The sequence below is a fragment of the Cnephaeus nilssonii genome, assembly GCF_951640355.1.
Source record: "Cnephaeus nilssonii genome assembly, chromosome: 1".
Taxonomy (NCBI): domain Eukaryota; kingdom Metazoa; phylum Chordata; class Mammalia; order Chiroptera; family Vespertilionidae; genus Cnephaeus; species Cnephaeus nilssonii.
The window spans coordinates 27,735,111-28,311,826 of NC_137072.1; the positions used below are offsets into that span (position 1 = coordinate 27,735,111).

The 576,716-nt window shown below is 41.7% G+C and overlaps 5 protein-coding genes and 3 pseudogenes across 18 annotated transcripts; 4 read left to right on the forward strand and 4 right to left on the reverse strand.

The window, feature by feature from the left end:
• Positions 1-313: 313 nt before the first annotated feature.
• Positions 314-37,412, reverse strand: SUV39H2 (SUV39H2 histone lysine methyltransferase). 3 transcript variants are annotated; one of them, XM_079772147.1, is made up of 7 exons: positions 37,174-37,412; positions 34,478-34,623; positions 9,130-9,798; positions 7,022-7,168; positions 5,682-5,811; positions 2,879-2,917; positions 314-1,019 (listed from the first exon to the last, which is right to left on the reverse strand). In XM_079772147.1, the coding sequence occupies exons 1-6, from the start codon at positions 37,202-37,204 to the stop codon at positions 2,889-2,891; spliced, it is 1,152 nt and encodes a 383-aa protein (XP_079628273.1). In that variant the 5' UTR covers positions 37,205-37,412; the 3' UTR covers positions 314-1,019; positions 2,879-2,888. The 3 variants fall into 3 exon arrangements, with proteins under 3 accessions (XP_079628273.1, XP_079628272.1, XP_079628274.1); XM_079772146.1 differs by adding an exon at positions 4,500-4,635 and having other exon boundaries at positions 314-3,036; XM_079772148.1 differs by lacking the exons at positions 314-1,019; positions 34,478-34,623 and having other exon boundaries at positions 1,211-4,635; positions 37,174-37,406.
• A 2,247-nt stretch (positions 37,413-39,659) lies between these two features.
• On the reverse strand, positions 39,660-42,281 carry LOC307099855 (vasculin-like; annotated as a pseudogene). Its single transcript has 2 exons — positions 41,609-42,281; positions 39,660-40,580 (listed from the first exon to the last, which is right to left on the reverse strand). The product of its transcript is annotated as a vasculin-like (transcript).
• A 14,861-nt stretch (positions 42,282-57,142) lies between these two features.
• Positions 57,143-96,677, reverse strand: HSPA14 (heat shock protein family A (Hsp70) member 14). The gene is made up of 14 exons (XM_079773504.1): positions 96,546-96,677; positions 95,296-95,376; positions 95,138-95,220; positions 86,062-86,110; positions 85,822-85,927; positions 84,933-85,023; positions 82,495-82,599; positions 80,673-80,834; positions 79,011-79,166; positions 71,617-71,719; positions 63,827-64,039; positions 62,783-62,956; positions 58,569-58,639; positions 57,143-57,361 (listed from the first exon to the last, which is right to left on the reverse strand). The coding sequence occupies exons 1-14, from the start codon at positions 96,600-96,602 to the stop codon at positions 57,283-57,285; spliced, it is 1,530 nt and encodes a 509-aa protein (XP_079629630.1). The 5' UTR covers positions 96,603-96,677; the 3' UTR covers positions 57,143-57,282.
• On the reverse strand, positions 87,684-95,345 carry MSANTD7 (Myb/SANT DNA binding domain containing 7). Of its 4 annotated transcripts, none has more exons than XM_079773517.1 (4): positions 95,296-95,345; positions 95,138-95,220; positions 92,451-93,179; positions 87,684-91,936 (listed from the first exon to the last, which is right to left on the reverse strand). In XM_079773517.1, the coding sequence occupies exons 3-4, from the start codon at positions 93,010-93,012 to the stop codon at positions 91,419-91,421; spliced, it is 1,080 nt and encodes a 359-aa protein (XP_079629643.1). In that variant the 5' UTR covers positions 93,013-93,179; positions 95,138-95,220; positions 95,296-95,345; the 3' UTR covers positions 87,684-91,418. The 4 variants fall into 4 exon arrangements, with proteins under 4 accessions (XP_079629643.1, XP_079629644.1, XP_079629645.1 ...); XM_079773518.1 differs by having other exon boundaries at positions 92,451-92,939; positions 95,296-95,332; XM_079773519.1 differs by lacking the exon at positions 92,451-93,179 and having other exon boundaries at positions 95,296-95,317.
• Positions 96,678-97,011: 334 nt separating the features above from the next.
• Positions 97,012-110,590, forward strand: CDNF (cerebral dopamine neurotrophic factor; the record flags this gene model as incomplete). Its single annotated transcript, XM_079772834.1, has 4 exons — positions 97,012-97,255; positions 106,502-106,629; positions 107,626-107,767; positions 110,412-110,590. Exons 1-4 carry the CDS (start codon positions 97,141-97,143, stop codon positions 110,588-110,590), a joined length of 564 nt encoding a protein of 187 aa, XP_079628960.1. The 5' UTR covers positions 97,012-97,140.
• A 37,885-nt stretch (positions 110,591-148,475) lies between these two features.
• FAM107B (family with sequence similarity 107 member B) lies at positions 148,476-407,960 on the forward strand (the record flags this gene model as incomplete). 6 transcript variants are annotated; one of them, XM_079768515.1, is made up of 5 exons in its annotated part: positions 148,476-148,886; positions 261,360-261,420; positions 397,559-397,742; positions 404,101-404,251; positions 405,297-407,960. In XM_079768515.1, 5 exons carry the CDS (start codon positions 148,476-148,478, stop codon positions 405,411-405,413), a joined length of 924 nt encoding a protein of 307 aa, XP_079624641.1. In that variant the 3' UTR covers positions 405,414-407,960. The 6 variants fall into 6 exon arrangements, with proteins under 6 accessions (XP_079624641.1, XP_079624644.1, XP_079624645.1 ...); XM_079768518.1 differs by lacking the exons at positions 148,476-148,886; positions 261,360-261,420 and adding an exon at positions 322,302-322,469; XM_079768519.1 differs by lacking the exons at positions 148,476-148,886; positions 261,360-261,420 and adding an exon at positions 372,707-373,939.
• On the forward strand, positions 154,236-259,792 carry LOC307102131 (transmembrane emp24 domain-containing protein 10-like; annotated as a pseudogene). The gene is made up of 2 exons: positions 154,236-154,484; positions 259,154-259,792. The product of its transcript is annotated as a transmembrane emp24 domain-containing protein 10-like (transcript).
• Positions 407,961-410,951: 2,991 nt separating the features above from the next.
• On the forward strand, positions 410,952-413,493 carry LOC307102508 (D-3-phosphoglycerate dehydrogenase-like; annotated as a pseudogene). The gene has a single exon. The product of its transcript is annotated as a D-3-phosphoglycerate dehydrogenase-like (transcript).
• The last annotated feature ends 163,223 nt before the right edge of the window (positions 413,494-576,716 follow it).

The following is a 576,716-nucleotide window of genomic DNA, read 5'->3' on the forward strand; positions in this document are numbered from 1 at the left end:
CTTTGACTTGATTCTTGCGATCCTCTAGTCTGCTGTTATATCTCTGTATAGTATTTTTTATTTCAGTCAGTGTATGCTTAATTTCTAGTTGGTCCTTTTTTCATATCCTCGAGGGTCTTGCTAAATTTATCGGCCTTTTCTAGAAAATTCTTGAAAAACCTTATAACCGTGGTTTTGAACTCTATATCCAGTCGTTTGCTTTCCTCCATTTCTTTCATTTGTGATCTGTTTTTTTTGTCTCCGCATTTTGGCTGCTTTCCTGAGTTGATAGAGTGGCTTTGTGTGCTAGGTGTCCTATAGGGCCCAGTGGCTCAGTCTCCCCAGTTACCTGAGGTGGACACTCTTGGTGCACCCCTTTGTGGGCTGTGTGCACAGTCTTGTTGTAGTTAAACCTTGATTGTTGTTGGTATCACTGGGAGGAATTGACCTCCGGGCCAATTGGTTGTGAGGATCAGCCGTGTCTACACTGGGAGAACTTCTGTGCTGGAGACACCCTTATGGGAGAAGACTTGCAAAAGCCTCTGTGCTCAGCTTGAATGGGGCGGAGTCTCAGGGTGGAGCAGACAGCATTGGTTTTCCGTCAGCCCTGCCCTAATAGGCCCCTGGGTCTCAGTGTCCCTTGGTAATCGCTGCAAGCACTTCTGAGAGAAAGCCACCCTCGAGTTCCACCCGCTGCCAGACAGTCCAGTTTCTCCCCTAATGAGTCTGGGTCCCCAGTTCTCACCCGGAACTGGAGTTCAGCGCACTCAGGAGCTTTTGTCTCCTTCCCACTTGAGAAAGCCAGCCGTGCACTCCGTTGCCAGTCCTCTCCGCGCACACGCGCGTCTCAGTACCTCTGCCTCCTGTAGTTCCTCTGAGTCTCAGTGTGCTTTTCTCTTTCCTTCTAGTTGTAGAATTTCCATTCAGCCAGCCTTCCTGTGGTTCTGGATGATGTCCATTTGTCTTTTAGTTGTAGTTTTGAAATTGTTGTGCGAGGCAGCAGTTTAGGTGTTTACCTATGCTGCCATCTTGGTTTCTCCCTAGAACAGTTTTGGTCAAAATACTTATAATGATCACAAAAGATGTTAAAGTACAGCTTTATACAGTTGACCCTTGAACATGGGGACCCCCAAGTTCAAACCTGTGTTGTTCAAGGGTCACTGTATAAACCTGTAATTTAAACATCAGTACAGGCTTATATTCTGTACCAAAGGTACAGAATAATTACAGCTAATACATATGGTGCTTACTCTGTGATAATGCTTAATTCTTTCACACACTGTGTATTAACTCTTTTAATCCTCACAACACCCTTTGAAGTATCCTATATAATAAAAGCCTAATATACAAACTGTCCCCTCGACCAGGAGTTCAACCGGGAGTTCGGCCGGAGCCAGGGCCAGCCGGCCAACCGCCTGCGGCCCCTCCCCCCCGGCCCACCAACCACCCACAGCCCTTTTCCCAGCTGACCAGGCCGATCAGCCTGGATGGGGGCAGGCCGGCTGGACCCCACCTGTGCACAAATTCGTGCACCAGGCCTCTAGTGTAAATATATTCATTATTCCTATTCACAGATGAGGAGCTAAGGCACAGAGAGGTTGGTTTACATAGCTAGTAAAGGTTGAAGCCAGGACTCAAATACAGGCAATTCAGGCCCCAGAGTCCATGCTCTTAATCACTATGCAACAAGGCCCCTCAAAAAGAGCACAACAGTGAGCAGGATTAATTATAGTGACTACTTGATGTTTTACTTCAGGAACTATAAAGTACTAGAAAGGCAAAAAAGTTTCAAAATGCCAAGAAACCTCACAGAAGAAATCCAGTGGCTAGCCCCATTTGCCTTAGAGATGAATCCAAGACTTAGAAGTTTGTTTAAACTCATAGTAGAAATTTATTTTTTTTAAAGTATGCCTGAAGTTGTTAAATTAATTAAATATAGGTATAGTTTACTGGGTGATCTTGGGCATGTTAATATTACTTAATCAATCTAAACCTACTTCCTTTGGAATGATAGCACCAAACTCAGATTTATGAGTACATATAAAGGTCTAAGACTTGCTCAAGGAATATTTCTTAGCTCTAATTCTAAACTTCCTTTGCAGTTCTAGGCAGTACTTAGTGAAACTAGTTTAAATACCTGGTGATGATAATGCTCAAACAATTTTGAGAAATATCCATTCAGATTATGCTAAGTGTAAAATTATACTTTAATATCCAAATGCATGAACCATGACAACAATTAACTGTTTAAAAAGAAATCTAACATTGAAAGGAAATGTATATAAACCTTTGGTTAATCTCAACAGCAGGTAGTCAGGAATACATCAGTATTTTTCTATCCTTTTTGTAGCCTGGAAAAGACAGTAAAATATTCAGAAACAAAGCTAACCTATGATAAATAGAAAATCAAATGTCTATATTTATTTGCTAAAGAAAAACTACTGAAATATAAGAATAATAAGTGCTGTATAGATTTTGTATATATGGAAAAAACCTGAGATTACCAATTGTGTATCAATCTTCATATGCAGAAACCGAAAACAATGGTATTAATAGTACTTCTACAGTGGATTAACTGACAGTTTAAACTTGATCTAAATACTACCACTGAATATTTGCTTTATATTGAGAGAAAAAATTATGACAACTTAGGAAACTAATGTAAAGAAGCTAAATGTTGATTTTTCTACTAGAGTTCAGCTATTTAACAATATAAGGGTAACAGGTAATTAAAATCTCAAAGGCTCATTGAATTTCTATTAATAACAATACAGTTGACTGAAAATAGCCATTTTCCCTTTGCCCTCCTGTTTTATATTTTTAACACAAAAAGTAGACAAGATTAAGTAGGCAGTGAAACAGACTTTTAAAAAAATGAAAATTACATCTTTAAACTTACCAATTATAATTCAAAGAATGGTTGGCCAAGGGGAGCAACCTGTAAAATCAATGATGCTTGCTCAACACTGATACCATGTCAGTATTTTTTTTTCACACCTTCTGTAAATTTTGGTTAGCAAATATACTCTGAAGTTCTAAACATGTAAACAATTTACCCTGTATTATGAAAGAACAAAGTCATAATAACAATATAATAATTAAATGTAGCTTTTCCCAAAAAAAGAGGTTAGGGATTAAGAAGATATTTTAAATACAAATATTTTTTTTAAAAAAGAAAATATTTAAAATGCTGCATTCTTGAAGTCAGTTCAATTTACTAAAGCTTATTTTAGGTCGTTAAAGCCTAGGGCAATGAGCTTAGAAATACCGAGAGCTAGATGTATTTGCTGCCTTTACTTTTATGTTGAACACCATGATTAGAAAACCCAGAATCGGAAAGAAAAACCAGATTAGAAAACCCAGAATCAGAAAGAGATGAAAACACCATTTTGAGGTTTTACTATGTAGGAAAATAAACAAAACCAACAATGAATATATTCCATTTCAGTCTTCATAGTTCAAGTAATAAATGGTCTCATAATTCAGGCACACACTTTGGCCAAGCCAAGTTTAGCTTTGTCACATTTTAAAAACTCACATATAAAATAGGTATCAGTTCAAAATATAGATTATTTTTAAAGAAGAGCTTGTAGGAAATATAAAAATAGTTAAATTTGGTAGAAAAGAAATGTTCAAAACAGCCTCATATTCAGAAAGTGTTATGTTAATGTTATATTAAGTACAGCTGCTCTCAGGGGTATCTTGTTTTACTGTCTGGACCAGAAGTACTCACATGAATCTCCAAATTCATGTCTTTGAAAGGATCCTTAAAGCACCCCATTTCCCTTGCCTGGTACTCCAAAAAACACCTTCCTGCTCACATTGCTGTGTCATTTCCAAGAGGCATTAATGGCCAACTATTCTAGAATTTTAGAGCTTTTGGGAGATTTTTCTCCTATAGGATTATTGGTTCAAACATATACCCTTCAAATAATGGTCAAATTGCTTCAAAATATGAAATAAAGCTGTAATTAACTATTTTCACATTTAATTTTAGACCTTAAATTTCAGTATTATTAAGATCTCAATGTTTTAATGAAAGAAGTAGAAAACGGTATAATTCAGTATCACCTATTTGTATCCAATACAAGTAACAATATATATAGTAATAAATAGGTAAACAGGAATGACAACATAGTAACAAAAATAGAACTTTACTAGTTCTCTAAATTCAAGGTATATGGCAAATTGAATGTTTTATCTTAGTGATCATGACATTATCAGTTTAACACTTAAAACACTGAAGGAGGTGTTTTTCTATTCACACAGACTTCTTAAGTATGTATATGCTGACCTGTAGTAGTATTCCTTTCTTGTTTGGTATCTAACCACTAATTAGGTATATTTCAAATTGGTCTATGTGACCGTGTGTTCCTCTCCTCAGAAGCATCAATGATGCATTTTGGCCAATAGTTTGAAACAGGAATTGTAAATTAACATAGTATATAATCTTGATAATATGAAAAGAGTCCCACATATTTATTTTTAAAAATGTTAACATTAGAAAAAACCAAAACTACATTTATCCTCAGCTCTATTTCCTGAAAATTCAGTTGAGGTAACCTCTGCAAGTCACAGCTCCACATTTGCACACAGTTCTGACTCTCTTTTTGGCTGGGCCGTAGTCAATAGAGTCTGAAGATATATCTCCAGAACCTGAATATGTAGAGAAAGAAATACAGGAGAAAGATAGTTAAGGCAATTCAGAATGAGTTTCAAATTTTCTATCAGCATTAAATAAATGTGAATATTCAGAGAAAAATCATTATGAATTGTCTTGAAAGGATGGTCTAGGCCAGTGGTTGGCAAACCGCGGCTCGCGAGCCACATGTGGCTCTTTGGCCCCTTGAGTGTGGTTCGGCGTTAGAACCACTTCTTCAAAATAGACTCGCCCAAGCCGAAAATCGACTTCTGCGCATGGGCAACGGAGTTTCAATCACACTGTATGTGCGCACCTGCACGTAGTATTTTGTGGAAGAGCCACACTCAAGGGGCCAAAGAGCCGCATGTGGCTCATGAGCCGCGGTTTGCCGACCACTGGTGTAAGCTAATAAGAGGTAAAGTTTATGTTATTAGCCCATATTTATGAGAATGGATTTCTGAAATGATGCAACTGGAAAATCCAATACACAATTATTCATTTCATACATTATTTAAGAGCCATAAATAAAATCAAGTAGTAACAATATGTAAAAGGCATCATGCTTATTTATAGTATCACAATAAAGTAAATAGAACTAAATGTTCTTTTTAAAAGCCAAATTCCAGTAGGAATGGAATAAGTTCATGTGTGATTTAAATCACATTTTCAATCTCTCAATTCTCTTTACTAAGAATATCCATCTCAAAAAACAAAAGAAAAAAATCCATCTCTTAGTAAAGATTCAAAAATGTAGGCTTACAATTTTTTAAATCCAAGTAGTACTGAGAAAAGATGTTAAAATAAGTAGGTTTCCATAATGGAAATTCTGAAAAAAGCAGTTGGCAATGTGATATATAAGAAATAACATCACTCAGCTCAAGGTCAGGCAGACCTGGATTCCAGTTTTAGCTCTGTCAGGTTAGCTTTGAGACCTTGAATAAAAAGACAAAGCCTCACTGTTTTCATCTTTAATATTGGTTCAGATGATCTAGTCTTTTCCTATTCTTGAACAGATTCTTCATACTAAAACAACACCAACAAAACTACTTGAAAACCATACCTTTCATTTGATAATCAAAAGTGAGCTCTTCTCCAGCATTTATGGTTCTTGTGGAAAATAATGCTATTCGGGGAAGACGAGTATCGAGGTTATCAATGAAAACATTGAACACCTGAAGATTTGGGTCACACTAAAAAAGAATGTTAGAACCCATTTAAGTGAAAATGACGTGAATGAACTCTTCTACATCCATATAAAATTTTCAGTTGCCCAGAGTATTTGTTTTTTTAAGATGTCCTGGAAATTGATTATTTGGAGGTCTTGAGATATGAATATGTAAAAATAATGTTTTCAAACTTTATTTGAAAACATAATGAATCCACTATGCAGCTTCAAAAATTATCAACATTTTTGCCAATCTTGTTTCATCTATTCCTTTTTAATTTTTTCTGGAGAATGTTACTGCAAATCCAGATAACATTATCAGTTCACCTGTTAATATCTCACTCAGTAAGGCATATTTAAAGAATTAGAACAACTGCATTTAATAAATCAAGTCAGTACTGTAGAACTCAAGTTTCATATTGCATGGGGTTTCATTACTTAAACTCTTGCTTGAAATTGTTTGATTATATTGAGAACTCTACACTAAATTCTGGGATATGGAGTATCCCAAATTTATTATTAAGAACAAGATTAAAGTAAAAATTTAAGTAAATCAGAAAAGAAGGGAGTCAGAAGGTCTCTGGCATTTCATTACTAGTCATAAATTAGCTTCTTGGTGTAAAATCCATCAAAAGTTTAGCACGGTCTACTTCCTTATATGGTCAGCTATATATATAACTTACTCTCTGAGATACATTTCCTTGAAATCTATAAAATGGAGATTTCAATCTTACAAGACTAATACTTAAGAATACTAACTTATAATTTAGAAAAATAGCCCTAAATACTATTTCAATACTCTACAAATTTGTAAATCTTATAAAAATGTTAACATGTTTATATTTTAAGAGAATACAACTATCTTTAGTTAAATATCCAAAAATTTAGCTGTGTTAACTTCTATATAGTTATATGTGTTCCTTAAACTTTCTTCTACCTCTTAACTCCTCTGCTCATTTCTTCCTCTGAGGATAACTATCTTATGAAGTTGTTGGAAAGTTTAAGTGAAGTAACATATGTAAAGACTTGCAAAATGCATGGTATTTGCATTTTGAATTTTCCAAATGAATTTTTCTAATACAGCGATAATCCCATGGCTTAATATAAGAAGCCCTTATACTAAAATACTTTGGAAATATTAAAGGAATCTGTGGTTCAAAGGTAATTATTTCAACTATGGAAGACCATTAAACACAGTACTAATTCGTTCTGCCTATACTTTCCGTATTTCTTACACTGTGATTCACAAAATGAGACACATTTCCATATCGAGCTGCATCCACTGTGAATTCATCAGATTCATAATCCAGATCAAAGAGGTATGTGATTCCTTTGTTGTCATATAACTGCCCCCGTCTTTCAGCTTCTTCACTTGTGATTACCTAAAAATTAAAAAACTATAGTATATTATATAGATACTGCTGAAGCAAAGAAACTCTCATCTATAAATCTATTAATTAACATAGTAGTGTCTACAAATGTTTAAAAATAAAGTGTCATCAAAATATACATTCACACAAATGACTCTAGAAGAGCCAGACAGAAAGAGGTGGGAAAACAAAGGGAGTAGAAATGATGGTGCAAAAGAATTATGACTATTTAAATAGGAATTAGGACCATTTAACAATGAAGCTGAAACCATGTACTACTTTCATTCTAATCTACTGAGATGTTCAAAATGCGACATAACTATAGCTCTTTGTAGGACATAACAGAATGCAAAGCACTAAGTTTACAAGTATATGTGCTTTGAAGGGACATTTTTCCTATAACTAATCTGTGTGCAGTTACAAAGGGAAATTTATTAAAAACATAGGAGAGAAGGTATGTTAAATTTGCAGTCAATTGTATGGAAAGTTTTATTTTATAGGAATAGGTTGTTTTCATGAAATTAGGCAGCTCAAAATCATCACTTACAGTTCTGCTCTTAACATAGCTTTACCACATGCTCAGCTTAAGAAACAAAATGTCACCCTAGCTGGTTTGCTCAGTGGTTAGAGCTTTGGCCCATGGAATGAAGGGTGGGGGATTTGATTCTGGTCAAGGGCATGTACCTTGGTTGCAGGCTAGATCCCTGGCCAGGTCAGCATGCGTGAGGGAGGCAACCAATCGATGTGTCTCTCTCACATCGATGTATCTCTCAGTCTCTCCCCCTCCCTTCCACTCTCTCAAAATCAATGGGAAAAAATATCCTTGGGTGAGGATTAAAAGAAAAAAAAAATGTCTGTGGTGATTTATAGTGTCAACCAAATTTAGCTGCTGTGCTTATTAAGCCAAAAAAGAGAATAATTGAATTATAAAAGATTTAGTATCCTAAACAGTGATTTATAATCATCTGCCATTGTCTAAAAATATAAAGATCAATATAGGGATCCAATTTAATCTCAAAATTAGGTGATCCAATTCCAAACAACTTTTAAAATGTCAGATGTGACAGCCCAGATATGCAGTCATACTCGTATTTTTCTAGTCACAGCTTAACCACCATCAGCTTGAGGAAGTGTAGCAGTGGTGGATTGCACTGATTTTGGAGCCTTGGTTTTGAATCCTGACTCTTCTTTACTACTGTGTGACCTTGAGCAAGGTACTTAATTTCTCTGTGCCTGTTTCCTTGCCTATAACGATGGAGATGATACCACTACCTTAGAGTTGAGAGAATTAATGTGTTAATATATAGGGTGCTTAGAATAGTAAGTGGCACATGGGAAATAATACTTTTGCATATATACACATTATATCTATAAAAATAAATTTGTCTAGTATTTGGTAATGTAGAAAGTAGTCTTTGTAGCTGAGTTACAGATACAAAGAGTTTATTTGGATTTTCTTATGGACACAATAAATGTTTTTATGTTTATCCTACAGCACTTGCTCATAAACACTGGTCTACTCTATAGTATCTTTCAAGTTGAAACAAAACTGAGTTTTGGCAAATACATTTAACCAATATTTGGTCAAATGAATGCAGTAAATTATAATTTAAAAGTTTCAAAGTCAGCATGTGTTTAGATCTCATTTTCTTCTTAGAAATTAGTGTAAAAATAATTGTCATATTTTAAACTTTACAAATGTCACTTACATTGACTATAAATGGGTATTTGTTGAAAGATGACTGTATCTCATTTGTCAATGTACATATTTTTGTTTATTCAAGTTTATATTTCTAACTATGCTAGTGATCCAATTCCAAACAACTGTGGACCCTTCTTTTAAATGTAAAATTTCTGCATATTTGCAAATGATAATATCGAAATTTATCAAATATTTGTTAGATAAAAAGAGAACTTTTTAAAAGTGTAAACGGTTCACACACATCATTTGCTGTGTGGTAAGTTGAACGTACCTCTCCAACATATTCCATGACAAAACTCATTCTTTTAATCTTCACAAGGGTTTTTACACCCCAGCCACAGCCATTGCTAGTTCGAAAGATGCAAAGTGAATACTGTGTGCCTTTCTGTACAATCCTATTGGGACAATCGGGTCCACATTGGCATCTTGAGTTGCATTCATAAATAGGGGTACCAGGTGGGATTTTAATTTGTTGGTTTTTATTATAAGCCAAAAGAACTCCAGCTTCAGCAGGACAACACTTATCAAAGAAGCAATCTGTACATGAACAACCAAAGGTAGCTTCATTTACTAAGCTGATTCCAGGAGTAGGTTTGTATTCATTAATGTAGTAGAAGTCTAAAGGTGGGCCCTCTAAGTCAACAGTATTTTCAACAAAAATCATTCCTTTATGATTTTTTCTTCTGTTGAGTTCATCTTGCCATCTTTGCAGAGCTATCCTTTGTTTAGCCTTCTTTACAATGTATTCAGCAATGGCAGGTTTCAAAGCTTTGTTGTTGTTTAGAGTTATTGCTTTGCCTTTCTTTACCTGAGATAAATAATTATGCTTGTCATTAGAGAATTGCTGAAGTAGTAACGGGCACTTGAGATTTTGCAAAGGTTCCCAAGTATTTGTAGAGTCTGGCCATCCTTTCCATTTTACAAGATAATATTCCATATCCTTAAAATACAAAAGAAAATGCAAATCAGATTTTGTCAATCCCAATTATTTAAATTTAATATTGTAAAGAGTAAGGTATGCCCTAGCTGGTTTGGCTCATCAGATAAGAGCGTCGGCTTGCGGACTGAAGGGTCCCAGGTTCGATTCCAGTCAAGGGCACATGCCCAGGTTTCGGGCTCGATCCCCAGTAGGGGGCATGCAGGGGGCAGCCGATCAATGATTCTCTCTCATCGATGTTTCTAACTCTCCCTCTCTCCCTTCCTCTCTGAAATCAATAAAAATACATTTTAAAAAAAGAGAGTAAGGTATCCATTATCATTTTATTTAAAGTTCAGAATATATAGTCACAGATTTCTAGCAATTGAAGTACAGATCATAAAAATAAAACTTTGTTTCTGTATTATTACATAAAATCTTTATAGAATTTAGATGTGGCAGAATATGCATGACCATAGGCAAAAGAATTGCACCTACAGAAAAAGTACAGAAATCCATTAATATTTTACCAAATGGTGATTAAACTAAACAAAAACTATTCATCCTGATCATGCAAATGGCTAGTCCCCAAACTAACCTAGATTAGAGGCTTACTTGGCCAGTACAGATATAGGTATCCTCTAAAACAGGGGTTCTCAAACTTTTTAAACAGGGGGCCAGTTCACTGTCCCTCAGACCGTTGGAGGGCTGGACTATAGTTTAAAAAAAACTATGAACAAATTCCTATGCACACTGCACATATCTTATTTTGAAGTAAAAAAACAAAACGGCAAAAACACCCGCATGTGGCCTGCGGCCCGTAGTTTGAGGATCCCTGCTCTAAAATCTGTAAATCTGTAACTTAATATTTTATATTAGATATGAGGCAAGTTCTGTTTCTCAATGTCATGGGCACATAAAGCCTAGATGTTCTAAAGATACACTTTCCAATAGTCATTAGCCACATACGGCCACTGAGAACCTGAAATGTGGCTAAGTCCAAATTGAGTTGTGCTTTAATACACTGAATTTCAGACATAGCACACAAAAATGTAAAACATCTCTTTTTAACTTTTTAAAAATATTGATTACTCATTGAAATAGTTTGGATATGTTGGATTAGATTAAATATATTATTAAAGGCAATTTCACTTGTTTCCTTTTATTTTGTTTAAGGTGGTTACTAGAAAATTTAAAATTACACGTATGTAGGCCAAATTATATTTCTATTGGACAGCATGATTCCAGAGAATTTTTACCTTAGATTCAATCACAATTGGATTAGGTAGCAAACATTCAAACTACCAATGATCAAATATTTTGATTTATCCCTCAGACTACTGTTGACCACCACGGTACCTGGAATCTTGCCTCCCTATCCCAGTGACTTGACTATATTTTCTTTCCTTCAAGGTGGATGGTCAAGTGTGTATAATAAAAAAATTCTGAATTCTCTCAACTTTTTTCTTTGTCCTCTGGAATAACCAACATATATCCATGTGCCCTCAGGTAAAATGCCTTCTAAAACATAAAAGTTATTAAACTGCATTGTATAGTTTTTAATTATTTTAATTCATAGATATTGATAAAAACTTAATTGGGCTACATTTATTTTTCCCTGAGACTTTATTTAATAAAGTTTTTATTATAAAGTAAGGATGCCCATGAAGCTGTTTTATGATTCATAATTTAATAATGCCAAATAACCTCGAAGGTCTAGGAAATATGGTATTAGACATATTAAGGAGGCACGAATTGGGCTGAGGAACACTGAGGCAGCTTTGAAGGAGTAAGTTACCTAGGTAGTGAGTGAGCTTATTTTCTCTCCACTGTTTTCATCTCAATGTTTTATTGTATTTCTAGTCAATAAACAGTAACACTTGTGAATTAAAAGAACTTTGCTTCTTTAGAAAAATGGTCAAAATGCTTTCTCTGTTTAAAAAAATGGTTAAATTATGGTGTGAGGATATGCACAAAACTGTACTCCCCCCCCACCCCCCAAAAAAGGCCTAGACATATATTTGTTATCAATCTGGTTCACTAAAATTTAACATGGATTTCTCCCTCCTGTTAGGTAACTTCTAAAATTTGGGATTATTGTTAGCAGGTATCTGCTCAGCAACAATGAGACCCACTTGGCAGTATCTAACATCTATTTCTTAATTATTAAAGTTTTAACTTTTCTGATTCTAGAACAAAGCAATACAACCTTGCTTGTCTTCTTTTCCTGTTACAGCTTTTCCTACTATAGCTCTGGGTTGTGCCAAAAGTTGCAAAGACTGGCTTCAAATCAGATGATCAAGCTAAATTAATCATTCAATAAATTAAAAACACCGTATCACTGAAGTCTGCTTCCAAAACCATGAGTAACTTGCATTTTTAATGAGTAACCTTTGTATTTAATCACACTGGTACCTACTTAATTTACGAATAGTAAAGATGGCTTATAAAACATTAGTGTCTTTGACAATAGTATAGAAATATCAGTAATATGCAATTTCTACTTTGTAGACTTTTATCTTTTATATGCGTATTTTTATTTTAAAATCTCAAAAAGATATTTCCATTTTGAAAACTAACTTTAAGCAGGAAAAAGACTAGTTTGACTTAACAAATTCGATTAATTCAATACCTTAAAATTCCAAATAAAAGCCAAAAACTTTGCCTGATATATCAGTATCTTATTCATTCTGATACACAATCAACTCTTGATTACCCATAGAAATGGAATATAGTCATAATAATGATCTATAAATTACTCCTGTATAATTTGAATTGCATCATATGAATTTTTTCTTAAAGACATTTCCCCTCCATTATGTTTGTTATAAGTTAAATTAATTCAAATATTTGCCCGGCAGGTGTGGCTCACTGGTTGAGCACTGACCTATGAACCAGGAGGTCACGGTTCAATTCCCGATCAGGGCATATGCCTCGGTTCTGGCTCGATCCCTGGTAGGGGGTGTGCAGAAGGCAGGTGATCAATGATTCTCTCTCATCACTGATGTTTCTATCTCTCACTCTCCCTTCCTCTCTGAAATCAATAAAAGTATATTTTTTAAAAATTAATTAAAATATTTTAGTATCTATAATAATTAGTACGTGAAAACTCAGTCACTAGAGGGTGTGATGAAATGTAAGGTAATACTAACTTCAGGAGTAAAATATCATTGGTAAAAGAAGGCAATAGTATGTAAAATAAGTAATAATGCAAAACAGTACAATTTTAACTACAAAAAGAAACAAGACAATATATACCACTAGAACATAAAGAGGTAAATTAATATAGGTCAATCAGAAAAGGGGACTGAGGAAGTAGAACAAACTTCACTGTGAAAGACTAATAACATTTGTTGGGTAGGGAACAGGGCAGGCAGGTTGAAAAACACGAGCAAAAGCCTAAAGCTAAGATTTGCATGAAGTATCCAGAAAACATGAAGAGATGAATTTGGCTGGTTTTTAAGTTCAGATTATTAAAGTGATAGATAAAACTGTAATGGCAAGGCAAGAGAAAATTTAACATAGCCTTGGACACTTAAGGCATTTGAACTTTTATTATAGGCTAATGTTCTTTATAATTCTTAGAAACCCTGGTGTTTCTGTGGGGAGTTTCATTAAATACATATACACTTAATTCCATATTGTTTATCAGGAATCATTTTACCAATTTTCTAATTGCTAAGCCAACAATTCTGCAGTTCTCATCTGTCTTGAAGATTCTCCTTTGCTTTGATATCACGATTCTCTCTACACTCTTATTCCTCTTCTGCCTTCTTTGCTGAGACCATTATCCCAGCCCATCACTTGAAAGGAATGCGGATACTAAGGGCTCTGTCCTTAGCCGCTTTTCACACTACCCCTTCTGACAATTTGAAGAAAGCTATGGACCTTTACTTAACAAAAAATCACATGTAACATTTTGGGTAATTTTAGGATATCTGGATTTCAAGTAAAGAATTCCTGCTCTAAATACTCTCTCTGGGCAACCTCACCAGTTCAAAGGTTTTAATTACATGTTGATAAGTCCCAAAATTTTATATGTAACCCAATATTCCTATAGATTACTGGATGTCCAACAAGTTTTTAAATCAATCTATCCACATGGAACTTATCATTGTCCTTTCCAAACAGATTATTTCTGTTCTGTATTCCCCCTCAAGAGGAATCTTACCCATCTGCCTAGTTACACAAGTTGTAAACCAGGAGGTCAATCTCGATCCTCAATCCAATCCACCATCAAATGTCTTTAGATACTTGTTCCTGTCCATCTCTATTACCTATGGTTATTTCAGGCTTTCAATTCTTGCTTGGATTATTATATTAACCTCCTAACTGGTTTCCCTGACTCCAGACTGGCAACACTGCAATCCATCTTTCTTTACTAAAGTGTAGAGGTTTTTTAAATAACAAAAATCTGCTCTACCAGTCATTCTGTTATTTGCTTACTTAAACATTTTAATGGCTTCTCCACTGCCTAAACAATTTTTATACTTCCTATTATAAACAAAGACCATTCTTGATTGGGTCTCTGATGCCTCTTTGCCTCAATCTTCCATTATGGCCCCATTCACATACTACCCTCTGGCCACACTGAACTGCTGTTAAGTACTTGAACATAACAGGCCTTTTCATACCCTTCTGTTTTCTTTACACAAAGTTTTCTAATTAGAATGGCCTCTTCCATTTGCCTAATGAATACTGGCTTATTTCAGTTTCATCTTTTATGGGGATAAAACCTACTCATCTATAAAACTCAGCTCAAATGTCATCTCTTCAGTGAAATCTTTCCTGCTTCTCTTGCTCAAGGAGAACTGAACACTGCCAACCCCCTGTGTTCCCATTTCTAATCTAAACTATAAGCCATTTGTAGGAAGAAATGGAACCTTATTCTTTGTAGCCCCAGTACTAAGCACAATTGCTTACTACCTCTTAGGCTATGACTAAACATTTCTGAATGTCTAACAAAAAATGACTACCAAAATGTATGCAAGATAAAATTTACAATAGTAATTATATGAATCCTTAAAATACAAGCTGTTAAACTTAACCTGGAGATAGTTAATTCATGGGTTTTTCAATATTGTTCTGAAATCCACTGTCTATCCTAATATATAAAAACCCAGGGTCCATAAGAACCAACCAAAGGCTCCATCAAACACCAGAAGTCAGTCCTGCAGTCAGTGCTGGGTTGCCATGGTGACCCAGCACTGACTGCCAAGGGGGCTGCGGATCAGGCCCAGAGAAAGAGGCAGGGTCTGATCCATGCCTCCGTGGCAGCTGTTGATCAGCCGTTGCCTCTCTTTCTCTCCTGGCTTCACCAGCAGCTGCGCCTCTGTTTCTATCTGGGCCTCTGTGGGGGCTGCTGATCAGCCCCGCCTCTCTGATGAGGCCTGGAGATAGGCCCGGAGACGCTGACTGGCATAGAAACCTACCAATCAGAACCAAATCTGGGTGAACTGTGAGGAGCCAATGGCTGCCTAGGAGGCGGAGCTTTTGACACTGACTGGCATAGAAACCAACCAATCAGAACCAAATTGCCCGGCACAGGAGGGCAGTTGGGGGCAAGATCAGGCTAGCAGGGGAGGGCAGTTAGGGGTGATCAGGAAGGCAGAGGCAGTTAGGGGCGATCAGGCCAGCAGGGGAGAGCAGTTGGGGGTGAGATCAGACTGGCAGGGGAGGGCCATTGGGGGCAACCAGGCCAGCAGGCGAGGGTAGTTAGGGGTGAGATCAGGGCGGCAGGGGAGGGCAGTTGGGGGTGATCAGGCAGGCAGGCAGAGGCAGTTAGGGGCGACCAGGCAGGCAGGCAGAGAGGTTAGGGGCAACCAGGCAGGCAGGCAGAGAGGTTAGGGGCGATCAGGCAGGCAGGCAGAGGGGTTAGGGGCAATTAGGCAGGTAGACAGAGGCAGTTAGGGGCGATCAGGCAGGCAGGCAGGCAGGTGAGTGGCTAGGAGCCAGCAGTCCCAGATTGTGAGAGCAATGTCCGACTGCTGGTTTAGGCCCGATCCTGGGATCGGGCTTAAACCGGCAGTTGGACATCCTCCAAAGGGTCCCCGATTGAAGAGGGTACAGGTGGGCTGACGGAAATCCAACCCCCCACCGTGCACGAATTTTGTGCACCGGGCCACTAGTAGCCAATAAGTGGTAGCAAGCACAAAAACTTTAAAATATATATATATACTTTCTATCTAATAAGAGTAATATGCAAATTGACTGTCATTCCAACACACAAGATGGCCACCATAAGATGGCCTGCAGAGGAGGGCAGTTGAGGGTGACCAGGCCGGCAGAGGAGGGCAGTTGGGAGGGACCAGGCCTGCAAGGGAGAGCAGTTGGGGGGGGGGGGCACCGAGGCCTGCAGAGGAGGGCATTTGGGAGGGGACTAGGCCTACAGAGGAGGGCAGTTGAGGGGGACGAGGCATGCAGGGGAGGGCAGTTGTGGGCGATCAGGCCAGCAGGGGAGGGCAGTTAGGGGTGACTGGGCTGGCAGAGGAGGGCAGTTGGGGGAGACCAGGCCAGCAGAGGAAGGCAGTTGGGGGGGGACCAGGCCTGCAGGGGAGGGCAGTTGGGGGGGACCAGGTCTGCAGGGGAGGGCAGTTGGGGGGGACCAGGCCTGCAGGGGAAGACAGTTGGGGGGGACCAGGTCTGCAAGGGAGGACAGTTGGGGGAAACCAGGCCTGCAGGGGAGGGCATTTGGGGGGGACCAGGCCTGCAGAGGAGGGCAGTTGTGGGCAACCAGACCTGCAGGGGAGGGCAGTTGGGGGGGACCAGGCCTGCAGGGGAGGGCAGTTAGGGGTGACCAGGCTGGCAGGGGAGGACAGCTGGGGGCAATCGGGCCAGCAGGGGAGCAGTTAAGTGTCGATCAGGCTGGCAGGGGAATGGTTAATGGGTGATGAGGCTGCCAGGCAGAAGCGGTCAGAGGCAATCAGGCAGGCAGGCGAGCAGTTGGGAGCCAGCAGTCCTTGATTGTGAGAGGGATGTCCCAGTGGGATTGGGCCTAAACTGGCAGTCAGACATCCCTCAAGGGTTCCCAGATTGGAGAGGGTACAGGCTGGGCTGAATGACACCCTGCCCCCGTGCACGAATTTCGTGCACCGGGCCTCTAGAGTGTGTGTGTGTGTGTGTGTGTATAGAGAGAGGCCCTAGTTGCTTTGGCTCAGTGGATAGAAAGTTGGCCTGCAGACTGAAGGGTCCGGGGTTCCATTCCGGTCAAGAGCACATGCCAGGGTTGCAGCTCGATCCCCAGTAGGGGGCATGGAGGAGGCAGCCGATTTATGATTTTCTCACCATTGAGGTTTCTGTCTCTCTCTCCCTCTCCCTTCCTCTCTGAAATCAATAAAAAAAAATATATTTAAAAAATATATATGAGAGAAAACAAAACAAAAATCTATCTTCCCATTAGCTAATTGTTTTCTGCAAGTTCTGGGATAATCACCATATACAATATTAGTGATAGAATAGCCTGAATCTAATTATGAAAACACTAGTGTTGCATGAGAGCACAGTTTGACAATTACTGTATTTTTCCATGTATAAGATGCCATTTTTTTCTAAAATCATTAGACTGAAAATCGAGGGGCATCTTATACACTCAAGTCAGCCGAGGAGGGAGCCACACAGCCGAGGAGAGAGCCACGTGGTGCATAGCTGCCCATACCTTGTCAAACAGGCTTCCTCCAATCATGAGCCTTATTGTTACTGATGTCAGCTTATGCTGTAATTGGAGGTGGAGGTGGAGGTGGAGAGTGGGCAGATGCAACAGGGACCGGAGTATTCTGATGTCCAAAAATAAAAAGATAAATACTGGTAAGCAACTATCTTACTCTGCAAAATTCAAACTGAATGTAATCTGCTATGCAAAAGAGCATGGAAATAGAGCTGCAGAGAGATAACTTGGACCTCCTCCCACTGAGTGTATGATCAGACAGTGGAGAAAACAGGAAGAACAACTCCTTCAGATAGATGCCAAAAAAGAAGAAGGCCTTAAGAGGAAAACCAACGAAAATTTTAAAATATTGATTTCTTAATTTTGGGTTGGTAAAGTGTGGGGGGTGTTATACATGGTGGCATCTTATACATGGAAAAATATGGCATAATGGTCAAGAGAAACTCACTGGATTTTCATGCCAGCAACTGACAGAGAGCAGGAATTGTGAGAGCTGGTTAGAGGCAGAAGACTAAAACAAATGAACAAAATGTTTTTGGAAAGTCATTTCTTGGAGCTCTGTTTTCCTGATCTCTAAAATTTGCATTTCAGTGCAATGATTTCTATGTTATTCCAGTTCTTAACAAACCATTCTAAGTGCAATCAGCCTTTTAGGAGTATTATTCTATTGTTAGATGTGGAATATTCTGTTAGTATGCACCATGTAGTACAGTGGTCGTTCTAGAGACACAAAATTATCTGGATACTTTAAGAAGGCAATCTCTTTCTTAATATTTGCTTACTAAGGGAGAAGCCCCACCAATGTACATGGGGGTTCTGATTCTTTACTGATGAGCTAAGTATGTTAATAAAGAGTACCCATAGTTTTATCAGAAAATTTTCTGTATGAAAGTGACATGGCTAGAAAATGGTGTGGAAAAATCACCCAGCACTGAGACTGACTACCTCAATTTACATCCTATAAGTTCAACTGAACCCCAATATGAACTCATAATAGTAACCACCCTGTTCACCCAGTTAGCATTCTTTCCATTCCCTAAGTTGGCTATTTCAGACCTTCTCCACTTTGCTCGAGGTCCCATACCACTACTTCCTGTTATTTTCAATAGCACATGAACTTTGTTTCTAATGCAGAGAGAAAATAGAAACCACCAGGCAGAAATTCCCTTAATTTCCATACTTCCATGGACATATAACTAGAGAAGAGGGTGGATGCAGATACAACAGAAGAGATGTACTTCCTCCAACAATTATCCCTTCTTTCTTGTGTCTTCTCCCTTTCTATGGTTCTCACTAGCATTTAAGCCTCCCTCATTTATAAAAAGCAAAATTAAACTAAACATGCTTTGAGATATAAATGCTTAAATATGTAAGGGATCCCTAAAAGATATGATAAATTACTAAAAGTTGAAAGACCGGAGACCAATGTTACAGGGGTATAAGATTTCCTTTCAGTATATGACCTTTTACAACTTTCAATTTTTAAAATCATATGCATGTATTACCTACTCAGATTTTTTTTTAAAATTAAATTTATAAATACCCTTATACCTTACATTGCCCTTCTTCCCTTCAAAGTTGGAATTCTTGAAAGAGTTGTCCATACTATTTTACACTTTCTCATCTCCAATTCTTTAATTCATTCTATTTTGGTTTCTTCTACCCAAGCTACAGAAATTGCTCTAAGGGCATCAATACATACTTTACAATCTTTGGCCTACTGGTCACTACTCTATCTTGCTGACATTATCTCTTTCACAGGCTTCCATGATTTAATCTTCTGGTTTTCTTCCTACCTTTCTTACCAGTTTGTCTCAATCTTTGGTAGTTCTTCCTGTGAATTCTCTCTTACTGTTCCTCAGTCCTTGTTTTTCTCTTCTCACATTTTTTTGTTTGTTTGGGATTACTGTAATAGCCTCTTACTACTCTCAAGTCTATTCATGGCACAATAGCCAGAGTAATATTTTCAATATACCCATCATATCATGTCAGCCCCTGCTCAAAACTACTGTTTCCTATTGTGTGTTTTTTTAAAAAAAAACATTTTTATTGATTTCAGAGAAGAAGGGAGAGGGAGAGAGAATCATAGATCGGCTGCCTCCTGCACAACCCCTACTGGGGATCGAGCCCGCCCTTGACCGAAATCAAACCTGGGGACCCTTCAGTCTGCAGGCCACCGCTCTAGCCACTGAGCCAAACTGGCTAGAGCTCCCTACTGTTCAAAATTCTCTTCTTGGCCTCTAAGGTGTGCTACATTTCTGGGTCCAGCCTATCCTTCCAGCCTCATTTCAATCCCTCTTGCTAACTATATCCCACTCACACTTTGTATTCCTTGAAGAAGTCAGGTTCTCTTCTGCCTCAAGACCCTTCTCTACTTATTTTTTCATTCTTTGGCGATAAGTTAAACATCAGTTCCTCATGGACACCTGCCCAGTGTTTGTAGGATAAGTTAGAGCCTTCTGTTACATTAGCACTTACCTAAACTATAACTAAGTACTCTGTACCAGGATATTAAAGGTTTTTACCTTCACTAAAAGAGAAACTCCATGATATCAGGGACCATACCTCTGTATCATTTATTGCTGAGATCACTAGTGCCTAGCATATGATGTGATAGATGGCCAATACTTATCTGTTGAGTTAATGAATGGGTAACTGTATCTATCCCTACTGCTTCAATTACTATCTTTTTGCCAATTACTTCAAGATCTATGTTTCCAGTTCTCACTCTTTATTAGAACCACATTTCCAACAATCATCTCACACTTAAATGCTTTCAACCTTCTTCTTCACCAAACCTAGTCCTCCTATCCTAACCCTCCTATATTCCTGGGTTTTGTTGAACAGTATTATTATCTAAACAACTTCACATCAGAAACCCATGTTTTTCTAGATGTGGAACCCTCACTGCCAGATCCCCACCCAACTCCCTGACCACTAAACCACAGAGTTGTAAATTCCATATCCTTGATCATTTAAAAAAATCACCTACTTCTCTTCATTTCCATTGTTATTACTTTAGTTCAAGCATCATTTCTTCCTTCCTTTCTTTTTTGTTAATACTCACCTGAGAATATTTTCCCATTGATTTTTAGAGAGTGGAAGGGAGAGAATGAGACAGAGAGAAACACTGATGTGAGAGAGACACACCAATCAGCTGCCTCCCGCATGCGCCCCAAAACCAGGACCGGGGATGGAACCTGCAACCCAATTACGTTCCCTTGACCAGGAATCAAACCCTTTAGTGCCCAGGCCAATGCTCTAACCACTGGGAAACACTGGCAAGGGGTAATCACCATCATTTCTTGTGTGGATTACTGCAACAGCCTTTCAGAATGTGTTAGGTAGTGTGTGTGTCATTTCCCTTCCGGCCAATCCACTTTCCTCATTGCACAGAGAACGCTCTAAATTACATATCTGATTGTGTCACTCTTTTTGGAACCCTTCAAACAATTCCACTGTTATAGAATGGCTGGAAGCTCTTTCACTCATCTTTCATTCTTTCCCATTCCCATATCCCACTCTATTATCTATACTAAAGCCATAATGAATTATAATACTTACCTATTCAGTCCCTGTTGGATATCACCTCTTCTGGAAAGCTTCCTGTGACCTGGCCTAAGTGTACCTCCCATAGATCTTGTAATAATGTCTGCCACAGCACTTACTGTACTATACTGCAATGGATGACTTACTTGTCAATCTTTCACTAGGCTATGAGTTCCTTAAGCTGATGAACAGTTTCTTATTAGTGTTTACTTTCCCAGTGCCTAATGTAGTACCCCGACACACAGAAGAAAATCAAATGTTTATTGAGTGAGATTATAGATAGAAGAAACAGAAAATATTAGTCAACAGATTGCAACTATAATACAAGCATGAAGCTATGGCCTACACTAATAGTGTTGTGAAGACTAGAAAAATCACTAAAGCAAAACCAATTCATTAACCATGAACTAAAATACCCATTATGTGCTAGAGACTATAGTAAGACATAGTTCTTGTCCTTAAATGGTTGACAATTTAGCAGAAAAGTTATGAAACAAAGCTATAAAATGTGGTAAGTTCTAGAAAAATGACAAGAACAGTACTTTGTAAGCCCCTATCATAAAGCAATTAATTTTACTGGAGGTGTGAAAGGGAAGAAGGCAATACAAAAGGTAGTAACCTTACAGCTGAACCTTGCAGGTCAAGTAGAATTTTGCCAAGGAAAGGAGGGAAACAATAGTATTCCAAAGAGGGAACTGGATGAGAAATGCAAAAGTGCACGCACAAAGGTGCATGATGTGTTCAAGGAATTAGAATATAAGCTATGCCTGTTTTAAGCTATGTTCCCAATATTTGAAGAGTGCACAACTTATATTGGGTGGTCAGTAAATCTTAGCTTTATGAGAGAATTTACAAGTATTTCAATGTGCATAGAAAGGGGGATATGTGATAAGACATGAAGCTGGCCAAATGATAAAGAACCTCAGTCCAAAGGGGCTCAGCTTAAAGTGGTAGGCAACAGGGAGTCACTTAAAAGGCCATAATGTAACCAGAGTTGTGTTTCAGAAACAACTGTAATGAGACAGTGTCCTTTAGGAGCTAAGTGTGAAAACACAAGAAAAGGACAGGGTCATAAGATCTTTCACTTTCCCTGAATATGATACACACACAAACAGCGAGAGAGAGAGAGAGAGAGAGAGAGAGCGAGAGCGAGCGAGAGAGAGAGAGAGAGAGAGAGAGAGAGAGAGGCAGGCGGGGGGGGGGGGGGGGGGGCGGGGAGAGCGCTTTTAGAATAATTTGAACTGTTGGTCAAGATGGTAGAGTAGGTTAATGCTGTGCTCCCTTCCTCCCATGACCGCATTAAAATTACAACTAAATTATAAGACAACCATCATTGAGAAGCAACTGAAGACTAGCTGAATACAAATTCTATAACTAAGAATATAAAGCAGCAGCCACAAGAATGGTAAGAGGGACAAAGATGCAGAACAAGCTGTTCCCACACCCACAGTGTAGCGATGAAGAATCTGGAGAGCTGGCCCGGTGTGGCTCCGACCTGTGAACCAAGAGGTCACTAGTTTGGTTCCTGGTAAGGACACATGCCCAGGTTGCGGGCTTGATCTCCAGGTGGGGCGTGCAGGAGGCAGCTGATCAATGTTTATCTCTCATTGCTGTTTCTATCTTTCTATCACTCTCTTTCTCTCTCTCTAAAATAAAAAAGAAAGTAACATAAAAAAATTGGGATAAATATTTTGGCCACAGAGGTATCTGTGAGGGAGGAGCAAGGGGTACCAGCTCCACAGTGGGTCCCCCAGGCCGGGGCACCAGTGCCTGGAAGTGAAGTCCCCATAACATCTGACTGAAAACAAGTAGGGATTGCATCTGAGTGAGATGGATGGCTGCAGGAGACAGAGGTGTTCCTCTTGAGGAACAAGGACTACCCTGCTTTTTAGGGGTTTGTGGACAGACTCATTTGCTCATAGACTTTCTAAGTGGGCTCCAGTGCAGGAATGGCAACTCACACAGTACCAGGAACATACATGGAGGAACTGAATTGGCTAGCTTCACAGCAAGGGCTGAAAGAGCAGGGGTTGGAACTACTCTCTCTGGAGAGGGAACTGCTGGTGGGTACTACTGCTCCTTTGTTGAGCCCTCCCTCCACCCCCCACCCAGGTGGCAGGTGCAGGTGGGTGCCAAATCTGAGCTCTCCATTATCACTGTTTACCCTGCCCTGGTGATTCCCTGAGATCTCATACCACCCAAGCGCCGGGCTGAGCCACTTCCAGTGGCTTTTCCGCACAACTGGCCTGCCTTGGCTCATGTTGCACTTTTGTAATATCTATCAAAGGTCCACAAACCCCTAACAAGCAGAGGCAGGCCTTGACATGACCCATACATCTTGCTAAGTGGCCCCAAGCCTGGCACAAAAAGCAACCAGTCTCAACTTGCACTGCAACTCCTATCAGGTGGCCCAAAGCCTGGCATAAGCTGCAGCCAAGGTTGGCCTGGAATGTAGCTTCAAATAAGCAGCCACAAACCTGGCACAAGAGGTGTCTGGCCTCAGCTCAAATTGTGGGACCAGAGTCCCAAGTCCAGCATTAGTGGCAGCTCACCTCAATTCACAGAACAGCCTCTCCCAGGAGCCTCCAAGCCCATGACACATCATTCCCAGGTGGCCCCAAGCTGGGTTCAAACAGAAGCTGGATGTGACCTGCAACGGAGCCCCTCCCAAGAACCAACTCACCTGGTGGATGGCTTCAGACCACACCAGAGCACCACCCAACCAGCTCCTAAAATGAAAAACTGGAAGGGAAGACTCAGCTGGCACCAGAGTCCCACTAAAGCAACTCCCACTCTGTGGGGTCAGCTCCCTCTTTTCTGCAGCAGTCATGGCAAGCCCTCACATCTAGTCAGGCTTAGGGTCAATTCCACCCACTAACATGCCAACAGCAATCAAGGCTCAACTACAATAGGAGGGCAAACACAACTAGGGACATGTCTGGAGTACTCGGCTCAGGTGAACAAGTAGACTGCTCCACTGGGCCTCACAGGACACCTACTACATAAGGTCACCTTGCCAAGACTGGGAGACACAGCAGATCTACTTAATACAAAACAAACACAGGGAGTTAGCCAAAATAAGGAGAAGAAGAAACATGTCCCAAATGAAAGAACAGGACAATACTCCAAAAAATAACTCACCAAAATGGAGATGATACAGAGTTCAAAATGCTATTTGTAAGTATTCTCAATAACTTAGGGGAAGAACAGATGAACTCAGTGAGAACCACATTGGAGATAGAAACCATAAGAAAGAATCAGTCAGAAATGAAGAATACTATAACTGAAATAAAAAATACATTAGAGGGAATCAACAGGTTAGATGAAAAACGGGATCAAAGCAGTGAACTGGAAGACAAGGTAGCAGAAAACACCCAGTTGATACAGCAAAAAAATATGTGGGTAATTGACCTCTGGGACAACATAAAGCACACCAACATTTAAAACATATGGGTACTAAAAGGAGAAATGAAAGCAAGGATTTGAGAACCTATGTAAAGAAAAGACTGAAAATTTCCCTAATGTGGTGAAGAACACAGACATACAAGTCCAATAAGCACATAGTCCCAAGCAAGATGAACTCAAAGAGGCCCATACAAAAACACATCATAATTAAGATACCAAAGGTTAAAGACAAAGAGAGAATCTTAAAAGTAGCTAGAGACTCCAGGGAGCCTGGTTCAGCAGGGTGGCAGCCATATGCCCTTGGAAACATCATTGCACTTCCTGGTGCTTCAGTTTGCTCATTTGGAAGACATAAAGAATAACCTGCCCTATCCATGTCCAGGAAATTTTTACAATTAAGGAGTAAGGTTATTAATGTGCAAGTGGGTTGCAAATATCCATAATCATTAAAATAAATGTGCATACATACAAATGTACACACACAAATATAGATGTAGTCATTGTTATGCAGGTTGTGACACCTGTCATACATGAATAATCAATAATAAATCATTGATTAAATATCTGGAAGATAATCTTGAAGATAACAATATTACCTTTCAAATGGGTGGTGTGCCTTTTTTAACGTGATGAATACAATTCACATCCCACTGAATTCTAGTGGAGGCACACTAGCTGGACTGAAAGATCACCTAAGCAAAGAACCCCTGAGATGAGGTCATCAGAGGCTCCCTGGGGGTGCTAACCAGGAAATCTGCGCATGACAGTTCTAATCAGGAAAATCCAAGATGAAATCTCCATCCCAGGGAGACCACATGTGAAAGCATCTCAGAAGTTGGAAAGAGAAGTCTCACAGGAGCTATCTAACCAGGGAAGTTCTGTGCAGCTTCTACCTGGGACGCGTGGGGCTGATTAATAAGCGGCACCTTTAAAAAGTCCTGCAACTTTGAGATCCACATAGATGGAAACTTATTCGTTGTACAATTATTTTAAAAATAAATTTTATAAAGGAAAAATAAAATAAACAAGTAAATAAATAAAAGTAGCTAGTGAAAAGCAGTTACGTGCAAAGGGGCTCCCATCAGAATATCAACTGATTTTCAACAGAAACTTTGCAGGCCAGTTGGGAGAGGCATAAAATATTCAAAGTAATGAAAAGCAAAGATCTACAATCCAGATTACTCTCCCTAGCAAAGCTATCATTTAGAATTGAAGGAGTGATAGAGTCTCCCAGACAAGAAAAAGCTAAATGAGTTTATCACCACTAAATTACAGGAAATATTAAAGGACTTCTTGCAGTAGAAAAGAAAATATCAAAAATATGAATATGCCCTGGCCAGGTGGCTCAGTTGGTTGGGTGTTGCCCCAGGCTCCAAGGGGTTGCTAGTTCAATTTCCAGTCAGGGCATATGCCTGGGTTCCAGGCTCCATCCCCACTGGGGGGGCATGCAGGAGGCAGTCAGTATATGTGTCGCTTTCACATCAATGTTTCTCTCTCTCTCTCCTCTCTAAAAATCAATGTAAAAGTTTTTACAGTAATGACTCAATCCTACCTAATAAAATAGTACTATGCAAATTGACCGCACCTTTGCTACACCCAAGCCACGCCCACCAGCCAAAGCCACGCCCACCAGCCAATCAGGGCGAGTATGCAAATTACCCAGTCACAGCGGCCGCTTGCAGGATTCTTCCTGCAAATGGGCTACTAGTAAATTATAAGACTGCCTGGCCAGTTTGTCTCAGTGGTTGAGCGTAAACTTATGAACCAGGAGGTCACGACTTGCTTTCGGTCAGGGCTCATGCCTGGGTTGCAGGCTCGATCCCCAGTAGGGGGCGTGCAGGAGGCAACTGACCAATGATTCATTATTGATGTTTCTATCTCTCCCTCTCCCTTCCTCTCTGAAATCAATAAAAAATATATTTAAAAAAAATTGTGAAACTAGTACAAAGGTTAAAAGGGGGGAAATCATGTGTAATTACTACAATAAATTAAAGAATATACATATACACAAAAGAACTTAAAAATGACAAAAATTTAAACATGGAGGATGTGAGTAAAAATTGTAGTGATTTCAGAATATGTTCAAACTTAAATGACTATCAAGTTAAAACAGACTGCTATAAACTTAATTTGGCATAGATGAAGCATATGGTAACCACAAACCAAAAATCTACAAGAGGAACAAGAAATAAAGGAAAGGAAGCCAAACACAGCACTATAAAAAGACATCAACAAACAAGAGAAGAGAGCAAGAGAATAACAAAGAAAAAGAAAACTACAAAAGTAACCAGAAAACAATAAAATGACAATAAGTAAATACTTATCAATAATTAATTAAAACATAAAAGGCTTAAATACGCCAATCAAAAGACATAGGCTGCCCTAGCCAATTTGGTTCAGTGGATCGAGCTTCTGCCTGCGGACTGAAGGGTCCCAGGTTCGATCCTGCTCAAAGGCATATACCTCGGTTGTAGGCTCAATCTCCGGTGTGGGATGTGCAGGAGACAGTCAATTGATGATGTTCCTCTCTCATCGATGTTTCTATCTCTCTATCCCTGTCTCCCTCACTCTCTTTCTAAAAAAACAAATAAATAAAAACATATTAAAAAAAAAAAAGACATAGGCTGACTGAATGGATTAAAAAAACAAGACCCATACATATGCTGCCTATAAGAGACCCACTTCAGATTAAAATATTACAAACAGCCCTAGCTGTTTTGGCTTAGTGGAAAGAGTGTCAGCTTGCGAATCAAAGGGTCCCAGCTTCAAGGGCATGTACTTGGTTGCAGGCTCCTCCACGGCCCAGGCCATGGATGGGGCTCGTGCAGGAGGCAACCATTCGATGAGTTTCTCTCACATCGATATTTCTCTCTGTCTTTCCTTCTCTCTTCTACTCTCCTCAAAAGTCAATGGGAAAATATCCTCAGGTAAGGATTAAAAAAAAAAAAAAAGAAAGAAAGAAATTACCTGAAAGGAAAAGTTTGAAAAAACATGTCATGCAAACTGAAATGAAAAAAAAAAAGCTGGGACAGCAATACTTATATCAGACAAAACAATTTAAAACAAGGGATATAACAACCAATAAAGAAGGGTATTTTATAATGATAAAGGGATCAATCCAAAAAGAGAATATAATGCTTGCAAACATCTATGCACACAATATAGGAGCATCTAACCATAGAAAGCAAATACTGACAGGTATAAGGAAGAGATCAACAGTATTAAAGTCGGAGTTAGAAAATCAGTAAGAAAACAGTAGACTTGAATGACATATTAGACCAGATGGATATAAATTATAATAATATTAGAGCATACCACTCCAAATCAGAATACATTCTTTTCTTTTTAAAATATGTTTTAATTGATTTTAGAGAGAGGGGAAGGAACAGGGATATAGAGATAGAAACATCGATGAATAGAAACATTGATCAGCTGCCTCCTAGACACCCTCTACTGAGGAGCAAGCCCACAACCCAGGCATTGAACCGGTGACCTCTTGGTTCTTCGGTCAACGCTCAACCACTGAACACCCCCGGCCATGCTACACATTCTTTTCAAGTGCACAGGAATGAGCACATGCTAGGCTATAAAACAACTCTCAATCTATTAAGAAGGATCAAACTCATATCATTTATCTTCTCCAATCCAATGGTATACTAGAAATTAATTCTAAGAACACTGAAAAACATAAACACTTGGAGGCTAAACAACACACTACCAAACAATATATGGGTTAACAACGAGGTCAAGGGAGAAATCAAAAGATATTTTGAGTCAAATGGAAACAAATACCGAATGACCCAAAATCTATGGAACACAGCCAAAGTAGTTGTAAGAGGGAAACTCAGCAATATAGGCCTACCTCAGGAAACAAGAAAAATCTCAAATAAACAATTTAACCTTATACCTGAAGAACTAGAAAAAGGACAAACAAAGCCCAAATTGAATAGAAGGAGAGAAATAATAAAGATTAGAGTGGAAATAAATAGAGTAAAAAAATACAAAATATCAATAAGACCAAGAGTTGGTTCTTTGAAGAGATAAACAAAACTGTTAAAAATTTAACCTAACTCATGAAGAAAAAAAGAGGACCCAAATAAAACCAGGAAAGAAAGAGAAGTACCAACTGATACCACAGAAATACAAAAGATTTTAAGAAAATACTACCAACAAGTATATGCCAACAAACTGGATAAACCGAAGAAATAGATATATTCTTAGAAAAATAGAATCTTCCACCTTAGCTGGGTGGCTAAGTTGGCTGGAGCATCATCCCATACACCATAAAGTTTACAGGTTTGATTCCTAGTTGGGGGCGTGTACAAGACACAACCAATCAATGTTTCTCTCTCCCCTTAATGATTTTCTCTCTCTCTCCCCTCCCCTCTCTCTCTAAAGTCAATTTATATCTATTCTCAGGTGAGGATTAAAAAAACAACAACAAAACATATAATCTTCCAAGGCTGAATCAGGAAGAAAAAGAGAATCTGAACAGACTGATAACTACTAATGAAATCCAATCAGCAAGAAAAAAATTCCCAACAAAGTCCTGAACAAGATGGCTTCCCAAGTGAATTTTACCAAACATTCTAAGATTCAATACCTAACCTTCTCAGACCATCACAAAAAATCGAAGAGGAGGGAAAGCTCCCTAACACATTATACCAGGCCAGTATTATCCTGATAACAAAACCAAACTAAGATATTACAAAAAAACAAAAAAAAGAAAGAAAATTATAGGCCAATATCTTGTTTGAACATAGATGCAAAAAATTCCTCAATAAAAAATTAGCACACTAAATTGAGCAATAATTTTAAAAATTAATATGCTACGATCAAGTGGGATTTATTCCCAGAATGCAAGTCTGGCTCGATATCTACAAATCAATGTGACACATGACATAAAAAAAATGAAGTATAAAAATCATATGATCATATAAATAGATGCAGAAAAAGCATTTGACAAAATACATTATCCACTGATGGTAAAAACTCAGCAAAGTGAAGATAGAAGGAACACATTCAACAGAATAAAGGCCATATTTGACAACTACAGCTAACATCAACTCAATGGTAAAGGGGAGAAAGCTTTTCTTTAAGATCAGGAACAAGACAAGCCCTGTCTGGTGTTGCTCAGTTGATTTGTCATCATCCTGTGCACCACGAGGTTGCTGTTTCCATTCTCAGTCAAGGGCACATGCCCAGGGTGCGGGCTCGATCCTTGGTAAGAGGTGTGCAGGAGGCAGCCTATTGATATTGTGCTTTTCATAGTGATGTTTTTCTCTCTCTCAAAATCAATAAACTATTCTTAAAAAAAAAAAAAATCAGGAACAAGCCAAGATTGTCCAGTTAGCAAACCGTTGGAGATCCTAGCCACAGCAATCAGACAAGAAATAAAATGCACCTGAATTGAAAAGTAAAAATTAAACTGTATTAGATTGTTTGAGATTTTTTTGTTTCTTGAGGATTTTGCATCCACGTTCAAGAGGGATACTGGCCTATACTTTTCTTTTATAAACATGTCTTTTTCTGGCCCAGCCAGAGTGGCTCAGTTGTTGAGCGTTGATCTATGAACCAGGAGGTCATGGTTTGATTCCTGGTCAGGGCACATGCCCAGGTTGCAGGCTCGATCCCCAGTCGGGGACGTGCAGGAGGCAGCCAATCAATGTTTCTCTCTCTTATTTTATTTTATTTTTATAAGGAGGTCAGCTATAGTAGGACAGAGCATGCTGTGGGGAGTGCTCAGAATAGAGTTTGGAAATGTATGGTAGGGTTAGATACTGAAGTATTTTGTAAGCCAGTCCATGGTCTCTCTCATCATTGATGTTTCTCTCTCTCTTTCCTTCTCCCTTCCTCTCTGAAATCAATAAAAATATACTGGGAAAAAATGTCTTTGTCTGATTTTGCTATCAGGGTAATACTGACCTCGTAAAATGAGGTAGGGAGAGTTCCCTTTCCTTCGATTTTGTGAAATAGTTTGAGGAGAACAGGCATTAAATCTTCTTGGAATGTTTGGTAAAATTCACTTGTATGCCATTATTTGCAGATGGCATACTACATAAAAAACCATAAAGAATCCACCAAAAACCTGTAAGAACTAATAAATGATTCAATAAAGTAGCATAGTACAAAATTTTAAAATTGGTGTATTTTTGTATACCAATAATGAACTGCTGAAAGAGAAATTAAGAAAATAAACCAATTTACAATTGCATGGAAAAGAATAAAATACCTAAGAGTAAATTTAACCAAAGAGATAAAAGATCTATACTTGGAAAATTGTAAGGCACTAGAAGAAGAAACTGAAGAAAATACAAATAAATGGAAGGATATATGGTGCTCATATATAGAAATATTATCATTGTTAAAATGTCCATACTACCAAAAACAATTTACTATTCAATGCAATCCTGATTAAAATACCAATGGCATTTTTCACAGAACTAGAACAAATAATCTTAAAGTTTATTTGGAACCAGAAAAGACCCCAAATATCCGAAGTATCTTGAAAAAAAAGAAATACCAAAGTTGGAGGTATCACACTACCTGATATCAAACTATACTATAAGGCTAATATAATAATAAAAACAACATGGTACTGACATAAAAACATACACAAAAATCAAGGGAACAGAATAGAGACTCAAGAAAAAGAACCAATGCCTATACGGTCAATTAATCTGTGACAAAGGAGGCAAGAATATACAATGGGGAAAGACAGTCTCTTCAATAAATGGTACTGGGAAAACTTGATACATGCAAAAGAATGAAACTGGACCACTTTCATAAACCACCTACAAGATGGATTAAAGACTTAAATGTAAGACTTGGAACCATAAACTTGCAGCAAACCCTTCGACATTGCTCTTAGTGATATTCCTTTGGATATGTCTCCTTAGGCAAGGAGAACAAAAGCAAAAATAAACAAATAGGACTACATCAAACTAAGCAGGTTCTGCATGAAGGGAACCATCAACAAAATGAAAAGATAATCTACCGAATGGAAGGAGATATTTGCTAATGATACATCCAATAAGGGGTTAATATCCAAAATACATAAGGAACTCATACAACGTAACACACACACACACACACACACACACACACACACACACGATTAATAAATGGACAGAGGACCTGAATAGACATATCTCCAAAAGGACAATATGAAAGATGCTCAACATCACTAATCATTAGGGAAATGCAAATTAAAACCACAATGAGCTATCACCTCACACTTGTCAGAATGGCTATTATTAATAAATCCACAAATAACAAGTGTTGGGGAGGATGTGAAGGAAAGGGAACCCTCGTGCATTGCTAGTGGGATTGTAAATTGGTGCAGCCACTATGGAAAATAGTATGGAGGTTCCTCAAAAAATTAAAAAAATAGAACTATCACATAGCCCAGCAATTTCACTTCCAGGTATTTAGCTGAAAAAATCCAAAACACTAATTCAAAAAGCCATATATACCCTTGTTTGTTGAAGCATTATTTACAAAATAAGGAAGCAACCTAAGTGTCCATAAATAGCAAAATGAATAAAGATGTGGCACATATATACAATGGAATATTACTTGGCCATAAAAAAGAATGAAATGCTGCCATTTACAACGACATGGTTGGACCTAGAGGGTATTATGTTAAGTGAAATAAGTCAGAGAAAGACAAATATCAGACAATTTCATTTACATGTGAAATCTAAAAAATAAACAAGCAAAACAAAAGAGAAACAAGCTCATAGATACAGAGAACAAATTGATGGTTGCTAGCCCTAGCCAGTGTGGCTCAGTGGGTTGGGCATCGTCCTGTGAACCAGAAGGCTGCTGGTTCAATTCCTGGTTAGGGAACATGCCCCGGGTAGCAGGCTCAATCCCTGGCAGGGGGTGTGCAGGAGGCAGCTTATCGATGTATCGCTCTCACATCTATGTTTCTCTCTCCCTCTCCCTTCTCTCTCTAAAAATCAATTTAAAAATCTTGAAAAAAAATTGATGGTTGCTAGATGTGAGGGAAGTTGGAGAAATGGGTGAAAAAAGGGAAGGGATTAAGATGTGCAAATTGCCAGTTACAAAAACAGTCATAGAGAGAGGTTTATCAAATGAGATAAATCAGTGGAAAGAGAGGTGCAAACAAGACATCATAGATTAAGCAAAGTCCTAAAGGGGATGGATAACAAAAAAAGATAAATGGTGATACTTCTAAAACTATGAATAAGCGAAGATACAAATAACTGGTGTGAAGGTAATCTGAGAGTTTCTATTGGAGGGATCCTATTTTTCACTGAGCTAGAAGAGGTCTGCAGCTGAAGATGAGAGGGTGCGATTGTAAACTGGTGCAGCCACTGTGGTAAACAGTATGGTGCTGCTTCTTGAGGAGATCCAGGAACACTAAAATTGGTTTGACTTTCTAAGTTCATTTCAAGTGATGGTGGGGAAATACGACTCAGGAACAAAATGAATCCCAGGAGAAGCCAATCTGAGATAAAAGTTGGGAAAACTGCTGACAAGAATGAGGAAAGAAAGCAAAGAATAGCCCAGCCGGCGTTGACCTATGAACCAGAAGGTCAGAGTTTGATTTCCCCATCAGGGTACATGCCTGGGTTGTGGACTCCATCCTGTGTGGGGCATACAGGAGACAGCCAATCAATGATTCTCTCTCATCACTAATGTTTCTATCTCTCTCTCCCTCTCTGAAATCAATAAAAATATATTTTTAAAAAAGACAGTGAAGAATAAAAAGTGTACCAAGTAAAGTTGAGCAGTATGAGAATAGAAATAAACTTTAGCCATGACTGATATGTTTCTCTTAGCTGATATATGTTTCTCTCTCTCCTTCCTCTCTCTCTCAAATCAATAAAAAACATAAAAAGCCCTAGCTGGTTTGTCTCAGTGGACAGAGCGTCAGCCTGTGGACTGAAGGGTCCCGGGTTTGATTCTGGTCAAGGGCACATGCCTGGGTTTCGGGCTTGGTCCCCAATAGAAGGCCTGCAGGAGGCAGCAGATCAATGATTCTCTCTCACCATTGATGTTTCTATCTCTCTCTTCTTCTCCCTCTCTGAAATCAATAAAAAATATATATCTTTTTAAAAAAACACATAAAAAAAGAGCAAAAGATTAAAAAAAAAGAAACAAGCTTTAATGTTGCAAAAATGTGTGATTATATGATATTCTCAGCTAGACTGTTCAGGCCAGAGTTTATAAACTGTGAAGGCAAATGATTGTGCTGTTTTGGGGTTAAAGGTGGTTATGAAGATCATAACAATGATTCATAAAATCCCACTGAGTAAGGAAGACAGTGATACCAAAAGATGGATATTTCAAAGGAAGAACTGCATTTAATGACTAAATCGATATGGAATCTGATGAAGAAAAACAAAGAATTAAACAAGATTCCTGATTATCTGTAAAACTGACAGACTAATGATCAAAACAGAGTTCTTGGAGAGAGAATAGGCTACAGGGATGATTACTCAAAAATTTATTGTAAGATTTAGATTGAAAAAGCTTTTTAGAACAATCCTGTCATTTTAAAAAGGAATAGTAATAAAGGAAGTCCCAGAGAAGTTAGGTGACTTTGCTGAAGTCTTAAGACACTAAGCAGAGACTAGAAATGACTTTAAACTCGATGCCATTTCTAGTACACCACAGAACCTCACTAATATCTGGAGCTTGACATGTTGGCAGGAAATACAAATGGTGCTGCTTCTTGAGGAGATTCAGTAACAACAAAAATTGGTTTGAATTTCTAAGTTCATTTCAGGTGATAGTGGGGAAATATGATTCAGGAACAAAATGAATCCTAGGAGAAGCCAATCTGAGATAAAATATTTGCTCTGGTAACCCACATAGAGAGAATCAAGAGTTGGATGTAGAATGATATAAGCACTTCAAATATTCTAATGCAAGCACACCGTATGCTTAAAAATCCTCTCAATGTCATTTGGTAATATAGACAGGACATATAAATTATTATGGCTTTAAACATTAAGAAGAGCTTTGCTTACTTAAGGTTCTTTTTATCTTACACAAATATGAAATACTGAAATCTAATTAAGTCTCTTTTAAGGGACTAGATATTTGCCTTACCTTTACTACCTTGTAGTCACACAAGTATTCCACCTCATAATTGTTTAGATTCCTTTTGGTGATTCCAATCGATTTACATGTGAGCTTTTCTTTTCTACATACTTCCTGAAGAGTATCAAGTGAAACTAGGCAAGGCACACACCAAGCTACAATAAGAAAATAGAACTCTTTACTAATGAAATAGCTACTGAATTAAAACAAAAAAAAGAAAAGGAAAAACTTAAGATTTCTATATCCCCACCCTTCTACTGGCAACTTTATAAAACTAAAAATTCATATGACAAGAAACCATTTTTGTGTCTTCAAGACAAAGGTAAGCATTAAAGAACTATTTTGGTAAATTGGTCTTCTTGGACTTTTTCATGTCCTACTATGTTTAACTGATGCCAAATAATTTCTACTGAGCCACCTGAACAAAATATTTCACGTCTGTAAGCTTCCTTAAGATTACATATAGATGCAAAGGTCAAAAGGGGTAAGGGTTTTTACTTTTCCATTATAGTCTACATAGAATTACTGTTTTAATAAAATGTAAACGGCTAGGGCATTCTTATTGTTAGAAATATATCTTAAAATAATCTTATAATTTGTTAAAATTTTAAAAAGTAACTTTCCCCCCTTTCTCTTAGTTGGCTAAGTGAAATCTAACTGAAATATAGTTCTATGTGACAAGATCATACATCATATGTCCTTTTTCCAGTTTGCAATGTTGCATGAAATTTTAACTCCACTTATTTTGCACATGCTTCAAAGTTATTATTAAGGGAAATAAACCCGTTATGATATAATGGAAGGTATACTGATTTTTGTCATACTCATTTCCTGTATTGTTTTTTAAAGCCAAGAATTACAAAAGAGTATTCAATTTACATCAGCCATACACCAAGCTTGAAGAAAATCAGACACCACTCAATCAGTCTTACAGTAGCCAATACCTAATTGTGCTGCAGCAGATTTTACCCTAAAATTTCTGCTCCCATATTGCTAGTAAAATATGCTAACACAAACTGATGTTTCGACATCTGTAATCAACTTGGTTTCATGGCTAGTGTTACGGTAAGCACTAGAGAAGATCAAAGGCCCTCTGCCCCAGCCTTTACTAGGCCACTGAGTATATGACCTGAGCGAGATTTTCACTGTTCTGGGGGTCAGATTCACTGAAACAATTCAAGGGCTGGAGTAAACTGGGGTTACCAAACAACAGCTATAGGTAAACTCAAGCTTTACTTGGTAGCTCTCCAAGGTAGTTGTGATAACTTTTGTGTTTTGAGGTAATTTAGAGAGACCACAGCTGATTTTGCTTTATCCATTTTTCACCCTCCACTCACACGGGGACTTCACGGTAAGAAACCCTGAAGCAGGATTTCTATCTCTACCCTACTGTTCCACAGAGGACTCATAATTTTACATCAAGAAAGTGAAAGACATTGTGTGTCTGTGTGTGTGTGTGTAAGAGAAAGATATTTAAAAAAAAAAAAAATGGGGGGGGGGCGGGAGAAGAGGTTGCTTGCTTTGGGGTGGTGTGGGGGTAGAAGAGGAGTAGAACAGTCAAGAACCCTAAATCCTTCCCATTAAAAAACCTTCAGGCTGTTTTGTGTAAAGTTAACCTCGTTATGCTGACCACATGCAAAAGAGGTTCCTCTAGGATATCTACCCCGGATGACTTGTCTGCTGTAGATACCATTTTTATCTAGGTGAAGTAACAAGATTCAAGACACACAGCCTTCGGTGGAAATGCTAGAGTTAAAACAAAACAAACAAACAAACAAAAAAGAGCATAAGACACTCTTGTAACAATTTTGATTAACGTAGGAAAAAAATTCATGTGCAAGATTAAACATTACATTGCCATTGCCACCACACACACACACACACACACAACAGCTCGATAGTTCACAGTAATCTCTAGTGGAAGCAAATGTGGCGGATAAAGGTTTCATAATCTACGTGGAGAGGACTAGTCCTGGAAAACACCTTTACATTCTAGAATGCAATGGAAGTTCCAGTCTTTCAAGAGCGCACAAGCACACACACACACACGTTCAGTACCTAACTCTTGGGCGCCCGCGCAAACCACACAGGCTCCCGGAGGATGTGCCCGGGATTCCGGGCCGGAGGACACATCCCCAATACCCACGCCCTGGGACCGTCTCCGACGAGGAGCTGAGCCTCCTCGCGAGGCCGAACTGGGATGTATCCTCGCTCACTTCCTTTCTTGGCGGTCCTAAGCCAGCCCCGATTTCTTTCCTTCCTCGGACACTGAGGTCGCACTCACACCCCCGGGTTCTCCCGCTCCCCCGAACCCTCAACGTCCCGCTCCAACCACCACAAAGACGTCAAGCCACACGCGCACCCACGGGAACCCGAGCCCCTGGGAACGAGCGGGAGCAGCGGCGGCCGCCCGAATACCTCCACGCCGCCACCGGGCGGGAGGGGGCCGACCCCGGCGGCGGGCGCGCAGGCCGGGGCGTAGGGGGAGACGCCGGGGAACGAGCCGGCCGAGGCGCGAGAAGGGTCAGGGGCCAGGGGCCAGGGGCAGGGCGAAGCCCGCGGCGCGCGTCTGGGGGCCCAGGTGTCGGCGGGGCGGGAGGCGGCGCCGCGCTGGGCCGGGCCCGCGCGTCCCGGCACGCTTCCCGGCTCGGGGGGTTCGCCGGCAGAAGGGAGCAGAGTGAGGGGCGCCGCTCTCTAGCCCTCACCTCCTCGCGCCTCGGCCCCGGCCGCCGCCATCTTGAGGAGCTTTCATTCAAACTGGCGCGGTCGGACGGGATAGCGCCACGGGCCGGCACCCCGCCCCCGCCCCCGCCCGTCTCGCGCGGTAGTTGGGGGCCGGGCTGAGGGGCTGGAACCCGCGAGGCGTGCTGACGTCAACGGAGGCCGACCCCGGCCACCGGGGCGACCGCGCCTGCGCCCCAGGTCTCATTCTTGCGCGCGGGTGGGCGCCAGGTCCGCAGAGGGGCGGGCCTCCGGGGCGGGGCGAACCCGGTGGGCGGGAGCGGGCGGTGCTACCCTAGGCTGACAGCCGTCTGCCCCGCACGGCTGTTTATCGCCGGGTCAAGGAACACGTCCATCAGGCCTTCCACTCATCTTATTTGTTACATCGGCACTAGGTGTGCACTGTGCAAAAATAAAACAAACGGAACTATTCAGTACGTTCCCTTCCCGTGCCTATTCCTCAGCTACCTGAGCCCACTGGCTATGAAGTTTCTTCCCATGTTACTCAGATCACAGGCTGTCAAATTGGATGAACCTTGGAATCCCTTTTGGAGGGGTTTTGCTTTCTGGTCCCACGCGCAGAGATTGACTTAATCGACACGGGATGGGACCTGGACATTGGAAAATTTACAGCTCCCCAGGCGATTCCAGTGTGCAGCGGTTTGAAACAACCCTCTAGATCAGTGATTCTCACACTTGAATGCGCATAAGAATCATCTGGGAATCTTATGAAATGGGAGATCGGGGCTGGAGAGCTGAGGTTCTGCATTTTTGATGAGTTCCCATAGTGTGCCTGATGATGCGTCTGGGTTGGTACCCCACCTTTGTAGCAAAGCTGCACTGACACCCAGCTCCTCTTAGCCTCTAAGGGGTCTCTACCCCTCCCTACCCACATCCATTCTTTTTTTAAAAAATATTTTTTTTATTGGTTTCAGAGAAGAGAGATAGAAACATCAATGATGAGAGAGAATCATTGATCAGTGCCTCCTGCACGCCCCACACTGGGGATTAAGCCCACAACCCGAGCATGTGCCCTGACTGGGAATCAAACCGATGACCGCCAGGCCCCACATCCATTCTTCACACCGCAGCCATGGTGATTGTTCTAAACCAGCAATTTTCAACTTTTTTTTTTTTAATGTCAAGACACACATAAACTAATTACTAAAATCTGACTAAAAAATAGGTATAATTTTGATTCATTCACACTGGAGGGCTATTGTGTTGGCTGTTGTCATTTTAAAAATATATATTTTTATTGATTTCAGAGAGGAAGGGAGAGGGAAAAGAGAGAAACATCAACGATGAGAATCACTAATGGGCTGTCTCCTGCCCACCCCCACTGGGGATGAGCCCAAAACCCAGGCATGTGCCCATGACCGAAATTGAACCCGGGACCCTTCAGTCCACAGGCTGAGGCTCTATCCACTGAGCCAAACCAGCTAGGGCTGTCATTTTTTAATTTGACAATCTAAGGGAAAGGGGATCAGTATAAAGTAGAAATCTTAGAAGAGTAAACCGCAAAAACTTTGGTAGAAAGCAGTTTGTATTCTACCAAGAATTTTAAAAATACATTTATGTAAAAATTTACAAAAATATTTCAAAGCATCTGCATAAACTTTAAAATATTTTAAATGAACACAGGACATTAAAGTAATTAATGTTCGTTTCCGTTTTGAAATAGTGTCTAGCCATTTAAAAATGTTTAGGAAGCCTTTAGTATCATGGGGCTTAATATGTTAAACAAAACAAGAAAAACCTGTAAAATATACAGTTTTAAGTGCATAAGAAAAACTGTATAGGAAGATAAATGTGCTAGTAAATTATCTAGGGAGAATTTTTGTCATTTTTTAATTTGACAAGCTAAGGGAAAAGAGGTCAGTGCTCCTGACTAAACAGTCAGGTATTGCATGTTTTATTTTTTCTGAAAATCCAGTTTATTTCCATATTGTGGACAGATCCAGTCAGTGTGATCAGTTTTTCTGCTCATGTAATAATTTATCAAAATAAATTTTCCCACAACTCTTTTTCATCAACTCTGAAAATCCTGGTCTGACAACATACCCAAATAAAGCTCTTGAAAACCTCGTCTTAAAATTTGGAAGAAAGTGTGGCAAGTCTTTTCTGTAATAGTTACGGAAGTACACATGGCTAAAGAGCAATTTATGTTTTAAAAAGTGACTAGTACAACAGTTGAGCTCATAAAATTAATGTTTTAGTGCACTTTACTCCAGTTTTGGCCGAAATGCTACATTGTCTTTTTGGGGGTGGGGATGCATAAAGTGGACTTGAGGATTTCCATTGTATGAAGAGACAGGACTCTGCAAGCAAAACAGTGTAAGCTGCCTTTTTTCTTAAGAGCCAGACATTTTAAGACAGCTTTGCAAAACATTACACAATTTTTTATTATTAAATGAGACCATCTCATCTGTTACATTGTCACATTGCTAGTCAGAGAAATGCTGCAGTGATGAAGAGAATCAATGTTGGGTCCACCAAAGTCCTAATTTCTACAACGTCCATGTACAAAGAAAGAATGTTCAACACAGCCCAACACAATATTCTTGGTTTTCTTCAAATCAAAGTCCCCCAAAAATCTTCTGATGGGGCATTTTACTACATAAATGATAGTTCTTCATTTTATATTCCACCCATACTGCATGAGTACGTGTCACACTAAACTTCTGAGGCTGCCAGGACCCTTACATGTCCTCGTCGTTGTCCTTGGATGTATTGCTGCTGCTGCTCATCTCTATGCCATCATTCTCAATCGTGGGGTGGAAAGTGCTGTTTTTCCAGGGTCCAACCTTGAAGTCACAAATCAGGCTATTTTTCCTCAGACCATTCTTCTGCAACTGTTCACTAATAACTTGGAATTCTCTCATTTCATCCTCAGTCAAGGGGGCACAGGTTTCATCGTTTTCACTGTTTTCGTGCCAGCTCATCTCCTTTAACAATCTGTGTTCTTCTTCGAGTGAACTTGAAAGAACATCTGTTTGTGGGAAGGTTGAAGACCAAATGATCTGTTGGGAAATAACCAAAGCATTGCCATTCTTTTGTGGAATTTCATTTTCATCCAAGTTTCAGTTTATATCTCTGTCTTGCTGAGTATTATTGCTGTTATACAAGTTAAATGAGTCGTTATCCTTCTTGGAGCCAGCATGGCTTTCGTCTTCATGCTCCTCTTCCACTCTGTCCCTTTTCAATGTTTGCAGAAATTCACTCTTCTTATCAGTGTGAATTCATGTCAGTTTGGTTAGATGAGGCTGCTGATTGTTTGTCAACAGTTGAAGAGGAATTTGAGCAATTATACTCTTTCACTGTCATTGTTGGACTAAAATTCTTGGCTGTTGATTTAAAAACATTGAAGTTAAAACAACAAGAAAGCCCACTGCATGGGAGAACATATTTGCCAATGTTATCACCAATAAGGGCTTAATCTCCAACATTTACAGGGAACTCATACAACTTAACAAAAGGAAGATAAACAACCCAATCAAAACATGGGCAAGGACCTAAATAGATACTTTTCTAAAGAAGACATTAGGAAGGCCAAGAGGCATATGAATACATGCTCAAAGTCACTAATCATCCGAGAGATGCAAATCAAAACGACAATGCGATACCATCTCACACCTGTCAGAATGGCTATCATCAACAAATCAACAAACGACAAGTGCTGGTGAGGATGTGGAGAAAAGGAACCCTCGTGCCCTGCTGGTGGGAATGCAGATTGGTGCAGCCACTGTGGAGAACAGTATGGAGTTTCCTCAAAAAACTAAAAATGAACTCCCATTTGACCCAGTGATCCCACTTCTAGGAATATATCCCAAGAAACTAGAAACACCAATCCGAAAGAATATATGCACCCCTATGTTCATAGCAGCACAATTTACCATAGCTAAGATTTGGAAACAGCCTAAGTGCCCATCAGCAGATGAGTGGATTAGAAAACTACGGTTCATCTACACAATGGAATACTACGCTGCGCTAAAAAAGAAGGAATTCTTACCATTTACAGCAGCATGGATGGAACTGGAGAGCAGTTGTGAAATGCTAAGTGAAATAAGCCAGTCAGAGAAAGATAAATATCACATGATCTCACTCATTTATGGAATATAATGAACAACATAAACTGATGAACAAAAACAGATCCAGAGACAGAGAAACATCGATCAGACCATCAAACCTCAGAGGGAAGGTAGGGGAGGGTGGGGGTAAGGGGGAGAGATCAACCAAAGGACTTGTATGCTTGCATAATAAGCCTAACCAATGGGCACAGACAACAGGGGGATGAGGGCATGAGTGGGGGGTGGGTTGGGGGGGGATAATGGGGGAATAAGGACACATATGTAACACGTTAATCAATAAAGAAAATTTTAAAAAAAAGGAAAAAAAATAAAAGCATTGAAGTTGCCAACACCATATGTCGACTCATGAGAGAAAGAAGTCCCAGCTTTATTTTCTTTAGTTTGGCTTTTCCATTGTGTAGGTTTTGTAGGTAGAGCAGCAGGTTAGGGACTAAACCTTTATAAACACTTGGACCAGTCCCATTAACTGGCTGATTGAAGACTTCCTCCTACTGGGAATCTAGACAGCTGTAAGTTTTTTGCATTATCTTTCTTAATGACCAGCATCCTTGGAGCTCTCAAGTGCAGTTAAAGATTTATTTTGATTTGGTTTTCTCTCATTAAGGATTTAAAGACAGAAAATCCTCAGCTTCAAACTGTTTGCATTTTCTCCTTTCTTCCTCCCTGGTTCATTGTCAGGGATGTTGTTTTTATGTAGTCCTTGGCTTTTTCAGAATGGAAAATACTGCCACCACGGTATCCCCTCGATGATTTATGTTTTCAGTGCCATTTCTCCCATACGTACGCCATCCATTTTTTTCTTTCTTTCCAAAGTTACCTCCATTGGGATGTCCAATACCAGAATTAAAGCCATCTGAAGAGTTGTGTCGTCGACGATTCACATCATACTGATTTTCTATCCATGAAAAGTTTTCAGAAGCTTCTCAAAATTCAATGACGACTTTGTTAGTGATGGTGGAGTGTGAAAATTAAGCCAGGCTGGAGCAGTCATGCTGGGCCATTTAGGTCCAGTCTCTTCAACTCAATGAAACAAGACTTCAACACCCATGGCAAGTCCAACTTCCAACGGGACTGCACAGGAAGGTGTTGGGTTTTTCTCGGTTATCTTTGTGTTTTCCAGTTTGTTTGATTTTTATTTTGTATCCTCTGAAATAAAATCCAAGCTGTTTGAAGATACTTAACCTATGACTATTTGACATAGACTTACTTCAAGTCAGCAACCCATACTTCAGTTTTAAAGTTTTCATATGGCTATCTCCAGAATTAGCCAAGTTCCTCGGATTTAAAAGTGTTCTTTATTATTTCATGTATTTGTCAGTGTTGTACTTAGCCACGTGAGATGAAATATCCACTTTATGATCCAAAAAGCAAAAACAAAAAGAAAATTCCACATCTGAAGAGCATTCCTAAACAGCATTTATAGAGACATACCTATCTCAACACTACCAGGCTGCTGGGAAACTGTAACATCTTAAATTTCCATGTACATAAAAGATAAAAGAAAAAACGAAAAACGTACTCTTCATTTAGAGAAGCTGTCCCACTGTGACATGAAAGGGGCTGAAGTAAAAATTTCCTTAAAGTTGTAATAAGGGCAAAAATAAGCTGCCATGGAACTTCAGCAATATTTAAACAGTAATTGGAAACTTCCAAAACTACCTAATGCACAAATCAAGCATATCTTACAGCTGAAAACACCACAGGGGATGGTGGGGGAGGCAAAAAACAACAACAAAAAACACAGCAGCTGAAACACGTTAACCAGTTATACAATCCATTTGAACCAAAATACTGAAGAATGCCTGGGTTTCTGTTTAAGTAGCTTGTAGAGTTGTGCACTACTATCAATTCACTTCAGAGATGATTCTTGCCAATTTTAGTAAACTTCTGGGGCAAAATTATTCAAAGTCGTTGTAATCCCAAAATGGCCACTTGAAATATCCGGGGCCTTATACACAAAACCTAGAATAGGATCTTCATACCTGAGTAATTTCGATCACCTTCTGCCACCAGAAGGTACCCCAGCCTGGGGTGCTGGTGCTCAGACCTGGACGAGTCTCTCAGTACTTTGAATAATCCCCTTTGCCACTTTCCCCAGGTATCGCGTGTTTTAAAAATTCTTTCAGCCCTAGGCAGTTTTGCTCAGTGGATAGAGCGGTTGGCCTGTGGGCTGAAGGGTTACGGATTCAATTCTGGTCAAGGGCACATGTCTGGGTTGCAGGCTCGATTCCCAGTGGGGGGTGTGCAGGAGGCAGCCATTCAATGATTCTCTCTCATCATTGGTGTCTCTCTCCCTCTCCCTTCCTCTCTGAAATCAATAAAAATATATTTTTAAAAAATTCTTTCAGCACTAGTGTACTGCAGCACACCAGTTGAAAATTGCTGACCTAAACAATCTAAAGCAGAAATCTACAAATTTAACCAATAATCCTAGCAAAGATGGGGGAAATTTAGGCATTTTCTAGGCATGGAGAACAGAATTGACCAAAATCCTGGTGATAGGAAACAGGGAATATTCAAAGAAGAATTAGAATAGGAGGAAATAATGAGCAATGAGGCTTGAGAAGTAGACAGAAACCATATCACAAAGGGACTCCATGTGACAGGGTTGGATAGGACCTTTCATTCCTTATTATCAAGGTGACTGATAAAGGGAGAGGACTTGGATAGAGCTTAACCTCCTTCCCAGGGCTTCTCTCATTATCCTTCCTAAGTGTATTCACTGTATGTTTTTACAACACCCACTTGAGCATCCATTCTTACGCAGTTTCCTTCTACCTCACTAGCCACTCTTCACTCCCCTTTCTGGCTCCCTTTCCTCTATTTAACCTCAATGCTGGGGTTCCTCTGGGCATGACCCTGAGACATTTCTTTTATGTTCTCTTTCTAAATGACAACCTCAGGTCCTGTGGATTTAAATGTTATCTTTATTTTTAAAAATTTATTTCAGAAAGAGAAAAACATAGATGTGAGTCTGATCAGTTGCCTCCCCAACACACTCGAGCTGGAATTGAACTCCAACCTGTCACATTTTGGTGTATAGGACAGTGGTTGGCAAACTCATTAGTCAACAGAGCCAAATATCAACAGTACAACGATTGAAATTTCTTTTGAGAGCCAAATTTTTTAAACTTAAACTATATAGGTAGGTACATTGTTATTAATTTAATTGGGGTACTCATAAGCTGGCCTTTGCTAGGTATAGGACAATGCTTCAACTAACTGAGCCACACTGGCCAGGGATAAAGAAATATCATCTTTATCATCTTCATGCTTTTTGTCTCCAGCCCTGATCTCTGTCCTGAATTCTAGACTTTAGTATCCACAGTGCCTAGCAGACATGTCAACTGAGGTGTTGCACAAACACCTCAAAATGAATATACTTATAAAAGTACTCCTGATTTTTGTCTCCAGACCTGGTCCTCCCCATAAACTTTCTCATCTCAATACACTGGCATCACCATCTACTCAGGTGTTTTAGAAGGAAATCTAGGTCCTCCCCACGCACCCTCCCCCCCGCCGCTGCCGCTTGCTTTTGTGTTTTTAAATCTTTATTGTTGAGAGTATTATAAATATCCAGATATGCTCCTTTTTATCTTGCCAGTGCCCCCCTCCATCCAGTTCACACCCCACCCCAGGCCTTCACCACCCTATTGTCTGTGTCCATAGGTAATGCATATAAATTCTTTGGCTAATCTCTTCCTGGACCGCCCCCTCCCCCCGCCCCTTTCCTCTGAGATTCATCAGTTTGTTCCATGTTTCCATGCCTCTGGTTCTATTTTATTCATCAGTTTTGTTCATTAGATTCCTTGTTCATTTGTTTTGATTTTCTAGATTTAATCGTTGATAGCTATGCATTTATTGCCATTTTATTGTTCACATATATACATTTTAATCGTCACCTGAGGATATTTTTTTCCATTAATTTCTAGAGAGAGTGAATGAGTGAGAGGAGAGATGGAAGGGAGAGAGGAGGAAGAGAGAGAGGGAGAAACACTGACGTGAGAGAGACATTGATTGGCTATCCCCTGCACGCACCTGGTAGGGGAATCTGCAACCGAGGTACTTGCCCTTGATGGAGAATCAAACCCAAGACCTTTTGGTCTGCAGGCTGATGCTCTAACTACTGAGCAAAACCATCTAAACGATTGTTCATATTTTTTATCTTTTATTTATTCATCTTATTAAAGTAGACCCTTTAACAGTTCACATAATACTGGTTTGGTGGTGATGAACTCCTTTAGCTTTTCCTTGTCTGAGAAGCTCTTTATCTGACCTTCAATTTTAAATGATAGTTTAGCTGGGTAATCTTGGTTGTAGGTCCTTGCTTTTCATCACTTTTGAATATTTCTTGCCATTCCCTTCTGGCCTGCATAGTTTCTGTTGAGAAATCAGCTGACAGTCATATGGATGCTCCCTTGTAGGCAACTAATTGCTTTTTTCTTGCTGCCTTTAAGATGTTCTCTTTATCTTTAGCCCTTGGCATTTTAATTATGATGTGTCTTGGTGTGGGCCTCCTTGGGTTTATCTTGTTTGGGACTCTTCGCGCTTCCTCGGCTTGTATATTTCTTTCACCAGGTAAGGGAAGTTTTCTGTCATTATTTTTTCAAGTAGGTTTTCAATTTCTTGTTCCCTCTCTGTTCCTTCTGGCACCCCTATGATGCGAATGTTAGTACACTTAAAGTCGTCCCAGAGGCTCCTTACACTATCTTCATATTTTTGAATTTTTTCTTTTTGCTGTTCTGATTGGGTGTTTTTTGCTTTCTTATTTTTTCAAAAAATTATTTTTTTATTTCAAAGATAAAGGGAGAGGGAGAGATAGATAGAAACATCAATGACGAGAGAAACTCATTGATTTACTGCCTCCTGTATGCCCCTAACTGCGGATCAAGCCTGCAACACGGCATGTGCCCTGACCGAGAATCGAACTGTGAACCCCTAGTTCATAGGTTGATGCTCAACCACTGAGCCACACTGGCCAGGCACTTCCTTATATTCCACATTCTTGATTTGATTCTTGGTGTCCTCTACTCTACTGTCGATCCCCTATAAATTATTCTTTATTTTAGTTAGTGAATGCTTCCTTTCTGACTGCTTCTTTTTTATGTTGCTGATGTTTTAAGTCAAGCATGTCAAACTCAAAGGCTAACACAGGCCAAATAAACAAGATTTAAGTTTATGTGGGCCGCAAAAAAACAAAAACTTCAATTTTCATAGAAACGTAGGTTTATTTTGATAGAGACATGCTGAATACAAAGGGCTGAAATAAATAATTAACATAAAATAGAATATTTAACTTACCAGACTGAATAACTGCACAAATTAATAAGCATAACGCAAATAAACCTATTTTTCTTATTCTATGAAAGTGAAATATTTCCTGTTGCGCACACCAAACAAGTCAGTCCAAGACTAATGACATGGCAATTGGCTGCTAAAATATTCGCGGCTAGTATTAGCAGAGAGAAATGGTACGACTGCATATAAGGCACGTAAGGGAAATGAATGCAACACAATTATAGTAATCAGTCATTAGTGAATGTTGTAGTTCATTAGTGATAATTATGTATAACAGGATATTGTAAAAATTAAGTCACAAAATTTTTATTAAAATGTTTCTTACATACTGTTATATTGGCTGGGCTGCAAAAATATTCGTTGTGGGCCGCATGCGGCCCATGGGCTGCAAGTTTGACATGCTTGTTCTAAGTTCCTTGAAGTTCTCATTAAATCCCTTGAGCATCCTTATAATCATTACCTTGAAGTCTGTATATGGTAGTTTTCTTGCTTCCATTTAATTTAGTTCTTTTTCTGGGGATTTCTCCTTTCATTTGTGACATTTTTGTCTCCACATTTTGGCTGCTTCCTTGTATTTGTTTCTATGTATTCAGTAGATCTGCTGTTTCCCAGACTTGGTAGAGTCACCTTGTGTAATAGGTGTCCTGTAGGGTTCAATGGCTCAGCTATCCCAGACACTTGAGCTGGGAACTCCAGGTGCACCCTTGTGTGAGCTGTGTGCACTGTCCTATTGTAGTTGAGCCTTGATGTATGTCAGCCTCACTGGGAGGGACTGACCCCCAGGCCAATCCACTGCAAGGATCAGTTGCAACTACAGTAACTGCTGCTGTGCAGGAACCGAATGGAACATGACTTACTTCAGTGGGGCTTTGGTGCTCACTGAGTCCACCCCTTGAGTCTGACACACGTGGAGGTGGTAGGGTTGTAATCTGGGTGGTCAAAGTTGACCACTGGCTGCACTGGCTCTGGGGCATCCCAGGAGGTGCAAAGTCTGCCTGGGCCCTGTCCAGAGCCACCCAGCATGGGCTACTAAACAATCTGCAGATGGCTACTACTTGTGTTGAGCTTAGAGGTGCCCAGGAGAGGCCAAGCTGTGAACCAGGGTGGGCTGCCACTAGTGCTGGGCCTGGGGCCAATTGAGAGCTACAGAGTAAACTGATGCCAGTTGCTGCTTGTTTAAGAGATTTTAGTAAAGTCCAAAGCAAGAGGCAAGAGAGGCCAGTTGTATGGAAAAGCCACTGGAAATGGCTTGGATGACCCTGCAAGTAGGGAGGGGCATGGTCTCAGGGAACCACCAGGGCAGGGTGAAAAGTGTGAGCCAGGTTGATGGAGATTCAGATATGGCACAGCCTGTCAGCTCTGTGGCAGGATGGCTCAGCAAAGAAACACTGGCCTCTGCCAGCACTTCTGTCTGGGAGAAAACTGTCCCTCCAGCTCTTGCCTGATTCCAGACAAGGGAGTTCCTTCCGGAATGTTCCAGGTTCCTTTCAGGCTTCTGCCACTGGAACTCAGAGGGAGTGAGTCTGAGTAAGTCTGTGCATGGGCCTTTTCAGGGGACCTACCTGGGTCTTCTGCAGCTATGTCACTCAGCCAGAAGTTGTGGGGACTTCTCTTCTTGGCACTGGAACCCTGGGCTGGGGGCCTGGTGTGTGGCAGGGTCTTCTTGCTCCTCAGGGAAACCTCCACATCCAAGATATCCCTCCCGATTTTAAACCACCACAAATGGGTGTGGGACCAGCTGGTTCTGCAATTCTGCCTGGTGTCTCCACACCTCCTACCAGTCTTGATGTGCTGCTTCTTTAATTCCCTAGTTGTAGGACTTCTGTTCAGCTAGACTTCAGATGGTTCTGAATGATGGCTGTTCTGTATTTTAGTTGTAAATTTTGATGTGGTTGTGGGAGGCTGTAGTACCACATTTCCCTATGCCGCCACCAGATGTGACGAGATGCTACTTATCATCTTGATTCACCCTCTCCTCATTCTCAAAATTAATTCCATTAGCAAGCCATGTCAATGGTATGTCCCAAATATACCTTGATACTGCCCCTTTTCTCCATCGCTATTGGTATTATCTTAGTAGTATGGGCCCTCATTTCTCAACTGGAGTCCTATAAAAGCCTACCTGGTTTCACTTCCACTATGCTACCCTCCAATCCACTTTCCACACAACCACAAAAGTGACCTCAAAACATAAAGTGGAATGTTTCCTTCTCCAGATTTAAATATTTCCCTAAATCTAGAATAAAACCCAAACCTCCAGATGGCCTTATGTGATTGGAACCCTGCCTCCCTAACCTTAATTTGTGCCACTCCCCTTTGCTCACTATCCTCATTCAGAAATCATTTATTTTGCATCTCCTATGTGCCAGGCACTGTATGAGGTGCTGGGAACAGAACAGTGGACATAAAAGAAAGAGACCTGGGAAGAACAGATAAATAAGTGAGGAAATAAATAACTTGAGGAAATTCTAAATTAATTCCTGGTTCAGAGGACATGCCCCTCCTGCTCTTCAGGTAGCTACCTTCTTATCACTTGGGTCTTAGCTTAAAGGTCACTTCTTCAGAGGCCTCTCCTGGTCACCCTAAAGTAGGTACTTCCTATCTTCCATTCTCGATCAGTAAAAATTTACAGAACAAATGTATTAAACTATTTTGTAAACCAATTGTTTCCATCATTTTCTAGTCTTGAATACCACTAATTCCAGGGGATAGATTAGTCTTTGACTCTTCAACATGCTTTATTGTGTCTAATATCTGGATCAGCAACTCTCAAAAGTAGGGTACAGGGACCCGAAACCCTTCAGAGAGCTCCTAAGTTCAAAACTATTTTCATAATAATACCAAGACATTATCTACTTCCTTTACTCTCATCTCATGAGTATACAATGAAGTTTTCCAGAGGTACACAACTTGGATATTGCAAACAGACTGAAGCAGATACCAGAATAGAGCTATCTTTGTAAGCCAGATATTACAGAGATTTGACAAAATATAAAACAATACCGCTCATTTTTGGTTTTTAATGTTATTTTTCATAAAAATGTCTTATTTAAAAGTGAATAGTTTATTTTAAAAGTGTCTTTAATTTCTATATGGTAAAATAATATATTTATCATTATAAACAATGCTCTTTCGGTTCTCAGTAATTTTTAAGAGTGTAAAGGAGTCCTGAGACTAAACAGTTGGAGGATCTTGGTAAACCCCGGCTATAAACTGAGAAGGAAATTAACAGCCACCGAGAGATATATACCAGTGTCCTCAAGGTATGCCTCTACCCCATATTTTTTCATAAAGACCACTGAAAACATTTGTTATGTCCCAAATATACCTTGATTCTACTGGTATTATCTTAGTAGTATGAGGTTCATGAAGTGTTTCCTCTTCCAGACATTTTTCTTCGTGTCACATTGGAAAAAAAAACACAACACAAAACACTAGAAAATTTAACTGGAAAATCTTACATAAATTTAAAAGAAAAAAGTTTATCTTATCATCTGAGGATATAAGAAAAGCTGGGAGTTATTTCATTAGGTAATAGAGTACTTAAAAATTTTTTTCAAATTTTTATGGTTTTTATTTTTTATTGAGATTAGAGAAAGGAAGGGAAAAAAAATATCAATTGATTGCCTCCTATATGTACCCTGACCAGGAATTGAATCTGTCACCTTTTGGTGTACAAGGCAATCCTCCAATCAACTGAGTCACACTAGCCAGGGTGGTAACAGAGCACTTTTGATTACAATTTTAAATTTGATATGCTTGGGGGGCAAATCATGCAAACCTGACTAATAACGTTAAAACCAGTGGTATTTCTTTCCTTCCTCTTTTTAAACAAACCATAAAATATACAAAAGATGTACTTACTGGCCATTTTCTTGTAGGACACAAAGATGACACTGTTGTTTTTCTTCCACGTAATTTACTGCCTTGGTAGACATTTACTGAACACCTATGTTCACATACTGTTATAGGGGCTGGGACATAATGTCACTGAGACTGAGAGTCTCTGCTCTCACAGTGCTTAATAACCTAGGGGACAAAGCAGTCAAATAAGTAATTTATTACATGGATATGGAAAAAGAGAAAACTCTTACAAAACTCTGATGTTTCAATAATCTAGTTCAGGGGGTGACTTTTTGTAAAGGGCCAGACAGTAAGTAATTTTAAGTTTTGTGGACCATAGTCTCTGTTGCAACTACTCACTCTGCCATTACAGTGTAAAAACAGCTACAAACATTACATATACAATTCAGTATGGTTATATTCTAATAAAATTTTATTTATATGGCCCTGCCAGTGTGGCTTAGTGGTTGAGCATCAACCCATGAAACTCAGTTTGATTCCTATTCAGCCTTGGTCATGGCCGAGCAATAATTCTCTTTCCTCATTGATGTTCCTATCTCTCTCTACTTTTTTCTCTGAAATCAATAAAAACATATTTTAAAAAAAATTTATTGCCCTAGCTGGTTTGGCTCAGTGGATAGAGCATTGGCCTGGTGACTGAAGGGTCCCAGGTTGGATTCCGGTCAAGGGCATTTACCTTGGTTGCGGGCACATTCCCAATAGGGAGTGTGCAGGAGGCAGCTGATCGTTGTTTCTCTCTCATCGATGTTTCTAGCTCTCTATCCCTCTCCCTTCCTCTCTGTAAAAAATCAATAAAATATATTTTAAAAAATTTATTTACAAAACTAGGTGTGGGGTATAACTAACACATTAGCCATGGTTTGCCAACCCCTGATATAGTAAAATAAGCTAACAATAACTTCCAAGTAAAATCTTAACTCTTTCAGAGCATTTAGATTTAGCAATTCAACTATCTTGGTTGGTATTTTCCTATTTCCTAAAAACACTTGATAACTTATACATGTTTATTTTATTTTAGTTTTTATAACTTGGGAAAAGATCCTAAGATATGACTAAGTAGCCAGCCTTAATCAATAAGGTATGCCTACCAAAAGGCTGCTTCTTTGTGGACTTACAATCATATCTGATTCTCTTTGTGTTTTGGTCAATAATTTGATGCAGAATAATCATGAAAAAGTTTACTTTTGACTTCTGCAACATCTTTTTGTTGTTGTTAATCACTCACCTGAGATTATTTTTTTCCATTGATATTTAGAGAGTGGAAGGGAGGGGGAGAAACAGAGAGAGAAACATCAATGTGAGAGAGATGCATTGATTGGTTGTCTCCCGTTCATGCCCTGACTAGGGCCAAGGATAGAGCCTGCAACCAAGGTACATGCCCTGGACTACAATTGACCCTTCAGTCCATGGGCCGGCACTCTCTCCACTGAGCCAAACCAGGAGGACGGTTTCTGCATCTGTAGAAATAGAAGATTACTGCCATCCATTTCCCACGAAGTTTGAACAGGTAATAAACAACAGTTTTTGAATTTTACCACTAAATAAACATTTCTTCTTCTTGCTGGGAACCAAAGAGAAAATAAGTGGAAAATCCTCTGTTGGTAATAAGATCTGGTCTAATGTGCGCTGCTCATGTTGCACCTTTTCCCTGATACGGGCAAATTAGTTGGGTTGTTTTATTTAGAGAATAAGATTTTTCATTAATAACCCACTGAGGATCTAAATGCCCCAGAGAATGTTTCCTGATGAATATTCATTTGTAAGAGGGAAAAATCAAACAAAACAAAATTGTAAAAAAAGAGACCACCTCTCCTACATTTCCATTCACAAAAAAAGCCAGTTTAAAGAGTGCGCTATTTAGCCTTCCAGACTTGCTTTGTGTCACATGAATATCTATACATAATTGGTGACTTTATGACTTTACTTTTTTCGTTTAAGCAAAAAAGGTATCTTATTTTGTACATGGTTCTGAATCCCCCCCCCCTCCATTTAATAGCAAAGACTTTTCAATTGTTCTCTTAGTCATCTAATAAGAATAGAAGTCCTCTTGCTCTGGCTGTGTGGCTCAGTTGGTTGGACCGTCTTCCTGTACAACAAAAGGTTGTGGGTTTGATTCCCAGTCAGGGCACATTAGGTTGTCAGAAAACTTCTCTGATGTGGGGAAGAAATAAGTCACACAGCACAAAGAGTCCCAAACAGGATGAACCCGAAAAGACCCACACCAAGATACATCATAATTACGATGCTAAATGTTCAGGACAAAGAGAGAATCTTAAAGGCTGCAAGAGAGAGACAGAAAGTTACGGACAAGGGATCTCCCATTAGATTATCAAGTGATTTCTCAACAGAAACACATCAGGCCAGAAAAGAATGGAAGAAAATTTGCAAAGTGATGAGAAGAAAGGGACTGAATCCAAGAATACTCTATCCAGCAAGGGTATCATTCAAAATTGAAGGGGAAATCAGGAGCTTCACAGATAAAAAAAGGCTAAGGGAGTTTATCACCACCAAACCAACAATGCAAGAAATGCTAAAGGGTCTGGTGTAAAAAGAAGAAATAAAAAGGTAAGAAGGAACACAGGCACAAAAAATAAATATGGCTACAAACAAGTACCTATCAATAATAACTTTAAACGTAAACCGACTAAATGCTCCAATCAAAAGACATAGAGTGGCTGAATTGATAAAAAACATGACCCATATATATGCTGTCTACAAGAGACCCACCTCAGAAGAGGGACTAACACAGACTGAAAGTGAAGGGATGGAAAAATATCTTTCAGGCAAATGGAAATGAAAAAAAGCTGGGGTAGCAATACTTATATCTGACAAAATAGACCTCAAAGTGAAGGCCATAACAAGAGATAAGGAAGGCCAATTCATAATACTAAAGGGATCGATACAAGAGGATATAAACCTGATAAACATATATGCACCCAATGCAGGAGCACCCAAATACATAAAAAAAAAAAAAAAAACTCCTGGAAGATACCAAGGAAGAGATAGACAACAATAAAATCATAGTAGGGGAATTTAATACACCACTGACATCACTGGATAAATCCTCTAGACAAAAAAAATCAGCAAAGAAACAGCAATCCTAAATGACTCACTAGATCAGATGGACTTAACTGACATCTTCAGAACATTTCACCCCAAAGCCATGGAATATACGTTCTTCTCAAGTGCACATGAGACATTTTCATAAATAGATCACATATTGGATCACAAGCAAAGTCTCCCCAAATTCAAGAAGACTGAAGTCATATCAAGCATCTTCTCAGACCACAATGGCATAATATTAGAAATAAACTACAATAAAAACAATCCAAAAAATTCAAACACTTGGAAGCTGAATAGCATGCTATTAAATAATGATTGGGTTACCAAAGAGATCAAAGAAATTAAAAACATCCTGGAAACTAATGGCAATAAAAACACAACAATACAAAATCTATGGGACACAATGAAAGCAGTCCTGAAAGGGAAGTTTATAGCTCTACAGGCCTACCTCAAAAAACAAGAAAAAAATGGTAGTAAATCATCTAACTCTACAACTTAAAGAATTAGAAAGAGAGCAACAGAAAAGCCCACAGTGAGCACAAGGAAGGAGATAATAAAGATCAGAGCAGAAATAAATGACATAGAGACCAAAAACACAATACAAAAGATCAATGAAACCAAGATCTGGTTCTTTGAAAGGATAAACAAGATTGATGAACCTCTAGCCAGGCTCACCACGAAGCAATGAGAGAGGACCCAAATAAACAAAGTCAGAAATGAAAGAGGCAAAATAACAACAGACCCCACAGCAATACAAAGGAATCAGGAAGAATCTAAACATCTCAATAGGCCGATAACTATGGAAGAAATTGAAGAAGTCATCAAAAAGCTTCCAGCAAACAAAAGCCCGGGGACAGACGGCTTCACAGGGAAGTTTTACCAAACATTCAAGGAAGAACTAAAACCTATCCTCCTCAGAATATTCCAAAAAATTCAAGAGTAAGGGACACTTCCAAGCTCATTCTATGAAGCCAGCATCACCCTAATACCAAAATCAGATAAAGACAACACAATGAAAAAGAATTACAGGCCAATATCCCTCATGAACATAGATGCCAAAATCCTCAACAAAATTCTAGCAAATCAGATCCAACAGTACATCAGAAAGATCATACTCCATGACCAAGTAGGATTTATCCTGGGGATGCAAGGATGGTACAATATCTGCAAATCAATAAACGTGATACATCATATAAAAAATTGAGAGATAAAAATCACAGTCATATCGACTGATGCAGAAAAAGCATTTGACAAAATCCAACACCCTTTCTTGATAAAAACTCTCAGCAAGGTGGGAATAGAAGGATCATACCACAACATAATAAAAGCCATACATGACAAACCCATAGCCAGCATCATACCCAATGGGCAAAAACTAAAACCATTTCCCCTAAGAACAGGAAAAAGATAGGGATGCCCACTCTCACCACTCCTGTTCGACATAGTACTGGAAGTACTAGCCATTGTGATCAGACAAGAAGAAGAAATAAAAGGCATCCAAATTGGAAAAGAAGAAGTAAAACTCTTATCATTCGCAGATAACATGATATTGTACCTAGAAAACCCCAAAGACTCCATCAAAAAACTACTAGACTTAATAAATGAATTTGGCAATGTAGCAGAATACAAAATTAACACCCAGAAGTCTATGGCTTTTCTATACACCAATAATGAACTCACAGAAAGAGATATTAAGAAAGCAATCCCATTTACCATCGCACCAAAAAAATTAAGATACCTAGGAATAAACTTAACTAAGGAGGCAAAAGACCTATACACGGAAAACTACAGGACACTGAAAAAAGAGATACGGGAAGACATAAACAGATGGAAGAACATACCATGTTCATGGATTGGTAGAATCAACATCATTAAAATGTCCACACTACTCAAAGTAATCTATAAATTCAACGCAAACCCCATTAAAATACCAACAGCATATTTCACAGATTTAGAAAGAAGTCTCCAAAAATTCATTTAGAATTAAAAAAAAAAACCCGAATAGCTGGAGAGATCCTGAGAAAAAAGAACAAAGTAGGTGGGATCTCAATTCCAGATATCAAGCTGTATTACAAAGCCACTGTTCTCAAAACAGCCAGATATTGGCACAAGAACAGACATAGAGACCAATGAAATAGAATAGAGAACCCAGAAATCAACCCCAGCCACTATGCTCAATTAATATTTGACAAAGGAGGCATGAACATACAATGGAGTCTAGACAGTCTCTTCAATAAATGGTGCTGGGAAAATTGAAACTAGATACATGCAAAAAAATGAAACTAGACCAGCAACTTACACCATACACAAAAATAAACTCAAAATGTATAACGCATTTAAACATAAGATGGGAAACCATAAAAATACTAGAGGAATCCACAGGCAGCGAAATCTCAGACATATGCCAAAGCAATTTCTTCACTGATACTGCTCCTAGGGCAATGGAAACTAAAGAGAAAATACACAAATGGGACTACATCAAAATAAAAAGCTTTTGCACAGCAAAAGAAACCATCAACAAAATAACAAGAAAGCCCACTGCATGGGAGAACATATTTGCCAATGTTATCACCAATAAGGGCTTAATCTCCAACATTTACAGGAAACTCATACAACTTAACAAAAGGAAGATAAACAACCCAATCAAAAAATGGGCAACTGATCTAAATAGACACTTTTTGAAAGAAGACAGAAGGCCAAGAGACATATGAAAACCTTCTCAAAGTCACTAATCATCAGAGATGCAAATTAAAATCACAATGAAGTATCACCTCACACTTGTCAGAATGGCTACCATCAACACATCAACAAATGACAAGTGCTGGTGAGGATGTGGAGAAAAAGGAACCCTCGTGCACTGCTGGTGGGAATGCAGACTGGTGCAGCCACTGTGGAGAACAGTATGGAGTTTCCTCAAAAAACTAAAAATGGAACTCCCATTTGACCCAGTGATTCCACTTCTAGGAATATATCCAAAGAAACTAGAAACACCAATCAGAAAGGATATATGCACCCCTATGTTCATAGCAGCACAATTCACCATAGCTAAGATTTGAAAACAGCCTAAGTGCCCATCAGCAGATGAGTGGATTAAAAAACTGTGGTACATCTACAGAATGGAATACTACCCTGTGGTAAAAAAAGAAGGAATTTTTACCATTTGTTCCAGCATGGATGGAACTGGAGAGCATTATGCTAAGTGAAATAAGCCAATCAGAGAAAGATAAATATCACATGATCTCACTCATTTATGGAATATAATGAACAACATAAACTGATGAACAAAAACAGATCCAGAGAGAGAGAAACACTGATCAGACTGTCAAACCTCAGAGGGAAGGTAGGGGATTGTGGGGGTTAGGGGGGGAGATCAACCAAAGGACTTGTATATAAGCCTAACTAATGGACACAGACAACAGGGGGGTGAGGGCATGAGTGTGTGGGGGGGGCAGTGGGGAGATAAGGACACATATGTAATACCTTAATCAATAAAGAATTTGAAAATTAAAAAAAAAATTCCCAGTAAATTGTCCTTCAATTCACTCAATTTAATTTTAAACAGCTTCATGATAGAAAGAGTTCCTTATATTTCCCACCATTGATTCATCTTAAATGAAAAACAAAAAAGGTTGCAACATTTATGAATATATTGTATTTTAATAGAAACAGAGATTACACAGTTCATCCAAAAGTATTTCAATATAAACATCACATATGAACAAAACCAAGTAATTGTTGATATTTTAGTTCTAAAAAATTCATGGTTTTTCTAAAACACTAAGATGCCACCTCAATAGTGATCGCTTCACATTTTCCAGTCTCTTGATCTGTGCATGTCACATGTAAAGATCCATCCCTAAACAAACAAAAATTACATTTCATGAGCTCATTTTATAAAAAGAGAAAGTCCTTAAGAAATTACTTGTGGACTTTGTATAAACGAGATGATGTTAATTTTTGAAAGAAGAGTACTAAGATAAAGAATAAACAGAACTTCAGTGTCTTTAAATTTAGTATCATATGCTATAATTAGGTAGTTGTTAAAAATTTCCTCCTATTGCGCTCATTCTCCCAGGAGCACACCCGTGCCTTTCCCTTCCTGCTTTTCTTCCCCCACAGCCTAGCACCTCCTAAACTCTAAGGAATTCCATGAGACCTGCAACCAGGGGAGGAGTGGACAGTGGCAGTTCACCCTGGGGTAACCCCCTGAACCTGTGTCCAAGCCTTTTTCTGACTTCCCAGTGAGCTAAAGCAGCCTAGCCTTGGCTCATTTCTTTCCTATAGCATTTTTGGAGTAGCAAAGCAGGTCAGTATGGGCTCTCCTGTTGCTTCTTCTATGCCAAGCCCTTTCTTGTGTCACTGTCCCAACATACTCTCAATTTAAAAAAAAAAAAATTCCTTTTAGACCACTGACACCAAAATTATATTCCCTGCAAACCCACAATGATAAAGACCTTAAATTCAAGACTTTATTCAAGCTCAAGACACATCATGCCATTTTTAAGCCCAGGCCATGGCAATCATACTCTAATAAATTCAATATTTTTTTTAGTATGGTTTATGAATTGAATTGTCCCAAATGTTAATTTCAAAATGATTTACTTGCAAGATATAGTGTTATGGGTGAACTGTTGTTAGGGAAATGGTAACAGCTGGATTGAGTTAGTAATTTATTTGCTAGAGATTTTCTGTAACAATGTTGAAATAAACTTATCCTTTCAGGACAAATAATGTGAATTATGTAAACCTTGGAAAATTATACTAGCATTTAAAATTAATAAAAATTATATCCCAATTTGCATGAACCAGGCTTTTGGTTGACTACACCCAAAATATTTAAAGAGTTCATAAAAAATTTAGAATACAAATGATCTGAGATATACTTTGCTTTGTAAAATACAGTAATTCTGTAGGACAAAAATATAAATCATTAATAAAATACTTACAAGGTTTTACTAAATGATTTTCCCAGAATGACAATGGGTGAAGAATCAATAAACTGACAAAAAGAGGGTAGTCTCAAAGTGAATTTCCTTAACATCAGAAGTAATTTAATTTTGTACCTTTTCATAGTTAGAACAGCTAAGATGTCATGTAATCCATTTTCTTTTTTATTTAAATCCTGGAGTATAACCTGTTTATGCAAAAATAACACAAAGATGATTCTGTATTTTGACATATTAATAAACAGATGCATCAGTTATTTCAATGGACCAAATCCTACTTATTACTGAAACAAAACCTTTAAAATAGGACAGTTTTTAATTCTCTTACCAGTTATCAAAATTTAGCCCTTTGCACTCGCTTGCTTTTTTCTCGATTCCTTTATTCTACTCGGGATTTAATTTTTTAAATACCCCAGATTTTACAAAGCGTGGCAGTAGAATAAAAAACTGGAGTTTCTTTTCATACAAACTTATTTATTTGGATTTTTTTATATTTCAAATTATTGATACATTCAAAGAGTATAGAAAGAGCTGCTACCGATGCTAACGGTGTCGAGTCACACTCGACATCCGAGTGCAAAAGGTTAGAGAACAGGATTAAAATTTCTTAATTATGAAATGAAATGTCTCCTACAGGAGAGCATAGAAGATAACTACAGTAACATGTAAGTTACATTTTGGCAAGCCTTCTATATATACTTTAAAAATATATATATATTTTATTGATTTTTTAGAGAGAGGAAGGGAGAGGGATAGAGAGTTATGAACATCAAGGAGAGAGAAACATCGATCAGCTGCCTCCTGCACATCCCCCACTGGGGATGTGCCCACAACCAAGGTACATGCCCTTGACCGGAATCGAACCCGGGACCCTTCAGTCCTCAGGCCAACACTCCATCTACTGAGCCAAATCGGTCAGGGCTATATATACTTTTTAAAAAATTCAAATGTTTTAAATACACTTGGAAAACCTATTTAAAAGAAACCTGTGGCAAATTATTATGTACAACTAAGATTGCATTTATAAGTTAGAGATACTAATGAATTTACTATAAAATTCCTCAGTTTCCTAAAGAAAGGTTCACCAATAAAGCACGTTTGGAAGTAACTTTTCAGATTTTGTCATTATCAAGTTTTATGACCTTAGTCAAGGCACTAGGCATCTTACGTTGCTCATTTGTAAAAGAAAGAAGTTAGAACAGATAGGTTCTCTAAGAGTCTCTTTCCAAATTCAGTGTATGTGACTAACTCTCCTGCTGGCATCTATATATAGGATATATATATATAAATCCTGCAGGCTTGATCCCTAGTAAGGGGTGCAGCCAATCAATGATTCTATCTCATCACTGATGTTTCTATCTCTCTACCTCTCCCTTCCTCTATGAAATAAAAAAATATTTTTTTAAAAAGTACTTCATGCTTATGGCCTTTGCTGTTTATATAAAAAAAATCAGTATGATATATAGTATATAGGATATACTGAGAGTAGTAGCAGAATCTCAGAGATGTGAAGAGAAAAGGTAGTAAATGTATGAGAGAGAAGCTAAAGGATCCCAAGACTGCCACCCGAGGTTAGAAATCTGGTATAAAGTGCTTACATAGCAATACACAGCAAAAACATATAGACGAGCTTTTGAAGACTTAACTAGTTGAAGGAGTCCTACACCAGTAGATTTTAAGATTAGGTGGTGTCCAGACATGCTATGTATGTATTTTCATTATTCTTTTGTTAAAATCAGAAAATAGATATAAAGCTAAAAATACACATGTCTTTTGTTACCTACATTTGTTTTATTATTACACTAGAGGACCAGTGCATGAAATTCGTGCACGGGGGTGTGTGTCCCTCAGCCCAGCCTGCATCCTCTCCAATCTGGGACCCCTCGAGGGATGTCTGACTGCCCATTTAGGGATCGGGCCTAACCGGGCAGTTGGACATCCCTCTCACAATCCAGGACTGCTGGCTCCCAACTGCTCACCTGCCTGCCTTCCTGATTGCCCCTAACCACTTCTGCCTACCTGCCTGATCACCCCCTAACCACTCCCCTGCCAGCCTGATTGATGCCTAACTGCTCCCCTTGCCAGCCTGTTTGTCCCTAACTGCCCTCTCCTGCAGGCCTGGTCCCTCCCAATTGCCCTCCCCTGCTGGCCATCTTGTAGTGGCCATCTTGTGTCCACATGGGGGCAGCCATCTTTGACCACATGGGGGCAGCCATCTTGTGTGTTGGAGTGATGGTCAATTGGCATATTACTCTTTTATTCGATAGGATAGAGGCCTGGTGCATGGGTGGGGGCCAGCTGGTTTGCCCTGAAGGGTGTCCCGGATCAGGGTGGGGGTTCCCTTGGGGCATGGGGCGGCCTGGGCGAGGGTCCTGTGGTGGTTTGCAGGCCGGCCATGCCCCCCGGCGACCCAAGTGAAGCCCTAGTATCTGGGATTTATTTATCTTCTATAATTGAAACTTTGTAGCCTTGAGCAGAGCCAAGGTTCCTGCTTGCTCCGTGGCTGCAGCCATTTTTGTTGGGATTTATTTATCTTCTATAATTGAAACTTTGTAGCCTTGAGTGGAGGCCTAGGCGGGCCAGGGTGTGCGGAAAGCTTGGCTTCCTCCATCGCCGGGGGCAACTCAAGCCTCCTGCTCTCTCCAACTCCGTGGCTGCTGCCATTTTTGTTGGGATTTATTTATCTTCTATAATTAAAACTTTGTAGCCTTGAGTGGAGGCCTAGGCCAGCCAGGGTGTGCGGAAAGCTTGGCTTCCTCCATTTCCAGGGAAACCCAAGCCTCCTGCTCGCTCCGTGGCCGCAGCCATCTTGGTTGGGTTAATTTGCATACTCACTCCTGATTGGCTGGTGGGTGTGGCTTGTGGGCATGACAGAGTGATGGTTAATTTGCATATTACTCTTTTATTAGATAAAATAAAAGCAATTCATGCCCTAACCAGTTTGGCTCAGTGGATAGAGCGTCAGCCTGTGGACTCAAGGGTCCCAGGTTCGATTCCAGTCAAGGGCATGTACCTTCATTGTGGGCACATACCCAGTAGGGAGTGTGCAGGAGGTAGCTGATCGATGTTTCTCTCTCATCGATGTTTCTAGCTCTCTATCTCTCTCCCTTCCTCTCTGTAAAAAAATCAATAAAACATATTAAAAAAAAAATAAGAAAGTAACTCATGCCAGGCTGGTGTGGTTCAGTGGTTGAGTGTTGACCTATGAACCAGGAGGTCACAGTTTGATTCCTGATCAGGGCACATGCCTGGGTTGCAGGTTTGATCCTGAGTAAGGGGCAGAGCCAATCAATGATTCTCTCTCATCATTGATGTTTCTATCTCTCTACCTCTCCCTTCTTCTATGAAATAAATAAAAAAAATATTTTTAAAAAAGTAATTCATGTTTATGTCCTTTACTATTTATAAAAAAATTCAGTATAAGTGTTAAGTAAAAAAATCCTCTTGGTATCTTCAAACCTACCCACTGGTAAGGATCCTGAATACAGTTCAAACACCTATAGCTATTTTCTGTATCCATACCTGATTATCTAAATACATACACCTACTCAAACATCTCTTCCCTCACATGGATCCTTGCTTTCAATCTTTTTATTAAAATACAAATGATATCCTATTGTAAATATGGTTCTGCAGCCCTTGTGTGTACTTTGCCCTTGACTGAGAATTGAACCCATGACTCTCCATCCATGGGTTGATGCTCTAACCACTGACCAAACTGGCCAGGGCTTAATGTAACTATATTTCTTGGGTATGTTCTAAGCAAATAACATGGCTCCTCTCACTGTTTTTAAAAGGATACAGAGGACAATATAGTATGAAATATGCATGTGGTATTTTGAAAAGCAAACTTAACCTGTATCAGAGGCAACATAGTATGAAAAAAATCAGTATGGCAACAGCATGGGCCCAAGTGAGGATAAATAAGATCAACCAAGAAAATAACAAGGTATTTACTACCATAAGCCTGTTTCTTAATCATCTATAAAATGCACATAATAATAAAGTCTATCTCGCAGCATTTTGAGAGTATGTTTGTAAAGTGCCTTGTACAGTACCTGACAGTTAGCAAACAAAAAATGTCACACCTTATTACCAAGAAGGGTCAAGATCTCAAAGAGAAACAGTATAAATATAAATTGTAATTTGCTTTTATTTTCTTGTCACTCCTTCAAATTAAAATTGCCTATTTCTTCTTTCTTACAGAAACCAATAAGTAGAAGTAATCCATTCATTACATTTTCTATTAATTGATATTAAACTGAGTCTAATCCACAAAGAAAAGCTAAAGTTTCATGTGACTAATTCATAATCCAATTTTATGTATTTACCTGTGCAAACTTGTTTTCCTCTTTTGCAGAGTTTTTCCCCTCAGACTCATAGAGTTCAAGGCATACTGAAGATATACTTCCAGGGGCCTGTAAAGTGTGTTGTCTTCGAGCTGGCAAAGGAGTCCCTGATGGAAACAGTACTGTGAAACTGTTGACTCCTGATTCATCAACTCCCTAATAAGCAGAAAAATAATATGCATATCTTTTTGATATTTATTGTTATAATGATAAAAAATTCCTATTAAAAATGTAATATATATTTCTTGCTTATAATTGTTGCAAACTACAGATAGACAAGAGAAAATAGAAATGATCCTTAATCCCAACCCACTTTAAAAATAAATTGAAACATCTCTCTCTACCTGTATTAATAATTTATGATTAAAATTAGTTAATATATATATATAGCCCTGGCTGGTGTGACTCAATTGGCTTGAGCATCGTTCTGTGCAACAGGTCTCGTATTCAATTCCCAGTCAGGGCACATATCTAGGTTGAGGGTTTGATCCCAGTTGGGGCACATATGGGAGGCAACCGATCAACGTAGCTCTCTCACATCGATGTTTCTTTCTCTCCTCCTCTCTCTCTCTCTCCTTTTCTCCCTTTCAAAAATCAATAAAAACAGAATATAAAAAACTCATTAAAAGTAAAATTATAAATATAAATTAAAAAAATATACCAGTATACAAAGTTTTATTGTAAAAACATGGTATGCATACCCTAGCCAGTTTGGTTCAGTGGATAGAGCTTCGGCCTGCAGACTTAAGAGTCCTGGGTTCGATTCCGGTCAAGGGTATGTACCTTGGTTGCAGGCTCCTCCCCAGCCCGGGCCCTGGTCAGGGTGCGTGCAGGAGGCAACCAATTGATATGTTTCTTTCATATCGATCTTTCCCTCTCTCTTAAAAATCAATGGAAAAATATCTTCAGGTGAGGATTAATAAAAAACAAACAAACAAAAAACATGGTATGCGTGAAAACTACGGCATCAAATTTATATCACTTTTATGAAAAACAAAACAAAACAAAAAACAAACCTAAACATACCTTAACTAAAATATCTTTGGCTGAACACTCTATCTTAAGAGAGTCTTCCACTAAAAGATTTTCTTTCCCAATAAGAATTCCTGCTTCTATAGCTGCACCAATGGGGATAACTTCATCAGGAGGGATAGAATTTAGAAGCTCAACAGCTGGGAAAAGATCTTTAATCAATTGCTGTAGCCTTGGAATTCGAGAAGACCCTCCACAAAGGACAACCTAAAAAATAAAAATAATTTCAGTTTTTTACTTACAGAAAATTTTTTTTTATTGTTTAAAGTATTACATAGTACATATATCTCCTTTTCTCCCCCCATTGACTTTCCCCCAGTCTCCCCTACCCCCCATCGCATGCCCTCATCCCACCTCCCCAGTGTCTTGTGTCCATTGGTTGTGCTTATATGCATACATACAAGTCCTTCGGTTGATCTCTTTCCCCCCATCCCCAACACTCCCCAGCCTTCCCACTGTAATTCGACCGCCTGTTCCATGCTTTACTGCCTCTGTATCTATCTTTTTGTTCATCAGGTTATAATGTTCTTTATTTTCCATAAATGAGTGAGATCATGTGGAATTTTTCTGTCATTGCCTGGCTTATTTCACTTAGCAATGCTCTCCAGTTCCATCCATGCTGCTGCAAATGAAAATTGTTTTTTTCTCAAGATTAAATGTTATATGCTGATCCATCTTTACCACATGTAATGATAAAGTATAAGAAACCGTATTTTTAGCATTATTTTATGTTATACTTACCATATCTTACTAATAATAGACATATGTAAATTGACCGTACCTCCGCAATGCCCACAGCCAATCAGGAGTGAGTATGCAAATTAATCTGACAAAGATGGAGGGCCTGTGGGAAGCACACACGCACCGAGCAGCCAGGGGCGGGGCAGGATGCTGGCATCGTTGCGAGGGCAACAAGGTCAGATGGTTTGCCCTCTGTATCTGCCTCCCAGGGGCGCGCCTGCGCCGGTGGCAATTGCACACGGTTCCAACCACTGAGGAGCGGTCAGACCCCAGGGCCACCGTCTCTGCCAAGAACCAGGAGGCCGCTGCCCTGAGGCCCAGGTGAGAGCACAGCTCTGCCTCCTGCTTTTCAGACCACCAATACATAGAGCACAGCCCGGCCTTCACGGTCTCTCTGGAAGCAGCCTCCCAGGGCAGGTGAGTGGGCTGGAGATCATGCCTGGGGCTCCGTGCCTTCTGGTGGGCGGGGCTCCTCCTCCTCTCCCCAATCCCCTCCCTTTCTAACCAGGGGCCTCACTGGGAACTTAACTTTCTTTGTTAAACAAGGGAATTCTGGACAATGATTGTCCGACCTCTGCGAACCCAGCGGGAGGGACCGGGCAGTGACTGTGCACAAGCACACACCTTTCTTCCCGCGGAAGATGGACAGCTGCTCAGAGAACTCTGTGGAACAGCAGGGATATACTGAGCAGTTCCCGGGTATCCGGCGACCAGTCCGCCTGCGAAGAGGTTACGGGAGAAGGGTGTCTCTCTGCCGCAGGTGCTCCCGGCCAACCCCACTGACACCTCAAACAGTGAGGTTTCCCATGGAAACTGCCAACGCAGGACGAGACCTGCATTTCCTCACCATCGAGCTCTCTGAGAAACTAAGAAAGAGACTTCCAAACCTGTGACTGTGAACGCTTCATGCAAACCCACCCACACGACCGCCTCCCCAGCCAGCACCCGGCGCCTGCTATTACCCACGGGTCTTCCATGTTCCGTTCACCCAAACCTATGACAGCATGCCTCCATCGCTGCGAGCTTAGGGGGCCGTGATGGAAGAAGGCACCATGACTGCTCCAGGGACGCAACAGTGGAGTGACTTAGGGTGCAGAGAATTGGCCACATTCCCAATGCCGGGATCTGGTTACTGTGCAGGATCAAGGCTCTGACTCCCCAGGCTGTGCCTTCCCTATAAGCTACGCACAGCCCTGACGGGCACCGCACTGCTGGGCAGCACGGAGCAGATGCATGAAACCCCCCAGCCCAGGAACGAGCCAGTCTCAGGCAGCTGGTCATGAACTGGCCACTGCAGGAATGGCCCTGCTGGCCGTCCCCGCACTCAATTGCCTGCCGAGGTCCTGACCCTACGGTTTGGTTCACTCCTCTTCTTCCCCAGCCCCCTCTAGAGACCCGAACTTGTATATATAAAATCATCTGAAGAAAGAATGATTCAAAAATTTCCAAATTTAGCAAAATACAGTAAAAAATATAAACCCACAGATCAAAGAAGCTCAGTGAATAGCAAGCACAGGACATAAAGAAAGCTACATCAAGACACATAAAAATCACATTGCGCAACACCAATGATGAAAAGGAAAATCTTTTAAGTAGTCAGAAGAAAAGAGACACACTATACACAGGGATAAACATAAGGATTACAAAAGATTTCTCATCAGAAACATTGTAAGGGAGAAGATAGTAGAGCAACATCATTAAAGTACTCACAAGGAGGGAAAAATCCTCTCAATTTATAATTCTAGACTGAGTGGAAATATTTTTAAAAATAGTTAAAATATATTTTTCATATATAAAAGATTGAATTTTTTTTTATTACCAGCAGATTTGTAGTGTAAGAAATGTTAAAAGAAGTCCTGCAAGCAGAAATAAAATTTTGCCAGATACAAATAACGATCTATGCCAAGAAATGGAAAACACCAAAGACAGTAAATGCATAGGAAAAAATATAATAGAAGTTTCTTATTATTTAAATATATTTAAAGATAATTAACTATTTAAACAAATAATAATGTAATGTCAGTTTTATAACATCTATGAAAGTAAAATACATGACAATAGCATGAAGATTGCCCGGGAAAAATGAAATTTTGTTACAGTGAAGTTTCTATATAAGATGTGAAGTGGTATAATATCCACTTGAAGATAGACTGTGACAAGTTAAAATTCTATATAATAAAGAGCTAATATGCAAATAGTCATCATGCCCTCATGCCATCACGCCATAACGGTTCAGACACTCAACACTGGGGAGAGGAATGGGGACCAGGCAGGCTGCAGCCTGGGAGAGGAACAAGCCACCTGCTCCAGGGTCCTGGGTGACAGCAGTTGTGCCTGCGCCTCTGGCCCAGGAGAGGGACAAACTGCCCGTCCCGCAGTCCTGGGCGCCAGCAGCTGGGGCTGTGGCCCGGGAGAGGAACAAGCTGCCCAGCCTGCGGTCCTGGGTGCCAGCAGCTGCGTCTGTGCCTCAGGAGAGGGACAAGCCGCACGCCCTGTGGTTCCGGGTGCCTGAGGCTGCAGCCTGGGAAAAGCCACCCACCCACGCCACGGTCCCCTGTGGATAGGATGAACTTGATCAGCAACGATACTTAGGTATGTTGTGCTATTCGGGCGTTGTTCCACATGAATTAAACGGCCCAAATCATGCCAGGAAAACATGCCCCAAACCATAACACTGCCCCCACCAGCTTGAAGGGTTGTACTCATGCATGTGGGGTGCATGCTTTCATGCTGTTTCCGCGAAATTCTCACTCTGCCATCTGCATAATGCAACTGGAAACGTGATTAATCGGATCACATGACTTTTTTCTAATGCTCGACTGTCCAATCCTTGTGTTCCTGTGCGAATTGGAGACATTTTATCTTGGTAACTGCTGAAAGCAAAGGTGTTTGAACAGGCTTTCGGCTTCCATATCCCATATGATGCAGTGTACAGCTAATTTGCCTACAAACATCAGGTGGTCATAATAATCTGGCCACTCAGTGTACACACACACACACACACACACACACACACACACACATACTAGAGGCCTGGTGCACGGATTCGTCCCTCAACCTGGCCTGGGGGTATCGGGTCGAAACCGGCTCTCTGACATGCCCTGAGGGGTCTGGGATTGCAAGAGGGAGCAGGTCAGGCTGAGGGACCCCACCGGTGCATGATCAGGGCTGGGGAGGGCTCCAGGGCGTGTTCAGCCCTTCTTGCCCAGTCCTGATTGGGACTGGGGAGGGAATGCAAGAGGGCTCCAGGGTGTGTCCGGCCCATCTTGCCCAGTCCTGATCAGCCAGACCCCAGCAGCAAGCTAACCTACTGGTCAGAGCGTCTGCCCACTGGTGGTCAGTGTATATCATAGCGAGCAGTTGAATGACCTTAGCATATCATTAGCATATTATGCTTTGATTGGTTAAATGGACGAATAGACCCTTAGCATATTACACTTTTATTATATAGGAGGAGATACACACACACACACACACACACACACACACACACACACACAGAGTGGCCAGGTTATTATGACCTCTGAACGAATAATAATCTGGCCACTCATTGTATATCCTATATAATAAAAAGCTAATATGCAAATTGTCCCTTCGACCAGGAGTTCGACCAGCAGGCAGGCTGGCCAACCACCCATGTCCCTCCCCCTGGCCAGGCTGGCCAGACCCCACCCATGCACAAATTCATGCACTGGGCCTCTAATACACACACACACACACACACACACACACACACACACACACACACACCCTGAGTGACCAGATTATTATGCATTCAGAGATCATAATACTCTGGCCACTCAGTGTGTGTGTGTGTGTGTGTGTGTGTGTGTATTACTGTCTCTGAAAAACTTCATATAAAATTGTTCCTTTATGGGCTTGTCCCCTAAATCACCTGGCTCTGAATAGGCTTGCATTCACAAGTCCCACAGAACTATAGCAAAGAAACACTTTTCAAATTGGGGACGGAACATCTCATACCCCATGGCTATACACCTGGGCTGAGATGCAGAGGAAGCAGGAAAAAAGACTCATTTCTCCTTGGAAGGGATCTGCCTGCCTACTTTCACAGCTGCTGCCTTAGCGCCTGGCTTTTAATCAGCCAGTATCTAGGTGCTGACTGCAATGATCATCTTTGGTATGATTTTGACACACCCTTAACTACTAAGAGCCAGTGAGAACAAAGATAGCAGCTTAGACATACACAAAGGTTTGAGAGGTAAGAAGCTCAGGTTGGACTAATTGACAAGGTTCATCTCCTACACAAGAACTGTCTGTCATGACTGGAAAAAGTGGCAGTTCTCCATAATGCATAAAAACCAACACAGAGAATCAAGAAAAACGAAAATATAGGAGAATATGTTCCAAACAAAATAGTAAGATGTATCTCCATAAACTGATCTTAATGAAATTAAGGTAAGCGGTTTATCTGATAGAGTTCAAGATAACAGTAATAAAGCCGTTCACTGAGGGGGGTGTGAGTGGCCAGGGAGAGGTCAATGGGGGAAAAAGGAGACGTAAGTAATATTTTAAACAATAAAGAATTTAAATTAAAAAAAAAAAAAAGATGTTCTCTGAAGTCAGGAGAGTAATGCATGAGAATTTCAGCAAAGGTACAGGAAATATAAAGAGTTCCAAATAGAAACCATAGAGCTAAAGATTATAATACTTGAACTGAAAAATTCAGAGGGGTTCAACAGTACACTAGATCAAGCAAAAGAAAGGATCAGTAAACTTAAAGATAGGGCAGAGGAAGTCATCCATTCAGAGGAGCAAAAAGGGATAAAAGAGAATTAAGATAGCTTAAGGGATCTATGAGAGACAACAATAAATCGACTAATATATACATTATAGGGGCTCTCAAAAGGAGGAGAGCCCTGAGCAGGTGGTTCAGTTGGTTGGAGCATCATGCTGTATACCAAAAAAGGTTGAGGGTTCGATACCTGGTCAGGGTGCATGTATCAATGTTTCTCTCTCTTTCCCCTGCCCGCTTCCTTTCTCTCTCAAATCAATAAAAACATCATTGGGTGAGGCTTAAAAAAAAAAAGGAGAAGAGAAAGAGAGAAAAGGGTAGAAAGCTGGTTCAAAGGAATGATGACGTAAACTAGGGAATGAAACAGACATCCAGATCCAGTAAGCCCAAAAAGTACCAAAATAAGATGAATCTAAAGAGACAGTGAGAACAAATGCACATCCTAATGACACTATCAAAAGTTAAAGAAAAAGAGAGAATCTTAAAAGCAGCAAGAAAAAAAGCAACTTGATATATATAAGGGATCCCCCATCTACACTAATAAGAGAAACATGCAAATTGACCATTACTTTGCAACGCCCACCAGCCAATCAGGAGTGAGTATGCAAATTAACCAAATAAAGATGTTGGCGGCCCAGCCCCCCCCAGCTGCTCCGGACCTCTGGGCAGCATGCATGAAGGCATAGAGCAGCCAGGAGGGGCGGGATGCCTGCTATGAGGGGGAGGGCGGGGGGTGGAGGGAGCTACAGGAGCAGCGCTCTGGCTGGAGCAAAGACTGAAGGCAGCGGCCAGAGCGAAGGAAGGTCTATTGCACGAATATTCATGGAACGGGCCTCTAGTAAGACTATAGGTAGATATGGCAATACAAACCTTGCAAGCCAGGTGAGAGATATTAAAAAGTAATGCAAGAAAAAAAACTGTCAGTCAAAAATACTCTACCCATCAGTTGTCCTTTAGAATTGAAGAAAAGATAGTGTTTTACATTCAAATAAAACCTGGAGGAGTTCATCACCATTAGACCAACCTTAGGTGGGTCTGTCTCCAAGCCCATTCATTTCCCACTGCCACCTTGTTACTATTATATACTCAGGTCTTATTCTTATTCTTCAGAATCCAGCCCCTAACCTCCAAGCACCTTGCATAATACCTGACATATTATAAATGTTCAAAAAAATACTTAATGAATTGCAAAGAAAATTTAAAAAAATGACTTTCATCATATAGCATACACTAAAGTAGTTAAAATAGAAAAACTTTCAAACTATAGACAAATTAAAAGAAAATAATATGAAATATTTGTCATATATCTAAACAAAGATGGAATTTATAAACTTAGAAGCAGCTGAAGAAATCACAGTAATAGACCAATAGATTTAAATAGATAAATAAATGAAATTTCTATATGTTAAATACCCTTCTCCCTAATGGAACCAAAATTAAACAGTAAACTACATGCCTCAAAAGAAGACTGCAGCTAATGAGTTAATATTCTGATTATATAAAGCAGGCAAAGAAGATGAAATTTATATTTACACACAAGAAAATACAAAATTAAATAAAATTAATCCTTGGATTTAATTCTATGGGAATCTATTCTAAGGAATAATCCAAATATGGTAAAAGCCAAGGTTCAAAAGTGGACATCCTTGTTCTGAGGGAAGCGGAAATCCAATTTAGATGCCCACAATAGAACAACAAAATCATCTATTGTGCCTTTTCTTTCCTAGGATATTAATAATCTATCTAAAATTGATTTTAAGACTATGCAAAAATATAGGGAAAAATCAGTGTAATATTAAATGAAGAAAATAAAATTCAGAATTGTACATACAAATTAAATTAGAAATATTCTAAAATATAACACTGTTTGCCTTTTAGTATTTTCTGAGTTTTCTTAATATGAATGCTTACTATTTTAATAATTAAAATAAAACATATACATAAATTTACTAATTTTTAAAATATGTTTTTATTGATTTTTTAAAATTTAATGCATGTAAAACACTTAGAAATAGTGCTTCATACAGCAAACATTTGAATACCTGTCAATCACTGCTTACGTATTAAACAATATACTGGAAAGAAATTATTCCCTTTTGCTAGGAAACTGATATATATTGCTCGAGTCATTAATAAAAATGTATTTTGAGTTAATTTTCCTTACTCATTAACACAAGCTGAGAAAATATTTAAATTCATAAAAATATTATTTCAGTACCAAGGGACTATTTTCTAAATCCCAATTCTAAAATTACTCCTAAAATAAATAAGAAAAATATAAAAGTATTACCTTGTTGATATCATCTGCTGCAAATCCACTTTGTTCTAAGAGTGCTCTGATTGCTTCTACACATTTATTAAAAAGTGGAGAACAGAGAAGTTCAAATCTTGCTCTGTACACACAAAGAGAAAGAAAAAAGGCTTATACAATTAAACAAGACATCTTTTACCTTTTAAAAAAATTTTTTATTTTCATGGAAATGTGATTAATTACATAAATTTATTGAAATCTGTTAAACTGGTTTTATTAGCAAGGCTTTCACTAGAAGGTCATTTTTTTTGTTTTTAAATATATTTTTTAGTGTTCATAGTATTACAGATTATTTCCCATCCCCACCTCTCCCCACTTCTCTCAGCCTCTCCACACCCACCCAGGTCTAAACTACCCTATTTGCTGCCTGTGTACAGGACATCTTTTTCTTATGAAGAGTAAAGCCAAAACCTAATGTGACAGTTCTCTTAAGAATAGATTTATGATCAGAACAGGATTATTTAGCACCTAGCAATGCAATACCATGGTGGGGGGGCGGAGTACTAAATTATTCATCTACCAATGCATGAAGACATGTTAAGATCAAATTCAGGTTGGAGATTCTTACCCAATGCCCTACTTATAGGTTTTCCATGACCTGAAAATGAAAACTCAATGTATGACAGTCCCAACAGTAAATCTATTGATCCAAATCAAACCATCATTTTTAAAAATTTTAAAAAGTTTTAAAAATTATTTTGCATTATTTTTCTTTATAATTTAAGACTATATTGTATCTAAATGTAGCTCTTTGGCACTATCTGGGAAACATGAATGCTAGCATAGAATTAAAATATATATATATATATATCTTTATTGATTTCAGAGAGGAAGGGAGAGGGAGACACAGAAACATCAATGAGTGAGAATCATCAATCAGCTGCCCACACAACAGCCTCCACTGCAGATGGAGCTAGAAACTTGATTATATGCCCTTATGGAAATCTAACTGTGACCACCTGGTTCATAGGTCAATGCTCAACCACTGAGCCACACCAGCCGGGCACTAGCATAGAATTTTAAAAATAATCTACATTCGGGGGAAAACCAAGATGGTGGCATAGGTAAACACCTAAACTGCTGCCTTGCACAACAATTTCAAAACTACAACTAAAAGACAAAACGTCTATCACCCAGAACCACGGGAAAGCTGGCTGAGTGGAAGTTCTACAACTAGAAGGAAAGAGAAAAGAGCATTGAGACGTGCACAAGCGCTAAAAAGCTGAGGTATGGAGGCGCGTGAATCGTGCTGGTGGCGGGCGATTGGATGTGCTGCTTTATTTCAACCCGAAGGGAGACAAGCTCCCGATTACTCTGAAATCCAGTTTCTGGGGAGACACTAGGGACCCAAACTCCTACGGGGAGAAGCTGGACTGTCGGACATCGGGTTGGAAAGTGAGGGTGACTTTCTTGCAGAGGGTGCCCAGCAATCATTCTTTACTGCGCTGGGGCGCGGGACGCGGGAACTTGGAAACGTGGAAACGCAGAGAAGGCTGACTGGCAGCCATCGCTGTTTGCCACGCCTTAGCCTAGTGACGCCCTAAGACTCCGCCCCGCAAAATCTACAAACCCACCCAAGCTCCATGCAGCGGCTTTTGCATATAAATGGCCTGCCCTATCGCAGCTTAACCAAACAAACTGCAGCTCCGGTCAGACAGCTCCAAAATCTCCAAACCCCAAGCAAAGAGGAGAAAACTATAGTTCTCGCTGTAGCTCCTGCTGGGTGGCCTCAGACAGTAGCTGACCTGCACCCCATTGGAGATCCAGAAGCTAGTGTATCTAGTGGTCTGTGTGAGGCGACACCAGATTTCAACTACTCTCATAAGGACACATTCAAGAGGCAGACTCAGTGAGCACAGAGCCCCACTGAAACAAGTCCTGCCCAATAAGCGTGTCTCCAGCACAGCAGTTCTTCCATTATAGACACAGCGGGTCCTCACAGCCAAATGGCCTGGAGGTCAATTCCTCCCAGTGACACCAACAACAATCAAAGACTTAACTACAATAGGCTGTACACACAGCCCACAAAGGGGTGCACCAAGAGTGTCCACCTCAGGTAACTGGGAAGCCGACCCATTGGACCATATAGGACACCTAGCACACAAAGCCACTCTACCAACTCAGGGAAGCAGCGAAAATGAGGAGACAAAGAAACAGATCACAAACGAAAGAAATGTAGGAAAACAAACAAATGGATATAGAGTTCAAAACCACGGTTATAAGGTTTTTCAAGAATTTCCTAGAAAAGGCTGATAAATTTAACGAGACCCTCGAGGATATGAAAAAGGACCAACTAGAAATTAAACATACACTGACTGAAATAAAAAATATTATACAGAGACCCAACAGCAGACCAGAGGAACACAAGAATCAAGTCAAATATTTGAAATACAAAGAAGCAAAAAACACTCAACCGGAAAAGCAAAAAGAAAAAGAATCCAAAAAGTTGAAGATAGTGTAAGAAGCCTCTGGGACAACTTCAAGCATAACAACATAAAGATTATGGGGGTGCCAGAAGAAGAGAGAGAGCAAGATACTGAAAACCTATTTGAAGAAATAATGACTGAAAACTTCCCCCACCTGGTGAAAGATATAGACTTACAAGTCCAGGAAGAGCACAGAACCCCAAACAAAAGAAATCCAAGGAGGAGCACACCAAGACACATCATAATTAAAATGCCAAGGGCAAAAGACAAAGAGAGAATATTAAAAGCAGCAAGAGAAAAACAGTTAATTACCTACAAGGGAGCACCCATACGACTGTCAGCTGATTTCTCAACAGAAACTATGCAGGCCAGACGGGAGTGGGAAGAAATATTCAAAGTGATGAATAGCAAGAACCTACAACCAAGATTACTCTACCCAGCAAAGTTATCATTCAGAATTGAAGGTCAGATAAAGAGCTTCACAGAGAAGAAAAAGTTAAAGGAGTTCATCACCACCAAACCAGTATTATATGAAATGCTGAGAGGTATTCTTTAAGAAGAGGAAGAATAAGAAAAAAGTAAAGATAAAAATTATGAACAACAAATACATATCTATCAACAAGTGAATCTAAAAATCAAGTGAATTAAAAATCTGAGGAACAGAATAAACTGGTGAATATAATAGAATCAGGCACATGGAATGGGAGGGGATTGATAATTCTCAGAGGGAACAGGGTGTGGAGGGTACGGGAAGAGACTGGACAAAATTTGTACACCTATGGATGAGGACAGTGGGGGAGAGGTAAGGGCAGAGGGTGGAGTGGGAACCAGGTGAAGGGGAGCTATGGAAAAAGGAGAAACAATTGTAATAATCTGAACAATAAAGATTTATTAAATTAAAAAACAAATAATCTACATTCAGGAAAAATGTACTCTCTAATTTTATACTGAATTTCTTAGATGCAGACGTCTAATTTTTAAATTTATTTGTGCTATCTCTAGATATTAAAATATTCCTATGCTTGTGATCTTAGTGATAAGGCAAAATTTCCTTAACAAAAAACTAAAAATTCTATTTTATTCTTAATATCTGATATTAATAAGCCAATATATACTTATATACTGAGTACTTGGACAAACTTAGCACTAAGTGGGGAATTCTGGATATAGAAAAAATATAGACACTCTGCCCCCCTTTCTATTTTTTGGGCTGTAGCTTCAAATCCCTCTTAAAAGATCTAGAGCAGTGCTGTCTAATAGAATTTTCTGTGAACACTAGCCACATGAGAGTATAGTAAGACCTCAATATAACAAACTAATTCAGGTGAGGGAGTATTTGTTAAAACCCAAAGTCCATTATATAATAAAGTAGGTTTTCTGAACGTGTATGTTAAAAAATTGACATATTAGTTAGTTTACCTATTTTTACTTATGTAGACATGTTTGTGTAATTAAAATTAAGTATGTATGAATACTTTAATTTCACAAAGTTTTCTATACATATTACAGTAATTTTAAATTTATACTTAATAGAATCTAGTAAATGCGTGCATTCACCAGTCACCACGAGTAAACAAATGCACACAGCTGGGGATGGCTTAGTCAATGTCTGAACATCAGTCCAAACACATTAAGACTGCTGCAGAAAGTCACACCAGTGACAACAGAACCAATTACCAAGTGGGCGATGCTTGTGATCATGTGCTAATCATTCGATGAACCCTGTTTATGAGCAGTGACTCCTGGGTTTAAATATGTAATAGTTGTAGATATGTAATATTTATGTATGTCAAAATTATTAGTGTTTTTTCCCAACATATGGCCTAATTGCGAAAATTTACTAAAAATAATTGTGAATTAATAACAAAAAAGGATAACCTGTTAATTTAATTATAAGCAAATCTTGGTTAAAAGAATTTTAAAATTAACATGGTATTAATTTTCACATATGACATATGGACCCGAAATTTTGTCCATTAAATCCGAAGTCCATTAAATCATGGTCTGAAAAATCGAGGGTTTACTGTATTGAGCACTGGAATAGTGGCTAGTGTTACTGAGAAATGGAACTTTTTATTATTTGTTTCTAATTAACATATCTAAATGGCCAAAGGTGGCTAGTGGCTATTGTATTGGACATGCAGAGCCAGAATCTTCAGACAAGTCCAGGGAGAGTGAGGAAGCTAAACTATAATAGACGGACGAAGTGAGAATTTAACCAAATATACTCAGTACAATACTAAAATAATACAATGCTATAATTCTGGAAGTTTTCACTGTGTTTCCAAGTCACCTGTTAGGTTTTGGGGATGTTTAAATGGTTTAACTAGTGGAAACTATTACTACTGTTAGTAATCCTACATAATAAAAGGGTAATATGCAAATTAACCATCACTCCGCTACGCCCACGATTGGGCCGGCGGGAGGCGCGGGGGGCGGGACTCAGGGTGGCCGATTGGGCTGGCGGAAGATGCGGGGGGCGGGACTTGGGGTGGCCGATTTGGCCGGTGGGAGGAGCTGGGGGCGGGGACTCACGATCGGCCGCCGGGCAGCTGAGCGGGGACTGAATGGGGCCGGAGGGACGCTGAGCTTGCGTCACCAGCGGCGGCGCGAGCTCAGCGTCTGTGCCATGGCTGTGCTGTGGCCCCGAAGGGGCCTCTGGGGCAGCGAGCCCACGTCCCCACCCCAGCCGGCCGTGTGGCGGGAGTGAACCGGCCTCCGGCGCTGTGCGCCCATGTACCCGCCCTGGCCGGCTGTGTCACGGGAGTGAACGGGCCTGTAGGGCCCGGAGCTCAGCATCCGCGCGGCAGGGGAGGAACCAGAAAAATGGATCTTTCCAGTTCCTGATGCTGACAGCCCTATGGGTGCCGGGGTCCTCCACCTGCAGCCCCCAGTCGCAGCCCAGCAGCCCCAGTCACAGACTGGAAGCCCCCTGCCAGCAGTCTAGATGGGACCAGTGTGGCGCCACGGTGGTCGTGTCAGCGGGCATGCTACAGACATCAAATCACTGCCACCGAGGCCACCCCTCCACACACACACTCGCAAGTAGCATGGTCCAAGGGGGTGACTCCTAAGGCAAGGCTCCCATGGCAGCTGATGCTCACCATGCCAGGTGAGGAAGCCAGATCTGAAAGCCCAAGCCCCCGAGTACCCGAAATGCAGGGCGTTGTGGGCCAGGGCCTGGAGGAGGCCCAGGAAGCATCTTCCCAGAGGCTGTGCAGAAGGAGGGGAGGAACCTCTGGCTAGAGGCCGGGGTGAGGGATGCTGGCGTCTTTGCAGGCCAAGACAGGGCTGAGGGATCCCCCCCAGCGCACGAATTTTGTGCACCAGGCCTCTAGTATGTAATATAAAATGATAAGGCAACATCCTCTCTTTGGACTTTCAGGGTAAAAGTGCAATCATTGATAAGCAATGATTTGGATTATGTAAAAGACAAGGGTAATAAAAATAATTTTATGCACATTATACCTATGCTTAGTGAAAGTCACAACTATTAAAATTTAAAATGATGATGGGTGACAGAGCAATCAAAACCAAAATAAATATCAATCTTTAGTATCCTATATAATAAAGGCTAATATGAAAATAGACCGAACTGCGGAACAACCAAACAACTGTTCGCTATTGACCACCAGGGGGTGCATGCGGAACATGACGGGTGTTGGCAGCAGGCAGCAGGCAGTGAAGTGCGGAACATGGTGGATGTCAGCCACAGCAGGAGGGTGGAGCTGCTGAGTGGTCGGGGGGCGGGGGGGTGGAGAGGAGGGGGCAGACCAAGGTGGGGCGCCGGTCGCTGTCATTAAGGCGAGCTTCTGGTGGTTACTGAAAATTCTTTGCTCCTGTGAGCCGTGGTCCTGCCCAATGCTCGTACCTGCTGCCGGCCCTAATTGCCCCTCAGGGCTTCTCCACTTCCCCCCAGCCCCTGAGGGGCAATTGGGGCTGGCAGCCACCTCTCGTACCCGATGCCGGCAACGGCCCTGCTCGCACCCACTGCTGGTGCCGGAGCCACTGCTTGCACCTGCTGCCAGTGTGAGTGGCGGCTGCCGGCCCTGATTGCCCCTCAGGGCTCTTCCACCTCCTGAGGGGCAATTGGGGCAGCAGCCACTGCTTGCACCCGCTGCTGGCGCTGGCCCCAATTGCTCCACGCCGTCATCTGCGGTGGTGGTGGGAGCGGGGCTGCCAGCAGACAAGGGACCACCCCACCCCCCCAGAAGCCACGGCCGGAGGGGCCGAGTGGGGTGCGGAGGATGGGCCGAGACCCACCCCTATGTCCACTGCAGCCTCGAGGCCCACAGTTCCTTTCAAGGTGCTCGAATTCATGCCCTGGGCCCCTAGTAGTGTAATAATTACAGAGTATGAACTTTGGGGTCAAACTGGCTAGGTTTGAATCCCAGGTCCATCACTTACTAGCTGTGTAACCTTGGACAAATAATTAAACCTCTCTTTGTTTCAGCTTCCTCATATGTAAAATAAGGACATTATCTTTGGGTTGTTGTGAGGATTTGATGAGTTGATACTTAGAATACAGGCTACCACACAGTGTTAATGATTAAGTTATAGTTAAACAACCTCGAAACATGTGCAAGCCCCACATCAAATTTAAGCAATAAAGTAGGAGCCATATAGGTGGGGCTGCCATTTAATAAGAGAAATCTGAAAATCTCAAACTTAAGTCTCCTCTCACCATTCTTTAAAAGATCTGGGATGATTTTTTCAGACACTGCTATTTGCAAATAACAAACAATCACATCTGACGTAATTATTTTGAGAACAGTTACTTATTCTGACAAAAAACTGGATCCCAGAAGTAAACACAAGAAAGGACTCCTTTTATAGATGGTGAATAAATTTCAAATGAACAAACAAAAAACCCAAAAGTGAGAAAATTACACCTAAACATGAAAGCACTTGACATTTTAATGAAGGTTTTTTGAACTTCAATTTTACCTGGACACATTGCAGTCAAAATCTTGACCTTCATATAACGAGTCAAGGAAACAATTGGCACTTCCCAAGGTTGACAGAGAATGTTTTGCAATGTCAGCACTGTTCATCAATTTCATCATGGCTCGGGCATTTCCTCTGACGTCATGTTTGAAGGATCTTAGTTAAAAATATAGTTTCTGAAGTTAGAATTTATTATAAATAAAATCTGGATAATCCCTATTAAGATAATAAGCAACTCATAAAGCAGTATTAATACCAGATTTTAGCATCTGGCTTCCAACCCACCAAAATTTCTGAAGAAAATTCTCTGCAATTAAAAGAAGAATCTCTTAAAGAAAAATCAATAACCAATATACTTAATACTCTGAACTTCTGCATTCTGTACCTTTAATAATAGAGTATACTTTAAAGAAAGCAGAGTACATATTATTTTTTATTTTTTGCAGATGAGACAAATGGAGGTTGAAGGAGATTATGTAACTAGGTCAAATCTCATATATTACCCTTTAAAATTGAGGCATTATTCAATGGTGTAAAATTATCTGTCCAGCTTTAAAAAAATAAACTAAAAGTGGTTCTTTAAAAGAAATTTGACACATACAAAACATGTAGAATTACAGTTCCTCTATCTACAAGATGATTAATACTGCTTGATAGGCAGTGAGCAAAGGCCTTGCTTTTAAACATGTACATTAACTGAATTGGGAGTAAAATTAACAATGCTCTACCTTGAATTGGAATAGCTTTATAACAAAAAACAGTATAGGTCTTTATTTAGCAAATGAGAAATTACCACTTTTTCAAGACTTTCTTTTACCCAGTTTAGCTAAACAGATGAAAACACTGTTTCAGCTACATTTTTTTTAGCGCAGTAATGTCCAAAATATAACTTTTATGCTATATGTGGCTCTTGATATGCCAAACAAGATTAGAATTTTGAATGAAATAACTGCATCCAGTAACAAAACTAAAATCTTCTTTGTAGTAGTAGATTAGTAATTAAATAAACACTCCATTAATTCCCTGGAATGTGACTATAACAATGTAATCTTTCTCAGCTCTAAACTTAAAAACTGTTCAGAAGGTAGTGAGGCCTCAGAGCTGGTACCCCCCTTCACCGAGACATAGAGCAGCACATGAAGAATTAAGAAACTGAACTTGAGATCCAAGTCCACACAGTTCCACGTCCTTAAACAAAGTAAAAAATCCAACCAAGCACACTGCACTGGACAGCTTGGCCTATGCTTCCCTACATTTGCATGGATAGATATTAACTCCACAAAAATATCCAGTACATTGGAAAAAAACACACCCTCCTTTGAAGCAGAGCAATTTCAAATAAATTAGGGCAAAAAAACTAAAGGAAAACTTCAATTAAAATATATCATCAGCCCTGGTTGGTTTGGCTAAATGGTTGGAGCATTGGCCAGATACTGAAGGATCGTGCATTCGATTGCCGGTCAGGGGCATGTGCCTCAATTGCAGGTTCCCTGGCCCCAGTAGGGGCGTGTGTGGGAGGCAGCCAATTAACGGTTTCTCTCACATTGATATTTCTCTCTCTCTGTCTCTCTCCTCCTTCCACTCTCTCTAAAAATCAATGGAAAAAATATCCTCAGGTGAGGACTAACAACAATATATATAATCAAGTTCATTATTACTCACCTCTGAAACTCTGAAGCTAGATGCTGTGCTAAGGTTTCTGTAAATTGTGTACCTCCGATGTTATCATCAGTGTTTGTTGAAATAACACGATATATTCCACTGTTAACTTCCATGACAGTGATAGATAAGGATGTTCCTCCAAGTTTGAACACCAAAATGTTGCTTAAAAAAGAGATAACATGAGTAAGTTATGAGAGAACACAACATTTTAAAGCTAGGTTGGACTTCTTGCACTAAGGAGCCATTTAGTTTAATCCATTTAGATCACAAATAAGGAAACTGAACATCTCAAATGAGTAACTAACTTGTCCATGGTTGTGTGGTGATTGCTGGGGTGAGGGGTGTGGAGAGAGGTAGAAGAGAGTATAGGGAGGATAAATGATGATAGACAGAAACTTGACTTGGGGTGGTGAACACACAATAGTGTAGAATTGTACACCTAAAACCTGTAAATTTTGTTAACCAGTGTCACCCAATAAATTCCATTAAAAAAATTGTCCATAGTCATCACTTACTGGTGAATTTAGCTTAAAAATCAGATCTTTTAAGTCAAAATTATTTTTCATTTAGTTATGCTGGTAAAATTGTATTCTGAGTAACTAGAGTTCAAAACACCAACTTTTCAAATATAGATTTGTGATTATAGTGAATTGTAAGAGAATTAAAAATAGAAATTTTGTGTTAATATTATCCAAGTTACTGCTGCAATAACATGTCTATAAAAATGAAACATACCCAAAACTAGGAGCTAAGTTCCTATGTATAAAAATTTATAATTTCTGATATTTTACATTTATCTAGTTTACCTAAAAATAGGTAAACTAGATAAATGTAAAATATCAGAAATCCTATATAATAAAAGCCCAATATGCTAAGTGTCTGGTAATTTGGTTGTCCGGTCAACCAATCAAAGCGTAATATGCTAATTATATGCTAAGGCCGCTCAATTGCTCACTATGATGTCCACTATGGGGTCCAGCTGAGCAAGATGGGCCGGACACGCCCTGGAGCCCTCCTGCAGTCCTTCCCCTGCTGGCCAGCCTCCCGCATCCCTCCCCAACCCCGATCATGCACTGGTGGGGTCCCTCGACCTGGCCTGCACCCTCTTGCAATCTGGGCTGAGGGACCCCCCTCCCCCACCCAAGTGCATGAATTTCGTGCACCGGGCCTCTAGTTATAAATAATTTCCTACTGATTTATATATATTCATTTCTTTACTCAAACTGTGAGATATAAGGTGAAACCATTAGGGGAAATTAACACATCTGAATTAATTTCCTTGAAGCAGCATGACATGTCAGGCCTATTAAGACAACTTTGACAACTAAATTAGGGCCGAAACCGGTTTGGCTCAGTGGACAACTAAATTAGGAGTTATGTTTTACTGTTTCATAATCAAAATAATTCTTAAATTCTCACGTTGGATTTCTCGCCATCTTCTGTCAAGACAAATGTGTATAAAACTACTCACTAATTATAAACAAGTTTAATAACTGAAATTGGTAGTAAAATTAAGTGTCCTAGCTTGATTTGGAATGTGGCCAAGCTTACAAATTTCAAATCTATCTCAATTATAGGGACAAAATGTGTTTGATAAGAGAAGGATAGATAAGCTCAATCTTCCCTCCTGTTATAACCCTTCTCTGCTTTCCTAGGACACCCTTCTCATCTATTTGAAAAACTCCAGTTGAGAGTTTTGATGTCTTTTCATTCACAAAGGCTTGGAAGCGCTGCATTTTATAATAATCTCTATTGATATAATTGCTATAATCTTAAATGTTTTCTGCACTGAAAAATTTAAAGCTGAAAATATGGTTTTTACCTTTTTCCAGCGGGGGAGTCTTGTCCAATTCCATAAGCCAGAAGAGCTGCAGATGGTTCATGGATTAACCGCAAAACATTAAAGCCAGCAGCTCTGGCTGCTTCCCTGTGGACAATTTGCTTTCAATGAATTTAACATCACAACATGTTCAAGTCTACATTTTAGAAATGCTCTGTTGTAAGATTTTATGCAACAGCAAATAAGATTTCATAAGTAGAACATGGATGGTAATGATCTTTAGAAGCAAAATAATAGGACACAGGAGATGAATGTAACTCTTAAGAGATCATTTTCATTTAATAATGTTCATTGGTTGATCTCTTCCTACTCACCTCTGCCTTAACTCTGAGATTCGACAGTCTGTTCCATGCTTCTATACCTCTGGATCTATTTTGTTCATCAGTTTATTTTGTTCATTAGATTACATATATGAGTGAGATCATGTGATACTTGTCTTTCTCTGTCTTATTTCACTTAGCATAATACTCTCCAAGTCCCGCCATGCTGTCTCAAAGGGTAAGAGACCCTTCTTTTTTACTGCTGCATAATATTCCATGGTGTTAATGTACCATAGCTTTTTTATCCACTCATCTACCAATGGACACTTGGGCTGTTTCCAGATCTTAGCTATTGTAAATTACACTGCTATTAACATAGGGGTGCATATATTCCTTTTGATTGGTATTTTGGGTTTCTTAGGATATATTCTTAGAAGTGGGATCACTGGGTCAAATGGCAGTATGCATAACTCATGGACACACACAATAGTGGTGAAGACCTGGGACAGAGGGCAGGGGCGGGCTAGAAGGGGTCGTCAATGGGTAAAAAAAAGGACATATGTAATACTTTCAACAATAAAGATTAAAAACAAAAAACAAAGAAGTAATTTTGTCCTAAAGTACAACTGGTTATTTAAGAATGAGAAACAAAGAAATAAAGAACAAATTAAAAGCTGGAAACAGAGAGAACTGACCTTGTATAGAGAAGCTATCTAAAATAGAACAAATGTATTATATAGTACTAGATGCCCGGTGCATGAAATTCATGCACTGGGGGTGGGGGGGTGGGTCCCTCAGCCCGGCCTGCGCCCTCTTGCAGTCTGGGAGCCTTCGGGGGATGTCCAACTGACAGCTTGGGCCCATGGGGAGTGGGCCTAAGCCATCAGTGGGACATCCTTAGTGCTGCTGCGGAGGCAGGAGAGGTTCCCGCCACTACTGCTGCATTCGCCAGCCATGAGCTTGGCTTCTGGCTGAGCTGCGCTCCCACTGACCACCAAGGGACAGCTCCTGCGTTGAGCATCTGTCCCCTGGTGGTCAGTGCGTGTCATAGCAAATGATCATTCTGCTGTTAGGTCGATTTGCATATTAGCCTTTTATTATATAGGATTTTAAAGCGCTAATATGAATAGTATACTTATATAAAAGTAAAACTAAGAATTAATTTTCTTTAATCTGCTAAAAGGAGTTTTCTTCAACTATTGACCTGCTTCTGACAAAAGTTTGAGAAAGGTTTTTCTTTACCTTTTAAGTAATCTGCCTAAAAAGCAAACATTTTATTTTATCAAATTAAATTTCTTGTGCTTCATGTTAGCTTTATTGTCAGGTCTTGAATTATTTTTTCAAAACTGAGTCTACTCAATATTATTTAAAAAGCTAATGTTTACTCACAACTATGTAACATGCTATATTTGTCTTTAAACTTTTAACTCACTTTGGTTAAATAATTAGGTATTGTTTTATAAAAATTAATAATAATGTTCAGAGTCTATTTTCTTAATAAAAGAAAATACCATATGTTTATATTGAACAAGATAAAGCTCTCAAAAATACCTATGCTTATAAACTTTAGCCAAATTTATAACACATTTTGCAATTTTCCAATTTCTTTTAGTGTCAGTTTTTAATATCTCACCAATTCAAGTAAATGAAGCAATTCTCTGCCCCAGAAGCAACCTAGATGCTTGCCAAAGCCTCATGTGGAACTCTATCCAAAAAGTAAAGGCATGCATTCTCACCAATTACATCTGCATAATCTGTAAAAACTACATGCAACTTTTTGGTTAGATGTTAAGATCTAAGGTGAAAGAATACCTGCAAACATATAAAATTGCCTATTTTTATATAATTTTAACATAAACCCTAATTACATAAAAGTAGGGCAAAGTAATTCATAAACATCAACTTAACCTGGTAATTAAAAACATTTCTAATCAAAATAGGTAAGAAGGTATATCTAATTTTATATTCTCTTGCAATTTCATAAAATTAATGATTAGTAACATACTTTTTACCATACTATTTACATATACACATGTATTTACAAGTAAAATGTTATTGCCCAAGGGGTTTTCAAATGCAATTTTACTTTTTTACTATATGGTGATATTGTAAAATTTGTATTTCCTTTAAGCAAATAAAATAAACCCATATTATACTTACCCAAGAGCATTTTTTTGCTTTTCTCCAAAATCAAATGGAACAGTAATAACTACATCATTTGCATCTGAGCCCAAGACAGAATGTGCCGTTTCTATATATTAAAAATATATAAAAATAAATTCTGATGACAAAGAAATATATCAAGTGATACTTTCTGAGGTTTATTAATTTGCAGCAAAGATCTTCTCACTATAAAGATTTTCCAGTTCACTTGCTGTGCCACCCTACTGATTTTCTTATTTTGCTCTCTTAAATCATGCATGTGGTTTTGGTAATTTGTGGACACAGAACTAGGTACTTTCCAAAGTGCCTGGCTCTTAGGCTTCAGTTTCAACCATCTCCCAAATTAGACTGGTTTTTATTGAGAATGCGCTTCTAATGTGTCAATGTAAAGACAAACAGTATAATGTTAGTTCAACACATTAAAGGGATGCCTTACACCTCACAAATTCATAGTATAATCCCAGAGCTGATGTGAGCCTTAAGCATAATCTCCAAAATTTCGTAAATTGTTTTAAAATGCCACTCAGCTCTAGCCTTCAGAAGCAATGAAACCAGACAAGCACTGCTTAACTATTGTTGAGAGTGTACTGTCAATCTTAAAGGAGATACAATATTCACTCTTCATCACATTTGGCCACTTCATCTTAAGAAGTTTTGAAAATGCTAATTCAGCCCAATCCATTTACTTTACTTCTAGTGAGACCAAAGTCAGGGAAGGTAAGTCATTAACCATAATCACATAGCCAATTAGTGGCCCAGTCAGATTCTACAGAGTGTAGGTCTCCTTACTGCTAATCTGCTCAATCAGCTGCTTTTTCCTAGGGCAAAAAATATATCTACTTTTTAAGGTCAACTCTTAAAAAATTTTTTTGCTTTGGCTCAATACCTTTCATTTTACTAAATATCAGTCTGGCAACATCTCCTGGGTTAACAAATTTTGTTTCTTCTCCAGTATCTATTTTATATCGTAATTTCCCATTTTTTTCAATGACCTAGAAAGAAAATTATAAGTGTGTTAAATAAGGAATAATTTTAATAAAAATATCAAGTTTCAAACCAATATTATAGGTCAGCACCTTAGCAATTATTTTGTGTAATAGGGAAGTAATAACAGGACCATACTCACTAAACATTTACTTTCTGTGATGTATTTCTGAGCCTGTGGGTCATCAGAGCTGTTCATAAAGATAAAGATAATTAAGTATTAAAATCTGTATTGTTCACATGTAAGGTTTAAAGAACATTACAGTTTTTATTACCACTGAACAAATATAAAAATATAAACAAAAAAATATATCTACTTTTTAAGGTCAACTCTTCTTTTTTTAAAATATATTTAATTGATTTTTTTCAGAGAGGAAGAGAGAGGGATAGAGAGTTAGAAACATCGATGAGAGAGAAACATCGATCAGCTGCCTCCTGCACACCCTCCACTGGGGATGTGCCCACAACCAAGGTACATGCCCTTGACCAGAATCGAACCTGGGACCCCTGAGTCCGCAGGCCGACGCTCTATCCACTGAGCCAAACCGGTTTCGGCTTAAGGTCAACTCTTAATAATAGTTGCTTAATATTTAAAAAAACTTCAAAAAAATTTTAATTGCTACAGAGGATCTTTACAAAGGTTATAGTAATTCTATTAAAGTGTTAATCTTTGCATTTGAAAATAGCTCTTACTTGTTCTGATATTTCTGCTATTAATAGATACTATAATATTTGGGGGTGATTTTTCTTAATGTCAGTGATTTTGTTACATACTTCCACATCTATAATACTGAAGACCCAACCACTGAGATAAAAAGAACAAAAGAGGTAAGACTGCAAACTAAGGGCAAACCAGAATGCCTAATACCATCTCTGCTGCTTGGTCTGAACATGAATCAACACCTAAAATCAAGAGTGAGCAACAGTACAAATGTTATATATGGAAAGGTACACAGTACTACAAGTGGACAGATCTATAATGCCCTATATAAAGTGGGTACTAAATAAACGTGCACGGCAATAAAATAAAATCAATGGGTGTTTTGTTGCTCAAAATAGTAATACCAATTTATGCAGACTATGTTTTCACATATATTACCTCAGTTGATGTTCACAATACCTTAATGGGATTAATTTGGCCAGCATTATTTTAGAGGTAATAGATTCATAGAGGGTCAATGACTTAAAAAGTTATTAAGGGGCAGAGTCAGTATTTGATCCCAGGTTTTTTCTATTCAGGTATGGTTGTTCACTTTACCCGACTGCCTGGTAGTAAGATGGTGCATGATTAAGTACTTCTGCTCCTTGAGCAGAAATAGGAGTAACTAATCTTTGGTTTAATTTCATCTTACTAAGATGAAGTAAATCCTTCCCCTAAACCAAGCATGTCAAACTCAAAGGCTAACACGGGCCAAATAAACAAAGTTTAAGTTTATGTGGGCCGAAAAAAAAAACAAAAGCCTCAATTTTCATAGAAAAGTAGGTTTATTTCAATAGAGACATGCTGAATACAAAAGACTTAAATGAGTAATCGTTAACATAAAATAGAACACTTTAATTTTTCTCAAACATTAACTTACCAGACACTAAAAAACTGCACAAATTAATAAGCGCAACGCAAATAAACCCATTTTTCTTGTTCTCCAAAAGAGAAATATTTCCTGTTGCGCACACTAAACAAGTCAGTCCAAGACCAATGACGTGACAATCAGCTGCTAAAATATTCGCTGCTAGTATTAGTGGCGAGAAATGGTGTGCCTGCATGTAAGGGAAATGAATGCAACACAATTATAGTAATCAGTCATTAGTGAATATTGTAGTTCGTTATTAATAATTATGTATAACAGGATATTGTAAAAATTAAGTCACAAAATTTTTATTAAAACATTTCTTACATACCATTATATTGGCAGGGCCACAAAAATACTCGTTGTGGGCCACGAGTTTGACATGCTTGCCCTAAACCCTTCTTCCAAGGGGCTGTGGCGATTCTGTTCAGAAATTAGTCTTAAATGTTTAATAAGAAGAGGTGGAAATTAATAGAGGCTAACTGCTAAAGCAAGCATGTTATACTAGCAGCGAATATTTTAGCAGCCGATTGCCATGCCACTAATCTTGTAGTGACTTGTTTGGTGTGCACAACAGGAAATATTTCTCTTTCGGAGAACAAGAAAAATAGGTTTATTGGAGTTACGCTTATTAATTTGTGCAGTTATTCAGTGTCTGGTAAGTTAATGTTCAAGAAAAAATACTAATTTTTATTAAAATGTTCTATTATTTTAACGATTACTCATTTATTTCAGCCCTTTGTATTTAGCATGTCTCTATCAAAATAAACCTATGTTTCTATGAAAATTGAGGCTTTTGTTTTTTGGTGGCCCACATAAACTTAAACCTTGTAATATTTGGCCTATGTTACTTTGAGTTTGACATGCTTGTGCTAAAGGGTTTCTGGACATCTGATGACCCTAACCTGTATAATTAAGAGAAAGACAAAAGGGTTGTTTAAAATTGCCTAATTTGGCTTAGAAGTCTGTCTGAATACTTGCAGATTCCCCACACTTCCTTCTCTATCACCTAAAAATTGGTAGTGAGGAAACAGGTAAAATAGCTTGCCCAAAGTCACATGGTTAATGGCAGAACTGGCCAGAATCCAGATCTTTAATGCAAAGTTTAGTATTCTTTCTACTGAACCCTCCCCTTCTTCCCTTTTCAAAAACCTAATAGACTATATACTAGACCAATAATTTTAAGAGTAAGAATCAGATGAAGTGTGCCCATAGTAATTTTTTTGCACCAATATTGTAAATTGTGCACATTTACCAGTTGTTTTTAGACTAGAATTTAAGTCAACCAGGATAATTTATCCTATTGTGTAGGCTACCTACCACTCAGAAAAGATATTTGCTGGGAAAAGATATTTTATGGAATTTATAAAACTCTTTGAAAGGAAAATTATTCCTCAACTGCTATGCAAAAAGGCCCTGGCTTATGTGAAGACAGAAAGCACACATAGCTCTTGGAGACCATGTATAGGCAAGAACCTGGAGATTAACTAACAGAAAAGCAGAAAGCGGAGAATGCAGGTGACGACAAATGATCACAGATAGCACCAGAAAGTAGCGAACTGACCCACAACTACATACAAATAAAAACTTTATTTGTGCACACCAGGATTAATTATGTAACAGAAAAACAAAGGATGGTGGGAGGTTAGTATACACAGCACCTTTACATCATGGTCTTAAGGAGGCAGAACGTTAACCCTACCATAGTATCACCACCTTTATCAGCAATGCCATTTTATCTTCCTCCTCCTTCCTTACATGTCTCTTACATGGTCAGCAGGCCCTTAGACAGGGAACATACCAGCACCAATGTGCTACAGGGTCTTCTTTCCCACTACTGTCACAGTATAGTGCTTTCCATGTATGAAAGCATTTTTACATTTATCTGTTTCTTTGACCCTCACAACAATCCCGTGAGGTAGGTAGGACAGTTATCAGTTTCTTAATAGGTGAGGATCCTGAGATATACCAGTAGAATGGTAAAATGACCCACTAAAGGATGGATAGGTAGTAATGGTTTGGCCTGGAACTTAAGCAGGATTTCTGGGCTTGTTTTCTTTCATACAACGTCCCCTTATTACAACTTCCCTCCTCTTTATAATATTTTGCCTAATTCTGTTCTGTTCACTTCATTTTCCTTTAGTTTTATTCCCACATTAAGATTACATTACCCATTAGCTTTTCACAATACTAGCTTCAAAGTTTAACTCCACTTCTATACTTTAGCACTTCCTTTATCTCAAATAAATCACTGCCTATGTATTTTGCCACCATTAATAGATTAATATAGTACAGGCCTAATTCTTCACCAAGTACTTCCCTGTTTTTCCAAAATGTCTATCTACCTACATTAGTGTTATCTAGTTATAACTGACACATATCCCTCCATTTATCGACCTAAAATTCAAATGATTTGCCAATGTAATGGTGACAGGATTAGAACCCAGGAGTTCTAACTTGATTCCAGTGTATGCTACCACAGCAGCTGCCTCCTCCAGCCATTTTCCACTCAACAGAGCAGCTCACTTGCTTGCCATCTATTCATGGTTCCAGGTATGTTCCCACTGTTTTTTGACTATTTCTTCACCTATTTGTATTTCCTGCATTAAGCACCCAAGCCTGCAAAATATAAAACTTCTTCCAACATGCTCAGACTTTTTTTCAGCCTATAGATTGAAGAAAAACTTTTTAAATTGGAAATATGGCTCAACACCTGTGTTTTTTTGGGAAAATGGAATGTATTTGTTGAGAACCTGTGCTTAAAAGGAGTTATTTATTGCAAGCAGTCTTTATTCACATCACACTCAACTCTTCCCAAAGCTGTTCTTTTCTACCACATGCCACTAACTAGGTGATCTTTCTTCTACACCATGTGAGAAAAAGTGATTTTGGAAAGTTCCCTAGAAGAAAAGTTTTCTAGTGCTTGCCTTCTGTAACACTCAACACAGAAACAATGCTAACAAAAAAGAATGAAATTAGCTAAAAAGCACCTGGGAAACTGATATTATTCCAAATCTTTCCAAGATATTCAATTAGCAATTCAAATTTAAAGATATGTAATTATGCATGTAAAGAACCCCAGTAATATAGAATGCAAAGAATTTACTTACATTTAATATTTTATAAACAGCCAGTATCTCATTATATCAGATTATAAATATGAACCATAACACATGATTGTGGCTTTCTATCAGTTCTGAATTATATCCTATAGAGACTAAGAACTATTAAAATGGAGGGAAAGATGGTTTGACTATTGAGTGCTTACTAGTAGGTATGTCACAGACACAGCAGTGAAAATGAGAGAAAGGTACAAATAGATGTTGTGTCTATAGTAGTCTTGAGCTATAGAAGCATTAAAAAAAATGAAGACTTTAAACTTCAGAAAGCAATCAAGTTAAACAACTATTCAAGCAATGAAGTCATCATGGTATACAACCATAATTCTATATCTTGTCAGCTAATGTGCCGCATCCTTGCCTTACCTTGGCCAAGGTCATATACATTAATAACTTACATGTGTATATGGTGCTTTTAAGCCCTTTCACATCTATTAGCTATTTGATCCTCACAACATCCCTGTGAGGTAGGCAGGTTAGGATTTGTTACCTAGCTCCCATTTTACTGATGAGGAAACTGGTGCTGAGAGGTAAACTAAATTGCCTCACATTAGTGACAAAGCCAGTGCTAATTAGCTCTGGAGTTGGCTCCATCCATTTTCCATTAGGCCACCTCTCAAATATCTGAAGTCTTTCAATTAGTGGAGAAGTTTGGGAAAAACAACTAGCAGGTGTATTCCTACTCTTCTGCATATTTACGGCTCATCCACTCTTTTCTCTGAGGACATGGAAAAAGATCCAGGTCACCAAAAGGCAAGTATTGGATATGGGCTTCTACCAGTTTAGGATATACACCCTTTTATCATTAGTTCCTAACTTTTGGTGTTAGAAATTAACCTCTGAAGCAATTTTTCAAGCCCGAGCTGAAAAGCACCGGTTGCCTCTTCCACTGCTGTTGCCAAGCGTCTCACTGCAATCACGGCATCCCTGCGGAGCTCATTGGCAGTGTCTTGCTGAGCACTGGCCTCCTCACCAATAGCAATCAGCCTGTCCAATTTTTCTTCCTCACGTTTTGAAAGTTCTCGTGCCAATCTCCTGTTTTCTGCCAATTCAGCTGCAATAGTCCTGGCCACTGACCGCCTTCTTCGTCTTGCCCACCTTGGAGGGGGCTCACTGGTCAAAGGCCTATCCCCACCAGAAAAAGGAACTCCGGAGGAGATTGGAGGCTGCTGTGTGAAGGCCACCCCAGGAGTGTTTCGGCCCGTGCTGGTGCAGGGACTGGGCTCACCGGACACACCCAGTCTGGTCATGGGGCTGCTCTGACAGGGAGCAACTGCACCTCTGAAAAGGTGGTGGGAACTGCTGTAGCTGGGGGTCCCTTGAGAGCACCCTGAAAAACAAAGCAACAATGTTGCAGAGAGGACATTCCTGCTAAGGGAAGGCATGGAGCCAGCAGCAGAGCTGAGAGACAATTACAAAACTGTGGTGGGTCCTGGAAAGTCCTCTCTCCACAAGGGACTGGGAAGAATTCATTTCTTTGGTCTGGACATTTTAGCCTATTGTAACCTTATTTCCAAAACCTTCCCCTTGCCTTACTGAGCCCCTTTCCACTTAGCTATCCAACCCACTCTATATCCACAAATGCCTAGGTACCCATTATAAATATTACCAAAATAGTTTGGTTCTAAAGAGTACTTCTACATTTAAAGAGTTCTATACCTTACATACCTAGGGTCATAGCTTTTAAACACCTGGAGCCCATTATCTTATAATTAGGTTTTAAAAAAAGAGGGCAGGGGCAAAAACAGGGGTTATGTTAAAAAAAAAAACCACCATCCAATCATATACTGTTGTTTAGAACCAAGTGACTCTGGGACCCAATTCTTTACATGCTTAGAAATTACCTGCACCTGAGGATTCATCCCAGGAGTCCTCAATGTCACTCGTTTCTTGCATCTGGTCAGTGATTCTCAGTTGACAATCCTCATCTGATTCCTTAACTGTTTTCGAGATAGGCTGATAATCTGCTGCCTGAGTCCTTTTTGGTTTCAGAATGTCGGCTCCCTCTTCCCCTGGGTTGCCAGAGGCCATTAAGTTCTGAGTATAGTGCTTGGCCCAAGCAGCATCCTCCATTAAGTTGTCTGGGTCAGCCACTACCTGATTTCGGAGAAGCTGATCCAAGGTCTCATAAAATGGACAGTGTGGTGGGTCACCCATACTTGTGGCATGGGCAACATATGCCTTTAAATATAATGCCTTCAGAACTTTAAACTTGGAGCGGCACTGACGATCGGTGCGGCGGAAGCCTTCCTGCTGCATTCGCTTAGACACAGCCTGATAGACATCTGCATTATGATGCACAGTGTGGAGGCGTTGAATGTATTCTGCCTCGCCTAGTATGGAGAGAAGAGTTCGCGTCTCCTGTCTGGACCACCGGATGCCCGCACTGCTATTGGAACTGGCCATAGTGGACTGGGAAGGAAGGCTAGCTGACGAAAGCTCCTGGACAGCAAGGTCCAAATCTGAAGGTGTGGGGAAACTCTGGGTGCTTTCCGTTTATTTCCAGGAGCCAATGGATTCTTCCCTCTCAGGGCTAATTGCTGAGAAGCCAGATCCAAGGACCAAATTTCTGGCTGGAAGGCCACAGGGGAATGAGAGTTACAGGAAGGATGTAAGGATAATTGTGGCAGCAAGTTAAGCAGTGCTACCTGTAAGTAGGTCACAAACAGGTAGGATGCCAAGACTGAGAAAGCCCAACTTTGGGAGTTCATCCAGGATAGACACTGCCCCAGGGGCTAAAAAGGGCCTTACTGACTTGATAACAAGGGGACTGGCTCCTCCATGAAGGCCAGAATGCTTCCAAGGCTGAAACCTGGGATACCCGTGTGTCTGTAAAAACCACCATTGTCTTCTAAGTAGACAGATGAAGTGGGAAATACCTGGAGCATGAGGCAGCTAGCAGGACCAACGTGTAGCAGTTTGTCTGAAGGGTGCTCATCCTTCACTAACCTGCTGCAAGCAGCATACTGTGGCTATGTATTACCCATCTGACTGTCACCACTGCACTCCTTCGTTAAAGGATAACTTTCAGGGCCAGAAAAGTAAGCTTAAGTTATTCTTGTTAATACAAAGCTTTTTGCATAATATAGCAAAAGACAACCACATCTTTACTCCAACTGTCTGTCCCAAAACAGCAGCATAAAACAAATAGGACTACTAGGGGATAGATCTGTGGACATGTCCTAAATCTTGATTATATCAATGTCAGTATCAGGTTGTGAGACTATACTATAATTTTGCAAGAGGTTATTATTGGGAGAAAGTGGTAAATCCAGTAAAATATAGCATCTCTTTGAATTATTTCTTACAACACTATGTACAAGTACTCAAATATTAAAGTTCAATACAAATAACATATTGTTGGCTGCTTACATTGAATCTAGCTTCAACATCCATCTATAACTCCTTGTTTTTTTTTCCAGAATTTATAATTTGAACATCTTTGAAACCACCTAATTTATCATTATCATCACCACAAAAATTTGAATTCTCTATAAAATGCTGTAGTTTCTGACTTTGTGCACAGCTATCCTAAAGAGGGGGGAAAAGTCAAGTTCAGTTTAACTACAGGTAAAGGGTAATAAAAAAAATACCTGTATGTATAAAAAAATAAATCAACATTAAGAAAATTTCTATTTAAATTCTCAACAGAACAACACAGAAAGAAAACCTGGGTCCAGGTTAGAAGTCCTGAATTGTAGTCCTATCTAGTTCACCTCCCTTACTAATTTAGGAACACCATAACTTCTATGTGCCTTGATTTTTCTCATCTATAAATGGGAAGAGATAAAACCTGCCCTGGTAATCTCATAGGGATTTGAGAGGATTAAATAAAATAATAGATGTGAAAGCACTCTGAAAACTTAAAAACACTATTTCAAGTATTACTACTACGGTGAAAATGAAACCCCCTAAGTATTATGATAATCTATAATTTGAGGAGACATGAGTCTGGGGAAGCAAGACTCTTTAATCTGTTAATTAAAGCTGTAACAGATGATTAACCTGATTCTTGCGTTAAGATGCTAATTAAACTGTTTCTCTAATGATTAAATTTATAAGCCACTGGAAAAGTTAGTTCCCAGAAAGTGTCACAAAAGGACCCAAAGAAAATTGATAGTATCTACATAAATTATAACCAAATGTAATAGATTTTGCAAAAATCAACTACAATGCAAAAAAAGTAATCAAATTCCCAAAAAATCTTTCAAGTTCCCTCAGTGTAAAAAGTCCAAATTACCACCTCTGAATGACACAAACTATCAAAATGGAAGGAATGTTGGTATTTATCAATACAGACCCATCAGCAAGAAACAAACATCTGAGTGAAATCCATCTTTGGGAAGATTTTACACTAATCATCAAAAGAAACTGGCTACTGAAGTACTCTCTGAAATAACTCAGTCAGAAAAAACTGGAAAAAAACAAACCCAGAAAAAACAAATGGTGTTTCTAGTTTCATTCCACATTATGCTTAGAATGTAAACACATTCTTATTACCTATATGTTAAAGTAGTATTTTATTTCATACCTTCTGCCAAGGATCTGCTTTACTTTCATTACTGTATTTGAAATATTTCTTATTCTACTTTGTTTTGCTGCCAATCCAACAACCTGGAAAAGAGCAATATATTACAATGCATGTAATTTTTACTTATTTCAAAGCAAAAATGTGAGGGGGAATAGTACCTCTTCATTTTCTGAGTAGGCAACAACAGCTGGAGTAACTCTGTCACCTGCATCATTTGCAACCACATCAGCCCGGCCATCCTGGAGAAAAATATATTAGTTACTTTGAATTACATAGACTCATAGGACATGTTGAGACATATGTGGGCCAGTGTTACTTTGCCATATATGTGGAAAGAAATATTGATCTATCAATATTTTAAACTTGTAGATTTAATTGCAACTATTCATTCCCTAGATTTTATGAAAGCTCAACATTCCATAAAGAACCGCCTCATTTTTTCCAGTCTTCTCTGCATAGTCAATAATGGAAAACAAACCTAACAACCTTTCTATATCCAATAACAAGTCTGGTTTCACCACCCTTTCTACTTCTCTTCCTCCTTCCCCTACAAATACCTCTTTCTTCCCTTGGCACTAACCCTTGGCTTTTCCTTACAAGTCCTCTGACATTGTAAGGAAAAGAGACTAGCGTCAGGGGAGTTCAGTATTATTGTTCCTCAAGCCTCCCCACTGACGAGGAAGGCCACCACTGCTTGTCACGCTCTCTGCGTTTCCAGAAAGGCAAGTCGGTAGACCACGCACCATCAACTCGCTTCACACGCCGCGCAGGATCAACGACAGCTCCAGCCCCAGATCACGGCCTCCCCGCCCTTTCCCGGCCAAGGTCCAGAAACCTCCAGGCCTCCTGGGGCCACTACATCCCACAGACCCTCCAGGCCTCCTGGGCCACTACATCCCACACACCCTCCAGGCCTCCTGGGCCACTACATCCCACACACCCTCCAGGCCTCCTGCGGCCACTACATCCCACAGACCCTCCAGGCCTCCTGCGGCCACTACATCCCACAGACCCTCCAGGCCTCCTGGGCCACTACATCCCACACACCCTCCAGGCCTCCTGGGCCACTACATCCCACAGACCTCCAGGCCTCCTGCGGCCACTACATCCCACAGACCCTCCAGGCCTCCTGCGGCCACTACATCCCACACACCCTCCAGACCTCCTGGGGCCCTGACGTCCTCGGACCCCGCTCGCCGGCGTCGTCACGACCCTCCCTCCAGGCCGCGGCTGGCTTTCCGGAGCCGCAGGCGATGAGGCCGGCCCTTGACTTCGAAACTTCCCCTCGACGTTCCTAGGCCGGCGATACGCCGTTCACCACGCCGTAGGTGACCAAAGACCTGGACACGCACTCAAACAACGGGGTGGCTGACACTCGGCCCGTAGCCCAGCCCCCCCACTCCCTCACCTTATAGACGGCCACGCAGGCTGATGTGCAGCCCAGGTGAACTCCGATGGCCGCCATGAGGCGGCAGAGAAGCCGGCAGCAGTAGAGCGGTCCCCCGCCGACTACAGGTCTCCGGCTTCCAACAGCCCCATCAGGCACCGCGGAGACTTCACGTTCCCGCCCGCCCACTGCGTCGGTCCGAACGCCGCGGCCTCCCGCGTTGTCGCCAATCAGCGTGAAGGTCCCGCCTCTCGCACGGCAGCCGACGAATCGCTTTCGTGCGTCTCTACCTGACCCGCTGAAGCCGCACAGCGTGTGCTGTAGTGCGCACGCGCAAATCAGGTTTTTTTTTTTTTTTAATTTATGTGTGTACATGTATATATGTTTTTAAAAAAGAAAAAAAAAAGAAAGGGCTCCTTCGCTCCGCCGGGTTTTTTGCACCTTCGTTGAGAGCCAATGGCAACTTGGGCAAGTGTGGGTTGAGTGAGTTGCGTCATTTGTCCTAGCAACTCGGGGCTCGCTCCGCTCCCCAGCTTCCGGCGCAGCCTCACGCCTGCGTCACGGCCCGCGGCGGGCGCTGCTGGCCTAGGCCGGCGTCTGGAGCTGCGGGCTCAGCATGTGGTGCGCGAGCCCCGCCGTCTTGGTGGCCTTTTGCGCCGGGCTTTGGGTCTCTGACCCGGTGCCGGCGCTGGGCCTGGAGGCAGGGGGGCGCCCGGGGGCCGACTGTGAAGGTGAGCGGTGTGAGACCTGCTTGCATGGCGGTGGCACCGCGCTGCATCAGCCCGTGGTTGGCTTGGGCTTTTTTTTTTAGGCCGTGGCTATAAATAACATTTCACTCAGAAGACGCGGGCCCTGTCTCGTTTCCTAGCCCCTGCGCCCGGGCCCGACACCTTAGGACAAACGGCGTAGCCTAGGCTGGTGGGTTTGGATCTGGGTCCGGTTTTGTGCGGCAAGATTCAGGCGACCCGGGTGCCGAATGGACTCAGCTGCTCCTAAACCGGCGAAACTTGCCTCTCCGTGCGCAGGCGATGTCTTTTACGTTCAAATTAGTTTGCGACTCCCCGATGGAAAATAAAACATGACAGGTTGTAACTGAGTTGAGGTGGCTTAACCAAGGACCCTGAGGACAGAACGTTTGTTTTGTTATGACTGCAGGGAAAAGTTGCTTTACAAAGAAGTTACACTAACTTCTTAGAGGAGAAATACAGAAGAACGGTTCCTTTTCAGTTCATAGAATCTCAGCTGCGGACTTCAAGTCTGATCACGTGCCCTCTGGCTCTGGTGGACGGACTTACCTGGTTCTGGCAGAAATCAGTGCGATAATACCTCCTTCGGAGGGCTAAGATGAAAGCTACACTGGCTGAATTCTCCTGCATTACCGCGGCACTTACCTCCTTGTTCCGTCCTTTGAAATAATTTAAATGTATATCCTCACCCTTCTGTTAGCTTGCAATCTATCATTACTTAACAGGAAATTGTAAATACACAGTATATATTGAATGAATGGGTACACATTGTATTAACTAAATAAAGCCTCGAAATTGAAGCCCAATTTTCTATTAGCCCTGCAATAGTTAAACTTTTCTCTAGAAATTAAAAATGTCTACACGATGTACTTTTTAAAAACTGTATGTAGGTACTTACTTAGCTAAGTTATAATTTTGTCCTACACACTTAATGCAGAATTTGTGAGGCATAAACAATTGATTAGTCATCGGTCATTTATTTTCTGGAGCTTCTACCTAAAAACATTTCAGGAGAGCCAGAGCATCTGGATTAATTAAATGTGAAGCTTATGCCATCTTTCCTGAATTTACTATAGCATATTGTGATTATTAAATTGCATGTCTAACCTGGGTGTGTATTTCCTTTGTTAAAGAAGTTATAGAATTACAGCAAAGGAAATACTAGTTTTAGAATTAAGAAATAGATTGTAGATCTGGCTCTCTTAACTGCATATGAGTCTTTATTACTAGCCACTTAATCTCCCTCAAGGTATAAGTTTAAAATGCTATATGTACACTATAAGGCAAAGGTAAAATACTGATAGTCCATGAGCCACCTGGACCTATTGAAATGTTAAGTTTGCAAAACGTTTTAAAAATTTAAATCAACTGGCTACTTTTAAAATTGGAAGACTTCATATTTAAAAATTCAAATTTCCGCCTGTTCTTAAAATTCAGGTGACCTGTTAAGACTAGCCCATATGTCCAAGTAGTGGGAATTGGCTGTGGCTGCTCTTTTTAGAAAGGACATGTGTTCTCCAGGTGTTGTTTCTGTCTTTCCTACTCGGATTTCTTTCACCCATTCCTTTTACTTGCCTGAACCCTGAGATTATTTAAGTTTCTGACCCCTGCATTAGTTAGGTCATATGAGGCTTACTGGAAAAATAGAAAAATTTTCAGATCTCATTAAAAACATTGTATTATGGTACAGCCATGGTAAAAAATAAATAAATAAGAAAATAAAAGCATCAGATTATGAGACTTTTAAAAAAACACTTTTATTTTTAAATAATTATAGGTTTGCTTATGGGACTATTTTGATAAATAAAAAAAGCCCACAGCAAATAAAAGAGTATGGTTATCTGGTTATAACAATAAATACATGCCAGAAACTTAACTTACTAATTTGTTAAGCAATTTATGGTGAGGTTATTCTCTTCATGTAAGCCCAAGGAGTAACTTTCCATTCTTATTTTTTTAAAAAATATTTTACTGATTTTTTACAGAGAGGAAGGGAGAGATAGTTAGAAACATCAGTGAGAGAGAAACATCGACTGGCTGCCTCCTGCACCCCCCCCACCCCCACTAGGGATGTGCCCGCAACCAAGGTACATGCCCTTGACCGGAATTGAACCTGGGACCCTTCAGTCCACAGGCCAACGCTCCATCCTCTGAGCCAAACCAGTTAGGGCAAATTTCCATTCTTACTTTGACGTGGCATGGGACACCACTGACTTCTTTCTCTTTCAGAAACTTCCTTCTTTTGATGGCGTTGATGCTGTATGCTTTTTTTCTTGCCTTTACTTCCTGTCTCTGTGCCCACTTGTTCATGGTATCTTTCTGATTCTCTAGCCAAGTCTTCAGTATTAGAATTTTCCAGAGTTCTGTCTTCTGCCCCCCCCCCCTCTTCTCATTCTACACACTCTTCTGTACAATCAGAATCCATCTAACTATAGTCTGATTAATCCCAAATACGTATATCCTCCTTTTGAGAGTCCCAGAACTTGCATCCAATTGACTACTGGACATCCCCATTTAGATATTTTATATCTCAAACTCAACAGAGTCACAAACCAAAGTCATCATCTCCTCCCTTCTCAGTTCCCAAAACCTGTTATGCTTATGGTGTCAATATCTACCTGGTAAACTAGACTAGACTTTTCTTCCTCCCTGATCCCCTATGCCCATCAGTCCCTATGTCCATTTATTCTACCTTCTGGGTTGTCTCCTTTCTCCTTCCCCAGCTCCATTGCCTTGTTACAAATATTCACCATTTTTATCTTCCTTCTGCCACAGCAGCATCCTTCTTGTCACCTTTCTTCCTCCTTTCTAGTCTATAGCAGTGTTATCATGTTACTCCCTTATTTAATATCTTTCAGTGGTCTCCCACTTTCCCCCAGGTCTGTGCTTCTATATTTTCCCCACAGTATCCAGTACAGTTCTCCTAGTGTTCAGTAATTGTTCTGAACAAAGGTATGCACATACAATGAGTGGCCAGATTATTATGATCTCTGAACGCATAATAATCTGGCCACTCAGAGAGAGAGAGAGAGAGAGAGAGAGAGAGAGAGAATGTATATATTAGAGGCCCAGTGCATGAATTCGTGCATGGGTGGGGTCCGGCCAGCCTGGCCAGGGGGAGGGGACATGGGCGGTTGGCCGGCCTGCCTGATGGTCGAACTCCTGGTTGAGGGGACAATTTGCATATCAGCCTTTTATTATATAGGATATACACTGAGTGGTCAGATTATTATGCATTCAGAGATCATAATAATCTGGCCACTCAGTGTATGTTGTCATCAATCCACAATGGGATCCAGTTAAAGGAATCCTGAAGTTGACTTTTGCCTTGAGAGCATTTGCTACCTAGCATTCTGAACTTAGGTTTTCATGGCTTTGGGTACATGGAAGAGAATAAAGACAAAGCAAGGACTCTCCCAAGTTAGAAGTGTAATACTAGGTCCTTTCCCTTCCCCCTCCCTAATTAATTAAGAACTCCAAAGAACTAGACCTTCATTATAAAAGGTAAGGGTGTGTGTGTGTGTGTGTATAAGAACAACTCTACTACCATCTTCACAGACTAAAAGGAATTGTATTACTTGAACTTTTTAAGTATTAACAGGGGAAACAAGAATATCTCCAGATAATTAATAATCACAAGCTAATCCACATATGGGCTGAAGCCCAAATTCATATAATATGGATGGTTCAAAACATTGCAAATTGATAATTTAAAGGGATTTCAAGCAAACATCAACAAATGCTAGTCTTACCTATAGGAATCCACCTTCCACCTAGTCCTCAAATAATTCCCACAGCTGAAGTTCCAAGAAATAAAGCTTATATTCAGAAAAATGACAAACCCATAGAAAAGAAATGCACCATAAGTGATAGCCGGTTGAGACTAGAGAGAAGAAGCACACCAGAAAAGACTTCAGGTATTGGAATTACTAGGCATCTATAATAATAAAAGCGTAATGTGCTAATTATACTGGACAGCTGAACGACCTTCCGGATGAAGCCAGGGCTGCGAGGGCCGAGGCAAGCCACCACAACTGTGAGGGCCGAGCCCCTTGCATGAATTTCGTGCATCGGGCCTCTAGTAGAATATAAAATGTTTATCATGTTTAAAGAAACAAAGGAAGGGATTGAAGGTATAAATAAAGGGCAGGAGGCAATTAATAAAAGTCCAACCATATTTAGGGCAAAAAAAAAACCACACCCAAACTTCTACAAGTAGAAATTAATGGGTTAACAGTAGATTAAACAGCTGAGAAAAGAATTAGTGAGTTAGAAGATTGAAGTAATTATCAAGAAGGAATCTTTGAGATTTAAGAAAGAAAATTTATGAAAGGAATATGCAGGTAAAATGAGGATACAAAAGAATTCCAACATAGGTTAACTGGACTTCCAGAAGAAGAGGAGGATAGCTCAATTTTCCAAACTCATGGATGACATCAATCCACAGATTGGGAAGTCCAATATGCTCCAAACCAAAGAAATAAAAGTATATGACTAATATCTAATCACATAATAAAGGAATTGGGGGAAAAAATAGAGAAAATCTTAACCACAGTCAGAGAAAAAAGACTGATGACCTTCAAAAGAATGGTGATTAGATTGACAGATGAATTAGCAATGCTTTAAAGGTTCAAGGTCCCACAGGTAGTAGGTAGTAAAGCCAGAATTTGGACCCAGGGAGGCTGACACCAGAGCCTGAGCACCAAAAGTTTGCAGGTTCAATTCCCAGTCAGATTGTGTATGGAAGGCAACCAGTTGATGTTTCTCTCTCAGATTGATCTTTTCTCTCTCTCTCAAATCAATAAGCATATCCTTGGGTGAAGATTAAAAAAAAGAATCATGCTGGTTAGAATTTAGAATGTGAGTCAGTTTATAGCAATCCTCTGGCCAGGCGGTGCTACAAATGCTGGCGAAAAAATAAAAATATCATAAAAGAACCAAAGAGCTGGCAAGATAGAAAAACTGAATAGAACAAAGTGGAAAGGAAAGCAGCAATTCTGAGAGATAAGTCATTTTGCCTTGGGGACATTGGCCAGTCAGTGTAAAGGTGACCTTTGGTGTGAGGGATACAGAAGACTTGTTTTAAGTGGCAAATCTGTCTACTAGAACTCTTTCACATTAACCTGGGTTCTCCAAAGGATTTCTTCCTCAAACTAAGGTTGAATAAGTAGTAAACCTAACCCATCCTTACTCATAAATGACCATAAGGAAATTTTCCTTGATGCTGAGCAGGGTAGAAGAAAAGGAAAAGGAAAACATCTCTGAGAGATTATTACAAGATGTCCCTCACTTGAATTTGCAGTCAAAATTCACATCAATTCTCCAAAAAACTTCAAAGTATCTACTTAGTTTAATGAGGTCCCAGTTAGGCCTGATAAATACAAACATAAATCCTTTATGGAAATAAGGCATCTTTATCTTAGGCCTCACATAATCTCCACAAATATGTTTCAAGGACTGTGGGCATCATGCAGTACAAAATAACCAAGCACACAAAAAAAACAAGGCACCAGGAGCAAGAATCATAGAAAGAACAAAAAAAGAAACACGGTCATGAACATTTAGAGATCAGAATTATCAGACACAGATGATAAAACAATTATGCTACACACACACACACACACACACACACACACACACACACACACACACTGAGTGGCAAGATTATTATGATCTCTGAACGCATAATAACCTGGCCACTCAGTGTATATCCTATATAATAAAAGGCTGATATGCAAATTGTCCCCTCGACCAGGAGTTTGACGAGCAGGCAGGCCGGCCAACCGACTGCCCATGTCCCCTCCCCCTGGCTAGGCTGGCCGGACCCCACCCATGCACGAATTCATGCACCGGGTCTCTAAAAAAAAAAAAAAAAAAAATATATATATATATATATATATATATATATATATATATATATATATATACACACACATATGTATGTATATAGATACACACACATACACACACACACACACTGGGTGACCAGATTATTATGCAGTCAGAGATCATAATAATCTGTCCACTCAGTGTATAGGTACAATGCAATTCCTATCAAAATACCAATGATGTATTTTACAGAACTAGAACAAATATTCCAAAAATTTATATGGAGCCACAAAGACCCTGAATAACTACAGAAATCTTGAGAAAGAAGAATAAAGTTGGAGGAATCACACTACCTGATGTCAAACTATACTACAAAGTTACAGTAGTCAAAGCAGCATGGTACTGGCATAAAAACAGACATATAGATCAATGAAACAGAAAAGAGAGCCCAGAAATAAATCCATGCCTTTATGATCAACTACTATTTGACAAAGGAGTCAAGAACATGCAATGGGATAAAAACTGTTTCTTCAATATTGGTATTGGGAAAATTGGACAGATATGTGCAAATAAATGAAACTAGGCCACCTTCTTACACCATATACAAGAATAAAGTAAAAATGGGTTAAAGACTTAAATGTAAAAATTCAAAAGCATAAAATTCCTAGAAGAAAACATTGGCAGTAAAATCTCTGACATCTCTCTTAGCAATATTTTTCTGATATATCCTCAGGCAAGGAAAACAAAAGAAAAAATAAGCAAATGGAACTATATCAAACTAAAAAGTTTTGCACAAAGCAACTATCAGCAAAAGGAAAGACAACCTACCGAAAGGGAGAACTAATTTACCAATTATACAATTATACATCTGAAAATGGGTTAATATTCAATATTCAGAAAGAACTCATACAACTCAACACCAGAAAAGCAAACAATCCAGTTAAAAAATGGGCAGAGGACCTGTAGAGACACTTCTCCAAAGAGAACATAGAGATGGCGAATAGACATATGCAAAGATGCTCAACATTACTAATCAGAGAAATGCTAAATATCCCACAATGAGATATAACCTTACACCTGTCAGAATGGCTATCATCGATAAATCAACAAACAACTGTTGGTGAGGGATATGGAGAAAAGGAAACCCTTATGCACTGTTGGTGAGAATGCAGATTTGTATAGCCACTATGGAAAACAGTATGGAGTTTCCTCAAAAGATTAAAAATGGACCAAATGATTCCACTTCTAGGTAAATATACAAAGAAACCCAAAACACTAGTTTGAAAGAATATATGCACCCATATGTTTATTGCAGCATTATTTACAATAGCCAAGATATGAAACCAACCCAAGTGCCCATCAATAGATGAGTGAATAAAAAAGTGGTGGTACATATATAAAATGGAGTAATACTTGGCCATAAAAATGGATGATATCTTCCTGCTTGCAATAGCATGGATGGATTTAGAGGGTATTACGCTAAGTGAAATAAGTCAGACAGAAAAAGACAAATACCATGTGAGTTCACTTATATGTTGAATTTAAAGAAAAAATAAATGAACAAACAAAATAGAAACAGACTCATAGATACAGAGAACAGACTAGTGGTTTCCAAAGGGGAGAAGGTTGGAGCCCTGGGTGAACAGGTGAAGGGGTTAAGAAGTGCAAATTGGTGGTTAAAAATCACCATGGGGATATAAAACACAGCATAGGAAATATAATTAATAATCCTATCTAATAAAGAGGGAATATGCAAATTGACCATCATGCCATCACAAAGATGGCGGCGCCCACAGTGGAGGTGGGGTTTCCATAACACAAGATGGCTGCACCCACAGCAGAGGCCGAGTTCCTGTAATGAGCCTTAACAAGCAATCAGCAGAGGCCTGAGGCTACATGGCACTGGGCTGGGGCAGGGGACCTGAGGCTGCGTCCCCCTTCCGGCACCGGGCCGGGCGACCTGAGGCTGAGCCCTCCGCCCGACGGGGCTTCATGGGGGATCTCAAGGTGTGCCCCCCACCTGGCGGGGCTTAACGGGGAAACTCAGGCCGTGCCCGTGCCCAGCGGGGCTTGATGGGGGACCTCAAGGTGCGCCCCCCGCCCCAGTGCTGGGCTGGGGACCTCAGACTGCTCCCTCCGCCCTGGGCCGGGGGACCTGAGGCTGCACCCCCCACCAGGTGGGGCTTGATGGGGGATCTCAGACCGTGTCCCCTGCCCTGAGGGGCTTGACAGAGGACCTCAAGGCATGCCCCTCTGCCCAGCAGGGCTTGACAGGGGATCTCAGGCCGCCTCCCCCATTCAGCGGGGCTTGACAGGGGACTTCAAGGTGCTCCCCCCGACCTGGCCCAGGCTAGGGGACCTTAGGCCATGCCCCCTGGCACCAGGCCAGAGAGACCTCAGACTGTGCCCCCACTGGCAAGGCTTGATGGGGGACCTCAGGCCATGTCCCCCCACCCCAGTGCTGGGCCAGGGGACCTCAGGTTGCACCCTCCGCCCAGTGCCAGGCCGTGGAGCCTGAGGCTGCAATCCCCGCCTGGCGGGGCTTGATGGGACCTAAGGCTGCACCCCCCACCCTGCACAGGCCCTGAGGCTGTGCCCCCCGACCCAGTGGGGTTTGATGGGGGACCTGAGGCTGCACCCTCTGCCCGGCGCCGGGCCAGGGGACCTGAGGCCTCGCCCCCCTTGACAAGGGTGGGGCCGGCCTGGTCTGGATCTCGATCAATGGGGGTGGGGCCGGCTGGGTCTGGGTCTCTCGCGATTTTGAGGCGCTGCAGGTGGGCGGGGACTTGACTCTGGGTCCTGCGGCATGCCCCAGACTCTGATAGGAGGAAGATTTTCATATACATTTTACTAATTTTCTTTCATCTCTGACACTTCTATTATAGAGAAAGGGCAAATAGCAATATTAAAATATTTGCTCTAATTAATCCCCTTTTAATGTGCATGAATTTTGTGCACCGGGCCACTAGTATTGTAATAACTATGTATGATTCCAGGGGTCCACTTTGTAAAGTATATGAATATCTAACCACTATGCTGTGCACCTGAAACTAATACAAAGTAATATTGAATGTAACCCTTCATCCCCAAAACTAAGATGTCCAAAGCATCATATCCTATAAAAAGCTGTATTTTCTTTTAGGGCCAGCCAAAATTTGTAGGAATATTTTAATTTCAGGTGGAACTTGGTTCTGAAGATGGATTGATAGATTCTATAAACATATCATTCAAAGCCCAATCCTAAGCTAATAGCTACAGGCCCAAATCATTCTTCCTAAAATTTTAATTCATTGTCACAATACATTGAATCATACTTACATTTTTATTTGATGAGTAGGACATATACATACTGTAGTAGTGGTTATCTTGTATATAAATACATAATTTCTTTGTTCTTTCTAGTATGTGAAGAATTCTTGAACCGATTCTACAATTCCTTGATAGCCAGAGGAATTAACTTTTCTCTGGACACCATAGAAAAAGAATTGGTCAGCTTTTGCTTGGGCGTCAAAGGAAAAGAAAACCGCCTGGTATGGTACATTTTCACCTTGTACTTGAGGGAAAGTGCTAATACTTTCGCTTCTTATCTTGGACTTAATGTCCTCCTGCTTATGCTGGCTTCAGGCATGTTCACTGTAGAGAGCAAGCAAAAATTGATCATTCAGTGAAATGCAGTCATATGAATTTTCATCTAGAATACATCTGATTTAATTTTGCTTTTGGACAAACCACAGACAACCAAGCCCATATTTTCTTAATAAAATTATACAATTGAGTGTCTAATTGAGAAGTTACTGTCCTGAGTTAAGAATGGATAGACTTTCTATTTCTTACCGAGACAATTAGTTCAACCTTTCCAAATATTTTATATTATTATTTATACATAACCAATGAAATTTTCATGTAATGTTATTTGTATAGTGTTTCCAAAAAACAATCTTAGGGCAATTCCTTTTGCCTAAAATTGTCATGTTTAATTTCCAGTTAAAGTTGCATTGCTGACAGCTCACCTCTGGCACATTTAAAACTCTCAGCATTTATTTGTATCATTTAAGTTTTATATTTTTAAATGTGAAATGCTTAAGTCGGGTAGCTTGAAAGGCAGTATAACATGAAAAAGTGCACTGACTGTAGAGCCGAAATGCTAGATTTTAAAAAAATGTAACCTCCTCTACTAGCTAGCTGAGTGACCTTCAGTTGGCTTGGGTATAAAATGGGGATAATAATAGTACTTACTTCACAGCATTGTTGTGAGAATTAAGTAAGTCAATACCTGTAACGCCCTGAGAGCAGCACCTGGCACTAGGAAAACACTCAGCAAGCCTTGGAGCATCATGTGAACTGTCGGGCACTTGTAATTAGGATGATCATGGGAACGCAGTCATTTGTTTTCTGGTGTCTTAGCAGGACTTGAAATTTAATAGCGGGGCCATGAAAACTAGGTTAACCTCTTTCTTACTTTTCAAAACCATATCACTTGCTTATCTCAGTGTCTGGGCCACTAAATTCTCTTCATTCTCCATCAGTGCTATTATCTAGGAGCAACAAAAGATGCAGCCACAAAGATCCTAAGTGAAGTCACTCGTCCAATGAGTGTGCACATGCCTGCAATGAAGATTTGTGAGAAGCTCAAGAAGATGGACAGTCAAATCTGTGAGCTGAAATATGGTATAATGGAGTCAAGTCTTTTTTTCCCCCTAGGATGTGTGAAGTATTGCCAATTCTCGAAACAGGCTATTTTTCTAAAAAGTCACTATTAGAAGGAAAGAAATTCTCCATTTGTCATTATGTTGTTAGGCTGCTGAATGATACTTAATGTCACTTGATCTTTTTTGGGGGGTAAGATAAATAAATACTGGCATAATCAGCTGTAGGTAAAACTGCCATCCCAAATAGGAAAGTTTAAGCTCTTAAATCACCAAGGCAGTGTCAACTGTGTATGTCAAGGAAAAATTCAAAATATCGAGGGAACAACTACTCATGGTAATTTAGCTCTTGGCAACCTATTAAGGAAAGTTGCATCTATTCAAAGATTCAAAGGTGATGTAAAGACTTTGAAGTTTTAAATGTGTGTGCATCTTTTCCCTTAGATTTGCCTATTATTCTGCCAGCTTTAAATTTTGGGAAATAGATTATTCACTTCAAATCAGGTTTTGCCAATGAAATAGCCTTATTGAGGGTGCCTAAAATAAACAGTGAGGACAGAAAGATGTCTTATTTAAATCATTATCATTGGCCTTATACATTTCACATAGATAAATCTATTCTTATACTGAAACTTTCTATTTGGGTCAGCCTTTTTAGGTAGATTGAGTAGGTATGATAAATGCTGGGGGGATTCCTCCCTTAGCCTAGCCTTAATACCTGAAATTCCACCAGTAGAGACCCATTTCTTTTGTTGAAGTCATTGTTTTATGTTACATACCAGTGTAGTATTGTAAACTACCTAATTAGCACCCAGCTCCAAATTATTTTCTAACATAGCTGTGTAATATGCCTGTGGACCATAACTACATAGCTGGCTTTAAATAGGTTTAAGGTTGGATGGTACCAAAAAACCCCAGGTCTCTCAATTTGCCAAGGGCAGGTCCAACTTCCAGGGTAGTGATTATGGAACAGGCATCCCTTTTTATTGGCTTTCAAGTAATGAAGTAGAGGCTAGAATCACTGAGTCCATATACACAATAGTCTTGAAAGGGACAAACCTATGCTGATTCTTTAATTCAACAACTTTATTTTGAATATCTTCTATTATGTGCCAGAGATGTTACTAGGTTCCTTGAATAATAGAAAAATTAATCATATATTATTAAGAAATGAGTATTTACTAGTATTTGGGGAATGGTGGCCACTAGAGGCCCTTGGGGAACCATGAACTAGTTTTGATTTTAGTACCAACCTTTTTCTTGTACTTTTGGGGTGTCATAGAGGTTTCCCATTTTTAAAATTAATACCAGATTCCAAGTTCTTTAGAAAGCTCAAGGAAACTACTGACACTTGAAAGAAAGTATATTTCTCCTTCAACCATTTATCTTGAATAAACAACTAGTCCTAATTTTTTGTTCCCTACTTATTGTTGGCAAGAAAGTTGAGATTGAACAGGGGCCTTTGAGTTGTGGGATATTAATAATTTGGGCTATAAATGCTTCTACTTTTAAAGGAATTCTTTAAGTCATCCATGAAAGTATGATCAAGGTAAGTGTAGAGTTGGATATGTTTTCAATTAGGAAGGTGTCATTTGGTTTTTGACCTGAAATAATATTTTTGCTTGTTCTGTATCTTAAAAGGATGGGGATCACTATAAAAATGTAAGGGTGGCTAACCCTTTCATCTGCATCTGACCCTTCAAATAAACAATGCTTTAAAATCCAACTTTTATTATTTTTTCCAGATTTATTGAGATATAATTGACTTAAAACATTGTATAAATTTCAGGAAAATTACTCCTTTCTGATAGGGGAATTATAATCTTAAGTATATTATAGGTAAGCTTAATTTATTTTTCTGTTTTGGGGCTTGACAATAGAGAAGTAGTTGAGTCTTAACATTCTCCACAGACAATTTGTAAACAGGGAAATGGTAGTCTTGCTAAAGGAGTTAGATGTTGGTGTCAAGTATTATTGGCAAGAATGTTAAAAGCTAGATTGGCTGGCACTGAAGCACCAGCATAGAGCAGTGGGTATCCCCCAAAGGACTGTAAGTGAATGCTGTGATAAATTAGTAATTCCAGTAGGGGTGGGGGATCAGGCGAGGTTAAGCAAAAACAAATAAGGATCAATAAAAATGCTCCTAAATATATTCACATGTTTGAATTTCTATATATTTGTATTTAAAGATTTTATAGTGCTTTGTAAATGTATGTCTGTTTTACTGAAGATGTATCTTTATATAAAAAGTGAGCCATAACTTTTAGTTATGTATGGCCTATGGATTTCAGCTGGCCACACACAGTTTGTCCCAAGGCATCCCTTCTTATTGGTTCCCTTCTTTTACCTTAGGAGCAGCAATTAGAATGTGCTGCTGTTATTTTAGGATTGTTGATCTTGAGAAGGCATGGGGCGGTAGCAGCAGTTTTGAAACCCCTGTTTTGAAGCAAGTATAATTCCATGGAGAGAAAGTCTGATGGAACAACTTATCCCAATAGCTCTGTATTTATACACTTTCTTTAGGTTCTTGATTTCCATAGAAATTGGAACTGTTCTCCACATTGGATCATAAGGTTGCCAGCACCCAGATTAAGTAACACCATTTGCCTTTCTAAACGTTTCAGAGTTGTTTTTTAAAAGTTGTGTTTTTCCTTTTTGTCATTTAGAAAAGAAATTAGACTTAGCATCAGTGGACCTGTGGAAGATGCGAGTGGCAGAGCTGAAACAGATCCTGTACAGCTGGGGAGAAGAATGCAGGGCCTGCGCGGAGAAGGCCGACTACGTGAATCTGATCAAGGAGCTGGCACCCAAGTATGCAGCAACGCACCCCAGGACAGAGCTCTGACCCTCGAATGCTGGGGCACCATTGGTTGTAATTAGAGACAAAATGAGTCCCTAGGATATGGATGAGCTGGTTGAGAGTAACCAGGAATTGCACTGTGCATGGTCGCATACATTTTGTTTTGATATGACACTTCAGGACTGGTTGCTTGGGTTTGTAAGTAAAAGTGTTACTATTAGGGGTATCTTACATTTGCAGTGTACCAAAACCTAAAAGTGCCTTTCTCATAATTTTCCTCTAAGGACTGTGTAAATGATCATTGGCTACCTCCTAAAATTGGGAAAAGCAAACTATTGAAAAATTGATGTAGTAAATTGATTCTAAGAAGGAGGATAATGCTCACAGACCCCTCTGTGAACAAATATTTAATTAAATGGATTGGATTAGGACAAAAGGAACAATGTTTAGCTTATTAACTCTGCACTTCAACTCAAAATAATAACTTGGCATAATAAAAAGTTTTGTTTGTTTTTTTAAAGTAAATTGTATTTTCAACTGTAAATCGTTCTACTTTCTAGTTCTCTCTGATATCAGAAATTAGAGGGCAGGAGGCACTACTTGAAATCAGAGTCTCCCATAAGAGGAAAACCTATTTAAAACTTGTTTATAGCTCCTTAAAGGAAATAGATCAAGAATCCACTCAAGTGTAGCCAATGTTTTAGCAAATTGTATCAACACAAGTGAACAAAACTCAAGGTCTTTTGCATGCCTTTCTATCACACAGTAGATAAGCTTTTAATAGAGGATTAAAACATATTAAGGGCACATGCAGGCAACATGGAGCTTTATGGTTCTCTGCTATTTTATCAGCTTTAAATTGTAAAAATAATTTTTGGCTCCATTTTCTGGTCACACAAGAAGGAGATCTGCTGTAGAAGTGGCTGCCTCTGTGTGGCAGGTGGAGGTGGGGAATGTCTACAGAGCAACTTGAGGGAACTTTCTGGGGTGATGGGACCCCCCTATGCTTTGATAGTGGTTACATGGGTGAATATCATTGTTAAACTCATCTGGTAGTAAAATGAAGATCTGGGTATTTTGTTGTATGTAAATTATATCTAAAATACTGCTGTAGAAAATTATTTGAAAATTAACTAAAATTAAATGATTCAAAACTTCTTGTGCGTTTAAAGAATTGCAATTACTGACTGGGAGTCCTTTTGGGGAGTGGAGTTCTCAGTGGTCAGGGGGCTGAGTTGGTGGGCTTAGAATGTGGATGGAATGCGGATGTGCGATCAGGTGTCTTTAGGACAGTTTTAATTCCTTATATGGTCTGATTCCTGGTGTCCAGCAAGTTTTTCCTGGCCTTTGTTTTCCTGTGGTGGGAAGCTTACAAATGGCTGTTAAGGATTATATTGTCCTAGAGTCCTAACACTTATGTTTTCTTTCTATTGAGAAAGTTGTTATTTGAAAAAGTATGTTTGACATCTGATCAGGTCATATTTTTTAGGGTCTTTTTTCCCCCAGGATATAAATCTAGGTAATAAGAATACTGCCCTTGCCCTAACCGGTTTGGCTCAGTGGATAGAGCGTCGGCCTGCGGACTGAAGGGTCCCGGGTTCGATTCCAGTCAAGGGCATGTACCTTGGTTGCGGGCACATCCCCAGTGGGAGGTGTGCAGGAGGCAGCTGATCGGTGTTTCTCTCTCATCGATGTTTCTAACTATCTATCCCTCTCCCTTCCTCTCTGTAAAAAATCAATAAAATATATTTAAAAAAAATACTGCCCAGCAAGTCATTCAAACCCATGCTATTTAGTCTAGTTTCTCAAAGGGAATTTAATCTAAGTCAGTGCTACTCAAACTTCTCAAACTGTGCATCCAAATCACCTGGGATCTTGTTAAAATGGGGATTTGGAATTAGTAGATCTTGGAGGGGCCTGAGCGTCTGCATTACTAGCAAGCCTCAAGGGATGCCCAGGCTGTCTTCCAGGGACCACACTTTAAGTAGCAAAGGCCTGAGTCATGGATCCTGTGATGTATTTTTTCCTTCTGCCAGTCTCAATCAGTCAGGTTTATGATAGAGCTGAATACAACCATAATGACAAAACAACAACAACAAAATCACAAGCATTGATCCTTTCATGTAAAAGTAGTCCAGAGGTAGCCAGTCCAGAGTAAATATGGCACTTCTACAGAGTTCTTAGGGACTCAGCTCGTATCTTTTTGCTTCATATCCTAGTTGTAGGTTCCATTTTAAACCCTGGCCCAGTTGGCTGCTGGAACCCTGTTCCAGAAGGCAGAGGGCATGAAAAGACTGCCTCTGCACCGAGTCAGCCTCTTTGGGGCAGCCTTTCCCCTCCCCACCCCCTTTCATGCTATTTGCTTTTTCATAAATATAGGCAGTTATGTCTTCTTTTTTCGTTTGTCAAGAAGTAGCAACTGTTTTTCTATTTTATTTTTATTTTAAATCTCTCTTTCTCGTGTGTGTGTGTGTGTGTGTGTGTTGTATGTGTATGTGTATGTGTGTGTGTGTGTGTGTGTGTGTGTGTGTGTGGTGTATGTGTATGCATTTTTGGTGTGCTTTTACCCAAAATCTATAAGTACATAAGATTAAGAAGTCACGCCCCTGGGTCCGGAGGAAGCTAGATCCCGGGTCCGGGTGAGGCCATGTGCCCCTGTGTCTGGGAGAGGCCACGCGCCCCTGGGTCTGGGAGAGGCCACGCGCCCCTGGGTCTGGGAGAGGCCACGCGCCCCTGGGTCCGGGTGAAGCTGGATCCCGGGTCCAGGTGAGGCCATGTGCCCCTGATTCCGGGTGACGCTGGGTCCCGGGTCCGGGAGAAGCCGCGCGCCCCTGGGTCCAGGTGAGGCCACGCACCCTCTGGGTCCGGGTGAGGCCACGTGCCCCTGGGTCCAGATGAAGCCGTGCCCCTGGGTCCGGCCGAGACCCAACCAGAGGGAATCGAACCTGCATTACCACCATTTGTCCACCATCCAGAGCAGAGGGGTCAATGCCGACATGTACACATAAGGAACTGGTGGACATTGATATTGGGTCTCAAAAGAACTGTTGGTCCAGAAAGAAACTCACTACAGACTGATTCATTTGACTGTCAGCATAACTATTATTGCTCATCTCACATTCAGTTCATATAAGTATATCTCTAGTGACACATGATCTCGCTCATCTAGGGGAAATGATGAACAACATAGACTGATGAACAAGAACAGAACCAGAAACAAGGAGGCATCGATCGGACCTTCGGGCCTCAGAGGGAGGATAGGGGAGGGTGGGGGGAGGAGGGGGGAGAGATCAACCAAAGGACTTGTGTGCATGCATATGAGCCTAACCAATGGTTAAGTTCAGCAGGGGGTTGGGGCATCCGTGGGGAGGGGTGTGGGATGGGAATGGGGGGATGAGGACAAATGTGTGACACCTTAATCAATAAAGAAATTAAAAAAAAAAAGATTAAGAAGTCAGACATTCTGACAGACATGACAAAACTCTGGGCTAAAGACTTGCATTTAAACAGCAGTGGTCTGGGTCAGACATTATTCCTGATCTACTCTAAATTTCAAAAATTCCAAGCAGACAGCCCTTTACTTTGCTTCCTAAATACACATGGGAGACTAGATATAACATTTGGAGCACAGTTTAAAAGCTGTAGTTCTTTGAGTATGGATATCTGTAATCCACATTCTACTGAAGAGGGTTAACTTTAGAACAAAGTAGCTTGGCATGTAGGACAAGAAAATATTTGACTATGAGATCCCTAAAAAACAGCAGAGCATTTTGTGATCCAGAGGCCCTATCTGTGAGCTTGAGCAGCTCTTGATACATGTCTTCTAGCAGATGTCCGAGTTTATCCATCGACTCTCATTCAGAAGAACTGATTGTCAGGTGCCCATTCTTTTATAGTGTGTTTGAAATAAAATAATTCCAGCAAGAGAGAACTAGAAAAGAGAATGAATAGTACATATTATTATGTTTTCTGGGGTTTTTTAGGTATGCTTTTCACCTACAAAAATTTTGAGAATTTGGATTGTGCAGGCACCCCTGGTGCTGAATTTCTAAAGCTCACCAGGATTTAAATTAAAAATTTAATGTGTGAGACTGACATATTAAAATTTTAAATGTGGTAGTTGCTGGAAGTAAGGTTGTTAGTGTCAGTGAAGAGGATCAGTTTTATGGCAGTATTTTTAAAAACTTCTTAGGTGATTTCCCTGTGAGGCTGTCCTAGGTGCTATCTATATATCTAATTTGCCAGCTTCCTGCCAGCGGTGCCATTTTCTTGGTGTGCTAAGCTCAGCCTACCCAGTTTGGCGCTTCCAAAGTTTTGTGGTTGACCCTGCAAGTTAACATACCCGGTCCGGCAAGTTGAACATGTTCTGTGAACATATCCCTGTTTATTAAGATACTGTAGATTAGTTGAATTATACTGTGGAAGAGATGGATTAATCAGTATTTAGAACAAAAGAAACAAGAAGAATGCATAAGGATATGGAATAGAGGTCCACATCCATTACCAAAGGTATTCTTGGAATTCATAGCTTTTTCCAGATTCTGAAAAGATACTATGGTGCATATACTAAATATTTCATAATCCCCTAGGAGCTTGGGGCAGCACCCTGTAACACTCTCCCATAAATCCAGACCAGGTTTTGTCAACAGAAGAAGTCAGGTCAGGTTTTGCTTGTCAAAGAATTACAAAAAAGGAACTTTTTATTTTTGGAGCTTTTTGGGTTTCTGAATCTTGGATGAGAGATTGTGGCACTGCCATTCTCTGGTGACTCCAATTTGGGTGTTATTAATCATTAATTAAGACTTTGGGCCTCCTTAGATAGAACCTCTACCTCCCATGGACTAGTCTCCCACAGACAGGACTTCTTTCTTCTAGAAAGGAATTGAAAAGCAGCTGCGTGGCCTCAGAGAATTAGGACTCTAGGTGCCTCGCTTCCTTCTCGGGCTACAAGCCTTCCCTGAGCATAGTGCAGGATAGACATAAATATCCACCGAGGAAATGTGCACATTTCATGTTGTTTTCCATTCAAACAGGTGGGTCAGCTGTAGTTTCCCTTCTTCAGGTCATGACAACGAAGCAGCAGAAAGGAGTAGCTGCTCCCCCCTTCTGCCACCACCACCCTGAAGACTTTTCTCATCAGACTGAAAGTCTGCTCAGCCTTTGCAACCAGCTGTCTGATAGTTGCTGTAGCTGCAATGTTTACAGGAGCTGCAGAAGATGTTGTTTACAGGGCTCTTGCCTTTTTTCCTTTTGAATTTTTTAAAACCTGTTTTGGAAAGAACAGATCAAATGTTGGCTCCTTAGTGACAGAACAGCTATAAATATGTTCTGAGGGATCTTGGTCTGTGCAATTTTTAGCAGGCAGTGAACTTGCTCACCTGATAGATACTATCTCAGAATGTGCATCTATCTCAGTAATTTAGGTGTTCTCATTCCCGATTCTTCTATTTCAGCCAAATATTTACTTCTTATATATCTCTATTCCTTCTCAGTCCTAAATTAATACATTCCTTGTTTCTCTCAGAAAGGAGTCTGGAGATTTCTCCTTTCCAAATTATATTCATATGTATATATTTTTGCTTTCCCAGAAAGTTCAGTGTCACAGAACCTTGACCTTAGGCTGTAAGTGCTCAAGAGCCTGCTTCAGACCCATTCGCAAATGACCTTTGCAGTCCCCTTTGCTTTCTATAATGCAGTTTATTGGTAGTTGCCAAAAGTTTCATTTTATTGGAAAATCTTATTACTGTAAGGGCATCTTGAATATACAAAGATAGAAGTAGAAATAATAAGACAGAAAGAGCACTGAATTAGAATTTGAGCCCTCGGTTTGCCGATGGCTAATTGTGCTATCTGAGAAGAGTCATTAAACTTTTCTGACCCTCAGTTTTTTATCTTAGAATGTAGCTAGTAATGTCTACCTAACTGAGTGATTGTGAGGATTAAATGGGGAGAAATAAATAAAATATGTAATAGAGTGTCTAGCTCAGGGTAAATACCTCAATAGATATTAGTTGACTCTGAGTGGCACTTTTAAAGATTTCATTTATTGTTACAGTGTTCTGTATGAAGGCATGGTGAGTATTGGCCCATTTTATAGATGAGGAAGTGAGGCAGAGGCAACATTTAGTGACTTGCCCACCAAAGCCTGGAAATGAATTCAGGTCACTTGATTTCTGGATTGGATGTAATTTTTAGAATGAGAAATTCAGGGGTGAGATAGATTGATGATTTGAAAAGTAGGACTTTAAAGTGATCCTTGGGCCCACCCAGTGTGGTTCCGTGGTTGAGTGTGAACCCATGAACCAAGAGGTGGCTGGTTCTATTTCCAGTCAGGGCACATGCCTGGGTTGCCGGCTTGATCCCCAGTGGGAAGTGTGCATGAGGCAGCTGATCGATGATGTTTCTATCTCTTCATCCTTTTCTCTTCCTCTCTCTCTAAAATCAATAATAACATATTTAAAAATAAATATAGTGATCTTTGGGAAGCCGGCATATTCACACCTTGTGTTCTTAAAGGGATTGAAAGAAAGAGTCAAGCCCTAGCCAGTTTGGCTCAGTGAATAGAGTGTCAGCCTGCAGACTGAAGGGCCCCAGGTTCAATCCTGGTCAAGGGCACATGACTGGGTTGTGGGCTCGATGGGGAGTGCAGGAGACAGCCAATCAATGATTCTCTCTCATCATTGATATTTCTATCTCTCTCTCCCTCTCCCTTCCTCTCTGAAATCAATTAAAAAATATTTTTCTTTTTTAAAAAGAGTCAAATAAAAATGACCTCAAGTGATTGGAATTTGATAAATCCTATCTAATAAAGAGAGAACATGCAAATTGACCGTCATACCATCACAAAGATGGCAGCACCCATAGCCACAAGATGGCAGCGCCCAGTCCCCTCAGCCCCACTGGAGTCCCACAGTCCTTTCAGCCCCGCCGGGGAGGGGGGTGGCAGGTGCATGATGCAGCTGGACCTGCCCTCAGCTCCCCAGCCGCCCAGGGCCGCCCGAGGCTCAGGTAACCAGGGCCAGCCAAGGCTTGCACTGCTGGCAGTGGCAGCAGCAGAGGTGTGATGGGGGCGTCGCCTTCCCTTGATCACTGGGTCACCTCCCGCATCTGAGGGCTCCCAGACTGTGAGAGAGGGCAGGCCAGGCTGAGGAACGCCCCCCCTTACCTCCCCCCCCCTCCAGTGCATGAATTTGCATACACCGGGCCTCTAGTAATGAATATAATGTGTTCTGGAATGGCACTTGTGATCAATAGTTGGCTCTTTTATTTAGGGTGACTCAATATTTCTGGAGCATCCTTTAATTCTACACACCTCCACAAGGCTATTGCGTCATGTGAGATGCAAGAGAATTTAGGTCAACTGTCTTGTCCAACAACAATAAGTATGATGGATATGTTCATGGATCTTTTTATTGTAGCCACATCAGTTGATTCTCTGGAAACACCTGGGAAATTTATACATCAGCATATATCTCTAGAATGCCTATTAAAATTCTTGAAACTCAGCAATCTCAAATGAAGCACTTTGTGGGTTGTGCTTTATTTGAACTAGTTTGACTATTAGTAATTTTCCCACCTGTCTTTCTTTTTCTATTAGGTAAGAAAGATAATATAATATAATATAATATAATATCATACCCTATTGTCCTATTTTTGAAAGAGTTGTTTTTCATTTGTTTAAATTGTTAGAGAACATAGGTGTTGACCTACTTCTCTTGTTTTCATAGTAGTATCAATTATTTTCACCTAACCTATACTTACTGGAGCACACTCTAAATTATATATTTCTCTTCTGGAGGGAGGGGAAAACACACAATATAGTGCTTGGGAAAGTCAATGGGTATCTATGGATGTGCTCTAGTTAAAAGCCTACTTATGCCTTAATTTTAAACGTAAGTCTTCATGAGTAAATATTACATTAAAAAACAAAGCCACTTAGAAGCTTGTAATAGCCACTGCAGTGAACTCAAATGCAATTTCCCCCCAGCTATAAGAATGATGACGATTTGATGTTTTTAATGTGACCAATAACATGTAGCTTGAGTTGAGGGATGATTGGGGCAGTGGCGTTTATAAACTTTTTATTCCTAAGATCTTGACTCTTTGATAAGTATGTCACTTCCTAGGAAATGGAGGAAGGACTCTTAGGATAGCCTTCCTCTTAGCTTCATTGGCCCCAATGTACAAAATCAAAAGCCTCACAAAAATAACAGTATACAAGCTTACCTTCTGCTTATGCACATAAATCATGTCTTGTGCTTCCAGTGATGCCAGGTAACTTGGGGGTCAGTTTTGCAAGAGAAATGTCCAAGGCTTTGGATGCTTGTCCTAGCTTAAGCTGTGCTCCTACTGTGCTTAATGTCTCCCCGGGATGTTGGCAGAGTGATGGCTCTGCAAATACCTCTGACCCAGCCTTATCTGCTTTGGGAAGCTTATGCTCTTTCATGGCAACCTCTCCCACTTCCCGCTTCTAATTACAGAATAATGACATGTGTGCAGAAACTTTGTTATTTCCAAGGAGTATATCAAGGAAGAAACTGTTTTTTAGCAACAAACACCACAGACAAAATGGTTTCCTCTGATTATGTTTTTTGCTGATTATGAATATGCCTAAATAATTTCACATGTGTATGCCTTCTGTGAAACATGCATAGTCATCAGACAAGGGAAGAAATTGCAATGCCCATTCCTAAGTAGGCTGACAGAAGCCTCTTAAATTAAAAGAGAATAGACTGTTAAAAAGAAAAGAGACACCTTGAAAATTTGCTAGTTGCACTGCCAGAGATAGGCACATGAAATATTCAGGCCCCATTGAAGGGTCTTAGTGATTTTGTTCATTGGTACAAACTTTACCTTGAGTTTATCATTACTTTGGAATACTTGGGTAACCCAAGTCTGAAGATTATTTTCCTCCTATGATATGCAGTCATTCACATGCTGACTTTAAGTACATGATATTATCTATTAGTAAAATGTTGTTTTTTGTTTTAAAAAATACATGCTTTAATGAGCATTAGGTAGCAACTTAAATATCTTCTAATGGGGAATTGGTTTAAAAATGAAAGTATCAAAATAAGGCAATTCTATGCTTCAATTGAAAGACTGAGGTAGATTTATCTCTACTGATGTGTAAAGATCACTAGGATATTAAGTGAAAAAAGCAAGCTGTAGAAGAGTTTGTATGTGTGATCCTATTTTTTTTTTAAAAAAAAAAAACAGTAACAAAACTCCTGTGTATGTGCATAAGCATAGAAAAATGTCCCAAATTACACCTTTCTCTTTTCCCCCTTCTTCTTTTCTCTCTCTCCACTCATGTATTATTTATTTTTGTTAAAAGTTGGTGTTGAATTTTGTCTTATACTTCTTTGGGGGTAACTTTTACCTTGAAATAATTTTAAACTTACTGAAAAATTTTAGTTTCAAGAATAGTACATAGACGTCCTATATACCTTCCCTCAGATTCACCAATTGTTATTTTTCCATTCCATTACCCTCTCTACATATATTATTTTTTACTTGAGCATTTGAAATTAAGTTGCAAAAGCATGATGCTACATTACCTCTAAATACCTCAATGTGTATTTCCTTAAAATAAGAACATTCCTTACATAGCCACAGAATTCCATCAAAATCAGGAAATTAACTTTGATACCATACTATTTTCTAATCTAAAGATCCCTACTCAAATTTCACTGATTGCCTCAATGATGTCCTTTATAATTCCAGAACTGAACATGTTTCCTTAGTCGTCTTCAGTCTAGAACAAGTCATTTAGTCTCTCCTTATCATTCACGACCTTGACATGTTTGAAGTGTAGATGGCAGTTACTTTGAAGAATGCCCCTCGATTTGGAGTTGTCTAATTTTTGTCATGATTAGATTCAGTTATATTATGGGAAGATGACAGAAATGATGGTGTGTTCTTCTCAGTGCATGTTATCAGAAGGTACATGATGTGAATTTAATTTATTACTAGTGATGTTGACTTTTACCACTTGGTTAAGATGGTGTCTGTCAGGTTTCTCTCCAATAAACTAATAAATATGAGGTTGGAATATTAATAAGTATGGATAAATATTCATTAAGGTTTTACTATTTTGTGGGGGAGATAGTTTACGGCTGGATAAATATCTGGTTCCCCATTATACTTCTATGCATGAACTTTGGCATCCACAGATGCTTCTTACCTGACCTAATTATTATTAAGATGGTTGATAGATAATTATATAATGCTACCATTCCTTCTACACTTATTAGTTGGTATTCTACTATAACATAGAGCCTTCCCTTCTTGTTTATTTATATCAGTATGGATTCATGGATCCCTGCTTTATTGAATGAGTTATAATTCATTACCAGCATTGTTTCCTTTGACACTCAAACTGGCCCAGATTTGGCCAGTGAGACCCTTTTTAAGTTCCTGTCTCCATCATTCTTTGAGAGCTTCCATATTTCCCATCACAAGAAATTCCAGGCTCATCTGATATATTCCCTGCTCCAGCCTTGGAATCACCCTTTCTCCATGGAGACCTAGTTCCTTTTGCTTGAGAATAATATTTAGAATTTAAGATTTAGGCATTGCAATTGCTCAGTGCTACTAGGTATTCTCAGGGGATAGAGCTACATACACACATACATGCATTATCTATATCTGTATCTATATATTTTGGAAAACCTATGTTCATGCCAATGCCTCCAATTGAAATCCAATATCACATGAGTTTTCTAGCCTTTTCCTTTTCCATATTTGTACAATCCTTCATCAGTGAGAAACCTGGCTCCCATTATTTTCAATGTGTTTGAATAATTCTTTTGGATGCAACCAGTCTCCCATCCATGCTGGCTGTCTTCTCAGCCCTGGTGCTTTGACTCACATTGGCTACTGCAGGTGAAGAGCCAAGAGGTTCTCCTAGCTCTGGTGGTGTGCTGCTAGCCAAGAGTTCCATGCCTGCATCATTTTGAATGAAATCCTGATGATTTTACTGAGGGGATATAATCTAGTGGTTAACTGAGAGATCTCTACAGACAGAATGTCAGGTTTTCATAATAGCTATGCCCTTGCTAGCTGTGTGATCTTTGGTAAACTAGTTAATTTCTTCTTGTCTCTAAGATTCTCTTTTCAAAGAGAGGCCATAAGCAGGAGAAAGCAGGCCACCTTGATGCTTCTTGCTGATTTGGATATAGACCCTGAGTCTCAGAATAAAGGGTTCTGCCCTTTATTCTTCCTATCAACTAGCCACTGACTGAACAATGGACAGCAACCTCAGCAGGCCACAGGGCATGGACGGTATGAGAGGGCTTCAGGGTAATGGGTGGGCTGTACTAGCCAGTGGGAGGGAGGCATCAAAAAGGAAGCTTGTCTATGACATTAGTTCACTTGCAATAACCATAAGCCAGTGCAGAATGATGTTGTAAATTCAAGACCTCAGTTTTTTATTTGCAAACTGAGGATGGTGATGTGAGCTTCCCCTTCCTTAGAAAATTGTTGCGCAAGGATGAACCCAGCTAATGTACATGAAGTGGGAGATGTTTAAAGAACATTTTCTTTCTCCCACCCCTTTTCAAAAGGAAAACATTCACTGTATAACATTCAGAAAATGCAGATAAGCCAAAATAAGGTAATAGCTATCACTGGTAATCCCATCAGGTAAAGATAACTATTTACATTTGGGAATAGGTCCTTCCAGTCTTAATTCTGTGCACATTGGGTGAAAGGCACTAACATTATGGGGTTCCCCTCCCTTCTTTTCTTCCAGTGCAGGGTGAAGATGAGAGTCCCTCTGGGTACCACTCCTGATTCCCCTGAGACTCACTGGCAGTACAACATCCCCATAAAGCAGTCAGCACGCCTGCCAGGGTACACAACACTCTAACCTTGTGGACAATGCACTCCTCCTGGTGGGCACTTCTGTGTTGGCAGCCCCTTTCTTCCCAGGAGTAGAAGCCAGGAAACAAGTTTCCTCACTCTTTGATCAGAATGAGTCACCTACTGCAGAGGCTAGCTGCAGCCCAGATTCTGGGGCAAACAGTAACGCAAACCTTTCTATTAAGTGCTACGTCATTGAAGTTTCTCTGTGCTGAGGTGTTTGGGGGAGCAAATGAAGCTCTAGAATAGATTCAGAGGTTGTGGAGGATCACCACGCTAAGAGATGTGCACACAGTGATTCATGGGCTCATCCCTTCTGTCCTGCCTTTGATGTTGGTGTCAGTTCATCTGGCTGGTCCACTGACCATATGCTTGGTCATCTTGTAAATATTTTCTCAAAGGTTACATAACACTATATTGGTGCCAGGGGAAGAAAAGGGGGTAGAAGAATATGTAAATTAGCTTTTTTTTCCTTGGAATTTTTACCACCTAACCAATGAAAGGATTCTAGTCCAAGTTTAAGTTAGCTTTGCAGCCCTTTGAGTATTTCCTCTAAAGACCCAGTGATTTTCCCATTACTTATGTCCATGTCCATAAAAATTCACCAGTGTAGGGCACTGTTCTGGCATGTCATCTGTATATTTCATTCATTTAATGAACATGTTGGTATATTCTAGGTATTCTGCCCAAAATTTATTCCTTACTATCTATTAGTGGTTTGAAATTTCACCCTTAGGGATTTGAGAATTTTGTTTCTGGAACATTTTATTCACCAAAAAGAAAGTATCTGATTAAAACATAAATGACTTTTCAGCTTTTATAGAAAATGCATTGCTGTGTATACAAACTCCAAGGGAAGGAAGAAAGGAACATACAAGGGAGATGGTGACAAGGGACCAGGAGGAACTAAAGCCATGTATCATCTCAGCATGTTTGCTGAGTTTGCTGCTTTTATCATTTAACAAGCATTTGGTTATTGCTCAATTTCTTTATTGAAATCCATCACCCCTGCCCCACACCATTATTTCCCTTCTCACCAAGCTTAGCAATGGTATAATCAATGCTGCATATATCCACAACTCCTTTGATCCTTGCCCAGTACTCTCCTGGAAAACCCTAATGAAATCTATCTCTGGCTGGCTCTGTCCCTGCACCTGAGCAGCTGAATGTGGCTGGAGATAGGTTCCCAGCCTTGAGGACTGTCCCACGTCAGCTATATGACTGTCAACCTTAGGGAGCCCTCAGTGCACCTGGCAGTCCCACCTGATTTCCCTAGTCAGTTAACTCTTGTACACTGAGAGAATACCATTTTGCATCTGTTCTTTCCCGAAATACCAGAACCTTCTCAGGGGTCCTCCCTCTCAGCTGCTGTCCTTGATTCCAATTGAATAATTGACGTGATCATAAGAGGACATCCTGGACTTTACCCACAAATATACCAACCTTCTCTCCTTTGGACTTAGATACTTTGCTTTCTCTTTTGTTAGGAATGATGAACAGTCCATGCTAACCCCTTCTTACCTACTTGGGTACTTGGCTCCTGAATCCTTCTCTTCACTGCATTCTTGGGCACCTCCCCTCTTTTGGATCATTCTCATTAACATATATGTACACTGGTTTTATTTTTAAAGTTTTTAGTTGTGGTGAAATGCATATAACATAAAATTTACCATTTGTTATGGGTTGATTTATGTTCCCCTGAAATTCACATGGTGAAGATAAATTCACAGTATCTCAGAATGTGACTGTATTTGAAAAAAGGGCCTTTAAAGAAATAATTGAGTTACTATGGGGTCATTAGAATGGGCCCTAATCCAATATAACTGGTGTTCTTATGAGAAGAGGAAATTAGGACACAAATATAATTGGACAGAAGATGATGTAAACATAACAGAGAGACGGTGGCCATCTGCCAACCAAGGAGAGATATCTCAGAAGCAAACAAACATGCTGCCACCTGGGTCTTGGACTCTAGCCTCCAGAACTGTGAGAAAATAAATGTCTTGTTCAAGCTACTCAGTCTGTGCCATTATTTTATAATGGCAGCCCTAGCAAACTAACACACCATTGTAATCATTCTTAAGTGTGCAGTCGAGTGATATTCACATAGTTGTGGGACCATCACCACCCTCCATCTTTAGAATTCTTTTTTTTCTCCCAATATCAGGGAAGTTTTCTGTCATTATTTCTTCAAACAGGTTTTCTATTTCTTGTTCAGTTTCCTCTCCTTCTGGCACCCCTCTTATGTGGACGTTGTTTCGTTTAGTGTTGTCTCAAAGCTCCCTTAGGCTCTCCTCCTGTTTTTTAAGTTTTTTGTTTTTTTTCCAGTTGCTGCTCTGCTTGGGTGTTTTTTTCCTACCTTGTCTTCTAGCTCACTGATGCGGTCCTCCACTTCCTCTAGTCTACTGTTGATGCTTTCTATTGTGTTCTTTATTTCAGTTATGTCATTGTTCATTTCTTCTTGGTTCTCCTTCATTTCCTCTTGATTCTTACACATGTTGTTGAATTTGTTTTCCATCCTTTTCAGTGTGCTTATGACCATGGCTCTGAATTCTTTCTCTGACAAATTGCTTGCCTCCATTTCATTTACTTCCTTTTTCTGGTGATTCCTCCTTTTCTTTTGTATGGGGGCTATTTCTTTGTCTCCCCATTTTTGCTCCTCTCAGGGTGTCTGGTTATGTGACTCAGTCTCTACCATGTTGACCAAAAGGCACAAAATACAACTCAACATGACACAACACAGAGGGAACAAAACACGAGTGTATTCACAACACCAATAACCCCAAATGAAGGTGGCCACCAGAGAAAAGAGAATTAGGGGAGAGAAAAGAGTGCAAAAATGATATTGAGAAAAGGAAAAAAGGTAAGAGAGAAAAGAAAAAGAAGAAAAAAGAAGGGGAAAAATATACGTATATGGTGGGAAAACTTCCCTAAACCAACAACTAAACCAAAAAATGCAAACAACAAACACCCAGAAAAAAAGGAGGGGAACTGAATCTGAAGAGACAGAGCTTATTTCCAGAAGGTAAGGTAAAGGAATTGAATGAATGGGGGAATGGCCCCGATTCAGTATTCAGAGGAGGTAGAAAGAGAATGAGTGTATAAGAAGAAAAGTAAAAAACAAAATACTCAATAAAAAAATAATAATTAAGAAAATAATAATGATTAAAAATATATATTAAAATATATAAATTTTTATATATATAAATAAAAATTAAAAATTAAAAAATTCCCTTTTCTTTAATCTACCTATCTATATATTCATCTATTTTTGGAAAAGGAGAATAGAGTAGGGAGCAGATAGCCCTGAGTTTGGTGAGTGAAACTAATTAAGCAATTAGTAGAAGAAAAAAACAAGTTGAGAAGAGGAAAAACAAAAGCATAAAATGAAAAAAACAAAAACAAAAAAACAAACAAACAAACAACAATAACAAGAAAAAAATTGGCTAGTGAAGAAAGAGAAAAGAGAAGGGTGCTTTGACTTGGAGCAGGGGAGAGGAAATTAGATATATGAGTAAGCCAACAGAGACTTTTATTATAGTAATGCATCCATAGAGCAGATAAAGAAGATAAATTTTTAACAAGGAGTAAAAAGAAAGGAGAGAGCAAAACTAAAGCAGAAACAGGAGAAGAGAAACAGGATAAAAAAGGGGGAAGTAAAGAAGAAAAGGTTGGCATAAAGGAAAAAATGAGATAGAGTAAAATAATGATAAAAATAATAAAATAAAAATAAAAATAGAATGTAGAGCACTAATCCAAAAAAAAATCTATATATATAAAAGCCTAAGCTACCAGCAGCCTGGCTGCCTGGCCGGTAGCTATGATGTGCACCAACCACCAGGGGGCAGACACTCAACATAGGAGCTGCTGAATGACAGCAACTTTGCAGAGTGCCCTCTCGCACTCCAGGACCCTTCGGGGGATGTTGGACTGTTGGCCTCAGCCCGATCCCTGCAGGCCAGGCCAAGGGACCCCACCAGTGCACAAATCTGTGCACTGGGCCTCTAGTAATAATAATAATAATAATAATAATAATAAATAAAAATAATAAAAATAAAGAAAAGAAATAAGTTTTTAGTTTCTTAAGTAAAAGATAAAAAAAAAAGTAAAGTAGTGAAGTTCATTCACTTCAGCTTAGTATTTAATGTCCCCTGGGGGCTGGTCTAAGACCCCCCTCCACTGTTCTGTCATGTCTCAGCTTCCTGCTAGATAGTCAGCACCGTGTTGAAGCTCCCAAGAATCCACCACTCCTCTGTGTCAGATGCCACTGCCTTGGTTTCAGCCAGGTGGGACCAATCTGCCCACTTTGTTTTTCTGCCTGTTTTCAGTCATATTTACACAAGCATCTATTTCTGACACGGCCTTTAGGTGGTGGTGTTTCTGTATTAGTTTCCAGGACAAATGGCCCCTCAACCCATTCCCCCAGGGCTCCCTGGAGGTATTTTGAATCTTTGTCTCCCTGCTGAGCTCAAGGCTGGGTGCAGCTGTGCTGCTAGAAGGAGCCTGGTCTTTCTGTCTGTGGATTGTCTCTCCAGCTGGGTTTAATTTGCCAATTCTGGGTGGATATTATTCAATTCAGCTGTTTCTTCTATCTGTTCTGTGAGAAGGTGCTGGACCCGTCTGCCTATTCGGCTGCCATTTTGTCTCCCCTGGACAAACTTTTTAGGAGCCTGCGGCTGGGGCTAGGATACTTTTTATCAAAACTGAAACTCTGTACCATTAAATAATAACTGCCCATTTGCTCCTCCTTCCAGTTCCTGGAAATCACCATTCTGCTTTTTTGTCTCTATAAATTTGACTACTCTTGATAACCCATATAAGTGCAATAATAGTATTTGTCTTTTTGTGACCAATTTAGCATAATGTCCTCAAGATTCATTCATGTTGTAGTATGTTTCAGAATTTCTTTCCTTTTTAAGGCTGAATAATATTTCATTATATGGATTATTATTCCATTACTAGAGGCCCGCTGCATGAAATTCGTGCACGGGGGGCAGGGAGGGGGGTCCCTCAGCTCGACCTGCACCCTCTCCAATCTGAGAGCTCTCAGGGGATGTCCTACTGATGGCTTAGGCCTGCTTCCTGTGGTTCTCTGCTGTCTGCAGGGGCCTGCTTGGCTGTTCCCGGGTCGCCGCAGCAACGGCCAAGCAGGCCCTGCTCTCAGCGGCCACTCCATGGAACTGGAGGACTCCAGCAGGGCTGTGAGGACTGGGCGCCGCCATCTTGTGGCTATGGGCACCGCCATCTTTGTGTTGGAGCGATGGTTAATTTGCATATTACTCTTTTATTAGATAGGATATGGATTATTGAAATCCATCACCCCAGATCCATACAACATTTTGTTTTTCCATTCATCCATTGATGTGCACTTAGGTTGTTCCCACCTTTTGTTGTTGAAAATAATGCTCTTATGACCATGAGTCCCTACTTTCAATTCTTATACCGAAGTGGAATTGGTGGATCATCCAGTAGACCTATTTTTAACTTTTTGAGGAACTGCCACATTGTTTTCCTTAGTGTTTGCACTATATTGGTATTCCCACTGACAATGTACAAGGTTTCCAGTTTTTCTACATCCTCACCAACACCTATTGTTTTCTGCTTTTTAAAATATAATTGCCATCAATGGTGTTTCATTGTGTGTTTTTTAATCCTCATCCTAGGACATGCTTATTGATTTTGGAGAGAGAGAGAGAGAGAGAGAGAGAGAGAGAGAGAGAGAGACATCTGTTACCTTTTTGTACACGCCTGAACCTGAAACCAAGGTATATGTCCTGACTGGGAATCAAACCTGCAACTTTTTGGTGTACAGGATGACACTCCAACCAACTGGCCAGGGCTCGTTGTAGTTTTGATTTGCATTTCTGCAATGACTAGTGATTTTGAGGGACATATTTTTATGGGCTTGTTGGCCATTGGTATATTTTCTTTGGAGAAATCTGTTCAAGTGCTTTGTTCAATTTTTAATTGGGTTGTTTGTTTTTTGTTGACTTGTTAGAAAAATCTGCCTTTTTATCTCCCACCAAAAAACAAACAAAATTATTCTCAAATTCCCCAATCACCAGCTATTGCCTCATATTTCTGTTTCCTTTTATAATATCTTAAAAGAGTCATCTCTACTTCTTTCCCTTCATTTTCCTATACATATTATTTAAATATATATTTAAAAATACCTCTGTTGTATATTTTTCTGTATTTCAAATTCTCCCCTTTGCCCCAGGAAGAAGATAGATTCTATACTTTGAACAAAAATTTGAGCTGTAAATTGCTTTGGGGAGAAGATTGAAAATTATGTGAGGTTTTCTTACTTTTAATGTGGCATTTTTTTTCTATGTAGTTCACATTTTCTCACTGAATACATATATTACTTTTATTAAAATATGTCAACCGAGTAATCAGAGCAGGTAAATTGTGGCCTTATTTTGCTTGCTTGTTTTCCCTTTGTATTTCTCTGAATTAAAAAATATCTAATACATGTTTTATTATTTTGAATAAAACTAAAATATTTTCAAAACCTATAATTTGAGTCATATTAAAAAGGATTGTTGGCTAGTAGAAATCTTGTATGCAATCTTCTGCTTAGTGCTTTATTCATATCCAATGAGTTTACTGTTAAGAAGAAATAAAATACATTCTTTTAGAAGATTTGACAATTTCAAGAACCATGAAAATATTTATATTATTGTGTTAATATCTTGATGGGATAATCTAAATATAGAGAAAAGTCTGTATTCATGAAAATTCTTCTCCCAGTGTTTTTCTTATAGTAAAAAGCAGAAAGTAGTCATACAACATATAATAGAAAACAATAATGTAAAGACTTTGTAACGCTGTGAAATACTTCTAATAAGTGAAGAAAATAGGGTTAATAAGTTGTATATACTCTATGAGGTAGGTAAAATATTCAAGTAAGAAGACTAGAAATTATATTAGTCCCAGGGTAGTGAAATTCTAGAAGGTTTTAATATCCATTTCCTAGGTTGTGTAACATTAAATATATAATAAATAATTTTTAAAGTTACTAGAAATATCTAATACTTTAAGAAAGTGGGAAACTGTAAAAAGCAAAGGTTCTGCTATAAATTATATAGTGATGTCACAAAAGTAAGTTGCTGTATTTGGGTGGGGGATTTTCATAGTATTATTTTGAGAGATCCTGTTAACATCTTAAGCAACATAACATCATAAAGAAATAGGAACAATTTAAGGAAATTTTGGTGATCTATTCTATGTCTAAATTTTTTTGTTTTAAGTAATTCAGAATTTTCTCTATATTTGCTGGTAGAAAAAAATATATATATGTGAAATTTAAAATTAGGTTAGTATTTCAGGATCAGAGAACAAAATGAATAGTTCTTATTCACGTTCTCTGGTAAAAAATGTATTGAGTAATTTTGTATTTTTAATACTATTATTAGAGTGGGTTAGAATAAAGCAAGGAGTTGTTAGCCTTCCTTTTATTATATTTTTCTTTCCCCTCATATTAATAGTTTTAAGTACATGGAATTCTTAGTAACTTGGTCACAATGGGTAACACCTGTAACTAGGTCTGTGAATGTGTGAGAAAATATAAATTACTATAACCTGACTGAGAGCTGACCAAGATCTAAAAGGCTAAACCAATAGAGTACTCTGTGAATAACTTTCAGACAAAAAGATAAATTTAACTCCTGGATACCCAAGATAAATGTAGAAAAACTCACAGAATTACTTAAGGGTAAGATTTTGAATTCATTCACTTATGGAATGACTTGAGAACTTTTGAGTGGTGGTAGGAAAAGGCCAGTGGAGAGTACATGTGGATACTCATGCATAATCCTGCCCAAAGCCCATTCTACACTCCCTTATATGAGCCAACAAATTCCTTAGTTTGCTAAAACTATTTTTTTAGTTGTCTTTCTCTTGAAATCATAGCCATTGTAACAAATGGTTATGAAAAATGATATAATGACCTTCCAATTTTCAGGGGAGACACTTGTACAAAGGCAATGGAGAAGGGGGCTTTGAAATACAATCTGTAAGTCTAATAGATGCTGGTTGCATCTACTTACAGTCTCTGGTAGTTAGCTTCAGGCCCTAGCATGCTTCAGGTGAAAGAAGAGAAAACTAGATACCGAGGTTCAAAAATGCACGAGGGCTTCTACTATTGTGTTCTGAGCTCAACTCTTCAAGGTGATATGAAAGTGGTTTTAGAAAAGCAGAGTGATCATTTCAGAGTCTGTTCATAAAGGCATGGGAAATTGGAAACCCCCAAGGCAAAGCTTCACAGAGTGGGAACTCCTGGACAAATCCACAAGTGCCCTGATAGGCACCCTAGTGACCCCACACTGAATGATTATCCTATATAATAAGAGCATAATATGCAGATCGACTGAGTGGCAGAAGGACTGGTCAGCGGCGGGCGGGCCGGTGAGCAGGCAGCACCAGGCCAGCCAAGGCGTACCAGCAGGCAGAGGGAGGGGACGGCGATGGGGGGAGGGGGTTGGGGTGACCAACGGCAGCAGAGGGATGATGGGGGGAGGCCAGGGCCCGCTGCTCGGACACCCCTTGAGGGCTCCTGGACTGTGAGAAGGCGCAGGCTGGGCTGAGGGAACCACACCCCCCCAAAAGCATAAATTTTCGTGCACTGGGCCTCTAGTTCTGAATAATTTCTTATGCTGCTGATAAGGCACACATATAATAATTTCACCAAATTTCTCATGTATCACAATAATTGAGGGGGTGATGTGTTTATAAATCAGACAGTTGGATATCATTTTATTAATTAAAGTGATTTTATCAATTAAAATGATTTAATAATGAAAGCCAAGAGAGACTTCATGGCTTGTGCATGGCCATGTGTTCACTGACAGTGTTGGGACTATGACATGAGGCCCCTGACTTATAGCCCATTACTATTTTAAATGCATTACCATGGCCCTAAACATGCTTATTTTATCATTCATTGACATCTTAAGAGAAACAAGTTCATACATAGAAGTCATAGAAGTGATCTTCCAACCAGCAGATGGCAATCTATTAATAAATCTTAAAAACATATTTGCTTCCACTTTAGATCTGTATTTTGCTACTCCCTGACCACTACAGGTAGTAGATGCAGCCTGTGGTTGCTTCAGTCTTCTCACTAGATATGCTATCAGATACCATAAGATGCTTGAGACAGTAAAAATAACATCAAATAAAAGGTGAGGGTAACTGTTATAGAATAAAATGATTAACTTCTGCTTGGGAAATTTTAAATTTGTTTTTAAAATTGTTTTTAAATTTTAAATTTTCTGGTAATTGTGAGTAAACATAAAAAGCTATTCAATATTCATCTTAGTTATTGACATTTTTAATGTGTTATCAGTCCATTTCTTGCATGATAAAATGAAGTATATGAAGTTTAACTTGCTCTTTGAAGCAGAGTTCTGTAACAGTCCATGTCAATATTAATTCTTATTGCATAGTATTGCTGATGTCCAGTAGATATGATAATACGTTTTAAAAACAAAACCTTGAAATCTTTGAAATTATTTACTTTTTCAAATGCGGATGTCCCAAAAGTGAAATACAAAGACTATTAGGAAAATTGTGGGTTTCACTAGATAGAAAGTTCTCTATGTGGCAGAAGTCAAAATTTATGATTTCCTTCTCTGATTCACATAAACACATTGTATTCATTTCCTAGGGCTGCTGTCCCAAGGCAGTACGAAGGCTTACATACAACAGAAATGCACTGTCTCACAGTTCTGGAGGCTGGAAGTCCAAACCCATGGTGTTGGTAGGGCCATGCTCCCTCTGAAACCTTTAGGAAGAATCCTTCCTTGGCTCTTCTAGCTTCTGGTGTTTGCTGATAATCCTTGATATTCCTTGGCTTGTAGACCCATTACTCCAATCTCTGTCTCTGTAGTCAAATGACATTCTCCCTGTGTGTCTGTCTCTGACTCTTCTTCTTTTAAAGACACCAGTCATATTGAATTAAAAACCACTCTACTTCAGTATGACCTCATCTTAACTAATTACATCTGCAATGACCCTAAATCCAAATAAGGTCACATTTTGAGGGGTGGACTTCAGCAAATATTTTGGGAGGACACAGTTTAACCCATAACACATATTAATGAAATTAAAATTCATGTGTTTTTTTCCTGATCAGTGTAATCATATTCTCCATTTGTTCTACCAGAAGCATTCTTTATGTTCCTTGCCCTGTTGTGTGTCCCTGGAGGCTGACCTCTGTGGACTGCCTGACTTCTGACTTCTTGTTGGGTTTGGCCAATAGGAGATCAGAGGGCAGGAGAGTGGCAGGTTGGGTATTTATTTTCCCCATTCCCTGCTTGAGTCTCTGCAGTTTTGGCAGTAGGTGCATTTTGCTGCAACTACAGTTTCTATGAGGCAACCCTGCTTCTGGGGCTCCATCTCTGTTGTCAAGAAAGACAACTTCTGGGCCCATGGCACCTCCCCTTGTCTGTTTAGATCCATGGGTCAGAATGCTTTGCCTTTCCTGGTTGGTTCCCTTAAACCTCCTCACACCTCTGTATAAATTCTCCATTAAGCACCTTTAATTTCACCCTTTGAGTGTACCATCTGTTGCCTGCTTAGCCCCCGACTGATCATTAACCAAAATATGTTGCCTTGGGAAAATGTAAATATTGTGGTGGCCAATCCTCTCCTTTGGGGAATTATGATCCATTATTCCACAGTAATTCTCTTCAGTACATGTGGTATTCAATGGTGATTTTCTACCTCCCTCATTTTTACCTTTACTAATTTGTGTTCTTGTGTAAGGAAGAGTTATCCTTTCCCTTCTATTTATTTATTCAATTGTTTATTTATACCAGTATGGTCTTGTGGGTATTAATTTTGAGCTTTGGATTATAACCCAATATCATCATTATTTATTTTATTACTTAATTTGTTCCAGATTTAGACCTTGGGAGCTCTTCCAGGTTGGCTTTTGTGTTCTTTTAACATGCCACCTTTCTTTTTATGACGTCCTTACTCTTGGTTACCAAAAGATGCTCCAGGCTCATCTGGTATTTTCTTTGTCCTAATCACTCCTCCAAAGAGCCCTGTTTCCTTTAATTTGAGAATGGTATTTAGAAACCAGGATATTGGAACTAGGTGTGCTCATTGCCACCAGAGTGTCTAGGTCCTCTCAGTGATAGAGCTAAGAAATATATGTATACATATGGGCCAGTATAAACATATTATACATGTATTATATACAGAAATAAATACATAAACATATTATATGTGTATATAATATGTTTATGTATTTATTTCTGTATATAATATATGTTTATGTATTTATTTCTGTATATAAAACACATATAATATGTTTATGTATTTATTTCTGTATATATTAGTCTCAGGGTTTTTGTGAAAGGTAGGGGCAAATAACAAACTATGTGTAATCTCTATTACCTGGACTATAAGAATAGGGTAACCATTGTATCTACATAGTATGTATATCTCTGGGTGTACCCTCTCTATCCATTATATAACAGCTCCAGCCTTCTCGCCTCCCTCAAAGTGCTTTTAAGAGCTCCTGGGAGTCTGTATGAATGATGTAATATGATACCTCCTTCAGGATTGAAGCTCTTATTCTCCCAACTGCTGGGAATGTGAGTGGTTTAGAGCTGTCAACTAAATTCCTCTTCCAGAACTACTCTCTTCTGAAGAGCTACCTTGTCCAAAGTCAGGCTCCCTTTCTGGGGCAGGCTGTATTTGATGACTTGTCAATGTATATGTATCAAAGCCCAACCATGTGTGCTGAATTTGGAACAACTCTGGAGAGCCATCCCAGCTCCAGAGTTCCTCAGGGGATCAGCTGAAGCCTTTGATGTAACTACATTGCAGTTCATCTTCTCTCTTTGTCCAATCCTATTTCCTTGAGTACTTCTCAATAAATGTTCTACATATCAATCTCTGACTCAGAGTCTGCCTGCCAAGGAACCCAATCTGAACAGTTCTTTGTCAGAGTGGTCCTAGGAAACAGACTCTAAAATGGAGTTTTGAAGGTGGGTCACCAACCAGCCATCTGCTGATGAGAACCACATAACTGGTGATGGTGGAACAGTGATAACCCCTCTCGTTGTTAGGTGACCTTCCTTCCTCCACCCTTAGAAGGAAGCCAACCCCCCTTGCTACTTTCAGAGACTGATACTGAACTCATGAATGCTGTTGTTATTATTTGTCTTGGTGGGATGTGGGCAGAGGGGAAGTCTCAATGTCAATCATACCGGGATAGGAAATGACTAGAAAAGTGGTTCTCAGGAGTGGGAGGGGGCTCCTTCCTTTCTCAGGGCTTTGTCTTTTAAGCCCAGTCTCTAAGGAGTCTAGATGGCATGAAGGGATAAGATATAAACTGCCACTTGGAGACTGGACAGATAGGAGGCAGGGAGGAAGCCCTGGGAGACCCTGAAGGGATAACCTGGGGCTTTGGGACACTGTCAATGATATTATCTAGCAGCCAGTAAATCAAACAAAAACAACATTTTTGTGTTTTTTTTTTGAGAGATGAAATTCCCTTTTGTAATCAGTAAAATCTGCCCAGGCTGGTGTGGCTCAGTGTTTGAGCATCAATCTATGAACCAGGAGGTCAGGGAAAATGCCTGGGTTGTGGGCTTGATCCCCAGTAGGGGGCATGCAGGAGGCAGCCGATCAATGATTCTCTCTCATTATTGATGTTTTTATCTCTCCCTTTATCTTCTTCTCTCTGAAATCAATAAAGACATATTTTAAAAAATCAGTAAAGTTTGTTCAAACACCAGTATATTATTTAGGCTTTTCCAGCAAAACATAATGAATAAGGTTGATAGATAGATAGATATAGGCAGATAGAGAGGTAGACAGATATAAGAGAAGATTTATTATGAGAAATTGGCTCACACAGTTATGAGGTTGAGAAGTCCCATGATCTGCCATCTATAAGCTGGAGACTCAGGAGGGCCAATGGTGTAATTCAGTCTGAGTTCAGAGGCCTGAGAATCAGGGAGCTAATGGTGTAAGTCCTGATCTAAATCTGAAAGCCTGTGAATAAGGAACACTGACATCCCACAGCAGGTGAAGTTGGAGGTCTCCCCTCAAACAGAGAGCAAATTTGCCCCTTCTGCTTATTTATTCTATTTGAGCCCTCAACTGATTGGCTGATGTTCACTCACATTGGGGAGGGTAGTTCTTCTTTACTTAGCTCATTGATTTAAATGCTAATCTCTTCCTGAGATACTCTCTCAGATGTACTCAGAAATGATGTTTTACCAGCTATCTTAGCATCTTGTAGCCCAGTCAAGTTGATACATAAAATCAACCATCACAATCACAGACTAGTATCAGCTGAACTGTGTAGGAGAAGGGATAGATGTGACTATTCCTGGGCTGGGATTATAAAGGAGAGGGCAGTGCCTCCTAAGGCAACTGTATCAGAACAGTGATGAGTGGGATCCCAAAGGAGAAAGTGAATGTCAGGGGACCAGCCATTATTCCCTACACAATCAGTATTTATTTCCGAAAGCCAGTGGGTTTTCTTTATTGCACTTAGCATGCTCATATGCTGCCACTGGCCTTTGAGCTCCAAGAAAGTAAGGATCCTCTCTTGTTTGACTCATATCCCCATAGCAGCACTTAACTCCAAATCTGCTATATATTGGGTTCTTAATATATATTGTTTAAATAAATGAGTCACAACGATAGTGATTTACCTCTAAGTCTTATATGGAAAATGACTAATATTCTTAAGAAATTCTGATGATGGTATGGAATAACTTCATTCACTCTTAGGTGACTAACATCAACCTGTTGATCTTCTCTTTGAACAGATCATGTGAGCCAAATCTATGACTTCTGAGTCCCTGTCTAGAAATGATTACTTTGGTGCTATGTCATCTTGGGATGTTTCTATATTAGCTTTTTAAAATGGAAGAATTAATATTTGCATGTGGTTAAAAAAAAAGTCAAACACTATAACAGGGTATATCAGGAAAAGTGTCATCTTCCTAGGCCAGATGTTTTTTTAAAAAATATTTTAAAAATATTTTTTATTGATTTCAGAGAGGAAAGGAATGGGAGAGATAGAAATATCAATGATGAGAGAGAATCATTGACTAACTGCCTCCTGCACGCCCCCTACTGGGGATTGAGCCTGCAACCCGGGCATGTGCCCTTGACCAGAATTGAACCTGGGACCCTTTAGTCCACAGGCTGACGCTCTATCTACTGGTCTAAATCGTCTAGGGTTATAGGCCAGATGTTTAATGTCTTTTCTCCAGAGGCAGATACTAACTTCTTGGGTACACTTCCATAAATTTTCTCTATAAATGTAAACACATACATATATATACATTTATATGTCCATATTTATAGACATGCACACATATTAATGACTTAATTTCCAATTTGCTTTTGTCATTCAAAATATATTTTGGAGGTATCACACTTCCTGATTTCAAACTCTACTAGAAACAGTATGGTTCTGGCATAAAAACAGACACATACCAATGGAACAGTATAGAGATCCCAGAAATAAACTCTTGCATATACAATCAACTAATATTTGATAAGGGAGTCAAGAATACTCAATGGGAAAGGACAATTTCTTTAGTAAATGGTGTTGGGAAAACTGGACAACTACATGCAGAAAAATGAAATTGGATTCCTATCTTACGCTGCTCACAAAAAAATAACTCAAAATGAATTAAAGACTACCATAATACTTGAAACTCCTAGAAGAAAACATAGGGAAAAACTCCTTGACATTAGGCTTGGCAACAACTTTTTGATATGGCACCAAAAGCACAAGCAACAAAAGCAAAAATCAAGTGGGATTGCATTAAACTAAAAAGCTTTTGCACATCAAAAGAACAGACAACAAAATGAGAAGACAATCTATGGAATGGAAGAAAATATTTGTAAACCATATATCTGATAAAGGGCTAATATCCAAAATATATATAGAACACATAAAACTCCATGACAGCAACAACAACAAAAGCCAAGCAATCCAATTTAAAAATGGGTAGAAGAACTGAATAGACATTTCTCCAAAGAAGACATACAATTGGCCAATAGGTAAATGAAAAAGTGTTCAACATCACTAATCATCAGAGAAATATAAATCAAAACCACAATGATATATCACTTCATACCTGTTAGAATGTCTATCATAAAAAAGAAAATAGATAAATAGATAACAAATGTTGGCAAGGATGTCGAGAAAAGGGAACCCATGTACCCTGTTGACAAAAATGTAAACTGCTTTAGCCACTGTGAAAAATAGCATGGAGGTTCCTCAAAAAATTAAAAATAGAACTACATGGGACATTTTCAAAGATAGACCACATATTGGGACACAGGCAAAGAATCTCCAAATTCAAGAAGATTAAAGTCATATCAAGCATCTTTTCAGATCACAATGGCATAATATTAGAAATCAAGTACAATAAAAATAATCACAAAAATTCAAACACTTGGAGACTAAGTAGCATGTTATTAAACAACTAGAGGCCCAGTGCACAAATTCGTGCATGGGTGGGGTCCAGCCAGCCTGGCCCCAATTGGGGAGGATCAGGGCCAGGCATGTTGGGAGGAGAAGATGTTGGGAGGAGAAGATGGTGGGAGGTTGGCTGGCCAGCCCGCCCTGATCGGGGCCACATCAGGGCTGGGTTGGTGGCGGGAGGGGCTGCGGGTGATTGGCTGGTGGGCCCCACTCCTGATTGGGGTCGGGGGGATGATCAGGGGCAGAGCTGGCTGGGGAGAGGGGCCGTGGGCCGATCAGGGTGGTGGGGGCTGATCAGGGGTGAGGCCAGACATGGGGAGGGGCTGTGAGTGGTGGCCAGGCCAGCCTCACCCCAGAATGGGGTGGGGGGGCCAAATGGGGGCCAGTGGCCTGAGGGAGGGGCCATGTGTGGTTGGCCGGCCTGCCCTGCCCCTGATCGAAGTGGTGGGGCCAATCGGGGATGGAGCTGGCTGGGGGGAGGGGCTGCTGGAGGTTGGCCAGCTGGCCATGCCCCCTATTGGGGTAGGGGGTGGCAATCAGGGGTGGGGCCAGCGGGGGGGAGGGGCAGAAGGAGGTTGGCAGGCTGGCCCTGCCCCCTGATCAGGGTGGGAGAGGCTGATCAGGAGCAGGGCGGCTGGGGGCAGGGGCCGCAGGAGGTTGGCCGGCCAGCCCCAGCCCCTGATCAGGCTGGTTGGCTGGCCACAGTGGGCATCATAGCAACCCGTCATTCTAGTAGTTACTGTCACTGGCTTTTTATATATATAGATGATTGGGTTACCAAAGAGATCAAAGAAGAAATAAACATCTTGGAAACAAATGACAATGAAAACACAACAATCCAAAATCTATGGGACACAATGAAAGCAGTCCCGAGTGGGAAGTTTATAACATTACAGGCCTACCTCAAAAAAAAACAAGAAAAACTGGTAATAAATTATATAACTCTAGAACTTAAAGAATTAGAAAGATAGCAACAAGAAAAGCCCAGAGTGAGCAGAAGGAAGGAAATAATAAAGATCAGAGGGGAAATAAATGACATAGAGACCAAAAAAAAAAACAAAAAAACAATACAAAACATCAATGAAACCAAGTGCTGGTTCTTTGAAAGGATAAACAAGCATGATGAAACTCTAGCCAGGCTCACCAAGAAGCAAAGAGAGAGAACCCAAATAAACAAAATCAGACATGAAAGAGGCAAAATAACAACAGACCCCACAGAAATACAAAGAATTGTAAAAAAAAATACTATGAACAACTCTATTACAACAAACTGGTCAACCTAGAAGAAACGACAACCTTCCAAAACTCAATCAGGAAGAATAAAAAATCTGAATAGGTTAATAACTATGGAGGAAATTGAAGCAGTAATAAAACTTCCAGCAAACAAAAGCTCTGGGTCAGACACCTTCACAGTGGAGTTTTAGCAAACATTCAAAGAAGAACTAAAACCTATCATCCTCAGACTATTCCAAAAAATTCAAGAGGAAGTGACACTTTCAAGCTCTTTCTATGAAGCCAGAATTACCCTAATCCCAAAACCAGATAAAGACGCTACAAAGAAAGAGTATTACAGGACAATATCCCTAATGAACATAGATGCTAAAATCCTCAGCAAAATTCTAGCAAATTGGATCCAGCATTACATTAGAAAGATCATACACCATGACCAAGTGGGATTTATTCTGGAGATATAAGGCTGGCACAATATCCACAAATCAATAAATGTGATACACCACATAAACAAATTGAGAGACAAAAATCACATAATCATATCAATTGATGAAGACAAAGCATTTGACAAAATCCAACACCCTTTCTTGTTTCTTTTTTTTAAAAAAATATATTTTATTGATTTTTTACAGAGAGGAAGGAAGAGGGATAGAGAGTTAGAAACATCGATCAGCTGCCTCCTGCACACCCCCTTCTGGGGATGTGCCCGCAACCAAGGTACATGCCCTTGACCGAAATCGAACCTGGGACCTTTCAGTCCACAGGCTGATGCTCTATCCACTGAGCCAAACCAGTTAGGGCCCAACACCCTTTCTTGACAAAAACTTTCAGCAAAGTGGGAATAGAGGGATCATACCTCAACATAATAGAAGCCTTATATGACAAACCTACAGCCAACATCATACTCAGTGAGCAAAAAGTAAAACCATTTCCCCTAAGAACAGGAACAAGACAGGGATGCCCACTTTCAACACTCCTGTTCGACATAGTACTGGAAGTACTAGCCATAGACAAGAAGAAATAAAAGGAATCCAAATTGGAAAACAAGTAAAACTCTCATTATTTGCAGATGACATGATATTGAACATAGAAAACACTAAAGACTCCATCAAAATACTACTAGACTTGCCTAGCTGGCGTGGCTCAGTGGTTGGGCATTGACCTATGAACCAGGAGGTCACGGTTCTATTCCCAGTCAGGGCACATGCCCAGGTTGCGGGCTCAATCCCCAGTGGGGGTGTGCAGGAGGCAGTCAATCAATGATTCTCTCCCATCATTGATGTTTCTATCTCCCTCTCCCTTCCTCTCTGAAATCAATAATAATATTTTTAAAAAACACACCAAAAAACCTCTACTAGACTTAATAAATGAATTTGGCAATGTAGCAGGATACAAAATTAACATCCAGAAATCTATAGCTTTTTTTATACACCAATAATGAACTCACAGAAAGAGAAACTGAAAAAAAAATCCCATTTACCATTGCAACAAAAAAATTAAGATACCTAGAAATAAACTTAATTATGGAGGTAAAAGACCTGTACCTGGAAAATTACGACGTTGACAAAAGAGATAGAGGAAGACAAACAAATGGAATAATATACCATGTTCAAGAATTGGTAGAATCAACATCATTAAAATGTCCATACTACTCAAAGCAATCTATAGATTCAATGCAATCCCCATTAAGATACCAGTGGCATATTTCACAGACCTAGAACAAACTCTCCAAAAATTCATATGGCATAAAAAAAAAGACCCTGAATAGCCCCCAGCAATTCTGAGAAAGAAGAACAAAGTTGGAGGCATCACAATACCAGATATCAAGCTGTATTACAAAGCCACTGTTCTCAAAACTGCCTGGTATTGGCACAAGGATAGTCATATAGACCAATGAAACAGAACAGAGAACCCAGAAATCAACCCAACTCATTATGCTTAATTATTATTTGACAAAGGAGGCAAGAGCATACAATGGAGTCAAGACAGTGTCTTCAATAAATGGTGTTGGGAAAATTGGACATATGCAAAAAAAATGAAACTAGATTACCAACTTACACCATACACAAAAATAAACTCAAAATGGATGAAGGACTTAAATGTAAGACAGGAAACCATAAAAATCTTAGAAGGAGCCATAGACAGCAAAATAGCAGACATATGTCATAGCAATATCTTTACTGATACAGCTCCTTGGGCAATGGAAACTAAGGAGAAAATAAACCAATGGGACTACATCCAAATAAAAAGCTTCTGCACAGCAAAAGAAACCATCAACAAAACAACAAGAAAGCCTACTGAATGGGAGAACAGATTTGCCAATGTTATATCCAGTAAGGGTCTCAACTCCAATATTTATAGGGAACTCATACATCTTAACAAAAGGAAGATAAACCAATCCAATAAAAAAATGGGCAAAAGACCTAAATAGACACTTTTCGAAAGTGGACATACAAAAGGCCAAGAGACACATGAAAACATGCTCAAAGTCACTAATCATCTGAGAGATGCAAATCAAAATGACAATGGGGTACCATCTCACACCTGTCAGAATAGCTATCATCAACAAATCAACAAGTGCTGGCAAGGATGTGGAAAAAAAGGAATCCTTGTGCACTGCTGGTGGGAATGCAGACTGGTGCAGCCACTGTGGAAAATAGATTGGAGTTTCCTCAAAAAATTAAAGATGGAACTCCCATTTGACCCAGTAATCCCACTTCTAGGAATATATCCCAAGAAATCAGAAACACCAATCAGACCGGACATATGCACCCCTATGTTCATAGCAGCAAAATTTACAATAGCTAAGATTTGGAAACAGCCTAAGTGCCCATCAGCAGATGAGTAGATTAAAAAGCTGTGGTACAGCCCTAGCTGGTTTGGCTCAATAGATAGAGCATCCGCCTGTGGACTCAAGGGTCCCAGGTTCAATTCCATTCAAAGGCACATCCCAGGGTAGCAGGCTCAATCCCCAGTAGGGGAAGGTGCAGGAGGCAGCCAATCAATGATTTATCATTGGTGTTTCTATCTTTCTCTTCTCCCTTCCTCTCTCTGAAATCAATGAAAATATATATATATATTTTTAAAAAGCTGTGGTACATCTACACAGTGGACTACTATGCTGCTGTAAAAAAAGAAAGAACTCTTACTATTCACATCAGCATGGATGGACATGGAGAGCTTTATGCTAAGCGAAATAAGCCAGTCAGAGAAAGATAAATATCACATGATCTCACTCATTTGTGAAATATAATGAACAACATAAACTGATGAACAAAAACAGATCCAGAGACAGAGAAGCATCGAATAGACTGTCAAACCTCAGAGAGAAGGCAGGGGAGGGTCGAGTGAGGGGGTAAAAGATCAACCAAAGGACTTGTATGCATGCATATGAGCATAACCAATGTACACAGACGTTGGGCATATGCTGGGGGGGGGGGGAGGCGTGGGAGTTGCCAGGGAGAGGTCAATGGGGGAAAAAGGAGACATATGTAATACTTTAAACAATAAATAATTTAAAAATATATATCTTGGAGATTTTCCTTATCACCACATGTAAACTGACCTCATTCCTTTTTTAAAAATAAAAGTTATATTAAAGTAATATTTGCACCTGATATAAATATAAAACATATGCAATGGTTTATAATGGATGGGAATCATTTTCTGCCTCATCCCCTCACTCTAGCCCTGCTTCTAAAATTGATAATTACCTACCAATTTTAGATATTGTTTATTAAATTTCTAATAAGGTAGGTGAACATTTAGCTAATCACTCCATCCTATCTCTTCCCAATATTGTTCCACCTCTCCTTCTCTGCACTTATATTACCCCCTCCACAGCAATCCTTTTATCTTTCAAAATCTCTCAGCTCTCCCTTTGTTTTGCCATTATCAAGGTTTATAAAGTTTTTATTCTATTCTGTAATCATAATGAAATTTTCTGTGATTTTCTGGGACCTATGGATCATATGCAGATTAGGACTCTTTCAGTAGCAAGTGACAGAAAACTTAACTCAAAACAAATGCAGCAGGAAAGGAATTAATTTGCTCACATAACACCCAAGTGTAGGAACAGATAGAGCCTCATCTGAAGCTTCATCCAGAAGTTTATCAGGACACAGTTTCTCCCTCTGCATTTCTTCGTCTTTTTTTTTTTTTTAAGTTACCTTTATTTTTTAAAATATATTTTTATTGATTCCAGAAAGGAAGGGAGAGGAAGAGAGATAGAAACATCAATGATGAGAGAGAATCATTGATTGGCTGCCTCCTGCACACCCTATACAGGGGGCGTCGAGCCTGCAACCCGGGCATGTGCCCTTGATGGGAATCAAACCCAGAACCCTTCAGTCCGCAGGCCGATGCTCTATCCACTGAGCCAAATCAGCTAGGGCTCTCTGCACTTCTTAAATGCTATTTTGGGTGGGTTCTATCGGGGTAAGCTCTTCCTTCAAAGAGGCAAGATGCTGGCAACTGCTTCAGACTTTCACTCTTTTAAGGTTAAGTCCAGTAAATCAAGGTTTGGAATTTATTCTGATTGGAACAATGTGTTCTTATGCTCAACTTTGAACCTACTGCTGTGAGCAGAGGCTTTGGGTGTGCTGATTATCTAACTCCCATTTCTGGAACCAGGACTGGAGCTCTACACAGAGCATAGAAGGGTTCCCCCGCAAAGGAAATCAGGGTGCTTTTACCAAAAGAAAAGAATAAAGGAGACTGTGCACCAACAATAACAAATACGCACCCTAGAACACAAACTCTAATGTCTTCAGGGTTCTGTTTATATAAACTTGAGAACTGAATGAGTGGAGGTTACTGTGATCTAACAGCAGTGCAATAAATTTTTTTTAAATGTCATTAGCCAAACAAAACACATCTGGAGAACTAATTTTGCTTGAGAGCCATCAATGTGCAACTATTGATCTGTATATTAATTCTGAAAGTTAAAAAATGCAAATAGTGTTTATAAAGTTATATTATATATAAAGTGTAAACAGTTTTTATGGCCGAGTGAATTAATGTTTCAAAAATTCTCCAGGATCCCTGTTATGACTACCGCGGCCCTCAAAGAGAATGTTCTTGGTATCCAGTTGCAAAGATTCTCCCCCTTACTCTCCATCCATTGCTCAGAATCCAGGAGCGTTGTAGTTCACTGCATACTTGTACACACTGTACTCTGAATGGCGGATATTGTTGCCTACCCAGCTGCCATTTCCTCACTCTTCCTTGCTAGGATCCTTTTTTGTTTACCTTGGTTGTTGTCATTGATGTTGCAATTATTTTAAAATTTCTTGTAATGTCTTCTAATCTATTCGTATTGCTACACAAGGGAGGAAGGAGCTTGAACGTTGATCAGGAGCTCTGTGAATGCTGACAGGACTTAGCAACCACACTAGCAAAAAGACTCGTTCACTTTAACTGGCAGGAAACTTTCTGCTATTATGTTGGATCCTAAATAGACCAAAAGACCCTATTACTGGATACTGACATCCACACAAGCTACTCTTATTGGTTTGTTAGATAGTTCATTATATAGTTTAGATAAGAATTGATTAGACAGTTCCTTAAATAGTTTAAGACCCCACCTTAATTTTTATTTTATTTACTTATTCACTTCTTTATTAATTTAATTTTATTCATTCATATTTTCATTTTATCTATTAATTTTGTAGCAGACATAGAAGGATATAGGAAACCTTTGATTTCCATAATTAGACCTTCAATAAATCACACATTTTCAGACCTATTCTTAAGTTCCATTGTACTGCTGCCCAAGTCAAGAGCTTCTTTGGAGTTCTACTCTGCAGGCTGGCTTTTCCCCCTCATTAATTAATAATATTCTGTCTCCTTTTTGTTCTACAGGAGTTTGTTGAATTTTCTTGTATATTAATGGTCTCTTTCTATTTTTTGTGTTGTGGATTTAAGCCTTTAAAAAAAATCCATTACTGTTATCTTAATGGTTTCTTAGAAAGGGAATGATATGAATACATGTGCTTACTTAGCACACAATATTAAACCTGAAGTCTCTACATAACTTCTTTTTAATAGCTGTATAGCAATCAGTTGTATAAATCAGTGTTTTTCAACCTTTTTCATTTCATGGCACAATAAAATAATTACTAAAATTCTGCAGCATACCAAAAATATATTTTTTGCAGATCTGAAAAAAAGGTATAATTTTTATTGATTTTTAAAAAAGTATTTACCTACCCTTTTTGTTCTACAGTGACTTTTTAAAAAAACTGGTGCCTATACTTGTATATAAGGATTTCTGGTACAAGAATTAACTAATCAGATGCAATCTTATTATGTGACGTGACCAATAAGATGCAACTCTATTATATGATCTATATATTTACGTCTCAGGACAGGGCATTAACACTGGACAGCTATTGTTGTGTTGACTGTTGTCATTTATTTTATTTGACAGTCTAAGGGAAAAGAAGTCAGTGCCACTGACTAACTAGTCAGATATTACATGTTTTAAAAATTCTTGTTGCACACTGGTTGAAAATTGCTGGTATAGATGTTTTCTTATATATTAACTTGTCTTCTACTGATTAACAATAAAATTTTTTACTCCAAATACTGCTGTTATGAACATTTTTTTGACATAGCTCTATGCACATACATATTTGTAGAATAAATTCCTAGAGGCAGAGTGATGGATAGAAGGTTTTTGGAAAGTTTCTCTTTGGCGTGTGTGTGTGTGTGTGTGTGTGTGTGTGTGTGTGTAAAGTGATATTGCATAGTGGTTAAAAGCATGAACTCTGGGGCCAGGCTGCCTGTGTTCATAATACTAGCTCTCTTCCTTACCATTGCTGTGACCTTGGGCAAGTTACTTAAGTTTCTGTGTCTTGTTTTTCTAATGAGTAAAAATGAGAATTAATAATATCACCTTTCTCCTAGGGTTGTGTGGATTAAATGAGTCGATTTGCTGAGATTCATGTCTGATAATAAACACTCAATAACTATTACTTGCTAATGTTATTATTCTAGGTGAGGCTTAGCAACCACACTAGCAAAAAAGAGGCCACTGTAAATAAAAAACAATGAAAAATAAAAGGAAAAGAAGAGAAAGAAAGAAAAGAAAAGAAAAAAAAAGACTTACAACTGCACTAGTGAAAAGACACACAAAAACAACGAGTCACATTTATGGTGGGCTGGAGCAGCACTCTGGGGAATGCCTCTGGCATGACCTTTGGTGGAGATAAGGTAAAACCCACACAGGGCTGCAAATGGGGACAAGAAGAGAGATACAGCTGAGCTCAGGGAGCAGTCTACCAAATGTGGCCACTTGAGAGTGGCATTGTTAACTGCTGTCCCTTTAGTTTGACACGTAGTTGAGTGAATAAATGAGTGAGTAAATGAGTGAGTAAATGAAAACAGGCTTAAGAATTATTTTTTTCTTCTCTTAAATTCCTTCCTAACATCCTTAACTCTTCAATAAAGTCTTTTTACAGCATAGTTTTACTGTAAGCATGCTTGGGAGGGAGGGGACATGGGAGAAGTCACAAGTGAAAGAAGCATCATGGAGTCACCCTGTCTGAGGTCACAGAAGCAACCAGGGCTGAAAAGAGGCAAATACAATTTCTAGGGCTCCCTAGGAACACTTGTGCTAAACGCCTGGACTTCCTGCTGCCCTATAGGACTGCTCATACTTGGGTATTAAAAGGAGAATGATTTTTCAATACTGGAAATTCTGGTAGCACATTGGCTGCTACATGGTATCCTCTAAGTAAGTGACAGCTTTTAATACATTATTTCTAAGTTTTGGTAAAGATTAAACTAAAGCCTGCATTTGATGCTGCATTTACTCTTTCTCAACTCATGTGTGACTTCTTGTGTAATGGATATAACAGCCTATTCAAGACATATTACAAGTACAGATGTTATGTTGATAAGATGATTTCCAGGCCGAATGAGACTCAAAGACCAGATAGGGTAGGAGGAATCTTGGGCTTTTAACTGGCCCTCCTCAGTAGCTTAACCTTGCTTCCTGAAATTCCAAAGAATCGGTTACTGCTTCTGTAACACGGGATTTAGTGTTATAATATCTACCACCTGTCTGGGCTTAAGAGCACATCGTTTTTGTGTGTGTGTGTGTGTGTGTGTGTTTTTTTTTAAATTAAATTCTTTACTGTTGAAAGCATTACTTATGTCTCCTTTATCCTCCATTGACCTCTCCTTAGCCACCCCCCAGCACATGTCCCTGTCCCCCTACTGTCGGTTAAGAGCACATCTTGATATTAAATTAAAAGAGAGAGCAACCAAGTAAATTAGAATGAGTAATATACCCTGAAATCTTGACCTAAAAGTCACTATTAATGGTAAAACCATTATAGTATTGTATTTCTCTAACATTCCTAGCAGATGCTTGGCTAAGGAGAAAAAAAAAATACCCATTTTGAGCACTGTCTTAGAATATGGCTATAATTATTATTTTTCACCATTCACATATTAATGTGTTGAAAAGTAGAAGACATATGTTCAAAAAGGTGTTATTTTTGGAAATTAATATATACAGTAGGTGAACAGAACACACATTCACCCATACATAATACCTGTGTTAATTGTTCATGGGCCCATTTTATTTGTGTTTTTCTTTTGGTGTTGTTGAAAATTAATCAAGGACACAGCATGATAGTAAAAAAGCAAGTTAACAAAGACATGTTATAGTTACCAGGAGGGGCAATTGTGGATCCTGAACCCAGGAAGTTTGAGGCAAAGATTCAGGAAAGATCCAGAAAAGTCCTTGTGACATCAAATCCAAACTTGGATCTCTCCAGACAAAAGATTCAAGTCTGCCTCCCATTTTAATAATGAAATAGCTGCCAAGGTCGAGGATCCTCTTGGGGGTCTTCATTTGTGATAGATATCTGGGTGGGGTTGTTTTGTTTGGAGGAATAAATATTTGAAGTGGGTAACTGAAGAAGGTTATGCGGCTGTTATGATGTTATTGATACACAGGCTGACGCTATTATAGTGGATACTATCAGGCTACATTATCTTTATGCCTCCAAGGTAACCTGAAGCAACTGTCTATTGACTTGGCACTGCCTTGCACTGAAGCGTTTGCCCTGCCTGGGGACTGTAACCTGAGCCAACCACATACCTCACAGACAGCTTTCTTTAGCAAAATCGTCCAGGAGGAGCGCTTTCGAAGGGTGATGGCCACTGAGTGACTCTCAGGGAGGGTGGCCTTGCCATATTCTAATCTATTTAGGGGGAGCTACTAGAAAGTCCTTCTCTTCAGGCAAGGAAATAGCTATTTACAATAAGGAAACTGGAGGTGATCTGAACCCCTGGAAATTTTTCTTTCCAAAACATGAACTTTGTCGTGTTTCACTGCAGGTCATGTCCACATGGAAAACAAGGCTCGCCAAAAGACTGAAATCTCCATCTAGAAGGATGCATCCATTTCCATGTTCAGCTCTGCTGGCCTGTTTTGGGAATACGAGGGAGAATGCTCCCTGCGATCAGCCCATAGTGCCTGATACTCATTCCACCATCTATGATCAGCCCATGGCGAAAGCATGTCGACACCCAAGTCACCCGAAAGGGGAAGAAGGGACTCCAGAGAAAAGGCGAGATTCCGGCACCCATTTAGACAGAAATGGCAATGCAAATCGGAATTCAAGTAACCACACTGCTGTCCAGCCTGCTGAGATCTTTGCGGATATGCCTGGGTCTCCAGATGGTGAATTGGACTGTGAAGTAGTTACTTTTCAGACTTCTATCCCCAGACCATCAGTTATTGAAATGCCAATGGTGAGTATTCCCAATGATGTTATAGAAGAAATGGTTTTGGAGGAGAGTTCTGATAATTTGGTGAATGTCTTCAGGGAACAAAGTTGTTTAACATTATAAGTAAATAAGACATTGAGGGGAACTCTTACTAGTGAGAGGAAGTGTCTAAAGCCTCATAAAGTTCTCAAAGGATGTGGAGGGAGGCAAGGACAATAAGCACTGGGGCCTTAGCAATCACCAATATTGACCTTTATTTAACTGCCCATGGTGCTTCAGAGCCAACAGTGTCTCAATAAAATATTAGGGGTGATATCATCTGGAAAAGCTCTTTAAAAAAAAAAAACTGGCCTGTGAATTTATATGAAAATGCACACTATGCGAGTTGGATTATAGAATTTAAGAATTTGCCTCTATTTAAAATAAATCGGGTGATATCAAAGCAATCTGGGCAAATTTGGAAATGATGATCACTGAGTGTATACAGAGCAATAAACAAATGAACTGTGTGATGCAACTATTCATAATATGGGTGTTTCTGTGATTGTTTTCTGAGACTTAAAGGCAGGAGAAAGAAGTTGTTTGAAAAATATAGTTCTGCTACTTTTATAAGGCAGCATCTTCAGTTATTTACCTTTTTTTGGCATTACTGAATTTTAATTGTTGGATATTCTGATTGGATTGAGCTACACAATCATTTCAAAGTTTTTGGTAATTCCAATTTAGGGAGGCAGAGTAGAGGCAGGGTTTCTTGAATGATGTTTTCCAAATACCAAGTACCTCTTGAGCATTTTTTGGTCATAGTCCTGGCAAAGAGCTTAGGACTAGACTTATATAACTGAGAAGTCTTTGAGGATCCATTACTAAAATATTATAATGGAAAAATAATACTTTTCTTTAACAAATCATTTTTGTTTGACTTGCTGACTTGAATCCAAGAAGCCTCATTAGCAATGGAAACTGCCAAACAATGAAGACAGGGTTAAAACATAATTTTAAAAAACAGTTTCATTTGACAGTCTACAAGCTTATATAAAAGGATTAAATGAACAGAGAATTTCACCAAGCCCTCTGTTATAGCAAGAACTGTAGTATTTTTTCTAGTACCACTCAAAAATGTGTTCAGTTTTCACTTTAAGGTATTTTAGTAGTATTCTAGTTAGCTGAGTGGAGGTCAAGGCCAAGTTTATATTTCTTGCATGTTAAATGAACTAATGATGTACTTGTTTTAATGCACTGAATGAAGACTTTCTGTTGGGTAAACATTCTAGCAACCCAGGACCTACCCTTTATTGCAAAGTACAGCAGCAACTACAGAGGGTTGATTTGATTTTATCTTTGTTTTAGGGGCATGTGTGATACAGGGCCTTAAAGTAAATATGTGTACTCAAATATAACCAATTAAACATAGCGAGGTAACATGCATATTTATTGTCTACTTGGCATGAGCAAAGCCATGGATAGATGACAGAGTTTAGATAAGCCTTATGACAGAAGTAGCCCTAAGGTAAGGCTAAATAGAAGTGTCCCAAAGAGAGACACATAAATGGTTCAAAGGAGGTTGGAGGCTCTGGAAGGTACATTGTAAAGAAGGTGGAATTTGAGATTGGTCTAGAGAGAAGGTTAGGATTTTTAAAGGCAGAGATGAATGGGGAGGACATTTCAATAAAAGAAAATTGTATGGCCGAAACCAGTTTGGCTCAGTGGATGAAGCGTCAGCCTGCGGACTGAAGGGTCCCAGGTTCGATTCCGGTCAAGGGCATGTACCTTGGTTGCGGGCGCATCCCCAGTGGGGGGTGTGCAGGAGGCAGCTGATCGATGTTTCTTTCTCATCGATGTTTCTGGCTCTCTATCCCTCTCTCTTCCTCTCTGTGAAGAGTCAATAAAATATATTTAAAAAAAAGAAAATTGTATGCATGTATATAAACATAACCAATGGACGTAAAACTCTGGGGGGTGAGGGCATGTATGGGAGTGGGGTGGGGGGGCAATGGTAAGATATGTACACATATAATACCTTAATAAAAAAATTTGAAAAACAATTAAAAAATAAATAAAAAAAAGAAAATTGTATGAACAAAATCCTCGATGTAGGGGTATGTAGTATAGCAATAGGTACATCAGATTGGCTAGATTGGAAAAATACTGGGAAAGGTAGATTGAGATCCAAAGTGAGATGCCTTGAGTGCTATAGTGAAAAGTTAATTCATTTGGCAGTGGCGACACTGAGAATTTTGAACAGAGAAACATCATGCTTGGGATTTCATTCTGGGAAGATAAAAAGGTAGAGCCATGTAGGTTGGATTAGAGTTGGGAACACGAGCTGAGCGGCCACTGAAATAATCTCAGCCTGAGGAGTTACAAAAATAAATAGTAGGAGGGTGAGATAGGAGGGGCAAAAAAGGGACTCATGTGGTAGCAAATGCAGCAGTTGACTCTGGGGTACAGACTAGATAGAGAGGGTGGTGAAATCAAACTGGGAGTGATGAAATGAAAACACCGCAAAATTAAGTGCCAGGGTGTGTGGGAAGAACTAGTCATGTGGGCATGGTAAATGGGCATCTAATCTAGTTAAATGCAAGGAGCTAAAATTTACAGAGCTCTTGCTATTTGCCAGCCATTCTTCTAAGTGCTTTACATACAGTATCCCAGAGGTACATTTTCTTATAATTCCCATTTTACAGATGGGGACTTTGACACTTAGAGAGGGTAAGACTTGCTCAAGGTCACAGAGGAGGGATGTGATAGAGCCAGGATTGCAGCCCAGGTCTGTTTGATTGAAAAGTCTGACCTCTGAATTATAACAGGCTTCTACTGCTCATTATTATTTGTGTGGTGTTTGAGGATTTCCAATCACATTTTCATATATGATCTCGCTTTCTATTCAATCAAATTTAAATTCCATTGTGTGTATATGTACATATTTATATATAAATGTATTTTTGTGTATAATAATAATTACTATTTGATTTTTCTTAATTTGCTTAACCTTTTTGATCTTAGTTTCATGGTGTATCACAAGGTGGAAAGGGACACTTTCATTTGCATCCTGCTGATGACAAGGTTTTGTTGATGACAGTGTGGGACTGCTTTGAGATCTTCTGATTAAAAGTGCCATAGCCCGGTCCAGTTTTTTCACTACCTAGTAATTTTGCTGTGACATGTTTCCACTCATTAGATGATAAATGAGCTTCTTTTATTGTAATCTTGGCTGATGGCAAAAATATTTCCCTTTTGGATGCACTGATCCCCATCATTTAAGCTGCCTTAGTAGAGGCAACAAATAATACTTTTTTCACTTTTTGTTGTTGAGTTCAGCCTCAGAACATAACCATAGCTAAGAAATGGGGACAAACGAGTCCCTCTATCCATCTTTAGCTAACTGGTGTTCAGATAGGAGGGCGATTCAATTAAATTTGAAACAACATCTGGTCTTAGAGGAAAAGCTCAAGGTAGAGAAGCCAAGTGAACTAAGTAAAAAGGGGAAGTTTCTGTATGTGTAATTATGTGTGCATGTGTCTATTTATAAAGTGATGCTGATTAGTCTTCAACCTTTTTAGGTAATATCGTCCCTGTTTCAGGCGTGAAATCAAGGTGATCACAATCCTAAAATTAGAATGTGTCTTATATCTTCTGATTATGATTTTTTTCTTTCTTAGTAGTGTGACCATTGAAGTGTCTTATAATTGGTAAGGTCATAGAGCCAATGAAACACAGAAGTATGCTATTTATTTCTTTTAGCCAAGAGTTATGTGTTCTTACTGTGCACCAGGACAGCACTAGCTCCAGGGAAACAAAGATGATTAAGACACAGTCCCTGAAGTTGCTCATTTCTGGTGGGAAATATAGTTAGGTAAAGAGGCAATATCAATGCAGAGAAGGCTTATGGGTCAACACTGGATGCCACAGGAGCACATGAAAGAGTCTCCCATCTTAGCCTTGGGAAGACAGGGGAGGCTGAAATATATGGAGGAGAATGGGTTTCTTCCTTATCTATCCTAATATATAAAAACCCTGTGTCCGTCACGACCAGAGGCTCAACCAACCAGAAGTCAGTCCTGCAGTCAGCGCTGGGTTGCCGTGGCACAGCCTGCTATGGCAGCAGGCGCAGTGACCCAGCACTGACTGCTGATGGGGCTGCGAATCAGGCCTGGAGAGAGGCCTGAAGAGAGAAGCAGGGTCTGATCTGTAGCCTCTGTGGCAGCTGTTGATCAGCACTTGCCTCTCTCTTTCTCTCTGGGCCTGGCCAGCAGCCGCGCCTCCATTTCTCTCCAGGCCTAAACCGGGGCTGCTGATCAGCCCCATCTTTCTGATCAGGCCCTGTTGATAGGCCCAGAGATGCTGACTGGCATAGAAACTGACCAATCAGAACCAAATCTGGGTCAACTGTGAGGAGCCAATGGCTGCCTAGGAGGCGGAGCTTTTGATGCTGACTGGCATAGAAACCAACCAATCAGAACCAAATTGGCCGGCAGAGGAGGGCAGTTGGGGGTGTGATCAGGCTGGCAGGGGAGCAGTTAGGGGGCGATCAGGCTGGCAGGCAGGCGAGTGGTTAGGAGCTAGCAGTTCCAGATTGTGAGAGGGATGTCCAACTGCCGGTTTAGGCCCAATCCCACAGGATTCTATGCCAGTTAGCGTCTCTGGGCCAATCAATGTTTCGCTGTGGGATTGGGCCTAAACCAGCAGTCAGACATCCCCCAAAGGGTCCCAGATTGGAGAGGGTGCAGGCTGGGCTGAGGGACACCCCCCCCCCCCCCCAGTGCATGAATTTCGTGCACCAGGCCTCTAGTATATATATAAAAAACCAGTGACTGGAACTCCAGAAGGACCAGAATGACTGGTCCCTATGACGCCCACAGCGAACCGGCCAGATCAGGGGGTGGGGCTCGCAGCCAACCTCTTGCAGCCCCTCTCCCTGGCCAGCCCCACCCTGGATTGGCCTCAACCACCCCAACTGAGGGCAGGGCGGACGGCCAACAACCCCATGGCCCTTCCCTGTGGCTGGCCTTGCCCCCGATTGGCCCACCCCACCCCGATCAGCCTGCAGCCCCTCACCCTGCTGGCCCCGCCCTTGATAGCCCCTCCTACCTCAATAGGGCAGAGCAACTGTGACTGGGATCCCAGCCTCACCACCACCCAGACAGGCCTCAGATGCAAATTGGGACCCTATAGCCACTTTGGACAAAGACCTGCTACCACAGCTGCAGACACATGGACACTGAGACTCCAGCCATCCTGGCTGCAGGCTCCTGTGAGTCCAGAGCACGTTCCCTTACCACTGATCTGCCACAGCGGCGCACAAGCGGGCCTCCTGCTGACCTGCAGCGGTCATGCCACCTGGCCCCCAAGCTCCTGTGACTGACTCTTGGCATGCACATGCATGGGGCTCCCACTGACCTGCTGCAGCTACACAACCCAGCTCCCAAGCACACCTGTGATGAGCAGGCCTGTGACTCTGACTCTTGGTCCAGGCATGCAGAGCTGCTGCCGACTCATGGTGGCCACACCACAGGCCCCCAAGCATGCCCGACTCTGATTCTCAATGCGTGCAGTACCCCCACCGATACGCAGCAGCTGTGCATCTTGGAACCTGAGCTCTCCTGTGACTCTTGGGCTCAGGTCCCTGCTACTTGGTGCTTGGACCCTTTGATGCTAGTATCTATGGGAAACAGCGAAACCATCCCCAAAGGAAAGAAAAGGAACTGAATGAAACTGAGGCATGCAATATGTCATAAAAAATTAAGAGTAATGGTTGTACAGTTCATTAACAGGATGAACAAGAAAATGAACAACATATGTAAGAATCAAGAAAAAATCAAAAGTGATATCGCTACAATAAAAAACATGATGGAAGGTTTCAAGAATAGACTAGGAGAAGCGGAGGCCGGAATTAGTGAGTTAGAAGACAAGGTAGAGAAAAAAGCCCAATCTGAACAGCAACTGGAGAAAAAATGAGAAAGCAGGAGGAGAGCATAAGGGACCTTTGGGACAAGATGAAATGAAGTAACATATGTATAATAGGGGTGCCAGAAGGACAAGAAGAACAGGAAGAATTAGAGAACCTATTTGAAGAAACAATGACAGAAAACTTCTCTGATATGGGGAAGAAAAAGTCACACAAGCACAGAGTTCCAAAAAAGATGAACCCAAAAAGACCCACACCAAGACACGGTATAAATACAATGGCAAACATTAACAACAAAGAGAGAATCTTAAAGGCTGCAAGAGAGAGACAGAGAGTTACCTACAAGAGATCTCCTATTAGATTATCACATGATTTCTCAACAGAAACACATCAGGCCAGAAGGGAAAGGGATGAAATATACAAAGTGATGCAAAGCAAGGGACTGAATCCAAGAATACTCTATCCAGCAAGGTTATCATTCAAAATTGAAGGTGAAATTAGCTTCACAGACAAAAAAAGGCTAATAGAATTTATCACCACCAAGCTGGCAATGCAAGAAATGCTAAAGGGACTGTTGTAAAAAGAAAAAATAGAAAGGGACCAAGGAACACAGGCATAAAGAATAAAAATGGCTACAAATAAGTACCTATCAATAATAACTTTAAACGTAAATGGACTAAATGCTCCAATCAAAAGACATCAAGTGACTGAATGGATAAGAAAACATGACCCATATATATGCTGTCTACCAGAGACCCACCTCAGAACAAGAAATTCACACAGACTGAAAATGAAAGGATGGAAAAATATTTTTTTCAGGCAAATGGTAATGAATAAAAAGCTGGGGTAGCCCTAACCAGCTTGGCTCAGTGGATAGAGCGTCAGCCTGCAGACTGAAAGGTCCTAGGTTCGATTCCGGTCAAGGACATGTACCTTGGTTGCGGGCACATCCCCAATAGGAGGTGTGCAAGAAGTAGCTGATTGATGTTTCTCTCTCATCAATGCTTCTAACTCTCTATCCCTCTCTCTTCCTCTCTGTAAAAAAATCAATAAAATATATTTAAAAAAAGCTGGGGTAGCAATACTTATATCTGACAAAATAGACCTCAAAGTGAAGGCCATAACAAGAGACAAGGAAGACCACTTCATAATACTAAAGGGATCGATACAACAAGAGGATATAACTCTGGTTAACATATATGTACCCAATGCAGGAGCACCAAAATACATAAAAACAAAAAACAAACAAACAAACAAAAAACAACTTCTGGAAGATATCAGGGAAGAGATTGTCAGCAATACAATCATAGTAGAGGACTCTAATACCCTACTAACACCACTGGACAAATCCTCTAGGCAAAAAATCAGCAAAGAAACAGTAGATCAGATGGACTTAATCACCATCTTCAGAACATTTCACACCAAAGCTACAGAATATAAATTCTTCTCAAGTGCACATGGGACATTTTCAAAGATAGACTACATATTGGGACACAGGCAAAGAATCTCCAAATTCAAGAAGATTGAAGTCATATCAAGCATCTTTTCAGATCACAATGGCATAATTTTAGAAATCAAGTACAATAAAAACAATCACAAAAATTCAAACACTTGGAAACTAAGTAGCATGCTATTAAACAATGATTGGGTTACTAAAGAGATCAAAGAAGAAATGAAAAACATCCTGGAAACAAATGACAATGAAAACACAACAATCCAAACTCTAGGGACACAGTGAAAGCAGTCCTGAGAGGAAAGTTCACAGCATGGCAGGCCTACCTGAAAAAACAACAACAACAAGCAATTATCTAACTCTGCACCTTGAAGTATTAGAAAGAGAGCAACAGCAAAGCCCAGAGTGAGCAGAAGGAAGGGAATAATAAAGATTAGAGTGGAAATAAATAACATAGGGACCAAAAATCAATACAAAAGATCAATGAAACCAAGAGCTGGTTCTTTGAAAGTATAAACAAGATTGATGAACCTCTAGCAGGCTCACCAAGAAGCAAAGGGAGAAGACCCAAATAAAATCAGAAATGAAAGGGAATATATCCGAAGAAACTAGAAACACCAATTAGAAAGGATATATGCACCCCTATGTTCATAGCAGCGCAATTCACCATAGCTAAGATTTGGAAACAGCCTAGGTGCCCGTCAGCAGATGACTGGATCAGAAAACTGTGGTACATCTACACAATGGAATACTATGCTGCCATAAAAAAGAAGGAATTCTCATCATTTGCAGCAACCTGGGAGGAATTGGAGAACATTATGTTAAGTGAAATAAGTCAGTCAATGAAAGAAAAATACCACATGATCTCACTCATTTATGGATAATAAAGAACATTATAAACTTGAACAAAAAGATAGATACAGAGACAGTAAAGCATCAAACAGACTGTCAAATTACAAGGGGAAGGTTAGGGAGAGGTGGGGGAGATAAGAGATCAATCAAAGGACTTGTATGCATGCATATAAGCATAACCAATGGATGCAAAACTTTGGGGGGTGGGGGCATATATGGGAGTGGGGTGTGGGGAGGGCAATGGTAAGATATGTACACATATAATACCTTAATAAAAAAATTGAAAAAAAAAGAAAAAAAAAAAAAGAAAAAAAAGGGATAATAAAAAAATAAAAATAAAAGTGAAAAAAAAAAAAAAAAAAAAAAAAGAAATGAAAGATGTGAAATAACAACAGACCCCATAGAAATACGAAGAATTGTAAAAAAATATTATGAGCAACTCTATTCCAACAAACTGGTCAACCTAGAAGAAATGGACATATTCCTAGAAAAATACAACCTTCCAAAACTCAATCAGGAAGAATAAAAAATCTGAATAGGCTGATAACTATGGAGAAAATTGAAGCAGTAATCAAAAAACTTCCACCAAACAAAAGCCCTGCACCAGATGGCTTCACAGGGGAGTTTTATCAAACATTCAAAGAAGAACTAAAACCTATGCTCCTCAGACTATTTCAAAAAATTCAAGAGGAAGAAACACTTCCAAGCTCTTTCTATGAAGCCAGAATTACCCTAATCCCAAAACCAGATAAAGACACTACAAAGACAGAGAATTAGAAGCCAATATCTCTGATGAACATAGATGCTAAAATACTCAACAAAATTCTAGCAAATCGGATCCTGCATTACATTAGAAAGATTATACATCATGACCAAGTGGAATTTATTCTGGAGGTGCAAGGCTGGCACAATATCCGCAAATCAAGAAATGTGATACATCACATAAACAAATTGAGAGATAAAAACCATATAATCATATCAATTGATGCAGACAAAGCATTTGACAAAATCCAACACCCTTTCTTGACAAAAATTCTCAGCAAGGTGGGAATAGAGGGATAATATTTCAACATAATAGAAGCCATATATGACAAACCTATAGCCAACATATTACTCAGTGGGCAAAAAGTAAAACCATTTCCCCTAAAACAGGAACAAGACAGGGATGCCCACTCTCACCACTCCTGTTTGACATAGTACTGGAAGTGCTAGCCATAGTGATCAGACAAGAAGAAGAAATAAAAGGCATCCAAATTGGAAAAGAAGAAGTAAAACTCTCATTATTAACAGATGACATGATATTGTACACAGAAAACCCTAAAGACTCCATCAAAAGACTAGTAGACTTAATAAATGAATTTGGCAATGTAGCAGGACACAAAATTAACATCCAGAAACCTATGGCTTTTTTATACACCAATAATGAAAGAGAAAGAGAAACTGAAAAAAACAATCCCATTTACCATTGCAACAACAAAAAAATTAAGATACATAGGAATAAACTTAACTAAGGAGGTAGAAGACCTGTACTCAGAAAACTACATGATGTTGACAAAAGAGATAGAGGAAGACATAAACAGATGGAAGAACATACCATGTTCATGGATTGGTAGAATCAACATCATTAAAAGGTCCATGCTACACAAAGCAATCTATAGATTCAATGCAATCCCCATTAAGATACCATGGCATATTTCACAGACCTAGAACAAACTCTCCAAAAATTCATATGGAGTAAAATAAGTCCCCGAATAGCTACAGCAATCTTGAGAAAGAAGAACAAAGTTGAAGGGATCACAATACCAGATATCAAGCCATATTACAAAGCCTGTGTTCTCAAAACTGCCTGGTATTGGCACAAGAATAGACATATAGACCAATGGAACAGAACAGAGAATCCAGAAATCAACCCCAGTCATTATACTCTATTAATATTTGACAAAGGAGGCAAGAGCATATAATGGAATCAAGACAGTCTCTTCAATAAATGGTGTTGGGAAAACTGGACAGATACATACAAAAAAATGAAACTAGACCACCAATTTACACCATATACCAAAATAAACTCAAAATAGATAAAGGACTTAAAAATGTAAGATGGGAAACCATAAAAATTTTAGAAGAATCCAGAGGCAGCAAGACATAAGACATATGTCATAGCAGTATCTTTACCAATACAGCTCATAGGGCAATGGAAACTAAGGAGAAAATAAACCAATGGGACTACATCAAAATAAAAAGCTTCTGCACAGCAAAAGAAACCATCAACAAAACAAGAAGAAAGCCCACTGCATGGGAGAACATATTTGCCAATGTTATATCCGGTAAGGGTCTAAACTCCAAAATTTACAGGGAACTCATACATCTTAACAAAAAGAAGATAAACAATCCAATTAAAAAATGGGCAAGGGACTTAAATAGATAACTTTCAAAAGTTGACATACAGAAAACCAAGAGACATATGAAAACATGCTCTAAGCCACTAATCATCTAAGAGATGCAAATCAAAACGACAATGAGATATCATCTCACACCTGTCAGGATGGCTATCATCAACAAATCAACAAATGATAAGTGCTAGGGAGGATGTGGAGAAAAAGGAACCCTTGTGCATTGCTGGTGGGAATGCAGACTGGTGCAGCCACTGTGGAGAACAGTATGGAGTTTCCTCAAAAAACTAAAAATGGAACTCCCATTTGACCCAGTAACCCCACTTCTAGGAATATATCCCAAGAAATCAGAAACACCAATCAAAGGACATATGCACCCCTATGTTCATAGCAGCACAATTTACAATAGCTAAGATTTGGAAACAACCTAAGTGCCCATCAGCAGATGAGTGGATTTAAAAGCTGTGGTACATCTACACAATGTAATACTACTCTGCTCTAAAAAGGAAAGAACTCTTACCATTCGAAACAGCATGGATGGACATAGAGAGCATTATGCTAAGTGAAATAAGCCAGTCAGAGAAAGATAAATATCACATGAGCTCACTCATTTGTAGAATATAATGAACAAAAATAGATACAGAGAAACATCGAACAAACTGTAAAACTTCAGTGGGAAGGCAGGGGAAGGCTGGAGGGGGTGTTGTAGGAGATCAATCAAAGGACTTATATGCATGCATATAAGCAAAGCCAATGGACACAGACACTAGGGTGGGTGAGGGCATGTGCTGGGGGGTGGGGGTGGTTAGGGGGAAGTCAATGTTGAAAAAGAAGACGTGTAATTCTATATGTAATACTTTAAACAAAGAAACAAACAAAATACAACTAAACTAGAGAACAACCATTATTCAGAACCACCTGAAATCTAGCTGACCAGAAGTCCTACAACTAAGTATAAAAAGAAGAAGCCACATTGAGCCTGGTAGGAGGGGTGAAGATGCAAATGGCTGGTCCCATACCCTTGTATGGTGGATAAAAAGAGGGAGAGATATCTCAGCTTCAGAGGTGTCCCATAAGTAGCAAGGGGTCTCAGCCCCACACCAGGCCCCCTTGCCCAGGGTCTCAGTGCTGGGAAGAAAAGTCCCCATAACTTCTGGCTGTAAAACCCAGAGGGGACAGAGGCTGCTGGTGATCCATACAGTTCCTCTTAAAGAGCCCACACATGGATTTGCTTGGACTCACTCCTTCTGAGTTTCAGCACTGGGGCAGCAGCTCCAAAGGCACCAGGGACATATGAAGAGGAACTAAACTTTCTGGCATCAGGATGCAAGCTTGATGGGCAGCTTTCTCCCAGACAGAGTGCTGGTAGAGGCTAATGTTCTTTTTCTGAGCCCTTACCCCAAAGAGTCAGCAGGTTGCCATATCAGTCTCTATCAACCTGCCTATCACTATTTGCCCTGCCCTAAGACCCCAACCCACTAACTTGTGGGCCCACTCAAGCTGTTTCCATTGGTTTTTCTATACAAATGACCTGTCATGGCTCATGCTTCAGATTTTCCTAAAGTCTCTCAAACCAGTTGTATCTGGTGTCCACAGGCCTGGCACTAGCAGCAGCCAGCCTTGGTTCTTGGCTTGGCTTCATCTTGGCACCTCCATGCCTACCACAAGTTGTAGCCATCTGCAGATCACTTTGTAGCTCATGCCAGGTGGCCTGGGGCAGAACACAGGTGGTGGCTGACCTTGGCCTACACCTCCTGGAAGGCCTAAGAGCCAGTGCACCCAGTGGATAGTTTCAGACCCTGTTGAAGCACCACCACCCAACCATCTCCTCAAATGACACACTCAAGGAGCAGACTTCATGGGCATTAGAGTCCTACTTTGTGGTGGGCCCCTGCACAGCTGATCTGTCGCAGCCAGTTCTTTCAGCCAACTGGCCTTGGGGTAAATCCCTCCTATTGACATGCCAACAGTAATCAAGGCTCAACTAGAAAAGGAGGGTGTACATATTCCACAAGCGGGGGCGGCGGGGGGCAGCTCAGGTGAATGGAGAGACTGTGCCACTGATACCTACAGGATACCTACTAAGGTAGACCACTCTACCAATCCTAGGGTACATAGCAGTTGTACCTAATACATAGAAACAAACACAGGAGGCTGCCAAATTGAGGAGGCAAAGAAACATGTCCCAAATGAAAGAACAGAACAAATATCCAGATAAAGAACTAAATAAAATGGAAATAAGCAGTATACCAGATGCAGAGTTTGAAACACTGGCTAAAAGGATGCTTGATGAACTTAGGGAAAGAGTAGATGAACTTTGAGAGAACTTCATCAGCATAAAAAAGGACATAGAAACCATAAAAAAGAACCAATCAGAAATGAAGGCTACACTAACTGAAATGAAGAATCATTTACAAGGAGTCAACATTAGAGTAGATGAAGCTGAGAATCAAAACAGTGATTTGGAATATAAGAAAGCAAAAAACACCCAGTCAGAACAGCAAAAAAGAAAAATCCAAAACAATGAGGATAATATAAGGAGCGTTGGGACAACTTCATGTGAACCAATATTGAGATCAAGGGTTGCTAGAAGGAGAAGAAAGAGAGCAAAAAATTGAAAATCTATTTGAAAAAATAATGACAGAAAACTTCCTTAACCTGGTGAAGGAAATAGGCATACAAGTTCAGGAAGCACAGAGAGTTCCAAACAAGATAAACCCAAAGAGGCTCATACTGAGACAGATTGTAATTAAAATGCAAAGGGTTGAAGACAAAGAGAGAATCTTAAAAGCAGCAAGAGAAAAACAGTTAGTTGCCTACAAAGGAGCTCCCATAAGACTGTCAGCTGATTTCACAAGAGAAACTTTGCAGGCCAGAAGGGACTGGCAAGAAATATTCAATGTTATAATAAAGCAAGGGCCCACAAACAAGATTACTCTACCCAACAAAACTATCATTTAGAATTGAAGAATAAATAAAGAGCCTCCCAAACAAGAAAAAGCTAGACTTTATACCACCAAATCAGTATTATATGAATGTTAAAGAATATTCTTTGTAAAGCAGAAAAAGATAAAAAGCTAAAACATATGAACAATAAAATAGCAATTAATACATGTCTATCAACAATTAAATCGAAAAACAAAAGCAAATGAACAAGCAGAACAGAAACAGACTCATATATGAAGAGAACTTTTTTTATATATATACTTTTGGTTCATTCACATCAGATGGCTATTGTCGTGTTGGCTGTTGTCATTTTAAAAAAATATTTTTAAATTTATTTCAGAGAGAAAGGGAGAGGGAGAGGGAGATAGAAACATCAATAATGAAAGAGAATCATTGATTGGCTGCCTCCTGCATGCCCCCTATTGGGGATTGAGCCCTCAACTTGGGCATCTGCCCTTGACTGGAATCGAACCTGGGACCTTTTAGTCCACAGGCCAACAGTCTATCCACTGAGCCAAATCATCTAGGGTGCAGAGAACATTTTGATAGTTGCCAGATGGGAGCAGGGTTGGGAGGATGGGTGAAAAAAGTGAAGGGATTAGGAAGTACAAATTGGTAGTTATGGAATAGTCATGGGGATGTAAAGTGGGAATATAGTCAATAATCCTATATAATAAAAGCTAATATGCTAATTAGACCAAACAGCTAAACCATCTTCCAGATGTCCTTCCAGACGACCTTCTGGACAAAGCCAGGGCTGCGAGGGAAGCCCAGATCCTGGGTACCAGAGGAAAGCTGGTGCCGGTAGCTGGGGGAAGGAAGGCCTACTTTTGCATGAATTTCGTGCATCGGGCCTCTAGTGTTCTAATAACTATGTATTGTGTAAGATAGGTATGAGATTTTTTAGGATGATCACTTAGTAAGTTATAAAATGTTTAATCACTGGGGTGTACACCTGAAATTAATATAATATTTTATGTTAACTGTAATTGAAAAATAAAAAATCCTAATCTACAATTTGTTATACATAAAGGATCAGATTGTCAAATCAGAATCACATGAATCAGAGATCTTGCCCAGTGTCAAGCATCACTAATAATTTAAAGAATAGGTCATCAAGAAGCAGGTATGGGGCATGGAGGGTGGCTCTCACTGTGTGACGTGACTTCACTTGGTCTCATAGCTGACCTCTTCTGGGCCAGAGAGTTGCATGTCCATTGCAGAAAGAAAGTACCTAAAAGCCATCCTCAACTATATTGTTTGTGATAGGATTTACCATTTTTAGGTGTTTTGAATTAAAATATATTTCTGGATTTATAGTAAAAATAAAAAAAGAAACATATGTCAGAATGTCCTTTCTTTTTAAATCTGAATAATATTCCATTGCATGTATATATCACACTTTGTTTACACATTCATCTGTTGATGAACACTTGGGTCATTTCTACCTTTTGATAATTGGGAATAATGCTGCTGTCAATATGTGTGTACAAATATATCTTCAAGACCATATTTTCAGATTTTTTGAGTGAAATTGCTGGATCATAAGGTAATTCTTTAATTTTTTGAGAAACTGACATACTGCTTTCTAAAATGTTTGTACCACTTTATATTCCCAAGAGCAATGTACAAGGGCTCCAACTTCTCCACATCCATGCCACAACTTGTTGCTTTCTGAAGTTTTTGTTTTGATAATGGCTATCCTAATGGGTATGAAGTGCTTTCTCACTGTGTTTTTAATTTGCATTTTCCTAATGATTAATGATGTTGAACATCTTTTTATGTGCAAAAGTCATTGGCCATTTGTAATCTTCTTTGTAGAAATGTCTACTCAAGAACTTTGCCCATTTTTTAATTGGTTTTAAAAATTTTTGTTGTTGAATTATAAGTTCTTTACATAGTCTGGATATTAAACCCTTGTCAGATATATGATTTGCAAATATTTTCTTCTGTTCTGTGAGTTGCCTTTTCTCTCTGTTGATAGTGTCCTTTGATGTACAAAAATTTAGTTTTGCCCAGCCAGTGGGGCTCAATTTGTTGAGTGGCCCATGCACCAGGAAGTGGCTGGTTTGGTTCCTGGCAGGTCAAGGTACATGCCCAGTTGCAGGTTTGGTCCTCAGTAGGGGGAGTGCAAGAGGCAGCCAATTGATGTTTCTTTCTCATTGATGTTTCTATCTCTTCCTTCTTCTCTCTGAAATCAATGAAAACATATTTTTGAAATTTTTTATAGTTTTGACCAAGTCCAGTTTATCTATTCTTTCTTTTGCTGCCTGTGCTCTTGGTATCATATTCAAGAAGTCATTGCCAAATATATTATCATGAAGCTTTTTCTCCATGATATATAGATATATATATGTATGTGTATATATCTATCTAATAATAGAGTAATATGCAAATCATCACTCCGCTACACTCACAAGCCACGCCCCAGCCACGCCCACCATTCATTCTGAGTGAGTATGTAATTAAACTGAAAACATGGCGGCAGCCCCCCCCCCCCCCCCCCAGCCTCTCCAGGTCTCTGGGAGTTGGAGAAGTCAGGCGCCAGCGCCTGAGGCTGGCTGCAGCCACAGAGACCAAGAAGCCGCCTGCCCCATGATCCCTGGCTGCAGCCAGCCTCAGAAGCCTCAGGTCCGCCTGCCCAACGTCCTGGGGAGACGGAGAAACTGGGCTCCAGCGCCTGAGGCTGGCTGCAGCCACGGAGACCAAGAAGCCACCTGCCCCATGATCCCAGGCCTCAGCCAGCCTCAGAAGCCTTAGGTCCGCCTGCCTCACATCCACCTGCCCCACGTCCTGGGAAGACGGAGAAACCTGGCCCTGCGCTTGAGGCTGGGTGCGGCCGGGAGACGAAGAAGCTGCCCGTCCCATGATCCCAGGCTGCAGCCAGCCTCAGAAGCCTCAGGTCCGCCCGCCCCATGTCCTGGGGAGACGGAGAAACCGGGCCCCAGCACCTGAGGCTGGCTGCAGCCACGGAGACCAAGAAGCTACCTGCCCCGTGATCTCAGGCCTCAGCCAGCTGGAGAAGCGGTTCACCCCACGTCCTGGGGGAGACAAGAAACCAGGTGCCAGTGCCTGAGGCTGGCTGCAGCCCGGGAGATGAAGAAGCCGCCTGCCCTGTGATCCCAGGCTGCAGCCAGCAGCAGAAACCTCAGGTCTGCCTGCCCCACCTCCTGGGGGAGACTGAGAAACCCGGCCTCAGCGCCGGAGGCTGGCTGCGACCTGGGAGATGAAGAAGCCGCCTGCCCCGTGATCCCAAGCTGCAGCCAGCTGGAGAAGCCGCCCTCCCCATGTCCTGGGGGAGACAAGAAACCGGGTGCCAGTACCTGAGGGTGGATGCGATCTGGGAGATGAAGAAGCCACTTGCCCTATGATCCCAGGCTACAGCCAGCTGGAGAAGCTGCCCACCCCATGTCCACCCGCCCCACGTCCTGGGAGAGATGGAGAAACCGGGCACCAGTACCTGAGGCTGGCTGCAGCCCGGGAGACGGAGAAGCCGCCCACCCTGCAGTCCTGGGCACCAGTACCTGTGGCTGGCTGCAGCCCGGGAGATGGAGAAGCCGCCCACCCTGCGGTCCTGGGCACCAGTACCTGTGGCTGGCTGTGGCCTGGGAGACAGAGAAGCCGCCCACCCTGTGGTCCTGGGCACCAGCACCTGCGGCTGGCTGTGGCCTGGGAGACAGAGAAGCCACCCACCCTGCAGACCTGGGCGCCAGCACTTGCAGCTGCAGCACAGGCGAAGCCCCCTGTCCACCATCCCCTAAGGCTGCAGCCAGCCTGGGCGCCTATGGCTGACCAGAGGGAGGGAAGCCCGGATCCTGGGTGCCTGTGGTCAGCTGGAGGAGGGAATCCTGGGTACCAGGTGTGGGCCGAGGCAGAGGTAGTTAGGGGCAATCAGGCTGGTAGGCAGAAGCAGTTAGGGGCAATCAGGCAGGCAGGTGAGCAGTTAGGAGCCAGCAGTTCTGAATTGTGAGAGGGATGTCCAACTGCTGGTTATCCCATGAGGGGTCCCAGATTGGAGAGGGTGCAGGCCAGGCTGAGGGACACACTCCCCGCTGCCCCCCCCCCGTGCACGAATTTTGTGCACCGGGCCTCTAGTATATATATATATATCTCCTATCTAATAAAAGAGTAATATGCAAATTGATTGTACCTCCGCTACACCCACAAGTCACGCCCACAAAGCCACACCCACCAGCCAATCAGGAGAAAATATGCAAATAAACCCAACCAAGATGGCTGTGGCCACGGAGAGCAGGAGGGAGGCTTGGGTTTCCCCGGCAATGGAGGAAGCCAAGCTTTCTGCCTTCCCTTGCTGGCCCAGGCCTCCACTCAATGCTACAAAGTTTCAATGATAGAAGATAAATAAATCCCAACAAAAATGGCAGCAGCCATGGAGCTGGAGAGAGCAGGAGGCTTGAGTTGCCCCTAGAGATGGAGGAAGCCAAGTTTTCTGCACACCCTGGCTGGCCTAGGCCTCGACTCCAGGCTACAAAGTTTCAATTATAGAAGATAAATAAATCCCAACAAAAATGGCTGTGGCCACGGAGCGAGCAGGAGGCTTGGCTCCACTCAAGGCTACAAAGTTTCAATTGTAGAAGATAAATAAATCCCAGATACCAGGGCCTCTGCTTGGGTCGCCTGGGGGCATGGCTGGCCTGCAATCCACCACAGGCTCCTCGCCCAGGCCACCCCATGCCCCAAGGGAACCCCCACCCTGATCCGGGACACTCTTCAGGGCAAACCAGCTGGCCCCCACCCGTGCACCAGGCCTCTATCTTATCTAATCCTATTTAATAAAAGAACAATATGCAAATTGACCGTCACTCCAACACACAAGATGGTTGCCCCATGTGGTCAAAGATGACTGCCCCCATGTGGACACAAGATGGCCACCACAAGATGGCCAGTAGGGGAGGGCAGTTGGGAGGGACCAGGCCTGCAAGGGAGGGCAGTTGGGGGCAATCAAACCTGCAGGGAAGGGCAGTTAGGGGTGACCAGGCTGGCAGAGAAGGGAAGTTGGGGGCGACCGGGCCTGCAGGGAAGGGCAGTTGGGGGGGACCCAGGCCTGCAGGGGAGAGCAGTTGGGGGGGACCAGGCCTGCAGGGGATGGCAGTTAGGGGCAAACAGGCTGGCAGGGGAGCAGTTAGGCATCAATCAGGCTGGCAGGGGAGTGGTTAGGGGGTGATCAGGCTGGTAGGCAGAAGCGGTTAGTGGCAATCAAGAAGGCAGGCAGTCAAGCAGTTGAGAGCCAGCAGTCCTGGATTGTGAGAAGGATGTCCGACTGCCCGTTTAGGCCCGATCCTACAGAGATCGGGCCTAAACGGGCAGTCGGACATCCCTCGAGGGGTCCCAGATTGGAGAGGGTGCAGGCTGGGCTGAGGGACACACCCCGCCATGCATGAATTTCATGCACCGGGCCTCTAGTATGTATGTATGTATGTGTATATATATATATATATATATATATATGTGTGTGTGTGTGTGTGTGTGTGTGTGTATATATACACATATATATGTATATATATATATACATATATATACACACACACACACATATATATATACATATATATATATATATATATATATATATATATATATATACACACATATATATGTGTATATATATATATAGATTGATTGATCTCAGAGAGGAAGGGAGAGGGAGAGAGAGATAGAAACATCAATGATGAGAGAGAGAATCATTGATTGGCTGCCTCCTGCGCGCCCCCTACTGGGGATTGAGCCCACAACCTGGACATCTGTCACTCGCTGGAATTGAACTTGGGACTCTTTAGTCTGCAGGCCAAGGCTCTATCCACTGAGCCAACCGGCTAGGGCTCTATGTATTCTTTTAAGAGTTTTAGTTCTTTACATTTTAGATCTTAGTTCTTATATTTAGATCTTTGATCCTTTTTGAGTTAGTTTTTGTAATATGGTGTAAAGTAAGGATCCAAATGCATTTGTTTTTGCATGTGGATATCTAATTTTTGCAACACTATTTTCTGGAAAGACTGTCTTTTCTCCATTGAATGGTCTTGGCACTGTTGTGAAAAATCATTTGACCATATATGTGAGGGTTTATTTTTGAGCTCTCTATTCTATTCCATTGGTCTATATATCTTTATGCCAGTACCACACTGCTTTGATCACTGTAGCTTTGTAGTAGGTTTTGAAATCAGACTTTCAACTTCGTTCTTCTTTTCCAAGATTTTCTTGGCTATTTGGGGTCTCTTGAAATTTCATATGAATTTTAGGATGAATTTTTCTATATCTGGAAAAAATCCCCCAATACCCTCAATACCTCTCTGAATTCACCACCTATCGTTACTGATGGAGAAACTAGGACTCAGGGGAATTAAACATTGACTCATTTCCACTCTAAGGGTAATCCTTCCAGTAGATGGAGAAGCTCAAGTCAACTGGTCAAAGCATGACTTTCTTGGGCAGTACAGAACTTACACTATCAATAACTAAATTGCTGCTTGTTCTGCTTTCCTTGTCTAGGCTCCATGCCCATCCTTCTCTTTTCTTGGCACAGTCTTTGTTCAAACCTAGGGTAGCTTAATTAATTGGGTTTCAGCTTCCCTTTTTTTTAAATTTAATAAATCTTTATTGTTCAGATTATTACAGTTGTTCCTCTTTTTTCCCCCATAGCTCCCCTCCACCTGGTTCCCACCCCACCCTCTGCCCTTACCCCCCTCCCCCACTGTCCTCATCCATAGGTGTACGATTTGGTCCAGTCTCTTCCCGCACCCCCACACCCCTTTACCCCCGAGAATTGTCAGTTCACTCCCTTTCTATGCCCCTGATTCTATTATATTCACCAGTTTATTCTGTTCATCAGATTTTTTTATTCATTTGATTTTTAGATTAACTTGTTGATAGATATGTATTTGTTGTTCATAATTTTTATCTTTACCTTTTTCTTCTTCTTCCTCTTCTTAAAGAATACCTTTCAGCATTTCATATAATACTGGTTTGGTGGTGATGAACTCCTTTAGCTTTTTCTTATCTGTGAAGCTCTTTATCTGCCCTTCAATTCTGAATGATAGCTTTGCTGGGGAGAGTAATCTTGGTTGTAGGTTCTTGCTATTCATCACTTTGAATATTTCTTGCCATTCCCGTCTGGCCTGCATAGTTTCTGTTGAGAAATCAGCTAACAATCGTATGGGTGCTCCCTTGTAGGTAATTAACTGTTTTTCTCTTGCTGCTTTTAATATTCTCTCTTTGTCTTTTGCTCTTGGCATTTTAATTATGATGTGTCTTGCTGTGGTCCTCTTTGGATTCCTTTTGTTTGGGGTTCTCTGTGCTTCCTGGACTTGTAAGTCTATTTCTTTCACCAGGTGGGGCAAGTTTTCAGTCATTATTTCTTCAAATAGGTTTTCAGTATCTTGCTCTCTCTCTTTTTCTGACACCCCCATAATTCTGATGTTGGTATGCTTGAAGTTTTCCCAGAGGCTCCTTACACTATCTTCATATTTTTGGATTCTTTTTTCTTTTTTCTTTTCCAGTTGAGTGTTTTTTGCTTCTTTGTATTTCAACTCTTTGACTTGATTCTTGTGATCCTCTAGTCTGCTGTTAGATCTCTGTATAATATTTTTTATTTCAGTCAGTGTATCCTTAATTTCTAGTTGTTCCTTTTTCATATCCTCGAGTGTCTTGCTAAATTTATCGCCTTTTCTAGAAAATTATTGAAAAACCTTATAACCATGGTTTTGAACTCTATATTCAGTCATTTGCTTTCCTCCATTTCTTTCATTTGTGACCTGTTTCTTTGTCTCTGCATTTTGGCTGCTTCCCTGAGTTGATAGAGTGGCTTTGTGTGCTAAGTGTCCTATAGAGCCCAGTGGCTCAGCCTCCCCAGTTACCTGAGGTGGACACTCTTGGTGCACCCCTTTGTGGTCTGTGTGCACAGTCTTGTTGTAGTTGAGCCTTGATTGTTGTTGGTATCACTAGGAGGAATTGACCTCCAGGCCAATTGGCTGTGAGGATCAGTTGTGTCTACGCTGGGAGAACTTCTGTGCTGGAGACACCTTATGAGACAAGATTTGCAAAAGCCTCTGTGCTCAGCTTGGATGGGGTGGAGTCTCAGGGTGGAACAGACAGCACCAGTTTCCCGTCAGCCCTGCCCTAAAAGGCTCCTGTGTCTCAGTGTCCTGTGGTAATCGCTGCAAGCACCTCTGAGAGAAAGCCGCCCTCAAGTTCCGCCCGCCGCCAGACAGTCCAGTTTCTCCCCGATTGAGTCTGGGTCCCCAGTGTCTCGCCCGGAACTGGAGTTCAGTGCAGTGGGGAGCGTTTGTCTCCCTCCCACTTGAGAAAGCCAGCCACGCACTCAGCCGCCAGTCCTCTCCACGTGCACGCGTCTCAGTACCTCTGCCTCCTGCAGCTCCTCTGAGTCTCAGTGTGCTTTTTCTCTTTCATTCTAGTTGTAGAATTTCCACTCAGCCAGCCTTCCTGTGGTTCTGGATGATGTCCATTTTGTCTTTTAGTTGTAGTTTTGAAATTGTTGTGTGAGGCAGCAGTTTAGTTGTTTACCTATGCCGCCATCTTGGTTTCTCCTCAGCTTCCTTTTTTAGTATCATATTCCAGTCATACTCTCTTGAAGCTACATCAAGGATATGTTAATTGGAATTTAGTGGAGAGACTCCTGGATACCTATTAACAGAAAAGCTCTTGGAGGTGTTCACCACCATAGGCAATTGATTTCTTTCAACAAATTGATTTTAATTTTCTACATTTTATAGTTGTCTTGAAGTCCAGCCTTGGAAGTATCTATGGAGGGCAGTGCTGCTTAAAATCATGTTGTAAACTTTTGGGGGTAAACATCTATAACCCTTCATCCCAACCTAACTCTGCATTATCCTTATTTGAGCATTATTGGGGGAAACTCTGCTGGGCTGCATCTCTGTTTTATAGTACAAACCAGTTTTCCTGCATTTCTTTAGAATTAAATATTTTCATTTTTCTATGAATCCCAATAGAAGAGAAAAGAATCCTAGGCTACCTATAAAAATAAATACTCTATTAAAAAAAGCTCTCTGCTAGACATATAATTTGACATAATTATTTTTAATAGAAAGTAATTTATATTTCCATGCAATCAAATGTTAGTTTTCTAGTTCCTTTTAATGCTCTTGAGAAAAATCATGAACTGTCCCATGCCAAACAAGGAAGACATCTTAATGAGCTGGTAAGAATCCTATCCCATTCCTTTTAAGCCCTGATGATTTCTCATGCTGGGTTTCTACTTTCAGAAGATGTTAAACATAGTGGCATGATATACCCAGTATACTCAGATAGGAATTTTCCAAACTAGATATTCAGTTGCATCCCAGCTGGGAGAGAGAGAGAGAGAGAGAGAGAGAGAGAGAGAGAGAGAGAGAGAGGAGAGTTACTTGGCTTCTCTTAGAATAAAGTAAAATAAATAGTCCTGATAAACCATGAAAATTTACATTGTACAGCTTTGACTATCGGAAACCCTCCATTAATAACTGTGGAGAATGGCAAAAATGCCAAATGTTCAGATCAATTAGAGCTGATGGGCACATATATTCCAAACTAAGAAAGAAAAGTTGAGTGTATAATTTTGTAGAATTTTAAAACATCATTTTCAAGTGAGGTTACTCCTGCATTGATAATTCAGATAAGAATGATAAATATTTTCTAAGTAGGTGTTGATATGTTGGAAGGAGAAAGGTATAAACAGAAGAGCCCATTTTATAGCAGTATCTATTTCTAGCTTATCAGAGGGAATCTGGGAATCTGCCCATGACCTAGTTGATCCTTTGCCCTCATTTTCACAGGTGGTTAATAAAAGAGCAGGGCTTACTTTGTACCTAGGCAATGTCTAACCAAAGCACCAGTGAGGATATTCCAATTTATTGACAAGACCCATTTCCCCCAAATACCTGTGTCTGTAGAATTGGAATTTCCATCCTCTGTTTATATAATATGCAGTGTACTTCAATTAAAAAAAATTCAATATAATACTCCCTGGCCATGCTGGAAAATTTTATATTTCTTATGCTGTAGGAACCACAAGGGCTATTTGAATGAATGTGCTATATCAATTATGGGAAATTAGAAGTTCTTTCTCCAGCCAAGGGCATCTGTTAATTTGTTCTGAATTGCCTTAGGTTTTGCACTCACAGTTCCTCCTTTCCAAAGAAAATAGAACTCATCAACTTAACACTTTTTTCCAATATAAAACTGACACACTCTGTTTCATAATTCCACACCAGGAGAGGTGAGAGCTTGGAAATTTGAGGCAATTAGAGGAAGGGGGTGTCTCCATAATGGGCATAGGAACTCTTGTGGGAAGTATTTATAATTTTGTTGTGGGAAGCTGGTTTGTGGTATTGCACATTCAGTTAAAAGGAAAATAACAACTCAAGTTATTTCTTATTTTCCATAAGAAATAAGAACCTTCCCCTCAAATAAGTCACCTATATTAGGAGAGTCAGTTTCTGTAACTTACAACATCAAATCTCAGAAAGAGATCTCACATTATTTATAACTAATGTAATTAATGAACTGCAATTTGTAAATAATAAACTGACTTTAAAAACTTAAAATTTTTATTTTTTATATAAAACAATGGATAGTCTTATAAAAAATCAAATGTGACATCTGTACACTTGTAATTAGAGTCAATTCAAAATTATATTTTTAAAAAGTCACTGATATATGGTCAAATAATATTCACCAAATGCACCAAGAATAAACAATAGGGAAAAGATAGTCTCTTCAAGAAATGGTGTTGGAAAAACCATTAAACATATAACAGAATGGAATTGGACCATTATCTTATGCTGTATACAAAAATCAACTAAAAATGGGTTAAAGAGCCCTGGCTGGTTTGGCTCAGTGGATAGAGCGTCAGCCTGGGGACTGAAGGGTCCTGGGTTTTATTCCAGTCAAGGACACATGTCCGAGTTTCAGGCTTGATCCCTGAAAAGTGGGGGGTGTGCAGAAGGCAGCTGATCAATGATTCTCTTTTGTCATTGATGTTTCTATCTCTCTCTCCATCTCCCTTCCTCTCTGAAATCAATAAAAGGCAACCTACAGATTGAGGGAAAATATTTGTAAATCATGTATCTGATAAGGTCTAATATCTAAAATATGTAAGTTATCATACAACTCAATAGCATAAAAATAACTTAATTAAAATATGGACAAAGAGCCTATATAGACATTTCTCCAAAGGTGATATACAAATGGCCAATGGGTATATGAAAATATGCTCAATTTTATTAATTACCAAGAAAATGCAAATGAAAACCACAATGAGATATACCTATTAAGCCAAACAATCCCAGAAAGGCAAGGATGTAGAGAAAAGAGAACCCTTATACATTATTGGTGGGCATGCCATTATCAAAACAGTATGGTGGTTGCTCAAAAAAATTAAAAGTAGATCTACCATCTGATCCAACAACCCCGCTTCTGGGTATACATCCAAAGAAAGTAAAATCACTACCTTTAAGAAATATTTGCACATGTCTGTCAATGGATTAGTGGATAAAGAAATGTGATACACACACACACACACACACACACACACACACACACACACACACCCCAGAATATTATTCAGCCTTAAGAAAGAGGTAAATCTTTCTTTGTCATTTGTGACAACATGGATAAACCTGGAGGACAATGTGCTAAATGAAATAAGTTAGAAACAGAATGACAAATACTGCATGATCTCACTTTTATGTGGAATCTAAAAACCTTGAACTCAGAGTAACAGAGTGATTGTTGCCAGGGGCTTGGAGCGGTGAGGAAAAGGGGGAGATGTTGGTCAAAGGATATAAACTTTCAGTTATAAGACAAATAAATTTGGATACCTAATGTACAGCGTGCTGTCTACAGTTAATAACAACATATTACATACTTTAAATTGGCTAAGTGCAGGTCTCAAGTGTTCTTACCACAAAAAAAGAGGTAACTATGTGGGAGGATGGATTTAATTAGTGAATTGTGGTAATCATTTCAAAATGTACACATATATCAAAACACAAAACATCATGTTGTACACCTGAAATATACACGTTTTTACCTGTTAATTATTCCTCAATAAAGCTGGAAAAATATCACTCGCACGCATCTGCTTTCTGGTATAATAACTCAAGGGGGAAAGAAAGGAGATGAGAGCTGGGGAGGTGCTGGCCATCAGGAAGTGCTGCCACGTTCCTGACTATGAGTGATGGGTATCATAAAATCACATACATAGAGGCCAAATAAAGGGTGAAGTTCTATCTATGGAAGCTCTTGAATGGGAGCATCAATGAGTACACCCTTAACCAGTAGTAATTCCTCTCTTATCGGGAATTGCTTTCCTTTTTGACTGAGCTGGGTGTTTTAGGAGAGGTATACATGAAGCAGTGATGGAGAAAGGAGACCTTTTGAATAGGATGGTACTTAACGAGTGAGGTTCTCCCAGAAGATTCCATTCCCAGGCCCTTTCCAGGATTCCAGGGGGCCTTTCAGTGGCTTCCAACAATTAGAGGCACGTAGGGGCTATATGTCTGCCCACCCACAACTTGTTTCCCAGTGATATGTTGTAATAAAGAAAGTCTCACATGAATTGTGCCACGGGTACAAATATATATATATTTTTGGTAAGCAGACACAAAAAGAAGCATAATCCCTGATTCTGTATGCCAGAGAAGTTCCCCAACTTTTACATAGTAGTCCTTTGTATGAATAAAGTGATAAATAGGAATGTGACAATATTCTAACAGCAAAACCAGCAAGCCTTATAGTCACAGGGGGTGAAGGAGCCTTCTATTAAAGGTGGGTCAAGATCCAGGATGCTACTATAAAAGAGCTGGACTTCTGAAATTGCCACATTCTTACACTTCATTTTGCAAAGGCAAAAATGCTGGTCAGTCATGTATCTGAACACCCTTCATTTCACAAGTGAAAAATGATTTCCAAAATCTCTTATGCTAATTAGTGAATCTTCTGGTCAGATTTAGCTAACCTCATTTGAAACACTTGCTATAGCCACCTCTGAATGCAAACTTCCAATTAGAGTCCTTCAAATACTAACCACCCACTTCTGAGCATTGGTTCCAAAACTTTCCTTGCTCTCAAGAAAGAACAAAGAAAAATATGCTTGAAGTTGGCCTTCGAACATTGTTGGGTGAGGATGGGATGCTTGGCACCTCTGTGTGAGAGGACAAGCCTATAAATAAAGCAAGCAATCTAGAGATGGCAGAACAGGAAGGCCAAAAAGCACGTGGGTGCTTCAGGATGCCATGGAGTCATTTCGAGCCATTTTAACTGTCCTTAGGGTATAGATACTCAAAGTGTTTACACTGAGTATTTAAAAATAATTAAAAACTGTTTTCACAAGAATTATCATGACCCAACTACCCCTAGAAAACCTTCAGGTGGTATCATAGTCATTTCAAATTCAACATGTTTAGAGATGAACTCTCCCGCAAGCCTCTATATATCACTTAGGATACGTGTAGCTGCAAGAAACAGAAAACCTTATTTGAAGTTAGACCATATGGAAACGGATTATCTCACTTAAAAACAAGATGTGAGGTAGGGTGGTTCTAGGATTGATGGATTCAGCACTTCAATGAAATCACTGAGCATCCAGATCCTCCATCTCTCTGCTCAGTCATCTACAACATTGGCTGCATCCTGCAAGGGATTTCCTTTGTGGTTATGAAATAGCTTCCTCCCTTCCCCACTACCTCCACATTTTGGACAGTCCCTTTTCTGTCTCCTTCTCTGTCACCGTTTTCTGGCACTATCGCTAACACCTAGTTCGAGGATGATGCCCCCTCCTGGGCTCCCCTGGCACTTGGTGTTTACCTCAATTAAAGCGTTTATTAAACTGCATCTGTTTATTTATGTGTTTGACTCTTCCACTAAACTGTGAAGACCTTGCAGGCAGGGGCCTTACATATTTTTCTTTTTATCTATTAGAGGCCCAGTGCATGGAATTCTTGCATGGGTATGGTCCCTAACAGCTGCCGCCGCAGGCGAGTGGGGGCGGTGAGGGGGAGCCGATGCCCGCCATGTTCCGCACCGCCCCCTGGTGGTCAGCGCACATCTAACTCCCAGTCAGTTGAACTCCTGCCTGTGAAGATAATTTGCATATTAGCCTTTTTATTATATAGGATGGGTAGTGCCTAGAATGCCTGGCACTAAATAAATGTTTATTAAATAAATTAAAGGATGAATCGATAACATCAAAATCAAGAAAGAGGTTTATGAGTCTTCATATATTCTTATCACGTAATCTTTGTTTAGTATTGCCAATGTCTTTGTGTTCTACTCATTATTTTAAAACGTATGGAAATAATTTAAGACCACTCCCGGGGATAGGAACCGAGATAATTTTTCCCCTTGAAGAATGAACTGTACCCCTGGGTCCGGGTGAGGCCGTGCGCCCCTGGATCCGGGTGAGTCTGGGTCCCGGGTCCGGGTGAGGCCGCCCCCCTGGGTCCAGGGGAGGCCACGCGACCCTGGGTCTGGGAGAGGCCACGCTCCCCTGGGTCCGGGTGAAGCTGGATCCCGGGTCCGGGTGAGGCCGTGTGCTCCTGGATCCGGGTGAGGCTGGGTTCCGGGTCTGGGTGAGGCCGCGCGCCCCTGGGTCCAAGTGAGGCCACGCGCCCCTGAGTCCGGGTGAAGCCGTGCCCCTGGGTCCGGGCGAGACCAAACCAGAGGGAGTCGGACTTGCATTACCACCATTTGTCCACCATCCAGAGCTGAAAAGTCAGTGCCGACATGTACACATAAGGAACTGGTGGACATTGAAATTGGGTCTCAAAAAAACTGTTGGTCCAGAAAGAAACTCACTATAGACTGATTCATTTGCCTGTCAGCATAACTATTATTGCTCGTCTCACATTCAGTTCTTATAAGTATATTTCTAGTGACACATGATCTCGCTCATCTAGGGGAAATGATGAACAACATAGACTGATGAACAAGAACAGAACCAGAAACAAGGAGGCATCGATCGGACTATCGGGCCTCAGAGGGAGGATAGGGGAGGGTGGGGGTAGGGGGAAGAGATCAACCAAAGGACTTGTGTGCATGCATACGAGCCTGACCAATGGTTAAGGACAACAGGGAGGTGGGGGCATCCGTGGGGAGGGGTGTGGGATGGGAATGGGGGGATGAGGACAAATATGTGACACCTTAATCAATAAAGAAATTAAAAAAACAACAAAAAACAATGTGAATCTCCCCCCCCCCCCAAAAAAAAGAATGAACTGTATATTACTCAGGTTGGAGACAAAAGAGCCAGAAACATTTCTTTGGAAGTGAACTCAGACAGAGGAAGCAGCCACTTTCCCTTCTACTATCCTTCTGGTTCATTTTCTGAACCCTCAGTGGATTTCCCACACGGCAAAGAACTAACCTCTCTGATGCTTTCATTTCCCTATTTGCAAAATGAGGATAATGAAAGTTCTTACGATTCTAGTACTGTTTTGGGAAAAAATGACTATATGGAACTTTAAGCATTATAGGAGAAAATATAGAATATTAATAACACAAATAATACTATTAAAATGGGAGCAGAAGAAATCAAAGGTATGCATTTATCTTATTACTTTAATTGCATGTGCAAAGTACATGGATAATATTGTTCACATTAATAAGACACCAAGCTACATTAAAGACACTGCCAAGAATGTTTTATTTTTCTCCCCACAATTCTGGCTTTACAATACTTTTGCTTGAAAAATATTTTTTTTACTGATTTTCAGAGACATCAATATCTAAAAGACATTGTTAGTTAATCTGATTTAAGTTTGAAGCATATTATTTTGTACTTAATGGCTTACTTTCTAAATTCAAGATAAAAGCCATATTATTGTTGTTGGAGGGTGTTAAAGAAGTAATTTGATTTAATGAGGAACAAATAATTTCAAATAAAATGTTCAGTAGGTTATTTCTTCTGTGCTTTCAGTAATTAGTGTGAAGTCTAACTTTGAAGCTTTAAAGTCTTCATTCACTCCTCAGTTCATCAAACTTCAATGGGCCCAGCATGTGCTGTGTCAGGAAGTGGGCATGCCATGAATAACAAAGCACTAGTTTACCTTTGAGTTGCTTGCCCTTAACACAGGAGTCAGGCAAATAAACAGCTGCAAAATGAAATAACAAATGCCAAAATGGCATCAACACATCTCATTTCTATGGCTTAGTGTTAAAAACATTTATATAATTATATACATTTTAATTATGCATTTTAATTATGATGTGTCTTTTTTCTTTCCCACCCAAAGAAATTTCCATAAACCCTAATCTGATCATATATCAGATTTTTATAATCATAATCTCAATTTTCCCCCATTTTGCTGTCTCCTAACTCCTAACTTCTGTGCTTTCCTTTATCATTCTTTATTCCTTTTCTCCTGACTCATATTTATGCTTCAGCATTTCTGTTGTCACAGAGACTTTCTATTTCCAAGGTCATCCATCCATCCATCCATCCATCCATCCATCCATCCATCCACCTTTCAACTGTTGTGCCAGGGACTCACTTAGTTTTGGAAAAAAACAAGATAAATGAGACTTATTTCCTTTTCTTGAGGAGCTTGCTGTCTGGACAACAGAAATGGAAATATCCATAAGAGCACAGGTGTATGATAGAAGTGTGGAGTACTAGGAAGGTAGGTAGTGAATCAATGCTGCACAAGAGCAGGGTCTCAAAGCTGAGAAGATGCTCACCCAGTGAGCAAGGCAGAGAAAGGCATTTTTGGTAGCAAATGACTGAGAACCTAACTCTAATTGGTTTAAATAAGGAAGGACATGTCTTATTTCACATAACTAGAAGTACAGAGGTTGGTAGCCTTCAGAGTTGTTGAAAGAAGCAAAGAGACTGAATCATGAAAAGATATGAGAGCATATTGTTTTTCCTTTATCTAGAAACATTATTAGGAAAAGACTTTGCCTGCTTTAAGAAATCCTCAATAGTAAAATCTTTTGCCTGCTTGAGATTCCCCCCGCCCCCATGGTTTCTCTGCATGACACAGCAGTTTTGAAGTTTTATTCACACATCACCATCTACCTGCAGAAGTCATTATGCAGTGGTTTCCCTCTTAAAAAAAAACTTTATTGTTGAGAGTAGTACAGATGTTCCCCTTTATTGCCCCCATTGGCCCCCTCCATCCAGTTCCCACACCGCCCCAGGTCTTCACCACCCTATTGTCTGTATCCAGAGGTAATGCATATCTATATATATAAAAAGCCAGCGACCATAACGACCATAACAACTGGTCGCTAGGACGCCCACTGTGGCCAGCGAACTGGCCTGATCAGGGGGTGGGGATGGCTGGCCAACCTCATGGCCCGTCCCCACTGCCTGTCTGCCCCTGATCGGACTCTCCCACCCTGATCAAGAGCAGGGTGGGCCGGCCAAACACCCCCTCCATTTCCCTGGGCCAGCCCTGTCCCTGATCAGTCCGACCCACCACGATAGGCCCACAGCCCCTCCCCACTGGCCAGCCTGCCCCTGATTGCACCCCACCACCCCAATAGGGGGTGGGGCTGGGTATCCAACCTCCTGAAGCCCCTCCCCCCGGCTGGCCATGCCCCAGATTGGCCCCCCCCACCCCATCAGGGGGAGGGCCAGCTGGCCAAGCACCCATGGCCCCTCCCCCAGGCCACTGGACCCCAATTGGCACCCCTTACCCCATTCGGGGGCAGGGCCAGCCAGCCCACAACCCATAGCCCCTCCCCATGGCCAGCCCCACCCCCAATTGGCTCCCCAACCTTAATTGGGGTCGGGGCCTGCCAGCCAATCGCCTGCGGCCCCTTCCCCCAGCCGGCCCGGGCCTGATTGGGCCCTGATCTGGGCGGGCTGGCCAGCCAACCTCCCACCATCTCTTCCTCCCAACAGGCCTAGCCCAAATCCACCCCAATTGGGGCCAGGCTGGCCGGACCCCACCCACGCATGAATTCGTGCACTGAGCCTCTAGTATACATATAAGATCTTTGGTTAATCTCTTCTTGTGCACCCCCCTCAGTCCTTCCCTCTGAGATTCCTCAGTCTATTCCATGTTTCTATGCCTCTGATTTTACTTTATTCCTCAGTTTATTTTGTCCATTACATTTCTTGTTCATTTATTTTGATTTTTAGATTCAATTGTTGATAGATATGTATTTTATTGTTCATATTTTTTATCTTTTTCTTCTTCTTCCTTTCCTAAGAATACTCTCTAACATTTCATGTAATACTGGTTTGGTGGTGATTAACTCCTTTAGCTTTTTCTTATCTGTGAAGCTCTTTATCTGACCTTCAATTCTAAATGAGACCTTTGCTGGGTAGCGTAATCTTGATTCTAGGTCCTTGCTATTCATTGCTTTGAATATTTCTTGCCACTCCTTTCTGGCCGACATAGTTTCTTTTTCTTCTTTTTTCCTTTTAAAATATGGAATGCTTCACGAATTTGCATGTCATCCTTGTGCAGGGGCCATGCTAATCTTCTCTGTATCATTCCAATTTTTAGTATATGTGCTGCTGAAGCAAGCACTGGCCTGCATAGTTTCTGTTGAGAAATCAGCTGACAGTCATATGGGTGATCCCTTGTAGGTAACTAACTGCTTTTCTCTTGCTGCTTTTAAGATTCTGTCTTTGTCTTTAGCCCTTGGCATTTTAATTATGGTATATCCAGTGTTAGCCTCTTTGGGTTCATCTTGTTTGGGACTCTCTGTGCTTCCTATTCTTGTAAGTCTATTTTTTTCACTAGGGAGGGGAAGTTTTCTGTCATTATTTCTTTAAATAGACTTTCAATATCTTGCTCTCTCTCTTTTGCTGGCACCCCCATAATGCAAATGTTGGTATGCTTGAAGTTGTCCCAGAAGCTCCTTACACTATCTTCATATTTTTGGATTCTTTTTTCTTTTTGTTTTTCTGAATTTATCTTTTTTGCTTCCTCATATTTCAAATTTTTGATTCTCATAATCCTTTACTCTACTGTTGAATCCCTGTAAAGTATTCTTTATTTCAGTCAATGTATGCTTAATTTCTGACTGACCCTTTTCCATGTGTTTGGCATTCTCACTAAGTCCCTTGAAGTTCTCATTAAGATCCTTGAGTAACCTTATAACCATTATTTTGAACTCTGTATCAAGTAGTTTGCTTGCTTCAATTTCTTTCATTTGTGACATGCTTCATTGTCTCCACATTTTGGCTGCTTCCCTGTATTTGTTTCTATCTATTAGGTAAAGCTGTTATGTCTCCTGGAATTGGTAGAGTGGCCTTGTAATAGCAGGTGTCCTGTAAGGCCCAGTGGCTCAGCCTCCCTAGGCCCCTGTGCACTCTAGGTGCACTCCTGTGTGGACTGTGTGCACAGTCTTGCTGTAGTTGAGCCTTGATTGCTGTTGGTGTCATTGGGAGGAATTGACCTCCAGACCATTGGCTGCGAGGAACAGCTGCATCTACAATGGAAGAACTGTTGTGCAGGAGACACCCCTATGGAGTGTCTTGCTTTAGTGGGGCTTTGGTGCTCACTGAGTCTGTCCTTTGAGTGTGTCACTTGTAGATGTGTAGAGTTATAATCTGATATGGTCTGAAGCTGTCCATTGGGTACACTGGCTCTGGAACCTCCAAGGAGGTGCAAAGTCAGCCACTGCCTGGGGCCACCCAGCAGGAGCTACATAAAGAGATCTGCAGATGGCTGCTACTTATATTGGGCTCGGAAGTGCCCAGGCAAGGTCCAGCAATGAAGCAAGGCAGCCTGGTGCTAGTTCCAGGTCTTGGGCCTTTTACTGATAGGTTTGGGGCACAGTGACCCCAGGTGCTGCCTTTTTGAGAGATTTTAGCAAAGTCTGAAACCTGATCCAAGACAGGCCATTCATATGGAAAAGCTGCTGCAAACAACTTGGGTGGGGCTGCAAGTTGGATGGGGTGGAGCCTCAGGGAATCACCAGGGTGGAACAAACAGTGTGGGCCATGCTGATGGAAACTCAGATATGGCTTAGGAAGTTGTTTGTTACATTCAAAGGATTTCCCTCTCACTTTCTTAATTTTCATTCGGGGAATTTTGGATTTGCCCCATCTGGCTTATTGGATAGTATATCAGAGGTCTCCAGAGAAATAGAACCAACAGGTGTGTGTGTGTGTGTGTGTGTGTGTGTGTGTGTGTATTTCTATATTTCAATTTCTTTCTATCTATGTCTATCTATCAAGAGATTTTTAAAGATTTATTTTTATTGATTTCAGAGAGGATGGGAGAGGGGGAGAGAGAGATAGAAAAGTCAATTATGAGAGAAAATCATTGATCAGCTGCATTCTGCATGCCCCAAACTGGGGATTGAGCACACAACCTGGGCATGTGCCCTGACTGGGAATCAAATCATGACCTCCTGGTTCATAGGTCAATGCTCAACCACTGAGTCATGCCAGCTGAGCCTATTGAGAGATTTAAAGAAATTGTTTCACAAAGTTGTATGGATCTGCAAGTCTGAAATCCACAGGATAATCCAGCAGATGGATACTCAGGCAGGACTTGCTGCAGTCTTCAGGTAGAATGCCTTTTTCTTTGGGAAATGTCAGTGTGTGCTCTTAAGGCCTTTAATTGATTGGCTGAGTCTTGCCCACATTATCAAGGGTAATCTTTACTGAAAGTCATCCGATTGTAGGTGTTAACCACATCTACAAATTACCTTTACAGCAACACCTAGATTAGCTTTCGATTAGATGCCTGGGTATCATAGCCTCGCCAAGTTGACACATAAGACTATCTCCGAGTTTGATAAAGAGAAAAGCATCATGGATTTTGGAATAAGAAGATTTGGGCTTTTTAGTCCCAATTCTTGCTAAATGGATCTTGAACACATTTCACCAACTTTTAGAGCCTGATTGTACTCTTCCAGAAATGTGGGGATGGAGCATAGATAAGAAGTTTCCAAGGCAGTGATGTCTCATTCTGCTCTAAAATTCTCACAACCTTCCAAGGACACTCAATGTCCTGAATGTCTTCCCCTTCATATTACAATTATAGATGCTCCTTGGTTATGAATTTTGTAGTTATTATTTGAAGGGATTTGCAGTGAGTGAAAAGGTGATTTCTGGGGAACAATGAATTCTCTAAAAAAACAAAAGGAATTGATGGAGTGATTCTTGGAGAGAGAAGTTATAATGGAATTGATTGGAAGGATTTACATTGAGGAAGATGCTAGAGCATTGTAACTATAGAGCCTTTGCTTTGGGGATCTCTGAGTTCCTTTTATTCCATTGCTGGTAGCTATACTCTCCTCAAATCAACTCTGGGCTATTACCTAGGGTGATTTGTTCTTGCTCAAAAGAGATTTCTCTAGGAACACTGAATCATTTTGAGCTTAATTTAGATCATGGTCAGTGTTAAGTACTCCTTAAAAGTTTTAACTCACCAAACTCCTATATTTGCTGACTTGATTCAAATGATCAGTTTCCAAGTTTCTATACCTTCAAAATCTACTTTCTTCCAACAGTGAAAGTGTTGGCAGATAAATTAAACTGTTATAAAACAACTCTTAATTCGGACCCTGGCCCTGACAAGCAGAGGTGACCTCAGCCCTGTTTACTCAGTACATCTTGTTCTTAGGAATCTAATCCAAGCTTTGGTGTTAAGTATTTTTTCATTATTTCCAGATCTGTATTTCATCTTTGACTGAACAACTTTAAAAGGAAAGAAGTTCATAATTTTCAGTCTATAATGGATTTCTACAAGAGAAAATAAATGATCCATATGGTTGCAGACACATAGATGTGCTGTACCTGGCAAGGTATGCTGCATCTTAGCTGAAGAAACCACAACTCAAAAAAGTGAGGAAAATAGAGCTTTCATTACTGAAAAGTCCAGAGTCAGGGCAGGGTTTGCAGTGTTTGATACAGGAGCTCAAAGAGGGCACCAAAGACTAGCTCTTTCCCTGTTGCTTCTCTGCCTTTCACAGTGTCACTTTCTTTTTCTTAAAGGCTGGCTCCTTTCATATAGTCACAACATGGCTGTCAGTACTCCTTAGGGCTTTCACATCCTTGTTCAGTGGAGGAAAAAGTTCGGCTTGAAGAGAGAATATTTCTTTTCTAACCATAAAACAAACCTTAGAGTTTCTCTTATTGTCCTGATTTCCAAGGAGATGGAACTATAGTGCTTGGTTAGACAAGGCAGATCCTACTCTGGAGCTGAGCTCGAGGCTATCCTACTCATAGTGCTTTGATGTTTATTGGGGAAGGGGCTTCACAAGAGGCTTAATGACACATACATATATATTTCAGGAATTACTTGGGTTTAAAATTTTTTTTTTTTGCAATTAATATTTGACAAAGGAGGCAAGAGCATGCAATGGAGTCAAGACAGTCTCATCAATAAATGGTGTTGGGAAAACTAGACAGATACTTGCAAAAAAATGAAACTAACTTACACCATACACAAAAATAAACTCAAAATGGATAAAGGACTTAAACATAAGATGGGAAACCATAAAAATCTTAGAAGAAGCCAAAGGCAGCAAAATAGCAGACATATGTAGTAGCAATATATTTAATGATACAGCTCCTAGGGCAATGGAAACTAAGGAGAAAATAAACCAATGGGACTATATCAAAATAAAAAGCTTCTGCACAGCAAAAGAAACCATCAACAAAACAACAAGAAAGCCCACTGCATGGGAGAACACATTTGCCAATGTTATCTCCAATAAGGGTTTAATCTCCAACATTTACAGGGAACTCATACAACTTAACAAAAGGAAGGTAAACAACCCAATCAAAAAATGGGCAAATGACCTAAATAGACACTTTTCGAAAGAGGACATTCAGAAAGCCAAGAGACATATGAAAACATGCTCAAAATCACTAATCATCCGAGAGATGCAAATCAAAACAACAATGAGGTATCATCTCACACCTGTCAGAATGGCTATCATCAACAAATCAACAAACGACAAGTGCTGGAGAGAATTCTGAGAAAAAGGAACTCTTCTTCACTGCTGGTGGGAATGCCGACTGGTGCAGCCACTGTGGAAAACAGTATGGAGTTTCCTCAAAAATTTAAAAATTGAACTGCCATTTGACCCAGTAATACCACTTCTAGGAATATATCCCAAGAAAACAGAAACACCAATCAGAAAGGATATATGCATCCCTATATTCATAGCAGCACAATTCACTATAGCTAAGATTTGGAAACAGCCTAAATGCCCATCAGCAGATGAGTGGCTTAAAAAACTGTGGTACATCTACACAATGGAAAAGAAGGAATAAAAAAAAAAGCTGCTATAAAAAAGAAGGAATTCTTACCATTTGCAACAGCATGGATGGAACTGGAGAGCATTATGCTAAGTAAAATAAGCCAGTCAGTGAAAGAAAAATACTACATGATCTCATTCATTTATGGATAATAAAGAACATTATAAACTGATGAACAAAAATAGATACAGAGGCAGAGAAGTATTGAACAGACTGTTAAATTACAGCGGAAGGCTGGGGAGGGTTGGGGGGTTAGGGGGGAGGTATGAGATCAACAGGACTTGTATGCATGCATATAAGCATAATCAATGGACGCAAGACACTGGGAGCGGGTGAGGGCATGTGCTGGGGGGTAGGGGAGGCTGGGGGAAGGTCAATTGGGGGGGAAAAAAGGAGACATATGTACTACTATTTGTAATACTTTAAACAATAAAAAAAAGAAAAAAAATTTTTTTATGTGAAAAATTTGTTAGTTGATTTCAAAGTAAATCTTTTTTAGCCATTACGGGTAAGGAGGATATTGAAAATTTGGAAAACAATTCACAAAATACTCTCTTTGATTATCAAAAGTAAGCATACTTTTCTCCTTCTTTGAAAAGCAGTAAAAATTCTCTTTGTCATTGGAGACTAGATGTAAAGTAAAAAGTTGAAATAAACAAAATGTCACTCATTTAAATATTCATTTTTTCCTCTCATTTTCCTTCTACTCATCCACACACAGTAAATATAATATGGATATGAGGAAAACCAGATAATAACTCTAGTTTACCATTAAGTCAGTATTAAATAATTACAATGACTCTCAGTAAATCTAGAAGTTCCTTCCATATACAGTGTATCTTGCCCAATCATCAAAGTCTGAGGAAGCCCTTTGTGAGATTAAGGTGTGGAGACCAGGAAGAGAACTTGTTTTTCAGTCTGATCTCCATATCTTCAATATAATGGTGCTTTCTACTCCCACTTTGAACTTCTAGTTCCTGTTGCCATCCTGGTTAGGAGTGAATAGTAGAGCTTGGTTTGTCAGGAAAAGGGTGGTCATAAAAGCTTAGTGTATGTATGTTGGGGAGTGTGTGTGTGTGTACACGCGTGCATGTGCATGTGCATGTGCATACAGAGACATCTGTTACCACTCTTTTTATTAGTACTCTTTCAATAATCTCATAATAGCTTTTGAACATGAAACTTTGTGCCTAGGGAACATTTATTAAAATTATACTTAGGCTGATAAAAATTGCCCATGTTTACATTTTCTTTTATACAATATTATATTTGAATGGCTAAAATTACAGGAGCCTTATCCACCTCATCTTACAATCAACAGATACTGTCACACACATGAGGTCCTCACATACATGAGAAGATTATACACCATGGTAGAAATTTAGTTCCTATTCCATACTGGAATTTGAATTGGCTGTTTATATTCTATACCAAACTCTTCTTATTAACAACCAAGGTTTACTAGAAGCTATATGCCTTTGCATCTAGACTTGGCCCTGAAGAGGAAGGAAAATTCTAGTCTGAACTTTTTGCAAGTGGAATGGGAAAAGCAAACTTTTGAGTGTAAAGCAGGATCCCTTCCAGGCATTCTGTCCCTTCCCTGGGCTCTGTGCCAGGGTGGTTCAGAAAGCCACCTTTGAGGAGATGAGTGAGGAGAAAAAAGGAAGAAACTCTGACATCATAGAGATTTGATAGGTGACAGGTTGAGTTTCTTTTTCCAGGCATCACTTTCCAGACTGCAGCAAAAACAGGAAGGAAGGATGCCCTCTCAGACCAGAGTGAATGGGTCAGTGTCTGCAGGAGTCAGCGGCAACAGCAGACGGGATATTGGGAAACCTGCAGGCCAGGAATGACATCAGCTTGAAATGGAAAAATCCACCCTGGCCCAGTAAATATCAAAAGAGGGAGACTGGTCGGTATTTAAAAAAAAATATTTGGAATCCAGAGCAAGAGAGAAGCTGTGGATTCCATCTCTTTCCTGATTCCTTTCACTCTTTTCACAACCTCCTTGCCTTCACAACCACTAAGGAAAGCTTTCTGGTACTGTTCACAACCCTTCCCCTTCTTTGGAGGTGGAGGTGGGAGCTCAGAGCAGGTAGACTTCAGTCTGGGTATGTTACAACCCGACGCTTCTTTGCCTACTCATCTCTGCAGCTCTCACAGCCGGAGACCAGGGCAGAGGGACAACTTCAGGGGCATCTGGGGATGGTCTACAGACATCCCCAAGTACTTCCCACATTTTTCAAGGGTTAGCCTATCAGGTTACTCCACTCTACCTGCTTCCGTTAGGAACTCTGCCCAACGCTTGGCTTCCCAGACTTGTTCAGCATTCCCTTTTCAGGGGAAGTTCCCCGTCCTTAACTGATAAGCTCGAAGAGAGTCACAGAGGACAAGCTGTACTCAGCCCCTTGAAGGACTAAGGCCGACATGTCAGAAATTATATAAAAACCGAATGGTTTCCCAAAATGTCCTCTAGTTTTAATAGTAAATGAGTGTCTTTAAAAACCCACACTTGTGAGTTTGCTTTGGAACCACCTCTTGTTTGGGAAGGCTGGAGGTGGGATCTTTGTGTTGGGATTCAACCTTTCCCAGGGGGTCCTAATGAGGAAGGAAGGGAGCAGATGTACACACCCCATCGGCCAGCTGGGGCCTATTGTGCTCCGCCTTCTCATTATCTGGCAGATGTCCCAAAGCCTATGGGGCCAAACCCTTAACAGATGTGCTGACTTAGAAATAATGCGCTGGGCAGACTGCTCCTGATATTTGCAGGTTTGGAGCAATGATTTAAAAAAAAAAAAGCCTGAGGCCAAGCTCCCTCTTTGTGCCATCCCTGATTCTGCTTTGTACTTTAGCACATGTCTGTACACCTCAGCCTGCAGGTCCCAATGCTGGCCATTCCACCCCAAAGAGCCACCCTCTGAACCTTCTTCCTGACGATAGGTGCACACATCTGCCATGTAGTCCCTCCAGGAATGCAGACCTGAGGAAGAAGGCTCCATCTGGCATGGTTAGGTCGGGGAATTTTTGGGTCCCAAGTACCTGGAGCATGGTCTGGAAGGGAGATTGGTGCAGTCTGGAAAGCGATGCCTGGAAAAAGGAGGTGGGCCTATCTCCTGGCCCAGAACTGATAGAGTGAGAATCTCTAGAGCAAAGTGCTGCAGGTAGAGGCTCTGACTGCCTGGGTCTAAGGACCAGCTTCTGGGTCTTGTAGGTTCATGAGATCTCTGGCACACTATCAGCAAAAGGCATGTACTATGCCTGCACTTTTCATAGACCTGAATGTTCTCATTTTCGATGGCTTTAAAAATGCTTTCCCAGCAAATGTCATTTTTATATCTTTCCATTATGATACTTATGCTCCCTTGGTTTCCACAGATGTCCTATGTCCCAAGACGTGGCTCAGACCATGGTCAGTAGTTGTCTGGGAAGATGCATTTAGAAACCATTCGTGAAGGAGTGCAATTGGCTTTCATAAGAAAGGCCTTGGAGATGCTGCCAATAGGTTTTTATTCAGGCCTTGCCTCCAAATTGTTCTCCTGCCTCCAGGTGGTTTTCTCCTAGGTGTTTTCCCTATGAGCTGGTCACTCCCATCTTTCTGAGTTTCCAATTGCCCCAGCTTCTCAGCACTATCACTAAGGTGCTTCAGCCATGACTGGCTTCCATGGTGGGATTAGACCATTTTTTTCCCCTTCCTTCTTCTTTATCTTAGGTTTCATTCCCTCTAGGTTTACTAGCTGGGGTTGTGTTCATGGCTGCTAATGATCTCTCCATAACACATTTGCATTGTCATAAAGTGGTTTTGGAACTATGCCGTATCTCAAAGACATGACTGCTGATGATTTTAGTCACTACAGCAAAATAGTAGAAAGAATATTATTGTGGTGGTGGTGGCGGGGGGGGGGGGGGGGGGGGGAGTTGATGGTGCCTCTGCTCCCTGAGATTTAAGAGGCCAATGGTGAGAAATTATGCAAATAGAGCAATCCTGGCATATAGCAACTACTATCCTTCTGACTCACTTCATGTCTCTGACGACCTCACTATGACTGGCATGTGAACTTTGGCCATGCCTCAGTTCTAAAACGGCCAGTACATTATTCATTTGGCTAGAGAGTAATGATGCTGGCACCAGGGGAAATTATTATATGAAATACTAGAAGCCTGGTGCACGAAATTCGTGCACGGCAGGGGGTTGTCCCTCAGCCCAGCCTGTACCCTCTCCAATCTGGGACTCCTGGAGGGATGTCCGACTGCCCGTTTAGGCCCGATCCTGGTGGGATCGGGCCTAAACGGGCAGTCGGACATCCCTCTCACAATCCAGGACGGCTGGCTCCCAACTGCTCGCATTCCTGCCTTCCTGATTGCCCCTAACTGCTTCTGCCTGCCAGCCTGATCACCCCCTAACCACTCTGCTGCCAGCCTGGTTGATGCTTAACTGCTCCCCTGCCAGCCTGTTTGCCCCCAACTTCCCTCCTCTGCCAGCCTGGTCACCCCTAACTGCCCTCTCCTGCAGGGTTGATCACCTCCAACTGCCCTCCCTTGCAGGCCTGGTCCCTCACAACTGCCCTCCCTTGCAGGCCGGGTGCCTCCCAACTGCCCTCTCCTGCTGGCCATCTTGTGGTGGCCATCTTGTGTCCACATGGGGGCAGGATCTTTGACCACATGGGGGCAGCTATATTGTGTGTTGCAATGATGATCGATCTGTATATTATTCTTTTATTAGATAGGATAGAGGCCTGGTGCACGGGTGGGGGCCAGCTGGTTTGCCCTGAAGGGTATCACAGATAAGGGTGGGGGTTCCCTTGGGGTGTGGGGCGGTCTGAGCGAGGGGCCTGTGGTGGTTTGCAGGCCGGCCACGCCCCCTGGCAACCCAAGGGGAGGCCCTGGTATCTGGAATTTATTTTCCTTCTACAATTGAAACTTTGTAGCCTGGAGCAGAGCCAAGCCTGGGGCTCCGGCAGCCATTTCTGTGGCAGTTAATTCACCTTCTACAATTGAAACTTTGTTGCCTTAAGCGGGTGGGCCCGGCCAGGGTGTGCGGAAAGCTTTGCTTCCCCTGTTGACGGCGGCAACCCTGGCCTGCTCTCTCAAGCTCCATTCTGCCGCCATTTGTTTGAATTTGTTTACCTTCTATAATTGAAACTTTGTAGCTTGAGTGGAGGCTTAGGCCTGCAACGGCTATCAGAAAGTTTGGCTTGCTCTGTTACCTGGGAAACCTTGCTCTCTGTGGCTGTAGCCATCTTGGATTGGGGTTAATTTGCATACTCATCCTGATTGGCTGGTGGGCGTGGCTTGGCTGGTGGGCATGGCTTATGTAGCGGAGTGATGGTTAATTTGCATATTACCATTTTATTAGAGAGGATATACATTTTACTTAGATGAACTCAGTCTAGCTTTGCTTTACAGAGTAGATTTTCACCAGGAAGGAGAAATGGGGCACTAATATCTCAGAAGCCAGGTTGATTGAGATGGGAAGTGGGGTAACAGGGGAATGCAAAAAAAATACGAGGATCTCATTGAGGGGCGCTGAGCAAACAATGCATTAGATCATGTGAGCAGGGAAAGGCTTTCCAGTCACCAGCTACCCCTCTGAGTGTCACTCCTGTTCCAAGTCATCAGACAAACTGGCTTCCAGAGGCTGGTAGGTCACATGATCTGGACTTTTGCTTCTTTTGAATGGCAATATTCCCTGGCTTACAGACACAGTCATTCCATCTCAACGATTCATCGTCCCAGAAAGGCTGGCTGGAGCCAAACTCTAGTTCTCTTGCAGTCCTTTAAAAGGTCTCACCTGGTGCTGAACTCTGAGCATACCGCAGAACACGTGGCATTAGGATTTTCCCCTTTTTTAAAGGAAAGTTACTCTAGATGCCAAAGGTATAATCAGGTCTATTTTTATACCTTGCTTTTAGGAAGGAGAGGGTAAAATCCAGGCCAGCTGGCACTTGAGCAAGTAGGTCATATGGTCCCATTGGGACTGCTGAGGCTTTGGTGCCCCTGGAATTTTACCTGGTTTTCTTTGTGCTGCATCTTGGTTAATTGCTTTACCTTTGAAATTTCTAGGTACCAATCAGAGTTTGTAGTTGCAAGCAGCAGAAATTAATTCTGGTTGATTGAAATAAAATTGATCAAAGGATAGCTGTGTAGTTTATAGTCACCAGGAGGCTGAAAGATTAGGCTCTGGGCGTCACAGTCTGGAACAACACCCTATACTGTATGGCAGACTGTTCCTGTGAAGACAGTTCTATGGTCTTGGCTAGAATAGATGCCGTACTTGCTCCTCTGATTCTACCAGCTCTGGACACTGGATGCTGCTAGTAGCACCAGTGCTGTTGCTGGTCCAGAATGCACATTTGCCTAATGGCCACTGTTTTCAGTCCCAACTATCTTTAGCTGCTAGCTTCCTATTCAAAGTCTTGAGGGAGGAAGTCAAAGTAGAGCCTTTGCTATAGCTATAGGAAAAACTGAGATAGAGCTATTGATATTTTCCGCATCAAAAGTGGGAGGTAGGCTTTGCTTCCCACTGAGATGTAAAGGAATTCTTTAGACTTGGGAAGAAGGTTCAGATACTGAGTCCATTATTCTTTGTTAGATCTAACCTTGACCCGCATTCCCAACTTGAAGACATTCATTTATTCAACATATATTTATTGAGCACTTACTAAGAGCCAAGCACTCGTTTACTTTTTGAGGGGAATATAGAAATGAAAGAGAATGACCATTTCTCAAGTAACCCCTAATTTAGTTGGGAATATAGAAAAACAGAATAAGAATGATATAGCAAGTACTTAAACAGAAATAAACAGTGGGCTCCTAATCAGAGGAGGTGACACATAAATTAAATCTTGAAGAATAAGTGGGAATTGCCCAGACAAGGCAGGTCATTGTATTTTAGGAAGAACTTCACTGTGGCTGTATGATTGCAAGGAAGGATCTGATGGGGGATGGGGTTGAGTGATAGGCAGACAGAACATAAACATTTTGTATGCCTTATTGAGAATTTTGGATTTTATACTAAAGGTCATAGGGAACAATTGTAAAATTTTAAGGAAAATAATTTTTTTATTGTTTAAAGTATTACAAATAGTAGTACATATGTCTGTCTCCTTTTTCTCCCCCATTGACCTTCTCCCAGCCTCCCCTACCCCCCCGCACATGCCCTCACCCCACCCACCCAGTGTCTTGCGTCCATTGGTTATGCTTATATGCATGCATACAAGTCCTGTTGATCTCTTACTCACCCCCACCCTCACCAGCCTTCCCGCTGTAATTTGACAGTCTGTTTGATGCTTCTCTGCCTCTGTATTTATCTTTTTGTTCATCAGGTTATAATGTTTTTTACTAGCAATAAATGAGTGAGATCGTGTGGTATTTTTCTTTCACTGACTGGCTTATTTCGCTTAGCATAATGCTCTCCAGTTCCATCCATGCTGTTGCAAATGGTAAGAATTCCTTCTTTTTTTATAGCAGTGTAGTATTCCATTGTGTAGATGTACCATAGTTTCCTAATCCACTCATCTGCTGATGGGCATTTAGGCTGTTTCCAAATCTTAGCTATTGTACATTGTGCTGCTATGAACATAGGGATGCATATATCCTTTCTGATTGGTGTTTCTGTTTTCTTGGGATATATTCCCAGAAGTGGTATTACTGGGTCAAATGGCAGTTCAATTTTTAAATTTTTGAGGAAACTCCATACTGTTTTCCACAGTGGCTGCACCAGTTGGCATTCCCACCAGCAGTGAAGGAGGGTTCCTTTTTCTCTGCATCCTCTCCAGCACTTGTTTGTTGATTTGTTGATGATAGACATTCTGACAGGCGTGAGGTGTTACCTCATTGTTCTTTTGATTTGCATATCTCGGATGATTAATGACTTTGAGTATGTTTTCATATGCCTCTTGGCTTTCTGAATGTCCTCTTTTGAAAAGTGTCTATTTAGATCCTTTGCCCATTTTTTTTTTTGGATTGTTTATCTTCCTTTTGTTAAATTGTATGAGTTCCCTGTAAATGTTGGAGATTAAACTCTTATCAGAGATAACATTGGCAAATATGTTCTCCAATACAGTGGGCTTTCTTGTTGTTTTGTTGATGGTTTCTTTTGCCATGCAGAAGCTTTTTATTTTGATGTAGTCCCATTGGTTTATTTTCTCCTTAGTCTTTCTTGCCCTAGGATCTGTGTCTGTAAAGACATTGCTACAACATATGTCTGCAATTTTGCTGCCTATGGAATCTTGGAGGATTCTTATGGTTTCCCATCTTACATTCAAGTCCTTTAGCCATTTTGAGTTTGTTTTTGTATATGGTTTAAGTTGGTGATCTAGTTTCATTTTTTTTGCATTTGACCAAATTTCCCAGCACCATTTATTAAAGAGACTGTTTTCACTCCATTGTATGCTCTTGCCTCCTTTGTCAAATAATAATTGACTATAATGGCTTGGGTCAGTTTCTGGGTTCTCTATTCTGTTCCATTGGTCTATATATCTGTTCTTGTGCCAGTACCAGGCAGTTTTGAGAACCATGGCTTGGTAATATAGCTTGATGTCTGGTATTGTGATCCCTCCAACTTTGTTCTTCTTTCTCAGGATAGCTGAGGCTATTCAGGGCCTCTTTTTATTCTAGATGAATTTTTGTAGAGTTTGTTCTAGATCTTTGAAATATGCCATTGGTATTTTAATAGGTATTGCATTGAATCTATAGATTGCTTTAGGTAGTATGGACATTTTAATAATGTTGATTCTACCAATCTATGAACTTGGTATGTTCTTCCATTTGTTTATGTCTTCCTCCATCTTTTTTTCAATGTACTGTAGTTTTCTGAGTACAGGTCTTTTATGTCCTTGGTTAAGTTTATTCCTAGGTATTAATTTTTTTTGGTGCAATGGTAAATGAGATTTTTTTCATTTCTCTTTCTATTAGTTCTTTATTGGTGTATAAAAAGGCCATAAATTTCTGGGTGTTGATTTTGTGTCCTGCTACATTGCCAAATTCATTTATTAGGTCAAGTAGTTTTTTGATGGAGTCTTTGGGGTTTTCTATACATAGTATCATGTCATCTGCGAATAAGGACAGTTTTACTTATTCTTTTCCAATTTGGATGCCTTTTATTTCTTCTTCTTGTCTGACCACTATGGCTAGTACTTCTATGACTATGGTGAACAGGAGTGGTGAAAGTGGGCATCCTTGTCTTGTTCCTGTTCTTAGGGGAAATGGGTTTAGTTTTTGCCCATTGAGTATGATGTTGGTTGTAGGTTTGTCATTTAGGGCTTTTATTATGTTGAGGTATGATCCCTCTATTCCCACTTTGCTGAGAGTTTTTATCAAGAAAGGGTGTTGGATTTTGTAAAATGCTTTTTTCTGCAACAATTGATATTATTATGTGATTTTTGTCTTTCAGTTTGTTTATGTGATGCATCACATTTATTGATTTGCAGATATTGTACCATCCTTGCATCCCCGGAATAAATCCCACTTGGTCATGGTGTATGATCTTTCTAATGTATTGCTGAATTCGATTTGCTAGAATTTTGTTGAGGATTTTAGCATCTATGTTCATCAAGGATATTGGCCTGTAGTTTTCTTTTTTTGTGGTGTCTTTATCTGGTTTTGGGATTAGGGTAATGCTGGCTTCATAGAAAGAGGTTGGAAGTGTGCCTTCCTCTTTAATTTTTTTGGAATAGTCTGAGGAAGATAGGTTTTAGTTCTTCTTTGAATGCTTGGTAGAACTCCCCTGTAAAGCCGTCCGGACCAGGGCTTTTGTTTGCTGGAAGATTTTGATCGCTGTTTCAATTTCTTCGGTAGTTATTGGCCTTTTGAGGTTTTTTGATTCTTCTTGGTTGAGTTTTAGGAGCTTGTATTTTTCTAAGAATATGTCCATTTCATCTAGGTTGTCCATTTTGTTGGAATAGATTTGTTCATAGCATTTTTTCATAATCGTTTGTATTTCTGTGGGATCAGTTGTTACTTCACCTCTTTCATTTCTGATTTTGTTTATTTGGGTCCTCTCTCTTTGCTTCTTGGTGAGCCTGGCTACAGGTTCATCAATCTTGTTTATCCTTTCAAAGAACCAGCTCTTGGTTTTGTTGATCTTTTGTATTGTTTTTTTTTTTTTTTTTGGTCTCTATGCCATTTATCTCTGCTCTGATCTTTATTGTTTCCTTCCTTCTGCTTACGCTGGGCTTTTCTTGTTGCTCTCTTTCTACCTCTTTGAGTTGTAGGGTTAGATAATTTATTACCATTGTTTCTTGTTTTTTAAGGTAGGCCTGTACAGCTATGAACTTCCCTCTTAAGACTGCTTTCACTGTGTCCCATAGATTTTGGATTGTTGTGTTTTCATTGTTGTTTGTTGCCATGATGCTTTTTATTTCTTCTTTGATCTCTCTGATAACCCAGTCATTGTTTAATAGCATGCTATTTAGCCTCCAGGTGTTTGATTTTTTTTATTGTTTTTATTGTAGTTGATTTCCAGTTTTATGCCATTGTGATCTGAGAAGATGCTTGATATGACTTGTATCTTCTTGAATGTGAAGAGACTTTGCCTGTGCCCCAACATATGGTCTATCTTTGAAAATGACCCATGTGCACTTGAGAAGAATGTATATTCTGTGGCTTTGGGGTGAAATGTTCTGAAGATGTCAATTAATTCCATCTGATCTAGTGTATCATTTAGGATTGATATTTCTTTGCTGATTTTTTGTTTAGAGGATTTGTCTAGTGGTGTTGGTGGGGTATTAAAGTCCCCTACTATGACTGTATTGCTGTCAATATCTCGCTTGATATCCTCCAGAAGTTTTTTTTATGTATTTGGGTGCTCCTGTATTGGGTGCATATATATTTACCAGTTATATCTTGTTGGGTTGCTCCCTTTAGTATTATGAAGTGGCCTTCCTTATCTCTTGTTATGTCCTTCACTTTGAGATCTAATTTGTCAGATATAAGTATTGCTACCCCAGCCTTTTTTTCATTTCCATTTGCCTCAAATACCTTTTCCCATCCCTTCACTATCAGTCTGTGTGAGTCCTTTTTTTTCTGAGGTGGGTTTCCTGTAGAGAGCAGATATATGGGTCATGTTTTCTTATCCAATCAACTACCCTATGTCTTTTGATTGGGGCATTTAATCCATTTACATTTAAAGTTATTATTGATAGGTACTTGTTTGTCACCATTTTTATTTTTTATGCCTGCATTCCTTCTTTGCTTCCTATTTCTTCTTTTTACAGTAGACCCTTTAGCATTTCTTGCATTGCTGGTTTGGTGGTGATAAACTCCCTTAGTCCTTTTTTTGTCTGTGAAGCTCCTGATTTCACCCTCAATTTTGATTGACAGCCTTGCTGGGTATAGTATTCTTGGATTCAGACCCTTCCTTTGCATGACTTTGTATATTTCATTCCATTCCCTTCTGGCCTGATGTGTTTCGGTTGAGAAATCAGTCACTAGTCTGATGGGGGATCATTTGTAGGTAACTTTCTGTCTCTCTCTGGCTGCTTTTAAGACTCTTACTTTGTCGTTGGTGTTTGCCAATTTAATTATAATGTGCCTTGGCGTCGGTCTTTTGGGGTTCATTTTGTTTGGGACTCTGTGAGCTTCTTGGACTTGTGTGAGTTTTTTCTTCCCTATATCAGGGAAGCTTTCTTTCATTATTTCTTCAAACAGGTTTTCTATTCCTTGCTCAGTTTCCTCTACTTCTGGCACCCCTATTATTTGGATGTTGTTTTGTTTTGTGTTGTCCCAAAGTTCCCTTAGGCTCTCCTCTTGTTTTTTAAGCTTTTTTTCTAGATGCTGCTCTGCTTGGGTATTTTTTCCTACTTTGTCTTCTAGCTCACTGATGCAGTCTTCCACTTCTTCTAGTCTACTGTTGATGCTTTCTATTGAGTTATTTATTGCAGTTATGTCATTTTTCATTTCTTCTTGGTTCTTTTTCATTTCCTCTTGGTTCTTACACATATTGTTGAATTTGTCTTCCAACCTTTTCAGCGACCTTATGACCATTTCTCTGAATTCTTTCTCTGACATATTGCCTCCATTTTGTTTACTTTCTTTTTTGGTGATGCCTCCTTTTCTTTCATATGTGGGCTGTTTCTTTGTCTCCCCATGATCTCGCCTCTCCAGGTGTCTGGTTATGTAGCTCTCTCTCTCTCTCCTGCGTTGACTTTCTCTGGGCGAAATCTTACCTTTCCGTGAGAAGGTGGAGAGCTCATCCGAGTCCATGTATTTGCACTGCTTGAGACCCAGTGTTTGTAGGTTTCCTGCTGGTCCCTGGGTGTTGTGGTTCAGGAAAATAATTTTTAAAACATCACTTTATAATGGGAAATTAACTGCATGGGACAAGACTGAAAGTAAGAAAGCCACTTAGGAAGTTACTACAGGAATCTGGGGAAAAAATAATGCCAGAGAATGATATAATTTAGGAGATGTTTTGAAGATAGAATTTATGGGACTTGATAGCTGGTTAAATGTGGGATTTTAAAAAGGAAAGTAAGTTACAGATCACTTCTAATTTAATAGGCTGGGAAGTGATGGAGAGAGTGATGTCATAGATTTTGGAGGGAGAAGACGTGTTTGATTTTGGAAATTTTTAGTTTGAGGTGCCTACGAGGCATTGGCATACAGATAACTGGGAGACAGAGGAAACAGGATAAGCTGAAGATAGAGGTTTGTCATTGTTGAATTCATGGAAGTGGCTGGGATCACTTAGGGAGAATCTAGAGTAAGCAGAGGGAGAAAGGAGGTCCAAGGATATCACATGGGTATGGATCATCAGCATTTTAAGAAAAGTGTAAAGAGAGCCTGTGAAGGGACTGAGAAAGGTTGAAAAACAACAACAACAACAAAACAGAGGCAAGAGGAAAACCAGAAGGGTGTGAAAGCTGAAGGAAAAGAAGCTTTAAGGAAGGAGAAAGTAGAAGATGCTAAGAGACATAGAGACTAAAAAGTGCATTTAAAATATATGCACCCCTATGTTCATAGCAGTGCAATTTACAATAGCTAAGACTTGGAAATAGCCAAAGTGCCCATCAGCAGATGACTGGATAAAAAAACTATGGTAATTTACACAATGGAATATTACACAGCAATAAAAAAGGAAGAACTCTTACCATTTGCAACATCATGCATGGACCTGGAGACTACTATGCTGAGCAAAATAAGCCAGTCAGAGAAAGATAAGTATCACATGATTTCACTCATATGTGGAATCTAATGAACCAAACAAACTGATGATTAAAAACAGACCCCCGAGTTACAGAAAATGAACGAACTGTTGAACCTCAGAGGGAAGGCAGGGGAAGGTGGGTGGGAAGAGATCAACCAATGAACTTGTATGCATATATGCATAACCCATGGACATAGATAATGGGGTGCTGAGGGTCTGGGGGCGGTGGGAGGATGGGATCAGGCTGGAAGGGGTTTATGGGGGGAAAAGGAGGACTTACGTAATACTTTCAACAATAAACATTTTAAACAAAGTGCATTTGATTTTGGTAGAAAGTATGACCTTTATGAGAATTGTTTCAATGGAGTGGTTGCTGCAATATTACAATGAATCTGGGAAAGTGGGGATGAGGAATGCAAAGTGTATTCCAGGACGTTTGATTATGAAAGAGAAGGAAAGAGATGGTGCAGGGACTAAAGGATGATATAGGATTCAGGGAGAATTGCTAAAATCTAGCCATTACTACCTTTCTAGCACTTTATTATCCAACCCTATACTAATATTTGAATTCAAGCAATCTATAGTCCCTCTTTTAATTCTCTCCCATCATCTTATCCAAGAATGAAAAGAAGAGTAATTCATTCAGCATTTAACAAATATTTACCATATTCTAGGCGCTGTTTTAGGTTCGTGAGTGAACAAAACAGATGAGTGCTGCCCTCATTAATCTCAGATTTTCCCAAGTGGAACATAATAAATAAGTAAATTAAATAGTTGTTAGTGATAACATGCTAAGGAATAAAGAAAAAGTAGGAGAGTTAAGAGAGACTGGGAGTGCCTATTGAGTGACATGCAACTGACATGTTACATGGTCTGTTCATGGTAAGCTTAATTGTTCTTGATATCTGGCTGTCTTGACAATCTGTTCAGTATTTCAGCTCCCACCTTCTCTTTCCATTCCCCATTCTATAGTCTGGAGTCCTGTCCCTGAGCCTTCACCTGGCTCCTTGATTCTGGCTGGCATATTGGCTGCCATTTTTTTCATTACCAGGGCTATGAGAAGGCCCATCCTAGCACTTCCTGGTTGTTCAAAAATCCTAATATCCTTTGCTGACTGCTGTCTGTCTTCAGTCAGGTTCTGTCATAGTCTTTGCATGCCATTTTGTGGCCACCAAACTGAATTTCCTCCCCAAACCTATCAGGACTATGTTTGTTGTTGTTTTTTTGTTTTTTTGTTTTTTAAATCATAAGTAACAGAAAACTAACCCAAGCTTGGTTAAGCTAAAAAGACAATGTATTGATTTGTAGCTGAATAGTCCAGGGGATAGACTAATTTTAGGTATAGGTATGACAAATTATGCCATCAAGATTATACAGCTTTAAAAAAAAACCAAAAACACCTTAGCCTGGCCAGGAAGTCACTGTTCAATTCCCGGTCAGGGACATGCCTAGGTTGTGGGCTCAATCCTCAGTAGGGGGGCGTGCAAGAGGCAGGCAATCAATGATTCTCTCTCATCATTGATGTTTTTATCTCTTTCTCCCTCTCCCTTCCTCTCTCTGAAATCAATAAAAACATATTTATAAAAAACAACTTTATTTTTAGAGTAATTTTAAGTTTACAGAAAAGTTGAAAAGAAAATAAAGTCTCCATATATCCCTCTTCCCACCACCCCCATATCCCCCATGCACACAGTTTCCCTTATTATTAACATCTTGCATTATTGTGGTATATTTATAACAACTGATAAGCCAATACTGATATATTATCATTATCCATAGTTTACATTAGGGTTTGCTCTTTGTGTTGTATATTCTATGGGTTTTGGCAATTGTAAAATGACATGCATCCACTAATATAGTATCATACAGAATAGTTTCCCTGCCCTAAAAATCCTCTGTGCTCCAACTATTCACTCCTTCTTCCCTCCCTCCCTCTACTTGTCCCTTTTGAGTTTTGCCTTTTCCAGAAAGTCATATATTTGGAATCATACATTGTGTAGCCTTTAACTTTTCATTACTGGTTTCTTTCACTTAGCAATATCCATTTAAGTTTCTTCCATGTATTTTTTTTCATGCCTTGTTAGCTAATTTTTTTTATAGCTGAATACTATTCCATTGCATGGATGTACCACAGCTTATCTATTCACCTATTAAAGTAAATCTTGGTTGTTTCCAATTTTTGGGGCAATCATAAATAAAGCTGCTATATATATTAATTGGCAGTTTTTTGTTTTTTATTAATCCTCACCCGAGGATATTTTTCCATTGATTTTTAGAGGGAGTGGAAGGGAGGGGGAGAGATAGGGAGAGAAACATCGATGTGAGAGAGACACATTAATTAGTTGCTTCCCCCATGCACCTCGACTGGGGCTGGTGCCCAAGGTATGTGCCCTTGACCAGAATCAAACCCAGAAACCTTCAGTCCGCAGGCCAACTCTTTATCCACTTAGCCAAATTGGCTAGGGGATGTGCAGGTTTTTGTGTAAATGTTTTTTTAATTTTTTTTCTTTATTAAGGTATTACATATGTGTTCTTACCCCCCTTTTTGCTCCCCCCCCCCCACTCCTCCGTAAATGTAAGTTTTTAATTCATTTGGGTAAATACCTAGGATCATGACTGCTGCATAGTATGGTAAAGACAATGATGAGCTTTGTAAAAAAAAAAAAAAAAAAACTACCAAAATGTCCTCCAAAGTGGCTGTTCTATTTTGCATTCCCACCAGTAACAAATGAGTTCTAGTTGTCCTACATCCTAACCAAATTTGGTGGTGTCAGTGTTTTGGATTTTAGCCATTTAGTTGAATAGTCCAGGAGAAGAGAGAGAGCAATACATTGAAAACCCAGCTGAATGTTAAATGATGTCATCAAGGTTCTGTCTTGCTTTTTTCTTTCATCTCTCAGCTTTCCTTTTCCCTGGGTCAGCTCCACTCTCTTACAGCGAATTACCTTGTAGTGTCTCTCAGTGACTCTAGGATTACATGCTGACAACTCCAAGTTCAGCATAAAGAGGATACCTCTGTCCTTCTAGAAGTCCTAGAACTTGAATCATGTGCCCATCCCTGAAACAACCCTTGTGACCAGAGGAATTATTTTTCTTCCACTTATTCATAGTGAAGACTTTCTATGTGCCAGACATTGTTCTAGGCACTAATGATGATTGGTCAGGTCCAAATCACATGTTCCAGGGGTAAAATCTATCTGCTATCCAAACCACATGAACTGAACTAAAAGCTGAGGAAGTCAGGTTCCCCAAGTTGCTGCTGCCAGAAGAGAGCTGGTTGGATCACGTGTGTTGGGCAGGCAAAAGCATCTGCCCACGGACCCTGTCCTTTCTGGTGGGGTGGTTGTTGTTCTATGTCCTGGAACACTCACTTTCTCCAAAACCAAACGTTACCTGGGACCTTTCTGGCCAGATTCTGAGGTAGGACACCCTGGTAGATTGACACATCTGCTATTGAAACATGGAAGCTGTTTCCTCTCCCTTTAAATCTGAACTACTCTGTGATTGCTTTGACTAATAGGTTATAATGGAAGTGACACTATTCCACTCTGGGCATAGCCTCTACAAGGACTGACAGCTTTTGTCTGGTCATTTAGAAGCCACTTGCCATGTGAGAAGTATGAATACCCTGAGACCGCCATCCTGGGAGAAGTCTAAGCCACAGGAAGAGGCCAGAGGGATGAGAAGCCATGTGGAGGGAGTCTCCACACAGGAGGAAACCATCCAGATGAGGAAACCATCTTGGAAGGGTATCCTCCAGCCCCAGCCACCATAAATAATGTATGTGGATCAGAATTAAACAGCCCACCTGAGTTATTTCCAAATTTCTGACCCACAAAATTGTGAGCAAAATCAAGTAGCCACTAGTTTGGGGGCTGCTTGTTACACAGCAATACTATCCAGAACAGAAAGCAACTAGTATAACAACAGAGTCACCTAAAACTTAGTATACCAACCCATTTGACCCAATTCATTTGCTAGTTTTAATGTCAGGATACTTTGCATTCACTAGTGCTACAGGCAGTTCTGTAGGTGTTGTTGACCTAATTTTGTAATTACTAATGTAACCTCCTTTTTCAGATGGCATGTGACATACTTCAGGCTACCCAGAAATAGGCTACTGATGGGAACCCCATGGGGATATTTTGGAGCTGAAAGGGCCCTGAGAGACATCTCATTTAACAGATAAGATGTAAAGAGATCTAAGGAGGTTAGGGGCATGACTGTGGTCAGGAGGAAGAGCCTGGCCTGGAACCCAAGATGACTGTCGCTTTCACCACTTACCAGTCAACAATCAATTCTCTGTGCAAGTGCATGGGCTCAAGGGTGGTGTAGATAATTCCAGCTTTGCTATGAAATCCACTTTATCTTTTCCATAACTCCAACTCCCAACAAACTCAGTATTCTGATTGCTTTATTTTATCTAATTTAAAACTATTTTAAGACAACCTGGGCTCTGGAGTGAGATGTGGATTCAGGTCCAAATTCAACCATTTTACTAGTTTCATAATAAGTTATTATGCTTTAGCTTCCTTAGCTGTAGGATGGAGAAATCTTCCTCCTTGGTGGTTGTACATTTGTATGTGTAAATACTGTTAAATTCCAATGAGGTCCTGTAAGTAACTTGTTTCTCATGAAGCTGGCATATGGTAAATGTTCCACAATGGTGACACTGCTGCTTAGTGTCATGGGAATTAAATGCGTAGAGTTGAAAGTTCTATCCATAAACAGGTTTCATTCCAAGATGTTCAGCATGCTTTATAACATTACCATCAGTCAGTGGGGTCAATCACATTTTCAGGTGGAGAAAAAAGAAGCTGAGGTACTGCGCTGATGCCTGGTCTAAATAAAACCAACAAGCTAGTTGGAGATAGCAGCTTCCCACAGGGATGGACTGGCCTATTGGCCTGCGGAGCATTTTCAGAATGTTGGGGAAGATAAATTTATCTTAGACCATTTCCCTGTGGAAATAAAATGCTTTTCTAATGAAAGAAGTGCTTTTCTTTACTCTTCTCCCTCCTCTTCTCTCTCTACTTCCCTTTTCTCTAGATATTATCTCAACACTGTGATATATGAATAAAAGAGAAACTATATGAGTAAAACAAAAGGGCCTACTGTAAAGCAGAGATGAATGGAGTCTCTTTGCTTTTGTTCAGCAGCCTGATGAGATCTCTGGCTCCATCATGTTCTGGGAATTTCTCTGGGTTCATTTGCTTTTTTGCCTCCTTCATTACTCCTTCCTTTATTTCTATCCTTCTGGGGGTCACAGGACTTCACACTCTCTCTTTCTCAGGCAGTGAGATCCTTCCCCAGACTGTCAACAAGGCCACCTGGTGCTGACTTCGATTTGACTGCTGGGAAATGACATTATCAAGGCTTCCGTGGGGCTTTAAGCCAACAGTCACTCAGTATTCTATTGGCGATATTTCCCATTGCATTCACTTAAGATCTATTTTTAGATGACCCTTTTAAAATTACAGCATTGACTATCCTGAAATAATACTGCATGCTTGTGAGTGGAAATAAATCCCAGTAATAGTTACCACTGGATGGAGTTAAAATAAATTTTAGAAATGACCAGTTAATGATTTATGATGTTTGTATTTAGTAAAGGTTTTTAGTATATCTTGAACTTAAAAAAAAATAGCACTGATTTATAGAGACAGTGCAGGAAAACTGAGTGATAATGTTTTCTGTGGGTTTTTTTTTTTTTTGGTAGCAAACTTATTATGCTTACATTAGGTACTGTTCAATTTAGTGCAATTGGAAATTAATAATATACATATGGATAGAGTCTGAATTGTGAGTCTGTAAGAAAGCTATCTCAAACAGTTTGACTTATTCCTTAGATTATAGGTGGGGGGAGGGAGAGAACTAGCCATATCATCAGCGACCTGCTGAAAATAGGTTACATATTTACATAAATATATTATTTCTTTTAATTTTCTTTTTTCCCCAATTTTAAATCCTTATCGTTGAGAGTATTACAGATGCTACCTTTTATTCCCCCCATCACCCACCTCAACCTGGTTCCCACCCCACCCTAGGCCTTCACCACTCTACTGTTTGAGTCCAGAGGTAAAACCTTTGGTTAATCTTTTCCTGTCCCGCCTCACCCCTTCCCTCTGAGATTCGTCAGTCTGTTCCATGCTTCCATGCCTCTGATTCTATTTTATTAACCAGTTTATTTTGTTCATTAGATCTCTTGTTCATTTATTCTTTATTTTTAGATTCAATTGTTGATAGATATGTATTTGTTGCCATTTTATTGTTCACATTTTTTTATCTCCTCCTTCCTTTTCTCCTCCTTCTCCTTCTTTTTCTTCCTCTTCTTAAAGAATACCCTTCAACATTTCATGTAATACTGATTTGATGGTGATGAACTCCTTTAGCTTTTCTTGTTTGTGAAGCTCTTTATCTTACCCTCAATTCTAAATGAGAGCTTTGCTGGGTAGAGTAAACTTGGTGCTAGGTCCTTACTACTCATCACTTTGAATATTTCTTGCCAGTCACTTCTGGCCTGCAAAGTTTCTGTTGAGAAATCAGCTGACAGGCATATGGGTACTCCCTTGTAGGTAACTAACTGCTTTTCTCTTGCTGCTTTTAAAATTCTCTCTTTGTCTTTAACCCTCAGCATTTTAATTATGATGTGTCTTGGTGTAGGCCTCTTTGTGTTCCTCTTGTTTGGGAATCTCTGTGCTTCCTGGACTTATAAGTCCATTTCTTTCACCAGATAGGGGGAGCTTTCTGTCATTATTTCTTCAAATGGGTTTTCAATGTATTGCTCTCTCTCTTCTCCTCTGGCACCCCCATAATGCGAATGTTGGTACACTTGAAGTTGTCCCAGGACTCATTACACTATCTTCATATTTTTTAAATTCTTTTTGCTCTTCTGATTGGGTGTTTTTTGCTTCCAGAAACCAAATGGCTATACCAGATCAGGTGTTCATTGATTTGATTTTCAGAATCCTCTATTCTACTGTTGAATTCCTGTAAATTATTATTTATTTTAGTTAGTGAATGCTTAATTCCTGACTGGTCTGTTTTCATGTCTTTGACATTCTCACTAAGATTCTTGAAAGTCTCATGAAGATCCTTGAGTAACCTTATAATCATTGTTTTGAACTCTGTGTCCAGTAGTTTGTTTTCTTCCATTTTTTTCATTTGTGACATGTTTCTTTGTCTTAGCATTTTGGGTGCTTCCTTATATTTGTTTCTATGTATTAAGTAGAGCTGCTATGTCTCCTGGAATTGGTAGAGTGGCCTTGTGTATTAGGTGGCCTATAGAGCCCAGTGGCTTAGCCTCCCTAGTCACCTGAGGTGGGCACTCTAGGTATGCCCTGGTGTGAGCTGTTTGCACAGTCTTGTAGTTGAGCCTTGATTGCTGTTGGCATCACTGGGAGGAATTGACCTCCAGGCCAGTTATCTGTGAGGAATAGCTGTGTCTACAATGGAAGAACTGCTGTGCAGGAAACACCCATATGGAGCAGAACTTGCTTCAGTGGGGCTCTGGTGCTCATTGAGTTTGCCTCTTGGGTGTGTCACTTGTGGATGTGTAGAGTTGTAATCTGCTATGGTCTGAAGCTGTCCACTGGTGCACTGGCTCTAGAACCTCCAGGGAGGTGCAAAGTCAGCCTCTGCCTGGCAGGAGCTACAGAGGGATCTGCAGACAGCTGCTATTTGCTATTTGTATTGGGCTTGGAGGTGCCCAGGTGAGGTCCAGCTATGAACAAGGCAGGCTGGTACTAGCACTGGGTCTTGGGCCTTTTATTGATATGTTTTGGGCAAGCTGTCCTCTTTTAACTTTCAGAAGCAACACGGTAGAATGAGTTTTGAATGCTATCGTAATTCATTTAATTATTACCATCTCTTTGTTTTATGTATCCTTCCATTAATTTATCCATCCATTCAGCAAATATTTACTGATAACTATGTCAAGATCTCCAGTTTCCACTCAGCAGCCATATTGTCTCCCATACATAGCTTCTTCCCTTTGCTATCCAATGCCCTCAACCATCACTTCCTGAACAAAGCCTGCATCCACCTGTTAGACTTATAACTTGAATTATTCCAACCATCTGCTTTCTCCAGTTCTACATGTCAGTTTCTGAGGACTGCGGGAGGACATTTGGACCCCTGCTGTCACTAAAGTCATTTATTTATTCTGTATGCCAGGTCTGGAGTCAGCATGGGCATGGCAGTTTACAGGCAGTGCTCCCTGTCCACATAGAGCATACATTGCTGTATTGAAACACACAATAAAGAAAGGAATAAATAAAAATATCAGATAGTCATAATTTCCCTGCAGAGAATTTAACTACATTGTTGTAAAAGCCAGAAACCAAATGGTTATACCAGATCAGGTGTTCAGAGAAAGCCTCTCAGACATGGTGACTTTTGGGTTGAGAACTGAGTGAACAGAAGGAGCTAGACATGCAAAGATCAGGGGAATAGCTTTCTCAGCTGAAGAAGATACCTGCTGCCAGTGCCTTGGGAATGAGCTTAGTGTACTCAAGAAGGAAGTCCAGAGGTAGCTGGAGCACTGGCATAAGAGAGAAAGTTTCAGAGGTAGGTAGTGGCCAGATAAAAAATATAGGACTTTGTAAGCCAAGAAAGGAGTTTGGTCTTATTAGAAATTTGAAGGAAGGTTTTAAGCAAGCAAATTATATGATACTAGAGGCCCGGTGCATGGGATTCGTGCACTCAGGGGGTCCCTCAGCCCAGCCTGCACCCTCTTGCAGTCCAGGAGCCCTAGGGAGATGTCCAACTGACGGCTTAGGCCCGCTCCCCCGTCGGACATCCTTAGCACTGCTGTGGAGGCGGGAGAGGCTCCTACTACCGCCTCTGAGCTCACCAGCCATGAGCCTGGCTTCTGGTTGAGTGGTGCTCCCCCTGTGGTCTGGCTGAGTGGTGCTCCTCCTGTGTTGAGCGTCTGCCCCCGGTGGTCAGTGCACATCATAGTGACCGGTCGTTCCACCATTTGGTTGATTTGCCTATTGGCCTTTTATTATATAAGATGATTTACAATACTAAGACCTTGAATGCTATGTAGAGAGAAACTGAGGAGGACAAAAGTGGAAGCATGGAGACATTTGGGAGATCATTTCAGTAGCCTTGAGATAAGGTGATGGTGACTGAAAGAAGATGTTAGTAGCAGGAATGTTAGAAGTAGACAAATTCAGATTACATTTTGAAGTGAAAAGGACTCATGGATGAGTGAATGGTGGTGGGGTAGAAGGTGAGATAACACATAGATTTGGAGTGTGAAAATAGGTGGTGGTGGTGGTGGCATTTACAGATGTGAGAAGTTCAAGGAATATAAAGTTTGAGGGGAAATATCAAGACTCTCCCATGATTCAGTAATTCCACTTCTAAGAATATAACCCAACAGATATGAGTGCTTATAGCCTCCAAAAGACCTGTGTGAGAATGTTCCTAACAGCTTTATTCAGAATAACCCAACTGTAGGATAAATAAATGCTCATCAATGGATAAATAGAATTTACGATCATTCTTACTATCAGTTGCTATTTATTTTCTACTTATTTGTTCTTTAAAACTGGCACCTAAAAGTTAAAGTGATACTCATATTGTTTTTCATAGGAAATAAGTAAAATTATTTATTGCTCACTTACAATCAATTTTAAACTCAGGTTACTGGTATGGATAAGGTATAAAACTGAAAGAAGTGAGAATTATAAGGGAGACTGGGTAGACAAATGGGAAAAGGCACAGGGCTGGGAGTTAGGCGACCTATGTTTTTGTTCAGTTCTGCCTCTCTCTTGACATAACTTGGCCTGATCATTGCCCATTTCTTGATGGGAAAACTGGAGAATAAACTTGATGGTCTCTCACTTCCCTTTTTGCTTGTCCATTTTAAGGCTGGTTATCATAATACACTATTCTAGAGGCATACACCAATGCTTTGCCAAAGAGAGGAATTCTTTTTTGAGGACTACCATCTTTCCTGTCTACTCTTTCCCTACTGCTCCCTTTCCAGGCACCATAAATAAAATGTTTGTAGTATTTTATGATATTTAACCTATAACAGTTATGGCAAACCTATGATACGCGTGTCAGCACTGACACGCGTAGCCATTGTGATGACATGTGGCTGCTGAGGCGGCCGCATGCCGAGGATGAAACATTTGCTGCTCCTGAGGATGAAACATTTGCGAAATAATGTTTTTTTCCTCAAAGTGACACACTACCCGAGTTATGCTCAGTTTTTTGGCGAAGTTTGACACACCAAGCTCAAAAGGTTGCCCATCACTGACCTATAATCATGCTCTACCTTCCTCATACTTTCCTGTAACAATAAAATATGATAATATATAATAGCACTTGGGGAAATTATAGAGCATATGCAAAAACTAAATGTTAACATCACTACATTTCCTAGGAAGGGACTCTAAAATCCAAGTAAAGCTGGGCAATCACAGATCCATGGAAGTTGACTATGAATAGAATTCCAGTCTATGCCTTGGTTCAGAGAAGTTTGGCAGAACATTAGTCAATGTTCTTTGGAACATTGCTTTAAAGTCTTTGGAAAAGAGTCTTCCCAATCTCCCTTAATAATGCATTCCAATGTCTTAGCCTCTTCAAGTAGGAAATTCTTCCTAGAATCAGTCTAAATGCACTGTCTTTTGCCCCAAATTTTCTTGCTAATCTTTTTTAAAATTATTTTTTAAATTAAAAAATATTTATTGTTGAAAGTATTACATATGTCCCCTTTCTCCTCCCATTGACCCCTTCTAGCCCACACCCAGCCCCTCACCCCAGACCTTCACCACCCTATTGTTTGTGCCCATGGGTTATGCATATATGGATACAAGTTCTTTGGTTGATCTCTTCCTACCCACTCACCCACCCATCCCTGCCTTCCAAAATGGATCTGGAATTCAGGCTCTTTTTCCTTAACTGGACAGACATCCTGAGGGGTCATTTAACCAGCTATCACCCTGCTTTTAGTTAAGGCCACCCCTAAAATGTTCCAACAGATGTATATCTGGCCATGAAAAGCCATCAGATATTGGGGGGGATGAATTCCACTTATTTTTCCCACTGGCATGCACAGGACTTCTGAATGACTGAACACTAAAATACAACCCAATTTTGCAATACAAGCCTTGAGACATCAGGTGGATGACATCTTGCAGGACACCAGCTTGTGTGTCAGCCAACACTGACTGGCTCAGTATTGAGCTGACTTGGCAGGCTAGACTGGGACAGATGGGCTTCCATGTGCCAAAAGGGGAGATGATGTATATTAATTTGTTTTCTGGGAGGGATTTATAAAACTGTACCGACTGCATTTCACTACCAAGGTACCAGCCAAATGAACTATTTAAAAGCACTGAGCTGTAAGGAAATGCCAAGAGCAATGCTAAATCTATAGATCCAAGTTGTCACTCAGCTTGAGCAATAAAGACATGTCCTAACCTTTAGGGCACAGGTCCTACTAATTCTTTTGTTGTTGTTAATCCTCACCCAAGGATATTTTTTCCATTGATTTTTAGAGCAAGTGGAAAGGAGGCAAGGAGGGAAAGAGAAACATCGATGTGAGAGAGACACATCTATTGGTTGCCTCCTGCACATACCCTGACTGGGGCCAGAGCTTGAACCTGCAACCCAGGTACTTACCCTTGACCGGGAATCGAACCCATAACCCTTTGGTGCACAGGCTGGTGCTATAACCACTGAGCAATACTGGCCAGGGCGGTCCTACTAATTCTTAATGATCACTTTTACATTCATTTAGTTTAGTAGGTGTTTTAATTTCCTCTCCGTCTGGATAGGTCAATGTAAGAAAAGTGTAACTGGGCTATAGCTTGGGTCTGACAATATTGGTGTCTGAACACTCCATCCATTATCATGGAAATCTGCCAGCTTGACCTTCAATTCACTTTTCCCCACATGGCTTATAAAACAGTGATACAATGGATCTTTGATTCTGAGTATGGCAGGACATTTATTCTCCTTGTTATCTTAACATTTTAATCTCATTACAAATTGATTTAGTGTTGTTTTCAGTGAAGAAGACTCTATTGACTCTAAGTTTAAGTGTGTGTGTGCTTGAACAAGTCTAGCCCCTAATATATGTGGGTGTGGCTGGAAGTCCATTTATTTGAGTCAATGGTTCAAATGATGACTACATTTGGTTTAACACCAGTTGTCTTTGCCAAAATCCTGTATAGTAAACACCAGGTGATCAAAAACTCTTTACAGGGACTGCGATAGTTAATTTTATGTGTCAACTTAACTGGATAAAGGGATGTGCCAATATACAGTTAAACATTATTGCTCAGTGTGTCTGTGAGGGTGTTTCTGGATGAGATTAGCATTAGCATTAGAATCAGTGAATTTAGCAGAATGCCCCCCTCCCCCACCAGTGTGGATGGGCATCAACTGATCTGTTGACAGCCTGAACACAACAAAAAGGTGGAGGAAGGAGGAATTGGCACCTATTTTCTGCCACACTGCTACACTGCTTGAACTGGGAGGTCTTCTCTCATCTTCTGCCTTTGTACTAGGGTTTAAATCATCAGTGTCCTTGGTTCTTAGGCCTTAGGATTCAAACCAGATTATATCACTGGCTTTCCTGTGAGGCGAACGTGATAACCACTACACTATGGAAACTCACTGGCTTTCCTGGATCTCTAGCTTGCACACAGCAGATTATGGGTCTTCTCAGCTTCCATAATGGTGTGAACCAATTCTTCATAATAAATCTCCTTTTATATCCTAGTGATTCTGTTTCTCTGGAGAATCCTGACTAATATGGGAACATTCACTGATATTAATTCCAAAGGACTTATGCAGTTAACATAAACAACTTGGAAATCTGTTGAAGAGCAATGTGGTTTTCTGGAAGGAGCATGAAATCCAGAGTTAGACAGACTCAACCACTTACCTGCTATTTGATCTTGGGCAACTTGTATAGCCTCTTTGAGCCACAGTTTTCTCATTGTTAAATGGGAATTATAAAACCCACCTCTCAGGTTTTTAAGATTAATATGTTAGAGAATAAGAGCTGAATTTACCATAGTTTATTTTACCAGTCTTATGAACAAACTTTCTCCAATGCTATGTGTGTCTATTCTAATACTTGAAGAGCTCCATGATATATCATTTGCCAGAGAAATTTCCTGATTGTGACAGCAGACTATACCCTACATTTAGGAAATAGTTTGTTATCACGTGTAAAACAATACTATCTTTGGTATCTTGATAGGCACTGCATTGAATCTGTAGATTGCTTTGGATAGTATGGATATTTTAATTATGTTAATTCTTTCTATCCATGAACATGGTATATGCTTCCACTTATTTGTACCATCTTTCTTCACTGTCTTATAATTTTCAGAGTACAGATCTTTTACATCCTTGGTTAAATTTATTCTAGGTATTTTATTCTTTTTGAAGCAATTGTGAATGGGATTTTTTTTTTTAGTTTTTATTTCTGATAGTTCATTAAAATGCAGCTGATTTCTGGATGTTTATTTTGTATCCTGCTACTTTACTGAATTAATTTATCAGTTCTAGTAGTTTTCTGGTGGCCTGTTTAGGGTTCTCTATATGCAATATCATGTTACCTGCAAATAATGAAAGTTTTATTTCTTCCTTTCCAATTTGGGTGCCTTTCATTTCTTCTTTTTGTCTGATTGCTGTGGCTAGGACTATGTTGAATAAAAGTAGTGAACATGGACATCCCTGTCTTGTTCCAGATCTTAAGGGAAATGTTTATAGCTTTTGCCCATTAAGTATGATGTTGGCTGTGGGTTTGCCATTTATGATCTTTATTATGTTGAGGTATGTTCCCTCTATTCCCACTTTGCTGAGAGTTTTTATCATAAATGCATGTTGGATTTATGACTTTTTAACCCAGGAAAATCTTATACACCCAGTCGTCTTATACGCCAGAAAATACGGTATTTATCCTATATAATAAAGAGCTAATATGCAAATAGTTGTCATGCCCTCATGCCAGCATGTCTTAATGGCTCAGACACTCAACACTGGGGAGAGAGGAATGGGGACCAGCCAAGCACAAATGAGCTTGTGAGAGAGTAATGGGGACAAGCCAGGCTGCGGCCCGAGAGAGGAACAAGTTGCCCACCCCGTGGTCTCAGGCACCAGGGGCTGCACCTGTGCCTGTAGCCCAGGAGAGGGACAAGCCTCCCACCCCACTGTCCCAGGTGCCAGCAGCTGCACCTGTGCCTGCGGCCCAGGAGAGGGATAAGCTGCCTGCCCCACCGTTCCAGGCACCAGTGGCTGGGGCTGGGGCCCAGGAGAGGGTCAATCTGCATGCCCCACGGTCCCTGCAGTCCTGGGCACCAGCACCTGCGGTTGAGGCCCAGGAGAGGGACAAGTCGCTCGCAGCGCGGTCCCAGGAGCCTGCGGCTGTGGCTGTGGCTCGGGTGAAGCCACCCGCCCGAGATCCCCTGTTGCTGCGACCGGCAGGAGGAGGGAATCCTGGGTCCTGGGTGTGGGGCAAGGCAGAGGTGGTTAGGGACAATAAGGCCAGCAGGAGAGCAGTTAGGGGTGATCAGGCTGGTAGGGGAGCAGTTAGGGGTGATCAGGCAGACAGAGGTGGTTAGGGGCGATCAGGCAGGCAGGCAGAGGGGTTAGGGGTGATCAGGCAGCAGGCAGGTGAGGAGCCTGTGGTCCTGGATTGCAAGAGGCAGTCAGACATCCCCTGTGGGGTCCCAGATTGGAGAGGGTGCAGGCCAGGCTGTGGGACCCCCCCTCTGATGCATGAATTTTATGCACCGGGCCTCTAGTATATGATATAAAATAATATATGTTATAGGAAATATATTATTAAATACCAGATTTAATGCTAATGTTATTAAATGTTATATATAATACTAGGGGCCTGGTGCATGAAATTCGTGCACTGGGGTTGGAGGGATCCCTCAGCCCAACCTGCCCCCTCTCACATACTGGGTGCCCTCAGGGGATGTCCTACTGATGGCTTAGGCCCACTCCTCGGGGGGAGCGGGCCTAAGCCACAGTCTGGCCTCCCTTTGTGGGAGGCAACCGGGCTGATCAGGGGAAGGCACCAGCCCCATCACCCCACTGCTGCAGCCACTGCCAGTCACCACAGCTACCAAGGTGTTTTCATCAACACGGACTCCAGTTCCTTCACCAAGAAAAAATAACAAGTTTCTTTCGGCATTTTCAAGATGTGTCTTTCATAGGATATGCATTTCTTTTTTTTCTTTTAATCCTCACCTGAGGATATGTTCCCATTGATTTTTAGAGAGTGTGGAAGAGAGAGGGAGAGACAGAGAGAAACATCAATGTGAGAGGGACACTTTGATTGGTTGCATCCTGTATGAGCCCTGACCATGGGCGCCAGGCTGGAGGGCATGCAGGGACCCCTGAGCCACATGCAGCGGTGGCCGCTGGGGTCTGCACACACCCCAGAGGCCAGCAGCCAGCCCCCCCATCGTGGGCGCCGGGCTGGGGGCGTGGACCCAAACTGCCTCTTGGTGCTGGAGCATTCCCAAGCAGCTGGGGGCACTATGGTGACACGGGATGTTCCCGCCCCGCCCCCAGCCCCTTGGCGCCTGCACCTATAGGCTCGAAGTGGCCAGGGGGCATTCTGGGACCCCATATAAAACAGGACCTAAGCGTGGGCCTACGGGCTCGGACTGGCCTGGGTCCTGAGGATGTTTTCGGGACCCAGCCCCTTGGCACCTGCACCCTTAGGCTCCGAGTGGCCAGGGGGCGTTCTGGGACCCCTGCCACTCAGGATCTAAGTGCGGGACTACAGTCTTGGAGTGGCCTGGGTCCGGAAGATGTTTACGGGACCCAGGCCACGTTCTGGGGCCCCTGCCGCTCAGGACCTAAGCGCGGGCCTACAGGCTCTGAGCGGCTTGTGTCTGGAGGATGTTTCCCAGACCCAGACCACTGCAAGTGTTTGGGGGCGGGAATGTTCCCGTCCCGCCAAGGCTCCCAGTGGCCAGGGGGCGTTCTGGGACCCCTGCCACCCAGGACCTAAGCATGGGCCTACAGGCTCTGAGTGGCCTGGGTCCGGAGGATGTTTACAGGACCCAGGCCGCTCAGCGCCCACATATGCAAATTAACCGCCATCTTGTTCGCTCTGATTGGCTGTGGGCGTAGCGAAGGTGCGGTCAATTTGCATGTTTGTCTATTATTAGGTAAGACTAGAGGCCCAGTGCACAAATTCGTGCATGGGTGGGGTCCCTCAGCCTGGCTGGCAATTGGGGCTGATTGGGGCTGTCTTGCCCAGTCCCGATGGGGGCCGGCTGGGAAGAAGAGACTACAGGAGATTGGCTGCCCACAGGAGGTTGGCTGTGGGAGTGCACTGACCACCAGGGGGCAGCTCCTGCATTGAGCACCTGCCCCCTGGTGGTCAATGCACATCATAGCGACCAGTTGTTTGGTCATTGGGTCGTTGGGTTGCTTAGGCTTTTATATATATATAGATTATTAAATATTTTTAATAATAATAAAATATCTCTTCAAAATATTTGTACTTTACACACAAACATTATATGTTTCTATAAGTAGGAATCGTATTCTGTATTAACTATGTCAATTATAAAATATCAAGTGTATTTGTACTTTCATATTTATAATACCTTACATTTGTATAGCACTTTACAATTTACAGATACTTTCACATACATTTGCTTCTTAAAACAGCCCTCTAAAATAGTCAGGCAAGTATTATTCCCATTTTGAAGATAAAGCCACTCCAGTAAATGAAATGACATCTAGTAAATGACAAAGCTATCACTGAAAACAGCTCTTCGGACTCCTAGTCTAATCAATATCTTCCCACGACAGCACTGCCTCACAGACAAGTTGATGAATTATCCATCTCCTGGAAAGACTGGTTTATACAGTATAGAAATAGATGTGATTCATTTCTTTGCTCTTGCTCTTGGGGTGTTCAGATTGTAATCAATACCTGCCGAGTGGTGATGTCTCTGCTGAGAGCTAGCTATTGTAAGAAAACGAACTAAGAAAATCAATAGTGTGATCGAGGTGGTATAGAGAGAGTAGTTACAGTCAGGTAATCACACAATTTTCTACAGAAATTGAGGCACTTTTGAGAGTGAAAAGGGTCATTAATAATAATTATGTGGGGACAACAAGGATAAACTGGTACTGACCCAGGGAAACCAGATGTCTGGTCACTTTAGATATAACAGTATTACAGGGGTGTAATATGGTGAAAACAGAGTAGTGTATTGCTGAAAAGTAAATTTTTGGGGTAAAATTATTGATTTAGCTTCTCGCTCCCACCAAACTGAGCGCTCCATAAGGTCAGGTATCCTTTCTGTCTTGTTTTTTCAGTGCCTAGCATCTAATAGGTGCTCAATAAATGAATCAATGAATTGAACCCACATTTTCGATTTTCTCTTGAACATGCTCTTGAGAGTGAGCATACCCCAAACAAAGCTGGAAGTGAGTATAAGTAGTGTTATATGATGACTGAACACTTTAGAAGCACATGTGTCCCTCTTAGTTGACTGCTTTGCAAGCTTCTCTGTGATTCAGAGTTTTTGGAAATAAATCACATGCACTAAGGGGAAAATAGGACCTCCCAACCCAATATTCAAGACTATAAGAATATATCAGGGTGGGGAAATTCTTGACAAAGAGAAGGAATGTATTTCTTAAGGCCTTCAGTGATGGATAGCCCACATCAATTACCCCTGCTGACACAGCTGGGCTTCCACACCACTTGGAATCGATACTCTGGGAAGGTTCTCTTCTCCTTTCCCCTTCATTTCTATTTAGTGTGTTTTGTCTTTATATTTCTCACTGATTTTATTTTCAAGTTATGACTTCTACCACTGGCAATTAAAAAAGAAAACACACACTAAAAATCACACCACTGAAGAAATAAATAATTAGAGAGAAAGATAATTGATGACTATTCTTCAAAAAACTTGGATTGAAGTAAGTTTGATCAATGGAAAATCTTTGGCTAAAGAGAACAGTGCAAATGCAATTGATCTTAAAGAAATAATGACCTAAGCCGGCTTTGAGCCTAGATCTGAGACCACCCACTAACTTACCAATGTTGTGTTGGCTGGACATTAATTCCTTTTTAATTTGGGGTTATCCAATAAACTTTCTTGCTCCATAGCTGGATGAGGGTGGATCTAGTTGTGAATGAGAGAGAGTATGTGAAAATGACTGATGACTGATGATAGAGGGTGCTGATGACTGCAATGCTTAGCACAGCTCTCTTTCCTTTGTTTGGAAATTAAGAATTTCCTAGAGGGTATTTCATCTTTTATCTGATTAGAGCTTTTACATTTAATTCAAACTTCCTGAAATCACTTTATAAGCTTCTTACTTAAAGTTAGGAAGTGAGGTGGGCTGCTAAAGCCTGGAGATTCAGCTAAGCATTTGAGTGTCTGTTCTGGTGTGGGTTTCCCTAGAAGTCCCAGCAAGAGAGTGGGGAAGTGAACCAAGGAAAGGAAACCTGTTATTAAGTTAGCTACCATGCTTCAGCATGATCCCATTTTGAGTAGAGGGAGTGGGGTATTTATATACCATCTCCTAAGAGTTATTAGTTGCGGGGGCCTGATGCGGCGGGGGCCAGACATGGCGGGGATCTCCCTTTTCTGCGTCCCGTGCAGAAAGAGAGATGAACGAACCGGTTCTAAGTGGAGGCGGGCAGGGATTGAGAAATATTAGAAATAAAGAGAGGAGACACAGAGATAGATTTGAAAGCTGGGGCTGGGTGGATCTTTCTGTGCCTGGCTGAGGCCACAGAACAGATCCAGACTGCAAAGCTGAGGCTTTATTTATAATCAGGGACAAACAAGGCAATTAACAATGTTCTTGTAAGTTTCACTTGTTTTGGCAGCACTTGCTGCCCCTCCCACAGCCCACTAGCTACCCAGGAAGGATCTAGGGATCAGTTACAGGATTAGGCTTAATTATGCTGGGAGAGGTCTGCCTTCCAAACGAACTTGTTTGTGACCCTGCCACAGGTCAGTCAGAGGCTTAACCCTATAACCGCTCCCTACAATTAGTTGAGAGTTGCTACTAGAAGGTGTTAATTTCTGGGTACTTCTGGCCTGCTGTGTCTCAGGCTACAGTCTTTGTTAGTTCTAGAAGTCCTATGGCAGAGAAGTCCCAGCTACTGACAGTTGGAAGTCCAGGCTGGAACACAGTTACAGTTATGATTTGAGAGACATAGCTCAGGCACTGTGACCAAAGACCAAAGCATGATGGTGCTATTTCTGGAACAACACATATCTGTTTTTGAACATCAGAGAATGATCAGAGTTTAAAGGACCCCTTTATGGGGGAAGGCACAAGAAAGCAGCTGATAATTTGGGAAGCATGGAAGAGTCATTTAATTTGTCCTGATCCTTTGGGGCAGTACCTACTGTGTACGGTCAAGCCATTTGCACTAAGTTGACTGTACAGATTTCTAGCTGCCATGCAGGTAGACATGGCTTTTAGAGGGAAGCATGACACTATTTTCCTTAATTTTGGAAGATTACAAAAAAAAATTATTCCCAGAGATTCAACAAATAGCTGTACTTCCAGTTTGGTTCCATGTTGTCCAATAGCCCCCAGATTTGATTGGGAGTTTTTATGGACTGAATGTTTGTGTCTCCTCTCCTCTCCTTTAATTCATGTGTTAAAATCTTAATTTCCAGTATTGTGATATTAGAAGGTGGGGCCTTTGGGAGGTAGTTAGGTCATAAGAGTGGAGCCCTCATAATGGGATTAGTGTCCTTATAAGAAGACACTTGAGAGATCTCTCCTTCCCTCATCCCCATATGAAGATACAATGAGAAAACGGGCATCGCAAACCAGGAAGCATTGCCTCATTAGACTTTGTATCTGTGGGCACCTTGATCTTGGACTTCCCAGACTCTATATCTGTGAGAAATAAATGTTTGCTGTTTAGGCCCTGCAGTCTATGGTATATTTGTTATCTATATAAATAAAAGCCTAAGTGACCAAACGACCAAACAACCGGTTGACTGGTTGCTTTGACACGCACTGACCACCAGGGGGCAGATGCTCAATGCAGGAGCTGCCCCCTGGTGGTCAGTGCTCTCCCACAGCAGGAGCGCCGTTCAGCTGACCAATGGGCTCCAGACCCCAGGGTTATGGCTGGCAAGTGCAGCTGTGGCAGTGCAAGCCTCTCCTGCCTCCACGGCAGCACTACCGAATGGGAGCAGCCCGGTGCCCAGCCCTGGCTTGGGCTCCTCCCCAGCCACCTGCCGCTTCACACACTACTACATCCGCACTACTACATCCCTTGGGGGATGTTGGACTGCCGGTGGGGATCAGACTGAAACCAGCAGTCCAACATCCCCTGAGGGGTCTCGGACTGCGAGAGGGCACCGGCCAGTCTGAGGAACCCCACCGGTGCATGTGCAAAAATCCGTGCACTGGGCCTCTAGTAGTTATAACAAACTGACTAAGACAGGAGCTTTGATGTAACATAAAATCCAGAGTAAAATATATTATGTACTTTATAAATCTTGCTTTTTGAGGAGTAAATCTCAATATTATTCTCCCTATCCCTCTCTCTCTTACTGTCTCTAAGTGTCTCCAATACCAAGTAAAGATTTTAGCCTCTGGAACACCCAGCTAAGCTTCATTATCCAGATCAATAAGGCTGGCTCTGCAGGGAGCTAGATATTGCTGAGGCACTGAGATTCTCAACTGTTTCTGCAGTGTTCGTGGGTTTCCAAACACAAAGGCCCACCCAAAGGCATATGGCACTCAGATGATGTTTCTCTTCCCCCTCTGGAGCTGAGTTTATTTTCATAGAAATCTAAATCATATGTTTCTGTTTCATTCATACCCAATTCCTAACAATGTTGTTTCCTTGCAATCTTTTGAAGTTATGAGAGCCTTATGGATAGATTCCACAAATGCATATTTTTGTGCTTTCATTCTCAAACTAGTTTTAGAAATGTTCATGCTTCATTTTCTCATAGCCAGTGACCTTAGAAGAGAAGAGACTTGAGTCGTGTGCTTGAAGTCTGGGGATTTCTCTATTCTTCAGGTGTGGATGAACTTTCTTTTTCACATTTCCTCCTTAGCCTTCTCCCTGTCCTTATTATTACCCAGCTCCTGGACATTTCTGTCAAGACTGGGGACTAATTTTTCCTTCTGGGAGGGTTCTGGTCTACGCTTCTCATCCTAAAGAATACTCTCCTCCTGAAAATGAAAAGTGAGCACATGCTCCAGACAATTTCTAGAGTTGACCCCAAAACCCATAGAAGATCTGGTGTTCCGTGTCACACCAGTAGATAAATTATCTGAATATATGGAATATCTGCAAAACTAGGCTAGCAGCTTTCTGTGAATGTCTTGATACTAGGGACTGTATCTTATCAACCTTTATTCTACTATAGTCAAACGGTGCCTGGCTTACTATAGGTCCTTGGTGTTTAAAGAATGAGCAGATGACTACTCAGAAAGATGTGCATAAACATATGACTATACATATATATCAATGCAAGTACTCATCCATTAATCTCTCAAATTAACATGGCCCGATAAATCCAGATTCTAAAATGAATCAAGGTGGATATTTTTTCACTATTTAGGGAAAGAAAAAAATTTCCGCCCCCTATAATGCTGCTATGGCCTGAATGTTTGTGTTCACCAAAATTCATACATTGAAACCTAATGCCCAAAGTGATCGATTTAGGAGGTGAGGCCTTTAGGAAGTGATTAGGTCATGAGAGAGGAGCTCTTATGCTGGGATGAGTGCTCTTATAAAAGAGGTTCTGCAGAGCTAGCTCGTCTTTTCTACTATGTGAGGATACAGCAAGATGTCTCTCATCCAACCACCATGTTGGCACCCTGGTCTCAGACTTTCAGCTTACAGACTGTAAGAAAAACATTTCATTGTTTATAAGTCACCCAGTCTGTGGTAATTTGTTATATAGCAGCCCAGAAAGGCTAGGACAAATGCTTAATGTAAAACCAACCCAAATTATATAAATATTTGGGGTTTATCAAAGTGAAAAAAGCTGAACTAGTTAGAGCAGCAGTTTTCAACCCTTTCATCTCATGGCACACATTAATTACTAAAATTCTGTGGCACACCCAAAATATATTTTTTGCTGATCTGACCAAAAAATAGGTATCATTTTTATTCATTCACACTGGACTGTTGTGTTGGCTGTTGTTATTTATTTTTTTTTTTTTTGACAATCGAAGGGGTCAGTTTCCCTGACTAAATAGTCAGGTATTGCATGTTTTACACATTCTTGCGGCACACCAGTTGAAAATCGCTGTTAGAGTAATGCTAGCTGCTGAAACAAATGCCGAACTATCGGAAGCTTAACATGGGAGAATTTCATTTCTAACTCACATAACAGCACCAGTAGGTACAGATCAGTAAAGCAGCTTCCTGCCTACCATTGTTCAGGGACCCAGCTTGATGGAGGCTTTGCCACTTCAACTCCCTGGGGGCTATTTATATTCCAACCAAGAAGAAAAAAAAGCATGGAGAAGCCCCATAAAGTTTTATGAGCAGCCCAAGTGGCATCGTTTCTCTAGACATTCCATTAGTGAACATGGTATATTCAAGCTGCATAGAAATGTGGCCCTTGGCTGAGTAGCCACTTCCCAGTGGCAAGCTCTGTGTAGGGAAAGAGCATGAATTTTGGGGGCAACTATCTGTCTCTGCCTTTAAAAAAACATTTCAGACCAAATTCCCCAAATTGATGGTGATATAGGTTCTCGCTCTGGCATTAGAAGTGAAGAGACAGGGCTTGGGAATGGATTGTAAGGCACATCCCTTCCTTCCCTGCAGCATCCCAGCCTTGAAAACACGGGAGCAACAGGGAGCATGAGTCCATCTTTTCCTGAAGGGGGTGTGTGTATAAGTGAGAGGAACTATTTATTCCCTCTGAGACATGAAAAGTATCTCGTGCTCAATGTTTCTATTTAGTAACATTGAGAAAGCACTATCTAAGTGCATTACTTTCCTTTTATTTCTAGGATTTTTTTTTTAAGAGAGTGAAAATATAGAGGATAAAGTAAAAATTCTATAGGTCTGAATTTTCAAAATTACTTTCAATGATCTTATGTCTATGCTGACCTTTAAAACCACAGGCTCAGATATGGTTAATATTTGATAGAAAGTAGTAACTGGCTATTATGTTGTTTATTAGACTATAACAAACTTCCTTTCAGCTTTCTAAACGGCTTATTCTTCATACATAAATGTCAAATAACCTGTGGAATATGAACTAGAAATACATATGTGGCTAAGTGTATTAGTAATAAAATAATTCAAATAATGATAGAAGCTAACTTTTATTGTGCACTTGCCAAGTGTCAGGAAATAACTTAAGTACTTTACATAGGTAGGCTATTTGTATCTGTGTAAGGTAAGTACTCAGGATCATTTTACAGATGAGATAATTAAGGTACAGAGAAATTAAGTAATTTGCTCTAAGTTACAAAGAAAGTATAACCCCACTCTCACCTGCTTCTCACAAGTGACCGAGAAAAGCATACTAATGCCAATTGCTATGGGAAAACAAAAAGAAAAAAAAAAGGGGGGGGGGGGGCTCAAGCAACAATAGACACCTGGAATTAATAAAATAAAAATTTTGTATTATCAGATAACATTTTTCTTTTCATGCTTTTTAAATTTTTGTACCATGTATGCTTTATACATTATAGAACATCCTAAATACCTTTCCAAGCATTTTAACTGCTTTGTTCAATCTTAGAGAATTATCTAGTTAGTGGGAAGAGATTAAATGTAGTAGCTGTTTGCTGTCATTTCCATGGAAATAAAAGAAGAAATTAATTCAGCACAGTAGAGACTATAAAAATCTATGGGTTAGGCCAGGGCACAAAAGTATATTCTTTTAATGATAAAAACATTCAATAAACTAAATACAGAAGGGAACTTCATCAACCTGGTAAAGAACATCTATGAAAAACTCACAGCTAACGTCACACTGAATGGTGGATGATTGAAAGCTTTTGCCCTAAGATCAGGAACAATACAAAGATGTCTGCTGTTGCCACTCTATTAAACATTGTATTGGTGGTCCTAATCAGGAACCAGAAAAAGAAACAAAAGACATCCAGATTCAAAAGGAGTAAGTAAAACTGTCTCTATTTGCAGATGATGATAATGTATATAGAAAAACGTAAGTTACCCACTAAAAAAATGATTGAAATCAATGAACAAGTTCAATAAGGTTGCAGGATATGAGAGAAATGTATAATAATAAATTGTATTTCTATACACTAGCACCAAAACTCTAAAAATGAAATTAAGAAAAATATTCCATTTATAATACCATAAAAAAGAATAAAATAGTTAAGAATAAATTTAACTAGAGTCATAATACTTTACATTGAAAATTATAAAATATCACTAAAAGAAATTAAAGAAGACCTAAAGAAGTAGAAAGATATCTCTTATATTCATGGGTTGGGAGACTTAATATTGTTAAGATGGCAATACTTTCTATACTGGTGTATGTATTCAACATAATACCTATCAAAATCCCTGTCCCCCCCTTTTTTTTTTTGCAGAAATTGACAAACTGATCTTAAAATTTATATAAAAATGCAAGGGATCCAGAACAACCAAAAACAATCTTTAAAAAATGATACAGTTGAAGGACTCAAACTTTCTGATTTCAAAACTTAATTATAAAGCCACAGCAATCAAGACAGGCTAGCACTGGTATAAAGATAGACATATCTACAAAATAGAATTAATAGTTTAGAAATAAACCATTATATTTATGGCCAGTTGATTTTTTTCAAAGATTCCAAGAAAATTCAAGGGGAAATAATAATTATTTCAAAAAATGGTGCCGGTATAACTGGATAGCCACATGCAAAAGAATGAAGTAGAACCACTACCTTACACCACCTACAAAAAGTAACCCCAAATAGCACAGTCGGTATGGCTCAGTGGTTGAACATTGACCTATGACCAGGAGGTGATGGTTTGATGCTGAGTCAGGGCACATACCTGGGTTGTGGGCTCAATCCCCTGTGGGAAGTGTGCAGGAGGCAGCCAATCAATGATTCTCCCTCATCATTGATGTTTTTATCTCTCTGTACCTCTCCCTTCCTCTCTGAAATCAATAAAAATAAATTAAAAAAATTAACCCCTAATAGATCAAAGACCAAAATGTAATAGCTAAAATTCTGAAACTCTTAGAAGAATATAAGTAAATTTTCATAGCCTTGGATACAAGAATGGTGTCTTAGATATGACACCAAAAACACAGGTTCTAAAAGAAAACTAGAGGAGAACCTGACTGGGTAGTTCAGTTGGTTAAAGCACTGTCCTCATATACCAAGATGCAGGTTCAATCCCCAGTCAGGGCACATACAAAAATCAACCAATGAATGCATAAATAAGTGGAACAACAAATTGAGACCTCTCTCTCTCTCTCTCTCTCTCTCTCTCTCTCTCTCTCTCTCTCATCAATATAAAAAGAATGCCAAAAAAGAAAAGTAGGTGAATTTGATATTATCAAAATTAAAACTTTTTATACTTTGAAAGATACCATGAAGAAATTGAAAAGACAGCCCATAGACTGGGAGAAAATATTTGCAAATTATATATCTGATAAGGGACTTGCATCTATAATATGTAAAGAACTCTTGCTACTTAATACAAAGACAAATAAACCAATTTTTAAATGAATTAAGGATTTGACTGAATATGTCTCCAAGGCAGCCATACAAATATGGCCAAGAAATATATGAAAAGAAGCTTAATACATTAGTCATTAAGGAAATGCAAATCAAAATTGCAATAGGATACCACTTCACAGACATGAGGATGGCTATAATAAAAAAGATAATAACAAATTGACACAGATGTGAAAAACTGGGACCCTCATAGGTGGGAAAGCTAAATAGTACAGCTACTTTGTAAGACAGATTGGCAGTTTCTCAAAATATTAAATATAGATTGGCCATATGACCTAGCAATTCTATTCTTAGGTATGTCTGTATAAAAGTTGTACATGAATGTTTATAGCAGTAGCTATCCTATATAATAAAAGCCTAATATGCTAAGTGTCCAGTCATCTGGTTGGCCATTCAATAATCAAAGAGTAATATGCTAATGATATGCTAAGGCCGCTCAACTGCTTGCTATGACGTGCACTGACCACCAGGGGGCAGACAGTTGACCAGATGATGAGTCGGTATGACATGCACTAACCACCAGGGGGCAGACACTGACTGGTAGGTTAGCTTGCTACTGGGGTCTGGCCAATCGGGACTGAGAGAGATGGGTTGGACACGCCCTGGAGACCTCCTGTGATCCTTCCCATGCTGGCCAACCTCCTGCGTCCCTCCCCAGCCTGGTGATCGTGCACTGGTGGAGTCCCTCGGCCTGTCCTGTGCCCTCTAACAATCTGGGACACCTCGGGGGATGTCGGAGAGCCCATTTTGGCCCGATCCCACTCAACACAGGAGCTGCCCCCTGGTGGTCAGTGTGCTCCCACAAGGGGAGCGCTGCTCAGCCAGAAGCTGGGCTCATGGTTGGTGAGTGCAGGGGCGATGGCAGGAGCCTCTCCCGCCTCTGCAGCAGTGCTAAGGATGTCAGTCGGACATCCCCCAAGGGCTCTCGGATTGCGAGAGGGTATAGGCCGGGCTGAGGGATGCGCCCCCCCACCCCCCGCCGCCCCGAGTGCACGAATTTCATGCACTGGGCCTCTAGTGTGTGTGTGTGTGTGTGTGTGTGTGTATAAAGCTAATATACAAAGTGTCCCCGTGGGAGTTTGATTGAGAGTTCTATCGCTCTCTATGACATGCGCCCACCACCAGAGGGTGGTGCAGAACAAAGGAAGGCCCCGGCCGGCAGCCTGAAGGCCCCCATCAGCATTGATATCTGGCCAGGTCTAGGGACCCTACCTGTGCACAAATTTCATGCACCGGCCTCTAGTTATTAATAATAACCAAAAGTGGAAACAATCCAAATATCTAACTGATGAATGGAGGAACAATATGTAATAGAACTCTATATATATAACATAGCGTGCCTATTTGAATCTGAGAGCAAATAAGCAAATGACTTATATGGTTTCCCTGGGGGAAATTACTAGCATTTTTGTATCTTTCATTCTCTATAACATATTTGTATTAACTGAAATAATATAAATGAATATCTTTCAGATTGTCAAGGAATAGAGAGGATCATTGAAGGCAAAGAATTATTATTTTGTATTAGGACATTTACAAATACAATTATAATTTAATTTAAAATTGTTGACCTCTTCCCTGAGGACAGTCTAATGAAGTAAGTCAGAATTTTTATTTTAGAGACAAGAAAATAGGACCAAGATAGAATGTGTCTCTGGCTGAACTCTGAGGCCCCAGGCCCAGGCCCAAGTGTTTGTAATTAGGGCAGGCTTTTGTCCAGTGAACCCCAAATTAAAGGGCCGCTGCTCTGACACCATCATCTGACTGTGAAGGTTCATCCTGGTCTATCACTATCTAAGTGCCATATGATAACAAGGTCATGGGAGCAGCACAGGACCCCAAGAAGACCTGAACTCTGGTCTTAATTCTGCACAAACATGTACTATATCAGAAATGTTGCTTCATCTTTTTGAGTCTCCATTTCCCTATCTGTAGAACTGGGAATGAAAGTTTTTACTTTTCCCAACTCTCAAGGTTGTTGAGGATCAAAAACAATAATGGCTGTGGAAAGTGTGGAAACATTTACAAACCAGAGTTAGCCTGATCACTAATGTACTTCATCTACTACAATAATCTGAGCCAACATCGCCACAAAAAGCTGTCTTGTTTTTCCGTATCCTACATTTCCTGTTTCACAAAAGCCAGGTAGGTTATAAATAGAAATGCATTTGCATACTCAGGGGCAGGTGGAGAACCAAAGAGGCTTATATTTCCACTGGAAGCTATTTTACTGGGGGAATTTTGACTTAAGGATAGTTGATGCCTTTTTGCTACTCATGAAATCATGTTGTTATTGAATCTGTGAAGTTGAAGATTCAAACATATTTCTTCTCTTGATTTGGGTAAAGACCTCCCAAGGACTAAAAACCTAAACATGACTTGTCATCATCTGAAAAGTTTCCTCCAAATTCATAAGACCTATATATCAGAAGATTTCTCTGGGTTCTAAGCAGAATCCCCAACGTCATTCAGAAATGATAGAGCAGTGCACTCCAATTGCTTAACTGTCTGTCACTGAGGATGTCCAGAGAGGGTTTTGCTGTTACTCTGTGCTCTGGTTTGGGACTTAGCCAGGACTTCACAGCAGACCACATCTTTTCTATCTTAACCAAAGGCATCTCAATATTAATAATAATAATTGTAATTTATTTAATAAAATCCTGCCTAGTGACAATATCACACCCATTCTATAAGAGAAGACTGAAGAGAGGTTAAATGATTTGCTTGAGCAGGAGCCAAGATTCAAGTCCATGACCATCTGACATTAGAACCTGTGTTCTTTCCACCTCACCATACCATTGCCTGGCAGTGATGTGAGTCAGCTCATTGCTGTTAACCCTTTCTAGCTCTCTCTCCCTGAGCCAGACTTAGTGACTTGTAGAAAAAGATTGTGGTAGACGGCATGTTACTTCTCAAAAGCATTGCAACTTCCTACTTGCTCTTTCTCCTGGATCATTTGTTCTGGTGGAAGCCGGTTGCCATGTCATGAGCACATTCAAAGAGCTCCATGTAGAGGTCCACATGAAAAGGAACTGGGCCTGCTGCCAACAACCAACGAGGAGCTACACTGTGAGGGAGCCATCTTGGAAGTGACCCTATAGCCTTGTCCAAGTGCCATCCTCTAGACATCGCCTATGTCACCTCCCAGGGACACCAGACTGACCTGGACTTTGCAAAATCCATCTTCCCTGCATGAAGACTCTCTTCCCCTTTGCTCTTCCTACCTCCTACCTCTGTTAAATAGAGAAGAACCTCTGAGTCTTGGAATAGGCAGGTCTATGATCCTCTGATAGCATGAAACAGTTACAAGAAGATGGAGACCTTCACCCATTTACCATTTATACCATTGTAATTAACTAGTTATTAATAACAGAAAAGGAACACGGGGAAAGCCAGACATTATAGGCACGTTCCTTGCAAAACATTGGGGGAGGGAACTACATAGGGAAGACAGACGCATGGCCAGTAAAGTTGGGGTGACATAGGGAAGATACGTGCCTTTCAGTCATACCTGGGGACAGAGATGGTTAGCCAGAATGAGGATGGCCACTGCAAACACAGGGAGATTTGGAATACATAACTCTCCGAGCAAACAAGCTCACTCTCTTGTGTTTTCGAGACTCTTTTCACATTCTTTACACACACAGACTGGACTAGCGGACTGCAGCTAGCCTGGTGCTGAACTGGACCCAGCTTCAACATGGACAGGAAACTCTGGACATGGGCTCTGATTTTAGTTCTGCTGAAGCCTCCCGCTACACTTCTATGAGTGGATTAAGGCAGTGGTCGGCAAACTGCAGCTCGCGAGCCGCTGTTTGCTGCTCTGTTGACTAATGAGTTTGCCGACCACTGCAAACTTAGTAAGGCATTACCCTTACCCAGAAGTTTTGACTTCAGGTTAAAGACATTAGTACATTATTAAAATGTTTTTAAAGTGTTTTTCCCTAGCAGTGGTCGGCAAACTCATTAATCAACAGAGCGGCAAACAGCGGCTTGCAGTTTGCCGACCACTGGACTAAGGGAAATGGGACTTTGGAAATCTGGGGGACGTAATTCCAGGGAAATAAAGCTTTCTACCATATCTCATCCTCCCGTGGGAACCTTTACAAATACTGATTCCTTGCAGACTGGTGCAGCCACTGTGGAGAACAGTATGGAGTTTCCTCAAAAAACTGAAAATAGAACTCCCATTTGACCCAGTAATCCCACTCCTGGGAATATATCCGAAGAAACTAGAAACACCAATCAGAAAGGATATATGCACCCCTATGTTCATAGCAGCACAATTCACCATAGCTAAGATTTGGAAACAGCCTAGGTGCCTGTCAACAGATGACTGGATCAGAAAACTGTGGTACATCTACACAATGGAATACTATGCTGCCATAAAAAAGAAGGAATTCTCATCATTTGCAGCAACCTGGATGGAATTGGAGAACATTATGTTAAGTGAAATAAGTCAGTCAATGAAAGAAAAATACCACATGATCTCACTCATTTATGGATAATAAAGAACATTATAAACTTGCACAAAAAGATAGATACAGAGGCAGTAAAGCATCAAACAGACTGTCAAATTACAGGGGGAAGGTTAGGGAGAGGTGGGGGAGATAAGAGATCAATCAAAGGACTTGTATGCATGCATATAAACATAACCAATGGACGCAAAACTCTGGGGGGTGAGGGCATATATGGGAGTGGGGTGGGGCGGGGGCAATGGTAAGATATGTACACATATAATACCTTAATAAAAAAACAACAACAAAAAAAACCAAATACGGATTCCAGCAGAACCCCAATAACCCTACTCCCACTAGCAATAGGGGGAGATGAGGCATGCTCCCCTCTGGTAACAACTGCAGTCCCGACCAACATCTTGACCACAACCTGGGACAGACTCTAAGCCAGAATCATTCATGTGTGAGATAATAAATGTTTATTATTGTTTTAAGCCAGCAAACGTTGGGGTAATTTGTTCACAGTGGTGGGTAACTGATACAATCTGCTAAACTAATGTTCTAATTTTCTTAAATTTTTCTGCCTTACTGAACTTCTGTTTCTTTTTAAATTTACTTCCTGAGAGATTGCCTTGATTTTATCTTCCAGTCTCTTTTAATTTAGTTGTCACATTTGTAATTTCTAACAGTTCTTTCATGAGCTCTCATTGTTTCTTTTTTTTTTTTTGCACATAATTTGTTATTGTTTTAGAAATTTCCTTTCTCTCTGAAGATGTTAATGATTTTTTAAATATTTCCCCTCTACCCTTTGTATAGTCCCTTTTTTTGTTTTTGTTTGTTTCTCTCTCACTTGGGAAGTTGTCCTCAATGTCTGCTGAGCCTTGCTTGCTTGCCCATTTATATTTTAAAAAGAGGCAGTAGGTGGTGGTGGTGGTGGGGAGGGCGGTGTCAAACACTCTGTGAACTCCCTTTGTGAGGTCTGGAGTTGCCAATAAGTGATTTCACTACAGAATAACAGGCGGATCACCAGTCTCTTCTTGTAAACATCCTACCATCAGCACTTAATGCACTTTTCTCTGGTTTGAGTCTTTGAAGAAGGGTTGTCCAACCTTCTGCCTGGAGGGTAATCTGGCTATATGGCAAATGTAGTGGTTTGAAAATTTAGCACAGCACTAATTACAGAGAGAAGAAATGTAGTTTATTTTCCATCATTGATCCAACCCTGCTTCTCTGCCTTCCAACACTACTGTAGGAAGAAAATGAAAATTCTCTGCTTTTCCAGGTCAAGTAGTTTCAATTAGGTCAGTTTCTTTGGGTAAATGGCCAGTTTCCAGGGCTCCTTTCTTAGTGCCTTCCTGAGAATCAGTCTGGGTTTCCAGGAGGATGGCTGGGCGTGTTGGTTAAAGGCTTTGGATCCCTGTGCTACCATCTGCACCCTCACTGCTTACTAATGAAGACTGGCAGGTCTGGATTTATCCAGGGCTTGCTGGTGTGTGACAGTCTCTTATGTCATTTTTGAGCCATTATGTGGCTCTTATTACTAGATTTCATGGTACCAGCCATTTGTATCTTGTCTTAAAGTCCCAGCACACTGTCACCTTTGTGTCCTGAGCCAAGACCACCAGCCCAACAATCCTCTGCACCCATACTGAGGCACACAGAGACTTGTAAAGTTCCCTAGTTAACAGAGACTGTGAGGGGTCCAGCAACAGGGCCCCTCAACAACTTCTTCCTACCACCAATGCTGAGCTAGCAACTCCAACCCCATGTGGGATGTGGGATAAAAACTTTTCCCCAGCCCTAGCTGGTTTGGCTCAATGGATAGAGCGTCAGCCTGCAGACTGAAAAGTCCCAGGTTCAATTCCGGCCAAGGGCACATGCCTGGGTTGCGGGCTCGATCCCCAGTAGGGGGCATGCAAGAGGCAGCCAATCAATGATTCTCTCTCATCATTGATGTTTCTATCTCTCCCTCTCCCTTCCTCTCTAAAATCAATAAAATATATTTAAAAAAAAACTTTTCCCCAGATGCTTGCAGGAGCCTTCATACTAGGCACCCATGAACCCTGAAGTTCTGCTCTTCCTGCTCAATCCATTTAACATGCCATGTTCTAGAATTCTGGTGCAGAATAGGAAAAACAGAACACTGGCATCTGCCAATTTCCCCCAACTCAGCTCCCCACCCTCTTTTCCCTCTCATCCAGAAATGGCAAGAGATTTGCATTATTTCTTCCTACTCACAGACTTTCTGTGTCACAAATTCCTCCAGCCCTAGGTGGCATTCCCTCCCCCCTCTCCTTGGGGCCCTAATGGTGAATGTTACAAGGAAACTTTTGGAGGAGTAGTCCCCTGTCACATATTTTCAAAATGTTTTCTGTATCCCTGCTGTAAAATGAACATCCTTATAGATGAGACTTTGCTGACATTTAGGAAATTGCTGGGCCAAGGGCCATGGACGATATAGAGGCTGTTGGTGTGTATTGTCAATTGTTGAGAGGGAGTAACACAATAACCCATTATCTTCCATTACAACAATGTGGTTAACTTACTCTGCTTAGCTGGAAGACAGCATGGATTTGAGTGAGATTCTAAACCTGTATGTAGAACAAATAGTGCAGGGAGTTTAGTCTTGGAGAAAGGGGGTGAGGCTCAGTAGCCAAAGACTGAGGCTATAGCAGAAACCTGAAGTTTAGGAACAGAAGTCAAAGGAGATAAGAAGCCCTAAAGTGAAAGGTGGACACACTTTTAGTCTTAGTCACCACTAAGAAAAGTGCCACAACCTGCAGCCCAAAGTGACTGATTTTTTCTAAAACAAAGCCCTTCCTGAGTACTTTCAAGAAAAAGAATTCAGGGGGGGAAAACACTTCTCATCTGAAGCTCTGACCATGTTGTTCCTTAAACCTTTTCCCAGCAATTATTTTTGTAAATCATTAAGTCCTAGACTCAGTATACCAATGATCTTGGCGTCTAGTTAGTCACCCCTATTTTGGTGACTTCCTAAAATATCAATAAACCTGCACTTTTCTTAAGTGATGCTGATGGGTTAGGGTTGACAATTCTGTCTTTGTAAACTTACTCTTTGACAAGAAGCCTCTAACTACTTCTGGGGGAAACACATGTGTACCACTGGACACTAATCAAATCAGATTCTCTGGAGTGGTGCCTAGGCATTGGTATTTTTCATGTCTGTCTGTCTATCTATCTATCTATCTATCTATCTATCTATCTATCTATCTACATCCTATCTGATAAAGAGGGAATATGCTAATTAGCCACCACTCTGTCACAAAGATGGCTACACCCACAGCTGAGGCCAAGTTCCCATAAGGAGCCTTAATGAGCAATCAGCAGGGACCTGAGGCTATGCCCTCCCCCACTCCTGTGGAGCTTGACAGGAGATCTCAGGCCACGCCCCCCACCCAGCAGGGCTTGACAGGGGACCTCAGGCCACGCCCCCCACCTGGTGGGGCTTGATGGAGACCTCAAGGTGTGCTTTCCGTCCTGGTGCTGGGCTAGGGGACTTCAGGCTGCTCCCCCTGCCCCAATGCCAGGCCAGGGGACCTCAGACTGCACCACCAGCCTGGCAGGTCTTGACAGGGGACCTCAGGCTGCACCCCCCACCCCAGCACTGGGCCAGGGGACCTGAGGCTGTGCCCTCCTGCCTGGCGGGGCTTGACAGGGGACCTCAGGCAGTGTCCCACACCTGGCAGGGCTTGACGGGGGACCTCAAGGCATGCCCCCTGCCCTGGTTTGGGCTGAGGGACCTCAGGCCACGCCCCCATTCTGGTGCCAGGTCAGGGGACCTGAGGCTACATCACCTGCCCGGCGGGGCTTGACAAGGGTGGGACTGGCTGGGTCTGGATCTAGCCCAATAGGGGGGGGTGGACGGCCAGGTCTGGATCTCACGCAATTTTGAGGCGAATATGGGTGGGCGGGGACTTGACTCTGGGTCCCGTGGTATGCCCCAGACTCTGACAGGAGGAAGGTTTTTCATATACATTTTACTAATTTTCTTTAATCTCTGATACTTCTATTATAGAGAAAGGGCAAATAGCAATATTAAATTATTTCTTCTAATTAATCCCCTTTTAATGTGCATGAATTTCGTGCACCGGGCCACTAGTATCTATATAAACAAATGTAAATTAATAGACTTTATTTGGAGCAGTGTTAGGTTTACAGAAAAACTGAGTGGAAAGTCCAGAGAGTTCTCATATACCACCTGCTCCTCCTCCCAAGTTTCCCCTATTACTAACATCTTGTATTGGTGTGGTAGATTTACTAATATTTGATGAGCCAATACTGACACATTATTATGAACTAAAGTCCATAATTTACATTAGGATTCACTCTTTGTGATGTATATTTTAATGGGTTTTGACAAATGCATGATGACATGTACCTACCAATATAGTATCATACAGAATAAGTTTCACTGCCCTAAAGATTTGTTGTGCTTCATCTATTTATTCCTCCCACTGCCATCCCCTGGCAATCATTAAATATTTTACTATTTTCATACAGTTGCCCTTTCTAGAATGTTTTATTGTTGGTATCATAGAGCATGTAGCTTTTTAGATTACCTTCTTTCACCAAGCAACATGTATTTAAGGTTCCTCCATGTCTTTTTATGACTTGGTAGCTTATTTCTTTTTTTTTCCATTTCCTTTTATATATAAATAATATTCCATTGTCTAAATATGTTGCAGTTTGCTTATCCATTCACCTATTGAAAGCCTCTTCACTGCTTCCAAGTTTTAGAAATTCTTTTTTTGCAGAACATGCATCAATGTCTTTTATTATGTATGGGTTTTAGAGATTATTTCCTCAATCTCTCCATACACAGGCAAAAATAAAGTGTACTGTTTAACATATTAGAACTTACAAAACTGATCACTGCCTAGCGTAGGGAAAATTATCCCTAAATATGGTTTCCCAGGAGGCCAATTCATCTGCTGACCTCCAAGAACATGAAGATGAATATGATAGACAGACTGTCCCCCATTTGAGCCTTTATTCACTATCATTTGATAACCCTATTGTAAATTGTGCTGCTGTGAACATAGGGGAGCATATATCTTTTCTGATTGGTGTTTCTATTTTCTTGGGATATATTCCTAGAAGTAGGATTACTGGGTCAAACAGAAGTTCCATTTTTAGTTTTTGAGGAAACACCATACTGTTCTCCACAGTGGCTGCACCAGTCTGCATTCCCACCAGCAGTGCAAGCTGGGATTTGTATGTGGCTCTGCCACAGGTCAGTCTGAGGCTTGACCCTATAGTAGCTCCCTATAGCCCATTATTTTTAAAATATGTGTGTGTGTGTGTGTTTTTATCCTAGAGAGAGAGGAAGGGAGAGAGAGAGAGAGAGAGAGAGAGAGAGAGAGAGAGAGAGAGAGAGAGAGAGAAGTCTATTCAAGTTCTTAGCCCATTTTTTTGTGTTAATCTTTACCCGAGGATATATTTTTCCCCATTGATTTTTAGAGAGAGTGGACTGGAGCGGGAGAGACAAAGAGAGAAAAACCTCAGTGTGAGAGAGACACATCAATCAGCGCTGGGGATTGAGCCTGCAACCGAGGTTTGTACCCTTGATCAGAATTGAACCTGTGACCCTTCAGTCTGCAGGCTGACGCTCTAACCACTGAGCAGAGCCAGCTAGAGCTCTTTCTTAAATTGAGTTGTTCATTTTTGTTTCTGTTGTTTTGTAGAGTTGTAGGAGTTCTTTATATATTTTCAATATTAACCTCTTATCAGATGCATGGTCTGAAAATGTTTTTCTCCCATTCTGAGGGTTGTACTCTATTTTGATTTCACCTCAGATATATCCAGTTTAATTTTTAACCACCCCAACTGGGCCTGATGCTCCCTCTATTTTTTCCTGATTTTGTTAGGGATCTGTCTCTGGCTATATGGGCTATAACCTCTCAACACTTTTAGAGTAAATAGTAAAAATCATTTGTTAATAGATTCTCCTATGACTTATGGCAACTTGTTAGCTATCAGTTCAAACCTGTTCCTTTTTGTTTGGATGATTCATTTATTCTCTTTATTTTGCATAGCAATTGGCCCACATTTTTACTATGAACTCCTTAGAATATTTAGAAATAAAGAGAAAATAAATGATTGAATTTTTCCATTTGAGCCTTAAAATCCCTAAGTCCTGAATCAGGGAGGTGGACTTCATTCAATCATCTAACAGTCTTTGATGCTCTACACTAGTGGTTCCTAATGTGGGGCACATGCCCCACAGGGGGGCAATTTAATTTTTAAGGGGGGGGGGAATTCGAGAATGAGTTATCAATAGTGCATTCTTTGCATTTCTTATGGTTCTAGGGGCCTCATATACAGTATCTATAATAATAAAAGCATAATATGCGAATTAGATCGGACAGCCGAACGACCTTCCGGACATCCTTCTGGACAAAGCTGTAGCAGCAGGGGTCAAGGCAGAGGCGGTTAGGGGCGATCAGGCAGGCAGGTGAGCAGTTAGGGTTGATCAGGCAGGCACGTGAGTGGTTAGGGGTGATCAGGCAGGCAGGCAGGCCAGTGGTTAGGAGCCAGCAGTCTCGGATTGCGAGAAGGATGTCTGACTGCTGGTTTTAACCCTAAACTGGCAGTCAGACATCCCCCGAGGGATCCTGAATTACGAGAGGATGCAGGCTGGGCTGAGGGACAGCCCACATCCCGCCACCCCCATGCATGAATTTTGTGCACCGGGCCTCTAGTATAAATATATATTGTGACATATTTATGCATTTCAGTTCTCTATTATATGTTTTGAAACTTTGATATTTTTTCAAATCACTTCATATTATTATTATTTTTAAAACAATTTCTTAGTTTATTAAATTTCTTAAACAATTTCCTCAGTACTTCAACTGTCCTTTTGTTCTTTTATTTTTCTCTTTTATGGATTCCATGTTCTTTAGAAGCTTTTTTAGACAAAGTTAATGCTTTTTAGGCGTCTTCCACGTGAATAGGAGTTCATTTTTTTGAATAATAAGAATTATATGTCACAGGGAGCATCAGGATTTTAGAGATGCTTAGGTGGGGCATGGCCAAAAAAAGGTTGGGAATCACTGCTCTACACATAGGCCACATGGATGTGCTTTTTCCAATCACAAAAAGGTGTCTCCTAACATCTAGAAAATGGGTGTCATAATTGTTGCTTCTCTCAAAAGGCAGGTTACACAGCATGCACAGGATTTACTTAGCACCTGCTGGGAAGAGAACCTAGTTTTCTGTCCAAGCATTTTTTTCTCTCTTTTCCTCTCCAACATTAAAAGAAAAAAATTATTTTGAATCATCATGCCTGGTTCTCTCCTCACCATCTCTGTTGCTACTGAACCTGGAAATAAACCAGAAATTATAGACTATGATGCCCAGTAGACTATGAATAGCAACCTTAAAAATATGGAGGCAGCATTTCTGAAAAAAGACAACTTTAAGACCAAACTTGACATGAAGCCCTGATGTAGGTATGAAAAGTGGGGGCATTTCCTTACTGATTAATAAAAGCAGAGTTGATTACTACATTTCATTATAACATAAGGACAACATAGAAATAAGTCAAAATGCCATTTTTAAAAGACTTTTTGTGTGTGTTTTGTTCAAACTAAAAAAAAAATCCAAACTTTGCTGTGGAAAAGCTGGTCTTCCAGCTGTGAAGCATCAGAATTCATGACTTTCCATTACATTTTTAAAAAGATAATAAATTTAATTAAATCAAAGTCTATATGAAAATGAACAATATTTCAACAGGAGGTTAATTACATTTGGCCAAGGATGAATGCTTAGCAGAAGATAGCCATTAGATATACATATACACATTCAAACTATGCATATAATATTGTGTATATACATGAATAAACCATGTTATTTCTCTGTTGCTTAAGAATATTTCATTAAGTGTATTTGTTTGTGGGACAAACTGTCATAATTCCTGCATCTAGTTATCAGCATACTCCCTATTTTTCATTTGGAAAGAAGAAATAAAAGGATATTTCTACAATATTTTTTTGGGGGAGAGGGGTGGCTGCTTTTGCCAGCAGCAGCAGCAACCCTGGATCTCTAAAAGTTTGTTTAAAACACTGCTAACATTGTGACAATTGTTTTATTCTATTTTGATTTCTAAGAAGTACATTTACTCCTGCTTAGCTACTCCTTACATTTCTACAGCCCTCCATTAGTAAGGAACTGCTGCATTGCTGGCCTCAAAAGCCCCCCAGAGTTTTTGTTTGTTTTGCTAGTTTGTTACTTTTATTTATTTATTTTTTCTTTTTAATAAATCTTTATTGTTCAGATTATTACAATTGTTCCTCTTTTTCCCCCCCATAGCTCCCCTCCACCCGGTTCCCACCCCAGCCTCTGCCCTTACCCCCTAACCCCCACTGTCCTCATCCATAGGTGTATGATTTTTGTCCAATCTCTTCCCACACCCCCGACACCCCTTTCCCCCTGAGAATTGTCAGTCCACTCCCTTTCTATGCCCCTGATTCTATTATATTTACCAGTTTATGCTGTTCATCAGATTTTTTATTCACTTGATTTTTAGATTCACTTGTTGATAGATATGTATTTGTTGTTCATAATTTTTATCTTTACCTTTTTCTTCTTCTTCCTCTTCTTAAAGAACACCTTTCAGCATTTCATATAATACTGGTTTGGCGTTATTATACACTTTTAGCTTTTTCTTATCTGTGAAGCTCTTTATCTGACTTCAATTCTGAATGATAGCTTTGCTGAGTAGAGTAATCTTGGTTGTAGGTTCTTGTTATTCATCACTTTGAGTATTTCTTGCCACTCTCTTCTGGCCTGCATAGTTTCTGTTGAGAAATCAGCTGACAATCGTATGGGTGCTCCCTTGTAGGTAACTAACTTTTTTTCTCTTGCTGCTTTTAATACTCTCTCTTTGTCTTTTGCTCTTGGCATTTTAATTATGATGTGTCTTGGTGTGGTCCTCTTTGGATGCCTCTTGTTTGGGGTTCTCTGCACTTCCTGGACTCATAAGTCTATTTCTTTCACCAGGTAGGGGAAGTTTTCTGTCATTATTTCTTTTTTTTAAAAATTTCTTTATTGATTAAGGTGTCACATATTTGTCCTCATCCCCCCATTCCTATCCCACACCCCTCCCCACGGATGCCCTCACCCCCCTGTTGTCCTTAACCATTGGTTAGGCTTGTATGCATGCACACAAGTCCTTTGGTTGATCTCTCCCCCCTACCCCCACCCTCCCCTACCCTCCCTCTGAGGCCCGACAGTCCAATCGATGCCTCCTTGTTTTTGGGTCTGTTCTTGTTCATCAGTCTATGTTGTTCATCATTTTCTGTCATTATTTCTTCAAATAGGTTTTAAATATCTTGCTCTCTCTCTTCTTCTGGCACCCCCATAATTCGGATGTTGGCATAATTTGGATGTTGGTATGCTTGAAGTTGTCCCAGAGGCTCCTTACACTATCTTCATATTTTTGGATCCTTTTTTCTTTTTTGGTTGGGTGTTTTTTGCTTCTTTGTATTTCAAATCTTTGACTTGATTCTTGCGATCCTCTAGTCTGCTGTTGGATCTCTGTATATTATTTTTTATTTCAGTTAGTGTATACTTAGTTTCTAGTTGGTCTTTTTTCATATCCTTGAGGGTCTCGCTAAATTTATCAGCCTTTTCTAGAAAATTCTTGAAAAACCTTATAACCATGGTTTTGAACTCTATATCCAGTCATTTGCTTTCTTCCATTTCTTTCATTTGTGACCTGTTTCTTTGTCTCTGCATTTTGACTGCTTCCCTGAGTTGATAGAGTGGCTTTGTGTGCTAGGTGTCCTATAGGGCCCAGTGGCTCAGCTTCTCCAGTTACCTGAGGTGGAAACTCTTGGTGCACCCCTTTGTGGGCTGTGTGCACAGTCTTGTTGTAGTTGAGCCTTGATTGTTGTTGGTATCACTGGGAGGAATTGACCTCCAGGCCAATTGGCTGTGAGAATCAGCTGTGTCTATGCTGGGAAAACTTCTGTGCTGGAGACACCCTTATGAGACAAGACTTGCTTCAGTGGGGCTTTGGTGCTCACGGAGTCTGCCCCCTGAGTGTGTCCCTTATGGATCTGAGGAGTTGTAATCTGGATGGTCCCACTCTGACCCCTGGGTACACTGGCTCTTGGATCTCTAAGGAGGTGCTAATTTAGCCTCTGCCTGAGGCCACCCAGCAGGAGCTACAGTGAGATCTGCAGATTCCTCTTCTTTGTTTGGGTTTTGGTGGTGCCCAGATTAGGCCCAGCTGTAAAGCAATGCAAGCTGCTGAGGGGCCTTGGGCCTTCTTTTGGATGTTCTGGGTCTCACTGACTCAGCTGCAGTTTGTTAGGTAAGTTTAGAATTCAAAGGACTCATTCATATGCAAAAGCCTCTGTGCTCAGCTTGGATGGGGCAGAAACTCAGGGCGGAGCAACCAGCAATGGCTTCGTGGGGCGGAGCAAATAGCTATGGCTTCCCATCAGCCCTGCCCTAAGAGGCCCCCTGGGTCTCAGTGTCCCTTAGTAATCGCTGCAAGCACCTCTGAGAGAAAGCAGCCCTCGAGTTTCACCCGCTGCCAGACAGTCCAGTTTCTCCCCGAATGAGTCTGGGCCCCCAGAGTCTCGCCTAGAACTGGAGTTCAGAGAGGTCAGGAGCTTTTGTCTCCCTACTGATTGAGAAAGCCAGCCACGTACTCAGTTGCCAGCACTCTCCGCATGTGCTCGCGCCTATGTACCTCGGCTTTCCGCAGCTCCTGTGAGTCTCAGTGTGCTTTTCTCTTTCCTTCTAGTTGTAGAATTTCCACTCAGCCAGCCTTCCTGTGATTCTGGATGATGTCCGTTTTGTCTTTTAGTTGTAGTTTTGAAATTGTTGTGCGAGGCAGCAGTTTAGGTGTTTACCTATGCCACCATCTTGGTTTCTCCATCTAGTTTGTTACTTTTAAAAACAAACTCATAAAGATAAAATAATGGTGGTTATCAGAGGGAAAAGAGGATGGAGGAGGGCAAAGTAGGTAAAGGCAGGAGGTAACTAGACTTCCAGTGGCAAGCATGCACTTGAGTTTACAGATAACAAGTTATAATCGTGTACACCTGAAAATTATATAATTTCATTTACCAATGTTATCCCAATAAATTTAATTTTAAAAAAATAAAATAAATTTTCAAAAAGGAAGAAAAGCCACCAGAGGGACAAGTCCACGATTGGCTAGTGTTGCAGAAGGTCACCACTGTGACATCACACAATTCACTCTTCCCTCACCCTTTTTGTTAGGAAAAAACCCCACAAAACCCTTGCCTGGGGCCAGTCATACTTTCTGTCCGGTCTTCCTTCCTGATGTATAACACAAGTTGGTGGACTGGATGACCTTTGCATTCTTTTTTGTTCCCACATTCCATGATTCTGTGAGAGACAGGAAAACAGAATTGGAGCTGTTATTATAATTAAAAATGGCAAAAATTTAAATAAATAGATAAAATAAGTTAAATAAATAAATAAATAAATAAATAAATAAATAAATAAATAAATGGAGGGCTTGACCTGGCACCAATTTTTGTTGTTGTTGATCCTCACCTAAGGATATTTTTTCCATTTAATTTTAGAGAGAGTGGGAGGGAGGGAGGGAGAGAAATATCATGTGAGAGAGACATGTCAATTGGTTGCCTCCCACACAGGCCAGACCTGGGCCTGGGATGACCTGCAACCCAGGTACTGAGAATCAAACTCTCGACCCTTCAGTGCACGGCTGATGCTCTAACCATTGAGAAACACAGGCCAGGGCTGGCACTACTATTTTTAAAAATAACTTTGTTAGAATTTTGCCACAATATCAGGGAACAGATTAAATTAGGACATTAAAGAATGTTTTCACAGAAGTGGCTTAAAGTCAGATGAACTCGTAACTTACTTCCATAAGAAATCCGCAGTAGAGAAGAATTTTCCAAGGAAAACATGACTGGGTTTCATCTCTGGTTCTAGTATGGCATCAACATGAAGCACTTGCTAGGGCATGCAGGGGCCCTGTCAGGGGTGAGGTAGGATGTGGACGCGTGTGCGAGCGTGTGCGAGCATGTGCGAGCGCTTGTAGGTGAATGTGCTTGCCCCACTCTTCAGTCACTGTTCTGGCGATTCCCTGTAATCCCAAAGAAGGCTTGTAGTGAGCATCAGTAAACTTTTGCGCTCACCCTCTGGCATTCTCCCCACTCTTGCTTATAGCATCCAAGTGACCAGCTGGGCCTGCAGTTCCTTCAGAGCTGGTGAGACTTCATATAACATTGTCTGTCAGAGCTGCCAGTGGATAGTCGAGGTTAGTCTGATTCAACATCTGGGAAGGAGGGTGTCATTGTTGTTTCTGGCAGGGAAGGGATGCCCTTGGAACAGATAGATTATGCATCATGGGTCCAGCTCAGGCTACAGAGATAAGCCCAGGCTGGATTTTTGAGCTTCCACACTCCTCCGCCCCCTCCCCCGTGCCACCACCATTTTTATTGTTGTTTCAGAATCAGGACATTTATCTTTTTACTAGAAACCCGTTGCACGAAGTTTCGTGCAATAGACTTTCACCTGGCTGCCGGCAGCAGTTTTCTGCCAGCACCAGTTTTCCTCTGGCCACCCGCCGATCAGAGCGCCTCCTGCCAGCGCGATTGGCTACCCCGAGAGGAACTCCGATCTGGGAGGTGCTCCGATCGGCGGGTGGCCAGAGGAAAACTGCTGCCAGCAGCCACGCAATCGGCCACCACCAGCGTCTTCCGCCGGCCCCATGGGTCCTTCCGCAGCGTTGGCCTAAGGGCCGGTGGGAGGAGCGGGAGTCGGGGACTCGCGAGTCCCCGCCCCCCGCTCCTACCGCCAGCCAATTGGCCACCCTGAGTCCCGCCCCCCGCGCCTCCAGCCGGCCCAATCCTGGGCGTAGCGGAGTGATGCAATTTGCATATTGCCTTTTTATTATGTAGGATTGGATCTCCTCTGATCTCAGCACTAATTACTCTTTCTTCATTAAATTCTCTGCAAACACTGAAATGCCTCCAAGACTTCCATATGAAAGTAAGACATCCACTCCATTTTTCTCGAGTTTTGAAAGTTAGAAATTGTGGAGCCAGGTGCTCTCCCATCCCTCAAGGTGCCCCAGAGGATGCTAGGTTTAATGGCTTTTTTAGTGCAACAGGGCTTCCCTCCAGCTTCATAAATTGCCCAAAGAAATGGCTCACTTTCAAAGTATAGTCTTCCCACTGGGGATTATTTCTTGACTCTGTTGATTTTCTTCTGGATTTTGCTTGACCTCATCTTGTCAGCTATTCTCCCTGCATCACAATTGTCATTACAGCCTTTTTTTTAAGGACTCTTCATTCTCCTCCCCACTTAGAGGCTGTACCCACACCAATCCAGTCTACACACTGTTTCCAGACCAATTTTCCCACTGGGTAATCTTTACGCTCCACTGAGGGCTTCCCACAGCCTTGCAAATTGGGTAAAAAGCCTTACCATGGCACTCAAATACTGTACTGTGCATTTAACCGATTTCCCCTCCTCTACAAATGCCCTGTCTATGGCTAGAACTTGTGTCTTATTGTTCTCATCATGCACCATACTTTCCCTTCCTTTCCTTATACTGTTTCCTTAGTCTGTAATGTATCTCTACCTGCTCACAGTATGCCCAGTTTCCATACTCCAACTTAAACCTGTTTCTGTCAGCAAGATTTTCCTAGTCCCCCAAAGAAATATGGTTCTATCCTTCTCAGAATCTCCACAGTGTATTACTGCCAGTTTTATAGTGATCACACCTACTTTGTATTATAAATTGTGTTTCTGTCTTAGCCTCAAAGGTAGGGCAATGTTTTCTAATTTGTAGTTCCCTGAAACATGGCACACTACTTTGTAAACAGTAAGCATAAACAAGTCAGCAGAGATATGGTGAAATGAACACCATGCTAAAAATCAGATAGATGTGAAGTTGAGTATTAGCCATATGATCTTGGTCCAATCACATAACCTTTTTGAGCCCTAGCATGCCCAAGAGTAAAATAAGTATGGTAGTATTATCCTCAAAGGGCCGCTACATAGCTCATGTGAGATAATATATGTGAAATATCTTTATAAAGTACAATGCACATATAGGTGTAAGTGGTAAATACTTTGTGAATTAAATTTAGAAGTTTGCAAATACTTTCCAAAAATCTCCAAGACACAGGTATTCAAATAACCCTCTAAGTTTTGCATTAGCTTTACCCACACTTAGTGTAACCTCTTTCTGCTTTTACTCAAATAACTCTTTTAATTGGGCCTTTGATTACTAAATTAAAAAGACACAGGGAATTGCCCCCAGTAGATTTCTGCCTCTCTCCAAGCAAATCCGCCATGATTTAACTTGGCCAAGGAGCACTACCACATGACTGATTTGTGTTCATAGATTTTTAAATTACTGTGGACATTATTTTTAATCTTAGTATTTGTGTTTCAAGACCAGAAGTTGAATTAGGGTTGGGCCAGTGTGTGGCAAGTGGTCCCATAACAATAAAGATGCCAAATTATATAGAAGCAGTCTAAAGAGGGACGCATAGAGATGGCTGTCACAAACAAGTTAGAGGGGGAGACAACAGCTGCTTTCACTGAAGTCCGTGGGCAACCCGTTTTGTAGAGGGATAAAATAGCTTTCAAAGTCACCCTTACATTTTCCCTAGAAGTAAAGGCATTTGAAAGTGACTATTTTTATTTGCCCCTTCCAAGTTCCTCTATGATTACTGTGAGAGGGAGAAAAACAGATTCTGAAACACAGTACTTCATAACTTATTGACACCCAAATTTGAATTTGGCCTATGATTAATTCCTGGGTAGGCATGGCCAACTTTTCAATTCCATAAACACAAAACTCTGCATTATTTCCAAAGCCCATGGTACTTGCCCTGGAAGTGATTCTAGATTCTAGGCCATGGCAAATCGGAAGGAACAGCCCACTGCCATTTCTGGGACCCAGCTGGGTTTGGAGAAGTCAGGGTTTGGGCACTGAGATGAGGTGGAAAGGAGTAAAGAAGAGTTAGCCACAAGCAGATGAAGGAGCAGAGGAACTAAGTCAGCCTTTTCCAGCTCCTTTAAGGAGCTGAGATATATCCTTTCCATCCACAGTCTCGCTAGAGGCCCAAGAATAGCATTGGCTCCCATTCCAGGCTTTGGGCTGAATATCATGCACTTCAGTGACTTTTTTTCTTTCTTTCTGCACCACCAATTTATCAGCTGTCACTCGAATAAAATTGTTGGGCATGATTGAATAGTGGGGCCTGGGGACACACCTGATTCAGACAGGAGTAAATAGGACAGAGCAGAGCAGATTGTGACACTAAAGAAACAAATCACTGGGATCAGTCACAGTGCCTCTGGTCACAGCCAGCAGGTCTTATGGGTCAGTTACTCAGATCCTACCCTTCTCTCTGAAGTCTACTGATGAGCTGGCAAGTGCAATCCACATTGAGAACAGCAGCTGAATCCAGGTTGGACACCTTACTGAGGTTTGTTAACAGGGCAGGGGCACCACTGGATATTTTGTTATGGTAAACACAGACGAACAGACACAGACTGATTGGTAGTTAGAATTCCACTTGAGGAAAGGCATCAGCTGTCTGTCATGTAGTTGATCATGGCTGGATTGAGTTGTTAGATTTCTTCAAAACAACAGAGGGCAGTGGTGAAGGCTGATTGCATCATCATGACTTCTGTATGTCTCTTCATAGCCCTGTGTGCTAAATGATCTCTCCATGTTGTGTCTCTCTCTAAGATCTATAATTCTATGAACTACTTCTATTTGTATTACTCATAAAAGTTATGGGCCACATATTTTATTCTCACTTGGCACACAAAGGACTGGAGAGGTTAATTGAATCACCTAGGCCGGTGCAGGAAGACAACATGAAACCAGACTTGGGCTCAGGGACCCTTTGCCTCACCTTCTTTTGTTGATCAGTTACATACAGCAAAGGTAGGGTGAAAATTTATTATCAAAATTGACACTTTTGAGAGTGAAAAGGGATACAATTAAGGATCATTTGGGACATCAGGCATAAACCATGATATGAGGGTATTTTAGGTGTAGGGAGAAAGTAAGTAAGGTACGTTTTCTTTATAAGGGTATCAACAGGTTTTAAACTTGAATTCTTCAAAATATATGGGGTACTTTAAATTTGCAAGCATTTGTATTGCTTGCCTCTCATAAAAACCTGCCTGTGTAGGTAGGTTGGCTGCCCTTGTATCCAAAGAAAGTACATGGTGAAGCTGCCTACCCTGCCCCAGTGTGAATAACCACAAGTAGAACAGCCTTAAATTTCAAATGTGCCCCTTAACATCCCTGCCATCAACACTTTAATCTCTACTACCTCTCCAAAGCAATAATTACTTTATAGTTCAAAGGGAGCCAGAGCCTCCACAGCAGCAAGTCTTCAGTGTGCCCCTGGGCTACATCGTGATTGTCTAGCTCCTGCCCTTCTTTCTAGTCCTTCTTTCTAATCTAATCTGAGCAAATTGTTAGCTGAGGGCTGATTCTACCACACAGAGTTAAAAGGATATTCCTGTGAAGTTGGTTCCCTTGCCAATTTCTCACCGTGTGGATATAATAACAGAGAGTAAGCCAAAATTGTAGGATAGCCCTTTGCCTCCAAACCTATAATTGCCTCATTCACCAAACACCCTCTGGTCTTGGCTGTGAATTGTCTATTCCTGGGAGAGACACTGCAGCAGAGTAGTTAAGAACTATGGGCCTTGAATATAAATTTGGGTTTGAATTGGATATAGACTTTGGTCAGTAAAGGCTAACTACTACTACTACTACTACTACTACTACTACTACTACTACTACTACTACTATTACTACTACTACTATTACTACTAGCTGTTTAACGGTTTAAGCCTCAGTTTCTGGCAAAATGAGGAAAACCATGCCTATTTTATAGGGGTTTTCATGGAGAATAAATTCAATTTTGTAAGTGAAGCTTTCAGCTCCCTGCCTGGCCCATTGTGAGCCTTTGTTATACTGTTGATGCTTTTCATCCCAAAGCAGCAGACTCACCACTCAGCGGGCAAGCAAGGGAGCTTTGCCCAAAGTGTAATCTGCAGAATGCAGATCTGTTACTGGATCACGTCTCAAACTTTCTCCACTTGCTTTTTTCTTTTAAAGACTTGGACTCTGGAGGACTAAACTCTGAGAGTACTCGTTTTCCCCTTGCCCATAGCTATTGAAATCATATTTTGTGAACCCAAAATTAACATAGTCTGACCATAGCAAAGAATGTTGTAACTGATACTGTCTTATAAATTCCAGAAAGTGTGGTTCCCTCACCCATTGTGCCTTTCACATAGTTGACCCTCATAAATGTCCTGGCCCTCAAGAGCACCTAGAGGAGGAAACCAATCATTAGAATGTGAGGAGTCCATAAATGGAATAAATGAATGAATCAGTTAGACACTACTATCACTGGCATATATGTATATACACACACACAAACATACCTATATATTTAAATAATTTTTGCATCCTGTTCTCTGTGATATATTTGCTATTTGTTCTGTCAATCAAGGTCCCAACAGGAAACAGATGGCCCTCAAATTGGAATAATTCCAGGAGAGCTTAATAAAGCCTCTGTTTACAAAAGTGTGGGTGAGATGGAGAGGAACCACAAGGGATATTCATAACAGTAGAGAGCTGTTACCACTCAGAGGCCCAAAAGGATGAGGGTGGGAGGAAGCTGCAACAGGAACCTGGAAAATAGAGCATTTCCTAAGAAGACTGCCTTGACAGGAGAGTGGAATAAGTGCCTTGACCTCACCCTGCTCCCTCCCTCAGATCTGCTCATTGTTACCATGGACTGAACCCAGTGGGAAGCCAGAGGGCACAAGAACCCATGATGTACTCATCAGTGGGCGGGCTGGGAAGAAGGATGGAGTGCATGGAAGGTGTTAGGGCCACAGCTATCTCTGAGATGCAAGGTATATTTTTAAAGAGAAAATTAAAATGGAAAAACATTATCAGAGGTTGTGTTTCTTGAACCTGTTCCCTACCTAGAATACGGCCATTTCCCCTTTCCTGGCACAGGGTGTTATCGCCCCAGACGGCTTCCTTCCACTTTCCTCTCATCACCTGCAGACACCTGAGCACCTTCCTCTTCCCTCTCCCCTGGCACTCCTCTCATTTTAGTGATTGGTTCCCTCCTCTGGGTGTTCTTGAGGGCCAGGACTCTGTTTGGTCCTTCCTGTCTTTCCCACACATAGCGTAGCGGCAGGTAGGCACGCGGTAGGTGCTCAGACACTGTTTGCTGAATGAATAAATTTCCCACAAAAAGAAAGCAGGCTTTGTCATTCCATTTAGTTTTCTAGATTACAGCCCAGAATTAACTCCCTCCCCTCTAAGGACTTTTCTTCTCCCTTAGAGGAGCAGGCAAGAGTACTCACTTGCCTGTACTCTTGTGAGTACTGGTGAGCCTGCACATCTGGAGTGTGTCAACAGTCGCTGTGGGAAGCAGCGACCAGCAGGAAGGTGGGTGGAGGGTGGTCAGACCATGGAGTGATGCCTGGAAAAGGCAACTCCTTTGATTAGAACTTTGGATACGGCTAAGTTAACACTCAGATTTTCAGTAGCTCCCCTTCTCTTCCTGGGAGCTCTGACAAAAAGATTCTGAAGAACAGCGTGTATCCTAAGAGGAAGGGCAGAGGCATTGGAGAGGCTGAGCAACTGAGAAAACTCTTTACCAGACTTTTTCTTTATTGTTGCTCAGTTTACTTTTAGCACACTGTGTGTGCTTGTATGTGTGTTTGTACATGCATGTGTGTGTGTGTGCTTTTATGTGCATGTTTGTTTCAGTGTATGTGTGTGTGCTTATGTGTGTGTGCGCCTTTGTGTATATATGTTTACGTGTTTGTATGGTATATGTGTTTGAGTATATGTGTGTGTGTGTTTGTGCATGTGGTTATGTTTGTGTAATGTGTGTGTTTGTGTATGTGTATTTGTGTGTATGTGTTTGTCTATGTGTGTGTTATGTACGTGTTTATGTGTATATTAGGTTAGCCCACAAACCATAAATATTTGCTGAGTGATCACTGTGTGCAAGGTGACAGGATTCTATTCATTGTGTTGATTTTGTATTGAATAGGTTCTGTTAAAGTAAAAAGATAAATACTGAGCTTTATAATGATCTTTTTCCGAATAATAAGAATTTGCCTGTTATTTAAAAGACCTCAGGGTTCTTTTTCTGCTCCCTCCCTTATTTGATGTGAAAGCATGGCCATGACATTGCAAAGGGCTGCTGTTCTCTCCATTTTTTTTTTAAGGAGAAAATAAAGCCCAGGAAGTATGAACTGGTCAGGTTCCCATTATTATATGGGATGGAAGATTGTTCTTCTGACTCATTTTTCATTAGATGTCATTGCCCTTCTAAAATGATGTTAACAAGGATTAGTGGAAGGACATTATTTTTTAAAATTGTTTTATTTTAACACAGTTTGAAATATGAAAGCTGTATATTGGCCCAGGGAAATCTTGGGTCCTCTCTAGCAGGCTTTCCGGATTTTATTTTTTAGCATAAAGCTTCTCTGAGGGAAATTCCCCAAAAGCCATGAGTTCCAGGACACTACTTTAATTAAGAGCCAGCACAATTACATTTAAAAATTACATTTTAAAAGTTGCTTTAAGAGGTATGCTTGGTCAGGACCCTGCATGTTGGTGGAACCAGGGAGAGGGCAATAGCATTGAGCAGCCCCAGTTTAGCATTTTTCCCCCAGATGGATCCAGACAATATTTTAAGTTCATTTGGGAAATTAGTAAATAGTACTCTATGTTAACTCAAACTTCAAAAAAAGAGGTTGAATTTTGGAACTTTAGTGTAAACTTTGTTACGTAGCCTAGCTTTGGCTAGAACTAGAAAAAATTAGGTTTACAAAAAAAAAAAAAAAATCCACCATCAAATTTCACTTATTCTGAAAAGTCCTACAGGAAACCAAAAGAATTGCTGAGTATTACTGTCTAGGGGTGTAACTTCTGTTCATCGACATAATTCCAGATTTCACAAGTGTCATGGCTTAGAATACATTCTGAAAGTGAGATTGATCAGGATATGGAAACCAGACCCTAGAAGTTATCTCTGGGATTCTTATAATAGCTCTTAGAAAGTCTTCATAATGGTGCAATTTGGGTCTCTAACAGCACCTTTTGTCCTTCCCTGCTTTTTGATTCCTAATAGGAGACTCCCTACTTTCTGATCCTTCTGCCTGAACTCTGAGGGATGGATGGGAGCAAATTGAAAAGTGTTCCTTTAACATCTAGTGAGCAAAGCGTCTGGCCTTGCATGTCTTTATAGTTGTATGCCTACAATTCCTCAAATTCCTCATGTGGAAAATGAGGGTGTAAAATAAGAAGAAATTATTCTGTTATATTTGTCTCTGTCCCCAGTTCCTGACACGAGACTCCTATAACCCCGGTAAATAGGGGTGCTGGGAGAATCTTGGTTCTAATAGTTAGTCTTTGACCCCTAACACAGACCTCTTAAACCTTTGTAATTTTGTAAGCGATAGGAACATCTGACACAGGACCCCTAAATCCCTTGGAATTTCCTGGTTGATAAGAGTGTCTTTCGTTCTAATGGGACAACTCTGGGTGGGCTCCTGGATTGGGTCACCCAAGCCATGATTAGAAGGACCAAGCTATGATTACAAAAACCAAACCATGATTAGAAAGACCAAGTCATGGTTAGAAGCTTGGAAATTTCAGACCTTTGCCCTATTCACCAGAGAAGGAAGAGAGGCTGGAAATGGAGTTAATAATTGTGCTCACGTGAGGAAGCCTCCATAAAAATCCCAAAAGTATGGGTTTTGGAAAGCTTCTGAGTTGGTGAACACATCTACACACCCCAAATCTAAGGAGACAGAAATTCCTGTGTCTGGAACCCTCCCAGACCTCCCCCTATGCACCTTTTAATCTCGCTGTTGATGTGTATACTTTAAAATATCTTTTTAAAATAAATTGGCAATAGAAATTATTGAACTGTTTTCCTGGATCCTGGAAGACACTCTAGCAAAATATCTAAACTGAGGAGGTGGCCATGGGAACCTCCAATGTGTAACTAAGTTGGACAGAAGTTATAGGTAACCTGGGGACCTACTACTTGTAATTAGCATCTGAAGTGGGGGCATTCTTGTGGAACTGAACCCGTAACCTGTGGGGTCATTGTTAACTTCAGTGAGTGTCAGAACTGAATTGAATTGGACACCTGCATAATGTTGGACAATTGTTCTATGTAGGATACCCCCCCCCCCCCCACATCTGGTTTTCTAAGCATGAATGGAGGAAAACAATGTATTTTTTCTAGAAAGGGGATACCTGCTCTGCCCACCATGTAGAGTTATTGAAGGAATCAAATAAAATCATGTTTTGGGCAAATACATAGATATGAGGTATCACTAATTTTGTGAACCAACATGAAGACAAAATTAAAACTAGTGCCCAAATTTCCAACAAAAACTCTTATTCTCTGGTTCACAGTGTATGTATGAAATCCTTTTGGCACATTCTCTCTCAAACTTGCATTGCCTTCCAGGGATATTTGGCTGTGTTCCCTGCAGAGCTTGAAGCAGCATGTGCTATACATGCAGAGCTTTCTGGAGTTTTAGTTTTAGGCAAAAAAAAAAAAAAAAAAAAGAGTCTTTGGGAAAAAATATCTTTAAAACAAATATTCATTCACCACGTGTTTATAGAGTGCTTATGGAGTATAAGCTATAAGTAGCTGAAGAGCCATGATTCTCTCTCTTCACTCATTCAAGATCTGTAACACAAATCTATATCTATATATATAAGAGCCTAATATGCAAGATATCCTCTTGGGAGTTTGACCGGGAGACTGGGAGTTGATTGCTCGCTATGATGGGCGCTGACCACCAGGGGGTGGTGCAGAACAAAGGAAGGTCCCAGCCAGCAGCTGGAAGGCCCTGATTGGCCCTGATCACTGGCCAGGGTTAGGGAACCTACCCATGCACAAATTTCATGCACCGGGCCTCTAGGATAGGATATATAATTATCCTCAGTTAATCAGTCTTAGTCTGTTCAGGTTGCTATAACAAACTACCATAGACTGAGTGGCTTAAACAACAACCATTTATTTCTTACAGTCTAAAGGTTACGACGTCCAAGATCAAGGTGCTGGCAGATTTGGTGTCTGGTGAGAGCCTACTTCCAGATTCATAGACTGCCATCTTCCACCTGTGTCCTCACATGGTAGAAGGGTGAGAGCTCTGTGCGGCCTCTTTTATAAGGCTGCTAATCCCTTTCATGAGGGCTCCACCCTCATGACCTAATCACACCAAAGGCTGTACTTCCCAATACCATCACCTTGGAGATTAGGATTTCAACATATGAATTTTGGAGAGACACAAACATTCAGACTATAGCAATCAGTATGGGCAACCAGTCTTACCGCTTCCATTTCTCATTAGTTTGAGAGTTTATTTTAATTTGGATATTTTCACAATCATTATGTAACTCTAAACTCAGGACCAGCATGTTGAATTACAGCCCTAAAGACTGTATCAAACTTTCCTACGTACTTGGTTCTGAAGTTTCCATGTGATAAGTGTTGTTTTGTTCTGTGGTTTTCTTGGCCCGGGGCCCTATAAACCTCATTCTGTCTTTGAAATGGCCTTCCCTAGCTCTGAGGAACAATCACTCATTCCTTTGTAAAACTATATGATGTATGCTCTTCCTTACTCAGAGTTCTTTTTAGTTAATCTTTTCACTAAATATAGCTATTTAATAACTAGCTGTCCTTCCACTTAAGGTTAAATTTTCTATAAATAACACCAGCAGGAAGCAAACATAAAAGAAGGCAGCATGGTATGGCTCTGACCCAGGCAGATGGTCTGAATCTTGCCCCATTTAAAAGCATGCACAGTTAGATAGTCTTTACCCCTCAAGGGTCCCTTCTGTAAAATAGGGTCACAAATATCAACAATGAATTCCTCTGACCATGTTTCTCAATCTTTCCCACAGGAGTACCCCCTGTTGGGGACCCCATGTCCAGACTTCCTTGACATCTCATGGTTATCCTAAACATTTATATCTGTTCTACATGCAATGTACTCCAGTTTGTTCTAATATACAAATCATTTTTTTCCTCCATATCTTTGAGTGAAATTGATGCTCCAGAGAGAGAGTCTTTGCATACCTCTAGCATATGACAGCATACTTCAGGAGTTACCCATCCTTTATAAGTGTGATTGTTTAAGATGATACTCAGGACTGAAAAGATTCAGCAGGTGTGCATCAGTAAGAACATATTGGCTGTTAAAATATTAAAACACCCTTTTATCATTTGGTAAATAACTGCTACTCAAGCCCTTGAGTGGTATCCCTGTCCCAAATTACCCCTCTCTTCAGACCCCTGAACTAAAGGGTTAAGACCTATACCCCAGGGACCTCTAGGTCGCTTCCTATTCTGGATACCTGTGGCCTATACCATCCAAGCTGTTAAATATTTTTAAAATCATCCCATGTTACATGTAACATATATGAAGCTCCTGTCATATGTTATGCACTAAATAAACAGCAGGCATTTTCATTCTCATGGTTTTGGAGAATTCAGTCTACTTGGGAGTATGTAATTTGAATAGCACAGTAGCCAGCATTCCTTCCTCCCCCACTTTGGTACATAGCCTTCCTTCCTTTAGGGAACTGCTGTCTCTGAGGTTTCCAATTGGAACACCCTCCCTCCAGTGGCCCTTGAAATGGGCAGTGATATAGGTCTAGAAAATTATAGTCCCCATTCCCTCATAGAGATGTGCCTGTGACTCAGGATAAGTATGTGGCACAAGATGGACCAATTAGAATCTTCCCCTAGAACTCTGGATATGAATGCAGGGACTGAGTCACTCCTTGTTCCCCTTGGAATGGATTTCTCTGTGTACTGGGGTTCAGAGACACTTCTCTGAAGTCTCAATGAGCTGAAAGGATGTTGGTCCCAGAACTTCTTGTGGCCTTGACCATATGATGAAAGAGCAGCCTGAGAAGTGATAAACTGACAGAAACAGACAAATGGAAATATTGTAAAAATGAGAGGCCTGGATGATACTGCCAGAATACTAGACCCAATATCCATCCTTTATAACAGTGCTTCTCAAGTTTGGGTGGGTATCAGTGAAGAATCCATCTTATATAAAAACTGCTGTTTGAAATTTTAACCCTGCTATTTTGGCTTCTGTAAACGCTTGCTTGCTTAAATAATAAGGAAAATAAGACTACTCCCATTCCAGAGAGGCCGTGGACTATGCCCCAGACAGAGTTGTCAGTGCTGACACCAGGCCAGGCCTTGAGATATGGTCTCACGGCCCCTTCCCAGCACGCAGGCCTTCTTTCCCAGAAGGCCCGGAAGTCTCATTCCAAATTTGGGAGACAAAAGAGCTAGGAAAAGTATAAATAGAAAAGGTTTCCTCCATGTGGGGGGGCCAAAATTTGAAAGGCACATTTTTCTCTGGCCCTGCCCTTAATAAAATGTAACTCCCTTTCTTTAAGCGTGGCTTGTTTTTTTTTCCGGTCTTCTGTAACATCAGCACCGCTGGCAGAGCTAACAAGGAATCCAGAGGCCCAGGCTTGCTGAAGATGGATAGGGCCGGGCTGTGTTTCTGCCACATCCCCCTGGTGATTTGGATACACACCCAAGTTCAAGAACTGCAGCTTTACAAGCATGAGGTCCAATACGTCTCCTCCTTTGCTGTAGTTACTTGGGTTTCCTATAAGCAGAGATGAAGAAAAACACTTAGCACTCTATGGTACCATAGGCAGTGAATGAAGCAAATCTCCGGTCAAGGCCCCCATCTCCTGAATCTTGGGTAGTTTAGTGAATTGCAGTTTTTGCTCCTGAGGAATATATCCTCCATGGACTCAATGCTGGCCAGAGTGAGGTGCTGAAGTGATTAAGGCAGGAGTGACACCTTCCATGTCCTTGGGCTCCCCTGCATCTACAATTACCTGAGGGGCTTTCCCTGCCTTGTTTTACCCTCTGAAACTCCAATAAAATCTGTGGTCTAAATGTTCCCCTTGCTCCTGATCATCCTGGTGTCTTTCCTCTGTAGCCCTGCAAAGGGTGCCACGCTTCCTTCTCTAGGACCTGTGAGTGTAACAAACTTTATTTTTTTCCTAAACCTCTTTTCTGTCTCCTCTTGGGGCTACACCTCACTGACCATTTCATAAAGTATACACATTACATGGCCTCTCATTAAAACACCTTGGGATTAGTCCTCAGAAACAGATGAAAAGACTAATTGTTTGCCAACTTTCAGTAACAACTCTTCAGTGCATCATTCCTGTCACATTCCATTTAATTAGGTTGTGAAGTACATGATGGTGCGTGAACTACAGAAGCCAATAATCAACACCCATCACCCACCTCCCCTCCCCCCGAAGCTCCCCAGAACTAAAGTATCAGCTGGAGCCCTTTCTGTTAGAAGTGACAAAACCCGATAGAATCTACTGCATTTAAAAATAAATCAATGTAGTTAAAAAATAAAAAGGAATGTAATCTCTAGTTTAGGCTGAAAAGTTCAGGGTTAACTTGCTTCAGGCATGGCTGGATTGGGGGCTCAAATAATATCATGGGGACTCTTGTATCAGCCCATCTCTTGGCTCTGCCTCCCTTTGTGTGGACTTGTCTTAGCTGCAAGTGACAGCAGCAGCTTCAATCTTCACAGTTGTTTCAGGTTTCAGGATCAGTGGGTGGGACTGGGGATTCTATTCCTAGAAGTCCAGAGAATATCTCTCACCAGCCCTGACTGGGTCCCATGACCACTGTGAACCAATATAGGGAAATAAAGTGGACTGATGGGCACCACCCTGAGTCACATGACTATCCTAAACCAATTTCAGAGAAAATTACAGTGGATTGATAAACATTGCTCAGGGTCACATGACCACCCTCCACCAATCACAGGGAAATGCACTGGACTGATGGGCCTAGTCTTCAGTTACTGACCACTCTTGGCAGTGGACCGGGGTCTGTACAGGGCATGGAACTGGTTTTATAAGAATCACAATTCATTAAGAGTGGGAAAGGACGACGTTAAAGAGGGAATCAGTACACACTTACTAGACAGAATGAGTGAATGCCCGGCAGCAAAATCAACAGATGGCTACTACAGTTGGATTGTTGTCATTTTATTATAGCTTCTCTGGGAAAAAGCCAGTAAGAACAAATTCAGCAAATCACAGACTTGCACAGAAGAGAAGAAACATAAGAATCTAAGGCGCTCAGCCTTTTTTCACTAACTACAACATAGTTCATACTATCGAAGACAGATGCCTACTTATCAGCCAAAAGTATTCCAAATATCCTTCCATCTGCAGATCATTCCAGGGCTTCGCAATTTTTACTAGTTTATGAGAAAATTGGGGGAAGGGCAATTTAAAATGAAGTAATAAATACGTTTGGAGGAAAGCTAAAGGCCTAAGTTATTTCACCATTCTGGAATTCAGAGCAATAAAAAAGTAAACAGTCTTATTGGCTCAAAGGAGAATCCTTTTATGTATGAAACAACTTTATTTGGACTATTTTGGCATCTCAAGAGACTTTCTCTGTGGGTGTATTATAAAATAGCTCCTCATGTTTTTATTATATACTGTCTTTTTGGGCCATGTGAAACAAGAAATTATTTGCTATATTTAGTTGCTGTGTGGTGGGGCTTTAAAAAATCATTTATTTGTCTTTTGGTATAGTATTAATTCAGATCCTTTTCACAAACGTAATTTTGAAAGAAGTTTTTATTAAAATTTATTATAACATATAACTTTGAGATAATTGAACTGAAGGCTTCTTCACCCAAATTGCCCATGACAGTGCTACTTCATGGATTTTAAAAGCTTGACAAATTTTTGGAACTGGTCCCTGATGCTGAACATTTGAAGATGATCTTTGATCTCTAGAAATATTTGTTCCCAAACAGTTGAAATCAATTCCCTTATGCGTTGATACGGATGGTGATTTAAGGAAACTAACCTTTATGAATTGAAAATGACTTTTTCTTTTCAAATCTTACCAATCTTGAGAGGCTAGTGAATTCTCATCACCAACAATGAGATATTGCCAAGGAACTGAAAATTTAGAACAAATCAGGGAGTGCTCCTCTGGATAATACCAGTATTTGAGTTCCATTGCTCCACTCTGGTTACAGAGTGGCTTCAGGTGTCATGAATGGGACTCATACTCATATGGTTTATTATGGCCCAGAGTATCTCTGATCAGACTAACTTCACAGGTGGAACAAAGTATGCACAGAAAGTGTGCCTGCCTAGGATGGAAGCTGAGTAGGCGATTACCTGAAGTATGTAATTCAAAGGATTTTGGAAGGGATCATGCCTAAAGATTAAGGACCCACAGAAATAGCCCCATAACAGGCACTCAACAAATATTTAATCAAGGAAAAAATAAATGAAGGAATCAGCATAAAACCATCTTGTAGATAAAATTTAAAAAGCATCATGTAAACCTTCCTCTTAATTTACCTTCCTTACTCCTAGCTGTGCCTATTCATATATTAACTCTATAGCAGTGACAATTGTAATTAAAGAATATCATACTAGGAGAGAACCAAGATGGCGGCATAGGAAAACACCTGTACTTGCTTCCTCCCACAACCACATCAAATTACAACTAAAATACCTAACAACTATTATCCAGAACCACTGGAAAGCTGGCTGACTGGAAGTACTACAACTAGAGAGGTAAAGAAGGAAGCGCATTGAGACTGGTGGGAGGTGCGGAGGCATGGAATGGGCTGGCACCTGGGTGTGCCGCTTTTTTAATCAGGAGGGAGATACAAGCTCGTGCTTGCTCTGAGCTCCAGTTCTGGGCAAGATTCTGGGGGACCCAGACACATACAGGGAGAAACTGGACTGTTTGGCATCAGGACAGGAATGCAAGGGTGGGAGGGGACTTTCTTCCAGATGGAGGTGCACACAATGGTCATTGTTCCTGTGCTGGGACCTCCCTGATGCAGGGCTGACTGGCAGCCATTGCTGTTTGCTCTGCCCTGGAGATTCCCTGAGACCCCACCCTACCCAATTTACAACCTCACCCAAGCTGTGTGCAGCAGCTTTTGCATATGAATGGCCTGTCCTTTCTCAGCCTAAAACCTGTCAAACAAGCTGCAGCTGGGTCAGGGAGCCCCAAAGCTATCAAAAGAAGGCCCAAGGCTGACACCAGCACCAGCCTGCCTTGCTTCACAGCTGGGCCTTGTCGGGGCATTTCCAAACCCAATACAAAGAGGAAGAATCTGTAGATCTCTCTGTAGCTCCTGCTGGGTGACCCTAGGCAGTGGCTGACTTTGCACCTCCTTGGAGATCCAAGAGCCAGTGTACCCAGTGGTCAGTGCGAGACCATACCAGATCACAACTCTTCACATCATAAGCGACACACTCAAGGGGCAGACTCGGTGAGCACCAAAGCTCCACTGAAGCAAGTCTTGCCCCATAAGCTCTTCCATTGTAGACACAGCTGATCCTCACAGCCAATTGGCCTGGAGGTCAATTCTTCCCAGTGATATCAACAGCAATCAAGGCTCAGCTACAACAAGACTGTGCATCAGCCCAAAAAGGTGATTGGGGAAACTGAGCCACTGGGCCCTATAGGACACCTACCATACAAGGCCACTCTATCAACTCAAGGAGACTTAGCAGCTACCCAATACATAGAAATAAACACAGGGAAGCAGCCAAAATGTGAAGACAAAGAAACATGTCACAAATGAAAGAAATGGAGGAAAGCAAACTACTGGATATAGAGTTCAAAACCACAGTTATAAGGTTACTCAAGAATCTTCTAGAAACTTCCGAGGAACTTAGGGAGACCTTCAAGGATCTTAGTGAGAATGCCAAAAAAATGGAGGACCAGTCAGAAATTAAGCATACACTGACTGAAATAAAGAATAATATACAGAGATTCAACAGTAGAGTAGAGGATCCCAAGAATCAAGTCAAAGATTTGAAATACGAGGAAGCAAGAAACACCCAACCAGAAGAGCAAAAAGGAAAAAGAATCCAAAAATTTGAAGATAGTGTAAGGAGCCCCTGGGACAACTTTAAGCGTACCAACATCCGAATTATGGGGGTGCCAGAAGAAGAGAGAGCAAGATATTAAAAACCTATTCGAAGAAATAATGACAGAAAACTTCCCCTCCCTGGTGAAAGAAATGAACTTACAAGTCCAGGAAGCACAGAGAACCCCAAACAAGAGGAATCCAAAGAGGACCACACCTAGACACATCATAATTAAAATGCCAAGGTCAAAAGATAAAGAGAGAATCTTAAAAGCAGCAAGAGAAAAATAGTTAGTTACCTACAAGGGAGTACCCATACGACTGTCAGCTGATTGCTCAACAGAAACTATGCAGGCCAGAAGGGAGTGGCAATAAATATTCAAAGTGATGAATAGCAAGAACCTACAACCAAGCAAAGCTATCATTTATTTTTATTTTATTTTTTAAATATATTTTATTGAGTTTTTACAGAGAGGAAAGGAGAGGGATAGAGAGTTAGAAACATCGATGAGAGAGAAACATCGATCAGCTGCTTCCTGCACGCCCCCCACTGGGGATGTGCCCGCAACCAAGGTACATGCCCTTGACCGGAATCGAACCCGGGACCCTTCAGTCCGCAGGCTGACGCTCTATCCACTGAGCTAAACCGGTTTCGGCTGCAAAGCTATCATTTAGAATTGAAGGTCAGAGAAAGAGCTTCACAGATAGAAAAAACTAAAGGAGTTCATCACAATCAAACCAGTATTATAGTACGAAATGCTGAAGGGTATTCTTTAAGAAGAGGAAGAAGAAAAAGGTAAAGATAAAAAATTATGAACAACAAAGTGACAACAAATACATATCTATTAACAACTGAATCTAAAAATCAAATGAATAAAAAATCTGATGAACAGAATAAAGTGGTGAATGTAATAGAATCAGGGACATGGAAATAGAGCGGACTGACAATTCTCAGGGGGAAAGGGGTGTGGGGGGTGCGGGAAGAGATTGGACAAAGATCTTATATGCATGTATGCAGTACCTATAGGTGTGAACAGTGGGGTGGCGAGGGCCTGAGGTGGGGTGGGAATTGGGTGGAGGGGAGCTAATGGGGGGGGGGGGAAAGAGGGACAACTGTAATAATCTGAACAATAAAGATTTTAAAAAATAGAATATCATACTAGAACTCAGAGAATATGTTTACCCATCTTCCTAGAGATAAAAATAATTGTATAGCATCAGTCTGGTTTGTCTGGCCCACAAGCCCAGTGTGGCCCTTCTAAGTTAGTGTTACTGCTCTTACTTCTGCACAGCCCCAGCTTGGTTCTCGCCATCTTCTTCCATATGCCCATTAACTCTCGCAAGTGCCTCCATGAGGAGATCCACAAGGACCTGCTGGTGACCAGCACATAAGAGATCACCGGCAAGTATGGGGGCGCTGGCAGCCTGCGCACTCACCTCAAGATTCTGTACTCCAAGGAGGATGCAACCAAGGGGATATTTGCCATTGTCACTGAAGATTATAACATGTTCAAAGTGTGTTTTAAGAGCAAGGGAATAAGGCGGATACCTGACCAACTCATGATCCTAGACATGAAGCATGGTATGGAGGTGAAAAAAATTACGAAATGATCACAAAAGTTGAGAAGTTCAAACCTTTAGAGGTGGAGATAGGAAACCTAGAAGACCTTTCAGAGTCTATCGTTAATGATTTTGCCTACATGAAGGAGTGAGAGGAGGAGATGCATGTTACCAGAGCATCAACAAACGCTCGGGTCCTGTACTTCAGCATCTCTTCAATGCCTCATTGGACTAGCCACTTGGCAGGTCTTCTGCCTTGAGCACTTCTTTAAGACCAAGAAATTGATTGAGTAATAATGGCTACTCCCCTCCCACCTTGTGTCAGCCAGAAGAATGTCCCTGGGAGATGCCTGGCCTGAGGCATTCTACCAACACCACCTTCAAGGCACATTGAAACTTTCTTGCCAGAACTTTCTTGGTGTGGGAGGACATGGGTTACCACCTAAACCCAACAAATCAATGAGGGACCTGTTTTCAACTTGATAGTATTTGGACTGGTTTTGCAACAATAGGCCTATTATTAGAGTCACCTATGACAAAAAATAGGAGTTATCTAGGTAATGCCAGAGCCAACATTTGATCACAAGGTTTCCTCCTGTGCTTGAAGCATGCTTTCTTTCCTTTTCCCACTTGCTCACCAGCTTGGGCTTCCATTCTAGTTCCTTTACCAGGATTAGTATGACCATGTGGAACTTGTTTCATTCTCATTGTCCTCTTTATATTTCCATGTGATAATACCCTTAGCTTTATCTTATCCCTTAGCTGAAATGTTTAAGTAGCTTCTGGTGGTATCCTTTCATAATTTTATGTCTCTTCAAAGGGTGATAGATGAGACACCTCATAGAAATGAGCTTTGAACTATAGGTAACTCTTTAAGAGAAAATTTAATTTGAGATAATTAAAATATTTGTGCTCAATGCTTGAGCTTTTCCTTCTAGTGTAGTTATGTGTATTTTGTTCTATGCAGTTTTATTAGATGTGTAGATTCATGTGACCTCCATGGCAAAATGCAGAACACTTCCATCACACAGATCTCTTGTACCACCCTTTTAAAGCCACAGCCATATCCCCTCCTTCTCCCGAGCCCCAACCTCTGGCAACCACTAATTTGTTCTCTGTCTTTATAATTTTATCATTTCAAGAATGTTATATAAATAGAATCATATAGTATGTAAACTTTCGAGATTAACATTTTTTTCACTCAGCATAATTTCCTTCAAATCCATCCAAATTGTGGCATGTATCAATAATTTGTTCCTTTTTATTGATCAGTAGTATTTCATGGTATGGATGAACCACAGTTTGTTTAATCACTCACCCACTGAAGGATATTGGGGTTGTTTTCAGTTTTGGACTGTTGCTAATAAAGTTGCTGAAAATATTCAAAAAATAATAATTGTGAGATGTGATAGAATTTTCAAAAGTACATGAAATCAGGTCTTTGAATAATAAAAGCTAAAACATTATTATCTTGTGTTGTATCACACTGGCAGAATTTCTATCTTATGGAGAAACCCATCACCACCATGTATAAGTAACTGAAGCCCCCAAACGTATTATTCACAGAGGTCCCTAAGTTGTACTACTCAGGGGCAGCATTTATGGACACAACCATGTATGTGGCACCCTGCAGTTTGTAATCCAGTGCCCCCATAGTTATTCTACTCAACATCTATTGTTGCATTTGTTGCTTCTCCAAAGTCTCAGTTTTTAAATGGGCTTGGTCTAATTTTTTTCAGATCTTGATCTCATATTAATTAGTAGATCTGCAAAAGTTTGTTCTAAATGAATGCATTATTCTCTCTCTCTCTCTCTCTCTCTCTCTCTCTCTCTCTCTCTCTCCCTCTCGACTGGAACTCAGGAAGAAGAGGAATCCCAAGAAAAACCTAGATGCCTTCAGTTGGAACATAAGATGACATCAGGTAGAGTACATTCCGTGTGACACATTCTTTCCTGGACAGCAGGGCATACAGCTTCCAGATTGCAACGGAAAATCTGTATGTTCTGAGTGATTGGAAACATGACTAGAAATGTCACTTGTGATGAATTCCAGGCACAATATCTGGACAATCTGGTCATGATGCAGAAAATAGTTTCTCTCCTTCCTTCTCTTATCGATTACAGTTGTTGTTTTTTAAATCCTCACCCTAGAATTTTTTCCATTGATTTTTTTTTTTGAGAGAGTAGAAGAGAGGGAGAGAAGGGGAGAGAGAGAGAAAGAAACATTGATGTGAGAGACACATCCATTGGTTGCCTCCAGCTCACACCCTGACCACAGCTGGGGATTGAACCTACAACTGAGGTACGTGCCCTTGGCTGGGAATTGAACCCATGACTCTTCAGTCCACAGGCTGATGTTCTAACCACTGAGCAAACCCAGCCAGGGCTTATTATAGTTTTTGATGAATAAGTACTTGCAATGAAGTACATAATTATTATGATGAAGAAATTTCAAGTTCAGTTATCTTATATAATAAAAACCTAGGTGGCGTCACATGCGACGTCATCACAAGATGGCCACCACAAGATGGCCGGCAGGGGAGGGCAGTTATGGGTGATCAGGTCAGCAGGGGAAGGCAGTTAGGGGCAACCAGGCCAGCAGGGGAGGGCAGTTGGGGGCAACCAGGCCAGCAGGGGAGGGCAGTTGGGGGCAACCAGGCCAGCAGGGGAGGGCAGTTGGGGGCAACTGGGCTGGCAGGGGCGGGCAGTTGGGGGCAACCAAGCCAGCAGGGGAGGGCAGTTGTGGGCGATTGGGCCAGCAGGGGAGCAGTTAGGCGTCAATCAGGCTGTCAGGGGAACGGTTAGGGGGCGATCAGGCTGGCAGGCAGAAGCGGTTATGGGCAGTCAGGCAGGAAGGCAGGCGAGTGGTTAGGAGCCAGCAGTCCCGGATTGTGAGAGGGATAACCGACAATTGGACATCCCCCAAGAGGTCCCAGATTGGAGAGGGTGCAGGCTGGGCTGAGGGACACCCTCCCTCCCCCCCTTGCATGAATTTTGTGCACCGGGACTCTAGTACTAACATAAGTAGTTATTCACTGAAAAGTTTATGCTTATCTTGGAAAATGTTATTTAGATGCATTTACTGTTGTTTTTTTATATTAGTGAATAGTTAAATATGCAACTTTTCTAAAGATATTTACCCCATAATAGAACTTACTATGAGATAATGTGGAAAGAAACAAATGATGGGCAAGTTTCTAACTTAGTTTCTAACTATGAACAGTACTGATAATGGGATGTAATTGTCATAAAAATACATTAGTTGAGTGGAACTAATAAGAATGAAAACTAAATCTTAATACTCTCAGCTTCTATTTTCCAATGGCTTTTTGTTTGTTTTATATAATTAGAGGTTAGAAGTGGGCTCCAGATGTGTTTGCTGCTGGCAGAGGCTCATGTTCTTGTAATTTAATGGAAATCAGGGAGCAGAATTAAGAAAATGGAAATGGTAATGAAAATAATATGTAGAGTGAAGGAGGAAAGATGGTACCCTGCTCTGACAGAGATGGAAGAGAGAGAATTAGCAATTAACCAGCTCAACCAGCTCCCTCTACTCTCAGGATCTACCCCCACCAATAACAAAAATTTCCTCTTTCTAGAACACTCTCCCCTTGCAGGTCCTTGCATGGCTGGCTGACTCCTTATCATCAATCAGGTCTCAGCTGAAAGGTTCAGTGCCCCAGGTCACTGTCTTGTTCCTCCCAAGCACTCTTCATCCTATTGCCCATTTTTATTTTGTTCATAACACCCATTATGACCCAAAATAATCTTTCTGTTGATTGGTTTATCTTCTTAATGTCCCCTAGAGAGTAAGATCTTAGCTACTTTAATGTTATTCCTAGCACATTGGGCAGTGCCTGCCAAACAGTAATCAGTCAGAAAATTCTTACTGAGGCCTCATGTCCCCTATGTGAGAGGCATTCTTTTTCTCTCTGTAACTGAGATGTGGGTGGGCTGGGTTTGATACGAGCCAAGTCCTTGCCTATTTTGGATTTCTGGGGTATAAAGAAAATAAGACATGATGCTTGCCCTCTAGAAAACAAATCATGTCTAAGAGACAGATGCAGTTAGAACATGAAAATTAACGTAAAAAGGTTGATACAATTAAAGCGCTACTGGGAGCACTGAGGAAGGGGCAACTAAATTTGCGTTGGGGAAGTCTCCTGGGCTAAATGATTCTTGTACTGAATATGGGAGGTGGATAGGAGGTATTAAAAACAGTTGGGGTGTGTTGTTATACCCCTGAAAATATCCTGAGTGCCACTTTTGATTTTATTTCCCCAGCTAGAGAAGAAGGCTGGAATAATGGCCATTGCTGACTCAATACAAATTTGGCAAACCAAGAAATTTTCTTTCTCAGCTGCTGTTATAAGCAATACTAGAGGCCCGGTGCATGAAATTCGTGCACGGTGTGTGTGTGTGTGTGTGTGTGGGGGGGGGGTGTCTCTCAGCCCAGCCTGCACCCTCTCCAATCTGGGACCCCTCGAGGGATGTCCGACTGCCCGTTTAGGCCCGACTGGGATCAGGCCTAAACGGGCAGTCGGACATCCCTCTCACAGCCCAGGACTGCTGGCTCCCAACTGCTCGCCTGCCTGCCTTCCTGATTGCCCCTAACTGCTTCTGCCAGCCAGCCTGATCATCCCCTAACCACTCCCCTGCCAGCCTGAAGGATGCCTAACTGCTCCCCTGCCAGCTTGATTGCCCCTAACTGCCCTCCCCTGCAGGCCTGGTCACCCCTAACTGACCTCCCCTGCAGGCCTGGTTGCCCCCAACTTCCCTCCTCTGCCAGCGTGGTCACCCCTAACTGCCCTCCCCTGCTGGCCTGATTGCCCACAACTGTCCTCCCTTGCAAACCTGGTCCCTCCCAACTGCCCTCCCCTGCTGGCCATCTTGTGGCAGTCATCTTGTGTCCACATGGGGGCAGTCATCTTTGACCACATGGGGGCAGCCATCTTGTGTGTTGGAGTGATGGTCAATTTGCATATTATTCTTTTATTAGATAGGATTAGATAAGATAGAGGCCTGGTGCACGGGTGGGGGCCTGCTGGTTTGCCCTGAAGGGTGTCCTGGATCAGGGTGGGGGTTCCCTTGGGGCATGGGGCGACCTGGGTGAGGAGCCTGTGGTGGTTTGCAGGCTGGCCATGCCTCCCAGCAACCCAAGCGGAGGCCCTGGTATCTGAGATTTATTTATCTTCTATAATTGAAACTTTGTAGCCTTGAGAGGAGGCCAAGGCATGCCAGAGCGGGCAGAAAGCTTGACTTCCTCCATTGCCGGGGGCAACTCAAGCCTCCTGCTCTCTCCGTGACCGCACATCTTGGTTGGGTTAATTTGCATACTCGCTCCTGATTGGCTGGTGGGTGTGACTTGTGGGTGTAGCAGAGGTATGGTCAATTTGCATATTACTCTTTTATTAGATAGGATTCTTTGCTCTCTTGGCATAGTATTCACTATATTTTGAGGACCTTTGTTCACATCCAAAGTCTTGATTACCCTGTATGTCGAGTAGGCACCACTACTCACCAAGGCTTTTCTAAGACCAGTTGACTCCCATGAGCTCTGCTGTGACATCTCAGGATGAGAAATCAGATATTCCATTTTCAAACGTCCACTAGAGTTCCTAGATTATTAGGGCCTTGGTGTATTTTACCAGAAGTCTAGTGTAGTGTTAAAAATTTCCCTCACCCAATACATTTAGAATCAGAGATCTCCATGAAACATCATTCTGCAGAGCAGGAGGGACACATTTAGTTAGAAATCTATAATCTCAGTTTCTTTGTGACCAGATTATATGGTTTTAGATTTTTGGTTGTAAATAAATGAATAATTTCCCTGTTTTCTTTAAACAACAACACCGCCTAATAACCCTATTCTCTAAGTGTCCCCATGATTCTCCCACCTTGGTCATGAGTGAAACATCTCCTTAGAGTCTAAGGCAAGTTCACTGATTTCACAGGTGAAGAAAATCTAGGCCCCTCAAAAGAAAGATTTCAAGCAGAAAATGCAAAGTTTCTCACTATTTCTAAAAATAAAAAAATAATGTTTGGGGGCCACTGACTTTGGGGCTTGCTGTAGAGTTTATCTTCTTTATTCAGGATTTACTCCAAATGTGTATTTTTATACTGTGGCTTTAGTGTTTGCATCTTAGTTTTAGTGCATTCAATTCAGATCTACGGTACTTAGCCATTATTTGAAATCCTATTAGGTATAAATTGTGTCTGCTAGACTAAACTATGTTTACTGAAATATGTTAACTAAAATATGTTTACTGAATGTCTACTATATGCTAGATATTGTCCTAGGAAGTATGCTATATTTAGAATGGAAAATAGAACAGACACGACTCCATGCTTCATGGAGCTTGTGGGAAAAGGAGAAATGCAGCCATTACACATATGAAAAGAAAATGTAAATTATAGAGAAATTATAGCCTTTAAACAAATAAAATATAAGTTACAGATAAGGCAGGGTTCTGTGGAAGCCTTGTCTTCACAGAGCTTATTGTTAAATAGGGCCTATAAAACATGGACACAGAAAGCTAAGGCAAAATGTAGGATACAGTACGGGCTATAACAGAGACATAAAGAGGAGGGATGGGAGTGCTAAAGAGGTGGGAGAAATTTCATTTGGAGGACCCAGGAAGCTATCCAAGAGATTGTGGCATATGAGCCTACTCTTGAAGGATAGATATGAAATCCGTTTGTGAAGAGAAACACATTAGCCAATGTATTTATAAAATGAAAACCACAGTGAATCCAAAGTGATATCTATTTGGAGTTCAGCCCATTTTTTGGTTGGTGACTTAATTCTTAGACATCTGTCACTTTATCCTGAGGTCTATAATTTACACCTGCAGGACCCACCCAGCGGGTAATGGCAGGTTGATTAGGAGTGTGTTTAAACTTTGCCACCCCCATTACCCCCATTTTTTTGCTCTCAAATAATTCAGTGTTGTATACATTTGAGTTTTTTCTGTTTGTTTTGTTTTTGTTGTGTTGTTTTTTTTTTAGTAAGTGGCCTACCTGTAATAGACAGAAGCCTAATGCCTGCTTAGGATTCTGACTTCATGGACATATTACCTGAGTGGATAGGGTAGCCCACTTATAATAAGTCCTTTTTAATGTGATACCAAGTGGGTTGCTGTCAGCTGGTGCTCCATTTCAGCAAGACCAGTGTGGGGCAGTTTCATCAGATGCCTGCAGCCTGCCCCCTCCGTGCCCTGCCCCTCCTCAGAGGGATTCCCTCCTCACTACCTTAGGTGCCAAGTCTCTTTACCATCACAAAGACATGCAACCAGTTCCTATTAATTAACATCATTGTGTTGACTCTTCTTCAGTCTTTCAATTGGCATTGAAAGTTATAAATCCACCAATGGAATGAAAAAATTTGGTGGCTGCTAGGGGTTTGAAACATCAGCAAACAGGTAAAGAAGGGGAGGGGCACTTCTGGCTACAGTCACAATGCATGATTAGCTACTTTCTTGACCTTAGCCTAGGGAGGCCTTGAATCATGGGGTCTCTTAATGAAGGTGCCATAAGACTGCTTGCTCCTTAGAAGCTGAGTCTGTTTACAAGTGATGTTATATCCTTTATTGAAAGGTGCTATTTTAAAGACGCAGTACATCTGATATAGCGTTCAACATAAAAATAAAGAAAAAAACTGAACCTGGGCTATGCACAAGGTAAGGGAAGAATGAGGTAATGCATCCATGAAAAATGATGATCTAAGTGAAGGTATCATGGAGGAAAAATATCTATACTTCAGATTTCCTTTGATGTGACTGTGACATTGTATAATAGAGAAAAAGCAAAGACACTTTAATAGTAACAAGGGAGAGATTATAATTCCAAACCGAGAGAACTGTACATCAGTGGGAAGGCACAATTTGCAGCCTGATAATGTAACCCTCTGAAAGTAAACCGGGTATTAGAAGTAGCTAAGGACAGGGGAAGAAACTAGTTTACATGTCCTCACTTGGGTTTATGCCTCATTTCTCAGAAACTGCTATATCAAAGTTGTAAGACTTGTTGGTCTTCAAGGTTCTCATCCCCACCTCTCCTCAGGTCTTTCTTTCCATGAGTAGTCAGTCTTTCTTTCCTTTTTGCCTTTCCACGGAATGTGTGCCTTTTTCAGACCCCTCTATGGTTGCTCTTTTTATTTCAGAGAAGAAGTTTTATGAAGAGTCTTCATTTAATTTATTTCTATTTCACTGAAAGGCCCTTGGAACAAGCACACATACATACAATAGCTTATGGAAGGCATCACTGTTGAATAAGATTAAAATTGAACATTACTTTTTTAGTACAAACACTCAGGTTTATAGCTGACATAAAGAAAATACAGATCTTGCCCATACTAATCTTATTTGTAGCCAAGATGGATAGACATGATGTAGTACCAGTTTCCTAGAGAGAGATGGAGATTAAAACCCTTTCAGAGGTGGCACATCCCATTTTAATTTGTTCACGTATCCCCTTGTGAAGAGGAAGACCAATGAATGGGCCAGTTATGCTTTCTGGAGAAAATTCTTTTAAAAAATTAATTGCATCCTTTCTGGTGGCTATGGTTGTTTTGTTTGTTTTCAAGTAAAAGATTTTTTAAAATGTTGGCTTGATCTTGCCATTTTTCTTGCCCATGCATTGCTTTAGAAGCAGGCCAAGTAATTTTGAATGCTGAAACAACTTTTAATGTGTTGAACATTCAAGAAGAATTTGCAGAATCCTTATTACCTTTTTGGTTGCACTCAACTTGTGCTGTCAAGACCCCAAGATTGCAACACTTTGATCAAAAGAGGAGAGAATCCTGTAAGTTGAAGCCATTTTCTGACAGTGAAGGAGTTTCATCAGAACATTCCCTTTTGGCTAAAGGTCCCCTAGCATTGATCAGGGCCCAGCACACTTTCAGGGTTGGCTGTTTGTGTCATCTGATTTTAGTCAAGTTTTCATTTCCTGTGGTTTGTAGGTTTTTCAAGTGTGAAGTAACGAACCTCAGACGGTTAAAATTCTTTAACTGAAAATGGCTGCAATGAGGAAAAAAATACATGTATTTCTGTAACCTTTATGGGGAAGTAAGACTAGGGTTCCAAACAGCTTCTTAAACAATGTGGTGTTACTATGTGTGAGGCCAGCCCTCTGAACTAAGAGGTCAGACTTTCTGGCTCAGAGTCTTGGGAGGTGAATTTCTCTGATAATTCAGACAAAAGAAGTGTCTGCTTTTACTTTAAAGTCCTAGAAAAGTCAAAATGAGGTTTCTGCTCCCAAACAACTATATTTCAGTTGCACCCCACTTTAATTGTGCAAAAAAAAGTTACCTTCTTCACCAATTTTTCCGAGGCTCTGGCCAAAGAACGAATAGAAAGCTGTTCAGGTAGGAAAGTGAGAAACAGAAGGTGGTACTTCTTTTTTTTTCTTAAATTGCTTTCTTTCCATTCCCTTAACCTTTTGGAACAGACAGTGTGAGTGTTCTGGGGGTCTACTAGAGACAGCATTGCTAGGGTTGTAGATTACTAAATTCCTGTGTGAGATGTTTGGTCTGTATGGCTCACATCCCCACCTCCTGCTGGGTCTTTGCTCTCAGTAAGCTTTTCCTGACCACTTTGAGCAGAACTGCAACCTTGCCTTCATCTCTTACCTCCTTGCTCCGCCTGACTTGTCTGAAAACAACTTACTAGTCGCTGACACACCATCTCCTTGACTTGCTCTTTGTGTGTCTTCCCGTTTAGACATGTAAGTTCCACGAAGGCAGGAATGTTTGAGCCTTTTATGAGTTGCTGCATACAGAATAAATGCCTAGAACAGAGCCTGACATGGTGGGTGCTCAATAAATGTTTGTTAGATGAATGCTTGCACTTTTAAACTTTTGCTAAAGCAATTAGATCAATCAGAAACTGAACACTGAGTGTCTTCTATTTGTCCCCAACCCCTCCCTCCGCAACCCCTAGCTCATAGCACAATGCCTGAAAAATGGAAAAACTCAAAATAAATGGTTGTTTCAATAAAGTATGTATGCATGCATGAATGATTGAGTCTGGCTTACAACATAACTTTTGATATAAAAACTGTAGTTTGGTTGAGGATTTAATAAATAGGAAGTGAAGCAGTCTAATCCTTAGGGTAGTCAAAGATGAGGTGGACACAGTCTTGTCCTCAGGCACTAAATGTATTTCCTTTATCTTGAGTTTTTCTTCTTTCCATTCATTCACCACTAGAACAGACAGTTTGAGGTTTTCCTGGGAGGCCTTTTATCAGAGAAATGCTAGTGGGTTTGTAGATGACTTTCAGTCAAGTTCTGATTCCTAAATCCTTTATGAGACTTAGCTATTATACTTTTATTTTAGTTGAAGGAACCCCACTATTTTCTCTCTACTTCAGATTGGAAGCTTACTATCATATGCATTCTTCCCCAGGAAAGAAGGCAGCAACATACTTGACTCAGGAGGTTTTTACCAAAGGGACACAGACCTGTGAAAGTGACATATTCTCTATTCCAAGAACTAAGACATCACTGGACAGGAGGAGATGATGGGCTCTAACACTTTAACTTACATTCATACAGAAGAAGATGTTTTTAGGAATTAGTTGAAGATTCTGCAGTATCCCGCACGAGTAGAAAAAAGTCTTTTGGGGCGGGGGGGGGGGGGGGGGAAGGCCTAGATTTTATTCACCTGTGAAATCAGTGAACTTGCTTTAGAATCTAAGGAGATGGTTCCCTCGTGACCAAGGTGGGAAAATGTGTGGGGTGAGGGTGTTGTCTGCCTTAGGCAGGAGAAGGAGCAAGGCCATGCTTCTGGACTGAGGTGAAGGGAGACTTCCTGGCCTGCCCATTAAAATGTATCAGTCTGCTCCCAGCTCACTGCCATTTTGCATTGAGAAGGTGTCAGACTAATGAAATCTGCTTTCCACATTCTCAGTGCTTTCATAGGAAAAATCTATTAAGTTATATTACCACCCATGGCTCTGAACCACAGCATCCATCCTCCCCAGAGTCACCAGAAATCAGTCTCTGCTTTTTTTCCTCTCTTCTTGGGTGGAGAGCTAATCATTTCCAGATTATTTTTTTTTAAATTCAACAGACCACTTATTGTTCATAAATGGGAAGACATGAATACAAATAAAAATGAGAGTTTGGATTAGTCCTCTGTGTTCAAGTACACTTGATGCCTTGTTGATCAACTGGGTACCTGTGCTTTGAAGAGGAGTGGAAATGTACCCGCACAGCAAATGTTTAGTTTTGATATTGTGCCCACACCCCCATGGGACACCTCAGTAGTTTTATCGCCTACTATTCACTATCTAATTCTATGTCCTCTTAGCACAGTGGAAATGGAGGAATGGAACTTTCCAGAAGTTTATCCAGGTCATAAAGTGAAGCAGTTACCAGGAATGAAATTTTTAGTGTGGTAATACTTGGAGCAGAATTACCTTATTTCTATGCTATTTCACTTTATTTTCATGTTTGTTTGTTTAAAATTTGTCATTGGGCCTTTGAAAGAATCCCTTAGGGGAGAAAGAATTGGGAAGGTGACATTAAATACAAAGCAGCAGTGATTGAAGTAGCACATCTATGAAATGACTCAAACTGTAAAGCCATGGTCTTTAAATGTTTCCATCCCGGAGGCATCTCTCTACCCACTTCTCACTTCTCACTTCCTTTCCCCCAACATGAATAAAAAGGTGGAACTTGTGTTGCATGCTATGCACTCCGGTGCCCAACCAGCTCTGTTCTTGGAGTGTACCTTTCCTCTCATTTGCAGGATATGGAAAGTGGAAATCGCTATCTAGAAATTTCAGATAACTTTTGTCACAGGTGCTCTTAGGGGAGAGAATGTGAAGTTTTTAAATCTCAAAGATTGTTGTCCTTGCTATTTATCCATGTTTTCCTGCAAGCATTTAAATGAAGTGGCATTTTTGGTCCCAGAGGTTTCTGAAGTCAGCTTCTTCATTTCTCTCCACTCCCCACACTGCAGTTCAACTTGGCCTCGTGGCAACCATACCTTACTACACACTTAAAGGCTCCTGAGGGATCAGCCAATGCTACAGAATTTGCACATAGGAAGGCACAGGCTTAAGCAATATGGTTGAAAAGACAGTAAGGGACTCGTCCTAAAAGTTATTTTCCAACCTTTCAACACTTCGCGTAATATTGAGAAAATGTCATTGTCTATCAAAGACAGGGGAGGCAGGACGGATGACGTTGGGAGGGTGCAGACAACACTCAGTGCCCCCACTCTCCCCGCCTTTCACTTCAGTGCACACTGGCCCCACTTCCAACACCTGCAGGTCTGTCTAAGGCATTTTCTTCCAGAAGCTGTAGCCCTGACCAGTAGCCCTCAAGAAATCACTGATGGGACTTGGTGAATACACCGTGCTCACTGGCCTCTTCGGGAGAACAGCTGTGGAGCACAAGCTGCCCGGGCTCCCGGAGTTGTCCCAGCATGTTTAAGCCCCAGTCACCCACACAAGTAGCTGGAGGGACAAAGCCCTGTGCTAGCTCTTCTCCTTCTTGTCTCACCAACTTTTCCCCCTCCTGGTGTTCCCTTCACCTCCACATAAATTGCTTCTGAGGGAACCCAGACTAAGAGAGGGTTCCTTGGCACAGTCACTGCATTGAACACACCATAACATATTTAAAAGCATCCATAATCCTGGCAGAGATCTCAACCCTCCCCCCTGCCCCCCCCCGCCCCGCAAAAAAACTCTAAATGCAAAATAGCTGCTTTGATTACCACTACATTAACTGGTGAAAATGGTGGCAGTCTTAAGCTTCCTTAAATTCTCTGACCTTTTCTGAATGTCTTATGTGTTCTGTCCTTACTTGAGGGACATTTAATGTAGGAAGAGGTGTTTTTTTTTCCATCTTGAAGTTAACTATCACACAAAACATGTTTGTTTAGATACTGCCATATCTTGACTCAATTGGAGCATGCTTGAATTGAGTTTAAGAGTGGATTTGCATAATGAAATCATTTATTCTTGAGTCCCAAATTTGGGCCTGAATGTTCAACTTAATTTCTGATGGGATCTGTGTGCACTTGAATACTCATTAATCCTGTTTTGAGCCCGATTTTTAAAACAGCTTAGGAAAGAACACCTCAGGTTCCTTATTCTTCATCAAAGAGAGAGAATGAGAGAAAGAGTAAATAAAATACAATAGTAAAATGTTAATGAAGATGATTCTCTAACGAGTTATGGCTTGAGGGTTGATATGCAGTCTACATTCCACACAGATATTTAGACACGGTGAGTAATTTTGAAAACCTGAAAGGTGATTTTAACTGCTTATGACTGATATTACGAACAGGGCAAACTCAGCTTGTAGATGTGTTTTGTTTGGCCTATAATTCTTAAAATTTAAAAAATTGTTTGCCAATGTTTAAAAACTAGAAAAATTCCTGTAAAAATCTAAGTTCCAATTTCTCTTGAAAAATTGTAAGAACTGGCCAGCCCAGACCTGCATTTCTAAATAGTAAAAAAAAAAAAAAAATCAGCTGGTGTTGCATTCTTTTGAAGTTCCTTTCCATCCCGCCTGTGGTATGAAGAGCAGGTAAGATTGTGTGGGGGCCATTGCTATGGAAACCAGGGAGGAAATGCTAACATCAAGCTGGGAGCACATACCTTGGCCAGTGAACTTTAAACAATTCCCCAGAGCTCCTGCAGTTACCTTTTCTTCTGTGTAAGAGGCCAATGCTGTACTATTCAGAGGCTTCTCATTATTTCAGTAATGGAGGGTTACAAACATTTTGCGATTAGGAAGGTTACTACCAGGAAACAGAATTACTTAATGGATGGGTGTGGCTAAACAATTAGAAGTATACTTCCAGCTGGTACCTTGATGACAAAGGAAGTTGAGATCTCCAGAAAAGCTACAGGGCCACGAGCTTCTCCTCCAGGCCTTCTCCCATCGCGGGAACGGAGAGGGCTACAGTGAAGGCCTTCTGCTTCTGTTTTTGCTCAGAAAGTCTGATGTAAAATTCCCTTTGCCCATCTGGCTGTGTGCCTGGCACCTTCTAGATGGATGTCAATCAAGCATGACTCCAGTATGTATAATCATCATGGAAAATTTCAGCTTTCCTTCCAAGGAGAAACTGACAAAAGGGACAATTTGCCCTTGGGTTTTCTGAGCCAGAACAGATTAAAGACTCAAAAAGTCAGGGCATGTTTTGCAAAGGCCCAATTCTAGTAGTTGGCCACAATTGTAAATACTGTGGCATCCATTCATTCAGTCACATTGTTAATTTGTTCGTGTGTTCAACAAGCTTTCATGGAGCCTGTCCTTTATGCTGGGCACTGAGATAGGGCCTTAAGTCTCACCTTCTTGGTTTTATGTTCATTTGGAGCCCTAGTTGCCATGTTTCCAGAAGTTTATACTTTACCATTTTTTTCTGTGCCTGAATTATTTTCATGACTGCCCTGCTCTAAGTGGTCGTTCTTTCCAACAATTGGAAAAGGCTTAAAGAAAATGATTAATTGCATCACTTTAGGTAACTACAACTTTTCTGCTCCTTGCCACTTAGAACCCATTGATTGTATACTGAGTTAATTTGGCCCAGCTGCCACTTTTAATTTGAGCACATTCAGGGTCACATTATCTGCATTGTTCTTTTCTAACAACTGAACACAAAACATCTGGTAACCAGGCCTGCCTGATACTTTAACAGCAGCACTAGCTAACAATACTTTAGTACTTGCAATGCATTAGGCACTGAGCAAGTACTGTACACGGATTTCTTATTTAATCCTCTTAACAACCCTATGAATATGTACTATGTATCCCCACTTTGTAGATAAGGAAACTCAAGCTTAAAATGTTAATTTATCCCAATATAGGCCTGGTAGAGCCCACAGCCTTATACTCAGCCATTTCAGCAACTCTGCAAAAATCAAGTACCGTACTGAGAGAGTTGATTTTATATCCATGAGTTGAGCAAGTTTAGCAGCAGAGATCTTAGATCTGGTGTCCTTTAGAAAGCCTAACCCTCCTGTTTCCTGTAAGAAGGGAGTGCTTGGGTAGGGTGAGTTCATGGAACTTGCCGTGGGCATGTAAAGTCATACTTTGATTGATATAAAGCATAGAAATGAGAGTCCTCACAATGACCAAGTGGGATTTATTCCGGGGATGTAAGGACGGTACAATATCCACAAATCAACAAATGTGATACATTACATAAACAAATTGAGAGACAAAAATCACATAATCATATCAATTGATGCAGAAAAAGCATTTGACAAAAATCCAATTCCCTTTCTTATTAAAACTCTCAGTGAAGTGTGAACAGAGGGATCATATCTCAACATAATAAAAGCCCTATATGACAAACCTACAGCCAATATCATACTCAATGGGCAAAAACTAAAACCATTTCCCCTAAAAATAGGAACAAAAAAAAAAAAAAACACAAACAAACAAAAAAAGATTTGGTGAAGCTGAGTATCTCTGTTTTAAATCTGTTTCACTCTATTGGAACATTATGTATAAATCTGGTAGAATCATAGATAATATCAATTTGTACAATTTCTGTTTATGGTGTCACCATCCATCCTGGCTGCAAGTTTTAAGGTCGTTTGATTCCTTCTTTCTGCTTAACTTCCATAGCAATCTTACTATCTTTGGAGTATTTCTCATATCTATTTCAACTTTTCCTGTCCTGTTGTCACACTCCAATTTAGGTCATTATTCCCTTATACCCAAACTATAGTTGACCCTTGAACAACACAGATTTGAACTGCATGGGTTCACGTATACACAATTTTTCCAATAAATACTGTAAATGTCTTTTCTATTCCTAATGATTTTATTAATAACTAGAGGCCCAGTGCATGAAATTTGTGCACAGGGAGGGGGTGTCCCTCAACCCGGCCTGCACACTCTCCAATCTGGGACCCCTTGGGCATGTCCGACTGCTGGTTTAGACCTGATCCCACAGTTGGGGGCGATCGGGCTGGCAGGGGAGGGCAGTTGGGGGCTTTGTAATATAGCTTGATATCTGGTATTGTGATCCCTTCAACTTTGTTCTTCTTTCTCAAAATTGCTGTGGCTATTCAGGGACTTTTTTTATTCCATATGAATTTTTGGAGAGTTTGTTCTAGGTCTGTGAAATATGCCGTTGTTATCTTAATGGAAATTGCATTGAATCTATAAATTACTTTGGGTAGTACAGACAGTTTAATGATGTTGATTCTACCAATCCATGAACATGGTATGTTTTGCCATCTATTTATGTCTTCCTCTATCTCTTTTTTCAATGTCCTGTAGTTTTCTGAGTACAGGTCTTTTACTTTTTTAGTTAAGTTTATTCCTAGGTATCTTAATTTTTTTGGTGCAATGGTAATTGGGATTCTTTTTTAGTTTCTCATTCTGTGGGTTCATTGTTGGTGTATAAAAAAGCCATAGATTTCTGGGTGTTAATTTGTATCCTGCTACATTGCCAAATTCATTTATTAAGTCTAGTAGTTTTTTGATGGAGTTTTTAGGGTTTTCTATGTACAGTATCATATCATCTGTGAATAATGACAGTTTTACTTCTTCTTTTCCAATTTGGATGACTTTATTTCTTCTTGTCTGAGCGCTATGGCTAGCACTTACTTCCAGTACTATATCGGACATGAATGGTAAAAGTGGGCATCCCTGTCTTGTTCCTTGATCATGGTGTATTATCTTTCTAATCTAATGTAATGCTGGATCCGATTTGCTAGAATTTTGTTGAGGATTTTAGCATCTATGTTCATCAGAGATATTGGCTTCTAATTCTCTGTCTTTGTAGTGTCTTTATCTGGTTTTGGTATTAGGGTAATGCTGGCTTCATAGAAAGAGCTTGGAAGTGTTTCTTCCTCTTGAATTTTTTGGAATAGTCTGAGGAGGATAGGTTTTAGTTCACTTTGAATTCTTGGTAGAACTCCCCTGCAAAGCTGTCCAGACCAGGGCTTTTGTTTGCTGGAAGATTTTTTTTATTACTACTTCAATTTCTTCGGTAGTTATCAGCCTATTCAGATTTTTTTATTCTTCCTGATTGAGTTTTGGAAGCTTGTATCTTTCTAAGAACATGTCCATTTCATCTAGATGGTCCAGTTTGTTGGAATAGAGTTGTTCATTATATTTTTTATAATCCTTTGTATTTCTGTGGGGTTGGTTGTTACTTCACCTCTTTCATTTCTGATTTTATTTGGGTCCTCTCTCTTTCCTCTTTGGTGAGCCTGGCTAGATATTCTTTGTCTCCTCATTTTTACTCCTCTCGGGTGTCTGGTTATGTGGCTCACTCTCTACCACATTGACCAAAAGGCACAAAATATAACTCGTCACGACATAGCACAGAGGGAACAAAACATGAATGTATTCACGATCCTGATAACCCCAAATAAAGGTGACCACCAGAGAAAAGAAAATTAGGGGAGAGAAAAGAGCACAAAAATGATATTGAGAAAATGAAAGAAGATAAGAGAGAAAAGAAAAAGGAAGGGGAAAGAGAGAAAGAGAAAAAAATATGTGTATATGGGGGGAAAACTCCACAAAACCAACAACTAAACCACAAAATGCGAACAACAAACCCCCAGAAAAAAAGAAGGGGAGCTGACTCTGAAGAGGCAGAGCTTATTTCCAGAAGGTAAGGTAAAGGAATTGAATGAATGGGGGAATGGCCATGATTCAGTATAGAGGAGGTAGAAAGAGAATGAGTGTATTAGAAGAAAAGTAAAAACCAAAATACTCAATTAAAAAATAATAGTAATAAAAATAATAGTAATTAAATATATATATATATATATATATATATATATATATATATATATATAAACAAAATTTTCCCCCTTTAATCTATCTATCTATATATTCATCTATTTTTGGTAGAGAAGAATAGAGTAGGCAGCAGATAGGCCTGAATTTGGTGTGTGAAACTAATTAAGCTATTAGTAGAAGAAGAGAACAAGTGAGGAGAGGACGAACAAAAGCATAAAATAAAAGGCAAAAATAAAAACAAAAATACAAACTAACAAACTATCAAACAAGCAACAACAAGAAAAAAAAATTGGTTAGTGAAGAAAGAGAAGGGTGCATGGACATGGAGTAGGGGAGAGGAAATTAGATATATGAGTAAGCCAATAGAGACTACTGTAATAGTCAGGCGTCAATAAAGCAGATAAAGAAGATCAATTTTTAGCAAGGAGTAAACAGAAAGGAGAGAGCAAAACTAAAGCAGGAACAAGAGAAGAGAAATAGGATGAAAAAGGGGGAAGTGAGGAATAAAGGATTGGCATAAAGGAAAAAATGAGATAAAGTAATGATTAAAAACACAAAATAAAATAAATAGAATGTAAAACACTAATAAACAAGCAAACAAAAATGGTTAAAAATCTATATAATAAAGATTTAATATGCAAATTGGTCCTATCAGTGTCACAGTAACGACCAATTTGCATATTGACAGACCAGCAGGAGGCTGCGCACGCAGCAGCGGGACTTGCATGAGGCTTGATTCCCTGCCCCGGGTGCTGGAGTCCTCTTTTTCTCCCGGGTGCACGCGCCCAACAAACACCTGGACGACACCGCGTCCCATCCAAGAGCACTCTGCCCGGGGACGCTACCAACCCCCCTCCTGAGGTGGGGGCGCCGAGGGGCAACACCACACAGCAGAAGGCCGGTTCTTGGGGTGCGGTCGACAGATGCCAACCAGAGGTTGCGCACATTGCTGGTGACCCCCAGGAGGGGTCGTGCACACAAATCCAGAGGGTGTGGACCCAACATAAAGGAAGGGCCTGGGTTTGACATCGAGGTAAAGCACCGGACCTGGACAGACCACCGGGTGAACAACACGGGGATCCCAACTCCACAGACACACAGGGTGGCCCCACGATGCCTGGGACACTGGTTGATCCTCCCAAGTGCACAACCTCAAAGCCTCCTCCCGCCACATGGATCCAGCCCTGTAGACCGGCCCGCCACCATGGAAACCACAGGTGACCCTCACACCACAGGGAAGCCACCGTAGCTTTCTCCAGCCGTCCATCCATTTATCTGCCTGGTCCCCTCAGCCCAGTCCAACTTGGACGGGGGCTCACATCTTGGGAAGAACACCCCCCAAGGAGAAGCCGGGCCCCGACCGTGCCAACGCAAGCACGCCTGTCTCATGTGAATTCCAGAGGGGAGCAGAGGGAGAGCCGCTTGAGGTGTGGGAGTGGACACGCTGGGGGGTGGGAAAGGCCTCCGCACACCCCCCCCCCCCCCCCCGCCTTCAGCACTCAACAGGAGAACAGCCTCGCGTGCACACGAATATGTGCCCACGTAACGCAGCTGTCCCCGCGATGGACGCTGGCCCTGGCCGGCTGGACCCCACCCCCCCAACTCGGAGCAGGGAGGCGCAGGCTACAGTAGGCAAGACACAGCTGCATCATCACTCTGCCTCTCAAAGCCAATGCAAGAGGGGCCCAAGAACCCAAACAGAAGTGGCTACAGGTCCCAGAGAGGAAAGCAGTCAGAACTAAGATGAAAAGCATAGAATTTTAAAAAAATAAATCTTTATTGTTCAGATTATCAGAGTTGTTCCTCTTTTTTCCTCCCATAGCTCCTCTCCATCCGGTTCCCACCCATCCCATGCCCTAAACACCCCCCATTGTCCTCATCCATAGATGTAAGATTTTTATCCAATCTCTTCCCGGACCCCCCACACCCCCTTCCCCCCAAGAATTGTCAGTCCACTCCCTTTCTATGCCCCTGATTCTATTATATTCACCAGTTTATTCTGTTCATCAGATTTTTTATTCACTTGATTTTTAGATTCACTTGTTGATAGATATGTATTTGTTGTCACTTTGTTGTTCATAATTTTTTATCTTTACCTTTTTCTTCTTCCTCTTCTTAAAAAAATACCCTTCAGTAGCTACACTAATAAAAGAGAAAAATGCTAATTGACCATACCTTCGCTATGCCCACAGCCAATCAGGAGTGATATGCAAATTAACCCAGCAAAGATGGCGGGTAAATTTGCATATGCAGGTGGTGGAGGCAGAAGCCCTATGTGGCCGATGGAGTTGGGGACATGGACAGGCAGAGGGGGGGCAGTGCCTGAAGCCACCGGTGGATCCAAGCTGAGATGGGGACCTGGGCAGGCAGTGTCAGGTGGCTTGGACCCTGCCCGGGTCCCAGCCGCCACACCACCTGCCTGGGTCCAAGCCTCCCTGCTATTGCGATTGCAGGGCGAAGAGCCTGGGTCCAAGCCGCCCCGCGATCACGGGGCGAACAGGCCAAGCTGAGCCGCCCTGTGATCATGGGGCGAAGAGCTTGGGTTCAAGCCGCTCCATGATCATGGGGCAAAGAGCCTGGGTCCAAGCCACCCCACGATCACGGGGCAAACAGGCCAAGCTGAGCCGCCCCGTGATCATGGGGTGAAGAGCCCGGGTCCAAGCCGCCCCGCAATCATGGGGCGAAGAGCCCGGGCCCAAGCTGCCCCGCGATCATGGGGAGAAGAGCCTGGGTCCAAGCCACCCTGCGATCACGGGGCGAAGAGGCCAAGCTGAGCCGCCCCGTGATCATGGGGTGAAGAGCCTGGGCCCAAGCCACCCCGTGATCACGGGGTGAAGAGCCCAGGTCCAAGCCGCTCCGTGATCACGGGGTGAAGAGCCCGGGTCCGAGCCGCCCCTTGATCATGGGGCAAAGAGCCTGGGTCCCAGCCACCCTGCGATCACAGGGCGAAGAGCCCGGGTCCAAGCTGCCCCGTGATCATGGGGTGAAGAGCCTGGGTCCAAGCTGCCCCGTGATCACAGGGCAAACAGGCTAAGCTGAGCTGACCCACAATCATGGGGCCAACAGAGCAGGCCAGGCCCAGCTGACCTGCGATCATTGGGTGAACAGGCCAGGCCGAGCTGACCTGCGATCATGGGTGAACAGGCCAGGCAGAGCCTGGCAAAGCTGCCCTGCAATCCCAAGCAAAGAAGCCGCTTTGCTGACCAACCTGCGCTATGGACCTGTTCCCCTCTAGCCTGCAGCCACGGGAAGTCTCCCTCTCCCCAGAGTTAGGAGCACCAGCCCAGGTCTACCCAGCGGCCTGGTCCTGACTGCGGGGGTGAGTTCCTGCAGGCTGGAGTTTGATCCTTATGCATTAGCAGTAGGAGACCAGTGCCTTTGTTATTGCTGTGTGTCCGGGTTTTAATTGGACAAATGCCCAGCGGTCCCGGTGGCCAGCTTAGCAAAATCTTTTAGGAGGAGAATTCTGTCTGGGTTTCCTCAAATTCCCTCAGCCCCTACTCACCCCTCTGTAAAGGTGAGTAACAAGTGAGGCCCTTAAATAAAAATCAGCTGCTTCATGAGTATGGCATCCCTTCCTATTTTAAAGGAAGCTGAGTTCCATGTGTACTATGCTATGATATCTGAGGCATAAGACAAGGGAGGCCCTAAGTGTACAATGCTTTGATATTTGAGTCATTCTTTATTGTTCAACATAATTTATTTCTGTATGCCTCAGTTTTGTAATAGTTAAATTACTAGAATAATACATCTTGCTATAAAATATTACTAGATCAAATGATCAGGTGACATTTATTGTTATTTTCTATAAATGAACACAATCTCTGGTATGCTAAAGTGATAGGTATTACAGAAATATTCAGATAGAGAGACCTACAGGCTTGATTACAAGTGAGGCTTACTATCACAACCCAAATTTATTGCTGGAAAAAAAGCAGGGAGCCAACTAGAAACTGAACCAAATATAAGCCCTTGAAGGGAAAATGTAAATTGGATAAGCTTTGCTATTACAAGAGCAAGAAGAAAAAATTCAGATGCAAGAATGAAAACCACATTGCATCCACTCTAAGTAGCTGTTAAAGAAAAAGAATGGTATACTATGAAAATACTTAATACAGATTGTAAAGACATTTGTTCAAAGAGGATTTCCTAGAGTAGGTGATATTTCAGTTAATTTTTTTAAATGTGAAGAGGTTAGCTAGATAAGAAAAAGGTGTAGGGGTCCTGAATTGCAGAGGGTGCAGGCAGAGCTGGGGGAACCCCCCCCCCCCCATGCACAAATTTCGTGCACCGGGCCTCTAATTTCATATAATACTGGTTTGGTGGTGATGAACTCCTTTAGCTTTTTCTTATATGTGAAGCTCTTTCTCTGACCTTCAATTCTAAATGATAGCTTTGCTGGGTAGAGTATTTTTTGGTTGTAGGTTCTTGCTATTCATCACTTTGAATATTTCTAGCCACTCCCTTCTGGCCTGCATAGTTTCTGTTGAGAAATCAGCTGACAATCGTATGGGTGCTCCCTTATAGGTAACTAACTGTTTTTCTCTTGCTGCTTTTAAGATTCTCTTTTTGTCTTTTGCCCTTGGCATTTTAATTATGATGTGTCTTGGTGTGGTCCTCTTTGGATTCCTCTTGTTTGGGGTTCTCTGCACTTCCTGGACTTGTAAGTCTATTTCTTTCACCATGTAGGGGAAGTTTTCTATCATTATTCCTTCAAATAGGTTTTCAATATCTTGCTCTCTTTTTTCTTCTGGCACCCCCATAATTCAGATGTTGGTACGCTTGAAGTTGTCCCAGAGGCTCCTTACACTATCTTCATATTTTTGGATTATTTTTTCTTTTTGCTTTTCCGGTTGGGTGTTTTTTGCTTATTTGTATTTCAAATCTTTCACTTGATTCTTGCATTCCTCTAGTCTTCTGTTGGATCTCTGTATATTATACTTTATTTCAGTCAGTGTATGCTTAATTTCTAGTTAGTCCTTTTTCATATCCTTGAGGATCTCACCAAATTTTTTGGAAGTTTCTAGAAGATTCTTGAGTAACCTTATAACTGTGGTTTTGAACTCTATATCCAGTAGTTTGCTTTCCTCCATTTCTTTCATTTGTGACATGTTTCTTTGTCTCCGCATTTTGGCTGCTTCCCTGTGTTGATAGAGTGGCCTTGTGTGCTATGTGTCCTATAGGGTCCAGTGGCTCAGCCTCCCCAAATACCTGAGATGGACACTCTTGTTGCACCCCCTTGTGGGCTGTGTGCACAATCTTGTTGTAGTTAAGCCTTGATTGCTGTTGGTATCACTGGGAGGAATTGACCTCCATGCCAATTGGCTGTGAGGATCAGCTGTGTCTACAATGGAAGAACTTCTGTGCTGGAGACACCCTTATGAGACAAGACTTGCTTCAGTGGGGCTTTGGTGCTCACTGAGTCTGCCCCTTGAGTGTGTCACTTATGGATGTGAAGAGTTGTAATCTGATATGGTCTCACACTGACCACTGGGTACACTGGCTCTTGGATCTCCAAGGAGGTGCAAAGTCAGCTACTGCCTGAGGCCACCCCACAGGAACTACAGAGACATCTGCAGATTTCTCCTCTTTGTTTGGGGTTTGGAAGTGCCCAGATGAGGCCCAGCTGTGAAACAATGCAGGCTGCTGCTTTAGGGCCTTAGGTCTTCTTTTGGAAGCTTCAGAGCTCTCTGACCCAGATGCAGTTTGTTAGGTTTTAGTTTGCAAAACGCCAGGCCATTCATATGCAAAAGCTGCTGTGCACAACTTGGCTGGGGTTGTAGATTGGGTGGGGCAGGATCTCAGGGAATCACCAGGGCAGAGCAAACAGCAATGGCTGCCAGTCAGCCCTGCCTCAGAGAGGTCCCCTGCCTGCTTTGTTTTTCTTCCTGCTTTCAGTTGTATTTACACAAGCATCTATTTCTGACACTGCCTTTAGGTGGCGGTGTTTCTGTATTAGTTTCTAGGACCAAATGTCCCCTCAACCCAGTCCCCAACGCTCCCTGGGGGTATTTCGTATCTTTGTTTCCTTACAAGCTCAAGGCTGGGTGCAGCTGTGCTGCTTGGAGGGGCCTGGTCTTCAGGAGAAAAATGTCTGTTCAGGGTTGGAGGGATAGAGCTGGCCTCCTAATCAACTCTCCCTATTTTGTCCCCCAGCTTCCACAAAACCACCTTCCCCTGCATTGCAGCCACAGTGATGTAATTGAAAGATCCTGGGTTTAGCAAGTAAAATCAAGGAGATTATAAAGACAGAGCAACCTCCCCGCTCCGTGTTTCTCTCCCCCTGACACTGCGTTGCTGGTGCAGAACTTCAGGCTGCCTTTCTGGGAGCAGCCTCCCATGGCTGTGGGCTTAGATTTAGAGTCCCCCACTGCCAGCAGCTCTGTGGACACCCTTCCACAGTTGAGCACTACACTTGTCCCAAGGGACATGGTGTTGGTTCAGTGCATTCCAGGCTGTGTGCCTTTCTCCCTCCAGCCCAGATCCCTGATACCACCTGTTTCCCAGCTAGCTCTGACCTTTTTGTCCATGGATTGTCTCTCCAGATGTATTTAATTCACCAATTCCAGGTGGATGTTTTTTGAGTCAGCTGTTTCTTCTATCTATTCTGTGAGAAGGCGCTGGACCCGTCTGGCTATTCGGCCACCATTTTGTCTCCCCCTGAACAAACATTTTAGGAGCCCACAGCTGGGAAGGCTGGAGTCTCTATGTTTGTGGGTTTGCAGCCGGGCAGCTGGTCCCTGGCTGGTGTGGCCGTAGGGTCCCAGGTGGTGTCTGAGGTCTCCCCGGGTGGAGGTGAGGTTGGGTTCCCAGTCACAACCGCTCTTCCCTTTAAGATGGTTTGCTCCCTCGTGGTTGGGTTTTTTTAATAGACTTTATTTTTTGCAGCAGTTTTAGGTTGACAATAAAATTGAGTGAAAGGTGAACAGATTTCCCATATATCTCTGCCCCCATATATGCATAGCCTTCCCCATTACCAGCATCCTGCATCAGAGTGGTACAGTTGTTATAAATGATAAACCTCCATTGACATATCATTATCACCTAAAGTTCATACTTTACTTTAGGCTTCACTCTTGGTGTTGTATATTCTGTGGGGTTGGACAAATGTATAATACCATGTATCCACCACTATAGTATCATATAGAATTGTTTCACTGCCCTAAAAATCCTCTATGCTCTGCCTATTTATCTTTCCCAACTTCCCAACCCCTGATAACCACTGTTCTTCTTACTATCTCCATAATTTGGCCTTTTTTAGAATGTCATATAGTTTTCAGCCTTTTCAGATTGGCTTCTTTCACTTAGTATATGCATTTAAGGTTCCTCCATGCCTTTTCATGGCCTGATATCTCATTTTATTTTAGCACTGAATAATATTCCATTGTCTAGATCAGTGGTCAGCAAACTATCAACAGTACAACGATTGAAATTTCTTTTGAGAGCCAAATTTTTTAAACTTAAACTTCTTCTAATGCCACTTCTTCAAAATAGACTCGCCCAGGCTGTGGTATTTTGTGGAAGAGTCACACTCAAGGGGCCAAAGAGCCACATGTGGCTCACAAGGCGCAGTTTACCGACCACAGGTCTAGATGTATCACAGTTTATTCATTCACTTACTGAAGGACATCTTTGTTCCAAGTTTTGACAATTATGAATAAACTAGAGGCCTGGTGCATGAAATTCCTGCATGGGGGGAGGTCCCCTCAGCCTAACCTGTACCCTCTCCAATCCAGGACCCCTCAGGGGATGTCCAACTGCCGGTTTAGGCCCGATCCCGGGGATCAGGCCTAAACTCGCAGTTGGACATCCCTCTCACAATCCTGGACCGCTGGCTCCTAATTGCTCACCTACCTGCTTGCCTGGTCAGCCCTAACTGCCCCCACCGCCAGCCTGGTCACCCCTCACTGCCTCTGTGTGCCGACCTGATCACCCCTAACTGCCCCCCACTGCCAGCCTGGTTACCCCCAACTGCCCCGCCCTGCTGGCCTGGTCACCCCTCACAGTTCCCCCGCCAGCCTGGTTGCCCCATGCAGCATGCTTGTTCAGTCATTTGGTCATCCCTCACTAACCCCCTGCCAGCCTGGTCATAGGCAGTCATCTTGTGAGGGCATGACAGTCAATTTGCGTATTACCTCTTTATTATATAGGATTGCTATAGACATCTGTGTGTAGGTTTTTGTGTGAACAAAGTTGGTAGATAAGTTTTTAACACCTTTTGAATAAATATGAAGGAGTGCAATTGCTGGATTGTATGATAGAAGTATGTTTAGGTTTTTTTTTCCTCCCAGAAACCACCAAACTGTTCTCCAAAGTGGCCTTACTATTTTGCATACCCCCCAGCAACAAATGAAAGTTCCTGTGTTTCCATAGCCTAGTCAGCATTTGGTGTTGTCAGTGTTTTAGATTTTAGCCATTCTGATAGGTATTTAGTGATATCTATTATTGTTTTATGATTGGGTTTTAAAAATAATAATATTTTAATTTTTACAATAAGCATATAGTACTTCTTAAAAATTTAGTGATGTAATACAATAAAGAAACTAGTAATTGAATGTTAAGTGAGAAAAGTAGGATATAAAATTGTTTACTATAATTTCAACTACAAAACATAAAACCTACATATGTAATACTTTAAACAATAAGAATTTTTTAAAAGGCACAAATTAACAGGTACAGAATAGTCATGGGAATGTAAAGTACAGCATAGGAGATATAGTCAATATTTCTATATAATAAAGAGGTAATATGCAAATTGACCCTCACACCCTCGTGTCACAAGATGGCCACCCCCACATTGTCACAAAATGGCCACTCCCACATTGTCACAAGATGGCTGCCCCATATCATCACAAGATGGCCACCCCACGTCATCACAAGATGGCTGCCCCCACGTCATCACAAGATGGTCACCCCATGTCATCACAAGATGGCCACCACAAGATGGCTTCCCCATGTTGTCACAAGATGGCCTCACAAGATGGCCGGCAGGAGAGGGCAGTTGGGGGCAACCAGGCCTGCAGGGGAAGGCAGTTGGGGACAACCAGGCCTGCAGAGGAGGGCAGTTGGGGGTGATCAAGCTGGCAGGGGAGGGCAGTTGGGCGTGATTGGGCCGGCAGGGGAGCAGTTAGTTGTCAATCAGGACAGCAGGGGAGTGGTTAGGGGGCTATCAGGCTGGCAGGCAGAGTGGTTAGGGGCAATCAGGCAGCCAGGCAGGCGAATGGTTAGGAGCCAGCAGTCCCAGATTGTGAGAGGGATGTCCGACTGATGGTTTAGGCCCAATCCCAAGGACACCCCCTCCCCCAGTGCATGAATTTCATGTGCCAGGCCTCTAGTATTATAATAACTATGTATGGTGTTAGATGGTACTAGATGTATCAGGATGATCACTTTGTGACTTATATAAGTATCTGATCACTGAATTGTGCACCTGAAACTGTACTGTACCTCCATTCTAATTAAAAAATAAAATAACATAAAAAGACAAAAGTTAAAAAACAACAAAACAAAACACAAGACCTGATGCATAACTTTACAAAATGGAGGAAAGAAACTAGAATGCTCACAGTAGTTGTTCATCTTCCCAGCCCTAGCTTCTAGCTCTCCCAGTGTGCAATAAATATTTGTTGTTCTTAAGTAAGTACTGGGATTGGGGATGAATTCATCTGTTTTCCAGATTTACCATATGAGATGCCCTAAGGTTGATAATGAAAGAAAAAGTAACTATAAACAAATAAGACTTATTTCACAACCCCAAAAGAGTAACATGGGGGAAGGGACTTTAGTGTTGTTCATAGACAGACTTTAAAGGTAGCACCTATTAATATAGGGCTTCTGGAAAAGCTCCTGCAAGTGAGGATACCTTCCTCATTTTTCCTTTCTAGAATATCAACAGGACATCATGGTGGCCATCTCGGACCTCGTGGTTTGACTTTGAGAATCAAACCATGAGTTAAGAACAATGGAAGAAAAACACAGGGGAATCCTGGGTCTCTAGTGACCACTGATGGGTCACAATAACCAACTCTGGACTGCCTCTGAGCAGGTTTCTTTTATGTGTAAAAATGAAAAAATAAACCCTTCAGTCTTATTTACACTGCTCTTATTTGTGTTCCTGTTATCTGTAGCCAACCCTAATCCTCTCTCACATTTCTCATATAAGAGCAGCAAGCTTCTTGGGGCGAAGATGGCATCTGTGCATTTTTCCTCCCTCATAGCACTCCACACAGTACACAGAGAACCAAATCCTCATTAAGTCTTTGTGAAACGAAAGAGTTGAATTCAACAAACTTGGAGAACTACATGTAAAGCACCATGTTGAATGATGTAAGCAGCTGAAGATGAATAAAACATAGTCTCTGCTCTCAGGAAACTGATAATAAAGTTGCATGTGTGTAGATACATGTGTTGTCACTGTTTGCAACCCACTCACCTGGGTAGAAAAGGAGAGAAATGGTCAGCCCTCCATCTGTCTGAATAAAAACAAGATGCCCATTCACTTCTGGTTCTTTTCCCGGCATCCTTGGCTCTTCAGTGCCTGCTGGAGAAGCTGAGCCTTGCCTGGTGTTACCATGACGTCTGAGCTTTGAGAGCTGCTTCCTTTCCTCCTAAGCCTAAGAAAGATTATTCTAGTGATATCTGAATGGCTTGAGTTAGCTGTGTATGAGCACACAGGAAGTGGTTCCCTAGCAACAGGAGCCTCTGAAAGCCTCTTAGCGCTCAGTGCTGCTCCCTGCTTTGTGTTTTCTCTCCTGCATGTTGCCTGTCAGCTAAAGGCCGGAGTGACTGCACCTGCTCTGAATTAGGACTGGCCAGTTAAACTGCAGCAGTTCAGTTCTAAGTCGAAGGGCTCTGTTCCTCTTTTGGTTAAGCTTCGTCGTGAGGTCTGGGACCTGTTTTGCTCCTGGTTAGACCATAGTTACCTCAGATCATACTTCCGTTTTTCTTTTCTTTCTTTTTTTTTTTCTTCAGATTTTGACCAGAAATGGAAAATACTGAGGTGCCCAAAGAAAATTTTAATTGAGTTTTTTAAAAAGCAAAAACTAGTTTTTGCACATTTTTAAATGAGCCAAATCTCTCAACATAAAAGTGGACTTTTTGTTCCTGAAAAGTTCATTCTTACCCCATCCTTACTTTGTTTTTCCACAGGAACCAAACAATTTCTTCATTCCTTATATCTGTCAGCATCTCGATATGCAGTTCAATACACACACTGGTTGGGGAAATAACAAAATACCTTCTCATACCACTGCCTCAGTCTAGCAGAACAGAGCTTCTGGAGCCCGTCATCCTTAACTGGGGACAGGATCATGCTCCAGTTCCAGCCCCAGTGCCCTATTTGAAAGTGTAAATTAGGCTGAGATCTAACTGTCCTTTCTGCCTTCAGGTGAAAAATCACTTATTTGGCTACAAAAAGCTCCCTTTTTTCCTGTCTCAGATTCTCCACTTCATCAATCTTTCATAGGTGTCAACTCCCCAGAAGGCAGTGGCTAGTTCAGTAAATCTGAAATGATCCCCAAAGGCTTGTCCCCTGGACATATTAAGATGACTTTTCTGTTCCCCTCTAGTCTCAGCCAGCTGAGAAAGAACACACGGTGGCCACCTGCCTTCAGTTGGTACTTTCTCCCCCACATCTCCATTGGTTTATAACCGATTTTTCTGGTTACCTGGACCATGGTGGTGACAGAGCACACTACCCTGAGTAGACCCCTCAGTTTGTGGGGGAATACCGCTATTAAAGAGAGAGCCTGGCTCCCAGACGATCTGGCTCCTGAAATGCATTTTTCTTCCTCTCTCATTTGCTAGTAAAAATAATGCCTGGGAAGAAACTAAGATAAACAGTGGCAATTCAAATGTCCCCTAGGTTAAGATTTATTTTTTACTTTTCCCAGATCCCAGATAAATTCTCTTCCTGGTTTCTGTTTTATGTCACTATGGCTGACGTATGTCAAGCTCTTAACATTGATTAAAAATAGCCCATTTGGATTGTCAGAATATCATGACACAGGGGACTTTCCTGTTTCGTTTGTTGTTTTAATAAATGTAAGGTTAATAAAAAGAGCTAAAATAACAATCTTGGAGACCAAGTCCTCTGTTTATCTATAGAACAGATGTAACTGCTCAGATTTCCTCCCTTGCACTCACTCTACTGGATTACTCAGAAAGTTGGGTTCATCCTACGCTCCACCACTGCCCCCTTATAGAAAGAGATGATTAAAGAGAATATCTATCATTGCATCATTATATTTGCTTAGGCTATGATCTTGCTTGATAGTTACATGGGTACAGATCTTACCTCCTCTTTTAAATTGAGACCTTCCTACAATTACAAATTATGTCATTCATGTTTTTCCCACAGACACAACATGATCTCTTCCACATAGGACATACTCAATTACAAATAATTGTTGGTGAGATGAATGAGTGAACAAAAATATTTTAAAGGGTACAGATGACAAAAATTCTAGGAGCTGTTAGGCTCAATTATAATTACCCACATGCTGTTATGCACCACCAACAGCCTTGGACAGATAGTCAATGCTACCAATCAATACTAGCCGATTGGTAGGTAAAAATGGATAACCATCTCCTATAAGATTATTGTTCTCATACAGATTACTATTTGAAGACAAAACAAGGCATTTTCAGTCAGCAACTCTGAACCCAGGCCAGAACGGAATTCCCCAAGGATATGTCCTGAATCATGAGGTTGGGGCTCTGATGAAACTAAGTGACTCCTATGGCACAGTTTCCTCTCCCCACCATACTCAGGATTTTCGTTTTGGGACCCAATTGCTTACAAGAAGAACATGGCTGATTATAATTTTTACAATACTGCAAACAGATTCCCTGTGATGCTTGATAAGTATATATCAGGCTGTATTAATCAGGGTTCTCCAGAGAATCAATGGTGTGTGTGTGTATGTGTGTGTGTGTGTGTGTGTGTGTATGTGTGTGTAAAGATCCAAGCTTTGAAGATCAGCTAGGTAAGATGCAAGCTGGAGAGATCCAAGAGAGCCAACTGTGTAGTTCTAGTCCAAAGACCAGTAGGCTCAAGACCCAGGAAGAGGTGATGTTTCAGTAGAGTCCAAAGGCAGGGGATGTTTTCTCTCAGGGGAGGGTCAGCCTTTTTGTTCTATTCAGGCCTTCAACTGATTAAATGAGGTCTACCCCCAACCTGCTTTACTCAGTCTACTGATTTAAATGTTAATCTCAACCAAACAATTCCTCACAGAAACATTCAGAGTAATGTTTGACTAAGTATCCGCGCACCCTATGACCCAGCCAAGTTGACACATAAAATTAACCATTGCAATGGCTCTGAGTCCTATGCCCATTCAAACAAAGTAAGGAAATTAATATTTATTGAGCACCTGCTAGACCAGATACTCTCTATAGACCCGTTCTTGTAAGTAAGGAGAAATTTATTGCCTACTTTGTACACCTTGGCATGAATATGATAAGACAGAGGAAGTATAAAGAAAGACTTCTCACCCTGGCTGGTGTGGATCAATGGTTAGAGTGTTGGCCTGCCCACTGAAGGGTCTTGGATTTGATTCCCAGTCAAGGGCATGTACCTGGATTGTGGGTTTGCTCCCTGCCCCCAGTCGGAGTGCCTTTGGGAGGCAACTTGTGAATGTGTTTCTTTCACACTGACATTTCTCTCTCTCTCCTCTTTTTCCCTCCCTCTCTTCCTTCACTCTCTGAAAAGCAATAGGAAAAAGTATCCTCAGGTGAGGATTAACAACAACAAAAATAAAGACCTCTCCTGTCTGTCAAACAAGAAGAAAGATTTCTGCATTTTGGAAACACAACCAATCATACCAATGCCCACATTTGTTCAGCATCCTTTCAGTGCTTTCACAATCATTTAATCAAATTTTTCATTAAAATATCTTGACCGATATAACTTTTACTTTACAAGTAAAGAAACCAAGTCACTTGTTAAGGTCACATGGCAAATTGAAAGCAAAACCGAGATGACAACCTACACTTTCCGGCTTCTAGCATAGAGGAAAACATCAGCCACATTTGCAATATTTATGTCTACTAATGTATATGGTGCTGAGGGGCCTTAGCAATAGCAGGCAGCATAAGTGGGAGAGGTCATGAGGTTCCAAGTTAGGCAGGCCGGTTCCAAGTTAGGCAGCTCTGGCTTGTTGTTTGGGAAATTTTCTTAGCTGTGAAATAGGATAACAAGACCTAGCTCATCAGCTAGGTGTGAGGATTAATAAAATGCAATATATGGAATGCACAATGCCAAATACACAGTAAAGGATTAAATAAAAATGAAATGACAAGAATGCCTGAAACATAGTAAGCATTCAACAAATGTTAGCCATCATCATTACCATTGCTGTGTTATTGTTGCAGATTCTCAAATATGTTGGCCTTCACAGCTCTGCCATCTTACTGCAATAACAGGATCCAGGAGACAGAGGGAGAGAGAATAAGAAGTCACAGAGGGAGGGGAAGTATCCTTCCTCCTTACACTTGATCTCTCCTCCTTGTTACTGGCACCATTAGGTCATTTCCAAATAAGTAATATCACAGTAGCTTTTTTAAAAATCCATCAACAAACAGTCGTTTTCTTAGGTCTTTGCCCAAAGTGACTTTAAATCGCCCTCTGGAATTATTTCCTGGCTGCCTGCAATGGCTGCTGAGGCTCTGTACCCAAGGGTCAGTCACGTGAACTGGCCCTTCAAATCCAACTTGCCTTTGCATCTCTTTGTGTAACCCAAGGATAGTGCCCAACGCAGCAACTTGTATTTTCCCAAACCAATTTTGGCTTGAATTATTAAGAAGTTTCATGTGGCCGAGGACCCCAACATGTGTTTTATCTGTTTATCAAAATTGGTAGTTATTATATATGCAATATATATAGTATGCATAATACAATTGGGGCCACTAGAAAGTTTCAACTTGTTTTTTTATCTGCCTAAGAAAAACTACAGCGTGTAGGACTTTGTTGATGTTCAATTACATGATCTAAGCAAACACATTTGGTTAAAACACATTTTCCCCTTCTGCTAAAGCTTCTGGTAAGAAAAGCAGTCTCTTCAGTTGTGAGGCAAAAGAACATTCACCTTGTAGGACATAATGGAACCAGCATAAATCCTATTATTCTAAACCCACTTGGAAGTGGAAGCAAATTATGCTACGTATAGGGTGAAATGATTGCAATTGGATTATAACTCCTTTAAAGCAAGTTTCCTATTTAAAAAAAAAAAAAAAGAATGGGGGAAAATGTCAGAGCTAGGTATTTTCTTTGGAGGAAAAGGATGCACCAACAGATTATGGATTATTCTGTCTCCTCTGGCCCGGGGATCACTAACTGTGTGGCCATGGGCAGTTTGATGACTTTGCTGATTGGAGCCTCAGTCTCCCTACCATTATCTCTAAGGCCCTTCTAGCTCTAAAATTCTAGAGTGCTAGCTAGCTAGCATTTATGCAAGGTGCTATGCTAGGAAGTCCAGCAAGCAAAAAGAAAACTTGCTGATTTTATTTAACTTGGAGGAAAGAACTCTCTTATTATCTAGTACCTGCCACCCAGCCAGGTCATATCAGGCTCATGTGAGAGCTCTATTGGTAGAAGTTGGTTAGTCCAAGAGAACTAAAGCACATGAGAATCTTCCTTGAGAGATGTGGATACAAAGAGAGTTTGCCTAGGATACACTAAAGTGAGCAATGAAGGCAAATGAAAAAGACAATTGATTACTTCCTATCATTCTGGAGAAACCATTCACTCATGCACACATTCATTTAACCAACATTTATTGAGAAGCAGTATAGTATATGGTTCAGGATCTGGAGTTAGATGCCGTGGGTTCAAATCCAAGTTTCACCACTTCTGTGCTTTGTGGCCGTGATCATGCTACTTAATTTTTGTTTCCTCATCTGTATTTTTTTTTTTTTATCTCAAAGACTTGTTGTGAGGGATAAATGAATTAATATATGGAAAATATTGGTAACAGTGCCTGGCACATAGAAGTCATTCAGTAAGTGTTGTGTGTTACCACGGCCACACTTTGTTAGATACAAATAGGAACTCAGAGATGTCACTCTGGACAAAATAACAATAATCATAATAACTGCTTTCTTGTTATCTTTGCAAACAGTTCTTTGGAAAACAAGATTGCCTAGGTTCAGTCTAAAGGTTATCTTGCCCTGTTTTAACATTCCAAAGATTTGAGTGTCATCCACAGAGAGGTTATATTTGAATTTTGTAAGTAGATAAATTTTCTGTGGAAAGAATATAAAGAGAAAGCACGATGCTTTTAGTTTGATTGGAAACTTTTAACAAGCCTTTCCATTTCTAACAATATGGAGGACTTTATAACCTGGAAGCCATTCAGTTTGGAAATAAATTAATAAAAATATATACATATGCTACATAAAAATTAACAAACATATTTTTATAAATGCACAGCTCATTGTTAAAGAAATAATGAAAATCCCCAGGGGCCAAAACCAAATAGGCAACTAAAAACCAACTAGTAATCTCATAAATTGGGGCTGTGGCAGGAGGGCTTGAACATCTCAGGGCTTAGGTTTGATACCTCTATGGATTGGGGAATATTCTAGCCTTTTTTTTTTTTTTTCTTCCTGTGTAACAGTACCCAAACTTGAAACAACACAGATTTGTTATCTCACAGTTTCTGCAACTCAAGAGTCTGAACACGGCACAGGGTCTCCAATAAAATGTCTCCATGGAAGAAGCCACACTTACTGACAAAATTAAATTATATGTGGTCTTAAGATTGAGAGCTTCATTTTTTTTTTCTAGTTTTTGGCCAAAAGCTTCCTTCAATGTCAGGTGAGCTTTCTAAGAATGGGAGCCTCAGTCAGGCAGCTTTCTTCCTCACAGGAAGGGAGGGCTCCAGCAGAATGGGTACTAGAATCTTACATAAAGTAATTCTGTGTATTCCATCATCCTTGCAATGGTCTGCTGGTTAGTAGCAGTCACAAGTCCTGCCTACACCAGAGAGGAGATCACCCAAGGGCATGAATAGCACAAGACAGATATCATGTGAACCACCCCAAGAATCTGACTGCCACAGGGCAAGGTCTGGGCCCTTTGAGAGGCGTGGTGTTGTAAATGAGACCCCTTCATTAAACCAGGACCTTGAGGAACTACAGCCTTATCTAAAGTGAGATACCAAGGAGACTTGTCTATCTCAGCATGGACTGAAGTGAGGAAAAAAAAACACCTCTCTCATGAAAATCATGGTCAGAGTCTATCTATGATATATGGGTTTGAGATTCAAGCTTGTTGTAGAGTCCTGTCACTCTCCAAGTTGAAAAATGAATATACAAAACGTCCCGGGTCAGTAAGTTCTCAGAGTACCTGGCAAAAACAAATGGAAAGCCTCTTTGGGAGGATGTGTCCACAATCCTTTGAAAGGATACCCACAGATAAAGCTCCATTGAAGATAAAGATCACAATTTCAAATTATGAAACCTTTGAGGAGCAACTTCATTATGAGTTAGAGGCAGCAGTCTCAAAAAGCAGGATTAGATCTCCAAGAACTTAATAGAAAATGATATGTGTTAGGGGCTGAACTGTGTCCCCTCCAAATTCATAAGTTGAAGCCCTAACCCTCAGTACCTTAAAATGTGACACATTTGGATTTAGGGCCTATAAAAAGGTGATTAAGTTAAAATTAGGCTTTTATGGTAGATTGCAATCCAATCTGACTGTTCCTTTATTAGAAGGTAAGATTAAGAAACAGACACACACGGAAGGAAGACCATGTGAGACACAAGAGGACAGCTATCTTCAGGCCAAGGAGAGAGGTCACAGAGAATCCAGCTCTGTCAGCACCTTGATTTTGGACATCTGGCCTCCAGAGCTGTGAGAAAGTAAATTTCTGCTGTTTAAGCCACCCAGTCTGTGATATTTTATTATGGCAGCCCTAACAAACTAAGACAATGTGGGAAAGGCTAAAAAAATAAAAATAAAATAAGAATGTTGCCCTGGCTAGTATGGCTCAGTTGGTTGTGCATTGTCCTAGGCACCAAAAAGTTGCTGGTTCGATTCCTGGTCAGGGCATATGCCCAGGTTGTGGGTCTGGTTCCCACAACTGATCAGTGTTTCTCTCTCACATTGATGTTCTCTCTCTCCCTCTCTCCCTCTCCCTTTCTCGGCCTCTAAAATCAATAAAATCATATATTTAAAAAAGTGTACTACAATAATAAGACATGTTTTTTTAAAATAAGAATGTTAACATGACAAAGAACATAAACAAGTAAATAAAAACATAAGAATTAGACATGCTATCTTAAAAGCATTTCTCAATGACAGAAAAAAACATCCATCCTAGTCCACTTTACAGCGCTCAGGGACCACTGCAATGGCTCCACACTCCTTTACTTATGGGCGTGTGAGCTGAGACTCGGTCATTGTAACTCATTTAATCTCTTCTCTAGATTTGTTAAAAGTGGCACAAAGAATGATCAGAAATGTTTTAAATTTCTTATGGGAAGTACAACAAATACAAGGTTAACCTTTTGCACTCGGATGTCGAGTGTGACTCGACACGGTTAGCATCGAGATTAAAATTACTCTTTGAATGTATCAATAATTTGAAATATAAAAAAATCCAAATAAATAAGTTTGTATGAAAAGAAACTCCAGTTTTTTATTCCTCTGCCACGCTTTGTAAAATCTGGGGTATTTAAAAAATTAAATCCCGAGTAGAATAAAGGAATCGAGAAAAAAGCAAGCGAGTGCAAAGGGTTAATCCTGCAAATCAAATGTCTATTGAATCAATATTTTCTCTGATCTCTTTGTGAATAAAATTTATCAGGTTTCAGGTTGGAAAATTATATTCCTGACATTTGGGGGCTAATAAAAATTAATCTACACTCATTCATTTATTCATTTGCTCAATAAATATTTGTTAGACCCCTATTATTTATTATTTAATTACTTTGTTTAATGAAAGGTAATTTAGTAATTTGTGGATTAGGGATTATCTGGTCTTTTCAAGCTTTCAAGCATCAATAAATTAACCTATTTCATGAATTTAATTTAGTTAATTTTTGAATGAAGCAATTTAATTCAACCATGAAATCCTAATGTTTTTATTCCAAGGCACAGCAAGATCCTGAGGTGCTTTCTGAAGTATCAGATTGATTAAGATTTGCTCAGGATAGTTTTAGCATCATTTATATCTTCCTGCATTATTATTTGAAAACCAGGAGTCCAAGTGTAGTATATGTACAGTCTCTTAAAGTATTTCGTGAAGGTTCTTTCTATTTGTCAATTTCACAATGAAAGACCTATATAAATTAGCCATGATCTCTTGAAAGATGCCTTCATTCAATGAGGTGCTTTTGAGTAGCTGTATGATTTTACGAAGGTTGTTTATTCCTGTATCGGCCTCCAGCTAATCTATGAATCCCTCTCCTCTCTGGCACTTCTTGCCCTGGACCCTCTCTTCTCTGTCATTTGCTGGTCAGCCTCTCAATTCCTCTGCCATGTCCTGTGTTTCTGGTTCTGTGTCTCAGACCTTACTTATCTTCTCTCTCTCGGCCCTTCTTCACTCCCATCCTTTACCTAAGAAAACGTTACCTTTGGATTTCCTTTATGTAATAAATTTCATATGCAGATTTCTAAATCCTATGGGAGAAGATTCTGATTCTGATGATCAGAAGTTTGCACTTTTTTTCCTGACACATGACCTTATACTGGTAGTCCTATAGGGACCAGAATTTAGAAGTGCCCTGCACTGGGCTTCATGCTATGCTCTCACCATATTGAAATGCTTAGTCAGTTTTTCTAACAAGGGGTCACACATTTTCATTTTGCATTGGGCCCCACAAGCTATGTAGCCAGTTCTGCATTAAGGAGGTTGCTCAATTCACTAGGAAAAAGGAACAGTTGGGGCTATTTATGATGTCTTTGGAGTGGGGGACTGAGAGGTTAGAGAAGGAGGGAAGATGGGATCTCCTTTCAGCAGTGCTTTCTTTTCCCTGGGAATTTCATTAAAGCGCAGGGCCAGGGTTGAAGGGCATGGTGGTAATCTTCTTATAAATCAATCAGGGATTATGTTGATCATAGTCAATTTTGACCTACTCTTGGGGAATCCCTGCCATAATCTAGAAAGGGTATCTATCCCTAAAAATAGATTGATTCTAAAAATCCTGCCTGAAATTTATATATCTCTTTCATTTGAACCTAATGTAAAAGACAAGTTTATCGCAGAAAAGCCATGAGCAAAAACTTAGAAGTGGCAGTAAGGTACTTTTAATTGATGATGCTATGGTAGTGGCTCAGAGAAGAACTCCTGGAAGAGGAAACTTGGAAAGGGAGAATGGTTGGAGAGATGCTAGGATGGTTTTCAGGCAGAGCTTTGGGAAGAACATTGAGATTCATATGTGAGAAGGAAACAAAGGAAAACATGCAAGATAATTGCACATTGTCCTGGAAAAAGATTGTCTACATTTATGATAGAAATAGAGGCTTGGTTGAGATTGCAAATACATGCCTTTGTTTTTTCTTTGTGTTCATTGTTTTGTTGGTTCTCAATAAATGTAAAATAATAATAAAAGTCTATTAGGTAAACCATTTCAAACAGACTAGATCCCATCACAATTCATGGAATTTCAAACCATAGCATTTGAAAATCCTTTGCTGAATTTCTTTCAATATACAGAACTGACCTCTCTTAAAGAGAGTTTATTTCAAAACATGATTTTGAAAATGAGAGCTGAGTAAAATATATATGTAAAATTCAGCTCTGTACAGGTATATCATTTTGTCTCTTATTTGTTGAGAATCTTTCGGAGCAGTGGGCATTTCTAGGCCATCGTAAGTTTTGCTAATACTGGTAATTGCTATGATCAATCATGAAATTCAGACATTTTCCTGCAAATCTATTTCCATTGTGTCTTTTAACCCTGAGGGAGAAGTGATGGTATATTGAACTCAACAACCAAGTTTTAACATTGTGTATGGGGTATAAAGTGCTTACTTTAATACAAACTGCTGAAGCGAGCAAGAGGAGCACATTTTGTGTGTTTTCTTTAAAGTCTTGATTATTGCACTGAGCTTGTATGGAGGACAGGAAATTCTGCAGCCAAGGAAACCCCCATCCATACGCAGCATCATGTGGAAGGAGTTAAAGCTCCATCAGACAGCTTTACCATGATATGTGTTGTTCATTTACTATGTAACCTCAGGAACATACTAGTACATATTTTTTCATTTTCTTAGATTGAAAGATTGTTCACATTTTTGCGACTTATGTGTTTTTAACTTTAATACTTGATTTTTAAAAGTCATAATTTTGCTTAATTTATAAATCTTATTTTTGCTATGTAGTGCCAATACCTTTCTAAAAACCACTTTAAAAGCTCTTTGATTAATCTTTGGTCCTATTTAAAACCTAAACTCCTTTAAACATTTTAAATATATTTATACACATGCAGTTTATATAGTTATCTTAATTTCCAAGTCCTTCAATTATCTTTCTAACACCAAAACTTACTTAATATGAATCTACTATATATAATATGATAATATATGTCATGTTAATTGACTTAAATATAATGTTAAATACTCCTAAATTTTTTAGTACTATTTACAACTATATTTTACTTTGTCACCTTAATAATCATGAATCTAGCTCTAGCAGGGTTTAACATCACCCCATGCACCAAAAGGTCACCAGTTCAATTAGAGGTCAGGGCATATACATGGGTTGCAGATTGATCCCTGATCAGGGTGCATAAAGGAGGCAACAGATATATGTTTCTTGCTCACATCGATGGTTCTCTCTCTCTCTGTCTCTCTCTCCTTTTCTCTCTCTAAAAGCAATTAAAAAAATATCCTTGGGTGAGGATTTAAAAAATAATCATAATAATAATCATGAGTCTAAATCAATTATTCATGCCAAATATTAATTTAGACAATACAAACATTTCAAATACAAGGCACACACAATGTATATAACACAAAAATAGGAATACTATAAACTGCATTTACTGAATCATCTTATACATAGTTCTAAGCTAGCCTGGAGTTAAACATACTCACAAAGGAACCAATTACAGTATCCCACTTTAATTTCATTTTTCTCTCCAAGTATTTTTGGAAATACTGTTTCAAGGGAGTGGGATTTCCATTCAATGAGACTGAGTTGCACATTAATTAGAGAGACTGGCCTGGGTGTGAAATGAAGAGCTACAGACATCCAGAATAATTTTTTTTCACCAATGGACTGCATTATTGAGCCTTTAAAAAATTATGTAACACAACAATACCCCTTTTAAGATAAAAAAGATTCAATGGCATTTAGTACATTCACAATGTTGTGCAGCCACCCCCCCTTTTTTTAAAAATATATTTTATTGATTTTTTACAGAGAGGAAGAGAGAGGGATAGAGAGTTAGAAACATCGATGACAGAGAAACATCGATCAGCTGCCTCTTGCACAACCCCTACTGGGGATGTGCCCACAACCAAGGTACATGCCCTTGACCGGAATCGAACCTGGGACCTTTCAGTCCGCAGGCCGGCGCTCTATCCACTGAGCCAAACCAGTTTTAGCCACCCCTTTATTTATAAAATATTTCCATCACTCCAAAATAAAGCTCTGTACCCACTAAGCAGTTACTCCTCATTAATCACTACCCCCAACCGCAGGTAACCACCAATCTACTTGTTATTTTTACGGATTTGCCTATTCTAGATATATTATATAAATGGAATCATAAAATAAGGTAAACTTTTATATCTGGCTTCTTTCTCTCAACATAATATTTTTAAGGTTCATCCATGTTATAGCATGTATCAACATTCCTTTTTATGGCTGAATAATATTTCATTGTATGGATATACCACATTCATTCATTAACGGATATTTGGGATTTCTAACTTTTGAATATTATGAATAATGTTCCTATGAACATGCCTGTGCATGAATTTGTGTGTTTTCAGTTCTTTGGAATATATGCCTAGGAGTGGAATTGCTGAGTTACGTGGTAATTTTAAGGTTCAGCTTTTTGAGGAACTAACAAACTGTTTTCCATAGTACCTGACCATTTTATATCCTCATTCACAATGAATGAGGGTTTCAATTTCTGCACATCCTCACTGACACTTGTTTTGTTTTTTCAATTAAAAATATTATAGCCATTCTAGTGGGTGTGAAGTGGTTATCTCATTGTGGTTTTGGTTTACATTTCCCTAATGACTAATGATGTTTGAGACTTCTTAATTAATGGATTATGCCAACAGGGAACTCCAAGTTAATGTCCGATGTAGGGTCCTCTGAATTCATGCTTATTTTTTCTAATTACTCTCAATTGTGTCCTCTGATTAGCACATTATACCACGTGACCTTCCCTCCAAACCCCAATTTCATTCTCCCTCTTTGCTCCATAACCTCATTGTTAAATGTTTGTTTCTGCTCTGAATTCTTTTTACTAGTATATTCTTTCTGTCTCACAGAGCTGCTACTTTAAGCAGATATTTGGATGACGTTCTTTAGATTCTGCATGTGTCTCCTTTCTGTTTATTGGCATGGTCAGTTTCTAAAAGCCATTCTAATTATAATATTCTAAATATAATATTAATTTAAGCATATTGGAAAGTAGGAAATTTTAGACTGTGAGACAATTGTGTTTTGATAGAATGAGATTACAATACTTTAAGAATTAATAACCATTCATTTCAGAAATTTTCCTTTTTAATCATATGACCATAATTTAGACTATGCTATTCAAGCAATGACAATTTACCTAAATTGCCCTGGTGGTAATTGATGCCTGGGAGGAAATAGGCCCGCCAGTGCCTGCCTTGTAAATGATCTTTCTCAAGCCCACCTTTAGGCCATGGTCACTTCTAATTAGGAGCATCCTGTGGGAGGAGAAATATTGATGAGAACAGGGAGCATAGCCAGTGGGTGCAGAAGAAAATCTGGATAATAAATGAGGATGTATAATGTGATGGCCGAAAGATGGAGTGAGGTACAAATGGCTTACATGAGGGCAGATCAGAAGCAAATTCAGAGGCCGTTGAGTATGTCCACTGAGTATGTCCTCAGTGGTATTTTTTATGCATGGCACAAGAGCTGTGCTGAGATACACGGAGACTTATAAGACACCTAAAGCTATAAAACGATCCATATCAAATGCCACAATCTGTTTCCACGAAAACTAGTTCCTATGATAACTGTGACTCCAAATGAAAAACTAAAAAGCAGAATTGGGTAGAATATGCTCTTTTGCACCAAAATGCCAAGATCTCTAGCTCTTGGACGAGTGTATGGGACAATGGAAAATTCTAAATTGCCATTCAAATATAAAACAGCATTGTTTTTATTGTTCCTCTAATGAATTGTATATTAGAGACAGAAGAGAGGGGGAGGGGATCTCAGTTCATTCATGTTACAAGAAGGTTCTTGTGTAAACCAAGGCCAGTCAGGGACTGGTAGTGGCCAGCAGTGACCAGCCCTCAGAAAGCTAACTAAAATCATCACCGTCATAAGAGATTGCTTCTTTCTTCTCTTCTGCTTTGTCAACTTCAAAACAACCACTGTCTTAAAAGAGTCCTATGTGTACTTTGGAGGGACCCAGAATCCCAGTCTCCCTGTGGCCCTAATGAAGGAGGAGCATGTGATTGGCTTTGATGTACAGCTGTAGGTTTTCTAATGAGTAGGCAAGAGATCAGATTCCATTAGGATGTCTCCTTTTAAGCCTTGATTATTCAGCAGCCCTGTTGAAATTAGCTGTTCATTTACCCATGAGCAGCTGCATGCAGGGTTGGACGATTTTGCTTGTTGTATCAAACTGAGTGGGTCTGGCTAAAGCACTCCTGAATATTTATTTAAATCAATCATTTCTCTGTGCCAATTTCTTCTTATTCTAAGCAGTAACACTAGTTCTAAAACTACTCAAATTTCACCATAAAAATGACCAAGAAATGTGGATTGTAAACCATAGCTCAGTTATAATATGAGGCAAATTCTTTCTGTCCCTTATTCTTATTTCTCTTCCACGCGACATTAATGCCTATTTTTGGCACATGATGTCACAGCTGCAAAGCAGGGCTGGTCCCTCCTGTTTGCCTGTTCTTATAAGCTCCCTGCAGGGCTGCCAGAAGAATCACATTTATGACTGTCAGACCCTGGCTGGAGGCTGGAGCAATTACAGATTAGGGGCCAGCTCTGCACACTGTCCTAGGAAGGTGTAGAGGGACTAGATGAGGCTTTGCCAGAGGGTCAAAGAAGAAGGAATGAAGGATGACCCTGAGAAAGGGCAGAGATTTAATGCCAAGTTGAAAAATTGGCAGGGCTGGAAGGGATATTCTCTCTCTCTCTCTCTCTCTCTCTCTCTCTCTCTCTCTCTCTCTCTCACACACACAATGAAAATGATATTCTAATCAATATAATTATTGTAATGCATCTGGTGGTTGGTGGGCCACCAGAAGTACAAGTGTTTCTTCCTCCTAAATACTTACTGACCAAGATAAAGAAACTTTGTTATGTATGTGTTTTGGTTTATAAGTCTTCTTTATTATTGACTTAATAGTTCCACTGCCTACGTTCCCCCTGCATTTGTCAGCTGCTTGAGTTATTTTGCCACATTTGTCATAAGTGCAGTTTGTGGTGCCCAAATATGGAAAGCTACTCAAAGATCTTCAAGCTCCCTGGAAAAACTGATTCCGAAGTTCTTTTTACTTTGAGATAAAGAGGGCCAAACAAAACGGTGGTCCCTGGGCAACTGGCTCTGCCACTTCTCCTTCAGCCTTTTCAATACTTCGCACACTTCTCACATCTTCTGAAGAATTTCATGGTTTTATTTATTGTTCTTTTTTAGAAAAATATATTTTCTTTATTGATTTCAGAGAGGAAGGGAGAAGGAGAGAGAGATAGAAACATCAATGATGAGAGAGAATCATTGATCGGCTGCCTCCTGCACACCCCCTACTGGGGATCAAGCCCGCAACCCAGGCATGTGCCCTTGGCCAGAATTGAACCTGGGACCCTTCAGTCTGCAGGCTGACCCTCTATCCACTGAGCCAAGCCAGCTAGGACTATTTATTGTTCTTATGACTATTAGATTGTTTACATTGTTAATAAGCCTCTTTCAGAGTTTCCAGTGGTTTTTAAATGGTCCTTCACGTGTTTTCTGAACCTTACCTGCTTCTACATTGTTTTATGTTTGCTAGGAACAGTTTGGGGGCATGTACCATGGAAGCTGATGACGCAGACAATAGACATTTTACAATGCTCCGTTGTTCAGAAACATGCCTTGTAATTGATGTTGGCAAGTTCATTATAATGCAGGGTCCTAAGCAGTGCTTAGTGTTCATGTTGAGAAAGATGAATTTGACATCTTTGTTAAACAATAAGAAAATTAAGGAAAATGGATGGTTTATAGGCATTTAAAATGCAAAGTCCAACTGTGAGATATTTAGCTTGAAGTCTGAACTCATTATCATTCTCCATATACATTTGTGTGCATTTGTACCCATATCCATATCTTTGTGCTGTTTACTCTTCTTGGAATGTCTGTGCCTTTACTGTAGTAGATGTCCTTTTATTTAAAAAATATTTAAAAAAATAGATTCTTATTGATTTCAGAGAATAAGGGAGAGGGAGAAATAGAAACATCAATGATGAGAGGGAATCATTGATCAGCTGCCTTATGCATGCCCCACACTGGGGAATGGGGATTGAGCCCACAACCTGGGCATGTGTCCTGACTGGGAACCAACCATGACCTCTTGGTTCATAGGTCTATACTCAACCACTGAGCTATGCCAGTCAGGCATAGATGTCCTTTTAACAGATCTCCATTTAGCACCTCCTGGATTAACTGTCACTCTAAATCCTCCCTGTGAGATGCGCAGTGAGTCCCAGGATATGCTAGACCCTTGCAGCTGATGGCTGCACACTTTGGCTTTTACTGATTGAGTTGTTTGATAACTGAAAAGAAAATGTTTGTTTCAAACTTGTTTGCACCAATTGTTATTGTAATAATGTAATTAAACCTTAAATGAATCAACAATTTATGAGTGCCAAAATAAAGTCATTACTATAAAAATCAAATCAAATGCTTGGAAAAGGATGAAGATGGACTGCTTAAGACAAATGCTATTGAATCAGGTGTGGGCAAGAGAATCATATAAGGCAAATACAGTACTGAACATCAAGAAGGATTCTCTATTCAGATTGCTTTACAATCCTCTCCACATTCTGGCTCCCATTTAAAGAAAAGCACTGGAAATTGTGTAGTTAATGCATTATGGGTGTGATCTTTGTGGCAAAAGAAACAAGGGAACTCCAGTTAGAAGGCTTATACCTAAAAGAAAACCTTGACCCTACAACCAAATAACCTGGTGAACACATGCCCTGTATATGTTACTGTTTAAATTAAGTGTTTAAGGCATCAGTTATTTTTATATAATTTATCGTTCTGATTAACTGCCCATCTCTCTGAACCAACAGCTGATTAAAGGCTGTCTAGTGTACAGACCCTTTACCGTAGGTGCAGTCTCCTCTGGGAAGCTTTCTCTGACGCACCTCTGCAGTCCGGGTTAAGAATCCCACATCCTGGCTCCTGGCTGCTTGTCCATCACAACTGGTTACTTTGTTGTCTGTCTCTTCCATTGCCCTGTTACCTTGCAGAGGGCAGTGAACTCTATTAATACCCATATTCTTAGGGTCCTAAAATGCTGCCTGGCCCCGGCATGAATGTGTAAATGCTTGTTGAATCCATGTTGAAAGACAGACTCCATTAAAGTGTTGCTAGAATAATTAAGATTAAAAATAGTACTAGGTATATTACTTTATGAAAAGACCATGGAAAACTTTCTTGGTATAGGGGTCGTTTCTCTGGTATTCAAGATGTCTTATGTAATGAGCTTCGAGAGAAACTAGCTGGGGGGTCCCAGAGCAACTCGAATATATTTTGTTAGCATTGTTTTGACAAATCCTCTAACTGCCAGATATTTCTGTAGATCTTTTCCATCCTCAAGCATTTTCCCTCCACATGCTGGTTCCAACGCCGATGAGCACACTGTGGAGCAGGGCTCATTTCCCACATCGGCTGGGAAAGCCTCACAGCATCTGAATCCCTCTGTTTCAAATCCTGTTTATTCTTCTTCCTCTCTTCTCCAACCTCAATTGGCACATGCTTCTAGTCTGGGAATCTAGGGGAGTTCTCAAGGCCATGTATCCTGTTTCCTTTAATAGATTTCCAGCCTAACTGTTAGCTTCCTTTTTGTCCTTTACATTCTTTAATTCCCTGATCTTAAACTCTTTAATCAAATGTCTTGCTTTAATTTTCCCTTGCCCTGTAGCATTTGGCTTATGTCTAGCCACAAACGTTCCATTTTGTGTATGTTTTAAAAAGTGGCCCACAAGAGGAAATATTTCATCCAAAGTGAACATTATAGTTTGAACACTTTAGAGCTTAGAACCAAATAGTCTGCAGTAGGAATCAGTCACAGAGCACAAATGACACAGGCACAGTTAGTTTCACAGACAATTTTAAAATGAATGCAGTTAATAAAGCAGCAGTTTAATGTAGGTTTTGTCAGCATATAAATATGGAACTGGATCTGATTCTTCTCATTTGCTGTAGATACGCCTTTTTTCCCGGAGCCCCCTGAAAGAAATGCCAAATTAAAAACAAACAAACAGTGAACCTGAGAAATAAAACTCGATTTATTGCAAAGGACATGATTATCTACATTAAAAATCCCAAAAGACTGTCAAAATAAACTACTAGAAGTAGCACGAGAGTTTATCAAGTTCATAGGATACAAGGTCTATATGGAAATCAATTGTATTTCTATATACTACAATAAATAATTGGGCCGGCCCTGGGTGGCTGGGCAACCGCCATCTGAGGTTTGCCTGCGCCTCAGTCAGTGGGGGGTGCAGGAGAACCCGAGGCCCCCGGTGGGGCTGTGGGGACTCTGACGGCCTGTGCGTGGAGCAGCCAGCCCCGCCCCCACTGTGGGTGCCACCATCTTGTGATGGTGTGACTGTCAATTTTCATATTGCCTCTTTATTATATAGGATAGTGTCGAACAATGCATACAGTCAGCCCTCCATATCTGAGGACTCCCAACCATGGATAGAACAGTACAGGTATTTATTGAAAAAAATTCACATATAAGTAGATCCATAAAGTTCAAACCCATGTTGTTTGTTCAAGGGTCAACTATATATAAACTATTATAATTTGAGGAATTAAGGTTTCTAACAAAGACTGTTAGACATAATAAGGTTAATTGGAATTAGTAAATGTCAGCATAGCTTCCCCTGCCTGGAAATCAAGAAAGGAAATCTTTAAAGAGTCAGGGTCCCTACTTTGGGGGAATGGCCTTCTGATAATTACAGGGAGTAGCCCTTAAGACAACCTGAGACTTAGAAAACCTAAATGGTGAGCAGCAGTGAGACCCCCAGCCAGGTAGATACTATTTCTTTGGCCTCTACCTGAATGTTCCCTACTTCTTCTGTCTGTTCTCCTGACAGACCTTCCCCAGACATGGCTGTGTTATACCTTCCCGACCAGGACAACTTTGTCTTGGTTTTCATCTGTCCTGGCTTTGGATTCAGCACTCTACTTTTATCTGAACTCAAATATAGATAACTGTGTACAGGGCGGAGCAAAAGTAGGTTCACAGTTGTTCATATGGAAAACAATACAATAATTAAGAAATAATCATACAAGAATAAAACTCTATTTAGAGTACTCACAACTGTAAACCTGTTTTTGCCCCACCCTGTGCTTCCATGTTTCAATCTGAAGAAGCCGTCAGTTGTGAAATTATGATATATTAAGCTTCAAATGACAGAACATGCAATGTTACGTTAAATCATATTAATGTACTAGAAGCCCGGTGCAGGAAATTCGTGCACGGCGGGGGGTTGTCCCTCAGCCCAGCCTGTACCCTCTCCAATCTGGGACTCCTGGAGGGATGTCCGACTGCCCTCTCACAATCCAGGACTGCTGGCTCCCAACTGCTTGCCTGCCTGCCTTCCTGATTGCCCCTAACCGCTTCTGCCTGCCAGCCTGATCACCCCCTAACCACTCCGCTGCCAGCCTGGTTGATGCTTAACTGCTCCCCTGCCAGCCTGTTTGCCCCCAACTTCCCTCCTCTGCCAGCCTGGTCACCCCTAACTGCCCTCTCCTGCAGGGTTGATCACCTCCAACTGCCCTCCTCTGCTGGCCTGGTCACCCCTAACTGCCCTCTCCTGCAGGGTTGATCACCTCCAACTGCCCTCCCTTGCAAGCCTGGTCCCTCTCAACTGCCCTCCCTTGCAGGCCGGGTGCCTCCCAACTGCCCTCCCCTGCTGGCCATCTTGTGGTGGCCATCTTGTGTCCACATGGGTGCAGGATCTTTGACCACATGGGGGCAGCTATATTGTGTGTTGCAGTGATGATCAATCTGCATAGTACTCTTTTATTAGATAGGATACCTTTTATGTAGACTATGTCTCTTGCATGGATTGAGTCCTTCTTGAGCAAGACCAAGGCTCTCTGTCTCACTTCCTTTTTCAAGTGTAAAAGACATGTATCTTTTTCGAGGAAAGGGCCCCAGCCTTTAGATGCAACCCCCTTCTCTTTGCAGATACTCTTATCTTAATACACAACAAGCGCTTATGAGGAACACAAGAATCACACACATGAAACAGGAAGGTTTGTTTCCTGAATCTTTAATTCACAGTAAAAACCAGGGCATGACCTTTAAAGAAATATCTTAAAATATCCAATGTCTTTCTCCCTGCTAACTTCCTTTTCCTTCTCAGCCTTTTTATTTCCTCTTCTGCCTCCCGCCCCACTCTTGTCCCCGGTCAGTTCTTCCTCTCTGTCTTCCTTCTTCTGTCTTTTTTTTCTTATTGCTCCCCCTCCCCTTCCTTTTCTTCCTCCTCTTGCTTTCATCTGCTCACCTGCTTATCTTATTTTACTTTATTTTTCCTACTCCTCACTCTCTTTAACTGACAATTATAAGAGACTCACATGTACCTTTGATTATTGCTGCTTTCATTTAATAAAATTTTGTGTTCTTCAATAAGCCTAGGAGAAAATCAATCTGCCACAAACTTGCCAACAGTACACTCACTGGATTCTTCCACTGGTTTATTATACCAGGCCGATCGAGGCGAGGAACAATACCCTGTAGCATCTTCTTGGTGTGATTTCAGCACATGCATATTCACATTTCCTACCTCAATAGTAGTCCCCGCGGTTTACCCTGTCATCAGGAAAGCACTGGGAATTGTGGAAACCTCTTGTCTTTTCATTTGCTTTGATATTTTTTGAAACACAAGTTTCCAATCGCTCCATATAACTGCTTATCAGATTACTTTTCTCTATATAAAACTGAGTCTTAAGACAGTTATTGCAGCAAATGTGCAATATGCCCTAAGTTCAGCTTTATCAAAGTTCCCAATAAAGAGACCCAGTTCTGCCTCCCACAAGGAGATCAGAATCATTTTTGAAAATATCATCTTTAAGGACCTTTATAAAACACATCAGGGAAATATCTAACATCTTTTAGAAAGACTTAAAATAACTGCTATAAAAATGTTTGAAGAAATAAACTATTAAGCTAAAGTTTGGGGAGTAATTATTTCATATAATTGGGAAGTAATATTTTAAATAATTAAAATAACTTTATCATACTAATGGCCCTCTCATTGTGTGGAACACTGAGAAAATGAAAGCACTAATTCTTGCCTGCCTTCAAGATTTACAAGGTAATTAGGGGGAAAAGATATGTACAAAATATTATAATGCACAACAGATAGCAAGTTCTTAGCTTCTTGAGCATGGACACTGTGCTTCTTATTTAACTTATTCACCTCCCAAATCTAGCTCATTCCTTTGCACACAGAGGTACTTGAAAGTGTCTTACAAATACTAAGTGTTATAAAAGTAAAATAGAGGAAGCAATTAATCTAGATTACAAAATTTAGGGAAAGCCTCCTGATGGAAGTAGAACTTGAGCTGAAACTTAATATATGGATAGAATTTGAATCTGTTTAAAAAGGAGGAGGAACAGCACTCCTGCCAGAGGGAATGGCATGAACAGCATTCAGAGGTGGGAGCAAGTGTGTTCATGTCAAAGTGAGGAAAATTGGCTGGAGCAGAGTGTTCACTTTGTCCAGGTCTGGGTTGAATGTTTAAAAGGCCAGTAAGGTTAATCATTACTTCTTGTAAAGGATCATTGCCATCAGCTTACAAAAAATCTAACAAGAATTAAACACAGATCTCAACATGCCATTGATTTCTGCAACTTTAAAAACCAAACCAAACCTTTCTTGGCTCTATATTCTCCTTCATTTCCTGTTCTAGAAAAAGTTTCCTAGACCAGCTGCCTCCAGTACCTCTCCTTCCATTCTTTCTTGGAACTGTTCCAGCCAGGTTTCCATCCCTGCTGCTCCGTGAGGAACATTCTAGTGGGTAAATCCAACATTCAACTCTCAGTTCCCATCTCACTGGATCTGTGAGAGACAGTGAGCCACTCTCTTCTCCTTGAAACGCAGGACCCACTTAGCCTCCAGGACCCATACTCTCTTGGTTTCCATTCTTTCACTGGCCATTCATTCTCAGTCTGCTTTTCTAGTTTTCACTCATCGCCCTGACTTCTCTGTTTGGATAACCCACGGCCCAGACCTCAGTCACTTATTTGGTGATATATGCAGCTCCTGCGTTCAATATCATATACCCACTGATGACCCCTAACTTTCTAGCTCCAACGGGACCTCTCCTCTTAACTTTAGACTCAACTCCAACTACTTACTTGATATCTTCATTTGGATCACGAAGGGTACCTCAGATTCAGCATACCCAAAACTGAACTCCTGTTCTCTGTATAAGCAGTTCCTCTCATAGCCTCCTCCATCTCAGAAAAAGGAATCCATCCTTCCAGATCCTCAGGTCCAAGACTTTGGAGTCACCTTTGACCCTTTTTCTCTCATTCCATATCTAATCCAGTTGCAAATCCTGTTGTTTACATCTAATTCAATTGGGAATCCCATTGGTTCTACCTTCAAAATATCCACATTCTCTCTCCTGGATCAATGCCACAGCCTTCTCAGTGTTCTTTTTGAGTCTACCTTTGTTCTCCTAGAATCTATTTTCAACCCAGCTACCAGGTGATCCAGTTAAAATGTACATCAGACCAGGTCTCTCCTCTGTCCCAAAGCCTCTGGTGGCTTCCCAGCTTGCTCAGAGTAAAAGCCAGACTCCCTACAGTAGCTTACAGGGCTTATGTGATCTGTCCTGCCTTCCCTCCATGACTCTCTGACCCCATCATCTATCATATTTCCTGCTCATGCTCCCGGCCATGCTGGACCCTTGCTGTGCCTTGAATTTGTCATGTGTGCCAGCCTTAAGACCTCTGCTCTTGCTATTCTAGCTGCTCAGAGAGCTTGTCCTCCAGATGCCTGCACAAGGAGCTGCCTCACGTCCTGCAGGTGTTTGCTCAATGTCACTTTCTCAGAGAAACCTTGCCTTGCCACCCTATTTAAAATTACAGATTCCTGCCATGCTTTCTATCCCTTTCCCAGCTTTATTATTATTTTTCTATAGCATAGCAATAATGAAGGCTATCTGACAAACTATATGCTTTTCTGTTTTTCTTCTCCTTCCTTCCTTTCTTCCTCCTTTCCTGTTTAATTCTAAAATATACATAATGGCAAGAATTTTTTTCTTTATTGTTCACTGTTGTATTCCCAAGAACTAGAATAGTGCCTGGAACAAAGAATGTGCTCAAGAAACACTTGTTAAATAAATAAGTAAATCCCAATTTTACAGATGAGAAAACTGAGTCTTAAGGAAGTTGAACAACTTAACCAAGGTTACTCAGCTCGTAAGCAGGAGATATAGGACACTAACTCACATCAGTTGGACTGTGGAACTAATCATAATATTTGGCCCTCTGGTTGGCAAAACAACCATTCCTTATCTTACACCAGGCATGGCACTGCTCTCTAAGGCATTTTTAATTATGTGATTTGATGACTTCTCCATAACATGAAACATTTGATTTTCTCCCATTATTGGTAGTCATAACTTGCTCATAAATAAGTAAGAATTGTATTTGTCTTTCTCTGACTGAGCATAATAGTATCTAGATCCACCCATGGTGCCTCAAATGGTAAGATTTCATTCCTTTTTATGGCCAAGTAATATTCCATCATATACATGTACCACAACTTTTTTACAGGTGAGGAACTGGAAATGTAGAGGGGAACACTATGTAAAGTAAATGACTATCTAATCACTAAAGTGTACATCTGAAACCAATATAAAATAAAATTAAAAGTTAAAAAAGCAAGAAAAAATATAGCAACACAAAAGCAGCATCATTTGATAAATATTTACTAGTACCATTTAGTTGTCCTATTCACACCTATGTAGCATCTTCATATTTACCTTGTAAACTCTTCCCTTGAAAATCCATAGCATTGCCCTGGCCCATGTTTCTCAGTGGTTAGAACATCAGCCCACGCAAGGAAGGGTCTCTGGTTTAATTCCTGGTAAAGGGCACGTACCTCAGTTGCAAGTTTGCTCCCTGCCCCCGGTCGGGGGCCTGTGCTGGGAGGCAACTGGTCAATATGTCTCTCTCACATTGATGTTTCTCTCTTTCTCTCTCTCCCTCTTTCCCTCCCTTCTGCTCTCTCTGAAAAGCAATGAAAAAAATATCCTCAGGTGAGGATTAACAAAGAAGAAGAAGAAGAAGAAGAAGAAGAAGAAGAAGAAGAAGAAGAAGAAGAAGAAGAAGAAGAAATTCTATAGCATTATGCAAAGAAGAGCACTATTATATTAACCTAATTAAGATTGAGGAGAGTTAAATAAATAAATAAATATGATAAAAGAACACATTAATTCCAAATCCACATGTCACTTTATAGATTACTGAAGGTTTTATAATCTTTTGTAAGTTACTGAAGAATTCATTTGTATTTTGAGAAGATGGAAAAATCAGAAATTGAATTAAATTTATTATCTAGAATTGTATAGTAGTTTAAAAAATTTCATGAAAAAAAGAACTATTCAGAGTCCTTCATAACTTGGCTTATCTATTTTCATACTAAATATAAAAAGAAAATAGCTAATTAGGAAATAATTATCTAGACATTTATTTTTATATTATTCATAAATAATAATATTTAAGACCTAGCTCTTTCTAAATCCTTATGACACTACTATTTCTGAAGATGTGTAAAGTTTTTTTTTTCAAAATAATAATTCTGATCAGCAACTACAATTCATGAGAAAATGAATTATTCTATAAGAGTAAATTTCTCCAGCCTTTATATATTTAGCTCAGTTGAATTAATTAGCATTGGCTCCTAAGGACCATTGTTTAGGGAGAAAGAAAATCATTTTTTAAATAAAAATGGTTATATTTGAAGTACATACTACGTAGTAAAATGATTACTACAGCCAAGCTAGTTAACATGTCATTTGCTTACATAGTTACCATTTTGTGTGTGTAGTGAGAGTGCCTAAAATCTACTCTCTTAATAAATTTCCAGTGTACAATACAGTATTGTAAATGATAGTCATCATGCTATACATTAGATATCCAGATTTATTCATCCTACGTAACTATAACATCTCCCCATTTTCTCCACCTCCTTATCCCTGGTACCATTCTACTCTCTGCTTCTATATATTCAACATTTTTTAGATTCTACTTATAAGTGAGGATCATGCAGTTCTTTTCTTTTTGTGTTTGACTTATTTCACTTAGCATAACGTCCTTCATCCATGTTGTTGTAAATGGCTAGATAATATTCCATTGCACAAACATAGCACAATTTCTTTATCCATTCATCCATTGACGGACACTAAGGTTGTTTCCATGTCTTGGATTTTGTGAATAATGCTGCAATGAGGAGATAGTACTGTTATCTCTGGAAGTACTGATTTAATTTCTTTTGGGTATATACTCAGAAGAAGGAATGTTGGATCATATGGTAGTTTTATTTTTAAGGAAACCATTTCTGAAAGGAAGAAGTAATTTTGAATTTTAATAAGAAAAGCCACTGCTCTGGATCTGAGAGGAGAAGCGCTGTACAGTTTGTACTGGATTAACCTGGTGGATGTGGCCTGCTGGTGTGTGCGTCATTTGGAAGAAAAGCAGCATTCCTTCCAGTGGATGTCCATTCAAGGAGGATTAAGTATCTGTGGTTCAGGCAGAACTTAATAGAGGTGGAGAGGAAAATGTAGATATGAGAGAAATGGCAGAGCAAGTAATGGCTTGTTTTGATGACCTAAGTGGATCTGGAGCATGAGAGAGGAAATTAAGATTATCTTAAAATTGTGGGACCAAGATTATTAGGGGTCTTCTTGAAACGGGGTGTACGGATAAGTAGGGAAGTGAAGAGTGAAAAGAGAAGTTCTGCTTTCAGTTAGTCATGGTGATAAACTGTCTCTATAATAAAAAAGATTAAAAATATCTCTAGCCGAGCTAAGAACTGCCATTAGCAAATCATTCTTAAAACCAATTTCCATAGTACTAGGTTCCTCTTCTTCTGTGAGAAAATTTTAATTGTTGATCCATTTCATTGAAAGTTTATGAAACATTCCATTTTCCTATTTCATCCTGAGTCAGGTTTAAGAAGTTGTCTTTTTCTAGGACTTTCCCCATTTCATCTAAATTTTCAAATAAAATTGCTATTGCTCATAGTTTTTTCATATTCTCTTCTTAGCCTTTGAGTATCTATAGTTATGTCTGCATTTTCATTTCTAATATTGTTGTACTTGTTCTCCTCTGTGTGTCTGTCTCTATCTCTCATCATTTTATACAGAAGTTTGTCAATTTTATCTTTAAAAAAATATAATTTCCATTACACTTTTGCATTTTTTCCTTCTTTTACCCTTTTAAGTAGTCCTTCATGCACTGATGTAGATAATAGCAGATGGCTTAGCAGTTGTTGTAGACAGAAATGATCTGGGGAAAGCAGGTGCGTGTCAAAGTACCCTTCCCTGCTATGTATCTCAGCTGTTGACTTGCAAAAGGGAGGTCATCAGAGCAAGCAGGAACTAGGACAAGGCAGGTTGTTCAGAGCAAGGACAGTGGCTGTCTGTGAGGTGAACGGGGAGGATTATAAACATCTCCAGAAATTGCCTTTAGATTCCCCAGTAGATTCTATCCTTTTCTCATTCATTCTTTCTCCTTATAAAGTGCAAATTTTTATTCATATTAACATTATCTAGCTAAAGCTAACATTAGGTAGACTTTTAATTCATGTTAAGATTGGGCAGAACAAATAGAAGAATGTTACCACTCAAGTCCAGTAATTTGCGCTTCAATGTCTGGATGATACAGTTCTCTAAGCAAAGTTAATGAGCAAACTTTCTCTGGCAAGATTTAACTTTAACTGCAGTTTGGACTTTACTTGGAAACTCAAAGTGGATCGAACAGGCCTCCTTTCTAGCCAAACCTGGCCAGCAACAGAAACACTATCAGTACTTTAACTTTTATATATATATATACTAGAGGCCTGATGCACGAAATTCATGCAAGGGGCTTGGCCCTTGTAGCCATGGTGGCTGCTTCAGCCCTCGCAGCCCTGGCTTCATCTGGAAGGTCATCCAGAAGGACGTCTGGAAGGTCATTTGGCTGTCTGGTCTAATTAGCATATTATGCTTTTATTATTATTACTAGAGGCCCGATGCATGAAAATTCGTTCAAAAGTAGGCCTTCCTGCCCCCGGCTGCTGGCACTGGCTTTCCTCTGGCACCTGGGACCCGGGCTTCCCTCCTCCGGCTGCCTGCAGGCACCCGGGACCTGGGCTGGCTTCCCTCTGGCTCCGGCTTCATCAGGAAAGACATCCAGAAGATGTCCGGTCTAATTAGCATATTACCCTTTTATTAAATATATATATATATATATATATACACATACACACACACCTTTGTATATACACATGTATGTATACATATATATGTATACTAGAGTGCTGCAATTTTTATATGGAAGATGATGTCTATATCTTGCTACAGAATCATTAAGAATTAAACCTAGCCCTGACCGGTTTGGCTCAGTGGATGGAGCAAGGGCCTGTGGACTCAAGGGTCCCGGGTTCGATTCCAGTCAAGGGCATGTACCTTGGTTGCGGGCACATACCCAGTAGGGAGTGTGCAGGAGGCAGCTGATCGATGTTTCTCTCTCATCGATATTTCTGACTCTCTATCCCTTTCCCTTCCTCTCTGTAAAAAAAAAAAAAATCAATAAAATATATATTTTTAAAAAAGAATGAAACCCAGAGGAAACAGCCTACAGTGAATTATTTTATTATTTTTTTAATATATTTTATTGATTTTTTTACAGAGAGGAAGGGAGAGGGATAGAGAGCTAGAAACATCGATGAGAGAGAAACATCGATCAGCCGCCTCCTGCACACCCCCCACAGGGGATGTGCCCACAACCAAGGTACATGCCCTTGACCAGAATCGAACCTGGGACCCTTGAGTCCGCAGGCCGACGCTCTATCCACTGAGCCAAACCGGTTTTGGCCAGCCTACAGTGAATTAAATATCTTATCCAAAGTCACAGAATTAGGATTGCAGAGCCAGGAGCAGAGCCAGGATTGAGATCTCTTCTACCCCAGGCTAGTCTACATTTCACTACTCCATAAACTTATTTTAAGGCATCATTTAAAAGGTAGGTGACATTCAACTAGTTACTACCAATACAAAAGTTTTAAGGGATACTTCCTGTTAATAGAAATGTGTGCATCTGGAATGTGTAGCAGAAAGAAGAATAAAATGTTTGAGAAAAATCTAGAATGTTCTCAGTGAATTGGCCATTGGTTTTATATGTTAGTTATTCGAATTAGGAAATATACAGAAATTGTCTTTATTATGCTTAAATGCAGAGATGGTGTGTTTACTCATTATTACCTACTATTAAGATATCTTAATATTTTTAACAGGATGAGAGTTTCAGTGTTTTTCCCCTTCTCAGCTTTTTGGAAATTTTAGTTTTAATATACAGGAAGACTCTCAGGAAATCCTTTCTTTCTGGTTTCTGATTTATGTAAAGAATAAGACATAAAACTTAGGTCTTTGCATCATTTAATAGTTGTTTATGTGACTAACAGCTGTTTCTCTTGATTCTTAGGTGATATTTAGTTACAAATTTGAATCACCATTTTATAGAGTCCCTTTGATTTTAAAATTATGAATAACAAAGAGCAAGTGTTTTGTTAAAACTAAATTAAGCATTTTAGGCAACACATTGAAATTAAAACTTCTAAACTTTAAACTCTCTAAAAACATCAGTGTTCAGTTACATTATGAACTCCACCACTGATGTTGGGTTTGCAAAACATGTTGTAGAAGATTACTATTAAAGGGGAGGATATTCATTTTTATTATTGGTGTTATTAGCATATTTAATAAAATTATTCCATTCCTTTGCTCACGAATGCTCAAGCAAAGAGACTATTTTAACACAACAGCTCAGGATCTCGCTTATAGCACATTCTTCTTGATTTGGTTATATAATTTTGATCCTTTCTAAGTACTAACTCATTTTAAAAGGTACATACTATATTTATTTGGCAAGCCATACATCTTTTGACAAAAATTTTCTACAAATGAGTTCTATAAGTCTCTCCATTGAAAAGTATTGGGCAGCAACAGAAACACTAGAACATTGTGTTACCATGGAATGTAACAGTGCAAACTAAGCAAAATAAAGGGAATGCTATTATATTCATATTTTGCTACTTAGTTAATATTCTTAACTTTGTCTTTATTTTTTCAGTAATCAAGTCATCAGAATTTAATGAAAACTTACTATCTATTGAGCTGTATGGGAGGGAGCTAGGCTATTACCTAATCAGAATTCTTTATTCTACCTGGCTTCTGGTTTACCTAAGTAACTGATGAACTTGTATGGGATAGCTCCCCAATGCTCCCATCTTCTGCCTGCCCTCACATTATATGTTTTATATTAAGGAACATCTGTCTGTCTATGTGTCTATCCATCTATCTATATTCCAGATGACGTGGGCAGAATTCTAAGATAGGCTCCAAGATTTCTGGCCCTCCATGTTATACACACCTTCTCCCAATTATTCAATCATACAATAATTTAGGTACTACTGTGCAGGGATTTTGCAAATGTAAGTTCTCAGATTAGTTGACCTTAAGATAGATGATCTGAGTGGGCCTTACCTAATCATGTGAACACTGTAAATCAGGGCCTAGAAGCATAGACTCAGGGAGGTGGAGGTTGGGAGCACCGGAAAGATTTCTTGTGCCATTGCTGACTTGATGATGGAGAGGGCCACATGGTAAGGTATGTGGACAAGCTATAGGAGCTGAGAATGGTTCCTACTTGACAGCCAATAAGGAAACAGAGGCTTTAGTCCTACAACCACAAGGAACTGAATTCAGCCAGCAGGACCTCGAGCTCCACATGAGTTGAGCTGTGAGTTCTGCCAAGATCTTGATTTTCTTCTTGAGCAAAGAACCCCGCAGGGGAGTATGTGAACTAAGGCAAGGATAAGCTAATATATGGTAATCAGTTATGCAGCAATAAATAACTAATACATCCATTTAGAATCTGGTCAATCTTAGCTTATTTAGAGACCTAAAGCCTTAGTTCTTTATTGAATCCATTGTGGGTTTTATTATGCTCAACCAGAAAGGACTTTTGGCTTATAATCAGAATGGTTTCGCTGAGACCGGTTTGGCTCAGTGGATAGAGCGTCGGCCTGCGGACTCAAGGGTCCCAGGTTCAATTCCGGTCAAGGGCATGTACCTTGGTTGCGGGCACATCCCCAGTAGGGGGTGTGCAAGAGGCAGCTGATCGATGTTTCTCTCTCATCGATGTTTCTAACTCTCTATCCCTCTCTCTTCCTCTCTGTAAAAAATCAATAAAATATATTAAAAAAAAATAAAAAAATTAAAAAAATTTAAAAATATATATTAATTGCTATGTATTTAAAAAAAAAATCAGAATGGTTTCCCTTGAGACTACTGTTATCACCTGTCATGGTTCTCCTCTTTTGTGTAGTTCCACAACTGATTCAGGGGAAGATTATTTGCAAAGATGGCCACAAAATTCCTCCTATTTTAGTACTCCTGTCCCTTTGTAATATGATTACCTCTTCTACCATTGAGGGGTAGAGTTCATTTTTCCAAACCTTGGATTTGGGCTGGCTCTGTGATATTTTTGAGTGGTGGAATGCAACAGAATGATCTTGGGGCTAGACCTCATGAGGCCTTACAGCTTCCTCTTTCACCCTCTTGGGCCCAGCTGCCTTGTGAAGAGATCATAGTGAGCCAGTTGAGAGCTGTGTGAGGGGCATCTGAGGCAGCCAAGCAAATAGCTCCAGTTAACATCTGGACTTTGAGGCTACCCAGGACAAGCTGGTCCCTAGTTGCCCTCACAACTGACTGCACATGCACGGTAGAGCCTAGCTAAGACCAAATGAAGCAAAAATGAGCTGCCATGACTTAGCCTTACCCAAATTGCCAACCCACAGCATTGTGAACAAATCATTAGTTCTTATTTCAAGCCATTACACTTTGAGGTGATTTGTTATACAGCAAAAGATACCTAATACAGATATTAAAGAACATGACTTAAAATATGATTTTAAAATTAAAACGTTATATATTTTTGAATGGATTATTATTCAAATTCCATGTATACAGTGCAAAATTTAAGATACAAAAGAATATTCACATAGAAATAAATTTCCTTCTCTAGGGCTTTGTTACATTTTTCTCATCTCTTTGGAGCTCTTCAGGATGATGGTTAGGGCAAAAAACAAAGTGAAGATTGTGCATTGGGAAAATGACCAAAGTAGGACATTAAAAAAACACACAACATAAATTCCAAATTGATTTGCTTTGCTCCACTTTACTAGTATGTCCTCAAATGTTCATCTCTGCTTTCTTCAGTTTTCCTTAGGAATGAATTTCAAGGCCCCTTAGATGTCAAAGCTAAAGGGTGATGCTAAAGCAGAATATATGAGTAACCTTGTGGGTATTATAGGATGGAAAATTATCATGTATGTGTTCCAGTAATGTGAGATTAGAGAATCTACCACCAGTAATCGGTTAAGTGACTCAAAAAATTATTCAGAGCAGTATTTTCTTAGTTTTGTATTTGGAGAAGGCAAATCACAAAAGCCCTCCACACACCTGATGAAGTGTTAGCCCAGGAGCAGAGACCCATGTACAGCACTAGGTGCCTGGGCCACTGGCCCACCTGATCTTTTTCCTGAAGCCCTGTCCACATCCATAATATAAAATCTACAGGACATCAAACTCAGGCTGAGAGTTTAGTGTCACTTGGCATAACCCTGAGGAGTCTAGCTGTGCCCTAATAATCCAGGCTTATTCATTCAACAAACATCTATCATGCACTTATGTTCCAGGCACTGCTGGTAGATGGTATGGATATAAAAATAAATACCACTGTAGTCCACAACCGTAAAGTTCTTATTTCTGGGGTCCACCCACAGTGACTCCAGGGACCTCAAACCAAATTGGATACTTGATCCTTCATGGATCAAAACCCCCCTAAGATTCTACCTATGTGAAATATTCAGCCCCCAAACAGTGGATTTAATAAATGAGTGTTGGTGTCCTGCCTCTTAATGAAGCTTTGATATAAGAAGTTCAAAGTAATGTTTGATCTCTTACTGTTTTTGGTTTAAGAGAAATTATGGCTCCTGATATGAGAGAAGGGCAATGGCTGAGAGCCTATGGACATTTATACCTCAGACTACGGAATAAGCAGCATGTTTCTATTTCTCTCACCGGACAGGGAAAAGGGTGTGTGGTCACTTACCATATGCAGACACTGTCCACTGTGCTGGCATCATAGACGTTTGTCCAGGCTGCTTTGAGGGGACATTACAGGCTCATTGCTAGGTAGTGCTTTCCCAAGATTAGACTAGAGGCTAATGCGCATCTAGTTATTAGTCTTCTTGGGCTCCCATAACAGTGGCTTACACAACAGAAATTTATGGTGTCACAGTTCTGGAGGCTGGAAGTCCAAGATCAAGGTGCTGGCAGGGTTAGTTTCTGGTGAGACCTCTTCCTGGCTTGCAGATGGCAGCTTTCTAGCTGTGCCATCACATGGCTTCTTCTCTGTGTGTGTGCAGGCTGAGTGAAAACTCTGGTGTCTCTTCCTCTTCTTATAAGGTCACCAGTCCTACTGGATTAGGCCCTTGCCGTTATGACCTCATTAACCTTAATCATCTCTCTAAAGGCCCTATCTCCAAATAGGCACATTGAGGGTTGGAGTTTCACCATATGAATTTGGGGGTGGGGACACAATTTAGTCCCTAACACTTCTTATATGCCAGACACTTCGTTAAGCACCAAGATGTAAAGATATGTATATATATATATATATATCAAGCACCAACTCTGCAATGCAATAATTACAAGACTGTGTCAGGTGTGGGAAAGACAGATAAGGCCCATTCAGTTTGAGCAGGAGAGGGAAGGCTTTTAAGAGGATCCTCAGAGAGGAGAGAAGCTCTTGGGAGATGAAGGGGTGGAGGTTAAGGTATGTTGGGTAGAGAGGAGGCACGGGGAAGAGCATAAAGGGTGACATTCTTTCGTCCACTCTTCATATTAACAGAGCAGGACCATTTAGCCAGTATAGCACCTGGCTGGGTGAAGCTCTGGGTGCTTGGGGGATGTAGGAAGAGTTCACAGAAGTGGTTAAGGCTGACCTTTGGGGTATTGTACTCAGGAGCTTGGACTTAATCACGTAATAGAAATTGGGCACCCCCATTTAAGGAGAGGAAGAACCCACGTATATTTGCACTTGGAAAGGTCAGCAGGGAAGCAGTTTGGAGAAAAAGAGTGTATGAGATAGGAGGCTGGGGAGAGTTGGGAGACCAGTGCCACAGTGTGGTGACAGACCCCAAAGGTCAACTGTGGCAGTGCCAGTGGGATGGGGATAGGCAGCCTGTAGAATGCACAGGACTTGGAATTGAATTTCATGTGAAGAGCGAGGGGGAAATCTAGGCTGGATCCAAGGTTCTGGTTTGGTGACAGGGGAACCCATTGCCAAGAATAGAAGCAGCACAATGCAAAGGGGAGAGAAGGAAGACTGGTGGGAAACACCGTGGATGAAGTTTACACAGGGCAGTTTCTTGGGCTTAAGAGGAGCTTCTCTTTCTCCAAATCCTGTGGCTGGTGATTCCATCCCTTGTTGGGCTTCAGGGACCTAAGAATGGCCAGGCCCTTTAAAGGAGTAATTTGTTTATTGAAATCCATAATTGAGATGACTTTTTCTGTAATCATGACCAAGCTGTTTTAGTCTAAAAAGCTTCCCAATAAACACTCACTAATCTGTTTCCAAGAAAATTAAATCACTTTTGATCTAACATCCATCAACCTACTGCCCTTGTTTGTGACCCTGAAACAGGTATCACCCATTTTTGTATCTACCGAACTCAGATTCAGGTAGATGATAATCTATGAGTCTTAGGGCTGGGTAGAGAAGTAATTTACTGTAAGAGAGCTGAGAAAACAAAACAAAACAAAACAAAAAACCACCCCGAGAGTAAAAAGAGGTAAAACAAACCCTTTTCTCCTTGCGCACAGATTAAAAAATCCAATTACCTTTTGATGGGGAGGGAGAAAAAGGGGGGTGAGAAATATGAGAAAATTCCCAGGTCACTGGGTTTCAAGCTCCAGCTTGACATTTGTAGAATTACATCAAATCTGTTTCCTTTTCCTCTGTAACTCCTTTAGAGTTTTCTTCCGCCACAGTAATCTCAGACCATCACAGACTTAGAGTAGAGGAGGCCAGACACCCACCAGCCACCTTCGATTTCCCATCCCTCTCATCTGGTGACACGTCGTTTTTTTCTTCCAACATTTCCTCTTCTCTTTCGAGAGTTTCCGAAGCCAACCAAACTAACGCAACAGAAGGAAAACCTCCCGGAACCAAATCCCCAGACTTTCTCGTGGCTCCCGGCGACAGAGGGATCGCGGGCCCGAGGCCAGCGCGGAGGGGCGGGGCCGGGGCGGGGCCGGGGCGGGGCCTCAGCGGCGTCGCCCCGCCCCCCGCCCGCCCTGCCGCTTAATTCGGACGCGCGGGGCCGCGGGGTGTGAAGAGCTGTTCTGCGTCGGACGGGCCGCAGCCGCCGTCTGAGCCGCGTCCGCGCCGCTGCTGCCGCCCAGAGCCGCGGGGGGCCCCCGGAGCGCCACTGCAGCCCCGGAGCGAGCGCCGCGGAGGGAGCCGAGCGCCTTTGTGCGCGCGCTGAGGTGGGTTCGCCTCCCGCACTTACTTTGCACACAAAGACCGGGAGCTCGGGGGAGGCGGGTGCCCGCGGGGAGACGGCGCGGCGACCCCCGCCCTGCCCCGACCCCCGGCTCCCGGCCTCCGGGACCCCCGGCGGGCCTGGCCGCGGGGCTTCTCTGCGGTGGCCGTCCGTCCGTCCGAGCACAGGGGACCGTGCGGCGGGGGTTGCTGCGAACGCGAGGAGGAGACGCGCCGGGCGGTGGGCGTGCGGGGTGCGCTGGTCACTCCGCGTCTTGCCCGGGGAGGGCGCCGGGCCGGGGCGTGGCGGGCCCCCGGCGCGGTGATCCCGGGCCCGAGGGGTGTTGGGCAGGCGGGGGGAGGCACGAGAGAGAGGAGCCCGGGCTGCCGCTCCGATCCTCTTATTGTTGCTTTCTCGGCCCTGAAAATGGAGAGACCCCGACTGGAGCGGGATGAGCCGCCCACCGGGTGCGCCTCGAGCGGTCAGATGCCGAGCCCTCGGTGCCCGGCTAGCCCCTCGCTGCCCCGGGCGGCTGGACACGGGCTCCGGGCCCGAGGGAGCCTCCGCCTGGGCAAACAAAGGAGGGGCCGCGGGGGGTTGCCCCGCTGGTTTCAAGATGACAGTGGCACTGTTTCCAGTCTGTAAGTAACTTTTCCGTTTTGACATATCTCCTCTCCTACTGCGCCAATGAACCCAGTAGCTGGGGTGGCCTCTGCACCTAAGAAGTCCTAAAATGTTGGTTCCCAATTTCTCCCCAAGCATCTCCTGGTCCCTCGGGGATGGCATGGCTACTGATGGCTAAGTTTTGATAGACTGGGTAGGGAATGGTAAAGCCCCTTCTGAAATGTGGACAGGAATCCTCTTAAAAGAGGACACATTGCAGATCTTACTGTCTGCAGCAAGGTACCATGTCCTTCCTTCCTCCGAAAGACTTTAGTCAATGCCAGTAGAGCAGTCATTTGATTAGAATGAGTGTCAGTCAAAGAAGTACAGAAAAATGGGATGAGGCCTGCTAGATTTACATTCTTAAACTTGAGGATTTCCTGCTAACAGATACATTAGTTTTCTCCTCTGGCCATGTTCCTCCTACATAGCTTTGGAGATTTTAGCTGTCCAAGTTGTTTTAAGTTGAAATAGTATCCAGGGTGCCTGTCTAGATATTTCTTAGTGCTAATACTTTCAAGTTTTAAACTTTTAAGTATAAAATTAAATATATTTATTAAAAAGTGAAAACAATAAATAAAAAGTCACTCATGTACCCAACCACCAAGACACAGCCTGAGGATGAAGGCATCTTTGCTTGGTTTATGACTTGGCAGCCATGGTGTGTGTATGAGTGAGTGAGTGAGTGAGAGTGTGTGTATGTGTGTGAATGAGGGAGTTACTGATTCTTCATCTTTACCAGTCACATCTGACTAAAATATATCCAGTAATTTTAGTTCTACAATAGTGGTTTGCCACTTTCAAACAGGATTAATACCAACAAGTTGCTTAAATGTCTTTTCAAATAACCACCTGTACAGAAAGGGGAGGGAAGAAAGGAAAAACAATGCAAGTTCCACTTACTTTTGAAGAATAAATATGCTGACAGAAAAGTTTTGTGGATTTCAATAGTACTTTGGGATTGACTATTTTTGAATAAAAGTCAATCAGCTTTAAAAATATTTAAAAATTAAAATTGAGATTCATAGGAAATATATAGTGGAAAGAACTCTTTTTGTAGCACAAGGAATAGCAGTGGTTTTATAGCTGACTACATGCTTGCTTCTGAAAGACTTTGCATTGAGAAAGTAACTAAGAGGGATTCCCCTATGAGTAGAGTATTTTTGAGTATGTGTCTTTGTGAAAAAAATACACAAAAAACCCCAAAAAACAAACTAAAACAGAAACAAAAAAACAACACGTTGTTCAATGTCAGTTTAATCACTGAATGTTTTTGTTGGTACATACTTGTATTTTCCACTTGTAAAATTTTTGAGCATTTCATTTCTCCAACGTGCAATGTAAAAAGAGGTCTTGGAGACGACTGTTTAGGAGGAGATTGATCATTAGGATGATGCAATACCTCTTGAAGTTAGAAGAATTTAAAGAAGGAAGTTGTGGTTATGTACTGTCAGGTACAATTTTGTTCCTGTTCCTTATTTGGGGCTTCATAATCTCCATGCACACACAAGGTGTTTTTGCAGTGCGGTAATGACCAGTAAGTTAATGTGTGTAGAATGTAGTCTGCTGTAGTTATCAGCATTCCTTCTGAAATAATGGTACCTTTCTACATATAGAAGTAAAAAAAGAAACTCAAATAGCACATATCAGATCTCTAAATCTTGTGTTTCAACTCTCCTGTGGCCTTGGGCAATGTAAGCAGCATAGCTAAGCTGGATTGAGGTCAGAGGTCAGTAGCTTTATTTTTTTCTGTAATGTTGCCTCACAGGGAGGAGAAAAAGTTTGGAGTGGTCCAGTGTGATGGTCTTGCTAGGGCTATTTGTGAAGACCAGCCTCATACCCCTGTGGACTGGGGAATCCATTCCTGGGACATTTAAAAGTAGATTTGCTTTGTGCTTGAGAGAAGTACTATGAGAAATCCTACACCTGAACTGGATAGACATTGCCTTTCCTCCTCCTGCCCTCCCTCCCACCATCCCTTCCTCCCTCCTTCTTTCCTTTGATTTCTAAATTGTTTAATATCACAAGTAAAGGTGGAAGAGATTTTTACTGGCTTCCTTTGAAGGTGGTCGTGGGGTGGAACACATTTCTCCAAAAAAGAGGGACCGTAGTAGGTTAGTATTATGGCTTATTGTTATTATTAATGTCCTGTCTCCCCCTCCCTCCAGAATTCTCTGTGGGTGAGGAAGTTCGGTTGTATGAGATCTGGATTTCAGGCACTTGGAAAAATCCTCAGATATCGTGGGGGAGTCGTTACCCTTCTTTAAGCCTAGAGAAAGTAGCTGTGGGCACCCATCCACTTTACATCTCACTATTGGCATGCATTGCGTTGGGAAAGCTGCCGTGCCAGTAAGAAGTCTGTGTGCCCAGCCCAGGACCTTGTAGTGCTGGGATGACTTGATGACACTTCCCTTCATTTCCTTGTGTAATTTCCTTATCTAATCTAGGCCTATTTTTGTTTGTCTTTCTTGTGCAAGAAGTGCTGGGCCTAGCCATACAAACCTTTCCTTACGCTAAGTTCTTAAAACTCAGCCAAAAGGCATCCACACTTTTACCCATCTAATAACTGATTTCAGTACCCTGTCAGTAAAGAAATAAACTAATTTGGCAGACTGGTGTAGTTTGCCAGTTAGTCATGTTAAGTTGACAACAGGATATCCTGTTTCTAAGGCTGATAGGGGAATCTTTGCTTTTCATTCACTCCATCATTTAACGTTTACTTAGAGCTGCCTATGCGTCTGCACTGGCCTAGCATTGGGTATACTGCAGTTGACAAGACTGATGAAGGTCCCTCATGGCAGGACCAGGATATTTAAAGAACTGTACAAAATTACACAAAAATTATTTAATGACAATTATGTTAGGAGCTGTGAGGGGGAAAATAGCACTTTGTGAATTACAGTAACTCAGAAAGAATGATGTAAATCAGAGCTAATGCCTTGGATTTGGGTTCCTGACTATAAGGTGAAGGGCAAGTTGGGAGAGGCATGGAGGGAAATGAGTGGTATTTTCTCAGGGCTGATTAAGAGCACTGTGGTGAGATCTGGGCTGTTCAGTTTTGTCTAGAGGAGGGACTGGGAAACTATGGTATTGTTCCAGAGTTCTCACTAAAGCTAAACCTAAGGGGCAGTTGTGGAGACATGGTGTCCCTGAGCTGTTCTGAGGAATTCCCAGAAGTTGAAGACTAGTGTTACGCAGAGGGGAACTGACTACATCTATGACCACCAGAGGTTCTCTTACAAATGAGAATATTTGACATGGGTTTGTGGGGGAAATTATAGAAAGACGTATTTAATAATATTTTTCAAACTCAGGAAGGAAAACAGGGGAGAGTGCAGAAACAGGGAGTGTTGCTTTAACATTAGGTGAGCTCTTTAACAGAGTGTGGTTCTGTCAAAGACTTCATGTAAGATGAGGCAGCTGGTGCAGGGCAGTAACCATCCTCTGCGCTCTGTAGTGTTGTGTGTGCACGGGGAGGTGGGGCGGAGGCTTGGTTTGGTGACTGTAATGCTTCCTGCCCATAGCAAAGTCTTGGGATTTAGGGGTGTGAAGAAAATCCCCTTTAGAGGCCATGAAATGCAGGAGCCTCTGGGCTTTTTGTAGTACTATCTCTGCTACTGAATCATAAATCCTTAGCAGTCCTTAGGAGGATAAATCTTAAGGGGGAAATGCTGAATCCTTCTGGGTTGAGTATGTGCTGAGAAGTCTCCTCTAAAAACAAGATAGAAAAAATGTAGGTAGACCAGTTAACCATACCCTGGCTGGTTGTAAGTGCATGTAGTTGGGAAGATTTTGTCACCTCATTCTCCATTGGTCTTTTTTGTTGTCAGTGCTGATTTATGTTACACTGAAGCATCTACTGGATACAGCCTTCCTCAGTGCCAACCCTAGACTAAAGGGTGGCATTTGGGGAAGGGGATACATTTCTAAATGTGGTATAGGGGAACAGTTTGAAGTTTTGGAAGCCAGACATGTTTGAGTTAGGACCCAGGTCCCAGTGTTGTGACCTGCAGTAAGTCCCAGAACCCCTGGCGGCTCTAGTGCTTTCAATTGTGAAATGAACTTAGTGAGATATACCTCCCACAGCAAGGTGAGGGCAAATACAAGATCATGAAGTCCCGAACACACGGTCCCTGACATGGCTGGCCATGGTGTTTATGCTGTTGTGCCATTGCCCATGACTTTTGACTCAAATTTTTAATAACTTAGCAGCAGTGATGCCAAAATAAGGATGAGGGACATGGGGGAGGATGGGGGACTTCCTCCCTTCTCTCTTCACCCAGCTTCTCAGGATGTCTTTCTGCCTTCAGGAGTGTTGTAAAGATAACAGAAATGGCATGTTTTACTCTATTCTGGGACACAAGTTTTGTACAATAAAGTGTATTGGAGAGAGGGCTGTAGTACTGGTGTAAGTTTTTCTGTGCCGTTATTAATATGCTAGAGGCCTGGTGCATAAAATTCGTGAACTTGGGGGGCGTCCCTCAGCCTGGCCTGCGCCCTCCTGCGGTCCAGGACCCCTTGGGGGATGTCCGCCTGCCGGCTTAGGCCCACTCCCTGGAAGGAGCGGGCCTAAGCCAGCATTAGGACACCTCTCTCACAGTCCAGGACCCCTCGCTTCTTATGGCCCACCTGCACTCTGCTCCTTACCGCTTGGCTCGCTGCTCCTTAGCACTGCCGCGGAAGCGGGAGAGGCTTCCGCCACCGCCCCTGCGCTTGCTAGCTGTGAGCCTGGCTTCTGGCTGAATGGTGCTCCCCCTGTGGGAGTGCACTGACCAGCAGGGGGCAGCTCCTGCATTGAGCATCTGCCCCCTGGTGGTCAGTGAGCATCATAGCGACCGGTTGTTCTGGTAGTTCCACCATAACAGTCACTTAGGCTTTTATTATATAGATGAAACACAGTACATTTTGTGAGAGTTAAAGTTAAAACTCATTTTATCCAGGTTTTTCAGACCTCTGGGCTTGATGCATTCTAATCTGTATGTATAAAAGACTAAGTTATTGAGCGACTGAACAACTGGTCGACCAGTCACTATGATACGCACTGACTACCAGGGGGTAATGCAGGAGCTGCCCCCTGGTTGTCAGTGCACTCCCACAGCCAACCTCCCATGGCCCCTCCCCCCCGGCCAACCTCCCGTGACCCGATCGCTGGCCAGGCTGAGGGACCCCACCTGTGCACGAATTTGTGCACCGGGCCTCTAGTGAGTTTATAAAATCATGCAGTCATATTATAAACTCCTGCAGTATACATAATTAATAGTTGTTTATGAACATCTGATATAGATCTATTAAAATTCCCATGTTCTAGAGGAAGTTAGGAATGCCATTGTGGGTATGGATATATAGAGAGACTTTTTAAAATAATATTCTTTTCCTTATAACTTAATGTTATTTAAAATAGGTAAAGTTGTGGTCAGGGTCCTTCTTTTCTTTCCCTTTTTAATGGATGCCCAGAGTACTGTAGTATGTTGGAAAGAGAGAGGCCTAGTTTTTAAAAAAAATTCAGAATCCTAGGCCCAAGCTCCCCATTTATTAGTATATGATTTTTGAGCTGGTTATTTGTTTCTCTGTTTCCTCATCTGTAAAATGGAGATAATCACATTTGCCTACCTCTTAGAGCAGTGGTTCTCAACCTTTTTAACGCCGCAACCCTTTAATACAGTTCCTCATGTTGTGGTGACCCCCAACCATAAAATTATTTTCGTTGCTACTTCATAACTGTAATTTTGCTACTGTCAATGATTCGTAATGAAAATATCTGTGTTTTCCGATGGTCTTAGGCTCTACAGCAGTGGTTCTCAACCTGTGGGTCGTGACCTACAGGTTGAGAACCGCTAGCAGGGTTGCCTAAGACCATCGGAAAACACAGATATTTACATTACGATTCATAACAGTAGCAAAATTACAGTTATGAAGTAGCAACGAAAATAATTTTATGGTTGGGGGTCACCACAACATGAGGAACTGTATTAAAAGGTTGCGGCGTTAAAAAGGTTGAGAACCACTGTCTTAGAGTATCTTGAGAGTGAAATGAAAACCTTACTCTTTCTAACCGGTGGAGCACCCCATGACTGTAAGTTGTCATTGTGGGGACTGCTCTAGGGTTCTAATAGTATGAGGACCACCCTCTAGGGTAGGCGTGACTCTTTGAAGGTGACAGGAGGCAGCAAAGCACAGAATGGTAAGGAGAATGGCCTTATCATCCTTAACAGCAGTTATTCTGCGCTCATAGAATGGCAATATGCATCTTGGAAATACTAGATTGTCAGACTTGGGATTTGATCTAGGTTAGTCCGTTAATCTAGAAGGGCTCCCATATTCTTGTTCTTGAAATATAATAATAAATGTAATAATATTATTTTTATTTTTACTAACAGTTCTTGAGCACTTCCTACCTGACAAGCATTGTACTCAGTGCATTATGAGATTTCTTCATTCATTAGCAAATTTTTAACAAATTTTCCTATATGCCAGGCACTGTGCCAGACTCTGGGTGTGTGTGGATAGGGCAGTGGGTAGGACTGTCAAAATCCCTGCCTGCATGGAGTTTGTATTCATGGGAAGACATAGTGTAAATAAATACATAGATAATAGGATTCCAGATAGTGACAGTGCTAGTGTCTGGCAGGAAAGGAGATAGTGTTTTCAATGGGGTCAGGCCCCTCTGATGAGGAGAATTTGAGATCCGAGTGAAGAAAGGGTGAACCTTGTTCTCATCTGTCTGTGCAGAGGCAAGTGCAAATAGCTGCCCAGAGACTGGAGGAGGAGCTCCATCTTGAAAAATGCTAGGAAAGCCATGTGGATGGAGCTAGGTTGGGGGGAGGGATGCGAGATGAGGTCCAGACAATGTGGGGCCTGTTGCCCATGGTCTGGACTTGGTTGATGGTGAGACAATGGCATGCTTCTGAGCAGGTAATAGTAGATATTAGATCTGCCTCCCAGTTTATAAATACCCATCTGGTTCAATAAATGGTGTTGGGAAAATTGGGCAGATACATGCAAAAAAATGAAACTAGACCACCAACTTATACCATACACCAGAATAAACTCAAAATGGATAAAAGACTTAAATGTAAGCCGTAAAACCATAAAAATCCTGGAAGAAACCATAGGCAGCAAAACTCTCAGACATCTCTTACAGCAATATGTTTGCCTACACATCTCCTAGGGCAAGGGAAACAAGAGAAAATAAACAAGTGGAACTACATCAAAATAAAAAGCTCTGCACAGCAAGAGAAGCCATCAACAAAATGAAAAGGGATCCCACTACTGTATGAGAGAACATATTTGCCAATGATACATCTGATAAAAAGTTAATATCCAAAATACATAAGGAACTCATACAACTTAACAAAACGAAGATAAACAATCCAATTTTAAATGAGCAAAGGACCTAAATAGTCACTTCTAGAAAGTGGACATACAGAAGGCCAAGAGACATATGAAAAATGCTCGAAGTCACTGATCATCAGAGAGATGCAAATTAAAACAACAATGAGGTATCACCTTACACCTGTCAGAAGGGCTACCATCAATAAATCAACAAATGATAAGTGCTGGCAAGGTTGTGGATAAAAGGGAACCCTCGTGCACTGCTAGTGGGAATGCAGACTAGTGCAGCCACTGTGGAAAATAGCATAGAGTTTCCTCAAAAAATTAAGTATGGAACTGCCATTTGACCCAGTGATCCCACTTCTAGGAATATGTCCTAAGAAACCAGGAACACCAATCAGAAAGAATATATGCACCCCTATGTTCATAGCAGCTTTATTTACAATAGCTAAGATCTGGAAACAGCCCAAGTGCCCATCAGTAGATGAGTGGATAAAAAAGCTGTGGTACATTTACACCCTGGAATACTGTGCAGTTGTAAAACAGAAGGACCTCTTACCCTTTGAGACAGCATGGAGGGTCCTGGAAAGTATTATGCTAAGTGAAATAAGCCAGTCAGAGAAAGATAAGTATCACATGATCTCATTCATATGTGAATCTAATGAACAAAATAAACTGCTGAACAAAATACATCCAGAGACATTGAAGCATGGAACAGACTGTTGTTGATTCTCAGAGGGAAGGTGGGGGTGGGTCGGTAGGTGGGAAGAGATCAACCAAAGAACTTGTATGCGTATATACAAAACCCAAGAACACAGACAGTAGTGTGGTGAAGGCCTGGGGTTGGGGGAGGGGGTGGGCTAGAACGGGTCAATGGGGGAAAAAGGGGACATACGTAATACTTTAAACAATAAAAGGTTTAAAAAATAAATGCCTCTCTAGCCTGGATTGTAGTGGTCTCTGTAGAGGGGCTGAGAATGGAAGCAGGAGGAAGCTGTGGGAAGCTCGTATGAATCCCTGGGGATATTGTCAGAACTGGGATGGAAGTAGTTGGATGTTTGATATATTTGGAAGATGGGACCATCAGCACTTGCTAATAGATTGGGGCTAATATACAAGAGGGAAAGCAGTCATGAGTCACATCTATATTTTTAGCCTTGGCACCTGGGTAAAGGGTGGTGCCACTTACTGATATGGGAAACCTGGGGGAAGATTATATAATAACTGGAGGCCCAGTGCACGAATTCTTGCATGGGTGGGGTCCCTCAGGGTGGCCTGCGGGGATCGGGCTCCAGCTTGTGCCCCCAGCCTTGCAGCCCCAGCTCTCGCCTCCAGCTTCACAGCCCCACCTGGCACCCCGCCTTGGCGCCGCCCCCTCATATGCTCCACCATCCTGCCGGGGTCCGCTCTCATCGGGGCCCATCGTGGCGGCAGCGCCTCCACTGCCAACTGTCGCCAGTGCTGCGTTGCTGACACCCACCATGTTCCGCACCGCCCCCTCGTGGTGAGTGCACGTCATGGTGAGCGGTCAAACTCCCAGTCGAACTCCTGATCTAGGGGACAATTTGCATATTAGGCTTTTATTATATAGGATGTTCACAACAGCCTCTGACCTTAATGCTGTTATGAGTCCTATTTCTTAGATGTGGAAACAGGGTCAGAGAAGTAAGAAGTTTGACCTAGGAAGAAACTCAGGATTAATGCCCAACTGTGGTTCTTGTGTGCTCAACTATTTTTGCTATACTGTGGAAAATATCTGAATTTGCTATCCGTAACACTTTCAAAACACATCCTTTCTTTTAGTACAGCTTTATTGAGAAAAATTTATAAACCATACAGTTCACCCTTTCTGCATGTACAGTTCCATCACTTTTAGTAAATTTGTGCTGTAAGCAACTATCACCCCAATCCAGTTTTAGGCTTTGTAGCCAGTTTCTGTTCCCACTCCTGTCTTGGGCAACCACTAATATTTCTTCTATGTCTTGAGTATTGCCTTTTCCAGAAAATTTTCGTATACAGAGAATCATAGTATGTGGCCTTTTGTGTCCAGCTTTGTTCACTTTGTAGAATGTTTTTGAGGTTTATCGATTGTTTGCACAATACATTTCCTTTTGAGGAATATTCTTTGCCCTGTCAGAAAAAGATACTCTGGGCTAGTGAAAATGATTTCCACTGAGATGGGCCTTAGGATGATAACTGTAATAGCTAGCATTTACTGTTATGCCAGGCATGGTTTCCTTCATTATCTTCTGTGATCTTCCAGGTCATTCTGTGAGAGAAGTACCATTATTAGTGTTTCATAAATGAGGAAACTAAAGCATGGAGACATTAAAAAGCTTACCCAAGGTTGTAGGAAAGGTTATAAGAGTGAGGACCAAACTTGGGCCTTCTCTCGGTGTTCCCTTAATTGTGTCTGTAAAACTTTGACTTCTTATCTTCAGAAGGGGTTTGAAATCCCAGTTGGAATAATCAACTTGCGAGGTAAATCTTTAATTATTGTTTTAAGGAGAATTTTGTACTGCATTTTAATTTTGGCATTGCCATGTGGAAATTATAGTGTCTCAAAGTGATACATTTGTGAAGTAGCTTTCTTAGGCATAGTATGAGGATGGTGCCAAATGAAAAACACGTAATTCTGTTATTAGGCAGAGTTTGTGTGTTTGAGTTGTGTTTTAAGTGTTATATGTACCAGAAATGCCACTTTTGTCCCAAGGCTATTGCCTTATTAACGGATGGCACTTAATTCGGAATTAGGCACTTTTCATGATGTTTATGTAATTATATTTTATATGAATATATTATGTCCTCTGTAACAATTCTGTATTTAAATGATATTTTTTCCTATTTACATAAAATCGTATTGGAAGAGTTCATATTCTCTATTGCAGAGGAATTCTTTATGTATCATAAATGTCTGAAAATTTGGAAAAGATGTTAAACACCTCATATCTTTTGGTCTGTATTTTTAAAAAGATTATCAAGGAGCTTGGTAAGAGCTAGTTATATAATTTTAGCTATGCTGTGTGAAATGCCAGGTCTTTAAAATTTGCTCAAGGGGGCAACCATTGTTCCAAACCTATTGGACCATTCCAGGAAGCAGTAGGTTAAAAACCCTATGACTTGAACTGCTAGCTTTGGGAAAGCAGGATTTGGAGGCAGTTGGAGACTTAAAAATACAGTAAAGAAGCTGTACTGTTAGTTGCCATGGGACTCTGTTTAACTAAACTCTGTGTGCCCTGGCTGGCCATCCGAGCAGGCAACCAGCATGCAGGGCTCAGAAGTTGGAAGCAGGTCCCAACGTGTTTCTTCTTGCATTCCAGGCTTGCTTCTGACCAGCACTAGTCTTGAGGAAAGGGGATGTTATACTGGAAAGCCAAATCAAGTGAAATTATAATTGCAGGAGGTAAAAAGTGATGGGCCTGTTTATGTAAGATGTGCGCCTTTTACTTTGTGTAAGTTATGCCTCAATTAAAAAGAAATATATAGCCCTAGCTGATTTGGCTCAGTGGATAGAGCATCGGCCCATAGGCTGAAGGGTCCCGGGTTTGATTCCGGTAAAGGGCAATTACGTGGATGGCAGGCTCAATCCTGGCCCTGGTCCGGGCGCGTGCAGGAGGCAACCAATTGATGTGTCTCTCTCACATCAGTGTTTCTTTCTCTCTGTCTCTTCTCCTTCCTTCCACTCTCTTTAAAAAATCAATGGAAAATTATCCTCAATGAGGATTAACAAAAAGAAAAAAATAATTTTAAAAAGGTAGACAAAAAAAAAAAAGATAAAAAAGAATAAAACCAAAATGCTCCAGGGAATAGAGATGCTGGGGTGGAGCACTACTTAAGAATGCAAAAATCTAAGTTTCCACTTGGTCGTTGCCCATCTCTTTTTCTTGTCTCATTTCAAATACTATCTGCCCAGAGCAATGATTTTATGCTTTTTAATTTTTTTGGTTCTCACCCGAGGAATGAGGATGTTTATCCCATTTTTTTTTTAGAGAGAGTGGAAGGAATGGGGGTGGGGGGGGGGAGAGGGAAGAGACAAGAGACATCAATGTGAGAGAGACACATAGATTGGTTGCCTCCTGCTCGCATCCTGGCAGGGACCTGGGATTGAACCTGCAACCCAGGTACATGCCCTTGACAGGGAATCGAAGCCACAACCCCTTGGTCCTCCAGCCGACATTCTAACCACCAAGCAAACCAGCCAGGGCACATTTTATGCTTTTTACATGAACGAATGGATTTCAGATGAAACTTGGAGCTGCTAGGAACCTATTGGCAAAAATTGCTGGCAGAGTAACCTGTAAGTTACCTCTTACTAGTAAATAGTCCCAAGAATTGACTCTTTTTCTAGAAACCATGAATCTTCTGAATCTTCTTACCTGAGAGTTTCTATGTGGAACTGGGTGCCTGGCTATGGCCAGTTTCTGCTGATGGGCCCTGCTGATTGGTGAGTGGCTGAATATGGAGTTCCAGAACAGACATCAAGTGGGCGGGGGAGGGGGGGCGGGGGGAGGGGGGAAAGGGGGAGGCAGCCCAGGTATCTATAGAATTCCCCATCTCACCAGCGTTGTTTTCACCCCTATTAGTAGTTAAAAAATATCTTTTTACAGTTAGTTTCTTCAAACCAGGATTTGAACAAAGCCCACACATTGCATGGGACTGTTACACCTCTTGAAGTTTTTAAGCTCTAGAACACCTCTTCTTCCCTTACTCTTTTCTCCCCATGCTATTTATTTGTTGAAGAATCAGGTCAGTTGTCTTGTAGATTGTCCCACATTCTGGACTTCACTGATAGTTTTCTCTTTAAACCTAACCTCTCTATTTCTGTAAATAGGAAGTTAGCACCAAAGCCTGATTTGCTTCATGTCCAGAATTTTAGGTAAGATTGATTTGTTGGTGGTATTATGTACTGCATATTTCGTCATCTCAGGAAAGTGTCTGGCTGTTGCCCTTGTAGTGACATTGGGGTTGATGAGGTGGCTGCTTGATCCTTGCATTGTGAATTTCCTCATTCACCTTTCTCCCAATGCCTATTTAGCATCCATTGAGGACTGTTGCCCGAAGTAATTATTTCATTAGAGCTTGTTGATGCTTCTCTCTTAATGACAGTGCAAGTAGATGAAATTTAAACTGGCCAAGGTGTCAGGGAAAATGGTCAACATTGATGCAGCTTGGGGACATCTAGAGAATTAATAGAGAAGCAAGGATTATCCTGGCTTTATCTAAGTATTGGGAATACTTGCAATTATGTAAGTACCATTTTTACAATCTTTTAGGAATATTATCGTGTCAGGTTAATTTTATTAGTCTTGTTTAGCAGTGACATTAAATTCTGTCTGTATATGCTAATTCTATTGCTTACATAACTTGGGTACCTGGCACCCACCTAAATTAAGAGATTAGAACATGAGGTTATGAGATAGAATTCCACATGATGGTGGAGACCATAATAGATTATCTTTTTTAGTAATTATTTAAAATTTCCCAATATGTTAGGACTTTTTTTTGTGACCACACACTTATATCAGATAAATCTTGGCCATGACCAATAAGTCATAAAGAAGGTGTGATCAGAAACTGAGAAGAATTTGAAATCATAAACTATATTGCGCTGTCAAGGGGGTTTGAGCTTGGAGAAGCCATAGAGATAAAGAAATCATTTAACCTAGACTCCTCGTTTTTTTGGTCAATAAGCCAATGCTCAGATGTGCTAACTAGCTTGCCCAAGAACACACAGCTAATTATGAGTAGAATTGGAACTAAAACTCATACCAGAATGACAGTCACGTGAGTTGTTTCTGACACCATACTAAATGTTTTACATGCATCGTTGTTTTGATCCTCACCCTGTGATGCAGAACTATAATTGACTGCATTTTACTGAGGAGCACACGGAGGCATAGAGACATTCAGTAACTTACCCAAGATCACACAGAACTCAGCTATACTCAATGCAGAGAATGTGTGCTTATCCACTCTATGGCACTGCCATTCACTTGAATTCTTTCTTCCTTTCTTTTTATTATTATTTTTAACTTTATTATATCTTATTAAAGGAATGCCTTATTCCTAACAGTTCATAAACATTGCCTTTTCGATGCCTTCCATGTACTCTAAAGATCTGCATTAAACTCGCCAGCACTAATTTATTGTAAATAAATTATTTATTAGAAAATGACACACTAGCTATGATTAATATTTAAATAATTAGTCATTTTGCTTGACTTGTTAGCATTTAAAAGAGCTTTTAGGTGATAGATGGTTCAGGACTTTTTTTTTTTTTTGAGGAAGAAATATTTTATTTTATTTATTTATTTATTTATTTATTTTTTATTTTATTTTTTTGAGGAAGAAATATTTTAATATCAATGTAACTTTTGCAAGTCTTAATGACTTTTTAAACCTTTAAAAGCAGGGGGGAAAGGGGACATTTGTAATACTTTCAACAATAATGCTAATTTTAAAAAGTTAGTATCAGAAGACAAAATTTCAGATGTGTCAGTTACCCACTATTGCAATACTTTATTTTATTAAATATAATCACAGTACTTGTACACCAGATTTCCCATATAGAGTGTCACAACGTCTTTACAAATTATAAGCAATGTGTAAACTTAAATTTTGCTACACAGGGGACATCTGAAAGTTTCTGATTCATACCATTTCCTAGAAAGTGTCTTCTTCTCATCCACATAATTAACATTGGTCCAGGGCCTTTGTCCAGAGTTTCCTGAGACTCAGTGATTCCTGACTTATTTATGGTTTAGTTGTTCAATACTTCTTTGGATTACATGAACCAATTTAATTCTTCTCTTGCCTTAATGCGGTAAAATCTCTCTTTACCGCCCCCCTCCCCCTAGCTAATACCTGCTACAACAAAGATTTACATGTTTAAGGTGATGTCTGTCAGTCAGCTAGGATGCCGAGCTGAGTAGGTCAAATGGGAAAGTGAACAGTAGGAGTGAGCAGCCTCGGGAATGGCTCAGGACACTTAAAACATGTCTAGGTAGGATTGAACTGATAGGTTCTTCTTTTGTAAATACTCTATATGTCAACCCAAAGCTTTAAAAAAGAATTCCTTTGGTTCTTCTTTTTAAAAAAATCACTACTTATCCTTTAGAGATTGAAAACATCACCAAGGAACTGACTTGTGGTAGGTCTGGAAAGCAAAATTTCTTATATGAGAGCCTCATTGTCTCTTTTTTATCTTCTTCCTCTCTCGCCCCCTCCTCCTCAGTCACATTCTGGGTAGTTTTATGGCAAAGGTTTCATAAAGAGCAAGTCTACTTTTGAGAGCAAGTGTGTTAAGGGTGATGGACGGGGAACAATGGAGGTGAGAAGTCAGCCCTCTGAAAACAGGATAAGGCATTTGGTGTTGATTTTCTGAGTTTGGCAGCCTCTTATTTCTTAAGACTGGTAGACTCACCTTTTTCTCTGTCTGTGCTGCCCACACAGAGCCTGAAGTGGATGCCACAGAGGGGTTATTAGACTCTCTGATCTGCATTAAATGAGTACTCAGAGAGGGGTAAATGTGAACTCTGGTCAAGTTCAGGGAAATCTCCACTTGTATGTCTCTTGTACTCTCGACCATTGGTGATTTTATTTATTTATTTATATTTATTTATTTATTTATTTATTTATTTATTTATTTAAAATATATTTCTTTATTGATTTCAGAGAGGAAGGGAGGAGAGAGAGATAGAAACATCAATGATGAGAGATAATCATTGATCGGCTGCCTCCTGCACGCCCCCCACTGGGGATCAAGCCCGCAACCCAGGCGTGTACCCTTGGCCGGAATCGAACCTGGGACCCTTCGTCTGCAGGGCGATGCTCTATCCACTGAGCCAAGCTGGCTAGGGCGATTTTATTTTTAAAAAAATATATTTTATTGATTTTTTACAGAGAAGAAAGGAGAAGTATAGAGAGTTAGAAACATCGATGAGAGAGAAACATATATCAGTTGCCTCCTGCACACCCCCTACTGGGAATGTGCCTGCAACCAAGGTACATGCCCTTGACCGGAATTGAACCTGGGACCCTTCAGTCCCCAGGCCGATGCTCTATCCACTGAGCCAAACTGGTTAGGGTGACTTTAAATACTTTTCAGTAAAACAAAAACACAGTTGGCTTTGTAGCTATCCATGTATATACCCAAAGTAGGTTTTTTCTTTTGTTTGTTTTAAATGCTTCTAAATTACAATTCTTTGTGAGATTCCTGTTTTATAAATACAGCTGGAATCTGTAATGATTGGATCCACCAAAATTGCCCCTCTCCCCCATTTGTGCTAGAAACCAAACAGCTTGCATATGCAGTCTGCAGCATGTTGAATACATGTGCCTCTTGGTGAGCCATTGCACATAGCTCACTAATTTCAGATACTGCCTATTTATAGCTTCTTCAGAATAATTGTAAGATGTTCTCTCTACTAACATCCTGTAGATTAACATGACTTTTTGAATGGAAGTAAATTATTTTTTACTCATGGATGATTCATTTGATAGTCTTCTTTAAATACACACCCCATGGTTTCTCTGCAGTGTGTCACTCGAGTCATCAGCCCATGTTCGCAATAGTCATAGGATTGGGTGGGGGATGAGGCCTCCTAAAACATAGAGCTCTCAGGTTTCATAGAGGACACTGAAGCTCAGGGATGCTGATGGCCCCAGCTCTTACAAAGCCCTTTAATGTATATTTAGGACTAGAACTCTCTTTCTGATTCCTAACTGAGGACAGTTTTCTTTGCTGTCACCTGCCTTGCCTCATCCTACCTCCCCCATGTGCTGGCACTTGTCACCACAAAAGAAGAAAAACCAAAACCAAAACTTCCTAGTTACTGGGATGATAGTGATGTTTTTATTGCAGAAAAATAATAATGTTTTTAAAAAACTTCACACTATTCTGTCCTTAAAAAACTTTCCTTTTTTAGATGTGTGTTCTTAGTTCTTGTTCACACTAGTACAAAGTGTCGAAAACATTAAACATTAAAAATAGTTGTTCATAAAAAAAATAGTTGTTCATAACATAAACCAAAGCCTATGTATTTATTTAAATGTATGAGAACTGTCTTTGCCAAATGTAATCTGTTGTCCACATTGTGACTTTTAAGGCTAACTGATACGTATATGATTTCTTTCTAAATAAATAAATATAGGAGTTCTTTCTATCTATGATTTTTGGAATGATGCTTTTCACATTACCATGCCCCACAAGACTTTTTCAAGAGTTTGTTATCATTTATTAGTTCTAACATTGGCGTCCTAGAAAGAATACATACCTGATTTTAGGTGGACCTAGTGGTATTGGGTAAGTTCTTTTACCTCTCTGAGCTTGTTTTCTCATCTCATTCTATGATGTGAATATTAGGCAGGTACGTATAGGTAAAGCACCTGGCACAGTGCCTGCACATATGTTAATAAAGGCTGGTTTTCTCTCTGTGTGTGCTGTCTCTCAACTGCTGTCTGGATATGATGTTATACGTGATTGGTTTTGCTCACTCAGTAGAACAAAACTAATCAATTCAATTAGGACTCAATTAGAGTTTGCCCCGGGTTTGGGATGAGTGCCTATTTCACCTGTACCATCCACCTGGGTCTTCTACACCTGAAGTGCTGAGCCAGTTTTATGAGCGATGGAAAAACAGAGAGCTGGGTTAGAAAGCTTGGGGTGAAGGGCCAAAGCTGGACTCGGGGGCCTAATTGGCGAGTGGGAGAGAGACCACTGAGCTCAAAGGTATGGTTGTCTTAGCTGTAATGAACACCGTAGACTGGGTGCCCTAAGAAACAAATACTAATTTCTCACAGTTCTGGATGCTGGAAAGTCCAAAATGAAGGTACCGGCAGATTTGGTGTCTGGTAAGGACCCACTTACTGGTTTGCAGGTGGCTGTCTTGTGTCCTCACATGATGGAGAGAGAGATAATCTTTCTCATGTCTCTTCTTTAAAGGGCACTAATTCCATTCATGAGGGCTCTGCCCTCATGATGTACTCACCCCCCAGTTCCCCACCTTTAAGTACCATCACATTGAGGATTAGGGCTTCAACATTTGGATTTGGGGCAATGGCCAAGGTGAACAGAGGTTTAGAATCCGTGGGCAGGCAGGGGTCTCAGAAACAAAGAAGTGTTCTGTTATAGAGGTAAGTTTTCAGTAACCAGGATGTAAGTGGAAGGAGGAGGATATTATTAGAAGTGAGAGTGAAGCTGTGGGTTAGGAATCTGAGCCAGCCAAGGAGAAAATCAGGTCAGAGGTCACAGGTAACCAGGAGTTCACAGTGATGGTGAGTAAAAGGCTCTCACTCAGTTCATTTGTTGGTTCATGGGCTCCTGTAAACACAGGAATTGATTGCTGAGTGAGGGAAGCTCTCTACCCCCAAACAGAGGGTCCAGGGTCAGCAGTTAATGGCAGGAGAGTGGGCCACCCTGGTTGGTACCTCACACACAAGGTGGGCACCCCTCCTGTTTTATCTGGGGTGAGCTTGGCTCCTATCTTTTTTTGTCTAGGTGTAATTACTACAGAGGATTAGGGCTTCATCCACATTCCATCCAGCCAGACCTGTTCTGGCTGACAAATACTCTATCCATCCTCTACACATATCCATAGTGCAAGTTAGTGTTGTGTGTAGGAATAAAGATCCTCATCAGAGGTTTGTCTGATGTGAGGTTCTATGGTAAGCCCATGGCCTGCTTGCCTCATCAGGGGAGCTTGGCTGCTATCTCTTTCCTTATTATTTGAACTCTGAAGAATATTCCACATTACATTTTCCAGCATTATTTTTTTTCTCTTGGTTTATTTTTTTCAATGACTGTGTTTTGGCAGTAATCTACTAGTGCTGTAAAGTTTAATACAATCACACCCAGCAGCATCTGTAATTGCACCTCTGCCTGGGGTTCTCAGGAGACTGTTCCCTCCCTGACCTCTCTGGGGTGCAGGAGCCCCACCTAACCAGTCCCTTAGTGGCAGGGACTGGTGAGGGAGGGAAAGGGGGAAAGAGGAGGGAGATGAGGCTTTGCCTCCCTTTACTGGTCAGCCTGGTTAGAAGAGTTTTGGGAGGTCTTATTTTGAGTTCTTGGAAATTGAGGTGTGAGGGATTGGAGGTAGGTGGGGTGGGGTGAACAGGGCCCAGGGTACCATCCCAGTGTTGTTGGTAATTCAGCCCACATGTGTTCCTTGTTCCCTTTGGCATGGGTTCTCTGTCCCTTCTGGTAAGAGCTCCAATCCCCAAAAGAAGAGTCGATGTTTTCTTTCAGGTTCTGCATAAGCTATTTGGTTTGGATTCCAACATGGCATGGGGCACTGGTGCTTTGAGGTTGCTTTGTTTATGATGCAGGGGAGTGGCCCTGGGATGAGGAAGCAGGACTCCTCTGCCTGCTGGGAAGTGCTTTCTACCTTGGGTTTCTCTGTGGTCACTTGATCATGGACTTTGATTGGAAACTCTGAGAATGGGGACCCTCCTCCTAATCTCATCCTATGGAGAGCCAGTACTTCCTATGTTACTGCTGCTGCTCCGGGTGGGACACTGAGGGAGCAGATTTGGACCCTGAGTGTTGCTGTTTGTTTAGATGGGACTGGGCTGGCTTTAGTCATAAAGTCATAAAGCACATAAAGAGGGCTTGGCCTCTTCAGTCAGTCTTTGTTTCAGACTCATTGTGTCAGCATCTGAGATCTGTAGGAGTAGCTACCAGTTCCTTTTAAAAACATCGTTTACTTCCATTTTTGTATCATTTTAGTCCCACCTTTTCTGAGCTTAAAACCCTCCGTCCTAAGGACTCCTCTTGAAACACACACACTCACGTTCCCACACATCCACATGCACACACCCTTTTCTCCTAAGGACTTGCCGTGAAACACACACACACATATCCTATTAATAAAAGCCTATGTGGTCATCACGCCCTCACTCCGTGACACCCTCACGCCGCAATGAGCGATCACCAGGAGGCTGTGTGCGCAGCAGGCGGGTGTGCATGGGTGGGGCTGCGTGTGTGCATGGGTGGGCAGGGGCTTGACGCTGCTTGCGCAGCATGGAGGCGGGTCCTGTGTTTCCGTGCGGCGAGGCCTGGATGTCCCGTGGCTCCGCATGGCACAGAGGGGGGACCCCCGGCTCTGGTCTACCTTTTTGGGGCAATCCATCGAGGAGCCCCGGATGGGTGGGCAGGGCCTACCTTTTTGGGGTGATCAATTGCGGGGCTCCTGCATTGTGAGAGGGCACAGGCCAGGCTGGGGGATGCCCCACCGCCCCAGTACAAGCATTTCGTGCACCAGGCCTCTAGAGTGTATGAGTGTGTGTGTGTGTGTGTTTATACACACACACACACACACACACACATACATATACTCTCACACACACAACAACAACAGATGTTTTAGGGCAGTGGTCGGCAAACTCAGTCAACAGAGCCAAATATAAACAGTACAACGACTGAAATTTCTTTTGAGAGCCCAATTTTTTAAACTTAAACTTCTTCTAACGCCACTTCTTCAAAATAGACTCGCCCAGGCCGTGGTATTTTGTGGAAGAGCCACACTCAAGGGGCCAAAGAGCCGCATGTGGCTCGCGAGCTGCAGTTTGCCGACCACAGTTTTAGGGGAAAGCATTATCTTGTACTTTGTATTGTGTCTCCTGACCCTAGACCCCAAGAAGTGGCCTTGTGGTACACTGCAGAGGGTCCCAGCCATGTCGAAATGCAGAAGATTGTTCCAGCGAGTGGAAGAGGGTGTGTTTGTGTGTTTTCCTTTTCTCCTGTTACTGTTTTACATTCTGAACTTTCCCCTTTCCTTTGTGGCAGCTGATGTTGACAACTAAATGCGCAAGTTGGTTGGACTGAGCCTTTTCTTTCTTCTCCATCGCCTCTATCATATCTTTATGCTTTAGGTGGGGTGTCAGGCCACGACTTCCATGACTCCTTTAAAAAATAATACAGCAGTTGGAGAGCTATGCAATAAGCTTGTGACCTCCCACAGATGAAATAATATAAAAAGTGAGAGAAGGGCAGCTGGTAGGTGGGTGGTTGCATGCCCAGGAAGGTGAGCTTGCATCCTGTTTTCAGAGTTCTGTGGTCCATGCTGTGGTTCTATATTTCATATCGCTTGTCACTAAGATTCAGTAGATTCTTTTCCTGTAGTGTATTTAGCTCTGGGTTACATATATCTCCCTAAAGAGTATTGATTCTGGATGATAATAACACACCGATTATCTTATTAGCAAAATAGAAAAGGATATGTCCTCCACTCTGTCCCTGGGTAACATCTGTCAATGAGTAATTCTTTTCCATCCAGTTTCTTTTAGTAGAGAGGTAGTGTGATTTGACAGCCTCTGGAATCAGACCATTTGGGCTCACCTTGTGGGTCTGCATTTGTTAGCTTTATCAGTAAAATGGGGATAATAATAGTACACACCTTAATAGAATTTTATAAAAACTCAGCTAATGCATTAGCAATAGTAAGCACTCAATAAAATGTTTGAAAAAATGTGGGTATGTTATTGATAAAAACATATACCTCAATACTCTGGTACTGTTTGTTTTTTTTTTTTTTAAACATTTTTATTGATTTCAGAGAGGAAGGAAAAGGGAGAGAGAGATAGAAACATCAATGATGAGAGAGAACCACTGATCAGATGCCTCCTGCATGCCTCATTTGGGAGATTGAGCCTGCAACTGGGGCATGTGCTCCCGACTGGAATCGAACCCGGGACCCTTCACTCCACAGGCCAGTCAGTGCTCTATCCACTGAGTCAAACCAGCTAGGGCTCTGGTACTGTTTTTTAGAAGCACATTATCTGTCTCCTAGAGGTATGGTCAATGTGTATTCTCTAATTATGACTAGAGTCTACTCTTTGAGAGCTAAGCATGCATTTCTGGGGGACAGCAAGGAAGAGGATTTGAAATGGGAGTGTCCCAGGGAAACCCAGGTAACCTGTGGTAAATGAAATGACGAGAATATGCTCTGTGGTTGAAGAGTTTTAGTCTAACATATCATAACGGGAGTTTTAACTGCTGTCACAAAGAATGTGTCAACAGTATGCCAAAACTAAAACTCAAGGATTTTGCACATCTGAAACAATTATTCTGAAGTCCCTACAGCATGTCTTGTTATAGTGACTGGGCATTGATTTCAAAATTACTGCTGGTGTGGACAGCTGCAGGTGAAGTCCAACTTAGGTGTCCCCTGGGACCCTCCTGATGGCTTTAAGCATCTTTTAGGCCAGTTGATTTCCCCGAGGTTCAGTGGCGTGGAACTGTGAAACCTACATCAACCATGTCTTCAAGTGTTGAGTGAATCAGAAGCTGGTCTTGCCCCTGCTGCCTCCCTGACCTAGTTTCCAACCACTTTTCCTCTTTTGCTGGCTCCAGCCTCATTGGCCTCTGTTCTGCTTTTCTTAAACAAGCCAAGCTCACACTTGCCCAGGGCTTTAAAAAAGCAGCGCCTGACCTGCTTTATTTGTCCTCCTGACACTTCACCAGATCTACTGCAGATAGCGTGTATGCTCCTTGTTTTCTGCCTGTCTTCCTTCTCCCCTCACCCTACCACTAGAACATAAAAGTCCATGGGACCAGTTTCCAGTGACAGAGACTCTGCTTTCAGCACTGGTGAAATGGCTTCTCATACTATACTTCCAAAGCAGCAACACGGGGTAAGAGTTCTGTGGCCTTTAACCATCTAAGATTACTGAATCATATGTCTTCTCAATATGAAAGAATATATTTGGGAAGAAAATTCTGCAGAATACATTAAGTTCTATCTTGGTATGAAGTCATATTTTGGAGGCCAAAGAGGAGGATCAGGTAGCATTTTCTTTTAGTAAGTTAAAATGAATGAAAAGCAAGGCATAATCCTATGCCTTCTGCCTTTAACGGGTTGTTTTAATAGAAAATAGCCATGTGGTCCATGAACTTTTTATTTGTGGGTAAATGAATAAAGGATATTACTCACACTGTTCTCATTGGTTTTTGTGTAAGGTCCCAAGTGGGGAACTTCTTTTAGACCCTCATGCCACATGCTCTGATATTTTTTCATTCTCTAGAGAAGCAAGATGGGATGCTATTATTTTTCCCTTGATAAAGAAAAAGATATTACTTTTTGTTGTGGTTTTTGTTTTGTTTTTGGCCACTAGGAAGCTCAAAACCACTTTTAATACTCAGATTTGGGAATTATATTATCTTGAATGTGTCACGCTTTTGCTGTTTCTTCTGTAGTGTGGCCTTGACTTTTAAATTCTATTTAGTTGCATATCTGACTTTTATTTTGAGGTACTCTAAATCTTTTCTGGAAAGAACTAGAGAAACACAAACAATTTTATTCCCTTCTCATCTCTTATTGTAAGGTATTGAATAGCCAGCTTGGTTTTGAAATTCACTTGCCTTTGTGTGTTTTTACTTGGATAATGCTCCTGACAGAAATATCTCTGTTTGCTTAGGTAGAATTTCCATTTCTTTGGCAAATAAGCTCAGGTAAGCAATTTTAGATCAGTTGGATAGGGAAGTAGGAACCTATAAATAATCAGAGTACAGTTTTGAGTTAAATATCTCACTGGCTTTTATCTGATTTATTCCAGTTGCAAGAGTTTGCTTACTTTGTAGTTGAGGGCTTTAAACTAAATATGCACTGTTATGAGCAAACCAGATAACTGGCTTTTGAATATTTTTTTTTGGCTTTTGAATATTAAAATACAGTTTCTTAAGCATAGTTATTTCCAAAGGATTTGAGTTATTTCATTTGGTAACTAAGTGCCTTCCTGTGTTTGAAGATTTACTCTAGTTGGTGTGGATGTTTACAAGTGATGCTTAACTAGCTGAACCTCCTTTTGAGAAGCTTACATTCTAATAAACTGGCTTTCAAAATTGGTGTGTCAAATTGGTAACTCATGAGCAATTAAGGAAATATCTTTCCCCTTAGAAAATCAGTTTGCTTAGTGACTTGAGCTTAATGCTTAATGTAGTGATTAGGTCTTTTCCAGGTGTTTGTTACTAGCGTTTTCCTGAGGGGTCTAAACAAATTAATAGAAAATAGTCATGTTTTTCTTTTGCTAAATAAGAATTCCTAAGTAAATAATTTATTCTAGTGACAGAGGGCATAGTTTGTATTTTGTTGCCTTATCAATGGCTCCAATGGGGTATCGATCCAAAATGAAGAATGCTATTATTTACTTTTTAACCTGGACCCAACAGTGAACCATTTGACAAGATCACATCTCTTGGCAAGTCTGATATGTTTTTGTTTTTTTCCCCCTCAATAAAGATTTGTAATATTTACAGCCTAGTGGTATGATTTTAGAATCTCCAAAGGAAATGGTATCCATGATAAGGAAGGATTTTTTTTATTCTAGATTTTTCTTCACTGTATTTCTAACATTGAGAAAATTACTCAAAGACGTTTGGCAAAGTGAAGTAAGATGAATAAAATGGATTGAGTGTGTGGAGTGTATTCATCCAAGTAATGTTTATTAAATTGATGAAAGACACAGCATCCTGGGCACAGATAAGTCTGAAGGATATTTCTCCTCAGGGAGTTTATATCTAATTAAGGAGGCTAGGCACACTCTTAAGAGTTAACAAATATGTTAGGCACACTCTGTTGGAAGTGAAGTCACTGCCATTTTGTTTGCTTAGTGAACTTTCCTGATTGAAAGAAACCTTTGTACTTCCATGTACTAACTTTCGGTCTAGAGTTTGAGAACTTCATAAGGCTTGATTTAATAGGTGTCACCTTTAGGACTGAGTTCAATTGGGAAGAACTTGGGGAAAAGAAACCATTCTGAGGTGGTATTAGTGACAATACCTTTAATAAAACTTAGTTTAGCTAATTGTATTTCCTGGCCTGCTGCTGCCACAGAAATATTAACCCTTTGCACTCGCTTGCTTTTTTCTCGATTCCTTTATTCTACTCGGGATTTAATTTTTTAAATACCCCAGATTTTACAAAGTGCGGCAGTAGAATAAAAAACTGGAGTTTCTTTTCATACAAACTTATTTATTTGGATTTTTTTATATTTCAAATTATTGATACCTTCAAAGAGTATAAAAAGAGCTGCTACCGATGCTAACCGTGTCGAGTCACACTCGACATCTGAGTGCAAAAGGTTAATTGCCTGAAAATGTTTATTTGGAGAAAAAGGGACTTGAATATTGGAGTGGTATGTGAATAGAAAACTGTGGATTGTAAGTAAATATTTTTATTCACATTTGTGGTAAAACATTGGGCCTACTTAACCAGATTACCAGCTGTGGACATGTGTTGTTATAGTATAGGTGTATAGGTCTAAGTTTAAAGGGTTTAGCACTTGGGGAAACTGGACCTGAGATTATGTAAGAGAACAAGGCCCCTTCTACCCTCTTGAGAACTAAATTCCTCAGCTCGCAACTTGGAAAGCAAGGGTAAACACTGTAGTATTAATCAGCATATCTTTGAAATAAAAGTGTTTTTAAAAAATAATTTTTTGATAAAAAAGTCATGCATTATACTTTTTTATCTACGACTTAAAATCAGTATTTAGTTCGTGTTTTAGTGCTTTCTTTTTAATGTTAATCCTCACTTGAGGATATTTTTCCATTGATTTTTAGAGAGAGTGGAAGGGAGTGGGAGAGACACACAGAGAGAAACATCGATGTGAGAGAGACACATCAGTTGGTTGTCTCCCACATGGGCCCTGACAAGGGCTGGGGATTGAGCCTGTGACTGAGGTATGTGCTCTTGACCAGAATCGAACCCAGGACACTTGAGTCCACAGGCTGATGCTCTGTCCACTGAGCCAAATTGGCTAGGACATTTTTTCTTAGTTTTTAATACAAGTGATACATTACTTAATCTCAGAATACTTTGGGAAGATTTAATCTAATAAAATATCCTTTGCTATTCAGTGATCTGCTCATTTTTACTAATTAAATTTTCAGGGTTCCCAACTTTTTCATCAACAAATAATTTTTGAGCATTGTGACTTTCCTTGATTTTGTAGTAAACATCCTTATTCCTGTTTTATAGTTGGAAAAAAAACAAGATTCAATAGTGTAAGTTGAGTACGCTATAAGGATTTTAATTGTCTTAGGAAAAAATCAGTGTCTTTCCTCCCACATCTCTCCTTCACTCTCACACTACTACCAAACCTACAACTCTTCTGACACCAGATGTGAGGGGCTTCTCCCCCCCCCACCCCCGCCCCCCAAGCGATTCTCTGCAACACCAGCAGGATGTCCTATAAATTAACTCAATTCTGATACTACCTATCAGAGACAGTATCAGATCCCACAGGTTAAGGGTTAGTTCCAAGAGACTGCCCCCTACTTCAGATGCCAATCACGGGTCCCCAGGTTATTCACAACTTCTGTCTGATGTGGCAATAGGTTTGCGGTTCCTACAACTCCCTCCTTGGGTTCGATTAATTTGTTAGAGTGGCTCACAGAACTCAGGGAAGCATGTTTACCAGTTTCGTACAGATGAACAGCCAGACGGAGAGACACACAGGGCAGTGTCTGGGAGGATCTGAGCACAGGAGCTTGTGTCGTCGTGGTGTTTGGGGTGCATCACCCTCCAGCTTGTGGATGTGTTCACCAACCCAGAAGCTCTCCAAACCCTGTACATTGGGGATTTTTATGGAGATTTCCTCATATAAGCGTGATCAATTATTAACATAGTCTCAAGCTCCTCTCCCCTCTCTAGGGAATGGGCGGGGGACAGGAGGCAGGGATGACCAAGCTTCTAACCATGGCTTGGTCATTCTGGTGTCCAGCCCCCATCCAGGAACCCACCCAGAGTCACCTCATTAGGACAAAAGATGCTCCTACTGCTGTTATCACTTAGGAGAATACAAGGGTTTCAGGAGCTGTGTGCCAGAAACCCAGGGGCCTAGACCAATATAGATTTTCTCTATTATCTCACACTAATGCTACCGAATACTACTGTGAATACTTCTTCCCAATTGTGCAGATTTCACTAACATCACATAGTATAGAAAACTTTCATTTTTTAGGGAAATTTCCCAGTTGTTGACTGCTTTCTAACTCAGTGTTTTTTTATGTTTATTTTTTATTGTGGTAAAATATACAAAATAAAATTTACCATCTTACCCATTTTTGACTGTATAATTTAGTGGCATTAAATACATTCACAGTAGGTGCAACCTTCACCACCATCCTTCCCTGGAACTTTTTCATCTTCCCAAACTGAAACTCTATACCCATGAATGCTAACTCTGCGTTCCCCTCCCCCATTCCCTAGGAACCACTGTTGTACTTTTTGTACCTATGAATTTGACTACTCTGGGTACCTCGTAAAGTATTCATCTTTCTGTGACTCGCTTACTAGTATTTCACTTAGTATAAGGTCTTCAGGATTCATCCACGTCGTATGTAGCATGTGTCAGAATTTCATTCCTTTCTAAGGCTGAATAATATTCCATTGTATCTCTGGACCACATTTTGTTTCTTCATCCTTCAGTGGATCTAACTTTTTTATACTGTGGGTCGCAATCAGCATTTTAAAACATAAAATGCAATAGGAAATGTGCCCATTTTAGGGATCAGTACTATTTTGTGAAACGTGTGTGTGTTGTACTAAAACCCTTTTGTTTGTTTGTGGTTTTTTTGTGGGTTTTTTTTTGCATGTTTTACAGAGTAGAGTTGCACTCTCAAGTATCTACCAGGTCTTTTTCACATTGAGAGCTACACAATCTTTCCTGTGTTGTGGGAGGGACAGAGTGAGAAAGAAGGAACAGGGGGAGCTGTTAACTCATAGGGGCCTACTTATTTAAAAAAAAATCACATGTGCGCAGTGATACACCTGTAGACATCTGAATTCAAGTGAATCAGATGTGAGCCTGATAGCATTGTTTGTAAACAGTTTCAGGGTTTTCCGTGAATCCGCTTTCTCCTACAGTGCCCTGAAGGACTCGGGCTGTGTCAGCTGGAGAGGCCTACGTGCCCTGTATTTCGTCAGGCTTGGGCAGGAGCTTCAGTGTCCTGGACAGACCTGAAGTTGGTTCACTAAATCTACCTATCCAGAAGTATATACCCGTGGTCGGCAAACTGTGGCTTGCAAGCCACATGTGGCTCTTTGGCCCCTTGAGTGTGGCTCTTCCACAAAATACCACGGCCTGGGCGAGTCTGTTTTGAAGAAGTGGCGTTAGAAGAAGTTTAAGTTTAAAAAATTTGGCTCTCTAAAGAAATTTCAATCGTTGTACTGTTGATCTTTGGCTCTGTTGACCAATGAGTTTGCCGACCACTGGTATATACCTCTATAACTGTAATTTTGGATTCTTGCCTAGATTTAGATTTGCTATTTCCTACTAATTTATGAACAATATAGGACTGGAAGGAAACGTGCTTGGCTTAGAGAGGTGCACCCTGCCACCCAGAGGCACACAGGTAGTTAGAATTGGGACGAGAGTTAGGCCCTTCTTCCCCTGATTTCAGCTTTCCCCCCACTATATTCAACACTTAAACCAAAATAGAAAATCTCAGCACCTTTCATGAGTGGACTGAAATGTCATGAATTATGAACCTTAGGAGTGCAAATTTTAGTTGTCTTAAAGCTTTTGTGCTATAGGTAGTGCAGTGGCATTATAATGAATATTAAACCTCAACTTCCTTTGGTTGGGGAGGGTATTTTTAAGTAGTTGGAGAGGTGACTGGAGCATGCATGGTTAAGGTGTGAATGTTGGGCTGGGATGTTGCATATGCAGGCCTGGGAAGTTCCCAGTGCATTTGACTTGTTTATATATGTGTATTTTCTCACCACTTAATGAGGGAGCTGATTCGGAGGGGAAAATGTTTGCTTTCGTTAATAGATCTCAATTAACTTGTATAGAGGGTATTTGCTTTCAAGCAGAGTAACTGATGTTTAATGCATAACTACATTATACTTGTGCTGCTGGAGACAGCGTGTTCCATTGGGCTGGAAGGTCTGTAACTGGTACTAGAGTTGGAACAGTTTGCTGTTTTCCATTGTTTGCTCTTGTTTCTGTGTCTTATGAAGTTGCTACAGCGTGTTCCATTGGGCTGGAAGGTCTGTAACTGGTATTAGAGTTGGAACAGTTTGTTGTTTTTCATTGTTTGCTCTTGTTTCTATGCCTATCAAGTTGCTACAGTGTCTCCCTTTGAACTTGAACTCTGATTTTTTTTTTTTTAATTTCCAAAAAGAGAGCTTCTGGGTGGGGGGAGGGGAGTGTTGGTGGTAAATTCTTGTTTTAGGTGCTTTTCTTCACCACCAGAAGGACCTGCTACTGTTGGGAGGTGCATTCTTACAGTAATCTTTTTATTTGTTGCCGTAGACAAGGAGCCTGCAAATACCCAAAGAGGTTAGTGTTCATTCTCTGTAGCCTTTTGTCTTTTAGGCCTTGAAAAGGTGACAAGTGTGAGGCAATTTTCTCAACAAACTTTTTCTTACTACTGGATGATTTTTCAAAACTTTGAGTGTTCATGATTAAAGTATAAACAAGAAAAAGTGTATATGAAGTAGGAATAAATCTTGAGATCTGCTCATTAATCACTGAATAATCTAGTCCTTCAAACATGTGAACTTGAAGTTGTAGGTTTGACAAACAGCAGACCTATATACGACTAAATAAAAAGTCATATCTTTTTGTAGTTTTGGATATTATGTCTTTGCCAGGGAAAGAACTCTGCAGTAGGCTTTTTGCAGTCAAAAACTATTTTTTCTCCTAAAATTTCTTCAACTGTCTACCCATCTCTGTCATGAGTTGCTTTTGACTTACCTTTTAAAAATGTCTTTTTATGTTATGTAAGTTTTTTCTCCATTATTTAATCCATGTTTCTTTCATTCGGTGTCCGGGTTCCTGATGATTAAGTTGTACTCTTCTTTAAAAAAAGATATCCATTTCTGGTAAAATATGACAATCCAATGAAAATTATAAGACATAGGTATTTTTTTAAATTACTTTATTGATTAAGGTATCACATATTTGTCCTCAAACCCTCCCCCCCCCATTCCCATCCCAAACCCCTCCACACGCATGCCCCACCCCCCTGTTGTCCGTGATCACTGGTTAGGCTCATATGCAAGCACACAAGTCCTTTGGTTGATCTTTCTCCCTTATCCCCACCCTCCCCTACCTTCCCTCTGAGGTCTGACAGTCTGATCAATGCTGTTCTTGTTCTTCAGTCTATGTTGTTCAGCATTTCCCCTAGATGAGTGAGCTCATGTGATACTAGGAATACACTTACAGGAATCGAAAATGAGACAAGCAATAATGGTTATGCTGAGAGGCAAATGAATCAGTCTATAGTGAGTTTCTTTCTGGGTCAACAGTTCTTTTGAGTCCCAATTTCTATGTCCAACAGTTCTTTATGTGTACATGTCAGCAATGATATTTCAGTTCTGGATGGTGGACAAATGGTGGTAATGGAGGTCCGACCCTCTCTGGTTTGGTCCTGGGCAACCTGCAGTGACGCACAGCTGCTGACTGCTAGTATGGCAAGGCATCGTCAGCGTCTTCCATCTCTGGACTGTTTCTCTTCTGTCTTCATGGCTGGAGTAGTCCTGTCGATTCCTCTCTGTTGCAGGAATCCACATGGTCTCAGAGTTGTTTTCTGAAAATATACAAACATATTCTCGACCAAAAGTTAATAAAGGAATCTTTTCTATAAATTTGACTTGCGATCCTTTTTCATTTTTTGCCCAAATGGTTTTCATTTGGCTTGTTTTGACACCATGTATGTTTTACCTGGGTGTCTTGCTGTTAGCATTACAAATGAAAGTTAATTTTCTAAAGTAAAAATTTTTTAGATGTAATTTATTTACAGGATATTTTTCCTTACATGATATTCTTCTACTATCCCCCCTTTTTTGGTTTAAATATTAGGAGGCTTTTGGAAATTTTATGCTGTAATCTTGATAGCTTTTAAATTTTACTTTTTTGCACTAAAATGTGACTGCTTTAGGTTCATTATATGTTACGCAATTTTACCAATAAAAATTTTAGTTAACACTTTAGGAACAGCTTTTTTGTCCAGTACAATTGATTTTTCTGGAATATTCGCTTATTTTGATTGGCCAATTTAAATTAGTCTGAAAACTTGACTACTATTTTACTGTCAAATTTAATACTCTTAACAACCATCTTATTTTACCCTGTAAATATTAGTGGAGAGGATTATTTGCCTTCTTGAGTAGGCCCTGAGCATTCCTGGTGCTAGGCTGGATTTAGATATCAAAGACCCCAGATCCCCACATCATGGGTACAAGACATCTTCATCAAGTCTTGTTGCAGTGAGAGGGCATCTGCTGTTGGACAAGTCTCTGTTACCTGGGTCCCGATTTGAGCTGGGCATGGGAAGCAAAAGTTACTCATTTTAACAAGCTAGCATTTGATTTGAAATTGTTTTGTTCATTGCCTTCACCTTCTCCCTAGTAGTTGTAGATATAAAGAAACACTAATATGTGATGACAACAAAAACAACAACAAAGCATTCTCATATGCCATTAATTTGCTTCTTATTCCTTGGTTGGGATTAGGAAAGATGATTTCTTGGGTGTCCACTATAGAAGAAGTATGTTGTCTGGCTGGCTCAGTAGTTGAGCGTTGATATATGAACAAGGAGGTCACAGCTCAATTCCCTATCGGCACATGCCCAGGTTTTGGGTTCGATCCCCAATGTGGGGCATGCAGGAGGCAGCCGATCAATGATTCTCATCAATGTTTCTTTCTTTCTTTTCTTTCTCCCTCCCTCTCTGAATCAGTAAAAATATATTTTTAAAAAGGAGTATGTTGAATCTCTATTGCTGTCTAATGAGAATAGGTATTTAAATGTCCTCCTTCATCGTGGTGTAATAATGATTTTCACAGTGGTTTTGGCTTATCTTGTTACATACTACTTCACCATATTTGTGTGTGACCTACATACACAAATATTTGATGACAATGTTGATCTAGACAAACAGATTACACACACACACGCACTTTATTTTTTTTTTTTGGCTAGGTGCATTTGCAAGATCTTTTCACTTGAGAAAAAATATGGGCTACCCATATTAACATAGGGTTCTCATGTACTTTGTATGCAGTGATAAATGCCATTTTAATACTGGCTTAACTTTTGAAAACTTTAATTTATAAAAGGACTCTCTGTAGCTAATGAGAATGATTTAGAAATGATTTATTGGTAAAGGCACTTATGTAAAATGGACTTGGTTGGTGAAGGTTTTGCTTCAGTTTCTGTGTTCAGTTTCTGGTTTTTGATGAACCCTTGGCTTGGGTTCATCAAAAACCATGGTTGCATGCTGGACTGAGGCTGGGGAGTGTCTTACTATAGCTCTCCTAAATCCTGGGGAACCCACCAAAGCACACCGGTGAGGTACAGAGTCCAAGTTCTCCTTCATGAAGCCCAGCCTTGAATTGATGGGCTAGATGGGGAGAGAGAAGTCGTGGGCTATGAGAGAGAGGAGGCAAAGGGCACTTGGCTTCCCAAAGTGTCCAGTAATCATCACGTCTCCCGGTGAACCATGAGCTTATTGTCCTTTTTTGTTTGGTTAGGGCCCTGCACTCTCAGGCCTGGTTTAACCCTGTGTTCTCCCAAATGTGAGAGCAAGGTTTGACTGAACAGAAGTACTTGTTCTTGAGTCAAGGGAGTTCTTCTTGAATACATTTTTTCTAAATAATGCTAAAGGTTTTTGCTGAAACAGTATGTTTTATTGTTGAGTTTTTCTAGCTTCCATAGGACTTAAATCTCCAGGTGGTATGCGCACACACAACAACACACACACACACACCAGAAAATACAACTCACCATGATAAAACACAACACAAACCCTCTCCATCTTCTTTCTGTGCTGATGTGATAACTTTGACATTTCATTGTCAATAAATATATTTCTCTACTTTTACTTCTATATTAGTTATTGACAGTTACATCAGCAAATTCATGAGGAGTTTCTGGATTCAGTTAACACATACATGTGTTAGTGAGATGTGAGAGACTTAAGGAGAATCTTAGGGTTGGGTGAAGATTTGAATATCAGAACAAAGATGATGATTTGTGAAACAGAGAACTGAGTTTCAAGATGAAAGGACTTTTAGACAAGGACCAGAGGAACTCATTCTGGAGCTCAGAAAATTCCTAATCTCTTTTCTTCAGCTCACATAGCTACTTTCAGTGTGTGAAATTACACCTATGCTTATGTCCCACAGACATCATGGGAAACCAGCTCCCTGGAGTAGCCATTGGTATGTCACCATCCATCCATCCTGCAAACCATATGGGGTATACCTCCCACACCATTCCCATTCTCCCTGTGGTTGCCTTTGTGGGGTTCTCCAGCCTTGGGACTCATGGGACTTTCCCCTCTCACCCTAGACTTTCAGACTTTCCACTGTGCTCTGACTCTGCTCCATCATCTTCAGCTAGCTTCTTCCCGTAAGTTGCTCTTGGTCCTCATTGAATCCGGCTGTCTGAATTTGCTGCTGTCTCAGGCCCTTGTGAATGAAGAATGAGCCTTTTCCCACACATGGGATGAGGTCCCTATTCCTCATGGCCACTTTCAGATTTTTACTTTTTCTCCTTATGCATTGGTTGCTCAATTCAATCATATTCTATCTTCTACTCCTCAGTGCTGTCATTTATTGGTCATCTCCTCCCTTGAAAATGTCAGCACCTGGATGGTGATCTTCTGCTCCAGGTGTCAGTGTTTGTTAAATGATAAACAAAGATGGATGACTAGCAGTCTCAGTTGCCTGAACCTGGGGAGTGGAGCTTTCTTTGATGAGGGACTTTCCGTTTTAAAACCATCACTGTTGACCTGGGACTGGGGTATTTCCCAGGACATGGGACTTTCAGTGCTCAAATCAAGGGTCAGTGTTCTAGATCTTGTTAATACCAGGAGCTACTTCTGATCTGACGTTCTAAGATCCCACTTGCTGGCTTGAACCTTTCTTCCTTCTAGTTCATCTGACAATCTGTCCCTAGTAACATCAGATTTTGGCTCCTCCAGGTCCATTTCAAGTCCCTTGCCCCTGCTATCACCCTGCATGTCAAGCATGTCTCCCCTCTACTTTTCCAATTCTGTGGCCAGTATTTCCACTGTGCACTTCTCAATACACCAGATTCTCTTCCAGGCTGTCTTGGCACATCCCAACACTGGAGGATCGAGGGGCCCAGGGTCTCCACCTTTGTTCCTGGACTGCCAGGTTCTGCCAGAGACAGTCACACCGATGCCTTTATGAAGTCCTGCACTCCAACTTCACCAGGTTCTTAACGCTGCCTGGAGGTTACATGCTTTCCTCCTCAGCACTCTTGATCTGCATAATGACTATTTTCAGCCTTCCCCACACTTAAATCTCTCATTTCACAGTCTGCTCGCCCCTCCTACTTGTGCCTGGCCCTCAGCAGATTACCTTTCCACTACTAATAAGACAGTCATGTGAAGGCCATTCTCTCTTCTTCCCACTGCCCCTTTGCAAATCTGCTTGGTCTTGGATCCTGTAGTCATTTTTTTGTTTATAGTGCAAGAGGTATAATTTCACTTTTAAAAAATCGGTTTCTCCACAACCATCTCCTCCCACCTCCTATTTCAACCTCTATCCTGGTGTTTTTTTCTCATAAGGATTTACAAATTTTTAAGTCTCACCTGTCATAAAACAACACCCGAGCACTGTGAAAGCCAGCCTTCCCTCATACCTCCTCTTTCAGCTGCCACTTTCTCTCTCCTTTCATTTAAACTTCCAGAGAGGATTATTCTACTTTCTGGCTTGTACTAGTTATCTACTACTACATAACACATCATAAACTTAGTGGCTTAAGGCAACACACATTTATTACCTCACAGTTTCTGTGGGTCAGGAATCTAGGCCCAGCTTATCTGGTGTCGGTGCGTTAGGGTCTCCCCAGGATGCAGTCCGTCTGTGCACCAGAGGCTTGCCTGGGGAAGAGTCCACTGCTAAGCTCACTCAGGTTTTTGGCAGAATGCATGTCCTTGCAGTTGTGGGACTTAGGCCGTCTTCAGTTCCTGGAGGTCATTTGCACTTCCATGCCTTGTGGGATTTCGTTTACTTTGTGGCAGCTTGCAGAGATGGCAACGGAGAGAGGGAGACTTCAGCAAGCTCACAGGAGTGATAGCTAATCACCTTTGTCATATTCTGTTAGAAGTGACTCAGAGGTCCTGCCCACACTTGCAGGTGGGGGATTATACTAGGAGGAGATGAGGATCCTGGGGCTACCGGAAAGTTGGTTCACTACATGTGTTGATTGGCTCATTCCTCATTTACTCTTCAAACCGCTATATTCTGTTCTTTTGTTTTTAAAACATTCAAACAACTATATTCTACTTTGTAAAAAAAAATTTCTTAAACTTATCTCAGAGAGGCAGAATTGGCTACACAACATGCAGGACCCAGTGTGGAATGAAAATGTGGGGTTCCTCGTTAAAAAATTACCAAGAATTTCAACAAGGTAACAGCAAAGCATTAAACCAAGTTCGAGTCTCCAAAGTGGACATAAAGAAGGCCAAGAGACATATGAAAAATGCTTAAAGTCACGAATCATCAGAGAGATGCAAATTAAAATGACAACGAGGTATCACCTCACACCTGTCAAAATGGCTGTCATCAACAAATGACAAGTGCTGGTGAGGATGTGGAGAAAAGGGAAACCTAGTACACTTCTGGTGGGAATGCAGACTGGTGCAGCCACTGTGGAAAACAGTATGGAGTTTCCTCAGAAAACTAAAAATGGAACTGCCATTTGACCCAGTGATCCCACTTCTAGGAATATATCCTAAGTAATCAGAAACACCATCAGAAAGAATGGATGCACCCCTATGTTCATAGCAACACAATTTACAATAGCTAAGATCTGGAAACAGCCCAAGTGCCCATCAGCAGATGAGTGGATAACGAAGCTCTGGTACATTTATATAATGGAATACTACGCAGCAGTAAAAAACCCATGGACACAGACAACAGAGTGGTGAAGGCCTGGGAGGGGCGGGTATATGTGGAGGGAGTCATTGGGGAAAAAAAAACCATCTGTAATATTTTCAGCAATAAAGATAAATAAAATAAAATAAATAAACCAAGTGCAGGGCCCATTGGAGTATGGGGAAAGCTCCCATGACTGCCTGTGAAGCCAGCCCCGCAGAGATGCCATCCTCCCTGCTGTTAAGTCGAGGGTGCTTCCTGTTCTCCCACTTGATCACTCAGCAGTTTTTTGACTGAAAGAATGTCTTCTGAGACATTCTCGTATCTCTCAGCTGCTGAGACCTTGTTCTCCTGGATTTCCTTCTCTTTCCGTCTTCTTTGCAGGCTCCTCTTTTTTTTTTTTAATTTATCTTTATTGTTAAAAGTATTACAGATGTCCCTCCCCCTTTTTTTATCCCATTGACCCCCTCCACCCTGCACTCACCCCTCCAAGGCCTTTTCCACACTATTGTCTGTGTCTGTGGTGCAGGCTCCTCTTCTTTACCGCCTTTTTATATTTGGGGACTTGGGCACCTTTATCATCCTATTGACCAATAGCAGCAGTTCCCATAGCTTCAAGTTGCTTGTGCATTTTTGGTTCCTAAGTTTATGTATCCAGCCTGTATCTGACTCCCAGGCTCAAGCACTGTGTCCAATGCTTCCTTTCTGTGCTCACTTGCATGTTTTATGAACATCTGAAATGCAGCATGTCTAAAACTGACCACTTTATTTTCTTTGATCCACTAAGCTTGTTCCTCTTCAGTGTCTTCCACTTTGGTAGGTACTTCGTCGCTATCTGCCCAGGTGAGGTTGGATTTTCATGTACATATTAGAGGCCCGATGCACGAAATTCATGCAAGGGGCTTGGCCCTTGCAGCTGCGGCAGCTTGCCTCGGCCCTCTCAGCCCCCCGCTTCGTCCAGAAGGTCGTTCGGCTGTCCGGTCTAATTAGCATATTACACTTTTATTATTATTGACTAGAGGCCCAGCGCACGATTCAATCGTGCGGGTAGGGTCCCTAGGCCTAGCCTCCTGCGATCAGGGCCATCTTCTGCCTGTTCACCAGTCCCCAGGCCCAATGCTGCCTCCGCCGCCGCCACTGAGCTGCCAGGCTGTTGGGATCACCAGCTCATCCCCAGCCGCTGCCACTGCTGCTGGGGCTTGAGGCGCTGACGAAGGGGAGCACGGCAGGGGATCCGGGTGCGAACAGCCAGCTCCCCGCCTCCGATGGCAGCGGAGCTGGGTGTCCAGGGTGTCCGAGGCAGCCCCCCTCAGCGGCCGCCAATCCAGCCGTTGAGAGGCGGGGGGGGGGGGGGGGGTCGGGAGTCCCGCGCCTCTCAATGGCCGGATATGCCACCCGAGTCCCGCCCCCCAGCCTCCCACCGCCCAATCGTGGGCGTAGCGGAGTGATGGTTATTTGCATATTGCCTTTTTATTATGAAGGATGTTCCTGCTCTTGATCTCTTTCTTCCTTCTTCTGATTGATCTTAAACTTACACCAAAAGTCTGAGCCACCACATGTCCATGAAGAGTTCTCCCCTGGGACTGTATTTCATCCCGGTGATCTTCCTGGACCTCTGCAGCCTGTCCTCAGGGTTTTCTGGGCTCCTGTTATTAAAACCCAGCACACTTTATGGCTCCTCCTTTGTTAATGTCTGCTTCCCGGATTTGAATATAAGCATCATAAGAACAGGGACTTCATTTTGTCACTGCTTTATCCTCAGTGTTGAGAAGTGTGCTGGGTACCTGCTTACATACTCGATAAATATGTATTTCAATGAAAAAGGTGTGTTTTTTTTCTGCCTGATTTTTTAAAAAGTGTGATTGTTATGTTTCTTTGTAGAAACTGGGAAAACAGGACAATGACATAGAATTTTTGTTCTTGAGATATTAGGAATATCTATAGTGTTATAGTTTTGGGCCTTCGATTGCATTGTTGTTGATTAGAAAGTAAACAGGAATTAAATTTTTTTTTTAAATTTATCTTTATTGTTGAAAGTATTACAGTTGTCCCCTTTTCCCCCAATAACTCCCTCAACCCCACTCCAGCCCCCTCCCCAGGACTTCACGGCACTATTGTCTGTCCATGGCTTATGCATATATGCATATACATTCATTGGTTAATCTCTTCCCACCACCCACCTCCTCCCTCTGAGATTCTTCAGTCTATTGCATGCTTCATCGTCTCTGAATCTATTTTGTTCATCAGTTTATTTTGTTTGTTAGATTCCACATATAAGAGACATCATGTGATACTTGTCTTTCTCTGACTGACTGATTTCGCTTAGCATCATACTCTCCAGGTCCCTCCATGCTGTCTCAAAGGGTAAGAGAGCCTTCTTTTTTACTGCTGCATAGTATTCCATGGTGTAAATGTACGATAGCTTTTTATTTACTCATCTACTGATGGGCACCTGGGCTATTTCCAGATCTTAGCTATTATAAATTGCACTGCTATGAACATAGGGGTGCATATATTCTTTCTGATTGGTATTTCAGGTTTCTTAGGATATATTCCTAGAAGTGGGATCACTGGGTCATATGGGAGTTTCATTTTTAATTTTTTGAGGAAACTCCATACTTTTTTCCAAAATGGCTGCACCAGTCTGCATTCCCACCAGCAGTGTACTAGGGTTCCCTTTTCTCCACATCCTTGCCAGCACTTGTCATTTGTTGATTTGTTGATGGTAGCCATTCTGACCAGGTATGAGGTGATACCTCATTGTCATTTTAATTTGCATCTCTCTGATGATTCGTGACTTTAAGCATTTTTTCATGTCTGTTAGCCATCTGTATGTCCTCTTTAGAGAAGTGTCTATTTGAGTCCTTTGCCCATTTTTAATTGAATTGTCTTCCTTTTGTTAAGTTCTATGAGTTCTTTATATATTTTGGAAGTGAACTCCTTATCAGATGTATCATTAACAGATATGTTCTCCCATACAGTGGGCTCTCTTTTCATTTTGTTGGTTTCTTTTGGTGTGCAGAAGCTTTTAATATTGATGTAGTACCATTTGTTTATTTTTTTCGTTTGTTTCCCTTGCCCTAAGTGATATATAGGCAAACATATTGCTACAAGAGATGTCTGTGATTTTGCTGTGTTTGGTTTCTTCTAGGATTTTTATGGTTTCATGACTGATACTTAAGTCTTTTACCCATTTTGCGTTTATTCTTGTGTATGGTGGTGTAAGTTGATGGCCTAGTTTCTTTTTCTTCTTCTTCTTTTTTTTTTTTTTGCATTCTTTTCATTGAGTTCTGGGCACTGGTATTTGGAAGGGAGCATGTGTCATTTGGCCTGCAGAGTTCACAGAATTGCTTGTGTGATTTTGGTAGGAGGAAGTAAAAACAAACGATGACAAGATAAGTGTGTATCTGGCACCACATCTGAATCATTATGCTCTTACCCAGATATAGTTTGATATATATGTTTTTTAAACCAAAGTGGAGAGGTAGCAGTGGTTAGAGATCTATATCTCTGATTTTCTGGGGTCCTGTTTACCTTGCAATAGCTGCTTTGAAGAGTGTTTGGAAATTGAATACTGAAATATATTAAGTATTTGGCTGGAAGAGGAAGGTTCCACCCAACAGAGATACTAATCTGTGAAAGGTTTTGGAGAGTCTCATATGAAGCAGACATCATTGACAAGCAAACAGAATAATGCATGGGTTTATTTATTTGATAAAGAGAGCCTTTTCTCTATAGCCTAATGGTTCTCAAACTTTTTGATCTCAGGACCCCTTTACATTGTTTAAAAAGTAGTTGAGGCCCCAAAGAATTTTTTCTGTTGTTATATCTGTTGATATTTACTGTGTTAGGCATTAAAACTAAGAAAGTTAAAATTCACTTCAAATCAACAAAAGTAACAATGAACACATTACATATTGACAAAGAGATCTTTTGTGATGAAAAAATTACTTTTCGAAACAAAAAAAGGGAGATGAATGACATTGTCTGCATTTGTACAAGTCTCTTTAATGATTATTTATTTATTTATTTGTTAATCCTCATCCGAGGATATTTTTTCCATTGATTTTTAGAGAGAGTGGAAGGGAAGGAGGAGGGGGTTGGGGGCGTGCGAGGCGGGGGGAGAGAGACAGAGAAGCATCAATGTGAGAGAGACACATCAATTGGTTGCTTCCCATATGTGCCCCAGCCGGGTCTGGGGATTGAACTTGCCACCCAGGTGTGTGCCCTTGGCGGAGAATTGAACCCGGGACCCTTTGGTGCACTGGCCAATGCTCTAACAACTGAACAACACTGGTTTGATTTTTTAAATGAAAAATAACTCTTCAAAACAAAAAATTTAGTGAGAAGAGTGGCACTGTTTTACAACTTTTCAAATCTGTTTCATAATCAGCTTTAAGAGAAAGTACCTGGGTTCTCATATCTGTTTCTGCATGGTCTGTTGATAAGTTGTATTGGTTAAGTGTATGCAGAAAATCCAGTCTCACACAGATATGCAATTGGGAAAGGCAGGAGCATTGAAATAATCTTTTCAGATATTTATGGATATTCTTCTTTCATGACAAACCAAAACTTGACATCTAGTAGTTTCTTAAAGGTTAGATACAATGTGGATTCGGGAACCAGAATAATAATATTTTTCTACTCTGTTATGTTAAAATTCTTTAACTTATCTTGCATTTTGAATAGGACAGATGAGGGATGGATAGTTAAGTCAGTTATAATACATCCATGCAATTGTAGTAGTTAGACAAGTATGATCAGAGTAAGGATGATGGCCCAGGTACAGAAGGTCACCAGGAGCAAAGCCCCACTGCCTAGCAAGGGGCAAAACTGGAAAAACAAGGACTTGCCCCCAGGTTAACCTTTCCTCCACTAACATATCACTGGTCATTTGATTTAGACCTTTCATCTTGCTAGTCAGGTGGTTTAGGCTCCATGTTGCTGGTTATGCGGTTCGGACCCTTCCTCTGGCATCTCAATAGTCATGTGGTAGTCCCCCTTAGAGGAAGAACAAGGGATCGAAGATAGGCCTCATGTGACTCCCATGCGGGCCAGGCCCTTGCATGACCACTCCCTTAGGCATTAACCTTTAGGGATAACATTTAGGCCTCAGTGTGTTTCAGCTCCAGGCCCAGAAAAAGCAGCAAAACCAGACCAGTGATGCCATGGCTGACAGCAGAATCAGCTGCATTGACTAATCCCCCCTGCCCTGGCACTGACCAAGCAGTGGAGACCATGACCCTAAAATGACACACCTGGAAAGCTGATGAATATTCTATTGAGATCCTCCCCTGGGACCTCCCTTAAAACTCCCCCACCCCCTTAAAAGTCCTAAAGACTGAGGACCCATCAGACCTCCTGGGCATGGGCACAAGAGTGCCTTTCCGCTTCCTCTCTTCTTCCCCCCAGGAGTTACCTTTGCCTTTCTCTCTCCTAAGCTCAAGGGCTTTCTTTTTCCTCATGTTTCCTGAACCCATTTCTTCTGCAGCTCACTTCTTCTACCTCTGTGACTTTTTAAGTAAACTTTCTCTTATAGTTTGAGTCTTGACTCTGATTTCTTTCTTAGCCAGAACTCAAGTACCAAGGTTGCTGAACCAAGGTCCAGTCTGGCTCCACTGGTCTCACACCCGGTGCTGTTCTTGTTCCCATCATAATGGCATATTATGCAGCCATAATTTAAAAGCATTTTCTTACAGACGAAAAGCTTATAAGTGTAATAAATAGTCTATTCAGTATGATCCCAATTTTGCTAAAAAAATTAAGAGGTGTGAGTATTAATTGAAAGGAAAATATATCGAAATAAGAATATGTTTAGTGATGCATTCATGGATGATATTTCCTCTTCGTTATACTTTTCTGTATTTTCTAAATTTTCTATGATCAATGCATTGCTTCCAAACCCAGGGGAAAAATAAGTTTTTTGTTTTAAAAATACAGAAATAAAGATGTCTATTAAATTGTTTTTCTCATTCATAAGCCACCTTTTATAAGTAAAACCCCAGTATTTAAGTGGTAACAAAGATTCGTTTTTTCCACCTAAAGTTTTTGGTTTATTTAATATAGTATTGTACCCTTTCTGTGGCTGTTTTGAGCCTCAGAACTTTCCCTTTGTATGTTAATAGCAATTGATTTATTAGAGGAACTTTATTCAAGAAAAGCATTAATTGTCGAACTTCAAAAGCAGAGACAAAATTTGCGTTTCTGCTTTTGTGTTACACCTCAGGCAAGTACTAATTCTTATCTAAATAAATAGTAAAAGGATCTTGTCCTATAGTGATAATAGAGCTACTCTCTCAGTGGAGAAGTACTTTGGAAATTAGCATGAAGTTAACCTCTTGGCCATTGCCTCTGAGTCATTTTGCCAGTGTTGTGTTTCCCTTTGTAATTTATGGTTGGAAGTTGAAGTAGCTTCAGAGAAATGAAAAGGGCAGCTCAGGAACCTGGGGATTAGTTCCCTGCTTTTACCCCTGGATTTAGAAAGGATGTTGGCTCACTGTTATGTTGCTGATGCAGTGCTGGACTGAAGTGTTGTTGCATTAAGGCTTTTGTCCTCTGTAGACAGGAATCCAAATCTGCTGATGGTCTGTTTTCCTGAAAAATGGAGGACTTTATCCATTGTTGGTATTTCTTTGTTTTATGTTCCTTATGATATAATTAAGTGATTATTAAGATGTCTACAGAAGCTACAAAACATTCATAAAGCAGGAAATGAGCGGTTTCACTTCCTCTACTTATCATCTTATAGAAGAGAACATTATCACTTTGACATTTCCAGCTGAACTCCAGTTCTATGGCTTTAGTTAATCAGTTAGTGACAGGCAGTGTTTGCAGTCACTCCCAAGACTGTTTACTAAAAGGCACATCTCACTTTGAAGTGTAAATTGTGATGGGAAACTACTTAATTTAATTGACTATTCCCCTGGTCAGCAAACTTCGGCTCGAGAGCCACATGCGGCTCTTTGGCCCCTTGAGTGTGGCTCTTCCACAAAATACCACGACCTGGGTGAGTCTATTTTGAAGAAGTGGCGTTAGAAGAAGTTTAAGTTTAAAAAATTTGGCTCTCCAAAGAAATTTCAATCGTTGTACTGTTGATATTTGGCTCTGTTGACTAATGAGTTTGCCGACCACTGGACTATTCTAATATATATATATTTTTACATTAAAAAGCCATTCCATCCTCTGTTTAAACCACTGAGGTATTCTACTTGGGGATATCCCTAATGGTTAAAGTCAACATTAAATTTGGAAATATTGTAATTTAATTTCCATCAGATTTTATGAGTGGAACATTTTGGAGGCTAGCAAATGTACTCCATATATACCTAGTGGTTTCTTCTTTTTATTATTAAAACTGCTCTTTGCATTTAGTTATTTCTTAGCTCTGTCATTATCTTTTATGTAATAGGCTGGATTGGGAAGGATTTGCAGAGCCTAAGTAAGGAATGAGGAGCACTTTTATTGTATTACCATAACCATAAACCCCAGGGGCGTTTTACCCTTGCCTACCTGTGGTGTTGAGAATAAGATCTGAAATGCTTGCCATAATCTGGTTTCTAATAACTGTTCCCATCGTCCCTCTTGGTAGGCTTCCTGTGCTGCAGCCCCTGGTGCCTCCTTGCCTCTGGCCTTGGCCTCTGCACTTGCTGGTGGCTCTTTCTGGAATGGAACTCTTTCCCCACACATACCACATGGCTTGCTCCCTCCCTTCATTAGAACTTTGCTCAAATACCATTCAGGTGTCTGCTCTCTGCTTAATGAAGTCTTCCTTGAACATCCCAATTAGCTCAGCCTTCCATTCTCTATTTCCTTACCTGTATTTATTTCCATAGCACTTATCAGTAGCTGATATTATATTTCTGTTTACTTGCTTATTGTCTGCCTGCCCCCCATAATATAGGCTTCACAAGGGCAGGGGCTTTGTTTCATCTGCTAATTGCTAGTTCCACTCCATCGAGAACAGTGCCTGGCACTTAGGAGACAGAATAAGTACTTGATACGAATTAATGGAAGAATGAACTCAGATTGTCTCTTGTATACTATACACAAGGTTGCATTTGCTTTCCAGTTATTATACATAACTCTTTTGAAAGACAGGGGATCAAAGGCTTTGTTGTCAAAACCTTGCCTGACATACAGTTGATGGTCAAATGTTAGAGAACAAAATTCCAGTTGGAAGGCCAGATAGTTGGCCATATGCTCATGTCTTGTCAGTGTCTTCTAGAACAATAATATACTCTGTAGGTGGAGAAAGCGCGGACATGAGAAGCCCAGGAAGGTAGGTGGAATCAATTTTGAATTCCTAATTTGTAAATATTGGGCCTTTGGCATTTTTGACGTGATTTTTGGTGTAGGACTCCTTCTAAGGAACCTGTCACAGATAAACTACATCTGGTTTCAGAGTCCTGCGCTAACTGCTCCTCCTACTTATTCAGCCTTATATCCTGCCACTTACGGATGAGTCCTCCTTGATTCAGCCAGGCTGGTGTCTCCATTGTTTCTCCCATCTGTGGGCCCTTGGTTCTCCTTAAAATGTCCTGCCTGGCCAAACCCTTCTTTCTAGGCTTACTTCAATCAAGCTTTGCATACTGACCAACCTGTTGTCCCTACTACTCATACAATTAAGTTTTAAATCAGCATGTGGTATTCTCTAATGTTAGTATGTTATATATCTTGGTTTAGTAATTACAGAAAGACTAAACACTCTTTAAAAGGGACTCCTGTACATCTTTTATATTCCCTGATCCTGTGATTTGTTCCAAGTGGAAAAAAAAAAAAGAAAGAAAAGATGAAATCCAGAATGCTGTTGGGACCAACTTTGTCTGAGGGGCACTGAGCAAATACTGATTGATTATCTGATCAAGCTGTTGAGTAGGGCCAGGTGTTCGGTAATGCCAGTTGAAATGATATTGGGCAGGCAGAGCTGTGGATTTATAAACCTGGAGATCATGTGAAAAATTAAAATAACTAGAATTTTTCAACCTGGGAAGGAAGAAGTTGAAATTTAAAAATTTAAACTAGTATAGTTTTCTTTATACTTTGAGAAGGCTAAAAGGACTTAAGTTCAATAACATTTATTGAAATTGCTTGGGAGGACTTTTAAAAGGTTTTAAAAGTTCCATTTTTTAAAAAAAGAATAAAGTAACTAAATTTCCCTGGTATGGTTTCTACTAGTTGTTGGCCATGTGTTCTTGGTACTCAGTCCTGGCACAGGTGCTCAGTGAGGGGTGGATGGCTCCTTGGTCGGTTCAGCTGCTTGGTCTTGGAGAAGGAGGGAGAGGAGATATGTGGACTAATTGGCTTTTGCAGTCCTGACCAACCTTCCCTCTTTACATGGCTGTGTTATGTTGTAGGCATGACTGGTCATGACTGAGTCCTTTAGTGGTTCTCTACTGGACCTCGACACTGCTTTTTTTTTTTTTTTTAAGTTCCACAGCTGGTTGTGATGTGCAAGCCAGTGTTGAAAATCATAGAAGTAGACTAAAAGAAAATGGAGGTTAAGCTGCTTGGTTCATGTGTAAATAAACAAAATTAGCATGTTCTCTTGGGGTATGTATTCTTTTTCTGCTCTTTAGTTGGACCCATATAACTTTGTTTTGGTTTTCTTTCCCCTACATCTTCAGCTGCTACTTTGGGCTTCCTCTCACGTTTAGCTCTTGGTAGCTAATAAGATTCAAGCTCTTTGGGCACATTTTTATTATACTACTTGGCAGAACATATTATTAAGGTGTTGATGTGATTTTACAAAATCAGCAATATAGTGTAAGAGTGTAGGTGGTCTCCAGCTCTAAACACTATATTTAGAATCTTCCTGCTCAACTCTTCACCCATCCCCCAGTTTTTCAGTCCTCCCTGCGCTCACCAGAAGCACAGTTATTAGAGTTCAGAATCCAAGGAAGGAATAAAGTTAGGAAAATCGGGACCAGCTGAGTGGGTGCCAGTTGGCCTCTCTGTTTAATTAACTTTCTAGACAGTTCTTGAAATTTCTACCCAATTTTGGTCATTTTTAGGCTGTGTAATAATTCAAACTCTACTTTGTTCTCAAGTAACATTGTAAAGTTATGCATTTTGGCATCTCTAGAAAGGTCAAGTTACTTACCTTTTACACCTCAGGGTGAAAAAATTAGGTGATTTATTTACTTTCTGACTTCTAAAAGCTAGAGAGAGCAAATAGGAGCTTCGGAAGCATGAGTGTGCGAGTGCACCTGCATGTACGCATAGGTGGGAGAGGAAAGTCATGGACGGTGTCCTGAATGCCAGAGCATAGAGGTGTCTTAATGGGGGAGCTCAGGAAAGTGGGAGGGCACAGGGAAGACAAGCTGGAGGAATTAGGAGGGAATTACTTGGACTGAGGTGAAGGGTCAAAAAGTAAATTTAGTTTTTTTCTAAGACTTTAAAATATTTTCTCTTCCAGCCTGTGGACTACTTCAGCAAGGGATAAAATATAGTGCGGTAGTGAAAAGCTCAAGCTCTGGCAGCAGACCCACTGGGCTGAGAGCCTATCGGCTCTTCCAGCTCTATGACTCTGGGAGGTTGTCCCTGTGCCTCAGCTATTCCTCTGTCACGGGGATAATAATATCTCCCTCATAGAACTGTGCTGAGGTTAGCTGAGATGAGCTGTACAGTGTTTAAAATGATACCTGGAACCATTTTAATCACTAGGAAGCACTGGGTAAATATTAACTAGTAAGAGGAGTAGAATGTCTGGATTATGTGGGAACCAACCATCACTGATAACACAGTTTCTGTTATATATTTTGAATCATTAAAAAAAAAAAAATCCCATTTCAGTAGAGCACAGATCCAACCAGGGTATTTAGTAGGGATAAATAGAAAGAGTAGAAGTAAATTTTACCAATGATCAGCGAATAACTTTTTTTTTTTGTACCATGGCCGATTTAGGGCAAATAAAAGTTTATGGCCTGCTGCATCTCTTTTTCATGCAAAACTTATTGAGACATTGAATCGCATTAGCAAATGCTAATTGAATATTTAATATATTCTAAATCCTGGTGATACAATGATGTATAAGAGAGAAATAGCCCTGGTCCTCAGTTATATAACTACAGGGAAGATGATGACATAATGTGTATTCAGCAGTCAGTTAAACAGGTCTAGACTGTGAGAGTTGGGACACAAGCTTAGGACAGAGATTGTTGGGGAAAGGACCCAAACTAATACAGTGATATGGGAAGGTGATATTTGAGTAGAAGTTAAAAGGGTGAAAATGAGCCAGTGGTAGGAGAGATTTGGGATGGGGTTGACTTGGGCGGGGGGGTGCTCTAGGTTTGGGGATTTGCACGTGCAAATTCTTGGCCAGATAAGAAATGAAGGAAGGCCAGACTGGCTGGAGTGCAGGGAACAAGGTTGGAGAAGAGGCTGAGATGAGGTGTGAGAAGCAGGCCCAGGTCAGATCAGGTAGGAGTGAAGGCCAGAAGCTACTGGGGAGTGACCTAACTCAATTTACATTTTTAGACAATCCCACGGGAAGAAAGATAATTCTCAGTGCAGGTTGCCTGCTTTGACATTTTTTCTATTCAATAATGAAAACATCGGTACTGTTTTTTTAGCCATGAAACTGTTGGTATCTGGGTATATCTGAGAAGCACAATGCCAAGGCGCCTTCTGAATTTTTACCCTGAATTACATTGCAGCTGAACTGTGGAGGCCAGCTGATGGCCTGTGGCCCTTATCACATCAAACAGAGTCCCAAGGTCCTGTCAAGCAGAGCTCCGAGTAGATTGCTCATCAACTCAGAGGTCTGCACAGCTTTGTTATGTCAAGAGAAGAACTCTATTCATTTGGTCAGGGCTTTGACAGATGAGAATATTGTGACCTAGCCAATAGTTGGCATGTGGAGTGCTGATTAGTCTATTTCCTTTTCCAATCACAGCATCCTGGCCAAGCCAGGAACAGTCCAGAAACTCTGTCATCAGTACTTATGGATCTTCTATGCTTTTGGGTAGGAGTAACCCTGGACTACTGGATTGTAAATGTCTGATATCAAATACTGACTTTTCAGATCAGTTGGTTCTGAGGACAGGACAGGTCTCTTTGGTAAGCCATTTTAAAGTAATCTTCATTCATCAAACAATGCTCTTTTTATATTGATACTAGAGGCCTGATGCACGAAATTCTTGCAAGGGGCTCAGCCCTTGTAGCCCCGGCTGGCCCTCACAGCCCCTCGCAGTCTTGGCCAGCCCTCATAGCCCCGGCTTCATCCAGAAGGTTGTCCAGAAGGACGTCCGGAAGGTTGTTCAGCTCTTTGGTCTAATTAGCATATTAGCTCTTCTATATAATAAAGAGGTAATATGCTAATTTGTCCTAACGGTGTCACAGTCACAACCAGGTTGTGCCCGCATAGGAGCTGGTGGGCAGGGACGGGGGCGGGGACTTCCGCCACTGGGACATGAGGCTGCTGCAGGGGGCAGCCCCCCTGGTGGAAGCACGCACAGGTCCTTAGCGCCGCCCAGCCCAGAGGGAGGCATCAGGACGGGGGTGGGGCCTCGGCGGAGAGCTCTCAGCACTCCTGTGCCAGGGTCTGAAGGCATGGAGAAGAAGGGAGAGCACAATAGGCAGTTAGGGGGTTTAGGCCAGGAGGGGAGAGCAGATAGGCAGTGAGGAGCATCAGGCCAGGAGGGATGTGCAGATAGGCAGTTAGGGGGATCAGGCCAGGAGGGGAGAGCAGTTAGGGCCATCAGGCTGGCAGGGGAGCAGTTAGGGGCATCAGGCAGGCAGGAGAGCAGTTAGGGGCATCGGGCAGGCGGGTGAGTGCTTAGGAGCCAGTGATTCTGGATTGTGAGAGGGATCACAGATTGGAGAGGGTGTAGGCCAGGCTGAGGGGACCCCCCTGCTTGTGCACAGATTTTGTGCACCGGGACACTAGTTATATAGGATTGAGAAGGGAATGTAATACTGTTACTGCACTTTGCCTTCTCTCTCTGCCTGATCCCCTCCAAATATTGAAAGGCCCATCGCAGCAGTGGGGGACTATATTCAGACACAAGCTTTGATACGGATTTTTTATGGGTCATAGATCTCATAGGAGTCACCCTATTATTATCTACTAGAGGCCTGGTGAACGAAATTCGTGCATGGGGGTGGGGAATGTCTCTCAGCCCAGCCTGCACCCTCTCCAATCTGGGACCCTTCTCACAATCAAGGACTGCTGGCTCCCAACCACTCGCCTGCCTGCCTGCCTAATTGCCCCTAACCGCTTCTGCCTGCCAGCCTGATTACCCCCTAACCACTCCCCTGCCAGCCTGATCGGCGCCTAACTGCTCCCCTGCTGGCCCAATTGCCCCTAACTTTCCTCCCCTGCAGGCCATGTCCCCCCCAACTGCCCTCTTCTGCTGGCCTGATCGCCCCCTACTGCCCTCCCTTGCAGGCCTGGGTCCCCCCCAACTGCCCTCCCCTGCTGGCCTGATTGCCCACAACTGCCCTCCCCTGCTGGCCATCTTGTGGCGGCCATCTTGTGTCCACATGGGGGCGGCCATCTTGTGTGTTGGAGTGTTGGTCAATTTGCATATTACCTCTTTATTATATAGGATTATTATAGCTGCAGACAGGTAAAATGCAGATTTCTCATGGTTCCCTTTGCGGGGGGTAGTTGGGGAAGTGCATGTGGCTTTAAAAGAGAGCCTGACTGGGGTGCCCAGTGCAGAGCGTGCGTGAGTGTGTGTGTGTGTGTGTGTGTGTGTGTGTGTGTAAGTCAGCAAGTTTGGATCAGAGTGTCCTAATTAGTGAGAACCTCTGATCTGGTCTGAGGCTCACAGATAAGGAAACTGACCCCAAGGGCCACTATCATCTTCCGAAGGCACAGTGCCTGAGGGCAGCAGAGCTGGCAATAGCACTTGGCATTCCTGATCTGGGACCTGTGCCCTTGGACAAAACATAATGCTTAGTTAACTATAAAGAAAATGGTCAGTAACCAATGTAATGAAGAAATTAATGTCCAATTATTCCAAGTCACTGAGTTGAATCTTTTCATCTCTGCAGTGAGCCATTTGAAAATAAAATCTGTTTCTAATGGGGCTAGGGAACAGAACTTTTTAAAAAAAATAAGAATGATGCAAAATAAAACTAGATTAAAGGCAGAAATAAAATGTTTGTCTAGTATACTTTGTATGTTATTTTTCTAATCAAGTATTAAATTATTATGTCAGTGGGAATGACATTAATGATCCTGGTTTTATAATGTCATCAATACTTAATTTAATTCAAATAATAGATGTATTAGTAAATCTACTTTTGTTAGGTAATATTTAATTTAGTAGGTAGTTCCATGATTTTCTTCTTAAGAGTGAAAAAAAACATTGTATCTCTTCAGATTATTAAATAGCTTTATAATAGCAATGTCCTGTTTTGTGAACATTTATAAATTCAACTTATGTCATTTAGACTTAGGGGTGCTTTTTCCAAGTCAAGCTTATGGATTACATTCTCCTTTGGTTTGGCAAACTAGTGATTTCTTAATACTTGGAAGGTAGTTTATGTAATAATTAATGATAGATGTGTAATGTAAAAGAGCTAAACTGCTCAGTAGCAATATGAGCAGGCATTATGGTCCACTGTAGCTATGACAACTGACAATTTAAGTCTAACATTTATACTTAGCTTGTTTCACCATAGGGGCACACATACTCATACAGTTACTGCATATTTGTTTTAAAAAGTGACCTGATCAGTAGTTAGGTGATGGTATATGATCAGCATGTCTTTCATCAACTTTGTTAAATTTGTTGATGTACTTTGGTTATTTCCATTGAACAGGCTCTCAGTGCCTCCATTTACACACTTTTTGGTGTGTGTGTGTGTGTGTGTGTGTGTGTAAGAAAGTGGAGAGGAAAGCATTGGCCAACTAATGCAGAAGGAAAGAAAGAGAGAATGTAACCCTATTTTGAAAAATTCTGTCCACACTTATTAGCTACTTTGTATTGGTACTTCCTATTTCCAAAAACTGATGTTAATGTAATCCTACCCTCCATCCTGAGATTGTTTATTTCCTTCAGCAGAATTCCTGGCATATTTGAGGCCCTGCCCCTCTAATTTATGCCAGATCCCCAAGCCACAACTAGCCCAATCCATCTCAAGCAGCACTACCCACCTAGTCTCTCTCCTGCCTTCAGGCTGCTGCTGGTAAAGCTCTTCTCTGGTGAAAAAGTTAACCCTAACTGCTGGCCAGTGTTCCAGTGCGCTCCCCCTGTGCTCTCTGAGTCTTGATTGCTCTCTGCCTGTCATTGTCTTGGTTTTGAATTAAGCTTGACAACTTTGCTCCGTCTTACATTAGACACACACCTCCCTTCCTTGAGTAAATATACTCATGATAGCTGTTGTATTACTCATACCTCCTGTGCTGATGAAAGAGGTCATATTTCCTAAGGTCAGTGAAAGTTATTCCTGGGGGAGGAGTTTATGAGGGGTGGGGAAGTAGGAGGGTAGAAGAAAAAAGATAAAGCTTCTGACTCTGAACAGAAGATAAAGAAATTTCTGACTTCAAACAGATGAAACCAGTCTGTAACCTGGCTAGTGGCAGCTGTGTTACTGATAATGGTGATGATGAGTCCTTATATGACAGGCCAGAGGCATTTTGTTAATCCACATAGCAACACTGAGAGGAAGGTAAGGAACCCGGGACACAGAGGCAATGTGATCCCTTGTAAAGGTTTCAAAATGAGTTGGTCTGTGTTTGAATTCTGTCTGGCCTTCCCATGACTAATTGTATGAATCTGGGCGAGTTCTTAGCCTCTCTGGCCCTCAGAACTTACCGTAGAGTGTTGTGAAAATTCATTGAGGTCACAGATGTGGGCATTTAGGACTGTGCCCAGCCCACAGCTAATATTTATTGAGTAATTATCTTGAGTGTTTTTATTGAACTAAGGACATACAGCCAGTATGTGACAGAGCTGGGTTTGAGTTTTTCTGACTCTAAAACCGAGGCTCTTTCTTCTGTTCTGTACTGCCATCACTGTTGCCCTATCTTTTTTATCCGAGGAGGAAAATAGAGCAGTTCTTTGCTTTCTTACTGTTTCCTCTGTGGTGGGGATAAATGGCCTTGTACTATTTGGGTCCAGGTACCTCCAGACTGCAGAACTTTCTCTTACTGTTTGTAGAATTTTGTTCTGCTTTTTAAAAAATATGCAATCAGAATTTTTGTTTTGATATTAAGAAACATGAGTTACACTGTAACTTTTTTTAAAAAAGTCAAATGCCATTAAAGTTAATTGTAAATATTGATGTATTATATAATTTTACTTATAATAGAGAAGCTATTGAAACTGCTTTTAAAAATACTTTAATAAGGAGAGGAAATACTTTCTGGGTCATCTCTATTTCTCATGTTCCATCATAGCAAGGAAAAAAGGCTTACCTAAGAACAACTATAATTCTCTAATCTTTAATTAATATTCCTTCCTCATTCACACATGGCCAGAAGGATCTGAGGTCATTCTTTTTTTTTTTAATTGTCTAAAGTTTTGCATATGTCTCCTTTTTCCTCAATTGACACCCCCCCCCCACCCCAGCCATTCCCACCCCGGGCAAGCCCCCACTGCCCCAGTGTCTGTGTCCATTGGTTATGCTAATATTCATGCATACAAGTCCTTTGGTTGCTCTCTAACCACACTCCCACCCCCACCATTTCTCTCTGGATCTATTCTTGTTCATCAGTTTATGTTGATCATTATATTCCACATATGGGTGAGATCATGTGATATTTATCTTTCTCCAACTGGCTTATTTCACTTAGCATAATGCTCTCCAGGTCCATCCATGCTGTTGCAAATGTTCTTTCTTTTTTACAGCAGTGTAATATTCCATTGTGTAGATATACCACAGTTTTTTAATCAACTCATCTGCTGATGGGCACTTAAGCTGTTTCCAAATCTTAGCTATGGTAAATTGTGTTGCTATGAACATACGGGTGCATATATCCTTTCTGATTGGTGTTTCTGATTTCTTGGGATATAGTCCTAGAAGTGGGATTACTAGGTCAAATGGAAGTTCCATTTTTAACCCTTTGCACTCGCTTGCTTTTTTCTAGATTCCTTTATTCTAATGCTAACCGTGTCGAGTCACACTCGACATCCGCGTGCAAATGGTTAACTTTCTGAGGAAACTCCATACTGTCTTCCACAGTGGCTGCACCAGTCTGCATTCCCACCAGCAGTGCAAGAGGGTTCTTTTTTCTCCGCATCCTCTCCTGCACTTGTCATTTGTTGATTTGCAGATGATAGCCATTTTGACAGGTGTGAGATGATATCTCATTGTTGTTTTGATTTGCATCTCTTGGATGATAAGTGACTTTGAGCATGTTTTCATATGTCTCTGGGCCTTCTGTATGTCCTTTTTCAAAAAGTGTCTATTTAGATCTTTTGCCCATTTTTTGATTGGATCGTTTATCTTCCTTTTGTTAAGTTGTTTGAGTTCTCTGTAAATTTTGGAGATTAAACCCTTATCGGAAATATCATTGGCAAATATGTTCTCCCATGCAGTGGGCTTTCTTGTTGTTTTGTTTGAGGTCATTCTTTAAGGATTGGAGTAAGGATGGTTCAAAGATTATGCAGAAGCAAAGATGGCAACTTAAGTATCATTACTACAAGCCCAAATAAAACTTTTTTAAGATCATAGTTTTTAAGTGTTTCCCATTTGGAAGGGATGATGACAATTGACATACAGCAGCTCATTCAATTTGCATATGTGTTGGGAGTTTTCAGGTGCCTTCTCTAGTATTCGGAATGCTGCCAAATTATGTGGTAAGTTTAAATAAATGAATTAGGGCGGGATTTTTCAAGCTGCATCCATTAGAGGGTCATGAAATCAATTTAGTGGGTCACTACAAGCTTTATAAAAAAAGCGAAATGATGAAAATGTCAGGGTGTACAGCATATAGTAAGGGCTATGTATTGCTTCTGGAAAATTTTATTTCAGGTAATTTTAGTGCAGGTGTGAATTGGTTCACTGCGTGTAAAGAGGATTACAGACAGCAAAACTTGAAACCCATTGATCTGAGGTATTTCAGAAAGTTTATCCACTTTAGAGCAAGTCTCTGCAGAAAGGAAAGTGCTTATAACTGAATCTTTAGCATTGGTTTTTGTATATTGTCAGCAGATATCATTAAATTTAAGGATGGTAACAGAATTTTTTCCAGAGCTAATATAGTTTATAAATGGAGAAAAAGGGTTATGACTTCAGCTCTGAAGATTCATAGATGAAATTAGGAAAATAAAGTTGTTAGTGTCCTTTCTAATTAACGTGTTAAACGTACCATTGTGGTTATAGATTTTGTATTATGAACTGAATTTTTAAAATCTTAGATAAATTGTACTCCAAAATACTTGGACTCTTATTCAGTTTGATATTTGTAGGATTACAGACTAAAGCGTAGAAAATTTATTTTCAGATTTTGTTCTTTGAACTCTGAATTGCCTTAACAACCTTTAAAAAATTCTCATTTTTCATGCCCTTTGGCTACATTTTACTTTGAATACTATCCTATCTTAATTAAGCTTTTGAGATTAGGGTTTTTTGTTTTGTTTTTAAGGCATAAGGGAAGTAGTTCGCTATCCTGATACATCTGTAGTTTCTTGTTAGGGAATCTATACTAATAAAAGGGTAATATGCAAATTGGTCATGACGCCCTCACAGTAACAACCGAACAGCAGGCTGCGTGGGGCAACTAGGCTGGCAGGGGGGCAGTGAGGCGACCAGGCGGCAGAAGGGGGCAGTGAGGGGCAACCAGGCCGGCAGAGGTGAGCAGTGAGGGGCAACCAGGCAGCAGGGGGGGCAGTTGGGGGCAACCAGGCTGGCAGGGGGGGCAGTAGGAGGCGACCAGGCCGGCAGAGGGGGGCAGTTGGGGGCAACCAAACCGGCAGGGGGTGGGCACTAAGGGGCAACGAGGCCGGCTAGGGGAGGGGAGCAGTTGGGGGTGACCAGGCCAGCGGGGGCGGGGGGGGGGGGGAAGCACAGTTAGGGGTGATCAGGCTGGCAGGCAGAGGTGGTTAGGGGTGATCAGGCTGGCAGGCAGGTGAGCAGTTAGGAGCCAGTGGTCCCCGATTGTGAGAGGGATGTTTGACTGCCGGTTTCGGCCCAATCCCACCGGATTGGAGAGGGTGCAGGCTGGGGACACCTCCCCCACCCCCATGCATGAATTTCATGCACCGGGCCTCTAGTTATTTTATAATTGTCCTTCTGGAACCAATTAATGAGGTCCTTTATAAGTAAAAGACAAGTTTTCATTAGGAATGTGTTGATATGTCATTTGTTCTTGCCCTTTTAAAATTAAATGAACCATTAACTAGTTTGTGTGGATTTTAAAACAGATACGGTTAAAATGAAGTCCTGAGATTTTTTTTTTAATATATATTTTTATTGATTTCAGAGAGGAAGGGAGAGGGAGAGATAGTAACATCAATGATGAGAGAGACTCATTGATCGGCTGCCTCCTGCACGCCCCCTACTGGGGATCGAGTCCGCAACCTGGGCATGTGCCCTTGACGGGAATCAAACCCAGGACCCTTCAGTCCGCAGGCTGACGCTCTATCCACTGAGCCAAATCAGCTAGGGCTTAAGATTTTTTAAAAGAGCTATGATAGAAGTGAGAGCTGATGGGAAAATTCTGTAAGCTGAGTTCTTGAGTAATGGAACCTCTTGCAACAGAAGAAATGAAAATGTTTAAAGCTGGGGTAACTTCAGGGAGAGAGAAGCAGAGTTCTCCATTTCATGTGGAACTGGTGTCGGGCAGAGCATTTACTAGTTACCAGCCCATCCTATGTTTTTACTTAATCAGTATTTCTGCTATAGGATTTAAGTAGCTTGATGATGTGTGAAGACTTGGGGAAAATATTATCTGACTGTAGTATTATTATTAAGTAGTAACAGGTTTGATTGAGATTCCAGAGTGAGTAGCCTGATGGAGGATATGTTGCTATTTGGGGCAAAAGTCTAATAATCCTTGGTGGCCAAGGACATTGGGACTGTAGACAACAGTGAGTAGGTGGTTTGAGTTCTACATACTTGCACGTGGGGAGGAAGGAGGGATTGTTAAGGCTTTATTTTAAGAGAGAGAATTTACTTAAAGATGGAAGCTATAAAGTAAATATGAGACAGTAATCATAAACTCCATTTATAGTAAGTATTGCAATAGTCATAAATTGTCCTTGAAAGCATCCTGTTTGAATGAATGTGAATGAAATCACTCAACTTCTAAAGGATCTGGATTCTGACTGAGGTATCTATTTCTTATCACTAAAATTCGTGATTATTTCTCTCAAGCCTCTATTTACTCCAGAAGTATATGAATTTTGGAAGTCTTGAGTATTTTTTTAAACAGTGAGCCTCCTTGCCATTTCAGTTAGGAAAAAGGCTATCCCACTTTTCAGACATCGTGGCACCTGATGATATCCACTCACTTATGCAATGCTTGAGTTTTTAAGCATTCATTTTGCTATGTTCCTTGTTTGCCAACTGTCATTCTCCCCCCCCCCCCCCCCATTCTCATTTTCTTCTACCTATTACTGTACTTACAGGTAGTCAAGGCTTTGGTGTAGCCCCACGGGGTAATCAAATCCAGTTTCTGGATTGAGTGTGCCTAGGAGATGAGGGTGACTAAAATAACTGGTTGTGATAAGCAGACAGTCTCAAGGAGCTGGGCGGTGCGTTGCTTTTGTTTTTCTGTGACTGGGAGACAGCCTGTGGGAAAATGCGAAGGCCTGACATCTTAGAATGACAAATCTCCAGAGGGAGTTGAATTAATGTGCAGAGTTCAAGCAGAGAAAGTTAAGAGTCAGTATAGTTTACTCCCTCTTCCGGGGCCCACACCCACTACAAATTTGTTTACATTTGAACTTTGCCCAAATCCCCTTAGTTTAAAAGGGAGGTTTTGTGGAGATGGAAAAGCTAAGGCTAAAAGGGTTTCCATTAAAAGTCTCCTGTCTTTGTTGCTTATTGAAGCTTTCATTACAGATGCTGTGAGGACTAAACACTTCTGAGAAATTATCATTGCTATAGTTTCCCTTTTAGCTTTGGAGCTGAGGTCCAGAGTAGCTCAGTGACTTCACTCACAGGGGCCCAATGAGCCCCATCAGGAGGTCAAAGTGCTTTTGAAGACAGTTGAATTGAGTATGTGTCTTAGCCTGTTAGGCTGCCATAACAAACTACTATAGCCTGGATGGCTTAACCAGTGGACATTTGTTTCTCATAATTTTGGAGGCCAGGAAGTCCAATATCAAGGTGCTGGCTGATTCAGTTCCTGGTAAGGACTCGCTTCCTCGCTTGTAGATGGCAGCCTTCTCATTGTGTCCTCCCAGGTCAGAGAGAGACAGACAGAGAGCGAGATTTCGTGTAAAAGGACAGTATTTTCATCATGGAACCCCAGCCTTATGACCTCACCTAACCCTAGTCACCTCCAAGTACAGTCACATTGGTAGGTAGGGCTTCAATGTATGAATTTGGGGGCGGGGCGGTCACTCATTCAGCCCATAATAGTCTGTGTATGTGGCAGAGTTGATCGTCTACCTTACAGCCATGCTATTCCCTTTTCACTGTTGATTTGCCATATTTCCATTTTCGCAGCTTCCTTTGTGGCTGTGGTCACATGACACAGTTCTGGCCAATGAGATGTGAGAAGTTCCCCAAAGGCTTCTGGGAGTGACTTCCCTCCAAGATAAAGAGAGAGGCTGCTGAGGGGAGGCCTTCCCAGTCTGCCTTTCCTCTTGGAGGTGCACAGGGCTGCTGAGGCAGAAGAGGATGAGGAAAAGAGCCTAGGCTCCTGATGTCACCAGTGACATCTAAAATGATGCCAGATTCTGTGTTTGATGATAAAAATGAGCCCCTGTGGCTTCAGTGACTTTTAGTCTGTACTTACATGTGTCCTAGAGCATCATCACTGATATGGTCTCCCAGGGAAAGCCTTCCTCCTTTTGGAGGTGGAAGGAGGTACAGTCTTAGGAAGACCTGATGTCTGATACCTCCCTAGACTTCCCACCCTCGAGATGTACACATCATGCTGTATGTATCGTGTTTGCTTGTCTTCACTAGCTTTGCTTGAGCTCTGGACATCGGGGACCACATCTCACTCCTCTCTAGATCTTTAGGGTCCAAGTGATGGTCACTTGGAGGGCCATGGTGATGGTCTAAGTACACAAATGGCCACTCTTGCTTCTGGTCTTACTGACAGCTATTGGTTTAATATTCCTACTTTGCTTTTGGTGTCCTCCATAACAAGACTGACTCTTCACTGGTCATAGAATGCCCATGAGGTAACCTGAAGAGAGGTAAGATGAAAAACAGACTTTAATTAAAAGTAGCTGGGCTATGTAAGAAGCTATTCTCTGGGGTTTAGTTAGAGCCAGATAATCCTCTGAAGACCCAGACGGAAATATACCCCATTTTAATTGTGGAAGCAGAAATCAAATACCAGTCAATTTATATTCTTATAATTATAAAGCATTTTAACCATTTAGAAAAACCTAACCATTGTTTCTGGCATGAAAGTCTTTTTGTGAGAAATTAAATTCTCCAGACAAACTCTAACAGTGAAATAGGAAGTTGAGTGAGGACAGAGCATGTCCTTCCATAGGAAAAAAAATCTATTTGACCCATAATATGGCTGGAATTTTAGAAATAGCAGATTTGAGATGAAAAATTCTAAGATGATAGAATTACTGGCTCTCATTTTAGCAGTAAGGAAAACAGAGCCAGGGAAGTGATAAGTTTGAATATAGGTTTGTGGGCCTTTTATTTGAGGTTCTTTCTACTCTCCCACACATTACTGCAACAAAAGTGTTAAATCCCATCAGCCAGCAACCCCTGGGACCACACGTGTACTCATACTGAAGTTTGGTTCATTTAGCTGCAGTCGGTGGATGGAGACCAGGAGAATGCTGGGATTTTTAATTGGGTTGGTGCTTTTGCTGGGTAATTTGAAGGTGGGGTTAGGGAAATGGGGCCAGACCTGGTTAGGATTTTTGCTCAGGAAGCAGGCACAATTCAGTGATGAAGTATCTTAATTTTTATCTAGGTGGCAGGAGATAAATTTGGGGTTAGATTGGTCACTTAGTAAAGAATTAGCAATTACATTTGTTAGTGAGAGAAGGGGGATGTGTAGTTATTTTTGTAATGGTAGTGTGGGCTCATTCTGAGCATTCTTTACGTTTTCATGGCAGTACTGGCATTGGTTGTCAGTAATCAGGCTTGTCTTTTCCGGTTGTCAGTAGAGGTGATCTTTGCTTTTTCAGTAGTGTATTATTCAATTACTAGAGGCCCAGTGCATGAAATTTGTGCATTTGGGGGGGGGGGAGGTCCCCTCAGCCCAGCCTGCAGTCCAGGAGCCCTCGGAGGATGTCTGACTGACAGAGTGGGCCTAAGCCGGCAGTAGGACATCCTTAGCGCTGCCGTGAAGGCGGGAGAGGCTCCCGTCACCGCCGCTGTGCTTGCCAGCTGTGAGCCCGGCTTCTGCCTGAGTGGAACCTCCCCCTGTGTGAGTGCACTGACCACCAGGGGGCAGCTCCTGCATTGAGTGTCTACTCCCGGGTGGTCAGTGCATGTTATAGCAACCAGTCGTTCCGCCGTTTGGTCAATTTGCATATTAGCCTTTTATTATATAGGATAGGATACCCTGAATGCTGATGCTTGAGGAAGAATAGGTTTTAATAAAAGAAGGATGAGGTGTAAATGGACAGTCTAAAGAGGATGTCTGAAGTTACTGTGTCTACTAGTAAGGAGTCACTGTTTTTTAACATTGTAGGTGCTCAGTGTTAATATTTCAGGTTAAAAAAAAAGGCAAATGAGTAGTTTTTCCAACCTTAAGGGCTTTGTTTTTTCTTTTTTAATCATCACAATGACTTTGTACTCTTTTGGAATTTGGTAGGCTATAGAAACAGAAATGTGGTGGTGTTATTAAAATATAATTTAAACATATTATCATCTTCAAAGATGCCATCCAGTTATTTATCAAGAGATAATGTTAAGGTTGGTGTTAGTGATAATGTCAAAAACACCAATCCACAAGTCAGTAGAAAATATCGAAAAATCAATGTAGAAAATTTAATATAGGAGTCAGAGGTGAGAGAGGCAGTATGATATAGTGAAGTGTGGACCAGAGTTAGATACTGGTTGTAGTCCAGGCTTTGCTACTTTCTCTGTGAACTTAGCCAGGCCATCTGTAATAATGGTCTCAGTTTCCTCATCTGTCATTTGAGGAAGTTGACAATTTTCCAAACTTTCTGTCATTTCTCTGTGTTTCTTCCAAATTTTCTGTCATTAAATCCTTTTGAAGATAGTCTCCTCTTTTGAAAATATTTATTTGGTTGCTTAGTTGGGCCAGGTCATAATTTTTATGGAATTATCATTCAGCTCTGAAGACAGGCACGTTTGAGGGCTTTGAAAGCTAGCCCAGATGGAATTTTTTTCTAGTCTTTGTAGTTTCCTTCCTCTCAGGGGTGACTCGGCCTAAATCAACCATCTTCCCAGTCCATCTCCTTTGTCGTTTCCTGAAATGAATGACTGAGGTGTTTCCGCCTTAGAAAATAACATGTAATAAAAGTGCTAAGGGAGGCCTCTTTATTCAGGAATTTGCAGTTTGGGAATAAAGTCTGGTAGCATTTGTTAGCAAATTTGAATTTTGTGAACATAAAATAGCATAATATAAAACATGAAATATTGTTACATATAAATTTTGAAATAATTTAGGACTCTTCCCCCAAAAGAAATTGATCAAAAGTTGCATAATTTCAAAGGTAGTGGGCCAAATGGTTTGTAGTGAGTGTTTATGGGATTGCCACTTGGCAGCTTCACTTTAGCTGGCAACAGAGAGGCCTTCAATATTTAGTAGGTATCATGCTCTCCATGCTGTCTGTCACTGGTGGGCGTTAAGGTTTCTGCTAATGTGGGCCAGTATTTATGTATTTATTTTTATTTTTACTGATTTTTTTTAATCCTCACCCAAGAAGTGAGGATATTTTTTCCACTGATTTTTAGAGAGAGTGGAAAGGAAGTGGGGGAGGAGAGAGAGAGAAACATTGATGTGAGAGAGACACATAGATTGGCTGCCGCCCACTGTGCCCCCACTGGGTCAGGGGTTGAACCTGCAACCAAGGTATATGCCCTTGACCAGGAATCAAACCTGTGACTCTTCGGTCCATGGGCCGATGCTCTAACCATTAACTCATACTGGCCAGGGCTGTGGGCCAGTATTTAATGTTCACATAAGTCTAAACATCCTATCTAATAAAGAGGGGATGTGCAAATTGACCATCACACCATCACAAATATGGCAGTGCCCACAGCGGAGGCAGGGTTTCCGTAACACAAGATGGCTGTGCCCACAGCGGAGGTTGAGTTCCCGTAATGAGCCTTAACGAGCAATCAGCAGGGACCTGAGGCTGCGTGGCGCTGGGCTGGGGCAGGGGACCTGAGGCTGCGCACTCCGCCCAGTGGGGCTTGACAGGGGACCTCAGGCCATGCCCCTCGCCCCGCCCCGTCGCCAGGCCAGAGGACCTCAGGCCATGGCCCCCGCCCAGCAGGGCTTGACAGGGGACCTCAGGCTGTGCCCCCCACCTGGCGGGGCTTGAAGGGGTGGGTCTGGCCGGGTTTGGATCTCGCCCAATGGGGGTGGGGCCAGCTGGGTCTGGGTCTCGCATGATTTTGAGGCGCCGCAAGTGGGCAGGGACTCGACTCTGGGTCCCGTGGTGAGCCCCAGACTCTGACAGGAGGGAGATTTTCATATACATTTTACTAATTTTCTTTCATCTCTGACACTTCTATTATAGAGAAAGGGCAAATAGCAATATTAAAATATTTCCTCTAATTAATTCCCTTTTAATGTGCACGAATTTTGTGCACTGGGCCACTAGTGTTTTTATAGCCTTCAAAAATGTCAAGCAGGTATTCACCGAGAGGTCTGTCAGTGGTGATACCAGTGGTAGTGCCAAACATCCCCACCCCCAGTCAATAACTGTAACAGCAGTGCTAAAGCCCCATCATGAAGAAAACAAAACAATAGGTGGGATGCAACATACTATCAATTTAGGGGAAAGAGCACAGATCACACTTCCAAATCCTATATGAGTTAACCTAGAGACACACTAGAGCAGTGGTTAAGAGTGTAGACTCCAGAGGTAGCTATATGATGCTGCTTTGTAGCCTTAGCTGAGTTACCTAGCTTCTCTAGGCCTTAGTTTTCCCATCTGTACAATGGGGTGAATTTTAGTATCTACCTGAAAGCTTGTGTAGCACTTAGTAAACACGAAAGCACAGATTGGTGGGCCCACCCCCAGTGATTCGGCATTTGCATTTAACGGGTTCCTTGCTGGTGCTGATAATTAGAAGCTGGTCCTTGGACTGCACTTTGAGTACCTTCTGTGCACACAGATGCACATAGTAGAAAACAAAGGGAATACTGTTTGGAACTGATATTTTCTCCCATTTGATACATTGTGAATATTTCATCTTTCCTTATTTATTTTAATATAAATTTTAGGCTGCATTGTATTACATTATTAGATAGTTATTGGTTTCCTTTATTTTTCTCACTATCATAGATAAAATATACTTATACATATATTTTGTGTATATTTCTGATTATCTCCTCGGAGTAAATTCCTAGAAGTGGAATTACCAGAATCAAGGGTGTGTACACGTTAACGCCTTTTTTCACATACTACCAACAAGTTCTTCAGAAAGGAAATAGCAAAAATTTATCTTTCTATGAGTAGTCTGTGAGAAGAGACACTGATTTTCTAAATGTAAGATGAAAACAACTTATTAACCTTATAAAACTCTTAACGTATTTGGGATTTGGTGCAAGTAGGAAAGAAGAGTGTGGATTTATAGAGAAGACAAAGATAAATGAAGAGAGACTAAGGGAAGAGCATTAGGGACTGCCTTGTGGCTTGAGTGCAGAGTAAGCTTAGGATTCAGATTTGAATTAATTATGGTGTAATACATACTTAATATAGGTGATTTTATGCAAAGAAGAATAAATGGTGCTTCATTTTTATTTATCAGCTATGGTATATGTGTGCTTCGTGACTGTGATATCTAGGAACCGCCTGGATTGGAGTTTGGTTTTAATAAAGTCTAGTCCGTGCCCCATCCTGTGTGGACGGAGCCTAGCAGTTGAGATTCTTCTAAAAGGACTTGGAATGAGGGTGGCTGCGCCTGGGGAGCATAACTAGGAGAAACCTACTCAGCATAGATGTCATGTGGAGAAGTCTGTGATTCATGGGAACAGGGTGAGTGGCAGTGGCAGCCGAGGTAAGGTATGTGTGGAATGTAAGAGGCGTGCCCTTCCCACGTCTGTCTGGCCCTAATGGTCTCTCTGAAGCCCTTGACTCCTCAGCCTCTATAGCGGAGACAACAGGTAAACCGGATTCTTCTCTATTACCAGAATGTTAGAACTAGTAGGGATCTCAGGGGTCATCTGGCCCAGCCTCCTCTTTTTACAGATAAGGGAGTAAATAATTCATTATTTTCAATTAAACTTCACCTTATATGTTTTTAAAGTCAGATAGTCAATCTCGCAACAGAATTGGCTGGGTTTCCTTTCCTTGTTCTGGAAGAGCTGAGCTTTTGCGAATTGAAGTGGTTGAAGGATAAGTAGTAAAGCAGATAGCAGGGGTGACTGTGGTCCTACTGTTCATCCTGGGGACACTGAATTGATTTATAGTCAAACCTGCACTAACCCTGAGTCATAGGAACTTCACTGTACCTCTCTTTAGATCTACATGCTCCTGCATGGTCCCAAAACTTCAAAGGAACCTTGCACATAGGGTAGCTCTCTTCTTGTGCCAGTCCCATATTTTCTGGATTTTATAAACTTTCGTTTTTTAGTGCAACTTAAAAAATGTGTTGTGTTTTTTTCTCGTTTCCTTTTAATAAAAAAACAAACACGTGATCAGTATTTCTTTTAAAAAGCAACAGCTACTCTGAGCACAAACTGCCTTCTACCACTGGTGATGCTGTTAGACCACACACTCTTCACTGGTAAAATTAAGGGTCCTTGAACTTCAGACCTCATCAAGCTGCTTTATGCAGGAGACAGAGAATGTCTGAATCACTTAATGGTCATCTATCAAATGTTATTTGGTAAATGTATTTTATTCAGTAAAAGGCAATTTTAAGGCCATTGAGTTTAAGGTGATCAATTATTGAAGAAATCTGTTACTTGTACAAATTCTTCAGAAAGGAAATAGCAAAATTTATCTATGAGTAGTCTGTGAGAGGAGATACGGATTTTCTTAATGTAAGAGAATGAAGAGAAAGCAAATTATTAACTTTATAAAACTCATATGTATTTTGGATTTGGTGTATTTCAATTGCTTAGAGATTTGTCCTGATTGATGAGCTGCATATTAATGAAGTGCTAATTACTTCCTGGGAATATTTATGCAAGCTTGTGTACTCATTTATTTCCCATCAGACAACAATCTGAGTTATCTTTCTGTGGCAAAGACTCATTGCTCATACATAGCAATTAATGTTATGGACTTTTATGGAGGGTTTTATTGGGTCATCTTATTAAGAGGGAGCGTAATCAGATGGTTTAAAAAAATGGGCATTTGGTTGGGTTCCCTGTTCTGATCTGTTATCAAGAGAAGCAGGCAGTTGTTTGTCTAACTCATTCTGAGCTCCTTCAAGATCAAATGAGGACAGTTTGTTCAAAGCATGAGTTGACCTCCCCCCACTCTCCTCCTGGCCCCAGTTTTTGGCCCCTTCTGTAAATCTGAACTCTTCTCTTGACCTGAGTATCAGCTGGTCAGATTTAGTCGAGCAATATTTGGAAGACACACGGAGATGTTCCTGGGGATAAAAAATGAGTAAAAGTCAGGCCTTCCCTTTGTGAGTTTAATGTAATGGGTAACAAAACTTCTAGTTTGTTTGTTTTTTTAATACTAGTGACCCGGTGCACGAAATTTGTGCACATTAAAAATGAATTAGAGGAAATATTTTAATATTGCTATTTGCCCTTTCTCTATAATAGAAGTGTCAGAGATGAAAGAAAATTAGTAAACTGTGTATGAAAATCTCCCTCCTGTCGGAGTCTGGGGCGCACCACAGGACCTAGAGTCAAGTCCCCGCATACCTGTGCACACCGAGAAATCACTTGAGACCTAGACCCAGCCGGCCCCACCCCCACTGGGCAAGACCCAGACCCTACCGGCCTCACACCTGTCAAGCCCCGCCCCCCCGCAGCATCACATCAGTGCTGGGCAGGGACACAGGCAGGCAGCCTCACATTAGTGCTGGGCAGGCCTCCATGCGCTTCCGCTGGGGCTGCCCCCGGGCCAGGTTGCATGGTGGGCCTGCACGTGCCTCCCCCAGGGGCCGCCCCCAGGCTGGGCCATGCAGCGGTCCTGCACATGCCTCCCCTGGGGGCGGCCTCCGGGCCGGGCTGCGCAGGGGCCCTCCTGGTGATAGCAGTCCCTGCCCACCTGCTCCTGCTGTGCATGCCGCCTACTGAGCATCATGACGTGATGGTATCCTGGGTAATTTGCATATTCCTCTATTATTAGTATAAATATTTTTATTGATTTCAGAGAGGAAGGGAGAGGGAGAGAGCGATAGAAACATCAATGATGAGAGTCGTTGATCGACTGCCTCCTGCACGCCCCCTACTGGGATTGAGCCCGCAACCCAGGCATGTGCCCTTGACCAGAATTGAACCTGGGACCCTTCAGTTCCCAGGCCAACACTCTATCCACTGAGTCAAACCAGCTAGGGCAAAAATTTCTAGTTTTAATGGAAGCAGATGGAAGTATCCTAAGAGAAGTATTAGTGTCCTGTGGGGATAGGAAGAAAGGAAACCTCAAGAGGAATCAGGAAAGGCTTCATGGAATGAGTTACTTCATTTGGATGCTCTAATCCTTCAATGTTTGCCCCCTTCACTCAGTACAGTTTTGTAGAGTGCCCACGGTGTGACACAAACGTGGCACTGGGAACGCAATAGGGAGTGAAGCCAGATATGTGCTGACCCCCATGGATTTTATCCAAAGGCACAAGGAGTCTGTGGCCCCCGCTTTCTATCAGTTCTGCATCAACTAGTCACAGTGTGGCTACTGTATGGCTTATGTATGCGGCATGTGCTAGAGCCATGGGGAGTGATTTCAGTCAGTCCGAGGTCTCTTCCCTTTTGAAGGGACACCCTTGAAGGGAGACAACATGAAAATTTGACTCATGATAAGTATACAGATTCATGGTAGGAAGAGAGATCAAGTAAAATTGTACTTAGATCTACTCAGACTGTTGTCTAGGTGAGCAGGAGATGGCTCTTGAGGAGTGGCCATGGGTAGACTCATGGAGAGGTAAACCTCACACACACTGTAGAATCGCCTAGAGCTGTGGTCGGCAAACTGTGGCTCGCGAGCCACATGCGGCTCTTTGGCCCCTTGAGTGTGGCTCTTCCACAAAATACCACGGCCTGGGCGAGTCTATTTTGAAGAAGTGGCGTTAGAAGAAGTTTAAGTTAAAAAAATCTGGCTCTCAAAAGAAATTTCAATCATTGTACTGTTGATATTTGGCTCTGTTGACTAATGAGTTTGCCGACCCCTGGCCTAGAGCATGTGGGACTTCCAAAGGCAAAACAGAGGGAAGAGTGTAGGCCAGGGACTTGTTCCTGGAGAACTGTTAATAACAACAGATGAAGAGGGAGGAGGATGCTTGAGCAGACAGATAGGGGGTTGTCCAAGGGCTGACTTTTAACTTGAGGAGATTGACAGTGGCCTCAAATTCCAGAGAGAGACTGAGGGGAGTGAACCCTAAGAAGCCAGGAGCCCTGGGAGCCTGAGGAAAACCCCTGAATGTGGACTGTTATTCGAATAGCACATACTGCTTAGGCAGTGAATGTTCGTTGCACAGAATTTGTTTTCTGTCATGATTTTTTAATGATCCAATGGTGGCTTTTTGTCACTGGCTGCCTCACAGATCACAGCCCTGTGGACATATTATTGGAAAGAGACCAGGCCCGTAGTGGGTCTGCCTGTGGTTGGCCTTTAGTGTGTGGGTTCTTGTCTTTGTGCAGGAAAGATTTCACAATATGAGTTATTTTGAGAGTACATTTATCAAAACTAAGGGCAGCAAAATAAAGAAGGGCTTATGACAGAAGAAGCAATAGGAGAGAGCCTATGCTGGGCTGCCTTGGTTCTTTAGAAGTGTTATAGGAAAGAAATGAGCCGAGGAGGGGCTGCTTTGGCTCACTGAAAAGTCCAATCAGTTGAGCCCGCAATGGGGCATGTGCCCTGATCCTGACCAGGAATCCCTGGGACACTGAGAAGTCAGTGTTTCTTTTGAAAGCCAGCAACAACCGCCAGTGTTGGCACACCTGAGAAGTTACAGGTGCCTCAGTCCAAGCATCAGGTCTCAAATACTTCTAGCGGTCAAAATTAGCATTCAACAAGTTTCTGGGCTGTGTGGGCCCTGATTATTAGCATAGACGGTTACAGCTGGATATCTGTCTGTAGGCTGCTCTATGTCCACTACCACAACCCAGAGCCACTCCCATAGCCTCAGAACAGTTACATATTCTTAGCCCTCCACTTGTGGGCACCTTCCTCCACCTCCTTCTTGCTGGCAGGTCTGGCAGTGCACTTCTGCTCAGATCCATTGGATCTGTCCACCCATCTCAGCGATATCCAGGCCAGATGCGGAATCTGTTGAGAGGAGTTGCTGGGCCACTGTAGCAAGGTCTCACTTTCTTGTTCTCCTTCTTGATAAAGTGGGCCATGGGGTCCCTCTCTTTCTTGTTCTCTCAGCATCCAATCCAGATCTTCATCAATATAGCGGGCCAGGGGCTTTTGCGTTTCCTTTATTGCATCCTCCACATGTTGTTGCTGCTGCAGCTCTGGACAAGTCCTTTCCCCCACTGGGCATACAGCTCATCTCTCTCTGAGTCCTCTGATTTTCTCCTTTGCTCTAAACATTCCAGTTTCAAATTCTTCTTATGACCACACTTATCTCAAAATACGGTCTCAGCACACTGGAATTCAGCTTCAAATGCCATGGTTTCTTGGTCCTGTTTCTTGGGTTCCTGCTGCTCTTGCTGTTTGTCAGTTGACACCAACCCAGTGTTAGCCCCAGAATACATGTGTGCAGCCTTCTTTCCCAGAGGCGAGCCCTTCAAGGTGGAGCCAGGTTGGAGGTGACAGATCTGAATCAGAGGCTTTTTGACTGTCACTTGGGTGGGAAGAAGAGTCCAACATGTTACTATGCTGTCTTCTAGGTGAAGGGCTTGTATGAAATTTTCTATGTCTGGTGAAGAGCCTTTAGAATCATGCTGTGTATTTCCAAAATGGAATTTTGCTTGCTTGTTTCATGGATAAGAGAGGTCCAAATCATATTCATACTTGCTCTTCTTTGGGACTGAAGGATGAGAGGGAGCGTCCTGACCCCTTCCAATGTGAGAAGTTTTGCTAGAGGCTCTTTCTGGGGCTTTACTGCTTTTGGTTCTGGGCAGTGAATGAGGAGCCAAACCGGGGGCGTCATGATGGCCCCTCCTATGTCCAAGTAGTGAAGAGTGCTTTTAGGTTGAGATGAGTCAGGGGAGCTGTTACGGGCCCTTCTGTGGGGAGAGAGATATCTGAGGAACTATGAACAGCCCTGGTATGAACATTCTTATATTAATAGTTATGTCTTAAAATGTCTTTCCTGACGTTTATCCTCACTTCAACGTGTTCTTCTACAAGGTGTTTTCTGTTTGGGGTTATAAAGCTATGATGTTAGAAAGCTTCTACAATCTTTTGGAGAAATAGAGAAAATAATCCTGTTAAACCCAATTCTTCTCTCTCATTATTTCAGACCAGAGAGTGGAATGCTAAAGAGCATTCTTTGGGAATCAGACAGACCCGAGTTCAACTCTTGGTTTTGCTGTTATTTATTGCCAGTGACAGTCATTGAAGGTTCACTATTTCTAACACTGCATTTGGTATGCATTTCTTATTTGCCCTTCATAACAACCCTATGAAATCATCTGCCATTCTTTTCTTTTTTTTTTTTCCAACTGCTGAGGAAACTTGCTAAAGGCACATGTACAGTAAGTGAGGAAGCTGGAATTTAAACTTTGTCAGTGTGATTTGGAGCCCATGTTCTTGAAGCTGTCTAATAACCCTATCTCATAGAGCTGTCATGAGGATTCAATGATGGGGAGAAGCTGTGTACACCATCGAGGGCGGACACACAATGACTCCACAATGGATTTCTTCCAGGTCATCTCTCTAATGCTTTCTGTGTGTACCTTTACTCATAGTGCTGGGGTCCATGGTGAGGCCTCACTGCTCTCTGGCTGTCCTGAAAAGGGACACCTAGTTATTTGTGGAGCCATCGCCACCTACTGGTTTCACCTCACCCAGACCAGCTTATCTTTGCTATTGGCATGTGTTCTGTCTTCCTGAAGTTTGTCTCGTTTCCCACTTTCTAAATATAAAATATGTGCCTTTTATGTAAAAACACATTTTATAAAAAAACTGATGAGAAAACAAGTTTGATATTTTCCCAAGAGCTTCACTGTTTGACATTTGTACAGCAGCATATTTGTAGCCAATTGACTGCGAGTTTGGAGTTCCAGCAGTAGTGGGGCTGGGCAGAGGGAAGAGTCATGTTTCTGCACTTGCATAGCTTGCTCTGGTTGGGCGTCATTTGTGAGCCTTAGTTTAGGTTTGTGGCCACAAAGGCCCGGTGGGCACTTGTCCAGTGCCTGTGGGTGCTAGATGGCGTCACTGTCTCCTGGTCCAAAACTGAATTTCAGGTTTACCTTGGGGTCAGGCAAGTCAGGAGTTTGTCAGCAAAAGGCTTTGCTCTTTTGGGAGAAATTACCACCTTAACTCACTTTTCTCTCTTTTCTCCTCACCATCATCCTCCCTACTGGGAATCCTGGGTGCAGAGCAAATGGCTGGGGATCCAGGTTGGCCCAGGCCTAGAGTTTGCTGGCCTGCAATCAAAAGTGACTTGGATCTTTCAGATATTGTCGGTGGAATGCTAGAATCCCTTAGAGACAGCCTGGGAAATAAATTGTTTTAAAGAATGTCTTGGAATTACTTTAAATTTTCCAGAAGTAGCTGTAGGAATTCAAAAGTTTAATTGTTTAGCTTCGATGGGTTATAGTACACCTGAAAAATGTATATATTAATATGCTTCATGTATTGTTTTAAAAAGCATTCAACTGTTAGTCCTTATAGGTACAATTAGATTTTTAAAAATTAAATTTTTTGGAGTGACATTAGTCAACAGGGTCATATAGCTTTCAAGTTTACATTTCTTTGATTCACGATCTATATATTGCGTTGTGTGCCCACCATCCAAAGTCAAATCATTTAGGTGATCATGAAATTTAACATAACCTCTAAGTTCTGACCTTTAAATCTCATTGGATGAGGTTTTTAAATTTACCTTTCTGAAGTAGAAATATGCAAATAAACAACTGGAGCCAAAAAAGTATGATGAAAAATCCAGCTGCAATAAATGTTTATTAGCACAGTTGTGATATTTTTCTGTGGTAATGTTTATTAACCTCTGAAAAGCAGTTCACACAAAATAACCCAGGATATGCACAGAGCTGGGCCCAGAATGAACTTCTGGAAGGGGGTTAGGGGGGAGAAAGAAGAAGAGCAAGAACCCAAATCCATCTATAAGGATGGGATTTCCTTATCCTCTGGGACAGTGGTCGGCATACTCTAGTCAACAGAGCCAAATATCAACAGTACAATGATTGAAATTTCTTTTGAGAGCCAAATTTTTTAAACTTAAACTTCTAACGCCACTTCTTCAAAATAGACTCGCCCAGGCCGTGGTATTTTGTGGAAGAGCCACACTCAAGGGGCCAAAGAGCCGCATGTGGCTCGCGAGCCGCAGTTTGCTGACCACGGCTCTGGGAGAGTGGAGTTTAGTAATATCATTTGTTGATTCACAGAATTTAAAGGCAGAATTCTATCAGGTAGCATTTTCAGTGCATATTTTTAGTGTCTGTCTAAAATGCAATTATGTGTTATTATTTATTCAACTTAAAATCTTTGAGTGGGTCCCCTCCATCTCAGAACAGACCCTCACCATCAGGCCTGTCCGTTTTCTTGCTATACACCCTTACAGTCTAGCTGGAACCATTCAGAACTCTGAGTAGCACTTTGAAGGTGTGATAGACCTTTTTACACTTTCCAGAAGTTTCTTAATGTGTGTAGAGCAACTAGGTCTTAGAACTATTGAAGCTTACCATTGAGAAGGCCTGTGGGTCATGTAGTTGAACTCTTACGTTTTTTAAAAAGCCAAGGCCTAGAAAGTTGGAGTTTTGTGTACAGGTTTTGCTAGACTATTAAATAAAATATGATATGGCATTGGTCACATAGTTTGGCTAATAGTAACTTCCATTGATTGAGTCCTCCCAGATGTGCCAGGGATTATACAGAGTACTCACATCCACATTTCAACCAGTTCTTGCAACCACCCCCGTTTTTATATATGGGAGGACTGAGGGTCAGGGGAGTTATTAAGCTTTGTCCAAGATACCAAGCCAGTTTTCTTCCTCTCACACTGAGTGGACACCAGTTTTTCTTCACTGACTTGATACTTTAAAAATAAATTACTTGATGAATCAGTTACTTGACTAGAGGAGTGAATATGAAAAGAATGTCTTCATGTTTATTTCTGGAAGGATGTTTCTTGTAGTAATAAGAACAACCACTTACAAAGCGCGTTTACTTCCAGACATTTCTGTCTCGTCTTTTTGGTCAGGCTTCCCTATTACTGGATGCTCAGTGAGGAAACAGGCTTGTCCTCGCAACTCCACAGTGCTTTACTTGCTGCAGTGGACTCAACAAGCCATGGGCTCCCTCTACTGGTAGTTAACTGTGACTCTGTTCATTTAAGTTACTAATATTTATTGACCCAGTCAATAAGGAATGCGAATATAAATGAGATGTGGTCTTCGCAGTGAAGAGATAGTATACATGTATTTCTGTAATATAAGATGGATATCAATGAATACTAGGAAAAGGGGACAAAGAAAATTTCATAGATGTTTAGAGGTCAGAGTGTTTCGTTGCATTCGGGAAATTAGGGAAGGCTTTGTGGAAGATTTGGCATTTATCTGGCTCTGAAGGGGTGAGTGAGATTCGGCTTGTGGCAGTCCAGGGATGGGTAGGAAGAGGATCAGCACCCCTGCTGGAGGGAGCAGCGCTGCAAAGGAGCTGGGTGAGGAAGGCAGAGACGTGTGCAGACACAGGAGCAGAAGTGCTTGTTTCCATTCCGTCAGAGGATAGGATCTGTGGGATGGAGCTGTTGTGTGCCCACCCTTAAGCCCTTAGGATCAGAATGGCATTTCCCAGTCTTGATGGCCGTGAGGAACATGGTTGGCAAAGGGAAGAAGTTGAACAAGGTCATAAAGGTGGTTGTTGCCATATGTTGGTCATGGTTCTAGTGTGGAAAGTCACTGAGAAGTGGCCAGAACCAGCTCCTACATCCTTCCTTAGCCACCACCGCTCCTATATGCGCACAGAGTGACAAAGATTGTTCCCAGTAGTTCAGCCCCTCCTTACTAAACGACCTTTCCTGGATCCCAGTGTGGTCTACCGCACGAGGGGGTATAAGGATGCAGCCTGGTCCAGAGGCAGGCTTAAAGCTGACGCACTTGACTCAGACCCACGGGCTCCCATGTCCCCTTTCCAGTTGTGAAGCAGGGCAAACCCGTTAAAAACAAGGAAAACGTTTGCACCTTCCTTTACAGCAGAACTCCTCCAGCCCCCACCCACTGCTCTCTCCAGTCAGAGGCAGGCTGAAGCCCATCTTATACACTGGTCCTGTGGGAGCAGGACTTACCAAACACGAAATCTGAAGAGAAATCACACAAAAATAACCCATGCTAGAACTTGTTCCCTAGACTCAGAACTAAGCCTTTCCCCCCTATTTTTATAATTTTAATGATTTTTAGAGAGAGAGTCTGGGAGAGAGATAGAAACATCAATGTGAAAGCTAAACATTGATCAGCTGCCTCCTGCATGCCCCCACTGAAGATCAAACCCTCACCCCAGGCATGTGCCCTGACCAGGAATCGAACCGGTGACTTTTTGATGCACCAGGACAATGCCCAACCCACGGAGCCATAGTGGCAGGGCAGAAGCCTTTTTGGCACACTGAAAGCTCAACCTATCTCGTGGCTCCAAGGCTCAAGACATGTCCGTACCCTGGTGCTGACCTTCGGAAAAGACTAGGAGTGGAGATCTTGCGCTGCCTCTACCTGTGGGAATAGTGGGAATGGAGGGACAGAGGAGGGGTACAGGCAAAGTGAGGACCTTGGAGTCAAGTCAGTAAGACAGGAAGGAGTCACCCAGGGTTTGAGTACTAACTGCCTTTGCCTTTTCGCCGTCACCACTAAGATATCTAGCAGACATCTCCAACTCAATTAGTCCCAGATGAACTCCTGATCATATCTTCTGTCTGCTCTGCTCACAGCCTGCCCACCTCCACAATGCTCACCTTCTAGTTGCGCAGGTCAGAAACACAGTCATCCTTGATTCCTCTTGGCTTTCCCCCTTCATCTCCAGTCCTGCAGGAAATCCCAGAGGCTTTACCTTCAAAACACAGTGTGATCGGTCTGTCCTCTAACCTGCACTATAGTCACCCTGGCCTAAACCATCTCTCACCTGCATTAATATAATAGCTGCCTCCCTGATTCCTTCCTTGCTTGCTTCAGTCTGTTGTGAACTCAGTAGCTAGAGTGATCTTTTAAAAACATGACTCAGATCTTATCACTTCTGTGCTCCAAACCCTGAATGAGTGTCTCCCCATTGTCCCTCAGCCTGAAGGCCAGAGTCCTTACAAACTGGCTTCTTTGCTATGCCTCATCGCTATCAGGCGCACTCCTTCCTATGGCCTTTGCACGGGGTGTTCCTCTGTCTGATATGCTCTTTCCCCACACGTCCACGGGGCTTCCCCTCCCCCTCTGTAGTAGTGACAGTAGGAGGCAGTGCTCTGCTTTGAGGTCATGGAGATTATCCATGGTTTAGAGCAACCAGACAGATCCTTTTATGGAAGCATGCAGGCCTTCTTGTTTAAAGATTAACTAGAATGAAACTGCCGTTAGCTTTTAAAGACAGTTGGGACTGCACAGAGGGGTGTATGGTGCATTTCATTTTCAAGCGAGGATCGCATTTTTCTGAGGGCCAGCATACCAAAGTCGGGCTGACTGTGATGGGACCACTGACTCAGCATGTGCGAGGTTTGTAATTCTCCATTTGGTGAAGGTTGAAGGCATTCTTATTTAAAAGATCAATGCAGGTAGCGTTTATAGAATGTTAGGTGTAATTTTTTAGATGTGTATTGTCATTTGGTAATTTTGAGCCTTGATTATGTAGTTGTACATAAAATCTCCATAGAGATTATTTATTCTTTGGATGTTTGTCCTCTTTATTAGCACAATATTTTTCTACAAAAATATTAAGCTTCATAATTTGGTAGAGAGAACGTAGATTTTGAGATAAAAGAATATTCATTTTTATTCATTTTCATTCGAGCTTTACTACTGGCAGTATTAGCATGGACAAGTTACTTAGTTTTTATTTCTCCATTTTGTTGTCTGTAAAGTGAAGGTTCTAACTCTGCTCTTGGGGTTCCTGCTAGGATCAGATGTGGTCACGCTGTATCTAAAGCACTGGTTATGTTGATTGCCACGCAGCACGGCATTTCTTATTGGATGCGTCAGAGTTACAGCAGTGTCTTAACACCGTTCAGAGATTCAGGAAAACATCATTGATGACTTTTAAACCAAGACTCCTGCCTGTAGCAGATGGCAACTTTACCTTTTTTTTGTTGTTGTTTTTTGTACACATCTTCCCAGTGCCCCTCACCATGCCAGAGTCCATGGACGCACACCCTGTGTTCTCTCCTCCCGTCACCCTGCCCCCTGTGTACACGCACACACAGTCTCCTCGGTGTTGGATTTCCTGGGCTGTAGGGTTGAGCTGGTCTATAGATGTGGTGGTGGGAAGTGTCCTGTGTGTCCTGAAATTCAAGGTCTAACCAGAGCCAGGTTAGAGGATTATTTGCTTTAGTCACTGACAGCACAGGACACTGTGGACATTCTTCCCTGTCCTTTGCTGCCCCAGTTGCAGTCACAGAGCTTCAGGAAATTTCTGAATGAAGTAGTAGAGTGGACCGAGGAGGGTGGCGTGTTCAGCGTGTGCACCGTGCACAGTGGCGCTGGCCACGGCGTTTGTGTGAGATGTCTTCTCAGGAGAGACCACAATGAGTCTTGTCTTTCTGTTTCAGACAGCCCGTTGGAGGATCCTGACCTTAAGGACTCCTATCTCATTCCAAGAAACATCATGGCTGAGCCAGACTATATAGAAGATGACAATCCTGAACTAATTAGGCCTCAGAAACTTGTCAATCCTGTCAAAACATCCCGCAACCATCAAGATCTTCACAGAGAACTTCTTATGAATCAGAAAAGGTAAGATAGTTTCTTGAGCAGTTTCAGGGGACTGGTAAGGTAACTAAATTTTAATTATGTTTACAAAGGCTTCAAAGACTTTTTTGTTTCTTAACTATATTTGAGGATTCCTTATTCCTTCTAGCATCATTGAGCTAGAGCGTCCCTCCAAAAAGTGAAGCCAGCAGCAGGCACAGCTGCCACCACCAGTGTTATTCAGAAGTCTGCAGTCTTGTCTCCCCTTTTCATAGGGATGCGGATTTTAAAATTTGGATGGAAGGGTCTAGACTAAAGATAAAAGGGAGTGTCCTAAGTCAAAGAGAAATATTTTAAAGTCTATTTCTTAGATTTGTAAAAACTTTGTATTTTCCCCTTATATATGCGAAAGTGTGGGAGGCAGATGTAAATATTGCCTGCTTCAGCATTTGTGAGTAGCAGCTTGAAGTCTCTAGAACAGGTATGGGGAACCTTTTTACTACCAAGGGCCATTTGGATATTTATAACATCATTCGTGGCCATACAAAATTATCAACTTAAAAATTAGCCTGCTATATATGGTCAAACATTTAATTAACTCACCCCTAATGCCTTGGCAGGGCCATACCAAATGATTTCAAGGATCTTATGCGGCCTGTGAGCCGGATGTTCCCCAACCCCTGCTCTAGAAACACCTCAGTATTGACTGTAGATAAGAACACTCTTTCTTGCCCTGGCCAGGATGGCTTAGTTGATTGGAGCATCGTCCTCCCATACACCAAAAGGTGATGGGTTCAATTCCTGGTCAGGGCATCTACCCAGGTTGCAGATGTTCTCTCCCTCTGTCTCCCCGCCTCTCCCTGCCTCTCTCTCTCTAAAACCAATTAAAAAAAACAAAACAAAAACCAAACCACTCTTATTTTGTTTATTCTTTCTTTGTTTTTAAGTACATTTTAATTATCACTATCATCATTTGTATTACTATTGTTATGGAGAGGAGCAAAACATTTATCTTCTATTTTCTTTATAAACCATTTGTTAGTTCCTCCTGTGTCATAAGTAATTTTGGATGTTGGGTTGGAGAACTCTGCTTTTAAAGTGATGTTAGTCAGGGTCAGGAGACTGGGAGAGTGGAGAGTACAAAGGTATTTTATCTAGGACACAAGGTTATCTTCTTTATTTAAGATCTGTTAAGCTTCAGTTAGAAGTATTTTGACACCTTCAGAATGAAACGGTTGATCTGAATTGCAAGACTATATAGATCACACATCCACACATCGAACTGAAGGATACGCAGACCAAGTTAAGCATTGCCATGTTTTAGAGGGAAGGTCTAATTTAAAATTTTAAAAAATTATTTTAAAGGAAACGAGGGATCATTTTTATATCAGTTTTTCTGACTGTACCTCGGGCAGAACTCCTGTCCTAGGAACTCTGTAAGCATATCCTCCCCCGAGGTTGTGGGAATGTGGCTTACTCCCTTTCAGCCCCAGTGCCCACCAGCGTGGTGCTGCCGGGTTAATGCTTAGAAATTGAATGCAAGTTTGACCCTTTCCGGATAGTGCTTAGCTTCTACTGGTGTTTGTCACATAAAAGAAGAAGAAGAAAATGGATTCATTATCATCATGCGCAAAGCAAAATAGGACTCTGTAATTTCCTAAATAGGCCACAGAATTTAGAGACAATCCTGCCTGGGAAAGTCTGTGTTTTGGGAGAAAGTTCAATATACTCCAAAAGAGAGAAACTAAATGGTTTTCTGAACTAAATGGTTTTCTGTTGTCTTTACCTTCCCTTATCTGTAAAATGGAGTAGGCAAAGGTAAAACCAAAATTGGCAGCATAATTGTTTTCTGAATTATAGGCTACAATTTATTTTGCAAAAATTTAATAGTCTAGGTCTTATCCTTGTGAAACATATAGGTTTGTGCAATTGAATCTGTTATGCCAATTTTTTTTAGAACAGGTACTTTCTGTGAAAATGGAATACCCTTCTGACTTTCTCTGGGTTATGCTTTCTCTTCTTTGTTTGCACAGGTGACTCTTTAGCCAGGCCCAGCTCTACTAATTTAGGAGAATGCTGGTGTTCCCTCAAGCACCATGGGGTAGAGAGGATGTGGGCTTTGAAGTCAGAGGGAAATGACTTTACGATCTTGGACAAGGTTCCCCTTCTTGAGGTCTGTTTCTTCATATAATAAAATAGGAGATAAAAATATCTTTCTTATAAAAATGGGAGTAAATAATAGCATGTATAAATACCTATTAAAATGCATGGCATATAGTAAGTGCTCGATTAATCCCAACCATCTTTCACTTTCTATGTAGTGCCATCTGGAAATTCCTATTACTTTTCCCCCTTCTTTGAAAGGTCCTGGTGTGGCTATAGAAGTACATTTAAACAAAAGAAAGAAAAAGGCAGGTTTCAAAATCAAATGAATGTTTCTTATTCTATGTCTTCAGGTTTCTCAAGGGACAATCTTAGTTTGGTAGAGTCCTCTTATTAGAAATACAACTGGTTTTTGGAGTGAAAACTCCTCAAGCAGTTTCTTCTTTTGTTAATCTTCTATCACATAAACATTTTGGAGACTGGGTTTTTTATTTCTAAATTTTAATGCAGGGAAAATAGGAAGTATCACTTCAGTAATATATATATTTGGTTAAAGGGTAATCATACTTGATTACTGGCTTGTACCATAATGAAAGTCTATTAATTTTCTACAATTTGTAGAGGGCTTTTCCCATATTTTATCTTGTCCAATCCAGTGATCTTTTTGGGGATCCAGTGTGTGTTATCTTGGGGTTATCCTAATGTGACAAGTTAGTAAGAGAAAACTCAGAGTAACAGGCTAAGGGATCTTCTCAACATTTCACAGTAGTTTTTGAAATAAAAAGGGTAGAAAGAAATATATAATTAAAGACAGTTTAATAATAAAAATTAGAAAAGGAGTAGGGAAGTGAGAGGGAGACTAATGAGAGCAACACAAATCGAGCTGTCCATGGAGCCTTGGACTTTGCCTTCCATAGCCAAAATTTTGGCTCACAGCCCTGTAGCAGTTAGTTCAAAGAGTTTTTTTTTAGCTACTTTTTAAAGATCATAATATAAAAGCAAAGTTACTACTTAGGAGAACAAATACTCTATTCATCGGTATTCTAACTCTGAACTCTATGCCCTCTTAAGTATGTAATTCTGCTCCTCTGTTTGCTATCTTTTGGACCAACTAAGTTTCAGGTTAAAAGTTTTTACATTTCCATCTGCTCACAGTTTGCCACAATGTCTGAGTAAGACCATTTTCAGATTCTCGGGGTCTATAGATAGTCCCAATAACATAAGAAGGGCAGATTTCAAGAGACAAGGTTATTTTTAAGCTGTAAGATTAGTATTTAAGATGTCTTAAAATATTTCTAATATAAATTAGGTTCTATCTTCTCTACAAGAGTACTTTAGGGGGGCAAATATAGATATCCAACTATTGAAACACATCCCTAAAATTGGTTTCTTGACTTGTACATTTCAGTCAGTGGCTTTTATTCCCTGTGTTTTTAGTTGATCTACATATCTTCATTTGGAATGCTTTTCTAGACAAATATTTCCTCAATAAATACTCATTGGTGTACAACATGGAAAAATACGGGAAATTGAGGTAGAACTATTTGCATTTGAATCCATACAGGTAGAAATGGTTCAGCCACAAATGTAGGCAAGGCAGGCCAGACCAGAAAACTCCAAGATTAAAGATCAAGGGCTTGCAATCCAAATGCACCCTCCCCTCCATCCTAAGAAAAAAATTAGGCCAGGAGATATTTGGCTGGGTGTCAGGAGTGTTCTGTTGGGTCTGTGCCAGCCCTCGCCTCTGGCTCAGGCCTTCCAGCTGAGGAGGCAGTTTCACTTGTTGTATGGGTTCAAGTGCATCTGGGGTGGAGGTGAACCTTTCAGTCAGCCCCTGGGTGTATTCAGTGGTTTATGTGAAATGTACCATTAAAAGTTGTCGGTATAGTGCATCACTGGTGGTGGAAATATAAAGTATTGCGGCCTTATTGGAGGGCAGTTTGGCAATATACATCAAATTGTAAAATGTACAGTTGCTTAGCTAGCAGTTCTACTTCTATGAATGTAGTCAATGGAAATACTAGTATATAAAGGAGTGCAAATGTGAATGTACAAGGAAGATCATTGCTTCATTACTATCTCTTTTTAAAAAAATATATTTTATTGATTTTTTACAGAGAAGAAGGGAGAGGTATAGAGAGTTAGAAACATGGATGAGAGAGAAACATCAATCAGCTGCCTCCTGCACACCCCCTATGGGGGATGTGCCCGCAACCAAGGTACATGCCCTTGATCGGAATCGAACCTGGGACCCTTGAGTCCGCAGGCCGATGCTCTATCCACTGAGCCAAACCAATTAGAGCTGCCTCATTACTTTCAATGGGGAACAATAGGAAACCACCTAAATGCATGTCACTATGGGAGTGGCAAACTTCCATACTGTGAGGTCTTGTGCAGATGTTAAGACGATGAAGAAGAGCTTTGTTTGTAAACGTATAGAAATGAGGGAGGAGCCTAGACTACGCTGTTACCTCTGGGTCCATGTTCAATTTTTGGGGCCACTAATCACATAGAATACAATGTAGGTGGTGCTCCCAAGATTTAACAGAGTTGAAGTGTGCTTTCACTTTTTATTTTATGTATATGTCACCTAACCTATTTTTATTCAAGGAGCACTTATTAAATTTAAAAATTGGCTTGGCCCACTGTAATAGTTACAGCAAGCAGGCTCAGGATTAACTGTTGGTCTTGAGTGGTACAGACACCAGGACTTTAAGGGATTGTGGGAATTAAAAGGACTTGTTAATTGTATACATCACAATTGATTAAAGAGACTCAACTATTGTCATGTGCAGAATGATATTGTAGTTTTTAAGAAATTTGCAGAAGCTCATTTCTATCTTAAGTCTGACCCAGTTTTAGACTCAGGGAAACATATAGGCAGTGCTTGCTTGAGTTTTTCTATTCAGCACAGATTAAGTGATCGGCTCTGATAAAATATTAACTAAATTTATATGACTTCTCGATTGTTCCAAGTACAGAACATTTATCACATGAGCCACCATTTCCTGAGCTTTCTGTTACTAAATATTTTATCTCACTGCTCCCATTGTATAAAATCTTACAATAGAAAATGAATACTGTATATTAATTAAACCCATTCATATGTTGCGGTAGAATGTCAGATTAGTGTGTCATACATCAAAGTTTGTGCAATAGGTTTTGCATAATCCAGAAGCATTTAATAACATTTGAGGTTAATTTTGCCTGTGAAGTATAGGGAAAGAAAAATGTTTGAAATTTAAATTATGCAGATAGCTAAATCCTTAATCCTAAAATTTAAATCCCTTAAGTCTGTCTGTAGTGTTATTGAGGCTTTTTAATAGTCATGAAATTGAGTGGGTCTTTACTCAGATTATTTACAAACAAATTTTCCTGTGTGCTCAGTGACACTTAGATTTATTGTGAACAAAATACCATCAGCAACTTCTGTTGTGCTGATTAAAGATTTAATTTCCCGAATACTTACCTATACTCCTGTCCCCCTCATACAATATTAGTAACTGTGAAACCATAATTAAGTCACAAAAGTAGCCTGTCTCTTTGTTGTAATGCAAATTTGCTGATGAAAATTGGGAAAGAGGAGATAAGTTATTTTATTTCAAGTATTAATAAAGTGGAGATTACTTAAGAGGTAGTGGAGACTGGCTGAAATGCTAGGGAATGGTCTTCCCCTGGCTTGCCACAGAATTCTTAAATGGAGGGTTGGTCGGCCTAAGTTTTGGTTTTGTTTCTCCCCATTTAATGAGATGGTAGCCTGACTTATCCCTCAGAAATGTTGGACTTTCCTGGGGCCTGACTTCCATGCATTGTCAACAATCAACCACACATCTGAAATGGTTCAACTGGAAGGGCCACTGAACTGGGAGTCAGGGGCTCAGAGTTCCATGTGGCCAGTGATGATGAAACCTTGGACATGCCTTTACACATGCGAGAACCTTCCTAAAAATCTGAAACTTTGGCCATTTTGCTGTTTAAATTTCTGGTGAAGCCATCTCATCTCCATGTCCATGTCCATGTCCATCTTGGGTGGTCGTCATACTCATCGAATGAGCATAATGGTCCCCACCTTCCCCAGTGAATGGATTTTGCTTACTTTCGGAAGATGCTCTTGCTTTTTCTTTCATGATTGTGAATTTCTGAGATAACCAGTGTTGACTATTAACTGGTAGTAGGGGGTCACAATCATGCGAATTCATTAGACCCTTTCTCTGTGGCTGATGCCTTAAATTTCTATTCAGGAAAGATGTGTCCATTAGATTACAACTTCTTATTTTGTTCATGCTTTTTTTTTTTGCAGGGGTCTTGCCCCTCAGAATAAGCCAGAACTGCAGAAGGTGATGGAAAAAAGAAAACGAGATCAAGTAATAAAGCAGAAGGAAGAAGAAGCACAAAAGAAGAAATCTGACTTGGAAATAGAACTATTAAAACGGCAGCAGAAGTTGGAGCAGGTAAGGGTGACTTTGGTGAAAGTGGTTTTTTTTATTGAGCCATATTTGACATACAATATTGTGTAAGTTTAAGGTATTCAGCATATTGATTTAGTACATTTATGTTGCAATGTGATTGCCACTGTACCTTAGCTGACACCTCTGTTGCATCACATAATTATTTCTTCTACAGTTGGGAACCATTAAGATAATCTCTTAGCAAATGTAAGACACAATTTTGTTGGCTGTAATCACTCTACTGTGCATTAGGCCTCCAGGACTTATTTATCTACTAGTTGCAAGTTTGTACCCTTAAACAACAACTCCCATTCCCTCATTTCCAGCCCTGGATAACCACCGTTCCACTATCTGCTTTTATAAGTTGGTTGTTGTTTTTTAAAGATCCCACATGTAAGAGATATGATACAATGTTTGTTTTTCTCTGACTTTTCTCACAAGTTGTCTTTTTTGTCCTGAAAACTAAGAATGTTGGAACAAGCAGAATTTATCAGACAAGACAGATGTAAATGTTTATACCATGAAAGGAAAATATGAGACAAAATGTGAGCAAATAGTCTAAAATACATTGAAAGTGAAGTCCAGAATTATATTGAGGGCCTAGAAGAGATTCAGGAGGAGACAGTCAAAAGCAGAGCTATGACTGAATTCACAGCAGTGTTGGGAGCTCAAGCACTTGAGTGAAATTTTACTTCACTGAGAGTACAGGCCAGCTGTGTTGATTGCAGGATCTTGTCTTAACCTTGATTTTTAGATTCTTGTGATTTCTCTGTATTGCTTGTAGTAACAACCCACCTACTGCTGCTCTTGTGAGGAATTGCCTGAATCTCCATGCATGCGCGCGCGCGCGCGCGCGCGCGCGCGCGCACACACACACACACACACACACACACACACACACACACACATACATTTATTTATTTTAACTGGAGACTGGGAGAGAATTTCTTCCATTGGGAAACGAAGTCATTAGGGACTTTGGAAAGAGGAATGTCTTGAAAAGCCTCTCAGTTTGTAAATAATTTTTCTATTTCTGAATTTTATTTAGCTTGAACTTGAGAAGCAGAAACTGCAAGAAGAGCAAGAAAACGCCCCAGAGTTTGTGAAGGTTAAAGGCAATCTTAGGAGAACAGGCCAAGAAGTGGCCCAAGCCCAGGAGTCGTAGGCCCACGCCTCAGAGACCCCAAGGAAGCTGTGAGCAGGCATCTCCTCAATTCTTAATCTCAGGGCAAAAGCCCCTGGGAGCATCCCAGCCAGCAGAGAATTGTTGCTTAAAAAAGGATTTGGACTTGGTTCACCTACAGTCTGGGTGGGTAAATTACCTGTGACAGTTGCAATTCCTATTCGCCAAACAAAGGACGTTGACCAGCACTTAGGTTGGGATCTGGACCTGTGTTCAAAGACTTTTTTTAAAAAAAGGAAGAGGACACTGGAGTAATTCTTGAGAGTTGCACTACTTGGTTTTTCTTCCGATCCAAGTTTAGTGGGGCACAGAGCCTTTTTTTCTTTTAAAACCTAAAGAAAATGTGTTTCATTCTTCCTTTAATTATCTATTAGATAATTTAGATCACACAGAAATACATTTAATCTGTTACAGTCAATATTCATCAATTCTATTTTGAGAATCCAAATTTTCTTGTTTAATTTATACCTTCACCCATGTTAGGATTCACACCTGAGAATGTTGATGTTAATGTTGAGCACAGCTATCACCTTTGTTGACATCAATAGGGTGAGAAGGTTTAAAAATATATAAACAGACATACGTAAACAAAAATACGTAAACGGCCATTTTGATCTTGTCTTAACTCCTTTTGGTTATGCTCCATGGTAACATTCCAGTTAAGAGAAGGCACATTCTATAAACCCATTTATTGCTTTGATAACTATTAGGGTTTTAAAAAATATTTCTTGCTGAGCTAGCTCCTTTTATATATGAAATAATCTCCCTATCTTTTGGAGAATGAAAGCTAGTCCACATAACTGAACTTCAGTGTCAAAAGTAGAGAGTCCAAATCTTTTGATTCCTTCTGAGAGCAGTGTGGGGAGTGCTCCCACTGGGAGCCTGGGGAGGAGGAATGATTTTAGTATTTTAATGTGAAGCAAACATAGATTGGTCTCAAGAGGCCTCGTTGGAAGATTCATAGCAACTGTACATGTTGAATGTTACCCATTTCTTTTTTTTTTTTTCTTAAGAAGAAAGACTATTTCCCCACTCTCTTAGTTATGATGATGGTATTGATAACGATGACGTTTTTGACTACTGTACTGCATCTCAGGAAAAGCCCAGGTAAAGGGAGAAGCTGCTCAGTTTTCCCACCCTAGCAAGCTACTCAAAGTGAAGCCCAGGTTACCAGTAACAGCAGAGTTCTTAGACATTTTATACTGCTGGTATGATCCTTTCGACTTGGGTGGTCTGGAAGAATTTGTGTGGATTCAGTATGTTCTCCCTAGAGACGATTCAGCCAGTAATTTCTACATTGAAGACTCTTCTTATAATTCCTCTAAAAGCTTGTAGAAAGCTGGATTCTGAGCTTCTGCATTCTTAGTAAGCATAGTAGAAATTAGCTTTCTGTGGGAATGCTTTAATTTTTATACTTAACAATTAGGCTCATATTCGGTCCTGATGTGAACAAGATAAAAGTAAATGCAATGATCACATACTGCTAGTTCAGGAATATGTGAATTACACCTGGAATGGATGATTTCTCTCATCAGCAAGTATTATTTGAATAAAATAGGAGGTGCTTAAGATAAGATACTGCTCTATAATAGTTTGCTTTTGAAGGATGGAACAGTAGCTGTTTTTCCCATCATTCTTCCTTATGAGAGAAGAAAGTACGTTAACTGATCATCTTGAAAGTATATTTCTGATTGCACATTGACTGGAGTTCTTTCTTTGTGCATATGGACTAATGATGTGATTTGTAAAATGAGGATTCAGGACTGGCCTTACATACCCTTTAACTGCATGCAAGGTCTTTAGATCCTGTGTCCTCGAAGCAGTTCTGCCACCTGATAAAATTCTCAGGAGCTCTGACAGGCTCCTTCAGAAGGACCAATTCTGTTCCTAGAACTTACCTAGAATCCATTCTTCCCTAGGAGAAAATAAATTACAAAAGCATTTCCCTCCCAATCTCACTCACAGATCTTCAGAATTATTTGTAGTTAGTGTACGAGGTCTGGCCAAAAGAAGACTTGTAAATAGCATACAGTGATGTCTTAAGACTAAACAGTGGAAGGTCCACATAGAGAAGCTCTTTGAAGTCATCAGATCAGCTTAGCTCACAGGCCTGAGTTTAAAAAGGCGTCAGTCTCCCCCACTCTTTAATACTGCACAGTCCAAACCCCTAGGACTCATGAACATCCCGTCAGTTTGTGCTTTGAGCCACTTTTTTACAAAAATGGCTCCATTTTTCCACTCTGTGGTTTTCTTAAACTAGTTCAGTGTTTTATAGTCTCCTAGTAGTAAAGTAGTGTTGCTTTCTAAGCTATAACAGTTGACTTTATTCTTCTACTCTGAAAAATCTTGACTTGTTTGAGTGTATATAATATATATTAAGGGAGCCTTAATGGATTTGTTTTCATAATTTAATATTTTTTGTATTTGCTCTTGTATAATTGTTTTTAATGGAAAGTATTACAGAATTGAGGGTGGAATTCTTAGAGCCAAAGTTATTCTTAATAAAAATCACCACTTGCTTGGACCATGCAGCTGTTTGTTTGTCTGATGTGTTTAAAATGGATGTTTGGAACTGAAGGGACGGCGGGGAGGCTGTGTTCAGTTCAAAGATCAGGAGGCGGTGCTAGGGCCTCCCTTGGGTAACTATCCGCCTTGACAGCCTTGCTCACAAGTCACTTATGTCCTCTTGCCTTGTGTCAGTCAAGACTGACAATTTATTATGTCAAATCACACGAAGGTATTATGCTACGCTTGCGTAGAATATGTGGTATTTTAGCAGCAGCTGTCAGTCTGCGGATCAAAGTATTCTGAATTTTAGGTAACGTGGAAGGACAATGGGAGATACATTTTGGGAAGGAACATTTTTTTAGTACTTGTGAACTAGTATATCTGGCACGTCTGAAGTGTGACCATAAAATTATTTTGCTTATGCAGCTATAAGTTAATGTAATTCTCAGAGAAGTTACTTTGGGAAGCTATACACAGGATTTCATTTTGCTATTGGTTAAATTAGTTTGCAGGTTTCAATCTCTTTACTTTTCCAGTCCCAAATTATTATTCAGCTTGATCACCCAATTCATACTATCTTTGGACTCTTTTTGAAAATCAGATCTACTCAGGGCAGTAAGATTTGTTTCCTCTAAGGTTATAGAGTTCTAAAGGCCAGCATAGAAGATGGTCCCAAAAATTATTTGAAGAGTAGCTGATCCTTGGACTAACTAGGCATTTTCGCAAGGTGACAGTTTTGAGGCAGTCAGTCCATTTCATTGGAGCACTATATGTTTGTTTCTTATAGTAATAGTAATAGATTTGAAAGAAGACAGAGGGCAATTAATGTGTTTGGTAAGACTTGAAATGCTATAGTACATCTAAAAGAATTATTAGAATATTACTACCAGGCTTCATTTACTAGTATAATGAGAAACAAAGTGTTTTCTTTCTGAGGTTTTAGGTTAAATAAAATCTTTATGAGCTAACCTCATAATTACAGTTTCTACTTTTTTTTTCCTCATGAGAAAATGCATTCTGATTATCAATTGGGGATGTTTTGGATGTCTTCTCAGTTGCTCCTAGATTTCCTAGTAAGATGGTAGTTGCCAACCACCTTGCCAGTAAAAAGGGCACTTGGTTATTTACGGAAAGTAGGCTAATTGCTACTGGGATGTTACTGCTCCAGGCCCCTCAAAGTTAGGAAATATATTTGTGTGTGTGAGTGTAAATATGTATTTATACACTTGCATTGATATTTATTTTTATATCTCTAGTTACTAAAAGTCATTAGTTAACAGCAATGTCTCCAATTCTAACCCAATAGCACATTCCAGCTTTCTTCCTTTCCATGTTTGTAGCTCCCTTTTCTAGCTGGGAAAGCCTGGCTGCCACCCTCCTCCATGTCCTTACTTATTTTAGTCGTCTCATATATAACCCATCCGACTGCTCAGCCACCGTGTTCTCTCTGGCCTTGCCTCAATTACTCAGGAAGGAAAGAAGGGAACAATCATTTATTTTTCTTGAGCATTTAAACACTTACTGTGAATTTAATTAAACTGCCTCAAACAACTTAAACTGCAATTACAGATTTAGTGTGCCTGATTGTGTGGAACCTTTCAAGTCCTTAACACAGGAACCATGCTTTAAGTATGAGTAATATTCTCAACAATAAAGTTAAAAAATACTTCTCTACAATTATGGCCATCTATGCTACCATAACATACCTAAGGATTCAGTTATACTTTATTACGTCTCCTGGGCTTGTAGTAATCTTACCAAGCCTTAAAAAAAACAAAAACAAACAAACAAACAAACAAAAAACAAAAAAAACAGATACTGGGACTAACTACATAATCTGGTAATCTAGGTTGTTGGCTGATTCTTAATTAGGGCATGAAGTCTGGGTGAGCTGTCCAAGCTGATTCACCCATGAGTCACAGGCCTTACTTAGATAAGTCCTTTTTGGGGGAGAGGGGGTATTTATTATAATAAATATAAATAAATAATTTATATTTATTTTTATAACTATAAAAATAAATATAAACTTATTTTTATATTTATAATTCTTGCTTGCTTTGTCGGATTTTTTATTACCTTGCCATTTATATTACTTTAATTTTTTGAAACTTGGTGTAATTCCCAGAAATTGTGTGCTCCAATTTTGTATAGCCAGCATTACCTCATTGTCCTGCCTTTATGATATACTAGAGGCCCAGTGCACGAAATTCGGGCACACGAGGGGGGGTCCCTCAGCCCGGCCTGTGCCTTCTCGCAGTCCGGGAGCCCTCGGGGGATATCTGACTGAAGGCTTAGGCCAGCTCCCCGCTGCACTCGCCAGCCGTGAGCCCAGCTTCTGGCTGAGCAGTACGCTCCCACAGCACTGACCACCAGGGGGCAGTGCCTGCATTGAGCGGGATAGAGCTGAAACCAGCTCTCTGGCATCCCCTGAGGGGTCCTGGATTGTGAGAGGGCACAGGCCAGGCCAAGGGACCCCACTGGTGCATGATCAGGGCCGGGGAGGGACTCAGGAGGTTGGCCAGCTGAGGAGGGGCCGCGGGAGGGCTCCAGGGCATATCCTGCCTGTCTTGCGCAGTCCCAATTGGCTGACCCCAGCAGCAAGCTAACCTACCAGTTGGAGCATCTGCTCCCTGGTGGTCAGTGCACATCATAGTGAGTGGTTGAGCAGCCTTAGCATATCATTAGCATATTACACTTTGATTGGTTGAACCGACTACTGGACACTTAGCATATTAGGCTTTTGTTATATAGGATTGGTCTTGTCCATTAGCATTATTGAAAACTTAGGTATGCCTTATTAATATCTTATATAATTAGTAGGATTTTGTCTTCTAAGAGTCATCAAGTTTCTATGCTGAATTCTTTGGTTTGAGACCTTTAATATTTATTATCTTGGACATACTGTTGGGTCCTTCTAAATTTTGTATCATTATTGATCAACTGAACTCCTCTTCTGCTTGATTATTATATGTGACCATTGATGGTGATCAGTCTTCTTCTTGTACTATAGTTTTTTAGTTTCTTTATCTTTCAGATTTTCTGTTTTTCTTCTTTCCTGTATACATAGCTAGAAATAAGATATGTCTATAATTTATAAAAACATATATTCTTAATAGAATACGCTAACTACTAACTACCCTCATATATAAATATTCCCTTAAATATCTCTATAATAAAGAGCCAGGGTGTAACACCGTTACCAACGAAGCGCGGCCAGACCGAAAGTCTGCTTACCCTGCAGGTGCGGTGCCCTAGCACTGACTGCTGAGGGGACTGCGAATCAGGGCCAGAGAGAGGCCTGAAGAGAGAAGCAGGGACTGATCCGTTGCCTCTGTGGCAGCTTTTGACCAGCACTTGCCTCTTTCTCTCCCAATCTGGCCAGCAGCCGAGCCTCCATTTCTCTCCAGGACTCCACCGGGGCTGCTGATCAGCCCTGCCTTTCTGATCAGGCCCCATTGATAGGCCCAGAGATGCTGACTGGCATAGAAACTGACCAATCAGAACCAAATCCAGGGGCTTAGAGGTGTTTCTGTCCAGGGAGAGCATTGATCCAGGCCGGCTCCAGCAATGGCCTTCGCAAATCTACAGAAAGTGCTCATTAGGGACAGCTGGACCCTTGCTGCCAGAAGATCCTGCAAGATGGAGGGCTGCAGGTGGTGGAGAAGCAGAACCTGAGCAAAGAGGAGCTGATAGCCAAGCTGCAGGACTGCGAAGGCCTTATCGTCCACTCGGCCACCAAGGTGACCGCGGATGTCATCAACACAGCAGAGAAGCTCCAGGTGGTGGGCAGGGCTGGCACCGGCGTGGACAACGTGGATCTGGAGGCCGCCACAAGGAAGGGCATCCTGGTCTTGAACACTCCCAATGGGAACAATCTTAGTGCTGCAGAGCTCACCGGTGGGATGATCATGTGTCTGGCCAGGCAGATTTCCCAGGCAACAGCTTCGAAGAAGGATGGTAAATGGGACCAAAAGAAGTTCATGGGAATCAAGTTGAATGGAAAGACCCTGGGAATTCTTGGCCTGGGGAGGATCGGGAGAGAAGTGGCCATCCGGATGCAGTTCCGGCCTCCTTTGGCATTCAGCAGCTGCCCCTGGAGGAGATCTGGCCCCTCTGTGACTTCATCACTGTGCGTACCCCTCTCCTGCCCTCCATGACAGGCCTGCTGAACGACAGCACCTTCGCCTTGTGCAAGAAGGGCGTGTGTGTGGTGAACTGCTCCCGCAGAGGGTTCGTGGATGAGGGCACCCTGCTCCGGGCCCTGCAGTTGGGGCAGTGCGCGGGCGCAGCGCTGGACGTGTTCACGGAGGAGTTGCCTCGGGACCACGCCTTGGTGGACCACGAGAACATCAGCTGCCCTCACCTGGGCGCCAGCACCAAGGAGGCCCAGAGCCACTGCGGGGAGGAGATCACTGTCCAGTTTGTGGACATGGTGAAGGGGAGAGCCCCCTTCATGGTGGGGGTCATGAATGCCCAGGCCCTTACCAGCGCCTTCTCTTCACACACCAAACCTTGGATCGGTCTGGCAGAAGCTCTGGGGACTCTGATGTGAGCCTGGGCAGGGTCCCTCAAAGGGAACATCCAGGTGGTAATGCAGGACTTATCCCTGAAGAATGCCGGGAACTACCTGAACCCTGCAGTCATTGTCAGCCTCCTCAAAGACGCTTCTAATCATGTGAATATGAACTTGGTGAAAGCCAAGCTGCTGGTGAAGGAGGTCGGCCTCAATGTAACCACCTCCCATAACTCCGCTGTGCCAGGAGAGCAAGGATGTGGGGAAGGCCTCCTGAGCATGGCCCTGGCAGGTGCCCCCTACCAGGCTGTGGGCTTTGTCCAGGGCACCACACCTGTGCTGCAGGCACTCAACGGAGCTGCCTTCAGATCAGAAGTGCCTCTCCGCAGGGGTCTGCCCCTGCTCCTGTTCCGGGCTCAGCCCTCCAACCCTGCCATGCTGCCTATCATGATTGGGCTCCTGGCAGAGGCAGGCGTGCAGCTGTTGTCCTACCAGACCTCGGTGGTGTCCGATGGGGAGACCTGGCACGTCATGAGCATTTCCCTTCTGCCCAGCCTGGACGCCTGGAAGCAGCATGTGACTGAGGCCTTTCAGTTTCATTTCTGACCTTGGGGCTCACCAGGACCAGCCTTGGGGGCTTTGTGATCAACATTTAGAGGTTGCATTCCCGGGGCTGACACCACTTATGTGGTCTGACCCCTGTAATAACCACTTAATAAATAGCCCATCATGCCCCCCCACCTTCAAAAAATAAAAGAACCAAATCTGGGTCAACTGTGAGGAGCCAATAGCTGCCTAGGAGGTGGAGCTTTTGATGCTGACTGGCATAGAAACTGACCAATCAGAACCAAATCTGGGTCAACTGTGAGGAGCCAATGCCTGCCTAGGAGGCGGAGCTTTTGATGCTGACTGGCATAGAAACTGACCAATCAGAACCAAATCTGGGTCAACTGTGAGGAGCCAATGGCTGCCTAGGAGGAGGAGCTTTTGACACTGACTGGCATAGAAATTGACCAATCAGAACCAAATTGGCCAGCAGAGGAGGGCAGTTGGGGGTGATATCAGGCCATTGGGGAGGGCAGTTGGAGGCAAGATCAGGCTGGCAGAGAAGGGCCATTGGGGGTGAGATCAGGCCATTGGGGAGGGCCATTGGGGGCAAGATCAGGCCGGCAGGGGAGGGCAGTTGGGGGCAACCATGCCTGCAGGGGAGGGCATTTGGGGGTGAGATCAGCCCGGCAGTGGAGGGTAGTTGGGGGCAACCAGGCCTGCAGGGGAGGGCAGTTGGGGGCAAGATCAGGTCAGCAGGGGAGGGCAGTTAGGGGCGATCAGGCAGGCAGGCAGAGGCAGTTAGGGGTGGTCAGGCAGGTGAGTGGTTAGGAGCCAGCGGTCCCAGATTGAGAGGGGGATGTCCCCGACTGGAGAGGGTGCAGGTAGGGCTGAGGGAACTCCCCCTCTGTGCATGAATTTCATGCACTGGGCCACTAGTATACTATAATCATCCTTATTTTGTATTACAATTCCTTTTTCTATTTGGTATGAATCTGTTGCCTTTTATATATTCAACTTAAAATTTTCATCTCTTTTTTTTTTTAGATGCTCAGAATGTTAAAACATGGCTAGTGGAAGCTTTTCAAGCTTATTCCTTTGTTTCTATTTGAGTTTTATAAAATATTGCTTCTAACAGTTACAAAAACATCCTTATTTTGTTACAACAGTACAATGTTTCAGACCATCCTATTTTTTCCTGACATAAGATGTAGGACTATGTGCCTCTTAAGGAGTACTGGCTCCTCTTGATGGAGAGTAGAAATAGAGGTCAAGATCTGGTGTGAGGTGCGCTAGAGAGGTACTGGTGGACAAAAGAGGTCCTGCACTTTGAGTAATGATAGAGCTAAAGGACATGAAGTTACCCTGGTTTTTCCATTTAAACCCCTGATGTGGCTCTAATATTTCTTATTGTATGAATCTCATTGCACCAGAAACTTTTTCATTACACTTACAAAGATTTCTTGAGATATTTTCTTTTAAAATAGGAATTATGAAAGGGGATTTGCCTGACCAGATACCAAAACACACTTTCAAGCAACTGTAATTTAACTAGGTTGATATCGGCCAAGATTAGACAACTAGATCAATAGAATGGGATAAAGTCCAGGGAGAGAGTCATTTACATACTGAAATTTATGATTTAAGCAGAATTTTATTTCAAATTCATTACCAAAGGTTAAACAATTCAATGAAAGGTTTGGGGCCATCAAAACCAAACAAATATGTATTCCTCTATTTTACACCATATATAAGACTAATTTCCATATTTATTAGGGTTCAGCATAAAAGTAAAACTATAAAAGTATTAGAAGAAAATATAAGGGAATATTTTTTTATAATCCTGGGAGTGGGAGAGGCTTTTCTAAACAAGACATCTAACCCAAAATCTATAACAAAGAAAACTGACATATTTAGGGGGTGAAAATTAAACTTTTTTTTTTTGTATTATAAAAGGTTAAAAGACAAGTAACAGACTAAGGTATAGTACATATATGGCAGAAAATGAATAATTTCTAAATTACATATAGTATGTCTATAATTGTCAATCCAATAAAAAAAGACCAAATATATAACAGGCAGTTCACAGAAAAAGAAATACAAATGGCCCATCAATACATGAATGTCACAAATACTAGGAAAATGCAAATTTAAACAACAATGAGGTCATCTTACACAAATATCCACAAAGCAAAAATGAAATAGTTGATAATTGATATTGTTGGTGAGGATATGTAGAAACAGTACTCTTATATGTATACCGTTGGTGGCAGTACAAATTGGTAAAGTCAATTTTAAAACATGTTTACATTGACTAGAATGGAGATAATAAAAAACACACCAGATGTTGACTGGGATGCTGGTCATAATGTCAAATGGTGCAGCTACTTTGGAAAAGTCTGGCAGTTTCTTAGAAAGTTAAACATAGATCTATCATATGACTCAGCAGTTCTACTCTTAAGTATATATCCAAGAGAAATGAAAACATACATCCACACAAAGTATTGCACACATGTTCATGGCAGCATCTATCCTAATAAAACAGTAATATGCAAATTGACCGTACCTTCGCTATGCTCACAGCCAATCAGAGCGCACAAGATGGCAGTTAATTTGCATATGCTGAGGGAGGGAGGAGTGAAGAAAGCAGAAAGCATGGCGGCTGCGCGGTTGGGCGGTGGCGCAGCTGTGGAGCACGCGGCCATGGTGGCCTCTGAGGCGGTGGCGGGCAGTGTGAGTGGCGGCGACGTGGCCACAGTGGTGGTGGCGGCAGTGGGCGGGGCGCGCAGTGGAGGCGGCAGGCGGGGCATGGCGGGCGGTGTGCGAAGCTGCAGTGGCCTTGGAGGCGGTGGTGGCTGCAGGCGGGGCGTGGTGAGGCGGGTGTCACGTGGTGGGGCGGGTGGGCGGGTGAGGCAGCTGAGGAGGCGGCAGCGTGCACGGCGGGTCGGGGTGATCAGAGGTGGAGGCAGTGCACGGCCACAGAGGCAGCTGCGTCAGCAGGTGCAGAGGGTTGGGAGTGCGGGGCGAGGTGGGCTGGGTTGGGTGGGCGGGACGGGCGGGAGGCGCCCCGCCCATTCAGCCTGCCCCGCCCTGCCCCGCCCGCCGCAGCGGGAGAGGTGGGGGGGCAGGAGGGAAGCCCACCGCCAGAAGTCTTGCAGGAAATATTCCTGCAACAGGTCCCTAGTTATTCATAATAGCTAAAAAATGCAAATAGCCCAAATGTCTATCAACTGGTGAATGGATAAGCAAATGTGGTCTATCCATGCAATGGAATATTATATCATAAAAGGCCTGTGGTTGTGACACCATTATGGCATCACAACCAAACAACTGGTCACCAGGAGGTACGTGAAGCACCTCTCATGGGTCGGGACTCCTGGCTCACGCAGTGAGGTGGGGCTCACACAGGGCTGGTGGTGGGGGGGCGCTTTGTGGTGAAGAGGGCGCAGCAGAGTGGGCAGCGGGAGGATGGGGCAGTGCAGCAAAGAGGGCGCAGGGGATGGACGCTGGGTGGGCGGGGGTGGGGAGTGCGGTGCGGGTCTCCAGGTGGCGAGCAGAGGTGCTCCCGCCACAGGGGGAGGGGTGGGGGTGCACGCAGCTGGCGGCGGGGTGAGGCAGTGCACAGGGGAAGGGAGCGAGCTGGGAGCGTTGTGGGGTGCCGGCAGTGTCCACGGATCATGTGAGGCATTGTGGGGCAGCAGACATGGCCCTGATGGCAGGCTAGACCTAGGGGACCCTACACGCGCACGATTTAATCATGCGCTGGGCCTCTAGTTCGGCCATAAAAAGGAACGAAGTACTGATATATTCTGCAACATCAATAAACCTCAAAAACATGATGCTCAGTGAAAGAACACAAACACAAAAAGCGATGTAGTGTATGGTTACATTTACATGCAAAGTCCAGAATAGATAAAACTAAGTACAGAAGGTAGAGTAGTGGTTGCCTAGGGCTGTGGGCAGTGGGTTTGGTGGGAATGGGAAGTGACAGCAAATGGGCATGAGGTTTCTTTTGGGGGATGATGGAAACAATCCTTCCTATCTAATAAAAGAGTAATATGCAAATTGACCTTCACTCCAACACACAAGATGGCTGCCCCCATATGATCAAAGATGGCCGCCCCCATGTGGACACAAGATGGCCGCCACAAGATGGCCAGCAGAGGAGGGCAGTTGGGAGTGACCAGGACTGCAGGGGAGGGCAGTTGGGGGGACCAGGCCTGCAAGGGAGGGCAGTTGTGGGCGATCAGGCCTGTAAGGGAGGGCAGTTGGGGGGGACCAGGCCAGCAGGAGAGAGCATTTAGGGGTGACCAGGCTGGCAGGGGGGGGCAGTTAGGGGTGACCGGGCCAGCAGGGGAGGGCAGTTGGATGCAACCAGGCCTGCAGGGGAGGGCAGTTGGGGGGAACAGACCTGCAGGAGAGAGCAGGTGGGGGTGACCAGGCCAGCAGGGGAGGGCAGTTAGGGGCAACCAGGCTGTCAGGGGAGGGGAGTTAGATGTGACCAGGCCAGCAGGGGAAGGCAGTTAGGGGCAATTGGGCTGGCAGGGGAGCAGTTAGGCGTCGATCAGACTGGCAGGGGAGTGGTTAGGGGGTGATCAGGCTGGCAGACAGAAGCAGTTAGGGGCAATCAAGCAGACAGGCAGGTGAGTGGTTGGGAGCTAGCAGTCCTGGATTGGGTCACAGATTGGAGAAGGTGCAGGCTGGGCTGAGGGACAGCCCCTCCTCCATGCACGAATTTCGTGCACCGGGCCTCTAGTCTATACTAATAAAAGACTAGGTGGTCCTCACGCCCTTGTGTGATGCCCTGATGTCATCACAAGATGGCCATCACAAGATGGCTGCCACAAGATGGCCACCCTCACATCATCACGATATGGCTGCCACAAGATGGCCAGCAGGGGAGGGCAGTTGGGGCGATCGGGCCGGCAGGGGAGCGGTTAGGTGTCAATCAGGCTGGCAGGCAGAAGTGATTAGGGGCAATCAGGCAGGCAGGCAGGTGAGTGCCGGAAGCCAATTCCAGCATGTCAGCAGGGCTGAATCATCTAGAGATGGCTGAGGGCATTTCCCCAAACCTGAAAAGGATGCATTAAATGATTGCTTGCTGCCAGACAGCTAAGGGCATCTGAATCTACATGTTATTGCCTCCTACTGGCCAAACACCTGAACAGCCGAAGGCAATTCTTTCAATCTGACAATGGATTGTGTATACAAACCCTACCCTTTGATATGTATATCTCCACCTTGCCTTATGACAAATTGTGTTAATAAAAAGCAAGGGGTCCTGGAGACAAGGAGAACTTAGTTCCTTTAGCTAAGTCTTCTCTGACTCCCCATGATGCCTTTCAAAATTATGTTTTGTCTCTGGACTCTTATTTAATTTACACACAGCACCTTCTCCAGATTTCTGAACCCTTCTAGATGCCAAATTAAGACCACTGGCAGGTGAGCGGTTAGGAGCCAGCAGTCCCGGATTGTGAGAGGGATGTCTGACTACCGGTTTAGGCCCAATCCCAAGAGTCCCAGATTGGAGAGGGTGTAGGCCGTCTGAGGGACACCCCCTCCTTTTGCACGAATTTAGTGTACCGGGCCTCTAGTTTAAAATAAAATTGTGATGATGGTTACACAACTCTTACAATAATCATCATATTACTATAAATATACCAATACCCACTTAAAATGGGTACATCTTATAGTATTTGTGTTGTACCTCAATAAAGCTTATAAAATGCACGTATACTTTGATACACAATTGCATCTCTAGGAATTTGGCCTTCAGAAATATTTATATGTACAAAGATTTTTCTTCAAAGATATATATTTGCAGCATTTCTCATAATTTATCTTGGAAACAACCTACCTTGAAGTTTACTAGACTAAGTATAATACATCTATATTCCCTATTATGGAACACAATGCATGTCTATAAAAATAATAAGTTTATTATTATTCTACTTATGAAGCCATACTGTTGGGTAAACAATACATATAGTATAATCTCATTTACATGAAGAAAAATGTAAAGAACATATATCCATAATTCTATATAAATGCTTATAAATCAGACTGGAAATTTATTAATTGTATCAACAGTGGGAAAGGAAGGGAGTTGGGGTCAGAAATAAAGGGGAGCATTTGTGTTTAATCTGCATATTTTCATACTTAAAAAATTTTGTACAATAATGTGTTCTTGAATCATGTATTTTAAAGGGCATAAGAAGCAAAGAAAAGCTTGGAAAATATGCATGCTTCATACAAAATTATTAAAATGTAAATGCTACTCAGTTTCATAATTGTGTGTAGAGTGTATGTGTGGTGAGAAATTACAACACCATGTTTTTTTGTTTTGTTTGTTTTTAATATATATATTTTTATTGATTTCAGAGAGGAAGGGAGAGGGAGAGAGAGATAGAAACATCAATGATGAGAGAGAATCATTGATCAGCTGCCTCTTGCACGCCCCACACTGGGGATCGAGCCCGCAACCCAGTCATGTGCCCTGACTGGGAATCGAACCCTGACCTCCAGGTTCACAGGTCGACACTCAACCACTGAGCCACGCTGGCCAGGCCAACACCATGTTTTAATGTTCCCAAACAACGAAGTATAAGTGAATCGAAGAAACTATCAAGGATCCAGTTTTAAGCACCCAGACCTGTAAATCATGGAAAGTCACAGAGAAAAGGGTTCAGTGAAGGAACAAAGAGAAGCTGAGACTCCAGAATGGCAGTGAGAAGCTTTCAATTCTTTGTCAACCCCCTAATGATGGAAGAGACCTAAGTTGGGGGTCCTCATAGGGATCCAGCTGCAGGCTTCATGTGAAAACAACCCTGCCCTCCAGCTGTTTCCTCTGCTGCTGGAATTTAAGGTAATGTGGTTGTGGATTGGCTTTTCCTGCTGTTGTTTTTGTTGGCTGGGATCAAGGTGACTGAAGATGCAGCTCCCTGATGAACTCCTGGGCCCTGGGCCTTGGGGGGACTCTAGGTCGGCCAAAGAGGCTGGCTTAGTATCGAGTTCGCAGCAGAGAACACAGCTGGCAGTCACTGTGTTCTGACTTCACTGTTGAAGCCTGAGGTGCACCCCATGGGACCTCCTTGGTCATTGGCCACAGTGCTTTATTCATTCACGAGGTTCCAGGACACCATCCACCTGTGTCAGCCGGTTGCCAGCAGAGGGAGGCAGCTTGACTAAAACATCTGCTAACCAGGAGGGCAAAATCTCACTGACGAACTCTGAGCCAGAATCAGGGTAGGATGGCAGGTAGCCTCTTTGGAGCTGATAGCCACCCTAGGACTATAACAAGGACAACATTTACTGTGTCAACTCAAACGAGCAAAGATGATTTTCTGGCTACTGTAAATTTGATGAGTCGGTACTTTGTTTTCTAGAGAGGGTTCTCCCCATTTGTGCTTTTCCTTTCCATTCCCGTTTCCGTTCTCAGTGATTTTCGTGTCTCTCAAAGATAAGCAGCCAGATTAGTCAACTAAAATTACTTACCGAACATAATTATAAGATAGCTTGCTAGGAGCTGGTTCCAGCCCTTGAGGTGTTTATAATCTTGTTCTAAGATAAGACATTGCATAAGGTGTAATAAATAATAAGCATTAAATTAAATTAAATGCCACATGAACACCTAGAAGATAAGAACCACAGGAGCAAATTAAGGAAAGAAATAAACACACTAAGTCAAACTGTTGTGTTGCTGCATATAGAGGCACACAGAAATGTTCTCTGAGGGAGGCAGTGGAAATGAACAGTTCAAATGATGTTTAAAATTAAATGGGACTCTTAGTCTTGATCTTCCTCTTTGTTTCACAAACTCTTCTCCAGGAAATATGACTCAACAGTTGCAAACCCGGGTCCTTATGAGTATCAATAATAGGAGAGTGGAGTGCGGCGAGGAAGAGGCAGGAAAAAGAACGCATAGCCTCCCTCAGGCGTGATGTAGTGTTGCCAGGTAATGCCCGTCACTGTTTATTTCCAAAGAACTTCCTGAGGTGCTTGAGGTTGGGATGTGGTAGGTTTAGATTGGCTTCCTAGCATGAATTGAAAGAATGGGCGGCTTGCTGTGGCATAATTGGTAACAGCTAAGTGGCAGGCTGTCTCCGTGTAGTTGTCTATTTGGCACACGGGAATGAATGCGGCTGGGGAGGCATGCATTTTGTGTTCAGGCTGTTGGTTCATTTTTTATCTCAAAGCCCAATGTTTGGGATGCAATGTTGAGCAAAATCATGTTCAGTCCCTGCCTTTTTGGAGCTTAACATCATCCAGTTAGCAGACAAATATTTTTTAAAGAATTGCACCGAAGAGTAGAAAATGACAGTCCTGGTGAGTGCTACAGTCCCCAAAAGAAGCAGAACCAGGCAGTGAGGTGGGCAAGTCACTGGGAACAAGTCAGCCAATTAGAAACTACCTGACAGACAGAAAAATCATGGACAAGTCCGACTGGAACAGCACAAAACTGCCCTTTCTCTTCCATATTTTGTTTTTCAGGCAAAGGAATTTAACCTGTAATCAGGACTGGGATGATCCCAAATGTAGGCTATTTATTTACTCTTACTGATTAGTCTTAAAAATAAGTCCCCTCTACCCTCATTCTCAATACAGCTCATTAACTTTCCCTCCCTCTCCACCTCTCCTCTCTCCCTTCCTCTTACATAGTGAAAGAAAGGAAAGAGTTATCTTAAGGGCTGATCATAAATTATTTAGCCAGGTAAGTTCTTCTTTGCAAACCTGTGACCTCAAGGCTCAAGTGAATCAACTTTTTGGGTTGGTGGTCACTACTCATTTTATCTTATTTTCTACAGCGGCCTGTTTCTTGCACAAGGTCTTGAGGAACGCTGCCTACTCATGTCAATCCGAGCTGTGCTGGCTCTGTCTGCGTACTGCAGAGTTCTCTTCCCAGCTTATTTCGCACACCAGGGCTTTGGGCCCAGGGTTTGCTTTCTCACACCTCCTTCTGGTCTGTCATGGAGCAGTGGGAGAGGCCCAGGGAGGGAGCGGCGAGGTGGGGGGCGCCATCCCAGGCAGTGGGGTGGCAGGAACCATGAGAGAACCATTCTTCCCTGAGCCCACACTCAGGGTGTGTTCACACTTTACCTGGTGTCAGCTAACATTTGCTGAGAACCACCCATGTGTGTCAGTCAGCATGAAGATGAAATGTGAGCCCTGACTGGTTTGGCTCAGTGGATAGAGCATTGGCCTGCGGACTGAAGGGTCCCAGGTTCGATTCCGGTCAAGGGCATGTACCTTGGTTGTGGGCACATACCCAGTAGGGGTGTGCAGGAGGCAGCTGATCGATGTTTCTCTCTCATTGATGTTTCCAACTCTCTATCCCTCTCCCTTCCTCTCTGTAAAAAATCAATAAAATATATTAAAAAAAAGAAATGTGAGCAGGACAGAGTCCCAGTTCTTGAGCTTATACTCCTTAAAGGCCCTGCAAGTAAACAGTGTTCTGCAGAGAGACTTTCTATGTTATGTTGACCTTGACAAAGGTGGATATGGAAAGGGTTGTAGGAACCATGAAAGTGCAATTCATATTTCCTAAGAGAGTGTAAGGAAAGTTCAAGTGCAGGTGTCACAAGGAAGTTCCATAGTCTTGTCTGTGACACCAAATGAACATACCCAAGCACACATGTTGTTTGTATATGAATGTACCCAGACATGCACGTTGTTTGTATATGAACATACCTAGACACACACATTGTTTGTGTAAAAGCAAAATGTAGTAAAGCCAGAAGCGACAATCACTCCTGGGTCTCAGTGCTTCCTTTCCCTAGTTCAGGACTAATTGCTGGACTCTCACTGGCTGACAGCCTGAACCTGGAGGTATCAGGGGCTGGATGCCTTCAGTGGAAGGGTCGTGTGTGTGTGTGTGTGTGTGTGTGTGTGTGAGAGAGAGGGGGGGGGGGGCTACTTTCCATAACCAAAGTCAGATGAAGTTCATATTGGATGTCAGTTTGGAATTTGGGGGAAAATTGGGCAGGGCTGGTCCAGCTCAGCTGAAGTCTAGGGCCAGGAAGGAAGGCGACCGGAGGTGTTGCCATCCCATTCTAAGGCCCAGGGGAAGCCTCTGTCCCGGCCACACCTTCTTAACTCAGAAAAACCCTAATAAAGAGGCTTCTAGGAATCAAGTCTTCCCAGGGGAATGTCTTTAGTAAAGAGGCAAGGCAGCCAAATGAAACCTCTTTCCATGCCCACTCTGGCAACAGGAAGGTGACATTAGGTTTCTGCAAGTCAGGGTTTGATGCTTTTTGCTGGAGATTTTAATCTACAGTGTTGAGTGGTGGGGTTGTCTGTAAATAAAATAATAAATTCAAGCCCTAGATTAGGGCCTAGTCTATACAGGCCTTCAATGAGAGACGGGTGTGGTTGCTGCTGTTGCCATCCTTAAACTGATGCAAGATGCTGCCATCTAGTGTGCATCAGCGAACTTTTTTACTTTTTCATTAGAATTGGAAATCCTTTTCTTCTTCTTCTTCTTCTTCTTCTTCTTCTTCTTCTTCTTCTTCTTCTTCTTCTTCTTCTTCTTCTTCTTCTCCTTCTTATTATTATTCTTTAGTCAGTTGATCTTCGTATTTTTTTCTTAGAACATCAATCTTCTGTTCTTGGCTGAGGTGAACGAATGTAAAAAAAATCCATCAGTTTGATAGGATGGGTTCCTGCATGAAGAGTAAAAAGTCCTCTTTCCTAGTCCCAGGAAGCCTCTTCCTGTGGGTGCTGGGCAAGTCACTGAGTCTCCTGATGGTTACTTCTCCTCATCTGTGACACAGGCCAACCATCCTTTCCCCACCTGCAGCCGAGTAGCGTTGCAAGGGTCGCAGTGTCACCTGTTCATTCATTTGTTCATTCACCTGGTCATGCCTAGTGAAGCTGGCTGTGCTCTGACCCTGGACCCCGGGAGTAAGGAAGGCAGGGTGCTACCATCAGGGAGCCGGCGTTCTCTGGATGAAATAGATACACGCACACAATGAACAAACCATTAAACCTTTCCTCACACTGACTAATACAGTGGTCGGCAAACTCATTAGTCAACAGAGCCAAATATCAACAGTACAACGATTGAAATTTCTTTTGAGAGCCAAATTTTTTTAAACTTAAACTTCTTCTAACGCCACTTCTTCAAAATAGACTCGCCCAGGCCGTGGTATTTTGTGGAAGGGCCACACTCAAGGGGCCAAAGAGCCTCATGTGGCTCGCAAGCCGCAGTTTGCCAACCATTGGACTAATAGAAGGCTCTCTTCCTCCATTCTCTCTACTTCCAGACTTTCTCCTTGCATAATACTGCCAGGTCCTTCCTGAAACAGATCTCAGCATATTACTGCCTTGCTCAGAAACCTCCCTTGTCAATATGACAAAATCCTGTTTATCTGTCATGGAGGCTCTGGCCCTAATCACACTGGCCAGCGTTTGAAATAATAGCAGGTAGACTTTGCCATGTGTCAGGTATTTTGCCAAGTGCTTAATCTGTTATTCCTCACAACAACCCAAAAGCTATGACGTGCTAATACCTTCTGTTTTTCCATGAGGAATCTGAGGCAGAAAGATGTAATGAACATACATAATAGACAAGTGAACAGCAGCCCTGCAACTCAGACCCAGGTCCACCTGGCGGCAGAGCCCACACCCTTAGCCACTAAGCCACACTGCAACACTGCTTCCTGCTTCTGCACCTCGCACCTCCCTGGTGTGCTTGCCTTTCCACTGCCACCTGTTGCAATCGCATCCATTGCTCCTGACCCAGCTCAAATATCCTGGCACCAGGCTGCACCTAACATCCACATTGCTCCGGCTCTGCCACCCCCAGCTCTAGAAGGGTCACGGCATGCATCCTGCTCTGTCATGCATGATAGAGATGGTGCACATGTTTGCCTCCTTGGACATAGTGCAGGAGGTCTCTGTGAACATTTGCAACAGTCTGACCCAAATGAAGGTTTGCTGAATTGTAGCAAACAAACAGCACAGGAGAAAGTGCGCTGTAAACTGTAAAACATCTGAGAAACATAAGCCAGGAGATGCTTTTAAAATTTCTTTATAAAATGAAACAGACTTAGAATATTCACTTGTGCCTGAGCATTGTCTTCTTTTTTTAATGTAAGTCCGCTTTCCGTATCAACTAAAGATATTCCTGCCCTTTTAACCGGAGGTTACTACATGGGAAATGTTCTATTCTAACAGAGAGAGTGATTTGAAACTATCCTACACAGAGTTAGAACAAAGCAAGCCTGACCCTCCTAACAAGCGTCAGTGCAGTGCCTCCAGCGGGAGGGAGAACCTTGCCAGGCAATGGAAGGGACGCTGGCCTGGGAGTCAGGGACTTGGCTGGGGCTGGGGCTGAATCTCATTAACCTTCTCAGCAGAACAAAGGAGCTCAAAATGATTTCTGAGGTCCCCAACCAATCCTAAGTATCTTAGATTCAGATCTGGGCTCTGCAGCCTCATTACTTGGAGTCACTTAATTGCTTTTGGAAGTCAATTTTTTTGCCTATAAATTAGAGCCTATCTTATTTGCAAATGGTGGGCATTGCAGAGAAGTATGAATGTAATTTGCCTGTACAAAAATCTAACAAATGCAGGAAAGATGGAAGGAGCATGTGTTGCCATTGATAAGTTAAAAAAGGATGGCTACCTAATGGTGTCCAGTTTCCTCTTTCTGGAACGTGGGTTAAGTAGGTTAAGCCTGAAATCTTTTTTCTTTGGGGTGAATAATGAAGCATTTTCTTAAGACAAAAATTATAAGGAAGATACTAGTAAAATAATAATTGACAAAGGACGCACATTCAGAATATATTAAGAAACCTTATCCTATCTAATAAAAGATTAATATGCAAATTGACCATACCTCTGCTATACCCACCAGCCATGCCCACCAGCCAATCAGGAGCAAATATGCAAATAAACCCAACCAAGATGGCTGCAGCCACAGAGAGCAGGAGGGAGGCTTGGATTTCCCTGGCAATGGAGGAAGCCAAGCTTTCCGCCTGCCCTTGCCAGCCTAGGCCTCCACTCAATGCTACAAAGTTTCAATGATAGAAGATAAATAAATCCAAACAGAAATGGTGGCAGCCATGGAGCTGGAGAGAGCAGGAGGCTTGGGTTGCACCTGGTGATGGAGGAAGCCAAGCTTCTGAAGCCCTGGCCTGCCTTGGCCTCCGCTCCAGGCTACAAAGTTTCAATTATAGAAGATACATAAATCCCAACAGAAATGGCTGCCGCCACGGAGCAAGCAGGAGGCTTGGATCCGCTCCAGGCTACAAAGTTTCAATTGTAGAAGATAAATAAATCCCAGATACTAGGGCCTCCATTTGGGTCACCGGGGGGCATGGCTGGCCTGCAAACCACCACAGGCCCCTCGCCTAGGCTGCCCTACACCCCAAGGGAACCCCCACCCTGATCTGGGACACCCTTCAGGGCAAACCAATTGGCCCCCACCCATGCACCAGGCCTCTATCCTATCTAATAAAAGAGTAATATGCAGATTGACCATCACTCCAACACATAAGATGGCTGCCCCCATGTGGTCAAAGATCCTGCCCCCATGTTGACACAAGATGGCCACCACAAGATAGCCAGCAGGGGAGGGCAATTGGAAGGGACCAGGCCTGCAAGGGAGGGTAGTTGGGGGTGACCAGGCCAGCAGAGGAGGGAAGTTGGGGGTGACTGGGCCTGCAGGGAAGGGCAGTTGGGGGTGACCAGGCCTGCAGGGGACAGCAGTTAGAGGTGACTGGACCTGCAGGGGAGGGCAGTTAGGGCCAAACAGGCTGGCAGGGGAGCCGTTAGGCATCAATCAGGCTGGCAGGGGAGTGGTTAGGGGGTGTTCAGGCTGGCAGGCAGAAGCGGTTAGGGGCAATCAGGCAGGCAGGCAGGCGAGCAGTTGGGAGCCAGCAGTCCTGGATTGTGAGAGGGATCCCACTTTGGAGAGGATGCAGGTTGGGCTGAGGGACACCCCTCCCCCTCCATGCACGAATTTTATGCACTGGGCCTCTAGTCAATTAATAAGAAAACATAAAGAACCCAATAGAGAATTGGATTAAAAGATGTGAGCAAATATTGCACAAAGGAAGGAAAACTCAATAGCCAAAAAAACATATGAAGGATGGTTAGCCTCATTAATAATTACAAATATGTAAATTAAAACCACAGCGTAATGCCATTACATGCACACCAGATTTGAACATTTTAAAGGACTGACAATATAATGTGTTGGCAAGAATATGGAGTAACTAGAACTACTATACTCTGGGGTAGCAGTAAATAAGTTGCTGTACTTTGGAAAACAGTTGGTATTACTTTGTAACGTTGAGCATGTGCACACTCCAGGACCTAAGAATTTTACGTGTATGGATTTGTATTAGTTTGCTAATGCTGTGTAACAAAACTCACCACTAATATAGCAGCTTAAAATACTACACATTTATTAGTTGACAGCTCTATAAGTCAGAACTCAGATGAGCTTGACTGGGTTCTCTGCTTAAACTGTCAAAAGGCCAACGTCAATGTGTCATCTGGACTGGACTCTTATTTGGAGTCTTGGGGAAGAATCCATGTCCAAGCTCATCAGGTTGTTAGCAGGATTCATTTCCTTGTGGTTGTAGGACTGATCACTCTGTTTCCTTGTGTGCTATCAGTGGAGGACAGGGTGGGGAGGGGAGTAGGAGTCATTCTCAGGTCCTGGATTCCTATCTTTGGCCAGCAACAGCACATCAAATCCTTCTGCTTTGAACCTCTCTGACTTCTTCAGTGACCAGCTGGAGAAAACCCTCTGCTTTTATTCTATTTTATTTTTTATCTATAAGATTTTATTTAGTTTGCTTTTTATTTATTTTTAATTTATCCTTATTGTTGCAATATTAAAGACGTCTCTTTGATTTTTTCCCCATTGACTCCCTTCCTCTCCACACCTGCCCCTCCCAAGCCTTTACCACACTATTGTTGTGTCCATGGGCTATGCATGTATGCATATAAGTTCCCCAGTTAAATTCTTTCCCCATACCTCTCACCCCACATTCCCTCTGAAATTCATCAATCTGTTCCATGGTTCTATGTCTCTGGAACTATTTTGTTCATCAGTTTATTTTGTTCATTAGATTCACATGTGAGTGAGATTATGTGATACTTATCTTTCCCTAACTGGCTTATTTTGCTTAGCATAATATTCTTCATGTCTATCCATTCTGTTGCAAATGGTAAGAGTTCCTTCTTTATTATAACTGCGTAGTATTCCATTGTATAAATGTATTACAGCGTTGTTATCCACTCATCTGCTGATGAGCACTTGGGCTGTTTCCAAATCTTTCTTTTTTTTCCTTTTCAATTTCTTTTTTTTTAATTATTATTTTATTTTTTTCTTATTTTTTTCTTTATTGATTAAGGTATTACATATGTGTCCTTATCTCCCCATTGCCCCCTCACCCCTCACTCATGCCCTCACACCCCTGGTGTCTGTGCCCATTGGTTAGGCTTATATGCATGCATATAAGCCCTTTGGTTGATCTCTCCCCCTTACCCCCACCCTCCCCTACCTTCCCTCTGGGGTTTGATGGTCTGATCGATGCTTCTCTGTCTCTAGATCTGTTTTTGTTCATCAGTTTGTGTTGTTCATTATATTCCACAAATGAGTGAGATCATGTGATATTTATCTTTCTCTGACTGGCTTATTTTGCTTAGCATAATGTTCTCCAGTTCCATCCATGCTGTTGCAAATAGTAAGAATTCCTTCTTTTTTCTGCAGCGTAGTATTTCATTGTGTAGATGTACCACAGTTTTCTAAATGCCCATCTGCTGATGGGCATTTAGGCTGTTTCCAAATCTTAGCTATGGTAAATTGTGCCGCTATGAACATAGGGGTGCATATATCCTTTCTGATTGGTGTTTCTAGTTTCTTGGGATATATTCCTAGAAATGGAATCACTGGGTCAAATGGGAGTTCCATTTTTAATTTTTTGAGGAAACTTCATACTGTTCTCCACAGTGGCTACACCAGTCTGCATTCCCACCAGCAGTGCAAGAGGGTTCCTTTTTCTCCCCATCCTTGCCAGCACTTGTCATTTATTGATTTGTTGATGATAGCCATTCTGACAGGTGTGAGATGGTATCTCACTGTCGTTTTGATTTGCATCTCTCAGATAATTAGTGACTTTGAGCATGTTTTCATATGTCTCTTGGCGTTCTGTATGTCCTCTTTAGAAAAGTATCTATTTAGGTCTGTTAATGTAAAAAACAATTGAAACCTTAAAAAATGTTTGTGAGTTTATTTGAGCCAAACTGTTGACATATGCCTGGAAGCAGAACCTCAATGAATTGAGATAATGCTCCGGAGATTGGTGGGTTACATTTGTATTTATACATTGCAATCAAAGGAAAGGGGCATAGGTGGGTTACATGAAATCCTTTGGTGATAGACTGAAGAGGCGGAAGAAAGCAAAGGCGAGCGGGCAAGGGGGGGTGGGGAGAGTTGAGAAACCCCTGGGATTGGATAAAAAGTTAAATGATGGACACATACTTAGGTGGGTGCAGGAATAATTAACATGATAATGAAGGAATTTGTGGTATCTGTATTAGGTTGTGCCTAAGGGGTCTGGAAAAAGGGAAGTTACAAGTTACCCAGACATTTCAAAGGGTATGTTATTATAGATGCAAAAAGACAGATAGGCTCAGTTAAGGTAAATGTTGACCTTGTCAGTGAAGATACCAGCCTAGGAGGTGACTACCCACCATAACTGCTTTTAGTTAAAGTTTAATTTCAGACCATCCTTTGTGGTTACTTTAGGTCTCTGAGTCTGCAAGACTGCTATGCAGGCCTTCTCTGAACCTGTCAGGTTAGCCTGTGGCCCCTTTCGTCCACAGGTCTGTTGCCCATTTTTTGATTGGATTGTTGATCTTCCTTTTGTTAAGTTGTATGAGTTCCCTGTAAATGTTGGAGATTAAACTCTTATTGGAGATAACATTGGCAAATATGTTTTCCCATGCAGTGGGCTTTCTTGTTGTTTTATTGATGGTTTCTTTTGCTGTGCAGAAGCTTTTTATTTTGATCCTACTCTTCTAATGACGGTGGCTGACTGTTCTGTCTGCCAATTCTGGGCTTTCCGTGAGATATTTAGGTGCCAACCACTGTCAGAGACTGCCCTTCTTTGGCTTTCAGCAACCTGCTTGAAGCTCCATGGGATCCACAGTTTGTGTCGGTCTCCACAGGACTTGGCTGCAAGCAGGAGGGGCCCATCTGCCTGCTAACGCAGGTTTTGTTAGTGTGGGGCCCAGGGCTGGGTCAGCAAACTTTCCCTGGTTCTCTGGGCTCCGCCCCTGCCCGCCTTTGCCTGCTAGCCAGTTGTCAATCTTAAGATCCCTCAAAGGTCCATTTCTGAAAGGGCTTTAGGTGAGGGAGGTGCTGTTGAGCTTTCAGGGAATGTGCTTGGTGTGTTTCCTGTTCCAGAACTACTCCTCTGCCAGTGGCCCAAAATAGTGCTCTGCCCTCAGCTAGACAGAGTTCCTTCTATGCCATCCAGTGGGATCGGCTAGAAACCTGGAGGTTCTACCAGCTCTCCTGTGTGGGGAAAGTACCCATCTGGTTCCCAGGATAGTGGGGCAGAAGGCCCCTACCCCAATCCAGTCAACTGTGTTACAGCTCCGGAGACTGTTCAAACCCGTAGGCGTGGCCTCTGCGTTTGTTTCCTCTGAAAAGGTAAAATGCAGGGTGTGGCTGGCCGGACTCCTAAGGGTGAGGCGGTCTGTAACACCAAGGGCGTTTTTTTCTTTTCTTTACCTGCCCAGTGGCTATTGGATAGGCTAGCTCCTCTCAGGAAAAACTGGCCCTTTAGGTTTGGGTGCCAACGATTGACCAAATGCAGGACTCCTCGCCGCTGCCCCTCCACGTCTCCTTACACTGCCTGCCACCACAGCCTCTCCCTAGGCACCTCAAGTCCTCACCTCCCTCCCTGCACCAAAGCCTCAGGTGAGTAGCTGCAAATGAAAACTCCGGTGCTCTGGGTTTAGAGAAAACAAAACAAAACAAAACAAAACAAAACAAAACAAAACAAAACAAACCGTGGCTTTCTTGGCTTCAGACTCTGATGCAGCCGGCAGCCCTGCCTCCTTTCACAGCTGGATGTTACCTGGGCCTCGGGTCTCAGCTCTGTGGAGCCCAGCCTGGGTTGCAGGCCTCTATCTTCTGAGAGAACAGATCCTCCCATAGCCAGGACCTCCCTCCTCGCTCTCGGCCCTGCCGCCCCTGGGAGCTAGGTCAGCTCCTCTCTCAACCTTGCCCTTCCTTCTGGTCTCCAGGTGCTTTCTGTCCTTCCTTGATATAAGTCTCCTCAGCTGAACCTCAATTGGTAATCCCCTGTGGATGTTCTCTAATTTAGTTGTATTTCCAGTCTGGCCCTGGAAGGAGGTGCATGACAGGTCTGCCTATACGGCTGCCATTTCCGCCCCAACCCTCTGCTTTTAAAGGGCTAATGTGATCTGACTAAGCCCTTGGGATAACCTGCCTTTGAATTAACTCAAAGTCAACTGACAAGTAACCTAATTACATATGCAAAATCTACTTTTCCACATAACATCATCATGAGTATGCCGTCTCCTCATAGTATCAATTCCAGGGAAAAGGGTGGGAAATCTTGGGAGGCATTTTAGGGTTTTGCCTTATGTCGTATGTACCTACAAGAAACTGTTTTACAGATGTACTAGGAGCCCAATACAAGGATTTTCATAATTACCCCCCAAATGAATACACAGCAAGATTTATCACCATAGGCTAGATGAGTAAATTGTATTACAGTCGTAAGATTAAATTCTGTACAGGAGTAGAAATAAGTGAACTACAACTACATTTATCAACAGGGATGGATCTCACACACAATGTAAAATAAATTTATCACAAAGGAATGCATACAGTTTGGCTCTTATTACATAAAGTACAGAGAGAGGCAAAATGAGACTATTGTGTGGAAAAAAAATCTATTGCCTAGGGATGTATTAAAATGTGGCAAAACTATAAGAAAGGGAAGGAAATGATTCTTACAAAAATCAGGATGCAGTTGTTTCACTTACCTTTCAGGGATTAGAAGGAGGATATATCAGGGAGAGGAGTACATATAGCTCTCACCTTCGACCACTTAGCCTGGGTCGCGATTGCATCAGTGTTTAGTTTATGATTATTCACAATGCAGACATGTCTTTGATATACTCTTCTATAACATGAGATATTCACATTATTTTTTTAACCTGTGAACTTTTAATGAAACCTTATGATTGGTGTCATAAGAAAAACCCTGGTCACATAGGAAGTGGACATGAACATATCTGGAAAGGAGAAGGAAGCCAGGGGCTAGTGTAAAGACGCCAAGCAGGAGGCTTTTGCAGTATGAACTGTTCAAGAAAGGATGTCTGATTTCATCTTGGAGCAGGTCCTTCTCTCACTGCTCTGTAACAGTATCAACCAGCACTCCCAATGGGTTCTAGTAACTGCCAATACACAGTAGCAGAAATAGAATTTTTCTGTTCCAAGGTTTTAGATTTGATTGCATCTTTAGGGTGCATTAATATTGCAGCAAAAGAATTTAGGTAAGATTTGCTTTACTATTAGTTTTTTTAAAAGCAATATCACTGCCAACAATTAATAAATCTATCAAATGCATATTGGCCTTCCATGTTTGTCTATACAAACCCAAGACCCCCTCATCTTCTCCTTTTACTAGCCTCTTATCATGAGGCTAAGAGAGTACAAGCATCTCCTTATAGGAAAGTTCAGTTGGAATTCCCTTGAAAAGACAAATTTCTGGCCTGCTGGTGGCCCTCTATTTCCAAGCCCTCGTTTCTCTGCTTATTTTTATATTCTTTGGTTATTTCAGTGGAAGTTTGAAAGGCAGAGAATGTAAATGGCAATCTGAAAATGACTCAAAGGGCAATTGCAAAATGGTGATCTCATTACAATAAGTGTACTCTGCTTGTTTGAGGGAAAAACACTAATTTGGGTGTACTGTCTGTTACAATATATTTATTAAGAAACAAAGTCCATTCCTCAGAGCACACCAAGCACGCTTCCCCAGGGCCTTTGCACAACTCTTCCCACTGCTGGGCTGGCCCTTAATCCAGATGCTCACAAAGCATATTCTCTCTTCACTCAGTTCTCTGTTTGGATATCACCTCAGAGGGACTGTTCCTAAACACGCTTACCCTCCCTCTCTTTTCTTGCTTTATTTTCTTAGCCCTTATCACTCCTTGACATTGTATGATGTGTTTATCTGGTTGCCTTTTGCTTTTCCTCTCAATAGGAACAAACTCCAAGAGGACAGGGGCTTTTTCTGCCAGTTCCTCTCTCCCCAGCACCTAGAATAGTGTCTGATATCCAGGAGCATCTGTCAATATTTGTGAATATGAGGACCTGTGACAGTGGAGAAGGGTGACTAGTCCAGCTGGGGTAGCTGGGTGACTGTCCTCACTTATTTTTCTGTAATGTCAGAGTCACACAACCACTTGCCTTATAGTTTTACTAGTTTTTTCATTCCTGTATTTAAAAATCTTACATTTCATTGCTTAGCAATAAATTGACATTTTGGCTGACAACTCAGCCCTCTGTTATATTGACTTACAAAACCTGGAGGTATAAGCACGCCTACACCCCACTGACAGTCTTCTTGGTGTCTGGGGTGTCCCTGAGAATAACCTTTTATTTGTGAGCACGTAGCTTGGATCTGGCAGCTGGACAATCATTCAGAGATAATAAGCAACACAACAGTTCCCAGTGGCTGTGACTGGTTGGTTCTCTCCTCGGTTGACATGATTTTATTAATTCCAGCAGTCACTCTTCGCCATTCTGTTATTTTTCAGTGTGATTAATGGTGAGCCTATGGATGAAAGGAGCTTTACAGTAGCAAGCTATCACTTAAGTCATGCTTTGACTACCTCCAGCTGCCTGTTCAAATAGAAACTAACTCTTCAAGGTGAAAAGCAATTGGTAGATGGAGACTTTAAGTACCAAGAGGTGGTAAAGTGGGAAAGAAGCATATTTGTACACGGAAGGTTGACCTTCTGGAACCACATTCGGGCAGTGGCTAGGGTTGGCCATCTCATTAGCAATGTGCAGGTACTACTGGTACTCAAAGTCCTCCAGGAGAGACACATAAGCAAAGAAAAATAACAGTTACAAGGAAGGAAGGGGGAGCAGAAGAGGCAGAGAGGAGGAAGGAAAAAGAGAAATTTGTTTTTGTTGCAAAGTAATAGAATATCACAAGAATAGAATTTGCTCACTGACCTCAGTGCAAGGTCTTCTATCCAGAACACTTATAAGTAGGGCAAGAATTGGTTCTCACTTTTCTATTGATTTCTGGAGTTAGTAAATCAGAAATCAATGGAAGTACTTTGATGTTGCCAAAATTGATCTGGAGATCTTCAGCTCTTGAAAGAGTATTTCAGGGCACAGATATCAAGCTTTGAAAGACTTTCAATTGTAAAGTGAAGCTAGCACCAATGGATGAGCATAGTAACCATCCTGATGCCAGGTGCCATGTTAGACCAGTTGATAGACAAGGATTGAGATTCACTCAAAGGGTACATTTTTTTTTATGAAAGCTATGTTAAAGGAAAATCCCTTCTCTCCTTGGAACATTGCAGAATTCCCTCTTGGTTTAGCATCCCCTGTTGGCACCAAGACCAGATGTGATATTAACTGATGGGATATAGTCAGGGAAGAATCCCATGGTGCAAGTTTTGTCTCCAGTTCAGCCTTCTTAGGCTCTTCTGGCTCATGCTCAGTCCAGGGGGCTAACACTACAATCAGCACTGAAAACTTTCCAGACTTCTCCTAACATGTTAGCAACAAAGATATCACTTGACTTTCTCCCCACTATGTTCAGCTGTAACTCAGACAAATAATATAATTGCATAAATTCTAGCATGAGGGTTAGTCACCAACAAGGGACCTTGATTAATGGCTAAAAAAATTAGAAGATTTTATAGGGTTAAAAACATGTACTTGGGAGTCTAAAAAAAAAAAAAAATCTCAAGATCCCATACGTGGTAATGATATGAACTTTGGCTAATTACCTAGCTTCTGGGAGCCTCAATTTCTTTATCTGTGAAATGGGGAGCCTTCTCACATGGGTTCTCAGGTAAGGTTCTTAGTACCAGGCTTTCCATATTCCTATTGCACAATAAGTAACTGCACTTGCATGATTACTATTATTATCATTAATTTGAGAGAATAATGGGGAGAAATTTTAGCCCAAACAAAATTGATTCCAGATCTTCTCTGGCCAGTTGAATTCCCCTTCACTGAATTCAAGAATCCCTCAACAGTGTGTAATTGTGATCAATACAAACTAGATAGTGTTGTGGCCCTTCAACCCACTGTTCATAACATCTCCAGTTATTATTTAAAAGCAAAAATTTTACCATGTCACTTCTACCTTCAGTGTTCTGAAAAAAAGACTTCCATATCTCCCCACAGGGGACCCTGAGAACACCCTGTCTTGACCCCCTTGTAGTTCCATATTCACCTTCAAGAGAGCTTCCAACCCATGTGCTGGATTCTGATCAAATGGAACCTCCTGTAGCGGTGCTTGCAGGCTCCTCCTGGATGTCCTCCTCATCTCTTCTTCCTCTTGCCTGCTTTGGGCACCGCTGTTCACCTTAAAGACAACCCAAACCCGACCTCCTCTGTGAATCCTTGGCTCCAATCCTGCCAGGCACTCTCTCCATCATGCTGGACCATGGCATAGCTCTCCGGCTGTGCTTATGTCATGGTATAGTGGGTGCTTGTCGCCCTTTCTCCTTCCCCACTAGACTGTGAATTCTGAGGGTTCAGACCCTGTCTTGCTCATCTTGGTGACCTCTTTGCAGAACCTAGGGCCTGGTAACAGAAAGTGCTCAAGTCAGTTGAGTGAATCAATGAATGATGATCAATATCTCCTAAGAGAAGCAGAACGCATGTGCTCCCCTTCCTTGCCACAGGAAACCCAACTTCCGCCGGTCTTGAGCACCACCTGTGCTTTCCCAGCTCCAGCTGCCGGTCCAACTCTGTCCATCTTTGAAGTGTTGGCTAGAAGTACTGCCGTTTGAACATTGTTCAGTCCTATTTGTAATCTGTCTGTGTCTCCTGATTGAAAGGGTTAAAGAGAATAAAACGGGTCAGAGAAAACTTACTGTGCTTAGCAGATATCTTGCAGAAAGCTTGCAGCCTTGAGCACAGCATAGCTAGATAACCAGAAGACACCTGGCATGGGAGGAACCAAGGATGGACCAGACCCTTACGTCAGCAGAGCAGCTTGTAGCCAGCAAAAATTAATAACAATCTATCTCTCCCTGCTCTCTTTGCTAATGCCTTTCTCGGTCTTAGCCCACTTGCACCCAGGTGCCTGGAATAAAATCTCTTTTGATACATTATGGCCTCATGTCATACGTGCATGACCTCAACCCACTCCGAACCTTTCACTGATCATCTCTGGGCCCCTGAGGATAGGGGTTATGTCTTTCATCCTTGTAGTTTGGGCCTAGTCCAGTGCCTGGAACATGGGATTTATTCCACGAATGTCTGTTGAGTATGTAAATGAAAGGTATACACTTAGTAACCTCATTATTCATTCAGGACTCATTCACTACTGATATTTTAGTTGCCTTTTCATATTTTAGACTTTGTGAAATTACTTTTAGTACTTATCCCAGGACTGAAGATTTAATAGAACCTTAATAAATATTTCCATTTACTTAGATTTCCTTAATATTGTGTGTTGCAGCTTGTATTTTGCCATTCTTCTTTTTAAAAAATCCCCACCCTAGGACATGCTTTTATCGATTTTAGGGAGAGATGAAAGGAGAGGGAAAGAGAAAGAGAGAGAAATATTGATGTGTGAGAGAGAAACATCGATTGGCTGCCTTCCATCTGTGCCCCGACTGGGGATTGATCCCACAACCCGGGCATGTGCCCTAACTGGGAATCAAACCTGTGACCCTTTGGTGCATGGGACGATGCTCCAACCAACTGAGCCATACCAGCCAAGGCTGCCATTCTTAAATGCATTAAATTTATGCCAGAAGTAAAAGACAAAGGCTTCCTTTAACCTTTTAAATCAAAGCTTTCTCAGAGAAACGGATAATCATCAGAGAGAAATAAACATGAGCACATAGTGCTGCTGGGTGGCAGAGAAGCGGCCCGGCACTAGAGGTCCCTCTCTCCATGTGATGCACTGGCCCTGCCCAGGATCCTCACCAGCTTCAGTGGCTTCTGACTTGGAACAAAAAGCGAGGAGCAAAGGAAATTTGAACCCGTGAATTCTTTGTGGCATCGCAAATTAGATCTTGCACATCAGGCCTGCATTCCTGAGGCCCTGGCCAGAGCCACAAGAAAAGAACTATTTTCTTTCCCCAAATCCTACCCCCCAGCTCAATTTTATTTTATTTATATCTGCCTCTTAAATTAGCCATGTGACTTTATTCAGATTCTTTTATCTCATCCCCATCTGGGAGGCAATCTGGGTCTGGCTGCTAGTTTCTACACTGAAATACCACCGTGGAATGTAAGCAAGGAATGCCACTCCCTGTTCCTCATAGTAGTATGTCCAATGACAAAACTTAAACAATTTAGTAATGAGTTTGATGTTCTTTATTCAAGGGAAAGCAATCCATGGATGGAGGAGGGCAGTACCTCACAAGCAGCAAAGACTCTTTCCAAAGGAATTTTGGGCAAGAGTGACTTTTAGGGAACATTAGAAGGAGCAACTGGGAAACTGGGCAGATGGACTAGGAGGTTGGGATTTCCTTCTTAGGCCAACAGGTCCTGTTTTCTCGAGTCAGGTGAGTGAGCTAAAGCTCAGGTGGAGGATGGTGATTGGTGCGTGTTAGGTCTCCTTGACAGGTGTTTCCTGTAGATGCAGGCTGACTTAGGTTTAGATTTGTAGCATGGGCTGGTGTACTGGGTGGCCTCCATTTTGTGGGTTTCCATGTATGAGTTCACTTTATTAGGCATGAAGGATATAGGAATAAGCTCAGGGATAGCAGGGTCTTGTAGCTCAGGCTTGTCCAGGGATGGCTTTTCATTCCAAGGGTTTGGGGTCCTCACAGAATGACACACTTCATTATTCACTGCAACTAACAAGTGCCGTCAAGGAAAACCTCAATGGTTATGTTATTTTTCCACCAAGAATCAATAACTCATAAGAAATCAGTAGAGAAGCATGTGAAAAGGCTAACCATTGCTTTTAAAATAAGAAACAGAAAAATTAACTTATGTTAGGAAATAAAGAATAGAAAGAGGACTTTCAAGGAAATAAGTTTTAGGGTTTTGTCATGGTAGTGATAGAGTAGTGGAGAAGAGGGTGAAAGTGTTATCGGAATTCTTGGGGTGCCACGGGGAAAAGAATCTACTTAGGTCCCCCACGGGAAGAGGGGGTTTCATGGGAAGCTTTATTGATGATGTAAAACTGAAGGAGTTCCCCTTCAAGGTCCCATTTCTGTCCATCCCACCATAGAAGTCTAATCTTATGTTCAGCAGGGGGAGAATTAAGGCCACTGCCCAGAGTCTCCATTCCATATTAAAGCACAATCCAGGCCAGCATCCTGCGTGTGGAGGCTTCTAAGGCCACATGGCTATGGAGAAGGAACAGGCGAGTGCACCAGGTGAGGGTGGGGTATGAAGCAAGAGCACAGATCTGGCACATGAGAACAAGACAGTGGGAACTCTGGGCGTTATGTATTCCCAAATTTTTGAGGGCTTGCATTGGGGTCCACCCACCTAGCCAATCCATTGTTCCCCAGGCAAGCACCTTCCCTATGTCACCCTGACTTCCCTGCGCATGAGCCCATCTGTCCCTTTGTTCCACCCCTCCCCCCAGTGATCTTCAGGGAATGGACCAGTGGTTCCCAGGAGAGCCTGAAGCAATCGCTTCCTGGTGAAGCTGCCCAGATGACCAAGCTTATAATGTCTGGCTTCCCCTTTGCTCCCCTCCCATTATTAATATTAATAACTAGCTAACTACAACAATAATAAAAGGATGTCTGTGGCCTCCTTGTTGCTCCAGTAACCTCCTCCCCAGTTCTGTGCTCTGTAGGGTGGCCCATGCTGCCTACATGCATCACCAGGGACAGAAAGAGCCATGAGGTGGATGCTTACAGGGGAAAGGGCTGGAGACCCCCTGTGGGGCAGAAGGAGAAGGAGGGAAGGCTATTTCCTGGGCCCTGCAGTGCTGCCACTGGCAATTCATACACAATCAGTCCTCTCAGCCTAATGAACTGCACTCTCCATGTGAGGGGCTCAGCTGGAGAAGGACCAGCTCAGGGCCCTGGGCAGGGACCCTACTTGCCTAGGTATAAGGTGGAACTGGGTCATCTCCAGGTTTCCATTCTTGCTTCCTTTGCCTTCTGGTTCCATGTCCAGTGACCCCTGAGCAACAGCCTTCCCAACTCAGGACCAAGGAATATGCTGCAACTAACCTAACCAAAGTTGCCTTTTTTCACATCTAGTCGCTAAGTCCTTGAGGACTTTTGCCAAATCCACTGGCTTAGGACTTGCACAGAATATGTGCAGCAAAGAAAATTTGGCCCAGCAAGTGCTGGGTCAAGGCGAGCTTTCTTCTGCTGGAGACTTGGGACTCGCACCCTGACTTGTTCCAAAGTGATTTTCTATTAGTTGCAAAATGGATTACACCAAGAGAGGAGATCACACGCATTGGGGGTGGGGCGGGGTGGAGGGAGGGGGGAAGAGGGTTGTGCTGAGAACCTTTGGTTGGCTTTACCACCACAGGCCAAACAATGACCTGGGAGTGTGAAGAGCCAAAGAATAGAGGAGGGGTAGGGGGTGCCACAAACATACCCTCATGCTGGGACATTTCTGACACCTCATTTTCAAAAGCCAAACATCAGATTCTAGGATTCCAGATCAGTTAGTTTGCCACCCTGGAATTCTGCTTGGGGTTTTGGCAGAGCTTCTTAGTTGACTGGGCCACAATTTGGGAGGAAGTTAATGTGTTTCATATGTTATTGGCAACTCTGGGCCCACCCACAGTAATGAAATAACTCGGGAAATTCCTTTGCTGACTCCTACTGCTTTTATTCTTTCTACAAAGAGACACAACTCAGAGACTTCTGCAATTTACAAATCAACGAGCAGGAACACACCTGTCCATTGCTTAACAGCTTGAAACTTTGGGGAAAGAAAGTCAAGGCCTGACAATGGCATTAATTTAGGGAGAGGCAGTGTGCAACTGTGGACCCAGAGTGAGCTGAATTCCCCAGCATCTTGTAATTTTTTGGTGTTGAACATCTGAGGTGCACAGATTCTGAAATGGAATCCAATTGACCTTTAGCAATGTTTCAGCGGGGAGGCCAGAAAGCACATTTGTTTCACCTCCCTCTGCAGTGGTCCTGCTACCAACAGATGATAGCACATTGAGGGACCGAATCCTCAGTGTGTTTTTATAGCCTGGCAACTAACCTCCCCATTTTACTGCGGCCCAGAAGGAAGGGGGGATCTCCAGGAGGGTCCTTCTCCTTCACTCTGCAGGTGCCTGGAAACCATCACCCTGTCCTCTCTTCTCACTGGGATTACAGCAAAAGCAACAGTTAAGCTTCAGTAAGAAGAATGTCGGTTTCAAAACATGACAGTCACTTTTCTATATGAAATGCATATCTTTGGGAGGTGTAGATCCTGTATTGTACCAGTAACTTAAAAATATGTATTTCTGGGAGATCGGGGTATTATGGTTATGAGTTATGGTGTAACAAATTACCCCCCCAATTTTAGTGTTTTAAAACAACAATATTCATTTATGGTCTTGTATTGATTTGCTGGGACTGCATAACAAAGTGCCACAGACAGGGAGGTTTAAACAACAGAAATTTATTTTCTCAGTGTTCTGGAGGCTGGACATCTGAGACCAAGGTATGGGCAGGCTTGGTTTCTTCTCTGTATTCTCTCTTGGCTTGTGGGAGGCTGTCTCCTCCCTATGTCTTCAACATGGTCTTCCCTCTGTGTGTCTGTGTCTTAATCTCCTCTTTGTATAAGGACACCGATCACATTGGATTACGGCCTACTTTGGTGGCCTCATTTTAGTTCATTACCCTTTGAAGGCCCCTTCTCCAAATGCAGTAACATTCTGCGGGACGGGGGCTTTGGACTTCAATTTATGAATTTGTGGAGACACAATTCAGGCCATAATAGTTAAGAAGGTGCAATTTGGACAGAGGTCAGCAGAGATGACTCATTTCTGCTCCTCCGCATCTGGGACCTCAGCTAGGATGACTAGAGTAGTGGGAGCTGGAACAATGGAGACCACCTGGACATCTCTTTCTCCTTCGCCCTCTACCCATGTGCCCTTTCTAGTGTTGGCTGATTCAGGGCAGCTGGACTTCCTCCATGCTAGGTCAGGATCCAAGAAAGCTAGGTAGAAGCTGCAAGGCCTGTATAACCCAGCCTGAGCTGTCATCATTGTCAATCCCCCTTTATCCTGTGGGTCACACAGGCCCACCCTCCATTCAATGTCCTTTTTGCTCCAGACTCTGCCATCACCGTCTTCTTGCCTCTCCCAGCCTTATCCAGAGAATTCTCGCCACGTGGCTGGAGTCTCACTCCTGATTGGCTCTGGGATGCCCTGATTTTTCAGTGGTACTCTATGTGTTTCAGTCAGTTGAACCAACATTTCTAGAAAAGCTGTCACAGGCCAGGCATAGTGCTAGGAGCCAGGGGTGCACAGATACGTTCTGTCTTTTGAGAAGCTCCATGGAACCATAGGAACCATAAACAGTTTCAACATGTTAGTGACATGCTGTTGAGGACAGGAGGTGAATCAGGGAAGGGTCTGAGGAAACCTCATTGTCCAGACCCCTAGCGCTTGTGGAGTTAGGCAAAGAATGTAGGAAAGAACTTGCTGTTGGCACAGGGCACAGCTGTAACTGAGGCCATGAGGTGTGTGGATTTCCGGGGACCATGCAGTTAGGGTTCTGCAGTGAGAGGTGCGAATGCAGGGTCTTGAATGTTGACTCAAGTGGGGTCAGGGGGCAGCTGGGGCACAGCTAGGGCTATCCTAGGACTCAGAAGCCAAGGAAGGTTTTCAGAAGCGATATGAAACTGTTAGTTCTGCTTTTATACACATTGCTCTGGGGGTTGAGTGGAGGGATTGCAGGAGGAGGTCAGGAGCCCGGAAATCTGTTGGGAGATTCTTGTGAGAGTCCAGGTCATCATGAGTCTGACATAAGGCTGTCATAGCAACGAGGAGAAGGGAAAATTTTGAGAAATGTTTTCAAACTGAAAAGGACAGGGGTTGGCTGCTGGTGTGGGGAAGTGGTGGTGGTGGTGGTGGTGTGTGTGTGTGTGTGTGTGTGTGTGTGTGTGTGTGTGTGTGTTGGGGGTGAGGTCTAGGGTGCTGCTGTTTTGCCCACTTCCAGCCGATGTTCTTTGTCCTTCCCACCACTGCTGCTGTCTTCTCAAGCTTCCTTCTCTGGAAGAGTCTGGGTGGCCAGGTGGCCATGCTCTCTGCTCTGCTGAACCTCCCATCCCATCCTAATTCAACAGAGAGGAGAGGCTAATCCCCTTCCCAGGAAGTCCCTCTTCACCCAAGCTGCCCACTGATTCAGTTAGCCCCTGGTGGATCCTTTCTGCTTTAAGTTTACAGCTATTAATTTACAATTGTGTGTGTGTGAATAAAATACTTATTTTGACAGAGAAATTTATTCCAAGTGGTTTATATTTTCTTGGGTGGCTTATCCTATCTAATAAAGAGGGATTATGCTAATTGGCCCTCACGCCATCACAAAAGGTGGCAGTGCCCACAGCCAATAAGGAGGGAATATGCTAATTGACTGCCCCGCCCTCAAAGATGGTGGCGCCCACAGCCACAAGATAGCAGTGCTCAGTCCCCTCAGCCCCGCCAGGGCAGCAGGCACATGACAAGGCAAGGCCCACTCCCAGCCGGGCCCGGCCTTGCCGAGCGCCTGCCTCTGGAGTCCCGCAGTCCTCTCAGCCCCTCAGCCGCCCAGGGATGGCCCGAGGCGCAAGCAAGCCTCAGATGTCGGCTGCTCAGCTGCTCAGGGCCAGCCCAAGGCACAGGAAAGCCTTGGATGGCGGCTGCCCAGCCGCCCAGGGCTGCCCGAGGCTCAGGTAACCAGGGCTGGCCGAGGCTTGCACTGCCGGCAGTGGCAGCAGCAGACGTGTGATGGAGGCGTCTCTTCCCCCTGATCGCCGGGTCACCTCCTGCCCCTGAGGGCTCCTGGACTGTGAGAGGGGTCAGGCTGTGCTGAGGGACGCCCCCCTTCCAGTGCATGAATTTTCATGCACCAGGCCTCTAGTTGCTTTATAAAAAAATAACCTTTTTATTTTGGAAGAATGTTATTTTATAGAAAGTTGCAAAGCCGGTGCAGAGAATTCCCTCACCCATTTCAGTTTCCTTTAATGCTATCATCTTACATTAGAGTGGCACATTTGTACAAACCAAGAAACCAACACTGGTACATTGCTATAACTAAACACCGGGCTTACTTTAGATTACACCCGTTTTGCCTTTACTGCCCTTTCTCTGTTCCAGGTTCCAGCAATCCAGGGTCCCACGCCCTCTGTTATCTATGTCCTTGGTTATCAGGGTTCTCTCCAGCTGGTCTTCAGTTGGTTATTCAGGATGATTTTTCTATATTTTAGTTGTAATTCCTGTTTGGTCCTGAGAGAATGTCACCGTAGCTTCCACTTCATCCGCTGCCACCTTCCCTCTGGTTTCAATCATTAACTTACCTTAGGACCCCCGAGGTCTCCAGCTAAGGAGTCAAGTTTGCAGGAGGATTAAAGGAGGCTTATTTCATTTCTATGAAGGGCCTGGTACCTCCCCTTATAGTCTTGTGATAATTTAGGGTCTTGAAATAATTTCTTTAAAAAAAATAAGATTTTTAAAGTAGTAATTCCACGTCCCTCGCAATCTCAGAGTTTACTTTAGGTTTAGGCACAGTTTACACCTCTATATAGTAGATGAACCAATGAACTACAGTATAAGAGGGGTGAGGCAAACAAAATCACCCCAAAGGTGTTTAAAAACTGACTTGTGAAAAATCCTGTCCTTGATTACAGCCACTGTATCTTTTCAGTGGGATAGCAAACAAGTCACAAGAAAGTGTGTAAAATGGTTCCCAAAGAAACGATAAAATCTATAGGGAAGGACGTCAGGAGGCTATTGTTCTGACTGCCAACTAAAAAGAATAAACACTACAATCTGTCCTGAACCCAAAGCACAGCTTTTGGAAAATAAAGATTTATGATCTGGGTATAAATGGTGATGAATCACTTAACAATACATGTTTTCTGGCCCAACCTGCCAAAAGTAACGAGCCATAGTGTGTCCCAGAGTTCATCTGGTTGTAAGCTTTCCCTGTAAAATATGGAATAGATGAAACACAATTTGTCTGAATCGCTGCACAACTCTCCTCCAATTACGGTGCTTCTGTTCCTGTCATCAGTGAAAATAAATGGGCTGATAATTACAGCCTCAGATATAGTCTCGCGGCCAGTGTTTCCCTGGCTGTCGCCAGCCTGTGTGTCTAATGGGGCCACATTATAAGTCATAACTCAAATTTTATTGTCCTCTACTAATGTCTGCTGGCTCCTCTGCTCCCCCAGTGACCTCCATTTCTGCGCAAGGCTCTCCCAACATATCTGAGGAGCTCCCCAGGCATGCCTCACTGCCCTTGGATAAGGCTGCTCCTTGGAGTACTAACCTTACTCTGGGTACGCAGTGTCTCCCTGGACACATCTGATGCCCCACTGTTTTTCCTGGGCCTGATGGTCTTCCACTGATACCATGGCATCTTTATTTGGGCCCTGCTCCTAATCACTGGGGCACTTCTGGTGCCAAGCTGTGTGGCAGTCTGTGGCAAGATGGGGGAGAACCAACGCCTCTCTCTTTGTTACTCTGTGTGTGTAATCTATCACGCTTGTGCCATGACGTTTGGCCACTGTGTTAATGAATTAGCCTGTCTGACTTGCATCATTCTTTCCCCCTCAGACCTAAGTCAGAGCCATGTGCCCTTCCTGTGAACCCTGCTCTCCATGCCTGGCTTCTCCCCCCGGCCCCCCCCCCCCCCGCCCCCAATGAGTTCTCTCCCAGGAAATGCCAGTGCCCAGTGCAAATAGCGAGTCTGTCCCACCAGTTTGCCAGACAAGTTCAACAGATATAAATCCTAACCTCAGCTCAAGCTGGGACAGGCTTTATGTTTTATTTTAATGAAATTTGTAGTTCTTTTGCAAAGGTTTTCATGGTTGCCACGAGTCCCTTCTTGGAACGGGAGAAGAGAGCCCTGTGGAAGTTGGAGCATTGTGGCACTTCTCCTGGTGGGCCTCCGGGCATGCTCAACGATTGTTTGAGACCTTGACCTTGGCTGTGTTTGCTCGATCTGTCAAACAGGCCCCTGACCCCACCCCTTCTTTTCTTCCTCCAGCTGGCTTTGTTGGGAGTGCTGTGTGGTGTGTGTCCCAGGAAAGCCATTGTGAGGTGTAATGTTCCTGCAGGCAGTTCTGAGGAAATGCAAGGACAGAATCACCTGCGTGACATATTCTGATTTATATTGCTTTTTAATCAACTTTGTTTACATGTCTAACTTCAGAGAATATATGTTGGATAGGGAAATTGAGAAAAAAAATCCAGGAAGTTAATAAAAACTCTGAGCCATGGCAGGATATCTTTCTTATAATCTTCAGTGACCCACCCTGGAAATGAACTTGAAGCCGAGATTGAAAATGGAGAAGACATTAGCACCAAAACAAACCGGTGCCTGTTCCTTCTGCAGGCTGGGCGCGGTTCCCGGGTTTCAGCGCACGCTGGCTGCTTCTCCCAGGACGACTGCATGTCACACTTCCGGTTTTCAAGAGCCACGAAGGACAAGTCCAGGTCACAGATGGCTGGTCTGTGAGTCATGCCTCCAGTTCCAACATCTTACTGTGTGGATGATTGATGGGTGCGTAGGGAAGACTGCATTTCACCTTTCCAGATAAAACATGGAAGCAGATAAACCAAGCTGAGATTACTAAAAAAAAATAAAAAAAAAATTACATGAACCATACTATAATAGCAATAACAGAATTTGAAAAAAAAGTACTCAGAATCCCAATATCCCAATAAATAACTATTTTATTTCGTCTGTGTTCACTTATAGTATAAGAAGCAAAAATTAATTAATTAATACATATCCATAAATGTATAAAGCAAAAAGTGGTTGAGACTTTGAGTGAATGAATGTACTAAATTGACTGAACCTGAATGTACATAAAGCTACTTGGGTAAAAAGCTGATATTGGATCCCCCTAATTTATTCAAAAGGATTGAAAAAAACAAAATGAGAAAAATCTATATTATTTTAAAACATCCTGACTGAGTTTTCTTTAGTCTCAGAGGACTGGGATCTTAAATCCTTTTATTTTAAAGGAAAAAATCCACTTTATTGCTTGTTAAAAATGTATTTTCTGATTGTAAAACTAATATATATTTATGGTAGAAAATCAGTAAAAAAAAAAAAAAGTCACTTGTAATTTTTCCATCAGGGATGACAGTAATATTTTGTTTATTTTCTATAGTGTCTTTTTTTGTGTATGTGCACTTTAAAAATGAAATTTGGTCATGCTCTATTGACACTTTATTTATGCTCTTTTTCTTCACTATTATTTCCACTAGAGGCCCAGTGCACTAATTCGTGTACCAGTGGGGTCCCTCAGCCCGGCCTGCGGGATCGGGCTGAAACCAACTCTATGACATCCCCTGAGGGGTCCCAGATTGTGAGAGGGCACAGGCCAGGCCGAGGGACCCCACCAGTGCACGATTGGGCAGGGGAGGGACTGTGGGAGGGCTCCAGGGCATGTCCAGCCTGTCTTGCTAAGTCCTGATTGCCAGACCCCAGCAGCAAGCTAACCTATCAGTTGGAGCATCTGCCCCCTGGTGGTCAGTGCACGTCATAGCGAGCAGTAGAGCGACCTTAGCATATCATTAACATACTAGTGGCCCAGTGCACAAAATTCGTGCACGGGCGGAGGGGGAGGGTGGTGTCCCTTAGCCTGGCCTGCACCCTCTCCAATCTGGGATCCCTCGAAGGTTGTCCTACTGGCAGTTTACAGGGATCAGGCCTAAACCGGCAGTCGGACATCCCTCTTATAATCCGGGACTGCTGGCTCCTAACCGCTCACCTGCCTGCCTGCCTGATTGCCCCTAACCACTCTGCCTGCCGGCCTGCTCGCCCCCAACTGCCCCCTTGCTGGCCTGCTCGCCCCCAACTGCCCCCCTGCTGGCCTGCTTGTCCCCTGCTGGCCTGCTTGCCCCTACCTGCATTCCTCACTGGCCTGATCACCCACAACTGCCATCCCCTCTTGGCCTCTAACCACCTCTACCTCAGCCCTGCCACCATGGCTTTGACAGAAGAACGTCTGGAAGGTATCCTGGAAGGTCTCCCCAGTCTAATTAGCATGTTACCCTTTTATTAGTATAGATTATGCTTTGATTAGTTGAACAGATGACTGGATAACTGGACATTTAGAATATTAGGTTTTTATTATATAGGATAGCATTTCCTCAATGCCATTAAATATTATTGGAAGGCATCATTTTAGTTCATCACAGACAGAGATTCTGTTGCTGAACATTTGATTCCAACATTTGTTATCATAAATACCACTGCAGTGAACAAGTTTGTACACTGATCTTTGCTTGAGTTTCAGATAATTTTCTTAGGGAAAATGCTTAGACAAAATATGCTCTTAGCTTGAAAGTTGACATTCTTTGTTGTTGTTTTTAATTTTTAAAAATTCTTTTTCTTATATTTGATGGTTCTCAGAGGTTCTACAACATAATCCTTGACTTCTCATAGCCTAGTTAATAATTGATACTTTCAGCTCTTCTTGGAGGAAACAGGTTCTTATAACACTTTCCTAAATTTAACCTTTTTCCAACTTCTATGCCATCATTGCTGTATATTTTAATTCTCTCTTTATTTTATACCCCACAAAACTTAAAAAAATAGTAAAAAATGATTCTTTTTTATCATATATTTGCCCTTTTCAATGTGCTTCATTCTTCCTACAACTGTAAACTTTATCTGGGACAATTTTCTTTTTCTGAAAAACTTGTGTTTCTTGCCCTGGCTGGGTTGTGCAGTTGGTTAGAGCATTGTCCAGATACGCCAAAGTTGCCAGTTTGATCCTCAGTCAAACTGGCAACTCTGTTTGCTTAAAATATCTTTAGCTTACTATTTCTATTTTCTATTTTACTGGACATAATTGGGAGTTATTTCCTTACCTTGTTTTCAGATAAATGGAAAGTCTTGCATTTTTCTTCTATCAGTCTAACTATTGCACCTTTAATGATAATTTGTAATTTTTTTTAGTATGATTTTAAGCTTAAATTTTTACTTCCTCCCCCCTCTCTCTCCATCTCCTTCTCCCCCTCCCTCTCTTTCTCCCTCTCCCCCTGCCTCTCTCCCTCTCCCCATCTCTTTCTCTCCCTCTTCCCTTTCTTCTTTTTAAGAGGGTGCCTGCATTTCCAGCTGTCTCTTGCTGGCAGACAGCAGCCCTGCTGCTTTTCACAGACAGATGTTATGTGGGCACCTTTCTCAGTTCTAGTGCTCTGGGCTGGGGAGCCCAGCTTGTGGTTTAGACTCCAGAGTTCTCAGTGGGAATCCCTCACAGCTGAGATATCCCTCTGGACTTCAGCTGCCCTCTGTGGGAGCAGGGCCAGCCCTTTTGCACCTCTGCACTTCCAACCAGTCTCTATGTGATCTCCACTTTCCATCCTTGGTTATCAGGGTTCTCTCCAGTGAGTCTTCAGTTGATTATTCAGGGTGGTTTTTCTGTATTTTAGTTGTATTTCCAGTTTGGTCTTGGGAGAGTGTCAGTGTAACTTCCACTTATTCCACCGCCATTTTGGAGTCCTCTTTAAAAAATTAAAAAAAAAAATTTAATTGAATTTATTGGGGTTACATCTAATCTAATAATAGACAAATATGCAAATTGACCGCACCTTCGCTATGCCCAAGCCACGCCCACCAGCCAAGCCACGCCCACCAACCAATCAGGACGAATATGCAAATTATCCAAACAAAGATGGTGGCTAATTTGCATATCGTGACAGCGTAGAAAGAAGCCAAGAGCTGCAGAAGGGAGCAAAGCTGCAGAGAAGCAAGCAAGCCGGGGAGGAGAAGGGAGGAGCGGAGGTGGGGCTGGGGGAGAAGGGAGGAGCGGAGGCGGGGCCGGGGGAGAAGGGAAAAGCAGTCGGGCTGGCAGAGAAGGCGGGCCGGGGGAGAAGGGAGGAGCGGAGGCGGGGCCGGGGGAGAAGGGAAGAGCGGAGGCGGGGCCGGGGGAGAAGGGAAAAGCAGTCGGGCTGGCAGAGAAGGCGGGCCGGGGGAGAAGGGAGGAGCGGAGGCGGGGCCGGGGGAGAAGGGAAGAGCGGAGGCGGGGCCGGGGGAGAAGGGAAAAGCAGTCGGGCTGGCAGAGAAGGCGGGCCGGGGGAGAAGGGAGGAGCGGAGGCGGGGCCGGGGGAGAAGAGAGGAGCGGAGGCGGGGCCGGGGGAGAAGGGAAAAGCAGTCGGGCTGGCAGAGAAGGCGGGCCGGGGGAGAAGGGAGGAGCGGAGGCGGGGCCGGGGAGAAGGGAGGAGTGGAGGCGGGGCCAGGGGAGAAGGAAGGAGAGCGGGCTGGCGGAGAAGGGAGAAAAGCAGGGGGTCTGGCGGAGATCGCGGGGTGGGGGACAAGGGAGGAGAGCAGGCAGGGCGGGGTAGAGTGCAGCAGGAAACCCTATTGTAGGATTTTTCCTGCAACGGGAACGCTAGTTGGTTAATAAAATGATATAGGTTTCAAATGTACAATTCTATAATACATCATCTGTATATTGAATTGTGTATTTACTCTCCAAAGTCAAGTCTCCTTCCTTTGCCATTTATTCCCCCTTTACCCTCTTCTACCTGCCCCAACCACCTTTTCCCTTTGGTAATCACCATACTGTTGTCTGGGTTTATAATCACCCTTGATCCTTTCACCTATTTTACTCAAACCCCCAAACCTCCTCCCTGACAACTATCAGTCTGTTCTCTGTATCTATTAACCTGTTTCTATTTTGTTTGTTTGTTTATTTTGTTCATTATATTCCACATATAAGTGAAATCACATGAAATTTGTCTTTCTCTGATTGACTTATTTCACTTATCATAATATTCTTCAAGTCCATTCATACTATTGCAAAAGTAAAGATTTCCTTCTTTTTTACAGTCTAGTAGTATTCCATTGTATAAATGTACCACAGCTTTTTTATCTACCATCTACTGATGGGCACTTGGGCTGCTTCCAAATCTTGACTATTGTAAATAGTGCTGCAATGAACATAGGGGTACATATATTCTTTTGAATCAGTGTCCCAGGTTACTTCAGATATATTCCCAGAAGTGGATTTCCTGCATCATAAGGCAGTTCCATTTTTAATTTATTGAGATAACCCATACTGTTTTCCACAGTGCCTGCACCAACCTACATTCCTACCAACAGTGCATGATAGTTCCCTTTTCTCCACTTCTTGTTTGTTGATTTATTGATGGTGGCCATTCTGGCAGGTGTGAGGTGATATTGTGGTTTTAATTTGCGTTTCTCTGATGATTAGTGATGTTAAACATCTTTTCATATGTCTATTGGCCATCTTTATGTCCTCTTTGGAGAATTATCTGTTTAGGTCTGTTGCCCACTTATTAATTGGATTTTTTTAAAAAGTGTTGTGTTGAATAAGTTCTTTATAAATTTTGGATATTAACCCTTTATCATATTTATCATTGGCAAATATATTCTCCCATTCAGTGGCTTGTCTTTCTATTTTGTTGACGATTTCCTTTGCTGTGCAAATAATTTTTAGTTTGATGTAGTCCCACTTTTTATTATTTCTTTTGTTTTCCATGCCTGAGGAGATATATCAGGAAAAATATTGCTAAGAGAGATGTCTGAGATTTTGCTGTCTATGTTTTCTTCTAGGAGTTTTGTGGTATTGCGTTTTACATGTAAGTCTTTAATCCATTTTGAGTTTATTCTTGTATCCTAATAATAAAAGCCCAGGGTTGTAACGACCTAATCACGACAAAGGCTGACCAACCCGAAGTCAGTCCTGCAGTCAGCGCTGGGTTGCTCTAGCGCCCTTCACAGCCGCTGCCACATGCTGTGGTATAAAACACAGTGTGCAAGTGATCAGAAGTGCAGGCACCACCTCCATGCCACCCCCACACTTCCATCAGTCACACCGGGCCTAAGGTGCCTGCCCCATTTCTCTCCAGGCCTCCACCGGGAATGCTGATAAGCCCTGCCTTTCTGATCAGGCCCCATTGATAGGCCCAGAGATGCTTACTGGCATATAAACTGACCAATCAGAACCAAATCTAGATTAATGTAAGGAGCCAATGGCTGCCTAGGAGGCGGAGCTTTTGACGCTGACTGGCATAGAAACTGACCAATCAGAACCAAATTGGCCGGCAGAGCAGGGCATTTGGGGCAAGATCAGGCTGGCAGGGGAAGGCCATTGGGGGGCGAGATCAGGCTGGCAGGGGAGGGCAGTTGGGGGCAATCAGGCAGGCAGGCAGGTGAGTGGTTAGGAGCCAGCAGTCCCTGATTGTGAGAGGGGTGTCTGACCGCTGGTTTAGGCCCGATCCCTGTGGGATCGGGCCAAAACCGATGGTCAGACATCCCCTGAGGGGTCCCTGATTGGAGTGGGTGCAGGCTGGGCTGAGAGAACACCCCCCCCCCACTCCATGCACAAATTTTGTGTACCAGGCCTCTAGTATGGTATAAGAAGTTTGTCTACTTTCATTTTTTTTGCATGTATCTATCCAATTTTCCCAACAACATATGTTGAATAGGTTAGCTTTACCCCATTATATGTTCTTGACTCTTTTGTCAAATAGTAGTTGGTCATATAGGCATGGGTTTATTTCTGGGCTCTCAATTCTGTTCTATTGATTTATATGTCTGTGCTTATGCCAGTGCCATGCTGTTTTGACTACTATGACCTTGTAGTATAGTTTTATATCAGGTAGCATTATTCCTCCAACTCTGTTCTTCTTCCTCAAGCTTGCTGTGATTATTTGGGGTCTTTTGTGGTTCCATATAAAGTTTTGGATTATTTATTCTAGTTCTGTAAAATATGTCATTAGTATTTTGATAGGAATTACATTGAGCCTGTATATTGCTTTGGGTAGTATGGACATTTTAACTATGTTAATTCTTCTTATCCATGAAGATGGTATACGTTTTCATTTATTTGTATCTTCTTCAATTTCTTTCTTCAGTGTCTTATAATTTTCTGAGTACAGGTCTTTTAACTCCTTGGTTAAATTTATTCCTAGGTGTTTTTTAATGCAATTATAAATGGGGTTGTTTTCTTAGTTTTCCTTTCTGATTGTTCATTATTAGTGTATAAAAATGCAACTGAGTCCTAGAATAGTACCTGAGGAGACACTGCAGACAAGCCAATGGCACCATTGTCAACCCAGCGCTAAGACAGAAAAACCCATTTTTTCTGTCTACCTGAAATAATTTATCTACTTATATTTTGAATTGCAAGTTTCATTGTGGTTTTTTTCCTGCTTTAACATTAAATCTAGTAAAATACCAGCCTTGAGGGCAATATCTTGATGCTTATGTCTCTGTCAGATCAGATTTGTCAGATCTGCTTTAAGTGCTGTGGGAAATTTCTAGTGGGGCAGGGTCCTTTGCCAGCAATTATTTATGTATATATAAATACCAGGTAACAACCAAGAATAACTAAAAGCAGAAAGTGTGAGACCAAAACCACAGCTTTCATTATCAAAGCCAGTTACCACATTCTGGTTGATCGCAGTTCTGATGTGTTCCAAATCCCCCAAACACCACTGTTTTATTTCTCTCCATGTCCATCAGCCACGTCTGACTTTCAGACCGACAGAGAAATCAAGCATGCTTTCCAGAAAAAAAAATTACAGGAGCTTTAGTCTCTTTGTTGCATTTCATCCCTGGGGGCAGCACAGCACATTTCCCAGAAAACCACATTGATGATATTTTAGCGAGGGTTTCACAAATTTCACAAATGTTAGGGCCTCAGGGTGCAGAACTGCCCAGGACTTCTCTCACTGTGCTTGATGAAATAGCAGGCTGCCAATGGGAATGAAAAAAAGAAGAAGAAAAATAGAAGTTAGGGCAATTGCATTTTTTATTCTGCCGACGTTTCTTTAATAATATATATTCACCAAGAAATGACAAAGTGGAAGCTGAGAGCACGCAGGGCTGGATGGAGAGGCTTAGCCGCATCTGGGGCAGGCCGGTGGGATTATGTTTGAAGAGTTATATTACTCCAGCCATCACTTTGCGCTCCGTGCTGCTGGAACACTGATTCCATGGCAAGTGCCTGGCGGGAGGGTGATGCTCAGTGTGGGCATGCTGTACAGGGCGGGGCCAGCCCTACCCGCAAGGAGGTGGAAATAGACGTCGTGGCCGAGATTTTCCAGTTCTGCCCTTCATTCCTCCACTGTCAGGCTTAGCCCTTGGTGTCTTCTTCATATCCTGGTTTCCATCTTGTTTTCCATGACTCCCTGACTCATTGTAGCTGATTTACATGTAATCCTTACAGGGATGGGTATCCTGCAAATGTCGTCAATGTCCATCCCCCAGCTTCTGCTATTTGCCCCATAGGCAGGTACAACACTATGAGTTGGGGATGCAGAAGTGACCAAAATGCTCCCCCCTTCATGGAATTTACATTTTAGTGGGAAGGGCTGATAACAAATGCATATGAAGGATGTAATAAGTGCTATTAAATAACATAGCAGACTCACAGGGGGTGGGAACTGGCACTTGCTTTAAGGTGGTCAGGGAAGGACTCTGAAAAGGCCACCTGGGAGCAGAGACCTGAGGGAGGGAGGGAGGCAGCGTGGGTACATCTGCGGGAGAGTGTTCTAGCCCAGGGCCCAAGCGGACTCTACTTGGGAAGGCTGAGGCCCTGCACTGGTAGCTGGTGGAGCTGGGGCAGGATGGGGTGGGGTGGGAGACGGGCTGAAGGGAGTCAGATGATGCAGTGCCTTGAGGGCCACTGTAAGGAGTTTGGATTTTACTGTCAGGTGGGCCCTTTCAGGAGGAGAATGATAGGATCCAATTGGGTTTTAAGCTCTCCCTGGAGAAGACATCATCCAGGCAAGGGCAGCAGCAGGGAGGCCAGTTAGGAGATTATTCTCGTAGTTCTCGGATGTTCTGGCAGTTAGCGTCCAGTGCCTTTCCCTGTTCGTCCCAAAGGGTGTGTTCTTTTCTTATTCAAATCCTGCTTCTTATTGCTTCTCTGGTCTCTGGGGATGGGCCACTTCTTGGGCCCTGTGCCTGGATACTATTTTCATAAGTTGCCTGGAGCCCCAGGCTTCCTTTTCTCACCTGCCCCCTCTCTCCACCCCAGGCAGGAGCCGGACTGGAAGCCTAGACCTATCGGTCCCTGGGGCACAGACCCCAGAGTTCTCCCTGCCTCCTGTGCCTGTGGTATTTCTTATATGTAAGAACGTTGAATTATAATAAATTCTACTTGGGTTATTTAAACTTAAAGCAACATTGTGAGTTTTAATCCATCTACTTTTCCAATTTTCAATACTCTGAACTACTTTAATGCTCCAAAAAATATTACTATTAAAATTTTCAACAAAAGCCCTAAGCTTCAGGCCCAGTCTGACTTGCTGTGGCACTGTGTATCATGTCTTTAGTCACAATTTTGATATTTTGTTCATTGTGGATATGTTTTAAACAACATAGGCTTTTTTTAAAAAAAAATCTAAATTCTTTATTGTTTAAAGTATTACGTACATCTCCTTTTCCCCCCATTGATCTCTCCCTGGCTGCTCCCACCTCCTAGCACATGCCCTCACCCTCCTAGGGTCTGCGTCCATTGGTTATGCTCATATGCATGCATACAAGTCCTTTGGTTGATCTCTTACCCACACCCCTCCCCTACCCTCCACCTTCCCTCTTAGGTTGGATGGTCTGTTCGATGCTTCTATGTCTCTGGCTCTATTTTTGTTCATCAGTTTATGTTGTTCATTATATTCCACAAACGAGTGAGATCATGTGACATTTATCTTTCTCTGACTGGCTTATTTCTCTTAGCATAATGGTCTCCAGTTCCATCCATGCTGTTGCAAATGGTAAGAGTCCCTTCTTTTTTTACAGTTTTTTTTTAAATAGCACTAAAATATTATTCATCTTGATTCCTATGTTTTTCGGCACCCTATTATATTTTGCATATGAGCTTACCACTTGCTTCCCCCTAATTCGATCCTGATGGAGTCAGGGGGTCAGTGAGAGCCTAGTGTAGAAGCCCAGGTGTGGGAGATGGAGGCTTGGACCAGGTGGTGGAAGTGGGCATGGAGAACAGGTTAAAAAGTGTAAATGAGTATAACCACATTGGATGATGGCATTATTGTTCCTTGTTGCTACGAGTGTAACAATTGACTGGTTTTTACTCTGCCTTCTTTGGAAATGTGGAGTTAGTAAAGTTTTACTTTACTAGTATAGGTTTGCAAAAACCCAGTTTTGAAATCACATATTCATTTTGCACTTGAGGCCAACTCTTTATCCCCACAAAGCAGCAATTTTCTGTTAACATTTTGCATATTGGAATAGAAAGGAAATATATAAGGCAGCTCTCTTTCATAGCCAAGCGATGCAGACCAAATAATGGCACCAAAGGCAGCTGATCATGATCACATCAAGGAAATAATGCATTCCTTAGAAAGACCTGTGCCATAAATACACTGACCACTTCTGCTGTTTTACAGGGTCGTGTTCCACCTGAGACCCACAAATGTGCCTGGAAACTCAGCCCATGGTAATTGCTACGAGTGTCTGATGAGTGATTTTTATTAAGTCTTCTAAATTTTAAATAGTGATGGGTGAGCAGACTACAATAATGATACTCTGAGCATAGTTCCCATGGATATGATCATTCTGGCATGGATCGGGACATATTCTGGTGATTTTTTCTCCCTGAATGTCTCATTAATTTTCTTTCTTTCATCCCCCCCCCCTTTTTTAAGGAAGCTTATTCTAGTTTAAATGACATGTTGCCATGGAAAGAGCATGTGCAAATTATCTTTCTTTAGAAATGAAAGGGCACATCATGAATGCTTTTCCACTGTAGGGTTTCGAAGAATGCATGCACTCATCTGGACAGAGAAATAATTGGCTCTGAATTAACTATGCAGTGAAGATTAAAATGTAATTTTTATAGCAAGGATCCTTCAGGCACCTTACCTTTCTGGCATGGGTAAGGCAGGACTGCTAGGCTTCCTTCTCTCTTGAGGTGCCATGTAGTTACATGGGACACATTTAGAATCCTAGGGGGTGTCAAATTTGGGGGCCACAATGGTGGTTACCAAATTGATAGTGACCTTTTTATATGGTCCTTCCACATTCATTTGGTATCCAGTTTTGGAGCTAACAACCATAAATACCCCAAGTAACGTGTCTTAAGAGAACTGGCAACATTGAACGCTTCTCTTTATTGCCTTTATTCAACAAACATTTGTCCCTGCTTTGGTGCTAAAGCTGGCTACTAGGGCTGAAGATACAATACCTAAAGGAATGGTTTATTAAGCAGCTGTGGTGTTTTTGAGTGCACCATTAGACTGTGCCTTATAGAGAGATTCCTGGGATTCCAGATGGGAGAGCAGTCCCTGACTTAGGCAACTCAGCCTGCTATAATAAAATACCACAGACTGAGGCTTAACCAACAGACGTATTTCTCACAGTTCTGGAGGCTTAAAATCCAAGAACAACATCCAGCAGATTTGGTTCTTGGAGAGGGCTTGTAGACAACCTATAGTCATTTTACAGCTGAATATTCACATGGCCTCTTCTTTTTTAAAATTTATTTATTTATTTTTTTTTGAGAGAGAGAAACAGCAATCGGTTGCCTCCCACACACCCCCAAATGGGAAATGAACCCACAACCCCGGGCATGTGTCCTGACCAGGAATCGAACCAGTGACCTTTCAGTTCATGGGGCAATGCTCAACCAACTGAGCCACACCGGCCAGGGCACACATGACCTCTTCTTTGTGTGTGAAAAGAGAGAAAGAAATCTCTTTTGTCTTTTCCTCATCTTATAAGGGCACTCATTCCAGAGTGGGGGCCCCACCTACCTAAATCTATTTCCTCCCAAAGGCCCCACTTCCACATACCATCACGTTGGGGGTTAGGGCCTCAACATATGTCTTTGAGAGGACACATTCAGTCCATAATAGTCTCCCTTGGAGAGGGAAGCAGCCAGGAAACCTCTTGAAAGGAGGTATGGTTGATCCCTGCCTGAATTCCAGGGAACCTGAAGAATGGAGGGAAAATTCCTCTGTGAGAAAACTCCTTCCCTCTGCTCCTCAGATACCTGCCCTGAGTGGGCCTGTGGACAACTTCCAACCACAAGGAGAGATATTTTTTTCAGGGGCTTATTCCTAGGCTAAGGCCTGCTAATGGCTAGAGTCCCCCCCCACCACCTCTTATTTAATTGGGGTGCATTGGGCCACTCTATGCTCTGAGGTGACATTTGTCAACTACTCACTAATTTCCCCAATCTTCCACTCAATCCAAGAATACCGCTTCTTTTCTTGTAAATCCTTTTACTTCTCTTTCACCTTCAGCTGTATTTCCAAAAGGAAAGAGTTACCGTATTTTCTTATCTGTGAGAAGGAAGAAGGCCTTGCAGAAATAAAGCTTGCAGAGCCCAAGCAGCATGAACTCTTGGCTCCTCGCCAGTCAGTTCACCCTCCTGCTGCCCCTCTTGGCACATGTCTGATAGACGTGCCTCTCAGCTTCCTTCATTTGTCTTCCAAGTCCTGAATGAGCCATGGCCACGTGACCAGTATGTGTTAGAGCAATGGGATTCTTGCTTTCTCTTAGCAGCTGTCCTGCTCCTGCTCCTTTCCCAGGAGGCTTCTAAGCGCAGCTCTATTGTGAATGAGGCAGTGCCAGAAAGGGGAGTTCCAGATGTTTGCCTGCATTAGTATGTGGTTCAGTTTTAAGGCCTATCTATGCATATGATGCATTCTGTTCAGGTTCTCTCTCAAGCCTGCCTTGGCAAAAATAGATGTGGTGGCTGGAGGACTTGCACAGATGCCTGGTGGTCCAGGGCCCAGTCCTCATCGCTTTTTCTCGCCTCTTCCAGCAGCTCCTGCTGAGGCTTTGGCTTCTGATACAAGAGGGGTTTACAAAGTTAGTTCCTTGTCCAGGGTGACATGGCAGAGGCTGTGGCAGAGCCTGGTGAGAGGAATTCTGGTTTTAAATTCACTTCTCTTTTCACCTCATGACACAGAAGGTAGCTCCAAATAGTGGGAAGCTCACTGGGCTGGTGGCCAAGAGGTCGGGCTGCACGTCCCACCTTGGCCACTAGCTCGCTGTAGGGTTTGGGCCGCTTCTGTGGGCTCCATTTCCTTTAGAATTGCGATGGTCGGCAGGGGCACACACATTCCTGCTCCTCGACTCCCACAGGCTGCAGAAGCCTCCAGAACGCCCCTGCTGATGACTGGACTCCTCACGCTCATATCCTGTGTCCTGCCTCTCCTCAGATCAAATGAGGGATAAAATATGTCACTCATTTCCCAACAAGTTTTACAGCAGAATTCTTTCTTCAGATGATATCAGAGGTGGAAACCCTACATACAAGCACAGTCATCCTCTTTATTCATGGGGTCTGCAAATTCGCCCACTTGCTGTAATTTATTTGTAACCCCAAGTCAATACTCACGGTCAGTCTTTCATAGATATGCACACACTGATGAAATGTTTGAATGGCCCAAGTACATGTCCTGGCTGAGGCTGAACAGGGCTCTGCCTTATTGTTTCAACCCCATCCAGAGATGGGTGGAGGCTGGAGACGGATGGTCAGTGGCAGGCAGTGCCAGGGGCTCCAGCTCTGGGGCCAGTGGACAAAGCTTGAACCCCAGCGCTGGCACCTGTTAGGGGGTTGGCCTCGGCAAGTCACTGAACATGCCAAACCTTGTTTTCTCTTTTGTAAAAAACAGAAAAATAGAATCTATAGGATGAGTTTTTTTTAGGATTTAAGATTATCATCTGCCTGAGGGGTGTGTGTGTGTGTGAGTGTGCGTGGTGCACGTGCGCGTGCGTACATAATACTTTTCCTAGAAGCAATGATTCAGAATTCAGAGTTCACGAGAGTTTATGGAACATGACTACTACGAACAACCAGAATTGGCTGTAAGCCAGGTGCTGAGCTGGTCTGGAGCCCTGTCAGCTGACCTTTCTCCACCTAGAAGTGGGTACGGGGATCCTAGCTCGGCAAGGCCTGGCCGTGTGAGCCTAAGAAGCCCTTCTATGACTGTTACACCAGGCGGCTGGACCTTCCTAATCTGAGGGGAGACTGCCCTGGTTGAGCCAGGGGGAGGACTGTTCTACTTGGAGGGTCACAGACTTGTTCCTTCCTGGAGAAGATTTCCCACAGCTCTTCCAGGGAGGTCTCAGCTGAATCAAAGGACCACTTCTATTCGTGTGGTCCAGATGTCAGCTCCAGAGACAACCCTGCCCTTGGCTTTCTTTTTTGTTTCCTTCCTGGAATGAAGTGTGACCATTGGAGCATCAAATGTCACAGTACATGTGTATGTGTGTATGTGTGAGCATTCATGTGTTTGTGTTTACATGTTTATTTGTGTGTGAATGCATGTTTGTGCATGTGTGAATGCATTGTGCATGTTTATGTGTTTACTCATGCACACCTGTGTGTGTATGTTTATGCACACATAGCTTCATATGCATGCGAGTTTGTGTATGTGCATGCTGTATATGTGTGCTATGTTATTTGTGTGTCTCTGTTTATATTTACATGTTTGTGTATGTGTTTATGTATGTGTGCATGTGTTTATACATGTGTGCCGGTATATATTATGTTTCTATGTGCAGGTGTTTGCATATGTGTGCAGGTTTATATGTGTGCATTTACATGCATGTTTATGCATGTGTACATTTGAATGTGTTTGTGTGTGTTGGTGCATTTATGTGTGCATGTGTGTGTATTGTAAGTGAAATGTTATATGATTGGAGGGGCAGAGGCAGGCAGCACAGGAGGTGATTTTAAAGGCAGAAGAGATGTGAACTTCCTCAGTGAGGCAGCTTCCACGGCTGGAACTGACTTAAAAGATGTCAAAATCCTTTCCTCTCTCAGCGTTTGAACCACAGCTCAGATGGTATCTTCGGCACGATCAGAAAAAGACAGATTCCCTCCCCTCCCTTTTCTTCTTCTTCTTCTTCTCTCCTCCTGCACCTCTCCCCCGCCCCTGTACTACTTCCTCTACCATCGCCCCCTCTCCTGCTCGGGTGGTGACTGGATTTCTTTGTTAATAACTGTCTGTGGCTTTAAAGCCAGCTCCTCCCACACATCCCTGCACTGTGCCCAGCGTCACTGTCCTATTTCATTTGTACAGAAGGAGGACCTTCGCCCATGCCCCGCATCCCGGTGGGGTTTGTGGCCAGTGGCACCAGGCTCTCCCTCTTCCCTCTCGATGCCATCACTCAAAGCTAACCACACAGGAGAAAGTGGATGGCTCAAGGGCAAAGCAGGAAAATGAGCACATCCAGCATCCTCAAGGGGGAGGACACAGGCGCCACAATGTGAAAGGACATACAGGGCATTGTGCTCTGATGTGCATTCATTCGCTTTTACCATGAGAGATTGGTTGGGAGAGAGTCTAAAGCTTAGGTGCCATATTGGGGAGTAGATTAGGCACTGCTGCCCCTTCAGCACTCACTCATCCGCTCATTTGTTTATTTGTGATAGATAATCACCGAGTGCCTACATGTGCCAGGCACTGTTCTAGTGGTTGGGATCCTGGACTCTTTCCTGACTCAGTCACTCCAGAATAGCTGGCTGGCTTTGGAGAAAGTGACTGCATGTTTGGGATCAATAAAACACCATCATATTTGGGGGACTAATCGCTAGGAAAGTCCCTGACTTATGTCTCCCTCTCACTTTCAACAGCCTTCAAGGTCAGGAGGAGTCTCTGGGCTGCCAGGGCTTTGGGTGTGACGATCAGTCCATCTTGTCTGAGAAGGGGTGAGCTGACTGTCTCCAGAGTCTCTATGCTCCAGCCAGAGTCACTCCTCTTCCGTTTTGTTAGCGATTTTCAGGACTTCATTCCGCAAAAAAGTTTTGTTTTGTCTTGTTCTGTTTCTGTGGACGGAAAGGGGCCACATGCTAACCTGACTGGCTCAGGGAAGAAGGCCTGTGTAGGAGCCTTGCAAACTCAGAGACCTAAAGTAACCACGAAGGGTGGTCTGAAATTAAACTTTTAAAATTAAAAAGCAGTTATGGTGGGTAGTCATATCCTGGACTGGTATCGTCCCTGACAAAGGCCAATTGTTATCTTAACCGAGCCTATTATCCTCTAACATGTTTAATAACATATCGCTGGAATGTCAAAGTAATTTTCCTTTTTCTGGACCCTCAAAGCACAGGCACTGCTTTGCAGAGACCACAGATCCCCTCATTGCTGAGTTAATTGTTGACTGTTAAGTATCCTACATCCACTTAAGTAAAAGAAGTATGTGTATCATTTTAGTTTTTATCCAACCCCAGAGGTTCTCCCCATTTGCCTTCTCCCACCTCCCTCATCTATCACCAGTGGATTTCATGTAACCCACTTATGTCTCCTCCTTTGATTGTAATGTATAAAACAGGGTGAAAAACTGCCATTCTCCAGAGCATTATCTCAATCTGTTGAGATTCTGCTCCCAGCAATTGTCAACAGTTTGGTTCAAAATAACTCAAAAAATTCTTTACAGGTTTGAATGCTTCTAATGTTAACATTTCATTTAAAGGTTGAAAACCCACTATCCTGCTTTCTCATCTTCAGAAGATGAGAAAGAGTAAAAGTCTAAGTAATGGCAACTCACCTGGTTTCTGCCTCACTTATTTTATCTGGGGGTTGGGATAATGCTTAATTGGTAATAGTTTACTAGGTGTACCGGTTAGTAAGGAGGATTTTTTTCAATAGATGGAGTTACACATATGTTGATATGTATGTGATTTGATATGTATGCTATTTTCTTGTATTAACAACAAGCTTCAAAACGTCATATGTCAAATTTTCTGAAGTTGTTAACATCATAGATATTTTTACACTTAAAAACGTCAAATTTCGTGCCAAAAAAAAAAGCATTTGCGGGAAGTTTTAATTCATTACTTTATTTTGAAGAAAAGTGCTGCTGAATACTTCAGGAAGCTTATGGTGAACATGCTCCACTCAAGATTCTTGTGAATGCTGGTTTAAACACTTTAAAAGTGATGATTTCGATGTGAAAGACAAAGGCGTCCAGGTCAACCGAAAAAGTTTGAAGACCAACAATTACAAGCATTATTGGATGAAGATGAGTGTCAAACTCAAAAACAACTTGCAGAAAGATTAAAAATTGCTCAGCAAACAATTTCTGATCATTTACAAGCAATGGGAAAGATTTTAAAGGAAGGAAAATGGGTGCCACACCAACTGAACGAAAGACAAATGGAAAACCGAAAAGTCATCAGTAAAATGTTGCTTCAACAGCACAAAAGAAAGTCTTTTTTTCATTGAATTGTGACTGGTGATGAAAAATGGATTTATTTTGAGAATCCCAAATGCACAAAATCATGGGTTGATCCAGGTCAACCATCATCATCGACTGCAAGGCCAAATCACTTTGTAAAGAAGACAATGCTCTGTGTTTGGTGGGATCAGGAAGGTGTGGTGTATTATGAGCTTCTAAAACCAGGTGAAACCATTAATACTGATCACTACCGACAACAAATAATCAATTTGAACCATGCTTTGATTGTGAAATGACCAGAATGTTCCAGAAGACATGGTAAAGTAATTTTGCTTCATGATAACGCACCATCACACACTTCAAAACCAGTTAAAGACACATTAAAAGATCTTGCCTGGGAAGTATTAACCCACCCGCCATATTCACCATACCTTGCTCCTTCAGATTACCACTTGTTCTGATCGATGGCACACGCACTTTCTGAGCAGCACTTCAAAACATACGAAGAAGTGGAAAATTGGGTCTCTGAATGGTTTGCCTCAAAACAAGAAAAGTTCTATTGGGACGGTATCCACAAATTACCTGAAAGATGGGGAAATGTGTAGCTAAGCAATGGACATTACTTTGAATAAAGCACTTTTGATGTTTCTCTTGAAATTATCATGTTTTCTTTGATTACAAAATCCACTATTATTAACTAGTACACCTAGTACATAGAGATTCCTTCATATATTCAAAATAATTTCATATTCAATATGCCATTAGATATACATTTCTTTCTCTCAGGGTTATAGAAATGATGGACTAAACCAGGGGTCCTCAAACTTTTTAAACAGGGGGCCAGTTCACTGTCCCTCAGACCGTTGGAGGGCTGGACTATAGTTTAAAAAAAAACTATGAACAAATTCCTATGCACACTGCACATATCTTATTTTGAAGTAAAAAAACAAAATGGCAAAAACACCTGCATGTTGCCCGCGGGCCGTAGTTTGAGAACACCTGGACTAAACAATGATTGCAGTTTCTGGAAAGAAGGAGCCCAAGTTGCGAGTACATTTAAATGGATGGCTTCTGTCTGACCATAGAGTAGGCTGCAAAAACATATTTTTTCTAAGCATAGTCATATTATTTTTAAAAAAGTTCGTATAGATTTGGGTCTTCAACGTGTCAATAATTAAACAGGATAATCAAGTAAATATTGCAGCAGTCACCTCTTTCCTTCTTCCTTTCCACACAGGCACCTTGACATTTCGTGCTGTCGAAATGGCTGACAAATCTGTTTACCACTGAAATATAAACTGCTTTTCTTACCCAAAGGGACACCCAAATAGTGTCATTCTTATAAGAAAACCTAAAATATATACTTTGATTAAAAGGAAATGTCAACAAGGGGAAATATTGGGCTTTCCTCCTGACTGCTGCCAATAGCCTTAAAGCAAAGGTTGAGACCATGAGAAATTACAAGTCGTCGACAGAAAATGCCCCAGATCCCACAGCACTTTGTAACACAATGTGCTCTAGGCATGTTTTGTACAGAAGCAAAACTCTACTGATAGATCTGAGTTCCATGGCTATTTATTTCCTCCTTCATTTAAAAAATATTTTTGTTTGTTAGTTTAAAATTTATTATAATACGGTTCAGTTATAAAAAAGATTTATATTAGTATCTATGTTTAAGATATAAAGGATCATTAACAGCCATATGCTCGTCATCCAGTTAAGAATATTATGAGAATGTTATGATCATATTTCCCTCCTTTAGATAAATATTACTTTGACTTTTGTGTTCACCATTCCCTTGCTTTTTACTGTAGTTTTACTACCTAAATATGAATCCTTAGACTGGATGGCTTTATATTTTTGACCATTATATGAATAGTCTCCTACTGTTTTTATTCTTCTGTGACTGACTTTTTGCATTCCATGTTTCATAGATGCATTCTTAGAAAAAAATCAGTGTTTGCAATTATGATTAGTTAATTGTAACTGATCTATAATATTCTATGGAATGAATGGGCCGAAATACACACACACACACACACACACACACACACACACACACATATACACATATATATGTATATATATATACATATACTAGAGGCCAAGTGCACTAAGCTGCAGTCAGACATCCTTAGCGTTGCCCAGGAGGCGGGAGAGGCTCCTGCAACCACTGCTGAGCTCACAGCCATCAGCCTGGCTTGTGGCTGAGCAGAGCTCCCCCTGTGGGAGCACACTGACAACCATGGGGCAGCTCCTGCGTTGAGCATCTGCCCCCTGGTGGTCAGTGAGTGTCATAGCGACCAGTCATTCCCAGTAGGTCCTCCGTTAGGGTCAATTTGCATATTACCTTTTTATTATACACACACACACACACACACACACACACACACACACACACACACATTTTCCTATGGAAGGACACTGATTCCAGTTTCTTTATTTTGTTTTTTTGCATTACAAACAATGCTGATATGAACATTCTACATGCTCCCAATTCTCCAGTGCAAGTGTCTCTAGGGTATGCTTTTTAGGAATGGAATTGCAAAATCATATGGCATGTTCATCTTCAACTTTACCAGGTAATGTCACATTGTGATTGTAATAATTTATACTCTCAATAGCGTCTATAAAAGCTCCCATTGTTTTGCAAACTTGCCGACACTTGGTATTTTATAGTTTAGAGAATTTTTGCCTTTTTTGGGGGTGTAAACTGATGTTTGTGTTATAGTTTTAATTTGCATTTTCTATACTACTATTAAGGTTGAGTATCTTTGCATACTTTACCATTGGCCATTGTGTTTTCATTTCTGGGGAAATGTTCATATGTTTTGTCCATTTTTCTATTAGTTGTCTCTTTGTTAATATTTTATGAGTTCTTGATCAATGCTGGGCACTAATCTTTTGTCAGTGATACGGGTTGCATATCTTCTGGCTTGGCTTTTGAATATCTTTACATCATTGTTGGGTAAAGAGATAGTCCAAATTATAATGTCAAAATTGTCAATGTTTACTTTATGGTTCATTCTTTTTCCATAGTGTCAGAAAACCTTTCCCACTCAAAGCTCTAAAGATGGTTTTATGTATAATTTTAAAGTTTTGCTTTTTAGAATTAATTCTCTATTCTACCTGGAATTAATTTTTGTGTGTGAGGTACATGTCAAATGTTATTCCCTAAATGGTGCTCCACGTCCATTTTTGAATAACCCATTCTCTCCCCACCACCTGCAATGCTGTCCAGGTTTTCTTTTATATTGCATTGGTTTAAAGACTTCTCTCCCATCCTGACCCAAGTATAGAGAATGAAGTTAATCATCACACACCTCAGTTCATGGCATATTGTTATTATTGGTTCATTCATGCTCTTTTATTGCCTATCCTCTCTCTTCATCCTCTTTAACTTCCTTTTCCATTCCTATTTGCCTCCTTTTCCCCAAGGCAATCTTTCTAAACAATGTAATGTGTATCCTTTGTTTTTTTGTTTGTATATGTTCCTATAAATAAATGTGTGTGTGTATAATCAGCTTTATTGAGCTACAATTGACAAATAATAAAATTGTCCATTTTAAGTGTACAGTTCGATGAGCCTTAACAAATGTATGTAAGTTCCACTGTGGGTCTTTGTAGCTAGTCCCTTTCTTCTTCCCTAGCCTCTGGCAACAACTGATTTGCTTTCTGTTTCTGTATTTTTCCCTTTTCTAGAATGAAATATAAATGAAATAACATTGTAGTCTTGTGTGTCTGACTTTTCTACTTGGCATATGCTCTTGAGATCCAACCATGTTGCTGTCTTTAGCAATAATTCATTCCTTTTCATTGCTGAGTAGGATTCACTATATGGATATATCACTATCTGTTTATTTATTATTATTTCTTTTTATAAAATAAATTTTGTCTTCAACTTTTCTTCTTATTGAATTTACTAGAGGCCCAGTGCATGAAATTCATGCACTAGGGGTTGGACATCCTTAGTGCTGCTGCAGAGGCAGGAGAAGCTCCCGCCATCACCAGCCGTGAGCCCACTTTTTTGGGGCCCTGCCTCCCTCTGATCGCCCTCTGTGTGTGGGGCAAATGGCGGGGTGATTGGGGCCCCAGAAGCAGGGCTTACGACTTATAGCTGAGCCGCACTCCCGCTGTGGGAATGCACTGACCACCAGGGGGCAGCTCCTGCATTGAACATAGGATTGGGGTGACACTGGTTAACAAACTATACAGGTTTCAGGTGAACATATAATCTGTACACTGTATTGTATATTCATCACTCCAGTTTTATTCATTCACTGGTTGATCGATATCTGGGTTGTTTCCAGTTTGTGGGCGTATTGTGAATAAAACAGCTATCAATATTATGTACAAGACTTTGTGTGGACATAAATCTTCATTGTTTTAGGTGACTATCTAGAAGGAGAATTTCTGGGTTATATGATAAGTACATATTTAACTTGATAAAAATTGTCAATGTGTTTTCCAAAGTGGTTGTATAATGTGAATTCTCACCAGCAAAGAATGAGAATTGCAGTTTCTTTGCATCCTCACAAATAAAAATAGTCAGTCTTTAAAATTGTTGCTACTATAGTGGCCATGTTGTGCTATCATCTTGATTTTACTTTGCATTTCTTTAATGACTAATAATATTGAACTGTTTTTCATGGGCTATTTGCCATTCTTCAGGCTGGGGGGAATTGGTTAAAATCTTTTGCCTATCTTGTTTTTTTTTTTACCAGTTGATTTTCTTTTACTTACTGAATTGCCAAAGTTCCTTGTACATATTCCAATGAAAGTCCTGAATCAGATATGTTTTGCATATATTTTCTCCCAGGATGTGACTTGACTTTTTATTTTCTAAAGTTTTAAAACTGATTTTGAGAGAGAGAGAGAGAGAGAGAGAGAGAGAGAGAGAGAGGAAGAGAGAGAGAAACACACACACACAGAGAAAGAGAGAGAGAGAGAGAGAGATTTGTTGTTCCACTTATGCTCACTTATGCATGCATTGGTTGCTTCTTGTGCCCTGACTGGGGATTGAACACACAACCTTGGCTTATCGGGACGATGCTCTAATTAATTGAGCTATCTGAACAGGGCTTGACTTTTTATTTTCTAACAGTGTCTTTTAAAAACTTTAAATTTTGATTTATCAAATCAGATTATTAAATTTTTCTTTGATGGTTTACGTTTCTGTGCCTTGAGAAATCTTTCTTTCTTTCTTTCTTTCTTTCTTTCTTTCTTTCTTTCTTTCTTTCTTTCTTTCTTTCTTTCTTTCTTTCTTTCTTTCTCTTTCTTTCTTTCCTCTTTCTTCTTTCTTTCTTCCTCTCTCTCTCTCTCTCTCTTTCTTTTTTCATTACAGTTTACTTTCAATATTATTTTGTCTTGATTTCATGTGTAGCATAGTGTGGGTAGACAGTCATATACTGGTACTTTACAAAGTGTTCGCCCTGATATTTCCAGCACCCACTTGACACTATACATAGTTTCAATGTTATTGACAATATTCCCTATGCTGTATTTTATATCCCTGTGAATATATTGTAACTATGAATCTGTACTTCTTAATCCCTTCACCTTTTTTCATCCAGGCTTTAACTCCCTTCCCCTCTGCTCTATATGTCTATGAGTCTGTTTCAATTTTGTTTGTTCATTAATTTTGTTCTTTGGATTCCACATATAAGTGAAATTATATGGTATTTGTCTTTCTGTAACGTTTTTTATTAAGCATAATGCCCTTTCGGTCCATCTATGATGTTGCAAATGGTAAGAAGAAATAGAAGAAATCATTTTTTTTTTGTAATTGAAGTTCACAGATAGGTCTTAGTATGTTTTCGTCAGGAAGTTTTATACTTTAAGCTCTTACCTTTAGGTCTTTGATCCATTTTGAGTTATTTTTTTTATATGGTGTGAGGTTGAGTTTTAGATGAAGTTCACTGGGATTTTGAGGTTGCAATATGTATATAGATCAATTCAGAAAGAATCGATATCTTAACAGTATTGAATATTCTCATCTATGAAATGGCATATTTCTTCATTTATTTGTGTTTTCTTTAATTTTTCTCAGCCATGTTCCCGTTTTCAGTATATTTCACTTCTAATTGTTTGTTGTTTGTATATAGAAATGCAATGGGTTTATGTTGTTTGTCTTGTATTTTGCAACCTTGTAAAATCCCTTATAAGTTCTAGTGGTGTTCCGGTGGGTTCCTTAGAATTATATTATTGCACGTGTGAAGAAACAGGGTTTTCTTTTGTTTTCTCCTCAATTTAGTCCCTTTTTTTTTGGTTTGGTTTCGCCTTATTATACTAACTAGGCACAAAATTGAATAGAAGTAGTGAGAATGGACATTCTTACTTTTTTCCTAAATGAACATATTCCTTCTTTCATAACTATGTCTGTTAGCTGCATATTTTTAGTAGATGCAATTAATCCAGTTGAAGAAGTTTCTTCTAGTCACAGTTGGCAGAGAGTTTTTATCATGAACTAGAGACCTGGTGCACAAATTCGTGCACGGGTGGGGTCCGGCCGCCTGCCTGGATCAGGGCTGATTGGGCCGGGCCAGCCAGGGGTAGGGGCTGTGGGCAGTTGGCTGGCCAGCCCCACCCCTGATTGGGGTGGGGGGCCTGCCAGGTGAGGGGCCATGGTTGGTTGGCCAGCTGGCCCCACCCCCTGGCCGAACTCCTGGTTGAACTCCCAGTTGAGGGGTCATCCTTCCAGTCTCTGCTTCTGTCATCACATCCATTTCCTCCAATTCTGACTTCTCCTGCACCCTGTTGTAAGGACCACTGTGATTGCATCAGGCCCAAATGGATAATCTAGAACAGTGATTTTCAACCGTTTTCATCTCATGGCCCACATAAACTAACTACTAAAATTCTGCGGCACACCAAAAAATATATTTTTTGCTGATCTGACAAAAAATAGGTATAATCTTGATTTATTCATACTGGACAGTTATGATTGTGCTAGATGCTGTCATTTTTTTTTTTTACTTGACAATCTAAAGGAAGAGAGGTCAGTGCCCCTGACTAAATAGTTAGGTATTGCTTGTTTTAAAAATTCTTGCAGCACACGAGTGTGCCACACATGCAGGTGGAAAATTGCTGATCTAGAATAATCTCCCCATTTCCAAATCCTTCCTTTAATCACACTTGCAATGGTCTTTCTGCCATGTCAGGTAATATTCACAGGTTCCAGGGATTAGGAGGTGGACATATGAGTGGGGCATTATTCTGCCTACCACATATGTTCATGAGAGTATCTAGTTATCTTTTTCAGTAAAGTTTCGTATTGTTTTGGAAGTGTTCCATCTTATTCTATTTTCTGAAAGTATGTGGGTTAATCTGGTATAATTTCTGCCTTAAGGGCTTAGTAGAATTTATTAGTGAAGCAATCTACTCCCCAGAAATTTCTTTCCTGAGTATCCAATGTAGATCAGGACTTCCTGCTACACTTTTAAAAATACCCTATATTGCCCTGGCCGGTGTGCTCAGTGGTTAGAGTGTAGGCCTATGCACTGAAGGGTCTTGGGTTCGATTCCTGATCAAGAACATGTATCTGGGTTACAGGTTTGATCCCTGGCCCCAGTCAGGGTACATGCAGGAGACAACTAATCAATGTGTCTCTCCCAAATCAATGTTTCTCTTTCTCTCTTTCTCCCCCTCCTGCCATCACTTGCGCTCTCTCTAAAAAAATCAATGGGAAAAAAATATCCTCAGGTGAGGATTAACAAAAACAATACCCTATACCCTTTCCTCAGAGCACTCAACCCAATTTATAATGATATATGTATATGTGTGATATTTGATTTATGTTTCTCTACCAGTGTATAAGCAGAGAGTATGCCCATCTCTTTCACGGATGAATCCCCAGAATCTACCACTAAACTAGGCACATATTAATGACTCAATGCATGTTTTTGGATGAATGACTAAATGAATGAATTCCTGTGCCATGACTCCCCTGTAGTTGTATAATAAAAATGATCCCACTCCCCTTTTAAAAAAATAAGGGTGCTTACTTTTATGTATTTGTAATACTTAAGAATTTTTTTCAGCTTTATTGAGGTACAATTGACAAAATTGTAAATTCTTTTGGATTAAGCTAGCTCAAACCAAAAGTTGGTTTCTCTTTTTAGTAACTGAAAGTGTCTTAGAAATAGCCAGGGGGAGGCTACTACTTTGTGGGAGGGTGAGGCTGATGGTATGTTTCCAGGTAAGTTAGAAAGAAACCTCCGTGAGCCTGAGAATGATGGGAAAATACAGTGGTATGAAGTGTTATGGGCTGAATGTTTGTGTCCTTCCAAAATTCATATGCTGAAACCCTAACTTAAATGTGTTGATATTTAGAGGTGGGGCTTTTGGGAGGTGATTAGGGTTAAATGAGGTCATGAGGGGGGGGGGTCCTATGATAGGTTAGCATTGAGGAAAGGCCACATAAGGACACAGTGAGAAGTTGGCTGTCTACAAGTTAGTAAGAGAACCCTCTTCAAGAATGGAATCTGCTGGCACCTTGATCTTGGATTTCCCAGCCTTCAGAACTATGAGAAACAAATGTTGGTTATTTAAGCCACCCAGTCTGTGATATCTATTATGGCAGCCCAGGGATGACTAAGACAGCAAGTCATACGCTTTCTGTTCCATTCACTCCACTCAGGCCTGACCAGACCAGTGTCCACCCTGAGGATACCCTGCTGGGGTATGCAAATGAGCAAGGCCAAAGAAAGAATGCATCAGAGGCCTCAGGAATAAAGAAGTAGAACAGAAGCAGCCTGCAGCCTCCTTTTCTGTAGACACTGCCAGGTCTTCAACCTTGCTTCTGTAGGTCCATACATTGCTGCACTCTCTCACTCTAACTTTTCTTCTTTCTTTCCTAAAGGTACACACACACACACACACACACACACACACACACACACATACACACACACACACCTCCAACTTCGTAAACATACCTTCAAACACAATAGATGCCATGAATAAAGAAAGTTTCCTCCATTTTTAACACCTAAATTTATTAAAATATAAAAAAAATGAAGATCAGCTTAGACTGAACTTTTACTTCTAACTTAATTTTTTTCTTTGTAGAAATTCATGTATATCCTCAATTTCCCCAACTTGACTCTACCACTTCAACATAGAGGGCTTAATGGGATGTAGAAGTCCCTTGGTTATGGCAACCAGACTTGCCTAATTCATTGATATTGCTCTGAGTTTAGTCATCAACTACAAATTTTGAAAGTTTGCAAGGAATCAAAAAACCTCTGTAGAAGAAAGTCAAGAAAAATAAATGTGTCCTCAGATGACCTTAGTTTACTCAATCTGACAAGTATAGATTATGTTGTTTGAAATGCTTTCATTCTGCTAGGAATTGTCCTTTAGTGGAGTCTGAAGGAAATAAAGTCCTTGTATTGTTATGCACTGCTCTACTATTTATGAAAGGACATAGATTTGAAATAAAAGACTTATTGAGTCATCTGGTCCATTATGCTAGGACAGCTTCTTTCTTTCTAGTACTTCATTCAGCCTGTAGTGTTTGGGCATTTTATTGTCTACAATTTCTTACACATAGCAAAGTTGCACAAGGCCAGAGTAGAGTCCAATTTATCTTTAGATATGCAGTACCTAACTTGGTAAATGTACCAAGTAAATGCTTAATAAATATTTTTTCAGTGGAATTTAATTGATATTTTATCTGAAGCCAAATCTTTGGTATAGTTCATATTTTCTATTTTACTTACTGAATTATATTTATTACCTGCAATATATGAAGCATTGGTTACCTTATCCTATCTAATGAAGAGGGAATACGCTAATTGACCCTCACGCTGTTGCAAAAATGGCGGTGCCCATAGCCAATAAGGAGGGAATATGCTAATTGACTGCCACCCCTTCAAAGATGGCAGTGCCCACAGCCACAAGATGGTGGCGCCTAGTCCCCTCAGCCCTGCTAGGGCGCCTGCCTCCGTAGTCCCCCAGTCCCCTCAGACCCCAGCTGCCCAGGGCTGGCCCGAGGTGCAGGAAAGCCTCAGATGGCAGCTGCCTAGCTGCCCAGGGCCGCCTGAGGCTCAGGTAACCAGGGCCGGCTGAGGCTTGCACTGCTGGCAGTGGCAGCAGCAGAGGTGTGATGGGGCATCGCCTTCCCCTGATCTCCAGGTCGCCTCCCACCCCTGAGGGCTCCTGGACTGTGAGAGGGGGCAGGCCGGGCTGAGGGACACCCCTCCAGTGCATGAATTTTCATGCACCAAGTCTCTAGTTTCTTGATAAAAACAGATTCATCCATCTTCACAAATAAATATGATAAAACACCTGATACAATTGAATGCTTAATAACTGACCTTATGATGCTTAGTTAAAAAAAAAAGAATCAATTCTCTTTAAAAAGGAAAGAGAACTTTGTAAAGAATGCAAAATAGACTCTCTCTTGTCTCATTTTTTTCCAAAAGCATGCCTTAATCGACACTATAGGCAAACAAAAAGACCAACGGGAAACTGAAAAGTAATGCATTTATAAAATTCTCTTTATAATATAATATGACAAATATAAAAGTTAGAAATATATATTAGCCTCCTCATAAAAGAAGAGATTGAAATGATCAAGGGATTTTAATTTTATGCTCTACATACTCAACATTTATCCACAGGAAAAAATAAATACATAAATGTGTGTCATGTACAGATTATTTTTAAAGAAATGCTTATGGGCAATGCCTACATTTAGGCACTAGGATTCTTGAAGACTAATGTTAAAGGGATTGCTATAAGAAGACTTACGTGTCCGCACATTGTTGCTCTGCATATTTATTCTTCTTTGGAAACTGTGAGGGCAGAAGAGGAGGTTTTGTAACCGAAAATGAAGGTTGGGCTGCCTGCCACAAGGAAAGACAAACTCCTGAGACAGGTGCTTGTGCAAAAGGAAACAGGTTTCATTCAGGTGCCTGACCTGGAAGAATGGTGGATGCCTGTCTCAACGACTTGCTTTCCTGCTCAAGCCCTGGTGCTTATAGGGATAGGGAGCGGAGGGCTTTTTTTTTTTTTCTTTCTAATTATCTTGCTAGCTTTCATCCTGCAGCTATCTTGGCCAATGAGGGAAACTCCCTGGTGCTCCATGTCCCTGGTACTGGAGAGGGGTGCTGCAGCACCAGCCATCCGAAAGCATGGAGACGCCACAGCCCTCAGCACACCTTGACACTGGACACGTCACCCGCACATCCAGGGAAGTGGTTGGATCCCAGCCACCCCTCCATCCTCTGCGCCACCCTTCAAACTGGCCAGCCAGGCCTGAGCTCCAACTGATGCCTGTTCTACAGTAACAGCTGTTCTTAGGCAACAATGAATAAAGCATATGGTAAAATTAAAAATTGCAAAAGCAGAGAGTTGCCACTTAAACATCTGGAGCTATTCCATATTCCTTTAAAACCATCCTTGGTGCCCTAACCGGTTTGGCTCAGTGGATAGAGCGTCGGCCTGCGGATTCTGGTTGGATTTTGGTCAAGGGCATGTACCTTGGTTGTGGGCACATCCCCAGTAGGGAGTGTGCAGGAGGTGGTTGATCGATGTTTCTCTTTCATCGATGTTTCTAACTCTCTATCCCTCTCCCTTCCTCTCTATAAAAATCAATAAAATATATTAAAAAAAATAAAACCATCCTTGGTGTTACTATAAAATGGTGCCATCAGTTTTAAAGAGAATCCTTTTCTCACAGACACCTTAGGAAACAGCACAACAGCCTCAAGAGCCACAGCCTCACTGTGCTCCCAGAAGTGTTTACCTTTTTGTTAATCAGAACTTCTTTGGTTCAGTCTAGGATTGCGGCTCTTTCCAGTCTTGCTTTGACTGTGACACCATTCAAAATCTTTGGTGATACATGATCCCATCCCTTTATTTCAGTTAATGGTGCTTGTAAAATCCAATTCCTTAAATCATAATCTCATATCACACTAAATTTTTAATCTGAGTTTACACTGATTATTCTGCCATCATCTTGCTTTTATTTGCAATAGAACGTTAAGAGAGGAAATGCCTCAGTGTGTCACCACGCAGAGCTGGCTTCCTGGGCCATGCTCTTCATGCTCCTTTTAATGCTTTGTTTTTGCCATCTTGAAGCTCTTAATACTTACTGAGCAAGAAACCCACATTTTCATTTTGCACGGAGCTCCTTGAATGATGGAGCTGGTCCCGTCACCACCAGCCCTGATTGGTTTCCAAGCAGAAAGCTGGAATTGGATGAAACACTAAAAAAGACTGCCTTGATGAGGTTGAAAACACAAAGTGGATTTTTTTTTTTTTTTGCTGTGTTTGTTTATATTTTCTGAACAGAGCATCTTAAGGAAATCTCGATTCTTCTTGGGAAATGGAAGTGGGGGGTCTGTCATGCTACTGGCTGGCTATTATTCCTTACAATGTACCTTAAGTCTAGTACATGTTCCAAGCAGCATGAAAGGAAAAAATAAAAAGAGGGAGCAGCATACAAAAGCAGCCAGGTGTAGATGGCAGCCCAAAGTTGTTCATGTTGCTAGCCACACTTTTCCCAAACACTTGGCTGCCCTAGAACACAGGGTATAGCCAAGTATTTCAAACCATTTTGTGTTAAGTTCTGACATATTAAAGTAAATACAATCCATATGTTTCTGAATCATTTATACCTAACTCATCAAAACATTATTTTTTTTTCAAAGTTTTTTTTTTTAAATTTATTTCGGAGAGGAACAGAGAGAGAGAGAGAAAGAGAGAGAGAGAGAGAGAGAGAGAGAGAGAGAGAGAGAGAGAGAGAGAGAGAGAAACATCCATGATAAGAGAGAATCACGGATAGGCTGCCTTCCGCACACCCCATACTGGGGATGGAGCCTGCAACCTGGGCATGTGCCCTGACTGGGAATTGAACCTGGGACCCTTCAGTCCACAGGCTGATGCTCTATCCACTGAGCCAAAGCGGCCAGGGAAAAAACATTATTTTTAAAGGCCCTTTGAGGTCACGAAAAATCTGAGAAGCTCATAGAAGATTTCTTGCCTCATTTATGCTAAAATTAAAAATAGAAAATTGAGGATTATGTCAAATTTTTTAATCAAGAAGTTGTAGAATGTGGTTTGGAAAACAAAATGTGGCCAAGTGTTTTCAGTTAACCAAGGTATCACTTCATGCTCTCATCTCCAGCACAAACTCTATCACCTTCTGCACAAATGTGGTAGCTCCTTTCAGCTCTGGCTGACTTGCACTATGTGCCAATCAAGATCAACTAGTCACCTCCTTCAAGATCACCTTCTGTCATAAAACATCCTTAATGGATGATCTAAATAGAGAGAATAATATATGGTCTCAGATGATCAGATGACAGGCAGGGTGCATTCCATTTCTACATTTGGGTTTTTGGTGATCTTGGGAGGGTCTTTATTCTGTTAGGACCATGATTGTTAGGACCAGGCTTAAATGACCCTCCATGCCACTGAGACTGTCATATGCTCTTTGCTTTTCATTTTAGTTGTCAAGGTGCACTCATCTGAACCATAGGGGACTTACATTTAGCAAAAGATAGAGTCACTACTTTATTATGTTTAATGGAATTATGACCTTGCCCAACCATTGTAACACAGAGATGATAGTATTTTCCTTTGAGAGCATGGTGTGGGTGCAACCCACCAAAGGATAAGTTTACAGATAAGTCTTCTACATGTTTATATTCCCTCCTGCTTCTTAGCATAATTCTTTGCCACCAAAAATCTTCCAGTACATATTTCTGGTATGAATACAATTGAATACAATGCTTTCAATATTATGAGTAGAAGCACAGATGAATTTTTAAGTGATGATTTCTAAGTGAGTGCCAGAAAAAATTTGAAGACTCTTTCTAGTCCTCAACACTATCACAACATTTTATGGAAAAACAGAAATAAATAGGTCAAATAATCAAAGAGTATCCAAAAATCTTATTTTATAATTTCTCCAGAAAGGAAGCTACAAAAGAACATAGATATTTGTCTGTTTTAATTGCTGGTGTGTCCCAAGAGTTTAGAATCTTGCCTAGCATATATGAGTATTCAAGAAAAATTTGTTGAATACCTCTCATTAAGAATGGATGATGGATATAGCTCATCAGAAAGAATGAAAGCTCTGATTCAACACCTACCTTAATTCCCTTTTGCCCTCATCTTACCAATTAGAAAAAGAAATTTTCATTAAATAAATCTCCCACTGATACAAACCACTATTATGTCAAGTGTGATCTCCAAACCTAGCATATAATAGCTTTGGGAAATGTTACAACTAATAATGAAACATAACTTATTGAATTCATAATATTTTTCCCTGTGAAATGAAACTTTCACACATGCCAATTTTTTTTTTTATGGGAAAGTGCGGTAAAGAAGGGATGGAGGCTTTGTAAGCATATTTTATTTTTTAATGGAGCCCAGGTTTAATTTTTATTTTTGTAATTTAAAATTTCTTAAAAATTTTTTTCAATTGCAATTTACATTCAAGTAGTATTAGTTTTGGGTATACAGCATAGTGGCTAGATATTTCCAGTACCCACCTGGCACCATACTATTTATTACAACAAATTATTTTTTCTGATCTATTTCTTTTAATTTCTGAATCAGGTCATTTATACTTCATACAAAGTTAGTCACTGTGGTGTCTGAAGCAACATATATCTATCGTGATGTAATTGATGTGACTATAGGGATAAAGTTTCTTTCATAATCTTTTGACTGCAACTCCATTATTAGCCTTTTCATTTATTTTCCTAAAAGGTGGTTTTAAAATTCAGAACAGAATCACAAGACTATCAAGAGCTCAACTGGATTTTCCTCTTACATTCTTATTGATTTTGTGAATCTTAAGATAAATTTTACATAATCTAAATGTGACTTTTGTTCCTATAATATAGTCATTTGGGGTTCTATTTCAGGATGCAGTGCAACTGTGAGTCGGCATTTAGGACAGGGACATGTCCCTGTTGGCATGGATGGTCCTACCCTCCCTCCCCGTGCATATGGCAAACACTGCCGTTCAGCCTGGCTCTCCCTTCTGCTGCTAGGGGCTGTGGAAGGCTCACCATGGTGCTGCAGCTGCCCACCAAGTGGCTGGGGTTGGCTACTTGCCATCTTTAGCTTAGGTTCTTTTCAAAATGTCACTCTGGAGAACACTCCGTTTTAAGTTGTTTCTGTGTGATTAGAGTCCATTTTAGTGGTGCTGGAGGGGATTAGAGCAATTCTGTAGATGTTCTGGTTTTAGACGGAAGGACCTTAAGATTTCTGCCACATAAGCATCCTTAAAACAGCTCCTGTGCACTTTCTCTTTGAAAGGGTCTCTTCAGTGTAATGATGATAAGCCAGGCCTAAATGCTTGTAGTACAATCAGTGCTTACTGACTGTTTCATTAGCTCCTTTGCAGTCTAAGACCACTTTGCAGTTAGGTTGGGCCACATGACTAGTTCTGGCCAGTGATCCCTTTCTTTCCCTGGTGCGGTGACTTTGTTAACTTTGTTGAGATGGCAGCATCATAAGTTGGAGGGATCCTCAATCTCTGAGTCACCAGGTGGAAAAGAGTTCCCAAAAATTTAATTGGGCTTTTATTGGGTTAAGTTGTGGAGGCTCTGGACTTCATCTGACATTAATGCGCTACATGAGGGAAATATCACCAACATGTGAATGGGAAGGATTAAGATTAACCCTAAATTCACTGTCTGACTCTTCTTTACCTGCCAGTAAAACCCATCACAAGCCTTAAATGTGAACCGATATTGTCTGCCTCAAAGGGTAAATACACAAAATAAATGAAAACAGGGATGTGAACAGGTTATTTGTACACTCATGTGCATAACAGCATTATTCCCAATAGCCAAAAGTTGGAACACCCAAGTATCCATCAACAGATGAATGAATAAACAAAATGTGGTAAACACATACAATTGAATAGTATTAATAGTATTAATAGTGTTAATAGTATTAATCCTTGATACATGCTATAACATAGAAGAAACTTGACAATTTTATGCTAAATGAGATAAGCTAGTCACAAAAGGACAAGTACTGGTTTCATTCATATGAAGTACCTGCAATAGTCAAATTCACGGACAGAAAGTAGAATGGTGGTTGCCAGTGGCTGAGGGAGGAGAAATGGGGAACTGTAGTGGGTACAGAGTTACCTTTAGGGAAGATGAGAAGTTCTGGAGATGAATAGTGGTGATAATAGCACACAAAGTGAATGTACTTAATACTAAACTGTACACTTAAAAATGGTTAACATGGTTAGTTTTATATTATGCATATTTTACCAGACTTAAGAAAAAAGGAACAGAAAAGATTGTTTAACTTCAGCAAGAGGGAGCGCTCTCTGATCCTTTCGCCTCTCTGGGCTAGGTTATTCTCTTGTTCTCCCAATTCTCCTTTCCCAGATTCTCCACACAAACTCCCGTCAACCTCCTCTCCAGCGCTGTTGCCGCATTTCTGTGACCCTCCTAAAAACATTGGGTCTGTCGTGTTCACTATTGTGTCTCTAGAAAACAATGCTAAATGTTAACTGGTACCTAGAACATGGTAAGCATTCAATGTTTGAAGCAAGGGATGCTGGAATGCCCTTCTTCCTCCACTGGTGTTCTCAGAAACTACCAGGTGGGGGCAGCACTATTCTAATGAACTCCTGGATGCTGGGGGAAGTGAGGCCTAGGGTCTTTCCTGTGGCCAAAGCCAGTCTGGGACATAAAATTATGGAGTGATTTGGTGGGATTATGTCTGTTTGCCATGTAGTCAACCTCTAAGAATTAAAGAGCTACCCTAAACATCATTAGCCTTCTTTAAAGACTTGTTATATATCTATACTAATAAAAGGGCAATATGCAAATTGGTCAGGACATAATAACAACTGAACAGCAGGCTGCGTGGGGTGACCAGGCTGGCAGGGGGTTAGTGAGGGGTGACCAAATGACCGAACAGCAGGCTGCGTGGGGCGACCAGGTCGGTGGGGGGAGCAATAAGGGGCAACCAGGCTGGCAGAGGGGGGCAGTGAGGGGTGACCAGGCCAGCAGGGCGGGGACAGTTGGGGGCAACCAGGCCAGCAGGAGGGGCATTTTGGGGCAACAAGGCCGACGGGGGGGCAGTTGGGGGTGACCAAGCTGGTGGGGGGGCAAATGGGGGTGACCAGGCTGGTGGGGGGGGGCAGTTAGGGGCGATCAGGCAGGCAGGCAGGTGAGCAGTTAGGAGCCAGGGGTCCTGGATTGGAGAGGGTGCAGGCTGGGCTGAGGGGACCCCCCCATGCATGAATTTTGTGCACCAGGCCTCTAGTTTATTATATATTTATCTCTCTGAATTATTCTTAAGTTCATTCATTCATTCAATAAATATTTATTAACTGCTTACTATCATCAAGAACTATTCTAGGCCCTGAATGAAAAAAAAAGACTAAGTCCTGGCCCTCATAGAGTTTACATTCTAGTGAGGGAATACTGTCTCCACCTAGAAAAATGAATGAGTGAACACATAGGATATCGAATGATGATAAGAGCTGTAGAGAAGAAGGGGTGAGAGAAGAGGACAGACAGTGATGATTTCATTACGCATTATTCTTCCCCCGCCTCCCTCCTAAGTTTTATCTTGTTCTTTGGTTGGAACGTATTTGTTTCTTCATTTCCCTTGATTCTCTGCATTGGTTTCTATGCATTAGATAAAACAGCCAGCTTTCCCAGCCTTGAAGGAGTGGCTTGGTGTAGAAGACAAATCTTTCAGTTCAACCCTGCCCCAGATCTTGGTTGTCTCTCAACCTTGTGATTGCCCAAACACCTACTTTACTTTTGGAGGCTCCCAGTAGTTGGGACTGTGCCAAGACCTGCCAGGGTCCCAAAGAGGAGGATCTTAATCAGCACCTAGATTCAGGCTGATTGGAAGACAGACTCTCAGGCAGCAGCTTTTAAAGTGTGCAAATACATACAGGCTGGTGGGACCGGGAGCGTAAGCGCCACTGACCACCAGAGCCAGGTGATCTGGTGGGTCCCCTGGGTGGCAGCCACAAAAGTCAAGGCTCCAGAAGAGAATTACATTTAAGCAAGCAGCAAAATTTTGTAAAATATTTCCCAATGTCCCACCTGCCTTCAATCTTGTTTTATCCTCCCAACATATCTATAACTTCTCCCCAAAATGGTTTGTCTGAGGACTTATTCACTCCTGGCATCTACCTTGAGCAGCTCTGTGTTTTTTCCCCCTCAAATACAAACCATGTCTACTTTTTCCGGCTACTTTAATTTTGTAGCAGCTCCATGTACCAGTTGTGTGGATGTGAGTGTGTGTATGTGAGTGAGTGTGAGAGGCTGGAAACACTCCTGTGTATCATTTTACAGTGGTGGACCTAAGGGCGAGAATGCTTAAAACTACAGGTAATCTTTTAAAGCCCAGTGTCCAGAAGTGCAGCCATCTGTCCCAGAAGCTAGGAAGACATAGGCATCTATTGTCTCCATTGAGTTCTTCCTGGGTCCACTCACCCTTCTTCCCTCGCAAACCTCTATATTCCTCACCTGGTTAACCTGCTTTGTTAGCCTCCTAGTTTCTGCTGTCCATAACTGCAATAGACTGAATGTTTCTCCACAAAATTCATATGGTGAAACCTAAACCCCAAGGTGATGGCATTAAGTGGTGGGGTCTTTGGGAGGTGATTGGGTCATAAGGGTAGAACTCTCAAGAATGGAATTAGTGCCCTTATAAAAGAGACTCCCCTTAGCTCTCTCACCCCTTCCACCATATGAGGACACAGTGAGAAGGCACAATCTCTGAACCAAGAAGTGGGGTCTTACCAGACACCAAATCTGCCAGCACCTTGATCTTGGATTTTCCAACCCTACGAACTGTGAGAAATGAATTTATGTTGTTATTGAGCCACCCAGTCTATGGTATTCTGTTTAAGCAGTTCAAACAGACTAAGTTGATAGCTGTGCCTAGTATTTGGCTTTCACATGCTGTGTGGATTTAACTTACCGTATTTTCCGGCGTATAAGATGACTGGGCGTATAAGACGACCCCCAACTTTTCCAGTTAAAATATAGAGTTTGGGATATACTCGCCGTATAAGACTACCCCTCTTCCAACGCACACCAAATAAAAATTAAAAAAACATCATATTTGATTTCAATATGGTAATTTTAATTCAAATGCTTATGACATGCAGGTACTTAGCAGGAAAACTGTCACTTATAAACATAAGGCTGTTTGTCATCAAACATATAAACATAAAACAGTGCAAGTGGATTAAACTTTTCCTAATTCACTCTAAAGATGAAAGGAAGGATAAGACAATAAACCCATGGGAGCTGCCATGCTGTTTGTTTTCTAAGCTGTCAACCAAACTGGAACTGATGATGATAGGAGGAAGATAACAAACAATAGAGAGAGAGCAAGTGCCTGGCAAGTCCCTGGCGAGTTAGCAATGCCCATCATAACTGCAAGCTATGGTATTTTTACAGGTTTTGCTGGCGTGACAGTTTCCTTTTAAAAGCCTTCAAAATCCTCCTGTTCGTCATCTGTTATCATAAGTACATCAATGACCTCTTGTGATACATTTGTAAGGCAGTCATCGTATGGATCGAATTCCGTATCATATGGTGTGGTCTCAGCTTCGGCTTCCTCTTCATCTTGCCACAAGTAGTTGTCTTCCATACCATCTAATGAATTTGATATGCCACACTTCTTGAAAGACTTGATTACTGTTTCTGCATCAGTATCATTCCAGGCTTTTATGACAAACTTGCACAAAATATCCAACTGTGGAGCATGCATGTTTTCCCCTTTTGTGAATGACTTTTCACCACTAACCATCCATTCATTCCACTGTTCTCGAATGCGATCTTTAAATGTGTTTTTCTGGGCACGGCGCTGCTCTATTTCTTTTTTCCATACCCCGGGCATCCCGGATGCCTGCAGCTTGCTCCACCCTTCACTTACACCTTCCCGGTGAGGCGCCCCCTCACCTTGTCATCAGGACCGCATTAAGTCACTTCTTTCCACGAATCCTGGTGAGTGGATTTTCTTCTACCGTACTTGTACAGCACCGCCCTTGCTGCTTTCATATGGTTGCCGCATACGGTGTGTGTGTGTGTGGGGGGGAGCCTCAAAAATGGCTGGGGCTGCATCCCCATTGTATGCGGTGAGCACCCGGCCGCACTCCATTCATTTCAATGGAGCCGGACGGAGACCATATGTGGCACAAAAAGGAGCCGACTGGAAACACTTTCGGTCTCCGTCCAGCTCCATTGAAATGAATAAAGTGCAGCCATTTTTGAGCTCCCCCCACCATATGCAGGGGCCTCAGATTCTCCAGTCCGGCTCGGAAGTTTCAGCACCTGCCCTATAACACGACACCAGGCGTATAAGACGACCCTTGACTTTTGAGAAGATTTTCCTGGGTTAAAAAGTTGTCTTATATGCCAGAAAATACGGTACATGAACCTTCAGTCGCAACACCCTATACCTGATTCAGAGTCTGTTTCTCAACTACGGATTCCTCATGGGAGGAGCTGACAGCCCAGTCTAGATCAGGTTCTGCCTTCCCCACTCCTAGCAGCCGTGATGGTAGTTGCCCCTCTGAGCGGTGATGAGGCAGACTGCAGAAGGGCCTTGTCAGTGGGAAGAAATGAGAGATATCTGGGGTTCAGCAACATAAGTCCATGTAGCTCACAGTGATACTTATCAATATTAGGAAGTTCAAGCTTTAGGCTAAGACAATATCTTGAACTCATTATTCCTCTAAAGCAACTAAACTAATCCTGTGAGCAGATTAGCGCAGAAGTGCAGAGAAGCTTACCTGATATGCCTCATTCATTCCTGGCCCTTTAGGATCATAGAACAAATTCACAGCTGAGTTTTAGTCTTTATTTTGAGTTTGCCTGGCTTTCACCCAGTTAAGTGAAAACATTAATATTTAACTTATAATGTCAATGGTGGTCTGATCATAAACTCTAAGAAAATTTTAGGGATATTGCAGACTGCTAAAATGGAAATGAGCCACTTACTTTGTGGTGGTTCATTAATTCTGGGGTACTGGAGATATTAATTTTAATAGATTCAAAGCCATTAATCAATATTTATTGAGAGCCAGTGACGTGTTGTTAATTTGGCATAATGTAAAAAAAGTTTTTTGCTTCTAACGAATATTTGTTGAATGTTCATCATATGAGACAACAATTATTTGCATCATTGAACTGGGAAATAAAAGCAAAACCATTATGTAGACAAAAAGTTAAAGAAAAATATCTGTCTTTGTAGTTATTACTAAATTGTAGACTTAAGAAGTACTACGAATACAACTAAAACTCATCTTTCATTGACTATAGAAAGATAGAGTTGATTGTGATCTTAGACCTAATTGTAGTCTCTTGTTTTTTAAGAGGATACTGAAGCCTAATGAAGGGGCTAAGTGACCAGTTTAATGTCACATGGCCAATGGAATTTGTTTCCTGAATATCATATTCCCTTGGTGACTATGGTGTGAGTTATTTTTTTTTAAATATATTTTTATTGATTTTCAGAAAGGAAGGGAGAGGGAGAGAGAGATAGAAATATCAATGATGAGAGATAACCATTGATTGGCTGCCTCCTGCATGCCCCCTACTGGGGATTGAGCCCGTAACCCAGGCATGTGCCCTTGATGGGAATCGAACCTGGGACCCTTCAGTCTGCAGGCAGATGCTCTATCCACAGCCAAACCAGCTAGGGCTGGTGTGAGGTTGTTAGGTGCTCTCTAGTTAGAGTAGAAAGTTGCTTGGTAAGAGGGCCCATCAATATTGCAAACTGGAGAGATCTCCCCCCACCCACATTATTTTTGGTGCTTCCCTAAGTAGAGATGTTAAGATTCCAAAACACAGGATGACGACCAATTTTATATCATTAAAAAAACAACAACATATAGTGTGGCTAAATGTGTTTGAAAAGTTATGTATTCATGTCATGTTCTTTTAGGTTTTTATTTTTCAGTTTCAAGTTGTGTGAGTATGTTTCCAGAAAAGCAAAACAAACTCAGTTATCTGGGAATCATAAATCATTCAAGTAAGAGCTAGGGGGAAATAGGACCTGTATGCTAACACTATTCAAATCATAGTTAAATAGGCCCAGGTATAAAGGATTCCCAAAGCACAAAAGTAGAGAAAAGGCTTTCTGAAAAGAGAACAAAACAGATTAGAAGCATCATGCTATAATCATTTACTTTTTTCCTAATTGAGGATATCATAGATATAGTAACATGTAGCGCTAATTTTAAGTGTTCATCAGGATGAATTTGTGTGTGTATATATATGTGTGTGAATGTGTATATGTGTATCCTATCTAATAAAAGAGTAATATGCAAATTGACTGTACCTCCACTATACCCATAAGCCACACCCACCAGCCAATCATGAACGAGTATGCAAATTAACCCAATCAAGATGGCTGCAGCCACAGAGAGAGCAGGAGGCTTGGGTTGCCCCCAGCAATGGAGGAAGCCAAGCTTTCTGCCTTCCCTGGCAGGCCCAGGCCTCTGCTCAAGGCTACAAAGTTTTAATTATAGAAGATAAATAAATCCCAGATACCAGGTCCTCCGCTTGGGTCGCCAGTGGGCGTGGCTGGCCTGCAAACCACCACAGGCCCCTTGCCCAGGCTGCCCCATGCTCCAAGGGAACCCCAACCCTGATCCGGGACACCCTTCAGGGCAAACCAGCCAGCCCCCACCCATGCACCAGGCCTCTATCCTATCTAATACTATCTAATAAAAGGATAATATGCAAATTGACCATCACTCCAACACACAAGATGGCTGCCCCCATGTGGTCAAGGATGACTGCCCCATGTGGACACAAGATGGCCGCCACAAGATGGCCAGCAGGGGAGGGCAGTTGGGAGGGACCAGGTCTGCAAGGGAGGGCAGTTGGGGGCGATCAAGCCTGCAGGGGAGGGCAGTTAGGGGTGACCAGGCAGGCAAAGGAGGGTAGTTGGAGGTGACCAGGCCTGCAGGGAAGGGCAGTTGGGGGGGACCAGGTCTGCAGGGGAGGGCAGTTAGGGCAGGCAGTTAGGGGTGACCAGGCCTGGAGGGGAGGGCAGTTAGGGGCAAACAGCCTGGCAGGGAAGTGGTTAGGGGGTGATCAGGCTGGCAGGCAGAAGCGGTTAGGGGCAATCAGGAAGGCAGTCAGACATGCAGTTGGGAGCCAGCAGTCCTGGATTGTGAGAGGGATGTCTGACTGCCCGTTTAGGCCCGATCCAAGATTGGATATCCCTTGAGGGGTCCCAGATTGGAGAAGGTGCAGTCAGACATCCCTTGAGGGGTCCCAGATTGGAGAAGGTGCAGGCTGGGCTGAGAGATACACACCCCCTCCCATGCACGAATTTCGTGCACTGGGCTTCTAGTATATATATATATCCCATGTAATCACTACCCAGATTAATACCTCCACATCCCATGAGATGTCCCATCCCAGTCTATACTTCATCACTACAAAGGTAACTACTGCCAGCATCATTGGAGCATTATACTTCTTATCTAAAAGAAATTAAAGTTTTAAACTCTGAAGTCCCAAAATTTATTTGCCATTTATTAATTTAACAAATATCAAGTGACTACTCTATAATAAACTTCACACAGGGACTGGAGACTCAGTGGTGAACATGACAGTAACTATTGCTCATTATTATAAACTAGAGGCCCAGTGCACAAGTTTCGTGCACTGGGGTGGTCCCTCAGCCTGGCCTGCACCCTCTCACAGTCCAGGACCCCTCAGGGGATGTCCGCCTTCTGGCTTAAGCCCAATCCCCCCTAAGATGGCAGTCAGACATCCCTCTTGTAGTCCAGGACCCCTCGCTCCTTACCGCCTGCCTGCTCGCTGCTCCTTACCACTCGGCTTGCTGCTCCTTAGTGCTGTTGCTCACCAGCTGTGAGCCCAGCTTCTGGCTGAGCAGTGCTGACCACCAGGGGCAGCTCCTGCATTAAGCGTCAGTCCCCTGGTGGTCAGTGCGCATCATAGCGACCAGACATTTTAGTCATTCCACTGTAATGGTTGCTTAGGCTTTTATTATATAGAGGCCCAGTGCACAAAATTCATGCATGGGTGGGGTCCCTAGGCCTGGCCGGCAACCAGGGCCTCTTGGGGCCATCTCGCCCAGTCCCCATTGGGTCCAGGCTGCCCAGGGCCTGCCCGCTGCCTGCCGGACCGAACCTGCCGGACGGGGCCTGCCAGATGAGGGGAGGGACGAAGGGAGGGACTGGGGGAGGTTGGCTGGCTGTGGGAGGTTGGCTGTGGGAGTGCACTGATGACCAGCAGGCAGCTCCTGCGCTGAGCGTCTGCCCCCTGGTGGTCAGTGCGTGTCATAGTGATTGGTCAACCCAATTGGGCAAACCGGGGCTCTCGAGCCACATGCGGCTCTTTGGCCCCTTGAGTGTGGCTCTTCCACAAAATACCACGTGCAGGCGTGCACATACAGTGCGATTGAAACTTCGTGGCCCATGCGCAGAAGTCGGTTTTCGGCCTGGGCGAGTCTATTTTGAAGAAGTGGCGTTAGAAGAAGTGGGGGTGTCAGTCGGTTGGGTGACAGGAGACGCGGCGCAGGCAGGCCGTGGGATACGCAGCACGGGGGAGGCGCGCGCGATTCATGCACGAGTTGAGTGAGCCAGTCAGTCAGCAGTCTCATTGTGCAGTGGTTAGTGCTAGTCGTGTCCCCAAATCGTGCGCAGGTGACAAAAGTACCTACTCGAAGCATAAAGTTACCTGTATTTTTCCTACCAGCTGCAAATCCTACAGGTATTTTTGTCATCCAATTTAAGAATTGTAATTATTTTGTGTTGGTGGCTTTATTATTATAAAATGAAACTTTTTTTTAGGTGCCCTGTTTGACATGGCTACAAAGAAGAAGCAAAGAAAAACAGAAGACGAAAACCGTGAATTTAAAGTTGAATGGACTGAGACTTTCACATTTATTCAAAACTTAAATGGCCTTCTGACCTGTCTTATTTGTCAGGAAAAATTGGTGCATAACAAGAAATCAAATTTGGAGAGACATTTTACAACTAAACACGTGTTATTTAGTACTAAATATCCTGTTGGTGATTCAAGGAAGAAAGCAGTTGAGGAACTTCAGAAGAGTCAAGAAAAATCAAGTTCTGTATTTAATTACTGGATGCAATCTTCCAACAATGTTAATATTGCAAGTTTTGTGGTTAGTCAAGAGATTGCTAAGAGAGGAAAACCATATACAGACGGCAAATACATAAAAAGTTGTTTTATAAATGCATCCGAAGAGCTATTTCGGGATTTTAAGAACAAAGCAGATATTCTAAAAAAATTTAAAGAGTTACCATTGTCTGCTAAAACAGTGAAAGATAAAACAGTCAAAATGTCTTTGAATATAACTGACCAGCAAGTCGAAGATCTTAAACTGGTTTCAGCTTTATCAATAGCAGTTGACGAGTCTTGTGACATAAATGATACACCGAAAGTTTCACTTTTTGTACGATTTATTTCATCTATAGGTCCTAAAGAAGAACTTTTAGGATTATTGCCACTCAAAGGTCAAACACGTAGAGAGGATATAGCAAATGCTGTAATTGAGTGCATTGAAAAACATCATATTCCACTCGATAAAATGGTCTCAATTTCAACAGATGGGGCGAAAAGTATGACCAGCGTAAAAACGGGTTTGTTGCTATTTTGAAAGAAAATATTAATCAAGAGATACTTACCATTGCATCATTCATCAAGGAGCGCTTTGTGCGCAGACATTTCCAGAAGAAATTTGCAAAGTTATGGAATTGGTGATTAACATTATCAACTCCATTATAGCTAAAGCTCTTAATCATCACCAATTTAAAGAATTTTTAGTTGAAATGGAGAGTGAGTACGCAGACCTTCTGCTGCATAACAAGGTACGTTGGTTATCAAGAGGAAACGTTTTGAAACGTTTCGCTTTCTCATTAACAGAAATTAAAGCATTTCTCCTTGAGAAGGGTGTTCACTATCCAGACCTAACGAACGATCAGTGGATCCAAAAATTTGATTTCATGGTAGATGTTACGTCTCATCTAAATCAGCTTAATCGTAAACTACAGGGGAAAGAAAACACAATTTCTTCTATGTTAGAAGAAGTTATTTCATTCGAAAACAAATTATCTCTTTTTGCTCAAGATTTTGAAAGAGAAACTTTGATTCACTTTCCAAGCCTGTGGAAACATCGTCAAGAAAATAATTCTGATATTGACATTTGCTATTTCAAAACAACACTTTTAAATATGAGGGAAGCTTTTCTCCACAGGTTTCAGGAATTCAGAAACAGCAAAGCGACGTTAGCCTTTGTTAAAAAACCTCTTAATGCCACTGAAACAGAATTAAATTTTTCTCCCTTTAATATTGAAATTGGCAACTTTGAAATGCAATTGCTGGATTTAAAAAACAAATAATTTTGGAGCTCGAAATTTGAATGTCTTTGTGCTGATATAGAAATATTGGAGTAAAACAAATGTGAACTTAGTTCACAGCATAAGTCGTCTGCTTTGAAAGACCTGGGGAAGGAAGATATGTTGATTTTTAACACCTGGAATAGTATTCCTGACTCATAATCAACTGAAAAAACTAGCGTTTGCTGTTCTGTCCTTATTTGGGTCTACATATTTATGCGAACAATCATTTTCAAGCATGAACCTTATCAAGAGTAAATTGAGAAGTCGTCTTATTGATGAGAACCTGGAATCGTGCCTCAAATTAAAAACAACATACAAACCTGACTTACCCAAACTTTCCAAGGAGATGCAAGGCCATTGTTCACATTAGTGTTTGTCAGTCATTGTCATGATTTAATTTTATGGATATTGTAAGGTAAATTGTAAGGAATTTAATTTTATCAATAAATAATATCGTTATTAAGTATGATATCAAGTTTTATTCAACGTACCTATAGTTTAACTAAGACTTAAAACTTTAAGTAAAGTTTATTAAGTTAATTTTAGGGAACGTTGTGGAGTGAAAGAAGATGTAGTGTCGAGGATTGAGAAAGGTATGTTGAAATGGTTTGGACATATAGAGAGGATGAATGAAAGGAGATAGACGAAACAAGTATACAAGACGAGTGTGGATGGGAGAGTTGGAAGGGGTCGACCTCAGCGAACGTACCTCAATCAGATTGAGGACGTTTTTAGCAAAGGCCAGCTTAGGAGTACCCTAATTAAGTTAATAACAATGTACCTACCTATATAGTTTAAGTTTAAAAAATTTGGCTCTCAAAAGAAATTTCAATCGTTGTACTGTTGATATTTGGCTCTGTTGACTAATGAGTTTGCCGACCACTGGATCAACGGTTGTTCCGGTCGTTCAGTCATAACGGTCACTTAGGCATATATATGTATAATGCTGTGGTCATTTTTACTATATTTTGAAAGTCTTTTCTCTTTAAAGTTTGTTCTAATTATGTATCTTTATGCAAGATATTACATATACCAATTTATATTATCTTTTACAGCTTTAATATTGGGTTTGAACTTTTAAAAAAACTTTTTTTTGAAGTGTAACAGGTTTGATGTTGCATATAGTAATAATTACAAGAACCTCAAGATGTGCCCTGACTGGTAGCTCAGTGGTTAGAGCACTGGCGCATGTCCTAAGGGTTGAGGGTTTGATTCCCAGTCAAGGGTATGAACCTGGGTTGCAGTACCTGGGTTTCAGATTCCCTGGCCCCGGTTGGGTGCGTGTAGGAAGCAACCAATCGAAGCATCTCTCTCACATCAATGTTTCTCTCTCTCTCTCTTCCCCCCTCCCTCCATCCTTTCCACTCTCTCCAAAAATCAATGGAAAAAATATCCTCTGGTAAAGGTTAACAAAAAAACAACACAAAATAGAACATCAGGATGCAACTGTTTCTTAGTTTATCTCCTGAGAATTCTGGCTGTCAGGACCCAGTAGCCACAGCTATGGCACCATTATGAACTAGGTGCAGCACATGCTCATGAAGGCAAAGTGTCAGAGGGAATAAAGTCCATGCTCTTGTTCTCAGTGATGCTGAGTCACTGTGGTGCAGAAGGCGAGGGACCAAGACTGAGCTGTAAGAAGATGAAGATGGAAAGTCCCAGGGGAATACTGCTCAGGCAACAGCTATCTGTAGTTGGAGATAAATCTCCACACCTCAGTTCATTATTGAAATACATTAGTTTTTCTCTAAGGGCAAAATGGGCTGGTGTACCTTGACTGTTGTATCAGAGGTGTCTTATAGTCCCCATATCTAAATGATGACTGGATGCTTGCTGAGTGTATTTCCCCAGAAAGGACAGTCAGTCACTATTAATTACAGGCCCTTTTCTGGCCAGTGCTCTTGGATATTTCAGCTCTACCTTAGGCAGTCAACTTGTGACTTTGTTAGAACTGATTTTAAGTGCAGGTGCTTTTAGAAAGGGAAATGCGCTTTTAAGTTATTTATAATCTTAAAGAGAGAGAGAAAGAGAGAGAGAGAGAGAGAGAGAGAGAGAGAGAGAGAGATTTACGTTTATTCTTTCTGATAAACATGGAGCACCACTGAAGGCAAACCAGTCTCTATCTCAATGGGAAGTGGCTTCTGGAAGTGGGACTTAGTCCATGTAGACTTATGGGATCTGCAAAAGCAATCACCAGACTGGCCATTCACCTTTTGCAGAAAAGATTTGGGAAAGAAACAGTGGAGGAGTTCAGGGATGAATTTCCCTCTCCGTTTTCCTTGGAGGGAATGGGAAGCTTCCCAGATGATCATTTGTTTCAGACAATAGTAGAGAGTCATGATTGACATGTTTTTATGTTACTCTTTTTTGGTTTGACACAGAAAAATCTACTGAGGTTGGGCTAATTTACAAATGAAGGGGTTTATTTTCCCTTTGGTTGTGGACATAATTGTCTCTATTAACTTTAATGGGAGTTTCAGAGCCGGTCTGAGGGAGAATGGATGGCTTATAGTGCAGTGCTGGTTCTGGCCATGAAACCCAGGGGCAGGAAATGCAGCGCATGTTCAACTTTGATACCATGAAGAAAATAGAAGCCGTTTGGAAGCGTTCACGTTTTTCTCTATCAAGGCTTTTTTAAAAGAAAGAAAATGAAAGCTCGGTGTACACAAGAACAATTTTATGTGGCCATTGAAAAGATTAAGGATCATCTTAAAAAACACCACAAACATTTCATCTTGAGTAATGGGGATGCGTGCAGCAGTAAATGTGCATCAACAACGGGGAGTCCAATTTCTGCATCTTGTAACCAATACCAGTCCATATCCAAAAGGCCAGCTTGGCCAATAAAAACTTCCATATAATTCAGAGTAGCAACCTAATCTCCTGAGAAATGACTATAAGATATTATCAGGGAAACATTTCACAGTGAGGGTCTCTGTTTCACCCTTTCTAAGATTGTATATCAAGAGTGCTATAGGCATCTGGACAAGATAATGAAATCACATTTAATTATGAAATCAGCTTTATTAATGATATAACCATCACATGGCATTGTGTACTATGTAAAAATAACGTAAGGGCTCTGGGTGAACAGAACTCTACTCAGATTTTAATTCATCTCTACAAATGTTGATTGTCTTGTTCACTGCCTGGCACATATTTGGCACTCAATAGCTATTTGTTGAATGAAGCAATGAGTAATTGGGTGACTCTCTTCAATCCTAATGAAGAGAGTGAAATATGATCCTTGCTCTCCAGAAACCACAATCTAATAGATACACATAACAACTACAGTGTCCTTTTTCTTGCTCTAATGGTTTGAATCCAAATATAAAGTGCATTATCCTAAGTGCAGTACTTTTTAAAAAGTACAAACTGGATATAATGGGAGACATAGAAGGGAGTGATCAATTCTGTCTGAAGGGATCGGAGAAGGCTTCATAGAGGAAATACCAGTTGACCTAGACTTCCTGTGAGAGGGAGAAAAAGAAAATAATGAGCAGAAGATTGGAGATGTGAAGATGCACATTCTTTTCAGGGAACAGCAAATAGTCTAGCCTTGCCAAAGCTAACTAGGTCTATGTGGAAAGACAATGTAAGGTAAAGGCAGGTGAGAGGATGGTAGGGGCGCAAGTTCCAATCAAATTGTAAAGGATCTTGAATATCATATGAAGGACTTTGGATTTTAAAAAATAATGAATAATTGATTTTAAAAAAAGAAAATAGTGTGATTACATGATCCAATCTGAGTTTCAGAAAGATGACTGACATCAGTGTAGAGGATATATTGAGAGGGGGAAAAAAAGATTGTGGGCAGTGATATCCTATATAATAAAGAGATAATATGCAAATTGACCCTTATGCCCTTGCATCACAAGATGGCTGCCCCCACGTTGTCACAAGATGGGCACACCCACGTTGTCACAAGATGGCCTCCCCCTGTTGTCACAAGATGGCCGGCAGGGGAAGGCAGTTGGAGGTGATCAGGCTGGCAGGGGAGGCAAGTTGGGGGTGATCGGGCAGGCAGGGGAGCAGTTAGGTGTCAATCAGGCCAGCAGGGGAGTGGTTAGGGGGCTATCAGGCTGGCAGGCAGAAGTGGTTAGGGGCAATCAGGCAGGCAGTCAGGCGAGTTGTTAGGAGCCAGCAGTCCTAGATTGTGAGAGGAATGTCTGACTGCCAGTTTAGGCCCGATCCCTGTGGGACATCCCCCAAGGGGTCCCAGATTGGAGAGGGTGCAGGCTGGGCTGAGGGACACCCCCCCCCCACCCCAGTGCATGAATTTCATGCACCGGGCCTCTAGTTGATTATAACAGCTGTTGCAATAACTTTGGTGCTAATGATGATCTGAGCAGAGTAGGATCATTTGCAGTAGGCATGGGCAAATAGTTGGTTCAACTGTATGTCTATCCATCCTCCCATCCACCAGTTCAGGTATCCATCCATCCATCCATCCATCCATCCATCCATTTACTTAATCAACAAATATTTGTAAAGTGCTGTAGTTAACACCAATGCTTCCTTAACAGCCACTTTGTCTCCTCCATTTTTTTCAATAAATCTTGATTTCTCCTTGATATTGGGTGGCCTTGTACTTTATTGTTGTTAATCTTCACCCAAGGATATTTTTTCCATTGATTTTTAGAGAGAGTAGAAGGGAGGGAGGAGAGAGACACAGAGAGAGACACACAGAGAGAAAGACAGAGAGAGAGAGAGAGAGAGAGAGAGAGAGAGAGAGAGAGAGAGAATCTATTGGTTGCCTCCTGCACCCACCCTGACTGTGCCAGGGATTGAAGCTGCAATCCAGGTACATGCCATTGACCAGGAATCGAACTTGCAATCTTTGGGTTTACAGGCAAATACTCTAACCACTGAGAAACACTGGCCAGGGCTGGGTGGCCATGTACTTTTGAAGAGGTTGGACTTTCCTCAGTTCTGTGCAGTTGATATTAATTAGTCTAAATTATTTCTTTACTTATTTAGTCCTTTATTCAATATTGATTGGGCACCTTCTAGCATATAGGCACTGTTTTCAGAATTGGGGATATAGCAGTGAGGTGAATAATTATGATTCTTCCAATTAAGATGCTCACTCTATTGTTGGAGACGTTTAATTTGACTGGAGTACAATCAAAATTAACTGCATTCAGATTTGTAATGCTCATCCATATTTTAAGCCTTTCTCCTCAGCAGATACTCCCTCTTGCAGTCAGACAAAACCTGAGTGACTAATTATTGTTAGGTGAGATTTCTGAGTCTGCATGGAGAGTAGGTGTCCTTCTCACCATTACTTGAGCAGAGTTTGCTTGAAAGAAAAATAAGCTTCTGTTTTTACAACAATTAAAAATTTGTGAGTTGACTGTTATTGAAGCATAAGCTATGCTAACCTGACTAATACAGTGATTATTGCCAGTATCCAGGTATGAATGAACTATGTATTACAGGAACCCAGGGGAAAAATTATTCACTGTCCGAATGAACCAAAAGGAGGACTTTGGAGGTGATACTTGAGCTGGGTCAGGAAAAATGATCAGGAGTTAGTTAGGTAGATAGGCAAGTGAGAGGCTTCATGTAGTGGGAACATCTGGGCAAAGGCTTGGGGGCTTGAAATGGTCGGACATGTCTGGAGATTTCTTTGGCTCCATGTAGAGTGTGTGGTTGGGGGAATGGCTTTCATCAGGCCAGGAGTTAGCTCATTACTGCCGAGAGACTTCCCAGTGTGCAGATTGTTGATGATGGAAGACAGCAAGAGTCACAACTAATGGGAGCAAATCAAATGTCAGAGGTTTTCTTAATCACAGTAATTGGGGGTAGAATTGAGGGTTTCCTTTCCACTTCAGACTTTTTGCCTTTGCTTTCATTAAATACCATTAAGTGAAGTGATATAGCCTATTAGGATCTTTCAGACAATTCCCCCTGGGGGATCTCTTTAGAGAGATCAAACTTCGGAGCCAGTGGTGTAAATAGGGATTATCCAGGCAGGATTAATAAGAACAGGTGGATGCCATTTGAGTTGTATATATTTTTAGCCTAAAAAATAAACCTAAAAATACCCTTTGAGCAGTAACACATCTTGTGGCAGATTTAGTTCTCTAGAGAGGGACAATTAAACCAATCACCAGGCATAATTACTTATAAAATGTCTTCTCTAAGGCTCACAAACTTTATAATAAAAAAGCACATGCTGTCATAGAACTTGGATTTCTCAAGAAAATAAACAAGCTAGAAAATAATCTTCCATCACTTTGCAAAACTGAAGAGAATTTTTCTCTATTTCTTGACATTAAAAACACACATGGTAACTAATAAGTGATTTCCTAACACTCTTCAAGACTATAAATTTTTCTATTTGAAAGGCAGAAATGTGCTAGTTATTTTTATATTTCTCACACAGTGCAGTGCAAAACAGTAAAATAAGCTAATTTAGTCAATCTTTCGACAAATGTTCACCAAGTACCTACTTTGAGCCAGGCAGTGTTCTAAATGCTGGGGCTACAGAGGTCAACAAATTGGAAAGATATGATGCCTTAAGAAACTTGCATTTCCATGGGGGAAAGAAATGATAAGCAATGTAAGGAATGTCAGATGGTGGCAGGGCTAAGAAAATAAATCAATCAGGGGAAGGGTAGAGTGTATTGGGGTTTGTTTGCTATTGTATATAGAGTAGTCAGGGAGGACTTCACCTTGAATAACTGACATTTGTGCAGAGACCTGAAGGAAATAAAGAAAAGACCATGTGGTTATCTGGGGAAACAGATATCCAGGCAGAAGAAGCAGCCATGAAAAGGCCTTGAGGGGGGTGTACTTGGCATATTGTAGAAACAGCAAGAAGGTCAGTGATGTGGGGATAGAGTGAGCAATGGGAACATAATAGATATAAGGTCAGAGCAGTTTTGGGATTAGCTCCTGTAGGGCTTGTCGGTCACTCTAGGAACTTCACCTGTTATTCTGGATGTGAAGTGGAGCCACTGACAGTTCAAGAGGACTGTGTGGTCTGGCTCTTATGAGCTGAACTGTGTTCTTTTGAAATTCACATGTTGAAGTCCTAACCCCAAGTACCTCAGAATGTGACAGTATTTGGAGACAGGGCCTTTACAGAAGAATTTTAAGTAAAATTGGGTGATATAGGTGGGTTCCAATCCAATATGACTGATGCCTTATAAGAAGAGGAAACTAGGGCACAGACACACACAGAGGGAAGATGATGTGAAATACAAGGAGCAGGTGGCCATCGACAAGCCCAGGAGAGAGGCCTCAGGAGAAACCAACCCAGTTCACACTTTGACCTTGGACTTCCAGCCTCCAGAAAGGTGAGAAAATAAATGTTTGTTATTTAAGCCTCTCAGTCTGTGGTACTTTTTCATTGCTGTCCAAGCAAACTAAAGCACTGAATTTCCACTTAAAACAGATATTCTTTCCTCTGTGTGAGTGCAGAATGTGGGGGGGGGGGGGGCAAGGCAGAAGCTTGGAAGAACAGGTAGCTGCTATTTTAATAGTCCAGGTGAGATGTAATGGTGCTTAGTTCTGAGAGGTAAAAGTGGAGGAAATGTGAAATGGTCAGACTTGGGATATATTTTGAAGGAAGAACAGATGGAATTCATTCTACCTGGATGTGAGACAAAGTGAGGAGTCAAGACTGTCTCCAGGGGTTTTGGGCTGGAGCAACTAGAAAAATGATGCTGCCATTTGCTGAGATGGGAAAAACTGAATGAGGAGTGGGCCTGAGAAGGTGGTGTGGGAATCAGGTACAAGGTATGGACGTGTGAACCTGACTTGCTTATTAGAGAGTCAGTAAATGCATCTCCAACGCAGGTAATAGGAAATAGAAGAGCTTTAAGAGCCTTTGTCTACTGAGCACCCAGTAGGTGATTAACAATGCTCAGTGACTAAATGAGCAAATGAATTGGAAAGTGGGGTTTCAGCTTTGCTCTTTTTGACTTTGGGAGAAGCATATCATATCTCTGTTTGCATCTGAAAAAAATGTAAATGCTACTGCAGAAATTGCTTGCTTGAAGCTATATTTTTAGAGATTATGATTGTAAAAATGTGTGCTACATTATGTTTGGGGATAATTTTCTAAATGTATTTAAATAGAACATATAATTTGAATAACAAAACTTCTGATTTTCTGTCACCTTGCTTAAACAGTTCTTGGTCCTTCCCTCCCAGTAAGAGGTTAGTCTGTCTTGTCCCCTCAGTTCTGTCTTCATCAGAGCCTCCAGAGTCAAGATTTTTCCTACTTTGACATGGTGAACAGTGGCTAGTCACATGACTTTGTCCATAACAGTGAAAATCAGCTTCAAGATGACAGGCAGTGTCCTCTAAAGGAGATAGAGCAGCTCAGAGAAATTTCAAAATTCCACATCGCTGACACACTGTGACACAAACATGAATTAATTTTTTTCTAGCTGTGATTATTTTCCTTGACACAATTTTAATAAGATTTTAAACATACAGAAAACTTACAAGGATAGTACAAGAAATTCCTGAGTACCCTTTACCCAGAATTACCAATTGTTCACATGTTACCCTTTGTCTCTCTCTTTGTACACGCACACACACACACATACTTTTTTCTGAATTATAAATGAAGTTGCAGATATCATTCCCTTTTATTCCTAAATACTTTAGGACACATTTTTAACATCATGAATATTCTATTACATAACCATCCTATATAATAAAAGGCTAATATGCAAATCGACCAAATGGCGGAAAAACCGGTCACAATGACACACACTCACCACCAGGGGTAGACACTCAACGCAGGAGCTGCCTCCTGGTGGTCAGTGTGCTCCCACAGGGGGAGCATTGTTCAGCCAGAAGCTGGGCTCATGGCTGGCAAGAGCAGTGGCAGTGGCAGGAGCCTCTTCCGCCCCCACGGCAGTACTAAGGATGTCCAACTGATGGTTCAGGCCCGCTCCCCAGAAGAGCAGGCCTAAGCCGTCAGTTGGACATCCCCCAAAGGCTCCTGGACTGTGAGAGGGCACAGGCTGAGGGACCTCCCCCTGAGTGCACAAATTTCATGCACCGGGCCTCTAGTACCATTATAAAATCAATAAATTTAACATTGATACAATGCTACTACTTAATGCATAGTCCAACCATATTCAATTTTTTCTTTGGTGACAATAATTTCCTTTATAGCCATTTTTTCCAGGCCTATGATCTGATGATCTAAGATTGCCTTCATTTGTCATAGCTTGTTTTTCTTTAATCTAGTTTCTTGACCTGTCTTTATTTTCTTGATCTTGACATTTTTGAAAAGTAGAGGTCCTTTATTTTGTAGAATTTCTATTTGGCTTGTCTGCTATTTCCTCATAGTAGATTCAGGCTCTGGATTTTGGCAGGAACAGCACATAAGTGCTGCTGTGTCCTTTTTGGTGCCTTGTATCAGGAGACACATGTTTATGTGTGTCAATATTGTCAATATTGGTGATGGTGACTTTGCTCACTTGGGAGTTACTTGGTCCCTTTGTAACTCCCAAGTGAGCAAAGTGAATAAGTGATTTGTAAAGAGATACCATGCGACTTATATAAATGTCCTGTTTCTTAACAAGCTTTCACCTACAACCTTTATTATTTTTTGATGAGTTTCTGTTTCCAGGATGATTGACTTTTATTGGTTATTTATTGATTAGTCTAAGTTTCCAGGTTGATTAAGGTGTATGACATCTATTGAACTAAACATTTGTAGGATAATTGTTTTTCTACATCTGTCTATAGAGCTCAATGGATCATAAGTGAGGCACACATGAACTCATGGCCTTCGTTAGTCATGAAGGCTATGCTTAATTAAAATACTCTGGCAAGGTGTCACAAAATTAATGGGCCACCTGGGAAGCTGAAGTAGTTTATTTCAGCCCTTGTTTAATATTTGAAAAACATCTTATAGAGTTGACAGTTCTGTGTATGTAGAATGTACATAATTGGCATACACTTCTGGGTGATATAAAATATGTGTTACAAAATAAATCCCTAACATAAGTTTGCTTTGTTTTCATTTACCTTTTCCATTTAAAGGTGAAATGAGCAACATTCTAGTTACTTGAAGATTTTATTTATGTTTGAATAAACTGAAGTATTGCATAGCTAAATGTAAAAATACTACTTTCTAAGCAATTTTAAGACTCTTTATTTCTTACGACAACATAGAAGTTTATAGATGCCACCCACATACACATATGATGCTGCCTCCTCCTCTTCCTACTATGTAAGTTATATATTATAGAGGGCATGCATTACAATTTTTGTCCTCAATTTTCATGAATAACAACTATATAAAACCATGAAAACTAAATTAAGGTACAAATTATTAATGTGTTTAAATGAAAATTTATGCAAAACAGTGAATATCATTGATATTAGACCAATTCATAAACAGTGTCATAAATAATACAATTACTTAGCCCTAACAAGTTTGGCTCAGTGGATAGAGCATCGGCCTGAGGACTGAAGGGTCCCAGGTTCGATTCCAGTCAAGGGCATGTACCTTTGTTGCAGGCACATCCCCAGTAGGGAGTGTGCAGGAGGCAGCTGATTGATATTTCTCTCTCATAGATGTTTCTAAATCTCTATCCCTCTCCCTTCCTCTCTGTAAAAAAATCAATAAAATATCCTACATAATAAAATGGTAATATGTAAATTACCATCACTCCAATACGCCCACGATTGGGCCAGCAGGAGGCGCAGGGGGCGGGATTCAGGGTGGCCGGGGTAGCTGATTGGGCCAGAAGGACGCTGAGCTCGCGGCGCCTCTGGCGCCGCGAGCTCAGCGTCTGTACCATGGCTGCCGGAGGCTTTCGGAAGGCCTGGGGTGCCTGCGGACAGCCAGCCGGACAGGTCCCCCGCGATCAAAGGCCAAAGCGGGGGACCTGGCCGCCTGTCTGCTCCGGCGCAAGGCCTTTCGAAAGCCTCCGCAGCGCCGGAGGCTTTCGGAAGGCCTGGGGCGCCTGCGGACAGCCAGCCGGACAGGTCCCCCGCGATCAAAGGCCAAAGCGGGGGACCTGGCCGCCTGTCTGCTCCGGCGCAAGGCCTTTCGAAAGCCTCCGCAGCGCCGGAGGCTTTCGGAAGGCCTGGGGCGCCTGCGGACAGCCAGCCGGACAGGTCCCCCGCGATCAAAGGCCAAAGCGGGGGACCTGGCCGCCTGTCTGCTCCGGCGCAAGGCCTTTCGAAAGCCTCCGCAGCGCCGGAGGCTTTCGGAAGGCCTGGGGCGCCTGCGGACAGCCAGCCGGACAGGTCCCCCGCGATCAAAGGCCAAAGCGGGGGACCTGGCCGCCTGTCTGCTCCGGCGCAAGGCCTTTCGAAAGCCTCCGCAGCGCCTGCGGACAGCCAGCCGGACAGGTCCCCCGCGATCAAAGGCCAAAGCGGGGGACCTGGCCGCCTGTCTGCTCCGGCGCAAGGCCTTTCGAAAGCCTCCGCAGCGCCGGAGGCTTTCGGAAGGCCTGGGGCGCCTGCGGACAGCCAGCCGGACAGGTCCCCCGCGATCAAAGGCCAAAGCGGGGGACCTGGCCGCCTGTCTGCTCCAGCGCAAGGCCTTTCCAAAGCCTCCGCAGCGCCTGCGGACAGCCAGCCGGACAGGTCCCCCGCGATCAAAGGCCAAAGCGGGGGACCTGGCCGCCTGTCTGCTCCGGCGCAAGGCCTTTCGAAAGCCTCCGCAGCGCCGGAGGCTTTCGGAAGGCCTGGGGCGCCTGCGGACAGCCAGCCGGACAGGTCCCCCGCGATCAAAGGCCAAAGCGGGGGACCTGGCCGCCTGTCTGCTCCGGCGCAAGGCCTTTCGAAAGCCTCCGCAGCGCCTGCGGACAGCCAGCCGGACAGGTCCCCCGCGATCAAAGGCCAAAGCGGGGGACCTGGCCGCCTGTCTGCTCCGGCGCAAGGCCTTTCGAAAGCCTCCGCAGCGCCGGAGGCTTTCGGAAGGTCTGGGGCGCCTGCGGACAGCCAGACGGACAGGTCCCCCGCGATCAAAGGCCAAAGCGGGGGACCTGGCCGCCTGTCTGCTCCGGCGCAAGGCCTTTCGAAAGCCTCCGCAGCGCCTGCGGACAGCCAGCCGGACAGGTCCCCCGCGATCAAAGGCCAAAGCGGGGGACCTGGCCGCCTGTCTGCTCCGGCGCAAGGCCTTTCGAAAGCCTCCGCAGCGCCTGCGGACAGCCAGCCGGACAGGTCCCCCGCGATCAAAGGCCAAAGCGGGGGACCTGGCCGCCTGTCTGCTCCGGCGCAAGGCCTTTCGAAAGCCTCCGCAGCGCCGGAGGCTTTCGGAAGGCCTGGGGCGCCTGCGGACAGCCAGACGGACAGGTCCCCCGCGATCAAAGGCCAAAGCGGGGGACCTGGCCGCCTGTCTGCTCCGGCGCAAGGCCTTTCGAAAGCCTCCGCAGCGCCTGCGGACAGCCAGCCGGACAGGTCCCCCGCGATCAAAGGCCAAAGCGGGGGACCTGGCCGCCTGTCTGCTCCGGCGCAAGGCCTTTCGAAAGCCTCCGCAGCGCCTGCGGACAGCCAGCCGGACAGGTCCCCCGCGATCAAAGGCCAAAGCGGGGGACCTGGCCGCCTGTCTGCTCCGGCGCAAGGCCTTTCGAAAGCCTCCGCAGCGCCGGAGGCTTTCGGAAGGCCTGGGGCGCCTGCGGACAGCCAGCCGGACAGGTCCCCCGCGATCAAAGGCCAAAGCGGGGGACCTGGCCGCCTGTCTGCTCCGGCGCAAGGCCTTTCGAAAGCCTCCGCAGCGCCGGAGGCTTTCGGAAGGCCTGGGGCGCCTGCGGACAGCCAGCCGGACAGGTCCCCCGCGATCAAAGGCCAAAGCGGGGGACCTGGCCGCCTGTCTGCTCCGGCGCAAGGCCTTTCGAAAGCCTCCGCAGCGCCTGCGGACAGCCAGCCGGACAGGTCCCCCGCGATCAAAGGCCAAAGCGGGGGACCTGGCCGCCTGTCTGCTCCGGCGCAAGGCCTTTCGAAAGCCTCCGCAGCGCCGGAGGCTTTCGGAAGGCCTGGGGCGCCTGCGGACAGCCAGCCGGACAGGTCCCCCGCGATCAAAGGCCAAAGCGGGGGACCTGGCCGCCTGTCTGCTCCGGCGCAAGGCCTTTCGAAAGCCTCCGCAGCGCCTGCGGACAGCCAGCCGGACAGGTCCCCCGCGATCAAAGGCCAAAGCGGGGGACCTGGCCGCCTGTCTGCTCCGGCGCAAGGCCTTTCGAAAGCCTCCGCAGCGCCGGAGGCTTTCGGAAGGCCTGGGGCGCCGGCGGACAGCCAGCCGGACAGGTCCCCCCGCGATCAAAGGCCAAAGCGGGGGACCTGGCCGCCTGTCTGCTCCGGCGCAAGGCCTTTCGAAAGCCTCCGCAGCGCCGGAGGCTTTCGGAAGGCCTGGGGCACCGGCGGACAGCCCGCTGGTGCACCAGGTGCATGATTAAATCATGCACTGGGCCTCTAGTCCTATATAATAAAGAGGTAATATGCAAATTGACCATCACTCCAACACACAAGATAGCCACACCCATGTGGTTAAAGATAGCTGCCCCCATGTGAACACAAGATGGCCACCACAAGATGGCTGGCAGGGGAGGGCAGTTGGGAGGGACCAGGCCTGAAAGGGAGGGGCTACCAGGCCTGCAGGGGAGGGCAGTTTGGGGCAACCAGCCCTGCAGGGGAGGGCAGTTGGGGGCAATTGGGGCAGCAGGGAAGCAGTTAGGCATCGATCAGGCTGGCAGGGGAGTGGTTAGGGGATGATAAGGCTGGCAGGCAGAAGTGGTTAGGGGCAATCAGGCAGACAGGCAGGTGAGCGGTTGGGAGCCATCAGTCCTGGATTGTGAGAGGGATGTCCGACTGCTCCTTTAGGCCTGATCCCAGGCCTAAATGGGCAGTCGGACATCCCTCTAGGGGTCCCAGATTGGAGAGGGTGCAGGCTGGGCTGAGGGACACCCCCCTCCCCCGTGCATGAATTTTGTGCAATGGGCCTCTAGTATTTATAATAATAATAATACAATTTGTAAATATTCAGCAAAATAAAACAAATATTTTCAGAAGGTCTTATCTCTTCTGTATATCTCATGTATCTCAATGGCTTCCAGGTGACCAGGTTTTCTCAGGTGATTATAACATTTAAATGTGAATTCTGCCCTGGTGGAGCCTGGCTAATTAGAGAGGTTTTGGACTAACCCACTCCAGGATCTGTTCACCCAGAGCTGGCCCCTTTCCAGCCTCCATCCAACCCTCCTACGTACCCATGTAGATTTAGGGGCTTTCATAAAAGGTCTGAATAAAAAAAAGAACAGAGCAAAGACTTGACAACGTGGGTAGTGAGTGCAGTGCTACAGAAGGCTCTTATTGTGCCATTTGCTAGGGACCACATGCTGAGTGTAGTAGAGCCCAGTTTCTGTTTCATGCTGTTGTGAAATTTATAAGCGAGTCTCAAGCATCACTTCCAGTGAGGAATGTCAGGGACTTAGTAGACTTTTTAATGTGCTTTTATATTGAAAGATTGAACTCACAATCTGTTTAGAGACAGCAAGAAGCAAGTTATTGAACCCTGATCTTTGTTATATGTGCTTAAAATGAGAACTCCTAGGGTACAGTTTGATTATAGTGGAGGGGATGGGAATGAAAAAATCTACCAGAGTTTGGGAGCATTTCATTATGATGAAGGTCCAGAGTTAAATCTTTTCATACCATGCGTGAGATCCGCTAAATCTGTAAAGGAAACAGACACACACAGACCTTGTGCTCATGCTGCGATTAACATCTCAAGGAACCCCTAGCTTCCTTACCATGGACAACATTTTTCCATCACAAAAGGCTTTCTTTCCAATATGATCTGTACTTACCATGCGTTATTTATAGGAGCAGCCAATTCAGCCCCACATGAATGAATTAATTCTTTTGAAATATTTGGTACATGGCTGGGAGGTTGTGTAGTCAATAAGATGAATATTCTCTCTCTCTCTCTCTCTCTCTCTCTCTCTCTCACTCTCTCTCTCTCTGTATTTTTGTTTTTACCCCAGCAGTGTTCTTTAAGCTTTCCAATATTCACTGCTCTTTAGAAAAACTGAGCCAGAGTTCAATCATACAGTGATTTTTTAATGCAAAATCAAACCCGGCATCTATAGATCCAAAGTGAAATCTTTACCATCTTTGCGAGATTGCTCATGGAGCCAGAGGAGCACAGCTGCCTTGCTTCGGTTGCCCCCATAGATACTGCTTTCCTTTAATGCTTCTTTATTGAATGAGCTGGCTAATAGGCCACCGTTTTATTAAGTGCAAGGGTCTATGGGCAGCTGGATGGTCAATAACATTGACCATTCATAAATCAAATAATTAAGTCAAATGAAGCTCACACAAGGTAGGTTGACAATTGTGTAGAAAGTTACTTCCCAAGGGCACTTTGAGTGGTACGATTTACTTGGCTAGCCTCCAGGTTATTCTGGGTTTTACTTGGACTGGTAGCTTTGGGCTTGGGGAATGTGTAGGAATACACACATCACAGCCTGTAACTGGGTATTTGTATTAATCCCCCCTCTAGAGTGAAATCAGGCTGTCTCATTTAGCCTGTTCATTCATTCCTCAAGGGCACTCAACAGGGGACTTCTGAATCTGCCAACTAGCACACACACCTCGCATTCCTACAGAGCTGTAGCTGTTTCAAAGAGGGGTTCTCACTGGTTGTTTCCTTTGGGGAAGAACAGAATGTTCTCAGAATCTTTTCTTTTTTAAAAAAAATATATATTTTATTGATTTTTTACAGAGAGGAAGGGAGAGGGATAGAGAGTTAGAAACATTGATGAGAAACATCGATCAGCTGCCTCTTGCACACCCCCCACTGGGGATGTGCCCGCAACCAAGGTACATGCCCTTGACTGGAATCGAACCTGGGACCCTTCAGTCTGCAGGCCAATGCTCTATCCACCAAGCCAAACCGGTTAGGGCAGAATCTTTTCTTATCTCTCCATGGCAAGGTCAAGGGCAGGAAGCCAGGGAACAGTGAAACTCCCATTAAACTCCCTGCCATCTTTCGTTTTAGAAATTATAGTAATAATAATGTTGTATTTGGCACTTACGAAGTGCCTGTGATGTACCAAGTATTGTGCTATAATGTTTACACATATTGACCCAGATATTCAAAACGGCCTTACAAGACAGGTAGTGTCCTCACTTTATAGACTAACTGGGCTCTGAAGATAAAGTGATAAGACTGCGATCAGACTGCCCTCAATAAATATTTAGATGGAAGAATAAGCCAAGGCCAGATGATTCTGAGGGTGGAGTAAACCAACTTCTCTGTAACACATGTTTCTAAGGGCTTACTCCTGAGCTGGGAGTGTGAGAAGAGGATGCTGAGATATGGGGACATGAGTTTCACAGAGCTCTGTGGTCCCAACAAGACAATAACTATTGCTCATGCAGCATTTAGTAGGTGCTGTTCATTATTCTAAGCTCTTATCTGTATAATTATGCAATGAATCCTCACCACAACCCTATGAGATAGATACAGTTATGACCTCTGATATACCTTCTTCAGTACCAGCAGACTCCTTAGTGCTTCAAATCTTTTTTTAAAATATATTTTTGTTGATTTTTGAGAGAGAGAGAGAGAGAGAGAGAGAGAGAGAGAGAGAGAGAGGTGAGAGAAACATCAATTGGTGGCCTCTGGTATGTGCCTGACCAGGAATCAAACTTACAACCTGGGCATGTGCCCTGATGGGAAATCAAACCCACCATCTTTTGGTGCATGGGATGACACTGTCAAGCAAGGGAGCCACACCAGCTAGGGCACTGTTTCAAATATTGATGTGACAGCACAAACACACTGAAATCTAACAGGAGTGCAAACAACAGCTTTTTCTGTTCCTATAAATTTTCATTTGTGTTAATACTTTTGGGTCAATGTGTGTATTGCCTAATAAAATCAAAGACAACAGCAGGTATGCTCATTTTGTATTTATCATTTGTTTCTTTTAATTTCATATATCTTTTCTTAAAAAAAGTTATTTAACATTTTTTTAACCAAAAGCTTTTCAATGGGAGAGCACAGAATCTCAGAAAGCCCTTACTCGGAAGGAAAATCTGAAGGAAGCCATTGTACGTCAGCCACCTGCTTGACTCTAGCATTACTGAACAGAGCGAATCTCACCGCCAATGGAGCTCACTAATTAATTGTAGCAAAGGGTATAAACAGGCACTCTTATGTTCTCAATAAAAACTGTGATTTTATCACTCAAAAAAACTACTGTGTCTCTGAGCTCCGTTGTTACCCACCCACAGAATATCTGAGGGAGATTCCCAAGCCAATAGCAGGTCACCTGTCAATTAATGTAACAATCCAATTATTAATTTAAATAAAATAACATATAATTTAGAATAGAACAGCCATGAAAAAATTACAAATATTCATCATCCAAAAAACATTAGATCAAAAATTGTCCTAAAATTCTTTATGTTTTTCTTACCATTCAAGCAATACATGTCCATTTAGGAAAAATTCGAAAATTAAAAAAAGCAAGAACATTTTTAAAAAAATTGTTCATAATCCCATGACTCAGAAAAAACCTTCAGTGGTTGTTTTTCATGGTTTAATTTCAAGGGACATCTGTGTTTTTCTGACACAGGCTGGCAACTGTGTGATTCACTTTGGCTAATTACAATTGCTAGTCAGGAGCTGTCCTGATTTCTAGTCACTTCCAAGGATCTCCCTGGGGGAGGTGGCTCAGAGGAAGGTGGGATGGTTGTACCATTTTTGCCACATGGTAGGAAAGAAAATGAGAATAATAAGCATATTGGTACTTCAAGATGATCTAATTCAGTGAGAGATAAGCAGCTGCCTGTAAAGTGACCCAACAAAATTAATAATAAAGTTAGGACCAAAACAGAGCTTGAGACTTTTGCTCCTCACTGTTTTGTTCTCTGTCCTCTAGGTTGACACCAGGAATTGTGTAGTAACGCACTTGTTCTTGGCTTAACCTCTCTGTCTTTCGTATCAGCGCAAAGCAGTGACTTCCTTGACTCCCATCGCAGGCCCTTGGATAAATGGGCTTTCTGCTTAGGAGCAGCTCCACTTAAATCTTCGGATTTTAAGCAAAGAGTATCAGGTGAAAATGTACCAGATGTTTATACTTTTAGCATTTGGTGTCCATTTTAGCTTAATTCTCATAGTAACAAGTGGGGAACATGGGGACGATTTGAGGGGACAAGACTAAAGGGTTAGACAAAAAAGAGACATTAACTCACTGCTGGTCAGATGGCCACAGACAGGGTGAAGGGAAAGGGATTGAGAAGCATCCAGGCCAAGACATTTCTTTCATCTAATTTTACAATTTAAAAATATTGGTAGGGTACTAGTTTTTATAGAAATGTAATTTCTTCTGTTTTTTTTTTTTTTTTGTCTATGTCAACACACCTAAGACTGACTATTACCATGATCTCCTTTTTCAATTAACATTTATAAATAAAAAAATCTAAATTTTGTATATTTGCAGTCTTCAAGCTTGTTCCCTGTGGTATGATTATATATTCAATGATAGATATTCTTATTTTATAAATAATTTACAGAAATAGACTAACATTTTAGAATTCAGCATGGCTATGTCAAGAGTGGGAAATATGTTTTCAGTTAAGTTTTAAAAAAGAAGTCTTTGGTCAAATGACTGTTAAAATATAAATAAAAATTGGAATGAAGAAAAATCCAGGGAGAGCTGTAAAATGAGCTGTGCTGCAGTGATGCTAGTCATGATTTTGATGGCTAGGAAAAGTTATAGTGTTTCCCATGCCATTCAAAGGCTAATATCACAATTTATGGACCATATAAAATGTCTTATTTAAACTCCTGGGAAATTTAAAAACTATATATACTTGGGAAAATAAAGAACCCTATGTTTTAATTCTATGAGATGGTATAAACATTATTAATGTGTGGGAGTTCATAGCTCCCCAGGCTTCTTTGCCTCAGCATCTTCTCCTCTCCTGCTTTTTTTCAAGGAAAAAAAGGACAAAAGCCACATGCACATATTTTTGTTTAAAAAAAGTTTCTGGGAGGTGGACAGAGTAGAAGCAATGTGCATGGAGGAGTGAGGAAATGGAGGGCAAAGATGGCAGCAGGAAGGGTGGCTAGTGAATTTGGTGAGGGCAAAAGATTGAGCAAATCCTGGGGGATTTGGAGACCAGAGGAGATGCTAATAAGAGTTGCATGGGTTAATTTTCTGACCTATCTTAAATGTTTGAGAGAAAAGTGAGGATTGATATTCCCAGCTGGGCCATTTTTCTTTCATTGTGACCCTGATCCACAGTTATGCAGTGAGGGCCAGGGCTATAGAAGGACTGTTTAAGCAAAGCTACAGGAGACTAGCTCCACCCTAAGCTAGATCCATATTGGGGGACAAAGCCCATTGGTTCCGAGCTTAACATATGTTATTTTAAATTTTGGCTCCATCAAGCACTTTTTTTTATTGATTTTTTTCTTTTTTTTCTTACAGAGAGGAAGGTAGAGGGATAGAGAGTTAGAAACATCAATGAGAGAGAAACATTGATCAGCTGCCTCCTGCAACTAAGGTACATGTCCTTGACCAGAATAGAACCTGGGACCCTTCAGTCTGCAGGCCAACATTCTATCCACTGAGCTAAACTGGTTAGGGCTTAACGTATGTTATTTTATTGAATCCCCATAACAACTGTCTAGTGCTGGTGCTATTTGATTTCATCTACAGGAGAGAGAAGCTGAGACTTAGAGAGGCTGCCTAAGTTGACCCAACTGCTGACAGATCATATCCCATATTTAATATTTAATGGGCATCAAAGGGGCCATGCTCTCACCCCTTTCCTCTCTTCCTAAACAACTTTTCAGTTAAGGCTCAACTCTTCCTTGTTCTTTGAGTTTTGGGGCCCAATCACACATCTCCCCCTTCCCCCCCGCAAGGAAATGTTCAGCAGAAAAGATGAGTCATGAAATGCCAATCCTATGTGCAGCTTTGTCGACTGACTTATGGACTTCAGGGGCTTAAAAATCTCTATCTCAGATCTTCCAAAGTGAATAAACAGTCATAAACATGTTCTCAATCTTGCAGAATAGCAAGTCAAGACCTGCTCTAAAACCACTCAGGAAAAAAGCACTTAGTAGAAGGAGCAAGAATCCAGATCTGTCCCATCATCGTCCTGAGGTCTTCCCGTCCCTCTCAGTTCTGTTGCTGAGGCAGAGTTCCAAATCTGAGTTGCGCTTCTGCTGAGTGAAAAGTTGGAGCTGAGGAGGGATGGTGCCAGAACTGCTCTCCCAGATGTCTGTTTAGCAGGCAAAGGTCTTTGAGTTATATTATGATTGTGGACTGAAGCATCAGACTCCATAGACCAACCCCTATCCAAACAGACACATGACTTGATGGATTCTGCCCAGGACACCTGTCATATTACACATACAAGTCATCCTTTGTTAGCTTCCTTGTGGTAAGTGGCAGTGGAAATAATATGGACTTAAATTTTAGGCCTCTAATCAAATAAATTCAGAATGAATTCTCTTGCCATATTGATTTTAAAACAAACACACATCTAACAGAGGGACACTTGGTCATTTGTGAGCCTACCTATAATCCAGAGACTGCTTGGAGGGTAGTGATTCCTTTGATGCAAGAAATTCCTCAAAACCCACCTGAAGAGTAAGAGAACTCAATATAGTTGGCAGTGGGAAGGCCACCAGATCTTGTGTCTTTGTGATCCGGCAGCTTTGTGGTGGCCGATTGCCTAACTTTCCTGCAGCATCTGAGACCAAGAAACTCAGAAAGTAAAGTCATCCCACCAAGAGAATAATAATAATTTGAAAGAAGTTTCTTTGATTTTTGTTAGAGCTGATCTATGGCTGATTGGACCCCAAAGAAGAGACATAGTGATTTGGTGTCCTCTGGCTGACTGTGATAAAATAATGAGGGTGACCTACCAAGGGTGCAAGACAAGGTCTTGGTATCTCAGCAAAAGACAACAAAGTAAAACAATAGATCACAGAATCCAGGGTGAGTCCAGGCAGGTAGTAGGCAGCCCTGGGAACTTTGTCTCAGTTAGAGAAACAGTTCATTTCAGGCGAGGGTCCTTTCTCTAAGACTCTGGGAACTCTCTAAAGCAGGGGTGGGGAATGTTTTTTCTGCCAAGGGCCATACAAAATTATCAACTTAAAAAGTAGCCTAATATATTTGGTCAAATGTTTGATTAACTCACCCCTAAAGCCTTGGCAGGGCCTGACCAAATGATTTCTTGGGCCTTCACCACTCCTGCTGAGACTAAAGGGATAGTTCCTCTCACAGCCCAGAATCTTTAATTCCTCTGCAGGCTGACTTTGCGTCTGACCCTAAGAAGACAAGAACATTGACAGTAAATTCAGTGTCTCCTTAAATTACCGGTACCCCTTGATTTAAACATTTAAAAGTGTTTCATTGTCATTATAATTTTGTTGTAATTTTAAAGTCAGAATGCTTATCCATCTTCACACCATCCAATTTGGGCTCCCATGAGACAAGGAGCAGAGGCAGAAATAATTTCCGGCTGTGGTTTTCTAAATTAGTTCAAGGGACCCAAGAATCCTTATGCACCTAAGATTTGTGTGGTGACTGGATAATAATGACTTACACACATATGTAATGTTCACTGATTTTATTGTAAAGAATAAGATACAAACTTGTTTATAAACATTATTAAATTCATACTAGCTTTTTGCCTTATTCAATGTGTACTGAGATGATAGTGATTATCATGATTTATTTTTTTGAAAAGGAAAAAGGGATTCTCATGTTGAAAAAGGATGGAAATGTGTGGGACAGAAGGAGATTCAAACTAGCACCTGGCTCTCCAGACCTGCCATCATGTTCCTGAGAGCAGAACCTGCTCCCCTTACAGGAACCATTGAGGTTGGACCATGGTATCAAATGACTTGGGTATAAATTCCAGCCCTGTTCCTCCATTCCTAGTTAAGTAACCCTGGCCAAGTTCCAAGGCCTCTGATGCCTCAATTTCTCATCTGTAATATGGGGACAATGATAGGGCTAAAGTGTTTATCATAAATTTTGGAAGGTGCTTTATGTTCAACAAACAATAGCTATTGTTTTTCTTTTTAATAATAACAGCTGCAACTTTTCTGTAAAAGGCCAAGATTGTGCCTTTCAATGTGGACAGAACCTCTGTTTATGGTCAATGTGTCTGTCCTGCCTGAACAGGACCCCTCATATGTCTGCTTTGCCAGAGCTCTCTAAGGGGGATTCCATATGTGGAAACGCCTGCCTTCCCACAAAGGACAAATGCTAACGTGATCTCCAGGGAATGAGACTGATGAAAATGTTTAGTTTTGTTCCAAATGAACACACTCAGGCCATGTTTGATAGTTCCTTTACTTTTAAAAGAAAAAAGAAAAACAGGAGAAGCCAAAGGCTTCTAGACAGACCTGCCTGACAGTATGAGATAACCGACCAAGGGTGGCCGCTGAGCATCAGGCTCCTGTTGGGTGCCTGCCTGTGTTCTTCAACCTTGACAGCAGGTTCTGGAAGACAACCTGGCAGCCTCACAGTCCATTAAGATAGCAGATGCAAGCACACTCAGAAGCCAACCACTGAAATCAGGTTAATTTCAGCCTTGTCCTGCGGCTGTCCTCACGCAGCCAATGCCAACTCAACCCAGAACTCTGCAAGGTTAGGTCATGGCAAAGCTCCCGCTAGTGGGTATTTCTCAGTAGGGTGTGTGCTAAATAAATGCAAAACTTCAAAACTGGGTGGCTGCGTGGCTTCTGTTTGGAATGGAAATTTCCAGCCTATAGCTAGGAGATGGAAGCAGGGTAGAACATATAAAGTAGGTGACATGCACAGAAGTGGAACCAGGTGAATGGAAAAATGTCTTAGATTTGATTTGTGCTCATTTGCTGGAAGATAAGGTTATTTCAAGAACAGTAGACTTAACGGTTATGTGATTGAACTCTTTATGAAACACAAGGTTTTCTTGTATGTTGCTATTATGACAATAGTATGTGTCCATGTAGAGAAACAGGAAGACAAACGGCAGTTCAATGATCCACCACCGACCGCAGTTAGATTTTAGATCATTTTGTCTTTATCTTCTTTCTCTGGGCTCTCGTTTGCTCACTTGTTGACCTAAGTTTGTACCTAACATTGAAAACATTTGCTGTTAGGTTTTCTTTTGTGACTCAGTGTCAAAATGATTTGAATTTAAATTTTGGGAAGATGAAAGAATTTGAAGGCTGCTATGTTTCTGGTAACAGTTAGTACCCTCAGGGGAAATGCATTTCTATTACCGAGAAAGGGGAAATGATGTGGTTTTTCTCTCCCATTGAATTTCTGATGATTGTGTTCTGCTGCCCGCCCTCTCCTTTTTTCCTTGGTGGTGCTCCTTTTTTTTTTCTTTCTCTTTTCCCCAGCACCCAATTCAGTATAGTTCAACACATGGCCATGAACACCTGCTCCAGGCTGGACGTGTGACTGAGCATTGGGGATATGAGATAACCAAGTTTTGTCTTTGCCTCTACAAAGTCCATTATCTAGTGATCTAGGATGTGCCTGCCCCCTGAGGGAGAGGGCACAGCAAAGGGATTGGAAGCATCCTGTAGGAAGCGGTTATAGGGTTAAGCCTTGGACTGACCTGCTGGCAAAGTCACAAACAAGTCCCAAGCTTGGAAGGGCACAGTCCTCTAAGCATAATTAAGCTTGATTCTATAACTGATCCCTAGATCTTTCCTGGGTAGCTAGTGGGCTGTGGGAGGGGCAGCAAGTGCTGCCAAAACAAGTGAAACTTACAAGAATATTGTCAATTGCCTTGTTTGTCTCTGATTATAAAGAAAGCCTCAGCTTTGCAGTCTGGATCTGTTCTGTGGCCTCAGCCAGGCACAGAAAGATCCACCCAGGCTCCCAGCTTCATGAATCTATTTCTGCGTCTTGTTTTCTCTATTTCTATTATTTTCTCAATCCCTGGCCACCTCCATTTAGAACTGATTCATTCATCTCTCTTTCTGCACAGGACGTGGAAAAGGGAGATCCCCGCCATGTCTGGCCCCCGCCACATCAGGCCCCCGCACATCCCAAGCAGATGCTCCTTGCTCTGCAGTTCTAACCTAGCACGTACTCGAGGCTCATTTGGGTGCATGGATGGGTACTATAGGTGAATGCAAGATTGGTTAACTGGGCATCTTCAGGAGTGATGGCTTCAAAGGCAGAGTTGCCCCTGATTAAGAGCTTGAGCATTGAAAATAGACAGGACTGGCTTGGAACACTGGCTTTGCCATTAACCACTGTGTGACCTTGAAAAATGTATCTATCCTCTCTAAGCATCAGCTTCTGCATATTCCAAAATGGTATAATAATAACTGCTTCATAGGGCTGTTGAATGACCTATTTGTAGGTGCCTAACGAAGTGGCTAACACATGGTAGGTACTTAATAAATGGTAACTGCTATTATTTTCTGGTTATTTATGCTTGCAGATGAGTTTGTTATCAACTGTGTGAAGGGCAAGACTGTGGTATTAGGAGATGATAGCTGGAATGGGTACGCATAAGCCAAGGGTGGGAGTTCAGGAATCAAGGTGGGTGTGAGGAGGTGGGGAGCACTGACAACATCTTTGCTTTGGCAGCAGCTGGGTTTTCTCCCAGGGAAGAGAAATGGCTTGTTTAGCCAGCCAGATAACCAAGCTATACAGCCCAACAGCCTTTTAAACGGAGCTTTGCAAATGTGTTCCGTGCAGCCTGCTATAATGAGATTCATGCTTCTTCAGTGGTAATCCTCCACTAGACAGCATTTTAAATCTTTTCCTATTTGATGCACAGAACTGAGGTCCAGGATATACATATTTTCAAGTGTCATTTTTAATTTAATGCATGATTGAACATATTACCACTGGCACAGCTAAATAGTTAAAATAGAATCCATCAATTTGTCCCGAACTGTTGACATGCAGGATAATGCTACAGTTAAATTAAATTTAAATATAAGAACGAGAAGCAGCTTGGTTTCCTGGCAGCCCAGGGGCCTGCTTTGTCAGTGAAGCTTGGCTGCAGGGAGAAAAGGACATTTTAAAATATGGGGTGCATTTCTCACCACCCTTCCGTATGCTCGGGGAATGTGCTGATTCTGTTGCCTTTCTGCCCGACTGATTGGCAAAGCAGACCAGGTGTCCAGAGTCTGGCAGGAGGGTACTGTGCAAATGGAGAGGCAAATTACTGATAATAGGAAACACCTGGTTTGCAAATCATAACATTTCAGAACTAGAACAAATTTGGGAGACCCCAGAATATCCAAGTTGGGGAGACGGGCCAGAGCTTTGGGTCCAGCTCAGAGCAGCTGGGAAACCTGCCCAAGGACATCTGAGATGAGAACTTGGCCCTTTCAACCCAGAGTGAATGTTCTCTTCTCTGTGTTTCACTGTGCATTATGCAAAGACATAACAGAGTGGGCCCTGATGCTCATTTCTATGAGAACGTAGGCAAGTGAGTGAACCACTCTGAGCTCAATGTGCTTGCCTGAAAAATGGGGATAATGTCACTAGCTATCTCATAGGTTTGCCAAGAAGATGAGTTCTAGGTATGAAATGATTAGAACAGTGCTAGGCACTTAATGAGAACTCAATCAATATAAACTCTTCTTGTTATACTAATAAAGATAACTTATTTTTTATTGTTGAAGCATCCTATATAATAAAAAGCTAATATGCAAATTGACTGAACAGCAGAATGACCAGTCACTATGACGCCCACTGACCACCAGGGGGCAGATGCTCAACACAGGAGCTTCCCCTTGGTGGTCAGTGCCCTTCCACAGGGGGAGCGCTGCTCAGCCAGAAGCCGGGCTCATAGCTGGTAAGCACAGCAGCGGTGGCGAGAGCCTCTCCCACCTCTACGGCAGCACTAAGGATGTCTGACTGCCGACTCCCGTGAGGAGTGGGCCTAGGCTGTCAGTCAGACATCCCTTGAGGGCTCCCGGACTGTGTGAGGGCACAGGCTGGGCTGAGGGACCCCCGCCTCCAGTGCATGGATTTTGTGCACCGGACCTCTAGTTTCCTATTAACTGTTTTCCCAGGAGTGAGGATGCATGTGCTGCAGAGTATATACTCTGTCTCCTGGGTCCTCTGGTGTTCCCTTGTGGAAGTACCTAAGACTACTGGCCTGTGCAGTCGTCTCCTTGGGATGCTGTAACCCGTGTGGTTGGTGGGTTATAATAATAGGCATTTAGTGTCTCACAGTTCTAACGGCCAGACCTCCAAAGTCAAGGTGTCAGCTGGACTGTGCTCCCCCAAAGGCTCCAGGGGAGGATCCTTCCTCACCTCCTCCAGCTTCTGGTGGTTCCAAGAGTTTCCTGGCTTGTTTCCATATCCCTCCAGTCTCTACTTCACATGGCCTCCTCATGTTCTCCATGTGTCTGTCCTCTTTATAAAGATATTTGTCACTGGGTCTCATTTCATCTCTGATCTCTTTATGAGATCCTTAACTCAAGTATATCTGCAGAGACCCCTTTTCCAAATAAGGTCATATTCACATTCACAGTTTCAGACCATGGATATACCTTTTTGGAGGGTCACCATTCAGCTCACCCCAGCTGGCTGTTGTTGGGGTGAGATCTGGTTATTGAAAATGAAACAGAACTAGAAGGAATTAAACCCATAGATGTGGCTTTGGTTTAACTTATAGATCTGACATAGAAAAAGAGGTTTCCATTATATGTGTTCATGAAAATGAACCAGAAGTTTTGCGAGGGTCATTGAAGGATTTTTCAAACCCAAGTTCCTTCAGGACTATCCTGCATTGTTTGCACTGGGCAGGAAACTCTGCTAAATTCCCTGGTTTCTGCATTGTTTGGATTTGTGTTGTTTGTTTCTTCTGAAGCCAGAACTCAGTGGGCAGAATAAAAGGGAAGTGAGGTCCATCCATAGCAGGGACATCAGACACAGCTGGCAGCCAGCCCCACCAGCCCCAATCAGCCTTCTGTATGCAGTGTTCAGAGCAAAGGAGGTGGCTGGCCAGCCCCTGGTGTGACATTATCAGCTGCACAGTTATGGGCCCTGGCACATCACTGCTTGAGCTTGGTGGTGGCCTTCCAGCCACTGAATAGTTGGTGATTAGGATGAGATGTCCAGCAGATGGTCAGGTTTAAGCCGTGTGCTGTGGTCAGAACCAGCCATGCTTATCACTCTCCTATTCAGGGAGATTTAAGCACTCAGGTGATTACTTAATTTTTTCGGCCTCTAGCCTTTATGATGACTATATCATTTTGTGAATCTTGACACTTTTATTTTTATAATTACAATTTCCACAGGCCTATGAACTTTACTCTCAGAATAGGTGGAATCATTGATGCCATCGGTTCTGATACTGACTATGCCATGATTAGAATCCAAGAAACTTTTGAAGTTGGTGTTTATCCCCTGTTCTTCTTATATGAGGCCAGAACTTGGAGTGCTCTGGATCTTAGAGGGAATTTCAAAGTTGAAATAAGTAATTAAACTGTGAGTTGGGATGATAGGGGAAATGGATACCAGACAAGTCATCAAGAAGGTGGAAGAGTATGGACCTCCTGAAGTGTGACATTCAAGTCACCAGGATATCCATTCATGGCCACAGGTAAATGAGTCCTAACATTTGAGCAGCAGAGAATCATTCTTTTGACTTAAGCCTGTTCCTTTATTGGAAAGCAAGTGCTCCTGGGAAGGGTAACCAGTTGGTCTGTTTTCAGACATGTCTATTTATATGTGCATGAGTTTATCAGATCATCTCCTAAGGTTTGGTTTTGTTGGAAGGATGATAGAGGGGAAGAGGGCATTGGGCTTCTGAGTGGTATGAGGAGTCAGGGCCATGGGTAAAGGAGTGATGCTACCTTATATATGTTCTTAAGTTTATCTCTGTTAAGGAATAGAGTAATGGGAAATTGAGGCATCTTGGATGACAGTGACAGGGAGAAAGAAGAGCAGAGTTAAAATTCTTAAGAGAGACAGGGGGCAATCCAACCTATAGCTTAAAATATAGCAGTGTGTTATGTTCCAGGGGTCCGTTCTTACCATAATTTTCTTCTGGGCGTAAAACACAGACTCATAATTTTTCATATATTTTCCCTCCTCCCTCAACCCAAACAAAGCTCTGTATAGACAATTGCTAGAAGCTTAGTCCCCTTTCTCAGCTCTCTTGACACCATATGAAAGTAGAATAGGACCTCTCCACAGTCATGTTATAAGGGTTAATTCGTGATAAATACAACATTACAGAGTGGTAGGGAGGAGGAAAGATGGCGGAATAGATGGATGTGTCCTGAGACTTGTCCGGGAGCGAGTGGAGGGAGCAGCTGAAACGAGTGGAATTCAGCTCAAATTTGGCGAGGAGATGCAGCTGGTGAGATAGTTTGCACCCGGGAAGGGCAGAAGTCCCTGAAAAAGGTAAAACAAGGATCCGGGCTGGAGAATCTGCTGAGCCTCTGTGGCAGGAGGGGCAGGGGGAGTCTACAGGGTGCCAGGCTGCATCTCTAAGGACAGGAAAAGTGTCAGTCTGTAAAAAAAAAAAAAAAAAAAGGTGGGGGGGGTGGGGGGGTGGGGGGGTGGGGGGAAGAGGGACCTCGGGACTGCAGGAGGTAGGGGATTTTGGACCTTGGAGTCTGGATTTTGGATCTGAGCTGAGGCAGCTCTGAAGGGCTAGCCGGATCGTGCAGTGCTGGCAAGAGGGGAGATCGTGGGGAAGTGGTCCCTCCTCACACTGGGGCCTGTGCCTTCTCCCACTGAACCTGGTTCGTGGGACCTTTCCGATACAGACACCTGTGACTGAGGTGCGGGGGAAGGTGTGGGCTTGTGGAGTCTGGGAAGAGTAGGCTGGCGGTCCAGGGGAGGTGGTGGCGGATCTAGTGCTGAGTCACCTAAACCCTGGTCGCCATTTTCTCCTGAGAGATAGCCCCTCCCTCCAGTCTCTAGGCAACCAATATAGCCACACCCAGATCCACCTTGAGTAATACAAGGAATCTGAATACCCCCTGAGGACATAGGAGGGGCCTAAAGAGTTATCTTTATCCCCAGCAACCGGAAACTGACAAACAGAAGAGTACAGACAAATGGAATCATAAGCCAGCCACCCCACTTTATTTTTTCCACTTTTACTTTTATTATCCCTTTTTTCTTTCTTTCTTCTTTCTTTCTTTCTTTCTTTCTTTCTTTCTTTCTTTCTTTCTTCTTCTCTTCTTTGTTTTCCTATTTTGGTTTATTGCTTTTTTTATTTTATTTCTCTTCACATTATTTTTCATTACTTTTTTATTTGCTATTTTTAATTTTTTATACCATTTTTGAAATCATTTTTTTTGCAAATTTATTATTTTTTTCTTCTCATTTGCTTTCGTCTCATCCACTTATTCCCTTTCTACTTCCTCAATACTAAATTGAGGTCCTCCCCATATTCATCCAATTCTTAAGCTTATTTTCACTATACAAGTTCAGCCTCTACAGATTTTGCCCCAATCCTCTTATTCCTTTGTCTTTTATCCCATATCTTTTTCACTCTCCTCCATAGCATTTGTGCTGTCTTTTCTCTGCCCTATCTCTCTTTTCTCAGGTGGTCACTTATATTGGGGTTATTGGTGTCGTGAGTATGTTTGTACTTAGTTCCCTCGGTGTTGTGCCTTGTTGAGGTGAATTTTATCCAGTCAGGCCAAGGGGCTTGAGAGCAAACCACATAACCAGACACCTGGAGAGGAAACTCCATCCACGAAAGGGTCAACAACACCCCAGACCTAACTACAGAGGCAGGAAGAATCCGGCAGTGAGGGAAAGAGCATGAATGAGTGAGGGAGTAAAAGAGAAGCGTGCAGTCAGGTGGGGTATCTGTGTGTAAGTGAGTGAGGCACAGTTAGATCCCACAGGACCTTCAGGGGCAGGCTAATCAGGCTCGCCTAACTAGGCAGCTTCTCCTACCATTGCAAATAGTACTGGAAGGCCACCTTGTCCTAAGGGGCCTAGCCTTTTTGAAGGCGAGAGCTGCTGTAACCGGGTTCCCAATCTCAACTCCAACCAGAGTGCCCTCAGATAACACCTGGGACTCTACAGCCACCCCTGCAAGGAAGATGCTACCTAGGCTGTGATCCCACAGTCAACGAGGCTCCAGCTGCCCAGGACGCAGGCTCCAGTGAGTTTGGAAGCAGGTTTCCCTCTGACCGGCCCAATGCTTTAGCTCAGGGCACTGCAACCACATGAACAGCAGACACGTGAGCAGCCTGCTCCTGTCCAGGGAGCAGCAGACCCGCGAACAACCTGCCACAGGCCTAAGAGCAGCAGCTTCACGTGGCCTTCCCCTGTCCAAGGAGCAGCAGCTGTGGGAGCATCCAGTTCTGCAGCAACTTCATAATCAGCCCACCCCCGTCCAAGGAACAGCAGCTATACGAGCAGCCTCCCCCACCAGCCAGAGGAGGCACCACTGCTGCGAACAGCACCCACCAGAGGAACCGCTGCCAACTGAGAAGCAGCTGCTACCGTAACCACCCAAGGAGCAACTGCAGCCAGAGAAGCTACTGCTACCCAAGGAGTAGCCCCTGCAAAGCTTGACATCTAGATCAGTTGGTGAAACCAAAAATGGGTAAACAAAGATACCCACAAAGGAAAGAAAAGGAGGAAATGCAGGAAAAGCAGCTAAGTGAAACAGAGGCATGCAATATATCAGAAAAAGAATTCAGAATAAGGGTCATAAGTTCATAAATTGGATGGAAGAAAAAATTAACAACTTATGCAAGAGTCAAGAAGAAATGGATGAAAAATTCAACAACTTATGTAAGAATCAAGAAGAAATGAAGAGTAATATAGCTGCAATAAAAAACACCATTGAAAATTTTAACAGTAGACTAGGAGTAGTGGAGGACCGAATTAGTGAACTAGAAGACAGGGAAGCAAAACACAGCCAAACTGAATTGCAATTGGAGAAAAAAATTAAAAGACAGGAGGAGAGCCTAAGGGAGCTATGGGACAACATGAAACGAAGCAACATACGAATAATAGGGGTGCCAGAACAACAGGAAGAAGAACAAGGGTTAGAAGAACTATTTGAAGAAATAATGTCAGAAAACTTCCCTGATGTGGCAAAGAAAAAAGTCACACAAGCTCAGAGAGTCCCAATCAGGATGAACCCAAAAAGACCCACACCAAGACACATCATAATTACAATGGCAAATATTCAGGACAAAGAGAGAATCTTAAAGGCTGCAAGAGAGAGACAGAAAGTTACATACAAGGGAACTCCCATTATATTATCAAATGATTTCTCAACAGAAACACATCAGACCAGACAAGAATGGAAGGAAATCTACAGAGTGATGCAAACCAAGGGACTGAATCCAAGAATACTCTATCCAGCAAGGTTATCATTCAAAATTGAAGGGAAAATAAGGAGTTTCACAGGCAAAAAAATGCTAAGGGAGTTTATCACTACCAAGCCAGCAATGCAAGAAATGCTAAAGGGACTGGTGTAAAAAGAAGAGAGAAAATGGTAAGAAGGAACACAGTCTCAAAAAATAAAAATGGCTACAAACAAGTACCTTTCAATAATAACTTTAAATGTAAACAGACTAAATGCTCCAATCAAAAGACATCGAGTGGCTGATTGGATAAAACAACAAAACCCATATATTTGCTGTCCACAAAAGACCCACTTCAGAAAAAAGGACTCATACAGATTGAAAGTGAAGGGATGGAAAAACATGTTTCAGGCAAATGGAAATGAAAAAAAAGCTGGGGTAGCAGTACTTATTTCTGACAAAATAGACCTCAAAGTAAAGGCCATAACAAGAGATAAGGAAGGCCACTTCATAATAATAAAGGGATCAATACAACAAGAGGATATAACTCTGATAAACATATATGCACCCAATGCAGGAGCACCCAAATACATAAAAAAAACTCCTGGAAGATATCAAGGGAGAGATTGACAACAATACAATCATAGTAGAGGACTTTAATACACCACTGACATCACTGGATAAATCATCTAGATAAAAAATCAGCAAAGAAACAGCAATTCTAAATGACTCACTAGATCAGCTGGACCTAATTGACATCTTCAGAGCATTTCACCCCAAAGCCACGGAATATACATTCTTCTCAAGTGCACATGGAACATTTTAAAAAATATACCACATATTGGGTCACAAACAAATCTCCCCAAATTCAAAAAGATTGAAATCATATCAAGCATTTTCTCAGACCACAATAGCATAATATTAGAAATAAACTACAATAAAAACACTCCAAAAATCCAACCACTTGGAAACTGAATAGCATGCTATTAAACAATGATTGGGTTAACAATGAGATCAAAGAAGAAATTAAAAACATCCTGGAGACTAATGACAATAAAAACACAACAATGCAAATACTATGGGACACAATGAAAGCAGTCCCGAGAGGAAAATTTATAGCTCTACAGGCCTACCTTAAAAAAAAGAAAAAATAGTAATAAATCATCTAACTCAACAACTCAAAGAATTAGAAAGAGAGCAACAAGAAAAGCCCACAGTGAGCAGAAGGAAAGAAATAATAAAGATCAGAGCAGAAATGAATGACATAGTGACCAAAAAAACTATACAAAAGATCAATAAAACCAAGAGCTGGTTCTTTGAAAAGATAAACAAGATTGATGAACCTCTGGTCAGGCTCACCAAAGGGCAAAGAGAGAGGACCCAAATAAACAAAATCAGAAATGAAAGAAGAGAAATAACAACAGACCCCACAGAAATACAAAGGATTATTAAAAAATACTATGAACAACTCTATTGTAACAAACTAGACAACCTGGAGGAAATGGACACATTCCTAGAAAAATAAAACCTTCCAAAACTTACTCAGGAAGATACTAAAAATCTCAATAGGCTGATAACTATGGAAGAAATTGAAGCAGTCATCAAAAAGCTTCCAGCAAACAAAAGCCTGGGGCCAGATGGCTTCACAGGGGAGTTTTACCAAACATTCAAGGAAGAGCTAAAACCTATCCTCCTCAGACAATTCCAGAAAATTCAAGAGGAAGGAACACTTCCAAGCACCTTCTATGAAGCCAGCATCACCCTAATACCAAAACCAGATAAAGATAACACAATGAAGGAGAATTACAGGCCAATATCCCTCATGAACATAGATGCCAAAATCCTCAACAAAATTCTAGCAAATCGGATCCAGCAGGACATCAGAAAGATCATACACCATGGCCAAGAAGGATTTATCCTGGGGATGCAAGGATGGTACAATATTCGCAAATCAATAAACGTGATACATCACATAAACAAATTGAGAGATAAAAATCACATAGTCATATCAATTGATGCAGAAAAAGCATTTGACAAAATCCAACACACTTTCTTGATAAAAGCTCTCAACAAGGTGGGAATAGAATGATCATACCTCAACATAATAAAAGCCATATATGACAAACCCACAGCCAACATCAGACTCAATGGACAAAAACTAAAACCATTTCCCCTAGGAACAGGAGCAAGACAGGGATGCCTACTCTCACCACTCCTGTTTTACATAGTACTGGAAGTATTAGCCATTGCAATTAGACAAGAAGAAGAAATCAAAGGCATCCAAATTGGAAAAGAAGAAGTAAAGCTGTCCTTATTTGCAGATGACATGATACTGTACACAGAAAACCCTAAAGACTCCATCAAAAAATTATTAGACTTAATAAATGAATTTGGCAGAATAGCAGGATACCAAATTAATGCCAAGAAATCTATGGCTTTTCTATACAACAATAATGAACTTACAGAAAGAGAGACTACAAAAGCAATCCCATTTACCATCGCACCAAAAAAATTAAGATACCTAGGAATAAACTTAACTAAGGAGGTAAAAGACCTATACGCAGAAAACTACAGGACACTGAAAAAAGAGATAAAGGAAGACATAAACAGATGAAAGAACATACCATGTTCATGGATTGGTAGAATTAACATCATCAAAATGTCCACACTACCCAAAGCAATCTATAGATTCAATGCACTTTCCATTAAAATACCAACGGCATATTTCACAGACATAGAACGAACTTTCAAAAATTCATATGGAGTAAAAAAGACCCCGAATAGCTACAGCAATCCTGAGAAAGAAGAACAAAGTAGGAGGGATCTCAATACCAGATATCAAGCTATATTACAAAGCCACTGTGCTCAAAACTGCCTGGTATTGGCACAAGAACAGACATATAGATCAATGGAATAGAATAGAGAACCCAGAAATCGATCCAAAGTGCTATGCTCAATTAATACTTGACAAAGAAGGCATGAATATACAATGGAGTCAAGACAGTCTCTTCAATAAATGGTATTGGGAAAATTGGACAGATACATGCAAAAAAATGAAACTAGACCACCTACTTACACCATACACAAAAATAAACTCTAAATGGATCAAGGACTTAAACATAAGACAGGAAACCATAAAAATACTAGAGGAATATATAGGCAGAAAAATCTCTGACATATGCCAAAAGAACTTCTTCACTGATACTGCTCCTAGGGCAATGGAAGCTAAAGAGAAAATAAACAAATGGGACTACATCAAAATAAAAAGCTTTTGTTCAGCAAAGGAAACCATCAATAAAACAACAAGAAAGCCCACTGCATGGGAGAACATATTTGCCAATGATATCAACAATAAGGGTTTAATCTCCCACATTTACAGGGAACTCATGCAGCTTAACAAAAAGAAGTTGAACAACCCAATAAAAAAATGGGCAACTGATCTAAATAGACATTTTTCGAAAGAAGACAGAAGGAAGGCCAAGAGACATATGAAAACTTTCTCAAAGTCACTAATAATCAGAGAGATGCAAATCAAAACAACAATGTGGTACCATCTCACACCTGTCAGAATGGCTATTATCAACAAGTCAACAAATGACAAGTGCTGGCGAGGATGCGGAGAAAAAGGAACCCTCATGCACTGCTGGTGGGAATGCAGACTGGTGCAGCCACTGTGGAGAACAGTATGGAGTTTCCTTAAAAAAGTAAAAATGGAACTCCCATTTGACCCAGTGATCCCACTTCTAGGAATATACCCCAAGAAACTAGAAACATCAATCAGAAAGGATATATGCACCCCTATGTTCATAGCAGCACAATTCACCATAGCTAAGATTTGGAAACAGCCTAAGTGCCCATCAGCAGATGAGTGGATTAAAAAACTGTGGTACATTTACACAATGGAATACTACGCTGTGGTAAAAAGAAGGAGCTCATACAATTTGGAACAACATGTATGGAGATGGAGAGCATTATGCTTAGTGAAATAAGCCAGGCAGAGAAAGATAAATATCACATGATCTCACTCATTTGTGGAATATAGTGAACAACATAAACTGATAGAAAAAAAAAAAAGTTCCAGAGACAGAGAAACATCAGTCAGAATGTCAAACCTCAGGGAAGAAATTGTGAGGTAACCAGAAACCCAAGAATGCCTGAGAATGCCTTTCTAACCTTGCTAGCAATCATCAGATGTATGGTAATATTACCTGGGGAAAATGGGGAAGTATTTTGAACTTATGCTCCTGACCCTGCATGGGTAAGACCCCTTACGGGGGTTGATCCCCTGACTAATATAGTCACCAATAATACCAAACACCTTGGTCATCCAGGAGGACCATGGGTGGGGTAAGAAAGTATAATTACACAGGGGTCTCCACCCAGCTTCCCTTTTGTATGACACAAAATCAAAACACTGCCCCTTTGTGTGTAAAATTAAAGAGAGGTTACTGGCTCGTGTGGACACCAAAGAAAGGGTGTCACTACTATCACTACTTGCCCCCAGGAGAGGTGCAGAAAATGTAACTAAGACCTTGTCTATACAAAAAGGAATGGACAGCCAGTTTGAAAGGGAATTGCCATGGCCTAGAGCAAAGAATATCCTTACCTGATATTATTCTACAATGTCACTAAAATTTTCCCCAGATTTGGATTACCCCCATTAGTTATAATAGTACCTCCCACCCTTGGGGATCAATAAAAAAAATCATCTTTTTGGTGCTTGGAGACACAGGTAACACATCTCTTGATATTTTAGAATTACAACAGCATAATATACAATTATCCCAAGCAAACTTACAAACTAATTCTTTGAATGTCTGGCAGCAATTTAAAAAGGACATGTAAGGATTTAATCCCTTCCATTGTGTAGAGGGCCTCCTGGGAAGGCACCTGAGCATTCTATATTGGTCCCTCTTGCCCTTTTGGCCAAGAGGGACCCTCTTCTTACAATCCAATTGCTCACAGCTGTTGCCTGAGCTTTCTGTTCATGTCGAGGTTGAAGCCTCGTGATGACTGGTACCATGGATCTGTCTCTCGCTCAGTGGGGCGATCGGGACCCTCCCTTGAGAAGAAACCCGGGTTCCCCAAGATATGTGATCAGTGCTGGGACCCCACCAGCAGGCGAGGGGATCCCAAGGCAGGTGCTGGGCGTGGAGGCCATGGGGGCATAGGGTACCAAGGAGACAGAACTGAACTTCACATCACCCTGCTTGGCCCCAGAGGATGGCTGGTTAGCCAGAGATGGGTAAGATTCCTCAGGGAAGTAACAACCTAAGACAGGCACTCAGTCGCAGAGGGGCCATCAGGAGAGAACTTGGGGGTCAATAGAGGTGGGGCCCAGAACCTCACCCCCCCAACTTTGCAGGGGCCTGAACACTCACCCCTTCTGAAGGAAGTCTCTTTCCCCCATGGCTGCTTAACTTCCCATGCCCAGCTCAAATCTGGACCCGGGTAACAGACAGAGACTTGGGCGACAGTAGCTGCCCTCTCACTGCAACAAGAATTGTTTGAGTTGTCCTGTACCCATGGTGTGGGGAAGTGGGTTTATGATATCTAAATCCAGCCTACCACCAGAAATGCTCAGGGCCTACTCAAGATGGCAAATAATCCTTTCCAGTAATATTTACAGGGTAAAATAAGATTGATGTTAGAGTAATAAATTTGACAGTAAAATAGTAGTCAAGTTTTCAGGCTAATTTAAATTGGCTAATTGAAACAAGTGAATATTCTAGAAAAATTAATTGTATTGGACAAAAAGCAGTTCCTAAAGTGTTAACTAAATTTTTATTGGTAGTTCATCTCATGATAAAATTGCATAACATGTAATGAACCTAAAGCAGTAATATTATAGTGCAAAAAATTAAAATTTAAAAGCTATCAAGACTGCATTATAAAATTTTCAAAAGCCTCCTAATATTTAAATCAAAAAAGGGGGGAATAGTAGAAGAATATTATGTAAGGAAAAATATCCTGTAAGTAAATTACATCTAGAAAATTTTTACTTTAGAAAATTAATTGTAAGGCTAAAAGCAAGACACCCATGAAAAACACACACAGTGTCAAAACAAGCCTGAGGAAAATCATTTGGGCAAAAAATGAAAAAGGATCTTAAGTCAATTTTATATAAAATATCCCTTTATTAACTTTTGGTCAAGAATATGTTTGTATATTTTCAGAAAACAACTCCGAGACCATGTGGATTCTGGCAACAGAGAGGAATTGACAGGACTACTCCAGCCATGAAGACAGAAGAGAAGCAGTCCAGAGATGGAAGACACTGACATCGCTTTGCCATACTAGCAGTTAGCAGCTGTGCGTCACTGCAGGTTGCCCAAGACCAAACCAGAGAGGGTCGGACCTGCATTACCACCATCTGTCCACCATCCAGAACTGAAATATCATTGCTGACATGTACACATAAGGAACTGTTTGACATTGAAATTGGGTCTCAAAAGAACTGTTGGCCCAGAAAGAAACTCACTACAGACTGATTCATTTGCCTTTCAGCATAACCATTATTGCTTGTCTCATTTTCGGTTCTTATAAGTGTATTCCTAGTAGCACACGATCTCACTCATCTAGGGGAAATGATAAACAACATAGACTGATGAACAAGAACAGACCCAGAAACAAGGAGGTGTGGATCAGACTGTCGGGCCTCAGAGGTTAAGGACAACAGGGGGGTGGGAGCATGAGTGGGGAGGGGTGTGGGATGGAAATGGGGGGATGAGGACAAATATGTGATACCTTAATCAATAAAGAAATTTAAACAAACAAACAAACAAAAATACAACATTACACCTTTATATAAAACAAAAGCTATAAATGTTATCATGTCTCCTTTATTTCCCAAAATGAAATTAAAACTAGCCTGTGAAAGTAAAAAATGATAAACTTAAAATTACTTATTTCAGTCTTGGTTAAAGCTAGAAAAAATAAGGTTATGAAGCCTTTAATGGGGTCAAATCTTGAAATAGAATAAACTTTGTTGATAAAAATGGTTCAAAGATTCAAAGTACAGGGCTAAACAATTACAGATCTCAACAAGATAAGAAAGATTAAATGAAGCAGTGCTTATATTTGTTAGTTCATAAAATACAATGGACTAACAACCCTTGCCAAAGGAAGAAACCTTGCCTTTTAGTTTAAATTTTTATATGTTTTGATGCTTGTAGATATCAAGACAGCTCTCTCTAAATGTTTATTAATGAAGGACATAGAATACTTTAAATGAGTTCTGGTATCTCTCTCAGGGATGATTTATTTTGGAAAATTATCACCCTAGGTTGGAACCTAAAACTATACCCCTGCATACTGGTAAACCTCAAAGGTTGTTAAAAAATAGTTGTTAAAGGAAATTGTATTTGTTTTCTTAAAATTATAAACTCTGCAACAGGAAATTGAATTTACTCACTAATAACCAAACTTCTATTATTTTACTGGTCATAATTACATAAACTACATAAATGCTCTTGATGCACAGAAAAATATTTCAGAATCCAGAATTTCCTCCTTGAGAGCCAGCTGCATAAGTAAAATAAGATACTTTTTAATGTTCACAACCACGAATGCTCATTCTTTCATACCTCCCACACCAAATAAGTGGGAAGTCCAGTCTTTCTTGGGGCTCTCTCCCTGTCTGGATGATAAGAGAACCTCAGAAAACTTATCTGGTATAAAAAGTAGACTGTCAAACCTTGTTGCTGAGCCTATATGAGAGTAGTATACTTTCAGATGCATTCAGCCACCAGAACTCAAGACCGTGATACCTGGTCTTATGACTGCCATTGAACAGATATGGGGGACTGAGAAAATGTATACATTCCTTCTTAAATCAGACACAACAGCCTCACTGAATTCAGTGAGATAAAGATGTCTGGATTTATCCATCTGTAGCCAACTAGGACTCCGATCAATTTTACCTAAATAAAGTAGGAAGTCAAGGTTATGTAATTAAACATAGGGCACTCGCTATAATCACCTAATATGCTTACAGCTGCCATGTTCTAGACCTTAAGAATAAATATAGCCTAGTAATTAATGTGTAGTATGTTCAGAGGAGTGAGTGAAGATTCCATGTGGCCTTTAGGACTCAATGTAATTTACACAGTGATGTGCACATTCTGAATTCTTGAGTAATACTCATTAGTAATCATTGCTAGAAATGATACCTCATTTCTCCCAAGGGATCCAGTTCAGCAAACCTATCATATCAAGGCATTCTTTGAGCTGCTGAAGATATGCCAAATTGGAGAAATAAACACTGAAGTTGAGTGTTTGGTCCATCATCTTCAACGGAGGCTTTTCACTGGATTTTTTTCAAGGTCAATGTCTCCTCTCTTATTAAGTGTTATGGATTAATTAGTGTATTTATTCAGTTCTTTATTTAATAAGTAATGCCTAAACTATTATTGGCTATTAGTCCAGAGTAAGTCAACATATACTTTTTTAAGCTCTAGGGATAAAATCATGAGAAAAATTTGCATGTTTTCCACTCTCAAAGAGCTCACAGTCTAGCAGGAAAGACAGACATTAAGTATATAATGGCAGCTAATTAAATGTATGATTACAGGTAGATTAAATGCAATAAAGAAGAACTGGGTGGTACATGAACATTTAACAGGGAGACATGAGTAAGGGAAGTCAGGGAAGATTTCTTTGAGGAAATTTAAGTTGAAATAGGATCGAAGCATTTGTATGTTGGCTTGTAGCATGGGTGCCATTTTTACTGGATTTTAAGATGTGCCAGGAATCCTTAGTCCCTATTACTGTGCTCTAGTGACCCCTTGAGTTGGCTCTAAAATGGTTTCACTTGTCTGCATTTCTGGAGGCCAGTGATTCAATGAGACATGCACTATGAAATCAGTGCCCACGTCAGGGATTAGACAGAACCCTATATGTTTTCTTCAATTTTGAGTCAAGGCCGTTACTGGATTTTTTAACCCCGAGTGTCCCAAGTTTTCAGATAGTCAATGAACTTATTAAGAGCCTTACTTTCTATCCTAGTATTAGTAATTAGGGTAATTCAGGTTTCCACTTCCATATCAGACTGAGGGGACCAATCAAGTAAACATGGGTCTCTCTAATAAAGGCTTGCAGTCACCAGCTCCTTCTTTAAACACAGCCCGCACAAACTTCCCATCCCAGCCAGGGATTTCTGAGGTCTCTTCCATCTACTTCTGAGAGTGCTTTCCTGGCTGCCCCTGAGTGATCTCATTTCTCTCACTGCATGATTCTTAACTGTCAATACCAAGCTAGGTGGCACCTCAATATTTCGATGTTCACTTGTATCTAGGTTCTCTTGTTTTGTTGAAACAAGGCAGCTGTGTCTTTGGGTTACTGAGAGCATCCATGCTTGTAATCTTCTTTCCTTTGTTTGTGTCAAGGTGCCAGTTTAGCACAATCAACCAACTACCTCTCCAGAACTTGAACAACTCCTCTGAGAAAGGAGGAGAGAACTAAGAAGCCATAAGACTGATTGCTCCTGGTGCTGTCCACCTGCAGGCCCCTTTCCCTCCTAACCCGTGCTTCCCCTAACACACACTTCTTGAGTGACAACGTGGACTCTAGCTTGGAGGAAGTTTGATCCAAATGAAAGGATATCAGTGCAGATAATTTGGGGATAGGGAGCCCAATCTATTACACACAAGTTTAAAATTTGCAAAGCTCTGTGTGGGAGCTGCTGTTATAAACAGTTATCTGTTAATGGGATTTGAGCCTGAAATGCCTACATGCTGCTTTAAAATTTTCCTCCATCTGTTCATTTCTACAAAGTTTATTTATTTATTTAGGACAAGAGACATGGCCTACTAACGTTGCTTGCAGAACAATTGGGAATTTTAGATTCAAGGAGAAAAAAAAACCCTTTGCTGGGGGTTCCTGAGATGTGTCTTTTTATTCCAACTCCTCTAGTATCTTCAGGTGAGAAGGTACTGGTAGAAGTGGAGTAGGAGGAACAGTTAGCAACAGTTATCATTGGTGACTTGTCTGTCCTCAGCCTGGGCATTCCTACAGATTAACTGGGTGGTGTCAACACGGGTCACTGGAATATGAGGTAATGGGTTTCAGATCACAGCACTGTATAGATTGAGAAGGGATGGGCAGGTATGGTCCATACGACTGTGGAAAATAAGATAAAATAAATACGTAAGAGACACAGTTGTGAATTGATCCAATTTATACATAATTCAGGAAGGAATTTGTTCCTTAATTCACATTTGGAAAATTTCACCACAAAGGTTGGCTTTTTAAAAAACAAAATTAACTTCTGGTGTTTTCCTCTCATCTTCTAGTTGAGTTGACTACAACTAGAAGCTTATTTTCTCAGAAAAACTCCCCTTCTCTTTCATGCCAAGTGGAGTTTTGGTCCTGATTTCCACTCACAGGCATTTGACCCATGTTTTGAGCTGTTGTGGACAAAATGAGGCTGAAACTTTCAGCCCTGATGCTTTCTCTCACCTGCCTGCTGCTCTTGATCACAACACTCTATAGACCCTGTTTTCTTTTCATAAAATCTAGAGGCCTGGTGCACAAAATTCTGCACTGGGGGAGGGGGTCCCTCAGCCTGGCTTGCACCCTCTTGCAGTCCAGGACCCCTTGCTCCTTACCACCTGCCTACTTACTCCTTCTTACTGTTTGGCTCACTGCTCTTTCCTTAGTGCTGCTGTGGAGGCGGGGGAGGCTCCCGCCACTGCCACTCTGCTCACCTGTGGGAGCTCCTGCTTTGAGCATCTGCCCCCTGGTGGTCAGTGCACATCATAGCAACTGGTCATTCTGGTCATTCTGCTGTAACAGTCACCTAGGCTTTTATTATATAGATAGAGGCCTGATGCACGAAATTCATGCAAGGGGCTCGGCCCTCGCAGCCCCAGCTGGCCCTCACAGCCCTGGCTTAGTCTGGAAGGTCATCCGGATGGTCGTTCGGCTGTTTGGTCTAATTAGCATATGAGCTCTTTATTATATAGGATTAGAGAAATAGATCTGGTAGTTATTTCATAATTATAAAGCACTTCTTTCATACTTATTCTTTAAGTAGATAGTTACTGATGCTCAATATGAACCAGACACCTGGGGGTACAGAAGTGAAAATATAGACAAGGTTTTTGCTCCCAAGGAGTTTATGGCCAAGTAGAAGAGACCTATATTAAAGAAATAAATATACCTACACACACAATGTTGATAAAGAGGAGGACGTTTGACAATAACTGGCTTGGGATCAACCACAAAGATCTTTGAAATCTACTCTTTGGAAACTCAGGTCCCAGATGAATGTTTCCCCAGGACTCTGTGAAGAGAGAATAGTCCTGAGCAAGAGAGGAGTGCCCCTACATTGACACTGGGATGGGCCCAAGAATTTGTATCCACATTCTATCAGGTTCCAGGTGGTACTGACCTCACACTGATGGGCCTGCAAGCCACCTTCATAATTTCTCTCCTGGTTCCACTCTGCTTCCCTTAGAATTCTTATTTCTCATGTGGACACTTATTTTACCCACTATTCTCCTTTCTGTAACTCTACCTGGCCCTAACCACCACCTTAGCTTACACTCTGGTCAATTCTGAAGTGAATGAAACAAAGAAAAGATATTCACATTGCTTCTCTCATAACACAGATAATACATCTAGGGGTTAGGGGTACAATTCAGGCTATCCTATATCTAGAAAAGATAAGCTTTCTTCTGGTGTCTTTCACTGTCTCCATCATGATTGCTTCAGCCTTATAGTTTTTCCATTGCTGCAATTGTTTTCTTTCTCACTAATAGTTTCAACTTAAACTGGTTATAAAACACAGTTGCACAATATATTCATGGGAACATATTTATAATGAAGTTTCAATACAGATAATTCCACTTTAGTGAACTTTTTATGGATTTATTTCAGAATGAATTTTGAGAACTCTAAAAAGATTTTAGGAACAATGATTTATGTATTAGAGCTTGGATTGTATAGCAGGATTACAGCACGAATCATGGCAAAAAATGGTGTTGTCCACAATGTGAGTCATGTATGTAATTAAAAATTTTCTACTAACCACCTTTATAAAAGCAAAATGAAATGGGTAAAATTAATTTTAATAGTACCTTTTATCAAACCTAATATATAAAAATATTATTTCTACATGTAATCAATATAAAATTATGCTAATGATATGCTAAGGCCACTCAACCACTTGCTATGATGTGCCAGATTATTATGAATGTGAAATTGGCATGCTTTTTAAAGTTACTGAATGTTTGAAACCCACTGTACATTTTGCACTCATAGCACATTTCAATCTGGACCAGGCACATTTCAGACCCTCAATAGATAGACAGAGGTGGTCAGGGGCTTCTGAAATAGAGCAGGCAGAGCATTGTTCTTTATTCTTCTTTGGCTGCTCAGGTTTACACAATGTTATTTTGAAGTTAAAACGGTCTTTCAATATTGATGAGCCCCAATTCCATAGTTTACATAAGAGATTTGAGTCTGGGAGAGATAAGGTGACTTGCCAGAGTGAGTCTGGGAGAGATAAGGTGACTTGCCAGAGTGAGCTTGGAACCAAGTGGGCTCTGAACCCATGTCTCCTGCTCCCCTGGCCAGGTTTCTTTCTAGAACACACTCCATCTCTGGGATGTGATGACTCATGACATGTGTCTAGACGAGAAATAGGCCAAAGTTGTCAATGCCATGTTCTGAGCTCTGCCTCTGACTTGAGATGGGATCAATGTCAAATCCATCTCTTGACATGGTCACTCACTTGCTCAATTCATTTGACTGCCTACTGCATGCTAGACACTAGGAATGCAAATGTGGGGAAACTCAGTCTGTGGGGAACAGACAGCATTAACTGCAGCATTGCAAAAACAATGTGTTAAAAGGTTCAACATGAATGTATATAAGTTTCAAAAGGTTCTAAGACCATCAAGGAGAGGACAGATGGAGACACATTCTGTAATATGGCATGATTGTGGAGGAGAATCTAACAGAATGAACAAGAACTGCTGATATATAGTCTGAAATTTAGACCTATATTCATTCATATGGTATATGTTTATGGAGCTCGTCTTAGGCACTGGAAAATGCAGTGATAAATTAGACACACAGTTTGCTTATCAAAGAAGGTTACTAGCTAGTGGGGAAAACATACCAAAATCAATATCCTATATAATAAAAGCCTAATATGCTAAGTGTCCGGTTGTCCGGTCAGCTGTTCAACCAATCAAAGCATAATTATGCTAATGATATGCTAAGGCCACTCAACCACTTGCTATGATGTGCACTGACCACCAGGGGGCAAATGCTCTGACTGGCAGGTTAGCTTGCTGCTGGGGTATGGCCAATTGGGACTGAGTGAGACACGCCCTGGAGCTCTCCTGTGATTCCTCCCTGGATGGCCAATCTCTCACATCCCTCCCCAGCCTGAATCATATACCAGTGGGGTCCCTCAGCCTGGCCTGTGCCCTCTCGCAATCCGGGCTGAGAGACCCCCCCCCCGGAATGCACGAATTTCATGCACTGGGCCTCTAGTGTTAAAATAAATAAATAAGTCACAAAACTCTGAAAAGAGGCCAAAAAATTACTTGGTGACACAAATGACGGAGAGGAGGAAAGCTCTTAGACATTGGTGGTATAGGGTTCCCCTACCTGAGATTTGTATTAGAGTAAGCTTAGGCATTTAACCACAATGGAAACACCCCAAAGTGGATAATGGCTCAAATACAAGTTTTTTTTCTAATGTAAAATCCGAAATGAATATTACCAATCAGTTGATGGCTCTTTTCCATGGACTATTTCAAGGACTCCAGCCCCTTCCACTTGTGGTTTCTCAATTTTCAATACATAACTTTCATTGCTGCCATACTTTTCTGCATAATGTTTTATTTTCCCAGAGCGGTGTGCAAGCCCATAAGTGACGCATGTTATTTTTGCTCACCATCACTTGACATATCTAAATGCAAAGGAGGCTGGGAAGTAAGGTCTAGCTGTGTGTCTATTAGGGAGAAGAAGCAGGAGATTGGTGGACATCTAGCTAGTTTGTGCCACGGAGTCAAAGGATTAAAAGAAATTACCTCTGCAAAGAAGAGAGAAGAATGTTCTAGATAGAGGAAAAGATATGTGCAAAGGCTCTGTATATGTTCTTTGGAGAAATGTTTATTTAAGTCCTTTGCCTATTTTTAAATTGGACTTTTTGGTTTTGTTGTTCGTGGTGGTGGTGAGGGGTTTAGGGTTTTATTCTAAGTGTGGAGAAAGGCATGATGGAGCTCCAACAGGGGAAAGGCATTTTAGGAAGAGCCTGTGTCTCTCTCTGAGTGATTGTGTAATATTCTCCAGTAATACTGGCTTCTGGATCTAGGAGCTGTGTGGGTGGATATTGATGACACCATTAACCACAGCAGTCCTTGTTCACTAGGAGCTAAAAGTGCACTGTAATTAGGACAGAAGGCCTGGGTTCTATTTTTCCTCCCACACACTTGAGCAATGTCCTATATTTCTAGGCTGCTCCATGGTGTCCTGTATTTCCCATGTACAGGACTGAAATGAGGTGGGGATAGGGTGAAGACCACTTGGAACCTGTATTAGGTGACCCAATCTCTAGGACCCACTTAGTTCCTATGATTCTGGAAGGACCTGACACCAATTAGTGCAGGCAGTGATATTGGTTGCTGTGATGGCAGAGACGCCTGTTTCTTGGGCAGCTGGTGACATTGTTAATACATTTCACATCAGCCCAACAGGAAGAGCTGGATCAGAGCAAGAGATCCATGATGGGGAAGCAATAGGATTTCCAATCTCCAGAGAGCTTCCGTTCCCCTCCCCGTGATGTTATTTCAGATTTATACAGCCTGACACATTCAAGTCAGAACTCAATATTAGACAACATGCCACTTGACAATTTTATTCATTTTATTCAGTAAGGCAAGTGGTTCACAACGTTGGTGCACCAGAATCACCTGGAGGGCCTGTTAAAACACAGTGCTGGGCCCAGCTCCCCTCCCCCGCAAACTTCTGAGCCAGTGGGACTGGTGGGGTCAAGGATTCACATTGCCAGCGAGTTCCCAGGAGATGTGGCTGTGGCTGCCCTGGGCTCACTCTTTGAGAACCACTCAGCATGGCTCTTTGCGGTCACCCAACAAGCTAATTTAGAGTTCTTAAAATAGCAGTAATTGCAGCTGTTGTTCATGGTGGCCTGGCAATAGATGCCTACCTCCTTTGGCGAGGTTTTCTTCTGCACCATAGTATGCAAGTGTGTGTGTGTGTGTGTGTGTGTGTGTGTGTGTGTGTGTGTGTGTGTGTGCAGACATGTGAGCCCTTGACTTCTGGGGATTCCTCGAAGACCACTGCTTTTCTGTACAGAGGCAGCAAGTGAGAACTCCTAGCCTTGATATGGCTGGGAGAAAAATCACTTACTTTTTTTCTATTGTTTGTTTCATGTGATGAAAAGAAAAAAATGATATTGCCTTAATCGCTCAGGAGTGTATGGGAAATAACACCCATTAAAATCTTTGATTTTATTCATACAGTTCATTACAAAGTGTTAATCAACATCTACTTTATGCTAGCTTTGTGCTACGTGCTGTGACCAACACAAAGTAAGTCTCTGATCATTTTTTCTAGTGACAGGAATAGAAAATAAGCAAATAGAAAGTAAATACGTTGTGTGTCCAATGGCAATAGATGCTGTGGGAGAAAATAGAGTATGGATGATAGGGTATGGTGGGAGTGGAGGAATTTATCATTCGTGTGTGTGTGTGTCTATGCACATGCACTCAGGGGTCAGGGAGGCATCTCTGAGAAGGTAACATGTAGACATAGACTTGAAGAAAGTGAGGAAGTGAACCATTTGGAAATCATGTGCTCCAGGTAGAGGGAATAGCATGTGCAAAGGTCCCGAGGAGAGAGTGCCCTTGGCATTTTAAGCAATAGCTAGTGTGGCTATTGTGGAGCAATGAAAAAGAGGAGGGGTGAGAGAGAAATTCAGAGGTAATCAGGTCCATGTTGTGTAGGACCCTGTGATTGTAAAGCTTTGGTGAGATGGATGTCATTGGAGGGCTTTGAGCATAAAAGGGTGCAGGCTCCCCTTAGCTGCTGCTAAGGGGAGCCTGCACCGGAGGAGAGGATGGGAGGAGCAGGAAGGCCAGTTAGGATATACACTGAGTGGCCAGATTATTATGCATTCAGAGATCATAATAATCTGGCCACTCAGTGTATATTCAGTAACCAAGGCAAGTATGATGTTTGATCGGACCAGGGTGTGTAGCCAAAGGTGGTGACAGGTGATGGTGTTTTGAACAAGAGCCAACAGGATTTACTACTTATTTAGATCCGAGGCAGGGAGAGAGGATCCAGATGACTCCAAGTGTCTTGACTTGAGCAACTGGGAGAACAGTTTCCAGGCCGGTGGAAGCAGGCCTGTGGTCTAGCTGTGAGCTCAGGAGAAAAAGGAGACATCACAACCCAAGGAAAACAAGACAGAGATACAAGAAAGTCACCCCAAATCCTACACCCTCAACAGAGTTGATGTTTTTATTTGTTCATGATTCTTTCATTTCGTATTCACATCCATTCCTAGTTTAGAAATAGGTATAGTTAACACTGAGTGGTTAATATACGACAGGCACCATAATAACATTTCTCAGGCATTATCTCATTGAATCCTCACAGTACCCCCAAATAAAGATGACTAAAGCTTAGACATGTTGGGTAACACCCAGTTAGAAAGTGGGGAGCTGGAACTTTCACCCAGCACTGCCTGATTCCAAAAGTCCCTACTATTCTCCATTTCTTTATATTTATCTCTGCAACCCAAGAACCCACAGTCTTAAACTTTTGGAGTCTTTCCTCAACGTCCACCTATTGCTGTGCACCATCGGGGCTCACTTTCCCTGGAATGCCTGAAGGAATAAGCCTGGGGATCACCAGAGATAAATGCGCTTCCTTGGTGAGTTGATTGACTTGTTACAACTCAGACAGTGCTCCAGGGCATCAGAGTAACTCATCTAACAGAGGGAGCAAGGAGGGTCTCACAGGACGTGGGGAAATGGTGGGATTTAGCTAAAAGTCAAATGAAGCCATGTTGTGATGGGCTCAAAGCAAAGCAGGGCTGTGTCCAAAGGAATTAGCATCAGCCTGGATCGAGAGCGGACTCGGAGTCCTGTTTCCTTGGAAACTGCCGGGTTAAGAGAAATGGAGAATGTTCAATCTACCACCTCGTCATCTGAAGCTCTTCCCCCTGGGCTGAAAATCCAGGCCATTGCTCTGTGTCCCAGATGCCTGGGACCTCCCAGGTAGGAGGGGGATAGTCCATTCTTAGTGATTTCGAACAGAAAAGTTTCTGGGATTTTCTCATTTTAGAGAATAAGGCTTCTTAGTGCTATGTCTTTTTGCTCCTTAAACAAAAGCGGTTTTTCACAGGTTGGCAGAATGAAGCTGGCTTTGCTGCTCCTAGCCACCGTTCCTGTGGCTGCCGTTTTTCTTGCCAACCAGGCTTGCCCGCTGGGGTCCTGTGCCTGTTCATTCAGAAAGTTCCACTAACATGGGGCTGCGGATGTCTGTTTGGGGTCAAGGCGTGGGATTATAGCACATGAAGACAAAAATGCAAGGTTGCACTATCAAGATGACTGTCTAAAAAATCATTTCCTGCTTCAGTTGGCCGCGTCTTGCTCTCTGCCATTTTCTTAGACCTCTGTCCCTCCTCAGGGTTCTCTGTCCCTCCTCCTCTTCCTCATGTTAGAGCTAACTGTTCCACTCAGCACAGTGTTCTCAAATATGCCCTGCTTTCTTAGGCAGAGCAGTTCCATTCTTTCTTTCTCTTCTCCTTCCAAATCATGACTTGGTGGCTGATGGCTCCCTCACCGTTCCCAGGCAAACAGGCTCCTCAAGGCGGGTGGGGTTCAGGAACCTGGCGGCATGGCTCTGAGAGCATGGAGGGGAGGGAGAAAAGGAGGGGAGGGTGGCGGGGGGGAGGGAGGGAGGTGAACTCAGAGGCTCTCGGGTTCATTCATAGAAGAGCCTGGCTCCTCTGACACCAGGTATTACACCCTGACAGTCGCTGAGGTTGCAAACCCAGGTGTAGCGTGTTTTTACTTAAAACACAGATACTTTTCTTGGAGTTACAACAGGGTTGTATTGGAAAGAGTTACCTGGGCCCTAACCGGTTTGGCTCAGTGGATAGCGCGTCGGCCTGCGGACTGAAAGATCCCAGGTTCGATTCTGGTCAAGGGCATGTACCTTGGTTGCGGGCACATCCCCAGTGGGAGGTGTGCAGGAGGCAGCAGATCAATGTTTTTCTCTCATCGATGTTTCTAACTCTCTATCCCTCTCCCTTCCTCTCTGTAAAAAAATCAATAAAATATATTTTTAAAAAAGAGTTACCTGGTTTAGAATTGATGAGGCCAGGATGAGCATCTGGCATCCTTTATCTTGAAGACAGATTTGGGAGGAGCAAATTGGAAAGACGGGGCTTGAGCGATGGTTTTGTCTACCCTGGTTGGCTAGGGAGCTGAACCTCTCCCTTAAAGCACTGTTGTGCCTTGAGTAATTGAAAACTCCAGCAGGGCTGCAGGGTGGACCTAATCTAAGCAAGGAAACTAGGACTGACACATTTCAGAGCTTTCACTCATTTATTGAACACAATTTTATTAGGGTGCACTTTGTGCCAGGTACTGTGCAGAAAGGTGAATCCAATACAGACTTGCCCTCAAGGACCATACCTAGGGGGAGAGACAGATAATAAATAAAATAATTTAAATGCAACAAAAAGTGATGGGAAAAGAACTTTAGTAACACTATGCCCAGGAACAACTGGACATCAGAGAAGGAATAGAACTTACTCTGCGGTGAAAAGTCAGAACAACCAGGAGATGAAGTTTGGAGGGAGGCTGTGAGGGTACAGAGGGGCAGCAGAGGGGGAGCGACAGATGCTCGGGTGGAGAATACAGACAGCGAACTAGCTACTGGCAGTGAGGATGGAAAAAGAGGCAGGGGCTGCTGGAGAAAGACTGTTTGCCAGGCTGAAAAGCAGGCACTTGTGGGAGCCATTAATACCCCTAAGCTGCCCTCCTTGAAGACAGGGAGGGGGTCTGATACCTCACTCAATAAATGTTGAACTGTTGTGCTGTGAGCGAAGGGGTCTACTTATTCTTTAGGAAGGAAATTCTAGATGTGTGTGGATGAGCTACCCCAGGCAGGAACGAGAGAGCGTAGGGGTAGCACTGGACTGCATCTTGACAGAAAGAACTCTATCTTAGAGGCCTGACTATGACTCCTTGCTTTCAATAAAATCCTATAGTTGAAATTAATCTAACTGCATCCTTAAAGAATGCACAACAATAACATCCCTTCTTAACATCATGTCCTGCAAAATAGTTGTTTTTCTCAATTAACTGATAACTAGAATATTTGTGCAAGTATTATTTTATAGGCCCTTTGAGTGGTCCACTGACCATGGAAAACCGCCACCCGAAGACGATCATGGGACAACGGACCTCACTCTCATTCCCAAGCCCTACACCCCTCCCCAAGACCCCTATATAAGCCCTCCACATGAATCCCTCAGGGAGCTCTTTTCTTTTCTGGTCGACGCCCTTGTGCACAAGCTCTTTCAATGAACTCCATGATCTTGTACTGAGTTCAGCCCTCAATTCTATGAGATTGAAACTCAAGAACCTGGCATTCAAAGTCTGCTAACAGGAAGATCAGTTAGAAGGCAATCTGGAGACCTGGCAATTGAGGGAGCAGCAGGAGAATTGGAGAGGAGCAGAAAATAAAATTGCAGAAAGTACACGTGAATGGCTGAGAGTGGCCACTAGGGAACTTGTGAGGGCACCAGGGTCACTCAGAGGACAGGCGCCAATGTGGGGAAGAGCCCAAAACTCTTAAAGGTGGGAGAATGTGACACCTCCTTAGGGAACCACCAGGGGGCATTACCAGCTACTCAGGTCACAGCTGGTTTAGAGGGAGACCATTTCAGGGTTGTTTCTGGGCTTGTATGTCTGACTTGGTAGGTGGACTGACTGGATGGGTTATTTCATCCTCATTTCACATTTCTACTTCATCTGCAGCATGGCCATGGCCATGGCCATCAGGCTGATGTCCTCCATTAGGCTGCTGCCTGAGGCCATGAAGGGTGCTCGGAGGTGTGTAATTAGTGTCTGCTAACAATTCTATTATACTGTTCACTCAAGAGTAAGCCATTCCATTTATCTGCACCACACAAATAAGAAGCATCATTTAATGAGATATTAGAAGAATGAACTAAAAGAAATGCCAGTGATATCGTGTAAAAATAGAGAACACCACCACCACCACCACCAAAAACCTGGCTTTTTATAGGTGACTGACATTACTTATTCACTCAGTGACTATTTGTTGAGTGCCTACTATGTGCCAGGCACTGGGCTTGGCACTGGGGGTGCACAGCAGTGAAGGAGGGAAGCAATGACCCCATTCTGATGGAGCTGCACTTGGTGGGGGAGGCAGGCAATAAACAAGTGACAAGCAAGATAATTAAATTGTGGTAAGTGCACTGAGTGCACAATGAATTAGCAGAGCGACTCGATGGGGCACGTCAGGTAGGGTGGTCAGGGTAGGCCTTTCTTACAAGGTGACAGGGAGGCTGAGCTCAGAAGGATGAATAAGAACCAATGGAAGAGGTGCTCAGAAAGAGGAAACCCAAAGAGCTGGGGGGTGGAAGTCGGGGGAGACAGATGGGCTCTCTGAGGGGGGACAAAGAAGATAATCTCCCAATCACAGAGCCTTTAACATGCTTGCGAATGTTAACTTTATTCTCACAGTAATCGGGAGCCACCAAAGGGTTTAAGCAGAGGAGAGACCCGGTGTGCTCTGTTAGAGCATCACCCTGCTACGGAGGGGAGAATGAACTGGAACGGAAGCAGAGAGCCCAGTGAGGAGATCGAGGCAGTTGATCAGAGCAGACGATAAGGTTGGGAAGTGTTGTTGAGGCAGAGTAGACAGGCTTGTTGCTCCATTCAATGTATGGTTTGAGGGAAAGAGGGATCCAGGAGTAGCCCTGCAGTCGGGCTTCCTCGATTTGGGTGGAGGGTGTCATCATTTACAACAATGGAGCATCCGGGTGAGGGGGTGGGAACAATCAGATGCCACGTTGGGCATCTGATGTCTGAGCTGCTCCTTGGCCATCCAGGTGAAGACACCAAAGAGGCGAAGTTGTGCTGTGAGCCTGCTGCCCAGAGCCAGGTGTAAAACAGAAAACTGAGTCATCCATACACAGATGGTTTCATTCAGACTGTAGCACTGGACAGTATACTTCACATGTAGAGGCCTAGGAGATGGAGCAGGAGCAGGAGCAGACAGGAGGGAACTCCAGGCACCCGCACACAAAGGTGAGAAAGCAGCACTTCCAGAGGAGAGCAGAGGATTAGCAACCTGGGGCCATCGATGACCTTGACTTAAGTATGCAGAACTTTAACCATGACTCAGCTGTTTTAAGAATGCAGGAAATGGCCAAACCTAGAACTTTTATTACCGGTACTTTTCAAATTGATAATGGCACTTCAGTCTTCCTGGGGCATGGATAAGATTAATGTAAGTGATTAAAATATCTTTAAAAACCTTTACATTGAAAGCTTTTCTGAAAGAAAGGTTTTTTTGAGCCAGATGCTGGTGAGAAAAGGACCAGGTCCCCGCGTGCAGTCTAAACCACAGCCGCAGGGCTGGGTGGAGGAGACAAACGGCCACCTTCCTGGACTTCACAGGGCTCTTCAGTACATTAAGTTTGGGGGAAAGGTATTCGTTTTTTGAAAGACTTTACTTTGGCTATAAATAAAGGAGGTGGGATAAGGCGAGGCTAGTCTGGAACAGTCCTTAGGGAAAGAGCGTGTGCACTCCCGGGTGGGTTTGGGCAGCAGTCTGGGAAGCTCATGCAGGAGCAGGACAGGGTGGCTCCCAGCGGGCGGCCACCCTGATGTAGTGGTAAACAGACAGACACCAGCCCTTGCTCTCACAGGGCTTACATTCGGCTGTTCTTTCTAGAGAATCATGGAAATAGTCACCTGGAAGTTAATTCAAAATTTCAACACGCATTCGGGAATGTAAGCAGTCTTTTGTTGGTTTTGGCCTCCGGCTGTATACTGGTTGTCCTCTCCAGTCTTTTCCTTCCAGCCTCAGCCTGCTGTAATTTAATTTAGGACGTATCAGAATTTTTTAAAGTGACTGTCATTCGGCTTTGCTGTCCGATACAAACGAACTAGGACAGGTTGGCTTTGGTGAAAGAAGTGGTGGGAGAGGAACAATGTCACCTGCTATTTGCTCATGAAGGTCACAGCATCCGAGCCACAGTGGCCAGGTGCTTGGGCCACACTTGGCTGAGGCTCCTCAGGCTGACAAGGTCTGAGGCACCAGAGTTCGCCGCCCAGCACGTGATGTGGTTTCAGAACGGCTATGTCTCAGACAGCTCCACCCCGGGTGCTGACCCAGGGAGACACTGTGCAGCCCTTCCCTCCTCCTCCTCCAGCTGGCCTGGTGCAGGCGGCCTGGGCGGGCCCTGGACATCAAGGAAAGCTCTCTCTTCAAAATGGTCCCTCCCCCCCCCCCCCCCCCCCCACTGTGGCACAAAACTGCGGTGCCAGAGATCTGTCCCTTCGTGTTAAACACTGGCCTTCCTCATTGAAAATGTAGCCAAGACAGTGCATCATTTCTGACGGTGCCAGACGGGAGGGGGCCAGTGATCCAGCCTCACTGTCCATGGGTTTCTAGATGGTTTTCTTTTTTTCAGTGATCAGGGAGATGAGGTCGCTTAGACGAAATGCATCCCTTGTCCCTGTATTCATTCATTCTACAGATATTGGAGCGCCTACTGCACACCAGGCACTGTTTTAGATATGGGGGGATAGTGGTAAACAGACAGACACCAGCCCTTGCTCTCACAGGGCTTCTATTCTAGTGTTGGGCAGGAGGGGGAGGGGGCAATGATGAAGAAAGAAGTAAAATAAATAGTGGGTATAGATGGAGATAGGTACTATGGTGGAGGGTAAAGCAGAGGGAGGTAAGGTATTCCAGTGGAAGGGGGATTCGTGATGCCCTTTTGAGTAGGATGGTCAGGAAAGGCCTCAGGGAGAAGCAAAAACCTGAGGGAAAGAAGCCCCATGGTTATGGGTGGGAGGTGTTCCAGGCAGGAGGCGCTGGCAGGTGCAGAGCTGAGAGGTGGGGCTGTAATAGGATTGAAGAGCAGCAAGGAGGCCTGGGGGCTGGACTGGAGGAAGTGGAGAGAGGGCAGGGGGTGAGGTTGGAGGCTAGGGGAGACCAGCTCACGCACGACCCTTTGCTCCTGAATGAAATGGGCAGCATTAAGTCTGAGCTAAAGAGCTGCATGGCCAGACTTAAATGTGAAAGTACCACCCCGGCTGCCTGGGCCACACTCCAGGTGGGAAGTGACAGTGGGGACACAGCCAAGAGGGGTCTGTACAAGGAGGATCCAGAGACCCTGGAGACAAGCACTACCTTTTCCATAACTTGGTCTATGCCAAATTTTGTCCCAAATCTCTCTGCCTTCTGGCAGACACATCTGGCTCCAGAATCACTGAAGAGTCCACTGGGTGTTTGGGGTGGGGGGGTCATCCACTCACCCTGCTGTCCCAGGCCCTGTAGTTTGGTTACCTGTCATGTGTGTCCTGTGCAGCTGCTCCCTGTGCTGTGGCATGTGGCGCCTCCCTGCCTCCTGTGCACACATGTTAGAATTTAAGTGTCATTTGAGGTAGAGTTGGAGGCACTGACTCTCCTTACTTCTTTCTAGTCCTCGACTCATGTTCAGCTCTGGTCTCTTTGTGACATCAGACATGCTACTAAATATGTGAGCTCCCTGAAGACCAGCTTTCATGGGGAGGATGCTTAAGTGGGTAGCTTCTGTGCTCGTTCAGACAGGAGGCCAGGACTCTGAGCTCACGGTGGGGTATCCGTTGGATGGACCAGGTGGCCCGGCTCAGCACATTGCTGAGGTCCAGAGAGGCAGCTCCTGTCCCTCCCACCCATGGACAGGAAACCACAGATGGCCCAGGATTTGATTGGCGGTGATGTTTGCAAAGCTCCCAGGGTGGCATGTGCGGCCACACTGCTTGCTTCCAGGAAAGTGCCTCCAGTGTGGGGAATTTGTCATTTTATCTATAGCTCCTTTAAAAGCTTTGTAGTGGTACGAACCCCAGGCAGAAATGAGCTTTCTGTAAATGCTAGGAAAATCACCAGGTTCATTCACTATGTGTGTAAAAAGAGCTCAGCCAGAGTGATTTTTCACACCTGGCACTTCTCCTGGTCCACTGTGACTGTGACAAAACATCTCAGCGACAATGAGGTCATTTGTCCCGGCGATCTTCTGGGACTATTTCCTTAGGAAAGGTGATTTTTAAAGTGTTCAGAACAGACTTGAATTTTTATTTTTATGTTTAGTAATGCTATGCCACAATAGCTACCAAAATGACAAAAGTGTTTGCCCTTTCACACAGAATTCCCACTATTAGAATTTATAGGTACACTTCCTTGTATATGAAATAACATCTTCAGCATTGTTCATAATAAGAAAGAGGAACTAGTTAAAAAACAATGCCACAGGCACACCACGGGATACTGTGCCACCAAGAGAGAAATTAGGATGTGCTCCTTTTCCTGACACGATAAGGTTACTAAGACCTGTTATTCAGTGGAAGGGAGAAAGAAGCAAAATGGTGCAGTGCTAACTTTTGCGTAAGAAATGGAGGACAATAGGTATATGCATAAAGGAACACTGGAAGGTAGAAAAGATTAATGAAAATTGTTCCATTGGAGGACAAGAGGAATGGAGTAGATCAGGGCACAATACAAGACCCCTCCGTGTATGTCTTTATTAGAATTTTGATATTAGAGTCATGCAAATGCTTGATCTCCACAGAATTTTTTTTAAAAAATAAAGAAAGACACATCCAACTATGTCTATGTTTCAGTGGCTCACAGTGTGGCTTCTGATGGTGGTACAGGGCGGTGCAAAGAGTTTTGATAACTATTTAATTTTTGAATACCAACCTGTGTAAGGCAGGGGCTGAGAGGGGGCTCCAGAGGGAGGGACAAAGATCCAGGCATGCCCTGGAGGCACTGGCTTATTAACATGTGAGTTAATAGCTGGTGATGGCACACTGGACTGAGAAGCACTTCGGGGGAGAGTACCAGAAGCTGTGGGGCTTGGAGGAGCCGCTAGCTGGGAAGAGGGCCAGAGAGGGTCATCGAATTCCCCACAGGAGAATGGGGCTGGAGAAAAGTAGGAATGAGGAAGCTGGGAAGAGAAAGAATATACAGAGGCTCAGAAAGGCAGAGAGCAGAGGAACTAGGCGTGGCAGAGTTCAGTGTGTGGGTCTGGAAACTGCAGGTAGTTCAACATGGCTGAGAGGGAGGGGGTGTTGATGTGTGATTGTTGGGATGTCAAAGGCGAAAGAGAAGTGATCTGATCATAAAGGTCCTTATTGGTTGTTCTGTGACAGATGGTGCTTGTTTGGCTATCAACATCCTTTCTCCCTTTATGCACTCTCCCATTTTTGCTTAGCATATGGCCTCTTGGATGAAAGACTATACTTACTAGCCTCCTTTGCAAATGGTTTGGTCATGTGACTAAACCCTGGTCCGTGAGATGTAAATGAAAATGTGTGGAACTTTTTCTTCCTTTCCCTTTCTGGTGGCTGAATGCAGATGCGATGACTAGAACTAGAGGGCATCTTGGGCCAGTTGGAAGACATGTGTAGTGATGCATAGAGCATTGAGACTTAAGTGCCAACATTGATGTAAGAGAGAAATAAATTTCTGACCTACTTTTAGTTACTGCAAAGGTTTTCTGTTCCTTGCAGGTAAATACAATACCAATTAACCTGCGTTTTAAATTTCCACTCTCTATCATCTTTGGTGGTTTAGGACAATGTTTCTGATATATCTAACTTCCCTTTCATAGCTCTATCTCAAGCTAAGAACCCCAAGTTTAGCCCTTGAATATTTTTGGTCTACACCATGTCTTTGAATGAACATTTCCTTATTATTTCTATCTGTTTGGTAATGTTTTTTGAACCACTGACAAGCCATCTCCTTCAAGTTTGATATCACATGTTGAAATCAAGTCAGTATGGCGGAGTGGCTAAAAGTGTGGACTGTAACACCAAATTGCTGGGATTCAAATCCTGCCTCTGTCACTTATCAACTGTGTGACTTCAGATAAGCCATTTCCCCATCTTTGAAAAGAGGATAGTCCTTCCTTCATAGCCTACTTGAGAGGATCAACTGATATACTATAATACTCGGAGAGCAATTAGCACAGAGCCTGGTGCTTGGTAGCCTTCCAGCAAATATTGACGGCTATTACATTTATGGTTCTTCATGTTTGAAAATCTCTAGGCACATTTCAAACATAGTCATATAGTCAATTACATGTGTCCTCTCTGTATAGGTACAAAGAAGTGACATTGTAGTATCCATAACACATGGACATAAGTAGAATCCAGATCTCCTTATGTTCAAGAGTAATGATAATACCTGTGAAAGAATTTGGTTAGTGGTGCAGAGACTTATAAAGAGTCCAGTATTACTTCCTTAGCCCTTTTTCCTCTTAATGCTCCCAGGCAGGCTTCATCATGCCTGCCCTACCCTCTGAGATTTGTGTTACCCTTAACTCTTTCCCACCTGGTTCCCCAGGATGACAGAAGCATCACTGGACGGAGGCCCTTTCCCCTGGCTACCATCACCATAAACACTGAGCCACTCTGTGCCACTCCTTACCTGCCATCCCCCAAATTGGTGCAATAAACAGGGAAAATGATTCCCTCAGGCATTTGCTCTCATTGGCAGGAAGAATGAGATGAGTATAAAGTATTGGGCATGGAATTATAGGGGTGCTTCTATAAGGAGGTGTCTCATACCTGACAGGCAAGGCACAAGAATGCCTCTAGAAGATGCATGTTGGATAGGGCAATCTGCTCTCAAATTTAGGAAAATTATTTGATGAAGACTGGGTTTTGTAGTGAGCCTGCCTGGATTCAAATTCTGTCTCTGCCACTTTCTTACTGGGCAAATTTGGGCAAAGTTACTTATCTGCAAGTGGGAAAGGCATGTCTGACCAAACATAACAAATCTGACAATAGGAGCATGCTATAAGTAAGTATGTGCGACGTAGCTCCCAGCCCCCGTTACACATGATAAATGGGATAAACAAGTGAGAACTAAGCCCTCATTAAACTCTTAGCTGAAGTCCGGTGTGTTTATATGCAAAACTATTTCTCCCCAATGAGATGTGTCATATAGTTGCTTTTCTCTTTCCCTTCCTTCCTTCCTCCCTTCCTTCCTTCCTTCCTTCCTTCCTTCCTTCCTTCCTTCCTTCCTTCCTTCCTTCCTTCCTTCCTTCCTTCCTTCTTTCCTTCCTCTCTCCCTCTTTTTCTCTTTCTTTCTTTCATTGTTTCTTTCTTTTCCCTTTCTTCTCCTTCTCCTTCTCCTTCTCCTTCTCCTTCTCCTTCTCCTTCTCCTTCTCCTTCTCCTTCTCCTTCTCCTTCTCCTTCTCCTTCTCCTTTTTAAAAAAATCTTTGGAATTCTCTGCAAAAGCTAGCAAATACCTGTATCAGTTAGCTTTTCTGTGTAACAAACTAACTTAAAACTTAAAATAATAACTGTTATTCAGCTCATCATTTTTCAGGTTGGCAAATTGTGCCGTGCTGTTAAGGAATTTTGTTCTAGGCCGCACTCTGCCTATCTCACCTGGGCTCATTCATGTGTCTGTGGTCAGCTGGAGAGCCAGCTGGGGAGGCTGGTTTATCACAGTCGCACTTTGGACGGCTGGATGACTGGGGCCTCTGATCCTCCAGCAAAATGGCCAGGGCTTGCTAATGAAATGATTGCCAGGTCCAAGAGCACCAAAGAGACACAAGCACTCTCTAAGACCCAGATTCTGTCACAATTTTCTACTGTCCTATTATCCAGAGAAGGTCACCTGGCCAAGCCAATGTGGGAGGGAATACCTGAGGCATGGAGACAGAGGGTATGAACAAATACGGGCCCATTGTTGTGACAGTCTACCACAGGCCTCAGAGTAGAATTTTCATAGCTGTTTACCAATGGAGGGGTTACAATCTGGCCCCATTTCCAAACTGGGTAGCTTTCAGAAGCCACAAGTCTCTGCTTTGTTTTCTGAGGCCAGCATCCCAGTCAGCTCTGCTGCACCATGGGCTCCATATTGGCAATCAGGTGTGAAGTACCTGCCCCTCTTGTTGATTGGCTCCACCTAAAGAAGAGAAGGTGTGTCCCTCTCCTCATGGAGAAGCCTAGGGACTCATGTTTCAAATTCTGGAGGTTCCATCACTTAGTTGTTTGTATGAAGGCACTCTACTTGTGCAGTGCAGGCTGTGCAACCACATGTGCCAGTATCAAGGCCTCCAGAAGAGCCTATTTCTGGTGGATGAGAAGGGATTCCAGCTCCACAGGGGAGCCAGGCCACTGGATAGGCAAGAGGGAGGGAAGAGTTTGCACAGCCGCAAATCCTTATGTATTTCATGAGGAGGTTGGTCTCCAGGTCTCATCTTCTTCATCTGTAAAGTGAGCTGCTTGTACCAGAGACTCTCAGGGAAGTTCCCTTCTAGCTCTAATCTCAGTGGTTCTCAAAATATTAAACAAGAGTTAATGCCACTCTAGTTGAGGGGAGGGAATGGAAAGGGGAACTAGCATTTATCTGGCACCTATGATATACCAGGCACTATATATCTATGTTATCTTGTTTGATTTTCATACCAAACACTCTGTCAGATGGGTATAATTAGCTCCGTTTTTGCGGAAGTGGAACTGGGATTCAGAGAGGGTAAATGACTTGTCTGCGGTCCCACAGATGGTAAATGACAGGGCTGGGATTTGAACTGTGGCACCAGAGCACTTTCCCCTCTAACTGCCACAGCAGAGCCCAGGTGGATGGCAAATGACTTGTCTGTAACACGCCCCCCAAATATTCCACTGACAACCGTGGCTTGCCCAGAGGGAACGACAGTTGTCAACGTGAAACCTGGCTGCGAATGGGGCCTGGGCAGTGATAAGGTGCTGAGCACAGCATCATGAATGAGGAAACAGTGCAGCTGATCCTCGGCCGGAGGGCAGATCATTGGCTGGAAGCCGACTCTGTGTGGGGAGAATTGGCTGTTTACTGGAGATAATAAAACAGGAAACATTTCAACATTAAGGTATATGAGTTTTGGCAGGGAAAGATTTGATGACCTAATGATGAGCACTGGAGGCTAATTTGAAAACAGCAGATTCTCCAGCTATACCTAAAATAGTAGCCTGATCTATTAAAATGGAGGGTGCCGACAAGCCTGGAGACAGCATTATTTAAATTGGATGGGGTAGAGAATGCTCAGCGCCAGATGATGGCTTTTTTTCTATTTAGGATTAATGATGTGGTTGGTGCTGGGCCTGTTCGGGTCGGCGGCTGTGTGGGTGGCACCTCCTGAGGCTTGGTTGACTGGAGGCAGCTGTCAGCCCTGCTGGAGGGAGCCTCTGTCTTCAGAAGGGGGCAGGGGAGAAGCCGGAGGGGTCAACAGCTCAGTGTGTCCTCCTCACATCTGTGTGCCCATTTCCTCCTTTGCCTCTGGAATCTACACAGCCAGCTCTCAGTTACCTGAATCAAGGAGGAGAGCTTGGCCAATCTGTAGCTATTTCAGTGTTTTGAGTGGTGCTGCTGATGTACCTGTCCGAGATTGGTTTCTGGGATGTGACGATGAATTAAACACCTTCCTTATCCCAGCCCCACCTACAGTACAGTTACAGGAGGAAGGCAAACAGGCAAGTTCAGCATGACAAGCTGAGTGATTGGGCAGCTCCAAGCCTGGGCAGCTTTGGACTGGGATCCTGGTCTAAAGTTTGTATCAACCTGGAAGGAGTCCTGCGGAGGCTGTAGTTCCCACATTGGACAGGTGAAGGTGATGCTGAGGGAACACTGGCTGATAGTGGGTGGCTATGTCCTCAGGGACCATAAGGGCTCCTTCCAGGAGGCATAGGGGCATTTGCCTACCAGGGTGTCAGAACTGTTACCAAGGTACTCATCTCGCTTACCACTGTCCAGCCCCAATCTAGCTGAGGAGGCCACACGGGGCAAGGGACCTTAGGGTGGTTGGGTGGGGACACTAGTGGCCCTGGGATGGCAGCTCTTCACCAACTGGACAGTCTAGGCATGCTGTGCTTTCATCTTTTCACCACTTTGCAGCTGTACCTGCGAGAAAAGACTAGATGTCACAAGGAAGAGCACTTGGGCATCAGGGAGAGCTTCCTGGAGGAGACCACAAATGAAAAGGGTGAGATGAGCATTCCAGGAGGAGAGGTCGGTTTATATAGAGCCACAGAGTTGAGTGGGAACTACAATTATGAGGCTGTAGAGTGAGGTGATGAGGCTGAGGATATAGGTAGATGTGCCACACTCAACACTGCCAGTGGTAAACCTGAGGGGGGGGGGGGCGGTGAAGAATTAAAGAAGACAGACAAGAGAATAAAGCCGGGGCTAGGTAGGACACTGCTCTTAGATGGAGAGACAGTGCCATAGCCTGAAAGCCGAGTCTTTATTTTATAGCCAGATTCCACGAGGCAAAGTAAGGGCGTGGTCAAGATGTTCACAATGTTCTCGAGGGTTTCAAATCTACTCAATTACATGCACTTGAACTCTATCAAGCTTTGTTTTGGCAGCACTTGCTGCACCTCCCGCAGCCTATATCACTTAGCCACCTGGGACCACAGGTTCGGACTGTAAGGTCAAGCTTACAACTATAGCCTTTGGCTACAATTGTGCTGGGAGGGCTTTACCCTCTAAGCTGGGACTTGCACGTGGCTTTGCCATGAGAGGACCATGCCCTCTCATTAGTCTGAGGCTTGAACCTGTCCAAACGCTGTAGCTGCTCTCCACAAGTAGAAGCCTTGAATGCAATTCTAGGGAGCCTAGAATACTTTCTGTTAATGCTATTTAAGGGTTTTAATTAGTCAGTAACAATAATAATAGGCATTTAAAAAGTACTAGTTATGTGCTATATAATGTACCAAGGTGCTTTAAAGACTTATGAGTTAGAAATTACTGCTTTCCATTTTACAAAAAGGAAACCAAAGTGCTGATAAGTCAACTTTCATGGGCTACATTTGAGAAGGTGCTAGCAATCCCTCTACTATAAGGTGTCTTCTAAAGAGCATCCTACCTTAGCCATGTTCTCTTGGCTTTACGTTGGCACGTGGTAGAGAAAAAGAGTGAGACTTAAAACACGCAGGATCCTCTGTGGTTAGGACTCAGGTTCAAACTCTGACTGTCACTTTCTATCATTGTGATCCTGTGAAAATTGTTTAACCTCTCCATCTTAATTTTGTCATCTATAAAGTGGGTATAATCACAGTAGCTAAAATTACTATGTAGAAGGCATTGTACACTAATTACCTGATGAGTCTCTGCAATAATACAGGAACTTTTATTATCTCTGCTCTGAGTATTTACAGTGCTGCTCAGACATATTTGCCCTTCTCCACTCTTGTTCTCCCATGAGTGTATGGTGGAGTTTTCCAGAAACTACAAGGTATGTGATATCACAACTGAGTGAATGTAGAAGCAGATATGAGGATCCAGCTGTTTTCTTTTGAGCCAGACACTTAAGAGCTTTTGGAAAAAATGCAAAACCATGCCACTCACTGAAATGTTTTTTTGATGGAAAAATATCATCCTTTGGGTAATGTGAAGGTTTTGTTATTATTTTAAGGAAAATAAGTCGCTATTTTTCAAATGTCTCAGTTTTAAGTTATATTTTGGAACTTACTTATAGATAAAATCTATGTAAACAAAAAATTCCTTAGGCCCTCAGTTATTTTAAAAATGAAATGGAAAAGTTTGGGAACGTGGGCTGTGCCTAGGTTTCAATGGGCATGTTTGTGGCGCGCTCTGACGTCGTCTGGGATATGAGGCACACGATGGCCGTCCCGCTGCCCTGGAAGCAGTGGAACCAGAAGCAGTAAGCAGCACCGTGGCAGTCACTGTGGGGGCAGACTGCTCTTCTGTAGCCCTGCCTGTGGCCCGTCACAGCCTGAAGGGACCTCAGGGAGGACAGCAGAGGAGCCAGTCTCACTGAAAGCACCACAGTCAGTGGGCATTTGTTAGTGGCCATCTAGGTGTATGCAGCATGTCCCAACAACACCCCCTTTGCACCCATTTTTCTTGTTTTTAATTTTGAGTGGCCACCAGGATACAGTAGACTTCCCATATGATGGAGTGGAGCTGAATGATATAAATGCCATACTGCAGCCGGCGCTCTGGGGAAGCATTCCTCCGCACACTGAAGGCAGCTTGCAGTGAAAACTGTGACTGCTCCAAGGCTTCCTTCTGGTGCTGGGACCATGCTCAGCCTGCTTTCAGGGCGAGCCAGGAGTGCTGGAGAGTCAGGGGCCAGAGAGCATCTCTGAACCCACGACAGAGGGGGAGTTGGTGGGAAACACTGGCTTTCTTGCCCCTCACTGTTCCCCAGGGGACTCTGTGGAATGGAGCTTTGGTTGCCCTTATTGATAACTGGTCTGATGATGGGTCTTTTATTGGCTTCCTTCCTCTCCCCAATCCCTTATCAATGTTTCCTGGGCTCACTTCCTATGTGTCTCTGACCTGAGGTCTGCTTCTTGGGACACCCAAACTGGGACACCGGGGGTAATGATTCTGGGCCCCAGTCCTCATGACCATCCAGTTAGGTCCTCCAGGTTTAGGTGCCTTTGCTTAGCAATATGCAAGAGGGCTATTAAAGAAAAATCTCAAAGTTTTTGGAAGGATTATTCATAAAAAAGTTCACAGAACAAAGTATACAGCTAATGAATTTTCATGAAGTAAACACTTAGACCAAGGTCCAGAATCTTACTGGCATCCCAGGAGCGTTTGCATATATTCAGCTGTGCTGAATACTATGAAATAGTTTTCTGATGTGGCTGTATAAACCTATATCCTCTTCAGCAGCAAGGGTTCCACTTCTCCAAATTTTTGCCAGTACTTGGTATAGCCTGTCTTTTTTATTTAAGCCCTTTTGGAGGTGTATATCATATTGTAGCTTTAATTTGCATTTTCCTGATGGCTAGTGATGGTGAACACTTTCAATATACGTATCGCCATTTATAAACCCTTTTTTGTGTAGCATTGGCTTCCAACCTTTTGCCAGCTTCCATATTGGGTTATCTTTTTCTTATTGATTAGTAGGAAATCTCTATATATTCTGGATATGAGCCATTTATCAGATATATGTTTTGCAAATAACTTCTACTCTGTGAATTGTCTCTTCATTTTCTTAATGGTGACTTTTGATGAGCAGATTACTTAATTTTAATATAGTCTATCAATTTTTCCTTTAAGTTCAGTATTTTTTTGTGTTCTGTTTAAGAAATCTTTGCCCTGTTTGGGTGGCACAGTTGGTTGGAGTGTTGTCCTATTCGCCAAAATGTTTCGGGTTCCATACCTGGTCAGGGCACAAACCTAGGTTGTGGGTTTGATCCCAGTTGGAGTGAATACAGAAGGCAACCTATAGATGTTTCTCTCTCACATCAATGTTCTCTCTCTCTCTCTCTCTCTCTCTCTCTCTCTCTCTCTCTCTCTCTCTCCCCCCTTCCTTTTCTATCAAAAATCCATAAAAAACATATTCTATGGTGAAAATTAAAAAAAGAAAGAAATCTTTGCATACCCCAAGGATGTTTTTATGGGACTGTATATATGAGGCTCTATCTGGGCTTTCTATTCTATTTCATTGGTCAGTTTGTCTATTTTTGTGTCTCTTCTATTCTTATATTATCTTAATTATCACAGTTTTATAGCAGGTCTGTCTCAAGGTGGGAGTTCTGCAGCTTGGACCATCTTCTTTAAGATTGCCTCTGCTCTTTTTGGCCTTTTGTATTTCCATTAGAATTATAGGATTAGCTATCAATTTCTTAAAAAAAAAAAAAGAAAAAAATTCTGAAATTTTGATTGGAATTGAATTAAATCTGTAGATTTATTAGGGGAAATACTGCTATGTTTACAGTATCATGTCCTAAGGTCTATGAACATAGCATGGCTTTGATTTATTTAATTAAAAATCTTTTCCCTCTCAATAGTGTATTTTTAGTTTTTAGTGTAGCGATCTTACATATAACAGGGGCAATTGAAGCTCTGAGTTGTTTCAAAGGCACTAAAAGGATCAATTGAGATGCTAGACACATTCTATTGAGCGAAAGTTGAAATTTTTTCAATTCACTCAGCAACCACCAAACTAGGCAGCCATGACCACAGTAAGAATTTGGAGTGAACTTTAATCCTTCTATAAAAGGAAAGAAAAGGACTTCTTTTTGTGTCCCCCAAAATGATATGTTGAGGACCACGCCCCCTTTAAGTGGATACAGGAGAGTCTGAGATATGTAGTTTTTGGCATTTGAATGAGCAGGGCGGGAAGGCACACAAAGGAGTGGAATGGATGCTGAGTGAGCCAGCCTGCAGCTTCTGCTGGAGGTGGGAGGAGGCTGCTTCACAATCTTGGCTTATGTGGGCAAGAAAAAGCCCTCCAGATCAATTCAGACAGACTTTCCCGTCTCAGAACTTCTCTGTAGTTCCTTTTGGCATACTATGAAATCTATGCACCAATCCTTGTTCTCTGGCAGTCTCTGGCTTTGAGATTTAACTCTTTCTTGTCCTTTTCTTTGTGAAGGTGACATTAGCACTCTGGTTTTAAAAGCTCTGACAATTCATAGTAGCTATTCCCCAATCCACAGGAGGAACTGCCAGACGGCTGTGTCCTCCCAGCATGTTAGAGGCAGAAGATGATTCTCCAAACCTCTAAGTACCACCTCCCTTTGCCAAGGTTTTTGTTCTCGCAATCCTGTCCCTGGGACAGGCTGCAGATCTAGCAACAGCACCGTATGCATTCTGCCTGCAAAGCTACCTCTGACGGACCATATGTATTGCTTTCCTCTGGTGCAGCTGACTGTCAGGTGCCTTTGAAATAGGATCAACAACACATGCTACTAATTGGCACCAGTACACACTCACACATATGTAATGTGTGTGGTCTAGCCACTGTCTTCCACTGTGGCAACTGAAGCACAAACCTTCTGAGATCACCCTCACACAGCCCAGGTCAGCCAAAGGGGTGCATACGGGCTCTGACAATGCACCTGTGTGACCTGGTGAGGAAGAGCTTGAGGCTATGATGGTGCTCAAACCCAGCCACCATGATGCCCCTTCTCTTCAAGTGTGAAAACGGCAGAACCTGCATTTGTACTGCGTAGGTGTGGAGTAAGGAGTAGGGCTTTTCATGGACTCCCGTGGCTGCTGGCTCCATGCTCTCCTGAAGGGCAAGCTGCTGTCTCATCTTTCCTAAGCTCTTTGCCAGACATGAATTTGCTGCTGCGCTGCTCAAATCGTATTCAATTTTGAGAGAAGGAGGACTGGCACTTGCACTTGACATCAGCGTGTAATTGGCTGAGTCATTCTGGCTATTGCTTTCCTGTTTCTTCCACTTGAAATTGTTTTTGCCATGTGTATCAATCAGGGCCTGTGGGAAACAGATGGGATATTCCACTGGAATAAGTACAAAGAGTTAATTAAAGGGACTGTTTATAAAGTGTGGCAGGGGGTCCTCTGGGGGTACCACTGAGGGATGGCAAAGGATCCTTAGGTGAGCTGAAGCTGTTACCTCCCCTGAAGCAGCTAGGAAAGGGAGAAATTCTGAGAACCTGGGAGAAGGGTTGTAAGGAGAGGGCTGCCTGACCGGAGCTGTGACCTTCAGTTCAGAGATGCAGTCACTCCGTGGCCACCCAGCAGGGAGGGCCTGGGGGAATAAGCACTCTAACCTCATGCTCTTAACCCTCATTGACCCAACCCAGCTAGATGCCAGAGGGCAAGGGAACTCTATTCGGCCTACAAGGTCAGCCTCCTGGGGGATCAATGAAGGCTACAAAGTGACTGTGGAGAATCAAATGGAAAATCACCAACAACTACCCTGGAACATGCTAGAATGAATTTACTTTACTATGCTTGGGCACAAGAAAAATCTCATTGGTTTTTCTAAATCAAGATAAAACTAGCTCAGCCCTAGCCAGTTTGGCTCAGTGGATAGAGCATTGGCCTGCAGACTGAAGGGTCCCGGGTTCAGTTCTAGTCAAGGGCACATACTTGGTTGCAGGCTCCATCCTGGCCCTGGTTGGGGTGTATGTGGGAGGCAACCAATTGATATGTCTCTCTCACATCAATGTTTCTCTCTCTCTCTGTCTCTCCCCCTTCCTTCCACTCTCTCTAAAAATCAATGAAAAAATATCCTCGGGTGAGGATTAACAGAAAAATAAAAAAGAAAATGAAAACATTCTTAAAAAGAAGATAAAACTGTCTCAGATGCTATTATTATAATAGATCACAAAGAAATATCTATCATTGGGAAGCTCCCTTGATGACACTGGGTCATATAGAAATCCTGGCTCAATGTGACTCTGCAGAAAAATTGGAAGGGGCCTTAGCTCACAGTGCTCTCTGCCTATAGTAAACACTGGGGTTTTGCCAGCATGTTTGCTTCTTTTAGCAAATAGTCCCTTGTGTTCATTTGGGAGATGAGCCCCCTCAGGTGTATAGTGCTTAGGGGAATTGGCCAAAAGGTGAGCATCCAATTCACCAAGCCAGTCACACTCAATTCTGTGGGAGTTTGAATTGGAGTTGAGTACTTTAAACCTGAATAGAAAAGATTTGGAACCAAAGCATCCTAATAACAGAGCCCCAGAAAGAGGACACTGCCCATTTTCTAGCTGTCCTGAACTGCCCTGATTTCTGTCCTTTCGGAGACCAGGTTTTTCAGTTTTCTCTTTGATTCTGTGGCACCCTTTGTCCTTTTAATCACTGGTGTCTTTTTTTGTTGCCTACAACCAAAGAATCCTGATAGCTACACCAGGGTTGCCATGGCTACATCTGCTACATGGGACTTTTGCTGCTCTGGTGTCCAGCCAGCTGCCTTGGCAGAGCTGCAGGGAGCTCCTTGCAGAGGTCTTGCCCCCACTACAAGCTTGCTCAGAGGGGACGCTTGCTGCAGCTCCTAACGTCATGGCCTTAAAGTCCAGCCTCTGTCTCCAGGGAGCTGCCTTGGGGCAGAGGGCATGTCCCCATCACTTGTATAAAGTGCTATCCCTTTTCCTTTCCCCTTCCTTTCTTTTTGTCCTGAGGAATCAAGATCGGGTTGGGCCAGATTCCAATTCTCAGATTCTCTTCTTTTAGACAAGTCACTTCTCTTACCTTAGTAACTTACACTTTCAAACAAAATCTGTTAGCTTCCCCCAGGCAAGATAAGTCTTGATTTCTCAGCTTCAAAGGCCTTGGACTGTCTTTTTAAATGCCGAAGTGCTGGGAAAATACATTATTTTGTGGTGAGAAAACTTCGGTGCAAAAACAAAACAGAATAATAAAAAAAATAGTTAATTTCTCAGTTAGTGTATTCTGTAATATTGCTTTCTATCTTTTGACAGAATGGATCTAAATCTACAATATGAGTATCTGTGAGAATATACCCCTCCCCTCTCTCTCTATATATGTGTGTGTGTGTGTGTGTGTGTGTATTTGTTGCAAATATATTTTACTACTAATCTATGAGGGTTTCTGTGTGTGCAAATAAATTATATTTATCCATATATCATTATATATAAACAATATTTATCTTAAAACTACTATAAAAATGAGTGAAGCCATGCCTATAGTAAATGAATCCTTACCAACCCACTGGTACTGATCTTTAATGAGTTAGTCAACATAATTAAGATTAAAATTCACTGTTTTGCTCTGACTTCTCTCATTGAGTCCATTTTTCATCATTCACTCACCTGCCTACAGAGCTTATCACCATTCCCTCCGCAGTCCTTTATATAAGCTTCCCTTTCTGGCTGAGTAATCTCTCTCTGGTAAACCTTCTCTCCTTTCATATTTTTTTTTCATGTCTAAGTCATATTTCATCACCTGAAATAAATTTTCCAAGATTGATTGGCCTTTTGCCTTTAAGCTATATGAATATATAATATAAAATCCAAATTCATGTTCAACCTTCCACTCATATGTGTCTATGTCAGCCTGTTTATCATCTATATATCTATCAATTTATCATTTTAATGCTGATATAAGCAGAGATTTTGTTTATGTGTTAAAACTTAATTATAAACAAGAACCAATTTATAAATAAGCAGAAGAAGCCTCCTCAAGGACAGAAAGATTCTTCTTTGCATTGAATATGCCAATTTGCATTTATTAAAGTTTAGCCAAACAGAAATAATTTTCTCTAATTTCTTTTTTTATAAAAAGGACTTGAACCCATATATAATTCATAGTAATAGATTAGGAGTCTATATTGGCACAGGAATCATGAGGGCAAAGAAAAGCACAATGTGCCCTGGCCAGCGTCACTCAGTGGTTAGAGCATTGGCACGCACACCAAAGGGTCGGGGATTTGATTCCCTGTCAAGGGCACATACCTGGATATTTGCTTTCCAGGTTTAATCCCCAGCCTCGGACACATTCGAGAGGCAACCAATAGATGTGTCTCTCTCACATCATTGTTTCTCTCTCTCTCCCCCTCCACACTCTCTTCCATTCTCTCTGAAAATCAATAGAAAAAATATCCTTGGGTGAGGATTGAAAAAAAGAAAAAGAAAAGGAAATAAAGGCACAATGCCAGAGGTAAGCAAAGTTGTCTAGGAAGAGCTTATTGTCACTAAAAATTAGAGATAATTCCTGTAGTGTGGAAGATTGAGAACTTTCTTGAACTGCTAAAAATTCAAGTTAGTATTGGGTGAAGACAAAGAATACTGTATTGTGATTTACAATTATGACTCATAAAATGTCAGATTTCAATGTAAAAGAGAGAGAAAATCAATTATGTTTATGTTTTATGTCCCAGGAAACAAAGAGTTATTTTAGTTTCTTTGTGGGTTATGTCCCTCAAAAACCTTTCTTTTTTGTTAATTCGGAGGATACTTATCCATTGATTTTTTTTTTAATTTCTTATTGATTAAGGTGTCACATATTTGTCCTCATCCCCCCATTCCCATCCCACACCCCTCCCCACGGATGCCCCAACCCCCTGTTGAACTTAACCATTGGTTAGGCTCATATGCATGCACACAAGACCTTTGGTTGATCTCTCCCCCCTCCCCCCACCCTCCCCTATCCTCCCTCTGAGGCCCGATAGTCCGATCGATGCCTCCTTGTTTCTGGTTCTGTTCTTGTTCATCAGTCTATGTTGTTCATCATTTCCCCTAGATGAGCGAAATCATGTGTCACTAGAGATATACTTATAAGAACTGAATGTGAGACGAGCAATAATAGTTATGCTGATAGGCAAATGAATCAGTCTGTAGTGAGTTTCTTTCTGGACCAACAGTTCTTTTGAGACCCAATATCAATGTCCACCAGTTCCTTATGTGTACATGTCGGCACTGACCCCTCAGCTCTGGATGGTGGACAAATGGTGGTAATGCAGGTCCGACTCCCTCTGGTTTGGTCTAGGCCGGACCCAGGGGCACGGCTTCACCCGGACCCAGGGGCATGTGGCCTCACCCGGACCCAGGGGGCCATTGATTTTTTTTAAAAGAGAGAGAATGGAAGGGAGGGGGAGAGACAGAAAGAGAGAAACATCAATGTGAGAGAGACACATCATTTGGTTGCCTCCCACAAGTGCCCTGACTGGATCAGGGTCAAGCCTGCAACTGAGGTATAGCACTTGACTGGAATTGAACCTGAGAGCCTTCAGTCCACAGGCTGATGCTCTATCAACTGAGCAACACCGGCTAGGGCTCTCAAATACCTTTCAAAGAATGTTTGTAAACTTATGCATGTCTGCAGAAGATTATTAGACTAATAAGATAATACTTCAAGGTACAAAAAGTCATTCTTTACTACATTCAGATGTCATAGAGTTTGCAATTCTATTAGAAATGATTCTATTGAATTAAGAGTTGTCCATTTTTCATGTGTTTATTAATTTTGAAAACCTTAATTGAGTATCAACATCTTCAGGGTCCTGCAAGAGAACATAAAGATGCAGAATGGACACCTTGGCTCCATAGGCACATTAGTAAGTAACTGCAGGGCAAAACAGGATGTGTGCCCTAAGAGGGTATAACAGTGGTGAAGCAGGGAGCCCGAGAAGGAGGGAGGATTTTCCATCTGCAGAGGGACCCAGAGAACAGAGGAGTCCAACGGGTGAGAGTCCCCAGAGCACTGGGGACATGACTTTGTTAGGGTTGGCTCTGTTTACAAAAGCAAAGTAGAATACAAACTTGTGAACACATGCCCTGACATTTAAAAGCTGGCCTCGCATGAATTTTTATGGAACCTCACTATGTTTTTTGAACCTCCAAGTCCAGAGGTGAAGGTGTTAGCAGGCAGTCTGACCTGTTAGATTGGCCGTTTGCTCCACTGCCTCCCTCTCACTCCAGAGGCCTAGTTCCTTCCTTTCAGAACCTTTTTGAATTCAGTTTGAGTGCACCCTCTTGCTGGCCCTGCCTCATAGACTTGTTCCCATTTTAAGATGTCAATGCGCCGACCACCTAGGAAGCTGGGAAAGTTAAGCAGCATAACAGATCACTTTCATGTCAGGTCATTGGTCCCAACCACATTACAGATATTCCAACTATTTACACCTGCTGCCCACTGTATATTCCCCTAGAATTTCTGTGTCACTACAGGAATTCACACCAACCAAAAGGGAGTGAATACAAAATAGAAATTAATTATTATATTACATTTCAAATAAGCCCATTGTTCAAAGTCTACCAGGCTATCAATGGTTCTGGGCCTTTCGGCTCTGGGCTCAGGCCAGTGTTTCTTTTCAAATTTGGGTTAAGGAGTTGGATTTGGGTTCTGGAAATAATAAGGGATCTAAGCATAGCACTGGTTGCTGCAGAAGCAAAAATGATGTTGTCTGAATGTCCACACTACTAGCCAGGATTGATGACTCAGCAGTACTGCCTCCTGCTTCCTGTTTAAAGTGGTAGCAAGGGATTTGTCCTGGGTAGTGAGCCAGTCCACTACCTGACCAGCAGACACCCTCACTCAGAGCTCTTCCATCCTCTCCCCACTAAGAGGGGCTATGGTGCTCTGGGAAGAAGCAGCTGCATAACTCAATATGTAAATGTAGTCTTTGGAATAGACTTTGAGACTTGGCAATGCTGTCTCTTTGCAAGTTCTAAAAGAACTTTAAACTCTTTAAAAAGTGTACAAGCCTGGGAATGGTTTTATAGGGCTCTAATGAGCAGATAATTGGGACATAATGAGACCTGTTGGTTACTTTGGTAGAAAATGAGAGAGATGAATAGATAATCTGTACATTTAGTCTTAATCGTAACTACATTTCATCTATATACTCAACACCTACCCCCAACAGCAGTTACACATGAATGGACAAAGCTCTACTAATTAAAGTGGAATTCCCAACATTTACATATTTTCTCTCATTTTATGTGAACAAACGGCAGATAGGAGCATTAATATTTAACATAACTGCATGGTTAAGACCATTTCACAATAGATGGCTAGAGAAGTCTGAAATTTACCAGCTGGTTGTTAACTCTTTGGACATTTGGTATTTATTTTATATTGAACATTCTCTGCATTTTTTTCAGGGTCTCATTCTTTCCATTTGGGAAACCTAACAGGGGGAAGGAATTGACCTGTGGACATTACATAATTCATTCTCTTTTAGCTCTGATTCTAGCAAAAATAGGGAGTGAAGATATTTTCATCATTTTTTTCTTCTCTCCTCAGCTGTCTTTTGTGTTTGTGCTGGGGCCAGCCCAGGGTCTCCTAGGCCCCTCTTGTTAGCAACCAAAAAGAGGAATGAGGTGTAGGCTGCCAACAGCTGGTTTGACTATTTCTCAAGTAGAAACACAATATTTAAATTTCATGTTAATGCTGGACTTGACCACATACAGCCATGGGAGAAATCATTGCTAAGATGGGAATTATTGTGAAGAACAAGTAATAAAAATGGAAATAAGACACTTAATGGCAAGTAGTTTATAAGACAGTATAACAATATTTAGGAGAGAAAGGAGAGCTACATGATACCTTTTCTCTTGCATTTTAAAATATATTTTTAGGTTAATTTCTCTCTGATTTCTGTACTACATTATTTGAATAATTTTATTTTTTTAACATTCTGGAATGGAAAATTTTCCTACATTGCATATGGTTAATTTATTAACATTTCCCCTTTAATATTTTATTTTTCTAATGAACTTCTTCCTGAAAACTTTAATAGAAATATCATAATAGTACATTCCTATGAAATGCTAATATTGCTATCTTTTAAAAAATATTTTTTTATTGATTTCAGAGAGTAAGGGAGAGGGAGAGAGAGATAGAAACATCAATGATGAGAGAAAATCATTGATTGGCCACTTCCTGCAGGCCCCACACCAGGGGTCGAGCCCACAACCCCGGCATGTGCCCTGATCGGGAATTGAACCATGACCTCCTGGTTCACAGGTCGACACTGAACCACTGAGCCATGCCAGCCAGGCACTATCTTTTTATATTAGTAAATAATTTAAAATACAAAAACATTTTTTTTTAAAGTAGCAAGTCAGTGGTGGATTTGCTCATGGTCAGAGGAGCTAGACCTTTGGAAATAACTCCTGACATTCATTCCCAAACCCCTTTGCACCTCTTTAATATTAAACACATTGCTAGGGAATGTTTGCTCTTGATTCTCCTGTGAGGGAAATGTCAGAAGTCCACTCTGAAAGATACAGACACAGAGAATCACAGTTTAGGGATATGTTTACTCAAATTCACAGCAATGCTGAGTTTATAAACTAAAAACTTTATCTTCTTCTAGATCTTTGTTTGGCTATTTTGTCTTGACATTAGCTCAGGGTGATAAGTAAGGAATGCTGACTTCATGTTTTGGGTTGTAAGGCTTCAATTTGTTGACCTTATAGAGCCCAATCCTGTTAGCTCCTGTGGGGTAGTGATGGATTTATTATTCGTGGTCAAGATGCAGGAACTTTTCCTTCTGGCTGATGCACTGCTTTCTACTGCACAGGGCCAGAGCTCTCTGATCATTTTTTTTTTAATGTTACTATTTTCAGTTACAGTTGACATTCAATATTATATTAGTTTCAGGTGTACAGCATAGTGGTTAGACATTTATATAATTTACGAAGTGTTCCCCATGATAAGTCTCGTACCCACCTGGCACCAGACATAGTTATTACAATAGATTGACTCCATTCCCTATGCTGTACTTTACAAGGCTCAGTCCCTGGCCTTGGCTGTTTTGTAATTGCCAATTACTTTAAAAAATATTTTTTAATTGATTTCAGAGAGGAAGGAAGAGGGAGAGAGAGATAGAAACATCAATGGTGAGAGAGAATCATCGATTGGCCACTTTCTGCACACCCCACACTGGGGATTGAGCCCACAACCTGGGCATATAACCTGACCTGGAATTGAACCATGACTTGGTTCTTAGGTAGATGCTCAACCACTGTGCCACACCAGCTGAGTGCTAATTACTCTTAATTCCTTCATCTTTTTCACCCCCCACCAAGCCCTATCCCATCTGGCAACTGTCAGTTTGTTCTCGGAATGTTTCTGTTTGGATAATTTATTTTGTTCTTTAGATTCCACATTTAAGTGAAATCATATGATATTTATCTTTCTCTGTCTGACTTATTTTACTTAGTATAATACCCTGTAGGCTCATCCATGTTTTTGCAAATGGTAAGATTTCATTTTTTTTGTGGCCAAGTAATATTCCATTATATATATTTTAGAGGCCCTGTGCACACAATTTGTGCACTTGGCGGGGGGGGGGGCATCCCTCAGTCCGGGCTGCACCCTCTTGCAGTCCAGGAGACCTTGGGGGATGTCCGACTGATGGCTTAGGCCTGCTCCCTAAGCCAGTTGGACATCCTTAGTGCTGCTGCAGAAGAGGGAGAGGCTCCCACCACTGCCACGTGCTCACCAGCTGTGAGCCTGGCTTTTGGCTGAGCAGTGCTCCCCCTGTGGGAGTGCACTGACCAACAGGGGGCAGCTCCTGCATTGAGCATCTACCCCCTGGTGGTCAGTGCGTGACCAGTCGTTCTGTTGTTCGGTAAATTTGCATATTAGCCTTTTATTATATAGGATGTACCATATCTTCTTTATCCAATTGTCTTTTGATGAACACATTATCTTTATGGTTGTTACTTGTCTGCTCACACCTGGTTCCTAGGGTGATCTTTGGTTTGACACCCCTGGATATACGGCATAGGCTGCTGTTAGTAGAAGTAAGTATGCACTGTTTTAAGTAAGTGCAGTGCATGACAATCAAGATTTTCAAAGAGAAAAATTTCATGATCATGTATTTTACTAAGAGTTTTGAAAAAATATTTGTCATAGTTTTTTTTAAAAGTTGAATCCATATCTGTTTCTTATTTACTGTCAGTTAGAACCAGTGTTGCTACCTCATTTACTTGGATTTTTGTAAAGATAAGGTTACTTTCATAATATAAGCCACATGGAATATTAAGACAATCTTCTTGATAATTCAAGCCAAAAATTACATTAAAATCTTCAAAACATTGAAGGAAAAGCATACCTGAACCTACATTACCACTTACCTGTAACATATTTTACTGAATTTTTCACAAACAGGTTTGGAACTCTTTTCATCATGATTTATAAAAACAAGTCACAATAATCCTATCTAATAATAGCGTACCATGTAAATTACCATCACTCCGCTACGCCCACGATTGGGTGGCGGGAGGCTGGGGGCGGGACTCGGGGTGGCCTATCCGGCCATTGAGAGGCACGGATCGGCTGCCACTGACAGGGGCTACCCTGCTGTTGAGAGGCGCAGGGGGCGGGACTCCCGGCGGGACTCCCGTTGCGCCTCTCAACGGCCAGATCCACGGCCGCTGAGGGGGTCCCACCCCCTGCGCCTCTCAACGGCCAGATCCACGGCCGCTGAGGGGGCCTGCCGCGGACACCCAGCGGTGCCTCTCAATGGCAGGGTGCTGGCTGCTGGCACAGGGACGGGCCTGCAGAACATGCCGCTGTCCTCACACCAGCTGGGAGGCCGCGGAGCCCCCTGGTCAGAGGAAGCATGGCCTTAACAGACCCGCTGAGCCAGTGTCGGCCGGTCCACGAAGTTAGTCGCCCCAAGAGCCAGGAAGTCAACCCTCGGAACAGAACTGCAAACGTGCGTCAGGAAAGCGTGCACAAGGCCGCTCCAGGCAGCGCCCACGGGAGCCGGAACAGAAACCCAACGTCCCCGGGACAGGCGGGTGAGAACCGGGTGCGTTAATTCACACACCGACTGCTCAGGTACGGGGCCGGAACGTCCCGGACTCCGGTGGCTGCTGGCTGCTGGCACAGGGACGGGCCTGCGGAACATGCCGCTGTCCTCACACCAGCTGGGAGGCCGCGGAGCCCCCTGGTCAGAGGAAGCGTGGCCTTAACAGACCCGCTCCCACCCGCCAGGGGGCCACGCCAGCGCCGCACGCCGAGGTGGTCCTGGGGGTGCTGCTGTGACGTCACCTCTGGAAGCTCTCTGTGGTTTAATGATCCGGAAGCTCAACCAGAAACAGCCGGTGGCAGATGTACCAGAGGAGACGGGGCAGGGCTGTACGTCCCTGCCGGCCAGCTGTGCCTCTCAACAGCAGGGTAGGCCCCCTCAGCGGCCATTGAGAGGCGCAGTGGGCGGGAGTCCCACCCCTTGTGCCTCTCAACAGCAGGGTAGGCCCCCTCAGCGGCCGCGGACCATCAAAAGTGGGGGAGCTGGGTGACTGTCTGCTCTGACACCAGGCCTTTCAGAAGCTAGCCGGAGGCTTCTGAAAGGCTTGGTGCACCAGCAGACAGGCACCCAGCTCCACCGCGAAAAGCAAAAGCATGTAGGGGACCCTAGACGTGCATGATTCAATCATGCACTGGGCCTCTAGTAATTAATATTTTGGCTAAGTTTAAACAATGTTTTATTGCATAAATTTTATCATATTTGTATTTTATAATTTTAAGTTTATAAACATTTTATAAATTTTTATTAAGTTTAATTTTAAAATAAATTTTTAATTTTAGAACATTTAGATTTACAAAAATATCAAGAAGATAGTTCATAACAGTTTTCCCTATTATTGGCAGCTTATATTACTGTGGTGCATTTGCCAAAATTAATGAATCAATATTGACACAACTGTAGCTGAAGTCCACACTTCATTCAGATTTCCTCAGTTTTTCTCTGATGTCCACTGTCTGTTTCAGGCTCCCATCAGGCTCCCATGTTACATTACATTGTCACATCTCTTTAGGCTTCTCTGGGCTGTGGCAGTTTTTGTGGACTTCCCTAGTTTTTGATGACTTTAATAGTTTTAAGGTGCATTAGTCAGGTATTTTCTGGAATAACCCTCAATTGGATTTGTCTGATGCTTTTCTCATGAGTAAACTGGAATTATGGGATTTGAGGAGGAAGAACCTAGAACTAATGTGCCATTTTCATTACATCATATATAGGGTACTATCAGCATGACATCACTGTTGATATTGACCTTGATTACCTGCCTCAGGTAGTGTTGATCATGTCTAGCATTCTTTTAAATGCCAATTTTGCACTGCATATTTAAAAGATGATAAAGGAATTTATTCATGTGCTACTTGCCAGGAACACAGCTTTTTACCTGAAACAAATTATGACTATAATGTTCATTTTGGGTGGTGAGAGATTGCATAGCCATGGAATGACCCAAAACTACTGAAAATTGACAAAATGTGTGAATTTCTGACCAGATTAAAATTTCATTTGATTTTCAAATATCTGCAAGTGTGAAAACAACACAAAAGTTATCACTAAGTATTCAGAATTCTATACTGTTTTAAATAGAAGTAAACACCAGACTTTTGCCACTGAAAGACAAAGGTTAAAATAATTTATTCATTATAATATTCTAACCTTCTTGTGCTGGTATCACAGATACATACGTTAGAATTAAAAGCTACATTACTTCTTACCTGTGGGCCTATTATTTGTAGGAGATAGTAGGGACTAGGGAAACTGCCAGATGTTGGTAAAAGAGTTGGGTAATCAAGGAGATTAAAAGAAATTACAACTTATGGGATATAGTAATATGGCTATGAAACACTGTATACATAGAAGTAAGTGGTTGTTGATAACTGGAATTCTCATCAACTAACCCAGACACAGTCATTAATCTATGTAATATATACAAACAAATAAGACATTCACAGGGGTCAATTTGAAATATGTTACCAAAGCACTTTCTCCTCATCTTGTTTATTTTTCATGCTGGCTAAATCATTAGAATTTCCTCTTCTTTGCTCTCTAGTGAAACAACCATTGGCCTGTATCCATGAGAAGGCAATAAGCCCAGTCAAAAATATCTTCAATATCTTCATTAATCCCTGGAGATTAATTTTAGTTAATCATTTAAGGGGAATATGTTTAGTGAAATACATTAACCCACTTTATGATGGCATAGTACATAAAATTACACCTGACTGATGAATTGTTTAATAACCCTTTGCACTCGCTTGCTTTTTTCTCGATTCCTTTATTCTACTCGGGATTTAATTTTTTAAATACCCCAGATTTTACAAAGCGCGGCAGTAGAATAAAAAATTGGAGTTTCTTTTCATACAAACTTACTTATTTGGATTTTTTTATATTTCAAATTATTGATACATTCAAAGAGTATAAAAAGAGCTGCTACCGATGCAAAAGGATAAAATTCAACATTAATTTCTAATCAAACCTATGAAAAAAGTAATAAAAATATTCCTCCTTATTATGATAAAGAAAGCCCATTAATATGTAGATAAAAATCATACTGAATTTAGATATGTTTGGAGTGAGTCACCCTCAACCTGCTACAAAACAATATTTAGCATCTATTTTCTAATGCTAAAGATACAGTAATGAGCAAAACAGACAGGAATCCTTGCTCTCTGAAGCTTATATTTTAGTTTTGGTGTGGGAAGTGGGGTGTAAGAAGGAGGTAAGTAAGCAGATTAGAAATAAATTCATCCAGTATTTATTCCTTATCCAGTTTCTCTGTCCATGGTTTCAGTTACCTGCAGTCAACCACAGTCCAAAAATACTAAGTGGAAACTTTCATAAGTAATCAATTCATAAGTTTTAAATTGCATACTGTTCTGAGTTTAGTGTTGAAATCTTAAAAGTTGAAATCCCAATGGGGGACATGAATTATCCTTTTATCCAGCATCTCCACCCAGTTCTCAATCCCGCTAATTTGTCACTCAGTTGCCATCTTGGTTATCTGATTGACTGTTGAGGTATCACAGTGCTTGTGTTCAATAATTCTTTTTTTTAACTTAATAATGTTCCAAAAGCACAAGAATAGTAATGCTGGTGGTTCAGATATGCTGAAGAGAAACCATAAAGTGTTTCTTTTAAGTGAAAAGATGAAAAGTTCTCAACTTAATAAGAAAAGAAAAAAAATCATATTTTGAGGTTGCTGAGATCTATGGTAAAAACTAATTTATCTGTGAAATGGCCTAATGTATAAATTAAACTTTATCATAGATATGTATGTATAGGAAAGAAAACATAGTATATATAGAGTTTAGTATATATAGAGTTCAGTACATGTTCCAAGACCCCCAGGGGATGCCTGAAAGAAGATGTATACTGAATGGATAAGGGCGGACAACTGTATAAAGAATATCAGATGACAAAAAGTGCAATGGAGAGAAATAAAGCAGAGAAGGCTTAAGGAGCACAGAGAGGAGAAGGTAATTTTAAATAGAGGAGTCGGGGAAGGCCTGGCTGAGAACTTGACATATGATGGAACACTTGGAGGAGGTGAGGGGATGAGCCATGCACATGCCTGAGGGAAAGCTTTCCAGGAATTGGGAGCAGCAAGTACAAAGGCCCTGAGGCAAGAATATTTGGTATGCTCACAGAATTGCAGTTTCCTGGAGCTGGAAAGAAATTAGTGAGGAGTAGAGTAGCAGGCTACACAAATGGAGGCAGACCATACAGGGCTTTGTAAGGAACTATCAGGACTTTGGAGGGTTTTGACAGAAGTGTGACAATATCTGACCTAAGTTCTCAAAATTACTCTAGCTTCTCTTTTGGATTGTGATTAGGAGGTGCAATAATCCACGTGATAGGGGATGGTGGCCAAGAACAGGGTAGTGGAGTGGGTTAGTGAGAAAAGGTGGGTTGCAGGATGTATTTGGAAGGTAGAGACAATGAGTGTGCTGATAGATGAAATGCAGATATGCGTTTCTTTTTGGCATGAGCAGCAGGAAGGATGGAATGGTTTTTATAATGACTATTTTGTAGAGATTTATATTTTGCTGGACATAATGAAGTACAAAAAAGAATTAAGGTTTAAAAGAACCTCCATTAGAAAACTATGGTTATACACTTAGAAGAGCTAAAATAATCAACCAAAAGCTATTAGAGATAATAGAACAGTGGAAAAAAAACACTGCTGGTCAAAGGATAGAATAACTCAAATCAGTCCTACACACAAATGCTTTTATTATCCAGCTAATAATCCTATATAATAAAAGATTAATATGCAAATAGAGTGAACGGCGGAACAAACGAACAACCGAACAACTGGTCGCTGGCCACCAGGGGGTGCGCACGGAACAAGGTGGGTGTCAGCAGCAGGCAGCAGAGTGTAGAACATGGCAGGTGTCAGCCACGGTGGGATGGTGGAGCAGGTGAGCCAGACCAAGGTGGGCGACGGTTGCTGTCATTGGGGCGAGTCTCTGGTGGTTACTGAAAATTCTTTGCTCCCGCATGTAGCAGTCCCGCCAGGCGCTGGCACCTGCTGCTGGCACTGGCCCCACTCACACCCGCTGCTGGCGCCGGCCCCAATTGCTCCGTGCCGTCAGCGGGTGCGAGCAGGGCCCGGCGCCGGCAGCATGTGGGAGCAGTGGGAGTGGGAGTGAGGCTGCCAGCAGACAGGGGACTGGAGGCTGAAGTTGGAGGGGCCAGTTGGGGTGCGGGGGATGGGCCGAGACCTGCCGCTGTGCCCACGGCAGCCTCTCGGCCCACAGTTCCTTTCAAAGTGCACAAATTCATGCACTGGGCCCCTAGTCTATAATAATAAAAGTGTAATATGCTAATTAGACCAGACAGCTGAACGACCTTCTGGAAGTCATTCCAGACGTCCTTCCAGACAAAGCCATGGAGTCAGGGGCCAAGGCAGAGGTGGTTAGGGGCAATCAGGCAGGCAGGCAAGCAGTTAGGGGTGATCAGGCAGGCAGGAGAGTGGTTAGGGGCAATCAGTCAGGTAGGCAGAGTGGTTAGGGGTGATCAGGCAGGCAGGCAAGTGGTTAGGGGTGATTAGGCAGGTAGACAGAGTGGTTAGGGGAATCAGGCAGGCAGGCGAGCAGTTAGGGGTGATCAGCAGGAAGGCAGAGTGGTTAGGGGCAATCAGGAAGGCAGGCGAGTGGTTATGGGTGATCAGGCAGGCAGGTAAAGTGGTTAGGGGTGATCAGGCAGGCAGGGAGAGGAGCTAGGGGTGATCAGGCAGGTAGGCAGGCAAGCAGTTAGGGGCAATCAGGCAGACAGGCAAGTGGTTAGGGGCTATCAGGCAGGCAGGTGAGTGGTTAGGGGGATTAGGCAGGCAGGAGAGTGGTTAGGGGTGATCAGGCAGGCAGAGCAGTTAGGGGTGATCAGGCAGGCAAACGAGTGGTTAGGGGGATCAGGCAGGCAGGCAAGTGGTTAGGGGGATTAGGCAGGCAGGAGAGTGGTTAGGGGTGATCAGGCAGGCAGGTGAGTGGTTAGGGGCGATGAGGCAGGCAGGTAGGTGAGCGGTTAGGAGTCAGAGGTCCTGGATTGTGAGAGGGATGTCCGATTGCCGGTTTAGACCCGATCCCATGGGATCGGGTCTAAACCAGCAGTTGAACATCTCTCAAGGAGTCCCAGATTGCGAGAGAATGCAGGCCAGGCTGAGGGACCCACCCCTCCACCCCCCGCACGTGCTCAAATTTTGTGCACCAGGCCTCTAGTATAATAATAAAAGACTAATGTGTTAATTAAACTTGTGTGAGGGTATATAACACCTATCCAAAAAAACTGCAAAATTCTAATGGTGAAAAATAAAGCTTGAATACATAGAGAATTATATCCTACTCCTGCTGGGAAGATCAAATGGAAGTGGCAATTATTTCTGGTTTAATTTGTAGTCTTAACACAAATTCAGTTAAAATACCAATGATGTCAAGGGCAGTGTACAGAATGCAAAATAATTGATTTTATAGTGTACTTTGGAAGAAAGGCAAAACTATTAAAGGATTAGTGAAGAAATAATAATTATCTCATGACATAGACTGTTTTTTAAAAACAACTGATCAATGTAATACTGAATTAGAAGGAGAAATATAGACCATTAAGATAAAATACAGCTTGCATAAATAACTTGAAATACATACAAAAATGTAATATATGGCTATTGAATATAATAGAATTATAAGGAACATAATCATTTCATACATGTTGCTAGGGTAACTTTATATCAATATGGCAAAAAAATAAATTTATCTCAAAGAATTAAAATAGAAAATGAAATCATATTCAAAGTTTATCCAAAGGAAAAAAAAACATTTTTGATAATTCAAGAAATTATGAAGAAAAGATGGGCAAAGGTATATAATAAATCCAAACATCTGTACAATTAAAATGAAACAGACAAAATAGTAGCAAAATAAAGAAAAATTTTAAGTACTTGCAGAAAATCCAAGTGTCACATGGGCAGTGTTATTAAATATTCTTTAGAGTTTCTGAAATTTTACAAATCTACTAATGCAATCGATAAAACACATAAAGTCTCCAATACACAGATATTTGTATGTGTCTGTACACACACAAAAGAAAAAATATATTTAAACCCCAATTAAGATACTTGGGAATAAACTTAACCAAGGTAGTAAAAGTGTTGTACTCAGGAAACTATAGGACTTTGAAAAAAGAAATAGAAGAAGATACAAACAAGTGGAAGATTATGCCATGTTCATGGAATGGTAAAATTAACATCTTTAACATGTCTATACTAACCAAAGCAATCTATAGATTCAATGCAATCCCTATTAAAATACCAACAGCATATTTCACAGATCTGGAACAAACTCTCCAAAAATTCATATGAAAACAAAAAAGGCCCCAAATAGCTGCAGCAATCTTGAGAAAGAAGAACAAAGTGGGAGGGATCAGAATATTACATATCAAGTTATACCACAAAACCACTCTAATCAAAACAGACTGGTACTGGCACAAAACAGGTATGTAGATCAATGGAACAGAACAGAGATCCCCAAAATCAACCCAAGCCATTATGCTCAATTAATATTTGACAAAGGAGGCAAAAGCATACAATGGAGTCAAGACAGTCTCTTTAATAAATGGTGTTGGGAAAATTGGACAGATACATGCAAAAAAATGAAACTAGACCACCAACTTACACCATACACAATAATAAACTCAAAAAGGAAGAAAGATTTAAGTCATGCAACCATAAAAATTCTAGAAGAAGCCATAGGCGGCAAAATCTCAGACATCTCTTGTAGCAATATGTTTGCGGATACATCTCCTGGGGCAAAGGAAACTAAGGAGAAAATAAACAAATGGGACTACATCAAAATAAAAAGCCTCTGCACAGCAAAATAAACCATCAACAAAACGAAAAGGGATCCCACTGTATGGGAGAACTTACTTGGCAATGATACATCAGATAAAGGGTTGATATCCAAAATATATAAGGAACTCATACAACTTAACAAAAGGAAGACAATCCAATTAAAAAACGGGCAAAGGACCTAACTAGACACTTCTCCAAAGTGGACATAAAGATGGCCAAGAGACATATGAAAAAATGCTCAATGGAAACTGATCATCAGAAAGATGCAAATTAAAATGACAATGTGGTATCACCTCACACCTGTCAGAATAGCTAACATTAACAAATCAACAAATGACAAGTGCTGGCAAGGATGTGGAGAAAAGGGAACCCTAGTACACTGCTGGTGGGAATGCAGACTGGTACAGCCATTCTGGAAAACAGTATGGAGTTTCCTCAAAAAATTAAATATGGAACTCCCATTTGACCCAGTGATCCCACTTCTAGGAATATATCCTAAGAAACCTGAAACACCAATCAGAAAGAATGTATGCACCCTATACTCATAGCAGTGCAATTTACAATAGCTAAGATCTGGTAGCACTAAGGATGTCCAACTGCTGGCTTAGGCCTGCTGCTTGGACACCCCCCAAGGGTTCCCGGACTGCGAGAGGGTGCAGGCCAGGCTAAGGGGACTCCCCCGCCCCGTGCATGAATTTTGTGCACCGGGCCTCTAGTATTATAATAACCTTGTATGCTGTTGGGTAGTTACTAGACTTAGCATGATGATCACTTCGTTAGGTACATAAATGTTAAATAACTAGTTTGTACACCTGAACTAATATAATGTTGTATATTAACTATGTTTTAATTTAAAAAGGAATTAATGTAAACATCTACATATATAAATGGATTAATTGGAAGTGTTTGGGTGTTACAAGAAATGTATTGATTTACCCACTTCCTATGCTTTGACTTCCTTAAGCAGTATTGCTCATTTCATTTTGGAACTGGGTGGTGGAAGCACTAAGCCTATTGGTGCCTCTATTCTGTGGGCCCTTAGGGCAGGGGAGTCCTGGAGCGGGTGGGGCTGGGAATTTGACCCAGGCTGGAGTCTATTGTAGAACTGGACTGCTGGGCAGCGGACAAAGGCAGACAGATGCCAAGTATGGGATCCAACCACCCCAGCCAAGTTGTAGCAGAGGAAGCTGCAGGCACCAGGTACCCCTTGTACAATATGAAATACTAGTGAGGTCTTTTCTCTGGTTTAGCGCTGCAAAGACTGTCTGCTGATGAGAGGCATCTGTAACCCCCTGGGAGGCCTGGGGTGGTCAGGGGTGGGGCAATCAGGGGCAGTTCTACTTCAGAGGAGCAGACCCCTGGAAGCCTGTCATCTGAGCCTGGGTCTGGGCTGCAGCAGATGGGACAGGATCTGGGCCGGGGCTCTGAAATGGCATTAGGGAGAGTGCCCTGGAAGCTTGGTCTAATACAGGCCTTGTATGGGGCAGTCATTCACTCTGGATCCCTGTGCATTCCTATTAGGCAGCAGCTCTTAGTGAGGGGCCTGGCAGGGGCGGATGCTGGAGGGGTGAGCCATCCTTCTGGGACCAGCAGCTGGTCCCTAACACTTGGTATGGTCAGCCTTTTTAACTGTGGCCATCTAATAGGTGTGTTGTGGTGTCTCTGATTTTAATTTGCATTTTCCTAATGATTAATCATATAAGGTACATTTTCATGTTCTTGTTTGTCATACATATATTTTTTAGTGAAATGTGTGTTGAAATATTTTATACACTTTTCATTGGGTTGTTTGTTTTCTTATTATTAAGTATGGGGAGGCCTTTTATGTTCTGGATACAATATCTATGCCAAAAATATGCTTTGCAGATATTTGCTATTATTCCATGGGTTGTGTGAAATTTTAATTTTAATACAGCCAAATTTATTGAACTTTTCTTCTATAGATTGTGATTTTGGTAGCATATTTGAGATATTTTTGTTTACTCAAAGTCACAAGAATTCTCCCCCATGCTTCAACTATAAGTCTTATATAGTTTTAGGTTTTACAATTCAGTTTATGATACAAATAGTTTATTAAATTTTATATATGTTGTAAAGACTTGATTGAAGTTCATGATTTTGCATATGGATATCCTATTGCTCCAGCACCATTTGTTGAAAAAACTATTCTTTCTCTACTGAATTACCTTTGTATTTTTGTCAAAATCAGTTGTCTATTTGTTTGGGTCACTTTCTCAACTCTGTTTAATTTTGTTGAACTATTCATGATAACACTACACTGTTTGATTACTATCTATAATAATAAAAGTGTAATATGCTAATTAGACCGGACAGCTGAATGACCTTCTGGACGTCATTCCGGACATTATTCTGAATGAAGCCACCATGGTGGGGGCCGAGGCAAAGGCAGTTAGGGGTGATCAGGCAGGCAGGCAGGCAGAGGTGGTTAGGGGCAATGAGGCAGGCAGGTGAGAAGTTAGGGCAATGAGGCAGGCAGGTGAGTGGTTAGGGGTGATCAGACAGTCAGGTAGAGTGGTTAAGGGCCATCAGGCAGGCAGGCAGGAAAGCGGTTAGGAGCCAGCGGTCCGTATTGCGATACCACAAGGATCGGGTCTAAACCGGCAGTCAGACATGCCCTGAGGGGTCCTGGATTGCTAGAGGATGCAGGTCAAGCTGAGGGGAACCCCCCCGCCCCCACACAAATTACATGAATTTCGTGCACCGGGCCTCTAGTAAATCTACAATAGATCTTGATATTTTAACAACATTGAGTTTTTTGATCCATGAGCCCAGAATATCTCTTTATTTAAGTTTTTTTTTTTAAATATATATTTTATTGATTTTTTTTTACAGAGAGGAAGGGAGAAGGATAGAGAGAGAAACATTGATCAGCTGCCTCCTGCACACCCCTTATGGGGATGTGCCTGGAACCAAGGTACATGCCCTTGATCAGAACGGAACCTGGGACCCTTCAGTCCACAGGCCGCCACTCTATCCACTGAGCCAAACCGGTTAGGGCTCTTTATTTAAGTTTTTAAATACTCTCAGCAATGTTTTGTAGTTTTCAGTATAAATCTTTCACATCTTTGTCAGGTTTATTGCTGAGCATTTCATATTGTCCAATGCTATTTTAAATTACATTGTATTTTTTATTTAAATTTCTTATTGTTCATTGTTGGTATATGGAAATACAATTGATTTTTTAAATATTTCTTGTGTCCTTCAACTCTGCTAAATTTGTTTATTAGTTCTAGTAGCTTATTTTTTTTTTTGTAAATTGTAACAGATTTCTACATGATAGATCAGGTTGGCTGTGACTAAAGACTGTTTTCTTTTCCAATTTGAACATATTTTATGTATTTTCTGGTCTTATTGTCTATAATCTCCAATATAATAAAGTTAAGAGAAGTCAATATCTTTGCCCTGACTGTAGGGGGAAAGCATTTGATCTTTTACAAATTCTAATTTGTTTAGGTGGTTATTTCCCCAATTCGGATAGTTTCCTCTTGTGCATGTGGTGGTCAGTACTCAACTAAATACCCGAAGGGGGCCCTTTTACAAGTCTCTGAGTTTCTCTCTTTCTGTACCTATCTGTCTCCTGTCTGGTGCTCTGTCCTGTGAATTGTACCCCTCCTGGTCTCCCCTGACTCTTGGCTCTGTCTCCTCCATTTAACAAATGCACTTCTTCCCACCTGGGTTCCCCTCTCTGTTCTATGGCCTGGAAATGCTCTTAATGCAATAGTCTGGGACAACTGTAAGGCTTATTATGAATCATTGTCCTTGGTTGTCCTATGTTCAGTGTCTTGAAAAGTATTGATTCACATATTTTGCCCGTTTTTTTGTTTGTTTCTTGTGGAGAGGGTAAACTTCATCCCCATTACTCTTGGCTGGAAGCAGAAGTTCCCTCATAGCCTCTTAAAATACAATATTTACATGGTTGTAATTAGAGTATATGTATCATTTCATGGTCAAATAAACATTATAGTTGAGACAGACAGTTTTCATATTTCTAGTTTTCATAAT

Excerpts from the sequence above, each read along its gene's own strand:
- SUV39H2 (XM_079772146.1), bottom strand. The coding sequence starts at position 37,204 with ATGGCGGCGGCCGGGGCCGAGGCGCGAGGAG. Across the intron at positions 34,624-37,173 it reads CGGGGCCGAGGCGCGAGGAG|CTTGGTGTGTGCCTTGCCTA; the intron begins GTGAGGGCTAGA and ends TTCTTATTGTAG. Across the intron at positions 4,636-5,681 it reads TTTTGATTATCAAATGAAAG|GTTCTGGAGATATATCTTCA; the intron begins GTATGGTTTTCA and ends CTACATATTCAG.
- MSANTD7 (XM_079773517.1), bottom strand. The coding sequence starts at position 93,012 with ATGGCCAGTTCCAATAGCAGTGCGGGCATCCGGTGGTCCAGACAGGAG. Across the intron at positions 91,937-92,450 it reads GGATGAATCCTCAGGTGCAG|GGTGCTCTCAAGGGACCCCC; the intron begins GTAATTTCTAAG and ends TTTGTTTTTCAG.
- HSPA14 (XM_079773504.1), bottom strand. The coding sequence starts at position 96,602 with ATGGCGGCCATCGGAGTTCACCTGGGCTGCACATCAGCCTGCGTGGCC. Across the intron at positions 80,835-82,494 it reads GACTCCCCCGCTGGAAAAAG|CAACATTTTGGTGTTCAAAC; the intron begins GTAAAAACCATA and ends CTCTTTTTTAAG. Across the intron at positions 62,957-63,826 it reads CCAAAGATATTTTAGTTAAG|GGAGTTGATGAATCAGGAGT; the intron begins GTATGTTTAGGT and ends TCTGCTTATTAG.